The sequence below is a fragment of the Schistocerca nitens genome, chromosome 5 (genome assembly GCF_023898315.1).
Source record: "Schistocerca nitens isolate TAMUIC-IGC-003100 chromosome 5, iqSchNite1.1, whole genome shotgun sequence".
NCBI lineage: Eukaryota > Metazoa > Arthropoda > Insecta > Orthoptera > Acrididae > Schistocerca > Schistocerca nitens.
Window position 1 is genome coordinate 494,007,306 of NC_064618.1, and position 504,852 is coordinate 494,512,157.

Consider the following 504,852-nt stretch of genomic DNA (forward strand, 5'->3'; position numbering starts at 1 on the left):
AGAGATTGAGAAGGTCTAAAGAAGAGCGGCAAGATTCGTGACTGGTACATTTAACCATCGCGAGAGCGTTACAAATCTCATAGAAAGTTTGAAGTGGGACACACTTGCAGATAGATGGCGCGCTAAACAGAAGGGGCTGCTCACTAAATTCCGAAATCCGATCTTTACCGAGGATGTGGAGCATATATTATTACCACCAACTTTCAAATCGCGCAATGATCAGCATTCAAAGATAAGGGGAATAAGAGCTCGTACTGAGGCGTTCAGACAGGCGTTTTTCCCTCGCGCGTTCCGCGAGTGCAACAGAGGGGGGGATATGATTTTGGCGCAAATTGTGCCCTCCGCCACACACCGCTTGGTGGCTAGCGGAGTATATATGTAGATGTACAAATTTGTTAGGCGAATTTTAACAAATACTGATCTAGAATTTATTTGGCAGCTCTCATTTTCGCTATTAGCTTCATGATCCGTGAATTGAAAGTCATTATCTTTCAATATCAACAACCTACGGCCTCTCCATTACGAAGACTGATCAATGGAACGTGCCGTAACTTTTGAAAATCAGAAACTGAGTTCATCTAACAAACAGTCGTTCATAGAACTCATTGTTGTGTTTTGTGATAAATTAAGGCTGATGAAATCTACGGAACACCCTGCGTCAGCTCAATCTCACCATTTATTGAAAACGGCTGTCCAGACAATGCGTCATTCATCTTTCTCGAGCCGTTAACATCTCTGTTTATACGCTAAATATGCGTTTTCCAATTGCTCTGATCTTTCATTGTCTTATTATTGGATGTAGTCTGCAACGGAAATCCTGGAGTTATTATAGGATTCCAAGAAATATCTATTTAGTTTTGGGAGTACTAAAGCAAGACTTGGATACAAAATTTTAAATCAGCAAAAATTCTAAGAAATATCTATTTAGTTTTGAGAGTACTAAGCAAGACTTGCTACGACTAATTGCTCATTTCATAACATGCTGTCAGAACGATTGCAGCTTATGAATCTGTATTTTCATTTACGGTCGAAAACCCCAATCTTCGTTTTGTATTCACGAGATTCTCCTTTAACTTATTGCCACGTCTTTGGGAAGACTGTACGATAACTGTGGCAAGAAAACCTAGCAGAGAATCTGTATGAACTTTCTTGAACAATAAATTTTCACAAAAGCGATCATTCAAAATATTGTTTTTCGTTTAAACGTTGCTCTTTGTTATTGCTGAATGACATTGAAGTGGGTGACAGAAATCTAGGAACTGCACTTTATTTCCGAAAGAGCACAGCTGATGATAAGGACTATTCTCCAATGACACAAAGAAAACGAAGCGCTGGCACAGCATTATCTTACCTCCAGACCTGCAAGTAATTGTCCAGTTGCCGAATACAACGGACAGTAAAAGGTCCATGAATCTGGAAATATCTCTGTTCGCACAGATGCTGACTATAACTCCGCTTATCTTGGCTCCACTTGCATCTAACGGGTGCCAACCAGACATCTGTGAGCAAACGTTAACAAGCTGTGAACAAAAGATTGTGCAACCCGTTAAGTTCTTTCTCGCCAGCGGAGCCGCGGGCACAAAGCATGGGATGAGATATGACCGTCCCTTCTAAAGGTGAAAGATACTGTTGAGGATAATTCCTGACTGGGGGTCCTCTTTATCTCCTGAAGATCAACTTGTGTCATGACATGGTGCCAATCCCTAACTTCTGTCGGTCCCATCCTCATCTGTAACATAGCAGCGCGAAGGACAGTCTTCAAGAATGCACCTTGAAAAACAGACTGCTAATATAGATCGGCAAAAAGTCTACACCCCGAACTACATACTACGGTAATCTGAACCAATGGAGTCTTTGGTGTGACGTCATAAGCGCGTGACTGCGTGTGAGATCGCTCTCTAAGTTTTCATCTATTTTTAGGTTTCAGATATATATTTTAACTGTTTTTGTGATAATATTTACTATATAAGTGACTTATTAGTGGTTTCTTCATTCACCTCTGCATTTCTTGTGTTGTGGCCTGATATTTGTGAGTGTTTCGTATCGAGCAACTCTTACCCGTGTTTACATTCCGCGCTGACCAGTTGCAGCTGTAACGGCGCATCGAAAGCTAAGTACTAATTAATTGTTTGTGTATAGTAGTTTATTTAGGAACTTTAGTAGTCTTCAACCGGTGTTCTTGGTGTTTTCCGGTGAAATAACTTCAGAAGAAATTTTTGCGAACTGCTTTCAGTTTCGTTACTGTCATTAGACGTTTGATTTTCTTTCTGTGTTAGTATTTTGTTATATTCTCATTTGTTGTTGATTAATACTGTCAATAATAGTAGTTACTTCCCTTGTAGAGCAAGTTTGTGATTATTGTAGTCAGTTTTTAACATCTTCTTATTGTAGTAGCGGAACTTAGATAAAGTTGTTTTCTTGTTTCAATAATTGTAAAATTTTACCATGAGTGAGAAGTGTGGGCTTTGCCGTAGGTTCGTGAGTAGTGGATTGCGGTGTGAGACTTGTTCGAAGTTTTTTCACTGGGGGGAATGCAGTGGGGAAGCCAGTGGGAATTCTGGTGAGATCCTCTCCTGGAACTGCAGGTTATGTAGCAAGAGTAAGTTGATAGAGGAGCAGGAGCGTAAGATCTGTGCCCTTCAGGTGCAGTTGAAAAACGCACAGGAGGAGCTAGATAGGATGAGGAGGGAGAAGGGGGTTGGGGAATGGGAGCTGGCTGTTGGCAAGAGATCTGCTAGGAGAAGGAGATTTTCAGATAGTTTTACTATTGGTGTTTGTAATAGATATGACCAACTGCCAGAGTCTAGTGGAGAGGAATCTCTAGTAGCTGTAGATGTAGGAAGTATGCAGCAGACCTCAGCAGTTACGGTGGCTAGGACAGTTGCAAAGTCTAAGAGAAAGAAGAAGGTTCTGCTGTTAGGTAGTTCTCATGGTAGATGTGTAGGCCAGCAGTTGCAGGAAGTTTTGGGGAGTGAGTACCAGGTCACCAGCATTGTGAAGCCTAATGCAGGATTGGCTCAGGTGACTTTTAACATAGAGGGGTTATGTAGGGATTTTACTAAAGAGGATCAGGTAGTGATTGTGGGTGGGGCTGGTAATAGTATTGATAGGGATGGGGAGTATGACATAGATGGTGACCTGGAAAAGATAGCCACTCAGACTGGCAACACGAATGTGCATTTCGTGGAACTGTTTCAGCGTCACGATCGGCCTCATCTTAATACAGCCGTCAGGCGTAATAACATGAGACTTGGGGGTGCGCTGATGACAGAAGGCATGAGTCACATTTCAGTGGTGTCGGTGGAGTCTATCAGCAGGACGGGTTTCACTAGACATGGCCTGCACCTCAACAGGTATGGGGAGGGGAGGTTGGCAAAACTTATAGGTGACAGCATAGGTGGGGGTGGTGGGATCACTCATGGGGAAAATTCCGGTAGTTATGGGTGTTAGAGCTGTACCTTTTTTAGATTGAAGTCAGCTGATAGGTATTCCTGCTTAAGGGAAGTCTCTCTAACAAAGAAACCACTTTCTACAAAGCTTCGGTATACGATTAATGAGGGAATTAGTATATTTCATCAAAATATACAAGGTATTAGAGATAAAGTTAGTGAACTGCTTATAGATGTTGACTCTGAAATTATTGGTATATCTGAACACTTCTTAAATAAGGAGATAATTCAGAGGCTTCCTTTACCAGGATACAGGTTGGCTGGCAGCTTTTCTAGGAGCTCTTTGCGGTGTGGGGGAGTAGCCATGTATGTGAAAAACGGTATCCCATTTGAGTCAATTGATGTTTCAAAGTACTGCACTGAAAAGGTGTTTGAATGTTGTGCAGGTGTGGTTAAATTTAGTGGAGCTAAACTTCTTACTGTTGTTATTTATAGATCCCCAGACTCCGATTTCACAACATTTTTGCTAAAGCTAGAGGAGGTTCTTGGTTCACTTTATAGGAAATACAAAAAGTTAGTTATATGTGGTGACTTCAATATTAATTGTATAAGTGATTGTGCAAGGAAAAGGATGCTGGTAGACCTTAATTCATATAATCTTATGCAAACCGTATTCTTTCCAACGAGAGTGCAAGGGAACAGTAGAACAACCATAGACAATATTTTTGTTCATTCGTCATTATTAGAAGGGCATTCTGTTAGCAAAAAGGTGAATGGCCTTTCAGATCATGATGCACAAATTTTAAGTCTAAAAGATTTTTGTGCTGCAACACATGTTAAATATAGTTACCAACTTTTTAGGAAAGCTGATCCAGTTGCTGTACAGACTTTTGTAAACCTTATCAAGGAACAAGAGTGGCAAGATGTTTATAGTGCTGATACAGTAGACGATAAATATAATGCTTTCCTCAAGACTTTTCTCGTGCTCTTTGAAAGTTGCTTTCCGTTAGAACGTTCAAAACAGGGTACTAGCACAAACAGGCAGCCTGGGTGGCTGACTAATGGGATAAGAATATCTTGTAGAACAAAGTGGCAATTATATCAAAACGTTAGAAACAGTCAAAATCTAAATGCAGCAGCCCATTACAAACAGTATTGTAAGGTGCTTAAAAAAGTTATTAGGAAGGCAAAAAGTATGTGGTATGCAGATAGAATAGCTAAGTCTCAGGACAAAATTAAAACCATATGGTCAGTCGTAAAGGAAGTGGCTGGTCTGCAGAGACAGGTCGAGAATATAGAATCAGTGCGTAGTGGGGATGTCCGTGTTACTGATAAGTCGCATATATGTACAGTACTTAATAATCACTTTCTGAATATAGCAGGTGAACTAAATAGAAACCTAGTCCCAACAGGGAATCATATAGCGCTCTTAGAAAAAAGTGTTCCGAGACTGTTACCTGAAATGCTCCTCCATGATACTGACAAGAGAGAGATTGAGTTAATAATTAAATCACTAAAGACCAAGAACTCTCATGGATATGACGGGGTATCTAGCAGAATACTGAAGTATTGTTCCACGTATGTTAGCTCAGTACTTAGCCATATCTGTAACTTTTCCTTTAGGAGTGGTCGGTTTCCTGACCGATTAAAGTACTCGGTAGTGAAGCCACTTTATAAAAAGGGAGACAGGGATAATGTTGACAATTACAGACCTATTTCTATGCCATCGGTGTTTGCTTAAGTTATCGAGAGGGTTGTATATACAAGGTTACTGCAGCATTTAAATTCACATAATTTGCTGTCAAATGTACAGTTTGGTTTTAGAAATGGCTTAACAACTGAAAATGCTATAGTCTCTTTTCTCTGTGAGGTTTTGGACGGATTAAATAAAAGGTTGCGAACGTTAGGTGTTTTCTTTGATTTACGAAGGCTTTTGACTGTGTTGACCACAAAATATTACTGCAGAAGTTGGAACATTATGGAGTAAGGGGAGTAGCTTACAATTGGTTCGCCTCCTACTTTAAGAACAGAAAGCAGAAGGTAATCCTCCGCAATATTGAGAGTGGTAATGATGTTCAGTCCCAATGGGGCACTGTTAAATGGGGCGTTCCCCAGGGGTCGGTGCTGGGGCCACTGCTGTTTCTTGTTTATATAAATGATATGCCTTCTAGTATTACAGGTGATTCAAAAATATTTCTGTTTGCTGATGACACCACCTTGGTAGTGAAGGATTTTGTGTGTAATATTGAAACATTATCAAATAATGTAGTTCATGATACACTCCTGGAAATTGAAATAAGAACACCGTGAATTCATTGTCCCAGGAAGGGGAAACTTTATTGACACATTCCTGGGGTCAGATACATCACATGATCACACTGACAGAACCACAGGCACATAGACACAGGCAACACAGCATGCACAATGTCGGCACTAGTACAGTGTATATCCACCTTTCGCAGCAATGCAGGCTGCTATTCTCCCATGGAGACGATCGTAGAGATGCTGGATGTAGTCCTGTGGAACGGCTTGCCATGCCATTTCCACCTTGCGCCTCAGTTGGACCAGCGTTCGTGCTGGACGTGCAGACCGCGTGAGACGACGCTTCATCCAGTCCCAAACATGCTCAATGGGGGACAGATCCGGAGATCTTGCTGGCCAGGGTAGTTGACTTACACCTTCTAGAGCACGTTGGGTGGCACGGGATACATGCGGACGTGCATTGTCCTGTTGGAACAGCGAGTTCCCTTGCCGGTCTAGGAATGGTAGAACGATGGGTTCGATGACGGTTTGGATGTACCGTGCACTATTCAGTGTCCCCTCGACGATCACCAGTGGTGTACGGCCAGTGTAGGAGATCGCTCCCCACACCATGATGCCGGGTGTTGGCCCTGTGTGCCTCGGTCGTATGCAGTCCTGATTGTGGCGCTCACCTGCACGGCGCCAAACACGCATACGACCATCATTGGCACCAAGGCAGAAGCGACTCTCATCGCTGAAGACGACACGTCTCCATTCGTCCCTCCATTCACGCCTGTCGCGACACCACTGGAGGCGGGCTGCACGATGTTGGGGCGTGAGCGGAAGACGGCCTAACGGTGTGCGGGACCGTAGCCCAGCTTCATGGAGACGGTTGCGAATGGTCCTCGCCGATACCCCAGGAGCAACAGTGTCCCTAATTTGCTGGGAAGTGGCGGTGCGGTCCCCTACGGCACTGCGTAGGATCCTACGGTCTTGGCGTGCATCCGTGCGTCGCTGCGGTCCGGTCCCAGGTCGACGGGCACGTGCACCTTCCGCTGACCACTGGCGACAACATCGATGTACTGTGGAGACCTCACGCCCCACGTGTTGAGCAATTCGGCGGTACGTCCACCCGGCCTCCCGCATGCCCACTATACGCCCTCGCTCAAAGTCCGTCAACTGCACATACGGTTCACGTCCACGCTGTCGCGGCAGGCTACCAGTGTTAAAGACTGCGATGGAGCTCCGTATGCCACGGCAAACTGGCTGACACTGACGGCGGCGGTGCACAAATGCTGCGCAGCTAGCGCCATTCGACGGCCAACACCGCGGTTCCTGGTGTGTCCGCTGTGCCGTGCGTGTGATCATTGCTTGTACAGCCCTCTCGCAGTGTCCGGAGCAAGTATGGTGGGTCTGACACACCGGTGTCAATCTGTTCTTTTTTCCATTTCCAGGAGTGTATAAGTTCGTGGCTTGTGGTAAATAATTTGACGCTAAATCACAGTAAGACTCAGTTTTTACAGTTTCTAACTCACAATTCAACAAGAACTGACATTTTAATCAGACAGAATGGGCATGTTATAAGCGAGACGGAACAGTTCAAGTTCCTAGGCGTACGGATAGATAGTAAGCTGTTGTGGAAAGCCCATGTTCAGGATCTTGTTCAGAAACTAAATGCCGCTTTATTTACCATTAGAACAGTATCTGAAATAAGTGACATTTCAACACGAAAATTAGTATACTTCGCATATTTTCATACGCTTATGTCATATGGTATTATTTTTTGGGGTAATTCTTCTGATTCAAAAAGGGTATTTTTGGCTCAAAAACTGGCTGTTCGAGCTATGTATGGTGTAAGTTCGAAAACCTCTTGTCGACCCCTATTCAATAGTCTGGGAATTTTGACATTGCCCTCACAGTATGTATTCTCTTTAATGTCGTTTGTTGTTAGCAATATTAGCTTATTCCCAAGAGTTAGCAGCTTTCACTCAGTTAATACTAGGCAGAAATCAAATCTGCATGTGGAATGCACTTCCTTGACTCTTGTGCAGAAAGGAGTGCAGTATTCTGCTGCATCCATTTTCAATAAGCTACCACAAGAACTCAAAAATCTTAGCAGTAGCCCAAACACTTTTAAGTCTAAACTGAAGAGTTTCCTCATGGCTCACTCCTTCTATTCTGTCGAGGAGCTCCTGGAAGAGCTAAAAAATTAAGCAAATTCCAGTGTTACATTCTTGATTTTCTTTATTTAAACTAACGACTTGTCGCCTGAATATGTTTCTTATATTTCATTTTATCTGCTTCTACAATCGTGTTATAATTTCATGTATTGACACGTTCCATGACCATGGAGACTTCTCCTAAATGTGGTCCCAAGGAACAATAAATAAATAAATAAATAAATAAATAAATAAGGCGAATGCAATTAATGACACTTTTCAGAGCCAAACAATGGAAATATTCAGACCCACGGTTTACGTCCTTCAAATCAACGTAGAAGGACTAAGCAGTGATCATTAACGCTGATACAATAGCTGTGCAATAACTCACTTCACTTGGCGCAAAAAGAAAGAAGACGGGATACAAAATAATAGGAAAGATTCCGTTGCCCATATGCGATTGCAGTCTTTCTCGGCGTATTCCACTGACGAATTCTTCCCGGGTTATCAGCCGGGTGGTGGCGTCGTCTTGTCGCAACGTTGCAAGATGACGCCATCACTTGACTGATAACCCGAGAAGAATTCATCAACATTCCGTTACCCGTTCCTGGGTTCATTTTATATCCATAAACCAATCTTCGTTGCATTAAAAACGTAGCGCCACAGAAGTCAGAAACACAGAACTAATCAATCCTGAACTAAACTGGACCAGTGCAAAAAACCATATGACACAGTCTGACCACACCTACCTTTGCTGCCCTTTTAGACTTCTTGCATTTACTTGGGAGAGAGTAATATTCTCCATATACGATATGTATCTTGAGACTACGTAAAAAATTTACGAAAACTGAGAAGAATTCTAAAGAATCCAAAATAATTTCGCTCTACTAAATGGTAAATAGATACTAATTTTGATTTAGTTTTCATTTCCATAGAAAACCTGAGTCTTCCCATGGACTACTTTAGATATCTTTTACAGCATTTCCTAAAAAGTCAGCATTGACCATCAATCATCAGCCTAGAATCTCTGCATTTAACGTTCATTGACAATTAGATGGAACTTCAAAAAATCCAACTAGGTGAATTGTGGGACATATGCAGAATCTAGCCTACACGAATACCTCTCTTAATAAATAAGTAAAAAACATTGACTGAAACAATCATTAATGGAGTTTAATGTAACTGAGACGCCAACCTTATACCGCAGACACGATAGGTAGTTTAAATTGTGGAAAGGGGCCAAAATAAGGGGTTGTCAGTTACACTCGAACATACAACTTTATTATTTGATCAAACATTACAAAAGCCCAAAAAAAATTTTTTTAAACACACAGCTTTAATCTTTGGGACTTAATTACCGGCTGAAAGCCACTTTAATTTAAAAACGGCTGAAGGCCAATAACTTAAAACGCAAACATAATCAGAAATTTAAAAAACAAGCCTTATCTTACAACAGTTCTTTATTTAGGCTGAAGGCCCAAAGAATCTGACATTTTCAGAGCAAACGATTTGAATTAAAAATCGGCTGAAAGCCGAACACTTAAGGTTAAACAGCATTAATTTCTTAAAAAAAAAACAAAGGCCTTACGTAAAACAATTCTTAATTAGGCAAACTCAACCAAAACAGAAATTAAAAAGGCAAAGTCCTATCTTAAAACAGTTCTTTAGTTAGGCTGAAGGCCTAAAGAATCTGACACTTCAAGAGCAAATAAGTTAAATTCAGATCGGCTGGAGGCCTAACACTTAAAAACTCTATCACTTTATTTTTTTAAAATACCAAAGGACTTATACGAACGCCTTAAGAGCAAAACAACTCAAACTCAAAATCGGATGAAGCCCAACTCTTAAAATTCAACAACATTAAAACCTTTAAAATGCCAAAGGTCTTTCGTGAAACAGTTCTTTAAATTAGGCTGAAGGCCTAAAGAATCTTACGCCTTAAGGGCAAAACAACCTTAATTTTTTAAAAAAATCGGCTAGAAGCCATACAAGTACAAACAACAAGAACAGTAAAAGGCAGTACACCCAAGGGCGCTCAGATGTTCGAAGGTCGGCCTGGAATCCAAACATTAACGCTCGCTTTGGTGAGACAGGCAGTCGAGCCAATCATTCACAATCTGACGACAACCCAACCGACCGACAGTCAACGGACCCACCGACAAAATAACTTCCACTTCACCCGACCAGGGCACAACAGGGAGTTCAACGGAACAATGTAGAAGATATTGGCGCCCAGTATATGTATTACAGGGGTATGCATGAAGCTCAGCCATAGCCTCACAACATTCACAAATTGTGTCTTTGTACAAAGTTACACTGATGTCCGACCGTGACTTCTCAGTGAGTGCTTCACTTCTTGTGTGTGTGTGTGTGTATTTATGTTCCACATCTCCTCCTGAGACAATAGAATCATTTCAACCAAATTTGTTATATATACTACTTATTGTGTGGAAAGAAGTTCTGGGAGGGTAAGTATCACCTAGCTTCTATAGGTGTAGGGGTGGGGGTAAAAAGTTGCTAGCAAAACCTCACATCTGGGCTGCCCTTCACGACTGGTGTGTTGTGTGGACAGTATCAGAATGTGTTCCAGGCGTATGTGTGCAGATGGTCACAGTGGAGCAGAGGGAGGGGGAGGAGGAGATGGACAGTGAGAGATGGAGAATGAGATGGACAGATAGAGGAAGAGGAGGAGAAATTGGACAGACAAAAAGGTGGAGGAGGAGATAGACAGAGAGGAGGGAGGAGGAACTGGACAGACAAAAAGGTGGAGGAGAAGATGGATAGAGAGCAGTAATAGGAAGAGATGGACAGGGAGAATTAGGAAGAGGAGATGGTCATAAAAAGGGAATAGGAAGATATGGACAGAGGGAGACGGGGAAGATGAGTAGAGGGAGGGCGAGGAGGAGATGGGCAGAGAGAGGGGGAGCAGATGGGCAAACAGAGGGGAAGAGAGGATGAAATGATTAGAAAGAGGGGGACAAGGAGATGGCTAGAGAGAGGGTTGAGGAGGAGATAGACAGGGACAGGAGGAGGAGGAGATTTGTGCAATATATGTACATATATAAACAAAGCTGTGGGTATATAATCTTAATTTGAAACACTTTTGCTATCTGTTAGACATTTTGCTTTCAAGGTAGATTGTCAAAGAGTTTTATAGCTGCACATTTCACCCTTTTCTAGCCAAAATATGAATCTTTAAATGGTTAAGCAGATTGTTTCTCCTAGTATAGAACTTGTGAATGTCTACATTGTCAAACGCAGGTAGATTGTTCCTAACAAATTTCACACGTGAATAATATACAGTGCTGCTGTGGTTAATACACCAGCTGCATAAGAGATGCCTACCAGATACATATGTGTGAATGCCACACTAAATTCTAATTATTTTCTCTTGTGCAATGAATACCTTTTCCTCAGTCGGAAGCTGCGCCAGAATATTATCCCTTAAACATCAGGGAATGAAAGTATGCAAAATATGTTACCTTACTGACTTTTATACCCCAGAGTTGGCAGTTATTCTTAAGGCAAAAGAAGCGAAATTTAACAGTTTTAGCAGGTCAATTGTATGGTTATTTCAGATAAAGTTTTCATCAATACGCACATCTAAGAAATTAGAATGTTCTACCTTGTTTATTATTTCTTGTTGGTATACTATGTTAATAGTAACTGTAATATTTTTGACAATACAAAACTATATTATCTCCGTTTTTTTTTCTTTTTTCTTTCAAAGTTTAAATCTATCCAACTTACGTGCAACCAGTCACCAACTTTCTCAAAAATATCATTTACTATTTTCTTTGTTGATGCTTCTGTTCTTGGCTTCACAGAAATTTTTGTGCATCATCAGGAAACATGACTAATTCTCCTCCTAATTGAAATACAGTGGCAGATTATTAATATAAAGCAAGAAACGTTGTGGGTCAATGATCGAAATCCATGGGACTCCCATCATAATTTTTCCCCTTACAGCTGATGTGGTGGCCCCCTAAGTAATTCTTCAACAGCCTAGGGTAACTTTCTGCATTCTGTTTCTTAAATAAAAACTATCCAGGCATGTGATGAGCTACATATTCCACAAAAACTTAATTTCTCTAATGGAATGTTATGACTGACACTCTCACTTGTCAATGGTTTATTAACACTCTCAGGCTGAGAATATTTATACGATATACCACTATAATTTACAAAAAAAGATTAGAAGGATGAAATATGTAGCTCTGCAAGGTTATTATATGTGAAAGAAGAGATTTCGCAGATTTGCTATATTACTCGACATATTATTAAAAGGTTTGCAAACACGTATAGCAAAGCTCAAAAAGTTGTTTTTGTTATATTACAAGTCTTCCATATGTGCCCCCTACATATTCTGCAGATATCAAGCCAATAATCAAATTCTTTCCATGTATGGCGCAGCATGTCTCTATGACAGCCTGTTCAAAAGCACTGCTGATGCGAGCTCACAGTTCTGGTAGATTTTTTGGTAGAGGTGGCATAATCACTGACTCTTTCACATACCGCCAAACAAAAAAATCGCGTGGGGTTAGGTTGGGAGAGTGACATGTATTGCTGATCATCAAATCCATCACGATCGATCCATCAGTTTCTCAATTTTCTGTTTAAGAATTCACGAACATCGTGATGAAAGTGAGGTGGAGCACCACCCATTTGGTAGATGAAGTCTACATTGTCGGCCTCCCGTTGTGGTATGAGCCAATTTTCCAGCATCTTCAGATACAAATGTCCTGTAACGGTCTTTTCGCGGAAGATAAAAGGATCATAAACTTTAAACCGCAAGGCTGCACAGAAGACTTTAGCATTCGGTGAATTTCGAATGTGTAGTACAATAGCGTGAGGATCCTCTGCCCCCCCCCCCCCCCCAGATTCACACATTGTGTCTGTTCACTGCGCCAATCACAAAAAAATATTACTTCGTCGATGAAGATGAGTTTCCTGCAAAACTCGTACTCTTCCATAAGGTGTTGCAACTGTGCTGAAAATTCGAAGCATCTGGCTTTGTCATTAGCAGTCAGTGCTTGTAGCAGTTGCAAGGAGTAAGGCTTCGGCTTCACTCGTTTCCTTAAGCTCTTCCAAATTATCGGTTGTGGTATGTTCAGCTCTCTGCTTTCTCTGTTTGTTGACTTCTGTGGACTACGTGCGAAAATCGCCTGCACACGGTCAACCGTTTCTTTACTCACTGCAAGCAAGCCCGTCGATTTCAAATGGCTCTGAGCACTATGGGATTCAACTGCTGAGGTCATTAATCCCCTAGAACTTAGAACTAGTTAAACCTAACTAACCTAAGGACATCACAAACATCCATGCCCGAGGCACGATTCGAACCTGCGACCGTAGCGGTCTTGCGGTTCCAGGCTGCAGCGCCTTTAACCGCACAGCCCGTCGATTTCCCCATACAGAAGCATCCTGAAGCTTTAACTGGATATACCAGCACCGTATGGAGTTGGCAGTTAGTTGATCTTCGCTGAACTTCGTTCTGAAGTGTCGTTGCACTGTTTTGTCAGACTGATGTGAAGGCATTTCAAGAACAACATACACTTTCTCGGTGCCTGTCGCCATCTTACCGAACTGCTCGCAGCTGCGCTCTCATGGCAGAAATCTGAAGTATGGCTGCAAAAACACATTTTTTTTTAGTTTTTCTATATGAATGTTGAATTTAGTAACAATATGTCAATTACGTAACTACAGAGAATTTAATAAATCGCTTCAATAAAATATAACAGCCTTGTATTTCAAAATTATTAAAAACGACGGTTGTACTTTGTAAACGTTAAAAACGTCTCTATCTTTACAAATACAAAAACTGATAGCAATCTTTATAATACAAACGAGCAACTTCAGTCCACTTTAAAATGTGGGAAGTGAGCAGGAGGTGATAAGGAATTTTGTGAGAGATATTTTTAAAGGTTGTACAACGGAAAAGTTGAGAATGATATCCCCTAGAGAAGCTGGTAAGGACCTATTTCCTTACATGAGCCTCATAAGCAGAAGTGCTACCCCAGATACATTGTTTTTCTTTCAGTTTGACGAAAGCTATGAAAGGAAATGTTTGAGATGATGTATAAGAAGGTCAATCTAACAGTAGAATTATATATTCTAAGCGTTTTTATTTCCTTGACTTTTTTTTAAGTACAGAGTATTATGTAACGTATTGAAACCCAGTTTTCCTTTTGTTCGTTTTATGTCACGCCGAATCAAACATGACAGAGATGGGCCTATCAAAACTGACGGTGGACACATGCTACAGTGAGAACTATTGCCACGAAGCCACGGTAATTCTGCACGTAGTCAACAAATGGCTCCAAAATACATGGCTCTGATACTTATGCCTAGATAAAAAAGTTAACAGAAATCAGTGTATATGAGTTAATGTAACAAAGTGTTTTAGTGTGAACAAAGTAATTGTACAATATATGTAATGATTATTCCTTGAAACTGTCCCAGTTAAGTGTAACTCGCTCTTCTGTTGTTGTTCCTAGACCGGCTAGAGGCACCATGAAAGTAATCTCTGGCTATATAGTAAAAAAGTGCTGTCAGATAGATATCAGTGAGATGGTCGTGCAGTAATATAATGAATAATTTTGGTACAGGTGAATGAGATTTTTTGGCGTGTTCATCATTGGGAAGCCCCTTTCCTTTACTTCAAAAAGACAACATAAATGAGGAACTGTGAGATGCACTTGATTATAACTTAGGAAGTTAGTCCTTTTTAAAAGACAATAAATCTTTTTATCATTTTTTTTCATAACGCTTCCACCAAGAGGCAGAAAGTTAATCTGGTAAAAAATGAGGACTATATTTATAATCTGTGGGAGAAGTATGTCTGTTGTGAAGGTAAGAATGGTTACTGTTTGTCTGGCTATGGGAACCTTCGGCATGAAATAGCACCATATTTTCGTTCAAAAAAATAATGTAATGGAAATTCACCTCTGCATTCCGAAAGACAACAGTAGTAAAAAAATTGAAACCACTTCCATCTGAGAATTCACTGGCTGCAGCTTTTAATTTACTTATCTCTGGATTTCATTTTGGATACGGGAGATGATGCTTCCTGATAACAGTCATTTTCTTCTGTCCAGTTATCTGGTAGTCTTCATGTGATTCGGAATTAATTACATGAGGTATTCCTCAAGGTTCCATCTTAGATCCACTACTTCTTCTTGAGTACATTAATGACCTCTTGTCTGTTACATTGCCATACGTTAAGTTTTTTTTCTTTTGCAGATGATACAAACACTGAAATAAGTACCAGGTCACATGCAGATTTAGAAATGGCTGCTAATCAAATTTTCACTGACATTAATGAATGGTTTAGAGCTAATTCACTCTCATTAAAGTTGGAAAATATCCACTGCATGCAGTAAGAGATTTCCTTCCAGCGTGTGTGTAACATACGAAGATATGCAAATCGAAGAGGTTGACAGTGTTAAATTTCTGGGATTTCAACTTCGTTATGGAAGTGCATACCACAGAATTGCTGAAGCGGCTAAACAAGTTTGTATTTGCAGTGAGACTGATGTCAGATGTAGTAGATATAAATATTAAAAAAAACTCGCGTACTTCACTTATTTTCTTTTTATTATGCCATATGGGATCATATTCCTGGGTAACTCGTCAAACCCAGCAAACATTTTTAATGTGCAAAAGCGATTAATAAGACTCATTTGTGGCGTAAATTCAAGAACATTATGTAGAAACATGTTCAAGATCCTTTTTATTCGAACCACAGCTTCGCAGTATATTTATTCCTTAACGAAATTTGTTGCAAGTAATATAGCTTTCTTTCCAATCAATAGTTCAATGCATAGTATCAATACTAGGAATAAGAACAATCTACATTATGACCTAAAATCACTTACCTTGGTCCAAAACGGGATCCAGTATTCAGAAACACACATTTTCAATAAGTTTCCAGCAACCATTTCAGATAATGCACAGCTTAAACAGAGTTTGAAAGACTTTTTGATAGGCAACTCCTTCTACTCTATAGATGAATATCTTAACAAGGACTGTTAGACCAGCTTAAGTAAAAATGTCTCTTCGATTTCAGTTTTGACAGCGCTTGCTCACAACAGTCAAAATTAGGTATTTTGTGTGTGATAAATTTATTGAAAGTGCTTAACTATGTTTCAATCTGACAGTTCATTGATTCTGTAAATGTTAACAGTTCCAGTTTACTGTAATGTATTCACCTATTTTGACTATCTCCTGACAAATGATCAGGGTAGTGAGTATTATATTCAAATGTTTTATGTTTTTTATGTTATACTCTCTGACTTGTTCCATACCCACAATAATCATGTCATTTTTGGGTCTATGGAACAAAAACTGAAACTAATCTAATACCGATAATTTTACAAACTACCTGATTATGCTGTCAAATTTGGCCATTCTATAGACGTCATACAAAATATATCCTCATTTTTAATTATTTTTATAAAATCAATGGAACATCAGTTATGAGAGATGCTACTTATATTTGACTAATTTCCCAATTTACGTTATGTTAAGTTTATGGCAAGACATGGCATCTGTATTTTTAAATATTATTTACTTTATTCTATTACCATGGTAGGTATGTTTTTTCCATATTTTTGTTGTTTCATTGACAAAAAACATATACCAATTTGGTTTTGTGTTAAATCTTAAAAGTGGAAAGGTGTACACCGCTAATTTCATTCATAAAATGTTCTGGAAGCTTTTAGAACAATATTTAATTCAAACATACACTGTAATTGACGCCATATGTGTCATTTGCAGTTTTGCAGTTTAAATGTTCACTTCACAACACACTTTGGCAAAAAGCTGGTACTACAAAGAAACTGGCTACTAAGTCTTTGTGGGAATACTGTCATATAACAGATATGAAAAGGTTTGTGAGTTTCTTATTTTTTAATCTGCATGAATTGGAAATGAAAAGAGGTTACATCAGATCATCGTGTTATACATCAGTCATTTCTGAATTAAAGCGCAGGACCAAATTTATTTTCGATAAGGCTATGAACTGCTATCTACAACTGGACGCTGATGCCAATTTCAAGTTAAGTAAAATACATGTCGTTATAATGTTCTTCCCTTAGGAATATTATACAAATATTACAATATATGTGATTTACAATTAACTGCAATAACATTGGAACTTCAATAAGCATCAGCTATAGCTAAGGGAGGCCAGAGTCGATCGCAATTCGCCGGTTTGGATAAGAGTGGAAGGTCTCAACCAGAGGCTCATACGATTCTGCGAAGGTGTCGAATGCGAATTTCTCGACCTCCACAATAGGATGAAGAATTGTAAGCATCCCCTTCAATAGTCTAAGCGTGTAGCACACGCGGAAACGGCTGATAGGGTAGCGAAGTACGTGTGGCGTGCTCATGGGTCTTCTAGGTTAGAGGAGTCAGGAGTGGCTCAACATCCATGGTAAAGTCCCAGAATTATTATCACTTATTAACGATAATAATATCCGCATAGTATTAGGAACAGAAAGTTGGTTTAGACTGGAAGCATGAGGTCTTAAACACATATTGGAATAATCAAGGTGGTAAAAAAAACTACGTACACAAAATTTTAACATGTTTAGAGGAGATAAAGAGAATGTCTTCCTGTGTGCCTATCACTGTGTTAGACAGTTAGTAGCACCCAGATGCCAATTTTGCATTAACGTAAACGGACGAAATTTTTAGCAACGTCGTTAAAATAGTATTGATCACATGGTAGTTTGAACGGCGTCACCGAGCATCACTAGCGTCAAAATCTTCATCGACCCAAAGTGAGGAAAAAGTGTACCTATAATAAATATTATTGTTACATAAAAAATGTTTCCTCTTATCTCTTCTATGCCCTCTAAAATCTTGAGTATGTGAATTTTTTACATCCTCAGTATTGCAAGGATAGGTTAGAAACACATGGTGGCATCGTATTATTTGCAGTAATGAATTCGGTTACATCTAGTGAGATTATTACGGATTGCAGTGTGAACTAATCTGGGCAGAGTTAAGCATCAAGGTGGGCCAAACGTGGTATTTGCATGCTTTTATAGATAGCCTGCGTCAGAAGCTGTAGTGGCAGAGAGTTTTAGAGAGAAGTTACAGAATGTCGTAAGTAAGTTTCCTGATGACGCTACTGTGGTAGGGGGAGACTTCAGTTTGCCAGCTGTTGAATGGGAGAGTCATGCCATCAAAACTAGTACCAAAGAGACATTACTCTTAATGCCTTGCCTGGAAATTACTTCGGTCAGACAGAGAATCAACTCGTGAGGGTGACGTCTTAGACCTCCTAGCAAAAAACAGACCTGAACGTTTCGAATCAGCTCACACAGAGGCAGCATCAATGACTATGGGTGCTGTAAACAATATTAAGAAATGTAGGAAAACATTTTTGCTTAGCAAGAGTAACAGGACACGAATTTCTAAATACCTGGGTAGTCAACATAAAATATTTAGTGTTGAGGACGAAAAAATGAAGCAGAAATGGATAAAATTAAAAAACGTCACTCACAGATGTCTTCCGAGAAAAGTATTAAGGAATGGGAAAGATCCACCGTGGATTAATAGCCGTGTTAGAAAGTTGCTACAGAAGTGAAGAGAGATCCATCACAGGTTTAAGTAAAGTGAAACTGGCAAACAAAATCTGAACGACGCGAAAATGAGGGCGGGGAAAGCAGAGAGAGAAGCCATCAACGAATTTGAAAGTAAAACTTGTCGACCGATCTGACTAAAACCCCAAAGAAGGTTTGGACTGATATAAAATCAATAAGCGGATCGGAATCATCTAGCCAGTCTCTCATTGGCCATACTTGCATCGAAAAGAAATATAACAGAGAGATGGCCGAAATACTGAAATCGGTCTTCAAAAACTGTTTCATCGCGGAAGATTAATGTGGTCCCTCCTTTCAATCACAGCACGAACGCCGAAATGTTACATATTGAAATAAGTGATCGCGGAACATAAGAGCAATTACAGTCGCTTATTAGTGGAAACGTGTTTGGATCAGGTTATGTACCTGTAAGGTTCTACAGAGATTATGCGAAAGAACTTGCTCCGTTTCTAGAAGCAGTTCCTCGTAGGTCGCTGGAAGAACGAAGTGTATCTAGTAACCGTTTTTGAGAAGGATCGTAGAACAGACACACATAATTGTAGGCCCAGTTCGCTGACGTGAGTCTGTTGTAGAATTATGGAACACGTTTTATGCTTTCGTATTATGGCGTTTTTGCAGAACGACGATCTCCTCAACAATAAAGAACATGTGTTCCAAAAACAGTGATCTTACGAATCTCATCTTTCTCTGTTCGTCCATGGGGTTCAGAACACTGTTAATATCGGCGCTCAGATTGCCATCGTATTCCTTGACTTCAAGATGACATTTGATACTGTGACGTAGTGTCGTTTACTGAAAAAAAAATGAGCTTACGGAGGATCGGACCATTTTTGTGACTTGATTCAAGATTTCATTGGAAATAGAATTCAACATGTCGCTCTTAATGGAACAAAACCAGCAAATGTATGTGTTAACATCAAACACCGAGATGCCGCTGATGTCAGTGTGGAAAGCGATGCTAAGCTCGGCCTATTCATTCCACGTGATGCATATCGTGAAACTAAATTCCACTGTGCCTGCGACCTCTACAGCGGGTTGCTAAAATTTGCTGGTGAACTCGCTTCGCCTGGTCATTCGGCAGACCTGTGTAGCTTGTGCTGATTGAGGGAAGCCGAGCTTGCAGGCGTTACAACTCTCGGTCACAACATAAAGGTACTTTCAAAAGTACATCAGAGAAGTGGACAGAACCGTTTCTGTTTACAGCATGTATAAGTGATGTAGTAGACACCGCCAGAAGGCCTATGAGCTCTTTGGAGAGGATGTGGTTGTCTGTAAGAAGATACCTACGTTAAAAGACTGTATCAAACTTCAGGAAGACCTGCAGCGGATTGATGAATGGTGCAGAGATTAGCTGTTAATTCTTTCTCTTTCTTTCTTTCTTTCTCGGAGCCTTTGTCCCGCTCCAACGCGAGGTCGGCTTTTCTATTACGGATTTGGCAGTGTTAATTACAGAGGGTGCCAGATGCCCTTCCTGACGCCACCCCAAACCCCCTGGGACGGAAGTAGTCTACCCCAGCTGTCTGCGCCTAGTGTAAGTCATGAAATAGTGCGAACGTTTTCAGATGTCTGCTAGTCACGGAACTGAGGCGGAACTTGGGGTGCAGCCCGGTATTCACCTAGCGTGAAGTGGAAAACCGCCTAAAAACCACATCCAGGTTAGCCGTCATACCGGCCCTCGTCGTTAATCCGCCGGGCGGATTCGCTCCGGGGCCGGCGCGCCTACCCGAGTCCAGGAAGCAGCGCATTAGCGCTCTCGGCTACCCTGGCGGGTAGAGAGATTAGCTGTTAATCCTGGACGTAAATAAATGCAGACTGTTGCGTATACATAGGAGAACAAAGCCACTACTGTACAATTGCACTGTTGGCGAGAAAACTCTTGAAACAGAGACTACCATAAAATACCAAGGAGTAACCATACGGAAAGACAGAAAGTGTAATGACCACACAAACAAATAGTACGAAAAGCGATTGCCAGGTTGAGATTCATAGGAAGAATCTTAAGAAAATGTAGTTCATCCACGAAAAAAAAGGTTTACAAAACACTTGTTCGACCGATTGTTGAGTATTGCTCATATGTCTGGGTTCTCACCAGTTTCGATTAACATAAGATAGAGACAATATCCAACGAAGACTGGTGCGTTTCGTCACGGGGTCGTTTAGACGGGGCGAGAGCGCTAAGGAGGTGCTTAACTAAATCCAGTGCCAGACGCTTGAAGAGAGGCGTTGTGCGTCATGGAGACGTTTACTATTAAAATTCCGAATTAGTACGTTCCGGGAAGAGACGATCAACATATTACTTCTTCCGTTATACGTCTCGCGAAATGACCACAATGAAAAAATCCGAGAAATTCGAGCTAATACTGAAGTTTACCAACAGCCATTCTCCTCAAGCGCCTTTCGCGAATTGAGCGTGGAAGGGGGGATCCTGTAGTGGTACCAGAAGTACTCTGCACCAAACACAGTTGGGTGGTTTTGGAGTATTGATGTAGAGTTGGAAGTACCTTCCAAGGATAAAATTTCAACCGTCTTCCATCCTCAGACTATAAAATTATTCCTGAAATCTACCCATCCACACCACCCTGTCAACTAAAACCTGCCCTATCTCTTCCTTTTGCCAAATGATGCTCCAACCCATTCTTTCCCTACAAAACGGTAATCTTATCCGTCTCTTGTCACCTACATCCTCGTTCGTGAACATTCAAATACTCATTCCACATTTTTCCTCATATCATTTCCTTTTTTACCCCATCTGCATCCAAATCCCTCACCTAGTAAATATTATCAAGAACCCACAGCACTGTCTTCTTTATACAGGGCGGAGCAGAGGAAACGCATGTTTTTTGAACAGCTAGTACGCAGCGACGAGAGGGGGTATTGACCTTGAATGAATGTTGGCAGACTGCCCATACAATGCAGTTTCAGTCGCTATGGAGCGTTGGAGCGTAGAGCATCGTGTGTTCGTTGTCGAGCAGTGCTTTAGAAACAATGATTCCGTAGTCACAGTGCAACGTCTTTTCCGTCAAAATTTTAGAGTTGGACGTCGAGGTAAAGTGCCTGATCGAAAAACTGTACTTCGATGGGTTGCAGCGTTTAGAAGTACTGGATCTGTGATGAAAAAGAAACCACCTGGTCTTCCCCGTTCAGTTCGTACTCCGGAAAATGTAGAACGAGTGAGAACGGCAGTTCTTGCTAGTCCGAAATTATCGGCTAGACGACAGGCTTTAACGCTGGGTATGTCTCGTTGTTCGCTTCACAGCATCTTACATGATAATCTTAAGTTTCACCCGTAGAAGATAATGACCGTCCAGCAGCTTAGTGAAGGGGATTTTGTGCAGAGCAGAGAGTTTTATTGCGTAATGGACAAAAATTTTACGGAAGATGCAGATGCTACAGTCTTCATGAGTGATGAAGCACAAGCCGGCCGGTGTGACCGAGCGGTTCTAGGTGCTACAGTCTGGAACCGCGCGACCGCTATGGTCGCAGGTTCGAATCCTGCCTCGGGCGTGGATGTGTTTGATGTCCTTAGGTTAGTTAGATTTAAGTAGTTCTAAGTTCTAGGGGACTGATTACCTCAAATGTTAAGTCCCATAGGGCTCAGAGCCATTTGAACCATTTGATGAAGCACATATTCATGTAGACGGTTGCGTCAGTGTTTAAAATTGTCGGTATTGGGCGCCGGAGAACCCACATGAATTACACCCAAGACCTCTCCACAGTTTAAAAGTAACAGTGTGATGCTGCATTTCAAAGATGGGGATTCTTGGACCCTATTTTTTGGAAGAGGAAGGAACTGCAGTTACTGTGACATTAGCGCGCTACCTTAAAGTGTTAAACACTTTCTTCGACCAGAACTTGAAAGACGTCAAGTGAACCTGAGAGAAATATGGTTTCAGCAGGGCGGTGTCAAAGCTCACACGGCGAGATCATCCACGGAAGTGGTTCGACAAATATTCCCAAGACATGTTATTACGAGATATGGTGATGTTTACTGGCCCCCTCGCTCACCCGATTTGTCGATATGCGACTTCTTTTTGTCGGGATATTTAAAATCAAAAGTCTACATGAACAAGCATCGCACAATCGATGACCTGAAGAATTCCATTCGTCAGGAAATTGAAGCCGTGGCGAATGAAATGTTGGAGAGAGCCATGCGTAACTTTCGGGAGAGGATCCAAATTTGTATCCAGCAAGAAGGTCGTCATCTCCAAGACATTAATTTTCGAACCTAATTAAAGTATGTACATTTCAAAACTGGATTAAACAATCTATCACTTAATGCTTGATTTTATTATTTTTATCAAACCGTGTCCCAGTCATTCAATAGTGAAAAACATGCGTTTCCTCTGCTCCACCCTGTAGTTTAGAAAACCTCACAGATCAGCTCTTATCAAGCTCTACTTCGAGATAACATTCTTTTTATTTTTGCCAGTGTATTTTTAAATATGTTTACATTTTTTATTGAGAAGTTGAACAGTGTCATGTGAGACTGCTACCAGACCCAAGCCCCTTCGACTTTAGAGAATATAAATAAAAAATATAAGACTAAAAACACAGAGGCCTAACATAATACTGATGAGACTACCAGCACAAATTATCTAAAGCGATTCGAGGAGTGATTTACTCGAAATGTCCCGGATATGAGGGTTTTTAGACCTGACAATGGCCCATATCACAGAGTTCAAGTTTAAAGCTGATAGAAACGATACCGTATCTCGTTGATAGAAAACATGATCAAGCGAGAAATTCAAGAAATTGTCAAGGCAAATAAACCTAAGTCCCCGTACTCCTCAACATGACTTAAAAAGGAAAGTTGTTCCCGTTCTACCATTAGCTCTCTATCGAACGGATTTAGAGCATAATGAAAGATAGAAAAAAAACTTCATGAAATACGAACAAACTTTGAAGGGTTTCATACAAGCTGCAGAACGAAAGTAATTGTAAAAGACTGGGCGAAAGCGTATACGTACGTAAAAATTATTGGAAAGGAACATAAGTAATTATGTTTTGAAGCGGAATATACCTGCAGTCTGCCCTCCATAATCGGTGGCACGATTATTGTGAGAACAAGCATCAGCGCTCTCGCTGCTTAGCTTTTAGTAATGCAGCTTGATCACGACGAACACACATGCAGAATTGTACAAATATAAACAGAGCAAACATAAGAATATGCACAGCTGTTGCGTAGCAACGGCTGATCCACAGCTCAAAGATATATTATAATACTGGTATGATAAATATACTATCCCTGTTCCATGAGAAGACACAGCAGTTTATAACCATATCAACTGGCGTCGACGCTACAGCCTGAACTGCCAATATTGGCCCACTTACCACGCTAAGTGAGGCGGCTTTTGTTTGCCGCTAGGACTTCGTTAATCGTATTGAGCATGCATACAGGGTACTTTCGTCTTTACACTACGCCTTACCTCATCGACTGCGCGACCATAATGAGGTGATGTTTTCAGGGTGTTTATTCCTTTACTTTAGTTTTAAATTATTATCACACTTTGATTAACTGCTTCAGTTGCTGTGTTTGAGAATTATTTACGGGGTGATACTGGTCTTGATTACTTTAAGAAGGGATGTGATACGTTCTGCGTGGGATGTGTTACCTCTTTATCGATTAGTTATATTGTAGAAAGCATGATGTTATTTTCGATAGGTCTTGAAAAGAACACAACCAAAAATTTGCGATCTGAGAATAACTGATAACTATGTAAGTGATGTGTGTAAGTGTTGTAACGTGGTTCTGTTTGCTGATGTGTGGCAACCAGCCTATGAATTACCTTACGCGCTTTGGTTTGTAGCCTGTATATTAACATGTCTGTGACACGTTTGTTACTCATTCTGGATTGAAAATACGCTTCAGACATTTTACTTACTGCATATCTTAGACAACCGTTTCACTTAGATCGGATCTGTGGAAGAAACATTACCATATTTTTTTTCTTTCATGAATATGCATTACCTATTTTTAATCGTATGACATCAAGATCTACTCAACATGGATTTATGGAACTAAGCGTAAAGCCATCTAGCCCTCAACAAAAAAATGCTTATCGATTATTTCAAAAAATATATAACTATCCATAATACCATTATTTCTTTAGAAGGCAAAACATTTTATTACATAAAAATATCTTATCCAATTACGACATGTTCTACATTCTTCAGGATCTACTAAATATGGATCTATGGAACTAAAAGTGAACGCATCTATCCTTAAATAAAACAGTAGTTACCGGTTATTTTAAAAACGAAATAACTAGTCATGATCACATTATTTCTTAAGAGGCAAAAAATTGTTATTATAGGAAAATATCTGATCCAATTAGAAAATAAATTATAAGTTGCCTCTTTTACCAAAATTCTTCAAGGCTGTCACATAACTGGTAAGATAATCTGAAACAGTTCGATGTTAACGTTGTTTAATGTCTCCAATGTGGCGCAATGCCGAAAGTCTTTCGGAAACGTAGGAAGGCGGAATGTTCTTAGTCACTGATCATGATTGACCTACAAATATTTGTATCAAACAGTAGTCCAAAAGATCTTTTTCGTTTCTTTTATTTAACGGTCTCAAAAGAAAACACAGGGAAGTCTGATACGTTCACAGAAATTTTGTAGTGCATATGGCATATAGTGGAACTGTTTGCATGAGTGGATTTATACGGGCGATCTAAATTGGAACTAGGCCTTTATTCCGACGTGTACCATGGATGACAGCAATTCCTTGTTAACGATGAGTAATACACAGTAAAATTTAGCTAGCGCTGTGCACCAAAAATCTGGATTTTTTTATACTGACGAAACAAAGGTCAATGAATAGAAATGTGCCACTAAATGTTTCTCTTTGCCGGCAGACATGGATTCCTGCGTTAGAGGAAGTCACTCCAAAGCACCTGGGGATCGTGACCACACGCACGGCATGTGAGCGTAACGCGGACGGGAGAGAGCTATTCTAAGCTGATGTTTGCGGTCGGGAGCGGAACAGCGCTCTGCTAAACGACCTGCGAATGCCAGCGTAAATATTTCTGGTCTTCGTCAGGGTCAGCAAGCTCCACAGACCCGCCACAAATGTCTCGCACAAAGACCGTTGTTTCGCCCTACAAAAAACGCGGTCGACGACTCACAAACGTAATTTTTCAACGGAACTATGCTTGGAAAACATTTGCCCTTTGACGTGACATTTTCATTGAATAAGTAATAGATGTTGTTTTTGTTGTTGTGGCTCCAGTCTGCAGACTGGTTTGATACAACTTTCCATGCTAGTCTAACCTGTGTAAGCCTCTTTATCGCTGCATAGCTGCCGCAACCTACTGCATCCTTTTGAGCCTGCTTACTGTATTCAAGCCTTGGTCTCCCCCTACACTTTTTACCCCCTCCCCACATTCTTCCATTGCCAAATTTACAATTACTTGATACCTAGGAATGTGTCCTTCTTTTAGTCAAGTTGAGTCACAAATTTCTTTTCTCCCCAATTCTGTCCAATATCTCCTCATTTTTTATTCGATCTACCCATCAATCTTCAGCATTTTTCTATAGCACCACATTTCAAAAGCTTATATTCTCATCTTACCTGAACTGCTTATCATCCACATTTCACTTCCGTACTTCAAACAAATACCTTCAGAAAAGACTTCCTAACACTTAGATGGATATTAGATACTAACAATTTCTCCTTTTTCAGAACTGCTTTTCTTGACATTGCCAGTCTCCATTTTATATCCTTTCTACTTTGGCCATCGGTAGTTATTTTTTGCTAAAATAGTAAAACTCTTCTAAAACTTTTAGTTTCCCATTTCCTTCTCTAATTCCTTCAGCATCGCCTGGTTTAATTCCATTACACTCCATTACCCTTGTTTTACTTATACACCCTCCAGTCACATTAATATGACCATCGCCGATGTTCGACTTCAATGAGCAGTATCCACTCACAGACGGCAGGTGGCGGCAGTTGGAGGTATATACACTACTGGCAATTAAAATTGCTACACCAAGAAGAAATGCAGATGATTAACAGGTATTCATTGGACAAACTGACATGTGATTACATTTTCACCCAATTTTGGTGCATAGATCCTGAAAAATCAGTACCCAGAACAACCACCTCTGGCCGTAATAACGGCCTCGATACGCCTGGGCATTGAGTCAAACAGAGCTTGGATGGCGTGTACAGGTACAGCTGCCCATGCAGCTTCAACACGATACCACAGTTCATCAAGAGTAGTGACTGGCGAATTGTGACGAGCTAGTTGCTCGGCCACCATTGACCAGACGTTTTCAGTTGGTGAGAGATCTGGAGAATGTGCTGGCCAGGGCAGCAGTCGAACATTTTCTGTATCCAGAAAGGCCCGTACAGGACCTGCAACATACGGATGTGCATTATCCTGCTGAAATGTAGGGTTTCGCAGGGATCGAATGAAGGGTAGAGCCACGGGTCGTAACACATCTGAAATGTAACGTCCACTGTTCAGAGTGCCGTCAAAGCAAACAAGAGGTGACCGAGACATATAATCAATGGCACCCCATACCATCACGCTGGGTGATACGCCAGTATGGCGATGACGAATACACGCTTCCAATGTGCGTTCACCGCGATGTCGCCTTACACGGATGCGACCATCATGATGCTATAAACAGAACCTGCTGGAATCATCCGAAAAAATGACGTTTTGCCATTCGTGCACCCAGGTTCGTCGTTGAGTACACCATCGCAGGTGCTCCTGTCTGTGATGCAGTGTCAAGGGTAACCGCAGCCATGGTCTCCGAGCTGATAGTCCATGCTGCTGCAAAAGTCGTGGAACTGTTCGTGCAGACGGTAGTTGTCTTCCAAACGTCCCCATCTGTTGACTCAGGGATCGAGACGTGGCTGCACGATCCGTTACAGCCATGCGGATAAGATGCCTGTCATCTCGACTGCTAGTGATACGAGATTGTTGGGATCCAGCACGGCGTTCCGTATTACCCTCCTGAAGCCACCGATTCCATATTCTGCCAACAGTCATTGGATCTCAACCAACCCGAGCAGCAATGTCGCGATACGATAAACCGAAATCGCGATAGTCTACAATCCGACCTTTATCAAAGTCGGAAACGTAATGGTACGCATTTCTCCTCCTTACACGAGGCATCACAGCCACGTTTCACCAGGCAACGCCGGTCAACTGCTGTTTGTGTATGAGAAATCGGTTGGAAACTTTCCTAATGTCAGCACGTTGTAGGTGTCGCCACCAGCGCCAACCTTGTGTGAATGCTCTGAAAAGCTAATCATTTGCATATGACAGCGTCTTCTTCCTGTCGGTTAAATTTCGCGTCTGTAGCACGTCATGTTCGTGGTGTAGCAGTTTTAATGTCCAGTAGAGTATAAAGCGTGTCGGGGGGACGGGGTAAACAGTGCATCGTTGTCGTTAAGCTGTAACAGAGCGATTTATTCGACGTTGATGGTGGAAGCATTTCCGAACGGCCAAGATTGTAAACTGTTCGCGTGTCGCCTTCGTTAAATTATACTGTGCACGGCAAAATGACGCAATCCAAAACCGGCATCCAGGCAACTGTAGTGTATCAAGGGACATATATGACAGGAGTGAACGACGGCTGCCGGCCGGGTTGGCCGAGCGGTTCTAGGCACTACATTCTGGTAACGCGCGACCGCCACGGTCGCACGTTCGAATCCTGCCTCGGGCATGGATGTGTGTGATGTCCTTAGGTTAGTTAGGTTTAAGTAGTTCCCCATAGTGGTGAGAGCCATTTGAACGACGGCTGCGGAGATACGTACAGGCGAACAGACGTGCAACTGTTGAGCAACCAACCACCCAGATGTGCCAAGGGGCTACCAACAGTGTCTCCTGATCGACCATTGAGCGAACGTTGCTGCGAATAGGCCTCCGCAGCATGGGCCTGGTTCACGTACCCATGCTGACTACTGTTCATCGGCTACAGAGGTTGGAATTTTCACGCCAGTACGGCAACTGGACCATCACTGAGTGGTGACGGGTGGCCCAATGATTCACGTTTTATGCCCCACGGGCAGATGGCCATTGCAGTGTACGGCCTCAACAATTGTCTGAAGGGTCCACGCCGAAGGGGGGAGCTTTATAGTCTGGGGAACGTTTTGGTGGCATTCTCTGGGTTATCTCGTTATTCTGGAAGGCACAACGGATCAACGCAAGTATGCATCTATCCTTGGGGCCATTTCCATCCCCAAATGCAGTTTGTTTTTCATCGGCACGATGACAGCACTAGGATGAATTTACTGCATTCCCCTGGCCAGCAGACTCCCCGGACTAAGCCCAATCGAAATTCTGTGGTATCACGTAGACAGGGCTGTTCCCGCCATGTATCTTCAACCGAGAAACCCAACGCAGCTGGCCATGGCACTAGTCGACATGGCTCCACAACCCTTCCAGAACCTCGATGGCTCTCCTCCTGCAAGTCTCTCAATGGTCCGCGCTGCAAAAGATGATTACTCAAGATTTTTACAGGTGGTCACATTAATGTGTCTTTTCAAGACACTATCGATTCCGTTTTTTCCAAATCCTTTGCCGTCTCTGACAGAATGTCAGTGCCATCGGCAAACCATGAAGCTTTTATTTCTCCTCCATGTAGTTCCCTTTCCAAATTTCTCCTGTTTGTATTTCGGCCTCAGATTTGGTTATCGCGGGTTCTATGTCCCACTCTTGAATTTTATCGTGTATAACGGCCAGATGGCATTTCAACGCATGTTCTGACCCTATGGACATCCTTTTTGGCGTTTTTTTCTCTCTCAGCGTTTTCTCTCACTGCCTTTTGTAATTATGTATGAGTTAGTGAGGTTTGTACTTTCAAAACTACGTGGTCACACATTGTGTGCCTTCACTATATTACTGTGTTCATATCTGCACTACCTGCAATTGAAACTCCTATTGCTTTTTTCTAATTTGACTTACAATAGTGAACTTGCAGAAGAATGTTTAGCGCTTTCTTTAAACTAAGCCAATAATTTTTCACAGATTTGCTCCAATGGCTTCCCACACTTGTAATTACACACGTTTGCGACAGCTAACGTACATGAATTTGTTCCTTTTCAGCGAACCAGCTAAGTTCATCGCCGTAGTGCAGGACAGACAGAGCACGAAGAACTCCCGTCGCGCATATTACGGGTCCAACAACAAAAGTTTTCTGTCTCAGGGAGCAATCGTGTCAGTAAATTCAAGCTAAACTTTAATCTTTTCCAGGAATAAGTTGAGTACATTCAAATTGTGCCGAGTTCACTTCAGATTAGTATCTAAAATATACGCATTCGAATTGATTTCCTATAAGAGTCAGATTAATTTCAGTATATATCAGGGGAGTAACTTACAAACATCAGCCTCAATATAAGTTCAAGTTAGTCACTTTCATTGAGCAGTAGGTTTCATTCATTCTTATAAGCACAGCTACCAGCAGCAGGAATCAATTTCCACATATTACAGGATTTATCACTGTTTTGAAGGTATCTTCATCTAAGTAAAGGTCATTGGAATAACAAACCGAATAAATCGTAATTACATCATTACTGCGTAGCGGGCCACCGGACATCATTGGTCCCTGATACCAACGTACTCACAAAGTTCACACTGAACAGATTCCGAAATTTTGCCAGTGGAGTTCGGGTTGACGCTGTACTTCTTCGTAGTAACGTTAACGTAGCAGTACTTGAACGAGTATACTGTGTAGTTCCATCGTAAAGCTTTGTTCTGAGACGTTGCGTAATAGCGATGAAATGTATAGGCGATCCTAGAGGAATTCTCGTGCCATCAGCGGTCTGAAGAGATGTCGCTCAATAAATGTGTCGACCGAGGTACTGCGAGCAGCTAGCCAGCCGGCCATCAGTTATGTGTCTGCGCCAGAGTCCGTTTCCATCTTTCGTTCACATTCAGCGCTACACACTTTCAGCACCAGTTTCTATCTTTCCTCGCCCTATTGCTTACTTCACCGTTCCGCATTCAAAACTTCTCGCGCGCAGAAATATTTCAACAGTCAAACGCCGCTACTCCATGCAACAATAATATTATTTCTCTTCGAACTATTTTTAAATGATGTTCCTGTATGGGCGATGACAGGCTTTGTGTTACTCACTTTGTTTCTTGTTAAAAGACTGGCAAGAAAATGACAGTTCCTAATCCACTTGTCTGCCAGTTCCGCGAATTTATGCTGGTTGTCATCTGTCGCAGGGAATACAAATCACAGGTTTACATGATGTAACGGTACACAGCACTCCAGGTGAGTGCGTACCCCTACGTCTTCTTACCGATGAGTGGTACTCGCATTAAGGGCCATTTGCATTGTAAAAAAATAGTGTGTAAAATTCTATAGCTAATACAGATATTCAGATAGGCCTCTACTATGTACGACGAGAGCCATATTGACGGACAACGCGTATCTTCAGCATGGGACAGCGGTGGCGGCGAGCTAGCGAGAAGAAATACCTGCTCGAAGACGGCAATAAGTATTCCACTGGTGACCATAACGCCCTCGAGATTGGCAGACTTTCCAAGAAAATGCATCTTAACAATGCAGATGAAGTGGAAGCCCGATGATCATTCTGTATCCGAGAGATGATGATGATGTTTGGTTTGTGGGGTGTTCAACTGCGCTGTTATCAGCGCCCATACAAATTCCTAATGTTTACTAAGTACAGACTCTGCACTCTCACGAATGATGAAATGATGAGAACAAGAACCTCGTGACTCAGGGGCAGCAACGGTAGCCACTAGACCACGAGCTGCGGACTGTATGCGAGAAAGCTCCTATATATTGAAGCACCAACATCTCACTTTTGCGCCCTTTTTTTTGTGTATATCTCAGTTTTGTGCAAGTTGTTAATGTTTACAGCCTTACAAAAAAGTGAAGCCCCGAGAGCGGAAGATAATAGCGAAATTAAGCTTCACGTGTTGACAGGATATGTGATGTCATTTCATTGATTGCAATATCGAATCAAATTTAGAAAGTACTTGGCAGTAGGTGGGTGTTCACTTATCAGTATGACGTTGCATCCACTCTGGCCTGGATGCAGGCATTGATTCAGTTACGAAGTGTGTCATGAAGCCGTTGTATCCTCTAGATGGCTTACAACTGTTGTAACTGATTTTTTAAATTCCGGATACTGCCACTGGGATGGAATTGACGTCCGAGTTGGTTCCACATACGTTCTATCGGGGATAGATCTGCGGATCTTGCTGCCCACCAGATTACCCCTTCACCAAATAGGCAGTTCATAGAGACACGTGCCATGTTTGGACGAGCACCACGATGCTGTTGCATGAGAGGTAACAGGCGGACGCAGGATGCCCATGGCGTGCCATTGTGCAGTCAGAATTCCCTCAATCACTGCCAACCGTGACTTGACGTCACACCCGGCTGCACTCCACACCATGAGGCAAGGAGCAACACCGCTGTGTTCCCCCAAAATATTGGAAGAATGTGAGCTTTCCCCACATCGCCGACGCACCGGCCGGCGATGGTCACCTGAGGCAGTGAAGAGCCACGATTCATCGCTGAACACAATGCGACGCCATTCATCAGCAGTCCCTGCTTTCCAATCACAGCAACACTGTAAACGCAACCATTTATGTTAATGTATTAAAGGCAAGCTACGCATGGGACGGTACTCCCGTAGTCCGGCTGCAGCTAGTCTCCATCCGATGGTGCGCGATCGCACAGAATGTTGTATGGAGTCCATTATTTCTTATCCGATGGAAGCCGTGGTCGATCGGAACGCTGGCGACAAGTGTGCCTTCCCTCACGTTGCCATGTAGTCCAACATCAGGCCACTGTCACATCGGAATACTCCACAAATCATGACGTTGCACGATTCGACAGGCCGACCAAATGGAGGCCCACAATGAGGCCTCTTCAAAAACTCTGTCAGGTGCTGATAACGCTATCTCACACGAATACGTCCTTCACAGCGATCACTCAACATCTGACGCTGTTCACGCTCCTTGTATACACTACCAGGTCCGATAACAACACTGAACGCAAACAACACTAATGCACTCTTGTGGCCGTTCTACATGTCACAGTGAATTGCAACTCCAATTATTTTCATACTCGCCATTGGTGAGTACGCGTACGAAGTTACATTGCCTTCCGACCATGTCTTCGGAGTAGCTAACATTTTTTGTCAGACAGTGCATTTCAAGGATGGAAAAATATATCCAATTTCAGATTACATCTGATGCAGAACATTTGTTTTCAAATGTGGTGTAGAGTAATTAACATTTATGGGTATATCTTTAGTGACGGAGTCCAGAAGATTAACGCGGGAAGCACATGGACTAACTGCCGTTACGCAACCGACTTCCGGCATAGCAATTACAGCGCGACGATTTTGTGAGCTGTTGCCCCAATCTTCAGGAAGACAACATTTTTTCATAATCATGGTCGATCACATTCAATAATAACCCTGCCTTTACATGAGCCTTGCCGGCCGCGGTGGTCTCGCGGTTCTAGGCGCGCAGTCAGGAACCGTGCGACTGCTCCGGTCGCAGGTTCGAATCCTGCCTCGGGCATGGATGTGTGTGATGTCCTTAGGTTAGTTAGGTTTAAGTAGTTCTAATGTATAGGCGACTGATGACCACAGCAGTTGAGTCCCATAGTGCTCAGAGCCATTTGAACCATTTGAACATGAGCCTTCTTGAGGCGTTTTCCTCCTGTCATCCGTCAATAACCTGCAATAGGTTCCTGCAACAGGACGGAATGATTGGCAAGATTATTATTGATAAAGTACTGACATATGAAAAATTGTCCCAGACCGGGAATCGAACCCAGAATTCCTGTTTTTCACTTTTATTACATCGCAGTTTATTATTCAGAGCTTTAAGTGAAAATAACAAGTTTTTAGAGTTGAGTTCATAGAATTCAACTATAAGAAATTTGCACCAGGATGTTATAAAAATTATTACAATTGCTTACACTTCTTCTGGACTAATCAGTCAAATATCTTAAATTTACAAATCGAATTACAATTTAATTGTAAGCTGATTATGTGTGCGTACGTGTTTGTGTATGTGTGTGTGTCAACTATTGTTTGGTAAACGCTATCAACGTCATCAAAATGGCAACTACCAATGTTTTACAACAAAGAATATGAATAAAGACAGAAACACGAATGAATATTTTGCTTAATACTATTAGCAAAACAAAGGTAAGACTCAGAACCACACAATTTTGTCAGACTAATAGTACGAATTGGGCATCATCCTTCTTTTCAAAGAGAGGAAGATTACTGTTCGACGTTCGGTCGTCAACGAGTTGCGTGTGGAGTTCACATGGGGATGTTTTAGGTTAGAGCAATTCCCCATTCGGACCAGTGGCGAATTGCCGTCGAAATAGGAGATAGATCAGCCACATTATTCTCAGAGAACGCTCGTTCTCGTAGATCGGAAACAGAAAAGGTTAATTTCATATTAGGAAACTGCACGAGCATCCATGGTAAGGTTCATTAATTAGTATTACTTAATAAAGGTAATAACGCTCATGCAGTATTAGGAGCAGGAAGGTGGTTGAAACCGGAAGTGAATAGCAACAAAATCCTAAATTCAGATTGGAATGTTTATCCTAGGAATAGGTTATATGCCAATGGTGGTGGCGTATTTACTGCGTTAAGAATTCAATAGTATCTAGGGAGGCTTTGATCTGGGTGAAGTTAAACATCAAATATGGGTGAAAAATGGTAATAGTATTCTTTTATAGATCTGTTTCGTCAGGAGCTGTAGTGTTTGAGTGCTTCGGAGAGAATATCACAAGTAAGATTTGTGATCATGCTATTTTAACAGGGGGAGTCTCCAACTTATCAGGTATAGAATAGGAGAGTCTTGCTATCGAAACAGGTACCAGAGTCAGGGATTCGTTTAACATTACTCTCAATGTCTTGTGCGAAAATTACTCCGAGAAGATAGTCAGAGAACCAACTCGTGAAGGTAACCTCTTAGAACACTTGGCAACAAACAGAACTAAAATTTTTGAGTCAGTTAGTGTGGAGGAGGGTATGAGTGAGCATAGCGCTGTGATAGAACCAATGACAACGGTCTTGCAAGGTTTGTTAACAAATGTAGGTAAATATTTTTTGTTTAGCGAGAGTAACAGTATGCAAATAGCTAAGTATCTTACAGCCAACACCAAATATTCATTGTTGAGGACAAAGATGAGGAGTACAAAGTGAAAAATTCAAAAGCGTTGTTCAATATGCCTTACGCAAGTATGTTCTGAGCAAGTCTTAAGGGATGGCAAATACTCACCGTGGTTTAATAGCAGTGTTACAAAACTGCTACATAAACAAAGAAAACTTTAACACAGATTTAAGAGAAGTCAAAACCTAGCTGACAAAGAAAGGCTGAACGAAGAGAAAATGAGCGTAAGGAAAGCAACGAGAGAAGCGTTCAATGGCTTTCAAAGTAAATTTTGCAAACCGGTGTGACTAAAAATCCTAAGAGGTTTTGGCCTTATGTAAAATCAGTAAGCGTCTAGGAGTCATGTATTCAGTCATTCAGTGACGCACTGGCATCGAAATGGAAGATGACAGAGAGAAGGCCAAAGTACTTGATTTGGTGTTCCGAAATTATTTCACCACGAATGATTTTTATACGCCCCCCCTCCCCCTTCAACAGTTGTACGAATGCCGAAATGGTAGATACTGAGATAATTGATCGTGGAATAGAAAAACTAGTAATCACTTAGCAGTGGAAAGGCATCTGGACCAGAAGAAATAATCGTAAAATTCTACAGAGATTATGCGAAAGAAATTATTCTCCTTATAACAGCTGTTTATCGTAGGTCTCTGGAGCAACGAAGGGCCCCAAGCGATAGGGAAAACCGTTTCCAACAAGGTTCATTGGATAGATGCACATAATTCAAGATCGATACCGGTGATGTCAATCTCTATAAGAATTGTGGAACATCTTGTATGCTCACGCACTATGACGTTTTTGGAGAACGAAGATTTCCTCTCTAAAAGTCAACACATATTCGTCAAACAGAGATCTTGAGAAACACAGCTCTTTCGTCCATAAGGCCCAAAGCTCCACAGACAAAAAGGCCCAGGTTGATGCCCTGTTCATAGACTTCAGGAAGACATTCGGTACAGATCCGCTCTGTTCTGTCATTTAGTGAAAAAATACGAGTTTATCGTGTATCGGGTCACACTCAAGATTTCCTAGCAGATAGAACGCACACGGTGCTCTTACCGGACAGAATCGACAGATGAAAAAGTAACTTCAGGATTACCCCAGAGAAGTGTGATAGGACCATTACTGTTTACATTGCATATAAATGATCTAGTAGAAAGCATCGGAAGCTCTTTAAGGCTGTTTGTAGATGACCCGTTTGCCTATAAGAAGGTAGGTACGTCAGAAGACAGTGACGAACTGCAGGAAGATCTGCAGAGGGTTGACGAATGCTGCAGGGACTTGCTGTTGACCGTGGCCGTAAATAAATGTAACATATTGCGCATACAAAGGAAAAGAAATCTATTACTATATAGCTACACTATTGGTCACAAAACACTGGAAACAGTTACTACCATAAGATACATACGAGTAACCATCCAGAAAGACATAAAGTGAATGAACACGTGAACAAATAGCAGGAAAAGCAGGTGCTAGGTTAAATTTCATAGGGAGAATCTTAACACAGAATACTTTTTTTGTCATATTCTTGATTACTGTTCATCAGTCCGGGACCTTTACCAGCTAGTATTAATAGAAGATACACACAAGATCTAACGAAGGGCGACACGTTTAGTCACGAGATTGTTTAGTCGACGCGAGAGCGCTGTGGAGATGCTCATTTAACTACTGTTCCAGAAATTACAAGAGAGACATTTTGTCGGACGAAGAGACTAATACTGAAATTTCGAGAGAACGTGTTCCAGGAAGAGCCGGGCAACTAATTACCTCCTTCCACATGCATCTCGTGAAATGACCGCAACGAAAAAATCCGAGAAATTAGAGCTAATACAGAGGTTTACCGATATTCATTCTTCCGATGCGCCTTTCGCGAGTAGAACAGGGAAGGAGGGATGAGTTAGTGCTAACAGAAGTCCCGACCGCCACACATCGCAAAGTGGCTTGTTGAGTATTGATGTAGACGTAGATGTAGAGAACATTAGAGACGAAGCACAAGCTCAGATTAGGAAAGGATGTGGAAAGAAAGCGACCGTGCCCTTTCACGCGAATCACCCCCAAATTTGCCTTAAGCGTTTTAGGGAATTTATGGATGATCTAAATTTGGATGGTCGAAGACGGATGTGAACAGTCGTCATCGCGAATGCGAATACAGTGTGCTAACCACTGCGCGATCTCGCTAGCTCATACTTCTTGATATTTCATGTGAAAAGTATTGCCGGAAACCAGCTGCTGCTAATTCATCGGCATGTGTTGCGTTAGTGACATAATTTCCATACGACTATTTGTGTGACGAATAGGTAAAGTCAGATAAAAGCCTGTAGACAGAGTCTTCTCAGGCAGAGAGACCAAGAAGATAAAAGCAACCAAAAAATTAGAGTAACTGAATCCGCTATTGTCTATTAATGAACAAACTTCGATTGTCACTGATGGTTGCACCTTTCATTTCCCACTCGACCTACTACAGCCGTATGTCTTCCGGCAGGGTTTGTCGGAATAGCCCTACTGTAGGAAGAGAGCGAAGAACAGTAGCTTACCCCGCCACAAGGAATTTATGTGAACTGAATTAAAATGGACTGAAATGAAAACATCTATACTGATGAAATCAGTGAGCTTACAATGGCATGAAATGGTATCCATGCAAATACTTCAGATATGCTTCAGTTTGCTTCTTCACTGAATTTATCCCCACCGATCCATTCAAATCATTTAAATGAACCTGATTTATTTCATTTTTATTGAGTTGATACGTCATAAAGTTTTGATTTAAAAGTAGTAGTTCGCATATCAGCAACTGAATGATAGACTTTACAGCATACAACCTTCTCCAGAGACGTACAGAGCTGTAAGAGAAGAAAACATTAATTGCAAGAATACAATGTAAAATCGTTAAAATCATTCTCTTATCACATATGATAGTTGAATGAGTAAATAATCTGCAATTCCGTTATCGGTACAGCCTTCTCCTCAATGCTGTGAAAGAAATTACCGTCGATGGCTGTTTGCGGTGGTGCGCGACCATCTATAGTAGTTATTTATGTTGAAACTAATCCGCATTATTAAAAGTTGAGGCTCGAAATAAAAACCTACGAGCGCTACCCACTGGTCATCACAATAACCAGTTTTGCATGTTATGCAACATTCCATTAATAATTTGGCCACTGGGCACAACGGAAACACCATCACGTTGAAACTACATGTTGATGTATTCCTGATTATACTGATTAAATAAGAGTCACCTAATAATGGGAGAAGTTGGAAGTACAGTGCTTAAATGGAAGTCGATCTCACAAAGTCCTAAAATTTTATTCACATTGAAAAACCACATGGGATCTTATTCCAGTGTTGGGATACAAAAACACAGATATTTACATGAAAAAAGGAAGCTAACAATGTGAAACTTTGATCTACATAGTCAGGAAGGCTGCAAGGAGAACAAATCAGAGGTCCTCACGGCGCATCTCGCATTTTTAAGCAAAAACAAGAAATAACCCATTGAACACCGCTTTCAAGATGCACAAACAGCCAGATAAGCGCGAGCTGCTCAAAGAACCGGTTCCGGAATTTGAAACCAACACCTCGTGCTATTAGCAAAAGCTACACTTACAGCCTGTTATGTAAGAGCGTGGTGGGCATTACACAAAGATGGTAGAAGATACCGTCTTAGTTCTTTAACAACCCGACAGAGGGAAACTTCATCCTTCATGCAATGTCCATAAAGCATTAGTTTTCTTTTAATTGTTGACCGAAATGCACAAGAAGAGACACGAATGCAGCTTACGCGTTGCGATTAGATATTTGATGCCGACTGACAAATGTTGATTCAACGACAAAATTAAGATTGGATACTGCGAGAGAGCAATGAATCGAAGCACCGCAGCAGGCTTTGTAGCGAGTGGAAAATGGAGGAAGATGTGGAGGTACTGGATTGTCCCTCACAAACCCTTGGGCAACGTATGGTCTTACATCAGAAAGAAGTGGCAAGGAAAAAAGATCTTCACTTTGAAACAGCTGTCAACCCTTTGAAACAGCTGTCAACCCAGATTCGACACATTTGGGGATCTCTTCCAAGCGAATACGCGGGAAACTTGGTTTCAAGCATGCCTAGCAGATGCAGAGTAATTATAGACGCTGCGGATGATTGGACGTATTATTAATTGTAATTGCATTTTTCTTTTGTTCATATATGATGCATATATACGTTTCAGTTTGTTATCAAATACATTTTTGTACTGATTAACCCGACCATGACCTTACTTTACAGACTGTACATCTTCATCGTCGCACTGCAGAGTCAGCACTGATCGGCAGCCAGGAAGCGGAGACTCAGAATCCAAATGTCTGTGTTCTCAGTCCAGACTCTTTCGGAGAGGCGGCAGCAACACGTGTTTGAAACGTGAAAGTAGAGGGGAACGCTGCAAAACTTTCCCTGATAAGCCGAACAAAAACGCATAAACAGTATACTAGGTTGCTACTGAGTTTGGACGGTCTTCCTCCTATTGGACAAACTGTGTCTGGAGAGGAAGGCAATACAGAGGACTGGCCAAACAGAAATACTGCTGCGATGGAGCTGAATTTCCCAAGAGTCGTGAGAGCGAAAAGGCAGGATTCATGTTGACATCCATGCTGAAAAGATACTTGCTATATCTCAAGCCATCACTTTGGAGCTGAGGCAGCGTTGCAGCCGCACATCGGAGATTAAATTCCGGAAACAGCAACTTTTGAATGCGCTGAGCAGGCTCTTGGAACCTCTTCAGAGCTGCCACCAGCTTGAGCAAAGCCTTCTTGCTGAGACCCCACAATAGACGCGGGATGTCCCGGAATCCGAAACTTCGCATTACAACCTTTCAGTCACCATCCAACAGTCAGTAGTGCCCGCTTTGTATATGAAATAAAATGTAACTGAACTGTTACAGGGTCACTATACGGGTAATATTACAACATGTGCTCATCCATATACAAATATTTGTTGATAATGTGAATAACAGATCATGTTAACAGAAATTCAGAAGAACCGTCCGTGAATAATTTTTAAATTAGTGCTAAGAACACTATTATAGGGTCTTCCGTCTGGAACAATTGGAAATACACTCACGGACAAATCAGTTAGATATAGCAATGGGGATGTACACAGAGCCATCGTCTGGCCATGTGGAACGGAACAATACGGCATGCCATGTGCCTTGTATGTCGTTAGACCGTATATTGGTTGCCGGCAGGATTGTCGATGCATGATTACTACTTGCGTGATATCAGTGTATTTGACTGCGCACAGATCTTGGATATACAACGCAAGGGACACTCCATGTCCGAGATAATCCTGTCATAAGGTCTGAGAAGTCCTATCGCGTATTGGGCACGCCATTAGTGCCTATTCACGCCAAAGTCAACTGTCAGGGGCAACAAACAATAGACGACAGGGGTCACCATCGCCTACCGCGGATTGTTATAACGGATAGACTGGACACAATACAACCAACCACTCGCTAATTCACACTTGGGCAACAGCGACCAGAGAGCACACTATCCTGAGCCATCCCCTTGCTATGGAATACTAAGCAACCGTCTCGCACTTGTATTTCTACCCAATTACGCAGATCTACATCTTCATCTGTACTCCACAAGCCACCTTACTGTGTATGGCGAAGCGCCCTTCCGGTAGCACTATAATTTCCGCCCTTCCCCGTTCCACTCGACAATAATTTTTCAGCACTCACAAATGTAGTATAAAATGACGAATGGAGATCTCAACTCTAATTCACTGTTAACACAAAGATAATCATACACTACTGGCCATTAAAATTGCTACACCAAGAAGAAATGCAGATGATAAACGCGTATTCATTGGACAAATATATTATACTAGAACTGAAATGTCATTACATTTTCACACAATTTGGGTGCATAGATCCTGAGGAATCAGTACCCAGAACAACCACCTCTGGCCATAATAACGGCCTTGATACGCCCCGGCATTGAGTCAAACAGAGCTTGTATGGCGTGTACAGGTACAGCTGCCCATGCAGCTTCAACACGATACCACAGTTCATCAAGAGTAGTTCAAATGGTTCTGAGCAGTATGCGACTTAACATCTGAGGTCATCAGTCGCCTAGAACTTAGAACTAATTAAACCTAACTAACCTAAGGACATCACACACATCCATGCCCGAGGCAGGATTCGAACCTGCAACCGTAGCGGTCGCTCGACTCCAGACTGTAGCGCCTAGAACCGCACGGCCACTCCGGCCGGCCATCAAGGGTAGTGACTGGCGTATTGTGACGAGCCAGTTGCTCGGCCACCATTGACCAGAGGTTTCCAGTTGCTGAGAGATCTGGAGAATGTGCTGGCCAGGGCAGCAGTCGAACATTTTCTGTATCCAGAAAGGCCCGTACAGGACCTGCAACATGCCGTCGTGCATTATCCTGCTAAAATGTAGGGTTTCGCAGGGATCGAATGAAGGGTAGAGCCACGGGTCGTAACACATCTCAAATTTAACGTCCACTGTTCAAAGTGCCGTCAATGCGAACAAGAGGTGACCGAGACGTGTAACCAATGGCACCCCATACCATCACGCTGGGTGATACGCCAGTATGGCGATGACGAATACACGCTTCCAATGTGCATTTACCGCAATGTTGCCAAACACGGATGCGACCATCATGATGCTGTACACAGAACCCGCTGGATTCATCCGAAAAAATGACGTTTTGTCATTCGTGCACCCAGGTTCGTCGTTGAGTACACCACCGCAGGCGCTCCTGTCCGAGATGCAACGTCAAGGGCAACCGCAGCCATGGTCTCCGAGCTGATAGTCCATGCTGCTGCAAACATCGTCGAACCGTTCGTGCAGATGGTTGTTGTCTTTCAGACGTCCCCATCTGTTGACTGAGATCGAGACGTGTCTGCACGATCCGTTACAGCCATGCGGATAAGATGCCTGTCATCTCGACTGCTAGTGATATGAGGCCGTTGGGATCCAGCACGGCGTTCCATATTACCCTCCTGAACCCACCGATTCCATATTCTGCTAACAGTCATTGGATCTCTGCCAACCCGAGCAGCAATGTCGCGATACGATAAACCGCAATCGCGATAGGCTACAATCCGACCTTTATCAACGTCGCAAACGTGATGGTACGCATTTCTCCTCCTTACACGAGGCATCACAACAACGTTTCGCCAGGCAACGCCGGTCAACTGCTGTTTGTGTATGAGAAATTGGTTGGAAACTTTCCTCATGTCAGCACGTTGTAGGTGTCGCCACCGGCGCTAACCTTGTGTGAATGCTCTGAAAAGCTAAGATTAGATTAGATCAGATTTACTTTCATTCCATTTGATCCGTAGTGAGGAGGTCCTCCAGGATGTGGAACATGTCAGAAAAACAATAATACCTGGCAAATATTTACAACTAAAACAAATAAGCTAGTTTACCATTCCACAGATCCCAAGTGGAATGATCGTCATTTTTTAATGAACACTATATGAAAGAGTCATTTTACAAATACTAACCATTTTCATATCACAGCATCATCTTCCTGTCGGTTAAATTTCGCGTCTGTAGCACGTCATCTTCGTGGTGTAGCAATTTTAATGACCAGTAGTGTAATTGAACTGATTTTCTGTACTGAGGACCACAACGGCATCGCTGTCTTCCCTGCTGCTGTCCTCATCGACCGACAGGGAAACTAATTCGTGTTTCTTCTTCACTTAGGCTCTCTTCTTCGTTCGATCCTAAGATGTTATTCCACTCATGGGATACGGTGTTTATCTATCATTCTGACATTATTCGTGTTACAGCCTCGTTCAATACCTCTCCGTGTCACGGAACGCAAACATTCATTTCGTTACGTCTGCCTTAGTTTGAGCCAATACTAGTTGAACGACATTCCGCTGGTAATTGTACGGTGGAAGATGTGTTATGTTTTGAATACAAATATAGTAAGCCGCAACTCTGAATACAATAGTCAGCTAGAACTGTGGTAGAAACGTAAAAAAAAAAAAAAAATAGCTTACGTGAATGATCACGTTAGAAGCGTGAGGCAGCCACGTCGAGCTCATTTTTGACACATATCTTCTCTGGCCGAACAGATCATTACAGAATGACGCAACAGCAGCTCCATGTACGTTCGTCATTCTCTTTCCGCTCCAAGTTGGCTGAATTGTCTTCGGCCTGCGCTACGGACTCACGGTAATGGTAAATGATTTTTGATCGGTTAACTGTTCATGACTACTGTTCGCTAAACTCGTACACTTTATTTCAGTTAAAGCTTCCGGTCTCAGAGACCATGATCGATGTATAGAACTATTCCATGAATTTCGCCTCAGACTGTGAGAGATACCTTCGGAAGTTAAAGGGCAACTGTTTCTTAGTTTTTCATTTTTCTGCTGAAGAAAGAGAGTGGCCTGTTGAGAGGGCTTGTGCTATTTACAGCCGCAGGTTAGTCTTTTTTTTCTTTTTTTGTTGTTTTGGCTCCATTTACTCACAGATGGAGAGGAAGGAGCACTTCGAATACACCATCTACGAGGGTTGACTGAAAAGTAACGCCTCCACCTTCGTAACTCTTCAACATTGGCAGCATTGGTATGTGGCAGATACTTGCTTGTTCCGTAGCCTTTTCCCTACAGCTCCAGTTGGCGGGAAGCCTTAGCAGTGAACGGTTGTGTTGCTACAGTATAAAGTATGGTACCCTGCGCAGACGGCCGTTCAATGCGATTTAAGCAAATTGCAGTCATTGAATTCATGATAGCAGGATCGATCAATGCGATTTAAGCAACCTGAAGTCATTGAATTCTTGACAGCAGAAGGTGTCACTCCAAAGGAGATTCATCAGAGAATGAAAGCAGTTTATGTTGATTGTGCTGATGTGAGTACTGTGCGTCTTTGGGTGAGTAAGTTTAAAGGTGTTGAGGTGGGAGCATCTGACCTGCGTGACAAACAAAGAGTTGGACGTCCTGTGACGGCAACCACCGAGTTTCACAAGCAAAATGTTGAGAGATAGATTCAGGACGATCGTCGTATCACTCAGAGAGAAACTGCAAGCACAATCGGCAGTTCACAAGAACGTGTGGGTCACATTATCGCCTTGCTTGGCAATCGAAAGATCTGTGCGCGTTGGGTACCCCGGATGCTGACTCCTGAAGTGAAAGTGCACAGACTAGAAATTTGCCAGAAACTCCTCCCGTGTTACGAGAATGAAGGTGACGCCTTTCTCCATTCAATTGTGACAGGAAACGAAACGTGGCTACACCATTATGACCTGGAGACGAAACGTCAGTCTACGGAATATGACTCGCCCCAGGAAAAGAAATTCAAGACGCAGCCCTCAACTGGAAAAATCATGGCCACAGTGTTCTGCGACGCACATGGTGTCAGCCATGTTGATTTCCTCGATCGAATGGTTCAAATGGCTCTGAGCACTATGGGACTTAACATGTATGGTCATCAGTCACCTAGAACTTAGAACTACGTAAACCTAACTAACCTAAGGACATCACACACATCCATGCCCGAGGCAGGATTGGAACCTGCGACCGTAGCGGTCACGCAGTTCCAGACTGAAGCGCCTACAACCGCACGGCCACGCCGGCCGGCTCCTCGATCGTGGAACAACAATAAATTCAGAGTGTTTCATCACAACGCTGCGAACTCTGAAACGACGACTAACAAGGGTCCGAAAGAAATAGGGAAATGTTTTCCTGCAGCATGACAATGCCAAACCACACACTTCACGTGCCACCACAGCAGCAGAACCTCAGAGACTGAATCTCACCACCGTACGGCATCCTCCATACAGTCCAGATTTAGCACCGTCTGACTTCCATCTGTTCCCGATAATGAAAAACGATCATTATGCTTCTGATGAAGAAGTTGAGAGAACTGTGAGACTGTGGTTGTGGAAACATGGTGTCGATTTCTTCCGTGATGGCTTCAGAAAACTTGCTCATCGTTGGCAGAAATGTATCCAATTGGCTGGTGATTATGTGGAAAAGTGAATATTGGTAATTAAAGATCATATTCGAAGGATTATTTCTACGTTTGATTTATTAAAATATTCCCATACAAACCCAATTAACGAAGGTGGAGGCATTACTTTTCATTCAACCCTCGTAGTTTTTTCTTCTTTTGCTAATTTGATTTTTGATGTTGATTTTGGTTTTGAGGGGGTAAACCGCCATTCGCCTTACAGGTGATGGGAGCCCCTCTAAAACCTGCATTAAGGGCTCGCGAGGCCCCTGAATTTATAGATCTGTGTAGAGGACGCCAGCGTTCGTCACACGACGCTGACTGCGAGAACATCTTGGGCTGGCGTCACCCATCTGAATTACATCGATCGTCATTCTGTTGGTGCAAAGTCGCAATACATATTTTATTTAACTTGAACTCTCTCATCTTTTCTAGTAAAATTATTAACATGTTTTTCTAAATCTTTATGACCTTTTTCAACTTCCGTTATCTGGTGGAGTGTCTGTAGTGCTGTGATCCCAGACACGAATTCAATCCTAGTTGCAGACTCTGATTTACCGATAAGCTATTTGCTTACGTGTATTCCTGAAAGAATATGCCTGGATAGTGTCTCCTTGCTGATGGTCGTGGTATATTTATCCAGGTAATCTGGAGGTCCACCCGGTGTTCTATTCTGGATCCTTCCCGACATCTTCAGGGTAGGGTGTGTAGCATTAATTCCACCCACGAACTGTATAAGTTGCTGCCTCCTCCGTGTCGACCTAAAGTTGGGCGACTGTTCGGTTTAACCTTTGCTTCTGCCGGCCACCACGTCAGTCATTCTTGGTCTCCGTAGCATCTCTCTGGGGTTTTGATTCGATACGGGCATGTCGAGTTACGGGCCTCGGTTTCTGGCTGTTGCCTTTGAGTCCCTGTAGCTCGGCGTTTCATATTGACGGCGGTTTTACAGAGGCACTGTGCTATGTCACACCGGACTTATATTTCTCTCCTGTGTGTATTTACTGGAACTACTTCTCCACTAGAGGCATGGAACCAGGCGTTAACACATGCCTTAGTGTGTTCTAGTTTTGCAGGCATGAGGGCCACGTTCTGTAGAAGACGACATCTGTCTGACGGCGTGGGAGGATGCCCGGACCTGCGACAACCGAGGAATGGCGGCTCGTCAGATGGATCACTAAATCAGGTGTTACATAAAGCACTATGCATAATTTAAAGCTTGCCTTGTAGGCATGCTTTTGACTGAGGCTCTCAATTTTTTTCCTTTTCTCAAATAATTAAGATTTCAACAGTTCTCTTGTTTTTTAACTGAAAGAAATTGTAAGATTTTATTAAGTATGGTGGGATCATGTAAACGTTAATATTTTAAAGCAATAATACATAATTTGAAGTTTGCCTTGAAAGTATATGTGGGAAGTGTCCCTAAAATAGTTGTTTCCTTTTAAGTGGTTGAATCCTTTTGATTTTTCAAAAAAATTGTTGTTTTTAAATGACAGAAAGGTGTGAATTTGATGGTTAACATTCGTCTTAAGAATTTTGTAGTTGTGTACCTTCCTCAAGCGCTTGATTTGGGGCGTGGGTTATATTTTATGTTTTTATTTAAATTACATTTCTTAAAACACTGGGAATTTTTTAAATTGAAAAATCTTGGCTCTTGTTTAAATAAAGTGTGTAAACTAAAGGGTGAAAGACGCTTTTCCTGAACTTTGCCTGTCCATTCCATTTTCCATTGGCCTTGTTTTTAAAACTGTTGTGTTGTTTTTTTGGCCACGTCACTTCCTTCTCGGTAGCACCACATGGCAGACCGGAACCCGGTCTTCTCAAGAGTAGAGGAATTAAGGCCAACTCTGGTGCAGTTTTAATTTATTCAAGATGGCAAACACTCCCCCCACTTCTGTCTCCTCATAAAGTATTGTTATTTGTTGGTTCTTAGTGTGAAACAGACAGACTATCCATTGAATCGTTTAAATTGGTGCAACAACCTCGCTCTTCCATGCACAATTCAGAGCTACTGCAAGGGTAGAGGAAGATTCAGGTTTAAATCACAGCACTGTTCATTTTACCCCCACGAGCTATTTGACAGTGGACTGACCATGGTACCATATTCTTTCTAGAGCAGTGGGTAGTGCACATATGTGTAGCTGCACTTACGTTATTTATTCAGAGGCAGACACAGTAATTACCCTCCCCCAAGAACCATGGACCTTGCCGTTGGTGGGGAGGCTTGCGTGCCTCAGCGATACAGATAGCCGTACCGTAAGTGCAACCACAATGGAGGGGTACCTGTTGAGAGGCCAGACAAACGTGTGGTTCCTGAAGAGGGGCAGCAGCCTTTTCAGTAGTTGCAGGGGCAACAGTCTGGATGATTGACTGATCTGGCCTTGTAACATTAACCAAAACGGCCTTGCTGTGCTGGTACTGCGAACGGCCGAAAGCAAGGGGAAACTACGGCCGTAATTTTTCCCGAGGGCATGCAGCTTTACTGTATGGTTAAATGATGATGCCGTCCTCTTGGGTAAAATATTCCGGAGGTAAAATAGTCCCCCATTCGGATCTCCGGGCGGGGACTACTCAGGAGGACGTCGTTATCAGGAGAAAGAAAACTGGCGTTCTACAGATCGGAGCGTGGAATGTCAGATCCCTTAATCGTGCAGGTAGGTTAGAAAATTTAAAAAGGGAAATGGATAGGTTAAAATTAGATATAGTGGGAATTAGTGAAGTTCGGTGGCAGAGGGAACAATACTTTTGGTTAGGTGAATACTGGGTTATAAATACAAAATCAAATAGGGGTAATGCAGGAGTAGGTTTAATAATGAATAAAAAAAATAGGAGTGCGGGTAAGCTACTAAAAACAGCATAGTGAACGCATTATTGTGGCCAACATAGACACGACGCCCACACCTACTACAGTAGTACACGTTTATATGCCAACTAGCTCTGCAGATGAAGAAGAAATTGATGAAATGTATGATGAGATAAAATAAATTATTCAGGTACTGAGGGAGACGAAAATTTAATAGTCATGGGTGACTGGAATTCGACAGTAGAAAAAGGAAGAGAAGGAAACGTAGTAGGTGAATATGGATTGGAGCTAAGAAATGAAAGAGGAAGCCGCCTGATAGAATTTTGTACAGAGCATAACTTAATCATAGCTAACACTTGGTTCAAGAACCATGAAAGAAGGTTGTATACATGGAAGAGCCCTGGAGATACTAGAAGGTTTCAGATAGATTATATAATGGTAAGACATAGACTTAGGAACCAGGTTTTAAATTGTAAGACATTTCCAGGGGCAGATGTGGACTCTGACCACAATCTATTGGTTATGAACTGTAGATTAAAACTGAAGAAACTGCAAAAAGGTGCGAATTTAAGGAGATGGGACCTGGATAAACTGACTAAACCAGAGGTTGTACAGAGTTTCAGGGAGAGCATAAGGGAACAATTGACAGGAATGGGGGAAAGAAATACAGTAGAAGAAGAATGGGTAGCTTTGAGAGATGAAGTAGTGAAGGCAGCAAAGGATCAAGTAGGTAAAAAGACGAGGGCTAGTAGAAATCCTTGGGTAACAGAAGAGATATTGAATTTAATTGATGAAAGGAGAAAATATAAAAATGCAGTAAATGAAGCAGGCAAAAAGGAATACAAACGTCTCAAAAATGAGATCGACAGGAAGTGCAAAATGGCTAAGCAGGCATGGCTAGAGGACAAATGTAAGGATGTAGACGCTTATCTCACTAGGGGTAAGATAGATACTGCCTACACGAAACTTAAAGAGACCTTTGGAGAAAAGAGAACCACTTGTATGAATATCACGAGCTCAGACGGAAACCCAGTTGTAAGCAAAGAAGGGAAAGCAGAAAGGTGTAAGGAGTATATAGAGGGTCTATACAAGGGCGATGTGTTGCTGAGGGAATTAGATTAGGAAATGAGACACTTAAAGTAGTAAAGGAGTTTTGCTATTTGGGGAGTAAAATAACTGATGATGGTCGAAGTAGAGAGGATATGAAATGTAGACTGGCAATGGCAAGGAAAGCGTTTCTGAAGAAGAGAAATTTGTTAACATCGAGAATAGATTTAAGTGTCAGGAAGTGGTTTCTGAAAGTATTTGTATGGCGTGTAGCCATGTATGGAAGTGAAACATGGACGATAGCTAGTTTGGACAAGAAGAGAATAGATGCTTTCGAAATGTGGTGCTACAGAAGAATGGTGAAGATTAGATGGGTAGATCACATAACTAATGAGGAGGTACTGAATACGATTGGGGAAAAGAGAAGTTTGTGGCACAACTTGACTAGAAGAAGAGATCGGTTCGTAGGACATTTTCTGAGGCATCAAGGGACCACCCATTTAGTATTGGAGGGCAGAGTGGATGGTAAAAATCGTAGAGGGAGACCAAGAGATGAATACACTAAACAGATACAGAAGGATGTAGGTTGCAGCAGGTACTGGAAGATGTAGAAGCTTGCACAGGATAGAGTAGCATGGAGAGCTGCATCAGACCAGTCTCAGGACTGAAGACCGCAACAACAACAACACAGTAATTACACACTTATCTGACGATTGTAGATCGAGAGCCAACCCAGATCAAATCAATGTTGATGTGTCCTCTGGCAACAGCAGTTATCTTCGTGCCTCTTGCACTTCTATCCGAACTGTAGTACTACAGTCCCTAGCTGAAATATCACGGGATTTGTGGCCACTCACATCCTACACTGTCACTTTTTAGTGGGTGGATTACACTCCCCCTTAAAAATCCATGCAAAAGGATTTGAGCCTAACGTATTCTTCCGCTTCAGCTCGCCTTCAAACCCTGTCCCAGCCATAACATGTGGTGGATCCACCATCGAACACTATACCGTCTGTAACGCTAGGTGAATCCACCTTCATATCCTATGCTGGACGTAATCATTTAGTAATCGCGAAAGCGTTACGGAGATGATAGATAAACTCCAGTGGAAGACTCTGCGGGAGAGACGCTCAGTAGCTCGGTACGGGCATTTGTTGAAGTTTCGAGAACATACCTTCACCGAGGAGTCAAGCAGTATATTGCTCCCTCCTACGTATATCTCGCGAAGAGACCATGAGGATAAAATCAGAGAGATTAGAGCCCACACAGAAGCATACCGACAATCCTTCTTTCCACGAACGATACGAGACTGGAATAGAAGGGAGAACCGATAGAGGTACTCAGGGTACCCTCCGCCACACACCGTCAGGTGGCTTGCGGAGTATGGATGTAGATGTAGATGTAGATATTGTGGATTCACCTACAAGCTCTATGCTGGTCCTATCGCGGACCTACCCTTTATGTGGGGACTCCACGTGTGAAACCGATACAAACACGTACAGAAAAAAGTGCAACTGCGCGAGCTCTATACAGCTGTACTACATTTACAAGCAAATTTAGAATACGCAGTCAGAAGTGACGTCATGATCACGTGAGAATAAATGTCGGCATCTTGGATCTTTAGAGTAGATTGTATATAGAGGTATCTTTGTAAGTAGGTCGCTCTGTAACAGAGTGGATGTCTGAGGGTATGGCCGCAAATCCCATCGACATTTCATCTAGAGACTGTGGCATAACAATTACGATCGACGTGTAAGAGGCACAAAGATGACTGCTGTCGCTGGAGACATTGATCTGATCTGGCTTGTGCATGTTGGTTAACTGGTTCCACATGTACGACAGTCGGATAAGTGTGCAACTACTGCGTTTGTTTCTAAATAAATGTATACACACTGCCCTTGCTCTAGACAGAATACCGTATAATGGTTGGTCCATTATTATCGAGTAGCGCATGAGGGGGAGGGGTGGTAAGTTTCTATGGGACCAAATAAAGGGGGGAAGGGTGAAAGGAAGGAACAATACTGTGATTAAATCTCGAATCTTTCTCTACTCTTTTAGCATTGAAAAACTGGAGATGTACTTCTCACGAAACACTATGCTGTCAGCCAAGACTCTGACACCATTCTACTGTCCTAGTTCTGCAGTAGCGATCATTGGAATACGATAAAGGAGATTAGGGCAAGTACAGGTGGATATTTATAGACAGTCATTCGATATCGATAAATTGTAGGCGCTATGCTTCTGAATTTCTGTGTGCAGTCCACGTATACGCTGCATGGTTGTGAACTTCACCCTGTACGTTAGTGTGCCATTTTTGTCGTTGTGGAAGCTCTCTACTTAATCAGTGACGTCTGGCGACTAGACAGCCTTCTAACTAATGAAACAGTGCTGTCAGAACGTCATAAGACTTCGAGATAATTATCAGAGGTCTGTGACATGGGGGGGGGGGGGGGGGGGGCACATCTCTTTCTCATCAAAATCAGGTGGATTCAGATGTTATATATCAAAGACTGGAAGATTCGTGAGAATATGGCGGATAAGCGGTACTTTGACGAAGGGGGAGTTGAGAGGTGAGTTCTATATCACTTCTTCTAAGTGTTATGGCCAAAATGTTACAGCCGCTCACATACGTGTCGTGAAGTGATGCAGTGAGGAAATTAGATGCTAATATGAAGATTTTTACTGAGAAACAATCAACAGCAAAATTTCCACCTTTTGTTTTCTCGATAAATAAGAGACAACATTCTTCCGTGAGTTTGGATGTCTATAAATGGATGGTTTGACATCTTAATAGCCACACTAAATTTACATCATAAATAAGAGACAACATTCTTCCGTGAGTTTGGATGTCTATAAATGGATGCTTTGACATCTTAATAGCCACACTAAATTTACATCTTCATGTAAATGAATACTTCGAAAGCCATTGTGTGGTGTGTGGCGGAGGGTACCCTGTACCACTACTAGTCATTTCCTTTCCTGTTCCACTCGTAAATAGAGCGAGGGAAAAAAGACTATCTATATGCCTCCATACGAGAGCATATTTCTCGTATCTTATCTCTATGGTCCTTTTCTGAAATGTGTGTTGGTGCCAGCAGACTCCTTCTGCACTCCGTTTCAAATCTCAGTTCTCTAAACTTTCTCAGCAGCCCTGGGTCTACGATATCTACGAATCATGACAAAAACTTAATAGTGGCGCCCCTCCCTCTCTCCTAGAGCGTTTGAGATAGAACGTCAAAAACTTAAAAAAAATAGATTTTTCAAAAATTTGTTCATTTTCTAGCGCACATCTTTTTGAAGAGTTTGATGTACAAAACATATATGTTTGAGGAAATGTAAGACATGTTCTTTGGTTTTAAGTGTGCCAAAGTGCAGTGCCACGCCTCTTCACACAGCAATCTTCTATCGCACATCACTGTGTTTCGCTGTGTGGAATTCAAACGTCTACATTTTGTAATGGAAGCCATCAAACCTGTTTTCAAGATAGTGGAAATTAAAATGTCCTGTGGTGCCTCTCCTGTTCCCAGTCGGCCAGTTTGACATCCTACACCCCATACAAAAAACTTACAATTAATATTGGGTGGAACTTGACTGGGAGAATAAGAACTCTTCGGAAAACTTACACTCTTTGTTGCATATTAGCTAATAACTTCCTCTTTAGTGTGACATAAAATTAAATACAGGAAACATAAAATCGGTAAAGAGAACAGCCAACAAGACAGTACACATTTCTTTAATTCTTAGGTCCCAGCATTTTTTCCTTTCTAATCTTGCTACAGCTTTACACGGTGTGACTTCCTTTCTGCGAAAGAATCTATTACCTCATCAGAGTTCGTCAAACGTTTTGCTACATGAAAAATCATAATATCATTATCTAATACTGAAAAAGCTGTCAATACGTATAGTACCCAAGACTGGTATGGTTTTTCGATTTTTAAGTCTATTTTTTCACTGTCTGCTAGATAAAATGAAATAGGCCTTTCTAATATTGCAGCAATTATAACACACGCCAAATAAGCGAGGCTGTTTTAGCAAAAATGGTCATTTTTATCTATCTCATTTACATAAATAACACGATCGAATATAATTCACTACGTACAAATATCAAATGCCTATTTGACTTACTACAAGTAAAAAGTTTTACGTTAGGAAATAATTTCACATTTCATTCATATGCTGCAATTTATCAAGTGTTTAGTCGAAAAGCTGTAGTAGTACGAAATTTTTATATAACTTTGGAATCGTCATATTCTTCTGTACAATTTGTGTGATTTCTCTCTTTCTTCTCCTTCCTCATTCTAACAAACAATCTTGTCATCACTAATTCTGTAATTATTCCTGCCATTGCTAAAACTTATTCTCCGGTTATCTTCGATAACCCTGTAAGAATAACTGGTTTAGTTGTCCCTCGTTTATTCTCTGGTTGCGCGTTATTACGTGTTCGTACAACGCGTTTTCCGCGCTGTTTCGAGAATAGAATCAAGCGGCTGCTAACCGGGTACTGTACAGCTGACTCTTAATACTGTAGCAACCTGGCAAAAATTTCTTGTCAGAATTTCATTTTCTTGGATACACTGAGAAGGTAATATGTAATCTTTCTTACCTGTTGCTCCTGTTAGTCATTTATTTCCTCTGGTAGTCTGAATTTGTAGATTTCGCTAGTAATTATAATAACACCATTTGCACACCGTGTCAACCACATAAACGAAAACGAATTGGCATTCACCCGTTCGGGTTTATCGGTTAGTAGAGCTCTGTCCCCTTTTGTCCGTAAGAAAGTTGTTTATTTTTAGATTCGACGGTGATTCCCCTGGCAGAGACATCACGCATTCAAAAATCGACTTATGATTCGTTCAGAAATCAACATAGAATGTGTTCAAACATGTTCAAAAACCAACAGGGATGTGTTTCAGAAATATATGAACAATCGATGGACCTACTTGCACTGGATGCTAGGCGCTTTGTGAAACAAGGAGTTTTTCTTCAAGAATATGAATTTGGCGCCTCCTAAAATTGCCGCCCAGGGCAGATACCCTGGTTTGACCCCCCGCCCCCCCCCCTACCCCCTAGATCTGGGCCTTTTTCTCAATAGTATTCCTCAAAAAGTATATTGCCTTCCATCTAAGGATTCCCTTTTGAGATCTCGAAGCATCCACCCACTAATTTGGCGGGAGCCAATAGGAAGGCTTCTACAGGACTATATTCTGAGGAAAACCAAGGTCTGCGGGCTCATACACGTTTGGGATACACTTCTCAGAACATTTTGATTTGTAGGAGGGAGGAAGGGAATCATATTGTTCAACATCCTGGTATTTTTCTCTGGGACATGTAAGTACCCATTCCTTCTGAGAAGGATAGGACATCTTTTGCGAGTCTAGAACATTAACAGCTGTCTGGCACTGCGAGCAGTGGGCTGTCGGACAGAAGCAGTACAGCCCTGACTTGATGAGGGTGGAGCCGGGTGCTGTGGCCGAGCGGTTCTAGGCGCTTCAGTCTGGAACCGCGCGACCGCTACGGTCGTAGATTCGAATCCTGCCTCGTGTATGGACGTGTGTGATGTCCTTAGGTTAGTTAGGTTTAAGTAGTTCTAAGTTCTAGGGGACTGATGACCTCAGATGTTAAGTCCCATAGTGCTCAGAGCCATTTGAACCATTTGATGAGGGTGGAGGTTCACGACCTAATGGCAGCGGCGGCAGCTGTTCGCATGGGACCCAATGATGGCAGCGGTGCTGAGGGACGAGACATCGCAGGGGCAGAGAAGACAATGAAGCATCCTACACCCCCATAGGTTGACAGGTCTCAGCAGCATTAGTTCCGGAGTGTATACCAGAATTCTAAGTGATTTACTTCTACCAGCATGAGAAGGTACCCTACGGACAGAACATAATTAACGTTGGATATCCTCAGCTATCTGACAACGGCTACCACCAGTTTTGATATCAGAGGAAGTGACCGCCTAGCCTTTGGGAATCCCCAAAGCCGCCAGAAGCGTCTGTAACGCGTGCCTGGTGAGTGTAAGCCGACTGCAGGAAAAAGATTACTCATCATTCAAAGGGCTCTCATGATTAATTTAATTAATTAGTGAATCAATTTCATATCTATGACGTGCAGCTGAGCGGGTAGAAGCGAGAATGAGAATGTCACAGATATGATTGACGAGTTGACATTGTAATCAGGCATTTTTTATTGCGGCGAGATTTCTACCTCCCGCTTATACAGGAAAAGATGGCCGTCCTAATAAAATCATTTATATTATCGGATGCATAAAGTGATACGTAGTATTAACCTGATTTAGAACTCCTCTGCGCTGCTACTTTGCTACCTTAAGAGACTTCGTAGATGCCGAGGCATTTGACTACCTCAAGAAAATTCGAAAGTGAGGAAGCACTCTGTGACAGGCATGCTCTTAGCACTCCATCATGAGCCAAAAATGAGTTTAATATTGTAGTCCTGTGTTGCAGGATATAACAGACATTAAGCTGATGAGAACAGACTTTTTTACTAGATGACAGAGTACTCGGAGGAAATATAGCTTATGCCATACTGTCGTAAAGGATTTTCACATTAAGAATCAACAAGTAACGATGCTTTAGTGCTGTGAAAACGTGTGTATGCTGTATTTCTTCTGTCTTTGTAAATAACACACGTAAAATGGAGGAATATACATTTTGTGTGAGAAATTAGAAGTATGTGGATAAAAACATCCCCATCTAGGATTGGGTAAAGTGGATTTTTTAAACTGGGTAGTCTATATTGAGAGTGGAATGACAGTTAGAACTCAACGTCAAAGCCAGGCCTGCATGTCTCGCAGCACGTTAGGGGCGTCATTGTGAGGGTTCAGTCGATAGAAGCTGTGACTTAGGCTGTTGTCTCCGGCCAGGTACAAGACAGGCTCCAGCTGGTTGACTCCTCAGGTAAACAACGCACTTCATAAACGGCGCTGCACTGGACTGGAGATGACTGGCCATTTTTTTCATCTTGAGATGCCATGTTCTGAGATCTTGAGCATTATGATCATAAAAAATATCATACATACAATGAAATTCCCACGTTTCTGTAGGTTAGGATGCTGCTTTCGGCCTACAAATAGGTATAAGAGTGTTTCCATTCCCCAATGCTATTGCTAAAAAACTCCTGTATATAGGGAGCATGGATTTATAGCGACAGTGGGTCACTGTCCTAATATTATTACCTGTCTTTACATCCCTCCCAGCAGGTACTCACTTGTAGATTAGTAGCAGGCTCCTCCCCTGCACTTCAGTGATTATTTGCTTTCCTATTATTATTACCCATCCTTCCCGCATAGGGCTACTGGCTGGACTGGCTGAAGCAGCTCTCTAGTGCTAGACTAATAACGAAAATATCCTCTCTACATGCAACAGTTATTGATGAGACTGGCTAGAGCTACTCTCTAGTGCTCAATCAATGGCAACTATGCCTCATCAACTTCCATGTTTCACAGCCAGAGGAAAGAATTTGAATTTTCCCGCTGGTTTTTGGATTTCCAACCCATTTTTGGATTTCGTGATAATAGGAGGAAGAGAGTTAGACTGTACCAGTATTTTGGGTCGGACACCTTAGCTTGTGATGTCATAGTTAGACTATACCAGTATTCCAAAGATGATGAAATAAAGAGAGTACTCTACTACATACATCCTTCCACACCAGTGATATGCAAACTGAATTTTCATAAATAATGAATATGTTATTATCCACAATAATAACAATTATATTATTATTATTAATATTATTATTATTATGTCCTCTACAATGCAATGTAATTAACATTTGAATTTACTGTGAAAATTCTAATTTACCACGAAAATTTGAAGTTCTCACCGATTTTGAATTTCCTGCAGTTTTCCATGTGGTGGGAGGAGGGAGAGAGGGGCTGAGCTTTCCACACCAATTTCCAACAGGTTAAAACCCAAAGTAAAGAAAATTCCATCCTATGTCCTTCCACAACAGCAGTTCTGCACAGATTGGCCGATTTTTCCTCCATTTTTCCAGGCTGGGGAGGGGAAGGGAGGAGAGGGATTGGGTGGAAGTGGTAATAAATAATGATAAGTTTTATTAATTAATTTGATATCAAAAGTGCAACATTGCGACAAAATTGTGTTATATTGCAAGATAAGATATGTACTTTCAAATAACATAATAAAAATGTTGTTTAAAGTATTTACAGGTTGCTTATAATTAAAAATATGAAAAGGGTTCAAAGGTACACAACCTTTCCCTGACATAACTCTGTGGTAAAGTGTTGTGTTGCACAAAGATTTGCCAAGCTGATGAATGATTTTTGCCATAGTAAAAAGTTTATTTAGATAATTAATTAGTATAACCTACTGTTTGGATGTATGTTTTATTTATGTGAATGCATTATGAAATGGATGGACACAGTGTATCTGCAATCCGAGATAGGGGTCGGGCAGTTTATTCCACATTGTTTGGTCCTGCCAAGGAAATATGATGCAAGCCACAGAGGAAGAGTAGCTGTAACTTGTTTTCTAGTCATTCAGTGGGAATCTGTTAACTAAGACAGACAGTTTTTGACCACTGTCTGTATTCGTGATGTTCCAAATAGTGAACCAACTTTGTTATGGATGATCAGTAAATGAGATGATCATATACAGTATGCTATTTATGAGAAACATCATGTTAATTTCAAGAACTGAATGTTAGATTGGACTCTTAACATGCAGCTGTAACTCCAGCACTTTGACAAACAAAGTTCAATCAGAAGACGTTGGTGAGTGTGCTGAAATAATAAGGCTAGCAAGACTGAATAATAAGAAATCATATTTCCCAATCACAATTTCCATCACCACTCAATATCAATGTAAAAAAGCAGTGGAACACTGCAGAGCCACTAACGACCTTTACATACGATTTCTTTGGGTTTTGTGAAAAATTATTTAACAATATCTTGCTATGCCAGTCGTTGAAGGCTCCACACATCACTGTCTTGACAGCCAAACACATTTCGTTCAGCATCTCTCCATCTATAGCCCTATCCTTTGTTTTGCACCTAATATGCAGTTGTCTGTTTCCTTAGTAATCTCTTTACAATGACCGTATACCACAGGGAGTCCCGCCCATTGTGAGCTGTTGAACTGGGTACATATCTATCCAGTGTATGGTTAACTTTTCTGTTAAACTTGAGCCACAGTTCCTCTACATGCTGCTCTCCTGTGCTAAAAGTTTCAAGTTGGTCATTCAGGTATGACACTACTGGAATGAAATCTTCACTCTGCAGTGGAATGTGCACTGGTACGAAACTTTCTGGCAGATTAAAACTGTGCACCAGACCAAGACTTGAACTCAGAATCTTTGCCTTTTGTGGATAAGTTCCCTACCAACTTCTTTTTTTTTTTTCTTTTTTCATTACATTTGTTTGGGGCGGACGTCCCATGACACCTGCTCAAGTTCATCATTGATCCATTCACTCAGTTTTTTTATTGCAGAGGGCAGCTAACCCTCTGATCAAACATACTGAGCTACCTACCCGGCATCAACTAAGTTAGCCAAGTACTACTCACAAAATGTTCTCACAGCTTTACTTGCACCACCCCCTTTCTCCTACCTTCCTAACTTCACAGTAGTTCTCCAGCAAAACTTGCAGAAGCCCCAAGTTCGAGTCCCAGTCTGGTACACAGCTTTAATCTGCCAGGAAGTTTCATACCAGTGCACACTCCATTGTAGAGCGAAAATTTCATTCTGGAAACATCCCCAGGCTGCTAAGCGAAGTCTCTGCAATCTCCATTCTTACAGGAGCACTTGTCCTGGAAGTTTTGCAGGAGAATTTCTGTGAAGTTAGGAGATAAGGTACTGAAGTAAGTAAAGATGTGAGGATGGGTTGTTACTTGTGCTTGGGTGGCTCAGCTGGTAGAGCACTTGACCACAAAAGGCAATGGTCACAAGTTCGAGTCTCAGTCTGGCACACGGTTTTAATGTGCCAGGAAGCTTCATATCAGAGCATACTCAACAGCAGAGTGAAGATTACATTCTGAAAACATCCCCAGGCTGCAGCTAAACCATGTCTCTGCAATTCCATTTCTTCTAGGAGTGTTAATCTTACTTGTTTATCAGGAGAACTTGTGAGGACGGGTCATCAGTCATACTTGGGTAGCTCAGTTGGTAGAGTGCTTGCCACAAAAGGCAAAGGTCCAGACTTCATATCATGGTCCAGCACACAGTTTTAATTTGCAATGAAGTTTCATAACACTACTGCTTTTTTACCTAGCTTACTGAACATACAAAACTTTCTACTTGTTTTAGTTGTCCTTAGTATTTGGGTAATCATTGTAGTTACAACTGCCTCATGGTCACCAATACCTGTTTGAATGTGGACATCCTCAAAGAGGTCAGAGCTAGTTGCTGCCAGTAGATCTAATATATTTCCATCATAGGTTGGGTTCTGAACTACTTGTTCTAAGTAATTTTCAGAAAAGGCAATTAGTAATGTTTCACAGGTTGTCTTGTCATGCCCACCAATAACATAACTGTAATTTTCCTAGTTGATTGTTATATGATTAAAGTTTCCTCTGATGACTACAATAAGATTGGGGAACTTATATAGAGGCAAACTGAGATTTTCTCTAAAGTTGTTGGTTATATCAGGACGTGAATCTCATGATCAATAAATGGATCAAATTACCATTTTACACCCACCCATGATATTGACTTTTGCCCAAGCAATTATGCATGCAGCTTCAGTTTCTATCTCAGTGGATTTCAGTGTCTTGTCTATTGCAACAAATACGCCACATCCATTTAAAATTAGTCTCTCCTTTTGATACACACTTAAATTTTCCCCAAATTTTCACTGCTTGGAACTTCATGTTTTAACCACCTTTATGCACCTAGTGTTACATGAATTTCACTGCTTTTCAGGAGCATTTCAAGCTCTGGAACTTTGTTGTGAATAATTCAGCAGTTAACTGCTGAGATTTTTCTGCTCTCACCTGTAGGAGGCATTCCTTTAGATCCTACACTAATACTTCAGGGTCTTCTAAAGGTGTTGTTATCTGAACAGGATGAAGAGTTGCCTAATTTAAAATACCCTTGTGTGCACTCCCACAAACAGTCAACTACCTGGGTATCAGCATCTTACGTGCAGTGCACATTTGAGTTATTTAGGGGGCCATACAGTTCTCAACCCCATGGGGAAAGTCCAGAAAGTTGTAGTCCAGCTGTTCACAGAACCTTCAAAACCTCTGGCCCAGAAACACACTATTAACCAATTACCATGACAGAACCTGAGAGATCACATGGAGGTTGTTGTCAAAAATCAATCAAAATTTGAAAAAAAATAGTAGCATTCATAAATACAACATATGAAGAAGAAATGACTTGACTGTTCATAACTCAGCGATACTGTGGTACTAAATCATAAAAAAATTGCTGATGCAGGGGGTATACTGATTACTCACTTACTGATGTGGGGTCAAGAGGAATGTTCGATACAAATTGTCGGCTTTGGCCAGTTACGTAATCTTAATGGCTGCTGTCATGTCACCTTTTGGAATATACAGGGTGTTACAAAAAGGTACGGCCAAACTTTCAGGAAACATTCCTCACACACAAATAAAGAAAAGATGTTATGTGGACATGTGTCTGGAAACGCTTAATATCCATGTTAGAGCTCATTTTAGTTTCGTCAGTATGTACGCTCAATGGAGCACATTATCATGATTTCATACGGGATACTCTACCTGTGCTGCTAGAACATGTGCCTTTACAAGTACGACACAACATGTGGTTCATGCACGATGGAGTTCCTGCACATTTCAGTCGAAGTGGTCGTACGCTTCTCAACAACAGATTTGGCGACCGATGGATTGGCAGAGGTGGACCAATTCCATGGCCTCCATGCTCTCCTGACCTCAACCCTCTTGACTTTCATTTATGGGGGCATTTGAAAGCTCTTGTCTACACAACCCCAGTACCAAATGTAGAGACTCTTCGTGATCGTATTGTGGACGGCAGTGATACAATACACCATTCTCCAGGGCTGCATCAGCCCATCAGGGATTCCATGTGACGGAGGGTGGATGATGTATCCTCATTAACGGAGGACATTTTGAACATTTCCTGTAACAAAGTGTTTGAAGTCACGCTGGTACATTCTGTTGCTGTGTGTTTCCATTCCACGATTAATGTGATTTGAAGAGAAGTAATAAAATGAGCTCTAACATGGAAAGTAAGAGTTTCCAGACACATGTCCACATAACATATTTTCTTTCTTTGTGTGTGAGGAATGTTTCCTGAAAGTTTGGCCGTACCTTTTTGTAACACCCTGTATATTCAAAGTTTTGTTGTTATCTGGCAAAGCCAATGAAATTTGGAGGGGAGTGGGAAATTAGTTGTGGTGACACAGTGATATGTAACTAAGCCCAAGGTAAAGGTTATGTTGGAAGGTAACAGTTTGGTTGTGAGTTGATGAAACCAACGAATGTGATAGTAAAAAAATTGGGCTATGTGGCAGACTGATCTGTAGCTTTGCCCAAGGTCTAGGTTAGGTTGAAAGTGACATTTTGGTTGTGAGTTGGTGAAGCCAATGCCTGTGATACTCAAAAGCCTGACTGTGGTGACAGAGTCATCTGTACCTTAGCCCATTTGAAAAACTCGTCAATTGTAGTTGCCATATTGTTTGTCACTTCTAGCATGTTTCCTATGTCACTGGTCAAAGCCAGAGAGAGAGAGAGAGAGAGAGAGAGAGAGAGGTGTCCAATACATTGTAATATATCATATTTCTGTTCATAAGTGTCTGTCAACTAGACTTATTACTATTAGTACAATAGCAAACTTTTCCACCCTGTGGATCTGGTCATGTGGTTATCATGTTTGGTTCATATCGCTTATCATGAATAAAGAAGAGACTGCTTGCAGACACTGTTAAAAACCTAACATGGCATGCAAATATGAAATTGATACTGGACTGGCTTCTGTATGCCACCTTATAAAGTTTAATTAATTCTGTATGTATACAATTCACGAGGAATAAATGTCTCACTTCACATACATGGTGAGACCTAAATTCACATTTATTTTGTGTGTTCTAATTAACAGCTGAGACAACTTGGATTTCCATCCTTGTTATCAAGTAATGGCATGGCATATTAGTAGTTTGTGAGAGACTAGAGAACCTGACTTTGCTAATGATTTCTTTCCCTGCTAGTTTCAACAATTCATGCCAATCATAAACTGCATAACTGGCACACCTTGCACACAGCACAACCTACTACCAGCTACTGACTTTGACTTTACAGTCTATCTGAAGAATTTATTGATGGAGACTATAATAACTACACTGTCAAAGCACATTAATATGACCACCTGTAAAATACCTGAATGACCACCTTTTTCAGTGTGGACCACTATAAAACATGCAACAAGAGAGTATACAAGGTTCTGGAAGGTACTGACAGGGATTTGGAGCCATACTAACTCCAGCGCCATGACCAGCTGTGCACGATTTCTCAGTTGAGAATCTGTAGCATGAAGAGACTGACCAAGCTGGTCCCACAGATTCTCAATTGGGTTTAAGTCCAGGAAGTTTTATGGCCAGGGAAGTACAGTAAACCCATCCTTGTGTTCTTCAAACCATGCATATACACTATGAGCTGTGTCACATGTTCCATTGTCCCTCTGGTAGAGGCCATCATATCAAGGAAAAACAAAGTGCATGTAAGGGTGGACACGGTCCCCAAGGATAGTTCCATATTTGTGGTGATCCATTGTGCCTTCCAGAATAGCGAGATCACCCAGGTAATCCCACAAAAACATTCCCGAGGTCATAAAGTTCTCTCCTCCAGTCTGGACAATTCCAATGATTGTTGCCTGGTGTTTGCTTTCAGAAATTTCATGTTGTACACACTAATGGCCATTTGTCACCTGAAAAGGCCACCTGGCATCACTCACTGGATGTCCAGGTGTGGTACTGGTGTGTAAATTCCAGCCTTCGTTGCTGATGAACAGCAGTCTGCATGGGTGAATGAAACAGATGCTTGCTACAGAAGCCCATATCCAGCAATGTATACTGGACAGTCACTGAGCAGAAACTGTTGGTAGCTCCTTGGTTCAACGGGATGGTCAGCTGCTCAACAACTGCATATCTGTGATTCTTCATTTTCTCCAGGCATATTTTATGTTGAAATAAATCTTGGGTGAACAGCTTGGTATGAGTGTGCATAGGACACAATATTTCGGCAATCAACCATGTTGCCATCATCAGGTGCACTGATGTTCCTGCACCCAATGATTCCATTTTATAGTGTGTCAGAGTTGTGTCATATGTGTATCTGTTGAGTGTAGGAAACAGATATGGATGCATGTATAGTGTTGGGTGATGTTTGTGATGCATAATGATGAGAAAAGAATAGCTAGAGTGGGAGGGGTAGGAGAAAATGCTGTTCTCCCTGTGGAAGTGTGCAAGGACATGGAGGTGACAGGAAGTGCTTGTAGGTGCAGTGTTGGGTGGACATGTAGAGTTGGGGGGAGGGGGAGGGGAAGAAAATATGAGAGAGGGGAGAAGTGGAAAAGAGGAAAAGATTAGTAGGTGTGTTGGTGAGATAGAAGACATGTGTAGTGCTGGATTGGAAGCAGGGAAGGAAATGGTAAGGTGGAGGTCAGAGACTAGCGAGAGTTGAAGCCAAGGTAATAGTGGGAATGAAGGATATGTAGTAGAGAGAGTTCCCACATGTGCAATTCAGAAAAGTTGCTGTTGGCAAGAAGAATCATTAAAGTGGAGGACATCATGTTGGACAGCATGTTCAGTGACTGGGTAGTCCAGCTGTCTCTTGGACACAGTTTGGTGGTGGGCATTCATGTGGACAGACAGTGTGATAGTTGTCATGCCCATGTAGAAAGCAGCACAGTGGTTGCAGCTTAGTTTGTAGGTAACACGGCTGCTTTCACAGGTGGTTGGGGTAGGAGATGCCTGTGGCAGGACTGGAATAGGTATTAATGGAAGGATATATGGTGCTCGTCGTGCATCTAAGTCTATTGATCCACGAGACAAGGGCTGGAGAGTAGGACTGTAGAAGGGATGAGCAAGGATACTGCATAGGTTTAGGGGATGATGGAATACCATTGTGGGAGAGATGAGAATAGTGGGGAGGATATTCCTCATTTCAGAACATAACAAAGGTTGGTAGAAACACTGGCTGAGAATATGATTCAGTTGCTTCAGTACTGAGTGGTACTGAGTCATGAGAGGAGTCCAGAAACAGAAGTGGGTAAGTTTTGGGATGATGATGAAGAATTTCAATTTTATATTAATGTAATGTGGCATAAGGACTAGGGAAGGGATCTTCAAAATGGAGGCCAAACACACCAGTGTCACTGCACAATGTCACATAAAAGAATCATACTTCTATATATAGTACAATAGATTATGCAGTATGCTTACAAAATATGAATGTTTTCATAATGTTTGTACTGACATCTGTTGTCATCTTATATCGTGAGCACATGTAATCAATGAGCCTCCATGGCCAGCCTAGAGATGTCACCTCACAACTTGGACAGGTGGTACAGCCATGTGCACAACAGCCCAATATAAGCCCAGCACACCAGTCCCTTGGTCTCACTTATGTTTACTTACTTATTGTATGCTCACCTACAAGACTGTATATTGATGTGTTCAATAGTTACAAGACTTTGTACCATTCTGTACTTCATTCAGTGTCATTGCAAATATTCTCATGTGAAAGCAAAATAAAACTCAGTTGATGTTACTTCTGATGTTTCATTTCTTGGTTCAATATACAGCCAACATATCAGTGAAAGAAATTCTTCAATCTATTGTTGAACAACAGTGAGCTTCACTGACCAGCAGCAGGCTCTCTCTGTGGCACTAAACAATTTGGCAGTCTTAGGTTCCACCACCACATGCAACCACCATCGTTTCCTCTGTATGAAAATTCTGTGGCAGATTGGCATGCATATGAAAAACGCCTTCAACAATATTTTCAAGCTCTTAGAGTCACCAACCCCAACTTGTGTAAGGCTTTATTTGTGTCATGGATTTCTCCTTGTGTTTCTCACTTTCTGTGTCAGCTAGCTCCTCTTCAGGAACCAGTCAGTCCCCCCTTTGGTGAAACACGTCAGCTGCTCTCTAATTATCATTGCAAACATACTCGTGTGACTGCTACTCACATTGATTTCTAACACTATCAAAAGCATCCTCAAAGACCAGACAAAGCTTGGGCTGTGGAACTTCATGGTCTCAGCTGTCAGTTTGGTACTGAGGCCCACCAGGATTCATATGCTGAATCAGTGGATCATGATGCAATAATACACCTGGCTCCTGATAGAATAGCTCAGAGAGTGAAAATAACATTGTGGCTATGCAACCACAGCCTCCATGCATCATAGGGCAGCGCCATGCTAAGCAGCAGCAGTAGTCAATGTCACAACAGCGGACTTGTACTCCTCCCCCATTGTGCCCTTATTGTTTTGTTCAGAAAGAGCTTGCCACATGCCCAAAGCATTGGGTGATGTGCAACCACTGTAAAAAATAAATAAATAAATAAAATAAAATAAAATAAAATAAAAATAAAAAAGAAATAAAATAAAATAAAAAATAAAAATTAAAAAAAAAATGATCATATTGTATCGATGTGTAACTCAACCTTCTTCATAAGACTTGAACGTGGATGTGAACAGTGTTTTCCAAGTGACAGTAGCTCCAAAAAAACTCTACATGAAGTACATCTGATGGATGTGACTAAAAATACAAGTGGATATGGGTGCTGCAATGCCTTTGTTAAATTCTCAAACCTATCTGGATCTTGGATCACTAGCATTGTCCCCTGTCTCTTGTCAGTTGGCGAGTTACAACAAACAACAAATACTCATACTGGGACAGTTTCCAAATTGTACAAAGCAGCTGTTTAAATATTGGGTGATGCCAACACTGAAAACATTATTTGGCTTAGATGCCTTCAGAATTTTTGGGTTCTCTATTTCCAATGAAGTGCATGTGGTACTGGATCAGGTTCTGTACCAACAAATGGATGTGCTCTGCTTGGGATATTCCTTCCTGTTTTCAAAAAGTTTAGGGTGTGCTACCACTTTCAAGGTTGACATCACAATGAAACTGACAGCATGCTCCTGTTTTTTCATGCCCACACAGACCCAGTAGCTTTACAGGAGCAAACAAGATTGAAAATAGATATACATTACAATGTCTGGATGAGCTCATAGCACAGCTTTCCAGGGGCCAATATTTTTCCAAAATAGACTTGTCAGGAGCCTACTTACAACTGCCTCTGGGTGATGATTCCAAATGTATCCTTATAATGAACACCCTGTTTGGGTTACATCAACACCAGAATCTGTCATTCAGCATTGCTACCACCCCTGCCATTTTCCAATAATTTTTGGGGCAACTCACAGCCTCCTTACCAGTGTGTATGAACTACCTTCATGATATTGTGGTCTCAGGTTGCTCAACACATGAACATTTGTGGAGACTTCATGCATTGTTCATGATGCTACACACCACCAGTCTGAAATATAACTTGGACAAGTCATAATTTTTCAGCCATCTATCATCTAGCTTGATTCTGAAATCTTGAATGCTGCCATCAAGCCCTTACACCAGCTTGTTGCTACCATTACTGCTTTGCTGCATCATACAAATGTCAAAGAGTTGCAAGTCTTACTCAAAAAGATTGCGTACTACCATAAATTTCTTCCTCGTGTGTCCACACCGGCCCAGCCACTTCATACTCTCTTATGTAAAGATGTTCCTTTTCACTGGTCATCTGCCTTGCTTTTGCCTACTAAGGTCAAAATTATACTTGGCACCTTGCTCCATTATCTGCCAACCAGGCCAAGATCTTGTTTTGGCCAAAGATGCCTCCCAGAAAGGTCTTGGGGGTTGTTCTTGTGCACAAACATGTGGATAGTTCTGAACAGTCTATTGTGTATTCTTCCAAAACTGTAATCAGGTGCAACTGTGATACTTATAGATAGAAAAAGAAGTCCTCACTATTGTGTATGCACTCAAAAATGTCATATTTTCCTTTATGGTCCCAAATTTCTTTTGATTACTGATAATAAACCTCTACTTTATCTTTCAGTCCTTCGGCATTTTATTGGATAAACCGGCTCATTGCCTGCAATGCTGGACTCTTTTATTGTCATGCTATAAATATGAGATTCATTTCCAGTCCACAGCACAACAAACTAATGCAGATGCTACTTCTCAATTGCTGATTTGCCCCAATCCAGCATTTGATCAGGATGATCTGTTGTGTTTCAGTTTAGACATCGAAGCACAAAACACTGTGGGTACTTTCCAATTACCAGTTCTTAGATTTCAGTAGCTGTCACAGCCAGTCCTGTGTTATGTCACATCATTCAATCTGCCCACCATTGCTGAGCGAATAAACCACCAGGCCAAGCATCAGATACTTTGTGTAATTGTTATGCTCTCCACCACCGCCTCTTAGTTCTCAATGGTGTGTTACTGTCCACAACTGAAGAGTTGGCACCCAGTGTTGTGATCCTGTCTGCATTATGATGGGATATCATGTGTTTTCTCCACCTGGACCATTGGGATGTTTCTTGTACAAAATTGCTGGCCCACTGACACATGTTTTTTTGGCTGGGTATCAACAAGGAGATCACACATGTTGTGATAGCTTGTCCATAAAGTGCCACCTATCAAGCAGCCCCTATGGCCCACACCTCAGTGCCCCTGGGAGTGTATTCATGTTGATTTTGTGGTCAGTTCGTTAACTCCTTTTGCCTTGTAGTAATTGATGCATTCTAAAAATTTCGTTATTTGGTTCAAAGTCTGTCCACATCCATGGCAATAATGATCATAGCCCTATCAAAGATTTTTCCCTTAGAAGGACTGCCATAAACACTTGTGTTGGACAGTGGCCCACAGTTTGTGTCTCAAGATTTTGAAGATTTTTGTACAAAGAGTGGCACCCAACATATTACAGCCGGTCCCTTTATTCACCAATTCAATGGAGAGGTAGAGTGGCTGGTCCACACATTCAAAAAACCCAATGAAAAAAAATGTATCACTCAATCTTCTCCCAAGGAAGCCCTCAATAGGTTCTCGAGTTCATATAGGTTCACTCCGGTTGGCGACCATAGTCCAGCAGAGCTGCTTCATATGTTCCAGTCGATGCCCAGCCACCTCCTGGCACCCACCTCGAAGTTTTTCCATCAAGGCTCCACTGTATGGGCCAGCAGGTTTGGCCATGGCCATAAGTAGATACCAGAGGTCGGCCATCCTTACAGGACAGTTCCTTCGAAAGGGCATGGCCACTTTTCTTCTCCATCCTTCCCTGATCCAAGCTTGTGCTCCAGCTCTAATGATCTCACTGTCAATGGGACATTAAACACTTATCTCCTCCTCCTCCTCCTCTTCCTCTTCCTCCTCCATTACCGCTGAGGCCACCACCTCTGCATTGTGAGCACCTCCAATGCCTTGGTGTCATGACACTATGACCAGCTCTGTTCCCACAGAATGGTCCATGCTTCCTCCAGCTCCTGCACTGTCTTCACTCTGGGTGCTGTCACAACTGGACAGAGTAGTCAGCACCAGGCAGCCTCCATCTCTGGAGCCCTGCTGCTGCTGCTGCCTTCTCTGCTGCCTCCATCACCGAGTGCCTGCCCAGACATGGGGATGGATACAGCACCATCATCACCAGTGCTCCCTTATGGCCTATCACAGGGGAGGGTATACCGCTCCTGTGCCTGCCCTTCTGATTTCAGACCATATTCTCCTGTGCAAACATGACACCCAGCACTCATCACCTACCAATAAAGATGTGGACATCTTCACAGTGAACATTTTTCCAAAGGGGGGAAGGACTGTTGTAATCCTATAGAATGAGTGAGCTTAATCAAACAGCATGTGTCTAAACAGCATGTGTCTAAACAGCTTGCCTAGAAAGGTTGTCGCAAGACAGGCAGCATGGCAAGTGCTGTACCATGTGCAAAACAGTGCAGTATAAGCCCAGTGCACCAGGCCCTTGGTCTGACTTATGTTTACTCACTTACTTTATGCTCACCTGTAAGACTGTATATTGACGGGTTCTGTAGTTATGAGACGTTGCACTGTTCTACACTTCACTTAGTGTTATTGTAAAACTCTTCATGTGGAAGCAGAATAAAACTTGGTTGGTGTTACTTCTGATATTTTGTCTGTACAAAGTTACAAAAATAACACACTACTACATATGAATTTGGTGTGCAACCTTCTGAACTGACACAATTTGAAATCTCTTTGGAGCTAAATCTCATAATTTACAATCTTAGCCTATCAGTTCTTCATCCAGTATTTGATTAAAAACCTAGTTAATTGTTATTGCTTAGATGAAGTAGAGTGTCATTAACTATCACTGTTGGCTGTTTAGGATGCAATGAATATGCTTATGAAATAGTAGATGATGTCATCTGTGCAAGCGGCCACCACAAAGTACTGAAGGTGCCGCACAACAACTGCAGCTTACTCGCAAACAATATATTTAAGTTGCAGCTTGCACATCTGTCACCTGCTGAAATGTCAGTATGGTCAATAATTCAACCATTCAATAGTCTCTGACTATATCGAATAAGAAACTCAGTGCATAAATAATTGAGCTGGCCGCTTCTAGTGGACAAAGCACACAGCTCAGCAGATGACAGCAAACTAAGGCTGCCACCCCTACAAAAAACAGGAGTCAACTAGCCTAGTGCTGGAAAAGTGAATGCGTTTCTGTACTCAAGTCACATTTTTGCTTGAGTCCTACCACATAATAGGGCTTCTTCTCATTGAAACTGTGTAATGAATGCAAGAAGAATGACTGATGAAATGCCTCTGTGTATGCTTTAATTAGTCTAATTTGTCTTAACAGTCCTTACAGGACTGACAAGTAGGGAGATGAAGAACATCTCTAGATTCTTCATTTAATCCTTGTTCTCAATACTTCATAAGTAGACTTTCATGGGATACCAGGCACCTATCTTCAAGCATCTGTCAATACGGGTTTTTCAGAATTTCCATGACACACTCTAATGAGCCAAACAAAACTGTGACCATTTCTGCCACCGGCCGCAGTGGCCAAGCGGTTCTACGTGCTTCAGTCCGGAACAGCGTGACTGCTACGGTCGCAGGTTTGAATCCTGCCTCGGGCATGGATGTGTATGATGTCCTTAGGTTAGTTAGGTTTAAGTAGTTCTGAGTTCTAGGGGACTGATGACCTCAGATGTTAAGTCCCATAGTGCTCAGAGCCATTTGAACCATTTCTGCCTCCTTTTTTGTATACATTTAGTGTCCCCTGTTCATCCCATTTGGTATAGGTCCCAAATATTTCAGCAATAGTCTACAACAGAATACACTATTGATTTATAAGCAGTCTCTTTTCTAGAATGACTGCATTTTCCCAGTATCCTGCCAATGAACTGAAGTTTGCCACCTGCCTTACCTGTAATAGAACCTATATGATAATTACATTTCAGATCCCTACAAATTTTACACCCAGCTATTTGTACATATCTACCAATTCCAACTGTGACTCATTGATGATGTTTTCATTAAGATAATACTGTTCTGTGTTTAGTGAAATGCTCAGTTTTATATTTACATATATTTTAAAAAATGGGCCAATATTTACACCAATTTAAAATATTATCAAGATCTGTCTGAATATTTGTGGTTTTTGTTTTCTTTCTTTCTTCCTACTTCATTACAGACAACTGCATCATCATCATCCAAATAATGTCTGCAGTTACTATTTATACTATCTGACAGGTCATTAATATACAGTATGAACAAGGGTCTCAAACACTTCCCTTGGGTACTTCTGGAGTTACATTGTTGTTGTCAATGACTCTCAATCCAATATCACAAGCTGTGTCCTCCCCACCAAGAAATCCTGAATCTAGTCCCAAATTTTGTTTGATATCCGGAATAATCAAACTTTATTTAGTAATGGTTGATGTGGTGCCATGTGGAAAGCTTTTCAGAAATCAAGGAATACTGTAGCCACATGATTGCCTTGATCCATGCCTTTCAGGACCTCATAATATCATGTGTGTTTGTTAACAATGCTAAGCTATCACTTGTTACTGTACACAAAACTGAAAATAAAAAGAGATACTTTCTGTAATAAACTCACATTTTAGTAATTAATCCTATGATTTAAGATATTCACAGCTATGAGCACAGAGGGTGTCGAGAAAATATTTATGATGTCTATCAGAAGTAAATATGAGCTTTTTCCTAAAATAAATATTTGTTTTTAATACTCACACAGAAGAATGATGTACATCATATTACACAGAAGTAACTGCACTATTTTTTTACTTCGATCCATATACTGCTAATACAACAATAACTCAATACATTAGGCATTTCGATAATCACATTCTGTCACTAATGATATGTATCATGAATGAAATCTGATTTAGCAGACTACTTATTTAAGCACAGCATAAACAATCACAGAACATGATCTTAAGAAGTAAGTAACCAGGAAACATAAAATCTATTTCATATGTGACACAGTTTAGATAGTACTATTATTAAAACATGAATTCTTCATAAATAAAGTAGTCTGCCTTTTTCCATATTTAATTTCTATATATGGTAAAAAAACCATTTCATTTTCTCACATGTCATCTCTGCACTATTGTGATTTAGTTATCAGTGAAAAGGCACTATGTAGACATGCTTTCCTGAATGTATAAGGCAGACTATGTAACAAAGCTGTGCCTACAACCAAGGAACTATACACTGAATTAATTATCATTTTTACTTTACAGATAAACAGATATTTCTTATGATAAATGATAAATACACAAACGAGTCACAACATAGAAATGATATAATGCAGCAGTAAGACAGGATCTAAAACATGTACATACAGTAAAGGACTTTCTTTTATTTTTTAAATACAGGGGAACCAATAACTTTTTAGCAGAATATCTACATGTAATGTAAGAATGAAATAACATGACAAATCTTGCAACTATTAAGAGAGAAAAAACAGTCATATTCTATGCTAGACATAAGATAGCCAAGCTTAAAAGTCTGTTACAGTCATAAAGTTGTAGTGAAATTGACTGAAAATTAGAATAAAGATAGTGATTAATGAAAAATCTTTTTAAATTGAATTTATTTTTCATTACATTTAACAACACAGCCCAGAAAATTAATCTGGATCTGAAAATCAGATATATTTTGTCTGACAATACCAAAGACCAGTCATGTCACATTATAGTAGTAATCACATACTGGGAGATGAAAAGAGAATGGGTACTCTAGATGGGCTGGTCAAGAGTTTGTGTATTACCAATGAGATGTCCACAGTGAATTCACTAAATAGGTTAAAACAAATCAGCACACAGGTAGCAGTTACAGACAAACCTATAATTGTAAAACATGATTCTCTCTTTGAATTGAGTAATGATTATTTTCTAGCCATTAGTGGAAAATCAGATATTTTGTGATTAGTGGCTGGGAATAATAGTAATGCAGTTTCAAACAACCTTGTTACCCACAAAAGATGGCAAAAAATATGAGAGAGATTAAACTGCAACTGATAAATACCTTCTTCTTTATTGAAATTGTACTTAAGAACTTTTCAGCTTTAATTTTGCAGTGGTTGTCCAATTGTTGCAACATAGCACACTAAAATCTAAATATTTCCAGAAAGTAGTAAGGTAACCAATGTATTTCCTTCAGCATTAGAAATACACAGCCAGGGGAAAAATACAACAATCCAAATTTAATCCAGTCTGGACATTTATCAAACAAATATTGAGTTTTAAATTGGTAAAAATATGCAAATAGAATACTTTCACAGAAATAATATATTTTTGCATCAGATGTTGAGTGGAAATATTGATACAGATTTGAAAAAAATTTAAACAAATAAAATAGTTTTTTAAAAAAATGGCTGATGTTTTTCAAGTTGTGATGAAGTCAGAAATTAAAAAAGTGTGTATATGAAAGGTTATATACAGACATTACATACATCTATTAAATATTTTTCAACATACTCACCAAGAATACAGAACTTTGTCTTAATGCTGCACTGGCCTTCCTATCCTCCATGCAAGAAAGTCTGCTGCCTTTCTGTCACACCATGCTATCACAAGGCTCTGCAGATATTCACTGGAAGTTAAGGCCACCTGCTCAAATAATTCACATCTGCTCAAATATTCCATCTCCAGAAAGTTATAAAGATTAAGAAAAAGTGAAGAGGCATTCTGTTGTCAAGTGTCATTCTGCTGAAAAAAAAATGTCTAACCACATCCTGGTGTATTAGGTTGGCAACTTCTTCAGCAGTTCAAATGGCAGCTGTTGGATCACTGGATCACTCCCCCTACAGTCTGGATTTGATGCCGTGTGAGCTCCACTTTCTCTGAAGATGAAGAACTGGATGTCTTTACAACTTTTACTTAAAATGAAGAATTACACCACAACTCAACAGATAAGAGAGTGATTAACTTTTGTTTCACTCTATATGGTCACCATATTGACAGAAGGCAACACATACAGGTAGCATCTGGAATTTATGGTAAACCATTTCTGATGCTCACACTTACTTTATTTTCTGGCCCTATCAAACGTTAAAAAACAGATGATAATTATCATTCAATCTCACACATCCATTAGCAAAACTCTTCTTCTTCAAATTCATTCCTAAACAATCGCTTCATGTGATAGGTTCCATTTTAATGAACAGAAACAATTTGATGCTGCATACAAGCTCATCAAGAAAATTTATTTCAGTTTCAGTGAATATCTAAGTTCCCTGTAGATACTCAAAGCTGTCCCAAATGGAGGTGACTTACATGCACAAAACCTGCCAAGAGTTGTAATCTTAGACTTTTCAGACAAGATTGAGGCATTGCATGATGTCACTGGATCATTATTTAATGTAGACATACCAGTATCTATCAATTTTTTGTATTTGAATAAAGTGGCGACTCATGCAAAAGTGTACCAATGTGCTACAATATTACAAAAATAAGCAAAAGCAAATTCACAGATATATATTAAAATAAAAGGTAGTCCTCACTTAGTGATGGAAAATGAAATCCACGTGTCACTGTTTTCTGCTACAAAATTTATCTATAACTTTGGAGTTGAAATCCTCAACATTGGTTACCATATCCTTCTCAATGGGGAGCACTGCAAGGGCATTAAGTCATTGCTCTGACACAGTATTCCCAAGAAAAGTCTTGGTCCTCTTCATGGATGAAAAATATCTTTCAGGTTCAGCAGTTGTCATTGGTGTAGTCACTATATTTTCAGAAGTTTTGTGATGTGAGCAAAGGTGTCCTGCAGATTATTGTTCAAAATGAATTGTTGTAGTGATACAGTTCCAGTAATATTCCTGAAGTCTGGTCATTAGTACAATACCAAGAGCTCTGTCTTTAACCTTTGTTTCTTCAAAATGGTGCAAGCCTGGGCAGCTACATTAAGTTCTCTCTATGGGAAACATTTTGAGTATTCTTCAAACTTGGAAGAATCCAACAACGCTGCTACGTCTAGATGATATACGGCTTGGAAACAATCATTGGCTTCCCAGTTAATTCTACTGCAGACTTCTTTTGTATCAGAACTTTGGCACAAACTTATCTTCTGGATCTTGCTCTGAGAGGTGGCTGTTGTTGTGACTGTGACGTCACTATCATTGATTGAGGATCTTATGTTATTAATAATCTGTATGAAATAGGATTCTGAACTTTTTAATTTTACAGCATTGATAAGTCTTGCCTGCAACTGACTCTACATGCTATCCACATGAGGCATTATTTTTGGAAGAAAGCTAGTCAAAAGAGGCATTCTTCATCTTGTAGACTATGGTAGAGTCAAACTGCTTGACAACAAGTTTCTTCAGGAGGTGATCTTTCAAGTGCTGATAAACATTCCAGCAGCAAGAATTTACTTCCATACATCACATTTACAGTCCATGATCTAAAATTCCATCTGGTCTACTAGGAATCCTTTGTGCTGCCGTTGCCTCTAATGCAGCACTTTGTTTCAGCAACCTTGAAAAGAAGGCTGAAAAATTTGACAAATTTAAAAAGAACACTAGCTAACTCATTTTGTAAAGCAGCATAACAATGCACATAATGAGTGTTAGGATACACTATTTTAATTTTTACCTGTATGCGACCTATACAACCACTCATTACAGCTGCATCATTGAATGTTTCAGTGATTATCTTGTGTGGTGTATCTTTGAACAAAGATCTATAAAATTCAAAATATATGTTGTTAAAGCACCTGCATTATGCACTTGAGTATGGAAAAAATCCCATAACCTTTTATATGGCACGCTATTCTTTCCATAGCACAACAATAATACTGTGTCTTTTTGGGAAAATCTGCTGTTTCATCTGCCATTTTAACAGCAAATTCAGTCTGCTTCATTTCTTCTGAAATAACTTCAAGGCAAGATTCCAGAAAACAGTACAGTAACTCATTCTGGAGGGATTTTGAAATCCTCTTACAAACCTGATTATCATCTACATGCTCTTTCACTGCTCTGTCTATATCATAAATTAAGTCTATCAAACACAAAAATACACCTGCATTTTTTTTTATGTTTCTGTCTCATTGGGCCCTCTCAATGCCAGTTCGAAAGTACCACAGAATTTTATACAGTCAATAATTCTACAGACCACCACCTGTTTTCTTTTCTACTTGCTGATTGTGTTTCACTATGTTGTCAAGACAGGCACAACTTAATACTGTTGCTTTATTAACTTTATTTAATGCATTAGGATCAGATATGTTGTTTATATGATTATGATTTCCACTATGTTTCTTATTAATGAATTAATACACCCTAAATCTTTCACTTCCCCTGTCGCCACACATCACTGTTCTCAGATCAAAAACATGGAAAGCAAAAAAGTGCATTGCAAATATTAAACATTCATTTTAAATTTCCTCATATACTTGCTTTTTTACCCTATAGTCTTTTGAAATAGATTTAAATTTGGAGTAGGCCTGATTAACTTTTCAAATCTTACTTTTTCCACCAAAGATGTACTGGAAAGCACCTCTTTAGCAGACCAGCTACAGAATTTGCCATGTTGCCGGTAAAATACTTCATGTGCAGTTTTAAAGAAAAAATACTCCATAAGGCACTCCTTCAGTGAACCAACAGCACCCCACAGAAGAACTCGACTGAAATGGTGCTGCAAGGATGACATCATATGAAAACATACACAGTCAAAGACAGACCTCTGTGTTCATTTCCTGAGTGGATCATAGTATGACTGGAACCAATTCTGCACTTGACACTGGTATTTAGTTATCTTGGAGAGAGAGTTACAAAATATGCCTCTGACCACTTTAAGAAGAATGGTGTAATTTTAGTGTGAATTACAGCTCAGATTCAAAGAGAAATAGCATAATTTTAGTGTGATATTTACAGTGTGCTGTAATACTTTAGCACATGATCACCAGCTGCCACTATTTAACTGATCACTATACACCTATGAAATTAAAATTTACTGCTTTACTTTAAGAAACTATTCTAGTTATTTAGCACTTAAGTTTCAGTTTAGTATGGCGTATGTGGCTGAAACAATGTCCTCGTTATTACTTTTATTAATAGACATCTGTTTTCTTAACTTAATACCCCAATTGCAGCAGGTACATGCAGTAGACAAATGATTGGTTTCTAACTCATAGAGGTGGCTGAGATCTGATCTGTTCCCACCAGCTAAATGCAATCCTTGGTTGTGTTGACTTATATGGTTTAATTTGTATACAGTTTTTAATCCCCATAATCTACTAATTCTTGGCTCCCACCTGATAAGCAAAAAAGATAATAAACAAAGATTCATGGTAGATAATTATTTTACATATAATAGATGTGGTGACAGCTTTCACCATTCCTAGCATTAGTTTACAGCAAATTTAGATTTTAAATGCCATATCAAACTAGGTATGGCAAGTCTCCAGCTATCAAAGGAAGAAAGCTGTGACTACATATGGATCCTTGAAGTACAATGTGAATTAAATTAACAGAACATTGTTCTTACTTGTGAATTAACAGTATCACCATTCTTTAACATTAGAAAAATGTTTTCTGAACTTTTACAGGAGGGAAATTGGTCCCAGTACAGTAACATCATTAGTTACTATTCTGCCAGTATGTCTAAATAGACACAAACCACACTTTTTCTCAATACTTTGAGTCCTTTTAACAAAGTAATCTTCTTAATCATGTTTTAGTATTGCTGGTGACTTGTAGGTGATAGGTTGTATCATACTGACGATCTTGAAATCAGCTGTTAGGAAATTTGCTTTTTCATCTGTAGAAATTTTGTCTATTCCGTGCTTCCACACAGTGTACAAAAGAATTATACATAAAGAGTTTCTGAACAGAGATTTAATAAATCACAGACAGTGCTTACTTTGATTCTGACAGACTATGTTCCAGTCTTTAACAAGGGATCTTATGAACTTATGACTAATCGCATTTACAATCTGTTCAAGATATAAGATGTTTATGTACACTGGAGACCAGGACTTTGACAAGTCCTTTGACAAAAAGAGAAAAAGGAAAAATGCAGAATTGGTAAAAGGCATCAGGCGATACCAAAGTCATAGGAAACTGTAAGATTTCATTAATTAGAGAGGAGGAAATAATTGTGACCATCTCATGTAGCACAGCTACTGGAGAAATAAAAATCATATAGTAATATTAATTCCTAGTCTCTTCCACTCAAGAGGAATGTGACTTAATGGTCAAGTTGATGTCTCCTATCTGCTAGTTATAGAAATGGAAAAAACTAAGATCTGATCCTAACTGGCAGTGATCACAGGTGTGTCTCATTCAGGATGACCACATTTCTGGTGTGACTGCATAATTCTGATTAGCACATAATAATTGTTTCTCTGCATTTTACATAAAACTATTATCTTCTCACCAAATGTCTGTAGGGCATTAGGGCTGATGGGTCCACCATTGGTCATGGTGGTTGCTTGGAGGTATTGCCCTTGGATTCAACTAAGTACTGTTATCAAATGTTCTTTTGTGCAATCTCACCTTTACTATAGAGACAGTGGATTTTGTATTGAGAATATCAACACTTCCATAATCTTGAAAGAAGAAATGGAACTGCATACCTTCAAAATTCATTAAAGTTGATTTAGACTTAGTATTGTAAAGTAATAGCACTGGCCATAATAGGACACATTGATTACTTTTACAGTTGTTATGTTGAGCTGTGATACCTAATGTTTAAAATATGCAAAGGATGGCACACAGAACATAAACAGGGAGATACAACTCACAACAACTCTCAGATGTAAAAGGTGATGTAAGATTGTGATAATAGTAAAGTACAAACCAAGAGTGAGGAGTTACTATGCACTGTAGCCAATGACTTATCAAGTTAAGTTGTAAATATCATGAGGTCTTGTGGTGTGAGGGATTAAATTTTATCACCAGATGAGGAAATGTTCTCCTACTGTGTGTATGAAGCACACACCTATCAAAACTTGCTTCCATAAATTTCTGCTACCATGATAAACCATAAAAATCATTTCCAACTGTTCTGTACCTTCCTGAGATTCAAGCTGGTTTTTTCTGTAACAGGCTAAGTGTATTTTGAGAAATTACTTTCTTGCCAGCAATATATCCTTATAATTTCAATCAAATATTTTTAATTGCACTACTCATAGCATTCCACGCAAATTTCCTATTTTTCCTTCACACACAGAGTGTGAGTGATTTAACCATATGTATTTCTATCCCATACCATTCAACCTTTTCCTGTTTACTTTCCTTTTTTGGTATTTTGATTTTATTCAACAGCTTTTCATGTGTGCATGAGCAGTAACCCATGCAAAATGAAGTAAAAATCAATGTAGCAATTAAAAAATGATTTTGCTTACTATGATACACAAAAGAAAGGTAGCATTACTTATAAAATGAGTTGATATTCTTAAATAAAAAGCAAAATAACAGTCGAGAATAACAGTTTACGTATAACAAAGACAGCAAGAAAAGCTTAAAATTTTCCTGTTGATAAAACAGCAGGATTTGCAGTAAAATATTTCTCAGATAATAATAAAATCGATAACCAGTAGCCTCTTACAGCAGTGAAGTATAAAACTAAAACAGTTTATGGAAACTAAGCTTAAATAAAATGTACTTAGGCTGTAAATAACAAAAAAATTAATACTACCTTAAAGACATATCAGATATCTTATACGGTATACACTGCAGTCTGCATGACTTCATCTTATTTGCAGTACACTAAGAAGTACAGTGGAAGCTACAATCTAGACTAGTAACAAAAAATGGAAACCTTTTATGAAAACATTTGTGTTAATTTTAATTTTATTCTCAGTTTGTATTAAACATAAATCCAACACGACACACAGAAATTAAATGAACATCCAAATTTCACCCCTGCATTTTATTTAATATAGCTGAAAACCTATAGAGTCAGTTTAAGCCCTTTTGTTATATTTTTCAAAAATACTGAAAAAAAAAATACCTTGACGAAAGTTCAATGACCATGGAACAGCAACCCGAAACAGCTAAAGATTTTGTGTCAGTATTGTGTGTACCTTACTTCCACCCAAAATTTCCTTTCCTAAACAAGTTGTAATTCCTTGACATCTTTGTGTGGAGATCAGATAGCAAGGTTGATGCAATTTGATCACAGATTTCATCTTTTAGCTGTTGATTAAGAATAAAATTTATCTTATTTGAATGCAGAAGGTTTACTAAGCTACACAAAAGATTTTGGAGAAAAACATATTTTCCTCTAAAAACATGTTTCAGTTTTTTATCAAGAAGAAGGCCCTGCGAACAATCACACTCCAGTAACAATTCTCTAACTTCTCTTTTAAAATTAAAATTATGTAGTGTACATGGACAACTTAGGTCAATTTAGGCTTTCATTTCAAAATACAAGAGGTGTAGATGAACATGTAATAATCACCTTCTACTTCCTAACTGTACATATAAGTTATTGAGTTGGTCAAATAACACAGAATAGAGCAATAAATTTGTACATGTATTGGATAAAATAATTATATTAACAGCATCCCACATACAGTGACTTTTTTCTAAACACATAACTATATGTACATATCCATACATTCCCAGAGGGTCTTTCTACTATTCAGTACCAGTACAATTAACATCAGCGTTCCACATGAAATATATTTTTCATTGGGCACAATGGTCCAGCTACAGTTTTGTTTTACATTTATAATTACAGAACATAGTTGTGCCTACCTGACAAAAGATTGTCACTTGAACAGCAAAAGCTCCTCACATTTAACACTGCTCCAAATGCTTGACTACAGTTCTTTACCAATGATGACACTTATCCATTTATCCATTAGTTATTTTTTCTTCTACCAGTTGATCCCTACATCAGTACTACTTACATTAATTCATATAATACATTGTTATATTTTAGTTACATTAGTCTGTGTGCCAATTCACTGTGATTTAAATAGATCAAGAGAACAGCCATCATAGAATTTTGCAAACCATATATCAAGAACTGCTTTGTGTGATTTGGTACATATCTCACTTTGGTGTGGCAAAATTTTAATATTTTAATGTCTGTATACTTATGGTATGGTACATTATAAAACCATAAGACCTGTAACTATGTACAGTAATATGGTATGGTACATTATAAAACCATAAGACCTGTAACTATGTACAGTAATATAACATGTATCTCATAAACTACAACTGTAATTTTACTCAATTGAAATAGGCATACTTGTCTTGAAAATTTGTGACTGGATTAACAAAAAAAAATTCTCTGTTACAAATACTGTGAATTATGTATCAAATCCAAATTCTGACTTACTGAATCATTCGATTTAAGAAGTTCATGTCCTTAACCGAGTTCATTAGCATAAAAATATTGTGTTAGTTGGTAATTATAAAACATCATTCAACAATTTTTAGAAATTCATCAGTTAAAGTAAATAATAATATGCACTTTGTATTTATTTATATTAAACTGGTGTTCTTCAGAAGCATTCTCCAATATATGGCATCTGAGCTTAAAAACAATGTTTCAAACATTCTTATTAATAGTACATGAATTACTTTTTACAAAAGTAAATTCAGTAATAGTATTCAGCTGCTTACGTCCACTTTATCCCTTGTAGGATTTTATTAACTTATTCTAATATAGTATAATAAACTTTCTTTACATATACAACAATTTTCATTACTAACATAAAACACTTTTTGTTCTTATTAATTTTGCTTCATTTTTCTTGTTTTCTTAAAAAATGGCTTTCACTGATACAAGATGCTTCCCACAATACAAGTAGAATAATGCTGGTTATGACGGAGCCATCAATGAGGAAACAGTACAATAAACCATCAACATTAAATTTTTGTTGAAATATTGGAAGATGTTTTCACCCAATTGCTAGCATACCAGTTATTCACACACAAACCATTGTAGAATTCTTTATAAACTGAGAAGGTATTATTTCTTACCTATGTCAAAATTAAAATAATGACCTTCAGTTCTTGCAGCTCTTAAAATGCATTTGACAAGCAGATGAAATGGTGTTTTATCAGAACTTTTATCACCAGTCATATGTCTCATTTTCTGGATGTGGACCAGGCTGCGGTGTGTGGAGTCTGGTGAGTACGGGAGTGGCTTTTGGTACATCGTACTGAGCCAGAACTTCCCTGTACAGCTGTGAACATAAAGCAATTTTTTCGACTCCTGATGAAATTCTCTATGCAACATGACTAAGAAACAATAAAATATATATTACTCAAAACCAAGAAGTACATTCATTTCATATACATTATGTTGACACATTTTCTTTGAGCTTTACATTTTTGAATAGACATGTTAGCACATTTACAATGAATGTTGTATGCAGTTAATAATTAATTCAAAATCAGTTGCTGTGGGCAATACTCTAGCTAGTAAAATAAGGTTTAGTATTTTAAATAAAAACCCTACCCTCGATAGCTATTTCATTATACGTATGTGTGAGGAATCCACTGGTATGTAAACTGAACCTCATTTGTGTAAGTGCAAAATTAAAGCTCTATTTTTTGTAAGCCCCGCTATATTGATGTACAGCAACTTCAAATATGAATCCTGTACAATACATACCCCTAAATAATACAATGTAAGTAGAGATAAGCAGGGTAATTACTGTTATTAGTCAGTGTGGCATACATGTAGTTTGTAGAGGTTTCTTTTTCCTCTTCCCACATTTGTGAACTTACATTGCATCAATGAAGGGACTCCTGAGTTCTGCAATCAGTAGAAAACTGTGCAGTAATGAGTAATAATGTGTTAAAGATTACAGAAATACAACAGAAAATAATGAAATCATTGTCAAATTTTCTGTGATTATGCTGATGAACAAACTGTCTGTTCACAAAAAAAGAATACAGACCTGAAAAATATTATTATAAGATTTAGTTCACCTATGGTCTAGGGATAGTGTCTTTGATTCAGAATCAAACCATTCTCAGTCCTGGGTTTGAAACCCACCACTGCTTAAATTGCGATTAATAATCAGCATTGGCAGCCGAAGACTTTCGGCATAAGAAGTCATCCTCATTCTGCCAACAGCCTTGCCAAAGAGGGCGGAGGAGTGGGCAGTGGTGCAGGGCACTCTCTTGCCCTTGGGGTGGGAAACTGCCCCTAAAGGCGGATGAATCAGCAATGATCAACAGCAAGACGATGCAGAAGGCAATGGAAACCACTGCATTAAAGAGACGTAACATGTATCCACAGGACATGTGGCCTGTAACTGAAAAAGTGTCATGATGATCTCTCCATTGGCAAAAGATTCTGGAATAGACCAACATTTGGATCTCTGAGAGGGGACTGCTGGACTGCTACGGGGGTGGTGACCATGAGAAAAAGACTGAATAATCAACGAAACAATAACAGTCTATGAGTCTAGGCATGGAATGTCAGAAGCTTGAATGTGGTGTGGAAGCTAGAAAATCTGAAATGGGAAATGCAAAGGCTCAATCTAGATATAGTAGGGGTCAGTGAAGTGAAATGGAAAGAAGACAAGGATTTCTGGTCAGATGAGTTTAGGGTAATATCAACAGCAGCAGAAAATGGTATAATGGGAGTAGGATTTGTTATGAATAGGAAGGTAGAACAGAGAGTGTGTTGTTGTGAACAGCTCAGTGATAGGGTTATTCTTATCAGAATCAACCAGCAAACCAACACTGACAACAGTTCAGGTATACATGCACAAGCTGAACATGATGAAAGAGAGAAAGTATATGAGAATACTGAAAGGGTAATACAATACACAAAGGGAGATGAAAATCTAAGTCATGAGGGACTGGAATGCAGTTGTAGGGTAAGGAGTAGAAGAAAAGGTTCCAGGAGAATATGGACTTGGGACAAGGAATGAGAGAGGAGAAATACTAATTGAGTTCTGTAATACATTTCATCTGGTAATAGTGAATACTCTGTTCAATAATCTGTTGCCAGCATTCTCAAAAATTTTCGAAAAAGTAATGTACAGTCGGCTTTCTAACCATCTTATCTCAAATAACATACTGTCAGAGTCACAGTTTGGATTTCTAAAAGGTTCTGATATTGAGAAGGCTATCTACACTTACAGTGAAAATGTGCTTAATTCATTAGACAAAAAATTGCAGGTAACTGGTATATTTTGTGATCTGTCAAAGGCATTTGACTGTAAATCACAATATCCTTTTAAGTAAATTAGAGTATTATAGTGTAACAGGAAATGCTGCAAAATGGCTCAAATCTTATATCTCTGGCAGGAAACAAAGGGTGTTATTAGGAAAGAGACATGTATCAAGCTATCAGGCATCATCCAACTGGGAACTAATTACATGTGGGGTCCCACAAGGTTCCATTTTGGGGCCGTTACTTTTTTTGTGTATATCAATGACCTTTCATCACTAACATTACCAGATGCCGTAATAAATAGCAAATCAAGCATAGTCTTAGAAAGATCAGCTAATAAAATATTTGTGGACATTAATCACTGGTTCCTAGCCAATTCTTTGTCACTAAACTTTGAAAAAACACACTACATGCAGTTCAGAACTTGTAAGGGATGTCCCACGAGTATATGCCTATCATACGATGACAAGAAGATAGAAGAAGTGGACAGTGTTAAATTCTTGGGATTACAGCTTGATAACAAATTCAACTGGGAGGAGCACACCACAGGACTGCTGAAGCGTCTTAACAAATCTCTGTTTGCAATGCGAATTTTGTCATACATAGGGGATATAAAAGCGAAAACGCTGGCATACTATGGTTACTTTCATTCCATAATGTCATATGGGATTATTTTTTGGGGTAATTCATCAAGCCAAGCTAAAGTTTTCCAGGCATTAGGGAACTAGGGATTCTAACTACTGCTTCCCAATATATTAATTCCTTAATGAAATTTGTCATTAAAAATATATCACTTTTTCAAACCAACAACTCAATTCATGGAATCAATACTAGAAATAAGAATAATCGTCACAAGGATTTAAAGTCACTTAGACCTGCACAAAAAGATGTGCATTATTCAGGAACACACATTTTCAATAACTTGCCAGCAGCCATAAAAAGCTTAACATCCAATGAAATTCAGTTTAAGAGAAGCCTAAAGGATTTATTGGTGGCCAACTCCTTCTACTCCATTGATGAATTTCTCAGTAAAACCAACTGATTTGTGTATATATAAATATAAGTACAATATAACTTCTGCACAATTTCAGTGCAGTAATGTGTTCATTGTAAATAAGTATTATAGTAGTTGTATTACATGTTTATTACCTTATAAATAAATAAAAAACTTTTTTATTTTAAATTCAGTGCATTAGTATTTGTAAAATGACTTTCATATAGTGTTCATTAAAAAATGACGATCATTCCACTTGGGACCTGTGGAATGGTACATTAGCTTATTTGTTTTAGTTGTAAATATTTGTCATGTATTGTTGTTTTTCTGACATGTTCCACATCCTGGAGGACCTCCTCACTACGGATCAATTGGAATGAAAGTAAATATAATCTAATCTAAAGAGGAGGAGGTATACATGGAAGAGGCCAGGTGACATGGGAAGACTTCAGTTAGATTACATCACAGTCAGACAGAGATTCTGAAATCATATTCTGGATTGTAAGCCATACCCAACAGCAGATATAGACTCAGATTACAACGTAGTAGTGATGAAGAGTAGGTTGAAGTGTAAGAAATTACTCAGGAAGAATCAATATGCAAAGAATTGAGATATGGAAGTACTAAGGAATGATAAGATACTCTTGAAGTTCACTAAGGCTGTAGATACAGCAATTAAGAATAGTCCAGTAGGCAGTACAGTTGAAGAGGAATGGACAACTCTAAAAAGGGCAATCACAGAAGCTGGAAAGAAAATCATAGTTACAAAGAAGGTAAATACAAATAAACCATGAGTAACAGAGGAAATACTTCAGCTGATTGATGAAAGAAGGAAGTAAAAAAAGTTCAGGGGAATTAAGGAATACAGAAACACAAGTCGCTGAAGAATGAAATTAACAGGAAGTGCAGGAAAGCTAAGACGAAATGGCTGCATGAAAAATGTGAAGAAATAGAAAAAGAAATGATTGTTGGAAGGACTGACTCATCATATAGGAAAGTCAAAACAACCTTTAGTGAAATTAAAAGCAAGGGTGGTAACATTAAGAGTGCAACCGGAATTCCATTGTTAAATGCAGAGGAGAGATCAGATAGGTGGAAAGAGTACATTGAAGGCTTCCAAGAGGGGGAAGATTTGTGTGATGTGATAGAAAAAGAAACATGAGTTGATTTAGAAGAGGTAGGGGATCCAGTATTATAATCAGAATTTAAGAGAGCTTTGGAGGCTTAAGATCAAATAAGACAGAAGGGATCAATGATATTCCATCACAGTATATAAAATTGTTCATGGAAGTGGCAACAAAACGACAATTTACACTGCTGTGTAGAATGTATATGAGTCTGGCAATATACTCTCTGACTTTCAGAAAAATATCATTCACACAATTCCAAAGACTGCAAGAGCTGGCAAGTGCACGAATTATTGCACAATCAGCTTAACAGCAGATGCATCCAAGCTGCTCACAGTAATAATATACAGAAGAATGGAAAGGAAAATTGAAGATGTGTTAGATGACAATCAGTTTGGCTTTAGGAAAGGTAAAGGCACCAGGGAGGCAATTCTGACATTGCAGCTGATAATGGAAGCAAGACTAAAGAAAAATCAAGACACGTTCATAGGATATGTCAACATAGAAAAGCGTTCTACAATGTAAAATGGTACAAGATGTTCAGAATCCCAAGAAAAATAGGGGTAGTATAGGAGAGACAGGTAATATACAATATGTACAAGAACCAAGAGGAAATAATTAGAGTGGACAACCGAGAACTAAATGCTTGGATTAAAAAGGGTGTATTAGTCTTCTGCTTACTGTTCAATCTGTACATGGAAGAAGTAATGACAGAAATAAAAGAAAGGTTCATGAGTGGAATTAACATTCAAGGTGAAATGGTATCAATGATACAATTCACTGAAGACATTGCTATCCTGAGTGAAAGTGAAAAATAATTACAAGATCTGCTGAATGGAATGTACAATCTAATGAGTACAGAATATGGATTGAGAGTAAATTGAAGAAAGACAAGAAATGAGAATGGTGAGGAACTTAATATCAGGATTGATGGTCATGAAGTAGATGAAGTTAAGGATTTCTGCTATCTAGGAAGGAAAATAACCAATGATGAATGGAACAAGGAGGAGACCAAAAGCAGACTAGCACTAGCAAAAAGGACATTCCTGGCCAAGAGATGTCTACTAGTATCAAACATAGGCCTTAATTTGAGATAGAAATTTCTGAGAATATACGGTAGTGAAACATGGACCGTGGGAAAAACAGAACAGAAGATAATTGAAGCATTTAAGATGTGGTGCTACAGACGAAAGTTGAAAATTTGGTGGGCTGATAATGTAAGGAATGAGGTGGTTCTGTGCAGAAATGGAGACGAATACATGGAAAATGCTGACAAGGAGAAGGGGCAGGATGATAGGACATCTGTTAAGACATCAGGGACTGACTTCCATTATACCAGAGGGAGCTGTAGAGGGAAAAACTGTGGACGAAGACAGAAATTGGAATGCATCCAGCAGATAATAATTGAGGATGTAGGTTGCAAGTGCTACTTTGCGATGCAAAGGTAGGCACAGGAGAGAAGTTCGTGCACTGATGACTAAAAAAAAGTCCTTTCACCTATATAAATCCCAATCCTTCCCACTAGATACCATCTTGTTCGAGGCATCTAATATGCTAGGTGGGAGGCCTGCTAACTCTGAAGAAGCTGGAGGCTATGGCAGTGATAGCATAGCTGCAGATAAGACCTACAAATAGTACTGTGGAAGAGAGACAAAGGTATGGAATTGGAATTGGTGTCCTTCAGGAAATCAGTTGGAAGGGAAGGAGTAAAATTCATAAGCATAAATTCTCACTATACCGGGTGATTCAAAAAGAATACCACAACTTTAGGAATTTAAAACTCTGCAACGACAAAAGGCAGAGCTAAGCACTATCTGTCGGCGAATTAAGGGAGCTATAAAGTTTCATTTAGTGGTACATTTGTTCGCTTGAGGCGCTGTTGACTAGGCGTCAGCGTCAGTTGATGCTAAGATGGCGACCGCTCAACAGAAAGCTTTTTGTGTTATTGAGTACGGCAGAAGTGAATCAACGACAGTTGTTCAGCGTGCATTTCGAACGAAGTATGGTGTTAAACCTCCTGATAGGTGGTGTATTAAACGTCGGTATAAACAGTTTACAGAGAATGGGTGTTTGTGCAAAGGGAAAAGTTCTGGATGGCCGAGAACGAGTGATGAAAATGTAGCACGCATCCAGCAAACATTTTTTCGCAGCCCAGGAAAATCGACTCGCAGAGCTAGCAGAGAGCTGCAAATTCCACAATCAACTGTATGGAGAATCCTACGAAAAAGGTTAGTTATGAAACCTGAACGTCAACTACCCGAGGCGATGGATTGGCCGCCAGGCAGCCCGTGACAGAGCACTTCATAACTGGCCTCCAGGAAGACCTGATCTTACCCCCTGCGATTTTTTCTTATGGGGGTATGTTAAGGATATGGTGTTTCGGCCACCTCTCCCAGCCACCATTGATGATTTGAAACGAGAAATAACAGCAGCTATCCAAACTGTTACGCCTGATATGCTACAGAGAGTGTGGAACGAGTTGGAGTATCGGGTTGATATTGCTCCTGTGTCTGGAGGGGGCCATATTGAACATCTCTGAACTTGTTTTTGAGTGAAAAAAAACCTTTTTAAATACTCTTTGTAATGATGTATAACAGAAGGTTATATTATGTTTCTTTCATTAAATACACATTTTTAAAGTTGTGGTATTCTTTTTGAATCACCCTGTATTATTAAGGAAAGTCGAAAGACAAGGGTAGCATGGAGCTGGGTCTGTATGCTCCAAAAAATGCACAGATCTGTCACTGCTTTCACTCCACACAACAAAAGAATATGTACTCTGTGTACCAAAGGCAAATTTCACAGTATGACCTTTGTGAATGTATATGCACCAAGAGAAGAATCAGATGAAGATATTGAGATGATTTCTATAATCAGCCACAGGTGGCCTGTAATAGAATACCTAGATATTACCCCAAAATCATCCTTGGTGACTATAATGCCAAACTTGGCAAAGAAGAGGCTTTCAGAAGTGTGTTTGGCAAGGAAACTCTGCATAATGGAACAAGTAATAATGGTATGGAGTTTGCCTAGTTTGCTTCTGCAAACAAACTAAAGGCAGTAAGTACTTGTTCCCAAGGGAAAATATCTACAAAGGTACCTCAAAAATACCAGGATCAAATGAAGCAAATCAAATAGACCATGTACTGGAATCAAAGAGGTGGGCATATAATATGGAAAATGTGCACTTTCCGAGGAGCTAACTATGATTCTGGCCATTGTCTAGTAGGAGTCAAAATGAGGCACAGACTCGCTATGGCTGCCAAAGGAAATAGTACCAAAGTAAGTAAATGGAATAAAGAATAACTGAAAGATAGATATGCTGTTCACGAGCATCAGAACCAATTGAGATAGGAGTTACAAACAAAAGATGGTGAAGAGCATATAGCAGAAGAATGGAACTCAATTAAAAATGCTATTCTGACAGCAGTACATGAAATATTTGGGGAAACAAACTGACTTAGAAATGAAGACTGATATGAATGCAGGCAGGAAATGGAACAGAGAAAGGAAGCAAGACTGAAGTGTTTGCAGCAAAATACAAGATCAAATCAGGCATTACATATGAAAAGAGAATAGAAGCAGCAAAAATGTGTAGGAGAAAAAAAAGGGAATCCATAAGGAGAAAGACAGAGGACATGGAAGAACACTACCAAAGGAATGAGAGCAAAATGTTTTATAAGAAAATTAAAGAAGAAACTCAAGAATATAGACCCAGCATAACAGCATGTAAGGGCAAAGAGGGAAATTTGCTGATAGACAAAGAAGAGGTTCTGAACAGGCAGATAAAATATTTCAAGGGAATTCTGGAAGACAATCCTACCAGAAGAGTGCAGCCAGTCTATTACAGTGCAGATACAGAGATGGAGGAACCTGTATTAGAGAAATTACAGATGGTATTGCAGTGTCTAAAAAACTGCAAAGCACCAGAAAGTGATGGAATAACAGCAAAACTGTTTAAAAATGGAGGAACTGGTCTCCATAAGTGAATCCATAAACTTAACAAGTTGATATGGAATCAGGACAAAATCCTAGAAGAGTGGACCTTAGGGACAATCCTACCAATCAATAAGAAAGGAGACAAGACGTGTTGTTAACATTACTGAGGAATTACATTGCTGAATGTAACTTATACACTACTGCCAATTAAAATTGCTACACCATGAAGATTACATGCTACAGATGCAAAATTTAACTGACAGGAAGAAGATGCTGTGATATGCAAATGATTAGCTCTTCAGAGCATTCACACAAGGTTGGCGCCGGTGGTGACACCTACAACATGCTGACATGAGGAAAGTTTCCAACTGATTTCTAGTAGACAAACAGCAGTTGACCAGTGTTGACTGGTGAAATGTTGTTGTGATGCCTCGTGTAAGGAGGAGAAATGCGTACCATCATATTTCCGACTTTGATAAAGGTCGGATTGTAGCCTATCGCGATTGTGGTTTATCATACCGCCACATTGCTGCTCGCGTTGGTCCAGATCCAATGACTGTTAGCAGAATGTGGAATTGGTGGGTTCAGGAGGGTAATACAAAATGCTGTGCTGGATCTCAATGGCCTCGTATAACTAGCAATCAAAATGACAGGCATCTTATCTGCATGGCTGTAATGGATCATGCAGCCACGTCTCGATCCCTGAGCCAACAGATGGGAACGTTTTCAAGACAACAACCATCTGCATGAACAGTTCGATGATGTTTGCAGCAGCATGAACTATCAGCTTGGAGACCATGGCTGCGGTTACCCTTGACACTGCATCACAGACAGGAACGCCTGCAATGGTGTACTCAATGACGAACCTGGGGGCACAAATGGCAAAACCTCATTTTTTCGGATGGATCCAGGTTTTGTTTACAGCATCATGATGGTCGCATCCGTGTTTGGCGACGTCACAGTGAACGCACATTGGAATTGTGTATTCATCATCGCCATACTGGTGTATCACTCGGCGTGATGGTATGGGGTGCCATTGGTTACATGTCTCGGTCACCTCTTGTTCGCATTGACGGCACTTTGAACAGTGGACATTACATTTCAGATGTGTTATGACCTGTGGCTCTACCCTTCATTCGATCCCTGCGAAAGCCTACATTTCAGCAGGATAATGCACGACCTCATGTTGCAGGTCCTGTTCGGGCCTTTCTGGATACAGAAATGTTTGACTGGTGCCCTGGCCAGCACATTCTCCAGATCTCTCACCAATTGAAAGCGTCTGGTCAATGGTGGCCAAGCAACTGGCTCATCACAATACGCCAGTCACTACTTTTGATGAACTGTGGTATCGTGTTGAAGCTGCATGGGCAGCTGTACCTGTACACGCAATCCAAGCTCTGTTTCACTCAATGCCCAGGTGTATCAAGGCCGCTTTTACGGCCAGAGGTGGTTGTTCTGGAAACTGATTTCTCAGGATCTATGCACCCAAATTGCGTGAAAATGTTATCACATGTCAGTTTTAGTATAATATATTTGTCCAATGAATACCCGTTTATCATCTGCATTTCTTCTTGGTGTAGAAATTTTAATGGCCAGTAGTGTAAGATCCTCTCTCATATTATTTACAACAGGTTAGTTGTATATGCAGAAGAGATTCTGGAAGAATATCAGTATGAATGTCAATCTCATAGGTCAATAACAAATCAGATATTTGTGCTGAGGCAAACACGTGAAAAGGCATACCAGTATAATATTGAGCTTCATAACCTCTATGTAGACTTTATGCAGATCTTTGACAGTCTAGATAGGGAAGAAATGTTAAATGATTTATTACTGCTTGGTATACGATCTAAGTATGTTTCACTTATCCAAGCAGTGAGAGTGGATGGAGAACTCAGTAAATGGTTTAGCATTAGCAAAGGAGTCAGATAAGGGGATGCCCTCTACAATGCTTTTTAATCTAACTCAGAAAGCAGCCATTCAAAAGCTTCAAATATCTGGTTACAAAGGCACAAAGTCAACCCAGATATGTGCATATGCTGATGACACAGCTATTATTAATAGAAGAAGAGTCTCAGCGAGAACAATAGGTGAGATGAAAGAAGCCACACTACCTAGAGGCCTTGCTACTACTGCACTGGAGACTAAACACATGAATTTCACCAGAAAGGGAAATAATATCTTGAATAAACTATCAGCTGCTGGTTTCAATTTTGAACATGTGCAAAACATTGATTACCTAGGATTTGATATTAACTGGACAAATTCCATGTCAAGTGAAACAAAACAGTGCATCCTACGTGGTAATGGATGCTTCCACACATTTAAGAAATTGTTGGTCTCCACGTTATTAAATAGACAACTACAACTTCACATTTATGTCATGATAAGGTGAGTTGTAACCTGTGGATGTGAAACATGGACTCTAATGAGTGCAGCTCAGAATGTTTAAACATGGTTCTCCACAAGATCTATGAGGCAGTTCAGGGCAACAATGGTTTCTGGAGGTCTAGAACAAACACTGGGCTGGATCACCTCATACAAGGTGCTGAAACTGCACAATAAAAATTAGCAGAATAGCTTGGCTTGGACATGTCCTTAGGAAGGATACTGGACAAACAACTAAAACGGTTTTTGAATAGAGGCCAACTGGGAGAAGGCAAAAAGGAAGGCCACAAAAGCGGTGGATAGATGATGTGGAAGAAGTTAGAGAATGGCAGAGAATAGCACTCAAGAGGGCAGAAAGGAAGAAACTTGTTGAAGAGGCTAAGACCTATGCAGGCTTCTAATGTCATGAGAAGAAGAAGAAGAAGAAATTCCAATCAGACAGTCCACAACAGTGATACTCCACAAAACCAAACTGGTGATACAAGAAATTGCTACCACAGAAAAAAAATGGAAATACAAGCCTGTTAACTTCCTTTACAATAATAATCACTCGACTGACTCAATATACCCGTCTGGTTACTCTTTCTTCATATTCAACCCCCTCCCCCCCTCCTCCTTGTATTTCACTGGTCCCCCTTAACCTGTCTTCTGAATGATATGACCATACACTATTAACTGCATCTCCCAGTTCTTTCCTTCTTTACATTTGAATTACATTAATGAATTACTTGAATGAATACAATCTTTTATGGAAATGACTGTTTTCCAAAGTGATGGAAGTATGAAACCAGCCATGGTGGATTCACAAAAATGGCATTGATGCTCTTGATAAAGATAAGTGAACCATAGGAATATTTTTAGCTATTTTTAAGGCTTTTGATACCATTTCCCATTCATTCTGCCAAAAGGCAGGTTTTCACATAGTAGTTCTGCCATCCTCTTCAGGTCTGCATAATTTCTCTTCCCTTTATGTCATCTATCATCTTGTATCTCCTTCTTTCTCTCAGTCTTCTCCCACAAACCAGTTCTTCCAAAGAATCTGCTAGAAAGCACTCCCTTCTCAATGAATGTCCCAACCAGTTCTTTTTCCTTTATCTTATAACCTTCAACAGACATCTTCTCTCACAAACCTTTCCAATACTCCTTCATTACTCACTCTTTCCATCCAGCTTATCCTCTCCATTCTCCTCCACATCCCCATCTCAAATGTTTCTAACCTTTTTTCATACTCTCATCTCAGCATCCATGTTTCTGCCCCATATAGCACACACTCCAGACAAAATATTTGCCATGCCGTTTCCTTAATTTGCCACATAACAATCTCCTTTTTCTGTTGAATGCCTCCTTCACTATGGCAATTCGAGTTTTCACCTCCTGGTGACATCTCAAGTCTTCAGTTATTGTGCTTTCAAGATATTTAAATGCACTTACTTGGCTAATGGCAGCTTGTCCTATTTTAATATTGGACAATCTGTGTCTTGTACTGATGACCATACTGTACGTTTTTGCTAAGTTTATTTGCATCCCATATTCCACACAAGCTTCATTCAGATCTTTCAGCATGTTATTCACTGTCTGCTCCCTTTCCACCACTAATACCGCGTCATCAGCAAATCTTATACATTCTATTCTCTTTCCACCAATACATATTCCTCTTTTCCCATCTAAGCCTTTCGCAATAATCTTGTCAAGATATGCATTAAACAACAGTGGTGAAAGATAATAACCTTGTCTAACACCTCATCCAATGCTGCTTCCTTCTGACATTTCATTTACAATCCTTATCCTTACTTTCTGGTGTAAATATAGATTCTGTATCAGTCATCTTGCATTCCCATCTACTCCTTTTGTCTTCAAAATATCTATCAGCTTGTTCCTCTGAATTCTGTCAAAAGCGTTTTCTAAATCTATAAAACCAGCAATGATTTCTCTAGCTTTTTCCATATATCTTTCCCCTCTAGTTCTTAACAGGCCAATAGCATCTCTTGTTCCTCTTCCTCTTCTTAATTCGAACTGCTCCTCTGCAATCCCTCTATCCAGCTTGCCATATAGCCTTCTATTCAACACTCTCAGCAACACTTTAACTGCATGAGAAATTAGACTGATGGTCCTATGCTCTTCACACTTTTTAGTGTTTCTCTTTTTCTCTATTGGTACCATAACTGTTGCAAGGAAGTCCTCAGGCTATTCCCCTTTGTCATATATTTCATTACAGAGGTAGACTATTTATTTTCTTGCCTTGTTTCCCACACTCTTTAAGAGTTCTGCTGACAAATCATCAATTCCACATGCCTTCCTATTCTACAACTCCTTCAGCATCTTTTCTATTTCTGCTTCCAAGATGGTGAATCCCTTTTCATCTTCCGGTACATATTGCTCCTCTTCAATCTCAATTTCACGTTGTATTTCTTCCCCTTATACAGACATTCAATGTATTCTTGCCATCTGTTCAAAACCTCCTGTGGTTCTTCTGCTAGAGTACTACTCGCTCCTTCTATGTACATGCTATTCCTCTTCCTTTTACATTCAAAATCTATCTCACTAGCCAGTCTATACATCATCTCATACTTTCCCTCTTTCTCCATTTTCTCTATTTCGTCACATATCTGTTTCATCCATTTTTCCTGTTGCGTCCATTTTTCCCTTGCTTCTTCAGTTTCTCTTCTTAATTCATTATTCAGTTTCCAGTTAGTCTTTTTGAATTCTTCAGTTTCTACAATTTTCCACTTTCTCCACTCTTCCATCTTTTTCAACATGTTTTCCATTCTTTCCTGGTAGTTCGGGATACTCTAATTCTGTACTTCTTCGGCAGAGTCCATGAGCCGTTAACCTCATTTTTATCCATTTGTCACTAATACTTTTATCAACACTACCTCTTTCCCATTTTTCCATAAATCTGTTTTCCAAATCTGATGCCTTTCCTACTTCTTTGAGTCTTTCTATGTTTAGTCTTACTTTTGCTTTGCCTCTCCAGACTTTTTTCAACTTCACTTCTATTTCTCCCACTACTAGGTTGTGGTCTGAATTTATATCCGCTCCTGGATAAGCTTTGGCATTCTTCAAACAGTTCCACCTTTTTTGCAACAGGATGTAGTCCAGTTAATATCTCTCCCTATTCAAATTTGATATCCATATGTAGCATCTCCTTTTGTGATGTTCAAATAATGTGTTACCCACTGCTAATGAATTTTCTTTACATAAATTAATTAGTCATTCACCTCTCTCATTTCTTTTTCCTAATCCAAATTTCTCTACTGTATCTTCATCTCGTCCTTCACCCACCAGTTCATTCCAGCCCCCATTGTGATAATGCAGGCATTTCTATTTTTTTTACTTGATGAGTTCTTGTATTTTCTCATAATATTCTTCCACTTCCTCATCTCTATGCTGGCTGGTTGTCATATATACCTGTATTAACACAAGATCTTTTGAACTAACCTTCAGTTGTGTCATCATCAGTCTTCCATCAATATATTATACCATCATTTCCTTATTTTTCAGCTTTTGCCCTATCAATATTCCTACTCCGTTTTCACAACTCTTGATTTCTACTGAGTAAAGGAGCTTATAATCTCCACTTTCTATCTCCCCATTCTCTCCCCATCTCATTTCACACAAACCAAGGGCATCTAATCTGTTCCTTTACATCTCCTGTTTTGCATTCTGTAGCTTTCCTGCTTGCAGTAGTGTCCTCACACTCCATGTTCCAATCCTTTTCTTTCTTTCCTTCATTGTCCCTTTCTTCCTTTCAAATATGTTTATCATAATGTCAAGTTGAACACATATATTTCTAAGACGACACCATACATGTAAATCACAGAGCAAGTAGACAAAGTAAGACATGTGTACACGGTAACAGTCAAATCAGCACTGAGTCCACGTCTAGCGGCCGTTGGCTGGCTGGCCACTTAGGTGGCGCAGCTGCTGCATGGCTGGCCGACAGCGCCACATGTAAAAAAAAGGGTGTGCGTAGCTGTGCGGCGGCGCTTTGAAAGATCGGCGAGTCACAACAATGTTTACTCTCGATGTGTTTCTGTCCCAGAGGTCCAAATGAGGGGAAGTTTTAACTCCGGAATCTTTCACATGGAGAGACATACCATGTATTGCTTGGGAATGTAATGTGGTAGTTTCCCATTACTTTCCACATAGGCAGTAGGTTGCCCAGCCTAAAATCAGCTGCTCCTATGAGTCAGACACTGTCTGTAGCTGCCCCTCTGGGGTACAGTCGCTACTTGCACTCTTTTTGTACACAAAGAGAACAGGTGCCTCTTCTGCCAGCTTCACCATTCCAAAAGACTCTTTCTTTGCTGTCACTGATGTTGAGGTCTTCTACATATAACAGGAAATGACAGAAAAAGGACATGGTGAAGACAGGTTTGGGATAGGAGAGGGGGAGCGATAGGGTGTTATGGGACACACTTTGTCTGGCTCCTACCATGTGGCCTGTCCAGCTTGGGTGACCCTTCTGGTAGGTAAGCTACCGCCAGCATAGCCCTCCAGATCCAGAGCACACAAATCTCCTCGCCCGCAAGGACAGTGCTACGTTAAGGTGGTGTCCCCTGAGGAGGGGGACCATAAGGTTGACCATAAGATTCTACTAATAGTAAATAAGTTCAAAGCATTAGGAATAAGAGAGGTAGCTAATAAATGATTCTGATCATACCTTGCAGATATGATACTAAGAGAAGAGATAACACATAACTCAAATAAGTGTAAGCATTTAGTAAAATACATATCAGAGCCTAAATACATTAATATAGGAGTTCCTCAGACCTAGCATTTTAGGACAAATACTGTTCATAATGTTGGTAGGACATGTTCTGAGGCCTCAAGGGATCACCAATTTGGTACTGGAGGGCAGCGTGGAGGGTAAAAATTGTAGAGGGAGACCAAGAGATGAATACACTAAGCAGATTCAGAAGGATGTAGGCTGCAGTAGGTACTGGGAGATGAAGAAGCTTGCACAGGATAGAGTAACATGGAGAGCTGCATCAAACCAGTCTCAGGACTGAAGACCACAACAACAACAACTGTTCATAATATGCATCAATGACTTGCCCAGTAGCATCAGTCATGGGAAAAAAATTCTCTTTGTGATCACAGTTACTGATCAGTTGTCACTGAGAAAACAAGGAAACTCCTTACAGAGAAAGTAAATAAAACCATGATGGTCAATAAGCAATAATGTGGCATTGAACATAAAGAAAACAAATGATACGAGTTACAGTTTGAAAAGGAAAACAACATTGTTAAATTACACGCAAGTGATACCTCTATAGATCATGCAACAAATGCAAAATTTCTGGGAATGAATATTGATTCTTAGTTGAAATGATGTGAACACACAAAGATACTTGCAAACAGAATGTCATCAACATGTTATGCTCCTACACCCTAACCTCCAGGTGTCAGTCACTCAGATCCGTACCAAACATTGTATGTTGATAGAGTATGATCCAAAACCCCGATTTAGTACATACTATGTGTTGTCGTCCAGATGAGTGGGTGTAAACTTTAATTAAAAGTGACACTAGAACTAATGAGCACAGCTGTGAGTAAGTGTTACATATAGGTTCCATTGGTAAGTTGGTAGAACATTCACAATCATTTTACCAAAGTTCTTAAGTTCAAACTCAGTGATGTCCTTTGACCTTTTCTTTTTCTTCTTCTTCTTCTTTTACTGTATTATGCGTGACAATGTTATATGGGACTAATAATGCTTCTGCATGTGTGATGATGCAATTGTTTCTTTATTGATTTGATTGTTTATGTTTATTCTGTGAAACTACAAATGCACTAGCTCCTTCATCATGAGTGGTGTCTGTTCTGTCACACATGTCTGACAGAACACCACACCATCAGTACAAATGTATTCTGTAGGTTTACTGCTTTCAACTAATGAAGTGAAAACAGACTGCCAAAAGAACATTGCTACAAACTCCGAAAAGTACTTTTACATGTCAGGTAAATGTTCTCCCGTATAACAGTTTCAGGCATAAACAGTTAAAAAAATTGTCATCAATGTGGTCTGAATGCATGACTATTGTGGCAAAATGACCTTGAACTGTACCAACTCACCCACATGAGATCTACACAGCAAATATACACAAATACGCTTTTCCTGTCCTCAGTCATTCTGGTGTTACTTGTAATTACTGTTTACGCATGTCCTACTGGACAACAGCACATAGCACGAACTCAGTGTTTTGGTAGATACTCTGTCAACATACAACGTTTGGTACTGATCTGAGTGTCTGACACCTGGAGGTTTGGATGTTAGAGTCTTGTAACCAGTGTGTAACCTCCAAGATCTTTTAGTTAGATACTATTCATCTCTATATTCAGTTCTTTGCTATTTCACTCTTTTCTAGGGAACAAACACACAGAACAATAACACAATTTTGAAATTACAAAAAAGGGTATTATGATTTGTAAATTGATATTGATAGCTTACTCTTTACTCTTTGTTGTTACTATTACTCTGTGATTGTTATATGCTAATGTATGTGTAGACATTGTAGTGCACATACTTATTTTCATTAAATAAAACATTATTTCACAAAGCTTTCACCTTAATTACACTTAAAATGGCCAGTGGAAGATTATGGGCCCAGAACTAGGTGTGAAAGCAACTTTTTATAAATGTTAGAAAAATAGAAGTCGTAATGGGACATCCTCCTCTAGCATTACTTTTCCTCAACGTTTGTTGTCAACAGCAGTATTATTTTTTTAATTTTGGACAGATCAATATTATCTCAGCTGCTTTTCTGAAAGCTTTCATATAATTTTATACACAGTATGGTACATTTCAAGCTAAAATTTATGAAAAAGAATTACTTTATTTTCAATATTACAATCGATAAGTACAGCTAAAATTATTATAATATATATTTTTAGAGACATTTGAAATTATGAATTATTTGGTATACTATTATTAATTATACCATCTAATACTGTTTACTACATTTACTTCTGGATCCATTTATAAAATAATAATCAAAATTAATAGTGATTCATTTGTCAAGAAAAATTGTAAACCCTTTGGAATATGGTTATTACCAAAGAGTGGAGTAGTAGTAAGCATGCCTCTGTTGTAATCTGATGTATTTCTGTATTTTGGGTGAACAATGTAATTTAGGCTTTGTTAATGTGAAAATTCAAAATACTGTATAATATACTAAAATGTGACAATACAATAATGTAACAACAAAAATTCTGCAGCAACAATCTTCAAATTTATTTAGATCAACTGATCATTTGCATATGCTGACTGTCATTTATAATATATGTTCAGGCCTCATCTAGACTCCCAGCAGTTGAAAAGTTGATTAGATGAGAAAATGATTTGACATGGAATCTTGCTATGAAGGTATATTTAGTCAATGGCAAACTGGGGGATGTCACAAAGACCTCTTCTTTGTGTGTGATGAAACTAGGCAATTCTTGGAAGAAAAGAGACAGAAAAGCACATTCACAGATTGTACTCTTTGTGGACAGGACAGATTAGTCCCATATAAGGGACACAAATGGCAGCAGAAGCTAGGATGACACTGGGAGAAGTATTTGAAGACTCTGGGCTTACACATAAAGTGGGCTTGCTTAGATTATTAATCAGAAGCAAAGTAGATAAATGCAGATCAGTAGATAACTGTTGTGATTGAATCATAATAACTGTATTTAAGTTAAATGAAATTAAGTCACAGTGAGTGAATAGGAACTTTGCTCCATGCTGGATCACCAGATCATTATCAACCTGTGATTACAGAACTTGTAAACAGTGGCACATGTATCACCAGAGTTTCTATTAAAGTAAAGCTACTGCAAGACATCAAAGCTGAAGATATAAATGGAAAGGTAGAATGGGCATAATACAGGGTGTTCATAATTAAAGTTCCAGTTTCAAAATTATTTAGAAAGAGAATCACTCTCAGAGTGGCATCAAATTTGAGCAGCACATTTTTGATGCAGAGGGAACTGTCATGGAACAAATGCAAAAAAATTAACAAAAATTTTACCAATAGATCACACTGTAAGCATCAGAATATGGACACCAACAGATGTACAGCACATGGTGTTCCTCACCTTGCATCTGAGATACTGAACATGACTGTTTCCATGGAGCATCACACACGGCTGGTGAAACTCTTTTACAAGAATGGTGACCGCACCAGTATCCCTTCAGAAGTTCCGAACATTTAAGGGTACAAAAAAGGCATTGATCCAATGTCTGCTAGGGGTCTGGAGGAAATGAATCAAAATAAGAAATGACAGCTTTTTTTGAAATGCAGTTTGGCAGAGGGGAGGAAAGCAGTTGATCCGATGTCTGTTGAAGACGTGGCCACAGCATTGCAGGATGGATCAAACAGTGGTGTGCAAACATGCAGTACATGGGAAATTGCCTGTACATTGGACATGCCTGTGAGCATAGTGCATAAAATCCTATGAAACATCCTGCATTGCTATCCATACAAAATCACCTATGTTCAATTGTTGCTTGCTGCAGCCCTGCCAGTAAGGCAAACGTTCGGTCTGGAATTTCTTGTTTGCATGGAAGTGGATGACGAATGGCCATGGAAGATTCTGTGGATAGATGGAGCCCATTTCCTTCTCCAAGGAAATGTGAATATGCGGAATTGTAGAAAATGGACAATGGAAAATCTGCATGCACATCAACCAGTACCACATCATTTTTTGAGGAAACTGCAAGTCCTGTGGGTTCTGTTAACTGTACCATCACTGGTAATGCTACAAATCCAAATGTATTGCTAAATATTGTTCTAGCAATGGTGAAGAAGGAGGAAGCTTAACAAGAAATAACAATAATGGAAATGTACCCAGAAAACAGTCAGAACACAAGAAAACCTTTCTTGCAGCTGATTCTATTCAGTCTCATGAAATGGAGGGATGGTATTTGGAATCTTCTGCCTTGATTTACATCACTAACAATGAAGGAAAGCTTCATAATACCACACTTAGTGATCGGTGTGGAGGTGATAGCATAGTAAGAAGACTTATGGCGTGTTTAGCTGATCTTCTATACCGGTGATGAAACAGGGGAAGCAGTGTCTGATGTCACTCACATTCCAAACCCAGTTGCGAATTTGTAGTCAGTTAGTAAAATTGTAAGTAAAGAGTGTAAAGTGACACACAACAAACAAAGGTGGATTCATCTATGATGCAGAACGTGAACTAATCTCCAAAACATCACCTGAGAATGGCATCTATTGTTTGAACACAAATTAACTGAAATAATGATACTGCACATGACGTAGTGGATTTCTATGGCATCACAGTCTAGGACATATGAATCACATAAGCATGCTGAAATTGGTAAAGGTTTCAACAGGATTAAGTAATGTTATTGTGCTCAAAATTATCTATGAGTTGTGTATCATGGGAAAACAGTCACCTCTTCCATGCAAAACTAGCAAAACATATTCTAAAAGCATTCTGGACTTAGCACATTCTGATTTGTGTAGACCGATGTAGACAGCATCTATTGGCATAAATTGCTATTTTCACACACATATAGATGATTTTTCCAGTTGCAAGTTCATCTATTTTTTTTTTTTTTGTAGAAAAAGTGTCACACACATACTTAAAAACTTCACAATTGTGTTGGCAAAGTAGACAGGCAGAAGTGTCAAGAAGCTGTGGTCTCAAAATAGAAAAGAATATTCCAACAATGACCTAAGCAGATTTCTGACAGCAGTGGGGCTTCAGTTGCCTGAGACTTCAAATATGAGTATGAGTTGCATTTTTGTGTGTGTGTGTGTGTGTGTGTGTGTGTGTGTGTGTGTGTGTGTCTATTGTTGATGAAGGCTTTAACGGCTGAAAGATATAAAATTGTGAGAGTCCTTTTATTGTGCCTATATGTGACTCAGCATCTCAACTGTATGGTAGGTAGCAACTTTCATTCTCATAATAAATATGTTGTGATAATAAAGGAGCCCTTTAGTTAGCCAATAATCTAGTGACAAATTCCAGATCCAAGCATATAGATCCAAAATAGCACTTTATAAGAAGGGATGTTGAGTCAGATGTTATCAAACAATGGAAATTCCAGATGTATTAATAATATTATGAAAATGGTAGATAGCTACTCTGGCTTAAGTGGCCAGAGATACTGGTCATGTATGCATGAGTTGTGCCAGCTTGTGTGAATGTGTGTATGTTTACTTTTCTGAAGAAGTCTTTGGCTGAAAGCTCATGTGTAGTCTTTTCAGCATGCCTGTTTGCATCTCATCTTTACGGTGAGTAGCATTCTATCCTTTTAGTAATAGTGTTGAGTCAGGTGTTATTAATATTGAACATCTGCCTTCTGAAGACATGTTAACTGAAGCTTTTATAAAACCATAAGTAATGCAAGACATGAAAGTTGCATAAGAAACTGTGGCCTTGTGAAATAAGTGAAAGAGTAGCTCCACATTGGAACTTCATATTCTGTGTCAATGTCAATTTAAGGGGACATGTTAAGATATGTAAACTGACGTCGACAATTTACTCTTTACTTCTTGTCATTATTGTTACTTTGTGGTTCTTACGTGCATGTGTGTGTGTGTGTGTGTGTGTGTGTGTGTGTGTGTGTGTGTGTGTGTGTGTGTATGTGTGTGTGTGTGTGTGTGCGTGTGTGTGTGTGTGTGTGTGTGTGAAATAATAGCAGTGCACATACTGTTTTTCATTAAATAGTGTGTTCTTTGACAAAGCTTTACCATGATTATACTTAAAATATCTAACAAAGAGCCATAAGAATAACAACCAGAAATAACAGCCTAGCTCATTGTAAAGATGTGTTCACAACACTGGGGATCTGAACTGCACCATTTGAAAACATTTACCAAATCAGTTGAATAAACAAAACTGACATTGATGATTACTACTCAAACAGTTCTGCCCATGATCTTAGAACAAGACCTAGAGTGACCTTACATTTACCATGAAAGAATAAACATAAAACTCAAAACCACATTTTCTACAAAGGAATAAAAATGTACAATAAATTACCAAACAATATTAAACAAATTGCTAAAACAACTTACTTAAAAAGGCAATTAAAAATTAACCATTAAGTAATACATTCTACATATTGAATGCTTACTTAGACAACACAGAGAAGGGGTTTGGTAAAAAATGTAACACAAATAAACAACAATAATAATAATAATAAAACATCTAACATTCCACATGATATTTTCACACTATATATTTCCTTCTTTTTTCCTCTCCTGGAAAAAATCTACTCCAAAATTTATGCAATGTACAATACTAACATCTTATTCTCTTCCTGAGCTGAACATCCCATGTATTATAGAGGGATGATGATTCAGTTTTCCATGCCAGCAACTGAGAATTTCCAGAGCACAAAGTAGTCCTCACATCAATGTGTGTGTGTGTGTGTGTGTGTGTGTGTGTGTGTGTGTGTATGTAGTGTTATGAATCAATGTATGTATAGTGAGTGCAATGAGAGATGAATGAACAGTATAGCACTATCCTTTTTCATTATTATAGTCTGTTTAAAATTAGTTGTGACTTTTGAGAGTTCAGTATGGAGCAAGTGGATGGAGGCACAGCTGCCAGTATGTGCTGAATGCGTCAGCAGGCAACACTAACACCAGGACTCCTTGTCGCGCAACTTGTAAGCCGTGCAAGCTCGCCAATCTGCAGTCTTTCTCAATCAATTTTAAAGAAACTATAAGGTAATAAACTCTGAGTCTTACACATCTTATACCTTCATTGGTCAGCTTCATGATGAATTACCTACCATTTCGTTAATGGTCATAGTTATTGTGATATTTCTGTATTAGCTAAACTACTGAAAGAAATTCTTAAAGTTTGCAGTGAAAAACGGGGGTTGCTGTGAATTTGTATTTGGCATGTGTTAGGTCATATGTTACTGAATATGAAATTTAGATAGCATATTAAATTATTCTTTAAACCTCAAAGGATATAACTATATGTCTCCAGTGTCAGAAAAATTGAATGTATGTAAAGGGCACCATCACGAACACACTCACCAGTGAAAAAGCCAGAATGAAATATTCATCAATCGCTCATGTCTCATAAACGGTATGAATTATCAAAACAAGATTTTGGCAAATGATAGCATGCAAATTGAAGAGCATTTTGCCATATGATTAATATGAGAAACTTCCGTACCTACCGCGATATACAAGCAACTACAGATTTTTTTACATGAAATATTGCAATTTTTAAGGACCATCAATAGCCTCTAAAACAATAATTGCCATGGTTTTCAACAACAGAAGTGAAGATGCTGCACATTTATTTTTATACTGAGAATGGGTTTTCTCATAACTATTGATTAGTCTCACTATCAGTTGCTAGTTTAATAATATGCTGTTTTAGGATTCTGCCACAATTTCAATTGCATTAGAACATTAGTGAGTTGTATACCTGTAAAGTCTGTTGTGTTTAAGTAAACACAGCAACAAGAGAAGTAATGTATTACACAAAACTCGACACAGTCCATCAATCCATGTTGCCTTGGATGTAACATTTGCAGTGACTTCTTTTGTCAGCATTTCGACCTCACTGTGCGTATATTCGTTTTTTTTTTTTTTTTTTTTTTTTCTCATTAATGATATAAATTAATAGAGGGAAACATTCCACGTGGGAAAAATATATCTAAAAACAAAGATGATGTGACTTACCAAACGAAAGCGCTGGCACGTCGATAGACACACAAACAAACACAAACATACACACAAAATTCAAGCTTTCGCAACAAACTGTTGCCTCATCAGGAAAGAGGGAAGGAGAGGGAAAGACGAAAGGATGTGGGTTTTAAGGGAGAGGGTAAGGAGCCATTCCAATCCCGGGAGCGGAAAGACTTACCTTAGGGGGAAAAAAGGACGGGTATACACTCACACACACACACACACATATATCCATCCACACATATACAGACACAAGCTGTGTCTGTATATGTGTGGATGGATATGTGTGTGTGTGCGAGTGTATACCCGTCCTTTTTTCCCCCTAAAGTAAGTCTTTCCGCTCCCGGGATTGGAATGACTCCTTACCCTCTCCCTTAAAACCCACATCCTTTCGTCTTTCCCTCTCCTTCCCTCTTTCCTGATGAGACAACAGTTTGTTGCGAAAGCCTATATATTCTCAGTCACATTTAAATGAGCAGCATATGCAGGAGGCCTGATTAAACTTTGCTCTTTAGTGTTAGCCATTTCGACAACCTGGTAAGCGTGGAGTTTTTGACTTGTACGATACTACAAATTCCATTAACTTCACCTTACACAACTTTATCATTCGAACATTTCTTTGTACTCAGATAAAAATAGCTGCTTTCCTTCACTGCATTTTTGGAGCTTTATCTATCACAACCGACTGGTACCCACATGATCCATTACTATTGTTGAACTTGGAGGAATTTTTTGCAACAGAACTTTACCTTCACAGCTGGTGAACATGTTTTTGGTCTTCTTAAGCTGGTAACTGGCCAGCTGAAGAAATACAATCACAAAAAAAGTCACAACACCAAAAGATAATTAATGTAGAGTAATGAAATTTTGGGAATTGTCATCCGATGACATCCCATATATTCTTGACTGGAGACAGTTCTGGTGATCATGAAGGCTAGGGAGTGTCAACAGTCTGCAGAGCATGTTGGGTTACAATAGCAGTAAGTGGGTGAGCATTATCCAGCTGGGAAACAACTCCTGGAATGCTGTTCATGAATGGAAACACAACAGGTCAAATCACCAGACTGAGGTACAATTTTGCAGTCAGAGTGTGTGGGATAACCATGAGAGTGTTCCTGCTGTCATATGATATCACACCCCAGACCTTAATCCAAGTGTAGGTCCAGTGTTTCTAGCACGCAGAAAGGCTGGTTGCAGGTCCTCAACTGGCCTCCTTTTAACCAACACATGGCCATCACTGACATAAAGACAGAACCATTTTTCATTAGAAAACACAACAAAACTCCACCTGCCATTCAATGAGCCCGCAGTAGACACCACTGAAGTCACAAATGGTAGTGGTTTGGCATCAATGGAATGCACGCTGCATGGCATCTGGTTCCGAACTGTCCTAGAAGTAACTAATTTGTAACTGTTCGTTGTGTCACAGTTGTGCTAACTGCTTCTCAAATTGTTGCTGCAGATACAGTATGATGTGGCAGAGCCACACATTGAACACAATGATCTTCCCTTTCGGTAGTGCCACATGGCCATCCAGAGTCATTCTTCTTGTGACTGTACGTTCTCATGACCACCACTGCCAGCAGTCATGTGCAGTGCTGCATTCATGCCAAGTCCTTTTGCAATATCACCAAAGGGACATACAGCTTGTTGTAAGCCCTATTACAAAGCCCCATTCATACTACATGAGGTGTTGATAATGGCATCTTAGTCATCTTAAGGGCTTTCTTGACAACCATTGATTTATCACCACCCATCTCATAGGTAATGGACACTCACTACTGTTAGTGTGTGTATTTAAAGCAAACCTGATCTGCAGTCTCACAGTGGCACTACTAGCACCACTCTTATGGAACTGGTGCAAAATCTGAATAGACATCATCTTTCACATGTAGAAACATTTCTATCAACTCCTGATTATGTCTCACAACTCCTTCTGGTGTTGCAATTTTTTTCTGTTGGCATATGAATCACAAATGGGACATAAGGGTAGAAAAAAATGGCTTAATGACAAGAAGATGAGGTGAAAGATGGTTGAGCACTAAATATTATAGTGCATACTTAGGGAAAATCTAGTCATTATAATTAATATGTTGGATACTATAACAGTTTAAATGGCAGTGTCACTTATGCAATAACTAAAGAAGTCTCAGTGACTCTCTTTCCAGTTTCACCAAAGGATGACATGATAACATACAGTGGGGAAAAGACAATATTTAAAGAATTTTGATCATTATGTTATTTCAGAAGATTTTTGTAGCATTTTGTAGTAACACTTATCTATGTTGGTGATATTTATAACTATTTTTTTATGAAATTTTTGTCACTTGTTTTGTATCATGTGAGGTTTTTGGCAGGACAATATGGCTGGAAATGTTTCATGATGATTGGTAGTAGTACGTATTTTGTCGATCTTGTGAGCAATCTGGATGTTACCTCATAGTCACAATGAAATCAGTTGTCTGGGTAACATTAGATGATAACATTTTTTGGGAATTCTTCTACAGTTCTGAGACTCACATCAAGAATAGCCCTCTATCAATGTACTAAGAGTAAACTATTACAAAAATTGGAAAATACAATGTGCCAAGAAACTGAGATTTTATGGAACAAGATGCCAACTACAAAATCACACTATCAGCTATGACTATGAGGCCGAAGTTGATAATGAAACATACCTGAAAATTTCTACGAATGATTTCTTCTTCATCAACAGAGTTCTGCCCATCATTTAAAATATGACTTCTATAGCTGTATCCACCTCCACCATTCTGCAAAAATGGGTTTGTTGATCCACCTGAAACAGAGCCAGAAAACATCTTACACATGACAGTATATTGATTTTGGGATTACTATTACTGATCCACTATAACAAGATAGAACTACTTACTAAAACTTTAAACATGGCTACTGAAATATGTAAACATTTACAACTCTCACAACTTGTAATACCTTTACTATCAATGGTTAAACACCAGTAAGTATTTCAATATACATTACCAGAATTCTTCATATTCAAAATGTGAAATGTGTTATTACCTTCTGGAGGCCAAAACTAGGAATTCAGCTTGTGTTAATGCTATAGTAAATTTGGATCAAAGTAAGAAGAAAATTGTATATTACCTTGTGTGTGGTATTTTGTGAGCTATGTTTTTGTAAGATTAAAGTCATATACACTCTCAGACTGTACAATAAATACGAAGAAAATGTAATGCAGTTGTAGAACCAGGTGGTTGTAAGGAACTTCCTTAGGTTTGTACATTTATTTCATTCCTCATACTAAATATATAATCTACTTTCACACACACACACACACACACACACACACACACACACACACACACACACACACTGAAGAGCCAAAGAAACTGGTACACCTGCCTAATATTGTGTAGGGCCCCCACTAGTACACAGAAGTGCTGTAACATGACTTGGCATGGAGTCAACTAATATCTGAAGTAGTGCTGGAGAGAACTGGTAGCATGAATTCTGCAGGGCTGCCCATAAATCTGTAGGAGTACGAGGAGATAGAGATCTCTTCTCAACACCATGTTGCAAGGAATCCCAGATATGCTCAATAATGTTCATGTCTGGGGAGTCTGGTGGCCAGCGTAAGTGTTTAAACTCAGAAGAGTGTTCCTGGAGCCACTCTGTAGCAATTCTGGAAGTGTGGAGTGTTGCTTTGTGCTACTGGAATTGCCCAAGTCCGTCAGAATGCACAATGGACATAAATCGATGCAGATGATCAGACAGGATGCTTACGGATGTGTCACCTGTCAGAATCATATCTACAGTAGATATATCAGGGGTCCCATATCACTCTAACTGCACATGCCCCACACCATTACAGAGCCTCCACCAGCTTGAATAGTCCCCTGCTGACATGCTGAGTCCATGGATTTATGAGGTTGTCTCCATACCTATACACGTCCATCCACTTGATACAATTGGAAATGAGACTTATCCAACCAGGCAACATGTTTCCAGTCCTCAAAAGTCAAATTTCAGTGCTGGCAGGCACAGGTGAGGAATAAAGCTTTGTATCATGCAGTCATGAAGGGAACACAAGTGAGCCTTCGGCTCCGAAGGCCCATATTGATGATGTTTTGTTGAATGGTTTGCACTGCAGCAATGTCAAAGATTTAATCTTTTAACGGATTTCTAATATTCATGGTACACTCATGAAAAGGTCGTATGGGAAAATCCAACTGCTGTGTCCCATCACCCATGCACTGTCTATAACACCACTTTCAGACTCACTTAAATCTTGATAACCTGCCACTGTAGCAGCAGTATCGACCTAACAACTGCACCAGACACTTGTCTTTTATAGGCACTGCTGACCACAGTGCCATATTCTGCCTGTTTACATCTCTCTGTATGCCTATACCAATTCCTTTGGTGCTTCAGTGTATGTACAGTATTACATAGGAGTGAAACGTAGGGTATTGGAAAACTGATATTAAGTACAAAAGATTCATAGGGTATTGGAAAACTGATATGAAGTAAACAAGATGCATTTGAAACATGGTGCTACAGAAGGGAACTGAAAAATTAAGTGAATAGGTAAAGCATAGGCATCCAAAAAACAAACAGTAGGAAGCAGCCTATGGGAAACCTTGTTGTCTTATACAGGTGTTGCCGACTGCAGGGGGACACACACATAAAAGACAGTTGTAATCGGCAAGCTTTCAGAGCCAGTGGTTTATTCTTCAGGCAGAAGGAAGTGGAGTGAAGGAAAAGGACTGGAGAGGACTAGGAAAAGGGGTAGATTTCGGGCAAGTCACCCAGAACCGCGTGTCAAAGGAGACTTACTGTATGGGACGAGAAGGAAAGGCTGATTGTTGGGAACTGCATTGGACAAGATTTCAAAGCCTGAGAGCTTAAAAAGGTGGAAGACAGGGTACTATGGAGACAGAAATTACTGCTTAAACATCATGCATGAGATAATAAGGGTGGAAAGCTAAGTGCGTAACAGAGGTGGGAGGAGGAGGGGGGTGGTGAAGACATAGAGAACTAAAATAGAGTGAAGCAAAGAATAGTTACAGTGAAGAAATGCTGAGAGGGAAGAAATTAACATAAATTAATGCCAGGTGAGTGGCAAGAATCAAGGGCATGTTGTAGTGCTAGTTCCCACCTGTGGAGTTCTGAAAAACTGGTGTCTGATGGCGTGTGTGGTGAAACAGGCACCGAGGTCACGAATGTCATATTGTAGAGCATGCTCTGCAACAGGATATTGTGGGTTGCCAGTATACGCCCTCTGTCTATGCCCATTCATCCTGACTGATAATTTGGTGGTAGACATGCCAATGTAGAAGTCCAAACTGTGTTTACATAACAGCTGGTGTAAGACATGTGTTATAAACAACATGACATTGAACCCTGCCTTGAACAGTTGACACCACAATCCCAACTTGATCCACCACCACTACCTCAAAATTATCCCTTCCAAGCCTTCAAAGAATTCCTCACATCCAGCATTGCTCCACAATCATTCCTCAGGTCTCTAAAACATGACCCTTACCTATCCTCTGCAGAACTCCAGGCTCTACGTTCCCTAAAAGCTGATGACTCCATCATTATCCTCCCAGCAGACAAAGGATCTACCACTGTAATACTTGACTAAAAGGAGTACGTTAATGAAAGTCTATGCCAGCTGTCTTACACCTGTACATACAGTGTCTGGCATCAAGATCTCATCCCTGTGATTCAAACTGACCTGCAGTCCCTCCTTGAAACCTCAGGCCCCTCACAAGGTCTAACACCGCAATGGACAGAACACCTCACCCCACCCCTTCTTCCTAAGATCCACAAACCCTATCATCCTGGCTGTCCTATAGTTGCTTGCTTCAGAGCACCCACTGAATGTATATCTGCCTTAAAATGGTGCAAATGGCTCTGAGCACTATGGGACTCAACTGGTGAGGTCATTAGTCCCCTAGAACTTAGAACTAGTTAAACCTAACTAACCTAAGGACATCACAAACATCCATGCCCGAGGCAGGATTCGAACCTGCGACCGTAGCGGTCTTGCGGTTCCAGGCTGCAGCGCCTTTAACCACACGGCCACTTCGGCCGGCTATCTGCCTTAGTTGATCAACATTTGCAACCCGTAGTGCAAAGACTCACCTCCTAGATCAGTTGAAATCCATGCCCACCCCACTCCTATCACTCACCTTGCTAGTCACTATTGATGTCACCTCTCTCTATATCAACATCCCCCAAGTACATGGTCTGTCTGCTGCTGAGCATTTCCTCAGTCGGCACCCACCTGATTACAAACCTGTGACATCCTTCCTATTGACGTTAATCAACTTTATACTTACCAAAACTACTTCACCTTTCAGGGACAGATGTACAAACAGATCAGGGTTACGGCTGTGGGAACAGGATGGCTCCTTCCTACACTAACCTTTTCATGGGTCACTTGGCTGGGGCTTTCCTGAGAGCCATAATTCTTCAGCCCCTGGTTTGGTTTAGGTACATTGATGACATCTTTACAATATGGACTCATGGTCAGGCTGACCTGCTAAAATTCCTTGAATCTCCGAATACCTTCTCCCAATTAAGTTTAACATACTCCAGTTCCAAATCCCATGCCAATTTTGTTGATGTTGATCTCGTCCTCACCAAAGGCCAGCTACACACTTCCGTCCACATTAAACCAACTAACAAACAACAGTACTTACATTTTGATAGTGGCATCCTTTCCATGTCAAACATTTCCTCCCACACAGCCTTGGCATCTGAGGCAAGTGTATTTGTTTGGATACAGACTCTTTACAACAATACACCACCATTCTCACCTCAGCTTTCATTGCATGTAATTACCGTACCAGCATAGTTAAAAAGCAGATTTTCCCGGGCCATCACATCCAATCCTGGTATTGCTGATCCCTCCAAAAAACAGCTTTGGAGCACACCATTGGTGACTCAGTATTATCTTGGTCTGGAATGTGTTAAACAGCTACTTTGACAGGGCCATGACTTCCTAAAATCATGCCCTGAAATGAGATGCACTCTGTCTGAAATTTTGCCCACTACACCTAGAATAGCTTTCCATCACCCTCCCAATCTCTGCATTATTTTTGTCAGACCCTATGCTCTTTCTGCACCCATCTCCCTACCATACAGCCCCTACCCCTGTGACTAGCCCCTCTGCAACACTTGCCCTGTGCACCCCCCTACCACCACCTATAACAGCCCTGAAGCTGGCAAAATATATACTATCAAAGGGAGAGCCACCAGTGAAACAACACGTCATGTACCAGCTGTTATGTAAACACTTTTTTACCTCCTACATTGGCATGGCCACCACCAAATTATCAATAAGAATGAATGGGCATAGACAGAGGGTGTATACTGGCAACTCGCAATATCCTGTTGCTGAGCATGCTCTACAACATCACATTCGTGACCTCAGTGCCTGTTTCACCACATGCACCATCTGGATTTTTCCCCCAGACACCAGTTTCTTAGAACTCTACAGGTTGGAGCTAGCACTACAACATGTTCTTGGTTCTCGCAATCCACCTGGCCTTAATTTACGTTAATTTCTTCCATCTCAGCATTTCTTCACTGTAACTATTCTTTGCTTCACTCTGTTTTAGTTTTCTAGCTCTTTCCTTGTCTTTCCCGTCTAATTTTCACTGCCCCCCTGCCCTCACACCTCTGTTGCATACAATGCACTTAGCTTTTCACTCTTATTAACTCATGAATGATGTTTAAGCAGTAATTTCTGTCTCCATATTACCCTATCTTTCACCTTTTTAAGCTCTCAGGTTTTCAAATCTCGTCTGATGCAGTTCCTTACAGCCTGTCTTTCCTACTCATCCTGTATGGTAAGTCTCCCCCAACCCTCGGTTCTGTGTGACTTTCCCAAAATCTACCCCTGTTCCTAGATCTCTCCAGTCCTTTTCCTTCACCCTTCTTCCTTCTGTCTGAAGAAGGAGCCACTGGCTCTGAAAGCTTGCCATTTACAAACATCTTTTATGTGTGTGTTCTGCCACTGCTTGGTGAGTAGATTTTTTATATATCCAATTAAATAATTTTGTCAACTATTGATTGATTATATTGTTCTTTATGGTTGAGAGCCATGTAATCTTAGATGTTCTAGTTAAAAACATAATGCAAATATCAATCAGTGTAGATAGTCTGATCCCTATTTCCAGAAGCCTATTGTGTATATTATGAAAGTATTCTAAGTATGATGTATAATTCAGTTAAGCATTAACATTCTAATATACTGACAGAAATGGAAAGTGTTAAACCATTAATCACCAGTCTGACATTTATCAATTTTTATAGAGATGTCCATTACACACTGAAATGAAAAAAGTCATGGGATAGCAATAAATAAATGTAAATATCGTGTGACTAGGGCCTCCCATTAGGTAGATCGTTTGTCAGGTGCAAGTATTTCGATTTGGGCAGGACAACACAACACCCAGTCTTTGTGCACAGAAAATCTTCGACCCAGCCAGGAATCGAACCCGGGCCCATAGGATTGACATTCTGTCTCACTGACCACTCAGCTACCAGGGGCGAACATGGGACAGCAATATTCACATCATATACAGACAGACAGTAGTATCATGTATGCAAGATATAAAAGGGCAGAGCATTTGTGGAGCTGTCATTTGTACTCATATGATTCATGTGAAAAGGTTTCCAGCATGATTATGGCCACACAATGGGAATTAACAGAGTTTGAATGCAGAATGGTAGTTGGAGTTAAATGCACGGGACATTCCCTATTGGAAATCATTAGGGAATTCATTATTATCCACAATGCCAAGAGTGCGCCGAGAATACAAAATTTCAGGCATTACCTCTCACCATGGACAATTGCAGTGGCCGATGTCCGTCACTTAACAACCAAGGACAGCGGCATTTGTGTAGAGTTGTCAATCTAACAGACAAGCAATACTGTGTGAAATAACTGTGGAAATCATTGTAGGATGTACAATGAATGCATCTGTTATGCTAGTGCAGTGAAATATGGTGTTAATTGGCTATGGCAGCAGATGACTGACATGAGTGCCTTTTCTTACAGCATGACATTGCCTGCAGTGCCTCTCCTGGGCTCATGACCATAACAGTTGGATGATTGGAAAGCTGTGGCCTGATCAAATGAGTCCCGATTTCGTTCAGTAAAAGCTGATAATAAGGTTCAAGTGTGGCACAGACCTCATGAAGCCATGGACCCAGGTTGTCAACAAGGCACTGTGCAAGCTGCAGGTGGCTCCATAATGGTGTGAGCTGTTTTTACATGGCATGGACTGGGTCACTGACTGGAAATGGTTATTTTCGGCTGCTTGGAGACCATTTGTAGCCATTCATGGACTTCGTGTCTCCAAACAATAGAATTTTTATGGATGACAATGCAACATGTCACCAGGGCCCAGTTGTTTGCAATTGGTTTGAAGAAATTCTGGACAATTTGAGTGAATGAGCTGACTGCCCAGATCGCCTGACATGAATCCCATCAAACATTCATGGGGAATAATTGAGAGGTCAGTTAGTGCACAAAATCCTGCACCAGAAACACTTTCCCAGTTGTGGTTGGCTGTAGAGGCAGTGTGGCTCAATATTTCTGCAGGAGACTTCCAAGGACTTGTTGAATCCATGCCATGTCACTGCACAACACTGGATGAAAGGAGGTCCGACATGTTATTATGAGGTATCCCATGACTTTTATCATCTCATTATATAATGGATATTAAATGATGATTAAACTTTCAGTCAATCACTATGAGGTATGTTGTATTCATTGCAACAAGGAAGTAGACAGTCTCTGAATGTCATATTGACAAATTTTTTGTTATGTCTGAAACAGATGCTGTGTCAGTTCATGACAATTGCTGGGTGGAGACTGGCATGAAAGTATATGACTTTCCACCAGAGCTGAGGGAGGTCAGTTGAGGCTCCATAGATTCCTGTGTTGTGGTCTGAACTGAAATGTTGGATCGCAAATTATCCTACTGCAATATGCAATTTGGGGCTATTGGGAAGAAGAGTATAAAAACAAGGTTTGTCATTTTGGCCATACACTGGTGAACATTCAGTCTTCATTGAACAATTCCCAAATCAATCCTCATGTCATATCCAATAGCTTCTCACACCATGGCAGCAGGAGTTAGAAAGGTGTGGGTTTCAGAATTGCTTCTCCTTATGACCTTCCACCATGTTATTTACAGACACACTGATGTTGATATAATGGTTGCAAATGAAACAGAGACTCATCACCACAGAATGCCACTCAATGTACCAGCTGACCCATGCACAACTCCAAGTGAACCTCTGTAGTCCGTGGTGTGGTGTGAGCAGTAAACAATGAGTAACAACTTGAGATCTCATCTCTATCCTGTTCCTAACAGTTTTTGATGATACTCTGCATGTAACCTTTGCCCAAATTTCAGCAGTTGTAATCCATCTATTTGTCAGAGCCAGTAAAAAAAATCCTACAATCTGCAAGTGGTGTTATATTCTGGAAGGACTTCTACCCACTTTTTTTGCCACACTGTTGTCCTGAGTCCTTCTCATCACCACTTATTATGCATTCTTTGTGCAACTACCAGCTACCTCTGGTCTGCCAGTACAATGATCCTATGTCCCTCATGTCAATAATTCAGCATTTCTCAGAGTATGAAAAACGGAAATAAACCACATGCACAAGTCTTCGGGACATGTTGTGTTGCAATAACCATTTTAAAAGTTCCAGTAGCACTAGACACTCCATATAGCCAGCATGTACTCACTCCACTCTTCATCAGTAGGCATGCATTCTTACTGCACTGGAAATATGCTCACTTACGGGAGAAATTTCAATCAAAGTATCACACACGCATGGAAATACTAGAGTATCAGTTTGATAGTGTTTGGTCAAGGTGCTCATGCTTCACATTTTCCATTTCAGCCAGTGTACAATGTTCATTTTCCAGGTGAGTTTAAGGTGGAACTGTCTTTACGCTACAAAACATACAGGGTGATTGCAATTAAAGTTCCAGTTTCAAAATGCTTGGCAAAAAGAAACACTGCTCAGAATGAGTCAAATTTGAACAGAATATTATCAAAGAAATGGGAAACAAAAAATAAAAAGTTAATGAAAATGTTACCACTAGGTAACTCTGTAAAGATGCAGGGTACACAGCTGCTCCTCAGTTTGCGTGTGAAGTGCTCAGTATGGCTGTCTCAATGCAGGACAGCATCCCACTGATTAGGCTCTTTTACAAGAACTGGGAGTGTGTACCAGTAGCTCTGGACACTCAAGGCTATGATAAAGGGCGTTGGTCTGATGTCTGCCTATGATCTGGAGAAAAGTACTATAAAATTCAAAAAAGAGATGTTCATCTGAAGTGCAATGTAGCAGAGTGAGGAAAGCAAAAGATCTGACATCGGTAGAAGATGTGACCACAGCTTTGCAAGAGGGGTCGAGCAGTGGTGTGCAAACATACAGTGCATAGGGAATTACCCAAATTTTGGACATTCCTGTGAGTACAGTGCATAAATGTCCACTAAATATCCTGCATTGCTATACACACAAAATTCTCAATTTTTGGGAGTTACTTTATGCTGATCTGCCAGTAAGACAAATGTTTGCTCTAGAATTTCTTGCTCACATGGAACCGGACAATGAATGGCCATTGCTCTAGAATTTCTTGCTCTCATAGAAGTGAACAATGAAAGACCATAGAACATTCTGTGGACAGACACTGCCCATTGCCATCTCCAAGGACATGTCAATACAGATAATTGCAGAATGTGGGCAATGGAAAATTTGCTCATATATCAAATGGTACCACAGCCATGATGATGTTGATACTAAATTTAACTGTTTTATAAATGAATTCTGTGCTCTTTTTGAAGAAATATTTCCCAAGAAATGGGTCAGAAACAGGGCCTCCAATTCTGTAAGCAAGCCTTGGATTACAAAAGGTATAAAACAGTCGTGTAAAATCAAAAGGGAAACTTATGCTGCAATAAGATTCTGTAAAGATGTAGAAAAATGGGAACACTATAGAATATACTGTAAAATTTTGAAGAAACTAATACAGAAATCAAAAGCCCTTTATTATGAGAAGAAAATAGATGATTCTAATAATAAATTAAAAGCAATTTAGAACATTGTAAAAAAAGAAACAGGAAGAGATACAACAAGTAAAGAAGATATAAATAATATCAGATATGAAGGTATCCTAGTAGATAACCCCAAAACGGTGGCTGAGATTTTTAATAAACACTTCCTATCAGTAACTCAACAGATTGGTTGCAAGCCCAATGTTGACGAAGCTGTAACTCTCTGTCAAGCCGTATATTCAAACAAAATTTCAGAAATGCACCTTAATCCTGTTACTGTAGAAGAAATTCAAAAAATCATCATGTCTCTAAAAAGTATGAATTCTGCAGGGGTTGATAATATATCTAGTAATTTATTGAAATATTCTTGTGTGTGGATAAGGGACATTCTTTGTCATATTTTCAATGCTTCCCTTCAGAAAGGTGTTGTTCCCAGTAGACTTAAGTATGCCATTGTGAAGCCCCTGTACAAAAAGGGTGCTAAAGCTGAACTAACTAACTATCGACCTATCTCTTTGCTGACAGCTTTCTCCAAAATTCTAGAAAATCTAATACATGTAAGAATTACTGTTCATCTCATGAAGAACGAAGTTCTCAGTAAGAGCCACTTTGGCTTTCAAAAGGGCCGTTCAACAGAAGATGCAGTCTACGCACTTGCAAATGAAGTCCTAGAAACTCTTAATGAAAAAATGCTAGCACTTGGCATCTTTTGTGATTTATCCAAAGCGTTTGACTGTGTTGATCACCAGATTCTCTTGCAAAAAGCAAAATTAGTAGGAATAAGTGGTGTTGCAGGCAATTGGCTACAATCGTACCTCCAAGACAGAAAACAAAAAGTTGTGTTGAATAGCTCGGGTGGAGTATGTGACACTTCCTCAGATTCTGAATGGAGTTCCATTTCATGTGGAGTGCCCCAGGGCTCAATTCTTGGGCCACTATTATTCCTGATTTTTATAAATGATCTACCATCATGTACAAGCCTGCCGTGTAAATTTACATTATTTGCTGATGATACCACAATTTTTATGAGCAGTAGAACAGACAACAATCTTGAGGAACTCATTAATCACATGGTACTCTCAGATATGGTTAATTGGTTCAAGGTGAATGGTCTCTCATGAAATTCCAGTAAGACCAGCTTTATTCAATTCTGTACAAAAACAGAAAAAGAGAGAGAGATAAGTGTGACATGTGGTAATCAATCAATAGTTAGAATGGAAACAACAAAATTTCTTGGAGTGCACATTGACAAGAAAATGAACTGGTCTTCACATATTATTGACCTCTGTAAGAGGCTTAGCTCTGCTACCTATGCTTTACGGGTTGTCACTACATGTGTTGAACCTAACACTGCAAAAGTGGCATATTATGGCTATTTTCATTGTTTCATTGAGTACGGAATTATTTTTTGGGGCAACCAGCCATTAGCAAGGAAAGTGTTCATTGCACAGAAGCGAGCTTTAAGAATTATATGTGGATTGCGCCCAAGAGACTCTTGTAGAAATAGTTTTCGTAATCTTAAAATATACACAACTACATGCCAATATATTTTTTCTCTCATGTGTTTTGTTTGTAAAAATATAGAGATATTTCAACCAAACAGTAATTATCACGAGCATAACACACGGAGGAAGAATGACATACACAGTGAACTCAGAAATTTGAGCTTGGCACAAAAGGGTGTCCACTACACTGGAGCAAAACTCTTCAATGCTCTTCCTCCCGAAATAAAGACAGAGATTCATAACAAGAGTGAGTTTAAGAAAGCACTAAAAATATTTTTGCTAGAAAAAGCTTTTTACAGTCTAGATGAATTTTTAACTAAATAAATTGTAATATTTTAATATTATATAATACAAGTTGACATAATGCCACTATGAATTTTATTTAACCTGAGCTCTGTAACTGTGTGTGCTCCGTATCTGTTTTCTGTAGTGTTTTAATGATTCTAAGAAAATATGTATTTTCTTTTTCTGTATTGCTGCCAAAAGAATTTACTGTATAAATTTTTTTATAATTATGTACTCAAATTTCTGTATATGCTATTAGATTATCAGATTGTATTTGTAAAAAACTGACTCGTTCCACGTCCTTGTGTATCCAACACAGTTGGACCTATGGAACACGAAATAAATCAAATCAAATCGAATCAAATTCATTCTGCAAAAGTTACTGTATGTCCTGGGTTGATGGCATCATCTATCATAGGGCCATATTTTTAGAGGAGACAGGTCCTGTGAGTCCTGTTGTTTGTATTGCCACTGGTAAATGCTATGAGAGTATTTTGTGCACCAAAGTTATTCCAAACCCTTCAACAGCATGGATGTGTGGGTAAGATCATTTTTATGCAACATGACACTCCTCTGCACATCCCACAGCCAGAGAATTGGCAGCTGCAGAGGTATTTTGGAAATGTAAGAATTGTCAGTCATCATTTCCCTACAGCCTGACTGTCCAGGAAGGTACATTAGCTTATTTGTTTTAGTCATAAATATTTGTCAAGTATTATTGTTTTTCTGACATGTTCTACATCCTGGAGGACTGCCTCACTATGGAACAATTGGAATGAAAGTAAATCTAATATAATATAATCCAGATCACCTTCAAATAACTGCCGGGAATTCAGCCACCTAATCTTAATCCATGTGACTTCTGGCTGTGGGGTTAGCTGAAAGATTCTGTGTTCAGTGCTCTGATTACAAACATAGCTGAACTGGAGGCACACATTGTACAACAGATTCTGAAAGTGACTCCTGAGACTCTCCAACCTGTTGCAGAACATGCTGTCTCTTGATTTTTTCTAGTGGGAGATGATGGACAACATACTGAACATGCTTTACACCAGTCTCATGAGACTTAAAAACCAATTTCAGTGTTGCTTTTTATGCAATTTTTGGCCTCAGGACAGTTAAAAACCTATTTTACCCATCTACCTTGATACAGTCTTGCTGTGGTATGATCTTGACATGGTAGATGGGCTTACCTAACTAACAGTGCCACAACTACTGAATGCCATACTTATGCAGTTATGCACACTGTATGGAACAATTGGTTTAATCTGCAGCTTATACCATAGCTGTCATATTGTGATTCATCTTTCATTTTGTACGTGAAAAATGTTACTTCTCAGTTACATAATACATATTGGATGAGAGCTGCACATGGAAGAGCTTACTTACCACTGACTTCATTCTCTGTAACTGGTGATTTGTTAACTGTGTAACTGAACATTTACGTTTTGATGCTTACAGCACCATCTACTGGGAACATTTTTGTTAAATATTTTTTGTTTCCATAACATTTTCCCCATATCCAATAATATTCTGCTCAAATTTGATGTCATTCTGAGGAGCAGTTCCTTTTTTTACAGTGTTTTGAAATTGGAACTTTAATTATAGTCACCCTGAATAAGAAGTCTTCAACTTGTGTGTGTCGGATGCTTTTTTGCATGTAGAAATGAGAAAACTGCACAGACACATATGTCACAGAAGATCATGTACTGTTGTGTCATGGGATGCAGTGTGGGTCAGTGACTATACACGTAAGTACTGAACTATAAATTGAAAACAATAGAATTCAGTCCTTAAATGGTCAAATTTTTTTTATGGATTAAATTACTCTGACCTCTGTAAATTTTTTTGTATGTGACAAATGTTACTTCACTGAAGTGCATAATACATATTCGATGAGAGCTGCACATGGAAGAGCTTACCACAGCTTACCACTAACTTCATCCTACGTTACTGGTGACTTGTTAACTGTGTCACTGAACACTGTGGAACATCACAATAAGTGCTTGTTACATGTAGTTATGGTTGCAATTGGACAGGAAAGGTAGAGAGGTTAAAACCTTGTGGCAGAAAGCAGCCTTCACCTCTCAGAAAGCAAAAACAAGGCCACCAGGTTTAATGTTTCTGTCTACTGGATGGAACATGATTGAACAATTTCACACTTTAAGTCCCCAAGATGCAGAAAATATGTTTGAAATTAATAAAAAGCACTTTTGTACAATGCTGTAGCCAGAAACTTCTGTTATCCAAATTCCAGTAATGAAACCAGTCTGAACTGATGAAATGTTATTGGGTAATCAACAAAGCTACAGCGTAATCTTTCAGCAGTGGTTTCACAGGTTTCTTTCTTGCAGTTTCAGGTGAACACAACAAGAAGGAAATATGTTAAAATGTTGCTTCAAGGTGACATTTTCACATACTACAAGAGTTCAGATTAATTAATATTTGGGTTAAGTGCCACTATATTAACACCATTATGAATAAGTGGCCATGGAGAAGAAAAAATGGAGAAATTTAACTGCTTTATGGGCATGTTTCTAACAGGAATGTTTGATTTAGGGAAATAGGACAATGAAACTGTGAGTTCAGGGATATGATAAGAAAAAGAAAAAAAAAAAAAAAAACAAGGAAATGGAATACAGATTTTAGCTACATTTGAATGCATCTGTAGCCACAGGAATATAGTAAAATGTAAAAACAATATCTGCAGAGTAAATCATCCGGTCCTCATGATAGGGATGGGAGAAACTGACCAGTTAAAACTCATACCAGTATTTTAGTTCTGAATAAACAGTATTTTTTGGTATTCGTTAGCGCTCTGTTATAAGAGGTGTTTATATTTTTTACTAATAAATGTAAAAAACCAAAATATCAACTAGCCTTATCAGCAGTGCTACAATTTTTTACATTTAATTAAATCTTTTTTAAAGAGTGAGTAATTTTTTATTTGTAAAATTTGAATTACTGTGGAATATTTTTTTACAGAAAACAGGAAAAGTAATCAGTGCTATTTTAATAAAAGTTCTGACAGAAATGAGCAACAATCACATGACTTAAGAACTGGTTCACCACTGTTGAGACAATAATGTACCTATTACCATGTGGGATGGCCTATTAGATGGTAGGCATGCACATGCATTGTGCAAGACTTGCCCCATTGAGACTACATGATAGTTTCTCATTGTTGTAGTCAAACGTAAGACAGTTGTATTACAGAGTGGCACCATCCCTAGTTTGTTTCAAATTGTATCGAGCAGATGATTGCCCAAGTCTTTCCGAATGCACAGTGGACATGAATGGGTGCAGGTGATCAGACAGGATGCTTACGTGCGTGTCATCTGTCAGGGTCATATCTAGAGGTGTCAGGGGTCCCATATCACTGCAACTGTGCCATTACAGAGTGTCCACCAGTTGAACAGTCCCCAACTGACTTGCAGGAGCCATGTATTGATGAGGTTGTCTGCATACCCATACACATTCATCCTCTCGATACAATTTGAAACAAGACTCACCCAACCAGGCAACATGTTTCCAGTCATCAACAGACCAATTTCGGTGTTGACAGGCCTAGGCGAGGCATAAAGCTTGGTGTCATGCAGTCGTGAAGGGTACATGAGTGGGCCTTCAGCTCCAAATGCCCATATCTATGATGTTTCATTGAATGATTGGGCCATTGACCCTTGTTGATGATGCAGCATTGAAGCCTGCAGCAATTTTCTGAAGGGTTGCACTTTTGTCATGCTGAACAATTCTCTTCAGTGGTCATTAGTCCCGTTCATGCAGGATCTTTTTCCAGCTACAGCGATGTCGGAGATTTGGTGTTTTAACAGATTCCTAATATTCACGGTACACTCGTGAAAAGGTCATATGGGAAAATCCCCACTTCATCGCTACCTTGGAGATGCTGTGTCCCATCGCTCGTGTGCTGACTATAACACCACGTTCAGTCTCACTTAGATCTTGATAACCTGCCCTGTATCAGCAGCATCAACCTAACAACTGCGCCATATGATTGTTTTTTGTAGACACTGCTGACTGCAGCACTGTATTCTGCCTGTTTACATCTATTCCAGTGGGACAATGCGACACCCCACAAGTCCAGAATTGCTACAGAGTGACTCCAGGAACACTCTTCTGAGTTTAAACACTTCCTCTCACCACTAAACTCTTGGGACATGAACATTATTGAGCATATCTGGGGTGCTTTGCAACGTGCTGTTCAGAAGAGATATCCACCACCTCGTACTCTTACGGATTTATGGACAGTCCTGCAGGGTTCATGGTGTCAATTTCCTCGAGCACTACCTCAGACATTAGTCAAATCCATGCCATGCCATGTTGTGGCACTTCTGCATGTTCGCAGAGGCCCTACATGATATTAGGCAGGTGTACATGTTTCTTTGGCTCTTCAGTGCAATATAGTTTTACAGTTCCATGAACTTTTCCCAAATTCTATACAAATATTTGGTATTATGAAATCTCTATTCTTGAACTACATTGTTGTAATTGGATACACAACACTATCAAAAATGTTAGTACAACTTTATTAGACTGTTGCATGTACAGCAATCACCATAATACACACTAAACACAATAAGATAAGGCAAATGTATGCAAGCAGTAATAGCATGATAACTGAGTGTGTGTGTTGCATGGAAGGGTTTAAATAGGCACTCACTCATGGTGGGCTCTATCAAAAGTTCACAATATTGTTCTTTCGTGGAGCACTCTCGCGCATGACAACACACTGCTAATGTGCATGGCTTTCAAGTGTGCACACATTACTTCATACATCAATCTGATTTTGATGTCTGCTTTTCTTTGATCAACAGTGTAAATTGCTTTGTTAATAGTACAGTCCTTCACTTTTTCTACTTTGTGCCTCCCAGTTACATGTTTAGTAAATTCACTTCATCACTTTCCTCTATGCTTTGATTATTTGTAACACAGTTTCTGTGCTAAGTAATTTTCTGATTTTGTTTAACAGTTAAATAACACTTAAGTTCTGCAAGAAAGGCCATGATGTCAATGAATTGTAAAATTGTTATTACTTCCCATAAATTTTTGTTCTTGTTCTGATTTTTCCCCTCCAAGTAGGAAAGTTAGGAAGTTAAAAGTCTCACCTCCAATAGATGGCTGCCCAGGCACATCAAGATTGCCACCAGATGTTTGATATGTTGCCCCATAGCCAGCCTGGTCAGAATTACCTAGCTCATGCAGTCGCGTGCTGGACAGTGCACGAGGAATAGGATTGCTGGGCACCCCATGAGGAGCCAAGTGTGCTGTTTCTTCAGCCACCTGAAATCAATTACAACATATACTGAGAATGGATATTTACTACCTGTACAAAACATTGCATCATTTAAAAGTTATTAGTTCCTTCTAATCTGAAATTACTCATGATGTATATGGAGAGTGTAAGATCCATGAATACTGAAATAAATGAAATGGTGTGTGTGTGTGTGTGTGTGTGTGTGTGTGTGTGTGTGTGTGTGTGTGTGTGTGTCTGTTTATTTTTGTTTGTTCTTGTAGGCATGTTCCACATTCAGATGTGTGGCTATGTTAGGATAATCTGAAGTTGAAACTAGCACATGCAGACATAGTTTAACATAAAGGCACAAGGTGGTGGAAGTGTGCCCTTGAAACCTGTAGTACCAATCACAAAGCTATAAATAAATAGTAAAGCAGTAAAATATTTTCATTAAGTTGGCTACTGATTATTTATTAGGCTTCTGCAGAAGGTCTGCTATTGGACATACAGCCATTCTTAGTGTGCTACAAAAAACAACAAATGTTCAGAAACAAAAGTGTTATGGAACACTAAGAAATCCAGTTTCTGGTGGATTATGGCCTCTAGCAACTGAGCAGCATGCACTGTTATTTCTAACAAATTCATATATGCTCATGAGCGATTGAATTATATATAGTTACTTTGTTGAAGAAAGAGCACTGCTATTGCCACGTCTAATAAAGTAGTTCAGGATGCATAGTAAGTTGCTGTTGGACTTTTTTAGTTTACACTCAAGCAAATGTGTCATAGTTACCCCTGAACACAACCAGATTATGAGTGCATGACATATTGGATATTCCATCTTTGAGGTTATGCATGCACTGGGCTTTAAACAAGGTACTGTAACAATTGTATGCCATGCAAACATTAGATTGGGTAAAGCCTTGCTCCCAGAGTCGATGACCAAGGCTAAGATTGTGTTTACAATACGAACTGATATCAACTCATGTGGGCTGTAATATTGATTGATGGACCACAGTACCACAAATTCACAATAACCTCACCACTATGGGTTACAGGAGCAACTGTCCAGCACATGTACCTCTACTCACCATACATCACAGACAATGGCTATTAGCATTGGTGCAGAAACACTGCCACTAGATGCTCAAACCATTAAAAAATAGTACCTGGACTGATGTATTGTGGTAAACATTGGTACTCTCTGACAGCTGGGCACAGGTATACTGAAAGCCATATCAAACTATGGAAAATCAATCACCCCTGTCCTGCTATCCTTCCCCTCCCACCCCAACCTGCTCCTTAGCCCCACTATGCAGACTGCTTCTCCCATCATGCGCAGTTGCTCATAGTCTGGGCTTGGCAGCCAAAGACAGTGGTCATATGTGTGTGAGATGCGTTTGTATAAACATTTGTGTGTAGACTGTCTAATTCAGAAGAAGGTATTTTGGCTGAAAGCTTACTTGTTTAAGAGTCTTTTTGTTGTGCCTGTCTGCAGCTCAACATCACCACTATATGGTACAATTTGTCATTATATCAAGTAATGCATACTATTTGCTAATAGGACACCATCCATTAGATTGTAACAATATATGCTTGTAGGGAATGTTTAACTAGAAACCTCTGCCTTCACGTCTTACTGCCTAACGATACAGGAACATACTGTCTGATCACGTGTATTTGTTTGTTCACTGTGAAGACCCCAATGACAACCTTAACTTTCAGTTAGGCAATGAACCATCTCATTGCTCTCAGAGGTGCTTGTATGCCTTGAGCTACTGGCAGCACTAATGGAAGTGCAATTACTGTACTGCTTCTGCACTGTGGGACAGTATGGCATTACTAAGTCAGTTTTATAAACAATTATTGCAGTAACTTTAAACTGGTTACACACCAATCCAAACCAAATGAAGAAATTTTTATGCAACTGGTTTCAGGAAATTCCCATGTATATGACAGCCAGTCAATGGAGACATCAACCAGAACAAAAGAAACCAGAGGAGCATGTAACAATATGACAACATGGTGATTAAACACATTTAAATATGGATCACTGGTATCAAGATTTCCAAGGTCTGCTCGACCTGCAACATATACAACACCCTGTAATTCACTTAATGCTGGATGAAGGGATGGTAAAAGTTAGCAAGGAATGAAACTTCACAAATCATAAGTAGAGGTGGTTATGCACAAACATATTCAGCGTCTTACACTATGGGTTAAGTTGGGAAATGATATGGTGCCAGTAACTTCAACTTCACCATTTTCAGAGCTGTTCTGTGACATATGGCTGGTGTGGTACACTAACAACAGATATTTTCTTCTGAAGCTAGAGCAAGCAGTGATCGTTCTGTGTGCCCATACTTTTTGGGGTACACATTCCACAACAATACTTACCATTCTCCCTTTAACTATAGCTGCTATAATCTCAATTATACTGCAGTGCAATATTTTGGCACAATGACAACAATTTTGCACCTCTCAAATTAAATGAAATAAACTACCATTGCATTATATTCTGCATCTGAGTGTTTCTGTCTACAGTATTCTGTGATGCTGAGGTGACTAATGACAATGAGTTGCAAAGATACAGACTGATATACATGAGCTAACAACAAATTATGCCTCAGTGATCTTTTATCTTTCCCAAGTATTAGCATATCAACACAAATTAGAGTTTAATTTCTGAATGTTCACAGGTTGGAGTGCAAAACCACCAATAGCCTTGTTATTGCTCCCTATGTCCAGTACATTATCAAGAAAAGACTGTTCAAGTTTGCATAAGGGATAATTTAATTAAAAGACAACTGGGTAATCAGCTGAGATATTTTGGAGTTTTAGTAACACTTTTTACATTCCATCTGAGAGTGCAAGCCTAGTTACTCTATTGAAAAATTTTAAACCAAACATTCATTACGTTCTTCAGTTTTCAATGCAGCAGATGGCTGGTGATATTTTCTTTTGATTGGAATCTAGAATGACTCATCACTGAAATGCCCAGCTGCTAAGTCTGATGAGTGAATCATTTACTTGTGATAAAAACTGAGCTGAGACTGCAATGAAGAAGCAACTGTAGAGCTTTTTTTTTTCATTAACGTTAATCTCTATAGTATTTTCCATAGGTGTCACTAGATGGTGCCCACTATCCTCACCACCTTAATGTGGAGAGGATCTGGATAATCTATACTTGTAACTGAAAATTGCAAGTCTGATCATACTTAGTCAGCTGTGGTCATTAACTATAGGCCTACTAGTTCATTTGAACAATGGTGTGTTACAAAACTGGTTGCAGCATATCCTGGGGTCCATCTTGGCATCCACTTGGATTTAGAAGAACCATAGAAAACATAAAGTTCGCTGGGCAGAAGAGACCTTAAATCCTGATCTCCCACAGTGAATCTATTACCTTAACAAATGTTCCATCTTGTAATGAAAACAGTATGTTACAGGTATTTTCACTACAGTCAAGCAGAGTGAGGGTCTGGAAAGACTGAAGTAAGTATCAGAACTACAAGAGGTTCAATTTCAGAAGGTATTCATACTTTGCCCAAAGCAAGGCAATGTTAAGTAAAATTCCTGGAAAGGGAAAGTTTCTCAATTGTTAATCATAGCCTTTTAATGTTAACCATGATTTGCAAATTAAGTACTGTTAAAAAATCTATCAGGAACAAATAAAATCAGTTGTTTATTATATATCTTACTAAAGATAATGCAGTGTAGTTGTCAAAAATAGTAAGTTATAGATTTTGTTTTACTTAAAATGTTTTAGAAAGACTACATAACTTGTTATTTATTTGATATAATACCCCATCTACAGATGATGGTGGGCCCATGGATACTGACCAGTTACTGTGTCATCCTGCACCGATGGCATCACTAGATGTTGTATGAAGAGGTATGGGATCAGAACACCTCTCTCAAGGCTGTTGTCAGTTTTTGTTACCCAGTTATTTGCTACAATAATACATCTAACTTATTGTGTGCAATACTTTATTCAATGTAGTTCATTTAAGTAATATTTCTCAATTCTGCTTGAATGCTATTAACCCCATTTAGTAAATTTTCAATATACGCATATAAGAAACTATAAAAATGTTCATTTACCAGGGGAGATTAGGGAGGAAAGGGCAATGTTTTGGTAGTTCTGCCATGGGGGCAGTATCACATTGGATCTATGCATACTGTAGTCATGTTCCTTGTGAGAGAATGATGTAGCTGTGCCATCAGAATACCTGGGCATTTGACCAGATCAGGATCAGGCTGTTGGTAGCAATGTCAACTTGGAGAACTCGTAAACACATGCTATGCTGTGAGCTTTCTAGCAAGAACATTGTGAGTGAGCACTTGACAATGGTAGCGTTTCAGATAGAGGAGTAGTTGGTACTCTATAAAGACCTCCCTTGATTGTGGAATCCATCAGATAGTTATAACTGGAATAGGAGTACTCAGAATCAAGCAACCAACAAGCTAACAGCAAAAATGAAGGTAGCTTGACACTGCTGCAGCTACAGATTAATAGAAATTAGACAGTATGAGGATTGCACATAAAAGAGAGCAGATAAAAGTATATAAAATGTACATTGAGCAGTATTAGCACAAATAATATTTAAAATTTTCATGGATTATTTCTGAATGTATCTGCAAAGAAACTGCAGTGCTGTTGTAGCTTATTTTAAATCTACTGTACATAGCTCTGTGCAGTAATGAAAAATCTTAAAGTGGCAGCCCATCTTCCTCCAGAATGTTTCTCTCGTGACACTGTTCTGCTTCACAATACAGCAGTCACCAAATGCAGCAATGTAATGAAAGTGTCATAGTTGATACACCAGATAATTCCGAAAATTATCACCATCCAATTTTTTCAGTAATGTCAGATGACTAATATTATTTCATCCTAATTGTAATTTTTTTAGTATACATACTTTTTCTTATTATGTTAGGCACGTGTAGCAGTGTTATCAGTGCAATTATGATCCTCTTCTCTGTCAACAAAACAGAAGCATGATTTGTGCCCATCTGTGTTCTCCACAGCGACCAAGAGCTAACTAAGAAAAATTAAGTGCTACATCTGGCTGTCTGGATTCTGCCTCGAGACCTCATTGGGCAGACCACATCAGATGATTTGTAGCACAATCGCAGTGGCATAGACAATGGTTGCCAGACACCATTGCTGGAGTTTGCCTGATAACAATGGCTTTATTGCAGTGTGTCTGATCTCTTTCCATAATCCACAGCTTTTGGTGGGATGAAGGAGGCTAGGTTAGGTTATGCTAGAATCTATTCAGTCAAGGCAGCTACAATATAGGGTGTAACAAACAAAATCATCTGATTTGGCACGTATATATTTCTGAAACTAATAAACATTTACAATGAATTTTGTTTTTTGATGAACAGGAAACTCAAAAATGTTTTTCTTTCATACCTTTTCATAGGTATTTATATGATCCCCTTGAGATGCTCGGCATATGACAATGCAGTATTCAAATCGTTCCTACACTGCAGAGAGCATGTCTTGAGTTACAGCTTCCACAGATTCTGTTATGCAATGTCTCAGTTCATTCATCGCTGCCGGTAATCAAGGCACAGAAGCAGAGTCTTTTATAAACCGCCACAATAAATAATGACATACAGTCAGGTCTGGTGACCTTCGAGGCCAGTACTGTAAGGCAAAATCATTTGGTTCAAGATGACCGATCCATCATTCAGTACTACTTTGATTTAAAAATTCCCACACTTCCAGATGCCACTGTGCTACCTAGTGGGGACCATGTAAAACAAGAGAGTTTGCTCTTTCCAACACTACAATGTTCATGCACATATCTCAAAGAACATAAGAGTTGTGATTTTTTTTTAAATGGATGATTTTTTTAAAAAAATACAACCTGTATTTTAACCTTCTTGAGCGAAATGGATGCCACAACAGCTCAGTACTTGGAGATGATGGTTGCAGTTCAAGTTTTGCTACCAAAGGATATTGAATGCATGTGAAGGAACTATACCTGTCATGAAACAACATGGCAAATACTTTAAACTCTGTCCTCTGATGCTGGAATAATCAGACAAGCTCCACGAAAATATGAGATGAAAAGAGAAACTTTCTATTAAACAATGGAAAATCCAGGATGGAATGTAACAATACCAGAGAAGGAAAGTTACCGCACATGACACATTGAAAGCAAATGTGTCCTATCTGTGAGTGAACCAATTTCTTTTTTTTTTTATCGACAGTCGTTCTATATATAAAAGACAATGTACTTTAAGTTTTATGTGCTAATTTAAAATATGTACTTATAAAAAAAAAACAAAAATTATGTCTTTTTCTTGTGGCGTACATTTTACCCCAGGCAGCCTTGGTTTTAAGCAATAATAATAATTCTTGAACATATAATGCCCACATACCAAAACCCAAAAATGATCCACTACAGTAACTTTCAAGCATAAGGTAGCCATTCTTCTCGCTTGAAGAAAAATTATATTTTGAGGTTGTAATTTACTATTAAAATTTCCAATTAAGACTTTTGCTAGTTGCGGTTTTTAACAAAGCTGTGATTTCAGTCTATAGATCTCTAGCTATATCTCGATTATGACATTTCTCATCCTCAGGATGGCACAAACTCCTTGTTTCCTGTACTGAAGCCAGGTTCACGCACATAACAACAGTATTGCCACGGTTAGTGGCATACTGCAGTCGCATGTATTAACTCTCAGTTTTCAGTGGCGCGACTTAAGAGACATAACTCTTGTCATGCCACAAAAAGTTCAACTTGGTTGTACTTTGTTGCGCCACTTTCCTTGCACAACTGCTCCCTGGGGGTAGTATTTCGAAACACGAGCATTCTGTCACAGTTATCATGAAATAGGCCTAATTGCTGCTGTATTGCATTTGATTGCAGTGTGTTTTCATTTCATTACCTGAAAAAACAACTCGCCCGAAACCAAGCAGGCGTCACTGGACTGGAAATATGCTGTTTCCCCAGTACGAAAACTAAATTCACAATGACTGTGAATTACGTGGCTGTGTTAATGTTTTGGGATATGCATGATGTGTTATTGGTGGACTTTGCTGAGCACGGGACCACTGTGAATGCTGCAGCCTACATTAAACTTTGGTTAAGTTGCGTCGTGCCCTTCGTGACAAATGCTACAACATTAACACTGACGATACCAAATTTGTTCATGACAATGCTCGCTCCCATGTTGCTGCTCTTGTTCATGAGAAAATCCCCAAATTTGGGTGGGAGGTGCTCCAGCATCCACCATACAGCCCGGACCTTACACTGTCAGACTCTCATCTGTTTGGTCCCATGAAGAAATTTCTGGCCGGCCAATAATTCGCGGCGGATGCGTAAGTAAAATCAGCAGTCCGCAGATGGCTGTCCTCCAGTCAAACGGACTTCTACAAACAGGGCATATTGAAACTGGTACCATGACGGGAGAAATGTGTTGAGAACGTTGGTGACTACGTAGAAAAATAGGTAAAAGATTTAAGTTAATTTGTGATTTTTTGTTTTGTTACTTGTTACAGTTTTTCGTAGTAAAATTATTGTGCTTTACTTTCCGATATTGCCTCTTACTTGCATTGTTATGCAAAATAAATTGCCCGAACAAGTAGGGGTATTTTCTTTGGTCACATCGAATGTGACGTGCGTTGGACTCTTTCGTCTTTTTCTGCTACGTGTGGGTAGAAGTTTCTCAATAGCAATTTTCGTGATTGGTGGTCTGGTCATCTTACAGCCAAGATCCGACTCTTTAGGTATTCAGAGCTAAAACCGTTTACTTTATGCATATGATATTCGATGAAGACTGAAGTTTACTGAAGAAGATGGAAATGGAAATGAGCGTTTGGCGTCATTGGTCGGGAGACCCCTTGTGGGGCAGGTCCGGCCGCCTTGGTGCAGGTCTTATTACAATCGACGCCACACTGGGCGACCTGCGCGCCGGATGGGGATGAAATTATGATGGAGACAACAAAACACCCAGTCTCTGAGTGGAGAAAATCTCAGACCCAACCGGGAATCGACTCCGGGCCCGTAGGACGGCAATCCGTCATGGTGACCACTCAGCTATCTGGGCGGACATAGAAGATGAAAAACTATTTATATACGTGGTGTTCTTTTTAACTTAAGACGTTGAATTGTCTCGAAAATTATACATCGGATCAAAAAAGTTATAATTCCAATTCGTTTGTCTCGGACAGGGACGTGCGACGATACAACACCCAACCCCCCCCCCCCCCCCCCCCCGTGGCTGGCGGTGGGGGGGGGGGGGGAAACTTTGAAAGCTTCATGAGAACCCCCGTTTTTTATTGAAGATTACGATTCTACGGCAAAATCTACATACGTTTTGTCTGAAGCATTATCTTCGTTTCGCCACAAATGGCGTTGTAATCAGAGGAATAGAAATAGATACTCACTCGTAATTTCCGACATGCTACTCAGTGGCACTTGGGATCCCACCTCCATGTTGCGAGGCTAGGACAGGACAGTATTTCATAACTTCTAATTGGGACTCCCATTCGCAACGTTGTATTCCTCCGATGTATCGAACAGGAGAGGCCCCTGTGGCCGTGGCTCGAGGAGAGCGCTACTCTTCCAATAGAGTAAGTGTTCAAATATAGTACCGCCAACTTCAATACACTTAGTGATCCACTTTTCAAATGTCCGTACACAGGACAGAAGCATACTTGCGTGAATGTCAGCACAGCTGTTTCTGATGCGGTCGACCATGTCTTTACGACCTGTTGGCACTCGCTGGTACACCTTACCTTTTAAATATCCGAACAGAAAGAAATCGGCGACGTCAAATCCGGTGACCAAACGGGCCAATTAACAGGGCCACCTCTGCCGATTCACCGGCCACTGTAAACACGGTCTAATACCTTCTGTGATTCAATTACGTAATGCGCTGGACAATCGTCATATTGAAACCACATACGTTGTCGAACGTCCAGGGCCACATCCTGCAGTAGTACCGGTAGTTCCTATTCCAAAAACGTTCAGTGTCTGCGTGCATTCAATGTCCCGTCGATGAAACACGGAGCAATGAGCCTTTTCTCCATAATGCCACAGCATACGTTAACTGACCAAGATCATTGATAGTCAATTTGCTGTAACCAATGGGGACTGTCTACACTTCACTAATGCATGTTACGCCGGTTAACGCTACCATGATTTGTGAATGTAGACTCACTGGAAAATAGTATCTCGGCAAAATGTGGGGGTCGTTTCCATTTGTTGATGTGCTCATTCATAGAACACTATCCGTTTATGGAAATCTGCCCCATAAAGTTCTTGATGCAGTGACACGTGGTATGGATGATACTTACGACGACGAAGTACTGTATTGTGACGATACTACCTACGGCACGCTGGAATCGAGGTGTAATTGCCGGGCGCTTATCCGTGGGTTTTTTGCCGCTCTGTATGCTGCCATCAGACGTAAAGGCGTTCAAAACCATGAAAAAAACCCACAAAAGAGCGAACTTTCTTTGGAAAACGCTTAGCACACAAGGCAGCAGCAGCCTCAACAATTCTCTTACATTCTCCGTAAATCAGGATTATTTCAGTTTGCAGCATTCACCCTCCAATTGCGTGTCTGTTCTACAAATGGCAGGTAGCTGTGCAGGCAGTAAACACTGTGCAAGTATTTTAATGCTTAGAACTGCTATGGGTTCTACGTCAGCACGATACGTGGGCTCCAGTCACAGTGTACTGCCTGTTATGATACGTCGTAGTTCGTTAGACGTCCACACTGTTCGATATGCCGGAGGATTACAACGTTGCGAATGGGGTTTCCAATTAGAACTCATGAAATACTGGCCTGTCCTAACTCCAAGCACGGAGGTGGGGGTCTCACGTGCCGTTGAATATTCAAAGGCCATCGAATAGTGTGTCGGAAATTACTATCGTGTACCCATTTCTATTCCTCCGATTACAGCGCCGTCTGTGGCGAAAGGAAGAAAATGCTTTGGACAAAACGTATGTAGATTTTGCCGTAGAGTTGTAATCTTCAATAAAAAACGAAGGTTCCAATTGAATATTTCTAAGTTGCCCCCCCCCCCAACCCCCCCGTCACCCACGCATGGGGAGTTCGTTGGAGAGTCGAGTGTGGTATTGTTGGATGACCCCCTCCGTAACAAACAAACTGAAATCATAACTTTTTTTTTTATCCGACGTGTAGTTTTCGAGATATTTCAATGTCTTCAATTAAAATGAAGTCCCTGTGTAATGGATACTGTTGATATCAGTTTAAAATGTGAAGAGCCAATCAGAAATGCAGTTCATAATGTTTTTCTTCGAATATCATCTCTACTGAAGGTGCCGGTGCGAGTTTTGAAAATCGTTTGTGCTAGTTGTATTCTTAAGCTCTCTCAAAACACTGGCTATCGTTCTGGGGCTTGAGTGTAGGCGGCGTACGTCTTCTGGTATGAATTCTAGCCTACAAAAGTGTGCAAAGGTTGAACTGTGTACAGTATTTTCTAAAATCAGGACTAATTGTTTTTACGTCTCACCTGTCACCACAGCGACGATTTAAACGACTTTAGTCTGCTCTACACGATTAAGGAGTCGAGTTATTCATTTAGCAAATTGGAATCTAACTTACGCTTACACTCGAGATATTTATGGTACAGACAAAAAGCTGTGCCTTCCTGTAACTGAATTCGTAACCACCTGATTTGCGGAACTGAATAAGGAGAGAAATGAGTATGCTATACATGATAAGCTACTGAAGCATAAAGCGTTATTCGTAAGTACCTCAGGGTTTCAGAAGGAAATGCTGCGGACAGTATAAGACAGATAGAAAATAGATAGATTTCAGTGGATAGAGAATCTCTCGACTTCTTAAATCACATTATAGGTGCTAAATGTGGGTACCTTTTGCGACGCAGCAACTGTCAATATGTATACGCAGTTCAATTCACTGAGTCGCCGCTAATGAGTAGCTGCTGCGCCTTTCAAGTCCTGTCTACATGTTCTGACACGTCTGCCACTAGTGGTACACATTGCAACTACACCGTGACGCATATTACAAATCGAAACTTGGAGAGGCGCTATATTCACTGATGTTTGTCATTTTTCTGTACGTCTTGTTTTTTCGCTCAGTTGTCTTCTGAAATCCCGAAGTTACTTACGAATAACCCTATATAATCCTATCAAGTTGCACTGGCGTGATAAATCTGCCAGAAGAATGCACAGAGACAAGGGAATGCTGATACGAAAGTCTTAAGCATCAAGTACTTACCAAAAGTATTATGATATGGAAAGGAAGAATGGTTAGAGAAAGTCATAAACCAGGCCAATAAATTACATTGATGGAAAAAAAACCGCAGCACCAAGAACGAATAGTGTGGCGTAAACGAAAGCTGGTAGGCGTGTTTCCATATATGAAAGACGTTGTCTGTTTAAATTTTGCGCCAAATGCATAATATTTTTGGTAAATGCTTAATACTAATGACTTTCGTATCAGCATTTCCTGATCTCTGTGCATTCTTCTGGCAAATATATCAAGCCAGTGCGACTTGATAGGATTGTACAGTGTTATTCGTAAGTAACTCTGGGACTTCAGAACACCTCTCTTGGAGCACTGGCTGGAGTTGGCTGAGCACCTCCGTGATGCTTTCGGGCTTCGTAAATGAACCTGTAATGAAACATTTTCTCTGTCAATCCTATCCGGTACGAATCCTACTATGAGGACACAAGTCAGTTTAGCTTTATATACATGCTGTAACGGTTGTGAGCGTTAGTTACCTTTGAGATTAGACGTGGTGAATTAATGTTATTCAAGAATGCCTTTAAGGCGACATTGTCAGCACGTCACTGAGTTTGAACAAGGTTGTGTAATATGGCTACGTGAAGCTATATGTTCCTACTGTGATATTTAGGAAAGACTTGGCAGGACTGTAGTCATTGTAAATGATTGCTGGCAGTGGTGGTCACGAAAATGTACAGTCGCAAGAAGACTAGGCCTTGGACGGCCACGTGGCACTACTGAGATGGACGACCATTGTGTTCGGTGTGGTGCTCTGACGCATCGTACTGCGTCTGCAGCAGCAATATGAGCAGCAGTTGGCACCATAGTGACAACAAAGCGTTAAAAATCGATTACTTCACGGACAGTTCCGAGCAAGACTCCCTGTAGCGTGCAGTGCACTGATCCCAATCCAACGCCATTGGCGACTTCAGTGGTGTCAAGCGACAGCTCATTGGAGAGTGGGGTGGAGGTCTGTTGTGTTTTCTGACGAAAGCTAACTCTGACTCGGTGCCAATGATGGCTGTCTGTTGGTTAGAAGGAAGCCAGCTGAATGCTGCGACCAACCTGCCTTCGTGCTAGATATACTGGACTACACCTGGGGTTATCGTCTGGGGTGCGTTTTCGTGTGAGAGCAGGAGCCTCTCGTGGTCATCCCCCTAACTGCACGTTTTTACGTCAGTCTGGTGATTCGACCTGTTGTGCTGCCACTGATGAAGAGCATTTCAGGCGGTGTTTTCCAACAGGATAACTGTCGTCCACATACCGGTGTTGTACCTCAACATTCTCTACAGAGTGTCGTCACGTTGCCTTGGCCTGTTCGATAGCCGGAGCTGTCCCCAATCGAGCACATATGGGACATCATCGGACGACAACACCACCGTCATACACAACCAGCATTAACCCTCCCTCTATCGACCGATCAACTGCAAGAGGCATGGAACTCCATCCCACAAACTGATATCCGGCACCTTTGCGACACAATGCATGCAAGTTTGTATGCATGCAGTCAAGATTCTGGCTGTTAAACCGGTTATCAATGTACCAGCATTTCACAGTTGCAGTAGCTTATTTCGCGTTTACATTAAATTGTGATCTTGCAATATTATGTTACCTAAACAAGTACACTCCAGAAATTTCATTACTGTCCATTAATTTGTTTGGTGTCGCAATTGTTTTCCCCGTCCGTCTAATAGGAATGGTGAAGTCATCCTTTTATTACTGAGCACTGTTTGGTCTTTAGTCTAAGAATCTAGAACTACGTTCGCCAAATAAATAAAAAAAATGAAAAAGCATTAAAAATAATTTTCTTAAATTGCATGAAATAACAGTGGAAACATGGAATTTCTTTACTTTTGAACTTAGAAAAGACCTGTACCTGATGCGGATCTTCCGTCGGTGGCAGATCAGAAACAAATCCAGAGTCTTTGCGATAGAAGTTAATAAAGACGAACGCAGCAAGCACGAAGATGCAAATAATTCCATAACCACGGAAAGTTGCACGAGTACCTGGAAAATAGAAAATATTGCGTTAGACTACAATAGGTACAGTACTTCTGAAAATTAACGTTACTTGAAAGCTTCGTTAGATATTAAAAGTTAAATCAGAAGATAATCGATTAAATTCTCTCATATTAATTTGGGATACACAATCCTGTCATTATTTTGGTGTAAAATAAGTCTGTGGTGACTTGACTGACACATCTTTGAAAGGAAAGCACAATTTCTATCATTGTTTTCACATACTTACAAGTTCTGTAAGTCACATAAAATGTGTTTCATCTGTTAAATACACTTACAAATATTTTACCTGTCTCTGGTTTCCTTTTCCATGTGCCATAAGCGACTTTCAGTTCTACATGTTTGATTAAAAACGATTATTACGTGGCATTATTATCCGACTTCCCATGAGGCTAACCGCTATGGCGAAGTGATCTTTATATGGAGGTAGATAGTTCAATACAGTTGCGTGAAATAGTTATCGTAAGAGTCGGCGAGCATCGCCCGATTTTGGACCAAGGTGTGCAGTACTTGGTGCAGCTAGTGCTTAATGTGGAACTAATGGCAACCTGTCTATCAAGTGGCGAGGTTATCCTGGTTGCCACATCTTGCTTTGCGAGAATTAAATATCTGTAGAACGAGAGGCTACGTAAAAACTATATAAACTGCTTTACTCAGTCTTACGTAGTTGTGCAGAGGTTCTCAGAGTCCATAAAATCTTTTTATGGTGTATGATATCTTATTTTAAGTGGAGAAAATTCTTCATATGTAAAAGTTGTACTCCGAGGAGTGTTATAAGACCATTACTTTTCACAATGCATGTGAAAAACCATATGGATAACGCCGGAAGTACCGTGAGGCTCCTCGCGAATGATGCTGCTGCATACAGAGAAGTCGCAAAGTTAGAAAATTGTGGCGAAATGCAAAAAGACCTACAGAAGGTCGACGCTTAGTAAATAAACAGAAGACACTGCTGTTTCTCATATAGCAAGCAAATTGGATTGAAACTGATGGAGTCGTTTAGGAGAAGATGCTTTACATATACACATATATAAATACTTGAGTACATTCAATTTTACATATATCAGGATATTAGCCTTTTCCCTGTAGCTTCTCCTGTATATGTTTTTAACACATAGAGGGAGTTGGGGGTAAAGGGACAGACAGTGCTTCATTTCTAAAAATAAAGGCTCCTGTACTCTGACCTTTGGGAGGCTTTTTTAAAATTTAGACGTTTTAAAACGTTATTTAAACACTTTTTTTCGTCAGAGGTACCAGTAAGGCGTACCAGCGAGAACCGTCACAAATCAAGCGCTGGGTGCAGATATTGTGATAACTGATACACTAATATGTTCCCACTTCAGTGAGTAAGGTAATTTTTCTATGCGTCTATTTGTCTTCCCACAAACACATCAAATAATTTACAAACTGATGTTTCCTGCACTGTCATAATTATGCCCTGAAGTTGATTATGCCTGGCAGTAAAGACTATTCGTTTTAAGGCCACATGTCCACAATTCAGTACCTTACCTGCCGTCCAGGAGAAAATAAACATTTATGGCTTGCTTGTGCCATATGTAATTTGAGATACTAACCAACCTAAAAATGTACTACTCGTAATAGATTCAATTATTTGTCTGTAAATGAAGTAAATTCTGATGTAATGTTGTTCAATATACTGTCATCAGTCGCCAATAGAAATATCTGCCTGCATATTACACACACCTCCTTCCCCATCTCTGTATCCAACTCTTCCTCCCTCCTTCTCTCTGTCCATCTCACTCTCCCAACTTTATCTGTCCATTTCTTCCTCCCCATTCTCTCTGTCTCTTCACCCTCTCCTCCTCCTCCTCGTACCCATCTCCCCCTCTCTCTGTCCTTCCTCTCCTTTCTCCTCTTTCTGTCGATCCCCTCCTGCCCCCTCTCTCTATCTATCCTCACCTGCCCCCTTTACTCCTATCCATCCCTTCCCTTTCTTCCACTGACTCTACATCCCAGGATGGGAATTGGCCTTCTAGGTAATTTTACGCCATTCTTCTCTGGACTTCGTTGTAGACCTCCAGTTACGGTAACCACCTCGTGCAGCATCTTCTACAAACTTATCACTCCATCTCAATCTCGCTCCTCCTCTTGCTCTTCTTCCTCCAGGTTCAGTGCAGCAGGCTTTCTTTGCAGGATCTGTCTCATCGAGTCTTATTACATGTTCATCCCATCTCAATCCACACAACTTTTTGAACTTGACCACATCATTCTCCTTACAGCAGTCATGAAGCTCGTCATTCCTTCGCCTTCTCCTACTCCCATTTTCATACACAGGTCCAAAGATTCTCCTCAATATACTTCTTTTGTGTGGTCTCAGCCTACTTCCACCCTGCTTTGTAATCGTCCATGTTTATGAACCATACATAAGTGCTGGGCGTATCAGCGTTTTATAGAGTCGGTACGTAGTCTTTCGTGATAGAAGCTTGGATTTAAAATGTCGCAGCATTCCAAAATAACATCGATTAGAAGCACTTATGTGAGCCATAATTTTACTCGAAGTGCTGATATTTGCTTCTATCTATGCGCCCAGATGACTGAAACATTCCACTCGCTCAAACGTCATCCCGTCAAGGGTTACTGTGGGCTGTAATCGTTGATTTGTATCATTATACATATACTTAGTCTTCCCTTAATTAATTTTCAGGCCCATCTTCTGTGTCCTCAGTTTTAGAGCTGAGGAGGCACTTTGTAGATCTCTAAATGTTCTACTCATTAGATCCAAATCATCGGCATATCACAGCAGTTCTACGGACTTATAGTAGGTAGCGCCTATTGTCTGGATATGCGATTCACGCACCACTTTTTCAAGTGCTAAATTGAAGAGTACGCACGAAAGCCCATCCGCTTGTCTTAGCCTAGTTCGTGTGGGAAACGGGGGTGATAGCCTAGACTGCACTCCCAGGGTAATCTCTGCCAAACACACCAACTTCTCAAGCACCCTAAATTCCCGCATTACCTCATAAAGTTTAGCCCGATTTATTGTGTCATATGCAGATTTGAAATCAATGAAAAGATGGTGCACACCAACATTAAATGCGTTGGTCTTTTCTACCATTTAATGGAGAGTAAATATCTGGTTCACAGTTGACTTTCCTCGTCTGAATCCACATTGATAGCTTCCAATAATGTTTTATATATGGGTATCTATTCCCCCCCCCCCCCCCCCCCGCCAACTCTTTGTCCATCCCCTCATCTATTCATTTCATCTTCTCCGAGCTGTGGCCATCTATACATGTAACTCCTGCAAAACAACTCGTTAACGCAGGGCAATGTGACTCCAATATAATCGTACCTGTCATTCAAGGCAGCCTAAGTGTCAGGGACCTGAAAAACCGCGTTCTGCTCCTGACAGGTAGGCCGCCCTGCAAAGCAGGCTGATACTTCTCCCATACAACATGCCTCTTTTCTTTGACTTCTTTCTACGGCTGCTCCTAACTCACCTAGTTCAGTTAAAACCAGTATTCCACTTGACAGAGACCAAGAAATGTGTGTAAGAAACATCATGTATTCATCTATATAACAAATTGAGCTTGTCATATCAATATGAGGCACTGAAAAATCTGAAGGCATTCCTACAGGTGTGCTATACATGACAGAACATCATCTTTAAGTCACAGAAATTGAACAGACGCATCTAGATACATACAAGTTACTTTTACATTACTGGAGGTGTAATATGAGGAAAGAGGAAGCGGCTACATGCACAAAATGTCCCATGTATCAGTGGCTACTGCACTGCACAGCTATTTAAAATCTTTAGACCGTTCGCCTGGTGCAAGTCTTTCGAGTTGACGCCACTTCGGCGACTTGCGTGTCGATGAGGATAAAATGATGATAAGGACAACACAACACCCAGTCCCTGAGCGGAGAAAATCTCCGACCCATGCCGTTAGGTATGACATTCCGTCGCGCTGACCACTCAGCTGCCAGGGGCGGACTATATAAATGATTTATCGGGGACACAGCGGGATTCTACAAAAACTGTAATATTTCCTGATGATACAAGCATACAGAAAAAGTGTCCAAACACAGCCATAAGAATAATGAAACAAGCTTAAAAGCAGTACACAGCCAGCAGCTTTTATGAACTCATACGAGTATTATGCAAATCAAAACAAAAAATGATATTTTTGAAGTGTTAGATGAAAGCCATAGCAGACTTGTGTACGAGTAGGAGTAGTGACGTTTCTCAAACTAGCTGTTTATCTCTACCATTCACATACAAAGTTGGTAAACGTTATTTTCCCACCAGACTCTGTATAAATCCTATTGTCTGAAAAACAAAAAAAATTATACCCACTATGATGGAAAAATGTCGTTCTTCAAATTTACTGAGGCTGTGGGGCCGACGTAGAAGAAAATGATGTACAAAGCATTCTAGAAGTAGTTACCAAAATTGTCAGGTTGAGTAGATTAGCGCTAATCATAAGCTTTTGTTAGCATACTTTACAGAAGTAACCAGCAGTGGTCGTTTCTGCCTCTTAATGTGTAACTTGACTCGTCCCACATCCCTGAGGGTTGTCCTTCATTATGGGATTTACGGAATGAGGTACGTGAATGAATGAATGAATGAAAGAATAACAAAGTGCGTCTCCTTGAATTTTGACATTTTCGAGTTTTATGTTGTTCTTGTAGTGCAGACATAGTTGTGTCAAGGGTAAAATGGATCATTCCTTAGAGTGTGTATTTCCATCCTTACGTTAAGTGATTTGGTACTTCTAAGAAGAGCTATCTCTTTATCGAGCAAAATAGTGGGCTATGTCCATTGAGTGTTGAATGTTGTGGACTGTTGTTTGGAGTTTCACATTTACATTAATTATCGAAACAATAAAAGTAATTGAAAACATAGCAATGCATTACGTATTTGTATGTCCAAGTTTTTTAACTTATAATATATGTGTAGCGTAATGCGAAATATGAGCATGATTTCATCACATCGCTTCATATTGAAATTATCTGTATTTAAGGATTTGCGAAAGGAGAATTGCAGGTCAGTAAGGAATGGGCCTATAGAGAATGTTTTGATCAAGAGTGTAAACTGCTGTAACATGACTGTCACACATCGCTTAACGATTTATTTCAGCTCTGTTACGATTACTTGATAATTTATATTGTGAGCTGGGAACTTTTGCTGGGAGTGGGAAGCTATCGGACTCCTTGCAGGAAGGGAGTGACTCTGGCTGTACAAGAGTGTAGCGTTTGCTCAGCAGAAGGCTCTCACTGTGTCTCAAAAGCAGAGAACGGCATCCTCCTGTGAGGTGCCCTGTTTTTATGGAAAAGTCCTGTTTTCTGAAATGTTGCTGTGGCCAGTTCCTGGCGCTAATCCGCTGCAACAAGTGCACTGCTGGTGGTTGTCACAGCGTTCCCGTGTGTGAACTTGAGCGAGAAAATTGCCTTTCTGTCTGCACATCAAAAAGAGCCGCCTACCGACGCTATCCTGGCTGTGTGAGAAAGTTCGTTGCTTTCCCTCCAGTTTATGGACTGTCCAATTCAGACCCGCCACCAGAGATGGTACGAATGATGCTAACGAATGGAGAGAGACAGCTCGGCTCCAGTACCAATACAATGAATCACAATATACCTTTTTGTGCGGCTTAAGTGGAGTTTTCTGTTCCGTTACGCTGATTTTACGTGGGGACAGGCAAGTTCTCGTTCGTCGCCTGGGCTGCAGCATTAGGTCACCCCTCCATACGGAATTTGGCAATTTTGGGCACTTTAGGAGTGGGAAGTTTGATTTGCTTCCCAGCTCTCGTCTTGTCCTGGTGCCCACTCACTGTACTTGGGAAATACAAAGAGTTGCTTGGGCTCAATCAGTTCCCAGTTAACTAACTCCGTTATGCATCTCCCAAGCTAAATTCTTCATATTTAATATTTATCTCTCGTTTATCTTGAACTTTCGAGTTGTCCATATGGGAAATTGTTATTCCTTTTTCTTCATGCAGTCTTGAAATAGAAGTGCAAGCCCAACAGCGCTTGGCGTCGCTCATCTTCCTCTGCGGTACTTTGTTATCAGTTGACGAGAGCAAAAAGAAGTTTTGTACTCACAATTTATACTTACATTTTGTGGTCCCTAATTTCCTACAACTTACGCATGGTTATGTGACCCTTAAATAATAAAAATGCCCACTGCAATGTTAGGATGTTGCTTCAACGTAGTGAGTTTCCGTTGCTAAGCATTACACTCAAATACACGAGAGGTAGAGAGGTGATAACGAATGAATAGAGCTCGCATATTTTATAGCTGGTTTAATTTGTGCACACGCTGTTGAGCCTTATTTCGACCTCTACCAAGTCGTTAGCGTGCCACTATTCATGTCAAATGTGTCATGGGATCCGTGATGGAACATTTGCGTACTTTCTGTTTAACTTCTGCATGCCATTAATCATAGCTGTCCGCCCCTGGTCGCTGAGTGGTCAGCGCGACGGAATGTCATACCTAACGGCCCGGGTTCGATTCCCGGCGGGGTCGCAGATTTTCTCCGCTCAAGGACTGGGTGCTGTGTTGTCCTTATCATCCTCATTTCATCCCCATCGCCACGCAAGTCGCCGGCGTCAAATCGAAAGACTTGCACCAGGAGAACGGTCTACCGACGGGAGGCCCTTGCCACACGGCATTTCCATTAATCATAGCTAATAACCCGTTTTGTTTCATTAGAGATAGTCCCGCATTACTTTCTTCCCTTCCTAGGAGCTATCCAGTTAATTTTCATAGCAGACCTTTGCCTGGATAAACTTAGATATAAACACTTAATTTTCACAATCTTCCAATATTCGAAAAAAAGACCTTGCCAAACACGTGATAAATTTAAAATTAATAATCAGATTGCAAATGAAGGACAAAGGGAAACACTGACAAAGTCTCATTATCTGCTTATGCAGGAGGTAGAGGTAGGTAGAGAGGCCGTCGGTCAACCAAAGAGCCACATAAAACCACTCCCTTACAGACCCTTGTGGACTTTGCCTTCTGCCTCAATTTAACATCAGAAGACGGAGTAGATGTAGATGATAAAATACGTAGCTGAAGATGACTAAACCAGCACCTCCTGTGCTAGTAACAAAGAAAATGCTGCGGTTTCGTAAATATTACGAAATGCTGTCCAAATTAGGTATCTTTTTAAAAAATTCATTTAATTAAAGTATATATTGTGGATATGGTACAGTTTTCGTCGTAGTCCCAGGTGCTCTGCAATAAGAGTTAGAAGCTTTTTTTTCCATCAAAGAAAACACTGGAAGGCAAATTTATAGTGCATATAATTCTGTAATGTTAATGAAATTCCAGCAAATATAATAAGATGATGTTTTCATGTTTGCTATTTCTATTATTTGCAGTAAACAAATGAAAGCATTGTTGTTGCGGCCTTCCGTCCGAAGACTGGTTTGAAGCATCTCTCCATGCTACTCCGTCCTGTGCGAACCTCTTCCGCTCCGAATAACTACAGCAAACTTCATCCTTCTGAATCTGCTACTGTATTCATCTCTTGGTCTCCATCTACAACTTCCCCCCCCCCCCCCCCCCCCACACACACACACACTTCCCTCCAATATTAAATTAGTGGTCGCTTGATGTCTCAGAATCAGTCCTATGAACCGATCCCTTATTCTAGTCAGGTTTTGTCAAAATTTCTTTTTTCCCCAGCTCTGTTCAGTACCTCGTCATTAGTTATGCGAGGCACCAATCTACTCTTCAGCATTCATCTGTAGCATCACATTTCAAAAGCGTGTATTCTCGTCTCAACTGTTTATCGTCCTTGTTTCACCTCCTTTCAGAAAAAGCTTCCTAACACTTAAATGTATATAGGGTTTTAAAAAAATTTCTCTTCTTCAGAAACGCTTTTCTTGCCATCGCCAGTATACATGTTATATCCTCGCTACAGTTACTTGCTGTCCAACTAACAAAAGCCATCTACCCATCTACTACATTCAGTGTCGCGTAATTCCTCAGCATCACGATTAGTTACACTCCACTCCATTATTTTTTTTTTGTGCTTTTGTTGATGATCATTTTATATCTTCTTTTCAAGACACTGTCCATTCCGTTCAACTGCTCTTCCAAGTCCTTTGCTGCCTCTGACAGAATTACAAAGTCAAAGCATTATAAAATAGAAGCATGAACTTGAGGTCTCTGTTGGTAGAGTTGACACACTCGTCCACCTGTTGGTGTACTCAAAGTGGTGGCCCGCTAGATTTCTTGTCGCCTAACAGAACAACATATATTGAGGTGACAAAAGCCATGGGATAGCGATATTCACGTATATAGCTGGCGGTAGTGTCGCGTACAGAAGATATGAAAGGGTGGTGCATTAGGGAGCTGTCATTTGTGTTCAGGTAATTCATGTGAAAAGATTTCTGATGTGATTATGGCAACACGAGGGAAATTAAAAGACACTGAACGCGGAATGGTAATTGGCGCTAGACGCATGAGACATTCCATGTGTAGCGTTCTCGCTTCCCACGCCCGGGTTCCCGGGTTCGATTCCCGGCGGGGTCAGGGATTTTCTCTGCCTCGTGATGGCTGGGTGTTGTGTGCTGTCCTTAGGTTAGTTAGGTTTAAGTAGTTCTAAGTTCTAGGGGACTTATGACCACAGCAGTTGAGTCCCATAGTGCTCAGAGCCATTTGAACCATTTGAACATTCTATGTGGGAAATCGTTAGGGAATTAAATACAGATCCGCAGTGTCAAGAGTGTGCCGAGAATACCAAATTTCTGGCATTACCTTTTACCACGGACAACGCAGTGGCCGACCGACGACCTTCACTTGATGACCTAGAGCAGCGGCGTTTGCGTCGGTGCTAACTGACGAGGAACAGTTAATGGAATAACCGCAGAAATCGGCGTGGATCGTACGACGAACGTATCCGTTAGGACGATGCGGCGGAATCTGGCGTTACGCTATGGCGGCAGACGACCGACGCGAGTGCCTTTGCTAAAAGCACATCGCCTGCAACTCCTCTCCAGGTCTCGTGACCATATCGGTTGGTCCCTCGACGATTGAAACACAGTGGCCTGGTCAGATGAGTCTCGATTTCAGTTGATATAAGCTGATAGTAAGGTTCGAGTGTGACGCAGACCCCAAGCAGCCATGGACTCAAGTTGTTAACGAGACATTGTGAAAGCTGGTAGTGGCTTCATAATGGTGTGGGCTGTATTTACATGGAATTGACTTGGTCCTCTGGTTCAGCTGTTCGGCTACGTGGAGACCATTTGCATCCCTTCATGGACTTCACGTTCCCAAAACAATGATGGAATTTTTATGGATGACAACGCCCCATGTCACCAGGCCACAATTGTTCACGATTGGTTTGAAGAACATTCTGAACTGTTCGAGTGAATGATTTGGCCACCCAGGTCGCTCGATACGAATCCCATCGGACATTTACGGGACATAATCGAATGGTTAGTTGGTGTGCAAAATCCTGCACCAGCAACATTCTCAGAATTATGGACGCGTATAGAGGCAGTATGGCTCAATATTTCTGAAGGGGACATCCAACAACTTGCTGAGTCCATGCTACGTCCAAGTGCTGCACGTCGCCGGGCAAAATGAGACCCGACACGATATTAGAAAGTATCCCAAGACTATTTTCACTCTTTGTAAAGAGCAACGAAGGGGCGTCTGTGCGGAATTGCTCGCATGTTACGAGGTTGATCGTAAAGAAATTTAATCGAAAATCAGCACAGACGATGAAACACGGGTTCATCACTTCGAACCAGAAACAAAACGGTTATCCATGGAGTGGTGCCACACCACCTTGTCTCCGAATAAACAGTTCAAAGCCGCATCCTCAGCCAGTAATGTCATGGCGACTGTCTTCTGGGACTCTGGAGGGGTTCTTTTGTTTCATGTCGTTTCTCACGGTGCAAAGATCAACTCTGATGTGTACTGTGCTCTGAAAATTGGAGAAACGACTTCACCGTGTTTGTCGCTACAAAAATGCAAACGAACTTCTCCTTCCCCATAACAACGCAAGGCTTCACGCAAGTCTGCGCACCAGAGAGGAGCTTACACAACTTCATTGGACTGTTCTACGCCGTCAACCGTACAGCCCACATATCGCTCCTTCCGACTTCCATCTGTTTGGCCCAATGAAGGATCCACTCCACGGGAAGCAATGCGTGGATGATGGGGCGGTTAATGATACAGCTAGACGTTACCTCCGATGTCGACCAGTAGAGTGGTACCATGCGAGCATACAGGTCCTCCCAGTAAGTTGGCGTAAGGCCATCGCATTGAACGGAAATTGTGTTGAAAAATAGTATTTTGTAGCCAAAAGAGTAGGGAATAATATAGTGTAGTGGGTCCTGTATAAACCAACCTGCTTTCAGAAAAAAATGTGTTGCACTGCTTATTGGACGCACCACGTAATTGCAGCTGTTTTTTCCCGGTTTGTGGCGAATGTCCGTTGGGCACCACCACCCACAAGGGGAAAGAACAGACGACAACTAATATAAACAACAAAAGTACTCTAAATGTGAAAGGCAGTCTGAAGATGAACCTGTCAGTTAGAAACAAGTAACGGCACTATTTTTGTATATAAACAGCGTTATTGACAATGGCTGGTTGCTGTTTTTTTCATTGCAAGAATCTGCTTGTGTCTTGTACACAGCCATGATCTCAATATGTCAGATTTCGACAAAAAAATCACAAGAATAGTGTATCCATGGAAGTTGTAGATTTGAGAATCTGCTCGCCAGACAGAACGCTACAGGTAGAGGCGGTACTGACCGAAGTAGTTGACGAAGATGCCGCCGATGACGGCGCCGCAGCCGCGGCCCAGCCCGTGGTGGATGCCCTGCAGCACGCCCTGGGCGGAGCTGCGCAGCTCCTGCGGCGTGTTGTGCGCGATATACGAGCAGCACGCCGCCCACACCGCAGCGTGCGTGATGCCTGCGGCAAGGCGCGACAAGGCACTTCACAAGCCAGCAGCACCACGGAGGCAACTTGTCGAACACTACTGTAAGTTTACGTTCAGTTCGAGCAAAAGCTCACTTCTCAGCTATGGAATTCTTTAGTGGGTATCAAACGCACAAAACATGAACATAGTTCTCACACTACAGAGAAGGGTCATAAGAATGACTGGAATTAAAAATACTCCTATCATAGCACAAAAAGACGAATTTCCTAGACAGAGTTAGAGATGTACACTACTGGCCATTAAAATTGCTACACCAAGAAGAAATGCAGATGATAAACGGGTATTCATTGGAAAAATATATTATACTAGAACTGACATGTGATTACATTTTCACGCAATTTGGGTGCATAGATCCTGAGAAATCAGTACCCAGAACAACCACCTCTGGTCGTAATAATGGCCTTCATACGCCTGGGCGTTCAGTCAGACAGAGCTTGGATGGCGTGTACAGGTACAGCTGCCCATGCAGCTTCAGCACGATACCACAGTTCATCAAGAGTAGTGATTGGCGTATTGTGACGGGCCTGTTGCTCGGCCACCATTGACCAGACGTTTTCAATTGGTGAGATATCTGGAGAATGTGCTGGACAGGGAAGCAGTCGAACATTTTCTGTGTCCAGAAAGGCCCGTACAGGACCTGAAACGTGCGGTCGTGCATTATCCCGCTGAAATGTAGGGTTTCGCATGGATCTAATGAAGGGTAGAGCCACGGGTCGTAACACATCTGAAATGTAATGTCCACTGTTCAGAGTGCCGTCAATGCGAACAAGAGGCGATCGAGACGTGTAACCAATGGCACCCCATACCATAACGACGGGTGACACGCCAGTATGGCTATCACGAATACACGCTTCCGATGTGCGTTCACCGCCATGTCGCCAAACACGGATGCAACCATCATGATGCTGTAAACAGAACCTGGATTCATCCGAAAAAATGACGTTTTGCCATTCGTGCACCCAGGTTCGTCGTTGAGTACACCATCGTAGGCGCTCCTGTCTGATGCAGCGTCAAGGGTAATCGCAGCCATGGTCATCGAGCTGATAGTCCAAGCTGCTGCAAACGTCGTCGAGCTGTTCGTGCAGATGGTTGTTGTCTTGCAAACGCCCCAACTGTTGACTCAGGGATCGAGACGTGGCTGCACGATCCGTTACAGACATGCGGATAAGATACCTGTTATCTCGACTGCTGGTGATACGAGGCCGTTGGGATCCAGCACGGCGTTCCGTATTACCCTCCTGAACTCACTGATTCCATATTCTGCTGAGTCATTGGATCTCGACGAACGCGAGCAGCAATGTCGCGATACGATAAACCGCAATAGCGATAGGCTACAATCCGACCTTTATCAAAGTCGGAATCGTGATGGTACGAATTTCTCCTCCTTACATGAGGCATCACGACAACGTTTCACCAGGAAACGCCGGTCAACTGCTGTTTGTGTATGAGAAACCGGTTGGAAACTTTCCTAATGTCAGCACGTTGTAGGTGTCGCCACCGACGCCAACCTTGTGTGAATGCTCTGAAAAGCTAATCATTTGAATATCACAGCATCTTCTTCCTCTCGGTTAAATTTCGCGTCTGTAGCACGTCATCTTCGTGGTGTAGCAATTTTAATGGCTAGTAGTGTAAAAGAAGGGAACTAACTTTTCGACATATCTGCCAGCTTCAAAGACATTTAAATCAAAGCATCTTGACATATTCCCGCTTTTTCACTTGTTAGTATTATCTACTCATGTCACGTAACATAATGCATCGTGTCAAGTAAAGTAAAATGATACTTGATTTCATGTCATATAACATGACACATGCCACCATATCATTTTTCCTATGGCCGGCGAATATTCTAGATCTTGCCGCAGAATCAGGGACTTTACCCTAGAAATTGCAACATGCAGGTATGCCAACCCCTTGCAGTTGAGATAGCTCATTGCACTGGGGAAGCAGGGTTCACTCGTAAAAAAGCGCGAATATGTCAAGATGTTTTGATTTAAATGTCTTTGGAACTGCCAGATAAGTCGTAAAGCCAGTTTTCTTCTCTTATGCCCCTTGACATTACATTACATTACCGCAGCTTGGCAACCGATGCAGATTTTTATTGACTTGTGCGACGACTGATACGATATATGTTTTTCATTGTTTTTCGAATCACGTTGCTTACACCGCAACAACGGATAAAGCTTTCACAAAACAACAGGACGACCATTAATTAGATTTATTTGTCTGTATTCTTACAAAATTTGAACTGATTCGCTCAAGTTTGAAACATAGAAATGGCGCGCGTAAACATACTTACAGAAAACGTTTTTGTTGCACGAAAAATCCGAATGACGCTTGATTTTTGAAACAGAGTTTTCAGTTTTATCGTAAGAATGGACGTTTCATTTATTTCATTCACTTTGAACCGTTTATACGCATTCAGTTCATGCAAGAACGAATTTAATTTGCTACATTTAGCTCGAATTTAAACCGTCGTATGTCGAAAATGGATAAAAATTATTGGGTGAAAAAAATTTTGTTTTGAATTTCTCAATTTATCTACCTTCGTGCAAAGTTTGAACCAATTCGTACTAGATTAAAGTATAGAAGGGGGCGTCAAAAACCTCCCAGAGAAATATGTTTTTTGCACGTAAAATCCAACTAAGCAAGATTTTTTCAAATTATTAAAAATTTATGTTAAAATATCTTAGACGAAGATGCGATACACCAGTGCACAAAATTTTAACCACCAGTTTTACTCCAGTCCGGAGAGTGTTTTTGCACGTAAAATCCGAGCGAGGGTGGCTCTTTTTGCACGTAAAATTTGAACGGTGCACATACAAATGGTGCCATTAACTTAGCATTAATTTAAGCCAAATGAAAATCTTTTGCAAAAGGTAGTAATCGATTCGCACAATCGTTCAAACCATGCTTACTATACTGTAACATAGCTGCAGTAAGAATTGCTATAAAAACGGCCGCTGCTCGCGACTAAACCAAAAACTTTTTACTCAGGGTACTTGGCGCAAATAAAAACCGAGAACCAAGATCACTCCCATACCCTAAAACCGCGATTCTGTGAGAGGCCTTTTGGTATATATTTTTTAGGGCTTATTGTAAAGATCTGTTCGAAGCATTGGCGATTTTAACTACGCTGTGTGGTACGTTTACCGATTCATTACGCCTGGATTTAACGTGTAGCAACAAAGGTAAAACAAACCTCCAAATAGAAGTTTCCGTAAAGAAATAAAATTGTGCAATGATTTACCCAAGGAGATTAAAGATTTCAGTAAAACACACGTATTCAAATATACAGTTAAAAGGTACCTGGTAGGTATTAGATTATATAACTGATTGATTACTCAGATAATAGACAGTGGATGCTGCGCAAATAATAATAATAAAACCTCGCTGCCACTTCACACAACACTTTCACACTATCGTCATCTACATGATTACTCTGCAATTCACACTTACGTGTTTCGCACATGTTTCATAGAACCACTTTTATACTATTCCTCGAGCGTTCCGCTTGTAGATCTAAGTTTTCCCCGCAACCTTAGATATTTTTTGTTTTATTTTATTACGATGGTCATTTCTACTGATGTAGGCGAGAATTAACAAAATATTTAGGCATTCGTTGAAGAATCTTGGTGACTGAATTTCGCTAAGAGATACCGCTACAACGAAATGAACCATTGTTTTGATGATTACCACCCCACCACGCACTCCGTATCTGTGACTCTTCCCTATTTCACAATAGCATAAAACGAGCTGTCCTTTGAACTTTTTCGATGTCCTCCGTCAATCCTATCTGGTAAGGCTCCCACACAGTGCAGCAGTACTCAAGAAGATTACGGAGAAGTGTAGTGTAGGCAGTCTCTTTAATGCAAGTATTAATCTTTTCTGGAAATCTTTAGTCCTAAAGCTCTACAATATTAATACTAAGTAATACCTCCTTCCGATCTCAACATTTCACTCTGGGGGCATGCTACTCAAAATGAAAACCAAATACGGTCACTATGGTCCTGCAGTCAGCTGATAAGTGACTGATAGCAAGAAATGAATAGACACTGTATCACTGCCTTTTTTCATTATTAAGTAAAGTCTGCAAAACACTGTTGTACGTGAGGGATAAACCTAGTGAGATTCCGCTGTTTTAAAAAGAGTTGCCTTGTGTTTTGGGAGGCTGGTGGCTCAAAATTCATCCTGCCATTATGGTTTAGATCGTCCGTGGTTTCCGTAAGCCACTTCAGAAAAATGCCGCGATGTTTCCTGCAACAAGACGAAGACCGACTACGTGTGTCATCCTTCTCAAACTAGATCGTAAGTATGTAAATTCTGTATGTATGAACCATATTTATACTGAAGCGCCAAAGAAACTGGTACACATGCCTAATATCGTGTAGGGCCCCCGTGAGCACGTAGAAGTGCGCAGAAGTCCGGACCGTTCGCCGGATAGCTACGTTATTTAAGGAAACAGGAAGTGTTCAGCCACATGTGAAACGTCAACCACGACCTGAAACAAATGATGATGCCTAAGTAGGTGTTTTAGCTGCTGTCGCGGCTAATCCGCACATCAGTAGCAGACAAATTGCGCGGGAATCGGGAATCTCAAAAACGTCAGTGTTGAGAATGCTACATCAAGATCGATTGCACCCGTACCATATTTCTATGCACCAGGAATTGCATGGCGACGACTTTGAACGTCGTGTACAGTTCTGTCACTGGGCACAAGAGAAATTACGGGACGATGACAGATTTTTTGCACGCGTTCTATTTAGCGACGAAGCGTCATTCACCAACAGCGGTAACGTAAACCGGCATAATATGCACTATTGGGCAACGGAAAATCCACGATGGCTGCGGCAAGTGGAACATCAGCGACCTTGGCGTGTTAATGTATGGTGCGGCATTATGGGAGGAATGATAATTGGCCCCCATTTTATCGATGGCAATCTAAATGGTGCAATGTATGCTGATTTCCTACGTAATGTTCTACCGATGTTACTAAAAGATGTTTCACTGCATGACAAAATGACGATGTACTTCCAACATGATGGATGTCCGTCATATAGCTCGCGTGCGGTTGAAGCGGTGTTGAATAGCATACTTCATGACAGGTGGATTGGTCGTCGAAGCACCATACCACGGCCCGCACGTTCACCGGATCTGACGTCCCCGGATTTCTTTCTGTTGGGAAAGTTGAAGGATATTTGCTATCGTGATCCACCGACAACGCCTGACCACATGTGTCAGCGCATTGTCCATGCGTGTGCGAACATTACGGAAGGCGAACCACTCGCTATTGAGAGGAATGTCATTACACGTATTGCCAAATTCATTGAGGTTGACGGACATCATTTTGAGCATTTATTGCATTAATGTGTTGTTTACAGGTAATCACGCTGTAACAGCATGCGTTCTCAGAAATGATAAGTTCACAAAGGTACATGTATCACATTGGAACAACCGAAATAAAAAGTTCAAACGTACCTACGTTCTGTATTTTAATTTAAAAAACCTACCTCTTACCAACTGTTAGTCTAAAATTGTGAGCCATATGTTTGTGACTATTACAGCGCCATCTATCACAAAGCGAAAAAAGTGGTCCAACTAAAACATTCATATTTCTTTACGTACTACACGAATATGTAATAAAAAGGGGGTTCCTATTTTAAAAAAACGCAGTTGATATCTGTTTGACCCATGGCACCGCCATGTAGCGGGCGAACCATAGCGCCATCTGGTTTCCCCCTTCAAGCTAGACAAGTTTCGTTCTTTGTAGTTTTTTCGTTTGACGCTTATTTCGTGAGATATTTGGCCCAGTCACGATCAATGGATCACCCTGTCCTCGTGGAAGCTGAAGTGCCTGTGGAGTTATCCTGAAATATTTCCTACTCGGTCATAATAGTACGCACAGAAGTGTTGTTCAGGTAGCAACTAGAAAGATAGTTTACAAATATAGTAGATAAAATGAAAAGTATTTATTTGTGGAAATCACAAATATTGTGTTCAGTGCATCCAGAGTGTGTGATTTCTTCACACATTTTTACTATAGCAGGTACGGCACCGAATAAATTAAATAGTCATCTTGACTTGAAACACAGAATCTTGAACTTACAAAATAAGCCAAAACAATCGCGCTTGTTTAGTAACGTAGTCTTTCACTGTGTCTACTAGAAGTCTCAAAGAATTATGACAAGTGTCCTTTAAATCTAAAGTTGCTCACAAATTGAATTTTTCAAAATAACGATCCCATAGGGAATGAAGCTGTCAAATGAAATTTCCATAATTACTAATCCACCCCTACTGTCTCTCAGAGAAGATGGAAAACAAGCATAGGCTGGTGCTTCTATGTGCTAATTTCAATCTAAGTAAGGGAAACTGAGATCGGTAGCAACAGAAACAACCGAGAGTGGAGATTCTTATACGACTGCTGGTGACTGCATGAAAAAGAAACAAAGGAAATTCGAAGAAACATCGTATTATTTTCCAAAACTAGTTGTACATTACTTGACACAACGTTGTTTCATGGAAAGAGCAACAAGATTTTTGTATTGCCAACATGTGAAAATAGCAATTCCAATCACATCAGCTTGCAAGATTTATTTTTTATTTATGTTCGCATAAGACTACGGCATACGAATCTGACGACGTAATATATCAAGCATATTTTGCAAAAACTGTGAGCTGTTAGACAAAAAAATCGTCGTGTGGTGTTACTTACCCTGCATGAATTCGAACGGTAAAACCCACCAGGGAGTTGTCAGCCAAGAAATGTAAAGAAAGCGCAGAATATTTCCAACTAGGCCCAGGCACAGTACCTGTGAAAACAACAGTAGCAATATTAACGCTATGGTTAGTTTTGTTTTAACAATGACTTAATTTCGCACTGATTGCAAGTGTTCCTACAATCTAACCTTAACGTGTCCAATTTGCTTTATCAGTCGAAAACTGAAGAAGTAGGCGAAGATCTCGGATATATGGTTTATAACTGATGCAACACCGAACAATGTTGGAGTTCCACCATAATCCTGGAATCAAAAATTATATTAGCAAACCGTCTGTGTTTGACGTAGTACAGTGGTGCATTTTAAATTAACCTGATTTTAAGCAGAAAAGAAGAACGTAATGCACATTCCTATCTCTATACAACTAGATTTAAGCACGGAAAACAGCTCCTGGAAAGTGACTCTCTTTACTAGCCCTGCTCACATTTACCGTGTCCAAGAATTTCCTCAGCAGTCTTCGATGCACTTGTCCATAAATTTTGCTAGTCGGGCAGTGAATACTTTTCCTGCTTTCAACCAAATTTCGACGTATATTTCAAGGACTCGCGTTTAAAGTACTTTCGTAGAAAAACGATTAGATGTTAAGTCGCAGTACTATGCAAGTTAACATACACCGCAAATGAGATTAATCGGCCTGATTATTTGTCATGGTACAAAGTGATTTCATCTACAGCGATCTGAAACGTGGCAATATCTTGATCCACCTACTAAACCGAAATAGATATTTGATTCAGCCGCAGGTACAAAAAATGAGTACCAATTTGGCCGTGACAAACTGCATTATTGGAACAACAAAAAATGTGGAAATTTGTGGTTAGGTCTTATGGGATCAAACTGCTGATGTCATCGGTCCCTAAGCTTACACACTGATTTAATCTAACTTAAAGTATCTTACGCTAAGGACGACACAGACACCCTTGGCCGAGGGAGGACCCGAACTGCCGACGGGGGCAGCCGCGCGGACCGTGGCAAGACGACCCATAACGCGCGGCTACCCCTCGCGGCATGGAAGAACACATCCTCCCCACTCTCGTATCCCCTCCCCGCACAACATCGTCACTTGTTGACGTCAAAATATGCTGACACTGGCTAATGGTGAACTAAACTGACGTCTACAACAAAGCAGCAGTTTCTGCGTATTTACACTAACAGAAACGCATGTCATCTCGACCTACATCACAGAGAGCGGATTTCGAGGACACCCAGGTCTGATGACGTTCTATATCGATCGCGACGTTTCTCACTTTTCTGAGTCAGCCTGCTGATTACTGACTAATGAGGACCGTAACAAAGTTGGACTATTATGGAGGGTGTCCTAAGAGTCACTTTGTAAGTCACACTATGCTTGTAAAGCACTAACTATCAACACATGATTCGCGGTTGTCTGTCTCTCGATGGTAAAGAACATAGTAAAATACTCGTACACAGCTGCTAGCTGCTATCGACTACGTATCTCAAGACTCAGATATATCGATAAAACTACCAGTTGATTAAACTGAAAGAAGTTTTTACCCCAGCGTCCATTCTGGAAAACAATATATAAAGTTTAAAATGAATCACGAAGTATGAGTACTTAAGTCGTAATAAATAGCCTACTACACAAAATATTATTGGATTGTAGCGTTTCAAAGACAGAAGCGTTTTTGTTTGTGGATCCTGCTTTGCAACATGAAACTGCAAAAAGATTCGAGAAAAAAAAGAACGTTTGCCTCCTTGCGCACCTCGGCGCATGTCAATTACAGATGTACGATCCACAGATAACTATCAGAGTTACCAATATAGTGAAATTTAGATTCGATAGTACAATGATGGCAGAAATCCTGATGAAACCTTCATTTACGTCATCCATAACCTATATTTCACTCCTACGTACAAGTCAGGCAGAAAGTAGGAGATAAATGTAACAGATTACTTTTGAACGTGGAATGAATCACTGCTTGCGTGACAGCGTGAGAAACGAGCCAGAGCTTGGGCGACCTACTGTCATTGTTGTTCCATAGCCGCGTGTACGAAGTTTGTGCCTCTCTGCCTCTATGTAGCATCAAAACTACGGCTTACAACGGAAGATTTAAGAAAATTTCGGTTTTTACAGAGGTTCGGTTTTTGCACTGGAAACTGGCTCCGTCCAAAAAGGCCTCAAAAGGCCCAAAGGTACCGACTGACCACTTTCTTATCTTCACCCGATAGGCGTCGCTGGATGTGGATATGGAGGGGCGTGTGGTTAGCACACCGTTTTTCCAGCTGTTGTCAGTTTTAGCGACCAGAGCCGCTAGTTTTCAATCAAGTAGCTTCTCAAGTGGCCTCTCAAGGGCTGAGTGCATCCCGCTTGGCAACAGCGCTCGGCAGACCCGGGCGATCACCAATCTAAGTCGGTTCTAAGTTACTGTTGAACTGACACACCGGCAGCAACACGTGGAGGCGCGGAGCTGAGTTGCCACGTCCTGCACAGAACACACGTGTAATCTCATACTCATATGTTTCATTTAGCTTGCTCAAATTCGCAAACTATTCGATGTACGCAGATGGACATCAGTGTCTTCTGGAAGAGCTGCACTATCTTTTCATTTCAGTTTTATTTATGGCAGCAAATTTTTCATACGTTATACGGAAAGTTTACGAAAACACATTTCGTAACGTCGATCCAGAATTTTCGAAACCTTTTTGTTGCTGAATTTACGTACACAGATTATGGCAAACTAAACTGCACAGTGCACATGAACAATTCCGGAAAAAATGCGTCGTCTTCAAGGATAGTGTTGAATGGCACTGACGCGTACTATGTGCACACTGAGGAGTAGTGTTAAAGATACATTTGTCATTGGCGTCGGCAATCGAATGGCGTTGAGGAGGCCTGTTTATGCGCCCTTCATGAGGAAAAAAATTGTTCAAATGGCTCTGAGCACTATGGGACTTAACTTCGGAGGTCATCAGTCCCCTAGAACTTAGAACTACTTAAACCTAACTAACCTAAGGACATCACACACATCCATGCCTGAGGCAGGATTGGAACCTGCGACCGTAGCGGGCGCGCGGTTCCAGACTGTATCGCCTAGAACCGCTCGGCCACTCCGGCCGGCCCTTCATGATGACTCTGCAGGTAGTAACTGTGCTGAGTTATTCATTCTGAGGTGCAATCATACCCCACAGACAAGTACGTTCTCCTGTTCAACAGCTTCAGCTATCTGAACGGGATACCATTGAGGGAAGTAGGATGGGCACAATGTATCGGTGGTATGTCACTGCTTTCAGCAGTCTGTGGAAGATTCCAACACGTGTAGATCAGGTTCTGGACATCCAGACAGTACAGAAGCACATCAAGATCGACGCATAGTCCGAGCAGAGGTGGCCTATCGAACAATTTCCACTGACGAAATTGGGGCACATGTTGCACTTGCCGTGTCATAAGGAACCACTGGGACAGTATGCTAGCAGCAATATTAAGATCACGCGTGCCTTGTCCAAGTTACCACTGACAGCACGACACCACCAAGCATGGATATTCTGGTGTCATGAGAGGGTTCACTGGAAAGTGGAATAGCGCTCTGTTGTCATCAGTGACGGGAGCGGGTTCTGTCTGTAGGAGACAAGACCGCCATGCGGTACCACCTCCACGTGGTGCTGCACGAGCAACGGTGCCCGCGGCCTCAGCTGTGTTGTCAAATTTCGTTGCACGGTGGGGGCCGTGGGTACCTGCTAAATGGACTGGGTGGAGAACTACGGCCTGTACAAAATTTATCGGATGGTGGACCCTAGCCTTGAAGAAAAATACACCCTTGTTTATATGCGAGTGATGGACGCACACATGTATGGCGTAGGCATGCTAACCTTCCTGTACCAGAGTGCATTCGCCCACGACACACAGGTCCCATCCCAGGCTTCATGGTGTGGGGGCCCACCAGTTACAACTCGCGGTGATATTTCATGTATCTGAAGGGTAAAGTAACCAATGCCCGCTACATTGCATAGGCTGTCATCACCGTTCTACTGTCATTCGTTCGACAGGAAGGTGATGTGGTTTTCAGCAGGACAACGCATGTCCACATACGGCTGCTGTGACGCAACGCCAGTTGAGCATGTTTGTGATAGGATAAAGTGAGAACTTACTCGTTCTCCAGGCCCTACAAGAAAAATTGCTGAATTGAAAAAAAAAAAAAAAACGGCGCAAAATGCTTGGAACGGTCTACCACAAGATGCCATTCGTCACCTACAAGTATACTACGATCGTTTGCATACGAGAATACAATACACGTCTGCATTGCCGCCATAGGCGTCTACATTGCCGCCATAGGCGGGTATACTATGTATTGTTGTGACTGTTTGACGCCGTTTACTGTGGCATGTTGGTTTAATTAGGTTTGAATTTGTTATCATATAACTACCTACGCTTAGATCTACATAGCTACTCCGCAAGCCACCGTACAGTGCGTGACGAATGGTACCCTGTACCACTACTTGTCATTTCCCATCCTGTTCCACTCGCAAATAGAGGGAGGGAGAAACGACTGTCTGTACGCCTCCGTATGAGCCCTAATTTATCCTATCTTACCTTTGTGGTCCTTACACGCCATGTATGTTGACGGTTCTCTAAATTTTCTGAATAGTGTTTCCCGAAAAGAACGTCCATTTCCCTCCAGGGTTTCCCATTTGAGTTCTCGAAGCATTTCTGTAACACTTACGAGTTGTTGGAACCTGCGGTGACAAAGCTAACAGCCCGCCTCTGAATTGCTTCGATGTCTTTCTTCAATCCGACCTGGTGCGGATCCCAAACACTCGAGCAGTACTCCAGAATAGATCGCCCCAGCAACCTACATGCGGTCTCCCTTACAGGTGAATCTCTTTCCTAAAATTCTCCCAATAAACCAAAGTCGACCATTCGTCTTCCCTACCACAGTTTTCACATGCTCGTTCCACCTCATATCGCTTTGCAACATTTCGCCCAAATATTTAAACGACTGGACTGTCTTAAGCAGGGCACTAGTAATACTGTATGCGAACATTACAGGTTAGTTCTTCCTTCACATCCGCATTAACTTAGATTTTTCCACATTTAGGGCTAACAGCCATTCATCATACCAATTAGAAATTTTGTCTAAGTCGTCATGTATCTTCCTATAGCCACTCACCCTATTGCCGATCACACTGAATACAGCCCTGTATCTGACGTTTCTTTGCCAAACTTCGCTTAGCGCATTAGAAAATGTTCCACTTGGCCTTCAGCGACAGCTACGGTTTCAGCTTGATGGTGCATTGCCACACGTTGGAATGAATGTATGTAACTATTTAAATAAAGCGTTTCCAGGGAGCTGGATTGGTCGTGGAGCTGAAGTGTTCTGGCCTCCACGTTCCCGGACCTTAATCCACTGGAGTTTTATTTGTGGGGACACTTAAAGGAACAAGTTTATAGTACTCCACAGATGGATGTGCACGACCTAATAGCTCGCGTACATGGCGCTTGGTCAATGGTGGATGCATGTGTGTTGCGTAGGGTCCGGCCTAGTATGATCCAGCGAGTGGCGAAGTTTTTGCAAATGCAATGTGGTCGCTTTGAACATCTTCTCTACAGTGGACGTTGGTCGTACGTGTACATACCGGCTCTGTCAAGATAAACCTGGACGTCAAACGTACAGAGTTGAATTATTGTGCGTGGCATAATGTACAATCTAGTGTAGCCTAACCACTGTGTTTTTCGTACCTCATTCGATACAGACGATGTTTCTGTATCCACTGTTGTTTTTTGTTGTCTCTATTTGTGTTACGCAATAAACAAAATGGTCTTTTATGCCTTAATGTTTAAGTAAAGGTAACAGCAGCAGAAAGCAATACAGAAGATACGACATTGTGGAGATGTATACTGGATACAATTTGATGCATTGACTGAAAAAAAAAGTTTGGCGCGAACGGAACTCTAATAGCGGGCGAGTCTGGATATCCGTTCGCAACGGCATTGCCGCATCTCACTGAACTAATTGGACAGCTTTGTCACAGTGCAGAGTTCATGCTGCCTGTTTTTGGCTACGTTGCAAACAGTGACAGCGTTGCCAGAGCCTAGTTTTCTAAATCGATTTTCTAATAAACCTATTGGAGGGCTAGGATTGCTGGATACACTTTGTGTTGATTTGGGAGGAGGAATCCCATGCAGACCACCAAGTGCTGCATTTTTTCTTCACCTTGTATAAGTGGAAGAGAGAATCATTGTGGTGACAATACAGGATGAAAATGTGGAAATCCACTGACATAAGGGACTTTGACAAACGACGGACCGTTATGGCCTGACGCCTGAGAACGAAAATCTCGAAAACGACGAAAGTGGTCGGCTATTCGCGTGCTACTCTCATGAACGCCTATGGAAGTGGGTTAAGGAATGGTGAAACCGCGAAAATTGTTGAAAGTCCAAGCCGCATCCCAAAATGTAGAGGTCGGAGGCTTTCTCGCTCTGTAAAGCATGATACGTGGCGATCTGTAGCAGGTCTGGTGACAGTACAATGCGGGTGCAGGCACTAGTCTTGCGGAGAACACTGTTTAGCGCATATTGCTGAACACAGAGCTCCCCAGCAGATGGCGTCTACGCTCCCCCACAGTGACCTTGCGACGTCGCCAATTACGACTGCAGTGCGCTCTAGATATACGGGATTGTGGCGTGGATCAATGGAAACACGTCACCTGGTAGGCTGAATCATGTTTCTTGTTATATCTGGTCTACGATCGTGTACTACGCCGTCATCCAGGTGAAAGGCTGCCTGAAACACACATGGCCAGTATTATGCTACGAGGGACATTCAAGTGTGCTTCAGTGGGACCTGCCGTAGTAATCTAAGGTACGGGGTGTTCAAAAAGTGTCTCCGCAGGGCCGTATGATTGTTAGCCGCGCGTGCCGTATACCGCAGTGAATATACCGAAATGAAACTAGTGAAATATAAGTTATTAATTTAATGAATATTCATTTTTATTTACAAATTTTCACATTAAATGTTTAAAGTGTCCCCCCTGTTGTTGAATACACAATTCAATTCGTCTAATCATGTTTCCAAACACAAGCTGTAACATTTCTTCTGTAACAGAAGCAGTGAAACTGGATATCGCAGTTTTCAATTCATCGATGGACTTTGGACGGTTTTTATAGACAGTTGCTTCCGCTGCACTCCAGAAGAAAAAGTCAGGTGGCGTTAGGTCAGGCGATCATGGAGGCCAAAGTCCCTGTGAAATTATGCGATCACCAAAAACATCAGCAAGCAGTAACATTGAAACGTGAGCTGTATGTGCGGTTGCACCATCTTGTTGAAAATAACCGTTCAGTATTTCACTTAACACAAGTTCTCATATTAATGGCTACAGAATATCACTGCAGTATCGTTGTGCGTTTATTGTTTCAATGAAAAACATGGGACCCACAATCCGACGTCTAGAAATTGCAATCCAAACTCCCATTTTCACAGAATGAAGTGGTTCCTCATGAATACACAATGGATTTGCAGTGCTCCACACACGAGAATTTTGCGAGTTCATGTACCCGGATACATGAAACCAGCCGGCCGGTGTGGCCGAGCGGTTCTACGCGCTACAGTCTGGACCCGCGCGACCGCTACGGTCGCAGGTTCGAATCCTGCCTCTGGCATGGATGTGTGCGATGTCATTAGTTAGTTCAAAGTTCTAGGGGACTGATGACCTTAGAAGTTAAGTGCCATAGTGCTCAGAGCCATCTGACCCAAATTAAACCACGCCTCATCAGTGAAAAACGTTTCATTACGAATATCCCTTCCATTTTGTTGAAATAAATTTTTGAACCATTGACAATAATGCAGTCTCTTGCCATGATCAGTATTTTTCAGTTCTTGCACGACTGTCACTTTGTATGGGAAAAGTTCTAATTTTTTCCTTACAGCTGTGTGGGCCGTTCCGACACTTCCATCGATTTCCTGGGCGAGTTCTCTTACTGACTTGTTCGGACTCATGGATATTTTATCGGAAATATCGAGTAGTTTATCCTCAGACAAAACGCTAGGACGACACTTCTCGGTGCATCTGTCACTGAACCCGTACTTCGAAATTTGTTAATCATATCTCGCACAGTATCGCGATGTGGGAGTGTTGTCTCCGGGGAAACTGAATTAAATGTTTGACGAACTGAAACCGTGTATTTACCGCCAGCTTTGAAAACTAGTTCGACTAAAAACACACGTTCTTCAATGGTTAGCATTTTAACAGTGACAAAAACGCAACAACCGAACAAAGGAGCTAAACTTAAACGTTCACGTCAACACGTAACGGCACACACCAGCGATACTACTGACGCTGGCTGAGATAAACGAAACAGTGGAATGTTGTGAGGGTCCACTTGAAGGGAAGTAACCCAGGCAGGCGAACAATCATACGGTACTGCGGAGAGACTTTCTGAACACCCCATACAATGACAGTTGTGGGCTACGTGTATTTCTGACCATCTGCGTTTCTTCATGCTTGATGTCTTCCTCGACGCTAATGGTATCTTCCAGCAGAATAACTGTCCGTGTTATAAGGCCAAAATCATATTACAGTGGTTTGAGGAGCATGACAGTGAATTCACGTTCATGTCTTGGCCACTAACTTCTCCTGATACGAACGTTAGGGATCACATCTATGGCGCTATCTGCCACCAACTCATCGTCCACAAACCACCAGCCCGCAATTTAGTGGGACTGTGTGGCCTGGTCAGAGACATCTGGTGCCACATACCTCCGGAAATTTACCAACGGCTTGATGAAACCAAGCCATGCCATACCACTGCTGTACTGCGTTCCAGTGGGGGACGAACTCACCATTAAGCACGTGATCAAAATGTTTTGACCCATCAGTGTGCGTTTTGACGTGTTGTCAGCTTTGCGAAATTGTCCAAGTAAATTGGCAAAGTTTTTCTGTGGTGATGAAAGTATTTTAATTTTTTTCCTCCGTCAGTTTTGTCTGAGATCTCTTAAACAAACTTTCTCACTAAAATCAGTTTGTAAAACAGTCACTTTGGCGTTAAATGTTTTTTTAGAACTACAGCACTGAAACTCGATTAAACTAAAAACTACTAGGATTTATCAGCAGCTGTCTGTAACCTAAACCTACAGATTAGTTGTATCAACTGAGTGATAGCTCCACGAACAGTTCGACAGGAAGGAGTTGCCTACGATGAGAGAATGAAGCTCCCTACATCACCCTACCCACGATATACACAAAACACCAAAAGTCTGAAATCGAGAGATACCTACGACTTCGAACACTCAGCCTAAAGTACAGATTAGGTCAACTTTGTAATATCGTCACTAGGTCTGACCTGCGAAACTCTGGCGACGTCAGACACTGCGACACTTGAATTCCTGTCCTGGCTGTCACCCGGTGCAGCCTCGAAGACCTTATGTCAAGAACACCTAACGCAATTGACGCGCATGACTTCTGTGCTGAACTAGACTAACTAATAAACTCTGTTTTTTAAAGTATTATATGTAATATGTAATTCGCTTTTGTATTATAAGTGCCATAGCTTGTACTTCATTTTACTTCTTTTAATTTGTGAACTATTTCTTCTGTCAAGAATTTAAACGAACTTGGCACTTTTATTGTTATTAAAACTGACTTACCTGAAGATGCCAAAAAAGGAAGGTGAAAATAAGTCCGATTCCAAACCCCATAAACCATGATACGAAGAGGAACGATCCGCACTTGAGGTTTCCAAACTGCTTGAACACTGTCACCCACTCTGGGATCTCGCGCGTCGTCTGGGCGAACATTTTTGTCTGCAACGAGTGTAATGTTTACTGAAAAATCTCCATCACGCTATCTTGATCAAAGTTCATTATAAGAGATTTCATGTGAGCAAATAATGAAAGGCAACTTATAGTAACAATAATAATAATAATAATTTAAGCAATATAAAAATTTTATTCTTAAAAAAATTCACCTTTTATTACATGAACTGTCGGTTTCGTAATATATTGCAAAGTCTTTACGTTGTAGACTACGTTCGCAATCCATTTATACTTGTTAAAATAACTACAAAAGCCCCATGTTGGAAGAAAATAAGATAGTGACAGGTAATAACTTCATGCAAGAAAGATTAAATCCACATAAGGAAAATAGTTTCTTTAATGTTATATATTCTAATTATTTTCTGTTACTAAACTAATTTGCACAATTACATCTAAATTTCCTTCAGTGCTTTTCCACAAAACGCACCCTTTACACATGTAACAAAAAGAAGAAGGAAAAAAGAAGGAAGATTATGGTTTAATGTTCCGTAGGCCAAGGTATTTTGAAGTAAGGTACAAGCTCGAACCGGAGAAGGTTGGCGAAAGAAATCGGCAGTTCCCTTTTCAAACGAACTATTCCGGCGTTTGCCTTACGCGATTTAGAGATATCATGGGAAACCTAAATCTGGACGTTTGGGAATTTGAACTGTCGTCCTCCCAAATACGAGCTCTGTGTCCTAACCACTACGCCACCGCGCTCGGTGGACGGTTCAAAGATACAATCTCCAGATTAGGGCACGTTTGCCTGGGCCTCTATCATTTAGGTTGTAGGGCAGACCTTTGGCTGGCGATGGATATGCATGTACAAGTGGTGCAGTATGACCTGGGGAAGTATTCGGTCCTGGTCAAGGTTTGGGTTCAGCCATCTGAGTACTCTTTCGTGACTTGTGGAAGACTATGAACGCTCAATGGGGTTGTTGTACGACATCAATAACTTGCGAACTACCTTACCTTTACAAAATCCACACTAGTAATGTACGAATCAAACGCATATATATACGGAGCGCATAAATGTGCGGAAGGACTATTTCGAAGAACGGTTAAATGACCATCTAGGAAAAGAGATGAAAGGAAAGTAAGAACCCCAGCCAAAAGGGGATGAGCCTACAGTGAGGGAAATGGATGAAGTTATAAAGCAAATTGAGAACAATAAGGCCTCATGAACTGATAGCAAGGCAATAGAGCTACTGAAACAAGGTGGAGAAGCCTGCAGAAAAGCAGTTCATTTAATGTTTCTACAGTTTTGAAGAAATGAAAAGATTGCCAATGAATGGCAACAAGCAGCATCGTGCCCAACACATAAGACAGGAAAAAGAACCAAGTGTGATAATTACAGGGGTATAACACTATCACGCAGCGTATGACATATCCTTGTGCGCATTCTCTTACTATAGCTGTTATCACATACAGAGGAAAATCTTGAAGAGCACCAGGCTAGATTTCGTAAAGTCATGTCAACAGCGGACCACGGATTCATTCTCAGACAAGTACTTGAAAAGATGTGGGGATTTGACAAGAAGGTATACATACCTATTTGTAGATTTCAAGAAAGCCTATGATAATGCCCACAGAGAAGACATATGAAGGGTAATGGAAGAATCAGGAATACCTTCGAAACTGTTGAAGTTGACCAAAATATGTATCGAGAAAACTATATGTGAAGCGAGGGTGCAACAGAGGGAGTCCTAATGTTTTACAGTTGAGACAAGTCTCAAAGTGGGAGACTACACCTTACCAAGCCTATTTAACTTGTTACTGGATGACGTCCTAAAAAGAGCGTCATAGAATGGAAGAGGTGTGAACTTGTTTGCTGACGATATTGTTGTTATATCGGAGAAAGAAGATAAACTAATAAGAACATTTAAAGTGCTAAGAGAGGAGGGGTCTGATGATCAATCAAGATAAAACAGAATGTAACGAGAAATAACGAAGGGGTAATGAAGGTATCACTGCCATTAGGAGGTATGGAACTTAAGACGTGTAGCTCCTTCAAATATCTACGAAGTACTATGAGTGCAAACAACAACATGGAGAATACGAGATATCGAACCAGATAAAACCTACAGAAAGGTGTTTATCCTCAATGAGAAAAATATTCAGCAGCAAACTACTAACAAGGACAACAGGATACTGCATGTACAAGACTGATGTGTGACCGATGTTAATGTATGGGGCTGAAACACGATACATAGCGGAAAGCCGGAGAGAAAAATTATGAGCTTCGAAAACAATTTGTTAAGAAAAATCTTTGGGCCCTTGTCAGAAAATGGAATTTTTAGAAGAAGAAAAACCCAGAATTCACGCGCTGTTCAATGAAGCACGTGTGACAGCTGTAATAGACAGGAGATGAATTGAATGGTTGAGACATGTGGTGAGAAGAGAAGAAAGGATGGCAAAGGCAGTGCTGGAAGGGAAGCCACAAGGTGCGGGTCCCCCTGGTAGACCAAGAGTGAAGTGGATGGATGGAGTCAAGAAAGACCAGCAGACCGTGGGAGCCCACGAATGTGTGACTGACGGCAGAGACCACTGGAAGACGCTAAGGAGTGAGGCGATAAACACTCTTCGGTTCTTATGGACATCTAATTAGTATATACCTATGCATGTAAATGGAAGCTCCCTGCTCGCGACTGTATATGTTCGGACCAATCCCAGGAACTACTGTGGGGATTTTGATCAGGTTGTGACTAATAGATAGACTCATCCACAAGGAAGATGGTATATAATTTTTTGTAACTATTTCGTGGAAACTAGCCGAACTATTACGAACTGATGTACGCAAGTGCTGTGTAGACGATGGATCTGCCATCTAGCGGTACACCCGCCGCAACTCCACACAACAGTGCAGCTTGAGCAGAAAGCGAGTGTGTCTACTGGTAAGGCGCGCCCCTGAAAATCGACAGGTCGCGGGATCGAATCCCGGTTGAACCACGGATTTTTCACTGTCTTTTAACCCAGCATTTACTTCTCATTGTTATTGATATTCGCTAGAAGCAGAACGCTTTCCGAATTCCGTGTTGAACTGTGTCATTATCAAGAGTAAAATCAGTCGGGCTTGGTGGTCTAGGGGTGCCGGAACGGTAACTCAGCGTGTTCGGTCAGTCGCCTGGCCACCGTCCGTAATAAAACAAAAGTGAGTGACGTCTTCAACAATGTCTACGCAACATTCGCATAGAACTAAATGACGAAAACAGCAAAGAAACACATAGACAGAACGAGGAAAAGATGAGAGAAATTATGTAGGTCGTGCTTGGTAACTGAAACATCGTGGCTAGACGAAGAATTTTTTTTCTTTCTTTTTTGACCTAGCAATCACCTCTAAATGATGAGGAGATTCGCCAAAAATGAAACTTGTTTCGGATTCCACATTAAACTGTAGGTCGCCATTTCCCGGTTGTACAACTGGCTAGGGAGACGCATTTCACCGAAGTGACGTCCAATGGAAACACACCAGGACATTGAGTCCTGAGAATCTGTACATATACGCATACATTATCCTTCTATTCATGTTATAAATTGAACTTCCGCGTGGCGTCTTTTTTCTGTGTGTACGTGACAGTTACTATCATAAACTAGTGCAGGGATTTTTAAATTCGCGGCGCATTGGCGCGTCTGCCCAGTCGACAAATGAGCGGCCATGGAAGCCTTTGATGCAAGGCTCGCATTGTTAAGAGGTCTGCGGTCTGGCAGTCCGCTCCCGCCTTTAGGCGTTGCAGTACGTCAGCAAGTGGGATGTCCTGCTTAAATCGTTTAATTCATATGAAACAGGCAGTGTTCAGTTACCTAATGTTGTTCCCTGATTTTTTAGCATAACTCTTCGCACTGTCCCTTAATCCTTATCATTCCAGGTGCAGTCTCGCAGACCCCTAACGTTTACTGTTATTCTGTTGATAATCTTAAGCGCGCGACCGCTACGGTCTCAGGTTCGAATCCTGCCTCGGGTCCTTAGGTTAGTTAGGTTTAAGTAGTTCTAAGTTCTAGGGGACTAATGACCTCAGATGTTAAGACTCATAGTGCTCAGAGCCATTTGAACCATTTTTGATAATCTTATGGGTGGGGTAGGAGATTACAGCGTTGTGGGTTCCTTTCTCAGCATCCAATTGAACAAGACGTGGACCTCTACTATTACTGCTTCTTTCATGCTAGCAGTTTCTGAGACAGCACTTGGGACTTTGCGTTATGGATTCTGTGGTGTCACAGCCAGACACCACACTTGCTAGGTGGTAGCTTAAATCGGCCGCGGTCCTGTAGTACAAGTCGGACCCGCGTGTCGCCACTGTTATCGCAGACCGAGCGCCACCACATGGCAGGTCTCGAGAGACTGACGTGAACTCAGCCCCAGTTGTACGGACGACCTAGCAAGGCGCAGTTATCCATATCTGGAGAGAGTCTCAATTGTATTCACCATAGCGATGTACAAGAACAAATTAAAGTTAAGTATATGAGAAGCTCAGTTCTTTTCTTTATAGCTTTTACCACATATCCTGTTTCAGATTTAACGCAAGACGGCGTGAGTTACGCGTGCCCTATCGGCTACCTTATTGTGGACTGGCTGCTCTTGACAGTTCACAACAGATTCAATAGCCAGAGCATAATTTAATCATAGCTAACACTTGGTTTAAGAATCATGAAAGAATGTTGAATGCGTGGAAGAGGCCTGGAGACACTGGAAGGTTTCAGGTAGATTACATAATAAGATAGAGATTTAGGAATCAAGTTTTAAATTGTAAGACAATTCAAGGGGCAGATATGGGCTCTGACCACAATCTGTTGATTATGAACTGTACATTAAAACTGAAGAAACTGAAAAAAGGTGGGAATTTAAGGAGATGGAACCTGGATAAACTGAAAGAACCAGAAGTTGTAGAGAGTTTCAGAGAGAGCATTTGGGAACGATTGACAGGCACAGGGAAAAGAAATACAGTAGAAGAAGAATGGGTGGCTTTGAGAGATGAAATAGTGAAGGCAGCAGAGGATCAAGTAGGTACAAAGACGAGGGCTCATGGAAATCCTTGGGTAACAGAAGAGAATTTAAATGATGATAGGAGAAAATATAAAAATGCACTAAATAAAGCGGGCAATAAGGAATACAAATGTCTCAAAAATGAGATCGACAGGAAATGCAAAATGGTTAAGCAGGGATAGCTAGAGGACAAATGTAAGGAGGTAGAAGCATATATCACTAGGGGTACAGGAAAATTAAAGAGACCTTTGGAGAAAAGAGAACCACTTGTATGAATATCAAGAGCTCAGATGGAAAACCAGTTCTAAGCAAAGAAGGGAAATCAGAAATATGGAAGGAGTATATAGAGGGTCTGTACAAGGGCGATGTACTTGAAGGCAATATTTTGGAAATGAAAGAGGACGTAGATGAAGATGAAATGGGAGATATGATACTGCGTGAAGAATTTGACAGGGCACTGAAAGACCTAAGTCGAAACCGAGTGAGGGGGTGCAGTGGTTAGCACACTGGACTCGCATTCGGGAGGACGACGGTTAAATCCTGCGTCCGGCCATCCTGATTTAGGTTTTCCGTGATTTCCCTAAATCGCTTCAGGCAGATACCAGGATGGCTCCTTTGACAGGTCACGGCCAACTTCCTTCCCCATCCTTCCCTAATCCGATGAGACCGATGACCTCACTGTTTGGTCTCTTTCCCCAAATCAACCCAACCCAACCCCTAAGTCGAAACAACGCCCCAAGAGTAGATAACATTCCATTATAACTACTGACATCCTTGGGAGAACCAGGCTTGACAAAATTCTACCATCTGGTGAGCAAGATGTATGAGACAGGCGAAATATCCGCAGACTTCGAGAAGAATATAATAGTACCAATCCCAAAGAAAGCAGGTGTTGACAGCTGTGAAAATTAGCGAACTATCAGTTTGGTAAGTCACGACTGCAAAATACTGACACGAATTCTTTACAGACGAATGGAAAAACTGTTGAAACCGACCTTGGGGAAGATCAGTTCGGATTCCGTAGAAATGTTGGAATACGTGAGGCAATACTGACGCTACGACTTGTCTTAGAAGATAGACTAAGGAAAGGCAAACGTACGTTTCTAGCATTTGTAGACTTAGAGAAAGCTTTTGACAATATCGATTGGAATACTCTTTCAAATTCTGAAGGTGGCAGGGGTGAAATACAAGGAGCGAAAGGAAATTTACAATTTTTACGGAAACCAGATGGCAGTTATAAGAGTCGAGGGGCATGAAAGGGAAGCAGTGGTTGGAAAGGGAGTGAGACAGGGTTGTAGCCTATCCCCAACGTTATGCAATCTATGTATTGAGCAAGCAGTAAAGGAGAGAAAAGAAAAATTTGGAGTAGAAATTAAAATCCATGGAGAAGAAATAAAAACTTTGAGGTTCGCCGATGGCATTGGAATTCTGTCAGAGACAGCAAACTACCTGGAAGAGCAGTTGAACAAAATGGACAGTGTCTTCAAAGGAGGATATAAGTGAATACCAACAAAAGCAAAACTAGGATAATGGATTGTAATCTAATTAAATCAGGTGATGCTGAGGGAATTAGATTAGGAAATGAGACACATAAAGTAGTAGATGAGTTTTGCTATTTGGGGAATGTAGCCATGTATGGATATGAAACATGGACGATAAAGAATTTAGACAAGAAGAGAATGGAAGCCTTCGAAATGTATTACTACAGAAGAATGCTGAAGATTAGATGGGTAGATCACGCAACTAATGAGCAGGTACTAAACAGAATTGGGGAGAATAGGAATTTGTGACACAACTTGACTAGAAGAAGGGATCGGTTGGCAGGACATATTCTGCGGCATCAAGGGATCACCAATTTAGTACTGGAGGGGAGCGTGGACGGTAAAAATCGTAGAGGGAGACCAAGAGATGAATACACTTAACAGAAGGATGTAGAGAGCAGTAGTTACTTGGAGATGAAGAAGCTGGTACAGGATAGAGTAGCATGGAGAGCTGCATCAACCATTCTCTCTACTGAAGACCACAACAACAACAGCCAGGTCTGTGTCCACTATTCGTATTACAGACCCTGACTTTGAGGACACTGTTATAAAATGGTTTGACGACGGTTTAGGAAGTGATGTTGGATAATGTAGTGACGACGAAATTGTAAGTGGGCGTAATTCAGAATAGGAGCATTGTGGAAGTGAAGACGAATTGTTTTGCTACCTGTGAATACCTTGAATGAAAGAATTGATCAGAGTGATGAAGAAAGAAGTGTAGAGACTGAACCTTTAACTAAAGGTTCTGCTGGGAATACATTAGATCGTTAAAGCCTCTTCCAACAATGGCGAATGGCATTGTTTCTCAGCATGTTGGACATAAGTGGGGTGAATGTGTTTGTCCTTGACAATTCCCATAAAGAAAATAGTCAGTTGTGTCGCTATAATTTTTTGCAGAAGCTTGAAAACCATTTGGTAATACCACAGATAAAAAGCGAGTCAACAGTTATCACATATTCCGTGAGCTTCACGCATCCATTCGCCCGCATCTCGTGGTCGTGCGGTAGCGTTCTCGCTTCCCACGCCCGGGTTCCCGGGTTCGATTCCCGGCGGGGTCAGGGATTTTCTCTGCCTCGTGATGGCTGGATGTTGTGTGCTGTCCTTAGGTTAGTTAGGTTTAAGTAGTTCTAAGTTCTAGGGGACTGATGACCATAGATGTTAAGTCCCATAGTGCTCAGAACCATTTGAACCACGCATCCATTCATCGTATTCTCGGTGTAGCAGAACCAAGAGCAGAAGTCGTAGAGCGATTGGCAAAAAGCAAAACATGCTCGACCTGCGGCCCAAAATAGCAGAGGAAGACGCCTGATCTTTGCCATTGTTGTAAGGCGCCAATCTAACTTGAATTCCTTACAAAAATGTCCTGCGAGCGCGAAGAAAACATCTGAAAAGGAAACTGAAAACTGAAGGTACTAGTGTACTTTTTTTTTGAAGTCTTATGGTAGTTTTTATGTTTTTATTAATACATGTATAATAAAAATAAATAAAAATATAGCAAAAAATAAAATTTAGAGTGCAATGCGTTTGCGTTTTCATAGCAGTAACATTATCACATAATATTACTTTCTTTTTGTGCAGTTTCGTGTTTATATGCGCTCCTACGTAACGTGTATCCACAGGGCGTGTGGTCTGTAATTGAAGTGTCATGATGATCTCTCCATTGGTAAAAGATTCCGGAATAGTCCCCCATTCGGATCTCTGGGAGGGACTGCCGAGGGGGCGAAGGGAAATGCAAAGGCTCAATCTAGATATAATAGGGGGCAGTGAAGTGGAAAGAAGACAAGGATTTCTGGTCAGATGAGTATAGGGTAATTTTAACAGCAGCATAAAATGGTGTAACAGGAGTAGGATTCGTTATGAATAGGAAGGTAGGGCAGAGAGTGTGTTTCTGTGAACAGTTCAGTGACAGGATCGATCTTATCAGAATCTACAGCAAACCAACACCGACAACGACAGTTCAGGTACACACGCAGACATCGCAAGCTGAAGATGAAGAGATAGAGAAAGTGTATGAGGGTATTGAAAGGGTAATACAGTATGTAAAGAGGGACGAAAATCTAAGTCATGGGGGACTGGAATGCAGTTGTAGGGGAAGGAGCAGAAGAAATGGTTTCAGGAGAATATGGGCTTGGGACAAGGACTGAGAGAGGAGAAAGACTAATTGAGTTCTGTAAGAAGTTTCAGATAGTAATAGCGAGTACCCTGTTCAAGAATCACAAGAGGAGGAGGTATATTTGAAAAAGGCCGGGTGATACGGGAAGGTTTCAGTTAGATTACATCATGGTCAGACAGAAATTCCGAAATCAGATACTGGATTAGATCACAATATAGTAGTGATGAAGAGTATGCTGAAGTTTAAGACGTTAGTCACGAAGAATCAATACGCAAAGAAGTGGGATACGGAAGAACTAAGGAATGACGAGAACGCTTGAAGTTCTCTAAGGCTACAGCTACAGCAATAAGGAATAGCTCAGCAGGCAGTACAGTTGAATAAGAATGAACATTTCTAAAAAAGGGGCATCACAGAAGTTGAGAAGGAAAACTTAGGTACAAAGAAGGTAACTGCGAAGAAACCACGGGTAACAGAAGAAATACTTCAGTTGATTGATGAAAGGAAGAAGTACAAGCTTGGGATTAAAGAAATCCAAGTTGCTGAAGAATGAAATAAATAGGAAGTGCAGGGAAGGTAAGGCGAACTGGCTGCAGGAAAAATGTGAAAACATCGAAAAAGAAATGATTGTCGGAGGGACAGACTCAGCATACAGGAAAGTCAAAACAACCTTCGGTGAAATTGAAGGCAAGGGTGATAACATTAAGAGAGCAACGGGAATTCCATTGCTAAATGCAGAGGAGAGAGTGAATAGGTGGAAAGAATACATAGAGAGCCTCTATGAGGGGGAAGATTTGTCTGATGTGATAGAAGAAGAAACAGGAATCGATTTAGACGAGATAGGGGATCAAGTATTAGAACCAGAATTTAAAAGAGTTCTGGAGGACTTACGATCAAATAAGGCAGAAGGGATAGGTAACATTCCATCAGAATTTCTAAAATCGTTGAGGGAAGTGGCAACAAAACGACTATACACGTTGGTGTGTAGAACATATGAGTCTGGCGATGTACCATCCGACTTTCGGAAGAACATCATCCACTCAATTCCGAAGACGGCAAGAGCTGACAAGCGCGAGAATTATCGCTGAATCAGCTTAACAGCTCATGCGCCCAAGTTGCTTACTAGAATAATATACAGAAGAATGGAAAAGAAAACTGAAGATGCGCTAGATGACGATCAATTTGGCTTTAGGAAAAGTAAAGGCACGAGAGGCAATTCTGACGTTACGGTTAATAATGGAAGCAAGACTAAAGAAAAGTCATAGGATTTGCCGACCTGGAAAAAGCGCTCGACAATGTAAAATGGTGCAAGATGTTCGGAATTCTGAAAAAAGTAGGAGTAAGCTATAGGCAGAGACAATATGTACAACAGCCAAGAGGGAATAACAAGCGTGAACGATCAAGAACGAAGTGCTCGTATTAAAAAGGGCGTAAGGCAAGGATGTAGCCTTTCGCGGCTACTGTTCAATCTGTACATCGAGGAAGCAATGATGGAAATAAAAGAAAGGTTCAGTAGAAAGAATATAAATTATAGGATTCACTGATGACATTGCTATCCTGAGTGAAAGTGAAGAAGAATTACATGTTCCGCTGAACGGAATGAACAGTCTAATGAGTACACAGTATAGACTGAGAGTAAATCGAAGAAAGACGAAGGTAATGAGAAGACTGCGAAACTTAACATCAGGATTGATGGTCACGAAGTAGATGAAATTAAGGAATTCTGCTACCTAGGCAGTAAAATAACCAATGACGGACCGAGCAGGGAGGACATCAAAAGCAGACTAGCTATGGCAAAAAAGGCATTCCTGGCCAAGAGAAGTCTAGTAATATCAAATATCGGCATTAATCTGAGGAAGAAATTTCTGAGAATGTACGTCTGGAGTACAGCATTGTATGGTAGTGAAACATGGACTGTGGGAAAATCGGAACCGAAGAGAATCGAAGCATTTGCGATGTGGTGCTACAGACGAATGTTGAAAATTATGTGGACATGTAAGGTAGGGAATGAGGAGGTTCTACGTAGATTCGGAGGGGAAAGGAATATGTAGAAAACACTGATAAGGAAAAGGGACAGGATGATGGGACATCTGTTAAGACATGATGGAATGACTTCCATGGTACCAGGGGGAGCTGCAGAAGGCAAAAACTGTAGAGGAAGACAGAGATTGGAATACATCCAGCAAATAATTGAGGACGTAGGTTACAAGTTCTTCTCTGAGATGAAGAATTTAGTGCAGGAGAGGAATTCGTGGTGTGCCGCATCAAACCAGTCTGATGACAAAAAAAAGGCTCCTTTCGTAAAAATAAACTTAAAAATTTATTTGAATATACTTTTTGTGTGGTTTTAATGTAACCTTATACATAAAAAACTGAAGTGTTTCACAGAAATTGCTGAAAGCAATTTTTATGGGTATTTGATTAAAGCAGACTGTCAGACTGCACCTGGGAAAGAAAGTGACAAAAAATGACCTGGTAGCTAAGGGTTAAATAAAATTACCGCTGCCCCGGACAGTTCGTCCGGCTGTAGATGCTTAGTGCTTCCCGTGTGAAGCCGGGACGGATCAACACACACACACACATTTATATATAAACGTTTTATTTTAACATTTCTATTATTTTTGTATTGATTTACGTTTTTATATGCTTTTAGCCCTTTTCTCTCGACGTCAGCCTGCATCAACCAATAAATTATAAACATGATCTGCATACGAATAGAATCGGCGATCTGTGAGTGTCCCCGAAATCTATTTTTATCCGCTGAAGTCATACTGAAAATTCGTCTTCAGTGTACAATTTGAAATTGTTTTAATGCAAATTTGATTCATAAGAGAGTGTCTAATTCTCACGTCGGAGAAAAGGAAGGTGCCTCCATTGAAAAGGGGAGAAGGGGTCAGTTCTAGAGAGTTTGTCAATGAGCTAAGGCAACTGCTAGAAGAGGGACGGGGGCAACAGTTTGCATTTCGGTTTAGCAGCTTGAGCTGACACTGTGCATCCTCTGTTCTAAGAAGTAGTGTGTTGGCAATACTGACGACGTCGAAGTTGGAGCAAGCAGTTTTTATTTTGTGCTGAATAAAAATAAACGTCTATTACGCATAGTTGCTCTTTGTCATTGAAACCATTAAAATCACCTCATTAGAAGCCGTGGACTTGCAACTCGGGACGAAAGGACTGCAAAAAGAAAGAGGAGTGTATTCACGGGAGATACGGATTTGACCGAGACTGTTAAACGGGGGCTCGACTTTATGGCAGCAAGTCATGGTAGGCAGGTCTCACCTTGCCGACGAGCGGCGCCTTGTTCTCCTGGGGCGGCATGTTGATGGGCTGCGGCGTGGGCTGCGCCAGCTGCGGCAGGTTCAGCTGCTGCGCCAGCATCGCGTCGTCGTGCGACGGCGGCACCACCTTCTCCGTCACCACCGGCTCCACCTCCGGCTCCGGCGGGAAGTCGTACCTGCACACGTCGCGCTAACGTCAACGGCAGCATGGTCAACGATTCTCTGAGCCGTCGTCTCTAGCGACTCGTCATCGAAACCAAAGTATCGATACTTGAGACGTGAGTAGTGTCGTAAGGAAAGTATCGAGATCATTAAAGTATCGAAAGAAAAGCATACATGCCTTGAAGTATTTATTATTACACTACTGGCCATTAAAATTGCTACACCAAGAAGAAATGCAGATGATAAACAGGTATTCATTGGACACATATATTATGCTAGAACTGACATGTGATTACATTTTCACGCAATTTGGGTGCATAGATCCTGAGAAATCAGTACCCAGAACAACCACCTCTGTCCGTAATAACGGCCTTGATACGCCTGGGCACTGAGTCAAACAGAGCTTGGATGGAGTGTACAGGTACAGCTGCCCAGGCAGCTTCAACACGATACCACAGTTCATCAAGAGTAGTGACAGGCGTATTGTGACGACCCAGTTGCTCGGCCACCATTGACCAGACGTTTTCAATTGGTGAGAGAACTGGAGAATGTGCTAGCCAGGGCAGCAGTCGAACTTTTTCTGTATCCAGAAACGGCTGGTCCCGGTGGAGGTTCGAGTCCTCCCTCGAGCATGGGTGTGTGTGTTTGTCCTTAGGTTAATTTAGGTTAAGTAGTGTGTAAGCATAGGGACTGATGACCTTAGCAGTTAAGTCCCATAAGATTTCACACTCATTTGAACATTTTGTATCCAGAAAGGCCAGTACGAGACCTGCAACTTGCGGTCGTGCATTATCCTGCTGAAATGTAAGTTTCGTAGGGATCGAATGAAGGGTAGTGCCACGGGTCGTAACACATCTGAAATGTAACGTCAATTGTTCAAAGTGCCGTCAATGCGAACAAGAGGTGACCGAGACATGTAACCAATGGCACCCCGTACCATCACGCTGGGTGATATGCCAGTATGGCGATGACGAATACACGTGCGTTCACCGCGATGTCGCCAAACACGGATGCGACCATCATGATGTTGTAAACAGAACCTGGATTCATCCGAAAAAATGACCTTTTGCCATTCGTGCACCCAGGTTCGTCGTTGAGTACACCATCGCAGGCGCTCCTGTCTGTGATGCAGCGTCAAGGGTAACCGCAGCCATGGTCTCCGAGCTGATAGTCCATGCTGCTGCAAACGTCGTCGAACTGTTCGTGCAGATGGTTGTTGTCTTGCAAACGTCCCCAGCTGTTGACTCAGGAATCGAGACGTGGCTGCACGATCCGTTACAGCCATGCGGATAAGATGCCTGTCATCTCGACTGCTAGTGATACGAGGCCGTTGGGATCCAACACGGTGTTACGTATTACCCTATTGAACCAACCGATTCCATATTCTGCTAACAGTCATTGGATCTCGACCAACGCGAGCAGCAATGTCGCAATACGATAAACCGCAATCGCGATAGGCTACAATCCGACCTTTATGAAAGTCGGAAACGTGATGGTACGCATTTCTCCTTCTTACACGAGGCATCACAACAACGTTTCACCAGGCAACGTCGGTCAACTGCTGTTTGTGTGTGAGAAATCGGTTGGAAACTTTCTTCGTGTCAGCACGTTGTGTCGCCACCGGCGCCAACCTTGTGTGAATGCTTTGAAAAGCTAATCACTTTGATATCACAGCATCTTCTTCCTGTCGGTTAAATTTCGCGTCTGGAGCAGGTCATCTTCGTGGTGCAGTATTTTTAATGGTCAGTAGCGTATTATATCGGTTTTAGAAAGCCTTTCGTCGTTGTCTGGTGCTCGGCTTTCATGATTCTCTATCGTACCAATGATCTTCTCTTAACTCTCTTTGTATTACTGTTCTTACAATATCCTCTTCCCAAGTTTTCCTCGGCCTTCCACCTTTTCTTCGATTCAGTTGGATGCTGGATAGTTCTGCCAAACTGGTAGATATTTTTTTCTCTGCGTGTCAAGTTCTAAGCCTCATTGTTTATATTTTTTCTGTTGTTTTCCTGGCATGTATTCTACATCATGTTTTTTGTTAGCAATAACGACTTGATCGTCCACAAATTGCAGTGTACACAAGCATGTTTCAACTACGATGGTGAGTCAAATGAAAACCTTAAATTTGTAATAACAAATCGAAATTTCGCGCCGTTATCCTGTAAGTTGGTAAGCGTTCTACAAACAGCGTGCAGAATGGCCTGTAGGTGGGAGCATAGTGCAGATGCACACATACCGTCGCAGTATCAGTATAAAGATGGCCGCCCCACTTGCGACTTGCACCAGGGAAGAACAGCGTTCTGTTATTCGGCTTTTGCGTAGTAAAGGGGTGAAACCTATTGAAATTCATCGACGAATGAAGGTTCAGTACGGTGATGCATGTTTGTCACAGCAGCAAGTCTACGAATGGTTAGGAAATTCGCAAATGGTGTGACTTCATTGGGCGATGCTCCTCGTCCAGGTCATGCACAACGAGTTGTGACTCTACAGAACATCGCAGCAGTTGAAGCCATAGTGAAGGAAAACCGCCGAGTGACACTGAATGACATTGCAGCATGTTTACAGATTAGTCAGCACACCACATTGTGCATGATGTGCTCCAGTTTCACAAAGTGTCTGCAAGATGGGTGCCACGGCAGCTGACTCCTGAAATGAGAGAACGACGCTTGTGAAGAACTTATTCGGCCCTTTGAACGAGAAGGTGATGGCTTCCTTGCAAGAATCGTTACCGGGGACGAAACCTGGGTTCACTTCCACCAACCGGAAACGAAGGGAGCGAGCAAGGAATGGCGCCATTCCTCATCACCAAAATCAAAGATGTTTTGAACAGAACCGTCAGCAGAGAAGGTTATGCTGACTCTCTTTTGGGACGAAAAAGCGTCATTTTGGAGCATTAGATGCCTAGAGGGACCACTGTCACCAGTGCATCATACGCAGATCTCCTAAAAAATCATCTGCGGCCTGCAATCAAATCAAGCGACGTGGATTGCTGTTAGCAGGTGTCCTTTTGTAACATGACAATACAAGGCCACACACTGCCCATACAATAGTTGCAACAATCACAGACCTGTATTTTGAGTGCCATCCTCATCCACCATACTCACCAGACCTTGCCCCAAGTGATTTCCGTATGTTTGGACCACTCAAAGACGCAATGGGAGAAAAGAAGTTCCGTTCTGATGAAGAGGTACGCCACGCGGTGCATGAGTGGTTGCGCGGACTACCAAAAGAATTTTTTTCTAAAGGGATTTGTGCGCTTTGTAAGCGCTGGAGGACTTGCACTGAGCGTGGGGTAGATTATGTTGAAAAGTGATACAGCTTTGTACCACTTCTGCACAATAAATAATATTTTTAAAAATATTTAAGGTTCTCATTTGACTCACCCTCGTATATCCGTGCCCATTGCTCTGCATTTATAGCTTTTGATGCATATATTTTAATCAAGTATTGACACTTTGATGTAAAGATTAGATACTCACTATCGCATCCCTGTTTCTGTAATCTATCTATAATAAAAACAATCGATTTTTTCACAAATTTTAAATACAGTAATACGAGCATTAAATCAAGCAAAGTTCGTATTTTCGTTGCAGAACCCAGTTTTTAAAAAAAATTTAATTTTAAGTATGAAATTACAGCAGAAATATGGTACTATGGCACAGATTATCAGAAAAAGGGGTGAATAATACACAGAAGTAAATAAATTAAATCTTACCTAAACTTCCCATTCTTCCTCCCTACAGCCTAAAACTCCATATTTTTAAAAGTATTTGAAGTGAATTCTTCCACGTAATCAAGTTCATTGTGGCAAATCGCACTGATAGTGCATAATTTCCTAGGACACTTTTTAATACAGTAATTTCTGAAACTCGATTATTTCAAAACTACATTTTTTTGCTTACACCCTTCTTTCATCCATGTCGTCATGTATTTATGCCAACAAACATGTAACGTCCTATGCACTCTATTGAGCACATACGTTTATCTTTTATGTTCTTCATGGTTTTCAAACCATTTTTGAATCTCACTTCATTACTATCCAGTTCATCAAAATACTACCAAGTTTACTTATTGGTAGACGCCATTCTCTTTGCTGAGTCGGCACTTATTGCACTTAAAGTGTTTTAAACAACAATACAAAAAACAAGCAAGTAATTCTAATCGTAAAAGTAAGGAGAATCCAAGTGAAAGAACTGCGAAAGAAACGTTGCCAAGGTTGGCGAAGCGTCGCAAATGTTAGTCATTCGGTCAAAGCTTTGAATAAATGATAAAAATTGAATAAATCATTACGAGGATCATTCGATATGATACCCGCTATAAAACAGTGATATCAGTAAAATAATCAATGGAAAAGCGTCGAGTAAAATACTATTGGTGTCGAGATGAAAATAGTCGATAGCAAGCAGTATCGCTAATTTTCTCGTGGCCCTAGTCAAGTCTAATTCACTGCTATCCTCGATCTGGGAACTTTTGAACCCAGGGACAGGCGAGGGACGGGAGAGAACGATATTTTATAATGTTGTGCTGTAACAGAAGTATCCTTTATTATATCAAGACGTATATGCTGTTCAAATTTACTTTACGATTGGCAGTTCGGCAGTAATACGTAGAGACGTGAAGCGAAATTGCTGCCCCCACTCCCCTCACACTCGTGTCCCACGACAGAACACAAGCGATGTCTTACATTTCATTCAGCTCGCTCAAACTCACAATTATTCAACGCACAAAGATGCAAAGCTGTCTTTACGATCTATAGACCTCTAGGTTGAATCTGAACCTATGATGTGAGTCCTAACAGACTAAGAGGTAAAACTGAAAATCATTGCCATGAAGTTTTTGATGAAGTGAACGTGGAAAGAAAGAAATGCGTTGGAGTTTAGCACTCCCTTGCGTGGTTCCACTCGCACGTTCAGGCTGCCTCGTGGTGGCGTGTGGATTGAGTGTTGGCGTTTCTAAAATGTTTTGCACTAAATACTTTTTCTCCACAGAATCTCTGCTTTACTACGGAGGAACAGAAGGCTGTCTCCTCTGCCTTCAAGTTTGGATTGGGAGAAAAGGAAGTAGTACACAAAGGAAAGGCATGTATAGGAAGTTTATGCGGTCAGATTCCTACTTTAAGCCAACAACTGTCTCACTCTAGCACAACAAGACATGGGGTTACATACCCTGCTATAAGGGATTGTACCATCTGTGACACTGAAAGCCTTTTTTCTCAATTTGTAAATCTCAAGCTAATCTTTAGTCAAAGCAGATCAATGGGGAACAGATTAGATCCGCTTTACACTATCGACTTGCTGCAATTTATGGACGTGTATAGTGAGCAGGGACGGGACGAGGAGATTAGTATTTTAAGTTCCGTTAACAGCGAGGTCATTAGAGACGAAGCACAAGCTCGGATTAGGGAAAGATGGAGAAGGAAAGCGATTGTGCCTCTTCGAAGGATCCGTTCCGAGAATTGCCTTAAGCGATTTAGGGAAATCATGGAAAACCTAAATCAGGGTGGCCGGATGCGGATTTGAACCGTTGTCCTCCAGGTTGCAAGTGCAGTGTGCTAACCACTGCGCTATCCCGCTTGGTGACTTCGGAATTGGTAGCCTTTTTGCCATACGCAGCGCATACTTCAACATTTTAAAAGAAAACAATCCGAAGTGTAGTTTTCTGTTTCCGTGAAAGATCAAGTTCCTTTGGGTCTAGTTAAAAATTATATGTAGATGTGAAATGCTGAAATTTATCGTATTCCCAGTACATTTGGCTTCATCTACACAGGTGTTACCATAAGGATATTAGAATTTCGCAGTGAAGAACATAAGCGGAAGTATATAAGGGAATCAGACACAAATGGGTAACCGTATAGGCGACTTTGACCAAGGACAAATTGTTACGGCGTGGCGGTTGGCGACGAGCATTTCGGAAAAGGCGAAGCTCGTCGGTTATCCCTGTGCAATTGTCTATGAAAAGTAGTTGAGGGACAGTGAAAACATAAAATGGAGGATGCAGGATCGCCAGCTCTGTAAAGCAGGATAGGCGGCCATCTGTGGCAAATCTGACGACGCTGGAGGCGAAAGAAACGTTCAGCGTACCTTTTTGAACAATGGGCCCCACAGGATACGTGATCGCACATTGACCCAATATCGTCACTTACGATTGCAGCGAGTATAACGTCATCGCGATTGGACCACAAATAAGTGGAAACATCACGTATCTTGTGTACTAGGTCCATGGTCGTGTGTGGATACGCTTTCCTTCATCCAGGTGACCAGCTGTACGAAACGTAAAGAAATATTATGTTACGGGTAGAGGTTTACCTGGGCTACCATGAGACCTGCGGTAGTAATCGAATGCATCACCGCAGCTGTGGATCCCCTGTAATTATATCGTGCTTGATGTCATCCCAGATGGGGATGGTATCTTCCAACACGATAACAGTGCATCTTGCAAGGACAAAGAGTGCTGCAGTGGTTTGGGAGCGTAACAATAAACTCCCGTCGATGTCTTGGCCACCACCGTCACCAGAACTGACCCCTACGGAGCACATCTCGGACGCTATCTTGTGTCAATTACGCGCACACAAACCCCGGTGCGTAATTTACGGGAACTGAGTGTCCTGCTTCTGATATCTAGTTCCATACACTTCCGAAAACCTACCAAGGACATGTAGAACCCATGCCACTGCGTATCGCTGTTGTATTGCGTACCAAATGTGGACCAATATGCTATTACGCAGATGGTTATAATGTATTAGCTCCTCAGTGGATAACTGCCAAGTGAAACTGGCTACAGACAACTGCTGTATTATTGATCACCCAAGAGATCACTCGACTGCGAAGATTTGTCCCTCGTTCAAGCAGCTGAGACTATTTCGATATAGTAGACTGAGTGCTTGAGGTCATGTAGAACGACATAGGGTTTTGTTTGATTTAGGCGTAGCACCCAATTGCTTCTTTGCTAAAATGACTTGGGGATTAAGTGAGTTCCAGTCAATTCTCTGTGCAATGAATTGTTCCTGTAGAGAAGGCGCTGACTGTGATTCTCTCTTATTTTAGTGGTAGGTAGGTAGACAGCGTGATTCAAAGGTGTATTTGCTCCTTTCTGTAGCCTGCGGATGGATATCCGAGGAGTTTAAAACGTGCAGCACGGGCAGTTGCTCATATCTTGAAATGACTGGGGTTTTTGCCCTTTGAAATATCTGTCGCTTTCGACGATTTCACCGCTTTGCATTTCCGCGAGTTTTCAGATTATGAAATAGTTATTTGCTTTATATCATACAGGAATGATGGTACTAGAATTCATCGACTTGAACTCTGCAATATAAGATCAGGGTGTCTATCGAGGAGAGACTTACCGAAAGTTGATCTGCGTGGCGGTGATCAAGGCGCAGCCCATCAGCACGGAGAACGTGGCGAAGCAGATGGTGTAGTTCTTTTCGTGCGCGTCCGGACCGCACGGGTGGTCTGGGAAGGCGGTCGAGTGGTCGAGAGCGATGCCCACGAAGAACATGGCGAGCCCCCAGCCCAGCGAGCCGAACATGCGCTGGTAGCCGTAGCGGTCGGCGTCCTCGCCCAGCAGCGTGATCACCGCGGAGTCGGCCAGCGTGATGGCCGGCGCGCTGAAGAACTCCCCGATCAGCACCAGCAGCAGCAGCAGGAAGAACGCCTTCTCTATGTCCTGCCGACAGCATAGAGGGCAACTCTTACTTTGATTTGGGGAGAACACAGCCACCACAGTGTGCCATAAGCAACAGAACGTTGATGACGGGGTCCACTGTCTATTAATTGGGGCCGTACCGTTGGAGAGGTGAACCGCAATGCAACACATCAGCCGCTAATTCGCTTCTGGACAGCAACAACTGATGATCACTCAATCACATCTGGAAGAATCTCCTCGCTGTACCGCACAGAAGTCACCACTCCATATGTGTTCACTGCAGGTCACATGGAATAGGAAGCAGAATGAGGTGAAGGCACAACGCAACTGGAATGTTCAAGTGTGTGAAAAGTTCACCAGACTGATAAAACACAGTAGACACTGATGATGATGGCAAGATGTGGATGTATTGAGAACTATAGAGTGTCCCGTTTATGTTGGCCACCCTAAATATCTTTTTCTATAGAACAAAATAAATCATTTACCAAGCAGATACTGTTTGGCTACCAGGGGGCTATTAACGAGCACGATTGCTTTTTTGCAATTTTGTTCGTTACGTAGATACGAACGGCAGAACGTCTTTTTTTAGCACCCTATATTTTTATTCGTAATTCACATCTACCCCTCAAGACCAATTCATAAATGTGGCACATTGTACCATTCACGTGGACATGACATTATTACAAACACAACACGAAACTGACTTTGGCGCGCTAGCACACAGAGCAGGTATCCGCAGTATAGATAATTCGTCCACTTGCCGGAGTTGACAGTAAACAAATGAGAACACAGTGAGAATGTACATCGATCTTCCAGTCAAATATCTTCCCTCTTGCGGGCGTTTCTCGTATCAAGACTTTGCCCAAATGATGCTGTTTACCGAGAGCATAAACCTAGACGTTTATTTCGAAATTCTAGGTGGCGAAGTGTTGCTCTGTTTTCATCGTCTTCATGATTAGTATGCTGTGAACACTCTTTCTTTGAAAATGACAACAACCGTGTTCGCATAACTGCAAGGGATACCTTCAAATATCTTGTTGAACCTCCTGCCCGGCGTAGTGCAGCAACTCGATGTGACATGGACTCGTCGTTGGAAGACACCTGCACAAATACTGAACCATGATGCCTCTACAGCCGTCCGTAATTGCGAAAGTGTTGCCGGTGCAGGATGTTGTTGTGATCCTCAGGCCGGCCGAAGTAGCCGTGCGGTTAAAGGCGCTGCAGCCTGGAACCGCGAGACCGCTACGGTCGCAGGTTCGAATCCTGCCTCGGGCATGGATGTTTGTGATGTCATTAGGTTAGTTAGGTTTAACTAGTTCTAAGTTCTAGGGGACTAATGACCTCAGCAGTTGAGTCCCATAGTGCTCAGAACCATTTGAACCATTTTTTGTGATCCTCAGTCCTGAGACTGGTTTGATGCAGCTCTCCATGCTACTCTATCCTGTGCAAGCTTCTTCATCTCCCAGTACCTACTGCAACCTACGTCCTTCTGAATCTGCTTAGTGTATTCATCTCTTGGTCTCCCTCTACGATTTTTACCCTCCACGCTGCCCTCCAATACTAAACTAGTGATCCCTTGAGCCCTCAGAACATGTCCTACCAACCGATCCCTTCTTCTAGTCAAGTTGTGCCATAAACTTCTCTTCTCCCCAATCCTTTCAGTACCTCCTCATTAGTTATGTGATCTACCCATCTAATCTTCAGCATTCTTCTGTAACACCACATTTCGAAAGATTCTATTCTCTTCTTGTCCAAACTTTTTATCGTCCATGTTTCACTTCCATACATGGCTACACTCCATACAAATACTTTCAGAAATGGCTTCCTGTTACTTAAATCTATACTCGATGTTAACAAATTTCTCTTCTTCAGAAACGCTTTCCTTGCCGTTGCTAGTCTACATTTTATATCCTCTCTACTTCGACCATCGTCAGTTATTTTGCTCCCTAAATAGCAAAACTCCTTTACTACTTTAAGTGTCTCATTTCCTAATCTAATTACCTCAGCATCACCCGACTTAATTCGACTACATTCCATTATCCTCGTTTTGCTTTTGTTGATGTTCATCTTATATTCTCCTTTCGAGACACTATCCATTCCGGTCAACTGCTCTACCAAGTCCTTTGCTGTCTCTGACAGAATTACAATGTCATCGGCGAACCTCAATTTTTTTATTTCTTCTCCATGGATTTTAATACCTATTCCGAATTTTTCTTTTGTTTCCTTCACTGCTTGCTCAATATACAGATTGAATAACATTGGGAAGAGGCTACAACCCTGTCTCACTCCCTTCCCAACCACTGCTTCCCTTTGATGTCCCTTGACCCTTATAACTGCCATCTGGTTCCTGTACAATCCCAGTGCAGGATTTAGGGCACGAAATGACCTCTCGAGTCGGTCCCACAAATGTTCGATGGGATTCATATCGGTGATCAGGGTGACCAAATCATTATCTCGAATTGTTCAGAATATTCTTCAAACCAGTCGCGAACATTGTGGACCAGTGACACAGCGCATTGTCGGCCATAAAAATTCCATCGTTGTTTGGGAACATGAGGTACATAAATGGCTGCAAAAGGTCTCTAAGTAGCCTAACATAACCATTTCCAGTCGATGATCGGTTGAGTTGGACCAGAAGACCCAGTCCATTCCATGTCAACACAGCCCATACCATTATTTCTGAAGCAAAAGCCGGTCCCAAATCCGCCGAGAAAGGAGGAGAGGAAGGGGTAACTCCTTGTGAAAAAACTTCAGTTCACCTTGCCTGGGTTATAATGCCTCGTGAGTGCCCATTGTCAGAGTTAAGGCGAAGACTTTGCGGCGGCGCGGTTCTTTCCGTCCTTTTACGGCGGACCTGCGCCTACCTGTGAACATTGTCTCAGCAGATCATCATTAGGAAAGGCGAGTGAAACCTACTGTACTTCGACGTGAACCAGGCTGCAATTAAGGTCACTAATCTACGTTTCGGGAGAAACACGAAATGAAAGGTTGGAAATTTTGTCCTCAATTAATATATTCTGAAACTTAGGTGAACAAGTATCACTGCCAAGCCCGTGCTAGTCTTACCACAGTCACTCATAATCCCTTTCACACACGTCAGCAAGTTTATGGTGTTGCATTTCCCGAAAACGTAATAGCTACGAAAATACTGATTGTTTTTGATTGAGAATGCTCGCCAACTATTAAGTCTGTCGGTACCAAATGCAGTCACAATTTTTAGCCACCGACCTGCTCAATACGCCATGCGGAATTTATGTCTTTTCTCGTCACAAAATTCACTTAAAAATTCCGAAATTTCTACACACACATCGGAATAATTATGCCGTCACTTTCCAACACTTTTGATGTATGAAACACTGCTAGATCGGGCAACTTATCGTTTCCATCGAACTACTACTACACACGTCCGATCTGTTTCATGGCTAGGCTTAGACTCCTCCCTAGAATACTCTGAGTCTTGTCTACCAGCAGAGAAAGGCGCGCGAAGAATACTGCTTTACCATTGATCAGTTTACTCAACAGCCAATAGCAAAACAACACTCTCCCACGTCAGTCCGCGCTTTTCATCCATAACCAATAGCAAAATAGTAAACCTCACGACTGCACTTTTTACCGACGTAATTATCTAATATGCTGAAGTTTTGCTTATGCATAAAATTATTTACTGTTGTTATTTATACCTGAATTAACTTTCCCTTTACCATAAACTTACTTTACAAATCTATTCTACAAAAATCCCCTTTGTCCATATCCATACTTCTTCGAAATGTTCCCACACTATATCCTACTACATAATTCGTTAAACAGTTATCTCCATATTAACCTTAAACCACAGTCACGCATCATTCACACTGCTAAAACACATTTACAACATTTTACATACATAAAAAGACATATAACACTTTATGAAAATACTAGAACAGTTTATGAAAAACATTCAATTACTTTAGTGCACCCTAGTGGGCAATATCGAAACTAAAATCACAGTCCCCCTAGAGAGCCTGTATACAGAGAGAGTGGCCATAGGTGAAGTTGCTCGTGATTGGTTGATTAGCTTTGGCGCCATTTTTCTGCCAAACGTCTCTCGCACTTCCTATGTTCGACGTGCTTTTGAGTTGAATTGAAGTTCAGAGGACTTTTCGAAACGATTAAAAGGTATTTGAATTATTGAGAGACTTGTTATGCGTTTTGCATGCATGTTCGATTTAGTTGTATATCGTTTTTAGTACGTAATTAGCGTTTGCGATCTTAAATACGAGTTGAAATAATGAAGCGTTTTGTGATTTCTTTAACAGTTCGTGCATACTGGTAGCATCACAAACTTTTCTGAAGCCAATATCTGACAGTCCTTGCCGGAAACGGAAAGTTCCTGTAATTGTCATGCATTTTCATTCGACTTTATAGCGTCAAACTTTATTTCGTTCCGAATCAGAACACTAGGCATTATTTTGGTTTCAGTATTATTGCCTGACTGTTGACGCAGGCACGTGGTAAGCACGTTTTCCTCATTTGTCGTGGTTGTCATGGTTGCTGAAACATTATTCGTAGTAGATAATTGTAGGTACTCTTGAAGACAGTTTTTAATAGCCCTACTTACTGTGGGGTAGAAGGGATACGGTAGTTTTCTTGTTATATTTGGTCGTTATTAAAGTAGCCTACATGTAACATGTAACATTACCTGATTTTTGTAATCTTTTCCGTTTGGTATCTACAAGAGGTATTCAGTATATATATATATATATATATATATATATATATATATATATATATATATATATATATATATAACATTACCTGATTTTTGTAATCTTTTTCGTTTGGTATCTACAAGAGGTATTCAGTATATATATATACTGAATACCTCTTGTAGATACCAAATGAAAAAGATTACAAAAATCAGGTAATGTTACATGTAGGCTACTGTAATAACGACCAAATATAACAAGAAAACTACCGTATCCCTTCTCGTATATATCGTAAGCAGTTATTTACTTGTGACATGCAAAAAGTCTGAAGACATGACAAGAAGTACTAATACTTCTCACACTTTTTGCATGTCACAAGTAAACAACTGCTTACGACTTTCATTCATCTGACGTAATACAGGTACGTTAAATCTTTAGCGTTATGCACTTCCGATACAAAACAAATGCTATGCACTATATTTTTTATTTACGTTACTTTCATTGCAATATGTCTAGTAAACAAACTTTAAAGGAGATAAATGTAAGTAACGAATAATTTTTACAGCCACTGTATCAAATTGTCCTATGCTGTACGTAGTAGGCTACTATGAGTATATTATAGCTGTAAAGAAAGGCATTTAACGGATGATTTCGCCATATTGTCTCGTGCTTTTGATTCGGTGAGTGTGTACTCCACTACTGGCCATTCAAAAGTCCCGCCCGCAGTTTGGCAGAAAAATGGCAGCCGTATCGTCCGGTTGTCCACTCTCTCCCTATACAGGCTCTCTAAGTCCCCCTATCCAATACTGTCCTCTATCGGCTGATACATAAACTACGTGCGCGTCCAGCCTCGCGTCACCATCTGTCAATATCCAGCTCTGAGACACATCTCCCTGCCTCCAAGGCAGGATCGTTATACGGCGCTACGCCTCAACTTCAACTACATGAAGGCGGAGATGGAGACCATCGGAAATACTGAGCTGACGGATGAAGCAGCCCTGCTTTCAGGGGAAGAAGAAAAGTGATGCAGGAGAGACATCTACCCACAGTCAAGGTAACTCTCCTAAGAGAAGGTGACCCTGGCAGAAAAGTGCTCCGTCCTCCAGGTTGGGGCGCTTGTGCGAAGGACTGACCTAGAGGCAGCAAGTGGCTGGGGAGAGGGCAAGACTGACCTGCGTGCGGTAGACAATGGAGCTGAAGAGCGGCGACACCCAGCTTGAGTGGTGCGCCTCGTCGTAGTTGTTGGCGTACTTCACCTCGAGCGGCGACTGCCCGGGGTACACGTGCCGCAGCGGCGTCGGGGAGCGCACATGCCGAGTCCGCGGCTCCGCCTCCAGCAGCGCCCTCTCCACCTGCGGGACAGGGCAGCCAACCGTAAACAAGAATTAACTGATGAAATTGTCAATAATGTCTTTCAGAAAATTACTAAGTTGTTCCTTGTAAACGGACTCTCACTGAATTTTCATAAGACACAGTACATACAGTTCCGTACAGTAAATGGTATGACGCCATTAATAAGTATAGAAAGCCTACGCACACGGACCGTTACCTGCAAGCTTCTAGCTGTCATTCATCGTTCCAGCGTACGGGGGTCCTGCGGACGTTGGCGAGAAGAGCTTATGCCATTTCAGATGGAGAAAGCTTGACACAAGAATTGGACCATCTTAAGGTTGCGTTCAAGCAGAATGGCTATACAGATAAACAGATCCGTCGTGCTTTCCAGTTTGGACCATCGCCTGAACCACCAGAAGATACCTGCAAAACGGTGGCTTTTCTGCCTTTTGCTGGGAGCATTTCCTCGAAGATAGGAAGAATTCTGAAAAGATATTATATCAAAAGTAATTTTCGTCCGCCAGCTCTTGGCTCTGTTAAGGATGACTTGGGTTTGAGGAAGCCCGGTGTGTACAAGATCCCTTGCCACTGTGGGAAGGCTTATATTGGTCAGACAATCCGGACCATTCAGGACCGATGTGTCTAGCATCAGCGGCACACACGGCTGCTTCAACCTGAGAAATCCGCAGTGGCGGAGCACTGTCTCACCGAGGGACACAGAATGCTATATGACGCGACACAAATGGTTGCCCCTGCATCTCGCTATTGGGACTGTGTTTTAAAAGAATCCATAGAGATTCGTTTATCTGACAGTCTTATTGATAGAGACAAGGGTTATCTTTTAAGTAAGACTTGAGACCCGGTGTTATCTGACATTAAAAAACAACGGTCTGTGTTTCGATCGTCGAAATAAAAATTTTTAAAACTTTTTTAACTTTTGACAGCGATAACTCGATTTCGCCTGTTTCTACCACTGGCGGCGCGGTATGTTTACTGCGCTGGAGGGCAGTTACGGCACCTTCTAGCGCACGCGTTGTGGGTCTTCTGCGGCCTATATAGGGACCGCCGCTTGCGCTGGGAAGTCAGTTCCGGCGAGATCGTGCACAAGCACTCTCACCTGAAGATGGCAGCCAGTTGGACCGCGGATATATTGTGTCATGAAGACGTTATGATCCGGCTGCACACCCGAGAAGAATATTATCAAGTATAGACCTTAATCAGAAGCATATAGCTAGGGTATAATATTCAGAATTTTTAGGTGTGTCCATTGATGAGAGATTAAATTGGAAGAAACACATTGATGATCTGCTGAAACGTTTGAGTTCAGCTACTTATGCAATAAGGGTCATTGCAAATTTTGGTGATAAACATCTTAGTAAAGTAGCTTACTACGCCTATTTTCACTCATTGCTTGCATATGGAATCATATTTTGGGGTAATTCATCACTGAGGAATAAAGTATTTATTGCACAAAAGCATGTAATCAGAATAATAGCTGGAGTCCACCCAAGATCATCCTGCAGACATTTATTTAAGGATCTAGGGATATTCACAGTAGCTTCTCAGTATATATACTCTCTTATGAAATTTGTTATTAACAACCAAACCCAATTCAAAAGTAATAGCAGTGTGCGTAACTACAATACTAGGAGAAAGGATGATCTTCACTATTCAAGATTAAATCTAACTTTGGCACAGAAAGGGGTGAATTATACTGCCACTAAAGTCTTTGGTCACTTACCAAATTGTATCAAAAGTCTGACAGATAACCAACAAGTATTTAAGAAGAAATTAAAAGAATTTCTGAATGACAACTCCTTCTACTCCATAGAGGAATTTTTAGATATAAATTAAGAAAAAATTGAAAAAGAAACAAAAAAATTATAAAAAAAGGTTGTTATATTAACTTACTTATGTTGCTAAATTAATTATGTCATGTATTGGAAAATTTGACTCGTTCCAAATCATTACGAAATATCGTATTCATGATCCATGGAACTAGTATTAATCTAATCTAATCTAATCTAATCCAATATAAACACAATCTGTGGCAGAAATCAAAGAAAAATCACAACAACTGTGACAAACAAAATATTACCTGTCGGACGTCACATGACACATTGTAATCACACTGAAAGAAAGAAACCGCGACACCAAAAAATAATTAATGTGGAGTAATGAAATTTCGGGAATACATTTGTCTGGGTAAAATCTTTATGTGAGAAACAAGGCAAGTTCACAGCGTAATCTAAATGCGAGATAAGCCATTGCAAATGTGAAATGCTGGTACGAGGCGTGTTTTTTAAATAAGTACCGCTTTGAAATTAAAAAAAAGACGTGCTAAGATATCTCTGTAAAGCAGGATAGGCGGCCATCTGTGACAAACCTGACGACGGTGGAGGCGAAAGATACGTTCAGCGTACCTTTTTGAACAGTGGGCCCCGCAGGTTACGTGTTCCCATATTGACCCAAAGATATCGTCACTTACGGTTGCAGTGGGTATAACGTCGTCGAGATTGGACCACGAATGAGTGGAAACATCACGTTTCTTGTTGTACTAGGTCCATGGTCGTGTGTGGATACGCTTTCATCCAGGTGACCAGCTGTACGAAACGTAAAGAAATATTATGTTACGGGTAGAGGTTTACCTGGGCTACCATGGGACCTGCGGTAGTAATCGAAGGCATCACCGCAGCTGTGGATCCCCTGTAATTATATCGTGCTTCATGTCATCCCAGATGGGGATGGTATCTTCCAACACTATAAAAGTGCGCAGTGGTTTGGGAGCGTAACAATAAACTCACGTCGATGTCTTGGCCACCAACGTCACCTGAACTGACCCCTACGGAACACATCTCGGACACTATATTGTGCCAATTACGCGCACACAAACTCCGGTGTGTAATTTACGGGAACTGAGTGTCCTGCTTCTGATATCTAGTTCCATACACTTCCGAAAACCTACCAAGGACATGTAGAACCCATGCCACTGCGTATCGCTGTTGCATTGCGTTCCAAATGTGGACTAATATGTAATATTTTTACATGAAAGCCTGCACCTTAATCTTCTTTTCTACATAATTTCCGTCAATATTGAGACACTTGTCATAACCTTGTATCAGTTTTTCAATACCCTCCTCATAGAAGTCTGCCCCCTGACTTGTTAACCACTGCATCACCACTGTTTTGATTTCGTCATCGTCTTGAAAACGCTGACCCCCCCAGGTGTTTCTTCAAGTGCAGGAACAGACGGTAGTCACTGGGCGCAAGATGGGGCTCTACGGAGGATGATCTAGAGTTTCCCCATCGAAAAGATGTGATGAGATCTTTGGTCTGATTCGCCACATGCGGACGAGCATTGTCTTGCAGCAAAACGATGCCCTTGCTCAACTTCCATGGACTGTTGCCTTGGTTCTGGCGTGACGTAGGCCACCCACGTTTCATCACTCGTAACAATTTGGCTTCAGGAATCATCACCGTCGTTGTGGTACCGCTCAAGGAAAGTCAATGCACTGTCTAAACGTTTGGTTTTGTGCACATCCGTCAACATTTTCGGTACCCACCGTGAGCACAATTTTCGGTAATTCAAGTGCTCGATCACAATGCCATACAAAACACTACGAGAAACATTTGGGAAGTCATCCCGCAAGGAGGAAATCGTAAAGCGTCTGTTTTCTCTCACTTCCTGCAGCAAACTTTCATTAACGACCCAAGGACGCCCACTCCGTCGTTCATCATGTACATTTGTGCGGCCATCTTTAAATGCTCTCACCCACTTTCTTACCATTCCATCACTCATAATGTTTTCTCCGTAAACTGCACTGATGTCACGATGAATGTCGATCGCTCTTAGGCCTCTAGCACTAAGAAATCTTATAACAGCTCGAACTTCACAGTCGGCAGGACTCACGATTATCGGAGGCATCTTCAACACTCAGTACACAACGTAAACAAGGAAGAATCGGACTGTAATGACGTCAGTGAGTAGATTAAGGTACAGGCTTTCATGTAAAAATAAAATTATTGAGATATCTTAGCACGTCTATTTATAATTTCAAAACGGTACTTACTTAAAAAACACCCCTCGTACGTTAATAACCGGTTTAGCTGCCACAACGTTGAATGCATTGTGTTGTATAGGTGCCGAATGTCAGTTTCTGGGATGGAGTTCCATGTCTGTTGCAATTGGTCGGTCAATACAGGGACGATTAACGCTGGTTGTGGATGACGCTGGAGGTGTCCGATGATATCCCGTACGTGCTCGATTGGGAACAGATCTGGTGATCGAGCAGGCCAAGGTGACATGTCGATACTCTGTAGAGCATATTGGGTTGCAACAGCGGTATGTGGGCGAGCATTATCCTGTTGGAAAACATTTACTGGAATGCTACTCATGAATGACAGCACAACAAGTCGAATCACCAGACTGATGTAAAAATTTGCAATCAGGATCGGTGTGATAGTCACGAGAGCGCTCCTGCTATCATTCGAAACTGCAGACCAGACCGTAACTCTAGAAGCAGGTCCAGTGTGTCTAGCACGCAGACACGTTGGTTGCAGGTCCTCAACTGGCCTCCTAACCAACACACGGTTGTTACTGGTACCGAGATGGAACTAGCTTTCATCAGAAAACGCAACAGACCTCCACACTAACCCCTAAGGAGCTCTTGCTTGACAGCACTGAAGCCATAAGTAGCGGTAGTTTGGGCTCAGTTGGAAGCATGCTAAGGGCGTCTTGCTCGGAGTTCTACTTGAAGTAACCGATTTGTAACAGTTCGTCGTGTCACTCTGGTGCCAACTACTGCTCCAATTGCTGGTGCAGATGCAGTACGATGCGCCTCTCAGTAGTGCCACGTGGCCGTCCAGAGCCAGTCTTCTTGCGACCGTACATTGTCGTGACCACCGCTGCTAGCAGTCACATACAGTGGCTACATTCCTACCAAGTCTTTTTGTAATATCACAGAAGGAACAAAAAACTTCTCGTAGCTCTTTTAGACGGCTTCGTTCAAACTCAGTGAGGTGCTGATAATGGCATCTTTACAATTATACAGGCACACGACAGAAAGGTCTTTAACACCCTTACTAAAGTCTGGAGAGACGAATGTGGTTGAATTGAGAAAAAGTGTTTAAAATTATAGAATGGATTCATAAAACAATTCCTATAAATTCTCTTGTGAAACACGCACAAATACCTGGAAAGACGTTTGTTGTTAGACGCCTTTCATACCATGTACACGTGCGCGCCGATAGGCACTTGTCTGTCTCAAATATCTGCAATCTTTTATCCGTCTGCTGGAATGGTACATCTTTGGACGGTAACTAAAAGTTGTGTCTTAGCAAGTCGTCCTAGCTTTGACGGGATTCAACAAGTAGGAAAGCTTGGCAGCAGAACCGGTTGGCGAGACCTAGTGGCCGGCCGGAGTGGCCGTGCGGTTCTAGGCGCTACAGTCTGGAACCGAGCGACCGCTACGGTCGCAGGTTCGAATCCTGCCTCGGGCATGGATGTGTGTGATGTCCTTAGGTTAGTTAGGTTTCATTAGTTCTAAGTTCTAGGCGACTGATGACCTCACAAGTTGAGTCGCATAGTACTCAGAGCCATTTGAACCAGACCTAGTGTCTCACACTTTTGCCTTCCTCGCGTTTCCGTGATGTCAACGTGCCTATTTTACCTCGCAGCGTTGATACTTGTCTTCTCATAGTGAATTGGGAATTTTCAACCGACTTCGTTCTTAATTATACCGGGATGGTTGCTGGCTCACACGCCTGGGTTGCAGTTATATTACAGTACGTCACGTGGTTTTCAGTTTATACAGGGACAGATTTATTTTTGCGATACATTTTGCAGTAAACTATAAAGTAGGAAATGTAAAGTCTTCGTTCACACACTCAACTTTTCAGGACACATGGGATCAATATCCAGTTATATATCAGTCATCTAAGGTTTGCAGTTGCTTGGCTCCACTTATCAAATAATATTTCATCCTAATATCGTCTAATTTTCTTTTTCCTTGGTATCTGGATGGCAATACAAAGACACACCATCTATTAAACTGGATTTAAATACGAAATATGATATACTCTACTGACTTATTTAACATTGCATTAATTCCATGTTCATGTTCCATGGAACATGGAATCACTATCATGTTCACAATTAATGCAATGTTAAATAAGTGATTCCATCTCCAGGGGACTTCAGCTAGAAGTACGCGGGTGGCGACCGCGGGGACCCGAGCTGAGTCTGACATTGCTTCCACTTACTTGTGTCAGACTCCTTCTTTCTCCTTCCCTGTCGGCCTCCCTTGGCCAACTCTTGCTTTTTCGACTCCAACGGTATTAGGTTTCGAGGCCCGAGGGCGTCTTTCCAATTTTCTTATTCCTACTTATAACCCAACTCCTGAGGGGAGCCCACCCCTTAAGAAAAGCCAGCAATCCCGTGTTGTGAGGGTAACACCGCAGGTTGGACGGGAGGCCAGCACCCCTCTCCGTAAAAAATTAAACATGCTTTCAAGACTACAAGTAAGCCTCGGAACATTACTGACAAAAATAGACGACATCAATGGCAAAGAAACGGTATACGATTTGGAACGTGGAATGTAAGGAGTCTGTACAAGACAGGAGCTGCAATCAGTGTGGTCAAGGAAATTCAGGGGTACGAACTAGACCTAGTTGCACTGCAAGAAATCCGTTGGGACGATGCTGGGAGCATTGATGTTGAAAACTGTACAATTCTGTATGGAGCCTGTGAACGAGACCATCGGTTAGGCACTGGTTCCTGCGTCAGTAAGACGTTGGCCACAAATGTTTCAGAATTCGTTTCAGTCAACCCAAGAATATCTGTTCTAACACTGGACGTAAAGTATATTAAGGCGACTTTTGTGAACTGTCATGCTCCCACGGAGCAGAGCAAATGTGAAGTGAAAGACGAGCTCCATGCACAGCTAGAGGCAGTGATGGACGCTATACCAAATGGACACCTGAGGATCCTCCTTGGTGATATGAATGCCAAGGTCGGGAAAGAACAAATATTCCAAGACACAACAGGTAGGCACAGTCTATACAACCTAACCAACGACAATGGAGTTAGGTTCATCAGCTTCGCTACATCATTAGGGTTGTTCATCTCCAGCACAAACTTCCAGTGGAAAAACATACATAAAGGAACCTGGGTATCACCAGATGGGAGAACCGTAAATCAAATAGACCATGTTGCCATTGATCTCAGAGCCAAGAGATGGGTGTAAAACGTTAAGACAGCGCGGGGTGCCGAAGGTGGGAGTGATCATTTCCTGGTCAGAGGCCGTTTAAACATACAGTGTAAAGGAAGAACGGGGCCTAAGTTAAAAAGAGTGGAAAGGTACCATGTGGAGAAACTGAAAGATGAGGCAACGAAGACCAGATACCAGTTGCAACTTAGTAACCGCTTTGAAGCACTCAGTGAAATGGACGCGAATCAGGACCTCGAACTAATGTGGGGAAACATCCAGAGCTCAGTTAGGGATACAGCAAAGGAAACACTCATGGGAAACCCAGTGGGCAAGAAGATCTGGTTTGGAAAGGAATGTGCAGATGCTCTGGAAAGGAGAAAGGAAGCCAGGAACAAATGACTGAAGGGGACAAATCTGGCACAGGCCAAAGCACAATTTGAAGAGGTCCGAAAGACTAGGCAAGCAATTCTGAGAAGAGCAAACAGGAAATACATAAGTAATATCATCACTGAAGCAGAAACAGACTTCAGAGGACAAAAGACTAGGGAAATGTTTCTGAGGGTGAAGTACCTCTGCAAAGGTCACCAGGCCAAGCAGAAATTTGTCAAAGATCCCCGTGATAAGACCCTGACGAACGATAGGGACATAGCTGAGAGATGGAAAGAGTACTTTCGACAGCTGCTAAATTGTGATGAACTCGAATTGCAGTTTGATTTCCAGTACCCAATTACATCCGACGCAGACTATCCCCCACCTACCCTGGATGAGATAAAAACCCGAATCAGACACCTTAAACAGAATAAGAGTCCAGGTGAAGATGGAATACAGGCTGAAATGATCCTGGCAGGAGGAGAGAAACTTGCAGAAAAAATACACCGACTGATACAGGCAATATGGACCAAAGAAGAACTACCAGGAGAATGGAAAACAGCTCTGATTTGTCCAATACATAAGAAGGGCGACAAACTGAAATGTGACAACTATCGAGGAATCGCCCTGCTTAACGTCTGCTATAAGATCCTGTCCAATTGCCTCATACATAGAATTCAGCCAGTGGCAGAATCGGTGATTGGGGAGTACCAGGGAGGTTTCCGGCCAGGACGGTCAACAGTAGATCACATCTTCAGTCTCCGGCAGCTCAGTGAGAAACTGGGTGAATATGGTAAAGATTTGCATATTTTATTCGTTGATTTTAAGAAGGCCTATGATTGCATACATCGCAAGAGCCTGCTCAACTGTTTAAGGGAGTTTGGCATAGCAGAGAAACTCATCAATCTGATAAAGATCTGTCTGAACGAAACACGTGCCAAGGTGAAGATAGGAAATCGCGTAACTGAGGAGTTTGAAGAGGAGATGGCTTGTCCCCTATCCTGTTCAACTTTGCCCTCGAGAAGATCGTACGCGAGACCTTCCAAGAGAACGAAGGGATTGAAATCGAAGGTAAGAGACTGGCATACTTAGCCTATGCAGACGACATCTGTTTGCTCTCTAGGTCGGAAGAGGAGTTCGAGCAAATGACCAAAGCACTAAAGGAGGCTGCCAGCAAATTTGGGTTAAACATAAACGAAGCCAAGACAGAGTACCTCGTTATGACGCGTGGTCATTGTCAGACTGCTGATCATCTACAATGACTGCAGGTTGGGGACCATTCCTACAAGACAGTGCAAGAATTCAAATACCTAGGGGCACTTTTCACTGAGAACTCGTCATGTGAAGCAGAGATCAGTGCCAGAATACAAGCAGGAAACCGATCTTACCACAGCCTAGCACGACTGCTTCGGTCCAAATCTCTCTCCAGACAGTTCAAGATTCGACTGTACAAAACCCTGATCCAGCCTGTTATTCTATATGACTGTGATACATGGAGTATCCGGAAACAGGACTTCCATAAGCTCCTTGTTTTTGAGAGAAAAGTGCTTCGGAAGATCTTCGGTCCGGTTCTGGATGCAGATACAGGGGAATGGAGGATCAGATACAACCTAGAGCTTGAGAAACTATACCAGCAGCCCAACATAGCAGGAACTGTCAAAGCCAAACGAATGCAGTGGGCCGGCCATGTGGCCCGGATGGAGGGTCACAGATGGCCTAGGAAGCTCCTGGATTTCACATCTACAGGAAAGAGACCGCCAGGGAGACCCAAGAAGCGTTGGAGGGATGGACTCCATGAAGATTTAAACCAAGTGTCAATAGATGTGGACGAATGGCGGATAGCAGCAATGAACAGAATACAGTGGAGGAGGAAACTTGTAGATGCGTGCGGTCCACTGGGCCTGATCACGTAGTAGTAGTAGTAGCAGCAGTAGTAGATAGTGATTCCAACAGAGATAAAAAGAGCTGCACAAGGAAACCTTTATTTGCTTCACTTTACCGGTTTCGACAGTTTAAACGGTAATCTTCAGAAGTGAAATAGCCTCAAATTATTGGCATGCCAACGTTGAAATAGGAATCGGACGGTTGCGTCCTACAAAGGATTGGCAAAAAATACATACGTAAAGTAAATATGTTAAAAATAAAAGTCCAAAGACTGAACAACGGAAGTAAAACAGGTTTGTTGAAACAGATGTAAATTAGTTAAGCTTAGGAACCGCGACATACCTTTGCTACAGAGTCAATAAAACAGAGTTACATCCGTAAAAATATGTGATACGTGCGATGAGTGGCAAACAATTAAATGTCAATTTTCGCATCGTATATAGTACGTGCAAGATACTAAACAGTTCAACGTATCGCCGCTGTTCCAATGGCCTATGGCGCCTCCATAAAATTCATAATAAAATTTGAACAATTCCTTCATTTATTCCTTTCCATAGTACTGATGATATTTTTATAGATCTGTTTGCTTAGCGCTTGGTCCATTGTTTATTATCTTTTGTTAATCTTTTTATATGGTATCATAAGATTTAATGCATACTTCGCTTCAACTGTCGCAGAATTTATTACAGTTTGTATGTACACTAGCGCTCACACATTGTATATAGGCGTGTTCAATTTGGTGGTTGACTTTTCTGACATATACTATGTACGATGTGACATTTGACATTTAATTACTTGACACTCATCGCACGTATCATAATTTTAAGAGATGTAACTCTGTTTTATTGACTCTGTAGTAAAGGTACGTTGGGGCTCTTAAGCTTAACTATTTTACATCCGTTTTAACAAACCTGTTTTACTTCTGCTGTTCAATCTATGTACATTCGCTTTTAACTTGCTTTACATATGTATTTTTTGCCAAAGCTTTGTGGGACACTACCGTTCAATTCTTATTTTGACGTTGCTTACCAATTATTGGAGCCTATTTCATTTCTGAAGATGACAATTTAAACTGTCGAAACCGGTAAAGTGAACAAAATAAACGTTTTCTTGTGGAGTTGACGACTGATTTTTTATCTTTGTTGAAATATTCTACGGGTGTTAAGCTACCGCTATGAACAAAAGCATAATAGTGATTCTTACGAGCTTATTTCCATACCCCTTCACCTGGGTTCAAGTTAACCTATGCTCCATAATGTGTTGAATTAAGTGCTACGTTCTCGGAAGTACTACATTTGTTTTAATTGTATTTAAAGTCCAGAGAGAGAATAATCTGCGCTGCAGTACCCTCTCCTCCTTGATGATCATCCCTTTCCTGACAACCTCAGTAAGGCCAACCACTTTGCCTCCCACCTATCTAATGTCTTTCCCATTCCAGAGGATTTCCAATTTGATTATTCCCTCTTCCCAACGTCATCGAATATACGGATACCTCCACCCATCTCCTTGCTCCTAGCTTCCAGTACTTGGGCCACACACCACCACCAGGGCTCTGTCCTCTCCCTTCTCCTCTACCTCATGTACACGACAGATATGCCGCCCCAACCCCCCCCCCCCCCCCACCCGGTCCACCTCATGCAGTATGTCGATGACACCGCCTTCCTTGCCCTCGCTCGTACCCTTCAACGGTCCCAACGCCGTCTCCAGAATCACCTTGGCCTTTTTGCCACATGGTGTGACCAGTGGCTACTCAAAATCAATCCTTCCAAGACCCAGGAAATTATCGTAGGTCATACCACTCGCTCCTTCTGGCTCCTTGATTTTTCCCTTACCATCTGCGCTCGTCCTGTCCACCTCTCCCCCACCCTCACCTACCTTGGAGTCACCACTGACCGTCACCTCACCTGGATCTCTCCGCTCTATCCAATCGAAAGCCCACAACTGCCTCTGTCTCTTTAAGTCCTCTCTGGCTGGACATGGGGGTTGAACCCCTCTACCATCCTTCACATCTACAAATCATTAATCCGTCCCATCCTCTGTTATGCGAGTCCTGCCTGGATATCCGCCCCCCCCCCTCCCCAAATTCTATCAGTGCCTCCAGATCCTCGAGCGCCATGCACTCCACCCCACCTTCTGTATACGCCTCCCATCCCCCACCCCGATCCTCTATGACCTGATTCCTTTCCACCATCTGCTCCTTTTCCTCGAACATGTCCGTGTCCTATACACCTCCTGCCGACTTGATCCCCCCCCTCCCCTGGTTGCTCCTCTCCAAATCCCGCCCACTGCCGCACCTTCACCATTGTCTCCCCCCTACCCTCCACCATTACATCCTTCATCTCCTTTCCCGAGGTGGCTTCCATCAACCCCCTGTCCCAAATGGTGCCCTCTCTCCCTCCACTTATCCCTCCTATCAACTATGATCCTCACGTCCCCCTCCCTCCCTCTGTCTTTCCCCCTCCTTCCATCCCGTTTTTTCTCCACCTACCCGCTCCTTGACTTCATTCTCTCGCCCTGTGTCCTTTTTCTTTCCTCTCCACTGTCTTCCCCAGTCATTTCTCGCGTCCGCCCTGCCCCCCCCCCTTTCTCTGTGCCCTCTCCCTCCATCGGCTCCCCCCGTTTTCCCCCCCTCATGTGTCCGTGTCCCCCCCCCCCCCAATACCCATATGCTTTCATACTCTATAGTGCAGTGTTCTCCGTGGGTGTTCAATGTTGTGCATCCCATTTTTAAAGTGTTGCGAACAGAAACCAGACTGTCGCCATGTTTTTTAATTGTTCATGTCTCTTTCCTAAGTTTTCTTAATCAGTATCACTGACCTCTTTGTATTTTATCTTTTCTTCACAACTTTTTCATCTTGTACGAGTTTTAAACATCCACCGTTTTATCACCTCTTTTTATTGTTATATCTCCTCATTATGCTTTTTAACTTTATCTGTAGGCTGCAGAGCGGCGTATTACGCTGCTGCGAGCCCGGGGGGGGGGGGGGGGGGGTCGAAATACAATAAAGAAAAAAAATAAGCTGCACTAAAGGAGAAATGAAAGTTTTCAGCTATACAGGTAAATTTGTGATGTAGTTGAACTCTAAGGTACAAGCCACTGAAGACGGAGACACTGAGATGATTTCTGCTACTATGCTAGCTCAGTTCTTTTAAACTTACTGGGTGTTGTAGTAGCGTACAGACAGCAAAAACATTACCGTAGCACGATTTGCACCTGTATATGTATAGTTAGTGGATTACGTCTATAGTAAGGATTATAGTTTCACTTTTGTGTTAGTTAACATTTGTTCGGCTACCCTGTAATTATTCCGTTGCGCTTTGCCTAATTTCTCGCCACTACGAAATGTAAAGTTAATCTGATTTTGTTTTCTCACTTGTGGGTCAAATTTTATATAAAGGGGCAACGTTTCAGTGCATATAAACCGAAATTAATAGTCTTTTATCAAGTCACAGGTTAACGTAAACAGTAATTATTTCATGTGTTAGTTTTTAAATGGTGGACGAAAGGAAAGGGCGCCGGCCGCGGTGGCCGTGCGGTTCTGGCGCTGCAGTCCGGAACCGCAGGACTGCTACGGTCGCAGGTTCGAATCCTGCCTCGGGCATGGGTGTGTGTGATGTCCTTAGGTTGGTTAGGTTTAAGTAGTTCTAAGTTCTAGGGGACTTATGACCTAAGATGTTGAGTCCCATAGTGCTCAGAGCCATTTGAACCATTTTTGAAAGGAAAGGGCGGACATATGGAATGGCATAACCGTCATATGTGGCTACATTACCACTAAACAAAAAAGGATGCACCAGCTAGTCCGCAGCACACTAAAACCTCCACCTTAACAGTTTATGTTGGAATATGGACAATTCAGAAAATTTTAAAACACGTTCCACACTCAACTCCTCATATGTTAAAATAGATTGTTTACTGCTGCCTTAGGTCGGAGGACTAAGACTTATACGGTGACTTATCAGTGCCATTTCATTCCAGCTCTGTGACCAGATGGAGTATCGCCACGCCCGGACAGTTGGTTTCACAGACAGCAGCTTATTTTCCGACATTTCCAGCCACTCTATCTCTGAATGGCCTAGATTTTCTGGCTCAACAGCGAGAAAATATTTCTGCAGTGTATTTCTGGAAATATTCCGTAATGTCAGCGCCGGCCGGGGTGGCCGAACGGTTCTAGGCGATACAGTCTGGAACCGCGCGACCGCTACGGTCGCAGGTTCGAATCCTGCCTCGGGCATGGATGTGTGTGATGTCCTTAGGTTAGTTAGGTTTAAGTAGTTCTAAGTTCTAGGGGACTAATGACCTCAGAAGTCCCATAGTGCTCAGAGCCATTTAAACCATTTTGTAATGTCAGCAGCCTCATTTCCACGGATATCGGCGTGGTCTGGTACCCAACAGAATATCACCTATCTTCCTCGACCATGGAGACGCATCGCAACGGCCTTGCCGCTGTGGTAACACCGGTTCCCGTCAGATCACCGAAGTTAAACGCTGTCCAATCTGCCGAGCGCTGTTGGCAAGCGTGGTGCACTCAGCCCTTGTGAGGCAAACTGAGGAGCTACTTGATTGAGAAGTAGAGGCTCCGGTCTCGTAAACTGACATACGGCCGGGAGAGCGGTGTGCTGACCACATGCCCATCCATATCCGCATGCAGTGACGCCCGTGGGCTGAGAACGACACGGCGGCCTTCCAAGACCTGTTCGGACGGAGTTTAGTTTAGTTTAGTATGGAGACGTATCGGGAATCCTGAATCAGCTGGAATATTAAATCCTCTTGGTACGTCTGTGAAGTCGCCTGCAGGGCTCTGAGGAGATTGGAACAGATAAGAAACTTCTTCCCTTCTTCACGGTTCATCTGCTCTAGAGTTGTTAGGATCGCCCACAGCTCAGCACTGTAGACCGTGAATTCGTTTGGTAAGCCAACACTGACAATAACTTTCAGGCTGTAATGGGAAGTAGCGACTATCTCATCAAGTTGATAAAAGCTAAATAAATCTGCACAAAGACGCAAAGGTTATAATAAACGTAGCTTAAATAACGAAGGTTAATTTTTTTTTTAAATGATTGAGTACAACAGCAGTTCCGACTATAAACTACTCTTTCTAATATCTGTGTTAATGGTATTGCCTCAAACTGGAAACAGCGTATAGACAAAGGTTTCCAAAAACAGTACTCCAGATTTTTTACTTGATGTAGACGATGTCTTAAGATTGTAAGACATAGATGACATACAAGAGCACTACATCACATGGGTTATCTTTGTAAATAATCTGACGTTGAGACCTCTAGGATTGAAGTGGTGGATTTTTTTTTTGGTGAAAATATCTGGTAAGAAACGAGTATCATTGTGGAGTACATCATTATGTAAAACGTTTTCTTCTTTGGTTGTTTGACAGATTGCCGTAGACCTATGCAGAACTAGACGTAAATATGGTTATGTCAGGAAATGCGTGGGCCTCCATCCATCACGAATCAGAAAACAAGTCTCGACGAGCAAAATTTTATACAACTATGTTTCTTATAGTAGTTCACGGAAGGAATGGTGGGTACATACAAAAAGAGCTGTGGGTAAAACACAAGAGTAAAAAGAAATGTTCTGAGAAGAACAAGAGGTTACTTGATAACAGGCAGAATTTTAACGATACCGTGCGATAGGAGCCGGTAGTAGAACTATTTCCATGTAGAATAATTAAATACCCTAATAACTGATGTGAAGAAGAACAGATGAGTGCCACACAGGATATCACAAATTAGCATTAGCTTACAAATAGCACGCAATATCAGTAATAATTAAGGTCCCACACTGTAGCTGGCGGTCGGTAATTGGATGCGGAGTTAGGCTTCTCTGCTAATTCAACACTCAAATTGAATTTCCGTACATGATTAACAGCTCATTCCCCGAACTGTTAATATTAAAAATCCGAGCGAAGCCTCGTAGCTTGCGGCACTTTTCAGAGGAAGCCCCCGCGCGACAGCACTGCCGGTTTTCTGATGGTGGCCGCCCTTCTGCACGATCGAACGCTGCCTCCGGCTAGCTTCTGTCGATTACAACGGCACATAAATACACCGACGAAGAAAAAAAAAACTTAGCACCAAACAATTATTAATGTAGAGTAATGAAATTTCTGGAATACATTTCTCTAGGTAACATATTGAAGTGACCAACATCACAAGATCACAGGTTTACGTACACACGAGGTAAGTCACTGCTAATGAATTGACAATCGCTGTAGCCGCCAGAATGTTCAATGCAAGTACGCAAGAGTGCATGCATTGCGTTGTACGGGTGCCGGATGTCAGTTTGTGGGCTCGAGTTTCATACCTATTGCAGTCCGTCGGTCAATACAGTGACGGTTAATGCTGTTCGTGCATAACGCTGGAGTTGTCGTCCGATGATGTCCCATATATGCTCAATTGGAGACAAATGTGGTGGTCAAGTAGGCCAAGGCAACATGTTGTCGCTATGTGGAACACGTTTGGTTACAACAGGGGGCGAGAGTTATCTTGTTAGAAAACACTCCCTGGAACGCTGTTCACGAATGGCAGTACAACAGGTCGAATCACCAGACTGGCGTAGAAATTTGCAGTCAGGATGCGTGGGATAACCACGAGAGTGCTCTTGCTGTCATACGAAGTCGCACCCCAGACGATAACTCCAGGTGTAGGTCCAGTAGGTCTGGAACGCAGACAAGTTGGTTGTTGGCCCTCAGTTTGCTTCCTTCTAACAAACACAACACAGTCACTGGCATCTAGAAGAGCCAGCTTTCATCTGAAAACTCAACAGACCTCCACTCTGCCTTCCAATGAGCTCTCGCTTGACACCGCTGAAGTGGCAAATGGCGGTGGTTGTGGTCAGTGGAATGCACACTGCAGGGTATTTGGCTCGGTGCTGTACTTGAATTAACCGATTTGTAAACGTTCGTTTCGTTACAGTGGTGCCAACCGCTGCTGTGGTTGCTGGTGCAGACGCAGTACGATGCGCCAGAGCCATAGGCCGAATACGCTGGTCTGCCCTCTCGGTAGGGCCACATCGCCACCCGGAGCCCAGTATTCTTGCGAACGTACATTCTCGTGACCACCGCTGCCAGCAGTCATGTATAGTCCTACACTGCTGCTAAATCTTTCTGCTGTATAGCAGAAGGAACATCCAGCTTCTCATAGCCCTACTACAAGACCTCATTTAAACTCAGTGAGGTGCTAATAATGGCGTCGTTGTCGCCTTAAAGGCATTCTTGAATAGCACCAAATCACCACGGCCCGTACTCTGTGGTCCAGAGTCCTAAGCACTTCGCTGTTGTGAAGAATCCTAACGGGTAGTGACCAGTCAGTATAAGTTCCGTGTGTACGTTTACGGTGTACAGCATAACCCAGTGTACAATCTTCTTTCCTCCGAACCAACGCGTCCAGGAATGGTAGTTGGGCGTTTTTCTTCATCTCCATCGTTAACCTGATGTTCGAATGAAGGTAATTTAGATGCTGCAGATATACATCCAATGAAGCAGTGCTGCAGGGGCAAATTACAAAGGTGTCATTCACACATCGCCAAAAGCACGTAGGTTCTTAACTCCGCCGACTTTCACAAAGTGTAGCCACAATAGTTGACAAGGAACTGCCCAGTGTGACACCGTCATTCTTTTGGAAGTATTGGTTATTGAATCAAATATAGCTTGAGGTGAGCACGTGCATAAACGAATCAACAAGTTCCCCGTCCAGCTTCTCGCCAATGAGCAACAGTGATTCGTGCAATGGCACTTTACTAGAAAGTGGCACCACGTGAAAACTCACGAGAATATCTGATGGTGAAAGTCGTAAGTCCTTAAGCCGACGAACGAAATCGTCTGACTTGTGGAGGTAGTGCTCAAATTTTCCTACCAAATGGCTCAACTGAGCTGTCAGATGCTTTGCCAAACTGTATTTTGGTAGCTCAATATAACTAACAATTGATCCAAGTGGCACGCTACCGTTACGAATCTTAGGCAGTCCGTAATACACTCCTGGAAACTGAAATAAGAACACCGTGAATTCATTGTCCCAGGAAGGGGAAACTTTATTGACACATTCCTGGGGTCAGATACATCACATGATCACACTGACAGAACCACAGGCACATAGGCACAGGCAACAGAGCATGCACAATGTCGGCACTAGTACAGTGTATATCCACCTTTCACAGCAATGCAGGCTGCTATTCTCCCATGGAGACGATCGTAGAGATGCTGGATGTAGTCCTGTGGAACGGCTTGCCATGCCATTTCCACCTGGCGCCTCAGTTGGACCAGCGTTCGTGCTGGACGTGCAGACCGCGTGAGACGACGCTTCATCCAGTCCCAAACATGCTCAATGGGGGACAGATCCGGAGATCTTGCTGGCCAGGGTAGTTGACTTACACCTTCTAGAGCACGTTGGGTGGCACGGGATACATGCGGACGTGCATTGTCCTGTTGGAACAGCAAGTTCCCTTGCCGGTCTAGGAATAGTAGAACGATGGGTTCGATGACGGTTTGGATGTACCGTGCACTATTCAGTGTCCCCTCGACGATCACCAGTGGTGTACGGCCAGTGTAGGAGATCGCTCCCCACACCATGATGCCGGGTGTTGGCCCTGTGTGCCTCGGTCGTATGCAGTCCTGATTGTGGCGCTCACCTGCACGGCGCCAAACACGCATACGACCATCATTGGCACCAAGGCAGAAGCGACTCTCATCGCTGAAGACGACACCTCCATTCGTCCCTCCATTCACGCCTGTCGCGACACCACTGGAGGCGGGCTGCACGATGTTGGGGCGTGAGCGGAAGACGGCCTAACGGTGTGCGGGACCGTAGCCCAGCTTCATGGAGACGGTTGCGAATGGTCCTCGCTGATACCCCAGAGCAACAGTGTCCCTAATTTGCTGGGAAGTGGCGGTGCGGTCCCCTACGGCACTGCGTAGGATCCTACGGTCTTGGCGTGCATCCGTGCGTCGCTGCGGTCCGGTCCCAGGTCGACGGGCACGTGCACCTTCCGCCGACCACTGGCGACAACATCGATGTACTGTGGAGACCTCACGCCCCACGTGTTGAGCAATTCGGCGGTACGTCCACCCGGCCTCCCGCATGCCCGCTATATGCCCCCGCTCAAAGTCCGTCAACTGCACATACGGTTCACGTCCACGCTGTCGCGGCATGCTACCAGTGTTAAAGACTGCGATGGAGCTCCGTATGCCACGGCAAACTGGCTGACACTGACGGCGGCGGTGCACAAATGCTGCGCAGCTAGCGCCATTCGACGGCCAACACCGCGGGTCCTGGTGTGTCCGCTGTGCCGTGCGTGTGATCATTGCTTGTACAGCCCTCTCGCAGTGTCCGGAGCAAGTATGGTGGGTCTGACACACCGGTGTCAATGTGTTCTTTTTTCCATTTCCAGGAGTGTATATTTAATATATATCTGCAACACCTACATTCCCTACATTCCAACATCAACTTTTTGATGGAGATGGACGTGTTGGTACGGTAGAAAGAGAACGTACCTCTGGATCACGCCGTGCACCATAATCCTAAACACGGAAGTTATAGGCCACCAACTGTCACCATTCTTCACAACGTAGCGGCGTGCTTAGGGCGCTGGAGCTCAGAGTGCGAGACATAACCGCATTCAGACAGCTTATCCGATGAGCTACGCCACTTCCTGACCATCTTCTTGTAGAATGAATATTCCAACGGGAGATTAGTCGTACATTATACCCGACGTGTGATATAGACAAAGTAAGAAGTTGGAAGAAAGTGAAGCAGAAAGAGGTATGGACGTCTTGCCATACGTCGGCAACGTTCCTTCGAAAATAGGAAGATTGCCGAATAAACATAAAGTTAAAAGTTTCTTCCGTCCGCTAACGAAATTCAAAACTCTTCTTTCAGTGAAAGACAATCTTCGTTTGAGAAGACCTGCTGTCTATAAGATACCCTGTAGCTGTGGGACGTCATACATTCTACAAACGTGTTGTACTATGGAAAGCAATGCGCCGAATATTGATGACACACGTGTTTGCACCAGTCAGAGAAATCTGCAGTGGCCGATCATTGTCTCGTATGGGCACAATATGGACTACAAAAATAATAAAATTGTCTCGTCGATTTCTTCGTAATGAGACAGCGCTATTAAAAAAGCGGTGGAAATACGTAGCTCCACAAATCTGCTGCACAGAGACGCAGGATACCAACTTATCACAGAATGGGATCCAGTGCTGGCCATTTTAAAATCACAGCGATCACAAAGGGCAAATGTTGGTCATAAGTTGGATGGCACTATGATGTCAGCATAGACATTCGGGTGACAACAGGGAGGATTTCTGACACCGATAAAGAAGTCTTCGCCACTGACCACCGAATTCGACGCCTGCATGCCTGGGCATTTTCTGCTTACACTGACATAAATAGCAGCATACGAATTTTTGTGTCACTGTTTGAATAATAAACTGTATTTGTTAAACTTGAAACAATTGCAGTTGTACATTATTCAGATTTGTTACGCCTGCGACCAACCTAACGCTATTTTGTATCTGATTAGTAGATCAGAGACAACTTTGTTTTTTTTTTCTTTTAATTTAAAGCGACAATTACTGGAGAAGTATAGTAGTCTCCATATACAACGAAGTCATTTCTTTTATTGTCACGAAAGCTAACTGGATCAGCAGTTAAAAGAGAATCAACAAGTATTTAGAAAACAACGATGCTGTATGAAACAAATTTTGAATATAAAATTTATAATCAGCTGTAGAAGAATGAGAGTCACGAGCATTTATATATCACTTTTAGACTTATAAAAAAGCATATGATTCGACTGTCAGGGAAAAATTATTCAGCATCTTAAAAGATCTGGAGCAGGGCAATCATAAAAAAAACACATTATGAGATGCAATGTGTAAAATTAAATTTTTAGGTGAAACCTCCAATTTCTTGAGATCAAAACTGGTGTAACATGTGGAGATGGATTCTTCCCATCGCTGTTCAATTGCTTACTAGAAAAGGTTATCAGGAAATTGAAGGAGAGAATAGATGAAGAAGAAATTTAAAAATTCATGATTAAGAGAAAAGAAAATAATCTGAGAACTGGTTACATTTTGCAGACAATCTTGCCATGTTAGCTGAATCTACAGAAGGTGTAAAAATACAGATAAAATCCCAGAAAAGACAGCTTCGAAAGCAGGACTATGTATATCTTTTTGGAAAAAAGTGTATACGACAGAGGTGAAGGTGTGAAGGAGGCACCTTAATTCATGAATGCGGAAAAAAATTTAGAAATTTGTGGTAAGGTCTTAAGGGACCAAACTGCTGAGGTCATCGGGCCCTAAGCTTACACACTACCTAATCTAACTTAATCTAACTTAGGCTAAGGACCACACACACACACCCATGCCCGAGGGAGGACTCGAACCTTCGACGGAGCGAGCCGCGCGGACAGTGGCAAGACGCCATGAATGCGGATTACGGAAGAATAAAAAAGGGTACAAAATTTAACTATTTAGGTGAAATAATATAATCAAATGCTTTGGACAAAGAAGCTAATTAGAATAGTCACAGAACACTAAAGTGACTTTAGAGTAACAAAAGACCCTGTATATCAAAAAATCTTCATCCATCGCAAAACACCAGCTCTTCAATACTGTCATTGCCTTTATGCTTCAGAAAGTACTTCGATAAATACAAGCAAAATATTAGTTGAGCTATCAAAGAAGGAAACGAAAATAATCAGGAAAATCTTGGGGCAAAAGTATCACAATGAAAAATGGAAATTAAAAAATAATGAAGAAGTTTATGAAAGACTAAAAGAAATATTAGACACAATGAGGAAAAGAAGAATTGCATCCTATGAAACCTAAAAAGGCTTGATGAAAAAAATTACAATAACAAATTCAAACTTTTTTGATAGAAATTCAAAAGCATCGATGTAGTGCTTCAATGACGTGGATCAATGACATTCAAGAAGAAACAAGAGAAAAACATAGGGAAAGAATCAAAATTTACTGGAAAGAAAGAAAAGAGAAAAGAAAGAAAACGCAAGTTCCTTCATGTGGTCCTCAGCCGGCCAAATAAAAAAAGTTTTTTTTTACATCAGCACCTGGTACATCGGGCTGGCATGAAATTCAAGAGTTCAGAGAGTTATAGCAGCTGATAGAAGCTCTCCGAAAATTTTAGAATAGCAAATGTCATGCAATTTATTTAAGAAATTTCACAGTTGCAACGTCTGACAGCTTTGGCAAAACCTTTATTTACACAATGTGAAATCGACGTTTTAGCAGCTCACTTAGGACTCTGGTTGTGAACACAGGTCTGCAGACTGCGATTACGCAAGGGAGTAAATATGAGGTATGCTGTCTACGTTTGTGAAGTTAGTCCTCACTCCATAGTCCTTATGGCAGTTGTTCTGGACCACCCGGTATGTATGGGATAACATCGTTGTTCCATAGTTCTGCACGAAGTATTTATATTTAGCCTATCGAAGGCATTTTTATGATACACAAACCCAAAATGACATTTCAGATTCAGTTCTTTTCCTTTTTTGTTCTACGTTGAGTTAGTGTGACACTATTATCACAAGATCTATGTTTCATAAAACTGACTTATTCTAAAAAAATAACTTACATAATTTTAAGTTATTGATAATTATTCGAACACGTAACTTATAAGATGTGTTCAAAAGGCTGAATCTTCATTAATTATACCGTAATTTTTTGTTTCTTTTCTTATATATTGACATTATGTCGGTTGTTTCCCATACCTACAACCAAGAACCACAAGTAACAGTTTAGTTTGTTTCATATCAGTTTCGCCTGCAATGTATAAATTTTCATAAATTTTTATGCCTATGTAGTTACTGGCATATTCTTACAGCTGCTTAAGAGAGAAACGCTAAATTGCAATAGTTTAGAAGCTCTCTCCTTAGAGTCTTCTGACACTGAAGGATAAGCCGAGACTCTCGCGGCGATAAGCGTGACTTATGCTATTTAAGGTCCACTCTATGACCGTGTACTGCTCACGAAAAATTGAATCACCAGGTGCACTTAAAACGGTTACAATCTCAACACTATTATTTGTTGGAAAAGTTAAAAATGAAAAGTGAGCTGCAATTAACGCTGCGCATCGGTACTAGCCGTGTAGTCCGCCCTTATATGAACAATTAATCATTCGTGGAACACAGACTGACTGAAGTAGAAGAGACAGCAACAGAATGAACGCAGAAAACTATTGAAGTTAACAGAGGATTTTATTAGTGTGATGTAGTTACCTGGTCAAAATTCTTGGGCCACAACTATGCAGAGAAGCTTCGTGAATAGTAATGTAGAATAGTCTGTGGAGGGATCACGAATCAACAAGAATCATGAGATTCCATGGCCACGGTACAGTGCTTGGCAGAATGTACATCATACCAACATTCGCCAGCCGGCCGCTGTGGCCGAGCGGTTCTAGGCGCTTCAGTCCTGACCCGTACTACTTCTGCGGTCGCAGATTCGAATCCTGCTTCGGGCATGGATGTGTGTGACGTCCTTAGGTTAGTCTGGTTTAAGTAGTTCTAAGTCTAGGGGACTGATGACCTCAGATGTTAAGTCCCATACTGCTTAGAGCCATTTGAACCATTTTTTGAATCAACATTAGCTACTTTGTATCCTGTTGCATTAATGACGTATGCAACGAGTGGGAAAACGACCGACTGAATACCCGCCACCCGCTCTAAAGCCCTAATGTTTCTTATTCCCATGGCCCCTACAGAAGACAAACTGTGGAAGCAACAGGATTGTTGAAATCTCCCACGAATATCGGTTCTCTGCCGGCCGGAGTGGCCGAGCGGTTCTAGGCGCTTCAGCCTGGAACCCCGCGACCGCTACGGTCGCAGGTTGGAATCCTGCCTCGGGCATGGATGTGTGTGATGTCCTTAGGTTAGTTAGGTTTAAGTAGTTCTAAGTTCTAGGGGACTGATGACCTCAGAAGTTAAGTCCCATAGTGCTCAGAGCCATTTGAACCATTTTTTATCGGTTCTCTGAACTCAACAGGAATTCAAGACGACAATGTCGCCTTTCTTCCAAAGATTTCTTATAAATGCCAACAGCATCTCCCTTTCATTCTCGTATGGACTGCCTGATTTTTTAGTTGTCAGCAGCTGGTCTCCGAATTCGGTCCATGTCTCCTACATGTCTACCTGATAATGCAGAAAGCTCTAGGACAGGTCGTAACAGCGTACTGTTAGTGATTTACTTTACACATGCACCTACACTTTCCCAAAAGTCAACTGAGCCGTGTGGCTCGATCAGCAATATTCCTACCGCCGGTATGGGTCACCTTTCCGGTGGTGTGGGCAGAGCGCGCGGTGGCGCCACCTACCGGGCCGATCGGGGAGCGAGGGGTAAGCTCTAGCAAGTAGCGAGTATTTTCCTTTGGGACGCGTAGCAACAACGTCGTTTGGGAAGTCTGGAGGACATTACGGGTGCCGTGCGAGGCAGCTCGAAGAGTACATCTAAAAGAGGCTGTTTATCCGGGTGACGGCGCTGCAGGAAATATCTCCGGCGTGGAAGCAGTCACGTTACTGGGAAGCCGTTGGTGTATTTCGCTTCCTGCATTTCTCCTGGCAGCGGGATCTGATGCGGCTGGCTTCGTCGAACAAGCAAGAGAGTAAGGGCCTTGCTTGTGCTGTAAATTGTGGCCGGAACCGACTTCTGGGTTCGATGCTGTTGACTTCATTTTCTTGGGCGGCCGTTGCTACTCCTACTGAGGCTGTCCTCGAATGTGTTTAATTTCAACTTTCTTAGTACACAATGTTTTAGTGAGAGCTGTATGTGATGTGATGATTAACATTTACTAGGGCCTGGAGTGCTGATACATTCTGTTTGTAGATTGCTATTGTCAGTGTTAACCGCCATTGAAAACAGTTCGGCTGGTCCTTGTCTCACGACGGAGTTAAGCTAGCCAGTTGCTATAGATATACATGGATAAAATTTTCCCTGGATATATTTTGCTGCGAATTGCAATAACATCACTGTTCCTTTTCTATCTGAAGTGATTGTGTGTCTGAGGGACACGTGTCTAACTCTAAATGAGTAACTGCCTATTGGCTTCTGTCTCGGGTTCTTCGGCCGACGTTCATCTAATGATTTTTCTGACGTTTCGCCAGCACGAGTGGCTGGCATTGTCAAAGCTTCACCCTCCATTGCCGGTGGTGAACTATGATAAACCTGAAGAACAATTTACTAAAAATTTAACGAGGAAATGTAGTCTTTCGTTACAGCCGGCAATGGAGGGTGAAGCTTTGACAATGCCAGCCACTCGTGTTGGCGAAACGTCAGAAAAATCATTAGATGAACGTCGGCCGAAGAACCCGAGACAGAAGCCAATAGGCAGTTTGTCAACAAGTGGCCACGAAAGCCTTAACAATTTCTAAATGAGTAGTTTCATAAATTCTTAAAAGTTACTGAGAGGCCAGTTATTGAGTGTTTAAATAGTTTGAAACTGATTCCATTAATGAAAGCACAAGAATTCATTCAATGACAGTATGTGGATATGGTAATTAATTCTGATTTATTTGTTGCTGCCTGTACTCTGAATTACTTTGGTAATACCAATCACTGCTGTAACGAAAGACTACATTTCCTCGTTAAATTTTTAGTAAATTGTTCTTCAGGTTTATCATAGTTTTTGAATAAATAATTTTTAACTCAGTTCACTAAATGTGTAATAAGCCATAAGTGCCGTGGTTTATGAATGTTTAAATTTTGAAGTAACTTGCTCTTACCTAAATGGTAGTTTTAAAAATGTGTTGATGGTTTTATTTGTTATTTGTCTTGTTCAAATGTGCCAAATAAATGTTCAGTGCAACTGTCGATGGTGATTGCCTGATGTGTCACTTGGTCCAGTCCTACCACCCCACAGCCTACTGTGCTGAGCTGTGTCGTTGTGTAAAAATTGAATTCCATGCTGTGCTGACACATCACCACCCAACAAATCTAAGTCTGCCATCCTTCTTCCTTATCACCTATTTTACGCGTACGTCTCATTTTATATTTGCCCCTAATATTAGCCCCATGATTACGATGTGATAGACTCCCGAAGTTTACCACTACTTCCTATAGCTTCCAGTGTTTTATTACTTTAGTTACTGTCAAACATTGCATTCTTCCTTAATGATTTGCTATTACTTAAATGAGATTAACACCAACAATACAGTATTGATCATTATTTCGAGCATAAAAGGAGCGACTTACGCAGTCATTAAATAATATATGAATACAAATTAGTGTGAAATTTGGAAGTGCAACTTCACTCAGCAACAGATAACAACGATACTCACAATTTAAAACCATTCAAACTTCGAATCCGAGTAATCACCCCCATTACTGGTTGGAAGAGCTCAGTAATGACATTGTGTGACTAATTTGTATTAACTTTTAACTGAAAATTTTGCTCTGAAGGGAAGAAGAGTTCTAATAGGTATTGTTATTGCAAAAGAAACCTTGATTGTGAATTGAAGTGGCTTAAAATGATTGGATAAATCGGTTAGATTCATTAGTATACAGAATATAAAGAGATCTCTCCAGCTGCTGGCTCTGTGAGGATAGCAGCTTCAACGATAGTATTTCGCATAGTTTTAACCTGGAAATAGGATTACAAAGGTTCGACGATTCAGTTTCGGCAGTATTATTCTAATTATAAACCTATGAGTCATATAGAGAACTTTCCTGCTTAATGTATAACCAACGGCGAGGAAGAAAACAAAACATCACATAGTTGTGTATTCAATTTTTGTTTAAAATTACGTATAATGAGAAACAAGATATATTTATACAAGAAATAATTTTGGCAATTCGTTTACATCCACTGCGTCGTAGTTGAAATTGAGAGAGGGGAAACGAATGCACACATTTTCACAGCACAGCATAGCATTTTGGTTCGCGCAGTCGATTTTAACAGAAAAGATGTATATTCACAATTACAAAAATGTGCAGTGTATGTGCGTCTGAATATGTATCTGTGTCTCGCATAAAACATTAAGTTTAAGTGGTGAAGAAGTTTTCGCTCTTTGTTATATCTGTAGATGATCTATCATATATATTTATTTGTATGTGCGTCTGAAAGTTTATCTGTGTCTCGCTTAAAATATTAAGGTATAGTGGTCAAGAAGTTTTCGTCTCCTTTATTACATTTGTAAATGAAGCAGCATATATATTTATTAGAAGATCGTGGAATTATAGTGGCCACGATAGACACGAAGCCCATGCCTACCACTGTAGTACAAGTTTATATGTCAACTAGCTCTGCAGATGACGAAGAAATTGAAGAAATGTATGATGAGATAAAAAAAATTATTCAGGTAGTGAAGGGAGACGAAAAAAATGGTTCAAAATGGCTCTGAGCACAATGCGACTTAACTTCTGAGGTCATCAGTCGCCTAGAACTTAGAACTAATTAAACCTAACTAACCTAAGGACACCATACACATCCATGCCCGAGGCAGGATTCGAACCTGCGACCGTAGCGGTCACGCGGTTCCAGACTGAAGCGCCTAGAACCGCACGGCCACACAGGCCGGCGGAGACGAAAATTTAATAGTCATGGGTGACTGGAATTCGACAGTACGAAAAGGGAGAGAAGGAAACATAGTAGGTGAATATGGATTGGGGCTAAGAAATGAAAGAGGAAGCCGTCTGGTAGAATTTTGCACAGAGCATAACTTAATCATAGCTAACACTTGGTTCAAGAATCATGATAGAAGGTTGTATACATGGAAGAATCCTGGAGATACTAAAAGGTATCAGATAGATTATATAATGGTAAGACAGAGATTTAGGAACCAGGTTTTAAACTGTAAGACATTTCCTGGGGCAGATGTGGACTCTGACCGCAATCTATTGGCTATGAACTGTAGATTAAAACTGAAGAAACTGCAAAAAGGTGGGAATTTAAGGAGATGGGACCTGGATAAACTGAAAGAACCAGAGGTTGTAGAGAGTTTCAGGGAGAGCATAAGGGAACAATTGACAGGAATGGGGGAAAGAAATACAGTAGAAGAAGAATGGGTAGCTTTGAGGAATGAAATAGTGAAGGCAGATGAGGATCAAGTAGGTAAAAAGACGAGGGCTAGTAGAAATCCTTGGGTAACAGAAGAAATATTGAATTTAATTGATGAAAGGAGAAAATACAAAAATGCAGTAAGTGAAGCAGGCAAAAAGGAATACAAACGTCTCAAAAATGAGATCGACAGGAAATGCAAAATGGCTAAGCAGAGATGGCTAGAGGACAAATGTACGGATGTAGAGGCTTATCTACGAGGGGTAAAATAGATACTGCCTACAGGAAAATTAAAGAGCCCATTGGAGAGAAGAGAACCACTTGCATGAAAATCAAGAGCTCAGATGGAAACCCAGTTCTAAGAAAAGAAGGGAAAGCAGAAAGGTGGAAGGAGTGTTAGAGGGTCTATACAGGGGCGATGTTCTTGAGGACAATATTATGGAAATGGAAGAGGATGTAGATGAAGATGAAATGGGAGATATGATACTGCATGAAAAGTTTGACAGAGCACTGAAAGACCTAAGTCGAAACAAGGCCCCTGGAGTAGACAACATTCCAGTAGAACTACTGACAGCCTTGGGAGAGCCAGTCCTGACAAAACTCTACCATCTGGTGAGCAAGATGCATGAGGCAGGCGAAATACCCTCAGACTTCAAGAAGAATATAATAATTCCAATCCCAAAGAAAGCAGATGTTGACAGATGTGAAAATTACCGAACTATCAGTTTAATAAGCCACAGCTGCATAATGCCAACGCGAAATATTTACAGACGAATGGAAAAACTGGTAGAAGCCGACCTCGGGGAAGATCAGTTTGGATTCCGTAGAAATGTTGGAACACGTGAGGCAATACTGACCTTAACGACTTATCTTAGAAGAAAGATTAAGAAAAGGCAAACCTACGTTTCTAGCATTTGTAGACTTAGAGAAAGCTTTTGACAATGTTGACCAGTCAACTGTCTTTCAACTCTCTTTCAAACTCTAAAGGTGGCAGGGGTAAAATACAGGGAGCGAAAGGCTATTTACAATTTGTACAGAAACCAGATGGCAGTTATAAGCGTCGAGTGACATGAAAGGGAAGCAGTGGTGTGGAAGGGAGTGAGACAGGGTTGTAGCCTCTCCCCGATGTTATTCAATCTGTATATTGAGCAAGCAGTAAAGGAAACAAAAGAAAAATTTGGAGTGGGTATTAAAATCCAGGGAGAAGAAATAAAAACTTTGAGGTTCGCCGATGACATTGTAATTCTGTCAGAGACAGCAAAGGACTTGGAAGAGCAGTTGAACGGAATGGACAGTGTCTTGAAAGGAGGATATAAGATGAACATCAACAAAAGTAAAACGAGGATAATGGAATGTAGTCGAATTAAGTCGGGTGATGCTGAGGGAATTAGGTTAGGAAATGAGTCACTTAAAGTAGTTAAGGAGTTTTGCTATTTGGGGAGCAAAATAACTGATGATGGTCGAAGTAGAGAGGATATAAAATATAGACGCAATGGCAAGGAAAGCGTTTCTGAAGAAGAGAAATTTGTTAACATCGAGTATAGATTTAAGTGTCAGGAAGTCGTTTCTGAAAGTATTTGTATGGAGTGTAGCCATGTATGGAAGTGAAACATGGACAATAAATATTTTGGACAAGAAGAGAATAGAAGCTTTCGAAATGTGGTGCTACAGAAGAATGTTGAAGATTAGGTGGGTAGATCATGTAACTAATGAGGAGGTATTGAATAGGATTGGGGAGAAGAGAAGTTTGTGGCACAACTTGACTAGAAGAAGGGATCGGTTGGTAGGACATGTCCTGAGGCATCAAGGGATCACAAATTTAGCATTGGAGGGCAGCGTGGAGGGTAAAAATCGTAGAGGGAGACCAAAAGATGAATACACTAAGCAGATTCAGAAGGATGTAGGTTGCAGTAGGTACTGGGAGATGAAGGAGCTTGCACAGGATAGATTAGCATGGAGAGCTGCATCAAACCAGTCTCAGGACTGAAGACCACAACAACAACAACAGTCGTGGAAAGACTGCAAGTGAATCGGTCAAGTAATTTCGAGATTACTGGAAACAATGTTTCTCTGTCACATAGTTTATGTCCGTCCCAAAGTATATTAAAGCGGCGTGTAATGATTGGATACTAATCGGTCAAGTACTTTTGGAAATATTTGATTATAACGTTAAACTACGACTTATGTTTGTATGGTAGTATAGATTGATTCAACCAATAGATAAGGAGGTGGAATGACTATAAAGTACAAGAACGAAAATCACTAGAACAATGCTACAATAAAAATCAGACAGAATATTATTGTGGTCTATTGGTTCTAGGCGCTCATTCCGGAGCCGCGCGACTGCTACGGTCACAGGTTCAAATCCTGCCTCGGGCATGGATGTGTGTGATGTCCTTAGGTTAGTTAGGTTTAAGTAGTTCTAAGTTCTAGGGGACTGATGATCATAGACGTTAAGTCCCATAGTGCTCAGAGCCATTTGAACCATTTTTTTAGAATATTATTGTGAATTGTATCAAACAATTCCTTTTGAAATCATAGGATTACGAAACTGAAACTGGATTTTGTCTAGGCAAAGTATACAAAATTATCGAAGTATCTTTGTCGCTGTTTGAATTAATTGTAATAAAAACATTGTCTTTTCAGTAAAATTAGTTATCAGAGTGAAGGTATCTTGACCATGTGCTCCGACTGAAACAAGCCTATTGCTTCAAAAGGCTTTTCTAAAAACATTGAGCTGAGCAGTGCTCTCAAATCAGGCTTGGCCGCGTTAGTTCATAGAAGCTGTCCTCCTCCCACCCCACCCCCTCCCTTCCCCAAGCCTCTTACGTCACTGCGAATAACCTATTGGTTTTGACTTTCGATATATATGACTAAAGATGGAGATAATTTCTAAAAGAGAAACCACGTACCGAATCTTGAACTACGCGAAGGAAGCTGATAGTGCTAGTGCAAGTAAAAAGATTGACATGGAAAGGAACAAATGATCTCTTTTTATAGTTGAAGAAAGCATCTGTTCCGTAGCAACTGAATCAACACTTTTACTGTGTAGAATTTTAGGTCATTCATTAAAAAGTAGTTTTCATCTAAAGCAATTGATTTGGAATATATCGAGTGGTCGCAGACGATCTCGGATTTATGAGAAGAATGGCGATTTCAGTGGAATTATGACACAAACATACGTGGATAACCTGTTGCTCTTTCTAAATACATCTTTCCTCCTCACAATAGTTTACGCATTGCTTGAAAAATTTTTCCGCCTCCGTAGCGCAGCGGTAGCGTTACCGCCTACCAAGCAAGGGGCCCGGGTTCGATTTCCGGCAGGGTACTGGGTGTTGTGTGTCCTTCATCATGACTGTCATCATCATGATTGACACCCAAGTCGCCGAAGTGGCGTAAACTAAAAAGCAATATGGCGGCCGAATCCCGAAAGGGGATATCCCGGCCAATAAATGCCATACGAACATTTCATTCCTTTTTTTTTCCCTCTCGTTTTTACTATTTGACGTTTCATCGTACGGTTAGTGCTTAACATTCCGCAAGACCACCTTTAATTGACATTTACAGTGATCTGCAGATGTGTGAATACTCGACATGCTGCTACTGAATATGTCGGATGCCTGTTAATGACTTACAGACTGTAGTTTATTTCTCTGAGTTGCCGTTGCGAAGGCTAAGGGGCTCACTGAAAGATAAAAGCTGAGAGGGGTGACCTCAAAGAAATTCATTGAGAAAGTCTCAGAATTTCGTACCGCATATCTGTAGAATCAAGCAGGCAGGAAAATGAGTAGCAGACGCGCAAGAATCGACAGACACTTGCTGGTAAGGTCGTTAATAAAAAAAATGCTCAAATGTTGCGGTTACAAGAATCGCGTCGTAATTAAATAGTGCGCCTCCACTTAGTGAGGTAACGCACGAGTTGTGACTAGTTATTTATATTTAAATGCACCCAGGTTCAAATCCCCGTCCAGCTATACTGATTTAGCTTCTCTCCGGTTTTCACACATCGCAAGGTAATGTGTTCGACATGGCACCCGGCCATTTTTCTTCTTTATCTTCAACGTACTGTGCAAGTAACCTGTCTCTAATGCCGCCTATGTTTAAGGAACGTTAAATTGTAACGTCCCACCGTCTGTTTTTCCCCTGTGCGCAGAACAGTTAATCGGGGATAAGGGCGAGTCCTAAAACAAGCTATGTGCGACGAACTGACACTAATGTTGTTTTATTGCATTGTCCGTTACTGAAAAGCACATCGTCCCTTTCAAACTTTCATTTATTGCCTGCTGTAGTTTCCTGCTGAGAGGACGCCGGTACTGTAAGTTTTAATTAGGGCTCCGGTCGATCGCTCTACTGACCACACAGCTTAATCGCGAACTATTCGGGTTGTCTCCATTCATTTCAGTTAATTGCGGTGCCAGTCTGTCGTTCGACGATGTCTATTCAGCGTGTTCTTGGTCTGCTAGGGTCCTTCCTGTGGTGTCACAGCCAGACACCACACTTGCTAGGTGGTAGCTTAAATCGGCCGCGGTCCATTAGTACATGTCGGACCCGCGTGTCGCCACTGGGTGATCGCAGACCGAGCGCCACCACACGGCAGGTCTCGAGAGACGTACGAGAACTCGCCCAGTTGTACGACGACGTTGCTAGCGACTATACGGACGAAGCCTTTGCTCTCATTTGCCGAGAGACAGTAGAATAGCCTTCAGCTAAGTTCATGTCTACGACCTAGCAAGGCGCCATTAGCCTTAGATAGCTTGTATCTAAAGAGTCGCACTTGTATCGCCACAATCTCCAGATGTCTCATCAAGAACGATGTATACAAAGGAAGGATTAAAAGTTAAGTAGTCCAGAAGATACGTACTTTTCTTTATAGCATTCATTAAGTCTCCTGTTTCAGACCTCACTCCATCCTTCGTGAGTTAGCGCGTGCATCTTGGCCGCCTCTTTCGATTAGTGTACGTAGTGTTGGCAAGTCTGCCGACACAACAATTTTGGCGACGCGGATTAATCAGGATCTTATTCTTGCTTTGCTTAACTTACTTGTGTCATGGCTTCGCCAGATGTACTGTCCGAATTTTATCGCTTGCAGAATCAGCAAATGCAGGCGTTATTGGATGCCCTTGGACAGCTCGTCCAGGGTCAACGTGCGCTGCACCCCGATGCGGCCGCCGCCGCTTCCTCGCTACCGCAGCCAACACACGCAGTTGCACCTCCATTTCGTAGCTTTGACGCAGCCCACGAGACCTGGCCGGAATGGTCCCGACAATTCGGCTTCCATCTAGCCGCCTACAGAATTCTAGGTAATGAGCGGCAGCCGTTTTTGCTTTCTTGTGTCGGTGTGTCCACCTACCGTGTGATAGTGAAATTGTTTCCCCGACGCGACGTAGCAACTCTGTCCTACAAAGACATATTGTCTGCTTTAGATGCCTATTTCAAAGAAACAGTTAATGTATTTGCCAAACGGTATACGTTCTTTCGTACAAAACGTACGGCCGGTCAGACTAATAGGGAGTGGGTTGCAACATTGCAAGGACTTACTAGGGATTGTGCTTTTGCATGTGAATGTGGACTTCCATATTCAGATACTATGGTGCGTGATGCAATAGCACAGAACATTTCTGATGTTCGCATAAGGGAACAGATTTTGAAACTAGTTAATCCCTCCCTTCAACAAGTGATAGACATATTGGATAGGCAAGACACACTTGACTTTGCTACGGAATCATTTGAAACTTCGCCAGCAGTGTGTCGCATTGACCGGCCCGCCGGGCGCGCAGCACGGGACGCTAAACGGCCCTCGCGCCCGTCAGCGCAGCTGCAGCCTAGCTCGCAAACACGTGTGCCGCGTAAGCATGCCAATGCAGTTCTAAAATCATGCCCGCGGTGTGCAACTCGACATTCGCGTGACAATTGCCCGTCACGCCAAGCTATTTGCTTTTACTGTCATAAGAAAGGACATGTTCAAAGTGTTTGCCAGAAAAAGCTAAGATCGGACAATCAAAACCATTCCAGGCCCTTTGCTTCGCGCCGGAATCGAACTAGGGACAATCAGGCTCGTGGACCTTCGCCCATGGACATTCATGTCGTTACTTCCACCCTGTCCAGTGCCACTTTATCTAACAGTGACTGTGTTCGTCCCACAAAAAGTGTGCGTCGACGTCGCCGGAACTCCCGTAAAGTCGCAAGTGCTTCTGTGCCTGTATCAGTTCAAATTGCACGTGAAAGTCGCTCTTGTCGTCAGCAGGACAATAAACTTTTTGTAGACTTAGACTTTGGAGGCAAAGTGATACCATTCCAGCTCGATACCGGAGCTGCAGTTTCATTGCTCAATCAAGACACGTACAAACAACTGGGCAAACCTCCGTTGCGTGCTGCAAATGTTCAGCTCAATAGTTATTTAGGACAGCAGATACCTGTGTTAGGACAGTGCAGCCTTCTTGCCACATACAAGGGACAAACAAAACTTGTGTCATTTTACGTTCTTCGTTCTTCTACGGCAGTGAACTTGTTTGGTTTAGATTTATTTCAGTTGTTTAACTTGTCCATAGTCAATCAGGTCCTATTGGTGAACCAGACTGTGCCTTCCGCCAGTGTTTCTCGTCTTTGTGAAGAATTTGCAGACATTTTTGCACCGGGCCTTGGTTGCGCTAAGAACTATGAAGCACATTTGGAACTCAAAGTGGACGCGCAACCGACATTTTTCAGAGCACGCAATGTTCCCCACGCATTGCGTGATGAGGTCGCAAGAACATTACACGATTTAGAATCTCAAGGTGTAATTGAACGTGTGCAGGCTTCTCTCTGGGCCTCGCCTTTAGTAATTTTGCCAAAACCTTCCGGAAAATTGAGACTTTGCGTGGACTTCAAGGCAACTGTGAATCCACAACTTGTGACTGCAACTTTTCCTTTGCCCCGCCCGGAAGATCTTTTTGATAAACTGTGCTCGGGTAAATACTTTTCGAAATTGGACCTAGCAGATGCGTACTTGCAACTACCAGTGGACGAAGAATCCCAGTGCGTCTTGGTGGTTAACACGCATCTTGGATTGTACCGATTCAAAAGACTGCCATTCGGGTGTGCATCTGCCCCTGCATTGTTTCAGCAATATTTACAAACTGTTTGTGCGTCGGTCCCTACTGCTGCGAACTATCTGGACGATATTGTGATCTCCGGAAAGACAGAAGCCAAACATTTGGCCATCCTACGAACGTTATTTCAGGTCTTGCGTCAAAATGGTCTTCGCTTGAGGAAGGACAAATGTGTGTTTTTTGCTCGTGACTTACCGTATCTGGGACATGTAATTAATGCCCAAGGCATACATCCGAGTCCAGAGCACCTCCGTGCCATACAGGACTTGCCTTCGCCACAAAATGTGAAGCAGCTACAGAGTGTGTTGGGAAAAATTAATTACTACCATAAATATGTTCCCCATGTCTCTTCCATTTCAGCTCCGCTTCATCGCTTACGCCGTAAAGGTGTTCCGTTCGTCTGGACGACGGAATGCGAACGCGCCTTTCGCCGGTTGAAATCGGCGTTGCTTTCACATACTTGCCTTACGCCATTCGATCCCCAGAAACCCCTTTTGTTGATGGTCGATGCATCGGAATTCGGGATCGGTGCTGTGCTTGCGCACAAAGATGGATCGCATGATCGTCCTATTGCCTTTGCTTCAAAATTGCTCTCGTCTGCGCAACACAATTATTCCCAGATAGAGAAAGAAGCTTTAGCTCTCGTGTTTGGTGTTATTAAGTTCCATGATTTCTTGTATGGTCGTCACTTTACCATCATCACAGACCACAAACCTTTGACATCGCTTTTTCATCCGACCAAGCCTGTACCTCCACGTACAGCGCAGAAATTCATTCGCTGGTCTCTTTTCCTCTCGCAGTACCGCTACGATATCTTGTATCGGTCCACTGATAAGCCCGGAAACGCTGATGCGTTGTCCCGTTTGCCTGTTGCCGAGGATAAAGCATTCGATTCTTCCGAACTGCTTGCATGTTCATTGATGTGGAAACCGATGACGTGGTCGAATCGTTTCCGATTGATTTTCGTTGTGTGGCTACAGCCACAGCTGCTGACCCTGTCCTTGCTACTGTTTTGCGTTTTGTTGCTACGCAATGGCCCTTGTCACGGTCACGGATCGAGGATCCGTTGGTTCGCCGATTTTTTGCTCACAAGGAGAGACTTTTTGTCCGACGTGGTTTTTTGTTGTTGCGTTCGGATAATGATCAATCCAGAGTCGTGGTCCCACGTTCGTTACAGTCCTCTGTCTTACGGCTTCTTCACCAAGGACATTGGGGTATAGTGCGAACGAAACAACTTGCTCGTCAGCACTGTACTTGGTTCGGAATCGATGCTGCGATTACGAATATGTGCTCTTCTTGCGTGGCGTGTGCCGAACAACAATCCGCACCGCCGCGGAAATTCTTTGCATGGCCGAAAGCCACTTCCCCTTGGCAACGCTTGCACATAGATTTTGCTGGTCCGTTCTGGAATGCTCGATGGTTGGTTGTTGTCGATTCTTTCAGTAATTTTCCTTTTTTTGTCCGGATGTCTTCCACGACGTCATCTGCCACCATCCAAGCGTTGTCCGCTATTTTTTGCATTGAAGGTCTTCCCCAGACTATTGTTTCCGACAATGGCCCACAATTCATGTCCGCCGAATTTCAGTCATTCTGCAAGGCCAATGGTATTCAACATCTGACATCCGCGCCGTTTTCGCCTCAGTCAAACGGTGCCACTGAACGGTTGGTCCGGACTTTCAAGTCACAGATGTTGAAGTTGAAAGAGTCGCATTCTAGGGAGGATGCTTTATTGCTCTTTTTGTCTTCGTATCGCTCTCAGCCCCGCGATGGTCGCTCGCCGGCTGAGTTGCTCCATGGTCGTCCTCATCGAACCTTGATGTCTTTGCTGCATCCGCCGCATCCGGTTCCAGTGCAGCGGCGGACTACTGCTTTTGCTCCTGGTGACGTTGTTTTCTATCGCAACTATCGCGGTTCACGGCGTTGGCTCGCAGGGCGCATTCTTCGCTGCCTCGGCCGCGCGATGTATTTGGTTTTGGGGGCCTCTGGTGAGGTGCGTCGGCATCTCAATCAGCTGCGCCTCTGTCGTCGCACGGGTTCTGCCGCTCCCCGTCTGCTTTCAGCGACGGTGCCGTCCGGTCAGCGCCCTGGGGACCCATCCACTGGCTCGCCTCATCCCCAGGTGTTACCGACGATGCCTTCCATTTTGCCTCATGGCGACGCGCCGCCGCCGCCGCCTGTTCTCCCGCAGGCGCCGCCCGCATTGGACGCTTCGCTGCAGCCGCCCGGCGCCTCCCTGGGTCACGCGCCGCCGCTCGCTTCCCGTGACCAGCTGTCCTCCGCCATGGAACTCTTGCCCGCTCCGGACCAGATGTCGTCTTCGTCCGTCGGGTGCCCCGACCACATGGAGGTCGACCCTTCGGCCCCTCCTGTCTCATTACGGGCGCATACTCCGCATGTTGACGTGCACCCTGGACTAGGTTTTCAGGCGTTTCCTAGCTCCCCTCGGACCGAATGGCCGGGTGCGGGTGGCACAGCCTCGCCTGTTGTTAGGCTCCCCACCTCATCGCATACGTCAACATGGGGTCCTCCCCACGGCGGACGGAAGCCTTATAACACGACCGTTCGCCGATTTGCGGGGGAGGAATGTGGTGTCACAGCCAGACACCACACTTGCTAAGTGGTAGCTTAAATCGGCCGCGGTCCATTAGTACATGTCGGGCCCGCGTGTCGCCACTGGGTGATCGCAGACCGAGCGCCACCACACGGCAGGTCTCGAGAGACGTACGAGAACTCGCCCAGTTGTACGACGACGTTGCTAGCGACTATACGGACGAAGCCTTTGCTCTCATTTGCCGAGAGACAGAATAGCCTTCAGCTAAGTTCATGTCTACGACGTAGCAAGGCGCCATTAGCCTTAGATAGCTTGTATCTAAAGAGTCGCACTTGTATCGCCACAATCTCCAGATGTCTCATCAAGAACGATGTATACAAAGGAAGGATTAAAAGTTAAGTAGTCCAGAAGATACGTACTTTTCTTTATAGCATTCATTAAGTCTCCTGTTTCAGACCTCACTCCATCCTTCGTGAGTTAGCGCGTGCATCTTGGCCGCCTCTTTCAATTAGTGTACGTAGTGTTGGCAAGTCTGCCGACACAACACTTCCCGTCAAATGGTCGTGCCTAACGTGATGTCCTTTTGCAGTCAACAACTTTTTATCCTGCAGCTAAATCAGGCCAACCTAGTCTCACTATTTTGACTTCGAGAGATCTTTATCGACTTACATTCCATAAGGCCCCATTATTAATGATTAATGCTCTCCTCAGTGTTCTCAGTAGACGTTAAGGACAGCAGAGGTAATTGCATAAACTGTTTTCTTGTTGATTGTCTTTAGAGTCGAAGTTTAGCAAACCATCTGTGGCTCTGGAGAAAAAGAAATTCTAAAAAATATGGCGTTTATGATTGTATAAGTTAGGTGGATAAGTTCGTAACGTTTTTGTTTTTCATGTTGGTACCCTGGTTGATTTGGTTTTTTTATCGGTTGTCATTTTTTATTTGTAGTTCACTGTTGCTATTTGAGTTTACATATTATTATTTTGTCATTTGGAGATAGTGAGTGGAAACTAGAAATGGAGTTCCGAGTGGAGAAATCGTAACATTTTCCGACATAGTTTCTTTTTGAGTTGAATAGAGCGGTGACTGTAGCGGCGGCAGCCAGGGACATTTGCATCGTGTATGGGAGTAATGCCATTGGACAGAGCACCGCAGGAAATGGTTTTCTCGTTTTAAGGAGGAGCATTTTCACATTAGAGACTCTTCACGTTCAGGAAGTTCTTCGAGGTTCGATGAAGATCGGTTAAACGCATTAATCCGCAATGATTCACGTCAATTTACTCGAGAGCTGGCAAATGTGGTGAAGTGTAATCATTCCACCATCGTGCGACATTTGCGTGCAATGGGGAATTTCCAAAAATCGGGTGTATGAGTACCGCGTGGTGTAAGCCAAAATCACAAAAATAGGCGGGCGGCCTTATGTGTAAAAAATTTTCAAATGTGTGAAATCTTATGGGACTTAACTGCTAAGGTCAACAGTCCCTAAGCTTACACATTACTTAACCTAAATTATCCTAAGGACAAACACACACACCCATGCCCGAGGGAGGACTCGAACCTCCGCCGGGACCAGCCGCACAGTGCATGACTGCAGCGCCCTAGACCACTCGGCTAATCCCGCGCGGCCCTTAAGTGCACATTCGCTTGATCGTCATCAATTGGTTCGTGAACAACACCTACCATTTCTATGCTGTATCGCTACTGGGGAAAAGAAATGGTGTCTTTATGATAACATAAGGGAAAGAAAGGAATAGTTCAGCCTAAACAAAGCAGCAACACCCCGTACAAAGACCTGCGCATATCCACAAAAGATGTTATACATATGGTGGACCAGCGATGGTGCGGTGTACTACGAATTGTTTCCCCGAGGTGGAACCATCGCTGCTGACGTCTATTGTCAGCAACTGAGACGTCTTCCAGACGCAGTCCAAGAACAACGATCACGAGGACTGTGTGAAGCACGCTACTCCCCGATTCCGCTGCTCTGTCAAAAAACATTCTGCAAGAGTTGGGTTGGGAAGTCATTCCGCGCCCACCTTCGCCTAATCTTGCACCCTCAGACTTTCACATTTTCCGCTTTCTAACAAACAAACTTCGAGGAACTTCGTTTCCGGATGAAAATGATCACCGAACCTGGCTCAACGAGTTCTTCGCCTCAAAACCACGTGATTTCTACAGTCGCGGAATCCGAAAAGTACCCCAGCGTTGTCAGACTGTTGTAGATAGTGAACGAGAATATATTATCGATGACTGAAGTTTCTGTTACGTGTAACTGTTGTGTTCACTGTACTCACGAAGAAACGCAACGAACTTGTGCAACAACCTAATACATTTGGTTGCCCTACTGATCTCCATACTTACGGAGGACGTAAAGAGGCAAGAAGCGACGAAAAAAATTCTGAAGGAGAAAGACAGTACGGCCTGAAGTGTTTCGTAGTTTAGTGTGATACGTCTGTTAAATGTCTTCTACGGGGCTCTAGTTACAATGGCACAGCTGTCCGTTATTCATACAGGAAGTATTCGTGAGCAAGAACTCTCTAAATTTTAAAGAAACTTCTTCAGGCTCGAGATGGCAGACAATTATCATTTCAAGACAACCACACAAAATACGCGGAAATAACGCCATCCACATGTACAGGGTGACCCAATAGTACCTTAACATTTGAAAATGCTCTAATTCGCGAAATAATGTAGGTAGAGAAGTAAAACTTGACACACATGCCTGAAATAAAATTAGAGTTTTATTGAAACCAAAAACAAGTGCAAAAACTGTTCAAAAGATGGCACTGGACGGCAACACGTCACTGACGCCGCGTGAGAATTGTGTATAAAATGAGTTGTAGTGAGATAGAGAGAGAGAGAGAGAGAGAGAGAGAGAGAGAGAGAGACAGAGAGAGAGAGAGATGCGCAGCATTCGCGGGATGTTGACTTTACCAGAAAAGACACTGCTGACGATCCCTTACTATCAAAATGGAGAATCCGCTGCTGCAGCTTTACGATACTATCGCCATCAGACGGATATTCGAACGGGTAAAGATCCTGTGACAAGTGTCACTGTGAAGCAAATGGTAATAAAGTTCGAAGCCAAGTGTTGTTAGACTACCGGCCACGTAGTGGGCGGACAGACATGCGTGCGAGTGCTGCTAAGACATCTCAGAGAGAAATGGAAAATTTAGATGGTTCACCTCCGTATAGCGAACCTTGCAGAACTAGCACTCCTGGAGGAAAGGATATTGTGGGGACATGGCTTAGCCACAGCCTAGGGGATGTTTCCAGAATGAGATTAGACTCGAACTCAGGACCTTTGCCTTCCGACCCGTCCTCTTCCAGGAGTGCTAGTTCTGCAAGGTTCGCAGAAGAGCTTCTGTGAAGTTTGGAAGGTAGGAGACGAGGTACTGGCAGAATTGAAACTGTGAGGACGGGTCGTGATTCGTGTTTGGGTAGCTCGTTGGTAGAGCACTTGCCCGCGAAACGCAAAGGTCCTGAGTTCGAGTCTCGTTGCAGCACACATTTTTAATCTGTCAGGAAGTTTCATATCAGCGCACACTTCGCTGCAGAGCGAAAATCTCATTCAATGAGGGAAGATGACGACTGGTTGCCCACTTCACAGTCTGAGAGTCTATCCACTCCCACAGCTGCAGAATTTGGGTTGCCGAAAATCCTACAACTGTCACGGAAACCTCACCGCACGACGAGGAAGTAAGAAAGTCGTGATGTGGTGTGAATTAACAACAGCCGTGATCGGATCCTTTTTCTTCAAGGAAATACGGCGCTACATTTCAAACTGCCAGCACGACGGGTGCGAGGTACGCCGATATGTTACAGAATCGTATGATCCCTACCCTGGCTGATAAACACCTGCTCGAAGGTACGATTCTTATGCAGACTCGCGCTCCATTTCACATTGCTACACTTGTGAAAGAGCTCTTAGGCCCATCGTTTGGTGGGGATCGCGTGCTGAGCCGATATTTCCTTCATGCTTGGCCTACCAGGTCCCCAGACCTCAATCCGTGTCATTATTGGTTGTGGACTTACCTGATGTCGTAAGTCTACCGCGATCTTCCGACCTCATTAAGAATGCTAAAAAGACACGAACGTATCTACCGATGTGCTATTCAGTGTTATTCGCAACTTTGTCTTTTGACTACAGGTATTGTTAATAAACGAAGACTGACATGCTGAGCATTTGGTATAAAGAACATCGACTTTGCTAAAAATCGATTGTTATGCTAATTATTGCTTTTGTATCACATGAAGCGCCAGCTTTTGGTGATTTTGTGCATGTTTTGTTTCAATGAAGCCTTATGCCATTTAATGCAGGTGTACAAGTTTTTACATCTCTACTTGCAATATTCCGTGAAGTATTGAATTTTCAAATGTTAACGGACATTTGGGTCACCCTGTATATAAGGAAAGATTACATGGCGGCTTTCTTATTCAGAAAGCGCATTTTTACGTTGACTGTTTTTGAGAAGATCGCTTTATGCCTCGTGTAAGAAGGAGGATTGGCCGGCACTAGAAGGTACCGACAGCAGCAAGACGTGGCTTGTCGGGATTGCAGTTCACTGTTCCACGGTGTTTCTGCTTGCACTGTTTGGTATCCCACGACTGTCATGTGGATATGGAGTAGACGAGTTCAGGAGAGCCACGCCGAACGTCATTCAGGATCTTACTGTCGCCCCAGAACTAGCGCCCGAAAGGATAGACATCTTAATCGTTTGGCATTGGAGAATCGTACAGGTACGATACGTGCTTAAAGTCAGAAAATCGACTTTTTTTCAGAAAGACAAGTGTCCATAAGAACAGTCCGACGACTTCTGGAGCACAATGGGCTGTCGGCACGGCTGCTGTTGTCGCGGCTTCCCTTGACACACAGTGGAGAGAGGCGCGCCGATAATGATGTGGACACCAGCCACAGGGGTCCCAGATCAGCGTACACCCTCGCGATGGACGTCTATGTCTGTGGAGGCTCCGAGAGGAAACAATGTTGCTGACTGCATACATCAGCGTCCTACGGGTCCAGCACTTGGCTTTTTGGTATGGGGTACCACAGGATATACAGCGCAATCACCTCTGGTTCGCATAGCCGGTAATTTTGACAGTAGGCGTTACATTTACAAGGGCTATTTGGAAAGTACATCCGATCGTTGGCGAAATGGAAACCACAGTGAAAATTTAAAAAAATGAGTTGTTTCCAACAGTTTGCTACGTCTTCCAGCTACTTCTCTACAGATTCGCCGCTCCAACGTAGACGTCTGTCTTTCCAAGGCACTTGTCATAGGGAGAGGCCGCCTGTGCTTTCCGCCACTTCTCTACGTTGGTCTGCAGTTTGTTTTTTTGTGGCAAAATGTTGTTTCTCGTTAACCAGTAGTTCATGAGACCAGATATGAACGTCAGAGGGAGCCAAGTCCGGGCTGTATCGTGAATGATCAAACGCTTAACATCAAAGACGTTGGAGGCGCATCCTCATCGCCCCCACAGTGTGCAGCCAGGAATTGTCTTGAAGAAGGAAACATTACATTACATTAATACTTGTTCCATAGATCATGAATAAAACATTTCGTAGTGATGTGGAAGGTGTCAGTGTAACATAAGTTTTCATGACACACTTTCTTTTTTTCTTTTTTTTTTTCTACAGTCACTACTTCATACATAAAAACTCATCTATTGAGTAGAAGGAGCTGTCATTTAGAATTTTTTAAAATTTGTTTTTAAATGTTGGTTGACTATCTGTCAGACTTTTAATGCTATTTAACGAATGACCAAAGCTTTTCGTGGCAGCAAAATTCACTCCTTTCTGTGCCGAATTAATCCAGAAAAGTGAAGATCATCCTTTCTTCTAGTGTTGTAGCTATGCATCTCACTATTATTTTTGAACTGGAATGGGCTATTAATAACAAATTTCATAAGTGAATATATCTACTGCCAAGGTAATGTGGATATCCCGAGTTCCTTAAATAAATGTCTGCAAGGGGACCTTGGGTAGGCTCCATTTTGATTACACGCTTTTGTGCAATGAATACGTTTTTTCTTAATGATTAATTACCCCAAAATATGATGCCATGTCAAAGCAGTGAATGAAAATAGACACAGGAGGCTAATTAACTGATCTGTTTATCACCAAAATTTAGAATAACCCTAACAGCATAAGTAGTTGAAAATAACCGTTTTAACAGATATTCAATGTGTTTCTTCCAATTCAATTTCTTGTCAATGTACACACCAAGAAATTCTGAAATTGTGCCTTAGCAACAGGCGTCTGTTCAAAGTTTGTATGTGTCAATGGTGTTGTACCATTCACTATTCAGAATTATATATACTGTATTTTCTCAAAATTTAGTGAGAGTCTATCTGCATGAGAGGTATGTTTATGTGGCGTTGCATCAAATCAGGCGCAACCACGCAGCGGGCACCCATACTTGGCAGTAGACACTATTGTTCTAGGCATCTTTTGTGCTCACTGAGTAATTAACTGAAAAGAGCGACATGAAGTGGTCGACAGGCATACTAGAGACGCTGCCCAACTCATCTGTGCAAAACTTCATCGGATTTTCACTGTCGTTTCCATTTCGGAATGTGTTGGCCCTTACTTTACGTTTAGGCACGTGTTAAGTCTTTTGCTGCACACTATCTTCAAAGCCTCCATGACAATCATCCAAGAAGTTCGTGCTAGATCAGGTACTCGTGCTGTCCTGACCTACCACGATGCAGTGGGTGTTCGACTGTTGCCCTGCCCAGTACTATCTTCCGTAAAACTCACCCATTCGAAACACCTGGTCACCTTTTCCCGAGTGACGATCACGCCACCATTCGCCCGCCACTACGATTGATGATGTCTGGTACAGATGTGAAATAACACGTCATTTATCCGTGTCATTCATCCAAACCCAGTTCGACTCGATGCCCAGCGGGGTTAGTGGTATTGTTGCTGCTAGAAGCTGCAGCTCTGCGTAATATATTTTGCGCTCTGAACGCCTCCAAACCACATACAAACTTAATCAAGTATTTTTCGCACCACGAGGGGGTGGGAGGGGGAGGGGAGAGTGCAATAAACGCTGCGCAAGAGCGAACGCGTTTTTATCATCGTGCACGTGACGCCAGAAAGGAAGACTTCGCACCCATATTCATGTGTTGGAGGCTGTGTGATTTCGTGAGTGCTGTCGTTTGCGATTAGTTAGTTTTGTGCAGTAAGTGATTTGCACATGAATGTGTTTTAAATGTGTGCGGGTATTGCTTCTTTGTGCTACAGCTGGCTGCAATTCTCACAGTCGCTGGAACTGAAGTAGTGCTTCAAATGGTTCAAATGGCTCTGAGCACTATGGACTTAACATCTGAGGTCATCAGTTCCCTAGAACTTAGAACTACTTAAACCTAACTAACCTAAGGACAACACACACATTCATGCCCGAGGCAGGATTCGAACCTGCGACCGTAGCGGTCGCGCGGTTCCAGACTGAAGAGCCTAGAACCGCTCGGTCACTCCGGCCGGCTAGTGCTTCATGTCTTCCAAATCATTCCATTATGGTGGAACAGGTTACTTTCTGTGCACCATAAGAATCCTTCTTCCTCATTCCATCCAACTATGGAGTAAGGATAGAATTGTTGGCTAGATACTTAAATTTTGTGTAATACTTTTTACCATAATGGTGCCTACAGGAGTGTTGTATAGAGGGCTGAAGATCCTGCTCAGACTATGTCCCAAAAACAGATTCTCAGAACTTTCTAACGAGATGCAATCGAAAAATCTGACGTTCCGATTCAAAATTTCGTAGCACTTACGTTACGCTCTCCTTCCAGTGAAACAGGACCGTTCGTGCTGTCATTCTTTACCTGCATTCACCATTTGCTGTTGCTTTAGCCTGATACAGATCTCATACACTTAAGCAATATTCTGTTATAGGCAGTACTAGTGTTTTAGAAACGCTCTCTTTCTTTAAGGAGAAAGTAATTCACTATTGACTTAATTTCCTATGGAATTTGTGTAGCAGTTATATTTTATACTCCTAGGCATTGTTAATTTTGGGTATTACGATAGCAAGGCTGAAGTCAAAGGTAAGCGTATTTTTACTCTTTTAAAATATCAAATACATCTTACAGTGAGGGCCCAAACACTGCGGCCACCGAGCGAGGTGGCGCAGTGGTTATCACACTGGACTCGCATTCGGGAGGACGACGGTTCAATCCCGTCTCCGGCCATCCTGATTTAGGTTTTCCGTGATTTCCCTAAATCGTTTCAGGCAAATGCCGGGATGGTTCCTTTGAAAGGGCACGGCCGATTTCCTTCCCAATCCTTCCCTAACCCGAGCTTGCGCTCCGTCTCTAATGACCTCGTTGTCGACGGGACGTTAAACACTAACCACCACCACCACCACTGCGGCCACTCGATTTCGATGAGTTTCGGCATTCTGGGCGGGGGACACGCGAACGTATTTCATGTGGAGGGGTTTAGTTTACTCTTTTTCTGTTGTAGAAAAAAAATTTAGATCAAATACCATTCATTACACAGGATCCGTTTCGGAAGCGGTTGAGTCGTTAGAACACTCTAAAATAAGAAAATTCCTTGAGTATAATAGCTACCGAGAAACAAAATTGTTTCCGTTCGTTACGGGTGCACTTGAGGAGGAAATCCCTTTAGCCGCGTCCACACCGGGCGCGCCGCAACGCACAGCTCCGCACCGTGCACAAACTCGCGCCACTGAGCAACGCAGAACGTCGCAGACCAGCGCACAACTGTGCACAACGGAGCAGAGAATTCATACGGGCGCAGCGATATTCGAGTGTGCGTGCCCGTCAATAACAATGCGAAACGAGAAACGTCGTCCAAAAACAGCCGCGCTCGAACGAGCTGCATCTCGTGGTCGTGCGGTAGCGTTCTCGCTTCCCACACCCGGGTTCCCGGGTTCGATTCCCGGCGGGGTCAGGGATTTTCTCTGCCTCGTGATGGCTGGGTGTTGTGTGCTGTCCTTAGGTTAGTTAGGTTTAAGTAGTTCTAAGTTCTAGGGGACTTATGACCACAGCAGTTGAGTCCCATAGTGCTCAGAGCCATTTGAACCTCGAACGAGCCATTTCCTTTGATGTACCGCAACTTGTTCATTCTTGTGCACAGCGGCGCGGTTTCACATCCACGCCGGCCACCAGGCCGAGTCCCTCTTCTCAGTTTTGCTCGGCGCGGGCGGTGTGGACGCGGTTGCACGAAGTGAGACTGCAGTCAAATGGAATAAGGCCTGCGTTCGTATCATAGCCAGCTTCTCTGAACGCGGTTTGAAATCCCACCTTTTGCAAAACTTTTTAATCTCTTGTACGAGAATGAAAATTTCACGAAATTTGTATATTTTTATTTTAAATAAATTAAATTTGAGTATGAACAAGGTAAAAAGGATCAGTATTCGTGGTTACAAACATTGCCTACACATGTTTGATCCTCAGTGCAGACAAAATGTATTACTAGTTTTCAGGGTATACGAAAATGAAAAGTGGCTATAATAGTTAGCAGTTGCTCTGTCTCTGCCTCTCTCTAGGTCTCTTTGTGTCTGTCTCTCCCTTTCTCTAAGGCTCACCTATTTTCTTTCTGTCGTGGTAAGCAGCCACCTTGTGTCGAGCGATACGCATAATATAAGCAGAGAAACCTCTGGTCATCATCTTTTCCCTCTTCTTCACAATAAAACTGATTTTATTTAAGATCGAAACAATTAAATTTCGCGACCTTTCTCGCCCTATAGGGTAAAGCAATATTACAAGAAGTAAGATTTCAATCCAAGAACACGTGAGTTCACTGTGATCAGAATGCAGACCTTATACCACTTGGCTGTAGCTTCAAGCAACAAGGACTTTCTATTTTAATAGCAAGTATGTATGCAGCTGATTAAAATCACCAGTTCTTTTACTTCCAGAGAACTATTAGGTTGAACGTGAAGTTTCCTTGTTTTCGATGGCTCTAACGATTCCACATGTTACGAAATGGATCCTCATTTTTTCACAGGAATTATTTTTGAGGAGCCTACGGCTAGAACGATGAAACTCATAAAAATCGGTGAAATCTCTCCTTAATATTTCTCTTGTTCTAAGAGTCGTTTAACGCTCTTAGTAGCTTATTCATCACTTTGGTCCCTCTGCCGTATGCTGGCTCCTAATGGGCAAGGAGTAAATCCCTCGATCGCTTAGAGATGTAGCATATGTGAAGTGTCCACTTAAACTATTGAACACTTTTTCAACTTTTTAAAGTAGTCATCATAAATTCTGGTATTGGACAGTTTAGTGGCAATGAAAATTCGCACGAAGTCAGTGAACGTTGATAAAGAGCCTGAAGTTAAATTTCAGATTCTTAAGACATTGGTTTCTAAATTCCAAAGTTTGAGTGATGCAACGCGAGGTTTAAAAAAGGCAGCCTCAAGTGACGGGTTGTGAAATAGCTGACATCATTAGTATACCAGAAAAAAAAGCAAGGTACATTTTACATGAAATATTCACTGTGGGAAAGCTTTGAAGAAGATGAGTGTCGTACTTTTTGAATGCTGAAAAAAAATCAAATGCCAAAACGAATTTATCAGCGATATTAGCGCGGATTGAATGAGAGTGCAGCTGATTTTGCACGTTAATTTGTTCCTGAGGATGAGACCTATAAAACAGCAACCATACGAGTAGTTGTGGGAAAAAGCCAGAGCCATGCAAAAAAAAAACGTCGAAGTCGATTTGATCTACCGGAAAGATTATGGGTAGAGTGTCCTATAAGCTGTAGCAAAACACGGTGCTCGACAGTCGAATACGTGAGTGGAGTGTACCTTATGTCATTATACACCCAGCTGGAGAGAGTATAAACGCTCCCACCTCAGCCGATGGCGTCATTCATTCGGCAGCACGCATTCGAGTGGCGCAGTCTCCGCGCCAGTCATCGACCGAATGTATGGCTAAATTACTCCATCCTCACAAAGTAACGACACCAACTAAGGGAAGCCGCTGATCTAAGAGCAGTCAGCTAGCCCTGGTGGTCCCAGGCTTCAAACTGGATCCACCGAGGTGAGGCCACACAATGGTGCCGTCGGCTGGCGCGACAGCCACTTTCTGAGGGCCTGAGTTCGATTTAGTGCGTGCACACTTCCCAGCAGCGTCACAAAGCGCCGCCTTGCTTGGCCTTATGTCACCAAGCTACCAAGTCAACTTGCATCAGCCTACTGGCCACGACCGGAGCCTGGGTTGGCGAAGTACGAAAAAGTCATCCAAGAGTTGCGAAAGCAGATGTCGGAGCTTAAAACTAACGAATTAATCAAATCACGAAGTTTTAGCTTCAGCAGACGACCTGGAGATTCTATGTACCATGCAAACAGCAGAAAAACAAACAGAAAATCTTACAGAAATAGCAGAGAGAGTAGATTCCTAAGCGTCATATGAAAAAAAAAAAAAAACAAAGTACACATATAGAAAAAACCTGGCACCAAATATTTGAAAAATATATTGAAAATTCGAAAAATTTTCTCAGTTCAAATTTTTAAGAGAAACCGATCGGGAGATTAGTTACGAATTTTTTTGCTACAAAAAGGAAGCAGTCCTCAGACTTACGAAACACAAAATGCATCTCAAAATTCACAAAAAGGAGTCATTACAGCACAGTCATCAAACCAGAATGACTTCATAAAATACTCTTTTTAAACAGGAAGAATGATATTGAAGAAATCTGAAAGAGAGAACCGAAAGTAATCAGGAAAATTTTAGATCCAAATAGCACTGAAGAAGGGACACACGAAATACGTGAAAATAAAGAAATTGAAGAGTACGCCAACATTTATTTGGACGTGAAAAAAAAGTAACCAACAATTTTATGGACATATTAAAAGACTAGCTTAGCGCCCGTTGCTTCGGTCGCGTAGACTGTACGGCATGCAGAGATTTTTTTTTTTGTTTCATTTAATCCAGTTTTTATGTTGTTTACAAACTGCAACACATTCTAAACTTTTCACGCTAATTAAGGCCATATAAGCTTGGTCTTTTCCGAATTTATTTCTGACCAATAAGCGAAACTGGTAGTTGGAGTCGAAAGTTTTTGTTAATCATGTCTTTTGCGTTCTTGTGCAGATATTTCCATGGCAACTTCATCGCCTAACAAATATTTCGTTATATCTGACCGAAAAGTGAAATAACAATTTTCATAAATTTAGCTTTAAAATTTTTAATGTAACCAAATATTTTCCTAAAAATTTTCATTCTCTATTGCACTCATTTAGGGGTTGAGTTTCCAGAAACACTAAAGCACTTTTTTTTTTATTTCTAATGGAGAAGTCAAATACCAGTTGTCATATATGTAGTCTTAAAAATCCTTCAGTAGTTCTTTAGTAATTACTTGTTTTCAAAATACTTTTACCCACTATTTTACCTCCTTAGTGGTTCAACTGCCAAAAATGTTGGAACATTTGTGTTTTATTTTCTGTCTCAGAAATCAAATGATAGTTTTCGTAGTTCTAGCTTCAAAATTCCCTTCATAGCGACATACGTTCAAAAAGCTTTTCATCCCCTATTTCAGTCCCTTAGGAGTAGAATTTCGGACAATACCTTGCCTACAATATAAGATCTACACCCTCGCCAAACTTGATGTTTCTATCCTTGGCAGCTTGGGCTGGGCGATGATGAGTCAGTGAATCAGTCTGGGCCTATTGCAAGCCTTTAGGGGTTGAATTTCCAAAAACAGAGAAACACGTATTTTGTAATCTCTAACTGAGAAACCAAATACCAGTTTTCAAAGCTAGATCCACACTCTCTCCAAACTTCAAGTTTCTATCCTTAACTTTTTGGACTGGGCGATGACGAGTCAATGAATCAGTGTGGCCCTATTTCAGCCCCTTAGGAGAAGCACGCATTTTTTCATCTCTAACCGAGAAGACAAACATCAGTTCCCAAAGATATAGTTTGAAAAATGCTTTCGCAATGAAATATTTTCATAAAACGTTTCACCCCCTATTTCACCCCCTTAGCGGTTGAATTTCAAAAAACAGTGACAGGGATATGTTTTATTTCTAATTGAGACCCAAATACAAATTTTCATTGATTTAGCTTCAAAAATGCTTACACAATGAAATATTTCCATTGTAAATTTTCATCTCTCGTTTGACTCCTCTAGGGGCTGAATTTTCAAAAACAGTGAAACATGTATTTCTTTATCTCTAACTGAGAAGCCAAATTTAAATTTTCATCGATTTAGCGTAAAAAAGCTTTCGTAATAAAATATTTTCATAAAAAATTTCATCTCCTTTTTCACCCCCTTGGAGGGATTCAGTTCTCAAAATCACTGAAATACGAAGTCTTTTATTTGTAACTGAGAAGTCAAATACCAGTGTTCAAAGATGTAACTTTAAAAATACTTTAGCAGTTTCTTAACGAAATTATATATTTTCAAAAAAATCTTTTACCCACTGTTTCGTCCCCATAGGTTTAAATTTCTAAAAATGTTGAAACAAGGATTTCTTTATGTTTGACTGAGAAACCAAATACCAATTTCATAGGACTAGCTTCAAAATTGCCTTATTAGTCACATTTTTCAAAAAAACCCTTCATCCCCTATTTCATCTTCTTAGGTTTAGAATTTCGAACAATCCTTTTTTAAACGACGCCTATAGCATAAGATGCACACTTTCTGCCCTTAGCGGTTTGGGCTGGGCGATGATGAGTCAGTCAGTCAGGATGTTGCCTTTTATGTATAACGTTCGGTACCAGCTAGATTAAGTAGACAGGTTGTGCAGTTCTACGAAATACGCTAGCTAAAAGCTAAAACTGAAGCAATAAAATGCAGCGGTGCAGTAATATATGACATGAAGGAAGGAGAAATGACAGTACAGATTAATTTATAGGTAGAAAATTCACGACTGGAATATTGGCCTCGAAGAAAACCCAACAAAACTGCAATAGCTTGGACCCTTGGACTGACTAGCGGAAGGAGCTTATTCTGAGAGAACTAAGTCATATGGGCACAAAGAAAAGCTGAAACAAAACTATCAACGTGCCGTTTGTTGTAGATCGCGTGGCCCAGTCGGCCCCAAATGTGAATAAAAATAACAGTAATAGTCATAAAAACTGGAAGCTGGGGCTTCGACGAAAAGACAGGGGACATTATCAAGCAACAAATCCAAAATTGAATTCATGGAAGAGTTATCAGAGTTATTCGAGATTAGAAAAGCAGTAAGAGGATGATGGGACTTCACAATTGTTATGTGATTCGAAATATCGCAAGAATTGTCGCTGTCCCGAGTGCACGCCCGAAAGATGATGGAACTTCACAACTGTTGTTTAACTCGGTATTATACAAAGTTGTCGGAGAATGGGAAAAACAGCAGAGGGTACAGGAATTTTGTAAACTAGTTACGGCAAGAAGGAAAACCAGTGGACTAGCCATTCGTGTCTGGCATTCTCTGACAATCTTGCAGTGCTCACAGACAACACAGAAACTGCAGTAAAGCATATCGACGTCCTTAAAGAAAAAGCGGAAAAAGTCGTACTACATATCTCATTCCAGAACGTAGAATTCTCGAACAAAAAGATGCACCAAAAGAGATTATGACCAAATATGCTGAAATAAAGAGAGTTCACAAATTCAAGGGTTTGGAGATGACATAGGCAAATGGGAGAGAGAAAGAAGGTCACGAACAAAGAAATCAAAAGATGACTAGACCGTTCAGGAAGACTGGAAACATAACAAATAATGCCTGTCACGTGATGTAAAAGTAATACATTAGAACAGTCATCAAACCTGGAAAGTTAAACGCGTCAGAAACGTTGGCCATAGATCAGGAAGGCGACTAGAAACTGGAGGGAAGAATCATCATAATAATCCTTGGGCCCAATAAGACAGAAGGAGGCTACAGATGTTACGGGTGAATCAAGAGGACTCCGGATACAAGACAAACTAAACATATCTTGGGTTACACATAAAGCATTAAGGACATGAAGTGAATCACCGAAGTCAGAAAGTATCTGAAGGGTGTTGACTTCACAGACTCAGATATATAAGATAGATAAACATTCAACCACAAAGATCTCAAGTGGAAAGTGAGCCAAGACATGTGGAGAAATTCCATAGTGAGAAGATGAAAGAATTGTGGTGCCTGAGAACATCGCACATCAAATAGACGCTTCGCGTGATCCTCTAGCGACCTATAGTGTATAATAATTAATAATGGTAATAAAATCCACCGTGGATATGTCGTAGATGATTCTCCCTCAACGTAGCTAGGTCAGGCAGTTGTTTGTTATGAAACGTTAGCAGTTTACAAACTCACATACATTGCTCGTAAAAATAAAATGCGACTGAAGTATTCATTTACAACTTCGCTATTGGCGCTACAAATGATGTCGGGTAACGTTCTCCACGCCTTCGCCAAATCCAAACCCCTCCATTGGATTTCCGCAGGGTATAGGTTGAGTCATCATTACAAATCAAGTGTTGCTTACCATTGACTACACTACTACAACAATGTATGTCTTATGAGGCGTTCCTTGACCAATGTACCCGCATTCTTTTTAGTTCCCTATGCACAACTGCTAACTGCCAGTAGCACTTTGGAACTCACGAGTGATCCCATCCATTGATTTCAAGCGATAATGACACCATCAACAGTACACTCGGGAAGCATTAGAAGGACGAAATAGCATGTGGGCGAAAGGCCGGTTGTCACTGTCCAGTCCAACGTGCACAGTACGTCGGTAAACGACCGCGTTGCCATCATCAGGTGCCCTGATGAACTAAATGTTCTTTTTTTCTTTTTTTCTTTCTTTTGCACGTTTCATTCCCACTTGGAAGGAGGAGAGCGGTTTGTTCGAAGGTTTGCTATGCCCTTTTCAGCCACACGTTTTAATACTTTTTTTTTTGTTACAATACACATTTTTCTCGCTGCGTTTGAAAGTGCTTTGGTTTAGTTTTTTATTTTAAAATTTTGCACTTATTTAAACTTTGAACAATATGTAAAGGACGTTTAGTGGCGCTGGCCTTACGCCTCCATTCCCAGTCTCCCCTATCTGGCGTTCTGTACGAGGTCCGCACCCAGATGCAGGCGCGTCGATCATCCCCTCCCCGCCTCCCCCCCCCCCCCCAACGTACCTCCTCCCACTGTCACGTAATTCTGCCCGAGGATCGTGCCTAGAGACGCATGCTGTCGGCTCCTCTGCTGCTGCTTTCCCTGTCCGTGAACTCAGTCCTTCGTGGGATATCTCATCCCTCTGCTTAATCAGACTCAGTGCTGGTTTCCAGACCTTACTATCTATGTAGCCGCTATCACGACTGATCATCAGCTCACTCACTCGAATCTCGACAGATTATTTAATTACGCAGAGCCAGAAGTGAGACGTCTGCGTCAGAACATTAGTGTGGTCACAACAGAGTGGAGTATGACCATACTAAGGCTCTGACACAGCATCTAACTTCTGGCTTTATGTAACTAATAGATCTATGGAGATTCGAGTAAGTGAGATGCTGATCAGTCGTGATAGCGGCTACATTCTTGGTAATGTCTGCAAATCTGCACTGAGACTGATTAAGAAGAAGGATGTGATATCCCACTGCGGGCTCAGTTCACGAGCGGGGAGAACGACAGCAGAGAACGCCGAAAGCATCCGTCTCTGGGCGCGAACCTCGGACAGAACTATGTGGAGGAGGGAGGGGAAAGGAAAGGAGCAGGAAATGTTAGACACACGCCTACGCTTGGACGCCGACGTCGTAGAGAACGGCAGGTAGGACACAGTAGGGGACGAAGCGCGGCACCAACTCCCCAGGCAGATCTTGAAGTTAAACAAGCGATCACCAAAGAACGCAGCTCTGACAAAACGGACTCTAAAGACTCCACTTTCAAAATGCTCCCTTCCTCACCGTACTTCCATTGATGGCACAGACATGCAATTTTTGCCTACAGCATGATACCTACTGCCCCCCTCCCCCCTTCCACCCAGGTGTGGAGAGAGACCAAGGCAATCAGGATCCTCAATTCAAACAAACCCAGAACCGATCCCAAACCTTACAGACCCAGCTCCCTACTTGACGTATTATGTAAGACTTTTGAAAGAATCCTCGCCGACAGATTAATCCAACATGAAATTATACGCCACCTACAATCATATTCCGTCGACACTACTTAATCTCTGGCCCCCTCCTAAAACAAATGACTGACATGACCAAAGCCATTAACGTAGGTCACTGCAACGGACTCTTCTGCGAAGTTATCAAAATAGGCATTCCACCAAAACGGCATGACTCATCATATCCCTGCTTCTGTTAGACGGCGGACAGTCCGTATCAATAACAAAAAGTCCGACACAGACAGGAGTGGTGCGAGGGGGCGTCATTTTGCCATCCTACGCCCCCTATACACCGCTGATTTTCCAACCGCCAACAGACCGACAGAAAACGTCCAACTGCACGCAGACCACACGGCATGCTGATGCCCTGAAGCCTCGATCATAACAACACAAAAACAAAGGACTACCTAAACAGACTACAGACCTGGATGAAGACATGGCGAATTAATCTCAAACCTAAGAAGACTCAGACTCTCCTAATCAAACACCGAAATTTAAGCCAAAAAATAAAACAGCAAACGACCAACATAAGACTAACCATCTGGGGCGTCCCACTCCATCCAACAGTCTCACGGCAGTATTCGGGAATACATCTTGACAAATACTTCATCTTCAAGAGGCACATTCTTCGCGTCTTAGAAAACACAGGACAAAGACAATCCCTTATCAGACTTTTTCAAGAACTGGCTGCTCAGACGCGACAGCCAACCACACCTTCAAGACGTTCAGCTGACCAATCACGGAATATGCCTCTGCACCACAAGCTGGCCTACCTGGCATAACCACATCCAGGTTGTACTTATCAGATTGACGACGTATCTGTAGCGTTCTCAAAGTTGACTTTAGAACTCCCTCAGACATTGTCTACGAATCAGCAGGGTTCACCCCGCTCCAACATGTCTCGTAAAAGTGAGAGCAAGCTATGACTAGCACATTCTTAGCAGCAGAGAAGATATGGAGAACACGTTAACAATTAGTCCCATAATAAATAATACACCCAGATTTACATATACCCCCCTTCCCCCAGAACCGATAACAAAACACCCTCGACATACACCCCGCCCTCAGGATAGAAGAAACCCAAACACTAATAGAAAATATCCCCACCCTGGCCCATCTACTAGGGAGACGGGAACCATAGCCAGATCCAAATGGCCGGCCGGAGTGAATGGCTTCAAATGGCTCTGAGCACTATGCGACTTAACTTCTGAGGTCATCAGTCGCCTAGAACTTAGAACTAATTAAACCTAACTAACCTAAGGACATCACACACATCCATGCCCGAGGCAGGATTCGAACCTGCGACCGTATCGGTCACGCGGTTCCAGACTGAAGCGCCTTTAATCGCACGGCCACACCGGCCGGCCGGCCGGAGTGACCGAGCCGTTCTAGGCGCTATAGTCTGGAACCGCGCGACCGCTACGGTCGCAGGTTCGAATCCTGCCTCGGGCATGGATGTGTGTGATGTCCTTAGGTTAGGTTTAAGTAGTTCTAAGTACTAGTGGACTAATGAGCATAGCAGTTAAGTCCCATAGTGTTCAGAGCCATTTGAACCATTTTTTTTAGATCCAAATGACAATGTAGACGGTGACGCTGAAAACTAATTACTGTGACCACATAGACAACATAACAACGCAGCTTACCCCGGCGTCTCACAGTAACAAACTACACCAGCGCAGCTACCAAAATACACACATCATCAGTGCCTCCTTGCAGCCAAGCCACCCTCTGATAATTACAGAGACCAATTTTTGAACCACCTAAATATTTGTAATCGTCGACCACACTCTCAAAAGATAAAAATGTTCAGCCAAGTGCAATAAAACATTGCACAGATCCCAAACAACAGTTAAATTACCAACAACAGCAAACTAAAAAGAAATACTTTGTTTCATGTGTCATGAATTGTAATCTTAATAGCTATTAAGGCAAATAAAAGTATTGTAAAATCAATCAAACTATTAACTGGCTTTTGCAGGTAAATTAATTATAAACCTAGTTGTAAGTAGTAGTAATTAAGATGAGAAAATAACAAAGTAAATTTAAAAGAGAAAACATACTCTAGGTACTTAACTGTAAATTGTAAATTTAGCTCAAGTTCTAGTTATGAGACTAGAAGTAAGTTAGATTTTAAGCGAAATGTTGTAACAACAGTGATTAAAGAGAAAAATAAAATTGTAAACACAAACCTAAGACCCGATACTGCAGAAGATCTCAGAGGACCGCCAAACTCCTTCAGAGAGGGGAATGAAAATGCCAAAAAAATAAAGGAAAAAAGCATCCAGTTCGTCAGCGCACTTGCTGATGACAACGTCGTTGTTTGCCGAAATATTGAGCCTGTTGGACAGTGATGTCTGGCTGTTCACCCGTGAACTATTTCGTCATGAATCACACTGGGAGAACCTGAAGAAACAAGGCTTTAGAAGGGTTGAAATATCCCTGATGGATTTGTTACTCCTGTGACATCCAGTACGTAGTTCACATTGAAGGTCACTGAACTCTCCTGGCTGACCCATTTTGGTGTTCCTGCTTTTCCACTTACAACGTAAGACTCCCGGTCTCCTTTTATAATGGCAGGTCTGCCTCTCGTGACGTCTGGTGGTCAATTCGTTATATTTCTATCTTTGCAGCCATCATATTCAGGTATAAGAAGCTCTTTTTAAAACAGTTGAGAAGTCAGCAATGACAAGATGACGTAATGTGGTGTGACGTACCGATGACAGATGGTTTGCTCGGTACGAGTATCGTGATAAAAACCACCAAAATCGTAGTCCTTCTCCGCGATTGGCTGCTGCGTTCGGAAGTTGCTCGCCAAAATGATAATTTTCTGTTATTAATATTATACAAACTAAAAAGCATATTTACTTGCATTTCAAATTAAAGTATCTCTCAATAGCGTGATATCGTTCCATTATTTCGCAAGTATTAATAACCAGCAGAGTAATAAATAACTGCTAAACGAAAAGGCAGACGAAGCACTAGTGATGTTCGGATCGCGCCTAACTTGGATGACGGGCGAACTGATTCGACTGTGTAAGATCAGATCTGGTTCGGCAGCGTCGGAGGACAGAGATTTTGGTCAAATGGTTCAAATGGCTCTGAGCACTATGGGACTTAACATCTATGGTCATCAGTCCCCTAGAACTTAGAACTACTTAAACCTCCTAAGGACATCACACACATCCATGCCCGAGGCAGGATTCGAACGTGCGACTGTAGCGGTCACGAGGTTCCAGACTGAAGCGCCTAGAACCGCACGGCCACACCGGCCGGCAGAGATTTTGTCTGACGCGGCATCAGTTAAGACTTAAGTTTCAGTCTCTAGTTTGTAAATGTGATAGCTGATTCGGCACTGCCGGGGGACGGACATGTTGTCTACCGCGGTTGGCATCAGGTTAAGATTTTATTAGCAATATATTATTATATGGACATGTAGTTGAGAACAGTGTGATAGTAATTACGGAAGTACGCAGTTCATTATTTTGTTGAAGAATGAAAAGCATTTGTGACTCTAAAGTGAAATGTAACTGTGCAGTTTCTCGTGTTCTGCCAATAAAAAGCAATATATGACGCATTTACAAAATATGACAATATACATGTCATGTGTTACGATAGTGAAAGGAACTTGTGACCACTGGACTGGAGATACTCTATTTTACCGTTAGATATACGTTTAGATTTTTGTCAAAAGCAACACAAAACCATGTTCTGAAATAGTGCTTTTTTTCTCCACTAGAGAGTGCCACAAGTTCCTCCAAAAGCTCATAAGACAACATACGCACAAATATCATACTAACAAATGTAAATCCACCTGATGATGGAGGTTTAAAACTTTGAAACGCGTCCTGCAGATAAAGAAACGGTGACTGGTTAAACTGAACTTGCTGTTTCATTTAGTAAAAAGCGAGTAGCATCCCATGTAAACAAAGTAATTGGAAAGTTAATTATTACACAGTATCACTTCTTCGCTAAGAGTTTCTTCAAGATACCGAATTCACGACCAACGTGCTACTTTCTGCGCAGGGGACAACAAATGTAAAAGACTGCAGGTTGGTGAACAAATAGGCATCAAGCGTCTACTCCAACCTTAGTACAAATGTGATCAGTGACACGTCACCTGTGGTAACACAGGGGAGGTATGAAGGAGAGAAATTTTCGAGGGAAGAGGTTTATCGTATGCACGTATATGTCCCTCCCACCCTCTTTAACTCTCTTCTTCAACTTGTCGTAAATTTCGTATACACTGGAGTGTCCGGGTACTTTTGATCGGACAGTGTATAATCCAGAATGGTTACAAGAAGCCCGTGAAGGGCAGTGCGCGTGTGGTGCTGGGGTTACCTGGGCGTAGAGCTCCGGCGGGGCCTCCCTCTTGAGGACTGGCCGCACGGAGGGGACGCGCAGCTCGTAGATGGTGTCGTTGTGCTGCACCAGGCAGGAGGTGGGCGCCGGCTGGATGAAGCCCAGCGGCAGCGTGAACACGATCCACGCCGACAGCGACGCCAGCAGCAGCATCTTGCCTTTCTGCCACCTGCGCACGTCACAACAAGACACCGCGTCACACGCGCCGACTGTCTCCACGACGGTGGACGGTATCAACAGCAATTGAGAGATATATACGACATAAATTAATAAGTCATGGTACTGAGCCCCCATGGTACACAAAACGGGTCAGATCGTTGTTGCAGAAACAACGAAAAAAGCATGCCAAATTTAAAAGAATGCAAAATCCCCAAGATTGGCAAAGTTTTACAGAAGTTCGAAATATGGCGCGTACTTCAATGCGAGATGCTTTTGATAATTTCCACAACGAAACGCTGTCTCGGAATCTGGCAGAAAACCCAAAGAGATTCTGGTCATACATTAAGAACGCCAGTGGCAAGACGCAATCAATACCTTCACTGCGCGATAACAACGGTGAAGTCACTGATGGCAGTGCCACTAAAGCAGAGTTATTAAACACGGTTTCCGAAACTCCTTCACCAAAGAAGACGAAGTAAATATTCCTGAATTCCAATCAAGAACAACTGCCAAGATGAGAAACATAGAAGTAGAAATCCTCGGTGTAACAAAGCAGCTTAAATCACTTAATAAAGGCAAGGCCCCCGGTCCAGATTGTATACCAGTCAGGTTCCTCTTAGAGTATGCTGATAAAATAGCTCCATATTTAGCAATTATATACAACCACTCGCTCACAGAAAGATCCGTACCTAAAGACTGGAAAATTGCTCAAGTCACACCAATACCCAAAAAGGGAAGTATGAGTAAACCGCTGGATTACAGGCCTATATCACTAACGTCGATTTCCAGTAGGGTTTTAGAACATATACTGTATTCGAACATTATGAAGTACTCGAACAAAACGATTTATTGACATATAGTCAGCACGGATTCAGAAAATATCGTTCTTGTGAAACACAACTAGCTCTTTATACTCATGAAGTAATAGGTGCTATCGACAGGGGATGTCAAATTGATTCCATATTTTTACATTTCCGGAAGGCTTTCGACACCGTTCCTCACAAGCGTCTTCTAACCAAACTGCGTGCCTACGGAGTATCGCCTCAGTTGTGCGACTGGATACGTGATTTCCTGTCAGAAAGGTCACAGTTCGTAGTAATACAAGGAAAGTCATCGAGTAAAACAGAACTAATATCCGGCGTTCCCCTAGGAAGTGTTATAGGCCCTCTATTGTTCCTGATCTATATTAACGAAGTAGGAGACAATCTGAGTAGCCGTCTTAGATTGTTTGCAGATGATGCTGTCATTTACCGTCTTGTAAAGTCTTCAGATGATCAAAACGACTTGCAAAATTATTTAGATATCTGTATGGTGCGAAAAGTGGAAATTTACCCTGAATAAAGAAAAGTGTGAAGTTATTCACATAAGTACTAAAAGAAATCAGCTAAATTTCGATTACGCGATAAGTCACACAAATATGAGGGCTGTAAATTCAACTAAATACTTAGGCATTACAGTTACAAATAACCTAAATTGTAAAGATCACATAGATAATATTGTGGGTAGAGCAAACCAAAGACTGCGATTCATTGGCAGAACACTTAGAAGGTGCAACAGGTCTACCAAAGAGACTGCTTACACTATGCTTGTCCGCCTAATTCTGGATTACTGCTGTGCGGTGTGGGATCCGCATCAGGTGGGACTGACGGATGACATCGAAAAAGTACTAAGAAGGGCAGCTCGTTTTGTATTATCGCGAAATAGGGGAGATAGTGTCACAGACATGATTCGTGAATTGGAGTGGCAATCATTAAAACAAATGCGTTTTTCGTTGCAACGGGATCTTCTCATGAAATTTCAATCACCAGTTTTCTCCTCCGATTGCGAAAACATTCTGTTGGCACCCACCTACATAGGGAGAAATGATCATCACGATAAAATAAGAAAAATCAGGGCTCGCACAGAAAAATTTAAGTGCTTGTTTTTCCCGCGTGCCGTTCGAGAGTGGAACGGTAGAGAAACAGCATGAAGGTGGTTCATTGAACCCTCTGCCAGGCACTTTATTGTGAATAGCAGAGTAATCACGTAGATGTAGATGTAGATGTAGATGCAGATGTAGACAGTGCTACCGACAACCTTGCCTCCCACTGCACGTTATGGGTACGGCAAAATAAGCGCAGCGACAGTTATGGACATACGGCACTAGCTCCAGTTGGATAGGCATTGGGGATGGATTAAATAACACTGGACTTGTATTCAGGAGGACGGAGGTTAAAATGTCCATTTATTTATTTTCATCCAGTGTCATCTTACGGAAGCTGGACAAAAACACCGTGAGAGATCCGTACAAATGCTAGTCAGGCCTATTGATTGTGCTGCTGGATTTGATCGCGAACGCTAACTGTGCAGTGCCCTCAATAAAGTGTCAGTCATGTTCAGAACAGTGTTATGTGTAGTTGTGAGTGTAGTTATGTCGGAGCCAACTGAATTCGAACGGGAACAAATTGCTGGTGGCTCGTCTGATGGTCGCTTCCGTAAATAAGGCAGCCGAACTGTTTGGTGTTTCAAGAGGCCCCGTATTGACGATTTATAACGCATACAGGGGAAGGTGAGAAAAATCATCCGCTAAATCACAACGCGCACGAAGGTGTGTATTGAGGTGATCGTGTCGAACGGTCACTGAAGACGGTTGTCTTGTGAAGTAAGTGGACGACTGCTGCAAAAGTGACTGCAAAACTGAATACCGCATCGCGATCCCTGCCGGCACCAAAGTGACATGGAACTAACCCCAGAAGTAGAGAATTGCAGGGCGAACTGGGATTCTAAAACCAGTCATCAAAATTGCAAGCGCCCTTCACAGGAAAAAGTGGTGTCGAAGCCGCAAAACCTAGGAAATGGAGCAATGGAAGAAAATCATTTGGTCAGACGTGTCTTGTTTTACACTTTATCCAACTTCTGGCCGAGTTTACATCCCAAGACTGAACCATGGCAGGGGTTCGCTGATGTTTTGGGCAAGCATGTCGTAGTAATACATGGACACCATGGCTATTCTGCCAGGTCGCGTTACTCTCAGCGATTATGTGACCATTTTGATTGGTTAGATTCATCCCATGGTAGAATCTTTGTTCCCAAGTAGCGATACTGTGTTCCCAGGCGACAGCGCCCATTTCCACACAGCTCACGTCATCCAGGATAGCTTAAAAGCGCGATGATGAATTGTGGGATCTCCCCTGTCCACCACAGTCACCAGATCTCAACATTATTGAGCCTTTGTGGTCTATTTTGGAGAGATCGGGTCGTGATTGCTGTCCACCTCCATCAGCGTAATCTGAACTCCCGCTACTCTGCATAAGATTCCCTTGGAAACCATAAAGGACCTGTTCTCATCCATTCCGAGATGACTAAAAGCTGTTGTGAATTCCAAAAGGTTTTCTACACCGTATTAGGCATGATAATGTGTTGTGTTTACAGTGTTTCCATACTTTTGCCCACCCCAACCACAATGATATTGCATTTGCCACTATATACAATCAATATAAATAGGTCAAAAATATGCATACACAGAATAAATCAACATGCTTTTATGAGGATAGGACAGGTGGTCGTCCAGGGCCTTGATGAAGTAACCATACCATCATTTGCCTCAAAAAAAAAAAAAATGGCTCTGAGCACTATGGGACTCAACTGCTGAGGTCATTAGTCCCCTAGAACTTAGAACTAGTTAAACCTAACTAACCTAAGGATATCATAAACATCCATGCCCGAGGCAGGATTCGAACCTGCGACCGTAGCGGCCTTGCGGTTCCAGACTGCAGCGCCTTTAACCGCACGGCCACTTCGGCCGGCTCATTTGCCTCAAGGAGCTTAGGAAAAAAAGGAAAACCTCAATCAAGAATGCTGGATAGAGCAAGCTTCATCATCCTGAAAATGAGGACACCGTTTTAACAGCTGCACTGCCTCATTCGATAGGTCCCTATTGTAAAGTGTTCTTTAATATAAACACAGTTTTACTCCATACATTAAGAGCCTCAGCTAATGACTCCAGAACTTGGTCAACAGTGTCAAACGCCATTAAGATTTAGCCATTATGGTTTAGTATTCTGTGATTTCCCTAAAACTCTAAAGGATTATTCCTTTGAAAGGGAACCGTTGATTTCCTTCCCCATTATTCTTCAGTATGAAACTATCCTCCGTCCCTGATGACCTCAGCGTCGAAGGGACATTAAAATCTAATTTTCCTTCATTCCTTCTTTCTTGGTATCACTCACAACCGTAGTCAAGGAAGTTTCCTGACATTCGCCTGAAGTAATTTAGAGAAACGTTTAGAAACCTAAATCTAGAAAGTTTAAGGGGTTTTGAATCCATATTCTCTCTCTCTCTCTCTCTTAAACACTGTACCACATCCTCTTTACGTGTAAGTATTAATAAGTATGAAAGAAAATGTTCGTTTTTAAAGGAATATTTGATCGGCGTGGGCTCGTTTCGGGAGTAAATAACTAATTAAATGTAATGTTAGAGATTGCTGCAAATGAAAATTTTCCTGAAATGGTTTTAGCCGTTGAATTAAACAAGTTTGCGCCGGCCGCGGTGGTCTAGCGGTTCTAGGCGCTCAGTCCGGAACCCGCGACTGCTACGGTCGCAGGTTCGAATCCTGCCTCGGGCATGGATGTGTGTGATGTCCTTAGGTTAGTTAGGTTTCAGTAGTTCTAAGTTCTAGGGGATTGATGACCACAGATGTTAAGTCCCATAGTGCTCAGAGCCATTTGAACCATTTTGAAACAAGTTTGCTGTTTCCAGTCACTATTTATTTCCATGTTTCGGAGGTTAAACCTTCATCATCAAGTGGATTTATGTGGATTTATAAGAGTTGTATGTGTTGCGTTGCTAGTAGTGGGAAAAAAAACGCTATTTCAATAAGTGGCTGATAGTTTTGTGGAGGTCGTTGACTGAAAGGATGACCGAAAACGCAAGCAAATTTTTTTCCTCTTGTGTTACATTACATACATCATTACACCTTGTAAACGCTGAAGGGATCAAAAATGACGTTTGCAAAGAACGTTTAACGAAGCAAAACAATAGTGCTGTGGAGATCTTTCGTTGCACAGATGAACAGAAATGTAAGGCTAAATAAGACCAGTGGTCATAGATTCTCTTATGTCAAGTTTATAACATAATACTTTGTACACACTTAACTAATCAGAATGAAATGTTAGAAACATTAAGTACAATAATTATGTCACTGGTAACGGTAAACTTGTTTCATTCGACATCAACAATAGTCACGGTAAAGCCGAAACCAAAAATGTTCGCATTTAAAGGTTTCTAGGCAGTCCGCAGTCATTAAACTTGAAAAAATCAATAAGTGAAGTTCAGAGCACGCAAGACGCTTCCATATAGCTTATGCATAAAATCTGGCGACATTCGGGTGGAAAATGTTGATAATGCTAAATTCTTGGGATTAAAACTTGATAATTTAGTTGGGAGGAGAATGAATCAGAACTGTTCAAATGCCTAAACACGTCTTAGTTTGCTTTTCAAATGTTGTTTCACACCAGTCGGACGCATCGCCCTATGTATTTCTCGACTTATTCGTACACTGTGAATAAATGATTCGTTAGAGAACCTTTTACCATGCTTCAAAGGCAGCAATTCTGCTCCCAGTCCTAATCTCTGTGAACTGCGTCGCGTAGTGAACAGAGATAAGTTTGTGGCGCGACGGATTCTGTAACCCGTAGTGAGGAGGTGTTGCTGAATGGTAACGCTTTTCACCATTTTTGTTGTGAGCCAACCGCCTTGTCTCGTTGAATACAACAGTTCTCGTCAAACCACCCAACTTAAACAACGTCTAACGTGGCCAGTAGTTGGATGGGTAATCGCCTGCGTACGCCACGTGCTGTTGAATGCTTTCCTTTTGCCGTAATGACGAACGGGTGAAGGGGTGGTGATGTAAGGTTCCTAATCAACATACATTGCGTAATTGTCCTATATTAAGTTTCAAATCTCTTCACAGTGTATCATGCAGTGAGGGCATGTGCCACGGTTGCTGGTGACCAGTCGCTCGGGTGGGATCGTTAAGCTCGGCGGCCACCTTGGTACTAACCGAGAACAGCAGGCTATGTGCCGTACCGCAGTACCCTGCATTCGGAGTTTTGTTAAATTCTACACTCCTGAAAATGGAAAAAAGAACACATTGACACCGGTGTGTCAGACCCACCATACTTGCTCCGGACACTGCGAGAGGGCTGTACAAGCAATGATCACACGCACGGCACAGCGGACACACCAGGAACCGCGGTGTTGGCCGTCGAATGGCGCTAGCTGCGCAGCATTTGTGCACCGCCGCCGTCAGTGTCAGCCACTTTGCCGTGGCATACGGAGCTCCATCGCAGTCTTTAACACTGGTAGCATGCCGCGACAGCGTGGACGTGAACCGTATGTGCAGTTGATGGACTTTGAGCGAGGGCGTATAGTGGGCATGCGGGAGGCCGGGTGGACGTACCGCCGAATTGCTCAACACGTGGGGCGTGAGGTCTCCACAGTACATCGATGTTGTCGCCAGTGGTCGGCGGAAGGTGCACGTGCCCGTCGACCTGGTACCGGACCGCAGCGACGCACGGATGCACGCCAAGACTGTAGGATCCTACGCAGTGCCGTAGGGGACCGCACCGCCACTTCCCAGCAAATTAGGGACACCTTGCTCCTGGGGTATCGGCGAGGACCATTCGCAACCGTCTCCATGAAGCTGGGCTACGGTCCCGCACACCGTTAGGCCGTCTTCCGCTCACGCCCCAACATCGTGCAGCCCGCCTCCAGTGGTGTCGCGACAGGCGTGAATGGAGGGACGAATGGAGACGTGTCGTCTTCAGCGATGAGAGTCGCTTCTGCCTTGGTGCCAATGATGGTCGTATGCGTGTTTGGCGCCGTGCAGGTGAGCGCCACAATCAGGACTGCATACGACCGAGGCACACAGGGCCAACACCCGGCATCATGGTGTGGGGAGCGATCTCCTACACTGGCCGTACACCACTGGTGATCGTCGAGGGGACACTGAATAGTGCACGGTACATCCAAACCGTCATCGAACCCATCGTTCTACCATTCCTAGACCGGCAAGGGAACTTGCTGTTCCAACAGGACAATGCACGTCCGCATGTATCCCGTGCCACCCAACGTGCTCTAGAAGGTGTAAGTCAACTACCCTGGCCAGCAAGATCTCCGGATCTGTCCCCCATTGAGCATGTTTGGGACTGGATGAAGCGTCGTCTCACGCGGTCTGCACGTCCAGCACGAACGCTGGTCCAACTGAGGCGCCAGGTGGAAATGGCATGGCAAGCCGTTCCACAGGACTACATCCAGCATCTCTACGATCGTCTCCATGGGAGAATAGCAGCCTGCATTGCTGCGAAAGGTGGATATACACTGTACTAGTGCCGACATTGTGCATACTCTGTTGCCTGTGTCTATGTGCCTGTGGTTCTGTCAGTGTGATCATGTGATGTATCTGACCCCAGGAATGTGTCAATAAAGTTTCCCCTTCCTGGGACAATGAATTCACGGTGTTCTTATTTCAATTTCCAGGAGTGTATATATAGAGTGATTCATCAAAAAAATAAATACTGAATACTGCAATATTATTTACTAGATTAAATACTGTGGGCTAGCATGAGACTCTGAAATAACCCAATACCACGATAACATACGCACGGACATCGGCTATTCCGAAGTACGCACGAAATAATATTTTATACACAGCGTGCGACTCACCGCCTTCTAACAGATAGTTCCCGTGAGCGCTGCTGTAATGTAGAGAAAATATGTGTGTTCTTATGCAAACTGTAATGATTAATTTGGTTCTCAGGGGCTACTGGTCATTTATGTAGCAACTTTCACAAAGAAACTTTTTTTTTTTTTTTTTTTTTTTTTTAGCCGGCCGAAGTGGCCGTGCGTTTAAAGGCGCTGCAGCCTGGAACCGCAAGACCGCTACGGTCGCAGGTTCGAATCCTGCCTCGGGCATGGATGTTTGTGATGTCCTTAGGTTAGTTAGGTTTAACTAGTTCTAAGTTCTAGGGGACTAATGACCTCAGCAGTTGAGTCCCATAGTGCTCAGAGCCATTTGAGCCAAACATATTTTTTATGCTTATCAAACGGAATATTTTTCTGTATTTATTATTCGTTTTCTGCAAGGCAAAAGCAGAGGAGAATCTCATCTGTCGTTAAGCGGCCAATCTTAATCATACTGAACTCATTCGGAACGAAAACATTAATGAATGGAATCTGTATTTACTTTACTAGCTTTGGAACTATTAAAAGATCAAAATAGTGAAGACTCCCATATTTACATTTAATATTACAGACTGAATTTCTAACTAAAAAAAATATCGTCAGCGTAATGGCCGACCAAATGCTGCTAAGGAAAGAGAGCTCCCCGCAACACGAAGTTATTAAATATCAGACTGTGATACAATGACGGCCTTCCGCTAAACGAAACAAGCTAGGGAAAAAAATCTAACCCAAAAAACATTATCTCTGTTCTTCTTCATTTACATTAGACAGATACTATAAACAAAAGGCCATTTGTTAAATGCATCGCGGTTTGCGAGCTTTACAGATAATAAATTAAACTTTTTAATATTTGATATTCATCGCGCACACGGACGCAGTCTTTCAATAATTTATAATTCACACGTCACTACTGTTTAACATTCAAAAAACCCTTTTAATTTTTCTCGAAATGTCAATTTATGTGACGTTCCGTCACAGCCGGCATCGGGTTTCATCCTCCATCTTCTCTCATCGTAAACCAATACAAGCATGACAATGCACTGCATACACCCGTTACAGTTGCGTGTACTTACAGATACATTTTATCACACAACTCTCACACTTCGCTAAGGAAATGCGTCAGGCAGGAGATCTGAGAGGAAAGAGTTCAACACCCCATCGAGGCCATTACCTGCTAAGCACAAGTTTAGTGGAAAAGTGCGAGTCCAGGAATTCTCGCCGGCCGCTGTGGCTGAGCGGTTCTAGGCGCTCCAGTCCGGAACCGCGCTGCTGCTACCGTCGCAGGTTCGAATCCTGCCTCGGGCATGTATGTGTGTGATGTCCTTAGGTTAGTTAGGCTTAAGCAGTTCCAAGGCTAGGGGATGATGACGTCAGATGTAAGTCCCATAGGAGCCATTTGAACTAGGAATTCTCCTGAAGCGACTTATCGGAATCACAGGGTGGCCAGACGGGATTTCAGCCTTACTCGAACTGAACATACGAGTCTGGAGCAATGCTCCACCTCCATCCATTTTGAAGATTTGCGTCTCCTGAATAAATTACTAGATATAACAGCTTTATTGGAGGGGGAGTTACCGGCCGTGATCTCGGCGAACCGACGAGTTACGTGACTGGATCGTCATGAGCTATTGTTCTGACCGTCAGCGGATGGCCAAGAGCCACGATGTCAGCGCGTCTGACGGCGGTCAGGTCTTGGGAATCGTGCAGTACCTGGGCTTTCCGCATAGCACTGCTTCAAGGACTTATCGTGAATACCTCGATTCGAGGAAAACCACCACCTCCAGGGTCAACAGCATTGGCTAAGAGCGTGTTGGTCACAGGAGTCACCGACTTCGTGAATTTGAACAGCGGAAACATATGATAAAATGCAATAGAAGACTCACCCAATCAGTTCCAGGTAACAAAAAATAAAATATAAAGACGTATGGTATTATGGGAATGAATGCTCCTAACCAGCTGCAATAAGGTAATATGTTTTTCTAATATTTTTCACAGCAGGCCTGTTTTGCCTTATTGCCATTATCAAGTAATGTCTAGTTGGAAGCGACGTCATTATTACAGTAAAGTCTTTCTGTCATGCCTTTATAAGAATGCTGTCAAAACAGAACTGTCAAAATACCTGAAAAAACGTATTTTGACTTTTCGATAACTACAAGAACTATTATACGTATCGAGACATGACAGGAAGACTACTATAGAAGCAATATGGTCATCGCTTCCAACTGGACATCACTTGATAATGGCAATAAGCCAAAATAGGCCGGTCGTGTGATATGCAGCTGGTTCATTTCCATTATGTCTTATACCGACGTATACTATGCTGCGGGCCCAACAGAACGTAAAAAAACATCGTATAGCATTGCTGGTCGAGGACATTCGGCCGCCTAATCGGAAAGGTTTTCTGTCCTTCGCCCACAGACTCCGTAGAAGCTGTCCTGTATTTACTGCTGAACTACCACTCTTGGGCTAAATAATACACCGGCAAGCGGCTCGTCCGCCGCATTCGAATTGTTTCCAGAGTTAAGCTTTCATTATCTGATGTAAAATACGACTTAATGGAACTTCCTGGAGGCATAAAATTATGCTTCACACAGGTACGCGAAGACCTCTTTGCTCTTCACGGGAAACGTTCTCACCAACTGAGTCATCCGCAACACGGTTCGGCTATTACATTACATTACGGTCTGCAGAGCCACGCTTCCCGCATAAATGTAAAGGGAATGAGCGGGTCTCATGAAAAACTTCAGCGACTGTTCTTATACGGAGTGCCTCTTCGAGTACCCGGACACAATCGATTGCTTGGCGTGACGGTGCAAATATACGGACTGCGCAAACACCGTTTCCCTCCCTCACGCGTCATCTTAGCCCACGAGTAAATGAAAAACTATTGACTGGTACCTTTGAGGCAACGCTACTATTATCTCTGCTGTCTGACAACAACATCATTTCTCGAAGGAAAGCAAATGACTGCTTGTAACACATACAACTTTAGGATGTAAATGAAATAGAAATACCAAGATCTGAATTTCTCTTTGCTCTCCCACCGTTCTTAGTTTAATGAAAAAGAGTTTCATAATTAGCGATAACAGCCACAAAATACGCACAAATTTGGTTGGTTGGTTGGCTGATTTGGGGGAGGGGACCAAACAGCGAGGTCACCGGTCCCATCGGATTGTATCGAGGAAGGGGAAGGAAGTCGGCCGAGATCTTTCAAAGGAATCATCCTGGCATTTGCCTCGAGAGATTTACTCAGTCGGTCTGTACAAATTTATATCTTGTGTTCGTCATTGTACAATATTTGATACGAAGCAACATTCCATTCTTTAAAGCATCTAACGTTTGAATACAAAAACAAAAAACAAAAAAACTGTGTTAATAGTTGCGATTAAGCTTGTAAGCCAGGAGACGTTTAGGACAGTCTTCAATTATGTATGCTTAAAGTTAGTTGGATGTCACTAAGTGCTCTCATTATGTAACACTGGACGAATATAAACTGGGTAATTTGCTCTCCGTTTTATGTAAAAGCTACTTCTTCACGCATCTCAATGATTTTGACGTCATATCTCCTGAACTGTGTGTCGTAAAATGATCCAATTTTGCAGGTACATTCTGTGATATATGTAGATACTTTTTGGAAATTTTGTTGCGAGTATAATTAGTAGCAAAGAAGTAACAAATTAAAACGTTGTGTCTGATGCTGAAGTTTGACTGCACGAACAGCGAAAATGTAGTTGGCGATGAACTATTTTCGTCTCATCGTTGCATTGAGGGGTGGGGGAGAAGTCAGCAAGAAGAAGTTTCGTAAAGGTTTGAAATTATGTGCACAATTTGTTTTAAATCGCTAAGCGTTCTCATTCTCAAATACTGGATGAATGAAGTCCGCCTATTTGCGCGCCTTTATTTACGCTACCTCAAGACAAACACAGTCTTTCTAACAGTAATACTTGTCTTAATGTGTTTAACTTTTATCATGATCAGATTATGATAGCATTTTAAATGTTCAAATTCGGTCAGTAACCTAACGATATTGAATGTCTAGTTTTTGTTGCCACTACGCTGCCATTGGCGCCGGCCCCACGGTAGCGTTTTAGTAATAGAGATGATACTACTGGTCTAAAACAGCTCACCGCCACGCGACCACTGAAATTGCTTAATGTTTCGATAGATGCCAACGAAAATCTGGTTAGGACAGATGAAGGTATAAGGGAAACAACGAAGAGCTTTAGAAACAGATACCAGTCAAACAATTAACGAATCCTGCACAGAGTAAACACTGTTGCCTGGACAGAGACTTCAGCAGTGTTTAAGGAGACGACGAACAAGAGGTCACCTAGAATCGATGAAATTAATCCGAACATGATTAAAGCAGCAGGGGGCCAAGGTCTACATTTGCTATATGTAATGCTCATTGTAGTGTAGATGGACACCGTAGTGCCAGAAGATTAGAGTAAAGATATTTTCTGTTCATGGAAGGTAATGGTCAAAAGTGTTCTGTCGAGTAATAATACTTCTTTCACGTGCACTATAAATTCTCGAGAAGATCCTACAGCAGCGATTATGAACAATATTGGAGCCACAATTAGAAGAGGAACAAAACGTATTCAGGGAAAAAACATCAGCAACAGTGTGGAGAAATACCTGGAGAAAGGTAAACATCAGATCCTATTATTCCTTGATATCAATAGTCACATTCTTCTTTGCTTTTGCCGATTTTTCTACAGGGTCAGCATTTTTATATGTGTTTTGGCAATGTTAGTAGTAGTTGCCGGTCGGATGTACTTCCTGAACCCTCTCCGCCCCCCCCCCCCCCACCCCACCGATCCGCCCACTCCGCCACCTAACGCCAGCCTACCCCCCCACCCCCACCCCCACCCCCCGGGATGCAATATGTGTTCTCATTTTTGTGTGCGACTAGTGCTTTTTTTTTGCCGATCATGTAACTGTGATTGGACGTGGGAAACCACCTAAAAATCACGTCCACTTTGGCCTCGTCGTTAACTCGCCGTACGGATTCGATTCGGAGCCGGGGAATGTCCCTGGATCCTACAAACAGAAAGCTCGAGTACATCTGAAGAGAGGGGTCCAAAGGACTCGGCGGGAAAGAAGACGAAGAACACTATGGATGGTCATCATAAAGTTGGACATTGCAATGAGAGAAGAAACACTGGACGATGTAATGAACAATAGGATTTGTTGTGATATGAAGATATGGAGGAGGTTTTACATAGCACTGCGGAAGCTGGAGATCTTCAGTGAGGGGATGATGATGATGAGGAGGAGGAGGAGGAGGAGGAGGAGGAATATGAATGATTCCCTACACAAGGAGATATCAGTTTCATGCATCATTCAGAAGGCTGGGCCTAGCATTTTGTTGCTGGTGGGTGTGAAGTATTTGTTTCAGAGAGAGTAATGAACGAAGTGCTACTAAAATTGGGCCGAATATGTTCAGAAAGTTCCTCTTCTTTCACTAATATAAACTTGTCGTTCAAATACTGATATAAAAACCTTACCATAGCTAATTCCAGTGTCCTTTCTTCAAATGTACCGTACATAGGTTTTTCTGTAACTGGTGTTACTGACTATTCCAAATGTTTGGTAATATTATGTTCCGTCAAACAGGAAACTGACCGGGAGAACATACGTGAAGACTTTACTAAAACACTTGACGAGCTTCTTACCGATTGATTCCATGATCTCAGATAGTGTGAGCCTCCTAAGTGAAGAGACCAGAATGAAACTAAGTGTGAAAGAAACGCCTTCCTTATACTCTTCAGTACGCCAACAGAGTTATGGTGGCAAAAACTGTTCGTGTTCTACGATTCTTAATGACGTTACCGGACAAGCTGATGCACAGAGAAGAGTCATTATCCTCATCTGGATTTTGCGGTTACGAACGTCAGCCTAAAGGCAATACCATTCAACTAATAGATAATCTATTTGTAGTCCAAAAGTGACACTAAGTCCGTACCAATGTCTATATTGGCTGTTTAAATTACTGTTTCTTTGTCACACTATGACGTTGGCCCATAATGCATTACCTTATTGTACGAAGTTGCGCAAGGGGAACATCCTAGAGCAGCGGCCGTCAAATGGTATTTTTTTTTTTTTTTACTCTGGAGCTAACGCTGACATTGTGGGCTGCATGTGTTTCGATCTTATAATTAATTGATAACCTACATAAATTAGTAGCATGATATGAGCCCGACAGGTAAGCGGCTTACTTCATTTAGCTCACGGCCGAATTCACCACTGTCATTTCAAACCAAGGATCTCTACAAATATTACTGTCTGTGTATATTACTGTATGTTACTGAGCGAGGTGGCGCAGTAGGTAGCACACTGGATTTGCATTCGGAACGACGACGGTTCCAACTCGCGTACAGCTGTCGTGATTTAGGTTTTCCGTGATTTCCCTAAATCGCTCCAGGCACATGCAGCGATGGTTCCGTTGAAAGAGCACGGCCGACTTTCTTCACTGCGCTTCCCTAATCCAATGGGACCGATGACCTCGCTATTTGGACCCCTCCCTCCAAATCAACCAACCAACAACGATATTATTGGACTTGGCTGTTACTGGAAACACGCGGTAAAGTTGCAGTAAAGAAGTACTGGGAAATTAAGTAAAACACGTCGCGCTGTCAGTGTTTTAAGGTCAGTTGTTTACTATCATCCTCGATTACACCATGACTCAACATAAGCCGACGGAAGCGCCCTCATACCCAGTGCAATAATACTGAGGTCACTAATACACTCTTAGGAAGCTCTTAAGTGTTAGTCGACGTTTTTGAATCCGGATATTAAATTGCTGAATGCACAAAAATAAGGTGCGTCTGAAAAGTTCACTCAGTGATTCCATAAAATAAATGAAAAAGAGGTACGGTCAAAATACCTTTACCGGCCTGAAAAGTAATCAAAATTAGCTACAACACACTTCTGACATCGGCTCTAAGGCTGTTGGAAACTCTCGAGCAAACACTTCTTGTGGTATCGCCCGAAGCATTGTGGTCACGCGTTTTTGGATGTCAGCAACGTCTGTGAATGTTCGTGTACAATAGTGCTTATCTTCAACTCTTCTCATTCTCAAACAGCCACCGACCATCCGCAATCATCCGTCGCACTCGTTCGATGTTGTCTGGGATTCTGCGTGTTGACCCCAACGCGGCCCATCATCGACACAGTCCTTTCCGGCTCTAAAGAATTGAAACCACTGATGCACACATTTATTACTCCCTGCCTCGATACTTGCACTAACATTCCATGAATCTCCGTCTCTTTTTCCACCAATTTTGAGCAAACCTTCATGTTAACGAGGTTGCTCCATTTTGCGCTCTATTTTGCAATGACACGAGTGCGGCGGATGCTTGAGGATGAACGGCAGAGCGGAAGAGTTGAAGATCAGCAAAAACAGTGTAAGCACTATTGTTCACGAATGGTCTCTTGTAGCGGATATCCACAACACGTTACATGACAGTTTCCAACAGCCTTACAACCGATGTCAGAAGTGTGTTGTAGCTAATGATGATTACTCTGAAGGTAGGGTAAATCAGGGTGATATGGTGAACAAAAATTTGGGCCTCGTAGAAGACAAGGAATTGTTTATTTAAACAAAATAAAAACACTCTCTTTCACAAAATACATAAGTAACACATTAACAGTACCACATCGTCTTTAAGGCACTAAAAAAGTTTAAAAAAATATTTATTTTTATCAATTTCACCATTTCACCAATGTATATGGGTGAAATGGCGAATGCCCTTTGGGTGAAATGGTGAACTTATTTCCCCTGCTTTTTGCCACATACGTCACACATAGATTCATATTTTGAGCAGTCTTCATGTAGCCAACGTTGGCAGCTAATACATTTGATCCACTCCACATCCTTTTTAGTGCAACTGTACAGTTCACCGCACCCTACACAACAACACTCTTCGTCATCCACGTCGTCATCATCGTCTTAAAATTGGATATCCAGCGACGAGTCGGATTCGGTGTCAGTGGTAGACGCTGTTCGTTTCTTAGGCTGCTTCTTTTTGATAATTCCTTTGGTAGTCTTTTTGGTTACGGTTTTTCCTTTGGTTACGGTTTCTCCTTTGGTCCTCTTTTTAGCATTTGCTCTTCTCTTCACAGACTCACTTTGTCGTTTTCTGTTTCGCAGGTTGTCGATGTTTTCTGGAGAAGTCAAAATCTCAGTTAAAGCTCTGGACTTCTTCCTTGCAGATGCAACTTTATCTAGAATAGGTATCGGCGAAATATAGTCCAAGAGTTTGCCAGGGGTTATTTGAAATTCTTCTGTTGTCACTGTCGAGGTCATATCTGTTGCTTCTGATGAAGACTGCATGTTTTTCTGTGGATTTTCCGCCCGTTACGAACAGCCCAGTTGTGGTGAAGCTTGTATGTGTTCAAGTCCCTGATCGTTATCTACGTGTGCAGTTGCTTTCTCCGAGGGATTAGGTATCTCCTGCCAGTGCGAACATCTTGGTCGAGGTGAAGTGGGTCTGTTTTCATGTCGTTCGTTGTTTTCCTGATGGTGATCTGAAGCTGATGTTAAAAACGTGTATTCGGAGATGACATCAGAATTAAACGGGATGATACCTGTGCTTCTGAATCCCGATATTGCATTCTCTGTCGTAGCTGCTTGTACCGATGCCTTTGTAAGCAGTCCTCCGAACACTAGTCTGGAAACTTTTCTATTTGGATTCATTTTAATGTACGAATTGCAAGCACTGTAATAGGATTTCAGAACTTTAAAAATTGCTCTGTCTAGCGGCTGCAGATAGTGTGTGGTGTCGCTGGGTAGACAGAGCAAAATTATCTTTTTTCTCTGCAAACTCTAATGTATTCACGCTGCTGCAATGAGAGCTATGTCTATCCAAAATAAACACGACTGTTCCCTCAGGCTTCCTCGGTGCAAAATTGTTCCTTAGCCACAGAAGAAAAATATCAGTTGTTACGTACGCCGACTTTTGTGACATGAAAATCGTGGAAGCCGGCGGCATAACGTCCTTGTGGCCTTTCCTTTTTTCCCTTCAAAACACAAGCTGGAGGTAAAAACATGCACTCTCCATTGCAGCAAGCGATTACAGATACGGTTTCACCCTTTTCACCGGATGTTATCGCTGGAACGCTCTTAGACCCCTTTGCTGCCAACACGTAACCTGGTCTATTGTTCAGCTGAAGTCCCGACTCATCTACGTTGAATATATTTCTCGGATTATCAAGGAGGTTATGCTCTACCAAGATGTTCTGCAGCAATGAAAAATAGTCTGAAACGTTTTTCGTACTTAAACCCCTTGATCGTGCTTGTGAAACTCCTTCCGATTTGTGGACTGAAAGTTCCGGATTTCTTTTTAAGAATAAATGTAGACAGTCCATTCCAGCAATTTCCTTTTCTCGGTTAAATTTGTGATGTTGTTTATATTTCTCAGCTAGTTTATATGCCATGGTACGTACTTCTGTTCTTGTCAATGCAAATCCGAAGTTTTGTAATTTTATGATACGTTTTACCAACTTTTTCTCACATTCTTGTGTTAGTACAGGTGGCCCACCCAAAGGTTTTATCGTAAAGCACTCGTTTGCTAACCGTCCCTTCAGCGTTGACCATGGAACGTGAAACTCCTTTGAGGCTTTATTCAGGCTCACTCCATTTTGCACCGCTTTTACGGCATGGTTAAGTTGCTCCTCTGTCCAATGAGCACGGCTGGATCCTTCTTGTCTTTTGTAAAATGTGGGCATCTTTGCCTGGAACAGTGGCGGTAGTTACAACATTTACTTTTTTAATCAGTGACAAACCAAACTGTACTCGCAACAAATATATAAAAACTAATTTTTAAACTAACGATTGTATTGAGACGTCGAATAAAACAGAATATAACTCTCGCTTGGGATAGGAAACGCTAACATTTCATGACTTGTCAAAAACCCTGGTTGGGATGTACCTAAATAAAAGCTTTACACTTTACGCATAAGAAAAGTCCTACATGTATCACCCTTGCCCGAGTTCAACATTTCTCCCATTTGTTATGGATGAAACGGTGAATAGCACGGCAAGAAGTTCAAAACACTAGACGCAACGCTTTCTAAGTTATGTAGTACATAAGCAGTATAAGAAGGCAGAATATATCAAAAAATACCAGCGGACTACGCTACCTGAAGTAACATCTACAAATCCATGCAGCATATAAAAATTATTTAGCATCTAAAACAGTTTTGTACAAAGTACTTACGGTTTTTAAAACGGAGCTGGTTTTCAACACGTGCACACTGCACAGATGATCAGAGACTGTTGGCATGCAGACATACAGAGACATCTGTTTAACCAGTAAAGCAATTCACCGTTTCACCCGATTCACCATATCACCCTGACTTACCCTATAGCTACATTAAGGATCGCGAAGAGAAGATTAGACTAATTACAGCGCGCAGAAAGTTGTTTCAGCATTCATTATTCCCAGGGCCCACGTGTGAACGAAACTGGAAAAATCCAAAACAACTGGAAGACCGTGTGCCGCGCACTTCACAATGGTTTACTGAATATGGCTAAAGATATATAAGCGCTTTTATGTGTTCGCTTTCGCTTTCAGGTGTATCAGTGTAAGCAAAACTGTAATTTGGGTGCGACGAATTAATATTGTGGTGAACGGCATATACCGACTGCAATAATCGGACGTTCCGTACTACGAACACATCTCTGTGTCTTACCGAACCAAAGATTTTGTTTCATGGACTCCTTGTGAAGGAAATGGAGAGATCGGACGGGGAGAGAAGGAGAGAGAGATTGTATTGGTGTGAGACGCCATTACGGTATATAGTAAATGTTCAAATAGTTTTTTGCACAAAATAAAATCCAATAACTAATATAAAGTATTCAAAGTGTGTATATATCCACACAGAAATTAGTTAAATATCACAGTACAGATATTACGAGACGTAGCTGTATTTGTGTCATAACATGTGTTTGTTCTGTGTGCTTTATGTACTATAAACCGAACGTGACGGACTGAGGCCACTACTAGCAACTTACTGTACGTCGTGAGTACGTCACACGTGAATTTCGTAGCAGTATCAACACCAGGCAGGCCACAACCATCTTTTCGGCCCTGTTTATCTCTTCTATCTTTTTCCAGTAGTATACTTCCTTTCACTATTAGTGATTTGATTTATTTTTTTGTGAACACATTATATTTATTGTGATTTGTTGTATCTAGATAATAGTGTGAAGCTATTCGTAAACTATACGTTTTATTATATGGTTAAGACTAGGTTGCAAAGCAAGATGGAGCAGGAAGGTAATTTGCACGGAAATGTACAGGCAGTCGAGGAAATTCCTGCAACTCAGACTGCAGTTACAACTCAGGCACCACACCGTGGTGAAGAAATAAGTGTCAGAGATCTGCTCGTCGGTAAATCACAAACGATGCAGAATTTAACGGCAACTGTCCATACCTTATCTGCAAAGCAAGAGAGTGTATTCGCAACTGCTCAGAATGTAGCTGCCGAACAATTCAAGCTGGTAGCCGAACAGGAAAAAAAATATCTCACATAGTGCATACCGTTGCTATTGAACAGGCTAACTTATCTGCAAAACAAAATAGTTTACGAAAGAAACAAGATAACCTTGAAGCCGAACAGGGAAATATTTCTGCCACTGTTAAGAGATTTGATTGTTAAAGTTAACGTATTACAAACTATTCCATCTGAGATTTCATATATTAAATCTAAGGTAGCAATATTAGCAGACAAGGTCGAGGAAGTATTCTTGTGGCGTGTTCTAGTGATTGAAACTAAAGTATCACAGTGTGTTGTTATACAGTTACAGCAAGCAATACAACAAATGCCAGTATCCGTAGTACCCGATACTGCACATATCTAAACCGAATTTACTAATGTAAATCAGCAAATCGAAGCCGAACTTATCATATGGAAGGAAGACATGGAGCAAACCATAGATGACTGCAATAGAACCATTCGTGACCTCAAGTCGAATATTCCAACAACCCATGTTGCATTTTCTGACGAAATTAGGCCGAATTTGCAAGCAACAACTTCCGTAATGAGAACCTTTGTACCGACAGCTAAAAGTGAAGTTGGCAATATACCGAACAATAATCTGTACGCACAGATGCTTCTGGAAGAGAAGCTACTAAAGTATCGACAATTTCAGGCCTTTCTACCGGAGAAGCAATCGGTTAATCTAGTCGTTTTCATTCGAGGAGTCCTGCTTGGGGCATGGTCTGATGCGCAGAAAATCGGTTTCGTAGCAGGCTACATACAAGGGGAAGTAAGCCTTTGGTGTACAGATGTAATGGAGACATACCAGACGAATGAGGGATTTGAAAAGGCTTTTCTCAACCGGTATTGGTCCAAGGGAATCCAGGAGCGCTTGAAGAAAGAGGCGTACAATCCAGAACCCTTTTCCTTCCAATCAGGCAACCTCCGGAGATACTTCGAGAAGTATTTGAATAAGGCCAGATATTGGACCGAAGCTGTTCCTCAGAAGGACACAGTGAAAATTATTAACACCAAACTTCCGGTAGAGGTACGGGAGAACTTAATGTACGCATCAGAAGACAATGTTGAGGAATTTCTATCCTTGGTAGACACAGTTGACCTTCTCCAAGAAGATTTAAGACAAAGAAAGCAAAATGTGGCTCGTCTAATTCCTTTAATAAATATTTTGTAAACCAGGATGGGCAGAACCACAATAACAGGGAAAACAATTCAGATAGCACGAATCACGCCGAGCGACAACAAATGAACAACGTTCAGCGACACAGTAGTTTACGGAATATGGTATTGATGTAGAAGTACGAGTACTTATAGAAGTTCATTTTCATTCTGTATAAATCAGTACACTCCGTTTTTAGTGTACTGAAGGGCACGGCAGATATCGTTTGCTAGATGGGCTCTAATGTAATTGAAATGCTTCTCCATTTCATTACAGTGTGAAAGAATAGTAAAGGATGAAGTCAAACACAAGTGATAACAGTATAGAAAATCACCAGAGAATGACCTGCCTCATCGCGGAAACAGAACGGAATCCAATATAGATTTCTTCTCACGGTGGCCATAAATAACCAGACGCTCCATAAGCCACATAAAATTTTGCTGCTCATAAAAATGTTTAACGAGCTACTATAAACCTGAATGTTCGGTCTGCTTTACTAGCTCACCCGGCTCTTTAGGGAATGCCATAACAGCTGTGTCACCAGTACTGCCCATTGTAAGAAATACTTCCGAGTGACACCATTATAGAACATATATATTTATCAGAATTTCTCCAATATCCTACTGAGCACCTTTACGAAATAAATGCAAATGCCGTAATACCAGGAAAACAAGTTGCGTTTAATAGAACAGCACCTTCCCTTAAACTGATGATATGAATGTGTTATTTGATTTTCGAAATATGACATGTCGGCTAACTACGAGCAACTTTTTAGCAAAGATGGAAGAGTAAGTGGTTATTAACTCAAAGGTTCTAGTCAATGCCAAACTACTTTTCTTCGCACTGTCGAACAAGGTCAAGATCAAGTATACGATTTACAACCGAAATAACAATGGTTTCATTGATTTTTAATTGTTATGCTGATGGATACTACTCGATAACGTAGGTCAAGGACAGGTACGGACAGAAGTAGGCGCGGATAAAACGAATGGTAATAAGAGAATATTATCCACAGCCACGTCGCATCCGCGTACCCCTTATCCCTGTCCACATCAGAAAGTCTTTCTTTCTGAATCCGCAGATAACATTTTGTAAACCACATTACCCCCTTCGGGACGCCGGAAATTTAGCAGCTGGCTCGCATCTGATTTAAATATTTAACTACAGAAACCGTACCTCGTAATGTACATTCGACAGACTAAAACATGAAAGTCGATCATGACCTCATTTTAATACCACATACCCTTTTTCTTGATATATCCTCTGAGTTACAACTTCCTGTCGTAATTAATGTCAAAGGAAGTGCGTGACCTCGAACGCTCAGAACCTCACGAAAATATGCTTACAATATAAATTTCTAATACTAAAAACAATGGTATCAGCCATTGGCATGCAAAACACACTTGTCTGCTAGCGCCATTCGACAGTGACATGTTGTACCGGCACTGACAAGTACTTACTCTAGTTATGTGAATGTGTAGCTGGAGTAGGAGGCCGTCTTTTAGAGTATTCTGTTGTGGGTGTATCATGAAGCGAATTCATCTCCATGAATGTTGTCAAGATGTCAGAAACAAAGCTGCGACATTCTGACTATGGAGTCGAGGGTATGTCGTTCGCGAATATGGTATATAGCATAATAATTCTCAAATACAGTTAGGATGACCAGAAATACAGGAAATACAGGAAGAGCCTGTAACTGAAGTTGGCTCGTCCAGGAGTACAAGACTTTCATCTTGAGACTAAAATCAACCTTCAAGTGGAAGCGAGTACGAACCATCTCCATCCAAAGTATAGAGGACAAGTATGTTACAATATATTAATGACGCCACAGTGGAGAACATTTATGAAGACTGTTCGAATTGTGACTTCAACTATATAGCTGCCTATAGCAAACGTATGAGGCACTATAATTGCATTCAGACTAAAAGAAATTGCTAGGTAATACTGTATGTATCAGACAACGGCAGTCGCCTGTGGCGCCGCTACGAGTCACACAGTCATTTATTGCGGGTTGCCGCGCTTCCAGTAGGCCAGCAACCCAAACGCGGAGATCACAACCCCAGTAGCCGCAGCCGTCACAGTGTTAGGTGGTACTATGTTTGTAATATGCAGCTGTGCTATTGCTGTCACTACGTCACCTCCATTAGTGACGTGTCACCGTCACGTGCTCCCAGTATTCTTCTGTAGGATGGCCTTATAGGAGACCGGCCAGTCACTCTCTAGTCAGTCGACATTGGGAGTTCATAGATCATTACTATATGGTTCCTCAATCAGAGTTCCACTTATTGAGTGTGCAGTACACACCGGGTTTTAGCCGAGCACGCCTGTGACCCATCAATCGGCGTCTGTTGCATCGCGACCACGTTCAAACTGCAAGTGCATCAAACATGAACTACGTAAACAATAACATTTTCTGGCGTCGTCAGTCGTGCTCCATTAGGACGGTCCAAGTAACGTTTAATGATTACGTTAGCATAATGGAAATTCTAAGACACTGTTACTGTATTGTTCGACGAACTGGAAAGATCTATTCAAAAGTACCATGCATCAACTTCTCAGGACAAGAAAATGTTAGATTATGTGACTAAAAAACACGAGATCGGGCGCCCTTCAAGAGAAACAGCCTGTCATAATTAAAACCTTTAAAATAGTATGTTATTTTGCACTTTCATTGCTGAAAAGCGTATGAATCTGCTGTTTACTTTTGGCGGTTGGAAATGTGGGCACTGGAAGTGTCTAAACTAGTTAGCCTGGACATGAAATTGAAATATGTGTGGCTCTGGTCCCATTACACATATATTTTGTGTCTTCACGTTAGTAAATTTCCTCTTTTCGACTTTGGATAGGTGATCGCTCAAAGCGATTTATATTCTGAGTTCATTTTCGTGCGGTTCTGACCATTCGAGATCACGTATTTCCTTGGTGAGATAGATTTGTATTTCTCTCTTTTCTTTTTTTTTTTTCATTCATTCATTCCTTCATATCATTTTTGCCCTTATGGACAGTGTTTGAACTCAAATATCTCATGATGACACAATTTTCACTTGTTTCCTTTCTTTCTTTTCCCTTCTCAAAATCTCTTCATCCTTTGACTATGCTCTTGTTTCCTTTGTTCCGTCCATAATGCTCCCGACTTCCTCTTCACATTTACCATACATTTTGCGTTCCTAATTTTGTTCCTGAATCCATTTCTGTCTTTTATCATTTATTTGTTGATCCCCAGCTGCCTTATGTCTTCCTCTATTTCATGATACCAATTTGTTTTAACGCTTGAATGTTTTACTACATCAAAGATTCTCTTTGTAAGTCTGGTGTTGTCCATTCTCTGTATGTGTCCGTAAAAATGTAGTCTGCGTTTTCTGATCATGTCTGTGAGTCTGTCAGTGTGTTGGTACAACTCATTGGTAGGTCTTTTCATCCATATGCCATCTTTGTGTATTGGTCCTAATATTTTTCTGAGAATTTTGCGTTCTATTTTTTCTGTCTCTATAATGCCTGATGCTCCAATTGTGGTCATTTCTGACGCATATAGTGTTTCCGGCAATACAACTGTTTTGTAGTGTCTAATTTTGGCCTCTCTTGATATGCTTTTCTTATTATAATGTGACCCTATGAGTCTGTATGCTTTCTGGAGTCTTTCTGTTCGTTCTGTTGGATGCCTTGTTTGATCCTCCTATTTTTATGTATTCCCCTAAATATTTTTTATTTTTCTTTATATGTATTTATTGAGTTTTTTTGCAGATCATTTCCGCAACACTGACAAGAGAATTGTGTTAGAAGGTATTGTCACATCTCACATACTTTAACCCACCAAAAAAGTGAAGCACTCACAAGGGGAGTGGGAAACGAAATAAAACTCCTGGAGTTAAGAAAAATAGTTCAAATGGCTCTGAGCACTATGCGACTTAACTTCTGAGGTCATCAGTCGCCTAGAGCTTAGAACTAATTAAACCTAACTAACCTAAGGACATCACACACATCCATGCCCGAGGCAGGATTCGAACCTGGAGTTAAGAGAGGGTATGTGATGTTGTCTCCCTGATTACAGTGAAGCGTCAGATTTACGTAGAACTTCGCCGTGTGAATCCATTTATCGATATAATGTTGCACTCCGTCTGGCCTGCCACTGAATTGATTGGGAAGGATGTCATAAAGAAGTTATAGCCTCTCCTGAAGCAATCTGGTCCACAGTTCATGTAACTGGTCCTTGATATCTACCGGGAGAGAGTTGATGTCAGATCTGGTACCACACATGCTCTACCTGGGATAGGTCTACGGAGCTTGTTGGCCACGACTTTTCCTCAGTATCACGATGACAGTTAATAGTGAAACTTGTAAAATGTAGACGAGAATTGGCCAGTTGAAAAATGGTCCCCTCATACTGTCGCATGAGAGCTATCACTTGAGGTCGCAGGATGTCCACGGCGTAGAGTTGTTCCGTCAGAGTTCCATCAATCACCAGTCGAGAGCTTAATTCATACTCGGTGGCTCCCCACGCCATGACGCAAACAGTGACACAGCTGTGCCTGCGTACAGAACGATGATTCCCTGCACTGGTTTCTCTAGTCTCAGACCATGGTGCAGGGTGACTGAGTGTTGCAAGAAGTCCATTACTTGTTGTCGGATCGCAGGCGCAGATGCTACGGGGTTTCCATATGCTTGGTGCACAAGACGGCTATCCTCCCTTATGGTGGTCAGACGCTGGCGAGCAGAACCTTAACGGCGAGTATGCCTGCTCTCGTGTTACCATGCAGTCCAACTTCGCCCCAAGCGCCCCAAAAATCTGTATATTCCACGATTCAATAAGCCGTGCACATGGAGACCCAAATGAAGCCCTCTTCAAATTCTGTCAGGTGCTGATAACGCCGTCTCTCATGAGTACGCGGCATCTCCGCGTCCTTCACAGTGATTACCAAACATCTGACGCTGCTCACATCCCTACACATCATATCAGACCTGGAATCAACACTAAACTTGAACAATATTATGCACTCTGCCTGCCGCTCAACCTGGCACAGACAATTGCAGCGCTAACCATTTACATACACATCAATGGTGTTGCGAGTGCAAAGTTACATTGGCATTCGGCCATATCTTCTGAGTACTTCGCTTTCTTTGACGTGTTGTGGAGTTTGTTTATCAAATGTGGGCTAATACCCAACACTTTTTAATGAAATATGCGTTGGATTTTGTACCAGTGATTATATTTAACAGAAACATTGATAGATTCACTGAATTTTTATCAAAAATTATTTGTGACGTATGTAATACACAGAAGGTAGTGGAGTTTCAAATGGATGCGGTGGCCTGGACGTAAGGTACAGCGAGTGGTAGTCGGGGGGAAGAATGGCATGTCGGCTCCTTCAGCCCTTGAAAATGTCGACGACTCCTCCTGCCAACTGCTCTTTCAAATCAGTATAGTGGTTAAGTGCCTCTAATGAATAATAATAGTGTTTTCAAACAATAATAATTTTTATTTTCAATCGCACATAGTGCAGCAGTCGAAAAACATAATACTAACGCTATATTTTAATTTTTAACCACGATGTAATTATTATTGCGGATAGCCACAGATACGCCAGAGGAGAGAGAACACTAGACTCTTAGAACTAATCATGAATGCACGTGTGCGTTACATATACAACATCCGTCTATTTGGCCGTGTTATGTTGTTTGACAGTTATGTGACTACCGTTCAAGTTCCTCTGAATTTTGTTCCTGCCGTATAAGTGACGTCAGTGTAGTAGCTAATATGGCAGCTGGAACTAACAACTGTAAACAGATGTGCATTCAACCAGCCAGTTGTGAACAGGCAGTGTTAAGCAGTGGTCGTGTCACAAATCGCAATGGAGCAACATCTCTAAATCAAGTGTTCAAAACATTTCTCCAGAATGTTTTGAAGAACAGAAAAGTGTGCGAAAACCATCATCTTCACTTTTATCTATATTTTATTAAATCAGTGCTGAAAGTCCTTGGGCTGATGGGGTACACTATGCCTGTTTTAATTGCTCGTCAGTGGGCATGGACCCGACTATATTGAAATCAGAGGTTAAGTACTAGTCATCTCATCACTTAGCTAGTATCCTAGCTGTGAACATGCATTAACCAAAAACATTCGAAAACTCTTTCTCTGTTGGTGCCGTCCTCCTCTGGAAGAAGATGTCCTGCACTGTGCGCACATTTCAGTGCCCTGCTGCTTTCAGCTGGAAGCCGAAGCACATCCTTCATAAGTGTCCCCAAGAGTTAACCTATGTTGCCAGTTTTTCCCTCTGTCAAACCGTAAAATTCAAATGGCTCTGAGCACTATGGGACTTAATTTCTGAGGTCATCAGTCCCCTAGGACTTAGAACTACTCAAACCTAACTAACCTAAGGACATCACACACATCCATACCCACCCGAGGCAGGATTCGAACCTGCGACCGTAGCGGTCGGTCGGTTCCAGACTGTAGCGCGTAGAACCACTCGGCCACCACTCAAACCGTAAAGCAAATACTTCCATCAAATATTGCTCTTTGTGTCGTCTTCCACCCTTTCCCTTATGTGCACTGCTGCTATCGCTCACAGTTTAAAATACGTACCTGTAATTCCTATTCGTTCTTGTACTTCTCATGAACTAATTTCAACTGTCGTTTTTCTACACTGTATTAATTTTTAAATACTGTACTCTATATTAAATGTAACGTATAACGTGCTAGTCGTCATATACAAGGTTATCATAAATTACTGAAACGATTTCTCAGATTTCCTGTTGCTATCTTATTTGACGTATTGTCACAGGGCCTTGCACACATATAGAATGACTCAAAAAGCTTTTCTGACGCATTACATGTGCTTCATATGGGCCCTCCCCCTACTGATTCAGCTGTTATCAAGTCGATAATCAAGTTCTTCTCTTCTACCCACGTTCGACGCATGGCCCTATCAATATGTTCAAAAGCACTGTTGATGCGAGCGCACTTTTCTGGTAGGTGCGCTAGTAGGGAAGGGTTAAACACTGAATGTCTCACACAACCCCACCCAAAAAATAGCTTGGGTTAGGTCGAGAGAGCGTGGCCCCACTGCGGCCGATCCATCGGTTTCCCAACTTCCCGTTTAAGAATTCACAAACAGCATGATGGAGTGGGGTCGGGCTCCGTCCTGTTAGTAGATGTAGTCCACACCGTCGGTCTCTAGTTTTGGCATGAGCCGACTTTGCAACATTTCCAGATACACATGTCATGTAATAACCTTTTCTTAGAAGCGAAAAGGACCGTAAAGTTTAAACTATGAGGCTGCAAAGAGCACATGAACTTTTGGTGAACCTGAAATGAGATGCACCAGAGTGTGGGGACTCTCTGTCTACATTCGCACATTGTGCCTGTTCACTGTGCCATTTACAAAACTTTTGCTTCATCGCTGATGAGTTTGTCACAAAACCCATACTTTCCCATAAGCTGTTGCAGCTGTGCCGGAAATTCAATGCACCTCACTTTGTCATCGGGTGTCAGGGCTTGTAGCAATTGCAAGCGGTAAGGCTTCAGCTTCAGTCGTCTGCTTAAAATATATCAAACGGTCGATTGTGGTATATTTAGCTCTCTACTTGCTCTGTCCTTCGACTTCTGTGGTGATTTCCCTAAATCACTCCAGGCAAATGCCGGGATGGTTCCTCTGAAAGGGCACGGCCGAATTCCTTCCCCATCCTTCCCTAATCCGATGAGACCGATGACCTCGCTGTCTGGTCTCCTTCCCCGAAACCAACCAACCAACCAACCATCGACTTCTGTGGTCTACGTGCGAAACTTGCCCGCACGCGATCAACCGTTTCTTCATTCACTACAGGCCGGCCCTTTGTTTTCCCCTTCTGCGGCATCCTGAAACTTTACACTACGCATACTATCGCCGATTGGGGTTGGCAGTTGGTTGATTAGTGTTGAAGATGATTTTGCAGCGTCGTTGCAGTGTTACGGCAGACTGACGTTAACGCATTACCAGCACACTTAACACTCTCTCGTCGCCTGTTGCCATCTTGCCTAGCTGTTCACTGCTATCCTCTTGTCGCAGAAATCTGAAGTGTGGCTGCAGCAGTACAAAGCTTTACGAGTTTTTCAATGTGAGTATTGAGTTTTGTGAAAATATGTTAATCAATTCAGCTACAGTGAATTTATGAAATTGATACAGTCATTTATAATAACCATGTACGTAATGTAAAATATGTAGAACTCCCCGTTAAATGTAAGAGTCGACTTTAGCGGCTTAATATTGTCAGATGAAATAAACAAATTGCGTTCCCTCATCGTCGTAGGCTTTTATCCTTATTAATATTACTTACAACACCTACATCCACGCAGATCTCAAGGAAAAGTTTCGGTTAATAGTCGCTTGTGAATGTTTCTTTCGAATGAGAAAAGTGGAATAACGTGTCATTATAGAATACTATCGTACGGTTTATTGCCAACGGATATAAGTGTGAAGTTCTTAGGACGTACAGTGCCCCACCACTAATTTTCGACTGTTGAGACATAGGCGACTGAATTCAGAAGTGAAGATGATCCAGGTAAAAGACATCCCAAACCGGCAACCACGGGCCAAAAGGATAATTAGAACGTGCACAATATGGAGTTGAACTACGATGATCGAAGGCGTGTGTGAAATGGAAGCCATAGGCATTTCGGAGCAGGGAGTACAGTACATTTTACCTGCAAGAATATCAACGAAAAAGACTTAAGTAATATGAGAGACGCAATTGTTGATATGTGAGCGAAGACAGATGCGAAAACTAGTTTCTTAACAATGTTACGATCATTTTAAAAAGAATATCGTCAACTTTTCTCGTCAGTTGGTCATCATGGACGTGAGGGGGTCGGTCGCATCATGGTAGAAACGTCAGGACATTGCTCTTGGTCACAAAGTTGATTTACAATGACTAAACTCAGGGATTTGAATTATTAAATTAATTTTATACTGTATTTGCAAAAGATTTTAGTTTATAATTTGAACTGTGTATTTATATTTTTCTGCGTGCATGAAAATAAAATAATATAGATTTTAGACTACTGGTACATTTGATTCGTTTTTTCTACCTGACAGAAGATTGCTTCAGCCGGAAATGCAGGGTAAACAGCTAGCCTTCACATAAATGTCGTTAGAGTTTGCATGTTCGATGGATTATATATGCGGAAACTGTCTATTTTATGGAGCGTATTTGTAAGATAATTAGATAAATTTTCGCTGTGTAAGTATGGCTATATGATGACCATTTACATAACTACTTTTATGTCAGTATACAATAAAATTCAATAAACGCAGCCAAACCACACAGATATACTTTTTATTAAGAAAGTCAGCTGTGGAAATGAACCAGCTGTCAAGCATAAATGATTTCAATTTGTTTTTAAAACAGTTTTGTTTGCCTACTAGAACTTTTCGTTCATGAGGAAAGTGGAGAAATATTTTTATGATTGCGTACTTCTTTCTGTGTAAGAGTATGGTTAAATTGTTGATAGTAGAGAATGATTTGGTTTATAGTACAATATTTTTAATACTACAATGATTTTAAGATTGTGACTTATTCTTCACAACAGATTTCTAAAGAGTAACTTTATTGTGACGCTGTTGTTGTTGTTGTTGTTGTTATTGTTGTGGTCTTCAGTCCGAAGACTGGTTTGATAAAGTTCTCCACGTTAGTCTATGCTGTTGGTCGGTTGGTTGGTTTGGGGAAGACCAGACAGCTTGGTCATCGGTCTCATCGGATTAGGGAAGGATGGGGAAGGAAGTCGGCCGTGCCCTTTGAGAGGAACCATCCCGGCATTTGCCTGGAGTGATTTAGGGAAATCACGGAAAACCTAAATCAGGATGGCCGGACGCGGGATTGAACCGTCGTCCTTCCGAATGCGAGTCCAGTGTCTAACCACTGCGCCACCTCGCTCGGTGTCTATGCTGTGCAAGCCTCTTCATCTCTGCTTAACTAGTGCAGCCTACTTCTATTTGAACCTACTTACTGTAACCAAGCTTGTTCTTCCTCTGGAGTGCTAACCTTCCACACTTACTTCCATTACGAAATTGAAAACTCCTCATTGTCTTAAGATGTGTCCTATCAAACGATCGATTTATTTATTCATTTTTTTTCAACCTGTGCTATAAGTTTCTTTTATTTATATTCGATGTGAACAAATTCCTGTTTTTCAGGAACTTTTTCTTTGCTATTGCGAATCTCCATTTTATATCTCTATTTTGACCATAAGCAGTTACTTTGCTGTCCAAATTTCAAAACTCATCTACCGCTTTTAGTGCTCCATTTCCTAACCTAATTCTACCAGCTTCGTCTGATTTAATACAAATGCATCCCATTTTTTTCTTACTTTTGTTGACGTACATTTTGCATTTTGTGACCTTTCCTTCAACACGCTGTTGTCCGAACATATGTTTTTTTCAAACAGTTATCTAAATGAAGTGAGATGATGGACATTACCACTTATCCTTACACTAAGTTTCTGGGTAGTGTGGATTCGCGTTCGGGAAGATGATGGCTCTGAGACCCGTTTGGCAGTCTAGATTTAGGTTTTCCACGTTCCCCTGAATCGCTGGGGTACTTGCTATGAGAAGGACCTGGCCGACTTTCTTCTTTATCTTTCTTCAAATTGTGAGCGATATGGTGTCTCTTATGACCTCAACGTGGACGGAACGTTGAAGCATAATCTTCTTTTCTGCTTCCTTATGTGCAGTGAATACTCTGAGTCTGTGTGTGGTACTACATTCCAGATGACCATCACTGAATGGAAGCATGTAAAATAGGCCAACTTCACGTTTCATCTTCAATAGCAGCGATTGCACGTATAGAAGATACTGTTAAACTCAACTCTTTGGAAACCTCGGTAATATGCTATCAAAATTATTCAGACGTGACTGTCTAAATGGGTACTGACCACTGGATATCATGCCAATACAAAACAGGCGAGGAGTATTGTGGTGTTACTTTAGAAGTGGTAACAGTAGAATGGGCCGGTCAGGAAAGTTCATTGACTTGGAACGTGGACTCGTCATCAGATGTCACCTGAGTAACAGATCCAACAGGGACATTTCAATCCTTCTAAAGCTGCCGAGGTCTACTATTAGTGTTGTGATTACGAAGTGCAAAAGCGAAGGAACAGCCACAGCCAAATTAAGACCGGACAGACCTCATGTTCTTTGACATGAGACCAAAATTTCTTAGGATTTTCTGCCAAGTCAGTACGTAGAACCGTCGAGCGTAACGGAGGGTGGATGCAAAATACGACATGGAATCAGCTGAAAAATAACTCTTTAGTTACAAACTGCTAACAGCATTTCAGATAGCACAATGTCTGTGCGCAGGGAGATAGAAACATTTGGGTACAAAATTCGAAGAGCTACTCAGAAGCCAAGCATTTCTGTGTTCAGTACTAAGCGACGCGTCAGGTGGCGTAAAGAGCGATGCCACTCGACAGTGAATGACTGGAAACGAGTGATCTGGAGTGATGAATCATGCTGTATCTTGTAATCCGATGAGAGGGTTTGGCTTAGTCGAAACCCTGGAGAACGTTACCTGCTGAATTGTGTAGTGCCAACAACGAAGTACATTGTAGGTGGTATCATGGTAAGAGGGTGTTTTCAGTGGTGAGGGTCTGGTCCCAACATTGCACTTTAGAAGATGCTAAATGAGTAAATGTATGAACACATTTTACAGCATTGTGACTGCATACAGTAAAGGGATAGTTCGGAGACAATGATGTATGTATCAGCATGACAATATGTCCTGCCTGTGAGGCAATGGTTTTTGGCCAATAAGAGTCGTAAAACGGACTGGCCTGCTCAGAGGTCGACCCGAGCCCAGTGGAACACCTCTGGAATGAGACAGAATGTCAACTTTGCTCCAGACACCAGTGTCCAACATTATTACCTTCCCTGTTTTCAGATCTTAAGGAAGAATGGGCTGCCATTCCTCCATATGCGTCAAGATACCTCACTGAAAGTGTCTCCGGCATAGTTCAAGCCGTCATAAAGGCCAAGGGTGGACACACCCTCTTTTAATGTCCACTAACAGGTTTATGGATACTTTCCATCAGATTGTGTATTTAATTTCCAGTTCAAGTTCTGATACTGGACAAAAATTCTCGACTTCAGTTTCTGCGTTAATTAAGAGTTGCCATAAACGAGCTGTTAACGCGACGGACAGAGCGAACTTCGATTACTGGTACTGTATGTGCTGTTGGCCGCCTCCCAAGAGGAACCGCAAACCGTGCCGCTTCCCCCAGCCGGCGCCACGGCCACGGGTCGATACTCGGCCGCGAGAGGTCGACCGGAATAACTGGAGCGGCTCGGCGCGGCGCGATGTGTCGCTGACAGGAACACGGTCCGCTAATGCCCGGCTGCGCGCCCTCTGCATTACTACTGAGGCCGGCGGGCCGACCCCGTACGTGGAGCGCAGCCGCCGCCTGGGCCTTCGTCCGCAGACCTCGCTTCTGTTGGACTATTGCTGCGAGCCCGCATAGCATGGCAGTCACCTCGAGCGTGGCACTGGCTTAGGACAGATTGAGACGCGTCCACGGGGCACATCTCATCAGGTTTTGTTGGAGTTCCCTGACATTTATTTCTCCTGACAATTCAATATTACAATTTCGCTCTCCATCTTTTAGTGTTTCGCGAAGCCGGAGCAGTCCCACTTCTGCTGAGCTGTGGCCAGCGATATAACCACCATCTTTGTGACCACCGTCAGCAAGTTAGCCTTTTCGCAGAAATCTTTCTGGGTTGCTATCCGCTGACGTGCCCTCGTGGTCAGTGTACAGTACCGTTAGGAAAAGTGGAGGAGAACGGTCCATTTTTCGAAAGGTAGCATGCAAACTTACACTTCCTGCTGCCCCTAACGTCACCAGACCTCTACATCGGTAATCACTGGTGAAGTAGGTAATATTGCTGCATTTCTCCGGAAACTGTTAGTTTCGTTTGCATGCGCCTTGTACTTCAATTAAGGCCTTGCCACGGTGGTAACGATGGTTCCCATCAGATCACTTAAGCACTGTAAGACTTGGCTAGCTTTTGGATGGCTGAAAGTACGGGCCTCCCTAGCGCTGTTAACAAGTGGAGTGCATTTAGCCCTTCCGAGGCTAGTTGGGGAGCTACCTGACTGGAAATTAGAGGCTCCAATCACGAAAACCGATAACGGCCAGAAGATCGGTGTGCTGACCACATGCCCCTACAAATCCGGACCCAGTGACGCTTATAAATGTGGCCGAGCGGTTCTAGGCGCTTCAGTCTGGAACCGCGCGACCGCTACGGTAGCAGGTTCGAATCCTGCCTCGGGCATGGATGTGTGTGATGTCCTTAGGTTAGTTAGGTTTAAGTAGTTCTAAGTTCTAGGGGACTGATGAGCTCAGATGTTAAGTCCCATAGTGCTCAGAGCCATTTGAACCATTTTTTGACGCTTATAGCTGAGGTTGACATGGCGGTCAGTATGCTATTGTATGCCGCCGCTATGAAACTTGAGTTATTAAGTTTAATCTGTCGCTATATTATAGGTAACAGATTCATAAAGATGTAGGTTGCAGTAGGTACTGGGAGATGAAGAAGCTTGCACATGATACAGTAGCACGGAGAGCTGCATCAAACCAGTCTCTGGACTGAAGACCTACAACAACAACAATAGTGTAGGTTTGAAGAATTGAAATTCAATATGTCTCATGGACAAAATAGTGAGCTAAGTTGTTTCTGAGCTGAATTCCCTGTCAGTTAACTATGCGATAGTTGGAATATGCCATTCCAAACACCTGTGGTCAGGACTATATTTAGTTTCTCTAATTACTTGATAACTCGTTTCTGTAACCTTTGGCATCGTTAACTTGCATTGAGAGTGTAATTATACGGCGGAACGAGTGAAATCATTTTTGAGGAATTCGAGTGATGAGTATGTTCTTAAAATGATTCAAGTAAATAAATGGATAATTTCAAACAGTGACTAGAACTTCGACATATTCCATAAATAATATTCTCTTGCTTTTGTGAGAATGAGAATACGAAGGTGTCATAGCAAGTTTGGAAGAGGATTGTGTTTAGATGTTGGAACAAGGGCCTGATAACGTCTATCATAACGCTTATACAAGTCATTTCATGACTGGATAACCAGTGATACGATTCGAAGAAAAGTCACTGAATTCAGATTGCATTATCCGTTGGCGTAATATCGATGTAATATAAAGAGTGGCCAGAAACAGTCTGAAAACCTTGTAAGAGTGTTGCAGCGGAGGCTGTGCTGAGAATTAATTGTTAAGAAAAAAGTCAATACGCTGCGCCGAGTCCGAATTATTTAGCATACAAGTTAGCCAACCAGGTCACGGCGCGTGCAGATTCAAGCAGCCTGCCAGAGGCGGTGTCTGCAAACATGTTCATCGTTTGGTTTCCTCAAACCGAACAAACGTGGTTTTTGCTGAACTAACTTAAATTTATCATCCTCAAAAAGGCATATTTTAACTGGTAATTAGCATTTCAACAAGTGATAACTCACGGACTTACAGATATCTGAGCATAACTTTAGTGCTAAATACACCCTAAGACAAAGAAACGACACACCATGAATGAATTATCCGAATGTGACGGAAATCTGTAGCTGTAATGTACAAGTACAGACAAAAAATGATTAGCATTTCAGAAAAAATTGAATGATTCATTCAAGAAAATGAGCTTCACTAATTGACTAAACCAATAACGAGGTTCATCTTCGTACATCCACAGTTGAAATGGAGGACAGTGGGACGTCAGCTGGTATAAATTTATATTAAAAATGAAGAAATTCCTCCAGCTGTATTTAAGGTGTCGATTTTATTTTGGCAACTAGTTTCAACGTTGTGACAACGTCATCTTCAGGCCCATACACTTGTTGACGTCAACTGCGTGCGGCTGATACTAGAAGTATCAGCCGCAGTGGACTTCATCAGCCGCAGTGGCCTTCATCAGCCGCACGCAATTGACGTCAACAAGTGTATGGGCCTGAAGATGACGTTGTCACAACGTTGAAACTAGTTGCCAAAATAAAATCGACACCTTAAATACAGCTGGAGGAATTTCTTCATTTTTAATATAAATAACGAGTTTGTCCAACTATGACCCCTATGCAACCAGTTATTCAATCTGACATTGACTCACAGAGTTGTCGATGTGCTCCTGAGGGATATCGTGCCACATTCTAATTGGTGCGTTACACCGTCAAAATCCTAAGCTGGCAAGAGGGCCCTCCCCATAATGCTCCCAACGTTCTCAATTTGGGAGAGATCCGGTGACGTTGCTGGCCAAGGTAATGTTTGGCAAGCACGAAGACAAGCAATAGAAACTCTCACTCTGTGGCTGGTCATCGAGGCTCAGTTCGAAGCGAGAAAGCAATTCTACTCCAGTTAATGAGATTCCAGGCCAAAGACAAGTCTGGAGACAGCAGCGGGATACCAATCTGAATGTCGCCCTTTGTACGGCCCAACAACTACGATCTCTTTGGTTGTCATCCGCGCCACGCTTGCAGCACTGCGGTACGTCTACGATATTCTACGCCCCGTTTCGTTACCCGTTGTGGCAAGCCATCGTGGGCTTACCTTTCAGCAAGATAATACCGGCCCGCACACCGCGAGAGTTTCTACTGCTTTTCTTCGTGTTTGCCAAACCCAACGTTGGCCAACAAGGTCGCCGGATCGCTCCCAAATTGAGAACGTTTGGAGAGTTACTGGGAGGGCCTTCCACGCAGCGTAGGATTTTGACGATGTAACGCGCCAGTTACACAGAATTTGGCACGATATTCCTCAAGAGCACATCCGACAGCTGCGTGAATCAGTGCCAGGCCGAATAACTGCTTGCATGAGGGTCAGAGTTGGACAAACCCGTTATTGAGTTGTTCAATTTGTGAAGCTCTTTCTCTTAAAAAAATCATCCGATTTTTCTGAAATTTTAATTGTTCGTCTGTAAATGTACGTGACATCTACGGATTTCCGTCCCATTCCGATAGTTCGTTCAAGTTGAGCCTTTTTTTTTGTCTTAGCGTGTATTAGTGTATAGAGAAAGTGACTGTCTTAACCCGGTCTCACGGTCAAAGAAAGACTGGCTACTTTTACTTAGCATGGTAGTATATGAATAGCCGTGCATAGAAACAGCGTAAGTATGCCAACAAAACGTTTCAGACCCGTCTCTTCAACAAGTCATTTCGAAGGAAATGTGTAACGAAAGATGCCCCACACTAACCATGAGCATTGCCGTGGTAGGGTGCACAATATGCCTCAACGATACAAACAGCGTTACTGTCGGTGCATCCGCATCGGAGAGATGTTTGTGGATAGTTCAGAATAACATATGGATCCAGAAGAAGGTCAGCAGCATTTTCAGTGTTTGCAGGAGAACAATGTCGTTGATTGATCTGGACTTGTAGCATTAGACTACACGACCATGCTATGTTGTTACTGCGGCGGAGCTGAAAACAATGGGACGTCCAGCAGTACTGTATGGCTTGATGATGGCATCCTCTTAGATAAAACAATGCAGGAGGTAAAATAGTGCTCTTTCCGGGTTTAGATAACTGACGCCGGCAGACGTAGAGAAGCTATAAAATGCAGATTGCCAATAACAAGGAGAGTTTTTCTGAAAAAGAAGTGAACATCTACATTAGCCGCTTGTTTTGGTCTCCCGCTATTTATTTTCTGCCGTCAGCTTCTCTTAACCCTGAGTAGGCCACTCGCCGAAAACTCCTCACTGTCATCTATGTTTTTGCACAACATGACGAGAGTATCGCGGACGTTCCTGAGCTCACAAAACGGCCGACTCTGTACTTGATCTATCGACCTCTCCCACACAATAGTCTCTCAGAATGATGGATTACTGGAGAACTCCACGACTCCCAGCCTGCTACGAAATCGTTCCTAAAAGCGTCTGTATGGAGATAAATGTGTACTATACAGTGTACAAACAAGAAGAGATTAGAAACTTTTAGAATTTAGTCGTACAAAATAATGCTGAAAAGTTGAAGTGTATGAAGTGTAGATCGGAATACCAATGAAGAGCTTCTGAACTGAATGAGTGGGACGGGGAGCGAAAGAAGTTTTTGCACAACACAACTAAAAGAAGGAATAGGTTGATAGGACACGTCCTTACTTATTATTATTAAATTATTTATTATTATTTAATTTTATCAAGGAAGAAGGCGTCGATGTAAAAAATTGTAGACGCGGACCGAGGCCTCACTGCAGTACACACATTTAAGTTAATACAGGCTGCAAAAGATATACAGAGATAATGAGACCTACACAGGAAACACAAGCGCGGAGAGCTGCAGCTAAGCGGTTCTAGGCGCTTCAGTCCGGAACCATGCTGCTGCTACGGTCGCAGGTTCGAATCCTGTCTCGGGCATGGATGTGTGTGATGTCCTTAGGTTAGGTAGGTTTAAGTAGTTCTAAGTCTAGGGGACTGATGACCTCAGATGTTAAGTCCCATAGTGCTTAGAGCCATTTTTGAGCTGCAGCGACACTGCAACAAAGGCAAAATCGAGATATGTTAACCACGAAGGTTATGGAAAGCCTTTATGATACCTGTGAAAAGGCTTAGAAAAGCAACGATTTGTGCTGTCGTACCAGTCTATATTTGTGAGAGGGTCAGAGCCAGAGTGCGTCCACATCAGAATGACGTTTATAGCTCGGAACTTTCAGCTCACTTGTGGATGTGCAACAAATGTCTGGCGCAATTTTAGAGCTCTGTCGAACTCTTTACATATACCTTTAAGGGGGGTAGGACGTCAAACGGGCCGACTTGGAGCAGGAGAGGCACCACAGGACATTTTAATTTCCAGTGTCTATAATTTTACAAATAAATTCATAAAATTTTGTCAGCAACACCAGGAAGGATTCAGGATTCATACTTATTGCAGTGGAAGTTCGAAAACATAACAAAATAATTTTTTTACGTGCGAAACTTCGTCATTTTTTCACTTACTAATGGCAGTACTTGTTGCTATAGGTACACTTTTCTTCATAAGTAAGAGATTCTTCGATGAATTTTGCACAGCATACAAACCATACTTAAAGGTGTATGAAACTCTAGAATTTTCAAGATCTGTTAAAAATGTGGTAAAAATTGAGGTAATTAACTATAAAATTTGTGTTTTTTCTAAACACGAATTAAAAATATAACAGTTCATTCGTTTTTTCATAAATTAAATAAATTCTAGAGTTTCATACACCTGTGAGTATGGTATGTATGCTGTGCAAAATTCATCGAAGAATCTCTCTAACTTATGAAGAAAAGTGTACCTATAGCAACAAATGCAGCCATTAGTAAGTGAAAAAATGACGAAGTTTCGCACGTAAAAAAAATTATTTTGTTATGTTTTCGAACTTCCACTGCAATAAGTATGAATCCTGAATCCTTCCTGGTGTTGCTGACAAAATTTTATGAATTTATTTGTAAAATTATAGACACTGGAAATTAAAATGTCCTGTGGTGCCTCTCCTGCTCCAAGTCGGCCCGTTTGACGTCCTACCCCCCTTAATAGGTATTGCAAGCAATGTACTCCCCAACCACACGCAGCAGTCACCGTCGACCTCATAGTTTGATATCATTAGCGGCATATATACACTGCACATGTCGAGCAAGTCATCCACTTCACTCTCTATACACGTAAAGAAATATACAAACACCATACGATTAAAGTATCAGGACATTCCTATGTAAAGTGGCAAACACTACTAAATGTCGCGAGAGGCGGACCCGCCTGCATTAAAGAAGGTCGGGAGTATTGCGAGTTAATAGAGATGCAGTAACAGTAGAACGAATCGATCAGGAGACCTCTGTGACTTTGATCGTATTCTCGTGCTTGGATGTGACCTGAGAAGCAAATCCGTCAGGTACTTCCAAACCCTTCTAAAGCCGCCCAAACCGACTGTTGATGATGTGATTTTGAAGTTGTAACAGGAAGGAACAACCATAGCTAAACAAAGACTAGACAGACCTCAGGTACTGAGGGACAGTTACCGACGAACATTGCGGGGAGTCATTGTAAAATTTCGCATGAAATCAGCGGAAGGAAACACTCTTGAGTTCCAAACTTCTACCAGCATTCGAGCTAGCACAGTGACTGAGTGTAGGGAGTTAAGAGGATTTGGGTGCAAAGGTAGAGAAGCTGCTCACATGCCACACAGTTCTGTATTCAGTACTAAGCGATGCGTCAGGTGTAAAAGGGGTCACCACTGGATACTGTCTGGCTGGAAACAAGTCTGTTCCCTGTGGTAAGCCGACGAAGGGGTCTGAGTTTGTCGAATGCCTGGAGAAAGTTATTCGATATCGTGGGTAGTGCCAACGGTGAAGTGCAGACTACGTGGTGTTAAGATATGGGGTGTTTTTAGTGATTATGATATGGTTCCAATATTTTTTTAAAAAAAATCGCTAAATGTGGAAGGATAAGATCACATTTCACGGAATTGTGCTCTGCCTACAGTAAGGGCATAGCTAGGAGATGATGGTGTTGACATTAACATGACAATGCATGATGTCATAAAGCAGCATCTGTGACGCATTGGTTTGTAGATATTAGCATTCCTGAAATGGACTGGCTTGCCCACAGTCGGAGCTGAACCTAATGGTGCAACTTTCGCATGAGTTAGAACGTCGACTTCGCTCCAGATGTCAGCAGCGTCCAATATCAGAAACTCCTCTGGTTCTAGCTCTTGAGAACGATGGACTACCATTCCTCCACAGGTATTCAGACACCTCACTGAAAGTGTCCCCTGCAGAATTCAAGCCGTCATAATGATGAAGTGTGGACACGCCCCACATTAATGTCCACTAAAAGGTGTCCGGATACTTTTGTCAGTGTATTTCTGAGAGCCGAATTGCTGATATTTTGCTGTTATTTTTACTATTGCTGTGAATCAAACGTCAACGGCATCCCTATTGATGAAGTTAGCCGCGCGGGGTAGTCGCGCGGTTTACGGCGTCTTGCCACGATTCGCGCGGCTCCCCCCGTCGGAGGTTCGAGTCCTCCCCCGGACATTGGTGTGTGTATTGTCCTTAGCGTAAGGTAGTTTAAGTTAGATTAAGTAGTGTGTAAACCTAGGGACTGATGACCTCAGCAGTTTGGTGCCATAGGAACTTACCACAAATTTCCAGTTGATAAAGTTAATTCGATGGGGTTGAGTTCAGTGGTAGTTCATTCCACTTGCTAACAAAACTACCAGAAGTGAAAACTGACATCTGCAGGTACCTACAGTTATTCCAGTGGTAATGACGGAATTTCGAGGAAGCGAGTGCAGGTCGATCCTAATACAGTTATTCCAGTGGTAATGACGGAATTTCGAGGAAGCGAGTGCAGGTCGATCCTAATATCCACAGAAGCGTCTCATCTTTGCTTCTGTCGTTTGAGGTATTGCTCGCACATGTGTAGCGGGTTGCCTACGACGCGATATAGTGTAAGTCACGTGCCTCGCGAACACAACAGGGCGCATGGCTTTGCCCACCTCAGGCAAAAGCCAGCTCTGCAGTTTGTAGTACACGGGTACGTAATGCTTAATGTTCCGGAGTCGTTCTCCCCCCCCCCCCCCCCCCTCTCCCATCACCTTCCATTTCCAGTCCTAGATGGCTCACAGGACGAAGAGGAACCGGTATTCCTCTATATACGCGTCATTTTCTTCAATTACGCAACATGTATGTTGGAGGAATTAATATCTTGCTCTCTTAGTTTTCAGTATTTTCACTGAAGGCTCCTCCGCGAACACCTATTACTTGTAGCTTCTCTGGCTGGTTTTGTGGAGTATTTCTGACTAAAGACAATGCGCGTGGCTGTTCTTTGAATTTCTTTCCCTCTCTCTCTCTCTCTCTATCTATCTCTCTCTCTCACTCTATCTCTGTCTCTATCTCTCTCTCTGTCTTTCGCTAATTCCACGTGATGCTAAGAGGAACTGACTGACGAGCATTAGAGAAGTACTGGTAGAACGAAAGTTTTGTGAGCGACATCCTTCGTGATGGATCTGCATTTCCTTATAATTATTCTGATAAATATCGGTCCGACACTCAAGTTTCCCATGACACGATTTATACAGTTAGTTCCTGACAAAGTTCCGAGACACTTGACGAGTGTCCAGGGACGGAGTGTCAATAGTGTACTCAATCGATAGCAAATCTTGGTTTCAATAAACGTGCACTACATTATATTTATTTCTCTTCACGATCATCTTGTAACGTGTGCAATAAATACTAATCATCTGCAAATCTTTTCGTTTCATAATCATTTTCAAGCAAAGTGCTCTCACTGTTACAAATACATGAGCTGCGAACAGTCTCAGAAGGCTGGAAACGTCTTTTATGCAATTACGTTGTGATCCGTGACTGTCCTGTCACATTTTTGTAAGACACATAGGGCCCTATGTCCCCTCCTGGCTAAACTTTCCCATAACAGCGACTTACTCAAGGGTCAGTTTAGTCGACATATTGTTTGTGAATTTAAAACTGCACTTGTTATAACATTCATGATCTGGCCTAATCACATTGGAAAATTCTGGTATGACTGTTCCGAGAACCAAAAATTGTTTGGAGACAACCGTTCTACTGCCTTTAGCACCTCATGAGCGAAGAAGGTAAACTGAATTTCACACGATTGATTCCTACAGAGATATTGTTAGGTCTCCAAAAAGTCGAGAAATGTGTTCTAGATTCTTCGTAAAACGGATTCTACACACTGAATCGTCTCTGCAGTTCTGTGCTTCAGTCTTATACGGCAACGACCCGCGCCTTTCCCCAGCCATCGATTCCGGCGACCTGCGATATACTGCTAGCAGAGGGGCCTATTCTTGCACACGTACCATTATCAGGCCACCCCGAGTGGAGGAAGTGCTTTAATGATGCTCGAAGACTTCCACTATTTTGACTTTAACGCAGTAGTGTAGAAGGTGTGACAAATCCAGCTAAGTAATAAAATCCTTGCGTATCGCACATTTATATAAATATATAAGCTGACTTGGGGAATTTGCTTTATGAGAGACCGCATGTACCGGATAGGGGTAATCTAAAGTCTAGATTTTAAAATTTTACTCTTCGTGTCGTTTTCACTAGATCTTTCATTGACTGTGTCAACGACTGAACGTGTTTCCGAGCATTTTCGAATGCCGTGCAAAATTCGTACTCTATAATGAATTGTACACTTTATCTGTGTCATTAAAAAACTTTTGGCGACAGTATGTCGTTCAAAAAAATTTAATAGTTTCATTCTGTATACGAGTAGAAAAGGTATATATCCGAAAATTTTCGGACTCCTACGAGTAACAAATTTTGTTGTACTAGTAAACTGTTCGGTATAGTTGCGTATTATATAAGTTTTTGTTGTAATAGCGTCCTAGGAAATCGTTCCCTCTTTATTCAATGCAGATACTTATGTGATTACTGAACTATTTCTGCTTCCTTTCCTCATTTACCTGTTTCTAATTCAGTGTCTCAAGTTTACGATCACCACATAAACTTAGCTGTTACGAATGCAATCTGTGTGTTGCAACATTTCGTGATGCGAATATTATAACTGTTATATAGGCGTTACAAAAAAACACGGAAACGGCAAAATCACAACACATTACCATGCCTGATACGGTGTGGGAAACATGTTGGCATTCAAAACTGTTTCCATTGTTCTCGTAAGGTTTCCAAGGAAATGTTTCATCATTCTTGCTGCAAAATATTTGCAAGTTCAGGTAACGGTGATGGAAGTGGCTAACTACCACGCACCCTTCTCTCCAAAGTAGACCCCAAAGCCTCAATAACAATGATTTCTGGTGACTTTGGCAACCAGGTGAGATGCGACAATCTGTCCTCGTGCTCACGAAATCAGTCCTGTACGATGCGAGCAGACTGATCAGGAGTCCTGTTGTTTTGGAGCTCAGCATCACCAATGGGGAACAAACACTGTACCACGAGGTAGTTCGATCTGGCAGAATAGTTACATCGTCCTTGGCAGTAATGCTACCCTGCAGGAAAATATGAGACACATGGAATACCACGATACGGCTGCCCAAACCAGCAACGGACCTCTACCATGTTTCACTCTTCGGACGTAAACTCGGTAAGAAGTTGGAAACAGTGTGCAACGAGACTCGTCCGACCAAATGAGTTTCTTCCATTGCTCAATAGTCCATATTTCATTGCTTCGACACCACGTTTTATTGACAGGGCCACTTGCATCACTGACGAATGGTTTTGGAATTCCAGGTCGCCTGAAATTCCCTGCTTATGGAGCTCCCTTCGTGTTGTTTTAGTGCTGACAATATTCGCGACTGCGACATTCGGTTCTGCGGTGACTTTTGCAGCTGTCGTCCTCTTATTTCTCGTCACGGTCCTCTCCGATGGGTCGCAGGTTCGAATCCTGCCTCGGGTATGGATGTGTGTGATGTCCTTAGGTTGGTTAGGTTTAAGTAGTTCTAAGTTCTAGGGGACTGATGACCTCAGATGTTAAGTCCCATAGTGCTCAGAGCCATTTGAACCATTAGAGCCTCCCCGATCACCGTCTGTCCCGATCACTCGATACACACTTTTGCCCGTGTTGTGACTTCCGCAAGGCGTTTGATACAGTTCCCAACAGTTTTAGTGGGCAACACGAAGGGAGCTCCATAACCAGGGAATTTCAGGCGACCTGGAATTCCAAAACCATTCGTCAGTGATGCAAGTGGCCCTGTCAATAAAACGTGGTGTCGAAGCAATGAAATATGGACTATTGAGCAATGGAAGAAACTCATTTGGTCGGACGAGTCTCGTTGCACACTGTTTCCAACTTCTTACCGAGTTTACGTCCGAAGAGTGAAACATGGTAGAGGTCCGTTGCTGGTTTGGGCAGCCGTATCGTGGTATTCCATGTGTCTCATATTTTCCTGCAGGGTAGCATTACTGCCAAGGACGATGTAACTATTCTGCCAGATCGAACTACCTCGTGGTACAGTGTTTGTTCCCCATTGGTGATGCTGAGCTCCAAAACAACAGGACTCCTGTTCAGTCTGCTCGCATCGTACAGGACTGATTTCGTGAGCACGAGGACAGATTGTCGCATCTCACCTGGTTGCCAAAGTCACCAGAAATCATTGTTATTGAGGCTTTGGGGTCTACTTTGGAGAGAAGGGTGCGTGGTAGTTAGCCACTTCCATCACCGTTACCTGAACTTGCAAATGTTTTGCAGCAAGAATGGTGAAAGATTTCCTTGAAAACCTTACGAGAACAATGGAAACAGTTTTGAATGCCAACATGTTTCCCATACCGTATCAGGCATGGTAATGTGTTGTGATTTTGCCATTTCCATGTTATTGTGTAACGCCTATATAACAGTTATAATATTCGCATCACGAAATGTTGCAACACACAGATTGCATTCGTAACAGCTAAGTTTATGTTTAATGAACAAAGTAAGAGCATATGGACTATCAGACCAATTGTGTGATTGGATTGAAGAGTTCCTAGATAACAGAACGCAGCATGTTATTCTCAATTCAGAGAAGTCTTCCGAAGTAAGAGTGATTTCAGGTGTGCCGCAGGGGAGTATCGTAGGACCGTTGCTATTCACAATATACATAAATGAACTTGTGGATAACATCGGAAGTTCATTGAAGCTTTTTGCGGATGATGCTGTAGTATACCGGGAGGTTGTAACAATGGAAAATTATATTGAAATGCAGGAGGATCTGCAACGAATTGACACATGGTGCAGGGAATGGCAATTGAATCTCAATGTAGGCAAGTGTAATGTGCTACGAATACATAGAAATTAAGATCCTTTGTCGTTTAGCTACAATATAGCAGGTCCCCAACTGGAAGCAGTTAATTCCATAAATTATCTGGGAGTAGGCATTAGGAACGATTTAAAACGGAATGACCATATAAAAATAATCGTCGGTAAAGTAGATGCCAAACTGAGATTCATTGGAAGAATCCTAAGGAAATGCAGTCCCAAAACAAAGGAAGTAGGTTACAGTACGCTTGTTCGCCCACTGCTTGAATACTGCCCACCGGTGTGGGATCCGTACCAGATAGGGTTGATAGAAGAGATAGAGAAGATCCGACAGAGAGCAGCGCGCTTCTTTACAGGATCATTTAGTAATGGTGAAAGCGTTACGGAGATGACAGATAAACTCCAATGGAAGACTCTGCAGGAGAGACGCTCAGTAGCTCGGTATGGGCTTTTGTTGAAGTTTCGAGAACATACCTTCACCGAGGAGTCAAGCAGTATATTGTTCCCTCCTACGTATATCTCGCGAAGAGACCATGATGATAAAATCAGAGAGAGATTAGAGCCCACACAGAGGCATACCGACAATCTTTCTTTCCACGAACAATACGAGACTGGAATAAAAGGGAGAACCGATAGAGGTACACAAGGTAACCTCCGCCACACACCGTCAGGTGTCCGAGGACATAGCACAGGTGGTGATCGTGATCGAATACAATAGCGCAACCTGCAGGCTTGGCTAGCGTCTACATTTGCATTGAAGCAGGTATTTCTGGGGGTGTTTCCATATTTTTGTCCAACCCGTGTATAGTGTTCTATTAAGTTTCCCTACTTGATAGTAGTTAATAGCGTCAATATTGGCAGTACATTAACACTATTACATGTGGTAGTAAGCACAGCCTCAAAATTTCTAGAAATACAGTTATCTTCAAGAAGTCTGTACCTCTTCTTTTGATACGCAAACCACTTTCTTGGTAATTGTAGCTTCTGATCCTAAAGGGAACCTGTAATAGGAGGAGGAGGAGAAGATTAGTGTTTAACGTCCAGTCGACAACGAGGTCATTAGAGACGGAGCGCAAGCTCGGATTAGGGAAGGATGGGGAAGGAAATGGGCCGTACCCTTTAAAAGGAAACATCCCAGCATTTGCCTGAAGTGATTCAGGGAAATCACGGATAAGCTAACTCTAGATGGCCGGACGTGGGTTTGAACCGTCGTCCTCCCGAATGCGAGTCCAGTGTGCTAAGGGAACCTGTAATACTTGCAGCGTAACAAATCTTGAAATTTAAAATTTATAAGCGAGGCTAATTTAATTATTTAGCAGTGGGTGGAAATAGTCTTGGGCATCAATACAATGTATATCATCATTAAGCATTTAGGAAGATCGCCATCATCAGATCTGTTTCATGAACATGGGCAATAAGACAAGAAATGAATTTTTAAGATACATATTTCAGCTTCGTTGTGAAACTGACAGACGTACCTGCCAAGAACCATATGTAATCCTACATCGCCTCCTACTACATTCCAGCAGACCGCCAGCGCCAAAACTGACACAAGCATACAATAGGGTCGTCTAAGAATATTGCTCAGGTGTGTGCGATCCACACCAAATAAGACTAAAGTCGTATATATTGAAGGTATACAACGAAAGACAGTAAAAAGGGTCATATGTTCGTTTAACTAACGAGAGAACGTTATGAAAACTTTGAAAAATCTGTTTTGGCAGTCTCTCGAAGATGGATGCAAAGTATCTCGCGGAAGGCTATTTACATAATTACAACAACCGGTGTTAAGTGGAGAATCATCAAGTTCCTACGAATCTCTATCAACGGGGCTGTGAAAATAAAACTAGCTTAATCACATCACACAGAGGGGCATTTAAGCAGTCATTCTTTCAGCACTCCAGACGCGGTTGGGAAAGAGAAGAAACCCCAACATGTGGTAAAGTGCCAAGCACTTAACGCCAAGCACTTCACAGTGGTTCGCAGAATATGTATGTAGATGTAGATTCGATACAGAATATTGTGGGCCTCCGATCAGGTACAGCGACTTTTGCCCAGCAACTTCAGCACTTTTCAATCGCATTTGTGCGACGATCGAAAACTGTAAGTGTGCTTGTCTAGAGCTTATAATTCTGATAACCTCTAGGGTTCCACTGAGTATGAACAAGCTACTATTGCCCGGAGGTAACACCACTGTCGATGCAACTGGTTTTTATGTTTATAACAGTTTCGCGTCTCTCTATCCTTGTTTAACAATGGGTACGTGTACGATGGCTTTTATTGCAGTGCGGCTATAGGTTACAGTATTTTATAATAATGACTCTTCACAACTGAGAAAACATCATCAGTATATCAGTATTTGAAAGTAACACGTGTTACCTGTTGGATGCACGACAGTTATTCTGTTTCCTTATGTGGCAACCGTAACAGATTTATTAAATTTTAGTAGTTTGTGGAGTATAGATGAAGAGCACTGTAACACCTTCTCTTGCAACGAAAGGCACTGATTGTTGTGTATCAAGTCTAACTGCTTATAATTTTGTAATTTAATACCGTTGTTAACCGACTTTTCTCCATGTTGCTTACATTGTCTGTAGGCTCCCCTTTCTCAGCTTCGCACACTCTGACCTCCTCTTGATTCGTTTTGACTCATACGGATCTTCTTTGCGTTTACAGTAGGCTTTAACGTCCATTTAAAATACATTACTGTCTTAACCAATTGAAAGTCGGTTAGCCGTAATGACGAAATATTTACCTTGCAAGTGAGAGAGCGATTAAATTTACTATTAGAGTCAATGTAGTTTTCACTTTTGTTTGCACTAATCATCTCTCACTTCTAATTTTTTCTCACCAGAGTAGTTTATACTGGAGAAATACCCTTGAGAGATTTGTGAGTTAAAAAAAAGGTAAGCCTCTAGAAGCAGCGACCACAGGTGGCAGGAATTACCATTATGCAAAATTTGTAAACATGACGGCGAAGCGCCCACTGAAACAGACGGTTGGTGTGGAACAGTATGACTTTAAAGAGATTTTCACTACCCTACCTTCTCAAAGAATATGTAAAAGGAGCTTCATTGAAATGCATGAAACTGCCCACCAGTGCTCGAGAACGGTGAACATGCTAAGTTGTCAAAGGACATAGCAGCAGTATTTACGAGTTTAATTTGACACACACTTTTCAGTTTATCTACTGTTATCTTCGGAAACTGGGTTACAATCTTCCGGGTCCTGCGTTCATAACAAGTTTTTCTATTGTTTTCTCTCCTAACAGCGTTTGTAAGTGTAAAAGAAAAAAACCAAAGGTTAATGTTAAAATATTTCGTTTTATTTCTTTTATGTGCAATCACAGGATTCGTTAATATCGCCGCCGATTCGGACATATATTGGGACATCTTTACAATCTCCGGATATGGCCAAAGAGTGGATGCAACTAAATAAAAAAGAGCAAAATACGTCAATCACTTTTCTCCATAGATGGAATATTGATTTTTCCGAAAATTACTGAGACAACAAGATATTTCCTGCTCTCTAAAACGTATGGCGCTGTGTTGCGACGTAAGGAAGTGAATTACATCACCATTGTATCCACGTCCCACATTAATGACAGTTGTCCAGGTAGCCCGGATGTGTTTTCATACGGTTTCCAGTACCCGTTTAGAGAATACCTCTGCTTCAGAAGCACAGTCCACTAGTAGTTCAAACACAGAAACCATACAGAACAGAATTTACACGATTCGTAAGCAAAAGTCGTAAGTGATAATTTTCGAATTAGATAAGAATGATTTATGATTTCGGGTATGGAACGCAGTTACTTTAAACACAAGCGTCCTCTATTACTGCAGGACTTTCGTTAACATCATTTTCAACCAAAAGAAATAAGTGGATTTTACTCACGAAAAACTAAGCCTGAAAACAACGTATAAAAATCAACCAGTCTTTCTAAACTCAAACTTCATGCATATTTCGATCTATGTCATTTAACCGAGACGCAGCAGCTGCTGAAAATATTCTGTTCCCAAGCCACCTACAACTGTGGTTTCGATACAATATGTAAATTTATCTTATTTAGATAGAAGTAAAAAAGTTAATATTTACGGTGCTGAAATTCTCTGTAGACTTTATTGACATGTCAGGTAACTTATTCAGAAAATGACAGAAAACTTTCTGGCTAACGAGCATAACATGGGAAAGACTTAACAGAAACGATTACTTTCGTGGAGGTATGTTCCGTCTATGCAACTAACTGAAGGCAGTTTGTTTATTGCCATACGCGTTTCGCTTCTTTTATTTGTGAAGCATCTTCAGTGGCCTCTAATACGTTTCTTTTTATACATATAATAAATGTATTATTTGGTATTTACAATATGTTACTATGTCTTTCTCTTGTTTTTTAGTTTACAATCAACTTTTGTAGCACAAATTTCGTGATGTGAACTGTCGTTCGGTGTTACGATTTCCAGCACTGTTAGCCCATGTGTGTGGTCCTGGAGATGTGTTCATTAGTCTCCATGCTCCAGTTGGCCGATTTCTGGCGTTCTTTCACATATTTGATTCAACACATCGCATACATCACTTCTCTTTACATTTTGTGTTCAACATGTGTAGTGCAAGTAATGTATGTCGTGTAATGTACCGACTGAGGATGACACGGTGGTCGGTCGGTGCATTTGGGCCTGTTCAGAGTTTTACGCACTGAGAAGGTTTAGTGGTTACGAAAATCTCTGCAGATCTGAATGCTGAATCACAAAATGCATTTAAAGTTATCTGTCTGATTGAATGTCTTGCATTTAACAGTCGTCTCCTCACAAATTTTGGTGGTGGAAAGGAATCGAATTTCAGCATACTTCCACTGTGTATGGAAGTGCGATGGCTGTCACGTGTACTTCTGTTAAAAACTGAACTGTTTTCGTCTCAAAATAAATTTCAATATTGTAATTTCTTCCACAATCGAAACAGGCTGTTCAAGCTATACCATCTGAAATATACATTTGAGAAACTCAATGAACTGAATATACAGGATGCCACAGAAATGTCACAAAAAAGTTCGAGGAATTGTAGAGGGTGTGTTGAGGAACAAGTCAAGGATAGGAAACCGCCTCCAGAAACGACCTGTAACGACGCTATAGAGCGTCGAAGTTATAGGTGCCGGCGCCTGCCAGTACGCCATCCCTTCAGCAGCAAACGTGGCTTTGTACGCTGACGAACCATAGGTGGAGCAACTCACAATGTTGTTTGTTATTCAGTGATTGCGACTGACTGCCACGATTGAGAGTGGAGAAGATGGAGCTAACTGCTCCGTAGAAAGGCGTTGTCTCCTATGGACGCGATGCTCTGTTGCTTCAGTGGATGATGGTTACAGACACGTATTTCCATCCACATTTTATTTTTTCTCCTAGAAGCCTCTAAAAATCCCCAGTGTTTTAGGTGTATCATACCCTCGATTTGTTCCTCAAGAGATCCTCTGCAAACCGTCCAAGTTTTTTCACAACACAACCGGGACACCCTGTATATCTCCAGGAAGAGAACATGAATATCTTTACACGGAAATATAAAATTCGTGGTTTTCCGCAAACCTTAAGTATTTGAAAGCATATGGTGGAAAATAATTCGTTTAAAATATTTTCATGTATAAACGGTTTTATTGTTGACAGTAAATTTGATTTTAATTTGGTTAAATATATTATAATTACACTTAGGTGACAAAACTCATGGGATACCTCCTAACATCATGTCAGACCTCCTTTTGCCCGCCGTAGTGCAGCAACTCGACGTGGGATGGACTCTACACGTTGTTGGAAGTCCCCTGCAGAAATACTGAGCCATGTTGCCTCTATAGCTGTTCATAATTGGGAAAGTGTTGACGGTGAAGCATTTTGTGCGCGAACTGACCTCTCCATTATGTCCCATAAATGTTCGATGGGATTCATGCCGGCTATCTGGGTGACCAAATCAATCACTCGAACTGTCGAGAAAGTTCTTCAAACCAATCGCGAACAATTGTGACCCGATGACATGGCGCATTCTCATCCATAGAAATTCCATCTGGCTGTATTTTCAGTCAATAATCGGCTTAGTAGGACCAGAGAACCCAGCCCATTCCATGTAAAGACAGCCCACGCTGGTATGGAGCCACCATCAGCTTGCACAGTGCCTTGTTGACAACTTGGACCTACGGCTTCGTGGGTTTTCGCCACGCTCGACCCCTACCATCAGCTCTTACCAACTGAAATGAGGACTCATTTCACCAGACCACGGTTATCCGTTGCCTTGGCTTCAACCGATGTGATCGCGAGCCCAGCAGACATTCTGTACGCCATGTCGTGCTCTTAGCAAAGGCACTCGCGTCGGTCGTCTGCTGCCAGAGCCCATTAACGCCAGATTTCGCCGCACTGTCCTAACGGACACGTTCGTCGTATGTTCCACATTGACTTCTACGGTTATTGCTTGTCTGTTGGCACTGACAACTCTACGCAAACGCTGTTGCTCTCAGTCATTAAGTGAGAGCCGTCGGCGCTGCGTTGTGTGTGGTGAGAGGTAATGCTTGAAATTTGGTATTCTCGGCACACTCTTGACATTGTGGATTTCGTAATATTGAATTTCCTACCGATCTCCGAAATGGAGTACCCCAAGCGTCTTGCTCCAACTACCATTCCGCGTTCAAAGTCTATTAATTCCCGCCGTGCGGCCATAATCATATCGGAAACCTTTTCATATGAAAAGTAGTTATAAAATTGTATTTTAATGAAATAGGAAACTTACAAGAACATAATTTTTCCACACAGTCTCCTTGCGTTTCAACGCACTTGGTCCATCGTTGTACAAGCTTCCTGATGCCCTCATAAAAGAAGGTTCTCGGTTGAGCTGCGAGCCAGGAATGCACCGCTTCTTTCACTGCTTCGTCCTAGACAATTCGACGGCCCCTTAATGCCTGTTTGAAAGGACCAAACAAGTGATAGTCAGAAGGAGCAAGAGGAGATAGGGACTATATGGAGGATGATCCAGTACTTCAAATTTGACTTTCTGGAGCGTTTCAGCAATGTGGGCAGTAGGATGCGGACGGACATTGTCGTGCAACAACACAACACAACACCTTTTGACAGCAATCCTCGGCGTTTGCTTCGAATTGAGGCTTTAGCCTGGCGCTAAGCATCTCACTGTAACGTACACTGTTTATTGTTGTGCCCCTTCCCCTTAATGTTCCAGCACTGGACCTTGTGTGTCCCAAAAAACCGTAAGCATCAGTTTTCCTGCGGACGGTTGGGTCTTGAACTTTTTCTTGCACGGCGAATCTGGATGTTCCCATTCCATACTCTTCCGTTTACTCTCCGGCTCGTAATGATGGATTCATGTTTCGTCACCAGTAATGATCCTGTCTAAGAAGTTGTCCCCTTCGTTACCAAATGATATTTACAGATGCCCAAGCGCATTTGTTTATGCAACTGTGTCAGTTGTTTCGGGACCCATCTTGCACAAACTTTATGAAACCCAAGTCTGTTGTGGATGATTTCGTAGGCAGAACCGTGACTAATTTGCAGACGATGTGCCACTTCGTCAATAGTTAATCGTCTGTCTAAGAGAATCATTTCACGTGAACGCTCAATGGGTTCTTCATTTGTGGCAGTAAACGATCGTCGGGCTTCTTCATAGTGCGTTACACTTGTGCGACCATTTCGGAATTTTTCAATCCATTCGTAGACACTCCGTTGTGGCAAAACACTGTTCCCGTACTGTACCGAAAGTCTTCGATGAATTTTGGCCCCTGATACGCCTTCCGACCACAAAAAACGGATCACTGAACGTTGCTCTTCTTTGGTGCAAATAAACAGCGGAGCAGCCATGATTGATAGCACTGCGGCGATAACGAAACTAACCTAGCAGCTTGAAAATTGCAAGCTATAACAACAAATAAACAAAGCATGCGTCATCAACGTAAAATGACAGTACAAACAAAATAAACAAAAATGTAACTAAACTGCGGATAATAATTGACCTACCCTCGTACATGTCGCTATCCCATATCTTCTGTCACTTCAGTTTAATCATTTGTTGTGTTTGGATAATAATCTCCAGAAACATTTTACACTAGTGGCTGTGTTGGTCTAGCGAGTAGAGCACTAGTCTCCAGCGCTGCAGGTCTTAATGTAAATACCAGGTTCCGTCCTGGATAGGAGCCGGGGATTTTTCTCGCACCAGTCTTTTCAGATCCTAGATCCTCTCCACCGTCCGTAAAATGAGTACGGGCCATCGTTCTCGAGGGTAAAAGGCGGCTGGGCAATAGGCCCGCCTTCCCGCCCCTCCCCCCCCCCAATCCCCTTACACATCATACAAACTATCCTAGTGCCGCGGAGAGGAAAGGCTCTGCCCCACATCACGGTGTTTTAATTGATCTGGGGATGTGCTCTAGCTACAATCAAACCAGTATCCTGGCGCGTTATGGGCCACACAGATTTTAGCTTTCTTACTTTTTATTTTCTAACAGAACCAAAGCAACTCTTACATCAATAGAAAACCGTGAAATTATGAGACATAATTTGGGACCAGCATTTGCTATCAGTGCTGCCGATACGCATATAAGAGGACAAGACTGTATCCTAGCTTTCAAAACTATTAGTTCCATCGTTGGGGATGGGAGAGAAAGTAGGACGGCGAAGGTTAAAAGTAAGAGCAGGTCACTCGGGCCGCAGTAATGGATGAATATCACAGATCCATTTTGCTGGACCAGATAACGGGTTCATTCATCGGAATGAAACTTGCATAAACTATCAAAACAAGTTCGAAATGTGAGAAATCTGATAAGCAGCTGCATGGGTAAAGCATATGCAAATGATTAGATGGAGGCACGATGGCGAAAAGACGGCGCTTCAGTATTCCTCACGGGACATGCGATACCGCCGCCAGAATAGCGACTGTGATGTGACATTCAGACGATATTTGTGTGGCGTGATTCACGAGCATTAGGCACGCCTGACGGAGGCACGCAACAGTGACACGAACGACTCCGCGGCCTGAGAGATAACATCGGGCTGCAAGAGACGCCACATTTGTTCGATACTATGGTTTCGCCGTGATTTCGGCTACTTGAGGTTCGTCGTTTGCGTTAGAGGTGCTGGCCATTTCATAGTTGACGCACGGCGTGCTTCAATTTTGGACGGTGCAGACAGAAAACCACGAGAAAGAGAAGCCATTTAACGACATGGAAGTAGACGTCTGCAATTTAGATAGTGGATGATATACAGGACATAAAATCCCGTCTTAGGCCTGCGATCATTTTTATGTTAATAATTGGCAATCAATGTTGTACAATCGCAATAAAGTCATGAGATGTTCAATTGACTCTTTTATTAGAACATGGAACGCGTTTCGCGATCACACCCATTTTCAGACATCACAAACTTCAACTTGATGTTCTAATAAAAGAGTCAATTGAACACCTCATGTCTTTATTGCGATTGTACAGCATTGATTGCCAGTCAGTAGATAGTGGAGGAAATTTCCGTCATAAGTATTTGGTCGACCGGGCGAAGAGACTTGGCAGCATGCAGTTTCTGACCATTGAACTGTGCGCTAGATGTCATGGTGATAGTCAGACTTCTTTTATTTACCTTGCGTTTATTGAGGCATGATGCCAACAGCTTGTTACAGATATAATATCTGCACAGAGCGCCATCCGTGTACAAAATTTTGTTGGTACTCAAATCACGTAAAATCTGAATTGAACCACAAGCTTTCAAAGATAATCAACATCTTCTTTGTAAGGTGATGACTGTCTGTCAGGACCAATTCTGCCTTTACTCCCGACAGACACTCATCTCCTTACAAAGAAGATGGTGATCATCTTTGAAAGTTTGTGGTTCAACTCAGTTTTGACGCCTTCTGAAAACAAATTTTACACAGTGTGAAGAATTTGAAAAATGGTTTAACTTTATTTTAGGTATATTTATTATCCACAGGGTGGGATACTTTAAGTTATAGGTTTTAGATATGATACCAACTGAAAACCAAATTAAATATAAAAATAAATCAGCAGAGTTTGGAGAGCTGAACTTGGAAATTAAAACTACACAAAATTTCAGAAACACATGTTAGTGTCTCCTACAACATGAAAGAGCGCTTTTATAATTTTAATATTTTCATGATATAATAAAAGACCAGCACGTCTTGGAACAGGCGCTTCAATTTTTATAAGATTTTACACTACTTCTTCTTCCTTCTGACAGTCCCAGAAAGGGTTGTTCTTGATGGCCATCCGCTGTAAGAAGCAAACACCTAAACCACGTTTGGTAAGTATTCGTTCCAAAGTTGTCGTCAGCTGTTTGCTCTCCTGAAGTTACCGGAACGAGTGGTGAGTTTCTAATTACCGGTTGGATCACAGCATAGTGCTGACTTTCTGGCAGGCTGAGAGGCACCAGGTCGGTGCCTCTCCATCCTCAGTTTCTGTATCCACATTTTCAAATCGGAGGACGGCAAACTGACGTTCATTGCAGGGCTTTCGTCTACTGGTCGACCCTGTCATTGTAATACGATCCTACGTATCGCTGCGGCTCGTAGAAAAAAGTTTGCTACATCTCTCCGTTTATTTGGAACGATTCTCATATGATTTTCGGCTTTCTATTGTTAATTTCACTGTGAAACTTCGCGTTTTTAATAGACTTCAATACGCCTTTTTGAGTCTGGTACATAGGTCCTGGATCCTCGAAAGACGAGCAAGTGTAAGAGCTTCTCCAATCATTATTTCTTCCGCAGTAAAAATTTCAAAGTATGACCGCGAAATATTTCTGGTTGGGACAATAAATGCATATCTGCCTGTTGATGTGTTATGATACGCATAAACAAGGTGTGACCAATAAAAACAAACGTAAACACGGAAACTTGAATTTATTGTACCGAAGCGATTTACTGAATTCGGACGGAACTTTATTTTTATGTGCATGTGTATACAGCCTTGTACTTTTTTACAATTACAGTCATGTTCAACGTTTTCATTTACCTTTCATAAACGTCAACGTACCCTTGATTGTACCCATGACAAACAACCAGATGATAGTGAAAATGCGAATATGTCTGAAGCTACTGCATTTGCAGCTGTTGCTGCACAGTGGGGCAGTTAATCCAAAGTTCTTGAAACGGGAAGTATTTAAATTGGGTCTTCCACAAAACCCAATAAAAAATCAAATACAGTGAAATCAGGTAATTTTTTAGGCCAGTGGCGTAACGAAAGATATGTATGCATTCTTCGGCTGTAGAAGGTACAGTGCCGTGATCTCGTTGAAAATCAAAGTTCCAGCTGGATTGCTCCTCTTGAAACAGAGAAGCCAAACCACTGTTTGTTACTGAGTTATCGCCCTCTGGACTCGAAACACACTGCTTAACGAACGAGCGACTGAGATAGCTGCACTGTGCACCAGGAATCCCTACCGGTAACCAAATGGACTACAACATAACACTGGCGTCAAGGTATTTTAGATTCGATGCGCAAGTTAAAATCTACCTCAAGTTTCTGTCTTCATTCATGTAGAAAATATTTTCTTGTTAATCTTGAGTGAGGACGAGTCACTCCCACACTATTCTCCATATTCAAGGATAAAAGTTAATGTTGATTTTACACCCAAGACACTAGTTCTATGAAACGACAGGAAGTTGTCAGCATGAGCTAAGTGTACAAGTTAGGTGGGTCGACAACATATTCGTGTCATGTGACGCACATGCCGTCACCAGTGTCGTATAGAATATATCAGACGTGTTTTCCCGTGGAGGAATCGGTTGACCTATGACCTTGCGATCAAATGTTTTCGGTTCCCATTGGAGAGGCACGTCCTTTCGTCTACTAATCGCACGGTTTTGCGGTGCGGTCGCAAAACACAGACACTAAACTTATTGCAGTGAACAGAGACGTCAGTGAACGAACGGACAGATCATAACTTTGCGAAAATAAAGAAAGTAAAATTTTCAGGCGAGGGAAGACTTGAACCAAGGACCTCTCGTTCCGCAGCTACTCACGCTAACCACGGTACCACGGTGCTCGTGAGCTCACGTTTTCCTTGATGTTGCCTAGCTTGTGCATGGACTACTCAGTTTGTATATTTTTCTTATTTTTTTCATAGTTCCACACAACTTCTTCCTGTTTTCTCGATTGATCTGTGTTCAGTTTTTCAAGGCCTATCCATTGCGCCAACTTATAACCAAATCTGAGGGGGGTGCGATGGGGAGGTTCCCTTGTCAGTAGCGTTCAGGCCGTCTAGATAATGATCTCCATAATAAATGTGTTGTTCACTTTAGAACCATACAGAAACTCGAAACACGCTGCCTAAAGTGGCTGTGGGGAAAAAAACAAGTCGGGAGCACAGCGTCTCCTCCTCTCCACGCGGGAATTTGCGAGTCAGAGATTGGCTGCTTCCCCTGAAAAGAGAAGAATATTTTTAACTTTGATTCGGATTGGCCGATGAGTAGATCAGATGGAGAGGAGACACGGAGCTCGTGTTGTGATTGACACGAAACCCTTGTGGGGGCGTTTGAAGGAGTGCTTTTGTCGAGTTTACTGATGGAAAATGAGGAGAAACCTGGTCTTGCGATTCAGACTCCAGTCTGGAGAGGTCTTCTGATCTGGTCTTGACTTTTGTTATCAGTGGGTTGCACTTGGGGCACTTGTCCTGAGCGTGACTTTGAACTATCGCTCGTCTTGAATGGGGAGCCTGTAGTGAGGACTTAGCTACACCAGCAGTTTAGACCCCAGTCATCTCATACAACTCGCCATGCTGAGGGCAATCTTATTTGAGACGGATCTGCCGCCTTGACGTTTGATCTCCTTGTGTGCACTGCCGTAGAAGTGAGTCAAATTGGTCCGCGATATGACCGGAGAGCGGGAGTGTCACGCGCTGAAATCTGCCGAGATTTCAGAGCCCCATCAGAGAGTATTGCGATCCGTCTAACAGATGGTCAGCCGCGACCTTGCATATTTCGTGCCCGCGATAGGGAATAACAGGCGCCGCACATCGCTGCTCTGCAGACGCTTGAACCACGACCGTGACCTGAGACAGTGCCACACATTGAGAAAAGGGGTATTGTATTGCTGTTCCAGCTGTTAGGCAAACAGGATCACAATCTCGCCACTAGTTCTCAACTGCACCGACGTAGTAGAACTTCTGTATAGAATAAATCCATCAAAGTCTATTAAGTGTTATATAATTTCAAATTGCGTTATCCATATTTTGAGCCTAAGTAAATAGTTCAGTCAGACAAACCTTAGTCTTTAAAAATGGATTTAAATGGCTCTGAGCACTATGGGCCTGAGGTCATCAGTCCCATAGAACTTAGAACTACTTAAACCTAACTAACCTAAGGACATCACACACATCCATGCCTGAGGCAGGATTCGAACCTGCGACCGTAGCGGTCGCGTGGTTCCAGACTGAAGCGCCTAGAACCGCTCGGCCACTCCGGCCGGCCCTTAGTCTTTGTCGACCAGCTGCCACCCAGGGGAACCGTTTATTGCATGTTTGTGTTGCCATGAGTTCCTGTCATCACACTTATCTTTTTGCCCTATTGCCGGCCTGTGTGGCCGAGCGGTTCTAGGCGCTTCAGTCTGGAATCGCGCGACCGCTACGGTCGCAGGTTCGAATCCTGCCTCGGGCAAGGATGTTTGTGACGTCCTTAGGTTGGTTAGGTTTAAGTAGTTCTACGTTCTAGGGGACTGATGACCTCAGATGTTAAGTCCTATAGTGCTCAGAGCCATTTTTTGTCCTATTTTATAATCAATAAATCTGTGCCATAACTGTTATAAAAGATCAGTCGCATGTTGATATGACTAAAATAATGACAGGGCCATCATTACATTAATATTCTTTTAGCATTCAAGTTCATTTGGATTCTGATAAATGTGATTACCTCTAATGCAGGCTATCAACGACAAACAGTCAAAGGCAAAATCAATGTAGCAAGCACACGAGGCAGGTAGTCAAGTGGAAGGTTTACTAGTTGAAGTGATTGCTGTCAGGGCGGTAGCTCATGGTCGCCTGTCGCCCTCCAAAACACACCGCAAGGGCAGTGTGGTCTTAGAAAGTTTTGAGTAGAATAGTTCTCGATGTTGCCATTAATGGAAAAACATGTATGAACAGTGCACAATAGACGTAAGCTTGGGCAGTATTTCTGCAGTCATAATAGTCTGCCTTTTTGCTTTGGCTCATAAGTACAGGGGTGGACGAAAGTATTAAACACCAAAAACACAACACATTACCGTGCCTAAGAATGTGTAGAAAAACCGTTGGCGTTCGAAACAGCTTCCTGTCGTCTCACAGTAAATATAGGTGCTGTTCAGTTTTTAAGGCGATCTTGTAACATTCTTCCTGCAAGCTACTGCCAAGTTCAGGTAACGGTGTTGGACAACAAACATGCACCCTTCTCTCCAAACTAGGCCACAAAGACTCAATAATATTGAGATCTGGTGAGTATGGTGACCATGGAGGTGCGATAATTTATCCTCGCATTCACAAACCAGTCCTGGGCTGCCAGTTGTATGACTAGGATTCTGTCGTCTTGGAACACAGCTCCACGACTGGGGAACAAATATTGTACCATGAAATGGACCTCATCAGCGAAAATGGTCACATAATCCTTGGCAGTAATGCGACTTTGCAGAGTAACCATGGGGTCCATGGAATGCCACAGTAAGGCTGCCCAAATCATCACCGAATCCCCGCCACACTTCACCGTTGGGACGTAAGCACTGCCAGAAGTTGGGAACAGTGGGAAAAAAACTAATCCGACTAACTGTCTTTCTTCCAATGCTCCACAGTCCAGGTTTTATGGATTCGGCACCACTTTTTCCACTCACGGACATTTGCATCACTGATGAGTGGTTTTGGAATTCCAGCTGCCTCCTTCAGTTCTCCCGTCCCGGAGCTCCCTTCGTGCTGTTTTGGTGCTGACAGCGTTCGCAAGTGCGACATTCGGCTCTGGAGTGACTCTTGCAGCTGTCATCCTCTAATTTTTGTCACAATTCTCTTCAGTGACCGTCCTTCAAGACCACTCATCACATATTTCCGTCCGCGCTGTGAAAAAGGATGATGTATTTCCGCTTTCCGTGTATGCAGTATAAATCTGTGATGCAATGTCTGCTGAAACACCAAACATTTCGACTACCTTGATTAAAAAGCACCCAACACACGAGCATCAATAATTTGCTTACGTTCGAATTCACTTAGCTCCGACATACGAGTAATGCTGCACACTACAGAGAACACTGTTCCGAACACGACTGACACTCGCAACGTATAGAGGGCATTGCACAGGTGCCGTTCGGCTAATCCCGCGCGGCCCTTGGATATTGTCTGCATTTATATTCAAGCATGCTTTTGTCTCAGTGTTTGCATATTTTTGTCCAAACCCTGCATAATATTTGGTTCGGTCATTCCGGTTATTGTAAATACCTAATATATGGTTCCATTTTTCTTTAGTCAAGCACCAAAGTGATATTTTTACACAAATGATTAATAGACTGTTTTCTTACAGTAAAGAATGGTAAATCCAACATGAATTTAGTGAGATTTCTACCTCAATACAAACACGAAATGTGGTCAGTGTTTATTTTATTCTTCGATGTTCCACTAAGATTTTTACGAGACACTTCCTTTGAGAAAGGGGAAAGTTATTGGAATATTTTACATTTTTAGAACACTGAATTTGGTAAAGACGACACATGTTTACCAAAACGTGATTGAATAAGACGTATGAAACAGATGGATTAGCCAGCCGCGGTGGCCGAGCGGTTCTAGGCGCTACAGTCTGGAACCGCGCGACCGCTACGGTCGCAGGTTCGAAACGTGCCTCGGACATAGATGTGTGTGATGTCCTTAGGTTAGTTAGGTTGAAGTAGTTCTAAGTTCTAGGGGACTGATGTTGTCAGAAGTTAAGTCCCATAGTGCTCAGAGCCATTTGAACCATTGGAACCAAGAAGGATTAACGCAGGTCAACAATCGTTCATTGTTTTCTGTAAACACGGAAAAATGAAGATAATTGCAGTGTGCGCTGATTTTCTTGGTTCACAGTTTTCTTTCTACATTTGTTGAATTACTACGATCATTGGAGCCAAAACTGTATGTTACTGTAACAGCAGAAAATTGGTCAATCATTTGGTAAATGCTAGATCAATTCAAAGAGAAAAGAAGGTACGTGGCGAAACCGAGTTCCGCCGACAACATTTCGGAGATTGATCTGGAACATTTTGGCATCAGTGATTCGTGGCTTCTTAAAGAGCAATTATTCTCGTTTGAATTTTAACCTCGTTTTCCCTGTCAACCGCTGATGCCCTGAAAATATGTGGGTAACAATGTAATTGTCGATGGTATACGCTGTGTGTCTTTTGTTTTGGAAACCGACTTCTTCGATTCACTCACGGTACTTGCTGCCGACAACAGAATTGTCCACTCAACTTTTCGCCCTCAAAGCTGCATTTATAAGTGCTCGGTTCTGTGTGTGATTTGTTTTTAAGGCTGTGTTAGTTATAAGACGAATATCAACAGAAGCAAAACAAGGGTAAAAGACTGCAGTCAAAATAAATGAGACGAAACTGGAGGGATTTCATTAGGAAATGAGACACTAAAAATAATCGATGCATTATACTAATTGGGCAACAAAATAACTAGCTCTGGATGATGTAGAGAGGATAGAAAATGCAGACTTGAAAGTGCAAGAAAAAGGTATCCGAAAAAAATGGTAACACTGGATATAAATTTCAGTATTTCGTATGAGCGGTGTTAGACAACTTTCATAAATGTTAGGAACTGCATCATTTAATACGCAGCTGTAATTATTATTTTTTACTTAGACTGTCGACTTCTGTCTAATGCAGATCATCTTCTGGCTATAAAAAATGTATCCGACTGTGGTTTCCCCACCTGATGTAGCTTTAATGTTTGCATCGCAAGTCAGAGTATATATGATTGTCGTACCACATGGTACAACTAAATAGAACATTTCAAGAATGATTAGTTATTTCGACTGCGGAATGCACGGTTGTATAAACCTTTTGCGACGAGAAGATGGATTGAATCTGACTCAAATCAACAGTCAAAATAAAGGAAGAAGGGAAGACTTGTGTTTAGAATCCCGTCGACGACAAGGTCATTAGACGGAGCACAAACTCGGATTTTTTAAAGGATGAAGAAGTAAATCAGCCGTGCCCTATCAAAGGAACCATTCTGGCTTTTGCCTGGAGCGATTTAGGAACATCAATGAATCCTGGATGGGCAGATGTGGATTTGAACGGTCGTCCTGCCGAATGCGACTCCAGTGTGTAACGACTACGCCACCTCACTCAGTGATAGTCAAAATAAAAAAATACAATGTGCAATTGTGTTACAAATGACGATAATATAAATCTGAGTGTTGGGAAGTCTTTTCTGAAGGTATTTGTATTCGTATTTTTACGGATGTTAGACATTAACGATAAGCAATTCAGACAAGAGGAAAGTGGAATTTTTTGAAATATTGTGATACAGAATAATATTGAAAAGCAAATAGGTAGACCCAATAGCTAAAGAAGAGGTATTGAGTCGAATTGAGGTAAAAAGCCATTTGTGGGACAGCTTGAGTGAAAGAAGGTATCGACTCATAGGACACCACCATAAGGCGTCATGGAATCGTCAATTTAGTACTGGAAGGGGGAGTCGAAATTGTAGGGGGAGCAGTTTCAACTGCATCCAGGTTGTAGTATTTGTGCAGAGACAAAGAGGCTTGCACACGACAGACTAGAATGGAGAGCCGCATAAATCCAGTCTTCGTACTGAAGACAAGAACAACAACTACAACAACAATTGAAAATTGACCTATGCCCACGTTGTTTATCGGTTCACTGAACGCAGTGGAAGGGCAGCACAACTATTATGGTGAGTTATCCCCGCAGCGACGGCAGTCGCATTCTGGCACTAACGTCACACTGATCCGGTACTCTATTAACGACCTAGATCAGAAACGTAGCGCGAGCGTAGAGTACTCTAGTTTATAGCGCAGTAGATGAATGCAGAGCGCCAGTTTTAGAGGAACGGCCGGGCCCGTTTAATGCACGTTTTTATGGGTAACTTCGCGGTGACCCGACTTGAGGGGCTTCTCTGGCGACGCCACGCGTCCCGGCTGTGTAGACGCCGTCAGCAAGGCGCCACTGGTCGATACAGCCCGTGCTCTGCCTTGGGTCGTCCATCGAATAGTTCAAGCCCGTGACGAATTCGCAGTGCACATGCGAAGTCTTACATTTAGGAGCTCTCTTCTGATGAGGTGATGAAGGAGAACACAACTTCGATGGACATTAACGCCGTTAAAGGTTCAAAGTAGCCTCTGTCTGTATGGGGACAGGGTAGGCAATCGGCTCAGGGTCTTTTTAATTTATTGTCTTCCGGTACGAGTTCATACAGCCATCTCAAAAGTGAAAAGACGCTACGACAGGTCAGAATATTCATTAGGGTCAAACCGTACATAAGCACGAAGGTACATGGGCTTACACTTCTCATGCGACGCCATGCAGGCAATTTTCAAGTCAGTCAAGACGATACGAAGATAAGGACAACACAGGTCTAGTCCCTGAGCGGAGAAAATCTGAGACCCGGCCGGGATCTGAGGCCTTGTTGAAAATGCCATCGCGCCAGTCGCCTCTAGTGAGTACACGTTTTAAACTCAACTAAACGTCCTTAGGCTTTGTCATCCATGCAGCAAGTATTAATTACAGTTGCAATAGTGTTGTATGGATACTGAATTGTACTATGGAAACGGCCGGCCGCTGTGGACGAGCTGTTCTAGTCGCTTCAGTCCGGAGCCGCGCGACTGCTACGGTCGCAGGTTCGAATCCTGCCTCGGACATGGATGTATGTGATGTCCTTAGGTTCTAGGGAACTGATAACCTCTGATGTTAAGTCCCATAGTGCTCAGAGCCATTTGAACCATTTTGAAGTATGCAAACATCAATAAGTGGTTAGAAGCCTATGCACAGTATACAAGGTTATGTGAAGTATAGCTCTTCTGATCACAGCATATCTTTCTTAACGAAGACAGATCTTCAGACATAAAAGTAAGTTCTGGCGTACGCCGAAAGAGCATTATAGGACACTGACATAGCCGGCCGCTGTGACCGAGCGGTTGTAGGTGCTTCAGTCTGGAACCGCGCGACCGCTACGGTCACAGGTGCAAATCCTGCCTCGGGCACGGATGTGTGTGATGTCGTTAGGTTAGTTAGGTTTAAGTAGTTCTAAGTATAGGGGACTGATGACCTCAGAGCTATTTGAACCACTTTTTGATACTGACATGGAGAAGAACTTTGTGATTCCTTCCTTAATAATGTATTGTTACACATTTGGGAAGCAATTTCAGCAGCGATTCTGCATGGCGTGGATTCGGTAAGTCCTAGGTACGTTTCTACAGGTATGTGGTACCACATGTCTACGCAGAGGTTACGAAATTACCGTAAATTATGAGACTGTGGTTTCTGGGTGCTAGGCTGGCTTCCGATAGGGTCCCAGATGTTTCCGTCGGTTTCACATCAGACCAACGCGGTGGCAAAGACATCAACAAGAGTTCACTCTCAAGCTCCTCATACCACTGTAGCACAATTGTGGCCTTGTGACGAGGACAGTTATCCTTCCGGGAGATGCCTTTGCCATCAGCAAGACGTCAGGTATGCAGGTAGGCCGCAAAAAATTTACTGAAGTAGGCAGCTATCATGGTGCCTTAGATTGCTAACGGGAGGCCTCAAGGAAGCCTGGATGTATGTCCCTCATAACATGATACTGCCTCTAACGTCTACCGTCCGTGGCGCACTGCATGTTTCCAGCGGCCGTTTGCCTGGATGACAGTGTAACGAGTGACGATCTTCGTTCTGGTGTAGACAGGAAAGTGATTCATCCAACCAGGCTACACCTTTGGCCTGATCCACACCCAATGTCAATGATCAAGTGCCCAATACAATTGGTATGTTGTCAGATCAACATGGGAACACTTAGAGGTCGTCTTCCTATGTTGAAAATGTGCGCTGAAGGTATGCTCCGAAGCAAATGTGTCTCCACATGAATTGTAATCTGTCATGAGACATGCCACAGATCACCGCCTGTCCTGCTTTGCAGAGCGGGCAAACGTCTTTCCACCAAGTTCTACGATGAGGCACGAACGTCTAACATATTTTCACCATGCTCACGACAGTAGCACACGAACAATCGACCAGCTTCGCCGTTTTCGAGATGCTCGTTCTCACTTACAGGGACGTAGCAATTTACCCTTGGTCAAACTCAGTGAATTTCTTCATTTGCGGTCCGTATCGTCGCTAGATTGACTCCCCATTCGTCACTGTCCCACTTATATACTTTCGCCCATGCTATTCACAGCGATCTTCTATGGTCCTTATCTTGTGACCTACATGGACGAAGAGAAATATGCTGGGGATACGATAAACTTCAGCGTTTCGCATCTAGGAATATTTTTAACGGGACCCAGGAAGGACTTGAACTTGCATGGAAACCGAGAACTACACTTCAGGTTGTTTTCCTCTAAAATGTGACATATTTAAGTTGAATCTTTCTCCGCATATGACTAAAGATGAGCAATCTGGCATTGCCAAAGTCGTCTCCGCTCACTCTTCACCTCCAGAAATTTCGGTACGTCCATAGTGAAAAATGGGTCTAATCTCTTCCTCATCGATCTATTCTGAATAAAGATAGGCTTGTGAGGGACAAATCCAGCAAATAAGTTTTCAGTGTCACAGTTGGCATAATCTCTTATAGCAAAGTACGTAACACCCTCTCGCGTTGCACTAGATGGTGACAGTTGCTGCTTATGGTAAGAATATGAGCGCGATGGCGTTCTATACACGCCATGCCGCAATGTACTATTATCTCCTTTTCTCCTAACCAAAACTTGAAGGTAGAAGAGACAGCCAGCCTTCTTCATTTCCATATTATCACGTAGTCTTCATCTTTGACTGTATTTTTATGTAACGAAAGCAGACGACCAGTGTAATGAGTATTTATTCCTCTCCACATTTGTGGAACAAGACAAAAATAGAGAAAAGCGGGAAACGTCTGGACACACTAAAATTAAATTTGAATGAGAGTGTATAATACAATTACGGAATGTTAGTCTATAAGTACTAAATATCCAGCAGTATTCGCTAAATCTGGTCGAACATCGGTAATGAACTTCATTCCTGAAAAGTATCTTCACAAAGAGGTGTATTCTTAAAATTCGGAGCCTCCATGTTCCAAAGGTCCGAAGAAATAAATTATCCTCTGCAATATACGTCTTCCGTGATGACCACAGTCATAAAATTAAGAAACATTCAGTCTCAGACAGAAGGGTACGACAGCCTTTCTAGTTTCGAACCATCCACGAGGGGAGACAAAGAGGAGAAGCTCATTCTGGAACACCGTGTACTGTCCATAACACACCACACAGTGTACAGGTTTTGACGTAGATTAATGTCGAAGATTTCAGCCGCATAAACCTTTACTAATGCATCGAACGAGGCGGCATTGTGGAAAGGTACTGGACGGTGGTTCGGTGGTTCAAATCCTCACGCGACCATCCAGATGAATGTTTATTGATTTAGCCTTGTTGCTTGAGGCTGATAATCTTCATTTAAAAAAAAAAAAAACACGCCGCTCCCTTTCTTCTCCAATCCGAGCTTTTGCTCCGTCATCTATCATCCTCCATACAGTCCCGACTTAACCCCATACGATTTTCACCTGTTTCGAGAACTTAAAGAGACCTTCGGGGACTTCACTTTGATAGTGATGAAACGGTATAAGCAGACCTGAGGTTGTGACCCGAACCAACAAAGCAAAATATTCTACAGTGATGGTATCAATAAACTGGTCTCTCGTTGAGAGAAATGTGTGCGTCACCAGAGTGATTATGTTGAGAAATAAATATACAAACATGAAGAACAAATATGTAGAATGTTATTAAAGATTTCTATTTAAAAAGCTGTAAGAGTTTTCACATAAAATATTCGGAGCATTACTTTTCAGGGCGCCCTCATTGTTGTTATATTTCTGAAATAATTTTCACTGTTTCAGTCACTTTTGCTGATGTTTACTAGCACTACATGTTTCAGCAGCATGCTGACATCATTAAGAGCATTACATGTAAATTAACCTGAAGTGTTGAGGATTATTTGCTGCGTGTGTCAGTGAGGTTATGTACCGAAATTTAACCCGGTACGAAAAGATTCATTTATTTCATTATATACTTTAAGTGAGTTTGATTTTTTAAATCATTTCATCGATGTCTTTGCATACATTTTTTCAGGAAATTTATTTGCCTGGCATGAAGTGATGTTAATAAAATCACACCATTACATTGCACTTTCACATTCAGATGTTTACATTCCAAAGGCTCTTCTACGATAAACTTATTTATATACAGGACTTTGCATATACTACACACTGATTTTGTAATTGCCTGATTGTGTGTGTTTATCTGTAAGCGTATGTTGCAGTTCGTTGTGGGCTGTGAAAGCGATGTTAATGTTACGTGTATTGAAAATATTTGCTATTCTGTAGGAGAGTTTGGTTACGAATGGTATGCAAGCAATGAGTTTTTTTTATCCCTGTGTAGGTGTTGGCTTATTTTATTTTTTTCTTTTCTGTATGAGGATGTCAAATATTATTTCTTCATCATCGTAGAGGCGATCGCCTAAAAAGGTAATGAAAAGGAACACCCACATTTGGATTTTTTAACAGGTATCTAGTATATGGTTCACAATCTACGGTAATTACCATCTGCAAGAAAAAATTAAATTTTGTGAGCGGTAAATGCAAAACAGGTTAAGCCGCACTTCAGTCACAACTATAAATTATTAAGAAATAGTGGCCACTTGACATCTACTGCTGGAGAAAAGGGTCCCACAAATCATTCAGCGCGCTGAGGTTTTCAGCTATACGCACTCTTCCTACTCTTGTCTGTCGCCTAATGCCGTCCACCTATCTTGCTTAGGCAGTCGCCTCTGTTTTATCTTACATCTAGTAACTCAGCAAACAACGTGGAATACTTTTGACTAACTGGAGCTATACTGCCACATGCCCACCTTGTTGGTTTTCATTGGGAGATATTAATTCCACCCAAACAATGCTGTATAAGGAAACTGTAATGTCATGCAATATGAGATAAACTCAGCCGTTCAACGCATGCACTGGGATACCTCCTAATATCGGGTCGGAAGTCCTTTTGCACGGCGTAGAGGGGCAACTCGACGTGTCGTGGGTAGAACAAGTCTTTGCAAGTCTCCTGCAGAAATAATGAACCATGTTGCCTCTATAGCCTTCCATAATTGCGCAATTGTTGTCGATGCACGATTTTGTGCACGAACTGACCTCTGAGTTATGTCTCATAAATGTTCGAGGGGATCCATGTCGAGCTATCTGGGTGGCCAAATCATTCGCTCGAACTGTCCAGAATGTTCTTCAAACCAGCCGCGAACGATTGTGGACGGGTTACATGACGTTACTTTGGAACATGAAGACCGTGAATGGCTGCAAATGGTCTTCAAGTAGGCGAACATAGCCATTTCCAGTTAGTGATCGGTTCAGTTGGACCAGAGGAGCCAGTCCATTCCATGTAAACACAGGCCACACCATTACGGAGCCACCACCAGCTTGCACAGCGCCTTTTTGACAATTTAGGCACATGACTTTGTGGCGTCTACACCACATTGGAACACGACCATCAGCTCTTATCACCTGAAATGGGGACTCATCTGACCAGGCCATGGTTTTCCAGTCGTATAGGATCCAACAGATGTGGTCACGAGCGCAGGAGAGGAGCTGCAAGCGATGATGTGCTGTTAGCAAAGGCACTCATGTCGGTAGTCTGCTGACATAGCCCATCAACACTAAATTTCGCCGCAATGTGCTAACAGGTGGGTTCGTCGTAGGTTCCACATTGATTTTTGAGGTTGTTTCACACAGTGTTACGTGTCTGTCAGCACTGACAACTCTTCGGAGACCTCGGAGTTGTCGGTCGTTAAATGAAGGTCGTCTGGCACTGCGTTGTCCGCAGTGAGAGGTAATGCCTGAAATTTGGCGTTTTCGGCGGGCTGTTGACACTGCGGATGTTGGAATACTGAATTCTCTAACGATTCCCAAAATGCCGGCCGCTGTGGACGAGCGGTTCTAGGCGCTTCAGTCCTGAACCACGCTGCTGCTACGGTCACAGATTCGAATCCTGCCTCGGGCATGGATGTGCGTGATGTCCTTAGGTTAAGTTAGGTTTAAGTAGCTCTAACTTCTAGGGGACTGATGACCTGTGATGTTAAGTCCCACAGTGCTTAGAGCCATTTGAACCATTTCTGATTCCAAAAATGGAACGTCCCATTCTGCGTACAAAGTCCATTAATTGCCGTCGTCCGACCACATTGATTTCTGCGATTATTTCACGTGAATCACCTGAGCACAAATGACAGCTCCGCCAATGCACTGCTCTCTTATACCTAGCGTACACGTTACTACAGCCGTTTGTATATGTGCATATCGCTATCCCATGACTTTTGTCACCTCCGTGTATTGCGATATTATCACGTTCTGGCTGACTTGTCGATCACGTGAAACAACCGATAAATACCAGAATGAGATTTTCACTTTGCAGCGGAGTGTGCGCTGATATGAAACTTCTGGCAGATTAAAACTGTGTGCCGGACCGAGACCCGAACTCGGGACCTTTGCCTTTCGCGCACAAGTGCTCTACCATCTGAGCCACCCTAGCACGACTCACACCCCGTCCTCACAGGGGACAGAAGGAGAGTTTCTGTAAAGTTTGGAAGGTAGGAGACGAGGTACTGGCAGAAGTAAAGCTGTGAGGACGGGGTGTGAGTCGTGCTTGGGTGGCTCAGATGGTGGAGCACTTGCCTGCCAAAGGCAAAGGTCCCGAGTTTGAGTCTCGGTCCGGCACACAGTTTTAATCTGCCAGGAAGTTTCAACCGATAAATACGTTTATCGTCTATTGTTAACTGTCCACAGCATGCCCGTAGGAGGAAGCATTGCCATTTCAGGCTTCTGATTGGGTGGCACTCGAGAGCAGAGTCCATACGGCCTGACACGAATGGTGGCTACAGTCTGAGATTAAACCTGCATGCAAAAAGACTTACTACTCTAAACAGTATGGATTTTAATTATGCTTTACTTTAATTGAGTCTGATTATTATTCGAATTCATTGTCAATACGAGTGGACCATTCCACAACGATAGTTCTCGTGATAAATAAAATATATCTTACTATCCTTAAAATGTTTAAACAATCATTGCCAGTAACAAAGCAGCCTATAAATCAGCGGTGGCGATCCTCGTTACAGTCAATGTGCGTGCTTTCACCAGACGTAAGACCGTGCGATATCTTCTGCATACGAGACACAGCTATAGAAGACGCAATGGGGTGGAAAGAACATTCGTCACTTGTGCTTGAGGTGTATCTACAAGTCCACCTGCAAAGCCCGCATGAAATGCCTTACTGTTACAACCAGCCAGAATAAACATATTTTCGATCGTAATGTCAGGTGGAAACACTGCAAACTTCCTTCGCAATCCGTTCACCTAGGTACATGTCTAGTCAGCCTCCATTTTCATTGCGACCACAATTACGTCTTCCACTCTAGTCTCTCCTTTGATACATTTTTGTTTTGATGTCTCTCTTAGTAGCTCGAACACACGTCTATCTGTTATTTATTTTTAACAACGTCTGAGGAAGCATTGTTCACTGGATAATTTTTGGGTGATTTTCGCATTAAAAAGTCCTTGACTCGCTACCACGAATCAAAACAAACACTAATATTAAACTGTCAGTTTCAAGCACAATGGAAGATTCGTTCTGAAAAATCTACAACGTGAAATTATTGAACTATATTAAATAAAATCGTCATATCTTCTGAACGGCTTGCGTTAGGACGTTCAAACTGCACGGTTGGCAGCGGGCCATGATGGGAATTAGTATACACTGTATGGTTTGGTTTAGCGACGAGACCCACTATCAAAATGGTTCAAATGGCTCCAAGTCCCCTAGACTTAGAACTAATTAAACCTAACTAACCTAAGGACATCACACACATCCATGCCCGAGACAGGATTCGAACCTGCGACAGTAGTATCAGCGCGGTTCCGGACTGAAGAGCCTAGAACCGCTCGGCCACACCGGAGGGGGGTGGGGGGGGGGGCACTATCACTTGGATGGGTTCATCAATAAGCGAAATGGGCGCCGCGCCTTTGGGGGACTGAGAATCTGCATTTCGCGATCGAAAAGTCTCTTCACCCTCAACGAGTGACTGTGTGGTGTGCAATGCCCAGACACGGAATAATCGGTGCGATATTCTTTGATAGCACAGTGACTACTAAACGGTACATGAAGGTTTTGGAAGATGATTTCATCCCCATTATCCAAAGAGACCCTGATTTTGACAAGATGTGGTTCATGCTAGACGACGCTCGACCTCATCGAAGCAGGAGAGTGATGTCCTGGAGGAGCACTTCAGGGACCGCATTATGGTTCTGGATTACTCAGAGGCCACTGGTATTGGCCTCGATTGGCCGCCATTTTCTCCGGATCTGAACACATGCGACTCCTTTTTGTGGGGCTGTATTAAAGACAAAGTGTTCAGCAATAAACCCGAAACCATTGCTGAGCTGAAAACAGCCATTCAGGAGGTCATCGACAGCATCGATGTTCCGACACTTTAGCGGATAACGCAGAATTTCGCTGTTCGTCTGCGCCACATCATCCACAATGATGCCAGGCATATCGAACATGTCATAATCTAACTCCTAATACCAGTAGTGACGTTTACATGTTGAATAAAGTGTGCGCACGCCGTAGTTTGTAGCGAATTTACATTTTTTTAGACAGTTCAATAATCGTCACACTATATGTAAATTACCAAAAGCACACGAGTCTATTTTCACTTTAATGTTTGCTTCGTTTACTACGCATTCACTTGCAGTAGTCACTATTTGTCGTCAGTAATGTACATTAGTGCCTAGTTTTCTCAGTTTGGAAAACAAGCCAGTAATAGCACGACTGTTAAGATAATTTACAGTGAAGGAATATTTTCAAATAGTGAAATTCGAGCGAATACACAACTCAATGGGCTCCGTGAAGATGAAACACTAAATACTGGTTTTGATAAAACAGAAATGGCAACATTACAGCCGAAGGTTTGTTACGAATACTCTCTCTCTCTCTCTCTCTCTCTCTCTCACACACACACACACACACACGCGCGCACACACACACCTTCCTCCCACCCTCCATATCAGCCTCTCTCTTAATGTCTATCCTATCGTTGATTAAATTGTATGGGGCCAATTGTTGTCATGATCTATATCTACATTTACAGGTCTACTCTACATTTCACAAATGTCTGGCAGAGGGATGATTTGGCATGTTTATTTTATTTTAACTTTCTGAGCGAAGGCCCTCCTTGTTGTTACTGCCGTTAGTTTAGCAAACTGAGGGAAGTCGTGTGCGCCACTGCCTCTTAACTGTGTAAAATCATTCCTGTCTCCTTTGTGTTCTAATTATTTGTGTATCATATTTCTGAAGATAGAGTTTAGGGACCATCCCAGCATATGGCTAAAGAAGCGCGGAAGGGCGGCTGAAAATCTCACTCAGGGTGCCCAGTGTACCAAACTAACGGTAGTTAATCTCCCGCATGCATTTGACACAGGTCTGTCTCACCTCCCTATCTCGTAAGCTAGCAAGCTGAACGTTATGCTACACGAGCAGGTCGATTGCGAGAATTTATTATATATCGTCGGAAAAAAACCTGAAGAATACTGAGTCACTGGACTACATTATACCGTACGCTCACATTACAGTTTATTTATTGTTTTATTTATTTCTTTACTATACTCTAATTTAAATTTCGTTGTGATTGACAGAACACAGTTGCGTGAGACAGTGAGGCTGTTGTGCCACCAGGCATTTTGGACAAGACGCTGCATGTACTTCAATTTAGTTCCCCTGACGTCAGTTCTAGTTCACTGTAAATGATCTCTGAATTCTTAGATGTCTGATCAGGCTGTGTAAGGTCGGCAGCAGCAGCCACACGACAATCACTACTTGGCAATGGTCGAGGAGCACTCGGTCAAAAGATCGAAGATTTGACCCAGCTGGAAGCATGAGGGAATTTTGTCATTGTGTATCGCCACGGAATCTTTTAGTCACACAACATGAGCAATTGACTATCGTTTTGCACTGCAGTCACAAGATAGAGATGAAGATTTGTCCCACTTGTGAAGAGTGTCTATACACCTCCCATGACCCATCAGATGCGGTTAAGAGTAAACCAAATAACCAGAGGTTAGTCAAATAGTCGAATCGAGGGGATTTCTCATGTGTGAAGGGCAGTTCAGGCATTGGGCAGAACAGTTTTTTTGACAACACCGTTTCCATTCAGCGATGGCATTGAATTCATTTTCAGTAAGAGTCTTGGCTGTTGCTGTGACAAGAGTGAGATGTCTTTATTTAATCTTTTACACTCCACAGGGGCCGGCCGCGGTGGCCAAGCGGTTCTAGCCGCTTCAGCCCGGAACCGCGCGACTGCTGCGGTCGCAGGTTCGAATCCTGTCTCGGGCATGGATGTGTGTGATGTCCTTAGGTTAGTTAGGTTTAAGTAGTTCTAAGTTCTAGGGGACTGATGAGCTCAGATGTTAAGTCCCATAGTGCTCAGAGCCATTCGAACCATTTGAACCACTCCACAGGGAAAACATCGTTCAGTACCAGAACGTCAGGGTAATCAACTGTCTCCTGGTATTTCATGAGGCAGCGCACTCTTCCACCTGGAATGTGACTCAAGACAGCTAACCAGTAAGAGGGTAGATTTGTCTTGATCTACTAACAATGCACAAGCCTTCGTTAAGTTGTGCATCTATCTTTTTCACATATGGACTATTAAGCCAGCCAGACGCACAGTACTCTGCTGTTGAGTGTAACAACACGAGTGCTGATACTCGAAGAGTGTCTGTTGACAATCACCAACTAATGGCACAGAGCTTATGGCGAACATTATTTCTGCTTTTGAGCATATCAGATGTTCGTGTCAGGTGCTCTTTAAAAAAAAAAGTGCCCTATCTAACGTGATTCTGAGACTTTCTGGATGCAGGTTATCACGAAGTTTGTCCCACTCAAAATAGACATCAAGTCTGCGGATGATGTAGGTCATTCGCAGGTGTTCAGTGTGAGGAGAGGTGTGAATTTGATGAGACACAGTGTGCGTCGCCGTTAGTCGTTTATATAGTCCTCCCGTAAAGGCAGGTGTTGTGCCCTCCTTCACGATGATGCTGCAATTTGAATCCCAAATGGCGCTCGCCGCTCGAAATGAAAACAGAAGAGCGAGACGCAGGCAGCATCGCGAGGAAATGCAGACAGGCGTTCCGCAGTGGGGCGACGCGGCGCCGCAGTGGCTGCGAGCAGCCAGCGGATGGCAGCGCTCCAAGTTCCGGGGAACCCCCTGCTACCTCTGCTCTGCGTCTGCGACCCAGTTCACTGTAATCGTCTCACTCCTCTTTATATCTACTGCTCCTCTCAAAGATTTATCTCCTCTGTATGCCGACGAGGAACAGGAACGCATAAAACACGCTGCTCCTGTACACATATATCAATGAAGAAACCTAACTGAAATTTGTATGAGTTACGCAAGGCCTTGAGTAATTTACGGAGGTCAGCCATAAAGTTTTACTTCCTCGAAACAAATCAAGCTGTAACCATGAAACTTTTTGATGGTGTTTGTTACGACTAGCCGAAATTACAATCGTCGAGCCACAATTGTGGGTTCTTCGAGTGCTCTGAGAGATAGTTCATTTTTAATTACAACAGATGAAATAATAGTCCACTTTATTACATGAATGAATAAAAAGATTTACTTGAGTCAGTTCTTTGCCACAGGAGTGCGTAATATACGGGTTGTATCAAAAAGAACCATCCGACTTTTTTTCTTAAAAAAAAAGACATACTTATTATGTTATTTGAGATATGTGAGTGACCTGTTGGAAAGAGCAAACTCTCGAGTTTTATATGGTTCCCGCTAGGTAGAAGCGACGAGCGCTCGCTTTAGTCGTACTAAAAATGATGTCGGGACAAGAGAAAGCGTTTTGTGTTCTATGTTTTGCGCAGTACGGTTCAGTAATAACTGTATAGCGTGACTTCCGTACTAGGTATGGCGTGGAACCTCCTACAGCACCATGGCATGAAGAATTCCGAGATAGAGGTTTTTTTCCAAGGCAAATCGTAGGGCCGTCTCCGAGTGTCTGACACAGACGTCGAACGCATCCGCCATAGTTTCACAAGGAGTCCGCAGAAATCCGTTCGCTGTGCAGTTCGACAGCTCGATATGCCCCCGATGTCCGTCTGGCGTATGATGCGCCGACTTTTGCACATGAAACCATACAAAATTCAGCTACTGCAAGCTCTTCGTGAAGTTGACAAACAAGCTCTGTAATTTTGTTGCTGGCAAGATGGAGGATGACATTTTTTTCCACGCTTAGTGTTTAGTGACGAGGCAACATTCCATTTAAATGGAAAGGTGAACCGTCGTAATGTGAGAATATAGGGTACGGAACAACCACATGAAGTTGCACAACATTAGAGGAACTCTCCAAAATTTAATGTTTTTTGTGCAGTTTCACTGGAAAAGGTGTATGGTTCATTTTTCTTTGCCGAGAACACTGTTACAGGAAGCACATATCTCGGGATGTTTCAGAACTTTCTTTTCCCACAGTTGCAGACTGATTCGAAAGACTTCATTCACCAACAAGATGGGGCACCGCCACATTGGCATCTGGAAGAGAGAGAATTTTTAAATCAAAGGATTAGTGAACGATGGATCGGTCGCACTGGTCCAAATGATTCAGCCTTACATTACTGGCCGCCAAGGTGAACGGACCTGACTGTATGTGATTATCTCTCGTAGAGGTTTGTAAAAGAGTCTGTTTATGTGCCTCCGTTACCAACAACAATGAATGAACTGAGACATCGCATGACAGCATTTGTGGAAGCTGTAACTCAGTACATGCTCGCTGCAGTGTCGGAACTGTTTGAATACCGCATTGACATATGCCGTGCATCTTAATGGGACGTATTGAACACCTATGAAAAGGAATAAAAAAAACCTTTTTGAGTTTCCCGTTCATCAAAAAACAAACTTCATTATGTATGCTTATTAGTTTTAGAAATATAGACGTGCCAATCAGATGATTCTTTTCCATACACCCTGTACTTACAACTGTCATTGACTACGAAAGCGTCACTTGATGCATACAACCGGGAACTGGTCTCTAACGTTTAACATTAACACAACTACGTGGTCCACAGAGACTCCGACTAACGCTGTCCTTTTAGACGGTGTTGATTGCTGAAGCCGAGGTCACAAACTTTGGTGAGCTATTGCATGCTCTATACTCTATTGACCTGAGCCTGTCAGCGCTGCTATGCGGAGACGGACACGTTGTCATCAGGAGCGCCTTCGATCCGTCGTTGCGGTTTTGCAGCGAGCCCTCTATAATGTCTGTAGTATCGACTCGCGTTGCTGGCTTCGGCTCCTGGACGATACCATAGTATTAGTCCTACTTTACTGATTTACTATCCAATGCAGCACAATTCAAGAATGATGCATGGCAACGCAGAGACCTTGGCAGCAGAATTTTCTGAATTGACTGTTCAAAATGGTTCAAACGGCTCTGAGCACTATGGGACTTAAAATCTGAGGTCATCAGTCCCCTAGACATAGAGCTACTTAAACCTAAGTAACCAAAGGACATCACACACATCCATGCCCGAGGCGGGATTCGAACCTGCGACCGTAGGAGCAGCGCGGTTCCGGACTGAAGCACCTAGAACCGCTCGGCCACAACGGCCGGCAATTGACTGTTCAGGAAAAATTGAGACTTGAAGTTCATCATCATTGTTTTTCTGGAAATGTTTGCTACCCAGTAGTTTCTTCGTCCCAGGAGCCGGTTCCCGTCAGATCACGTAAGCTCAGCATCGTCGCACGTGGCCACTACTTGGGCGAGTAACCGTCTGGGTACCCCACCTGGTGTCGACAATTTTTCTCTTTGTCTTTCCAGCAGAGGGAAAGGGAGAGAGCATGATCACCAGTCTTTGTGTCATTGTTCCGGATTCAATTCCAAATCTCTCCGCAGGGTCTCGTGAAGCGAGGGCTATTTGACAATGTTTGTAGTGATCCGTCCGGGATGGGGCATTCATCTCGGTGGCCCCTTGGTGCTCTTCGAGAGGCAATGGTTGTGTGCCGGTACCGGGCTTCACCACTTCCTCCTGTCATTATCTCTAACACGAACATGACACTACGCTATACGCCACTCACCATTACAATCGTTTACATTTAAAACATACATTGGCACACACAACTCTCGTACTTCGCGAAAGAAAGGTGCCCACAGGGGCGAAGAACAGGGAAAACTTTCCAATTACACGGGTGAACCTGCTCTTTGGAGTCTCCCAGCCACTCACCTCATACCACTTCACTTTACTTTTATTTTATCCCAGGAAAGAAGAAGAAGTCACTGGGTGACGTCTCAGAAGGCAAAACTTGATAGCCCAAACAAGCAGCACGTCATATACACAGGGTGTTCATTTTAACTGAAGACATTGAAACATTTCGAAAACTACTCTTAGGATCAAAAAAATGTAGTAATTCTAACCTGTTTGTCTTTGAAGGGGATATCCAACGATACCACACTCCACCCGTCACCCAATCCCGTGCGTAAGTGGCGGGAGGCAACTTTGAAATCTTCAACGGCGGCCCCTATTATATACTGCAGATTACGATTCTACGGCAAAATGTACTTGCGTTTCATCTGAAGCATAGTTTCGCCACAGATGGTAAACAGAGGAACAAAAAAGGATGCACAATCGTAATTTACGACACGACATTCAAGGTCCCTTCAGTATCCAATGGCACATGGCACCCCATCCCCTGCTGCGAGGGTAGAACAAACCAGTGTTTCACAAATTGAAAATCCCATTCACAACGTTGTGTTTCTCCGACATATAGACTAGCGGACTACTCGACGCGCCACCGTGGTCGTGTAGCGAACTATGACGCGTCATAACAGACAGTACACTGCAATCGGAGCTCACGTAACGTGCAGACGTAGAACAGATGGCGGCTCTAAACATTACAATATTTGCACAGTGTTTATTGCCTGCACAGCTACCTATCATTTGGAGAACAGACGTGCAAGTTGGCGAAGAATGTTGCAACCACAGAAGAATAAATTGAAATAATCCTGATTTAGGGAGAATGTAGGAGAAATGTTGAGGTTACTGTTGCCTTGTATGCCGAGCGTTTTCCAGAGAAAGCTCTCTTTTACAAGGTTGTGAACGCCTTTATGTCTGATGGCAGCGTACAGACCGGCAAAACAAAATCAAGCAAACGTATTACAGGAGAAGCTAATGAAATAGCTACACTAGCGGAAGTGCACCACAACGAACGGATAAGCGGCCGACAACTACATCGCAATCACAGCACTGCATCATCATAAGTATCCATACCAAGTGCCACTGCATCAAGAACTTCACAGCGCAGATTTCCATAACCACGTAGTGTTCCGTGAATGGGCACGTTAACAAATGCAAACAGCCCCCATGTTCTTTGCCAAGGTACTACTTTATTTTCCGAAGAGTCTACATTCACAAACCATGCATTGCTGGAGAGCAGACATCCCCACTGGTTGCGCTAAGTTGACCATCAACGTCCTTGGTCGGTTAACGTGTGGTGTGGCATCATGGGGAACAAACTCATTGTTCCGTATTTTACCGACGGCACGTTGAATGGACGCTAATATTGAATGTTTGTGGAACAGGAACTACTGGTACTACTGCAGGATGTTGCCCTGGACGTACGAGAACGTATGTGGTTTCAGCAAGACGGTTGCCTAGCGCATTACGCAATTGATGAACGGAAGATATTCGACCGTGCTTATACTGTCGACGGATCGGCAGAGTTGTGTGGTGTCTGTTCTTTAGGACATGTCCGAAAGAACAGGCCCCATTTTGGTACAGCAGCCGCTACGAATTAGGACACAAAGGAATTACAGACATTCGGTGCGAATGGGTATTGATTTAAAGCACTGTGGAAAATTGAAAATTTATGCCGGACTGGGATTCGAACCAGAGTCTCCTGCTTACAAAGCAAATACGCTGAGCACTAAGCCATTCGGACAGAGTAGTCAGCGCAATTGCACGGACTACCGTGGCACGCCCCCCGTTAGACCCAAATTCTCATCCACACACTACTAATGTAGTCTCCCTTACCCCCATTACTCGTGGAATTTCGCTGATTCCCGTAAGAGTCCGAACCTGGTGTGCACTGAAGAGATCACTGGCCGTCCTATATATATATATATATATATATATATATATATATATATATATATATATATATATATATATGTGTGTGTGTGTGTGTGTGTGTGTGTGTGTGTGTGTGTGTGTGTTCCTTCGAACATGCCCAGTAAGCGGGAGACCTGGGTTCGAATCTTTGTGTGGCACAAATGTTCAACTTTCCCCATTGATTAAAATCAGTGTCCACTTGCAGCCAATATCTGTAATTCCCTTGTATCTTAAAGCAGTATGTCTGACTGTGTTCTTTGCAAAATGATCTGGTGAAGTTTTGTCTTGAGAGCCTCCTGTAATTTCGTCAAGAGATTTCGGTAGTATGGCCCTGTTTACCTCTTACGAGCATAATCTCTTAGCATACACCATGCCAGCCTTCAAAAACACTCAGTATCACATTGCCCGACGAAAGTTGGGCCTCTGTCTTTTTACGCGGCGGTCGATCCACTTCTTTCCACTGCTAGTTTTGTTCCCGTATGTCGAGGACGTGGTGGTACAGAAAGCACTTGTCCGTGGTGATCAGGAGGCTAAAGAAGTTATACGCATTGGCCTGACATGGCTGCAACGTTACCGCTGCTCTCTCTGTGCGGTGAGCTTCTTGAACGAGTGTGAGCAGTCGAGGAACCCAGCAGCTGTGGACATTTGTCATGTTCAAAATCTCGTGCAAGATGCTGAGAACTTATACAGGAATGCGTTTCACTAGATCTGCTCTCGCTTCTATCGTGGAACACTAGTCTTGCAGCACCAGGGGCTCCACCTCTCTTGCGATTGCCTGTTATCCACAGACAGAAAGTCTTCGTTCTTCATCATTCAGACTTTTCTGATCACACAGGAAGCCTCTGTGCTATCAAACAGCTGTGTAATAAGTGTTGCCGTACACTTCCACCAACTCTGCATGGACTATTCAAGCGCTGTTTCGTTTCAAAAGCAGAGAAGAAATTACCGCACGATACTTTATCAACAGACTGTGCCATTTTCTTTTGGCTTCTCTAGTGGCGGGCCCGGTACTGTGGCGCCAGCATTTGAGGGTGTACCAGAACTGCAGATATCCACCTGTAAACAAAAATTAGTGATGTAACTTTATTTTTTCGAGATGTTAATTAAATCTTTGTGCAGTTGTTGGATCTCAGAATTTACAATCGCTCATAAAAAAAACTTAAACAGCTAGGAGAGAAGGATGTGAAATTCACTGCATCCTCTCCAGAAAGTTGCTTATGTGGCGAATGCGCAACGCGTCATCTTGCGAGGCAAGGAGCTTAACCAGACTAGAATCGAATCTTTATGGCGATTTACGTCTCTAGATGTGGCATACCACGCGGTCTAAATGTGGATTTTTCGTGATTTTCCATGGTCGTCTAGGCAAATGCTGGTCCCCAATATCTCCCTCAGAAAATGAAGTATACAAATACTTAAAATGTGATACACACACACACACACACACACAACAGACTTGACATTTATAGCAGATAGATAATACACACCACTTACTTCCCTTAAGGCACGGCTGCGGCGACAGGAAGGGCTCCTGCCCCCAAGTTAAAATAAAATAAATTTGAAAAATCTTGTACATGGCTGCACGTTCAGAGACTGTGAATAGTTACAACTGAAAGACAATCAGCCCTCGGTCACTATTTCTGACAAATTAACCTGCCTTCGACACTGCTACGAGTGTATTCCTCTTCCTGAGGAAGACACTCCGAGCAGTGTCGAAACCAGGTTAATTTGTCAGAAATTAACCTGCCTTCGACACTGCTACGAGTGTATTCCTCTTCCTGAGGAAGACACTCCGAGCAGTGTCGAAACCAGGTTAATTTGTCAGAAATAGTGACCGAGGGCTGATTTTCTTTCAATTGTAAATAAATTTGACACAAAATTAAAACGGTGGCTCCTGTACGACAGCCTAAACGGCAGAACACACACACACAGACACAACACACACACACACACACACACACACAGAGAGAGAGAGAGAGAGAGAGAGAGAGAGAGAGAGAGAAAGAGAGAGAGAGAGAGAGAGAGAGAGAGATATTTCTGCGTAAACAGTTTGGGTTGACGCTGATTATGAAGACCAATCTTCCACAACTCAGAGGATACGCACAAAAGTATACAAGCTATACATGGTTTACACCGCAGAAAAATGGCGTTCAAACAGGCCCAATATTGTCCTCTTTAGGATGTCCTGGAAGATCAGTAACAGTCAAGACCCATTACTGTCGAGGTCGAACGAGGCAGGACCTACAGTATCCAGGACATTCAGTTCGCTGCCATCACAATGGTTTGTGAAACAAGTGGATAGAAGCGGGTAGTACAGAATGGTGAACAGGTGAAAGATCAAGCACTGTGATCACCACCACCTCCTCCTCATCCTACACGTAGCTGCAACGGACAGTGCAACCCCATCTGTGAGCTGACTCAAAGGTGTAACACTGATATGGATGTAGACCCATATGCGTCAACTGTTCGACTCTGGTCACTGTGGGCCGACTGCTGGAAAGCGTCTCATTGAGTCGGCTTCCATTGCCCAGAATCCACAAACTGCTCACATTACTTTCCTGAAAGTGTCCAAGATTTCTTCTAAATTTTTACACAACTCGTTACACTTCCGTCTCATCCAGATTCCTTCAACATAAGCTGGATCAAAAATTTTTCTTAGTATTTTTCTTTCCTCTTTTTCAGTGTTTTTAGTTAATGAGCTACTTGCAGTGATTACAGACTGATGCACATAACGCTTACGGTGTGATTACTATGATGTAACGTTTTAATGTTGCATTAACAGTTATTGATGTCTTAGTATATTTACAACATGTAATTCTATAAGCTTTTTGTGATTTAGTGATTCTCTGTTAGTTTGTGTCAAGATTTAATCTAGAGGGTTGCATGATTTCTCCTAGATATTCAAATTTGGATACTTCAGATATTTTGCCAAACTGTGTAAACATGGGTGGTCCATCTAGACATCTAGGAGAACCTTCCAAGTATTGAGTTTCCTCGTAAAAAATATTCAGTCCATTTTTAGTTGTCATTTCATGGAGTTTTCTTCTCTGCTCTTTGGAAGGATAGCTAGATCATCTGAATATGCCATACATCATAAATCAATTTTAGTTTCACGTAGTTTGTCAACAGTTATTTCTTTAATTTGTTCCCACGTTCTATTAAACTCGTATAAACGTGTTCAGTTTTTGAAAAAGATGCTAAACATGGGCTTTCCGTTACATATTACCATCCATCATACATCTAAGAATTTGGATTGTTCAGACTCAGTAATCATGTGCCCGTACTGTGTAATCAAAATGTCCGTTTCAGTTGAATTGTGTGTTACAAACTTGTAGAACTGAGCCTTACCGTTATGTAGCACCAATTTATTTTCTACTACCAATCAACTTTCGTCTTGAACTGTATTATTTGATGCATTCCCTATGTTGCACTCAACATCCTTCACTATCAAGGTAGTGTGATCTGCAAACAGAAATATTTTGGAATAACCTGCCCTATTAGCAGGTATATAATTCATAAATATAACAAACATAGTAGTCTTAGCACTGATCTCTGAGGCACCCCCGCACATAACCACACTCCAATCAGACAGCACGTGCTAGACTCTTCGTTACTATGGAGAATGACTTTTGCTATCTGTTCTTGAAGTATGAGATGGACCAGTTGCGAGCTACTCTTCTTCCATAACGGTCCAACTTCTGCAGTAATGGTTAAATGGAAGAAGCCGACTAGCGTTCGTAACTTAATGTTTAATCCGTCCAGTGCCTCACAGAGCAATTTCAGTTGTTAACACTCTTCTAAAACCGAACTGTATGTTTGACAGCAAATAATGTGAACTGAAATGACCAATTACCGTTATATATACAGCATTTTCAGTTACTTCAGCAAACACTAATGGCATGGAAATAGGTCTAAAGTTGTCTACATTATCCCTTTCTCCTTTTTTATAAAGCAGTTTCACTACTGAGTTCTTTAATCGTACAGGAAATAGTGTATTCCTAAAGCAAACATAAGAAATGTGGCTAACATGTGCATCACAGTGCTTTAGTATTCTGCTAGATACACCATTATAGCCATGAGACTCCTTAGCCTTGAGCGATTTAATTATTCATTCAGTCTCACCCTTGCCAGTATCACGGAGGTGTATTTCAGATAGCAGTCTTTGAAATCCATTTTCTAAGAGGGTCATGTGACCCTTTGTTTAAAGTAAGTTTTTATCTGATTCACTTACCATATTCAGAAAGTGTTAAACAAGGAAAGATGAGGTAAGTGCACTTTCGGCACAAGTGCACAATTAATGCATAGCTTCCATGAAATATTTCGTACAGAGCTGCCACTGTGTGATCATAGAGTGTACTATATGTGTTTTGTTCTGTCTTAGCTAGTGTGTGCTGGCGTCAGGCGTTGCATTTCCGTAAGTATTCCCATAAATGGATTCCATTACAGTGGGAATGCCGAGTGCAAGTGCGTTTCCGTAATTTATCATCTTCATGGTTTGTTTGTAGTGTTTTCAGTTTTTTGAGGGTAAGTAAACAGTGTTGATATTGCAGTTTAACAAATGAATTAGTCTTTCTGTCGTTTTCTTTGTGTTAAGGACTGTGACCTTGCTGTATGTACAGCCTTAGAGAACTTCATACCTCGTAATTCCTTAGTACTTCCGTATCCCAGTTCTTAACCTTCAACCTACTCTTCACTACTACTAAATTGTGATCTGCATCTATATCTGCTCCTGGGTACACCTTACAGTCCAGTATCTCATTTCGGAATCTCTCTCTGACCATGATGTAATCTAACTGAAATCTTCCCGCATTTCTCGGTCTTTTCCAAGTATACTTCCTCCCCTTGTGATTCTTAAACAGAGTATTCGCTGTTATTAGCTGCAATTTATTACAGAATTCAATTAATCTTTCTCCTCTCTCATTCCATGTCCCAAGCCCATATTCTCCAGTGATCTTTTGTTCTACTCCTTCCCCTACAACTGCATTCCAGTCCCCCATGACTATTAGATTTTCATCTCCCTTTATGTACTGTATTACTCTTTCAATACCCTCGTAAACGTTCTCTTTATCCCCAGCCTGCGAAGTCGGCATTTATGCCTGAACTATCGTTGTCGATGTTGGTTTTCTGTCATTTATGATGAGAACAACCCTGCCACAGAATTGTTCACAGTAAAACACTCTCTGTCGTACCTTCCTATTCATAACGAATCCTACTTCCGCCATAAGATTTTCTGCTGCTGTTGATGTTACGCTACACTCATCTGACCAGATATCCTTGTCTTTTTTCCATTCGCTTCACTGATCTCGACTATATCTAGATTGAGCATTTGCATTTTCTTATCAGATTTTCTAGCTTTCCTACCAAATTCAAGTTTCTGACATTCCGTGCCTGACTCGCGGTACGTTATCCTTTCGTTGGTTATTCAGTCTTTGTCTCATGTCTCATGGTCACCTCCCCTTTGGCACCCCCCCCCCCCCCCAGCTGCGAATGGGGGACTATTCCGGAAATCTTTTGCCAATGGAGAGATCATCATGGCATTTTTTCAGTTACAGGATACATGTCCTGTGGATACACGTTATGTGTCTTTAATGCAGTGGTTTCCATTGCCTTCTGGCGTTGTCCATTGCTGTTTCTTACGCCTTTAGCGGCAGTTCTCACCCCAAGGACAAGATAATTTCTTGAAATCTGTCCGCTCGTCCGCTCTCTTTGACAAAAGCGTTGGCAGAATGAAGGTGACTTCTTATGCCGGAAGTCTTCGGCCGCCAATTTTAAAAACTTATTTCCATTTCCATCTAGGGGGTCGGGCTGGCAACGGCAATGATCCCTTCCTGGTCCTTTGATTAAAACAATGACATATACAAATATAAATTGGCAAAACCATCTTACTATTGTTGGTATGGTGATGCTGTCGACTTCTGGTAGTATTTTCTAGGTGAAAAACTTGACTGTAGTTGAGGTTGGAGAGAAAGTGATATGATGAAGGAAGTCGGGTAAGTATTTGAAAGGGTAGGAGGTGTGTAAGATTGCAGCTATGCAAAGAAAGTGTGGGTTCGAGGCTTCTAAATGAAAAGGAAGAAGCAACATGGGATGTAGTTCATATGCTGGTATAACCCAGAAATGATTTCATGATATGAGAAGGGAACGTGGTCGAAATTACCTTTGGGGGAGACACTGAGCGTGTGGTTGTGGTGGGACATGGAGCTAGAGGCGAGACGATATGCCGTGGATGTCAAGGATGGGTAATACTGTGAAGTTTCAGTATTTGAGTTTACGGGAGACGTAAGACTCGCGTCGGTCTTCAATCTGTTTCTGAAGATCTGAGAACTTTACCAGGCAGTACCGGATACGGATGGGCGAGAGTAATCGAATAGAGAAAACATGATGAAATGTATGGCGCTCAAGGACTTGAAGGTAGTGTCAAAATTAGAGAGAGGTGGAAATCGATGCAACATTTGCACAGGTGAGCGTCAGAAGGACGAGGGCATTTTAGGTATGTGTGGTAATCGACGAATTCAGTTCGCACATTTGTTAGTTTTAGTATATTGTGGGACTTCTTTCGGACGGTTAGCTGATAAGTATACCAGGCATGTGCGGATCCAAGGAGGTTTTGAGGAACCCCCAGAAACATTTAAGTAAAACGTTTATATTCTTACATATAAAAATTTTCAAATTTCTCAAAAAATTTTCGGAGAATAAAATCTCTCAAAAATGACAAGGAATTGTAGAAAATTACGAGCTACTTAGGCTTATGTCCTGACAGCCTGCAGAGAATATTCCAGGCAAGTAAAGGCGCCCATCCACCAGCTGTCTGTACATGTTCATGGCAACAAATTCGACGCGGTTCTAGAGCACACATGTAGACGGGTTAACCATAGGAAGATGAGTTAGCCGGAAAGAAAGGAAGAGGAAGAAAACACGCCCCACTAGGAAGAAAAGTACAGATAGGTCGACTTGCGGAACGTAGGCGGATATGAGTGAAACCGCATTCCCTTCTTTTACACACTCATAAGAGGGCGTTTCTATGGCTCTGAGCACTATGGGACTCAACTGCTGTGGTCATTAGTCCCCTAGAACTTAGAACTACTTAAACCTAACTAACCTAAGGACATCACACACATCCATGCCTGAGGCAGGATTCGAACCTGCGACCGTAGCAGTCGCACGGTTCCGGACTGCGCGCCTAGAACCGCGAGACCACCGCGGCCGGCGGGGCGTTTCTATTCGACGTCGAACACGAGGGGCATTCAATAAGTAATGCAACACATCTTTTTGTCGGCTAATTTCGCTTTAAAAACTGTACAATTTTTTTGTGGGACATCATGGAATATACCCGCTTCAGTCCCTATAGTTTCATAAAGTTCCGACAGGTGATGACGCTACACTAGCCTAAAAAAATGGCGTCTGTAGCGGAGATACGTTCCAAGCAGAGAGCTGTCTATTATTTTCTTTTGGCGAAAATCCAGAACATCGCAAATATTCAGTGGCGCTTATAGAATGTGTGCGGAGACCTGGCAGTGAACGAAAGCATGGTAAGTCGTTGGGAAAGGCTTCTGTCACCATCGCAACAAGGTCGCGCAGACATGTGACATCTCCCGCGTGCCAGCCGTCGCACACACCTGTGACTCCTGCAATGTTGGAACGCATCGCATTCAAACATCTCGCTTCTCAACGGGAAGTCTCTGTGTATAATGCTGACACACTCTTCCACCAGTTAGGATACTCAAACGAGACGTGATATGTGGGGCGTTAACGGTCAAGACAGCTCGCCGGCACGCGCGACTTGGCGCGGTGCGGTATTTTTCATTTCTGGGTCGTCTGGCGCCGATATTAAGAAGCGCGCGGCGCGGATTCCCGGCGACTCAGCGGTATGGCCCGTATCGAGCGCCGCCCCGGGCCGGCGTGTCGCCCCCACAGGCGCCGCCCACGGCACTCGCCGCCCCTCTTGACCCGAAAAACCGTGCCACGGCGAGGGGCCGCCTCGAGGGCTCCAGACCACAGCACGGTGGCGCACTGACCACGGGCGCGCTGCGGCCGCACGCCGCTGTTTTCACCCCAGGTCACGTCTCTCGCATCCCACATTGCGTCAGCCGCCTAACAGATCACTATGGAATTATGTGCTCTCGTATGTCACCGCGAACACCCTAGAGATGGCTAGAAGCTTTTAAAACTGCTAGCAGCCCGAGCGTGGGGATCGCTCTGTTCCACCATTCTCTGCAACCACAAAAGCTTGAGTCGATCTATTTATCCTACATCACTGACGCCTGTATATCGGCTCAGGCCATTTCCTATGTCCAAAACCTTGAGGCCCTGCATTCCGTGTCGCTTGTTGCATCCGCTTAGACCTCTCCTATACGAATACTTTACCAACTCAATTCCCCCTGCCTCTCAGTCACATTGAACATTCAACGTGGCTCTACCAACCCTGTCGCTTCCCCCTTATTTACCAGGTGTGCTGCCGAGCCAGTTCCAACACATACAACCAACTCTACAACTACAACTTCTCTGTATCCTCTCCCACAGCAACATTCATTGTCTCCCCTTCCCAGTCAGCGAAATCCTCTCTCTACCCTTTCTCATGTCATTGTTCCCACCTCGATCCTTTCTTGCCTCTCCACACACTATGGCCCTATCGCAAACCCCTGCCATCCACACTCCCACACCACTTACGACGCACCATCTCCACTCCACCACGCTCGTCGCAGCAACATTTAATCCTCCTATTCGAAATTTATCCTTTTCCATTGCAAGATTACAACTTAGTGTAGTGCGGAGAAATGCTTCGCCGTTATTATAAAGGCTACCATCAGTACCAGTCTTTTAAAAGCATATTTAATGTACAACCGTGAAGTTATTTAGTATTTTTATATATATTAAACCAGTCACAAGTGAAATGAGAAAGAGAAGGCTGATGTTCTTTGGTCATCTGGTGAGAGTGGATGATGGCAGATTAACGAAGAAAATCTTCATTATAATTCAACAGAGGAAAACACCCAACTCTTGGTTGCAAGGAATAAAGAAAGACCTCTGTGAAATTGGACTTACAGAAATGGACGCAATGAATAGGGACAGCTACAGGCAATAACTGAATTCGAGGTTTTTCAGGAAGTTCCAAAACCGAAGACCAACAGGAAACTAACAGCTGAACATCTGGCAAAAATGGCAGCAGGCAGAACAACATCCCGAGAGAAGAGAAAGAAAACAGTGAACATGAAATAAAATTTGTAACGCGGTCCTTAGTTGGTCAATTCGTATATTCTTTTTTTTAAAAAAATGCTCTTGGCCGAAGAGCGGCAGCTGTACTGCTACAAGCTCACCCCGCCCTCCGCCCTGATGGGAGAGGGAATGAAAGTACAATAAAGGAAAAAAGCCGTAAGCGATGTATCAACCACCCCATCGTTCCTAACCTCCCGCAGTGCCTATAAAAGTATATCTGTACACCACCTCGTTCGCCATCATCGTCATCTTTATAGCCACGACATCGTCGACAAGTCAGTATCAGTTACGTTATCTCATTGTAGTCTTCACATTGTCATGCTGTCGTCGTAATACTGCCGTCCTCATATCATCATATATTCCAGCATTACGGAATACAGCAAGCAGCAGACGTTAGTTAATTACTTGAAATACGGAAGTTAAGACGGTCTTGAAAAAGGAAAAGAACACAAGCAGCGTAGGATGCTGATATCACTTAACAATAGACCAAATAAGACGGAGATTTAGAACAAATTTAAACTTTTGAGGTGTAATTTTTTTTAATAAAAAAGATAATCCTTCGTGGTTGGAAACCGTCGCAGATAAATTAGTGCCAGCAATTTGTGTTACGTAAACCGTACTCATCATCAGACAATATATGGACAACACATACGTTATTCTCATGCATTCCACATAACAGGAAATGGAAAAAAATTTAATTTAAATTCCATAGTGCCTTCTGGTGTTGACTACCCAACGATTAATCATCTGCATCACGATTCCCCACTTCATCTACGAGAACAGTTACCAGAAGATAAATATTATTTAAATATAATGTCGATTGACGGACGTCCAGAAATAGTAAACACAGCCACATCTCCTACAATGATTGTATGTAGGCTGTTTAGGTTTTTATATTGGTAACGCCACATAGCGCTCTGTATGAAAATCACTGGATGTGCTGTGTGCAGTCTGTGGCTGGTTAGCATTGTTGTAATATTCGCTCTTGTAGTGTTGGGACAGCGCGTAGCGTTGTGCAGTTGGAGGTGAGCCGCCAGCAGTGGTGGATGTGGGGAGAGAAATGGCGGAATTTTGAGAGCGGATGATCTGGATGTGTGTACATCAGAAACAGTACATTTGTAAGAATGGATGTCATGAACTGCTATATATTATGACTTTTGAACACTTTTAAGGTAAATACATTTTTTATTCTCTATCAATATCTTTCATTTGCTAACTATGGCTATCAGTAATTAGTGCCTTCAGTAGTTTGAATCTTTTATTTAGTTGGCAATAGTGGCGCTCGCTGTATTGCAGTAGTTCGAGTAATGAAGATTTTTGTGAGGTAAGTGATTCATGAAAGGTATAGGTTATTGTTAGTCAGGGCCATTCTTTTGTAGGGATTATTAAAAGTCAGATTGCGTTGCGCTAAAAGTACTTGTGTCAGTTTAAGCACAGTCATTTATAATTTTTCTAAGGGGACGTTTCATATGGCGACCCTGCCAGGATACCTCATTTGAATCTTCTGATCTTTTTGTAATTATTGTAGCTATTGTTTATTGCTAGTGCGTAATTATAGAGAGAATTTCCTTTGTAGTTGTAGTTTTTCATTGTTGTACAATAAAACAGTTGTGGCACGCATGTAGATTTGCACCAAGTATTTCGCAGTTGCACTTGCAATTAACTAGATATTATTTTCAGTGCTATGTTAATGTGTTTTCTTATTTTGCTCTTCAAATTGTGCTTTTCTGTGTTATTGTGTGAAATATTGTGACAATAATGGCATGTGAAAAACGTAACACTAGGCTCCAAAGTAAACTGAGAAATAATAGTGACGACGAGCGTAGCTTAGCAGCACCACTGTGTAATGAACTAACAGACATTCAAAGTGGTAATTTGGTAATTGTGCATAGGGAAATGGAGCGGGTGGCAAATAATGGCGTAGACAGTGAAACAATTAGTGAACAGGGAAGCATTATCGATCGATCGGTCGGCAACAGTTCGCCTCAGGAATCCGAAATGACAGGACACAATCTCGCAAATACTGTAGATTCAGGTTTTGGGTCCTCACCGTTTTCTCTAATAAGTCAAGACACATTTTCTGCTTGTCAAAATGTGAATGTTGGCGGTGCAAATGCAATGACGAAAAGCATAGAGGAACAGATTCCAGACACAAATTCATTATTATTGCAATTAATGCAACAAATGAAACAGAATCAGAGACAAACACAGCAACAGTTAGGCACAATGGAACAAAATCTTCAAAAGTTAGACACAATGGAACAAAATCTTAAACAGTTAGACACAATGGAACAAAATCTTCAAACGTTAGGCACAATGGAACAAAATCTTCAAAGGTTAGACACCACACTTGAACAACACGTGAAGATTTAACTATTGAGTTACATAACATCGAATCGAAATGTCAAAAAGTCTGTAATGACGTAAAAACACAAATTTGTGATCATATTCAACTTATTTTTTCGCGGCATGAAAATGCATTACAGAATCACGAAGCAGCCATAAAAGAACTGCAAACTATTGTTCATGAAAATCACGAGACCTTGCGGGCTAAAATTGACTCAGTTGGATCTAACGATTCGGTTATGCTACTTGCAAAAACTCAGGAAAACTTAAAGGACACAGTAGATATTCTGAAAATTGGTTCAGAAAGAAACATGGAGGAAATTAGCTCATTATCAGAGAAAGTAGTCGAACTTTCGGATCAGCTAAATAATTGATCTACAAAGGTAGATGATATTCTGAATGACACAAGACCGGTAATCTTTAATGATACAGAAGAGTACGAACAAATTAGGAAATTCAAACAAAATCAGAATCAAATTAATTCGCAACACCAAAGAGAAATCCGGGAAGTACAAGATCAGTTGACACAGGTAATACAAGAATTACATATTTCAGAGGATACTCGCGCTCCAATACGGGAAGAGGGACATAGAAATACGGAACAGTCGCAAAATAATAACACAGGGCACTTCGGAAATTATGAAAGAAATTGGAAATGTACACCGAATTTTGAGATGGAACCGCCGAAACGACGTAACAATGACCGACATGCGACTCGCCGACATGATGATTTTGACTATAAGCTGTTTATTACTACACATAAATTCAAAACATTTAAGAATTCCGGCAACGACATTCATCCACTAGCGTGGCTTTATCAATTCTCTCATTGTTTTCCTCCCAACTGGTCATTAGAGCACAGATTAGAATTTATGTGTGGCTACTTATAGAATGAACCAGCTGTAAGAATGCGATCGGTCATTCACGATTGTCACAGTGAAGGAGAATTTTATCATGCCTTCCTCTCAGCATATTGGTCTCAAGCTACACAAGACCGAGTAAAACATAGCATCATAATGATGAAACATTTCGAACAATCTGAATTTTCCAGTCTTGTCAAATATTTTGAAGACATGTTACATAAGAATCAATATCTTTCAAACCCATACAGCCCCTCAGAACTCATCCGCATTTGCTTAATCAAATTGCTTGAACATTTACGACATATTATTTTGGCAGGACGTTGCAAAGACGACATTGAAGCTTTTCAGGGACTGTTAGAAGAATTGGAAATTGACACTGACAATCGCGGAACGCGAAAACAGGAACCCAACAATTACAGGTCACATCCGTCACAATTCTGCGATGACAGAAATAATAACTGGACACGACAAGGCTATTCTTACAACGTAAATCGTGACCAAAACAGACACCACCCGTATGACAACCGTTGGCAGAGTAGTAATAGTTACAGAGAAAGATCGCATTTCCGTAGTAACGAATATGACAGAGACAATCATAGAAACAGACAATATGGCAACCAGAACTATTATTATCACGGGAGACAGAATAACTTCAGACGCAACGGTCCACCGTGCAGTGATAATTCAGGGAGAAATTCTCCACCACTTGACCGACAAGAAAGAAACTACAGCAACTACCGACATGACGACAGACGATAAAATCATAACGACAGACCTGAATTTCATCAGAACTGGCGGGATTCAAACAGGGCTGGTCCCTCTCGGCAAGGTGAATTTGTAGAAGTTAGGTCTCCTAATCCCAATACCGACACACGCCAACAAAAAGATAGCAGACAATGACTCGCACTGCAGGCAGCCACGTGCGCTGGCTGGCTCAGAGAAAAATAACATAGACGCTAACCTCGAGAAAAATTTGAGCATTCGTTACTGATGTACCATATACCACAAGATAATTCCGTTGAAGCTGGAGCTCTGTATAGTAGGAAGAGTAAAGGCTTGCACCACATTTCACATGTAAAACCGTATATTGAAAGATAATCTGCTTTTTAACTTAGTCTTTGCTATAAAATTTTTCACTTCACGTTACTAGTACGTAACGACTATAAGGCTTACATACTTAGAACATATACTGCTAATGAGATTTTAATGCAACATTTTGGTTTATTTGAAAAGACATTCTTTATTTGAAGTACTTTCTGTGGGATTAAAGATGACTCAGTATTTGGTTTCTTTGACAGCTACGCGATTATATCATGATGCTACTAATGTGTGACACAATTTACATAGTTGCTTTTGTGTTGTATCTGCATTATATCCGCACAGTTTTTCTGAATTCTTCTAGAAAGTAAAACATGTTTTAGTAGTAACTTTTGTGGTATAGCTACAATGAGACAGCCTTTTTTGTAGCACAACAATACGTTACAGTGTAGTGCTTTCTTGATCACAGAATTGTACGTAATAACTACGATATCTATACGCATCGCATTTCGCTTTTGTTTATTATGAGGTAAGTACATTGACTTCCACAGAACTTTGCTTACGGACGACAATAATTGCGACACTTGGCACATTTTTTACCCTTAAGTAATGACAGAGATTATGTTACAAGACGCACAATTTAGCGCGGCAGTACACGTATTTGAGTGATTAATTTTGTACTTAAAACATTTATTTTTAAAGATTTTTGAATTACAATGATACAAAGGTTTTCCATGATACATTTCATTCCATTGCTGTAATCTGTAACACCTGAGAGTATAAATACATTAATCCTCATGGGGGTACACGCTTACTTTGTGTGCCATGTGTTTGGCAAGCACAAGGAGCCTTAGCTAATATGGTATTTGCTTATACAATTTTACACATCGGTACCATATTTCTCTAACACAGAATTACATAGCTATCTGATTATTTGACAGAGAAACAAACTTTCTTTTTACTTCGCCAGTGACAGATGTTCACACAATTACACAGTTGGATAACTTCACACTTATGAAATTGTATTTTGCCTGCACTGTGTGAACTGTTCATACTTTTTCAGAACCATTGTGATACTATGAGAGCTTTGAATGTCGTATTTGGTAAGGGAGCATGATTTTTGAAGTACGTTTGAGGTAGATGACTTTATTGAAGGTCTTGAAATTGTTGAAAGAAGCTGCGACGATTTTGAGATGTGATTGATCTGTTATGATGTTGTTATTACGATGACGATGTGTATTATGCTGTTGAGGTATGTTTATGATCAATAAGCTGATGCTATATGAGGGGTTTGATTATGCTACATTTTTATTATGATGAAATATTGAAGAAGTGTCGACGAATATGTATATGTGTAATAAGGTAAGGCATAATGAGTAGTGGTTAGGGACTCTGATTTGTGAAAAAGGATGTTGGAAATCAAGAATCGTACTTTAAGAGTTATGAAATGTGTATAAATGTGTGAATGTATCACAGTGCCGGCGAAAATGCTTTGGACACTGTTATATTTATAGGATTTTGTTTCTACACATTTGTAACGCAAATTCTCGACCTGTGAAATTTTTTATATGAGACTGTCACTATAGTGCAAACTGCTGTCGTAAATATTTCGGTAAGAAAGCCATGTGACCTTGACGTAATGCGTTGTGAGCGGCCAGCTGTGCCAGCCGCCTGAAAAAAGGAAGCCATTAGGTGGAGAAAAAAAAAGAGGCCATTATCCTCGCTATTGACATTTCTTTGTAGAAAGCATGATTACACTGTGGAGCTCTTAATTTATGATATTTACTAAAATACCTAATGAAATGATGAGAAACATTTTATATCTATTGCCCTTCTAGTTGAGAGATTTTTTACTGCCTTTGGAGACGCTATTTGCCTAGTGAATAACGTTTCACGCCTTGCCTTATGTATTTATTTGCTCATTTTGTTTAATATCTAGTTTCTAGCTGCATTGCAGCATTGGTTAAATGGTTCAAATGGCTCTGAGCACTATGGGACTCAACTGCTGAGGTCTTTAGTCCCCTAGAACTTAGAACTAGTTAAACCGAACTAACCTAAGGACATCACAAACATCCATGCCCGAGGCAGGATTCGAACCTGCGACCGTAGCGGTCTTGCGGTTCCAGACTGCAGCGCCTTTAACCGCACGGCCACTTCGGCCGGCAGCATTGGTTAAAATAAAATTTTATAGATGTACTAATATAGATATTTTATGCCTACAGATCCAGTAAATAATAACTTTATGATCTACTTAAAAAAAAACGAGGGAGCACAAAAAGACATTTCCCCTCACAGGAATTGCATACATATTTTTTGTCAATGACTGGTAACTTTTTAGTAGTGTCAGTTAAGGTGATGCATACGCTCTAATGTTAAGATCTGACATAGTTATTAGACATTTCCTATCTTTACTGTGATATTTTTTCTGCTTGAGCTTTGTCATGTTTCGATATAAGTTATAGCATTTGCTGCTGCTGTTTGCCAGGTATAGTGCTACTAAATTTCACTTTGTATTACTCTGTTAAGCCCTGAATTTCACTTTGTATTACTCTGTTAAGCCAGTTTTACTACTGATTTATTTTTCTTGTTTGCTGCACAGTGCCTTATATTAGTTGTAATATTGCAATTGCTTTGCTAATTTAGATTTACTGCTGCTAGCTTTGCCAATTTGCATTTTTTGTCATTGTTGTTTGTGTTAATTGTTTTGTGCTGCTGCATTGCCTCGTCCCTTAGTTTAGCATCTGAGCTCGGTAGATTTAAGTTAGCTTAAGAGGGGGTAGGCTATATAAGAGAATGAGTTGCGATGAACAGGAAGAAATGCATTGAGAAGTTAAACGAAAAAAGTACAGACAGCAGGTATAGATAGGACTTTTTGGGAATAATGATGAATGAAGGGAGATCTCCAAGAAGTAAAGAAAGTTTTGTTTGGAAAATGCTGCAGTAAAACAAACCCTGTCCTTTCCTTTTGTCTTATTCCACTACGTGTTTGTGTACCCTTGTGTATTTGTGTTCTTCCTGTCTTTATGTGTTTATCTTATGAGAGCTATGTTGTAGAATTTTTCTAATAATATGTTATTTTTTGTAAAGATGTTTAGACATTATTAATTCTGTTCTGTTTCAATGCTCATGTGTGAAATTAATGTTTCGAAAACTATTTTCATTATTTTATATATTTACTTATGTCATAAATCCTGTAACACTGATGTAGATGTTTATTTCTATTCTTTTGTAAAGCTTGTGTTACTACAAATGTTATGTGTACTGTTATGTTCTTTAATGATGTATTTTGCAACTTTCCAATTGTATTCTTATGTTGTAAATTTATAATTGTATAGACACCAGTTCACCAAATTAAGTTACATTTCACTGCACACTGTTTCTGTTGGTCATAGTATATGCACAATAGATGAGAAGTTGGGACTGTTAGTGTTTGCACATGTATTAATAATTCAGCAAGGGACTGATTAACAGCATTGCTGATTCTAAGGACAATTCCAAAAACTTTGTGAATGCACAAGTGGTGAGTTATGGACTTGCTATATTGTCCACAAGACTCTTCTATGGTGATTGTGCACCTCCCAGTCACAACAGATGGCTGCTGGCCGTCTCTACGAGGACTACAGTGGGTCTGCATCTTTGATGGCCCACCAACATCATTATTTCTACAAGGACTACAATGGGTCTGCATCTTTGATGGCCCACCAATACCATTATTTCTACAAGGACTGCAGTGGGTCTGCACCTCTGGTGGCCCACCAGTGCCATAATCTCTACCTGGACTACAGTGGGTCTGCTCTGTGATGACCTACCTACCAATATTCTTCAAAACTTCGACTGACTCTGCTGTGGGTTTGCTCTGTTGTGGCCCATTGCCTGTCTGCATGTTAAGAGTCAGCATTGTCTTTCCGTTGGAAGGACAACACTACTTCTTCAAGACTGTATGGAAATCCACTACTTCCGTGTGCATTTTCTTTTACTGCTCAGACTTTGAGAAAAAAAAAAAACACTGCAATTTTACTGTGATGAATGATCAGGACTGTCGTTATGGACTGTGAAAAAATTTTAGCTTTTGACCAACAGTGCATCAATAAGTGTGTGCATTTGATATCTTTGCTATTGTAATTATGAAAAATTTTAACAAATCATTATTGGCCACTGCCCAAAACAATTTGTAAAATTTTTTGTGGGGAGCATGGGGGCTATGTAAGTAGGCTGTTTAGGTTTTTATATTGGTAACGACACGTAGCGCTCTGTATGAAAATCACTGGCTTTATATATTTACTTATGTCATAAATCCTGTAACACTGATGTAGATGTTTATTCCTATTCTTTTGTAAAGCTTGTGTTACTACAAATGTTATGTGTACTGTTATGTTCTTTAATGATGTATTTTGCAACTTTCCAATTGTATTCTTATGTTGTAAATTTATAATTGTATAGACACCAGTTCACCAAATTAAGTTACATTTCACTGCACACTGTTTCTGTTGGTCATAGTATATGCACAATAGATGAGAAGTTGGGACTGTTAGTGTTTGCACATGTATTAATAATTCAGCAAGGGACTGATTAACAGCATTGCTGATTCTAAGGACAATTCCAAAAACTTTGTGAATGCACAAGTGGTGAGTTATGGACTTGCTATATTGTCCACAAGACTCTTCTATGGTGATTGTGCACCTCCCAGTCACAACAGATGGCTGCTGGCCGTCTCTACGAGGACTACAGTGGGTCTGCATCTTTGATGGCCCACCAACATCATTATTTCTACAAGGACTACAATGGGTCTGCATCTTTGATGGCCCACCAATACCATTATTTCTACAAGGACTGCAGTGGGTCTGCACCTCTGGTGGCCCACCAGTGCCATAATCTCTACCTGGACTACAGTGGGTCTGCTCTGTGATGACCTACCTACCAATATTCTTCAAAACTTCGACTGACTCTGCTGTGGGTTTGCTCTGTTGTGGCCCATTGCCTGTCTGCATGTTAAGAGTCAGCATTGTCTTTCCGTTGGAAGGACAACACTACTTCTTCAAGACTGTATGGAAATCCACTACTTCCGTGTGCATTTTCTTTTACTGCTCAGACTTTGAGAAAAAAAAAAAAACACTGCAATTTTACTGTGATGAATGATCAGGACTGTCGTTATGGACTGTGAAAAAATTTTAGCTTTTGACCAACAGTGCATCAATAAGTGTGTGCATTTGATATCTTTGCTATTGTAATTATGAAAAATTTTAACAAATCATTATTGGCCACTGCCCAAAACAATTTGTAAAATTTTTTGTGGGGAGCATGGGGGCTATGTAAGTAGGCTGTTTAGGTTTTTATATTGGTAACGACACGTAGCGCTCTGTATGAAAATCACTGGCTGTGCTGTGTGCAGTCTGTGGCTGGTTAGCATTGTTGTAATATTCGCTCTTGCAGTGTTGGGACAGCACGTAGCGTTGCGCAGTTGGAGGTGAGCCGCCAGCAGTGGTGGATGTGGGGAGAGAAATGGCGGAATTGTGAGAGCGGATGATCTGGACGTGTGTCCATCAGAAACAGTACATTTGTAAGAATGGATGTCATGAACTGCTATATATTATGACTTTTGAACACTTTTAAGGTAAATACATTGTTTGTTCTCTATCAAAATCTTTCATTTTCTAACTGTGCCTATCAGTAGTTAGTGCCTTCAGTAGTTTGAATCTTTTATTTAGCTGGCAATAGTGGCGCTCGCTGTACTGCAGTAGTTCGAGTAACGAAGATTTTTGTGAGGTAAGTGATTCATGAAAGGTATAGGTTATTGTTAGTCAGGGCCATTCTTTTGTAGGAATTATTAAAAGTCAGATTGCGTTGCGCTAAAAGTACTGTGTGTCAGTTTAAGCACAGTCATTTATAATTTTTCTAAGGGGACGTTTCATGATGGAAGTAAAAGAACTACCATCCTAGTCTTATTACACAAGTTCTGCAACTATTTTAAAATGAAACTTTTTATCAAAAAGATACCTCCAGCTTATGAATGAGACTATTCCACCATAACAGAAAAAGAACCTGCCAACTTTCATTCAAAGATGTACGAGGGAAATCCACAACAAATGGCCAGGTTATTAATTTATATGCACTGACGGATCCAAGCGAACACTGAACCTCTATGTAGAATGTGCTATTTACATATCATGACCCAAGTCACCTTTATTGCCTTGGCGTTAGCGAGACAACCAGCTGTGTGTTCTGAAATGAAACAGTTCCCGATATAAACCAACTTCTCTTTGCTTCCCTTTGTTAAGAGCGAACTGAGAAACTAATAAAGGAATATGTACCCCTCCATACTACCATCTATACTCTTTGGGCTCGGAAATAGTCGTCACCTATAGTCGCCACCTATTACTTAGTGACAAAATATCTCAACAAAAGTAATTTGTGCTTTAAGTGTAAGTTCTTAAACAGTGCTTGAATACATATGCGGCAAATAATGGAACAACAATTAGATCACTTTATAAAAATTATGAGTGTTGTTGTGATACGATAATGTTCCCGTATCGTACTCTTCTCCATAATGGAAGATATGCCACGAAAAACACGTGATTCGGATTCCACGTTGAACCGTAGGTCCCCTTTATCCGGAAGGATTAAAGGGGTAGGCTAGGGGCACACAAGTCGACGAAGTGGCATCCATTTGAAAGACTTGCACCAGGCGATTGAACATCCTCTTGAAGGATCCTCAGCTAATCATGCCAAACGACTATTTTTTTTTCCTTTGCTCCTTTTTTTACTATGGCAAAATTTAAAATCAATTCTCATGACTTGTTCAGTGCCCGCAATTAAACGAGTTATTTTCAATGTTTACTTTATGAAAATGTATACACAAGAGCTGTTAGCATGCTTAAATGACCTAAAAACAATTCTGAACGATTGTCTGACGATGAAATGGACTTGAAACACGTAGTGACGTAGTTTTCATGTAGCGAATATAGAACGTGCTTAATTAGTGACTGGAATGAGAAATGTAAACATTGTTTTTTCTTTAAATTAAATTTTGATGAAACGCGTTCCTTTTAATTCAAATACAGATGATGGTATTTTTCTGATTTGTATGTTAAATGACGTCACCGTTCGAAATTATATACGATCACGACCGAGATAAAATTGCACGATTCGAGTTAAGGATGAAACTGTTGGTGACTGGTTATGTGGAGAATATGCATCAAGAGTATGAAAAGTTTCAAAGAGGAGTGGTTTAAAACAGTTTGGAAGATAATGTGCGTTCGGCAGTTGTCCAATTGGTGTGTAAGGAGGACCGAGTAGTTTAGGTATTGATCCTGAGTCACTATTTAGAAATGGAAAGAGGAGAGTGGGTAACGATGGGTCTGTTGTATCTGAAATGAAGGACTGGTGTCTGTATTGCTAGGACTGCCAGTGAGTGTTTTGTCGAAGTTTTCATTGACATGAGGTGTGGAGTGAAAAGAGTGCCGTGAAGCTTCGGCACAGCAATGTCACGGTTCAAGATAAGAGCTGAGGCTGAGGAGAGAATTGTCAAACGAATGAACCTGTGTTCAGTGTATGCCGCCTTTAGAATCTGAAGATGGTCATTGTATGGCCGAAACCGGTTATGACTGTGTCATAAACATGTGATTGCGTCTTAACTGAACAAAAAAAATTTACAAAAGAATCAATCACGCACTCTACAGACCAAATGTTGTTTTTTCCAAGACTGTGTGGTTGAACGTATACGCGACACTCATCAGTGAAGAGAACGTGATGCCAGTCCTAAGCGGTGCATTCGGCATGTTTTCAGGCCCATCTGTACCACGCTGCATGGTGTTGTGGTTGCAAAGATGGACCTCGCATGGACGTTGGGAGTGAAGTTGCGCATCATGCAGCCTATTGCGCACAGTTTGAGTCGTAACACGACGTCCTGTGGCTGCACGAAAAGCATTATTCAACATGGTGGAGTTTTTTCCGGTTTCCTCCGAGCCATAATCCGTGGGTAGCGGTCATCCACTGCAGTAGTAGCCCTTGGGCGGTCTGAGCGAGGCATGTCATCAACAGTTCCTATCTCTCTGTATCTCCTCCATTTCCGAACAACATCGCTTTGGTTCACTCCGAGACGCCTGGGCACTTCCCTTGTTGAGAGAGCTTCCTGGCACAAAGTAACAATGCGGACGTGAACGAACCGAGGTATTGACCGTATAGGCATGGTTGAACTACAGACAACACGAGTCGTGTACCTCCTTCGTGGTGGAATGAATGGAACTGATCGGCTGTCGGACCTCCTAATAGGCGCTGCTCATGCATGGTTGTTTACATCTTTGGGCGGGTTTAGAAACATCTCTGAACAGTTAAAGGGACTGTGTCTGTGATACAATATCCACAGTCAACGTCTATCTTCAGGAGTTCTGGGAACCAGGCTGAGGAAAAAGTTTTTTTGATGTGTGTATATTTACCAGGCGAATTCTCTTTCTATGAAGAGGACTTCCATGTGATCCTGAATCCAATGAACCAGATGAGAAGTATTTGGGCTACAAAAACCCTTATTAGTCCCAATTCAATGAGTACAGTTTGACCCATGCAGTCCAGCATGTGGGAATCAGTGCATTTAGTGAAGCACCCAGAAGTGAACAAGGAAACGAAATAAACTTCACGGATTGCGAGGCTGTGAGATATTATTTCACTGATAACAGAATCGAGTCGCATTTACTAAGACCTTGGCAGTAATAGCCCACTTATCGATATGACACTTCATTCCCTCGCCTCCTGCTCTGAACCGGATGCATGCACTGTAGGGTGTCATAAGGACGTCGTGTGTTCTCCTGAAGCAACCTGGCCGACATACGTTGTCACTGGTCCTTGGTATCTGGCACCGTGACGGAGTTGACGTCGGAGATGTCTCACACGCGTCCTATTGGGAACGGGTCTGGGAATCTTGCTAGCAACGGGAGTACCTCAACATCACGCAAACAGTATACAGAAAGACATGCCATGTGCTGCAGACGAGCACTTTATTCTCTAAAAACGATACCACGATACTGTAGCCTAAAGGGTGATACAGGACGACGCAAGATGTCCATCCCGTCCAGTTCCCTCTTTCACCATCAGAGGAGCCCTGCAGTCATATCCGATGGTTCCTCACACCATGACACCAAGAGTTACATAGTTGTGCCTCTCCAAAACATTGGAAGAATGGGACCTCCTCCCATGTCGTCACCGAAATCGCCGACAATGGTCATCCAGGGTAGAGCAGGACTGACACTCATTGCTGAACACAATATGAAGCCATTCATCTATGCTTCCCGATCACAGCACTACTCCAAATGCAGCCGTTTGTGTGTGGTGTGAACGGCAGTCTGTACAAGCGACACTAATTCCTTAGTCCGGCTGCTGCTATAATCTCTGCTCAGTGGTGCGGAATGGCAAAGAATGTTACAGGGCGTCTGTTATTTGTTCTCGGATGGCAGTCGCAGATGTGAAGCGGTTGCGATGTGCTTGGCGCACAGTATAGGGACACTCTCTTGAGTTGGTCAGACGTTGTAGACTTGAAACTCGATGAAGAGTATGCCTGCCCTCGCGTTACCATGCAATCCAATACTGTGTCATTGTCCTGTCCATAAATCTGGATATTACAAGATTCGACCGGCTAGCGAAATGGAGACCCACAATGAGGCCTGTTTCAAGATCTGTCAGGTTCTGATGACGCAGTCTCACGCAAGTAAAGGTCACCTGCGTGACCACCACAGCATCCACTCAATATCTAATGCTGTTCACTCCCCTTACATACACTGAAGAGCCGAAGAAACTGCCTAATATTGTGTAGGGTCCCCGCGAGCATGCAGAAGTGCGGCAGCATAACGTGGCACGGACTCGACTAATGTCAGACGTAGTGCTGTAGGGAACTGATACCATGAATTCTGCAAGACTATCCATAAATCCGTAAGAGTACGAAGCGGTGGAGACCTCTTCTGAACAGCACGTTGCGAGGCGTCCCAAATATGCTCAATAATGGTCATGTTTGGGGAGTTTAGTGGCCAACAAAAGTGTTTAAACTCATAAGAGTGTTCCTGGAGCCACTCTGTAACAATTCTGGACGTGTGAAGTGTCACATTGTGCCATTGGAATTTCCCAAGTCATTCGGAAGGCACAATGCACATGAACGGATGCAGGTGATCAGACAGGATGCTTACGTACGTGTTACCTGTCAGAGTCGTATCTAGACGTATCAGAAGTCCCATATCACTGCACACGCACCACACCATTACAGAGCCTCCACCAACTTTAAGAGTCCCCTGACAGCTTACAGGGTCCATGGATTCATGAGGTTGTCTCCGTACCCGTAAACGTCCATCCGTTCGATACAATTTCAAACGAGACTCGTCCGACCAGGCAACATGTTCCACTCGTCAACAGCCCAATGTCGGTGTTGACGGGCCTAGGCCAGGCGTAAAGCTTTGTGTCGAGCAGTCATCAAGAGTATACGAGCGGGCCTTCGGCTCCGAAAGCCCATATCGATGATGTTTCGTTGAACGGTTCGCACGCCGACAATTTCTGATGGCCCAGCATTGAAATTGCAGTAATTTTGTGGAAGATTTGCACTTCTATCACATTGAACGATTCTCTTCAGTCGTCGTTGGTCCCCTTCTTGCAGGATCTTTTTCCGGCCGCAGCGATGTCGGAGATTTGATGTTTCACCGGATTCCTGATATTCACGGTACACTCATGAAATCGTCGTACGGGAAAATCCCCACTTCACCGCTGTCTTGGACATGCTGTGTCCCATCGCCGATTATAGCATCACGTTCAAACTCACTTAAGTCTTGATAAACTGCCACTGCGGCAGCAGTAAACGATCTAAAAACTGCGCCATAAACTTGTTGTCTTGTATAGGCTTTGCCGACCGCAGCGCCGTATTCTGCGTGTTTACACATTTCTGTATTTGAACACGCATGCCTATACCAGTTTCTTTGGCGCTTCAGTGTAGAATACACCCTATCAGATCTGGTAAAAACGCTAAACACGAACAACACTAATGCACTGAGCTGGCCGTTCTTATTGTCAGTGAGAACTGCAACTACGAGTATAATGATGATGTGCATGTGTGCGAAGTTAAGTTGACTTCCGACTATATCTCCTGGGCGCCTGAATTTTTTGTCGGGCACTGTACCTACGCTAGCATAGTTCGAAATACCCCTGCCTGCGTTGTTTGCTGTTTCTATTCAGGATAGGAGATACGTCAAAGGAAGGAGAGGTGGCTGGGATGACAATCAATAGTCGGTGAAAGTCATTGCCCAGACATGATGAATCTAATTTCAGCTGCATTTAAAGCAAGCTGCTAATATTTCCACCATTCTGAAATCTTATCGAGATCTGACTGGACATTTGTGTATTTTTTAAAAATGTTGTACCGGTACTTCATTATATATAACTGCATCATCTTCAAACATTGTTAGGTAACTTTTAATATTGTCTGCCACGTCATTATTATACAACATGCACAACAAGGGTCCCAACACACTTCCCTGTGACATTTCTGAAGTTATTTCTTCATATGGTGATGGCTGTCCCTCTACTGGCACCGTGGCACCGTACGAAGTTTCTACACAACTGTTGCAGTGAATCAACCACTGAGTAAATCATTTTATTTTGGTATGAACAAGAGCGCGCTGAAAAGTATTGTCTCCGAATTTTTTTATGTGAAAACTCTTAAAGCTTTTTAAATGAAACAAACGTTTTTAACATTTTTACATGTTTATTTTTCTTGTCTACATACGAGTATTTGCAACTCTCTGCCGCTAGAGGGCTTCGAAATGTAGCGTGTAACATGGAGATGCGTAACGTAACTCTGATGGTGCATAATAAACCGTCTGCTGTTATCGAGTTTCGAATTCGATGAGTTCGTTCACACTTGGAGCTGCCTGTGATTCAGCATGACTGTGCCAAATCACACCTGCGCCATACGTAACAAGCTGACGCTTTGGGTTCACTGTCAGCGATCATCCTCCACACAGCGCCGACTTGGCCCCATTCTATTTTCATATGTCTAGAATTTGACGAACAGGTCCGAGGACTTCACTTGGATAGTGATGAAGCGGTGCGAGGTGTGACTCCGTCAACAAAGTCAAACATTCTACTGTGGCGATATCAGCAAACTGGTCTGTCGGTGGGAAAAATGTGTTCGTCGCCAGGCTGACCATGGTGAGAAATAAACATGTAGATATTAGGAATAAAGATGTAGAATGTTAATATGTTTGTTTTATTTAAAAAGCTTAAAGATCCTTCGCGTAAATAATTCGGAGGCATAACTTTTCAGCATGACCTTTTATTACTAAGCACACCAGACAAAAAAATTAGTCACCCTCATGAAACATTATGGTATCACCGTGTAAAACCGCCTCTAGACCAGACAATGGCTTCAGTTCGGCGAGTAAGACAGTACACAAGTTTGCTCACGTGTGTCATATCCATTTGAAGCCACTCATTGATTATTAGTTCCCTTAAAGCCACCTAACTGTGCTGATGTGGACTGCTACGGTTCATCCATTGTTCGAAATTTTCCCAGTCATTTTCTGACGGATTTAGACCAGGTGATTTAGCAAGCTAACTGAGGTGGCGTACGGTGCATAAGTGTCCGTCAAGCGGTCAAGATACGCATGCAGCGCTGAGAGTACTGTTGCACAGCATATTCATCACGAAGATCTAAAAGTAAAGCAACACTTGGCACCGAGAATATTGAAATAAACATCTTGGTTCACGGTAAGCTGAATGAGTGGTCCAAGTCATTTTGCAAACAACACCCCCAAAGAACCAGGTCTAGTCTGAACTATATCTTCTACATCTACGCATACATCTACATACAAACTCCGCAAGTTACCGTACGGTACGTGGCAATGAGTACGTTGTCCCACTGCTAGTCATTTCCCTTCCGATTCCACTCGCAAATACAGCGAGGGAAAAACGACTATCTATATGCCTCCGTATGAGCCCTAATTTCTCTTATGTTCGCAGGCCTTACGCAGAATATCGTTGGCAGTAGTAGAACCGTTCTGCAGTCAGCCTCAAATGCCGTTTCTCTAAATTTTCTCAGTAGCTTTCCTTGAAAAGAACGTTTCCATTCCTCCAAGGATTTCAATCTGAGTTTCCACAGCATCTCCGTGTTGATCGAACCTGTCGATACCAAATCCAGCAGACCACCTTCGAATTGCTTTGATGTATTCCTTTAATCCGACCCGGTGGGGATCCCAAACACTCGGGAAGTACTCAAGAATGGGTTGCACTAGTGCTGTGTATTAGGTCTCCTTTACAGAAGAACCACCATTAACTCACAACTTTCTACATTTAAAGGTAGCTGCCATTCATCGCACCAACTAGAAGTTTTGCCTCACTCATCTTATATCCTCCTACAGTCACTCATGGACGACACCTTCCTGGTACACCGCGGTTCGTCACTTGCCCGTAGAGCAAGTATGTGTATAGAGGATAACAGCGGTCCTATCACACTTCCCTCGGGCACTGCTGACGATGCCTTTGATGAATAGTTGCCATCGAAGACCGTGTACTGGGTTCTATAACGTAAGAAGTCTTCAAGCCACTCATATATCTAGGAACCTATTCGTACCATCGTTAATTTGCAGTGGGGTACTTTTCAAACGCGTTTCAGAAATCAAGGAATGTGGAATCTTCCTGTTGTCGTTCATCCATAGTTTTAAGGAAAGTCGGCCAGTGTGGCCGATCGGTTCTAGGCGCTTCAGTCTGGAACCGCGAGACCGCTACGGTCGCAGGTTCGAATCCTGCCTCGGGCATGGATGTGTGTGATGTCCTTAGGTTAGTTAGGTTTAAGTAGTTCTAAGTTCTAGGGGACTGATGACCTCAGAAGTTAAGTCCCATAGTGCTCAGAGCCATTTTTGAGGAAATCACATGATCTTGTATTTACTCCGGGTTAAATGCCTCACTGGACTATTGGTGCATTCCAAGGCTTGCATCATTTGAATAGGACGCAAAGTCATGATTGTTTGGACGATATTATCCGTCAGGTGCTGTCTAGATTCTATGCTGGACCTGCATCACGGACAGCTGCAATTCCTCCCAGCTTGAAACCGATACCCGTTGGTAAGGCCTGATATTCGTCTTTAATCCCCTCAGTTAGGATCTTTTAACGACCAAGGCCCTTAAACCTGTTACATGAATGGTACATCATTTCTTGTTAATATCTTGGGCATTCCTCATTGACACACAAACAAACCGCTCCACTTCATTCACGACGCAATTGTGGCCGTGTCCAAACTAATGTCATTCTCTCACATCTCGACGCTGACCGGTCTTACTGCACTGATTACATAGAACGGACTGGCACGTATACTATGTGATCAAAAGTGTCCAGACACCTGTTAATGGATATTAACATAGGATGTGGCCACCCTTCGCCCTTATGACGGCTTGAAATCTTTTGGAGATATTTTCAGTTTAGTATCTGAATGTCTGCGATGGAATGGCAGCCCATTATTTCTTATGAGACGAAATGAGAGAGACATGTGATGTTCCGCGCGTCTAGCGAGTGGTCTAGAGATTGAGCAAGGTCCGTTCAGTTAGCTAACGCGAAGATGGCTAGCTGAATATTTTGAAGCAACTATGGAACTCGGTCGGAAAATATACGAACAAAAGACTCGAACAATAACAATCTTTAATGTTCGTCAGAGCAGAAAGTGGAGGAATGCCTTGCTGAATGTACACTATTCCTATTACGTTCCCCAGGGGAGAGGTACGCGTCTAACTATGAACGAGAGCAGGGCCGGAGCGAATACTACACTTCCAGCCCCTGCACTGGTCTACACGGACGTCCCTCTTACACAGACTGGACTCCTTGTCGGTTTCCAGTTGCCATTGAGCTTTTGCCCAAATATTATTTGAAGTTTTGATGGACTTGACCAAAATGCCTCTGCCTGAGCTAGGGAGTTTTAAAGTGACGTTTTATTTCATATGTTGAAACGAAATTTCATGTGACGAGAGCGTCCGTCAGATGCACCGGTCGCCTGGTGCACGTCTTTTCAGTTGACGCCACTTCGGCGACTTGCGTGTCGATGAGTATTATATGATAATGAAGACAACACAACACTGAGTCCCTGAGCGGAGAAAATCTCCTACCCAGCCGGGAATCGAATCCGGGACCCGCGCATGGCATTCTGTCGCACTGAGCCCTCCTATGGAGGCGAACATTTCATGTGTTAAGCTTACGTGTACTTTTTTGTGTTTCTGTTCTTGTGTAAATTGTTCTATACTCTAAAGTAGAGAGTTAGTGCACTTTTGAGATGTTTGTAGTGTATGTGAAATGAGGAGAATCGACTGATGAGATGAGTTAGTGTGGCGAATTTTCAGACGATGTGTAGAATAATTGGATTTTTTGTTGGGTGAGTGACGTGATGGTGGGCATGTTTCTATTTGATGGATGACTCTGTTTGAGACGAACCAGAGCGCGGCAATGATGATCCTGAGAGCCTTGTTCTGTAGGATCTGAATATTTTCTGTATGCGTGTCTGCTGCCATCCCCCAGACCTCACAACCATTTAACAATGAGAGAAGGACCATGATTTTCCACAAAACCAATTCTGCTCTGTTGGCCAGTTCATTACCTTTTAATAATGGATACAGTCTATAAATACTATCCGAACCTCTATTACACACGTTCTTCGTGTGGGAGTTCCACAGTAAGTTTGAACCAATGTCTAGACCGAGATGTTTTATGGTGTCACACAAGGTTAGGTCCTGCCCATCAATGGAGATCCTTGTCGGGCACCGCAGCCTCTCCCTTTATAAATATGAGGCGCATTTGAAAAGTCCGTGCAAAGTCCGAGATATGGCACCAACGGCGTGTATCGAGGTCATGTTTGGTTAGTAGCATCTTTGGAAAGAACGCACACCAAGTTTCATCCATATTGGTCTATTTCTTTGTGTTTGTCATTCGTGTGAATCAAGGAAGTCGGGTGATTGTCAAAAATGGACGAAGAAGCATTTCGTGTGGTGATTAAACATTACTTTATGAAAGGCAAAACGCCTCAGAAGACTAAAGAGAAGCTTGACAAGCATTACTGTGACTCTGTACCTTCGATTACAACAGTTAATAGGTGGTTTCAAAATTTTCGGAGTCGCCATATGGGCACAAGTGATGCTGAACGTTCTGGGCGCCCTGTGGAGGTTACGACTCCAGAAATCATTGCTAAAATCCATGATATGGTGATGGATGACAAAAGAGTTAAGATGCGTGAGATTGCTAGTGCTGGGGGCATCTCGAATGAACGGGTACATAATATTTTGCGTAAACATTTGGACATGAGAAAGTTATCCGCAAGATGGGTTCCGCGATTGCTCACCCTTGACCAAGAATGGAATCGTGTGAAGTGTTGCAAGGATGGTTTGCAGCTGTTCAGGAAGAATTAGCAGGACTTTAAACGTCGTTTCGTCACTGTGGATGAAACATGGATAGATTACTGTACTCCTGAGGCCAAACAACAATCTAAACAATCAGTTACCAAGGGAGAATCTGCACCAAAAAAGGCGAAGGTTATGGCAACTGTCTTTTGGGATTCGCAAGGGATAATCCTCATCGATTATCTGGAAAAGGGTAAAACTATTACAAGTGAATATTATTCATCGTTATTGGATCGTTTGAAAACCGAGCTTCAATACAAACGCCGGCGATTGGACCTCATAAAAAGTCCTTTTCCATCACGACAATGCACCAGCACACACCTAAGCAGTTGTGGTCCCGAAATTAATGGAAATAGGATTGCAACTCGTTTCACATCCACCCTGTTCTCCAGACTTGGCTCCCTCGGACTACTGTTTGTTCCCCAATTTGAAGAAATGGCTGGCGGGACAAAGATTTTATTCAAATGAGGAGGTGATTTCAGCAAGTAATAGCTATTTTGCAGACTTGGACAATTCCTATTATTCAAAAGGGATCAACAAATTAGAACAGCGTTGGACGAAGTGTAGAAGTCAAAAAGGAGGCTCTAGGTCGAAAAATAAAAAAGGTTTACCCCAAAGACATAAGTAGTTTTTAGTTTTGCACGGACTTTTCAAACGCCCCTCGTAATAGCCCCTTCCACATTGACGCTTCCGGAAACCGCCCTGTAAGGCCTCAAGAGTGACCACATAATCATGGTAACCGCAACACCTTGCCGCGACCTGCTGTTTCTTCACATGACCTCAAGTGACCTACACGTTGACATCCTGCCACTCCGAACCACGGCCTACCGTTCTTTGCCCTTCAGGCGTTACGTTTTCTAAATATGCAGCAAGCGAATGCTCATGGCTGGAGCCAAATCGAAGTTCTAACTTGTTCCAAAGATGTTCCAGTTGGTTCAGGTCGAGACTTTGGCCAGACCAGTCCATTTCAGGAATCGTATGGTCCATAAACCATTGGACCACAGACGCTGTATTATGACGGACGCACTGTCATACCGATAAAAGCAATCATCATCTTCGAACAGTTCCACTGCTGTATTCAGTACACAGTGAAGTAAACTGTAATCGTATTTCTTAAGCGCAATTAGGGAATCTAACCACGAAAAACACCCTCATATCGTAACACCAATTTTGGCACAACACATGATGGCTGGTAACATTGTCCAGCAATTTGCCAAATCCAGACAGTTTAATCGGATGGCTACAGCGTATAGCGTGATTCATCGTTTCATGTTACTCGTTTCTAGACGTCCACTGTCTAGTGATGTCTCTTTTGACACTATCTTAAGTGTCGTTTAATACTAACTACAAAATGTGTGGCTTATAAGGGGTTGCTCGACCATTTTACCCCACTCTTTTTAACTCACTGCGCACAGTCATTGCAAAGCTGGACTGCTGGTAGCAATTTGGAACTCACGAGGGATCCCTTTCGCTCATTTCATGAGAGTTTTTACGATCACCCTCCACAGTCCCTGTCCTTCAGTACATGAGATCTGCCTGGTCTTGGTTTAAGTTCCCAATCACATTGTCAACAGCTGACATTGGCAACTTTAAGGGTTGAAATGTGCGTTATGTATTTGTTCCTCAGATGACATCCAATGACTGGTCCACGTTAGAGCTCACTGAGCTCTCCTGGCCGACCCGTTCTGCTGTTATTTCTTGTCTACAGACTACCGACCGAGCGAGATGGTGCAGTGGTTAGCGTACTGGACTCGCATTCTGGAGGGCGACTGTTCAAACCTGCGTCCGGTCATTCAGATTTAGGATTTCCCCAAATCACTCCCGGTTAATGCCGGAATGGTTCCTTTGAAAAGGGATAGGCCGATTTCCTTCAACGTCCTTGGCACAATTCGAGCTTTTGCTCCGTCTATAACGACTTCGATGTCGACGGGACGTTAAGCCCAATGTTCCTTACTTCCTTCCACGCCCCCTTTCATACTGGCGGGTCTGCTCTCGTGACACCTGGTGCTCAGTTCTGCATTACATATAGGTGCCCGGATACGTTTTATCATATACTGTTACACACTTCTCTGCCACGACTTAGGCCAACGGTTGACGGTCACATGAGCGTCTGGTGCCAGTTCTACACCATGTATAGCGTTCCAAGGCGATCAGTTTGTACTTTTAATGCAGAGACTAACTTTCAGTCTGTCGCGGTTTCTGTGTGTGCTAAATAGGCCCCTGCGACGTATACAAAATATTGACGAGTTGGAAGGCAAATGGTACTCCTCTTCTACGCAATCAAACTGTGGAAATGGTTCAAATGGCTCTGAACACTATGGGACTTAACATCTGAGGTCATCAGTCCCCTAGGACTTAGAACTACTTAAACCTAACTAATCTAGGACATCACACACACCCACGCCCGAGGCAGGATTCGAACCTGCGACCATAGAGGTCGCGCGGTTCCAGACTGAAGCGCCTAGAAACGCTCGGCCACACCGGCCGCCCCAAACTGTGGAAATCAGGAGTTTTGAAAACTGGGAGCTCTTCACCAGTGAACTAGGCTGTCGAGCTCAGTAACAGTGACGCAGCAGGAAAGCCGTTTGTCCTGCGAGTTTAAGAGGAAAGGGAAAGAGGAAACGCTCACAAATGAAAGGCGCGAGGTTAAGCGGGGGGCTTGTGTCACGGTCGATATCTAGCGCGCGAATGGAGAGCCATGCCACGAGCCGGCGAGGGGCCTCCACAGCCGGCAGCGCTCTCTCTCTCTCTCTCTCTCTCTGTATCTATCTCTCTCCACTGCAAGTTCTCGCGCTGAGGGTACTAGCCGCTCACTCTCCCTGCACACGGACCTCTATAGCCCCACCAAGCACCAAGGGCAGAGTAGACAGAGTGTTTGCAGTGAGAACGAGTAGTTCCGATACTGCTACAGTTTTCCCAGAGAATCTTTATCCTTTATCATTTTCTCATAGAAGAAAAAAATTGTTTTAGCGTGGGAACGTCATGTCCAGATTGTGTTTTCTCTATGAAATAGATAACAGAACGGCATAGAGAATTAAATTTCCCAACCTACGTAGCTTCCGTAGATTGTAAAAAGTCTTCAACCTGGTGGTGAGATCTAAGTTGGAAAATTGAGGAGTGTATGGCTTTCCTTCGGATTTAATAACTGTTAGCTTAACCATTAGTATAGAAATGAGAGCAGTCACACAAGAAGGCAGACAAGAGAATCATTTATTGCACAGACTATTTAATATACACTAGCCTTTTCTGCATAGCTTCGTTCAGGTACCCATGAGACACAGATACTCGTATTGTGCATATTTTTCTTCTCTCCCCTCTCTCTCTCTCCACCTCTTCTCCCTCTGTATCTATATGCAAGTCATTGTCCCTCCTCTACCTGCCCATCTCCTCCTGCCCCTCTCTCTGATCAACTTCTCCTCCCCCCTCTCTCTATATATCTCCTCCCCCCCCCATCTCTGTCTGTCCCTTCTTTGCCCCTCTCTCTGTTCACATCCTCTGCCCCTTTCTCTCTCTATCTCCTCCTCCTTCACACTTTCCCTGTTCATCTCCTCCTCTGCTTCTCTCTCTGGGCGTCTCCTCCTCTGCCCCCTCTCTCTGTCCACCACATCCTCCTTCACCCTTCGTTTGTCCACCTCACCCTACCCTCGCTCTCACTGTCTTCCCCCATCCTCCTCTCTCTGCTGAGGCACGTCCACATGTAAATGTTGCCCATGCCAAAGCATGTCTATAACACCCACACAACACACCTCCTCCCACTCTCAAAAAAATGTTCAAATGTGTGTAAAATATTATGGGACTTAACTGCTAAGTTCATCAGTCCCTACGCTTAAACACTACTTTACCTAAATTATCCTAAGGACAAACACACCCACCCATGCCCGAGGGAGGACTCGAACCTTCGCTGGGACCAGCAGCACAGCCTATGACTGCAGCGCCATAGACCGCTCGGCTAATCCCACGCCCTCCCACTCTCACTGACTATATTCTCCTCCCACTTTTTCTGCACATCTCCTCCTCCCACAATCCCCGTCTGTCCTCTTCTCACCCCTCTCTCTGTTCATCTGCTCCTTCTCACTCTGTCCATCTCTGCCTCCTACCTTTCTCTGCCCACATCATTCTCTCCCCTCTCTCACTATCCATCTCCTCCCACCAGTGATCGACTGTGACCATTCTACAGCAAAACACGTAGATAAAGCACCCTGATACTACTCTAATAATACAGCTGTTGTGCAGGCTAGTCTACATATCATGGGCTTGAAAATCATTTTTTCCCCTTGGCTGCCATGCCTATCAGTTCGACAAGTTAGGCCAGTACTAATCCAACACAACAAGTATGCGCTGCAGGACAGAGTACGTACCATAACTGGAAAACCATTTGTTGCCACTGACATGTAGTCTGTCCTGCAAAGCAGGTGATAAGGTAGGACGATACTATTCCCTCACAACACACCTGTCATGCAGAGCAGACTATATTACAGGGGATGAGTAAACACATGTTTGTCCATATCTCTGCTCATACTCAAGCCCCCCCCCCCCCCATGAACCATGGCCCTTGCCGTCGGTGGGGAGGCTTGCGTGCCTCAAAGATACAGATAGCCGTACCGTAGGTGCAACCACACCGGAGGGGTATCTGTTGAGAGGCCAGACAAACGTGTGGTTCCAGAAAAGGGGCAGCAGCCTTTCCAGTAGTTGCAGGGGCAACAGTCTGGATGATTGACTGATCTGGCCTTGTAACACTTAGCAAAATGGCCTAGCTGTTCTGGTACTGCGAACGGCTGCAAGCAAGGGGAAACTACAGCCGTAATTTTTCCTGAGGGCATGCAGCTTTACAGTATCATTAAATGATGATGGCGTCCTCTTGGGTAAAATATTCCGAGGGTAAAATAGTCCCCCATTCGGATCTCCAGACGGGGACTACTAAAGAGGACGTCGTTATCAGGAGAAAGAAAACTGGCATTCTACGGATTGGAGCGTGGAATGTCAGATCCCTTAATCGGGCAGGTAGGTTAGAAAATTTAAAAAAGGAAATGGATAGGTTAAAGTTAGATATAGTGGGAATTAGTAAAGTTCGGTTGCAGGAGGAACAAGACTTTTGGTCGGGTGAATACAGAGTTATAAATACAAAATCAAATAGGGGTAATGCAGGAGTAGGTTTTATAATGAATAAAAAAAATAGGAGTACGGGTAAGCTACTACAAACAGTATAGTGAACGCATTATCGTGGCCAAGATAGACACGAAACCCACGCCTACTACATTAGTACAAGTTTATATGCCAACTAGCTCTGCAGATGATGAAGAAATTGATGAAATGTATGATGAGATAAAAGAAATTATTCAGGTAGTGAAGGGAGACGAAAATTTAATAGTCATGGGTGACTGGAATTCGAGAGTAGGAAAAGGAGAGAAGGAAACATAGTAGGTGAATATGATTGGGGCTAAGAAATGAAAGACGAAGCCGCCTGGTAGAATTTTGCGAAGAGGATAACTTAATTATAGCTAACACTTGGTTCAAGAATCATGAAAGAAGGTTGTATACATGGAAGAACCCTGGAGATACTAAAAGGTTTCAGATAGATTATATAATGGTAAGACAGAGATTTAGGAACCAGGTTTTAAATTGTAAGACATTTCCAGGGGCAGATGTGGACTCTGACCACAATCTATTGGTTATGAACTGTAGATTAAAACTGAAGAAACTGCAAAAAGGTGGGAATTTAAGGAGATGGGACATGGATAAACTGACTAAACCAGAGGTTGTACAGAGTTTCAGGGAGAGCATAAGGGAGCAATTGACAGGAATGGGGGAAAGAAATACAGTAGAAGAAGAATGGGTAGCTTTGAGGGGTGGAATAGTGAAGGCAGCAGAGGATCAAATAGGTAAAAAGACGATGGCTAGTATAAACCCTTGGGTAATAGAAGAAATATTGAATTTAATTGATGAAAGGAGAAAATATTAAAATGCAGTAAATGAAGCAGGCAGAAAGGAATACAAAGGTCTCAAAAATGAGATCGACAGGAAGTGCAAAATAGCTAAGCAGGGATGGCTAGAGGACAAATGTAAGGATGTAGAGACTTATCTCACTAGGGGTAAGATAGATACCGCCTACAGGAAAATTAAAGAGACCTTTGGAGAGAAAAGAGCCACTTGCATGAATATCAAGAGCTCAGATGGAACCCAGTTCTAAGTAAAGAAGGGAAAGCAGAAAGGTGGAAGGAGTATATTGAGGGTCTATACAAGGGTGATGTACTTGAGGACAATATTATGGAAATGGAAGAGGATGTAGATGAAGATGAAATGGGAGATACGTTACTGCGTGAAGAGTTTGACAGAGCACTGAAAGACCTGAGTCGAAACAAGGCCCCGGGAGTAGACAACATCCCATTAGAACTACTGACGGCCTGGGGAGAGCCAGTCCTGACAAAACTCAACTATCTGGTCAGCAAGATGTATGAGACAGGCGAAATACCCTCAGACTTCAAGAAGAATATAATAATTCCAATCCCAAAGAAAGAAGGTGTTGACAGATGTGAAAATTACCGAACTATCAGTTTAATAAGTCACAGCTGCAAAATACAAACGTGAATTCTCTACAGACGAATGGAAAAACTGATAGAAGCCGTCCTCGGGGAAGATCAGTTTAGATTCCGTAGAAATGTTGGAACACGTGAGGCAATACTGACCCTACGACTTATCTTAGAAGAAAGATTAAGAAAAGGCAAACTTACGTTTCTAGCATTTGTAGACTTAGAGAAAGCTTTTGACTATGTTGATTGGAATACTCTCTTTCAAATTCTGAAGGTGGCAGGGGTAAAATACAGGGAGCGAAAGGCTATTTACAATTTGTACAGAAACCAGATGCCAGTTATAAGAGTAGAGGAACATGAAAGGGAAGAAGTGGTTGGGAAGGGAGAGAGACAGGTTGTAGACTCTCCCCGATGTTATTCAATCTGTATATTGAGCAAGCAGTAATGAAAACATAAGAAAAATTCGGAGTAGGTATTAAAATCCATGGAGAAGAAATAAAAACTTTGAGGTTCGCCGATGACATTGTAATTCTGTCAGAGACAGCAAAGGACTTGGAAGAGCAGTTGAACGGAATGGACAGTGTCTTGAAAGGAGGATATAAGATGAACATCAACAATAGCAAAACAAGGATAATGGAATGTAGTCGAATTAAGTCGGTTGATGCAGAGGGAATTAGATTAGGAAATGAGACACTTAAAGTAGTAAAGGAGTTTTGCTATTTGGGGAGAAAAATAACTGATGATGGTCGAAGTAGAGAGGAAAACAATGTAGACTGGCAATGGCAAGGAAAGCGTTTCTGAAGAAGAAAAATTTGTTAACATCGAGAATAGATTGTTATGTGAGGAAGTCGTTTCTGAAAGTATTTGTATGGAGTGTAGCCATGTATGAAAGTGAAACGTGGACGATAAATAGTTTAGACAAAAAGAGAATAGAAGCTTTCGAAATGTGGTGCTACAGAAGAATGCTGAAGATTAAATGGGTAGATCACATAACTAATGAGGAGGTATTGAATAGGATTGGGGAGAAGTGGAGCTTGTGGCACAACTTGACTAGAAGAAGGGATCGGTTGGTAAGACATGTTCTGAGACACCGAGGGATCACCACTTTAGTATTGGAGGGCAGCGTGGAGGGTAAAAATTGTAGAGGGAGACCAAGAGATGAATACACTAAGCAGATTCAGAAGGATGTAGTTTGCAGTAGGTACTGGGAGATGAAGAAGCTTGCTCAGGATAGAGTAGCACGGAGAGCTGCATCAAACCAGTCTCAGGACTGAAGACCACAACAACAACAACTCAAGCTCAGAGGCTATAAACCCCACAGTGCAGATACTTGTGAAGTTTGTTGTTTGTGTAGCAAATTTGGTGGAAATCAATCCTTAGGTTTGGGAGAAGGTTCCAGACATACTTAAATACATAGACACTTACATTCCACTTCAAGTACAGGCTGATCCATTGATCGTGACTGGGCCAAATATGTCACGAAATAAGTGTCAAACGAAAAAACTAGGAAGAATGAAACTTGTCTAGCTTGAAGGGGGAAACCAGATGGCGCTATGGTTGGCCCGCTAGATGGCACTGCCATAGGTCAAACGGATATAAACTGCGTTTTTTAAAAATAGGAACCCCCTTTTTATTACATATTCGTGTAGTACGTAAAGAAATATGAATGTTTTTAAGTTAGACCACTTTTTTCGCTTTGTGATAGATGGCGCTGTAATAGTCACAAACATATGGCTCACAATTCTAGACTAACAGTTGGTAAGAAGTAGGTTTTTTAAATTAAAATACAGAACGTAGGTCCGTTTGAACATTTTATTTCGGTTGTTCCCATGCGATACATGTACCTTTGTGAACTTAACATTTCTGAGAACTCATGCTGTTACAGTGTGATTACCTGTAAATACCACATTAATGCAATAAATGCTCAAAATTATGTCCGTCAATCTCAATGCAACAGCGAGTAGTTCGCCTTCCGTAATGTTCGCACATGCAGTAACAGCAAACTGACGCATGTTGTCAGGTGTTGTCGGTGGATCACGATAGCAAATATCCTTCAACTTTCCCCACAGAGAGAAATCCGGGGACGTCAGATCCGGTGAACGTGCGGGCCATGGTATGGTGCTTCGACGACCAATCCACTTGCCATGAAATATGCTATTCAATACCGCTTCAACCGCACGCGAGCTATGTACCGGACATCCATCATGTTGGAAGTACATCGCCATTCTGTCATGCAGTGAAACAGCTTGTAGTAACATCGGTATAACATTACGTAGGGAATCAGCACACATTGTACCCTTTAGATTGCCATCGATAAAATGTGGGCCAATTATCCTTCCTCCCATAATGCCGCACCATACATTAACCAGCCAAGGGCGCTGATGTTCCACTTGTCTCAGCCATCGTGGATTTTCCGTTGCCCAATAGTGCATATTATGCCGGTTTACGTTACCGCTGTTGGTGAATGACGCTTCGTCGCTAAATAGAACGCGTGCAAATAATCTGTCATCGTTCCGTAATTTCTCATGTGCCCAGTGACAGAACTGTACACGACGTTCAAAGTCGTCACCATGCAATTCCTGGCGCATAGAAATATGGTGCGGGTGCAATCGATGTTGATGTAGCATTCTCGACTTTTTGAGATTCCCGATTCTCGCGTAATTTGTCTGCTACTGATGTGCGGATTAGCCGCGACAGCAGCTAAAACACCTACTTGGGCATCATCTTTTGTTGCAGGTCGTGGTTGACGTTTCACATGTGGCTGAACACTTCCTGTTTCCTTAAGTAACGGAACTATCCGGCGAACGGTCCGGACACTTGGATGATGTCGCCCAGGATACCGAGTAACATACATTGCACACGCCCGTTGGGCATTTTGATCACAACAGCTATACATCAACACGATATCGACCTTTTCCGCAATTGGTAAACGGCCCATTTTAACACGGGTAATGTATCACGAAGCAAATACCGTCCGCAGTGGCGGAATGTTACGAGATATCACGTACTTATACGTTTGTGACTATTACAGCGCCATCTATCACAAAGCGAAAAAAGTGGCCCAACTAAAACATTCATATTTCTTTACGTACTACACGAATACGTAATAAAAATGGGGGTTCCTATTTTTAAAAAAACGCAGTTGATATCCGTTTGACCTATGGCAGCGCCATCTAGCGGGCCAACCCCTTCAAGCTTGACAAGTTTCGCACTTTGTAGTTTTTTCCTTTGATGCTTATTTCGTGAGATATTTGGCCCGGTCACTATCAATGGACCACCCTGTATATATAGATATTAAAAAAATCAACCAAAAAATCAGACCGATGTATCTGCATCACTGGTGACAGCAGGTCTTATGAATATATGTAAGTAAGACCTTGTCAATGAAAGGCAAACAAAAATGGAATATTCCTACCTACCAAGATGTACAGTATTTAACTCACTTCTGTTTGCAGATGACCAGGTTACACTGCCAAATATGAAAGGCAACCTATAATGAGCTGTATAATCATTACATATACTGGAAAATATTATCATTTAACCATATTCTCAAAGAAAACTAAAGTCATAGCTTTTTTTGGAAAGGAACATATTAAAGCTAGATTCATAATCGACAATAACATTTCGGAACAAATCGATATATTCAACGACTTGGGCTGTCATATCCATTGTGCTTATAATAGTGGTCCTGAAAAAGGCTGTAAATGTACTTACACATGTTAAATACTATTAAGAGAATGTCCTTGCGCTAAATCAGAAAAAGGACAGTACATAAATATTCTATAATACTATAGCTGTACTTTTACTGCTGTATATATCCAAAGATGAGCTTCAAAAACTAAACAGTTACAGAGAATTAAAGCAGCTGAAAGGAGACCTATAAAGCATTTGACAGGATACAAATTACAAAATTAAGAAGAACAGTGAAATAAGAGAGGAGCTCTATGTTTTAGGAATAGCAGAAAAGATTAAAATGTGTTGAGAGGAATGACAGGATCAGCTACTATACGGATCAAATACGGATACCAAGGAAATGTTTGGCTACAGATCCAAGGGAGCTAGATGGATGGGACGAGCATGAAGAAGATGGTATGGTCAGATTTAAATTGCTGGTTTCGAAACAGGCAAGACGTCTAACCCGAAAATGTACATCATGATGATGATATTTATCCTTCACATCATTCTTCTGTATTCCTTTTCAAAAGATATGCATTAAAAAGGTGAGTCATTTTTCATTTGTCCAGAGTTCACGAATAGTTTCCATAGCTTCTCTCTGAATCACTACACAACATAGCACTGCCCTTATGGACAGCGTATATTACTCTTGGTTGATTACAGCAAAATAGTCTTTTATAATAGCAGACCGCAATGGGGATAAGATCCTATTTACACTTTCTTTTTAGGTCACAACATCAGTACGCAGAGTTTCACAGACCGCCTAAACTCGCTACCCCATCTTGCTATTAAATGTTACATGGAACTGAAGGACTGTAATTAAAATTATTTTGAGATTGACAGGTTGCAGTGGTGGACTCAAATAAGCTAAAGGCTTCACTCACGTGTGTGCTTTCAAGAGGCAAAGAAGTCTGTAGCCGTGCACTACTTGCCGATGAAGTGATTTGGTCAAGAAATAATGTAGAATACGGAAACTTAATGCAAAGAACACTAGAGCGGTTTTGATTGAAGAATTTTAGCTGAAGTCGTGATTTTTGATATCACAATTAAGATAATCGAAACAGAGGCAAACGTGATAGAGCATTAAACCAAGTAAGGTGTACGTTAAAAGAGATGTGACAACATACTAGTATTTTTGTCTTATTTTTCTGTTTTAGTAAAAGTGTTTTTTTCTAAGAGTAAATGTAATAGCCTGACTGTGAAGTGTGTTATTTATGATGAAGAAATAAATCATCTATATAAAACATAAAGTCATAATACTTAAAGTATTACTAACACACTTGATATGTTATTGACAGGTTTTACCGTAGTGGGTGCGATTACGACATTCTCGCTCAATTTCCTTGGGGCCATAGCTCTCTTCTGTTGCTTAACTTGATCGTATAACCCTTTCTACGCTAGAAGACATTGCTGCAGAATTACAAGTCTAATTGTGAAGGCGAAGGCCGTGTTGTTTTTCTGAAACTGTTAACATTCTCGTCATACCGAGCAACTATAGGTTTCTTTTGGGATGTTTCCCATATTCATATAGTTAAAAGCTGCGTGAAAGTTGCACCTTGCAAAGACAACCCAAAAACCGTAGCTCTCGAAACAAGTTTGTTCAAACTTAAATACGCCATACAAGAAATGTATTCGCAGTTTTAAATATGGACAACCATCAGCTGTTTAATGGAATGACAACAAAAATTTGAGCCGGATCTAGACTCCCCCTTATCGCGAGTGGACGCCTTACCATTTTGCTATCCAAACACGACTCACGGCCAGAGAAAAACTTCCATATGTCTTCAGTCACGTGTCTACAAGTTATATTCGTACATCCATTATGAATATTCCGGTACAGGCAAGACGTTTTACTTGAATGTCGCTCGTCCGCTGTCGCCGGATAAGTACGAGACTGCAGTGGTTACTTTATTCCAAATTACGATGCAATATTCCTTCGGACAGGCATACATGTCCGAAGGAACAGGCACTGCGCAGACTATAGCCATCATGAAATACAAGAAATGTATTCGCAATTGCGAACATGGACAACCATCAACTCTATAATGGACTTTATGGTATGCTACCTGGACCGAAAGACGTTCCCTTATTAAGTACACTAAGTTCGCTACACCAATGATACAACTTCTCAGTTACTCATGTTGATAGTTGTTCTCGATTCAAATTCAGGAATATTTACTTCGGCTCCTTTTGTGAAGGACTTTCTGAAAACAGTGTTCAATAACTCTGTTTTAGTGGCGCTGTCACATTGGCAATCTTACCTACCATTGGTATCGAGCAGTGAAGATATTTATTGTGTCTTTCCATTAGTATACTTTACTTACGACCAGAATTTTCTATCAGGTTTCGAGATAGAGTTTTATTGTGGAAGCTATTAAAAGCATCTCGCATTGAAGTCCGCACTAAGCTTCGAGGTTTAGTAAAACATCGCCAATCTTAGAGATTTTGTGTACTTTTCAATTTGGCATGCCTTTTTCGATGCTTCTGAACTATATCCTAACCTTTTTTGTGTACTACAGGGGGCCGGCACCATCTTATATTTTTCATTTGGTATAAATCTCTCATTTGCCTCAGATACTATTTTTCTGGATTTAAGGCACATCCCGTCTACACTTACACAGTTAATTGGGAAGGAGTTGAGGCTATCTAATAGGAAGGCGTCAAGTGAATTTTTATCTGCTTTTTTAAATAGATATATCTTGCCTTTACTTTTGGTGAATTTGGATGTTGGGCGGGTAGTCTCGGTACAACAATCTTGTGATCACTAATCCTTGTATCCGTCATGATGCTTCCTAGCTGCTTCAGATTATTTGTTGCTAAGAGGTCGAATATGTTTTCGCGACCATTTACACTTCAAGTGGGCTCCTGAACTAATTGCTCAAAATAATTTTCGAAGAAAGCCTTAATTACAATTTCTGAAGATGTTTTACTCCTGTCACCGGCTTTGAATAAATATTTTCGCCAAAAAATAGCAGTAGATTGAAGTCACCACTAACTATAATTGTATGAGTGGGTCACCTATTTGTAATGAGATTCAAGTTTTCTTCAATTGTTCAGCAATTGCATCATCTGATTCGTGGGGTAGGTAAAAGGAACTAATAATTAACTTATTCTGGTTGTGAAGTATAGCCTCTACCTATATTAATTTTCAGGAACTATCTATTCCAATAAACTACTTCCAACAGCAACAAAGACGCTTCCACCAACTGCATTTAATCTATAGTTTCTAAACACTGGTAGGAAATGTCGACTGAACTTTTCTCCGGCTTTAACCAGCTTTCGGTTCAGTGATTGTTAATAACATAAATAACATAAAAATGTACTTTCTATGTAGGGGAGAATGTTTTTCCTCAGAACACTTTTCATATTTTCCCCCTTAAGTCAGCACTATAACAGAAGCTTAATATATTTTCTTACTGCGTTTGGAAATGGTAGCACTCATATTGTACGCAGCAGCCTTTTTCCGAAATTACAAGTATTATTCCTGAAAAGTAAGATTTTTTCAAATGCGAAAGACAGTTCCAATGTACAACACGGTCATGTACCCAGGAACATATATTCTGTTCAAATTTAAACGTGTTGCAATTGAGAAAAAGTTGTTAATCCTGTTTTTAATAGTCTCTGGTTACATTATTAATCTACTATACATCAGTAATAAGTAAGTGAAATAAAATTAAGAAGTAGTATTATCAAAAACCGCTTACAAGTTAAAACATTTTGAAATAGAAGCTATTGGCAAGTAACACAAATTTCAATTTTCAAGACAGGGAAAATTGTTAAAAGCAAACTCAGTTCATTTGCAAATACCACGAGTTCCATGGTAGAAGGTCGTCTTTCTTTTCAAGGTACATGATGGTGCAGGACTGCTAAAATATGGCTTAATCTGTAGTGCTGGACGAGAAAACACTCGCCAGCACTGTGGCATGTTCTTTAATTTACTTCTGAAAAAGGCCGACTTGTTGCTGCAACACACACAAAATATTAAATCGCCCTATTGTAAACTGAACAGGACGAAATAGTTAAGTTTGTAACAACCCGTGTCCTCAGGAATAGCATGTGTATTTGCACTGCGTTGAACACTAACTTATCACTTGATATAGTGCAAGATAATAGTCTCTTCTCTCAATGTACAATTGACTATAAATTTTGCTGCACAGTTCTGCCTAATACAACTCCCGTATTGCTGGCTGTGTAGTAAGGCGATGATTGCAGAGCAGGAGGAGCAGCACTTCGCTCTGACGTAAGTCTTCAGCAGCTGTGGCGTACGGAAACTCATGAGGGCGTATGTAGGCCGACGTCCCTCTTCTGTCGCTGCATCTGGCAGCAAATGTGCTTACTTGGCATTCTATCGTAACAACTTTGTCATGGTACCTTGTTCTTCGGACGACACCACTTAAGCATCCACATGTCGCATAACTAGTCTTAAAAATATCTTGAATTAGCTTAGCGCCCACTGCTTCGCTCGCGTAAAATTTATGGCCTGCAGAGGTTATTTTGTTTTTATTTAATCGAATTTTTATGTTGTTAGCCAACTGCAACACCTTCTAAACTTCTCACACTATTTAAGGCCATGTAAGTATGGTCTTTCCCGAATTTACTTCTGACCAAAGAGCGATTCTGGTAGCTGGAGTCATAAGTCGTCGTTAATCATGCCTTTTGCGTTCTTGTGGAAACATTTTTTTAATTTCTGACTGAGAAGTCAGATACCAATTTTCATTAGTGTAGTCTTAAGAATCCTTTAGTAATTCTTTAGTAATTACTTACTTTCAAAAAAACTTTCACCCACTATTTTACCTAATTAGTGGTCGAAATTCCAAAAATAGTGAAACACATATTTTTTTTTTTATTTTGTGACTTAGAACCCAAACACCAGTTCTCGTAGCTCTAGCCTAAAAATTCCCTTAATAACTACATACTTTCAAAAAGCCTTTCATACCCTATTTCACTCCCTTAGGAGTGGAGTTTCGGACAATACCTTCCTAAACGATGCCCACCGTATGAGATACACACCCTCTCCAAACTTCAAGTTTCTAACCTTACTGGCTTGGGCTGGTTGACGATAAGCGAGTGAATCAGTCTGACCCTATTTCACCCCCTTACGGGTTTAATTTCCCAAAACAGTGATATGCGTACGTTTCATTTCTAATAGAGAAGCAGATGCAAATTTTCATAGGTTTAGCTTCAAAAATGCTTGAAAAATTAAATATTTCCATAAAAAATTTCATCACGTTTCACACCCATAGAGGTTGAATTTCCGAAAACAGCGAAACATATTTTTTATTTGTAACTGAGAAGCCAAATTTACATTTTCATAGATTTAGCTTTAAAAATGCTGTCGTAATAAAATATTTTCATAAAAAAATCTCGTCACCTACTTCACCACTCCCCAAGGGGTTCACTTTCCAAAAACACTGAAGCACTTATTTTTTTGTGTAACCGAGAACTCAAATGCCAGTGTTTATAGCTGTAGCTTTAAGAATACTTATAGTACCTCCTTAATAATGATGTATTTTCAAAAAAATCTTACACACAGTATTTCATCCCATAGGGTTAAATTTCTACAAATTCCGAAACACGTATTTCACTATTTGTGGCTGAGAAACCAAATACCATGTTTGGTACGTCTAGCTTCAAACTTGCGTTAATACCAACAATTAAAAAAAACCATCATCCCAATTTCACCCTCTTATGATTGGAATTTCGAAAAATCTTTTCTTAAACGACGCCTTTAGTATAAGATCCTCACCTTCTCCAAATTTCTATCTTTCCTGGTTTGTGCTGGGCGCTGATGATTCAGTCACGACGTTACGTTTTATGTAGAGACATTTTATTCGCCACAAAACTCTATCACTGAAGAATTAATAATAGCCTCGTAATAGCTTTAATATATTATAGGCTGTCATCAATCGGAAGATAGTTTTGAACAGCGTTTTGCTTTAATAGGCATGATCCTGTTGGAGGAGGTACACCTTTGCTTTCCTCCGATCTTTGAACTCACCCAGCCAGTTGTAGTGAGACCTACAGTTCAACAATAATTCCGAACCACGGTATAATCTTGTCAGTAAACATCACCAGAGGGGAAAGAAGTGATAAGTGACTGACAAAAATCATAGGAGTGAGAAGGAACCGAACCTGAGGCCTTTATATTGATAGGTTGGCACTTTAACCCTCACTACCGAACCACGCTGAGAGATTAGATAGAAAGCACCTGAATATGTACATCACGAAATATTTGTGAACGCGGCATAAAACAAAACCTCCTGTCTCACAACAACAAAAACAGTAGAAAATTAGAAAATGCTGGAAACTACGAGAGCTATTTCTTTTCAACCTCCAGTCGGTCGTGAAACGGAAATCACAGTGGTAAAAAAAAATTATTTATTTGCAACATTTAGTTGCACCTTCCAGCTACCTCTCTACGCAGTTGCCGCTGCGATTTTGCCATTTGCCATAGTGTGGTACCAGCTTTCCAGTACCCTCGTCATAGTAGGTGATTTCCGCCAGTTCCCTACACTGGTCTGCAGCTCATTGTTTGTGCAAAAATAAAGTCCTCGCAGGTGAGGGAAGGGATGAAAGTCAGAGAGAACCAAGTCCGGGGTGCAGAAGCGTCTTCGTTACTCCTGCAGCATGCGGCCGAGTATTTTTTTCATGAAGAGGGAAATGCATATCAGTTACGTTATGTGGCTGAGGCGAAACCGCTCAGCAAGACTCACACATGGCGAGAGATACTGTTTCCTAGACATCTTTACGTGCTCATCGTGTGCTCAGAACTGAGAAGTACTATGTGATGCGATAGACGGCCATAAAAGAGACACTGCTGCATCAAATCTGCACAGCGCTACACTGGAGTTTCACTGTGGTTTTAATTTCGCGACCGACCGGAGGTTGAAAAATCAAGTAGCCCTCCTACCTACGGCGTTTTGGTGCGCATTCCTTCATGCGATTCTAAAATCAGTCACTAAATTGAAATACCGACCAGAAAACATACATTCCTAGGTAACAATCCTCGTGCTACAACGCTCTCCCCTCCCGCTTACCTGTTATGTTTAAAAGATATTTACACTAAAAACTATATTGAATGTTTAGCTATCAGTCTTTTTTCTTGCGGCACAACATGTTCTTAAACTCATCGGATCAGTTATATATAAACTGGGAATATTTCGATATTGTATATATGAACATGGTATCTATTCTTTTGGACATGTCCGAAAGGACAGATACCATCTTCATATAGATAAAGGCTTACCGGCCAATTATCTTTTTCGGTGCGGATGCACTCACATTGCTCGAACTCTTACGGGAATCGGTAGATTGGCTGCCGCGAGTAATGGGTATGGTGGGCAGGTCCACCACAAATGTAGTGTGTGGACAGTAAGTTGGGAATGTGGGTCTCACGGGGAGCGTGCCAGAGATCAATTCCTGTGTGTCCTCGGTGGCTCAGTTGGATAGGGCGTCTGCCATGTAAGCAGGGGATCCCGGGTCGGGGCAAACGTTTTCAACTGTCCCCGTTGATATTCATCGACGCCTGTAAGCAGCTAAACGTCTGGATCCCATTATAATTTCATATTACGATATTGTCCTCTGTTGGATAAAAATCCTCAGACCCATGTCTTTTATGCATTTATGTTGGTCTATATCTTGCAAGCACCAGATCATTTACTGCTTAGGGTTACTTGATGTATCACTAACATTTTTTCCCATTTCTTACTCGGTCCACGAGTTATATGGGGCAAGGAAAGACTTGTTAATCCTCTGTATAGGCTCGAATATGTCTGATTTTCATGCCACGGTAATATCGCTAGATGTATTATGGAGGAAGTTATCTATTGTCTAATTCTCTTTGGTGCGTAAGATCAGGAAATTTTAAAAGTAATTTTTTTCGTGATACACAACGCCCCTCGGGGAGCGTCTACCGCTGGATCCGTGAAAGAAAGTCACCAAGTACCATTGTGTCACCGTGGAAAGACCATTGTGGAACACGGAACTTGCAGATTCCAGAGAAGCTAAATGCAGCTGAAGTTAAGATGCTTCCAGCGAAAAACTTTTTTGGCCGCTCAGTGTATCTTGTAGTGCGCAAAAATACAACATTATGAAACAACAACAAAATGTTTTACCAAATTATTCGACTGTCGAGATGAATAGCCGGAGATGGTCAGTCAAATGTATGAGCACTTCTTATAAAAGTTTGTCGAACGCTAAGGGACAAATTGGTTCAAATGGCTCTGAGCACTACGGGACTTAACATCTATGGTCATCAGTCCCCTAGAACTTAAAACTACTTAAATCTAACTAACCTAAGGACAGCACACAACACCCAGTCATCACGAGGCAGAGAAAATCCCTGACCCCGCCGGGAAGCGAACCCGGGAACGCGGACGTGCGAAGCGAGAACGCTACCGCACGGCTAAGGGACAGATTCAGTTCTTGAGTAGACACTGCAGGAGAGAGACTTCACTGTTACGCGTGACGTAAGGCACCTCAACACCTACTGAGTACACGTAAAATAACTATTAACAGGACCCACTGCCGCTACCTTCGTACGTTTGGTCCAAATCGGGCCGCACATATGAGAGCTGTCATCTGGGAACGCACGCCACAGTAAATCTAAAAAATTCACCTCTCTTCCATGCATCACCTGGTAAATGAAATGCACTTCGGCTCTCCCGTACAAGTTCACTTGGCAATCAAGAAAAACAAACCTGAGATTTTTATTAGTATAATGGGCACATTATGAAAAGATATTAAGCTGTGGCCAAAACAGAACATTTGATGTAAACAAAACGGTGCTAATTTACACAGTTTACATTCCTGTGGCTGGTGCACTACTCCCTTTGTTTATTATTAATTTCGAATGCCACGTTCAAGTGCTATGATATTATAAATAACGAACGCAGCCGATGTTAATCAGCCTTCGCAATGGGGAGCCCTAATGAAATTTATCATCACGGTACAGACAGTAAGCGTTTACACTCAGCGTTTCAATTTTTATTTGCCCTGAGTATATGAAAAGTTCCATCTGTTTTTCACTCTGTAGCACAGTAGAGAACATTGCAGCCCTCTGCCCCAAACACACAATACGTTTCGCTGAGTTGTATAAACGTGCGCTCAAAATTACAAATAAGAAATCTCTCTCTTTCTCTCTCTCTCTCTCTCTCTCTCTCTCTCTCTCTCTCTGTCACTTTCAGACAGAAACAGACAGACAGACAAACACACAAACACACACACACACACACACATACACACACTTGTCATTATATCTTAAGCTCATCCCATTTAATATCATGCTGCTCATAATTAATTACATTACCAACTAGAGTCTTGTATACGTGATTGAAGCTTTGTTTTCTTAACTGCCCGTAAAAATATTGCAAAAATAACGGGGAGAACTTAAAAGTCTAGCGTTTTAACAGGAAGATTACTATTAATTTGGGTCACATCTGAAAACACTCTTGAAACTTCCCTACATTCTCCCGTACCTTTATGAAACTGTAACCTCGCTTAGAAATAGGAGTAGTAAATGTGGCTGTAGACGAAACAGCACGAGCTTTATATTACATATGAACTTGACTTTTTAGGAACCTGTAATATCCTTTTCATTCCAGAAATCTAGGAATGATGGAGCCTCTTCTTGTTTTTATGTTTTTTTCGTGCTTTTCCTTGTTGAACTTCGTGACTCTTATTCAACAATCCTTAACACCAGCTTTTATTTCTTTTACACGTTCCGTGAGTACTAACATGGTTTAAATTACGAAGAAATGGCGAAATATGTATTTGGTCCACTAATAGCTGATCAGAAACTGAATGCAAACTTTTCTACCGTTAGTGGAGGATGTTTCCATCACTGTCCAATAACCACGACGAGAAATGGATTATTCTGACGTAGTTTTGGCCATTCAGTTATTGTTTGATACAATAAATTGATGGTGCGTGTGAAGAAATTGAATATTCGTTTATGGAATGACGGGCACTAATTGGTTTCATACAGTTACGCGACAGTTACGTAATTTTTGTGCAACTGCATTCACAGCAAGATTAAAAACCAAACCCACCCCCCCACCCCCCCCAAATACTCATACAGATTAACATTCTGCAGACTTGGGGAGATTTGGTGCTTCTGATTTCAGAAGATCACGTGCTGTAGCCGCGAGGTGGCCGAATCTCGGACAGAGTGGGAAGAACCAACTCGATACCGAAGCCGGGGAGGGCCCGTGCAGTCCCATAGCTCGATGGTGAGACCAAACGACAAGTGTCCTAGGTGGGACATTCACGATGACAACACGAGAAGAGCAAGTCAACGACAATCAAACAGATTTCAAATGGAATCAAGAGAGAAACCAAGACGATGTGATAATGTAGAGAGATAGTCCGTAGTCGTGCGTGACAGCAGCTGCAAGCAACAGAATCAAATACCCGACTGATTTATCGCCGGCAGTGCGGCCATATTTATCTCAACCGCGGTGACAACTGTTGGCCGGAGCTTTCACGTGAGGAATAGTGGTCGGCGCTATGTAGGCGACTGCAGCGCTTCGCAGGCCGTGAAGCCGTCTATTTTCTCCGTCGGTCATTCAGATTAATCGATCCGGTATTAAGCTCCGCCATCCTGACCTCAGACAGCCAGTCCGGACCGACCGACTGCCATGTCATCCTCACCCAATGGTGTCATTTGGATGCGGTATGGAGGAGAACGGTGTTAGCCTGCCGCTCTCCCGCCCATTGTTGGCTTTGCAGACCTTCGGGTCGTGGTACCAGATCATGGATTATTCGAAGAAACATATCTTCGACAGAACATCGAGGCTCACTTAACGCGGTGAAATGGTTACGTGCTATGCGCGGGTAGTATATTGTCTTCTGGACTGGAGACTGGGTGCATGCGCAGGGTATGGCTTTTACCGACGTTCTGGCTCAGTGATTAATTTGCTTCATCGCTACAGAAGTACCAGAGCAGGTGTGTACGAGATTGCTATCAAATATTGGAATAACGGCGTAACAAACAATTCTCCGGCAGAGCAGCGTTTGTTCCCAGTACAGTTGTTTGCAAGAGTCAGTCAGAGTTGGGAAATGGTGTTGGGTTTCTTTCGGTATGTATTATAACCGCAGTCGTGGCGCGAAGTCGCTGATTCTCATCCCGTCCAGCAAATTGTGAAACATAATTAATAGTGAAAAGTTAACATTATTATTTCCAGTTACTGACGTTTACAAAGCAGCGATGTTTTATAGATAATTCCGAGATGGCATAAAATTTGTTCCTCCATGGCAAATAAACTAAAAAAATATTTACATATTTTCGCACCAAATCTTCCATATTTTACTACTCTCAATCAAAGATAGGGAAAAGTCAGGTTTGGTTTTTGCTCTTTGCCATTTGTATCGTCGAACTACGTGTATAAAACAGAAAAATGAACTTTACGCCATTTATGCTTTTGTGTCACAGCAGTCTAAGATGTATTTTCAGGAAAATAAAAGGTAAATGTGTCCCGAAACCGGGAAAGTTATTATGTTGGGTACCTGTGGTCTCAGCTACAAACTAGCGTCGAACCAATAATCTTCGATCATGCGATTAAACTATAAACAAAGTATGAAAGCGATAAAATCTCTTACTAATAGCACAAAGAGACACACTCATTTACAGAGCGGGCTGGCACGGTGGTTAGAACACTGGATTCGCATTCGGGGCGACAACGCTTCAAACCCGCATCCGGCCATCCTGATTTACGTTGTCCGTGATTTCGCTAAACCGCTTCTGGCAAATGCCTGGATAGTTCCTTTGAAAGGGCAATGCCGATTTCCCTTCTCCATCTTCTATAATCCGAGCTTCTGCTCAGTCTCTAATGAGCTCGTTGCCGACGGGACGATAAACATTAATCTCCTCCTACTCCAGACACACTAAACTACAGTGTCTAAATTAGGTAGAATTTACTTCCTGTCATGTTTTCACATCAAATTTAGAATAAAATGGAAAAACTGTACTTACATTTGACCTTAGCGGTAGACCGAGAAATGGCAAGAAATGACTACATTGATGTGAAAAACCGGTTACTGAGTATTTGTAGCTAAATTAATAACCCAATATCAGCGCACTATTTCTGTATCGAAATGTGTTATTCCGTTTCGCATGGTATGACCATGGATGTACTGATACGAACAACCTGAAATCAAGTATCAGATACAAGGCAAAGGTCCAGAGTTCGAGTCTCGGTCCGGCACACAGTTTTAATCTGCCAGGAAGTTTCAAAATGGAAAGAAGTGTACAACAAGTCGAAGGTTTCAAGTGCCTGGTTGATCATTCACAAAACAATACTGAATCACACATTGGGATGAACCATTCCACTACATTCAAAATGTTCTCCCAAGTAATTTGTGAGAGAAGCGTGGTAACATACAAGATTAAAAAGGATATAATACTCTCACAGCCAGAGGCTGAAGCATAAGACAGTCCGCCAAGTTATCCTATAGATCCTATCTCATCAGAAAAGAGAACATAAGCACTTAAAATGCAGAGCAGCACAATTTCTGTCCTACAATGACTCACTCAAAATGGGATTAAGGCGACTTCATCTGCTGTCAATGGCCCGAAGGGAAAAAGCCCTATTTGAGTAAATACAACACTGTGCAAATGAAGTAAAGGATTACTTTTTCGAAAACCCATAACTGTCTTCCATTACGACACAGAAGTTTGAAATTTTGCTCAAAGGTGCCTAAAACCTTCTTCTTTAATGGTGCAAAATCGTGGCGCCCTGCGACGTCAGCCTCGGACTCGAAGACGCTTCGAACAGCGAGGTGTCGACACATGCGAAAAAAAGACAGAGCCCAGAAGTTCATGTGAAGTTTAAGATTGATTAATGACGTAATATAAGCACCAATTTTCGTCGTAATTCTGCCCAACGCCGCCGTTGACGAATCACACCATGGGGAGGTTGACGAAATGGAGTTCAGAACGGTGACACCCAGCGTTGAAATCGCGAGGTTTTCTTATATGTGGCCGAGGGAAACATTTCAGACACTCCACCGCTCAGAAATGACATGGAAGGGCCTCAGAGTGTGACATAAATGGCGTCAATGAAACCTTCCATTTCCTTGGGGCACTGATTCCGCACATTTCACGGTCGAAAACGACAGACAAAACATCACAGAAAGTACACTGCGCAACAAAATTAATGATTTCTTTTTAGAAACCCCGTAATTGTCTTCTGTTGCGACCCATAAGTTGGAAGTTTGACTCAAAGATGCCTACCATCTTGCTCTGTAATTGTGCGAAGTACGGCGATCTGCGATGCCAACCTCAGGCTCGACGAATAGTGTAGAAATATGCGAAGAAAGGCCGGAGCTCAGAAATTCATGTGACGTTTGAGATGCTTTAACGACGTCATACTGACACAGGCGTGAATACAACGGCAAAGGGTCGCTCTAAGACCCTCAGTTCGGCAATACCCTCGGAGGCATCCCCCAAAATTTACTGCGAATTTTAAAAATGTGCATACACAGAGAAAACCTAGACGCCTGCAGGAGGAACCAGCTACTTGACACCTCTGCAATGCCAGTTGCCTGCATGCAGGGATCTAGGACTACGTCGAAAGTTTTCGCTGTAAAGGCGCATTTTTAAAGTTATCAATATATGCGGGTGGTTGCCACCCAGGGTATCTCCGAGCTGTGGGGCCTTAGAGGGATCCTTTGCCGACGTATTCACGAATGTGACAGTGTGACATCATTAACCCATCTTACATATTACACGAACATCTGAGCTCTGGCGTTTTTTTCTCGTGTGTCTACACCTCGCTGTTCGAGGCGTCTTCTAGCACGAGGGTGACGGTGCAGAACGCCACGCTTTGTCACCGTTACGGAGGAAGGTTTTAGTGACCTTTAAATGAAATTTCAAACTTCTGTGTCGTAATGGAAGACAGTTAGGGGTTTCCAAAAAGTGATTCTTTAATTCTGTTGCGCAGTATAGTTTCTGTGCTGTTTTGTTTGTTGTTCTAATAAAGATAAATACAGGGTGTATCAAACAGAATCATCCGATTTGCTATTTGTATATTTCTGAAACTAATAAGTATATACACTGAATTTTGTATTTTGATGAACATGGAAACTAAAAAAAAAAAATTCCATACCTTTTCATAGATGTTCAATATTGCCCCTTGAGATACATGGCATATGTCAATGCGGTATTCAAATTGTTCCCACACTGCAGGTGACGCCTATATAGAAGAAGGGTACAAGGACGGATCCTCAAAATTACAGACCAATATCCTTAACATCGGTTTGTTGCAGGATCCTCGAAGATATTCTCACTTCGAATATAATGAATTTCCTTGAGACAGAGAAGTTGCTGTCCATGCATCAGCACGGCTTTAGAAAGCATCGCTCCTGCGAAACGCAACTCGCCCTTTTTTCACATGATATCTTGCGAACCATGGATGAAGGGTATCAGACGGATGCCATATTCCTTGACTTCCGGAAAGCGTTTGACTCGGTGCCCCACTGCAGACTCCTAACTAAGGTACGAGGATATGGGATTGGTTCCCAAGTATGTGAGTGGCTCGAAGACTTCTGTTGTCCTCGATGGTGAGTGTTCATCGGAGGTGAGGGTATCATCTGGAGTGCCCCAGGGAAGTGTGATAGGTCCGCTGTTGTTTTCTATCTACATAATGATCTTTTGGATAGGGTGGATAGCAATGTGCGGCTGTTTGCTGATGATGCTGTGGTGTACGGGAAGTTGTTGTCGTTGAGTGACTGTAGGAGGATACAAGATGACTTGGACAGGATTTGTGATTGGTGTAAAGAATGGCTGCTAACTCTAAATATAGATAAATGTAAATTAATGCAGATGAATAGGAAAAAGAATCCTGTAATGTTTGAATACTCCATTAGTAGTGTAGCGCTAGACACAGTCACGTCGATTAAATATTTGGGCGTAACACTGCAGAGCGATATGAAGTGGGACAAGCATGTAATGGCAGTTGTGGGGAAGGCAGATGGTCGTCTTCGGTTCATTGGTAGAATTTTGGGAAGATGTAGTTCATCTGTAAAGGAGACCGCTTATGAAACACTAATACGACCTATTCTTGAGTACTACTCGGGCGTTTGGGATCCCTATCAGGTCGCATTGAGGGAGGAAATAGAAGCAATTCAGAAGCGGGCTGCTAGATTTGTTACTGGTAGGTATGATCATCACGCGAGTGTTACGGAAATGCTTCAGGAACTCGGGTGGGAGTCTCTAGAGGAAAGGAGGCGTTCTTTTCGTAAATCGCTACTGCGGAAATTTAGAAAACCTGCATTTGAAGCTGACTGCACTAAAATTTTACTGCCGCCAACTTACATTTCGTGGAAAGACCACAAAGATAAGATAAGAGAGATTAGGGCTCGTACAGAGGCATATAGGCAGTCATTTTTCCCTCGTTCTGTTTGGGAATGGAACAGGGAGAGAAGGTACTAGTTGTGGTACGAGGTACCCTCCGCCACGCACCGTATGGTGGATTGTGGAGTATGTATGTAGATGTAGATGTAGAACATGTCTTTAGTTACAGCTTCCACAAATGCTATTATGCGATGTCTCAGTTCATTCATTGTTGTTGGTAACGGAGGCACATAAACAGACTCTTTTACAAACCCCCGCAAAAGATAGTCACATACAGTCAGGTCCGTTGACCTTGGCGGCCAGTAATGTAAGGCTGAATCATTTGGTCCAGTGCGACCGATCCATCGTTCAGTAATCCTTTGATTTAAAAATTCCCACACTTCCAGATGCCAGTGTGGTGGTGCCCCATCCTGTTGGTAAATGAAGTCGTTCGAATCGGTCTCCAACTGCAGAAAAAGAAAGTTCACAAACATGATATGTGCTTCCTATAACAGCGTTCTCGTCAAAGAAAAATGGACCATACACCTTTTCCTGTGAAACTGCACAAAACACATTAAATTTTAGAGAGTCCCTCTCATGTTGTACAACTTCATGTGGTTGTTCCTTGCCCCATATTCTCGCATTATGACGGTTCATCTTTCCGTTTAAATGGAGGTTTACCTCGTCACTAAACACTAAGCGTGGAAGAAAACTGTCAGCACCCATCTTGCCAAGAACGCACTTACAGAAAGAACTCCGCACGTTATTGTTTGTCACGTCACCTTCACGAAGAGCTTGCGGCAGCTGAATTTTGTATGGTTTCATGGGTAAACGTCGACGCAACACACGCCAGACGGTCATCGGGGGCATGTTAAGCTGTCGAGCTGCACGGCGAACAGATTTCTGCGGACTCCTTGCGAAACTATGGCGGATGCGTTCGACGTCTGTGTCAGGCACTCGGGGACGGCCCAGCGATTTGCCTTTAACAAACAATCTGTTTCTCGGAATTGTTCATACCATCGTCTAATGCTCTGTGCTGTAGGAGGATCCACACCATACGTAGTACGAAAGTCACGCTGAACAGTTATTACTGACCTCACTACGCAAAACGTAGAACAGTAGAACGCAAAACGCTTTCTGCCATTCCGACATTTTTACTAAAACTGAAGTGTGCGCATACTGCTGTTAACTAGCGGGAACCATGTAAAACTCGACAGTATGCTGTTCACGCATGTATCTCAAATGGCATAATAGCTATGTTTTTTTTTTTTTTTAAATCGGATGATCCTTTTTGGTATATCCTGTATAATGAGCTTACGCATGACTTCAACGTGGCTTGGCTTCAGCATCACTATCTTTCCCTCACTCCAATCTTGAAAGGTTAACAAATCGAAGTATAGATACCTACTTCCGCTTCCGCGGGTTGGAAAATGTTCAAATGTGTGTGAAATCTTATGGGTCTTAACTGTTAAGGTCATCAGTCCCTAAGCTTACACACTACTTAACCTAAATTACCCTAAGGACAAACACACACACCCATGCCCGAGGGAGGACTCGAACCTCCGCCGCGACCAGCCGCACAGTCCAGGACTGCAGCGCCAAAGACCGCTCGGCTAATCCCGCGCGGCTCCACGGGTTGGAATCTCTTATTAATCCTTTCATTTACGTATTAACTAGATGCGCTACTTTCATGGTCATATCTGTAGTTGAATACGACGTTTTCGTCCACAATGCATCACAGAATTGGTCGCTTTAGCTCTGCGGTTCCCATTGTTATCACTATCATCGCCATCGCCGTAGCTGTCGTCGCTCATTATCTGTGTCGTCATGGCTGCCTTTATCACCGATTATCTGGCCGGTGCCGCCATCACATCCTCTGCCGTCTTCACTTCAGCGTATGTATCCCGCTGGCCACGCTAGTACCACCCTATTAATCTTCCCCTACTACTCGCCGCCTGAGCTTTCAATGGCGTCTATATTTACTTCTAGAAATGGGTTTTCACGCCACTAACTTATCAGCAGTTAATCATGCATATTTCTACTCCGCCCTCATAGCTACACACGCCTTTAACCCACATTCACTATGTCCGCCTGCATGTTCCATCTCTCACATCTCTACTACTGGGGCAGTCCCTAACGTCCTTCCGCTGTTGTGTATACAATCAACAAGTTCAGCTATTGACATTCCTGTACATACTGCAGCTCCATCACAACACCAGCAACACATACAGCATCCGCAGCCGCATCAGCGTCATGTATAGAAGTCACAGTAACACGACCACAATATGGACCAGCTTGATCAACAGCAGCTCTAATTTCAACATCTCTATTATCTCATCCAACTGACCATACTCCTGGTAAACGGCCACACCGCAACAAATCCAGTTCATCAGACCGACCACTATCCTAATAAATCCGTTCTAAAACAATCATCATAAAAGACAGTACTGACATCCCATACATCCCAAGAGCGAAAAACACCATACAGACATGACATCACTGAACATATGTCCACTCCCATCACTTCCCAAATTTCCTCTTCACCTCCTTCCCTTTTTTTAAACCAGCTCATTCGGAATTCCTCTATCCAAACACCTTATCTCTGATGATATAATAGCACCTGACCAACATGAACATATCCTAACTGATAGCCTGTAAAGACTCTATTACAATAAAATTCTCAATTCATGACTTCCACACTCTCTTGACGCACGAACTAACTACTTTAATCCTTGGTACCCATGATCCTTGCTCACGCCAAGGTCCTGCAGCACAATTAACCTCTTATACCTCGCTGCACTCCATTCTTCCCTGCTGTGATCAGAGGAGTTGAGGCTCAGCTTTCAGCTAAGGAGATGGAATGGAAACTTAACATCAACACTGATCTCCAGATCCTCAAAGCCTTCCACATACTCACCAACTCTGGACCCTCACTCCACGTTGGAAAAATCCCAGAAACGCCTTAAACTGTCGAAGACCTCACTGCAAACACCGCATTCAGCCTCGCTTATTCCAAGACCAAGCATTCTGATTTTGTAAACTATAGCAACAATCTCAAGCAAGACTATAAAAAACCGCCCACGTGTTACAAATGCACGCTAATCACTTCCTGAAACAATGTCCCAAATCTACAGTCGCCGTGCCTTCTGAAACTCCTGTAATCAATTGTACCACACCTTTCACTCTAAATATAACGTAAAGTTTCCTTTCTCCTAACATCATCAAACCGCTCCCATACACCCTGTTCATACAACATTATTCCCAAATAACTTCCAGAGACCGACCTCTGCCAACGAAGATACATACTGTTTATAGCATCCTTCGCATTTCCTACACCTTTGAGTATTCTCGTATCCTCTAAGAAATCACATAGGCTGATCGTCTCTTATTTTACCTAAATGGCATTACCACATACTCCCATAACCACTGCCATTTCGCTACTTCTCGCCTAGATTCCCAGTTTAATCGTAATCGTACTCTGCTCTGTGCAGCCTCTTCAGCCTAACCGAATCCAGTCCCCATTATAAACACAACTAAATCCTACTCAGTTACGCCAAACCATTCAATGCGTACTTGAAATTCCCCTTCTCCTTCCCACACCCTTTCCTCTGCTCCATACCTGTATACCACCTTTGTTCTTTATCCACCAATATTACCATTAGGTTGATATTTTTTTGCTGAATAGTTCACGCTTAGTTTGTATTTTTAAGAACACTTATTATTATTACGCCGTTTAGGTGGTTTCAAATAAAAGGGTTTATATCTTCGACTGATATGTTCTGTAACAGTTAAAACGCACATCTGATTCTAGTTATTGCACCCACATTCTTCATTTAATTGTGTCAATGGGATAAACTATAAATTCGCATACAGAAAAACAGCGAAAATACCTAAACTTTTTAGTGCTTAACTTAGATTGATAGTTTAAGAATGACATCTCAAAGTTTCATAATCGAAATCTGCCTAGACCCATGTTTTACAAAATTTTCTTTGGGGGTCTGCACCTGCTATGTCCCTTTCTCCCATGCTGTGATCCTCACTTCCCGCTAGACATTTTTTTCTGTTAATTCTTTGCCCACATAATCGAAACGAACTGCAGACATCTAGAAGGCTGTGATAAATATTATACCTGCCTGTGTCATTGTAGAAATTTGAAGGTGGAAAACCACTGGGAGGTGCTTAAAGACTGACAGGCAAAGAAATTTACACATTACAAATATGTTATGGAAAAGCCATCAGGGCAATGTACAGAGTGTGAAAACAATGCAACAATCAGCGTGGGCAATATTCTTACACAAACGTTCCATAGATGAGAATTCTCAGCACTTCCTCTGCTACATATCTTCAGCAGAAGACAGTGGTTAGCCATATACCCATAAGCAGGTTTTGGCACTCGCTGTTTTAAATGTTATAAAGCCAACTCTCAGATACCTGATCAACACTGAACTGCTGAAAAAACATGTACATGAGAAAACACAAAATACGAATAGTGCGACAATCGTCTTATATGGATGAGCTGTCCGAAAACAGTATTTGTGTCCAGCTGCATGTGATGCTTGTCTAGCGTTTAATAGTTGAAATTTAGATAGGATTTCTTCAGAAATTAGGCTTTCATCCGGGTGCATACTCACTGAAGATACTCAGAAGAATCGATGAAGCACGATTTGACAAAGCTCAGGTAGAAGAAAAAAACTGCAGAAGTTAGCTGGGCAAAGGTGACACGGAAAGAGAATACTCCAGTAAGGAAGAGAATGAAAAAAAAAACTTTGTGTTCTGCCCTACGGCAGGTCTTGTCATAGAGGAAGCCTCGTCAGAGAAGTCCACCGCATGAGCGTCTAGAGAAGTGATTCCACCGGTGGTTTCCCGTTGCCTTCCACTGTTGATGATGAAATGATAATGAGGACAACACAACATCCAGTCCCTGAGCGGAGAAAATCTCCGACCCAGCCGGGAATCGAACCCGGGCCCCTTGGCGTGACGATAGTTTTTCAGATACAATAGAACTCAGTGTATGCGATCCTCATTAATCTAGATGACCAGTCCATCCAGATCGTCGTTTTTCCAGTAGAACAATTGTAATAACTGTACAATATTTAATAATCCGAAGGTTATAGTGGCAAGAATCGATTTTAAATTCAGTCTACCAGCATACACTGATCCTGTCACGGCGTCAGTTTAAAGTTAAACTTCATTTTTACATTGCCATATTGTCCTCGTTTGTTGCCGTTATAAAATGGCATGAAAAAGTAAGGTGGTAGCGTCCATGTACAAAACGTTAGATGCGAGGCACAGGAAGGATAAATGAGAATTGTTCGAAAACATTTCTGCTGAATTTGGCGTCTGAACTTCATATGTGTCACATTCGAAGAATAACCGAAAAATAAATGAACACTTTTGTTCCAGAATGATGATTTCTCATGAAAATATCGTCGTTTGTTGACAGGCGCACAATGACGACAATGATTATGGATTAGCTGACGAAACTGGTGCACAAAGACACCATGACACATACAGAGGTTACAACACAGCTAGACAAAATAATGGTTTATTTAGAACACCAAGTGAAAAAGTTTATGCCGTACAAATGCTGACGTGAACCCTTAGTGATCGTGCTGCGCATAAACTAACATACGAATCTGACTCAAAAGGAAGTTTCTGATTATTTCAATGTGTAAAAGTCACTGGTTATTTTTCAATATTTGATCAGAAGCTATGTGAAAATACTGTAAACGGCTTGTGTGTTTAAGGAGATTAAACCATTTCATTCTAATTGTCAGGGTTCCGATTCTCAATCGATCAAGTCGGAATCCTTATAGGATCATTCTGATGTCCATCTGCCTGTCTGTCTGGTTGTCACTCTGTCGCATGACTGTTAAAGAACCCTTCTTCACAGGAGCGATTAGGCGTATCCAGTTGAAATTTATGTCACACACTAATGTACACTGAAGAGCCAAAGAACCTGGTACACCTGCCTAATATCGTGTAGCCCCCCCCCCCCCCCCCTTGCGAGCACGTGAAAGTGCCGCAACACGGCATGGCATGCACTCGACTAATGTCTGCAGTGGTGCTGGAGCTTGACACCATGCATCCTACAGGGCTGTCCATAAATCCGTACGAGTGCGAGGGGGTGGAGATCTCTCCTGAATAGCACATTGCAAGGCATCCCAGATATGCTCAATAATGTTCATGTCTGTGGAGTTTGGTGGCCAGTGGAAGTGTTTAAACTCAGTAGAGTGTCGGAAAACACAATGGTCATGAATATATGCTGGTGATCAGACAGGACGCTTACGTACGTGTCACTTGTCAGAGCGTATCTAGGCGTATCAGGGGCCCATATCACTCCAACTGCACCATTACAGAGCGTCCGCCAGCTTGAACAGTCCTCTGCTGACATGCAGGGTCCATGGATTCGCGAGGTTGTCTCCATACCCGTACACACACGTCCATCCTTTCGATACAATTTGAAACGAGGCTCGCCGAACAGTCATCAACAGTCCGATGTCGGTGTTGACTAGCCCGGCGAAACGTACAACTTTGTGTCATGCAGTCATCAAGGGTACACGAGAGGGCCTTCGGCTCCGAAAACCTATACCGACGATGTTTCGTTGAATGGTTCGCACGCTGACACTTTTTGATGGCCCAGTATTGAAATCTGCAGCAATTTGCGCAAGGGTTACACTTCAGTCACGCTGAACGATTCTCTTCAGTCGTCGTTGGTTCCGTTCTTACAGGATCTTTCTCCGGCCGCAGCAATGTCGGAGATTTGATGTTTTGCCGGATTCCTGATATTCACGATACACTCGTGGGAAATCCCCACTTCATCGCTACCTCGGAGATACTGTGTCCCATCGCTTGTGCGCTGACAGTAACACCACTTCAAACTCAGTTACATCTTGATAAACTCCCATTGTAGCAGCAGTAACGGATCTAATAACTGCGCCAGACACTTTTCTTGGATAGGCGTTGCCGACCGCAGCGCCGTATTCTGCCTGTTTACATATCTCTCTATTGAATATACATGTCTATACCAGGTTCTTTGGCGCTTCAGTGTACATGGTCTCTTGGCAACATAAAAAATTTAAGCATATACGTCTACACAAAGATACGACCATCCGTGTCACATATTTTGATACTTGCGAACTAATTCATCAAAACCTGTACGGTACTTCCTGTTGACCTGTTGAAATTAGATAAGAAGCAAAATTTCACTGCAAAAGTAACGGAAAAAATCCGAAAACTGTTAATTTGTAATTATGTACCACAAATACCACACTGTCCGTCAAGACCCATTTTTCTCAGGGAAGAGTGGGCGTATGACATTGAAATTTACATCACACACAAAAGTTTATGGTCCCTTGGCAGGCTTAAAAATTTAAGCTTCTACATCAATGCAGTCAAACGAAACGGCATTTTATGTCACGTATTTTGATATCTTGACAGTACTGACATCGATAACAGGCAAAAGTCGTCGAAATTCTCGATTCCCGGGATAGTTTAACTCTCTATAACAGATAATTAAGTTGGTACGGAATCCTCGGCGCGAGAGCTACTCGTCATTATTTGGATTTCTTTCTTAATTTCTAGCTTATCCTGATTATCCTTTCTCCGGATGACCTGAGGTTCCACATAAACCGAATGAACGAGGTTCCTTGTCATATACGAGTACGTACCAAGTTTGGTTTAAATAGCCCCGTGAGCTTCCGAGGTATGCTAACACGAGTATTTCAGAAAGAGCAGCAACCTAAGCATGTAAAATACATGTATATGAAGTGTGTGTGTGTGTGTGTGTGTGTGTGTGTGTGTGTGTGTGTTTGTGTGTGTAGAGTACACACCAACACTCAAGTACATACACCACGCATTTTTGTACGTATAGACTGCTGTCTTTTCCGAAATACATTTAAATTGACCATAACTCCCGATTCATTACTGTCCTCCTGCACAAGGAAATCCGAAATACAGTAGACCGAATGGCTCTGAGCACTATGGGACTTAACTTCTGAGGTCATCAGTCCCCTAGAACTTAGAACTACTTAAACCTAACTAACCTAAGGACATCACACACATCCATGCCCGAGGCAGGATTCGAACCTGCGACCGTAGCGGTCGCGCGGTTCCAGACTGTAGCACCTAGAACTGCTCGGCCACTCCGGCCGGCTACAGTAGACCGAATATCATGCATGATTGCCATATTGTATACTCCCAGTGTCTCAAAAGAATCTGCCACCAAGAGGCAGGAACCCCCCCCCCACCGCACCGAGCGAGGTGGCGCAGTGGTTAGCACACTGGACTCGCATTGGGGAGGACGACGGTTCAATCCCGCGTCCGGCCATCCTGATTAAGGTTTTCTGTGATTTCCCTAAATCGCTCCAGGCAAATGCTGGGAAGGTTCCTTTGAAAGAGAACGGTTGACATCCTCCCCTAATCCGATGAAACCGATGGCCTCGCTGTCTGGTCTCCTCCCTCGATCAACCCAACCCAACCCCCCCACCGTCTACTCTCCCAAGGAGCTTTTGTAAAACTTGGGTCGATAGACATCTCTAACAGTGCAAAATAGTGTTAAAAATAAAATACATAAGTTGTGTGGCAAATGCTGGCAGAGCATCGGTTGAAATTGCGCAGAGCAGTCACGTATCTCGTGAAAAGACTGTCGGTTGGCAGGCAGCGGACGAGGGCCCTCGAGCCGCCGCGCTGCAGGCGCCCACAGCGACGCCTCTGGGACGCTGTGGCCCCGGGCTGAGTCGCCTTTGATCGCTAAAAGCTTTCCCGCCCGTCAGAAAAGAGTATTCCGAACACTCGGCTGTTGAAAAACGAGCGACGTTACTCCACAGTTCTCATAAATGTTGTATTTGAAAATGTTCCGAGTTACTTCGGTGGCAAGGTCTCACGTTAAAAGTTACAAACTCTGAAGCATTAAATTTATATGATGCGTGGATAAGAGATTCTGTAACATAATGTGTTTGAATTCTACATACCACCGACTCGTAGTTAGAGACTGATACGCTTGGCGAATGGGAGTTGGAGGAAGTACACTACTGGCCATTCAAATTGCTACACCAAGAAGAAATGCAGATGATAAACGGGTATTCATTGGACAAATATATTATACTAGAACTGACATGTGATTACATTTTCACGCAATTTGAGTGCATAGATCCTGAGAAATCAGTACCCAGAACAACCACCTCTGGCCCTAATAAGCTCCTTTTCCCAGTCAAAAGTCTTCTTCAACTATTACTTCTACAACCTAACACATGGCTCCCATGGAAAGATAACGCCATGGTTCAGTTAATACGTAATCATTCACCATCGAAATTCGGGGTTCAGATATATATCACCTGTTCCCCATACCCCACAGGATGCCTGTTGTGCTCTAGACTCCGATATGTTTTCCTATTAGGTCCTCTAAATCTCTAGTCTGGGGGAAATTCATTTTACATTAAATGTTTTAGCCAACAAATTCTGTGGTAACATAATGATGGGCTTGCACCGCAGTATAAGCATTCCCATTATCTTCTGCTACTAATACTTTTCTCCCTGTTACTAGCACTCTACTCCTTGATGTCAGTCTCTGTCATGACTATTCGTTACTGTTGTTGTCATTCTAACGTTACAAAAAGTTATGTCAAAGCAAGTTCTTGCGAGTGGTGAAATTCTCCTGAACACGAAAAATCATGGTTTAACTGATTTCAGCCCATCAGTTAGTGGAGCGGGCCTGTCCATATGCAGAGTGGATGAGCCTCGGGTAGTGGAAATGTCTACTCAGGTCCTATTGACAGACTTAAATCAGAACAGCACAATTTATTGCTACGGAAGCCCAGATGTAGCAAATTACTTACTTCTCAATGCATGACTGTATATATTTTCTTTGTTGAAACTATCATAAGTATTGACGTTTCTCTTTGTTGTTACTGACAATTCACACGGACAAGTCACATAAATAATCTTCTAAAACGATCTGTTTAGCATAAGGGACATGCAAAAAATTATACACAGAAATTAAATTGCAGCACCCCTATCTTCTTTCCATAAGTATTAACCAAATATTGCTATGCTTTGTCAAAGGAATCTATTATCTTTTGCTTAATAGCGAAAAAGGGCGGGTGTGACAAATTTAGGGCTCGTACCAAGTAGCAGATAACCACGCAGTGCCACTGGTGCAATCAGACGGTTTCCATCTTATTAAAATTCAGATTATTTATATTTATAAGAACAATACTAATAGTACACTTCCTGAAATTAACTACTTAATTACAAAGTAAAAACTTGCTCACAAAAGTAAATAGAAAATATGAGAAATATTGCACATCTTTCAAGCATGAAAAATTTAGAGCACTATACCAATTACAATATCAACAAGAGAAACATTTAAAATACATCTGTAGGTATTGTACTGCAACAAGTAAAGTTTGTTTTCCACTCTAGATGTATGACGTTCCTTTCGTTATCTAATATAAATCTTGAGCTAAATTAGTAACCGAGTAACGCGAGGTAATCGGTTAGTTTACCACAAAATTCTCCCACTCTTGGTGCGGTACGGTCTGTGCTGATCATTTCTAACATATAAAAAACGGGATTCGAACCACATCGTTTGTACTTCGCGGCCTATGCTCCTCCACTGAAGCCTCCCAGCACACCTAACAGACCAACGAACCGACTATCATCAATATTCACTGTTTCTTTCACACCAAAATATGAAATTTTTAGAATATTTAAATGCTGATTACACTGGAATTCTAGTCCAGCAGAGTATGCAGGACATAAAATGACTTTTATAAATAATAATAATAATAATATGAATATTTATATATGTGTTTGGAGAGAGAGAGAGAGATTGATTTTTGATTGAGATTTTTACTTTAAGTCGTAACTGGTACCTGAATTCTGGTTGCTCCCTCCTTGAATGATCAGTTTCTGCACCAGTTGGTGACGTATTTCAATTTGGAGGAAGTTACTGTTCTTTAAGGTTTAAAATACAACTCTGTTAGTTACTTGGCCGTATTTCGGATAGCTTTGAGCCCAAGTTTTCGTAGCTCTTCATACCTAAGGGACCACTGTTGTCAGTAAATAAGATCAAACAGCAATCTGCTTTTCGTGAGAAAAGGAGATTGCTTAGCACACAAACTTCCTTCAAACTACACGTCCTGCTACATCAAAATTGGTCAGTGGAGTGCAGCACCATACTATTGTAGAAGAACATAATCCAATTACTGTAACTAAGAAATTATGAGAAATTGTTACTTATTGAACGAAAACCATAGAGAATGCGTTTCTTTTCCTGTATTTTAGTGAACTTTGTACACTTACAATTGATTGATAGACGGCGACGATAGTGAAGTTCACCTCCTTTTCCAAAAGCAAGATATTTCTATTCTTCACTTCTAGAAAATTTGTATCCATAAATGTTTGACAACTTTAGTCGGTTTTATCACTAAAATATCAATTGTCATTAAATGTAACAATATGTTCTGAGAGACGGCCTAGCAACAAGTCCTGTTTCCACAAGATACAGATTAACAGTCCTCTTTTTTTTTAATAAATCATTTGTCTTTTTTCTAGAGTCCATACTCAAAGATTCACTACTACTATCGTTGCGGGGATTGTGCGCTAAAGAGTTTATTGCTGTCCAGCTGCGCTTCACTTGACTTAAAGTACATTTTGAATCAAATTTACATTTACGGTATTTACGTACATTACTGAGCTTCTCAGAATAAAATCAGACACAAATTAGTTTAAAAAAAGCAGTGAGGCACACATAACATTACAAGGAGAGGCTGTGGGAAGTTTGGAAAATAGAGGAGAGATACTAGTAACACTGAAGCTACGACGGAAGATCACGAATAGTGACTGTACAGTTCAGTCAGTAAGAGCATCTCACGCAAAATAAGATGTTCGCCGACCGAGTGTCGGTCGAACATATAGTTTTAATATGACCTGAAAATTTCAAAACAGTGCACATTCCACTGCAGAATGAAACATTCTTTCTGAACACACTTGATTGTCTTTGTAAGGTTCGGTTACCGATTAGAAATTATTCGCAAAACACTTTTCATACACACTACTTCTTACCTGTATTATGATCTCAGTGCCCTTCTCCCCTTGCTCATCATTCTGTGGCTGTCCGTCTGTCCATCTACGTCCTATCTCTCTCTCTCTCTCTCTCTCTCTCTCTCTCTGGGTGTGTGTATAGAAGGTGGGGGGGGGGGGGGGAGGGGGTTACAAACGGCGGTAATGGCCTCGGCCTGTAGCGTATCGAACACACGGATGTCTGGCGTCCAGCCCACCGAGGGAAACAGCCTCTCAAGAAGACTACTACCGAAGTACCATGACAAACCATCTACTGAATAAGCAGTTTCTGGTGGTATATTTGATGCACGAAGTTTCATTTAGAGATGAGAGGATGAATCATTTTCCTGGTAACAAAGTGGTTCCCGGAACACATCTGGGCTACTCAAACTTGGCAGTTTCCGTATATATAGCAGCACCACAAACGCAGGAGCTGAAGATCAACAACACAAAGAACGAGCACTGATTGCTCTATAACATTTAGCTTATCAAGAGGCCGAGAGGCTCGATTCTAGAACACAACTACGATAACATTTTTTCCTAGAAATATTATAAACTGGTTCAGGCCTATGTACACAGGATTCCTTCATGAGGCAAAATGTCGCTGTGTTACGGAAAGAGTGGCCACCTAATATACCTGTAAACAGCACTATTAAAGCATTCCAGACATTCAATGCTAATGACAACTCTCTCGCTTTTTAAAACACACAAACATTTTTCCTCATCTTCTGAAGCCATTGAATCTCAAATCGGACATAACGAGTTTCAGCTTAACTGGTCCCTACAAATACAACAGTATCTTCACATTTGCTCATCTTAAAGCAGCCCTTGTCATACCGATAATACTCGGTGAGTGATACCGTCTGGAAAGACTAGTGTTGTAGATACGAACCACCACAGACAAACTTGAAGACATCAGCTGTTTTATTCAACTCTTTTGGCTTACCGCAAAACCCAAATTACGTGTAGTATAACAACGTGCGTAACAACAAAATAACGTTGCTACACTAAGGCATATATTGGCGCTGATGACATCGCTATTTGGCACCCAAAATTAAAATTAGAATTGGCTTGATTGTTATGCAGCAACACTGTAGCTACATATGCCAACATGGCCTCCAGTTTTCACTTGTCTAGCGAAAGACACTTCTACAGAATCCCAAGCCGGCCTCACGATGTCCATGTAACCGAAAAACAGTGGAAGCATGCAATTCTTTTCGAAAATTGCAACAGAAAAAAGGATATTGTAATTAACATAATACACCGTACAGTATTAAATACATCACCATACAAAAATCATAAGAACTACAAATCTGAATATAACCTCCGCCTCCAAAAATTCATACAGTACGAAGTCATCATGAGTTACAATTAATTATTCTAAACGCTGTAGTGTCGGGTCAAAGATGTTTTGGGAAAGTAAATTATTCCTTCGTGTGGCCATAGTGCCTGTAGATGCTTTACAGTTACTAAAGGTATTTCACGTCCGTCTCTGCAACTATTAAAAAAGTGCGATTTCTTTTTATCGTAAGCGTTTCGTTTCTTCCAATTAAAACATCGACACTGGTTGGGAATGAAACGTATTTATAATTCTGATTCGCTTCAAAATATAAAACCACACTTTTGTAACAAACTGTTATTTTTATCTAGTAGCAAACCAGAATTGTAAATGGATTTCATAGTCACAGACTGTGGTTTGCGTCACTGAGTGTCAATCCAAAAGTTTTCACATTCGATTTCAGTTAGAACTGAAAATGTGAAACAGACCTCATGCTCCTACCAACGAAGATCTCACAGTTTACCAGTTTATCTCATGCAGTCACCAGCCTCATAAGTGGAGGACGCAGGGACAGCGGGAAATTCAGCTTGTCCCCTTACCTATGTATAAAAAAAGACAAGGAAATTTACTGCATTGTACTGTATTTTTGGTGCACAGAACTGGTATTAAGTGCAACGTATATGCTAGAAATGTAATATACACTACTGGCCATAAAAATTTGCTACACCAAGCAGAAATGCAGATGATAAACGGGTATTCATTGGACAAATATATTATAGTAGAACTGACATGTGATTACATTTCCAAGCAATTTGGGTGCATAGATCCTGAGAAATCAGTACCCAGAACAACCACTTCTGGCCGTGTAATAACGGCCTTGATACGACTGGGCATTGAGTCAAACAGAGCTTGGATGGCGTGTACAGGTACAGCTGCCCATGCTGCTTCAACACGATACCACAGTTTATCTGGCGTATTGTGACGAGCCAGTTGCTCGGCCACCATTGACCAGACGTTTTCAATTGGTGAGAGATCTGGAGAATGTGCTGGTCAGGGCACCAGTCGAACATTTTCTGTATCCAGAAAGGCCCGTACAGGACCTGCAACATGCGGTCGTGCATTATCCTGCTGAAGTGTAGGGTTTCGCAGGGATCGAATGAAGGGTAGAGCCAGGGGTCGTAACACATCTGAAATGTAACGTCCACTGTTCAAAGTGCCGTCAATGCGAACAAGAGGTGACCGAGACGTGTAACCGATGGCACCCCATACCATCACGCCGGGTGATACGCCAGTATGGCGATGACGAATACACACTTCCAATGTGCGTTAACCGCGATATCGCCAAACACGGATGCGACAATCATGATGCTGTAAACAGAACCTGGATTCATCCGAATAAATGACGTTTTGCCATTCGTGTACCCAGGTTCGTCGTTGAGTACACCATCGCAGGCGCTCTTGTCTGTGAAACAGCGTCAACGGTAACCGCAGCAATGGTCTCCGAGCTGATAGTCCATACTGCTTCAAACGTCGTCGAACTGTTCGTGCAGATGGTTGTTGTCTTTCAAACGTCCCCATCTGTTGACTCAGGAATCGAGACGTGGCTGCACGATCTGTTACAGCCATGCGGATAAGATGCCTGTCATCTCGACTGCTACTGATACGAGGTCGTTGGGATCCAGCACGGCGTTCCGTATTACCCTCCTGAACCCACCGATTCCATATTCTGCTAACAGTCATTGGATCTCGACGAACGCGAGCAGCAATGTCGCGATACGATAAACCGCAATCGCGATAGGCTACAATCCGACCTTTATCAAAGTCGGAAACGTGATGGTACGCATTTCTCCTCCTTACACGAGGCATCACAACAACGTTTCACCAGGCAACGCCGGTCAAGTGCTGTTTGTGTATGAGAAATCGGTTGGAAATTTTCCTCATGTCAGCACGTTGTAGGTATCGCCACCGGCGCCAACCTTGTGTGAATGCTCTGAAAAGCTAATCATTTACATATTACAGCATCTTCTTCCTGTCGGTTAAATTTCGCGTCTGTAGCACATCAACTTCGTGGTGTAGCAATTTTAATGGCCAGTAGTGTAGAAATAATGTGGATACGCTTTTAACGCCGCGATACAGAACAACATAAAAACTATATGTGTAAAGTACGAATGATGACAGGAAAATAAAGTCTGTCGATGGTCCTCAGTCCAATAAATATGTAAGTCGTTGCCGCGTGATCAGTAGAAGAAAAATGGTTCAAATGTCTCTGAGCACTATGAGATTTAACTTCTGAGGTCATCAGTCCCCTAGAACTTAGAACTACTTAAACCTAACTAACCTAAGGACATCACACACATCCATGCCCGAGGCAAGATGCGAACCTGCGAACGTAGCGGTCTCGCGGTTACAGACTGTAGCGCCTAGAACCGCTCGGCTATGATCAGTAGAATTCAGTATTTTCTAAGTTTCGGTTAACTTTCTCCGTTACACGTGCCGTAACAATTTCTCTGTATTTCAGGTACCTGTTCTACAGGATGATTTTGTTAAATGGGGACACACTGCAGTAAGCGATCCCCGAGAGGATAAGGAGCAAAAGAGGTCAATGGATACATGGCTTGATAAGCGTTCGAACGGAGACACTCCCTCTTGAAGGTGGAGATAAGAGATCTTTGACAGTTAAATTGGTATGAGGAGTTGATAGGTGGTCCGCCAGCATGTGGCAGGCCAAACGACCGTGTAGAATACTCTCCACGACTACTGCCACTGCCCGTACACTTACAACACGTGCAGGCCTTGTTACCCACAGAGTTGCCTCTGCGGCGACAGTTTTGTCGCTGGTTCGTCGCACAGACCACCACGGTGCCTGGACTTCTGTCATTCATCCTATTCACAGACGAGGCTACCTTTATGAGGTGTGGTATCGTCAGCCTTCACAACATCCACCTGTGGGCTATGGAGAATCCCCAATGTATGATCACAGTAACCATCAGCATCAGCTCAGCTTCACCATGTGGATGGGGATTACTATCGACTGCAATGCGTCACAGGCGAGGCGTATGTGGACTTTCTACAGGTGACACTGATCCCCTGCAGGAAGACGTGCCATTGGTAGCACAAAGACAATGTGGCTACTACATGATGGTGCTCCAGCTCACTGGCCTCTTTTTTGTGGAGCTGAAGTAGTAGTACAGAGAGAACATTTCCACTTACCAGGTGTGTTCTCATGTGTGCTTTCGATTGCTGAAATCTACGCTTTGATATATCTTGTCTCTCCACCTTCAAGGAAGTATACTTTCCTTGCCAGGTGTCTTCTCATGTGTGCTTTCGATCGCTGAAATCTACACTTTGATATATCTTGTATCTCCACCTTCAAGGGGGTATGCTTTCCTTGGAACATATTTCTGGCCACATGTCCATATAACCCTTTTGTGCTCCTTATCCTCTCAGCAATCGTTTCCTGCACTTTTTTCCCATTTAGCAAAATCACCTTGTATGCTTCACGCTTTGGATCACGTGTACTCCGCCTCATTTGGGCACACTTATTCTCATGCTACATGTGTAGTCATAATATTTCGTCTGGTGAGTGTATGTGTGTTCCAAGCTCTCGGTGATCTTTGTCATTACAGTTCCGGATTGGAAATACACTGGAAAACATGTGGTAATCTTGAACAGCATGTGAAAAACAAAGCATACGATATCCTTGTATTCAAATGTGCAGTCTAGTGGGAATATTTTTGTATGTTAATTTTTGTTTGTAGAATTGTCAATTTACTTACGACCAGCGACATTTCTGATGTCTCTGATAATAATTTGTACATTTTAGTAGTTTTTCTACAGATAAAGCGATGATGAGCGTCTTCCAGACATTGCACGGGGAGGAAATCTATACTACTATACAAGATATAAATTCAACTAAGTACTTAGGGTTTACAATTACAAATAACCTAAATTGGAACGATCACATAGATAATATTGTGGGTAGAGAAAACCAAAGACTGCGATTCATTGGCAGAACACTCAGAAGGTGCAACAGGTCTACCAAAGAGACTGCTTACACTACGCTTGTCCGCCCTATTCTGGAGTACTGCTGTGCGGTGTGGGATCCGCATCAGGTGGGACTGACGGATGACATCGAAAAAGTACAAAGAAGGGCAGCTCGTTTGGTATTATCGCGAAATAGGGGAGATAGTGTCACAGACATGATACATGAATTGGAGTGGCAATCATTAAAACAAACGCGTTTTTTGTTGCGACGGGATCTTCTCATGAAATTTCAATCACCAGTTTTCTCCTCCGATTGTGATAACATTCTGTTGGCACCCGCCTACATAGGGAGAAATGATCATCACGATAAAATAAGAGAAATCAGGGCTCGCACGGAAAAATTTAAGTGCTCGTTTTTCCCGCGTGCCTTTCGAGAGTGGAACGGTAGAGAGACAGCATGAAGGTGGTTCATTGAACCCTCTGCCAGGCACTTTATTGTGAATAGCAGAGCAATCACGTAGATGTAGATGTAGCTGCCGCTACAGATCAGTTTTACTCAACGAGCAGTGCCTTCAAAAACCACACGTAAGATTTTCGTATCCTCTTGGCCACTAAGCTGAAACTGTTAAACGTTCCAAAAAAAATGAGCAGGATCTTTTTGTAGGAAATTTACTGTAGTTAAATTTTGTACTGGGATACACTTCCGCTGGAGGCCACGGTTTATGATATATTCAAGAAATATCTTGAATAAAGCGAAAACTACGGCCACCGGCAAAAACGTATCCCATTACAAAACTTAATTACAGTAAATTTCCTACGAAAAGCTCCTGTTCATTTTTTCTGTAGGTCTAAAGTCTGCGCGTAGAGGAGCAAGAGCATATGTAAATCTTGTGGTTGGTATTTGAAGACATTGTAGGTTGCATAAAACTCAGCTGTAGCGGCAGCTCAATCACCCTGTGTACTGACAAGTATTTATTATTGATACCAAAAATTTGGAAAAGTTCTTTAGGTTTTTCTACATTCTCTGATAAATGTTCTGATGGACACAGACTTGAATTTTTTAATGTACATGGCATACAAACGTGTAAATACTGTATAAAGGAGAAACGTTGTTAACAAAAAAAGAAAGTCGAAAAGTTATTGACCGATTTGCCTCAAACTTTTACACTATTCTCCAACAAACTTTAAGATGGACACAAGCTACATGCTTTTCAACATGTATGGTATATAAATACATATATAATATATAAAGGGAAACATCACTAAGAAAAATCTCAAAAAGTTGTTGAGCGACTTCCTTTTACATGATACTCTAGTAAACATTCAGACGGACGTAGGCTACATTTTCTTTAAAAAGTAATGTTCAAGTTTTCTGTTAAAGTAGACTGCGAGAAAGAAAATAATGTACTTTGCTGTGCTATGAAAATGTGCAATTTCATTTTTACAGTTTTAACTGTGGTGGCAAGACATGTAAATCTTTAGACAAATTGTTTCTCTCATTTATATTCTTTCTCCGTATATATAATTTTAAACAAAAATTGTATACACAGCTATGCGCTGTTTTGTTTCCTTCCTCGCAGTCGGTTTTAACCGAAAATACGAAAGTTATATTTATGGCTTACCGGCTTAACGATTACAATACTAATGAGGAAACTGAATCGTCCCAAACTTTGTAATCCAACCTACTTGCACACCCAGCAGCAGCAGAAGTTCTGATACCCCATATAGCAATGTTTCCAACCTATTTACCCATTCATTCATTGCGAGCGACATCAGTTCCGAATCAAATTTTCGTTTGCAATAACAATAAACAAGGCTTAGGTTCAGAGATAGGGAGCAAGAGGAGATGGGTAGAGATTTGGGGGGGGGGGTGAAACGAACAAAGAGAGGGGGAAGGAGGAGATGTAGAACAGAGGGGGCAGGAGGAGGTGCTGATGGGTAGGGGATGGACGGAGAGAGGGGGAGGTTCAAATGGTTCAAATGGCTCTGAGCACTATGGGACTCAACCGCTGTGGTCATCAGTCCCCTAGAACTTAGAACTACTTAAACCTAACTAACCTAAGGACATCACACACATCCATGCCCGAGGCAGGATTCGAACCTGCGACCGTAGCAGTCGCACGGTTCCGGACTGCGCGCCTAGAACCGCGTGACCACCGCGGCCGGCAGAGGGGGAGGTTGAGGATATGGGCGAAGAGATGAAAACGATGAGATGGACAGAGAGAGGGATAGAAAGAGATCAGGACATATATCCAGTTTCCATTTATATTAAGGAATCGCAAGCTCTGGCAGGTTTGCTACTTGTATGTAAAAACTGATTCTCTATTTCAATTAATTTCACGGATATATGCGGACAAACTTAACGGGATTTTAATTTTTATAACATACGGGTATATTCTCATATTTCACAGAAATGGCGTCATGCACAGTTGATTGAAATATGAGCCAAGTGAGATGGAAAATGGGTACATTCAGCAGGATCTCGCAGGAGCACAAAGGAAAGAGAAACAGAGTGAATGAAAAGACTTGCATCTCCCATAAACCACTGCTTGTCAGAAAGCATTTGATGCTTCAGTGTGAATGGGAACCTATTCGAGAAACGCAACCTGAAGTAATTATTTTGCTGCTTTATTTCGCAGTTTCGCACGTCCTCGTTGTAGTCGCACTTCCACCAGGAGAGCAACTCTGGGAAATTGTGAATTTTTCAAAGGAGCTCAGCAGCGTAGCGGTAATGAGGCCTGTGACGTAAGCGGCGAGCTGGGCGCCGACGCAGAACAACGATGCGGACGCGAGGCGGTTGCCGTGCAGCGTCTGCGACGATTTTGCTCCATAAAAAGAAACATTTCACAGCAGTTTTCAAAGCTTTACTTTCGTGTAACGTGCGAATTTTTATTTATTATGTTTCATTTTTCCATTTGTAAATTAATCTTTACGTTTCCGTTAAAGTAGAAATCGTTAGAAAAGTCAACCCCTTTGAGTTTAGTTCTGCATCTACGTCGACATACATACTCCGTAAGGCAACGTATGATGCGTGGCGGAGGACACCTAGTACCAGTACTAGTCATTTCCTTTCGTGTTCCACTCGCAAATAGAGCGAGGAAAAAACGTGGTCTAAACGCGGAATGTACGTTGGCGGCAGTAGAATCGTTCTGCATTCAGCCACAACTGCAGGTTCTCTAAATTTCCTCAATAGCGCTACTCGAAAAGAATGTCGCCTTCCCTCCAATGATTCCAGCTTGGATTGCCGAAGAATATCCGTAATGAAACTCCCTGGCAGATTAAAACTGTCTGCCGGGCAGAGACTCGAACTCGAGACCTTTACCTTTTACCTTTTGCGGGTAGCTCAGATGGTAGTGCACTTTCCCGCAAAAGGTAAAGGTCCTGAGTTCCATTCTCGGTCCGGCACAGTTTTAATCTGCGAGAAGTTTCACATCAGCGCTCACTCCGCTGCAGAGTGAAAATTTCATTCTGGAAACACCCCCCAGACTGTGGCTAAAGCCGTCGGCACACGGACCGTGCTGTTGAATGTCAACGTTGAGCGTGCTAACTTTAAAGCCGTCGGCACACGGACCGTGCATCCGAACGTTGAGCGTTGAGCGTGCCGAGTTTCTGACGTCACAGCGTGGAATAGCACGTTCGGGAGTCTTTCCGAACGTGCAGAGCAATATCTGGCATGTCAGATATTCTGAGCGTGCGTCTTAGCGTTGACCAATGAGATGGCACAACGCCACCTACGTCACACGCACGCCGTCTCCCTTCTATCAGAGTTGTGCGACGCCATATTGGCATTCATTTCAAGCTTATATGTATATATGCCGTTTCTGAGCACCAGCAAATTCAGAATCACTGGAAAAGCCGTTGTTAACTGTGTGATTCGTTCCAATAAAATAGCAAGAAACATCATATTCGTGGCAAAAGAATTATTGAACTTGCGTATTATGAGAGTAGGCTATTTGAAGCCGGCGACACATGGAAGATCCACCCGAAACGCATTGTTTTTGGTACAATTTGTTATAATTAAATTTCAATTAGTCACATATCAACGATAAGGTTTTCTGCAATGGGTAACATACTGAGATTTCTCGCACTGTCTTTGTTGTTGGTTTAGTGTAATGAGTAGCGTCACTGTTTTGTATTGATTCGTTAGTTGGAGTGGAAGTTCGCATCTTGACACTCATAAATTTTATTTCCTAATATACGCGTTTTTATTAGATTCTGATACTTTATTATTAGTTTAACATAAGTATATACTATAATATTTGATGTTATGTAAATATAAGTTCACCTTTTTTTGAGGAGAGAGTTTGTTCGATTGGCTTAATCTACAGGACAGCTTGCGCTACTTGTATAAAGATATTTTGTTCCTTTTTCTTTTGAGTTTCGTAATTTACATGTTGTAAAGATTCAGCTACTGGGTAGGATTTGTGATCAAGTAAGAATGACCTTATGGTTTTATTAAAATGTCGGAACGATAAAATAGTGTTTATCTTATGTGGAGAGCTATTGCAAATTTGTGTCGCACTGTTTGTAATGGAATTTTTCTAAACCTGTGTCCTTATTGATTGGACTCGGTACTTTCCTTTTTGTCTTAAAACATGTACATCGATATTGAAGTTTCTGTTTATGTACATTACATATAGAACTACGTGACTAGGATATGAACAATGGAGGAATTGTGCTTTTTAATAGAGCTAACGTGGGAATTTTACGCGCGCCTGTTGAGTGAACAGTGTGATTTATGAACTAGAAACATCCCTCAACTGCCGCTGGAGAGCGTTGCGATCGCGTATACCACGTTGCGGCCCACGTACCGTATGCACAAGTCGCATCGGTACTGAGCGTTCAGCAGCATGTTGAACTTGGCACGCTCGACGTCAACGTTCGACAGCACGGTCCGTGTGCCGACGGCTTAACGTGCTGCTGAACGCTCAGGAACGATGCGACTTGTGCATACGGTACGTGGGCCCCAACGTGGTATACGCGATCACAACGCACTCCAGCGGCAGTTGCGGGATGTTTCTAGTTCGTAAATCACACTGTTCACTCATCGGGCACGCGTAAAATTCCCACGTTAGCTCTATTAAAGCGCACATGGTTTATAAAAGTTCAATTACGAACAGTGCGATACAAATTTGCAATACTTCTCCACATAAGATAAACATTATTTCATCATTCCCACATTTTAGTAAAACCCCAAGACCAGCCTTACTTGATCACTGTTCCTACCCAGAAGCTGAATCTTTGCAACATACGAATTACGAAGGGTAAAAGAAAAAGGAGCAAAATATCTTTCTACAAGTAGCGCAAGCTGTCCTACAGATTAAGTCAATCGAACAGTCACCCCTCAAAAAAACGTGAATTTATATTTACATAACATCAAATTTTATAGTATATACTTATATTAAACTAATAATAAATTATCAGAACCTAATAAAAACGCAAATGTTAGGAAAAAAATTTGGAAGTGTCGATTCGCGAAACACCGCCCAAAAATGCTACTTCATGCGGATCAGTGACACTATTCACTTCCCTTTTTTTTATCTCATTTTGCTCTATATTGGTCGATGAATTTGTTCGTGGTAAACGTCCAATGACAGCCGTTCAGGTTCTTTGTTGATCCGTTCTCTCAATTTTTTTTACAGAGGGAAGCTAACCCTCTGACGGAGCACGCTGAGCTACCGTGCCGGCTCACTAAACCAACAACATACTACTGACACTCAATGACAGCATGTTCGCACTTGCTGAAAACCTTAATCGTAGATGTGTTACTAATTGAAATTTAACTATAACAAATTGTACCAAGAACAATGGATCTTCAGTGTGTCGCTACCTTCAAATAGCATACTCTCATGATATGCAAGTTACACTAATTCTTTTACCTCGTCCGCAGCTCGTGGTCGTGCGGTAGCGTTCTCGCTCCCCACGCCCGGGTTCCCAGGTTCGATTCCCGGCGGGGTTAGGGATTTTTCTCTGCCTCGTGATGACTGGGTGTTGGGTGATGTCCTTAGGTTAGTTAGGTTTAAGTAGTTCTAAGTTCTAGGGGACTGATGACCATAGCTGTTAAGTCCCATAGTGCTCAGAGCCTTTTTTTTTCTTTTGCCTCGAATATGATGTTTCTCATTATTTTATTGGAACGAATCACACTGTTAACAACAGGTTTTCCAGTGATTCTCAATTTGCTGCTGCCCAGAAATGTCATATTTACGTATAGGCTTGAAATGAATGCCAATATGGCGCCTGACAACTCTGTACTGAAGGGAGACAGCGTGCGTGTGACGTAGGTGGCATTGTGCCATCTCATTGGTCAACGCTCAGATGCACGCTCAGAATATCTGACATGCTAGATATTGCTCTTCACGTTTGGAAAGACTCCCGAACGTGCTGTTCCACGCTATGACGTCAGAAACTCGGCACGCTCAACACTCAACGTTCGGTTGCACGGTCCGTGTGCTTAAGCTATGTCTCAGCAATATTCTTTCTTAAGGGGTTCTAATTTTGCAAGGTTCGCAGGAGAACTTCTGTGAAGTCTGGAATGTAGGAGACGAGGTACTGGTGGAAGTAAAGCTGTGAGGACGGATTATGAGACGTGCTTGGGTAGCTCAGTTGGTAGAGCACCTGCCCGCGAAAGGCAATGGTCCCGAGTGCGACACTCGCTCCGGCATACAGTTTTAATCTGCTATGAAGTTTCATATCAGCGCACACTCCGCAGTAGAGTGAAAATTTCATTCTTCATATCCGTAATAGCTGCATGTGGTTCGAACCTACTGGTGGCAAATCTGGCAACGCCGCTGTCTTCCTTTAATCCAACCTGGAATGCATCCCAGACACACCGCCGGCCGGTGTGGTTCAAATGGTTCAAATGGCTCTGAGCACTATGGGACTTAACATCTATGGTCATCAGTCCCCTAGAACTTAGAACTAGTTAAACCTAACTAACCTAAGGACAGCACACAACACCCAGCCAACACGAGGCAGAGAAAATCCCTGACCCCGTCGGGAATCGAACCCGGGAACCCGGGCGTGGGAAGCGAGAACGCTACCGCACGACCACGAGATGCGGGCCCGGCCGGTGTGGCCGAGCGGTTCTAGGCTCTTCAGTCTGGAACCGCGCGACCGCTACGGTCGCAGGTTCGAATCCTGCCTCGGGCATGGATGTGTGTGATGTCCTTAGGTTGGCTAGGTTTAAGTAGTTCTAAGTTCTAGGGGACTGATGACCTCAGATGTTAAGTCCCACAGTGCTCAGAGCCATTTGAACCATTTGTTTGTATGATTCTCTTGTGTGAAGGATTTCTTAAATGTGAAATTTAAAACTTCGGCTTTATTTTTGCTGTCTCCTAGTGCCAAATCAGACTGGTCAACGAGTAACTGGATAGAAGCCTTAGACCACTTAGCGATTTTATGTACGAATATCTTTTGCTAATGTATGACGGTGATAGTTGTTGCAACCTTCACGCATCGTTCTTTTTTAAAGACTCGCGAATTTCTAGTAACTTCATGTAATTCTATTAACATTACGTACTTTTTCATTATTTGAATGTTATCAGTCGCTCTCATATTACTCGTTTCAAGATTTACGTTTTCTTCTTCGGTGGCCACTATGTGGAATTTACGTGTTTTGGACCACGATGTTTCCGTGTTTGAGCTTCTTTATTTTAGGTCTCCAATTGCTGTAATCTGACGAAACGATTCACCAAAACAAATTTCGGGTTGGGATTTTTTCTGCTCGGGGACTGGATGTTTGTGTTGTCCTCATCACTTCATCACCATCAACATCATCATCATTCGTGACAGTGGCTACATTAGGATTGTGTAAAAAAATTGGACTGTGTAAAAATTGGGACTTTGTACGGGAGCTGATAACCGCGCAGTTCAGCGTCCCACAAACCAAACATCATCATCACCGAAATATATAATGTCATTCAACAGATGGGGAAACACCAGATAACCGCCGCTTAACATGATGAATCTGAAAACAAGTAATTCTAAAAGTGGCTGGAAGCATGTTTAGTCTGATATGGTACGTGAATTATCTACAGTCGTAAGCTACAAAGCGCTGAACTATATAAGCTATAAGGCACTGAACGAAACGTGCTGGCTTATCACAGAATGTTTGAAACCTATGCTACTTGCAAAAATCTAAAAACTCGTAGGCATAGCGCCAGCAGATATTCGTCATGAAGTAGCTGCCAATGCGGAGAGAACGAATCCATTATATGGGCACATTCCAGCAGCCACAAGGTTGAGGTCCAGAAGAAGTTTGCTCAAGACCACTTCACCAGCTACAGCAAGGAAACAATTGTGGATTCCTCGACGTGAGAATAACTCGACCTGGCCATCCCCTTCAGAAACCCTCTCACCTGAGCAGAACTGTATCGTGTGCAGGTCATTCAGCCGCCTTCAATCTGAAGTTGGATGTTTCGAGAGTTACCTCCAGAAATGTCTGTCAAGCATGCCCTGCATCTTGCACAGAAGAAGATCTGCTCGCGAATCCTAGCGCAATTGATGATTGGACAACAGTAGTGTATCTGAAATAATTACTTCTCTCTTTTAATTTTAGAGGTACTTATCGTCTGTTGTATTTACTACTGACTGTAATAAATAAGATACAATGAGTGCTGAAAAAGACAATTTGAAGAAAAGAATAATACACTTATGAACAACTACTGTCAGCGGACTGAAATAACATCACAATGGATAACATTATATATGGTTTCTATTTCCAAGAAGTAAAATAGATTAGACATTGCTTTAGAAATGAATAATAATAATTCATAATTTTCTTTTGCCTATTATGTCCGGTGAGGATTTAAAGCGCATGGCCTGCTGAATTGAGTTTATGCATATAGCATGGTATCTTGTGTACAAATTTTGATCAATATGTTTGATTTGAGGAAGTTGGGATTTTATGGAGGTATTATCTTCCTTCCTGGTCTTTGTTCATTGAAGCTTTTCACCTATTTCATACCCCAACACGTGTTCACTGAAAAATACGTTTCGTAACGTACCGCATTCGTTTTAATTTTATTCAGAGCTGGGATGAAGCAGTCTGAAGTGAGCAACGCTCACAGTTACATGATGTAAGAATTTTCCTCTATACAGGTAAGACTACATTACTGTGGAGCTTCGAGACACGTGCCGATGGAGGCGAACTCATCGAGATAATTTCTTCTGTCACATAAGATCATATTATTTGGTAGTGTAGAACACAGATGGAAAAAACAGTTGCGATGCACAAATTGTATCTTATAAGATAGAATTTCTTTGTGTACGCAGTAATCAGATGCATGAGGTCTAAAGCAAGGATTCTAATTTCAGTTTCGTATTGGTTAAAGCTGGTTAACTCCCCTTCCTTCCGTTGCATTTTGCGAAAATCCTTGTCAAAAATGGCTCTGAGCACTATGGGACTTAACAGCTATGGTCATCAGTCCCCTAGAACTTAGAACTACTTAAACCTAACTAACCTAAGGACAACACACAACACCCAGTCATCACGAGGCAGAGAAAATCCCTGACCCCGCCGGGAATCGAACCCGGGACCCCGTGCTCAATCCTTGTCATTCCCTCATTTCTTCGACGATATCAGCTTTGTAGTGATTCTGGATACAGGCATTTCGAGCATTTTTTGTAAAAAAAAATTATTTGAGAAATTAAGAGTGTTTAAAATTTAATTTCTAGTTTCTTTTTCACAACTGTCTTAAAGTAAGCCTACATGTACTGTAATTGTTAGAATTACGTGCATTCAAACTCGCTGCACATTAGCAAAAGTTATAACATGTGGCCTTATGACTTCATTTTCAACATAGCACCTTACAGTACCACACGTCCATTGCCTTACTATAGTGTTGCTTCTGTATTACAGTTTATTGTAACAAATTTACCTCTCTCTGAAAATCTGCGATCAGGTTGTACCCTATACTACTACTACTAATTATATTATCGTTTCAGTAATTTCACTTTTCATTTTCTGTAATAATTGAGGCACGAAACATCTGGTACTCATCACATTTTTTTCTGAAAACAGGCTGGTTTTATTCAGAATTATAATACACCCTATTAGTCCCTACTCTTTTGGCTACAAAACCGTATTTTTCAACGTAGTCTCTGGTCAATGTGAAGGACTTAACCAGATTACTGGGAGGACCCGTATGCCTGCATGGTACCACTCTACTGGTCGACGTCGGAGCCAACGTCTTGCTGCATGAATAACCTCCCCATCACACACGTATTGCGTACGGCGAATGCATCCTTCATTGGAACAACCAGATGGAAGTCAGAAGGTGCTATAGGATGAAAGAGGAGAGCAATCCAACGAAGTTTTGTGAGCTCCTCTCGGGCTTGTGTAAGGCCCCGCGTTGTCATGGAGGAAAAGAAGTCCGTTTGCATTTTTGTGGCCACGAACATGCTGAAGTCGTTTCTTCAGATTCCTGAGCGTAGCCGTGTGCGGCAGGCCGGTACGAGGGAAATCGGACAGGTTTCTGTAACCTTGTTGCGATGACGACAAGCACCTCGCCGAACGACTCGCCCTGATTTTGTTCACTGCCAGGTCACCGTTGACACTCTACAAGGGCCTATGAATATCTGGGATGCTCTGGTTTTGCGCCAAAAGAAACTCAACGACAGTTCCCTGCTTGGAACGCACCTCCGCTACAGACGCCATTTGGAAGCCTCCTTATAGCGCCGCCACGTTTCCGAACTTCACGTAATTACATGGGCTGAAGCGGCAATATTCCACGATGTCACGCAACAAATTACGCATGTATTCAACCGAAACTGGCCGACAAAAAAAGTGTTGCATCACTTTTTTAACCCCCCTTGTATAATAATAAGATTAATTAACCTGAGCTACGTTTAATATCTTATAAAAGGTACCAATTTTCTCTACTAATAGAATGTAATGCCTTGGTCTATGTTTCAGCATTTCAATTACGTTGGGAAACGACTGGTTTGGTGACGATTACGGACCATCCACGAGCCGTTATGTGCCCTTTTGCAGTCTCTATAAGTCGAACATTGAAATCTAAATTTCTTGTCACGAAGTTCTATCACTGCTTTTGTGTAATGCGAAACATTCTTTTGCACTATACATCCTATTACCAAGGTCCACCGTCACCAAGCTATTATGCCCCCCCCCCCCCCCGCCCCCCAATGACGACACTGCATCTGGCTTCAAGAAAACTTTATAATAGCAGGTAACACAGGCGTTTTGGTAAAGTAGGAGATTTTATGTTAACGAATGTTAGTATTTTAATGACATATATTTGTTTAGTGTACTGCTCTGATCAGTGAGACATATCCCACTCCGAACAATTAGATTTTGGAGGATTGAATATCAGTGCTTTTCTTTGCAATAACTATTCCTTACGAGGATAGTATTGCATTGTATGGAACTAGGGACCTAGAAACGTCGGAGGGGCTTCGTCCCCGCCGTAACCGTCAGTGGTTCACAACCCCACAACAGGCTACAGCAGTCCACTCACCCCACGGCCGAACCACACCGAATCCAGGGTTATTGTGCGGTTTGGCCCCCAGTGGACTCCCCCTCCCCCTCTATCCCCACCCCCACCCCACTCCCCCCTCACCCCCATGGAGAAAGTGTTTGTGCAACAATCGCCGACAAAGTGCAACTGAGGCGGAATAAGGGTAACCAGCTGAGGCAGATGGAAAACGGCCTCAAAAACCATCCACAGGCTGGCCGGCACACCGGACCTCGATACTAATCCGCCGGGCGCATTCGTACCGGGGACCGGCACGCCTTCCCGCCCGGAAAGCAGTGCGTTAGACCGCACGGCTAACCGGACGGGTCGAAGGATACATTACATTATTATCTTAAAAAATTAATGGCATTACCGCAATTTTAGCGTAGTACATTTAATAGTCAAGCTGTACGCAGTAAACATCACGTTTGTACGTAACCAGCCGTTGGAGGGCGTTTAAAATTTGCGTAGCTTTGACTGTTCTGCTGACACCACTACCTTCAGCTAATTTAGTTAGTAACAGGGCATGTTAGTTTAACTCATATACTTCGTCTCGATCGTCGCTGATCGGGTGTCTTCACAGTTCCGCAGAGACGCATTTCCGATAAACTGTTATTTGAAGTTACCTCTGTTTGACGTCCCCTATCCTAACCTGGCCTTACTGTCAGGTTGTCTTTCTTCAGACCGAATAACGACTCTTCTTGCTCAATGCGTGGTTGGAACGCAGAAACGACTCTAGCCATAGAGGCCGCAGGACAGTGCATCAGTAGGTATCCTCAGCCACGTAACCTCTATGGGAAGTGATTTGAAACGCAGCGTGCCCCAGGAGAAATGGTCAACAATCAGAAATATGACACGAACGCTCATTCGAAGCACAAACTTCACATGGCCATATGCCTATTCGGAATGGTTTCCGAGATGGAATACATTTAATGGACTTTTTTTTGGCTAGGTATGTTGTGAGTGAACTATGGCGACGGACTGAGAGAGTATCAGAGAGAAGCTTCGATTAATTGTATTTGCACACGCGACGACTAAAATACCACACATCTAGACTAATGAATAATATACAGATATGGTGAACGTTTGCGGCTTCTGCGTTTATAGTGCTCCTGATGCCGGCGAAGAATGCCGCCGGCACTTTCCGACATGTTGAATTCCTGGTAATAAAGTGTTTACCAGAGTTTTCAGCACACTGCTTAAACAGGTGTTCTTTCAAATTCCCATTCTTCTTCTGAACGTGTAATTCAACAACCTGTGCAGGAAAAGCATTGTTGAAATGGTGCAGTGTAGTCCTACTACAAGCACACGTATCTATGTTCCACGAACGCGTATATGGCGAACATTACCTCCAGAAAACTTATGCCCACATCACATACTTGTCCATAATCTTCGCAGTGATGACAGTGCTCCACGACTTGAATTTTGCAATTTGTTGAACGAAAATCGTCGTTTGCTTCCATTAATGCTATTGACTAATGAAGCAACATGTACGGAATGGAATCAATAACAAGCGCAGTAATAATCATCCATGGTCGCATGAAAATACACAGGCTACTGGGGAAACCAATTTCCAAGTTCGTTTTCCGATCAATGGTTGGTGTGGCACCTTGGGTAACATGTTCATTTTAAAAGAGCGAATGACGGGACATAATTATTTTCTGGAAAATTCGTTTGCTGGACGCCTTCAGAACGTTCCTTTGGCCACGCGGAATGCAATAAACTTTTAGCATGACGGAGCCCTTCCACATTTTAGCAGACGTGTGAGGGAACGTCTCAACCGCAATTACCCTAATCGCTGGGTTGGTCGCAGTAGTACATTTAACCGGCCACACTGATCGCTAGACTTGACGCTAGCAGATTTTTGTTTATGGAGTGAGATGAAGGCTGAGATGTACAAACGAAAGGTGAATACACGAACGAACAGCTTGGTCGCATCATGAACACTGCTGCACTTATTAGGGAACGTACAGAGTAATTTAGAGAAGCAGCACAACATGTTCTCCCAAGATGGTTCAAATGGCTCCGAGCACTATGGGACTCAACATCTTAGGTCATAAGTCCCCTAGCACTTAGAACTACTTAAACCTAACTAACCTAAGGACATCACACACACCCATGCCCGAGGCAGGATTCGAACCTGCGACCGTAGCAGTCTCGCGGTTCCGGACGGCAGCGCCAGAACCGCTAGACCACCGCGGCCGGCCCGTTCTCCCAAGAGCACACGAATGCTCTGACGTTGACGGTGGGGTATTCGAACACTTATTGTGAACAGTACAACAGCTTTATTGTGACGTGTACGGTGATGCTTGGAGGTGGATGTGTTAAAAGTACATATTTTTCAATTGATACTTTATAAAAAGCATATTTTAATGTTTACCAACTGTTGTACTTGCGTGGACAATAATACAGGGTGTTTATAAATGAATATCGAGGTTTTAACGCTTTATAATATAATTAAACTTACAGTTATAAATGATATGTCAAATGAAGAGTTTTACCAAGAACCTTACAAATGTTCAATGTGAACACCATTTATCACACGGCACACATCAAGTCCATAGCCGAGTTCTTCTCAAACGTTGATAAGTGTGTCTTCAGTGATTGAAGCAACAGCTTCTTCAATCCGGTTTCTTAATTCAGGGAGGTCTGCTGGTAACGGAGGCACGTACTCACGATCCTTGATGAAGCCCCAAAGGAAAAAATCGCATGGCGTTAGATCGGGTGAGCGTGGAGGCCATGCAAAGCAAGCCCTGTCATTGGGCCCCTTGCGGCCTATCCAGCGCTTGGGTACAGTGAAGTTCAACCAATCGCGGATTGCGGCGGAAACATTGCGCGCTGGGCATGCGCACTTGTGCTAAACACAACTGTTTGAGTTGCTCTTTCATTTTATATATGTATAACTGTAAGTTTAATGTAATAAATATTATAAAGCGTTAAAACCCCGATATTCATTTTAAACACCCTGTACAGAAAATAAATAACAGTATACATTAAATGTGTTGTCTCGGAAACCATTCGGAATAAGGCAAACGTCGATGTGAAATGTTTTGCTTCAAATTATCGTTCCTATCATTTCCGCGAATATTGACAGTTCCTCCTGAGCCACCCTGTATAAGACGATGCGGCACCCAGTACGATGTTCTTGTACTCTGGCTGGTGTTCTCTAGTTACTGGGAGTCCGTGAGCATTCCCTGTGCTGTAGGTTATATGGAATTGCCCTAAGATGGTGCGCGGGCACGCTCGAAACTGTACAGAGGTCAATGCAGCAGGGGGAGCCGCGTAGTGTGTCTCCTAGCGAGCCAGAAGCGCGAGCGCTTGTATGATGCGTTGCAGTACTAACGGTTGTTTTTTCAAGTGCATAAATAGCCGCAATACATGGCACGTATCACAAGGCAGTTCGTCAAGTTGTTGTTCGACGCCTGCTGTCTCTGCCAACGGATGTTATTTGAAAGTGTTTGAAGACAAGGTTATAACAATGGCGTTTGTTTGGTATGTTGAATTTTGTTTGTTACTTTCTTCTTAACAACACTGTTGGTTAAGTAGTTCCTTAACGACGTTGTTGTTACACCTGTTCAGAGATTTTCTTTCTGGAAATTGGTTTTTGCGTGGATTGTTTGTCTGCGCAGTTACCTGCTAAAATAAGTTTGAAAAACCAGCTCGTAATAGATCTTGGTTATAGCTGTATGTCCGAAGGAAGATTGCACCGTTCTTCTTAACAACATGGGAATTGGACTATCGCATCAGAGGTTTATAATGTAAGTTTATACATTTAAAAATGTTTTTCTTTTTTTTCATCAGGCGTTGTTTAATTTTACAACTTGTTTTAGACTTGCAGCAGTTCAGAATGGTGCCATTTTTACAAAGAAATAACTTTTTTTTTAATTTTACTTACCTTACGCATATTTTTAAAGATTATTTTAACTTCACGAACTGTGAAATTATTTTTTTTTTTTCAATTTATTGGAAGAGCAAGCGTTAATGCCTTATAGTTTACTTACAAGCGAACTCTCAATCGTCCCCCCCCCCCCCCCTTCAGATTCAGTTGTAAGATCGCCTAGTGGACAGCTGGTCAAAAACTGAGCACAGATCAAGCAAGGAAACAGGAAGCAGGTGCACTGAACTGTGGGAAAAATGCAAAATAGAAACAGTCAACGTTTCAAACTGACGATGTGCAACCTCGAGCGACTGGAAGAACCACGTGTCGCACGGTTGTGTGGTTACGGTGTTGAATTGCATAGCAGGAGGTCCGTGTTAAAATCTCCGTCGTGCCCCATTTTTTCACAAAATTACGGACAATTCATAATCTTCCGAGAAAAAAGGGGAACGAGGGAGATTAGATCATGGATTTCCCCCTTCGTATTCCAGCACCGTGACCACATGATCACGACGGCGTGGCACTGCAAATTGTGCTCGATGTTGCAAATCTTGAGCTGGGATCGTTCACTATTTCTATTTTGCTTTTTTTCCACAGTTCAGTGCACCTCCTTCCTGTTTTTATGCTTGATCTGTGTTCACTTTTTACTAGTATCCACTGGGCCATGGGCCACCTAACCACTAAATCTGTGGGGCGGGGGGTGGGGTGGGGGCGAGGCTGCGATGCCAGTTTCCCTTGATAGTGCTCTGATGTTATTTTTTAAAAAGAGATCCGACATAGGACTACAGTCGCTGCAAATACTGTGAATGCTTGTCCAAGGCCTTCTATTTTTTGTTGTAACATATAGCAAATCGCAACCGTTCTTCAATACTACAAGGTAGAATTAGAAAAAAACACTATAGTCCACTTTCCAAATCCGTCTACCTCCTGTCTCAGACTGTTATATGCGAGCTATTCGCCGATAACATTGTAATTCTGTCAGAGACAGCAAAGGACTTGGAAGAGCAGTTGAACGGAATGGACAGTGCCTTGAGAAAGGACAATATAAGACGAAAATCAACAAAAGCAAAACGAGGATAATGGAATGTAGTCGAATTAAATCGTGTGATGCTGCGGGAATTAGATTAGTAAATGAGACACTTAAAGTAGTAAAGGAGTTTTGCTATTTGGGGAGCGAAATAACTGATGATGGTCGAAGTAGAGAGGATATAAAATGTAGACAGGCAATGGCAAGGAAAGCGTTTCTGAAGAACATAAATTTGTTAACATCGAGTATTGATTTAAGTGTCAGGAAGATGTAGTGTAGCCATGTTTGGAAGTGAAACATGGACGATAATTAGTTTAGACAAGAAGAGAATAGAAGCTTTCGCAATGTTATGCTACAGAAGAATGCTGAAGATTAGATGGGTAGATCACATAACTAATGAGGAGGTATTGAATAGAATTGTGGTACAACTTGACTAGAAGAAGGGATCGGTTGGTACGATATGTTCTGAGGCATCAAGGGATCACCAATTTAGTATTGGAGGGCAGCGTGGAGGGTAAAAATCGTAGAGGGAGACCAAGAGATGAATACACTAAGCAGATTCAGAAGGATGTAGGCTGCAGTAGGTACTGGGAGACGAAGAAGCTTGCACAGGAAAGAGTAGCATGGAGAGCTGCATCAAACCAGTTTCAGGACTGAAGACCACAACAACAACAACAACAACGTTAGATTAATTTTAACTCGACTGTCTGTACAGAAGTGGTACGTAGAGGGACGAACAATAATCGTTCTCGGGAGATATTTAGCGTATTGCTAGGAGCGCCGGCTGGAGTGGCCGAGCGGTTCTAGGCGCTACAGTCTAGAACCGCGGGACCGCTACGGTCGCCTCGGGCATGGATGTGTGTGAGGTCCTTAGGTTAGTTAGGTTTAAGCAGTTCTGAGTTCTAGGAGACTGATGACCCCAGAAGTTAAGTCCCATAGTGCTCAGAACCATTTGAACCATTTGTTCTGCTAGGAGCATCTGAGTGTTCACATTTTCCACTACTTATGTGTCACTTTATCAGGAGTCACAGAAGCTTATCCCATCCATGCCACTCTTCTTAGTTTATTACAATGAAAGTTCTCATTTTAGTCTACTTAGTTTTTTCACTGACGACGATATAATTCAGGGCCCAAATATATCAGTCAGTTCTTGAAAATTAACATAACAGATAAATAAAATATTATCACTGAAGACAGAATAACATAACTGATATTTTTCTAACCTATAAGAATCAAACTTATAATGTTTCTCAAGTGATATGTAAAAAAACGACATCTTTAGAAACCCTATCCTTCTTCCTTTGCACATACCCGAATTTACTGCTGTGTCTAGTGGTGTGTATTTCCAGCAGCACGCTCCCTACACACAGCAACTCGCACTTATATGCCATATGTATTAAACGCGGTGTACATGCAGGAGTTCCTGTAGGGAAGTATCTGAGTGCCGGGCAAGTTTGTGAATTATTCACAAGATGGAAGCGGCGCTCGTCGGAAAACGCCAATACTCTCTCTGCGTCAGAACGCGCGGGAGGTAGTCACATGTGGCAGGGATTTCATTTAAAAATAATCCTAAACGAGCTATGTTGGTACAGGATCCATAGTTTCTGGGTATGATACGCTGATTGGTGATAGCACTGATGACGTTTTGTTCTTATAGAGGGAGGTGACTGTAGGAATGGGTGACATATAAAACATAGCTTTATAACTCTTGAAACAATTTAAACCGAACCTGGTACCTGCAATCCTCACCATCTAGCATAAAGTTCTGTAACGGGGTAGAGTGGGAAATGTGTGACATCTACGACTGACCCTGAAACATCTGGAGTAATTTCAGTCAGATTTGACACGGATACTATGGGGAATAAGTAGTTGGGGGTGGTGGGAGGGGGTGAGGGGAGGGATGGTAATGTAGCCCTGCGGCCTCTCAGAGCAGGAGTCGGGGCGGTAGGACGTGAGATGATAAAATAATCGGGAAGGGCTAATATTAGTATCGAATCTATAATTCTTGCTATTGTTAGCATGATTGGCTAGAAATTTCACTCCATGGGGACCATGCGGATTTGGTGGGGATGTGTGGTAGGGATAGTAAATGGGTACCATAATGAAAGTCGAGAACTACGAAAATTTAGTGTCTTCTCCGTATTAATTGGGCTTGCTTGGCTTAATGGTAATAGTCCTGATGACAAGTGACAGGTGGGTTGAGAGGTGGGAATGAGTTGAGAGTGAAACGTAAATGTGGTAAACTTCAACAATACTTTGTGCACATATCACTTTCTGAAAGACCACTGGAGGTAAGACACGGTTAGCACCTCTGCGTGCGGGCATAGGAAACAATCGAAACTGACTGATGCTAATTTAAGGGTCAAAAACAAGTACACTGTTTTTGTTCTCCCATGAGCGGAACAGCAACAGTGTACTTGTTATTCAGTTTTAAATATGAAATTGTTCTACCAAAAAGTAACGGAAGACTCCATAAATAACATTGACATCAGTGAAAGTATCTGCCAAACTAAAACTGCGTGCCGCACCGAGTCTCGAACTCGGGAGCTTTGCCTTTCGCGGGCAAGTGCTCTACCATCTGAGCTACCCAAGCACGACTCACGACCCATCCTCACAGCTCCAATTCTGCCAGTACCTCGTCTCCTACTTTCCAAACTTCACAGAAGCTCTTCTGCGATTGACATTAGTGCCATATCCAAAGATCTTCGAGGTTATTGGCATATTGGTAAACTTCCGAAGACATTTCACCCATACTGGCTGAGTGACATAGAAACAAGTAACCGGGAACGATTGGCAATCATCTAGTGTAGATATACGACTCACGCATGTGAGTCAAAAGGCCAGCAAACTCAGAAAACAACTCTTTGTACTCGACCTGAAAGTTTGCTTCTCTCTAGTTTCCCATAGCATCAAAGTTCATTTCTTGCAGTGAATAGCAAGACGTAATGGGAAATTAACAACGTTTTGTAGCCATCTACGTACTTTAGAACTGAATGTGCCAAAAACCGTTTCATCCAAGGGCGAGTATACTGAATGAGTGATGTACGCCGCTGATTTAAGTAGCCATTCGCTTACGGTAAACAGGTGAAATAACGAATCCTGAATAGAACTGCATCCTCCTATATCAACGATGAAGCACTAGGCATTCAAACAAAGCTTATGTTTTATAGCTTTCAGTAACTCCGACACCTAAGTGGGGAGGCCTGTCGCTACACTGCTTGCACTATGAATCCCTTGCGTATCAGGCCTCACGCCAACTGACTGTCAGTTTTAAATGCATTTTGATCAACTTTAGCACCTGATAGGTTCACCAATGAAGCAACTCCCAGAATTTGGAAACTTCGTCAGTCCAGGATTTTTTTTATGAAAGTCCTGTTCATGCAGGTTCAAGCATAATAAATTTGGGAGAAGAGTACACCATCGAGTGACCTGTTTTGAACAGAGCTTCTGCTGTGTAAATTTCTGTCACACACTGAAAAATAGACAAATATCCTTTAGGACAGCTTTAATTGTGAGAGAACAATACATTTCACACACCATTCTGCATGAGTGTCCAGCTCTAGTGTTGTCTCGTTTATTTATAGGCCCACTGCAATCAGCCAGAACATTATGACCGCTTTTCTAAAGTGGGAAAGAATATGAGTCCGGCGGACGATATGTGATCCGGTATCCGTGATTTCAGAAAATGAAGTGGACTTTGCGATACGTATTTTGAATTTCGAAATAAAAGGAACCCTGCGGAAAGTTCCAGGCGGCGACGTTCTTGGCATAAAATAAAACAAACACACAAATTTAATATCATCCCGTGCTGCATTTTATCAGCTAAGTGTCGGCAAGGCCTCTGAAAATAAATCATAAATAAATTCAAAAAAATCATAAATAAAACAGATAGTTTTAATATCAAGTTTTCCCTGTTGCAAGTTAAACGTAGTTTACATATTCTGAAAAGATAAGAATTATACATCCAGGCTGTGGCTGCCCTGACTTCAAAGTCTACTGCGTCCGCAGCTCGTGGTCGTGCGGTAGCATTCTCGCTTCCCACGCCCGGGTTCCCGGGTTCGATTCCCGGCAGGGTCAGGGATTTTCTCTGCCTCTTGATGACTGGGTGTTGTGTGATGTCCTTAGGTTAGTTAGGTTTAAGTAGTTCTAAGTTCTAGGGGACTGGTGACCATAGATGTTAAGTTCCATAGTGCTCAGAGCCATTTGAACCAAAGTCTACTGCGTAATTTATACAGCTCTAGTGGAAATTGCAATACGCAATTAGGAAGTAAAAACCCCAGTAAGTTCTATGTGTCTGGAGCAAATAGAACCATGTACTGAGAAAAATCAGTTTATATAATTCATTTTAAAAGCTCGATATGTGGTAAAAAAGTAAAAATCTCTCATATTTATCGGAAAGAAATGGAATCGTGCACCGGAAAAAATAAGTATGCAACTCGCGTGCAGACAGAATACACGATACGAACTAAGGACAGGAAAAAAAAACAGTTGTACAGAAAACGAAGCGTTTATCGGAAAATAAGTTTGAGCTACATAGCACTAGTGGAGATTGAAGTATTTAGCCAAGAACGAGAACGAATTTACGTATTAGAAGTAAAACGAGCTGCGTATTTAAGAAACTCTTAAGCCATATAGGACAATTATTTGTATCGCTCACCTGGAAATGACGATTCACTGCACGAAAAAGAGAAACTGTACATACTTTTCGTATAGAAGTCGAAGAAACAAACAGTAAAAAAAATCCAAGAAGAAATTTGAAAAGGATATTAAAGTTCTGAAACAATAAAATAAAAACTTTCATGCTGGGCGTTGATATTGAGATTCCATCAGAGACGGCAGTTTCGTGGAATGGATAATGTATTGTAAAGAGATTATAACATGATCGTCAGCAAGAGCAAAACGAAGGTAACATAATGTAGCAGAATTAAATCAGATGATGTTTGCGACACTAAATTATGAAATGAAACACCAGAAGTAGTTGATGATTTTAGCTATATAGGGAGTAGAATAACTGACGTTGGCAGAAATAGAGAGGATATAAAATGCAGACTGGCAACAACAAGAAAAGCGCTCATTAAAAAGAGAAATTTGTTAGCAGCGAATCTGAATTTAACCGTTAGAAGTGCTTATGAAGGCTTTTTTATGGAATGTAGCCTTGAACGGAAATGAAATGTAGAAGAAGAGAGCAGAAACGTTTGAAATGTGACGCATTAGATGAATGCTGACGATCAGATGAGTAGATCGAATAACTAACAATGAGTTAATGAACCGAATCGAGGAAAAAAGAAATTTGTGCCACAGCTTGACTAAAAGAAGGAATCAGTTGATAGCAAAGATTTTGAGGCATCAACGAACCGTCAGTTTCGTAATGGAAGTGTGAGGTGGTAAAAATTGTTGGGGAGACCAAGGCTAGAGTACAAAAAGCAGGTTCATGTGTATCAGGTTGGTGCGTAAGTGGAGATAGTGAGTGGAGCTGTGGATACTAGTAAATGGAATGCCAAGTGGAGAAATCGGAACATTTCCGACATATTCTTCCGTTTGAGTTCAGTGTAGGGGTGACACCAGCGGAGGCAAACAGAAACTTTTGCGTCGCGTATGGGGATAGTACCACTGGACAGAGCATGGCAATAAAATGGTTTTCTCTTTTTCCAGGAGGATCGTTTGGACATTGTGACTCTTCACGTTCAGGTAGAACTTTGGGGTTTGATGAAGATCGTTTAAGTGCATTAATCCACAATGGTTAACGTCAGTGCCCTCGAGAGCTGGCAAATGTGATGAACTGTGATCACTCCACCATCGTCTGACATTTGCATGCAATAGGGAAGGTTCGAAAATCGGGGGTATGGGTACCGCATGCTCCAAGCCAAAATCGCAAAAAATCTCTACTTGCTCGTTATCAATTGGCTCGTGCTCAACACCGAACATTCCTATCCTGTGTAGTTGCTGGTGACGAGAAATGGTGTACTTATGCTAACATAAGGAAAAACAAAGGAATGGTTGAGCCCAAACAAAGCAGCAACTCCCCGTAAAACGATCTGCGCGCATCCACAAAAGATAATGTTATGCATCTGCTAGAACAGTGACGGTGCAGTGTACTATGAATTACTTCCTCGATGTGTAGGCATCACGGTTGACATTTCTTGTCAACAACTAAGTCGTGTTACAGAAGCAATCCTAGAACAACGACCAGGAAGACGGCGTGAAGTGATGTTACTCACGATTCCTCTAGGCTGACAAAAAACGTACAGGAGTTGGGTTGGGATGTCATTCCACACTCACCTTATTCACCTGATCTTGCCCTCGGATTTTCATTTTTTCCGCTTTCTATCGAACAATCATCAAGAAACTTCCTTTCCCGGATGAAAATAAGCTACGAACATGGCTCGACGAGTTCTTCGCCTCAAAACCATGTGATTTCTACAGTCGCAGAATCGCAGTCGCAGTTATCTCAGCGTTGGCAGGCTGTTGCAAATAGTGAAGAAAAATATATCTCTGATGATTAATGTCTCTGTTATGTGTATCTATTGTGTTTATGAAATTTCTGGAAGAACGCTATGAACTTATGCACCGAACAAATATGTGGGCTGCACTAGTTATGTAGATTCAAAGAGGCTTGCACGGAATAGACTAGCGTGCTGGGTTGCTTCAGACTATTCTTTAGACGCAAGATCACAACAGAAATCGAATCATACATCGAAAATTTAGTTGCGCAACTTGATTGAAGGCTAGCTTCCATTGCTCTAAAGTAAAAATTATTCATTACTTAGCATTTAAGCACACGTCATCCCTTTCCAGTAAGAAATGAGAAACCGAACTCCACAACAGATGAAGACGATGGTGACGGAAATAGGATAGTATCTACAAATTACTACTCATACAACGTAATCAGACATGATTATAATCACATGTAAATATCGACTAGAAATTGTCTATAGCAAGTGTCTATTGCTCGATATTTTTAATATCAGATGTCATGTATGCAAGACAATCAATGGCGACACATCCGTTGCGCTTTTATTTCTTATTGTTAACTGGGGCCCTACACCTGTCGCCGCATCCTGCATTCTGTCGCCAAATGCCTCGTTCTCGTCATGCTTCCTCATGCTCTTCTATTTCTCTACTCTGTACCGCTTTTTGGATATCATTTAGTGGTATTCTTCTTCTTCTTCTTCCACCGTTGCCATTACTCTTTTGGGCCATCTGTCTTCATCCATTCCTTTGATATGCCCACATCATAGCTGTCTTTTTTCTACTCTACCCGTAATACCATTACCAGTCTGTGCCCTTTCTCTTATCTCTTCATTTCTTAGGTGGTCAAGTCGTGAAATTTTACATGCTCTTCTCAAGAGGTCCATTTCTAATGCTAAAAGTCTCTTTTCTATGGAATATTCCTCTTTCCACAGGGTGACACAAAGCAACAAAGAACATGAACAATACAATATAACTGGTTTAAATTGTTTAAATGACAATTTGCTTACATTATAAGAATCTTCAATGGTCTGGCTAATTACTTCAACTTGTTCAGAAGCGAGGTAACAGTGTTCAATGTGCACGCCATGAAAGAATAGCATATTAGCTGCGCTACGCAAAAGAAGTAACTTATAGACAGAGGAAAGAAATGCAATTTAAATGTGACATATGATTTTGGGGATGTGAATTAAGCAACATGGTCAAACCAAATATACAGTGTAAGCAAGCAAAGAATAAAACAAAAATCAACTACGTAAAAGTATCTTACGTAGGCGATGTTGAACAGCTTTTATAAAGGTTAGAAGTTGCATCATTCTGTGCACAGCTACACTTATATTTCTGAAATCTTGACATTAATGCAAGTATAGTTCTGCTAAACATTAATAGGTACATTGGTACATTTTACTATAACATATTTGGATAACGATGGTTACTTATCTATATGAAGTCATAACTCCTTGCAAACTGTGATTTTGTTTCAGAGATTAATAATGTCCATTCCAGTCTACAAGTCTCCAACATTATCTTTTCACTAGGTTTCGTGCTCAGTTAAATAAAAATAACGACAGCTGATTAAGCTCTCAGAGTACAGATTCCTAGTCAGGTTACTTATATCCATATATGTGCTGCTCGTTATAATTAGACTGTAATCATGCTGAAAAATAATATTTGTTATCATCATTTTTTCCACTGTGAATTAAGATCCATCTAACTAATATTAACAAAAGTAAATCTGATTGTGCTCTCATAGTTTTATAGTAAAATTGCATATCACAATTAGATTATAGTCGCATTTGTAAGTATATATATATACTCCTGGAAATTGAAATAAGAACACCGTGAATTCATTGTCCCAGGAAGGGGAAACTTTATTGACACATTCCTGGGGTCAGATACATCACATGATCACACTGACAGAACCACAGGCACATAGACACAGGCAACAGAGCATGCACAATGTCGGCACTAGTACAGTGTATATCCACCTTTCGCAGCAATGCAGGCTGCTATTCTCCCATGGAGACGATCGTAGAGATGCTGGATGTAGTCCTGTGGAACGGCTTGCCATGCCATTTCCACCTGGCGCTTCAGTTGGACCAGCGTTCGTGCTGGACGTGCAGACCGCGTGAGACGACGCTTCATCCAGTCCCAAACATGCTCAATGGGGGACAGATCCGGAGATCTTGCTGGCCAGGGTAGTTGACTTACACCTTCTAGAGCACGTTGGGTGGCACGGGATACATGCGGACGTGCATTGTCCTGTTGGAACAGCAAGTTCCCTTGCCGGTCTAGGAATGGTAGAACGATGGGTTCGATGACGGTTTGGATGTACCGTGCACTATTCAGTGTCCCCTCGACGATCACCAGTGGTGTACGGCCAGTGTAGGAGATCGCTCCCCACACCGTGATGCCGGGTGTTGGCCCTGTGTGCCTCGGTCGTATGCAGTCCTGATTGTGGCGCTCACCTGCACGGCGCCAAACACGCATACGACCATCATTGGCACCAAGGCAGAAGCGACTCTCATCGCTGAAGACGACACGTCTCCATTCGTCCCTCCATTCACGCCTGTCGCGACACCACTGGAGGCGGGCTGCACGATGTTGGGGCGTGAGCGGAAGACGGCCTAACGGTGTGCGGGACCGTAGCCCAGCTTCATGGAGACGGTTGCGAATGGTCCTCGCCGATACCCCAGGAGCAACAGTGTCCCTAATTTGCTGGGAAGTGGCGGTGCGGTCCCCTACGGCACTGCGTAGGATCCTACGGTCTTGGCGTGCATCCGTGCGTCGCTGCGGTCCGGTCCCAGGTCGACGGGCACGTGCACCTTCCGCCGACCACTGGCGACAACATCGATGTACTGAGGAGACCTCACGCCCCACGTGTTGAGCAATTCGGCGGTACGTCCACCCGGCCTCCCGCATGCCCACTATACGCCCTCGCTCAAAGTCCGTCAACTGCACATACGGTTCACGTCCACGCTGTCGCGGCATGCTACCAGTGTTAAAGACTGCGATGGAGCTCCGTATGCCACGGCAAACTGGCTGACACTGACGGCGGCGGTGCACAAATGCTGCGCAGCTAGCGCCATTCGACGGCCAACACCGCGGTTCCTGGTGTGTCCGCTGTGCCGTGCGTGTGATCATTGCTTGTACAGCCCTCTCGCAGTGTCCGGAGCAAGTATGGTGGGTCTGACACACCGGTGTCAATGTGTTCTTTTTTCCATTTCCAGGAGTATATATATATATATATATATATATATATATATATATATATATATATATATATATATATATATAGAGGGTGTTACAAAAAGGTACGGTCAAACTTTCAGGAAACATATACAGGGTGTTACAAAAAGGTACGGCCAAACTTTCAGGAAACATTCCTCACACACAAAGAAAGAAAATACGTTATGTGGACGTGTGTCCGGAAACGCTTACTTTCCATGTTAGAGCTCATTTTATTACTTCTCTTCAAATCACATTAAGCATGGAATGGAAACACACAGCAACAGCACGTACCAGCGTGACTTAAAACACTTTGTTACAGGAAATGTTCAAAATGTCCTCCGTTAGCGAGGATACATGCAACCACCCTCCGTAGCATGGAATCCCTGATGCGCTGATGCAGCCCTGGAGAATGGCGTATTGTATCACAGCCGTCCACAATACGAGCACGAAGAGTCTCTACATTTGGTACTGGGGTTGCATAGACAAGAGCTTTCAAATGCACCCATAAATGAAAGTCAAGAGGGTTGAGGTCAGGAGAGCGTGGAGGCCATGGAATTGGTCCGCCTCTATCAATCCATCGGTCACCGAATCTGTTGTTGAGAAGCGTACGAACACTTCGACTGAAATGCGCAGGAGCTCCATCATGCATGAACCACATGTTGTGTCGTACTTATAAAGGCACATGTTCTAGCAGCACAGGTAGAGTATCCCGTATGAAATCATGATAACGTGCTCCATCGAGCGTAGGTGGAAGAACATGGGGCCCAATCAAGACATCACCAACAATACCTGCCCAAACGTTCACAGAAAATCTGTGTTGATGACGTGATTGCACAGTTGCGTGCGGATTCTCGTCAGCTCACACATGTTGATTGTGAAAATTTACAATTTGATCACGTTGCACAGTACATACTGACGAAACTAAAATGAGCTCTAACATGGAAATTAAGCGTTTCCGGACACATGTCCACATAACATTTTTTCTTTACTTGTGTGTGAGGAATGTTTCCTGAAAGTTTGGCCGTACCTTTTTGTAACACCATATATATATATATATATATATATATATATATATATATATATATATATATATATATATATATATATGTGTGTGTGTGTGTGTGGGCGCGCACTCACTTTATTTTGAACTATTTAAAAATTAGATCGATATAAAATGTGATTAAATACTTTGATATATTGTTATCATCCCACAATTTGATGACTGGTTGGACGTTAAATTATAACGATGATTACAAAGGCCGAAATAATAACGTATATAATTAACTGAAAAATTTTTCTGCGAATATAAGTAGATTGTCAGCTGTCTATAGGCTCAAAGGTTAAATGTTTGGAATCTCTTGAGCCTTTAACGTAAAGTCTTTGGAAGCTGTAGGAGTAGAGAAGGCACTAGGGTTGTTCCAGAGTGTAGACAGTTCACATTTGGAGACAGAAGTACTCGATTGCGATACCCTAATTTAATTTGTTATTGCAACTGCGCAGTTAAATAACTTGGTAAGTATATTTTTGGTATAATTAACAGACACTCCGTGTATAACGCATATGCATTCGATGAAATATGTTTTATGAGGCAGAATGTTCCGTCACAGTAGGCCCTTCAAATGTACGAGGGCTATAAATAAAGTAGTGGAAACATTGATAGAACGCAAAGTTTAACAACCTAACACGTACAGTTATACTACAATGAAGCGGCAAAGAAACTAATACAAGCTTGCGTATTCAAATACAGAGATATGTAAACAGGCAGAATACAGCACTGCGGACGGCAACGCCTATATAAGACTACAAGTCTCTGGCGCAGTTGTTAGATCGGTTACTGCTGCTAAAATGGCAGGTTATCAAGATTCAAGTGAGTTTGAACATGGTGTTACAGTCGGCGAACAAGCGATGGGACACAGCATCTCAGAGGTAGCGATGGAGTGGGAATTTTCCCGTACGACCATTTCAAGAGAGTACTGTGAATATCAAGAATCCGGTAAAACATCAAATCTCCGACATCGCTGAGGCCGGAAAAAGATCCTGCAAGGATGGGACCAATGACGACTGAAAAGAATAGTTCAGCGTGACGGAAATGCAACTCTTCCGTAAATTTCTGCAAAGTTCAATGCTGGGTCATATGAAATGTCAGCGTGCGAACCATTAAACGAAATATCATCGATATGGGCTTTCGGAGCCGAAGGCCGACTCATATATCGTTGATGACTGCACGACACAAACCTTTACACCTTGCTTGGGCCCGTCAGCACCGAAATTGGACTGTTGATGACTGGAAGCATGTTGCCTGGTCGGACGAGTCTCGTTTCAAATTGTATCGAGCGGATGGACGTGTACGGGTGTTGAGGCAACCTCCTGAAACCATGGACTCTGCATTTCGGCAGGGGACTGTTCAAGCTGGTGAAGGCTCTGTAATGGTGTGGGGCGTGTGCAGTTGGAGCGATAAGGGACCCCTGATACGTCTAGATACGGTTCTGACAGGTGACACATGCGTAAGCATCCTGACTAACAACCTGCATCGATGCATGTCAATTGTGCATTCTGACGGACTTGGACAGTTCCAGAAGAACAATACGACACCCCACACGTCAATAATTGCTACAGAGTGGCTCCATGAACACTCTTCTGACTTTAAACGCTTCCGCTGGCCACCAAAATCCGCAGACATGAACATTATTGAGCATATCTGGGATGCCTGGCAACGTGCTGTTTAGAAAAGATCGCCACCCCCTCGTGATTATTGATTTATGGACAGCCCTGTAGGATTCATGGTGTCAATTCCCTCCAGCACTACTTCAGTCCATGCCACGTCGTGTTGCGACACTTCTGCGTACTCGAGGGGGCCCTACACGATATTAGGCAAGTGTACCAGTTTCTTTTGCTCTTCAGTGTACATTCCTTCAATGTAGTCAACGGCCAAATCCATACCTTTTGTCAAATGTCAGGTAGACGTTGCCATTCGTTGGCAAAGATTTCATTGATGATGACAGCGCCGAAGCGCCCGACTGCGCAGACAACAGATGCCATGTCAGGAAATCAAGGGCCTCGTAGTCGTTCCTTCATCTTCGGAAACAGGTCAGCTGGTGAGTATGGAGGGTGTCTCCCAATGTCACAGCTGCAATAAGAACTTGACATTATTTGCGACATGACACCGTGCGTTACCATGCAATACGATGGGGCGATAAGCTCACAATAAATGTTCACGTTTGGCCCTCATAGCCAAACTCCATAAATCGCTCCATAAATCGACGATACTAATCACTGTTAACGGTTTGTCCCTCAGGCTCGGCGTGTGTAAAAATAACACACTCTAGTTGTATGCCATAATGAGCACACGCATCACCCGACTGGGTTACTGTCGAAACTTTTGTGGGAGTCACAAACCTGGGTCACGCCATTCATTCGATTGACTCTTTAATTCAGCCTCATAGACTCGTGCCCGCATATCATCAATGACGACAATAAGATGCGTAAATGCGTGTCCTTCGTTACCCTATGTGTCCAGGTGGAGACCAACCGGTTAATACTGGTAACATTTCTGTACGTGAGTGAGTCGATGTGAAGCCCAACGGGACGCTATTTTACTCTTGTTAAGACATTCCGTCAGCATGTGCCACACTGCTTGATGACTGAGATCAAACTCCACGAATACTTCCCGAACAGTGCATACGAGAAACGAGACCACTCGCGATGCCAATCTGATCTTGAGGAATGGACGGCCGACCAATGCCGTGCCAATCCGCAGTAGCATTCCGATCCACACGAAACGCCTTGGCCCACTGTGCAACCGTCCTATACCGCAATTCAATCTTGCCACAGGCTTCAGGTTATGCTTGATAACATTCTGATGCATTTTCGCCACGGACTACCTCGATTTTAACCCACGAATTTTGATCACCTATTGAAAATATGTTTTAGAGCGGTGAAATTGACACTCTTCCCTTTAACGACAATCAGCAACAACACTTCCAACTGGATGCCCCTCAAATGCTCATTACATATCGACAACAGCGGCACCTGTACGCTGTCATGTCCTGTTAGCGGATGCCCAATCTCCTGCAAGTGTCTGGACTGCGTTTCCGCTACTTTTGTTTACACCCCTCGTACCGTGTGGTCCCGATTAAAGTGCAGCTGCTCACTAATGTCTAATGTGGGTTGTAATTATCGTATTGTAGCGTAACTTGGTAGTTATGCTAATCAGTAAATGCAGAACCGATTTCCACTGGATAAAACTTTAGTTCCGATTGTGGCCGCCAGGTCCAAATCTGGCGCTGTACACTGTTTGTATGACGGTAAGGCATGTGTTATTTGGCAAGCCATAACGTGAGTGGACAGTATGACTATAGAGAAAAGAGACTGTGCGCTGTTAGTGAAACTATTTTATGTGAACGGCAGCAATTACAGTGCTGCATTGAGAGAGTATAGCCGACTGAAAGGTCTGAGAAGATGCCCAATGTCATTAAATGGATTAAAGATGATGATGACGAAATTCTAAAAAACAGGAGTGCCTGGTGTGGCACCTGGAAGAGGAAGGCGTCCTATCCCGGTGGAAGTTATTAACGAGGTTGCTGTAACTGACCGTGGAGCACGTGGCCCTGTTGTGCTAGTACTCGTGCAGTGCCACGAGAATTTTTCATCCCATGTCAACAGCACGGAAAGTTTTGCGCTCTATTTTATACTGGTACCCATGCCATATCCTCTGAAGCCTTACGATCCGCAGCAAAGCTCTGAATTTGCTCTGTTGATCACATGTAGCTGGGCAATATTCTATGGAGTGACGAGGCACATTTTGCACTACAGGATGCACTGAATGGCTGGACGGTGTGGCCGAGCGGTTGTAGGCGCTTCAGTCCGGAACCGCGCGGCCGCTACGGTCGCAGGTTCGAATCCTGCCTCGGGCATGGATGTGTGTGATGTCCTTAGGTTAGTTAGGTTTAAGTAGTTCTAAGTTCTAGGGGACTGATGACCTCAGATGTTAAGTCCCATAGTGCTCAGAGCCATTTGAACCATTTTTTTTTTCTTTTGATGCACTGAATACACAGAGCTACCGAATTTAGGGTACTGTTAAATCGCGTGTTGTGCACAACGAGCCATTGAACTCGCCGTATGTGGCGTGGATTCACGAGCACTTTTATTCTCGGCCCGAGAATACACCAAGAGGGCCTGTTGGGTGTACCGTGACTTCTGCACGTCATCGATATCTCCTCGCACAGTCTGTGACACTGCTTTGGAACAGCGTAACGGCGTAGAGGACGCTGTTTTCATGCATGGTGGGGCAACACCTCATGTCGCTCGCCAAGTGGAAGATCTGCTTAATGCAATCTTTCACGGACATGTTATCTCCAGAGGTTGTGCAGATGTATGGCCTGCAGATCACCCGATATGAATGCATGTGACATTTGGCTCTGGGGATATCTAAAAGAACGTGTTTACCAGGGACACTATCGGTCTCTACCTGATCTGAAGGCCAGTATTCAGGAACACCTTGCTCAGATTGCACCGGAACTACTGCGAGAACTGTTGATCACGTCGTTTTACGGATGCACCATCTCGTCGACGTCTCCGGTGCTCACAGTGAACAAATTGTGTAAGCGGTGGTTAATAATAAAATCAACATTATTCCTTTCTCAGTTGTTTGACATTTTCCGCTTACGTCTTATTTCTAACCAGTTACATGTGGAAACATTTCTATACGTCTTCCTTACAATTCACAGCACCAGATATGTTCCTAGTGGCCAAAATTGGAACTAATTTTTTTCCGATGTCACTTTTCTGTTCCAGTAAATAAGCTACAAATCTGCGTGTCCCTTTGTTTTTCTCGGTCAAATGTTGGAGTAGATCGAAAACAAGCCCCCCCAAGAAATTACACAATTGAGTTTTGTCCGAGTTTTCATAGTTAAACGAAGAGTGGGAAATGCACAAATGAGAAGTCAATTAGATCAGCGTTAGGTCTCGTTCTGAAAAAAATAATTGCTTAAAAGTAATAACGGTAATTAAAAACTAAATTAGTAATTTGAGGGAAAATTACAGAATGGATTTTTGTCCAAATTTTCAGCGCCAAACGACGAGTGAGAAATTGACAAATGCTGTATCAAACTAACCATCGTGGGTTGTAGTTTTGCAACAGGAGTAACTACTTACTGAAAACTTATCAGGGTACTTAAGAAACGCTTAATTAGTGACTTGGGAAAAAAGCTGCAATATTTAACGAACGGCGGCTGCTAGCAATCTAAATGAAATGTCAAAAATTATTAAATCATAGCATATATTGAAACTTACCTCCTTTCTCTTGATCCATATGCCCTTAATAGTAATGGGACACCGATCGGCATTTAAATATATTAATTATATTAGATGCTTTCTGAACAAAACTTGAAAATAAATAAACTGAAAGACATGAACAAATGTTTGTCTAAAAGTACTAGATAAAAGAGATTAGAACGACGCTCAAAATCACGCATAGCAAATGAGCTGCTGTTTGAGAACTTCAAGTTCAGTGTTCAGCTAAGAATCTTAGAATTTTAAAGAGTATTATAGGATATTTGTTTGGTGTAATTTGTAATCTCCTTAGGTCATTGACGTATAAGCATCTCAGCTGCTGCCATGATCTCGAGCATCATTCAAAGGCGAGTCAAATGTTTCTCTAATCTCTTTTATGTCTTACTTTTAGACAAATCACTTCACAAAACATTTAACTGCTTTTTTTGCTCAGTTGTTAATTTTATTTTTTGTTGGCACTGATTGTATACCTGCAGTGCAGAATAATTAGATGACTCTGTAGTATTGTGCCATGCTAGTTATTTCTGTAACAGAAGCTTGCAAGCAACGGGGAAGGTGGTATAGTCAGGAGCGCCCCAGGGAAGTCTGGTAGTACCGCTATTACTGTCTATAGTCCGCCCCTGGAAGATGACTGGTCAGCTCGATGGAATGTCATACCTAACGGCGCGGGTTCGATTCCCGGCTGGGTCGGAGATTTTCTCCGCTCAGGGACTGGATGTTGTGTTGTCCTTATCATCATCATTTCAACTCCATCGACACGCAAGTGACGAAGTGGCGTAAACTCGAAAGACTTGCACCAGGCGAACGATCTATCCGACGGGAGGCCCTAGCCACACGCGATTTCCATTTATATTCTCTATTCAGATACACATAAACGATTTGGCGCACAGGGTTGGCAGCAATATGCATCTGTTTTCTGATGATGCTGTGATGTACAGTAAGGTCTGAAGTTGAGTGACAGTAGGGGGATACAAAATGACTTAGACATAATATCTGGCTGGTATGATGAATGGGAGCTAGCTCTGAATGAGAAAAATGTAAGTGGATATGGGTGAGTAAGAAAAACAAAGACGTAATGTTCGGATACAGCGTTATTAGTGTCCTGCTTGAGGCAGTCAGGTCGTTTAAATATATGGACGTAGTGTTGGAAAGCGATATGAAATGGAACGAGCATTTGAGGATTCTGGCTTAGGTTTATTGGAAGAATTTTGGGGAAGCGTGGTTCACTTCTAAAGGAGACCGCATACAGGACGCTAGTGCGAACTATTCTTCTACATCTGCATCTACGTCTACATCTACATGGCTACTCTGCAAATCATATTTAAGTGCCTGACAGAGGGGTCGTCAAACTACCATCACAATAATTCTCTGTTACTCCACTCTTAAACAGTGCGCGGAAAAAACGGACACCTATATAATTCCGTGCGAGCTCTGATTTCCATTATTTTATTGTCATGATCGTTTCTCCCGATGTAAGTCGGCGTCATAGGGAGAAAGTTGGTGATTGAAATTTCGTGAGAAGATCCCGTAGCAACGAGAAACTCGTTTTAGTTATGAGCACCACACATCCTGTATCATGTCCGTAACACTCTCTCCCCTATTTCAAGATAATACAAAATGTGCAGGCCTCCTTTGAACTTTCTCAATGTACTCCGTTAATCCTGACCGGAAGGATTCCAGATCGTGCAACAGTTCTCCGAAAGTGGACGGACAAGCGTAGTGCAGGCAGTCTCTTTAGTAGGTCTGTTACATTTCGTAAGTGTTCTGCCAATAAAACGCAGTCGTTGGTTCGCCCTATACTCAACATCTTCTTTGTGTTCTTTCCAATTTAAATTTTTCGTAATTGCAATTCCTGCGTATTTACGGGCTTTAGATTTGATTGATGAATCGTGCAACCAAAGTTTAACGGATTCCTTCTAGCATTCATGTGAATGACTTCCCACTTTTCATTATTTAGGGTCAATTGAGTACTTTTCGAGTGTCTGGGATCCGTTCCAGCCCAGATTAAAGGAAGACATCGAAGCAATTCTCAGAGGCGGACTGCTAGATTTGTTACCGGTAGATTCGAAAACACGCAAGAATTACAGATGCTTCGGGAACTGAAATGGGCAGCCATTCACCCTGGTAGACCCTAGTTTGTGTTTAATCAACGAAATATTCTGTGATGCTCTAAACCTGTAAAAATAGTAACGTTAACCATGCAGTTATGATAGCGTTACTGTTATCGTGCGGTCTTTGTGTGCAAAGGGTTGTAGTTTCGGATCTTCTTATGTGATTCAAAATCTTTTTATTTTTTAATGTTTATCGAAACGACTTTGATCATTATTTTTCTTCACTTAACTGGTTTAAATGTAATTTTTTTTATTTCTGTTCGTTTGTCACGTCATTTCAGTCAGCGTATTAACTGTTTCAATTGCTGTCATTTTTTCTTCGTATCATTCTTTTGCCATTTGGAATCTTTGTGCATATGGATTTAGCTGTTGTTATTTATTGATTTAGATTTAATTTCTTCCCTTTTATCATCTTATATTCTCGTCCACGTTATTGTATTTATTATTTTTATTCCCCATTTTGATGGAATTTCGTTTTACTTATAAACCTTTCTTTCTTCTAAATTCTCTTCTGCATTATATTGTGCAAAGCGCAATAAGAATTTGTTTTAAATCTTACATGACCATTGGCATCCGCAAAAAACGTACATCTTCTAATGCAAAATACATTTTTGGCACCACTGCAGTATGAATAGATCATTTCGTCTCTTGTCTTTAACCGATAAATTGCTATTTTAAAATGTTTAAATATTATGATATATAAATAAAAATAATGAAATTTACATGCACTACGATTCCAAAAGGAAAAAGAATGACAGGAAGAAGAATGAGAGCAATTCAAAGAGTTAATACGCTCACTAAAATAACGTGACAAAGAGACAGAAATAAGAAAATACATTGAAACCAGTTAACTGGATAAAAATAACGAACAAACTGATTTCAGTAAGAAATCAACAATAAAAAGTTCAAAATATCTGACGAAGTTCGAAGCCCCAACCTTTTGCATGTGAGGACCCCACGGTAGGCACTATTTTACAGCAACAGTCTGATTGATGTGGGTATTTTTAAAGCTGTAGAAGATCACCTGAAATTCCGAAATATTTTTCATTGATTACTCGCAAATGAGGGCCTACCAGGGTGCGCGGCTACAGATTGTGATACCTTGGACCTTAATCTACATGACTTGTAGATTATCTCAAAAGGTCGATCCTACCATTGATGACTCTCATTGTAAAATAGGAAACGAGAAATTAGCGGTCATACGGAGGCATACAGACAATCGTTCTTCCCTCTTCATCTACATCTACGTCCATATTGACAGTGTGTGGCGGAGAGTATCTTGAATACCTCTATCGGTTCTCCCTTCTATTCCAGTCTTATATTGTTCGTGGAAGGAAGGACTGTCGGAATGCTTCTGTGTGGGCTTTAATCTCTCTGATTTTATCCTCATGGTCTCTTCGCGAGATATACGTACGAGGGAGCAATATACTGCTTGACTCCTCGGTGAAGGTATGTTCTCGAAACTTCAACAAAAGCCCGTATCGAGCTACTGAGCGTCTCTCTTGCAGAGTCTTCCACTGGAGTTTATCTCTATCATCTCCGCAACGCTTTCGCGATTACTAAATGATCCTGTAACGAAGCGCGCTACTCTCCGTGGGATCTTCTCTATCTCTTCTATCATCCCTGTCTGGTACGGATCCCACACTGGTGACCAGTATTCAAGCAGTGGGCGAACAAGTGCACTGTAACCTATTTCCTTTGCTTTCGGATTGCATTTCCTTAGGATTCTTCAAATGAATGTCAGTCTGGCATCTGCATTACCGACGATCAACTTTATATGATCATTCCATTTTAAATCACCCCTAATGCGTACTCCCAGATAATTTATGGAATTAACTGCTCCCAGTTGCTGACCTCGCTTTGTTCGCTAATAGAACAGAAATGTAAATTACATTGAAATGAACACCCTTAGCTGCATACAGGCGTTGACGTACGTCAACGGGGACAGATGAGAATGTGTGCCCCGACCGGGACTCGAACCCGGGATCTCCTACTTACATGGCAGACGCTCTATCCATCTGAGCCACCGAGGACACAGAGGACAGTGCGACAGCAGGGATTTATCTCTGGCACGCCTCCCGCGAAACCCACATTCTCAACGTATTGTCCCGCACTACATTCGTAGTGCCCCTGCCCATTATACTCATTACTCGCGGCGCGTTGCCGATTCCCGTAAGAGTTCGGGCACTGTTTGTGCATTCGCACAGAAGAAGAAGATGGTCGAGTGGCCGGTAAGCCTTAACTATATATATATACTACGATGGTATCTTTATATATATATATATATATATATATATATATATATATATATATATATATATATAGGAATGTAAATGACTAGTAGTGGTAAGAGGAACCCTTCGCCAGGTACGGAGGCCTGCGGGATATCTATGTAGATGTAGATATAGACAAGGAAGGCCGCAGAGCGCGTGCTCCGCAAGGGCGCAAGGCACGCAGACGTCGGGACCACGCGGTGCGGTGCGGGTCGGCCCCATTGAGGAGAGCGGGCGTCACGTGAGCTGCGCGCGGCGGATCGATCGCCTTACCTGTCGGCCAGGCTGCCCCAGAACGGCGCCGACAGGAACTCGACGAAGGGCCGCGAGCCGATCAGCAGGCCGCACTGCGTGGGGTTCATGCCCATCTGCTTGAAGTAGACGCCCATCAGCGGGAACAGCGAGCCGAACGCCGAGTAGAAGAAGAAGTAGAAGGTCTTGACGGTGAGCAGCTCCTGGTCGACCGAGCCGCACAGCACCTCGATGATGTCGGAGCGGCCGCGGATCTTGTGCGTCGCGTCCTTGGGCTGCGGGTACTTCTCGGGGTCGACGGGCCCCAGCGCCTCCGGATCGACGAGCGGCCGCACCGGCGCGCCCGCCACGCCGGGGGGCGGCGCCGCCACACCGCCGCCCACGCCGACGCCGGGGCCGTCGAAGCGCTCGCTGCCGGCCATCGCGACTGCCGACTGCCACTGACGCCGCCGAAGCACCGGCCGGCCGGCCGGCCCGCGCCGATCGATACGCGCCGCCGCCGGGACGCGCCGCCCACGCGCCGCCCCTCCACGCCGTCCGCGCTAGCGACTGCCGCCCACGCACGTCGGCGCACTGAGCGTTTCGGACCCAAATGACGCCAGTCGGACGTCACAAAAGTTCAGCATCCAATCGAGCCTCTATTCACAGTCCCATTTGTGCAGCACCGATTGCAATACGTAGACATTCGACTAAATAAGAAGAGGAACTCTCTACTACCACCGTTAGTCAGTTCACTCGTTGCTAACTGCCGTAACATTGTAACAGTTCGCACCCCTCCACAACTAATTAACTAATTAGGGTGAGATATGGAATGTTCCAGGCGTCACACGTTACTTACAAGGGAACCTCCCCATCTCACCCCCTCACGTTTATTTATAACTTGGCACAGTGGATAGGCCTTGAAAAACTGAACACAAATCAATCGAGAAAACAGGAAGAAGTTGTGTGGAACTATGAAAAAAATAAGCAAAATATACGAACTGAGTAGTCCATGCGCAACATAGGCAACGTCAAGGACAATGTGAGCTCCGGAGCGACGTGGTACCGTGGTTAGCGTGAGCAGCTGCGGAACGATAGTTTCGTGGTTCAAGTCTTCCCTCGAGTGAGAAGTTTTTATTTTCAGACAATTATCAAAGTTCAGGCACTCACACATAATCGACTTAGCTCTCCAAAATTCCAGGACATGTTCAGATTTGCTTGGACATATGCAGGATTTGACGGTCTACACACAGAAAAATTTGAAAACGTTAAAAATATATGTTTTGACAGAGCACAGAGAAAACTGTGCGACTGTGAAAGTGTTGCATTCATTTGTTGCAGTTTATGTGACAAACTCTTATGTTTTCATCACTTTTTTGGGAGTGATTATCACATCCACAAGAAAACCTAAATGTGTACAAGTTAGGTGAATCGACAACATATTCCTAGCATGTGACGCACATGCCGTCACCAGTGTCGTATAGAATATATCAGACGTGTTTTCCTGTGGAGGAATCGGTTGACCTATGACCTTGCGATCAAATGCTTTCGGTTCCCATTGGAGAGGCACGTCCTTTCGTCTACAAATCGCACGGTTTTGCGGTGCGTTCGCAAAACACAGACACTAAACTTATTACAGTGAACAGAGACGTCAATGAACGAACGGACAGATCATAACTTTGCGAAAATAAAGAAAGTAAACTTTTCACTCGAAGGAAGACTTGAACCAAGGACTTCTCGTTCCGCAGCTGCTCACGCTAACCAAAGGACCACGGCGCTCCTGAGCTCACATTATCCTTGATATTGCCTATCTTGCGCAAGGACTACTCAGTTTGTATATTTTGCTTATTTTTTTCATAGTTCCACACAACTTCTTCCTGTTTCCTCGATTGATATGTGTTCAGATTTTCAAGGCCTATCCACTGTGCCGACTTATAACTAAATCTGAGGGGGGTGCGATGGGGAGGTTCCCTTGTTAGTCGGACTTGCAACAGCGCAACAATTGCATTGGAGAGCTACGTTGACCAATATGTAATGAAGAGATTGAGCAGTTCCCTCCAGTACCAGGTGAATCGGTATGAAATTAGCGTTAAGATACAAATGTGTCGATAGGGAACATTTGCTGTGAACGAGCCTTAATTTTTTTTTAGTTGGTATGACATCTGTCAAAGATATTTAGTGTATATCAAGTCATGGAACAAACATCATATGTTTTCATCGTGTTAACAATGTCGGATTTTGTACCAGGAAGCATTATTTTTTTGTTTTCATTTGAAAAAAAGTGCTGCAGAGTCGCATCGAATGCTTGTCAAGGCATATGGTGATCGTGCTCTATCAGAAGCAATATGCAAAAGATGGTTTCAACGGTTCAGAAATAATGATTTTGATGTAAGATATGATTAACGTGGAAGACCACCAAAAAAGTTCAAAGACGCCGAATTGCAAGCAATATTGGATGAAGATGATACTTTGAGTCAGGAGCAAATGGCAGCAATGCTAAATGTTGCACAACACACAATTTCTGACTGTTTGAAAGCTATGGGAAAGATCCAAAAGTGTGGAAAATGGGTGCCATATGAATTGAATGAAAGACAAATGGAAAACCGAAAAACCATTTGTCAAATTTTGCTTCAAAGACATGAAAGAAAATCAATTTTGCATCGAATTGTTACTGGCGATGAAAAATGGATTTTTTTTAGATTCCTAAACGGGAAAAATCATGGGTTAATCCGGGACAGCCATCAACATCGACCACAAAACCAGATCGATTCGGCAGAAGACAATGCTCTGTGTTTGGTGGGATCAGAAAGGTGTAGTGTATCATGAACTTCTAAAACCCGGTGAAACAATGGATACTAATCGCTGCAGACAACAAATGATCAATTTGAACTATGCATTGATCGAAAAAAGACCAGAATGGGCCAGAAGACATGGCAAAGTAATTTTTTTACTTGACAATGCACCTGCACACAAAGCAAAACCGGTTCAGGATACAATCAAAACATTTGGCTGGAAACTGCTACCCCACCCGCCGTATTCACCAGACTTGGCCCCTTCCGACTACCATTTGTTTTCATCAATGGGACACGCATTGGCTGAGGAACACTTCGATTCCTACGAAGAAGTCGAAAATTGGGTGTCTGATTGGTTTGCTTCAAAAGACGAACATTTCTATTGGAGTGGTGTCCACAAATTGCCAGAAAGGTGGTCAAAATGTATAGAAAGCAATGGTTAATATTTTGAATATAATGTTTTTACTTTTCGAATCAAAATTAGTGTTTCATTTTCACAAAAAAACGCTCATTTCATACCGGTACACTTGGTATCTTCAGTAGCGTAACAGGAGATGCTTTGCGTACCTCGTGTCTTCCGAAGCTACCTCGATGTCCCCAATTGTTTTCTTCTGCATCGGCCGTAGCTGGCACGACGGGGGTGCTGAAAGGTAATGCCTCCGAATTTTCTACGTGAAAACTCTTAATGCCTTTTAAATAAAACAAACACCTTCAACATGGCTGCGAAAGAGCAGCTGTGTAAATCTGAAGAGGTTGAAAAATCAGCCAAGCAGTTGCAAAACAAAGGTTTATTAGACTTTGACCTAGGTTTTGATATTTCTAAAAATATCTTCTTCAGAAGTAGCGGGCCTTGTTAAATCACATGACGGTACAATAGATTAGATGAATCCAAGCGGCTCTTGTCATACATAAAATTGACAAAACAAGAATCATCCCAAGTCATGGCTTTAGACAGCAGCCAGATTACATTACTTCAGAATGAATGCTCGCTAGTAAATGCCCACAGGTAGAGGCTCTCGTCAACGTAAAATTGTTACAGGAGTCACAGGATGAAATATTAGCGTAAGTTACGTGTACATCATGCCAGAGACTAAGGCCAATTGTTGTTTCATGCTGTGACTCCTGTAACAATTTTATGCTGACGACAGTCTGTACCTGCGGGCATTTACTAGAGAGCATACATTCTGAAGTACGATATATGTTATCTGGCTGCTACCTAAAGCCATAGCTTGGGATGTACGACAAGAGCCCTTCGGCTTCATCTAATCTCTTGTACCGTCAGTTGATATAACAAGGCCCACTTCCTCCGAAGAGAATATTTTTAAAAATATCGAAACCTAGGTCAAGAGCTTATAAACCTTTGTATTGCAACCGGCTGGCTGATTTTTCAACTTCTTCTTAAAACGAATAGTAGAAACAAGTGGTGTCTGCTCTTTAGGACACCCCACATATAATTAAGGTCACAACGGCCAATGATCTCTTCAGTGCGGATGCACACCAGATTCGAACTATTACGGGGATTGGCGAAATGCCGCGTCTGACGACGATAATGGGCAAGGGGCACTAATTTAGTAGTATATGGACAAGTTGGGAATTTGGGTCTGACGGAAGGTATGCTAGGGTAGTCCGTGCACTTTCAATGACCACTGTGTCCAGATGGCTTTGTGGTCAGATCATCTGCCTAGTAAGCAGCAGATCCAGGTTCGAATCCCAGTCCCGTACAAATTTTCAACTTTCCCCACCGATTTAATCAGTTCCCACTTGGAGCCAATGTCTGCCGTTCCTTTGTGTTTTAAAATTTCTATAATGAATTAAAATAAATTAAAACAGAGTACAAGATGTTTGTCACAAATAAAATCACTTAATCATCTGAGGTCGTCCTCTCCCCAATCTTGTCGTGGAACCAAAGATTCCGTGTCATGAAGATAAAAGAGGCCTAGAAAATACAAACATCAAAACACGTTTGGCATCGCCCTGGTTCCCAGAACTCCTGAAGACAGACGTTGACTGTGGATAGTGTATCACAGACACAGTTCCCTTGACTGTTCAGAAATGTCACTAAACACGCCCAAAGATGTAAACAACCATGCATGAGCAGCACCTATTAGACGGAGGGGGTCCGACAGCCGATCAGTTCCAGTCATTCCACCAGGAAGGAGGTTCACGGCTTGTCTGTAGTTCAACATGAATCCCTTGAGTACTTGCACCTTTCATGCCTTGTCTACACGACGCTAGCACCATTTGTATATGTGCATATCGCCATCCCAGTACTTTTGTCACCTAAGTGCACAGTGGTATCAACGTTACACAGAAAATGTGTATTTTGTTCTACTAACGTTATTGTTATACTAACGGCAACTCTTATAGAGGCTACTTTTCTTCCGTTTTTAAAATAACAGTCACCAACTGCTGACTTTCTAACTTGTCATTTTCACCTATAAAAGCTTCACAGATTTCTTGCCGCGTAGATTATTATGCAGTCCCAAGCTTTCGACAAGTTTCTCCGCCGTAATGGTCTGGAGTTATCTGTAGGCAGTGTCGAACTTTATTTAATTGGCTGATTTGTGTCATGAAGGCATTACGAAACGACAGAACTCCTGTGTGCTACCAGAGATCATGTCGGTGTCTGTGATGGAAAAATACTATTAGCAATGTTGATTTCGTTAGATGGCAGAGGACTCCACTTATTTTTCTCTTGTCTGATTTCGGAGAAACGTGTTCCGGAAGAACGCCTATAGTGAACGAGATATTAACTTAGCCATCTCTAAGCTACAAATACGCAAAGATAATCAGCAGAAGATGATCTACCTCTAGCACCTTTTCCTTTCTTCGGAGCTACACCGAATAAATTATGCAGAGTCATTGAGAGAAGTACTGTTCAGTTCATTTTCCGACCACTCAAGAAAATTAAAGAGATGCTGCCCCCAGTAAAAGACAGCCTTGGTCTCAGTGTTCCTGATCGAGAAACTAGAAGTAAGGGCAAGACAGATCTTGAGGAAAATTTTAGATCTGGTCAAAGAAAACGATGAATTTAGGAGACGATACAACCATTAACTCGTAATTAGATTGTAAGAGGAGGATTGTTTTCTATGGCCACATTTCCCGTGTGTGTGTTACAAGGTTGAGAAATCGGATCTTCCGATACTTTCTCAACAAGAAAAACAAAGTAAGCGTGGTTTACCGAGGTAGAGAAAGACCTGCAAGAAGTGGAGGTAACACTGTAAAATATCCATAAACACATTCCGTCCAAGAATAAGCTCAAAGAGTAACCTGATTTCCACGAAAAACCGCAACTAAAAGCAGATAAAATATGGGCTGGAACGAGGAAAGAGATGCTGAAATACAAGTCTAAAGTTGATGCCCAGGTGCAAGGAAAAGGAAAAGTGCAGTTGAAATAGAGTATTCTGGATATAGACAACACGAAAATATGAAGAGTTCTAAATAGACTACTGTCTGTGCCTATTTTCTTGGAAAATTGTCATTGTATTCATGTAAATATTAAGCTGCCAGTGGGATGTAAAGATCAGCTGTTTAATTTAACTGAAGAACCAGCACTCTTTTCAAAGTAGCAGCTTTCCTGAGATTAAATTTAGCTGGCTTAAGTACAGATGATAGTAATGGTGGGTTATTTCCAATACCATATACAGATTAAGGTTTTCCGAGTAGCTTCTCTTTTGTTAGTGTATACCATGTCTCGTTTCACATCCCTAAAGATTCTCCTCCTTGGTGAGATCTATACTTTAATGACATCGATATCGACGGGATAAATGAGCTCTATGAAACATGATGAGTCAGTGAATGAATGAATGAATGGTTGAAGTTTTTTAATAAACGGTGTTCGTGAAAGTTTGTAAATGTGCGAACACACGCCAATGCAAGAAGCACATGTCGCTTCCTCTCCGAGAGAGATACGAATAGAGACGAGGAATGAAGTGAAAAAATAACACTACAAAAACAAACGAAGACGATGCAATATTTTCAGGTAAGTGTTCGTTTTGCTTTACTTCTCATCATTGAATAAAACGTATAATTTGTTTACATCACAAACGGATTAACATCAAACAAAGAGAGTTGGCCATTCCAACGGACGTTTATCAGTGTATATTTCTGTTGAAAAATAAAAGAGATATATTTCATATGTGAATTTAAAAGTAAACAAAGTAATAGGATTGTATTCTTTGCAGCTGGTTTCTACAAGAGCTGATAAACGCACGTCATGGGTTTTCGAGATCAGCATTTCACTCAAAATAAAGGGACAGCTGCGCAGAACTTTTAACAGACACAAGGATGATTATTCTTTGTGTGTCAGTAAAGCTCTCACACGAGTACTGTATTGGTGAAATATTGTCAGTACACAAGTATAACAACAAAGAGAGCAGACCAGAGACTGAAAGAGAGAGAGAGAGAGAAGAGAGAGAGAGAGAGAGAGAGAGAGAGAGAGAGGGACGGAGGGAGAGGGAGCGTTGGGAGAGGGCGAGAGAGAGAGAAGTTTTTTGATGTTTGGTGTATTTGTCTACACTCGATGTTTAATTAACAATCTGTATTGGCATTTGCATTGCGCGTACAGCATTAATGAAAATGTCGATTGTGTATGTAAGAGTAAATGCAAAGAAAGCAACATGAAACGCAAACCCAATTGCGAAACCAGCCCCAAATCGTCAATAACAGTATCTATGGTTTGAATAATTTGCTTAGCAGCACTAATAAGGTGAAATAAATTAGCACTGACAATTTTGCACTACTTCCTTCACACCTACTGAAACACATTTGCGAAAATACAAGCCACGAAATTTGGTAGCGCCAAACAAATATAACCGCCTGTACCATTAACATTTTCGCTAATTCGACTACGTTCTTACCCCAGCGGATGCGTCTTATAAAACGATATAATTTAGAAGGCCTATGCCACAGTGTACAACAAAATACTTTGTGTTGCTGAAGATTCCAACCTATCAATTTCACTCATACCTGTCAGTCTTCCGCCTAATCCGCGAAAAGCAATCCGACCTTTCCCAGTCTTACTACCACTACCGCTGTCCTTACCTTCCCCAATGACAAATTAGAGGCAGAGATTATAATCCGTAACCACAACTATCGCTACCATTGTTTCAATGGCTACAAACAGTCTTCATATGATAGTCATCAACAATTCAATTGAAACTTAGTTTTAGTCATCCGTATTTGCCCAGAGTGGAATTAAGAGATCTTTTACATAATAATCATCGAATTACTTACAAAATATTTTTATTCGTCGTCAGTGGCAGACAATCTCAAATGAGAGCAGACAGGATGGTTTATACTTAGTTGGTATTTGTCCCTAACTTTTAGACAGTTTTCAGATACGTACTAGAAGATAACGATGATTTTAATTATTTTAGGGCGTTTAATATCTTCCTGTTCTAAAGACACGCTAGAGGGCATATTTAAGGTAAAAGAAGAACGATGGATAAAACAACAAGCTTAAGGTCATCGAAGACCAGGTCAGCTGAACAAGGACGAAGAAAGAAACAGTTCGTGGAACTGTGAAAAAAAACCTTTCTGGTTGGATTAGTACTCTGTTCGAATATGACTTCAGTGACTTGATCGCATTGCCACCTCGATCTCTCATATCTTTGAGAGACCATTAGCAGTGACCTCGCAGTTGTTATTACTGTTGTTACCACTCATGTCCATGAAAAACAACACTAAGAGTTTGTTTAATGGTAGGAGCGAGGAGGCAGTGGTAAGGTGCTGGACCGAAATTACAAAAAAAAATGGTTCAAATGGCTCTGAGCACTATGGGACTCAACTGCTGTGGTCATCAGTCCCCTAGAACTTAGAACTACTTAAACCTAACTAACCTAAGGACATCACACACAGCCATGCCCGAGGCAGGATTCGAACCTGCGACCGTAGCAGTCGCACGGTTCCGGACTGAAACTCCTAGAACCGCGAGACCACCGCGGCCGGCCCCGAAATTACATTCCACATATTGCTTAAAATAATTTATTACACATACATTCGAACTCAGTAATAAAACCCAGTAACCTTGTTTTAACTTTCACAAGATGAATACATACGCTTTGTACTTCATATAATAATTGATGATGACATGGTGCTACAAGAAATAACTGTTTAACAGTGTGTTGGTGATCCACACGAAACCAAAATGAAACTACAAATTTTACACGCTTTGGCTCAGGAAAGGAAGGTTTCAAAACTGACACCAGTTACATAGAGCTTAGGTATCAACAATACAAGTTAAAGCCTGAGTAAGAAAACTTAGCTGTGCTTTCTCGTGATTCAAATTCAGAAGAATGAACTTGCAATTGCCATGTAAATTATTAACACTTGTAAAAGTTAACAGATTTTAAAAGCATCAACGATAATTCCACAACTTCAGCTAGTGAATACTTCGAAATTTAAAGATTAAATAACAAATAACGTAAATCTCAGACACACAGCATTTTCAGACAGTATCTAGCTATAGGACCTAATGCATCTCATTAGAAACAGTGGTAGTTGCAAGAAAACAGTAGTGACGCCTTAAAATGAAATAACAATTTTCTGTAACCAACACCAAGTAATAATTCCACTGACTACCTTACAGCATGACGAATTAAAACATTGACTAGCTTACAGCACGACAAACTAAAGCCCAGGTTATTTAACTTTAGAGCCTGGTTCCAATTAACAACACACAGAGCCCAGCGTCCAGTGGCTGTTTTCTGTGTTTTTAACAAAACATCAATCAACAAGATGGCCTCTACAGTGCGTTAACAAAGAAGAATATTTGGGCAGAAATACCTGAAATTTTTTTCCTCAAGCAATCAACAACTAAAACATACTTGTTACGAGAAAAAGCAATTAATTAGAATATTAACAAAATGCGACCAATTTGAAGTCACAGCAGTGTTCAAACGTTGATATGAGAATAAACATAACTCGTATTCTTTCTGGAGGAACCGATAGAAGGACACCACCAGCACATAGCCTAGCTCTCTAGACCAGCTAGAATTGACACGTTGGCGACAGGATACCAGAGTAAGAGTAATTGATGCCCGCCAAGTTAGCCGTGCGGTCTACGCACTGCTTTCCGGGGGGAAGGCGTGTCGATCCCCGGCACGAATCCGCCCGGCGGATTAGTGTCAAGGTCCGGTGTGCCGGCCAGTCTGTGGATGGTTTTTAAGACGGTTTTCCATCTGCCTCGGCGAATGCAGGCTGGTTACCCTTATTCAGCCTCAGTTACACTATGTCGGCGGTTGCTGCGCAAACACTTTCTCCACGTACGCGTGCACCATAATTACTCTACCATGCAAACATTGGGGTTACACTCTGGTGTGAGACGTTCCCGGTGGGGTCCACTGGGGGCCGAACCGCACAATAACCCTGTGTTCGGTGTGGGGCGGCAGTGGGGTGAGTGGCCTGCTGCAGCCTGTTGTGGGGTTGTGGACCACTGCGGCCTACGGCGGGGACGAAGCCTCTCCGTCGTTTCTAGGTCCCCAGTTCCATACAATACAATACAATACAATACAATACAATAATAATTGATAAGACTCCCACAATAGCTCACCAGACTCCAAAAGTGACCTCTCTACACAATTCCTAAACAGTATACCGCCTCCTGATGTGCTCTTCAGGATACTAATAGAGCCCTTCGAGACACACGTGCCTCTAGCAATGGCAAGAAGGACCACGCTACTACACAAATAACAGCCACCTTATACACACTATAGCCGAGTGCTCCTGCGCCAGTCATCTCAGTCCGCGTCATTCGCGACACCTCGCGGAGGGCCGCCATACAACTCACGGCGCTACTCTCGAAAAAAGGGCCCCACGGCAACGCGCACGAGACCAAACAGCCTCGCGCTCTTTGCATAATCGAAATATCCAAGAAGTCAGAAGGCGCAGTAGAACCATCGCAAAAAAATCTGATAAAGGCAAAGTGGACAGTTCAGTTTCATTAAACGTGGAAGAGGGTCTACATATGGACTAAATGGAAGGCAAGAAACACACATCACATACATTTTCACGTGATATTCAGATTTTTTATGCCCGTTCACTATTCTACTGCCAATTGAGCGAAAATAAGGGCATTGGCACCCAATGGCATAGCACGTACGCAAAGGAGTAATACTACACGGTCCAGTCAAATTAATGTGATCACTTGTAACAAGCCTGAATAACCACCTTTTGCAGCGCGGACGTGCTGGAAGAGAGTCAGTGAGGTTCTGGAAGGTATCGACATGGATCTGGAGCCACTCCGACTCCAGTGCCGTGGCCAGCTGCGCTAGGTTTCTCGGCTAGGTTTCATAGCGCGAATAGCCCAATGTCGAGGTAGTCCCTATGATTCTCGATTGAATTTTAATCTGGGGAGTTTGTTATCCAGGGGAGTACGGCAAACTCATCCTGGTTCCTCTTCCGTTACCTCCAGCTTCGCCATACACAAGGAGCATGTCTGTGTAATCCGCAAGCGTGTACTGACCATGTTTCCTCCATCGGTGATGCACAGGTATTGACTCGGTCGCACAGCAAAGAGGACAATAAGTGACATCAGGGGATCGTTTGACGTAGCACACGTCATCGTGTCTACCCTGTTGCATACCAGGACAGGGAACTCTGAGACGTTTCTCTTGTTCCCGGGTTCGATTCCCGGCGGGGTCAGGGATTTTCTCTGCCTCGTGATGGCTGGGTGTTGTGTGCTGTCCTTAGGTTAGTTAGGTTTAAGTAGTTCTAAGTTCTAGGGGACTGATGACCATAGATGTTAAGTCCCATAGTGCTCAGAGCCATTTGAACCATTTTCGTTTCTCTTGCCCTAAGCAGACGTTGACGAGGTACACATCTGAATTGAAATTGTCGTAGAATGGAAACGATACGATTCCGGACATGGGTTCCTACTCAAAATGTTCTGTACTCACTACCCTCTACATGTCCTAGAAGTTTGTAACGGGAGTTTCCGACCACCCTGTATAATTTAGCCACGGCGGCACGCGAACCGTTTACAAACTCAGCGGTTTCGGAAATGCTTCCACCTCTGGCCTGAAATTCAATGATAATGCCTTTTATAGATCAGGTAAATGATTGTTTCTGTAACCACTGTACTGTTTTCTGCGTCCTCCCCGACACGCTTCATTTACCCTCCACTGCTAGTGCTGCCACTTATCGTCTGTGAGTGGTCATTGCACGTTGGTATCGAGTCTAGGCGGTGGTCACATTACCGCGACGAGACCGCGTACCTGCATATCAACAACGTATTGAGATGAATAGTTAAATCTTCAGAGAGTGTGAACAGTATTCCGACATTAGGTTTACTGTAAACCTTTCTGCAAATTAATCACTGTACCAACAATACACAGACTGAAAATTAACGTGCATTACTTTCTTGTTTCTCATATCAAACACAAAACATTCAGAAGGAAAAATATGCCGCGTCAAAATAAAGCAAACTCATTTAAAAAATCAACCATCTGAGAAAAACAGAACGTATTCGAACAGCTAAAATATTATTCTGCCGCATGTTTTTTACTAATTTTGTGAAATCCTCGTTGCAAATGATGTCTACTGGCAAATCACTAAACTAACTTAAGTGCACAAGAAAGGTATATAAACACAATTTCTGCGTAGATTATTTTATGAATCAAACAGAAGAAAAAATTCGTAATTATATAATGTAAAGCTTGTCAATAATCAGTTGTTTATTATTTGATTCCCATTGATGAGCTGCTAAACTGCAAGGCCCACCCCAATATGCAATATTCTAATTCCAGCAGGATTCAAATGCACAGCTCTCTCCCAGACGACTGTTTTATCTTCAATTAAAATAAATTTGAGGAGGAAAGAACAGCATATCAATTTAAAGATAAAAAGGACATCATAGTTGGTGCCTGACGCTTGCGCAGGCATTAGGTGTTTCACAACGTTCACTATACATTACAGCATTCTACATCTGATCATTTCTTTGAAAAAAACACTTTGAAGTGTACGGCAAATGATACATCCCACAATATCTTACGTAGGGTCTTCTTCCACTTCCATTCGCTTACGGAGCGAAGGAAGAAGGATCACTTAAAGGCCTCTGCGCACTGTAAATAATCTAATTTTGCGTCCACAGTCTCTGTAGGCGCTATTTGTAGTGGACTGTAAAATATTCCTTCATTCATCGCTTAATCATAGTTCTTGAAACTTTGTAAGTTCATTTTCGAGGTGTGGTTGGCGTCTTCCTTCAATAATCTGCTAGTTCAGGTTTTTCTCCATTTTCCTGATGCTCTCACGTGTTTCAAACAAATCTGTGACCAAACATGCCGTCCTTCTTTGTATACGTTCAATATGTCCTGTAGGTATGGGTTTCACATACTTTGTCAGGGTCCAGATAGGTCACACTAGTGTTTTTTAAGGTCTCCATTGGAAATTAATAGTATTTCCCCAGTATCTTTTCAACGAACTGAAGCCTGCACCTGCTTCATCTAGGCTTGAGCCCATGTGATCATTCCGTTTCATATCTCTCTAATTGTGGTACTCAGGTTGATTGATTACAATTGTGACTCACTAGTACTGTAGCCATTTTGTTATGGTCTTCAGTCCAAAGACTGGTTTGAAGCAACACTCATGCAAGTATATCACATGAAAGCCTCTTCATCTCTGTGTGTCTACTGCAGTCATTATCATCATCATCATTAGTCCTCTGACGGGTCATGTGACACCCAGCTCGCGCTATTCGTCCACGAGACTCAGAGAGCCATAGACACGGGTTCACAGGTAGATGCCCTGTTTCTTGACTTCCGCAAGGCGTTTGATACAGTTCCCCACAGTCGTTTAATGAACAAAGTAAGAGCATATGGACTATCAGACCAATTGTGTGATTGGATTGAAGAGTTCCTAGATAACAGAACGCAGCATGTCATTCTCAATGGAGAGAAGTCTTCCGAAGTAAGAGTGATTTCAGGTGTGCCGCAGGGGAGTGTCATAGGACCGTCGCTATTCACAATATACATAAATGACCTTGTGGATGACATGGGAAGTTCACTGAGTCTTTTTGCAGATGATGCTGTGGTGTATCGAGAGGTTGTAACAATGGAAAATTGTACTGAAATGCAGGAGGATCTGCAGCGAATAGACGCATGGTGCAGGGAGTGGCAATTGAATCTCAATGTAGACAAGTGTAATGTGCTGCGAATACATAGAAAGATAGTTCCCTTATCATTTAACTACAAAATAGCAGGTCAGCAACTGGAAGCAGTTAATTCCATAAATTATCTGGGAGTACGCATTAGGAGTGATTTAAAATAGAATGATCATACAAAGTTGATCGTCGGTAAAGCGGATGCCAGACTGAGATTCATTGGAAGAATCCTAAGGAAATGCAATCCGAAAACAAAGGAAGTAGGTTACAGTACGCTTGTTCGCCCTCTGCTTGAATACTGCTCAACAGTGTGGGATCCGTACCAGATAGAATTGATAGAAGAGATAGAGAAGATCCCACGGAGAGCAGCGCGCTTCGTTACAGGATCATTTAATAATCGCGAAAGCGTTACGGAGATGATAGATAAACTCCAGTGGAAGACTCTGCAAGAGAGACGCTCAGTAGCTCGGTACAGGCTTTTGTTAAAGTTTCGAGAATATACCTTCACCGAAGAGTCAAGCAGTATATTGCTCTCTCCTACGTATATCTCGCGAAGAGACCAAGAGGATAAAATCAGAGAGATTAAAGCCCACACAGAAGCATACTGACAATCCTTCTTTCCACGAACAATACGAGACTGGAATAGAAGGGAGAACCGATAGAGGTACTCAGGGTACCCTCCGCCACACACCGTGAGGTGGCTTACGGAGTATGGATGTAGATGTAGATGTAGATAGCTCCTCAAGAACTTTTGTCTACTTCCATCCTCTTCAGGTCTGTGTAATTTCCAAATTGGTTCAAATGGCTCTGAGCACTATGGGACTTAACATCTATGGTCATCAGTCCCCTAGAACTTAGAACTACTTAAACCTAACTAACCTAAGGACAGCACACAACAGCCAGTCATCACGAGGCAGAGAAAATCCCTGACCCCGCCGTGAATCGAACCCGGGAACCCGGGCGCGGGAAGCGAGAACGCTACCGCACGACCACGAGCTACGGACTGTAATTTCCATTTCCATCATGTCATCTCCGAAATCACCAAGGAAATGCCATGAAAACATTCCTCCGACCATAAACCAGTCCTTCCAAAGTCTCCCATTCCAGTTATTCTTCCTTTCCATTATAACCTACACCAGTCTTCTCTTCTCATCAACCCTTTCCAACACTCTTTAGTTACTCACTCTTTCCATCTAATTTATCCTTTCCAGTCTCCTCCATACCCACAACTTAAATGCTTCTAGCCTTTTCTCATCCTCTCGTCTGTGTCCATGTTTCTGCCCTTTAGACCACCACCGTTTCCTCAGACCTTTATCCAGTTTGCCACAGAATAATCTGATCTTTCCATTGAATGCCTCCTTCGCTATAGCAATGCGAGTTTTAAGCTCCTAATGACATCCGAGGTCTTGAGTGATTGTGCTTCCAAGATTTTCCAGTATCCTTTTTGCTGATAACAACACTCTTTGTTTTCGCTGTACGGCTTCTCATCCAATATTCCACACAAGTTTCATTCAGATCTTCATTTTCTTTACAATTCGTTCACTATATGCCACTAATACCATATTGCAGCGTATCGACCATATTCGATCAAAAAATACGCCAAAGAGGAAGTGAGTGCAAAAGAGGCAGCTGCAGGCAGGCCAGAGTGTTATGTGTTGTAAAACAAAACACAGCCGACTTGTGTTGCTGGGTGCAATATAGCAACAGCCGATACTTCAGTGTGCTACCGGAAGGGTGGAAACCTTTCTTCACTTGTCACCATGGAAATGTTTACAGTATGTGTGGTGTCACCGCCAGACACCACACTTGCTAGGTGGTAGCCTTTAAATCGGCCGTGGTCCGTTAGTATACGTCGTACCCGCGTGTCGCCACTATCAGTGATTGCAGACCGAGCGCCGCCACACGGCAGGTCTAGAGAGACTTCCTAGCACTCAACCAGTTGTACAGCCGACTTTGCTAGCGATGGTTCACTGACAAATTACGCTCTCATTTGCCGAGACGATAGTTAGCATAGCCTTCAGCTATGTCATTTGCTACGACCTAGCAAGGCGCCATGTTCAGTTAATATTGATATTGTGAAGAATGTACAGACAAGAGCTACGTTCAACATTGATGGATTAAAGTTAAGTATTCCACCATCTGCGTCCGTTTTTCTGGGTTCTGATTTCCTTGTCCTGTTCCAGACCTCACGCCAGCCTGCGTGAGCTAAAACGCGTGCCTTTCGGCTTCCTCCAAAAGTCCGTGGGTTGGCTCCTGCCAGTCCACAACAGTATGTGCCTTAATCCCTAAATGAACATCATCTGCAGTGTACAAGTACTCAGCCATCCGTCTACTAAATGATTCTTGTCTTAGTATCGCAGCCTACACCACGAGGTAGTGACACCCAGAGTGACATCCCAGAATGCAGTATAGGGTCTGCTGTTCGACCACGAGACAGGGCATCCTGCCGTTAGTCACAAGGGAGCCACCTTCCCACGGGAGGGAATTCGTGGCTATCGTCAGCTGCAATGCCCCACTGTTATCACAGTCGCAGCCGGAGACATAGCTGAGAGGCATTCAAGTGATGCCACGCTCTGCCCCGCTCTTTGCACTGTCATCAATGCCGGACGTCTATTGTCTTCCCTGAGAGGCAATGGACGCTTCCACCAAGCTGTTCCTAATGTATTACAGCTGAGGGCCAGATAAAGATATTAACTGAACAAATCTAGTGTCATCCTGATGTCTCATTTCACTCTCCACAAGTGACAGTCTAAGGGTCATTCAAACAATACCATCAGCAAATCTTATACACTATGTGATTTAAAGTATCCGGACTGGCTGAAAATGACTTATAAGTTAGTGGCGCCCTCCATCGATAGTGCCGGAATTCAATATGGCTTGGCCCACCCTCAGCCTTGATGATAGCTTCCACTCTCACAGGCATACGTTCAGTCAGGTGCTTGAAGGTTTCTTGGGGAATGGCGGCACATTCTTCACGGAGTGCTGCACTGAGGAGAGGTATCGATGTCGGTCGGTGAGGCCTGGCACGAAGTCGGCTTTCTAAAATACCCAGACGTGTTCTACAGGATTCAGGTCAGGACTCTGTGCAGGCCAGTCTATTACAGGGATGTTATTGTCGTGTAACCACTCCGCCAAAGGCCGTGCGTTATCAACAGGTGCTCGATCGTGTTGAAAACTGCAGCCACCATCCCCGAATTGCTCTTCAACTGTGGGGAGCAAGAAGGTGCTTAAAACATCAATGTAGGCCTGTGCTGTGATAGTGCCATGGAAAACAACAAGGAGTGCAAGCCCCCTCTACGAAAAACAGGACGACACCATAACACCACCGCCTCCGAATGTTACTGTTGGCATTACACACACTGGCAGATGACGTTCACTGGGCATTCGCCATACCAGTACCTTGCCATCGGACCACCACATTGTGTACCCTGATTCGTCACTCCACAGAACGTTTTTCCACTGTTCAGACGTCCAATGTTTACGGTCCTCACGCCAAGCGAGGTGTCGTTTGGCATTTTCCGGCGTGATGTGTGCCTTATGAGCAGCCGCTCGACCATAAAATCCAAGTATCTCACCTCCCCCCTAACTGCCACAGTACTTGCAGTGGATTCTGATGCAGTCTGGAATTTCTGTGTTATGATTTGGATAGATGTCTGCCTATTGCACGTTACGACCCTCTTCAACTGTCGGCGGTCTCTGTCAGTCAACAGACGAGGTCGACCTGTACGCTTTTGTGTTGTACATGTCCCTTCACGTTTCCACTTCACTATCACATCGGAAACAGTAGACCTAGGAATGTTTAGGAGTGTGGAAATTTCGTGTACATATATATGATAAAAGTGACACCCAATCACCTGTCCACGTTCGAAGTCCGTGAGTTCCACGTAGCGACCCATTCTGCTCTCTCACGATGTCTAATGACTACTGAGGTCGCTGATATGGAATACCTGGCAGTAGGTGGCAGCACAATGCACCTAATATGAAAAGCGAATGTTTTTGGGGGTGCCCGGATACTTTTGATCACATAGTGTACATTCTAGTCTTTCCCCACCAATACATACAATTCTTTTTCCATCTAAGCCTCTCGCAATAATCTCTTTCACGTGTAATTTGAACTACAATAAGGAGAGGCAAAAACGTTATCTAGCGTCACTTCCAAGTATGCTTCCTTCCAACATATCAATCCCAATTATTATCTTCATTTTCTATTGTAAATGCAGAGTCTGTACCAGTCATCTCTCCTTGCAATCTACTCCTTTCCTCCTCATAATATCCATCTGCTTGTCTCACTGAACTCTAATCTCAAGCTTTTCCTGAATCAATAAAAACAGCATAAATTTCTCTACCTTTCTCAATATATCTTTCCTCTATTATTCTTGACAGGTCAATAGCATCTCTTACCCCCTTTTCCTCTTCGAAATGTTCCTCCCCAATCGACCTATCCAACTTGCCATATAGCCTTTTATTCGACACTCTCGGCAATACGTTAACTGCATAAGACACTAAGCTGATAGTCCAATGCCCTTCACATTTTTTGCTATTTTATTGCAATCTAAGTCCATTTGAATTCGCTTACTATTGTCAAACCTTGACCTGTCTCTACAATTTTACCTCCCACATTCCCTCCATTGCCAAATTTACCACAGGATGTCTCCTACCAACCGACTCGTACTGTTAGCCAAGTTGTGTGATAAAACGCTTTTCCCACCAATTCGATTCAGTACCTCTTCTTTAGCTATCCGACCTACCCATCAGATCTTCAAAAACTTACATAACATCCCAATTCAAAATCTTCTTTTCTCTTCTTGTGTGAACCGTTTGCCATCCATGTTTCTCTTCTGTATACGGTTACACTGCAGACAAATACCTTCAGAAAAGATTTCCTAACCCATAACTTTATAATCGATATCAACAAATGTCTCTTTTTCAGAAACGCCTTTCTTGCTGTTGCCAATCTATTTACTTCGGCCATTGTCAGCTATTTTGTTGCCAAAATATCAAAACTCATCTACTGCTCACAGTCTCGCATTTCCTAATCTAATTACGTGATCTGATCTGACTACAGTCCAATACTCTTTTGTTACTATTCTTTGTGTTCATTTTATAACCTATTTTCAGTATCATGTCCATTCCGTTCAACTGATCTTCCAAGTACTTTGTCATCTCTGACAGAAGTACAATGTAATCAACAAACTTTAAAGTTTTTTGTAGTCATTGTGTACATTTTTTTTCTTTTTGTGAAAGGAGCAACATTTTATTTCTGACAATTTTAAGCAAGTTGCATTCTCCGCGTCACTTAAATGTGGTCAACATCTGACTGAAAGCACCCTCAAACTGAGGCCTATATAATGTGGAGCTAGAAAGAGCTCTGCCCCATTTCGTGACCTCGTCTAAAGGAGTCAACATCATAATATAGGACCAACATGATAGACAAAGTTTCTGGTGGACTTGTTCATTCAAGGGGCTCCGTATCAGTTCAAACCTAGAAATTTTCAATTTTTGTTTTTTCATTGATCTTAATCTACAGAATTTCCCTTTCCAATGATATATAATAAATATACATTATTGCCTTATTTATGGTTTATTCATTCATTTAAACAAGACACTGTGCGGATGTGACCATTTTCCAAAATTCTGAATAGCTAAATCTGAACAGCTAAAGACGGTAAGTACCGTCATTTATTTAAGAGATGGGGATTCAAATGCTTTCAAAGACCTTAAAGAAGACCGGTAATATTGAGAAAATGTAAATATCACGTAGGTCACGTACAAAAGTGAATGAGCACAGGGCTGTTGCGACTGAAAACTGCATACGGTCGAAAGAAATTGAAAGATGGCAGAGGATTAGACGATAATAATTGACTCACATAATCTAACATAGATAAAATCCAAAGTTATTATGGCATGGCCATCAGGAAAGATGTTGGCAGCGGTTTTACCTCTCTTCAACGGACGATAAACTACATAGGTTACTACCCTATGCCCCCCAGGAAGTGATTCGTGGTGCAAATACGAACAGAGCACAACAAAATGGTGAGAAATTTATTCACAAACGAGCTATACCTTTAATTATAGTGGTCTCGAAAGGAACTTTAAGAGATGTAAGTCTATTGAAGAAATGTGTTCATGGCCACATACAGAGTCCTAACGAACCATCAACAGCGTCATCTAGGCCAGAGTTCCCAAGATAATTTTTATATTAATTGGTTCACTGCATTTTGGTGCCTCTGATTGCAGTGGCAAAGTTCAATGAATGAAATGTTACAAGGTGTCCAGTCCTGAAAAGACTGATACAAACTGATGGTCGTTGCACAATGAAAAAAATGTTAAATTTAAATAAAGAAAGAGTTGGGACGTCAGAGAGAGCTGTTAGAGGCCTTGAAACAAGGGAAAGACAACGTAGACGATAAGGAAAAATGACATTGCAAGATGAGATGGAAGAGGATGCAGACGACCCATCTTATGTAGCTGGAATGCACTGGCAACCTTAATGTTTGTTTCCTGTGAGTTTTTATTTTTTAAGAATAAAGTGTACTTTTTCTCAGCTTCTATTTGCCACAATTTGTTCATAATTACAGGATTCACTAACTGAGTATTTTGCATATTTTAACTCGTTTTTTTTCCTATTCTGCAATCCCAAAGAAGTTAGAGCCGTGTGTACACAGAAAAAATGTAGACAGTTTCGTATTTTGATGTCTACTTTTTATAAGAATAGTTATTATCTTAAAGCTAAACTGGTAAGAAATGGGGTAATCTATAAGTCATATTTTTTCAACAATTTTATTCCCAGTAGTTTCTGTTAGAAGGTACTTTTTATTTGATAGGGTTACCAACCTGTGCAGACCTTGTTAAATATGGAGTGTACAAGAACAGTTTGTTAATCTGTGGATCAAGAGATGCTTTAATAGTCAACAAGAGCTGTCACTTGTCACACTATCCTGTAGTAAAGAAGTGTAACTGGGTAACCTCTTTTGATGCTAGTCAATTGTCAGGATGAGCATTACTGCAAAGGGCATTTGTTTCTAAAGCATTATGTCAGGGTGAAAAACACTAAATAAATTACTTTTTCTCTCTTAACAACATGTGGGCAAGGTGGGTTCTTCCTTGGCTCGGGTATGAGGTAGAATGAAGCAGCATTTTTACATAAGATAACTTTCCTTGAAAGTTTTGTACAACGGTTTCCTTACTGGAATGTTCTGGCTGGGAGAGCAGCAGCTGTGTCGTCTGCGAAGCCTTCTGCTGCGTGGGCGGCGGCGTCTGATTACGCCTGGCGGTGTATATCTCGTGTCGCTGTTTCGCCCAGTTGACTGGAGACGCGCATCGTGAGTTGGCCCGTTTAATTATTGAGAACGAAGTTGTGAATCGGATGGTGATACCTTGGATGTGGCGTTACAGTGTTTCTCTTCTCTATGCGGCCGCGTTTGTCAGTGTTGTGCGTCGGCCAGCGGAGTGGCGCGGAGGGGGAAGGCCAGTGTCCTGGACTCGAACAACGGACTACAGCTTGCCAGTCTTCGGCTGTCAGATCTTCATCACCAGCTCACAGGTGATTGCTGAGGTGAGGCTGTCTCCTTCCCGTCCTCACGAGTCACCCGGGTAGGTAAAAATCAGTCTTCAAATACCTTCTAACTTCTGTCTTCTGGCGGCGAGGCTGCTGCTTGCTATTCCATTACAGCAGCAGGATTGGTGCTTCTGTGTACGATGTAGTCTCTTCCTGCATGACGGTCTTCAGCACTGACTGAACTGTACTGGAACTGAACTCGAACCGAAACTGAACTGAAAACTACTGTCGGGCCCACTGCATCTCGCGTATTTATTTACTTCAGTTCACTGGAAGTGAACGACTTCATGGTCATTGCCTCTTCTGTCATGTTGAAAAGCTTCTTGAAGAATCTTCTTAACATCGGTCATTGGTTCTTGGAATGTAGGTGAGGGCCTTTGATCACATGTGACAGTTGAGAAACACGTGAGCCGGTTGGGCGATGCCCTGACGGCTGAATCGACAGCTTCCACTTATGTGGGGAGGGCGATGGCTTCTCCTGAACGTGCTAACTTGCAAGCGCCGACCGTCGCCACAGGTGCTCTGCCCGCTGTTTGCCACTGTGTAACTCTTCTAAACTAAATTAAGTTTTTCATTTATTTTCCTATTTCTACTTTACTTCACACTGATTTCACTCATTTATTTACCTATCGTATGTACCACTCAATAGAAGTGTGCCAAAGTTAAGTCTTTTTTTCATTTACGTAATAAAGTGAACTAATAATCCATTTGTTCTAGTGTGATGAGCCCTCTCCCAGAGCAGTCAAAGAACCCACAGTTGTGGCCAGACGAAAGTAGTTTCGCCTGGTCTCAACAATATCTGTACAACTTTTTTGAGAGACTGGGTCATCATACCGTAGACAATTACATAATAAGCGTTTACTACTCCATTTACCAGAAAAGTTCTAGGACCTTTTTTTTATTTCTGAGTTTGCAATAGTAAAAAGGAACAAATGTTGTTTTTATGTTAGTTGGTATGTTGCGTTCTTGAAGTGACCTTGGCCATGCTTCCACGCAAACTCACTGGGTGGCAGAGCTGTGCTTAGCAACACACAGTTTGGGTTCTTGTAGCATTAGTTGCGGTGACACAATGGATGCTGATTGTGAGCAAAGAGTGAACCTTAAGTTCTGCGTTAAGCTCTGACATATGCAGGCGAGTAACTTTCAAGAAGTTGTGTTTTCGAGTGGCACAAAAGGTTTCGTAAAGGCAGAGATTCAGTGCAAGGCGATCCCAGAGTTGGTCGACCGTCGACAGCACATACCAATGCAAACGTGAAGCGTGTAAGGCAGTTATTGCAAGAAGACCGTCATGTAATTGTGAGCGCGATATCAGAAGAACTTAATTTAAACCGTGTTGTGTGTCATAAGATTTTGTGAAAAGATTTAGGGAAACAGAGACTTAATGCAAAACTGTCCCTCTCACACTAACAAACGAACAGAAAGAGGAAAGATGGAGATTTTCTGCTTAACTGCTGGACAGAGCCAAATGTGGTCCCACATTTCTGTCAATGATTATTGTTGGGGATGAAACTTGGTACTACCAGTATGAACCAGACACAAAGTGCTGAATGGCGGAGTCCTGGTTCAAATGGTTCAAATGGCTCTGAGCACTATGCGACTTAACTTCTGAGGTCATCAGTAGCCTAGAACTTAGAACTAATTAAACCTAACTAACCTAAGGACATCACACACATCCATGCCCGAGGCAGGATTCGAACCTGCGACCGCAGCGGTCGCTCGGTTCCAGACTGTAGCGCCTAGAACCGCACGGCCACTCCGCCGGCGCGGAGTCCTGGACCATGAGCCTCAAAGAAAGTCAAATGACTATCTTCGAGAACAAAGACGATGTTGATCGCATTCTTTGACAGTAAGGGATCAGTTTACCTTGAGTATGTTCCTCCAGATCAAACAGTGAACTGAACTCTTTACATCGAAGTCTTGAAACGTTTGCGACAATCAGTTCGACGTCACCAGCCCGATATGTGGCATTCTCAGGACTGGTTGTTACTGCATGACAATGCAAGACCCCAAACAGCGTTATCCGTTATCGAGTATCTGGCCAGACAGTCTTTTGTTGTCATCTCACGTTTGACACAGTTGGCGATCTCTCGCCTTGCGATTTTTTCTTGTTTCCGAAAGTGAAAAGGCTTCATCACGATATCGCAGACACCCAGCGAGCTGTGACAAACCAGTTTACAAGCACTGCATTTGAAGATTTCCCTGCTTCCTTCCAAGACCTCCAGAAACGTTGGCAACTGTGTACAGATAGCCAGATACTTCAGTAGGAGCTAGGACCGTTACTTAATGAGTGCAATTTTCTGTTTTTTCTTTAATAAAAAAAAAAGCTCTCCTGGAACTTCTCTGACAAAGAAAGCACTAATATTGTGTGCTAAGCTGACATACAGCAAAAATAGTAAATGTCCAACACACTTCCTTGGGGAACACCTGAAGTTACTTCCACATCTGTTGATGACCCTCCATCCAAGGAAACATGCTGCGTCCTCCCTACCAAGAAATCATCATCCAGTCACTCACTTCGTTTTATACCCCACATGACCGCACTACCCTTAATCAAAGGCTTTTCTTAACTCAAGAAACAGTGCATACACAGCCGTTTCTCAGTCCCACTGACACTAGCATCTGAATCACTCTTCTTTGTAAGATGTGACATTTAACTGGAGAAGTACTCTTGGGTCTTACTTTGCTAGAGAACTATTGAAAACCGAGTTTGCATTTATGCTTTAGTTTTGCTACCTTCAATTTCGTTTCCTGTGTCATTTATGAGTGTTGGACAGTAACTACGATGTCAAACAATGGTTCAAATGGCTCTGAGCACTATGGGACTTAACATCTGAGGTCATCAGTCCCCTAGAATTTAGAACTACTTAAACCTAACTAAACTAAGGACATTACACACATCCATGCCCAAGGCAGGAATCGAACTTATGACCGTAGCGGTCACGTGGTTCCAGATTGAAGCGCCTAGAGAACCGCTCGGCCACTTCGGCCGGCAACAATGATGTCACTTACACCCTTAATATATGACCAAAAATTACTTGGGCTTTGTGAGGGGTGGTATTTCAATAAGATTCTGTTATAGTGCTTGCTGAAGGCGTTACACACTGTCCTTCTGACAGCCAAACAGGATTTATTTAGTTTTCTCTATCGGTAAGGTGAACCTGGACTCTAGCCACAATATTTTGGAGCTCATTCAGGGATTTTTCTGACTATTACGCTACTGCCCATTAAAATTGCTACACCAAGAAGAAATGCAGATGCTAAACGGGTAGTCATTGGACAAATATATTACACTAGAACTGACATGTGATTACATTTTCACGCAATTTGGGTGCATAGATCCTGAGAAATCGATACCCAGAACAACTACCTCTGGCCATAATAACGGCCTTGATACGCCTGGGCATTGAGTCAAACAGAGTTTGGATGGCGTGTACAGGTACAGCTGTCCAAGCAGCTTCAACACGATACCACAGTTCATCAAGAGTAGTGACTGGCGTATTGTGACGAGCCAGTTGCTCGGTCACCATTGACCGACGTTTTCAGTTGGTGAGAGATCTGGAGAATGTGCTCCACAGGGCAGCAGTCGAACATTTTCTGTATCCAGAAAGACCCGTACACGACCTGCAACATGCGGTCGTGCATTATCCTGCTGAAATGTAGGGTTTCGCAGGGATCGAATGAAGGGTAGAACCACGGGTCGTAACACATCTGAAATGTAACCTCCACTGTTCAAAGTGTCGTCAATGCGTACAAGAGGTGACCGAGACGTGTAACCAATGGCACCCCATACCATCACACCGGGTATTACGCCAGTATGGCGATGACGCTCTTCCAATGTGCGTTCTCCACGATGTCGCCACACACATGTGCAACCATCATGATGCTATAAACAGAACCTAGATTCATCCGAAAAAATGACGTTTTGCCTTTCGTGCACCCAGGTTCGTCGTTGAGTACACCATCGCAGACGCTCCTGTCTGTGATGCAGCGTCAAGGGTAACCGCTGCCATGGTCTCCGAGCTAATAGTCCATGCTGCCGCAAACGTCGTCGAATTGTTCGTGCAGATGGTTGTTGTCTTGCAAACGTCCCCATCTGTTGACTCAGGGATCGAGACGTGGCTGCACGATCCGTTACAACCATGCGGATAAGATGCCTGTCATCTCGACTGCTAGTGATACGATGCCGTTGGGATCCAGCACGGCGTTCCGTATTACCCCCCCTGAACCCACCGATTCCATATTTTGCTAACAGTCATTGGATCTCGACCAACGCGAACAGCAATGTCGCGATATGGTAAACCGCAATCGCGATAGGCACAATTCGACCTTTATCAACCTTCGACCTTCCTTACACGAGGCATCACAACAACGTTTCACCAGGCAACGCCGGTCAACTGCTGTTTGTGTATGAGAATTCGGTTGGAAACTTTCCTCATATCAGCACGTTGTAGGTGTCATCACCGGCGCCAACCTTGTGTGAATGCTCTGAAAAGCTAATCGTTTGCATGTACAGCATCTTCTTCCTGTCGGTTAAATTTCGCGTCTGTAGCACGTCATCTTAGTGGTGTAGCAATTTTAATGGCCAGTAGTGTATTTTGTAAAAGAGTCTTGTGACTTCATTTGTTTAATTTCTTACCTCCATTCTTCCTTGTATCTGTAATGTATTTAAGAAATCTGCACAAAAGCATAAATGTAGGTTGATGTGTTGTGTGTCTTGTTTGGAAACAAATTTGTGTAGCTGACTCCCGGTACTTGTGGCAGACAAAGGTTACGCTCTTCGCCCCCAAGTTTTCATTCAGTAGTGTCAATTCTGTCTTGGGTTTGTTTCACTAGCAATGTCAGTTGTACTTTAGCAGTGATACACAGCAGTATGGATAAGTTTTACCATTGTCAGTTGGTTATCATTTGCTAATACACTCCTGGAAATGGAAAAAAGAACACATTGACACCGGTGTGTCAGACCCACCATACTTGCTCCGGACACTGCGAGAGGGCTGTACAAGCAATGATCACACGCACGGCACAGCGGACACACCAGGAACCGCGGTGTTGGCCGTCGAATGGCGCTAGCTGCGCAGCATTTGTGCACCGCCGCCGTCAGTGTCAGCCAGTTTGCCGTGGCATACGGAGCTCCATCGCAGTCTTTAACACTGGTAGCATGCCGCGACAGCGTGGACGTGAACCGTATGTGCAGTTGACGGACTTTGAGCGAGGGCGTACAGTGGGCATGCGGGAGGCCGGGTGGACGTACCGCCGAATTGCTCAACACGTGGGGCGTGAGGTCTCCACAGTACATCGATGTTGTCGCCAGTGGTCGGCGGAAGGTGCACGTGCCCGTCGACCTGGGACCGGACCGCAGCGACGCACGGATGCACGCCAAGACCGTAGGATCCTACGCAGTGCCGTAGGGGACCGCACCGCCACTTCCCAGCAAATTTTTGCTCCTGGGGTATCGGCGAGGACCATTCGCTACCGTCTCCATGAAGCTGGGCTACGATCCCGCACACCGTTAGGCCGTCTTCCGCTCACGCCCCAACATCGTGCAGCCCGCCTCCAGTGGTGTCGCGACAGGCGTGAATGGAGGGACGAATGGAGACGTGTCGTCTTCAGCGATGAGAGTCGCTTCTGCCTTGGTGCCAATGATGGTCGTATGCGTGTTTGGCGCCGTGCAGGTGAGCGCCACAATCAGGACTGCATACGACCGAGGCACACAGGGCCAACACCCGGCATCATGGTGTGGGGAGCGATCTCCTACACTGGCCGTACACCACTGGTGATCGTCGAGGGGACACTGAATAGTGCACGGTACATCCAAACAGTCATCGAACCCATCGTTCTACCATTCCTAGACCGGCAAGGGAACTTGCTGTTCCAACAGGACAATGCACGTCCGCATGTATCCCGTGCCACCCAACGTGTTCTAGAAGGTGTAAGTCAACTACCATGGCCAGCAAGATCTCCGGATCTGTCCCCCATTGAGCATGTTTGGGACTGGATGAAGCGTCGTCTCACGCGGTCTGCACGTCCAGCACGAACGCTGGTCCAACTGAGGCGCCAGGTGGAAATGGCATGGCAAGCCGTTCCACAGGACTACATCCAGCATCTCTACGATCGTCTCCATGGGAGAATAGCAGCCTGCATTGCTGCGAAAGGTGGATATACACTGTACTAGTGCCGACATTGTGCATGCTCTGTTGCCTGTGTCTATGTGCCTGTGGTTCTGTCAGTGTGATCATGTGATGTATCTGACCCCAGGAATGTGTCAATAAAGTTTCCCCTTCCTGGGACAATGAATTCACGGTGTTCTTATTTCAATTTCCAGGAGTGTATGTTACAGCACACTAAGAATATTGCACTCAAATGGTCATTTCTCTTCAATTGTGAGCCAGAAATAACACTAAAACTACGCCATTTCTCTTCAAATGCATGCTGATATGCAAATAAATTGGTTAAAACACGTTTTGTGGTGCTCTCTCCTGATAGCTAGAGACCAGTGTCCAGTGCTGAAATGATGATCAGCTGCACTATAATCGACTCAGAGAAGAGACACAGTTGTCCGTTTTCGACTGCACATGCTCTGATGTAACGTCATCCCCTCCGGCACTATGAGTGCTACGTTGCTCACAGCACCACGTCAGAATCTCTCTTTGAAAATGCGTGTAACGTATTGTATAATTTATAATTTATATTGTATAATTTTTCCTTGCAATGTTAAATTATTAATTATAAAATTTAAATATATTTAAACAACTCAGTTTATATACGTAAAATTAATACTATATATTCAATTTAGTTACAATTACTACCACTGAAAGTCAAAAGGCTATAAATGGTGGTTAAAAAATGCGAGTACACGAGGAAATTTAGTATGAAAGTGTTTTCTGTAGATGCTCTGCTAAAGGAGGCCCTTTTACAGTAGATCTTTGGAGGATACATGGAGATTTAAAGAGTTAGGTAGCTCTACTTCAAACGTATAACCAACAAAAGGAGGGCATGGGATGAGGCTCAGCGATTTGGCTCACACTATTTGAGTATAAGGAGGTAGACGCCCCTTTCAAGTTTCTAGAATATTTCGCTGAGTGGGTCATACGATAAGGAAAAACGCCCTCTAAAGATTTCCGTATATAGTATGAAGATTTTCGAGGAACACTTCGCGTATTGGCATGGTAGCTGAGTGGTTTCCACCTTACCAACCGGCCGAGGCAGCGTGGCCAAATTCAGTGATATACGCCTCCACACTGTCTGTGCACCTTCTGGTTCTAGCACACGAGCAGCGAGGGGAGAGCTTTACACCGAAGAGATACCCAGTGTGGTTACTGACTTCGGGTTGCGTGTTGTTATGAGAGGCGGCTTCAACAGTGTTTTGCGTCACACCTGCCAAACGACGAATTTTAACTTCAGTCAGGAGTTGCAAACGTTAACAACAGAACTACAGTTAGCAGACGTGTGGTTCTACTCCCACCCATACAAAGTCGTTTATACCCATTTTACATTGACGTCAGCAAGCAGCGTTGATCGAATATATGTGCAACAAGCTCTCTTAGCAAACATGTGGAGCTGTGAATATTGGCCTGTCAACTTTATGGATCATATCGCTTACCACATCCATATTAATCACAAAAAATAGTTCAAATGGCTCTGAGCACTATGGGACTTAACATCTGAGGTCATCAGTTCCCTAGAACTTAGAACTATTTAAACCTAACTAACCTAAGGACATCACACACATCCACGCCCGAGGCAGGATTCGAACCTTAGACCGTAGCGGTCGCGCTGTTGCAGACTGAAGCGCCTAGAACCGCTCGGCCACAGGGGCCAGCTATTAATCACATTCCTCAGCAAGTTTACAAAGGCTCAGGTCGATGGCAACTCAACAGTAGCCTCTTACAGCATGAAATTTTAGAAGGTGAAATTATATCATTATGACGAAATGTTTCCTCGCACAGACCAAAGTATCCCACGGGGGGTTCAATTGTGAACGCTTTATGCTAAGGGGAAACTCATTAACTGCATCAAACATCATGCTAGAATCCGAGCACATGAGGAGAGCTATACAAAGACCAAATAAGCTGCTGAATAATTTACTACAGATACAGCGCATACAAGCCAAAATTACAACCTTGATGGGACAATATGCTGCTGGCCATCAGATCCACACATGCGACTTCATTAAGCTGCCCCAATAAAAGACCTCTATTTTTCACATTGTGAGACAGCTGCATCTGGCGCACAGGAAACTTATAGACAGCTTACAAGATGACAATCGCATTTCTTATATCCAACAACGGGATATTAAACGCTATGTTACCAACCACTTTCCTGCACTTTACAACAGCGCATATGTATGCTACGAGAAGGTGGTGGAATGGTATCAAACTGGACCCCCCGCCATGCAAAATCACTGGAGGTCAAAATCAGAATCTGCTCGCCCCTTTCATCAACGAAGAACATACAGACGCACTCAAGGCCGCGCCGCACAACAAATCTCCAGGTATGGACAGGTGACCTTTCGAATTTCGCATAAAATAGAAGATAGGCTTATAGAGGTGTACAATAAAATACTTCGTGGAATTTTTCAACCCCCTGATTTCACCAAGGGGACCAATGTGTTAATACCTAAAAAACCAAGACGAAAACTGTCAAAGATTACTGGCCGACTATTTTCCTCAACGCAGATTTTAAGCTTCTGACACGCGCTCTCAACGCACGACTATGGCCACTGTTAATCGAAAACTTACGACATCAGGTAAGTGTGATCCGAGGCCAGTCTATGTCAAATATTTTGACGCTGAACAGAGATCTCGTCACACTTATCTGGATGACAAACACTCACATGGTCTAGCTTTCGTCGACTTTTAAAAGTCCTATGCTAGAGATGATTACGAGGTGATACCCAAAATTTTCAGGACTGGTGCTGCCATCTGTTGAAAACCTTACCTATGGACTAATGGTCACCATCACCCTCGAAGTAGTTCCCATCCACATGCACACGCTGGTCCCGGCGCTTTTGCCACTGGTCAAACGTCTTCTGGAAGTCCTGTTCTTTGAGGGTGTTTATCACCACCAGCGATGCTTCTTGAATCCTCTCTGGAGTGTCGAACCGACGGCCTTTCAACCTGAGTTTTAGTTTTGGGAATAGCGCGAAGTCGTAAGGTGCCATATCTGGCGAGTACCGTGGGTAGGGTACAACCGCCGTGTTGTATTTTGCCAAAAAGGTCCTGGTGAGCAAGGACGTGTGACAGGGTGCGTTGTCGTGATGCAGCAGCCAGTTCCCTTGAAGCCATAGTTCGGGCCGTCGTCGCCACACGTTTTCACGGAGCCGCCTCAAAACGTCACAGTAGTACATGGAATTCACTGTTTGGTTGGGTGGGACGAATAATTTGTGCACAATTCCCTTGGTATCAAAGAAAACGATGATCATGCTCTTCACTTTGCTATTCACATGTCTCGCGTTTTTTGGTCTTGGAGAGCCCAGGCTCTTCCACTGGGACGATTGTTCTTTCTCGATGGGTCGTAACCCGTGACAAGAAGGTTGGATCATCAGATGCGGTCTGACAAAGGTCCATGCACACTTCAACATGCTGTGGCTTCTCATTGGCAGTCAAGATCCTTGGCACAAATTTTGCGGCGACATGATGCATGCCCAATTCATCATGTCCCAAAACCAATACCCACTTTATCCGCAAGGTCTTCAATGGTTCGACGTCGAACCGCACGAACCGATTGTTGAAGTTTGGCAACAATGTCTGGCGTTGTGCGGCTAACGGACCTTCCAGTGTGAGCATCATCTTCGACGTCTGTACGACCGGCCCTGAACCGAGTATGCCACTCAAACACACGCATACGGCTCATGCTCTGTCCCCCAAACAGTTGTTGAATCATTGCAAGGCTCTCTGTAGCACTTTTCCAAGAGTCGCACAGAGTTTGATTCACATGCGCTGTTCTATTTGCGGATCCATCATAAAATCGCTTCACACCAAACACAGAGAATTATGGAAATCAGTGTGGACACGCAACATGTCCTCCCAGCTGAATGCCGCTCCGTACACTGACTCATCAGATATGCAGCTCTCGCCACCTAGTGGTGCAAAGATCTGCTACTCCTACTTTCCAGATGGCAGCTCCAGCCCCAAAATTTTGGATTCCACCTCGTATGCCTATGTTAACAAAATAATAGAAACAATGAGCTTCAGATATAACTTTGTGCGTCCTATTAACAACTGCGTACAGGGAGCTGCGAGGGATTAGCCGAGCGGTCTGGGGCGCTGCAGTCATGGACTGTGCGGCTGGTCCCGGCGGAGGTTCGAGTCCTCCCTCGGGCATGGGTGTGTGTGTTTGTCCTTAGGATAATTTAGGTTAAGTAGTGTGTAAGCTTAGGGACTGATGACCTTAGCAGTTAAGTCCCATAAGATTTCACACACATCTGAACATTTATTTATTTATTTATTTATTTTGTGCGGACAGGGAACGAGGACGCGGTTTGTGATGAATGGAACCCTGACTGGGTACATGCCACTCTCCAGAGGAATAAAACAAGGTTGCTCTCTCTCAACGATGGTCTACACAGTACTCACAGTCTTTTGTTGTGCAAACTACATCACAGCCTGCCTGGATTCCAGTTTTATGACGTGAAATCTGTGGTCCAAGCACTATGTCAGCGTGCTCCTCAATAATGTTTGAGATATCGATGAGGTGAAGCTTATTCTAGAGGATTACCAAAGAACAGTAGCGCACTTTAAACACCAGTAAATCTGCCATCCTGACAGTTGGTCAAGCTGAATCTATTATAAGAGACGCTTGGTTCCTAGGCGTACTTAAAAGAAAACAACTTGTAATGTAAGTCATGGCACGACCTCAGGATACGTACAATAAAAATTGGCAACGTAAAATTCAGCTAATAAGAGCAATCTTGCACGAACAAAATATGAGAGACCTAGATCGTCTGCAGAGGGCGTCTTCAATATGTCGCCATTGGCCTGCCAATACCGACCACTGTGGCGCGATCACTCTTAGCAGAGGCTGTCAGGTACATTTGGGAGATGAATATTTTGAAGGTACGCTTGAAAACGACAGCGGTGCCAGCGGACTTGGGAGCCCTTCACCTGAACATCCCAGGAATCCATGCTTTGGCTATATATCTGAAGCGAACATGGAAAATATTCATGGCCAACGGGAACACCATCAGGAAGAGTCTCTATAAGCTATCACACCCACACGACATGACTCTGCCAGTAGATACTGCCAACAATAGCACATTCCTTAAGCATATAGTCCTATGTTTTCCAAACAGCAGTTCCATTGAAGACGAGGTTTTCAAGAAGATGACTGGTCAGCTGTACCAGTGCCTGTTATAAGCAACATCATCTTGCCAGTTATAAAAAAATACTTGGCTTGCAATTGGTCGCTAGTGTGGGCTAATATCCATAACAACGTGCTACCAGCAGATGCCGAATCCAGATGATGTGATGTGCTAACTGGAACTGTCCTCATCCAATAAAAGTGGCACAGAATCAATCTTCCACCGAGACCGGGCTGTGAATTGTTCTGCGTGATCGTGACGGTGTGCACATATCTATATGCAAAGATCAAGTGCATATTTGGAACTGGACGTGCGAAAAACTGGACGCGCTCAACAGGCCAGTGCCCCACGCCATTCAGCTCACCATATCCTAAGACCAGACTTCAGGCTCTTCCGTAAGCCAAGTCGAGTCCGCGCCGGATGCTGTAGCTAATGCGCAGTGACCAGTTTTCGTCCAAAGCGCTGGGCGAGTTCATTGGTTTCTTTGGAAGGGGAGGCCATTAAGCATTTGTCACCTTTGGGCCGGTCGGCGATGACAGAATCGATGCGCACAGCCTGCAATCTTTCTTGATTTTACAGAAACTATTCGGTAAAAAAATTCATTTCTGCTTTACTTGTAGCTTTATATGTCACGTTCATTATGATGTGCCCATGATGTCGTTAATGGTCTAGTTACTCTCATATTTACGTGCAAGTAAGACGCTACGCGAAATTCGAAAAAGTTTGCAATGAAAAATATAGGTTCCTATGATTTTGAGTTTGGTGAATATTATATAATATGTTAGTGCGTATGAAATTTGCCGAAGATATTGAATTTTTCTTTAGACTTGGGGGAGGTCTCTGCCACCAATCTCGAGAAAATTGATCTGACGTAGCTCACTCATTTGCAATCGCACCGTGTCTGAACCGTAAAATTACTACTGATTCACCAAAGGTTATTAATCACAATTAATACACAAAATGTAAAGTGAAAGTAGGTGCCAAGGAATAACTGGTGCAATTACATACAATTTTCAGTAACACTCTTTATTCAAATTTGGTGCAAGACTTTAAGATTTTTTTAAAAAAAACCCAACAATCATTTAACGAGTAAGTCGCAATTTACGATAGGAAAGGACCTTTAAATTATTAAATTATTATAAAAAATTTCACGCCAGTAAAAGGCAAGTACAGGCAAGCAATTTAACGTATACAACGCGACGCTGTACAATATTTCAAGCTCAGCTAAATTACAGGTGAATTTCACTCCATTAATAAATGAATGCAATTTGAATATATGACTTCACCTTTGGGCAGTTAACTTACGACAAACACACACGCTCGCAAGGTAGGACTTGCGAACTCTTACAACATTCTCCTTTCAAGGCAAAAATTTCGATCCCTAATGAAATGGCAAACTTTTGCATGGCAAGAAAACACACTAATAACCAACTACCTGTATAAAACACATAAGCACGTTGAGTAAAAGCCTTAAAAGGTATTAAATTAAAAAAACACACAACAGTTTTTGCTGACTAGAAACAATATAAAAAATCCACTACGGCGTACATTAACAACCTTGCTTGATTATGGCCAAACATACATAAACACAAATTTACGTAAGTTACAGCTTCCAGACGAGCAGGAATTTGTTCTGCAATTGAATAATTCTTACCACGAAGCAAAAGGAATTTTTCTTCTTTCTTAGAGTACCTTTTTACACGTGAGTCTAGTAGTACTAGTTAAGGCAGGCGAGGGAATGGATCAGGTCTTAGTGTCTTGCATTTTAAACAGTACAGCCATTGGTGCCTTAGACTTTCACAGACATGGCAGAGGCTAACAGTCGAATAAACCCGTAGGTAAACTGTTAGGGGAAAGAAGCAATCCGAACCTCAGATTTACTCTGACTCCCCCCCCCCCCCCCTTATCGTCCTCAAAAGGGAACAAACGGACCACCCTTTCTAAAATTACCACCTTCCCGCTGGTAGGCAGACGAGAATGAATGGCGGGAAATCCCCAAAATATACGGCTGGTATACTTAACAAGAATAAGTAAATTGAATTCAATTAAACTTCATAAAATCAGTTAACAATCAGTAGCCAAATTCTGGTGTGTTACCACTCCCAGGACTGAACCAACGCAGCACCTCCAAATGCTTTGCCGAGCCGCCCGCTGCCAGCCGTTTCAACGGACGCAGGAAGACGCGCCGATTTTCAAAACGTCCTCGCCGGTCGACAGCATTCGGCCGAACTGCAAATTAGGCCTCTTGCGGACCCACGCTCAGGAAGATTCCTTTCGCGACGAGCAGTTAACGCACCATACCACGGAGCCGCTGCTCGCGTCGCTTACGCTGATGCCGCGGTGTGCGTGCTGTCCCTCTAGCACCGGCAAAGAAGTCGCTTCTTGTTACCCCGACTGCCAACTCTTCACGAGAGCCCATACAGCAACTTCTTAAACCCACGCGAACAGCCCACTTCTCCCCTTTCCCGCTAGAGGGAGACACCGAAGCCTTCAATTGCGACAACGGCGCCACCGCCAGAAAACGGAGGGCGACTGCTTCGCGCTACGTGTTGCGGCGCGCTTTTCAAAGCTAACTTTACTATGGCTCAGTGTCAACGATGAAGCCAGAGTGAAATATCCACAACATTCCTCATATTTCATAAACGGTCTGAGATATCGAAATGAGACTTTGGTAAATGATAGCACACAAAGAGGAGAGTATTTTGCCGTATGGTTATTATGCAAAACTTTTCTAGCTACCGGGCTATTCCAGTAACTACAGACTTTTTCGATGGAAGAATGTAATTTTTAAGGGCCATCGGTAGCTGATGAAATGAAAAATGCTATGGGATTTGGAACAACACAAGTGAACCATGGATCTGCTTTTTCATAAAATAATGACCTTACTGTTCCGCAGTTCCTCAATAAACTACTGTTTCAGAATTCTCTCGCAAATTGCGTCTGTACCACATGATAGTGAGGTGAGACAGTGTAAACTCCGCTGAGTTTTGGCAAAAGAAGCAATTTTTAACATGGCAACAAGAGAAATGTGTTGGTTTTACTCAAAATTCCCACTTGCGACACTTCTCTGAAAGTTACAAATGGTTAACAATCAAGGAGAAAATAAAGCGCTGCGTTTTTGGCGACATTCTTTTTAGATACTAACCATAGCAAAGATAACAGACCTTTTTGAATGGTGACCACGCAAGTGTCGGAGTGAAGGGGTCCCACTTAATATTTACAAAAAAAGTGAGTGTAGACTTCAGTTTAGAACAGCATTCCGCCTACAGCGCCTACCCGCAGCCCCACCACTACCGCTCTCCTCATGCGTGCCCTGTGCTCTGCGCATCAAACGTTCAAATGTGTGTGAAATCTTAGGGGACTTAACTGCTAAGGTCATCAGTCCCTAAGCTTACACACTACTTAACCTAAATTATCCTAAGGACAAACACACACACCTATGCCCGAGGGACGATTCGAACCTCCGCCGGGACCAGCCGCACAGTCCATTCTGCGTATCCAAATGTGTTCAAATGTGTGTGAATTCCTCAGGGACCAAGCTGCTGACGTCATCGGTCCCTAGTCTTACACACTACTTAAACTAACTTATGCTAAGAACAACACACACACCTCTGACCGAGGGAGGACTCGAACCTCCGGCGGGAGGGGCCGCGCCATCCGCGACATAGCGCCTCAAACCGCAGGGCCACTCCGAGCGGCTCTGCGCATCCACCGGGCACGGTATTCTGCACGCAATATACAACAGCTATATATGGCTCCCGGGTCATTTTGTATACTACAAGTTGACCATCAGTACTCCTGATGTCCTAAACTTCCGCATGTATCTGTTCAATCACCAATGGGGAACTAAACATTGGTTTGGCTACCGGTTTAAGAAAAAATTTCAAAATTTCCTTCAGTGATTCTATCGACGCCCTAGGGAAGGAATCGCTGACTTCGGATAAAGTGCTTCTCGGAACATACTTCAGTTTGCAGTTAGTTCCTGTCGTTCAGGAAAGAATTTTAATTTTCGAGACTCAGAATTAAGAAGAATTTAATTTCATTGTGATGAAGAAGAAGGTTGTTGTTTCTCAGATTTTATTTTTCCTCCGGAAATTTAAGCACACAGAAGATTTTATATTTCAGGATGATATTATTTTCGGACATTCTTAGCGGAGCGAAAATCCAATTTTTTATGTGATACAAGACACACACACGTCTGCTTTGTTCAGAGCATGAAGCCACGATGAAGAAAAATGATAGAGAGCGCCAGGAGGAATTCAGACTTTATTTCCGCTTCAGGTACTTTCTATTTTTTAATTTTTATTCCACTTTTATCATTCATCAAGCATATAAACACTTTGTTCTTTTTGCGTATTTTTTACACTGGAGAAGAAATCAGAGTCGAGAAATGACAGCCTCCGAAAATCAACCTTGCAAACCGGAGCTTAAGAAAAATACGAAAAGGTACCAGAATATGCATCCACAACAAACCTCGAGAAGACGAACTTTGAAGCCTCCACTGCGTTGAGATTGTTCCGTACACTGACAGTCGCATAGCCTCCAACGAAGACATACGTGAGCGAAGTGTTCCACTCTGACGTCATGCGCACAATGGCAGAAAAGCGTATGCTTTTGCGCAGCGTTTATTGCAACCCCCTGAGTTCGAACCTTTGAGGGAGTTTCTTGGTGTGATTGACCACAAATGTCCTGTATCAAACTGTTCCTCTCGACTTTCCCTATGCCACTCTGGTACACTGTAAACAGTTATCGTTCATGTCCTCTACAGTTTTTGTAGAGAAACTTCTAAAGAAACAACTAATCCTCAAAAGTTGTAAAATAAAACATATGTCTACACAGAATAGACCCGAAATACACTGACAAAATGTCGAAGATTGTTCAGGGATATTTTCTTAGTATTTTGGTGTAAGGGACCTGTGACCTCTGGTGGCTCGTTACAGAGTCATAATGTAATTACGATTTATTCTGTTTATAATCTTAATTACGTTTCTTTGTATGAAAGTACCTTCACAACGATGAAAAGACCTGTAATTTATCACCAAAACGTACAATAAAAACACAGAGTAATTCAACAAGCCTCAGGTGTAGTTTAAAACTTGGCAGAGTCAAGGAACTTGTCCCTGGTAAATGTGAGGTGGAATGTAGTTAGCAATTGGAAAGGGTGGTTTCTCCACGGAGAGAGATAATGGTTGCACAAGTACTTGAACACAGAAGGTGGGGCATGTGTGTCCAGGAGTTGCTGTGGGAAGTGCACGTGCCGGATTAGCGGTGATTTCATTGCACGTGTCAGAAAAACGTTTTACGTGATTCAGCGGAAGGTTTCACAGTAACTGTTAGTCACACTTGAGCGTTTGTTATTGCATAACGGCTGCTTGAGTATGAGCACTTTGCAGGTGTCCCAATCACCAACATTTTACAACCGATACTCGTATGTTATGGACGATTGTTGAAATCTAGAAACTTGTGTTTGGGTACGTTATTTAGTACCTGTGCCAATTTGCTCCTGTTTCATTTGTATTGTACTACAGGTAGTGGAAATTAACGATGGAGGTTACTGGGATTTGTGGAAGGATTTCTGCGAACCCATAGATAGCAGAATTCTCGCATAACCACTGTATGCCGAAGGCAAGGATGCCTGCAAACCGCTAGACAACAGGATTCTTGCATAACCACTGTTCGGCTGCGTTCACCGTGGCAACAACACTGGTCGTCAGACGCCGTCTCCAAAGGTTGCCCGATAACATCGACTCAGAGCTTGGTCACTGTGCATCCGTTCTCGTCCAACGGTTTCTGACGGATCGAGGAAGTTAGGTTAGGTTAGAATCTATTCTGTGTATGAAGTAGGTTAGATTTTTACCTCTAAGGACAGGATGGATACCACGATGTCTCTGTGCTTAGAGACGAGTGCTGCAGTGCGGCGTTTGTTATTAAAAAGATACCGAATGCATGTTTAAGCTATATCTGTCTCAAAAAGAACGTGGGTACTGTACACTCTGTCATCAGTTATTGGAACTAAGCTACGTTTTATGAATATGTGTGATCAGGTGCGATAACTGAAGCACGAAAATAATCCAGTTTGTGCAAGGTTTATTGTAATGTGTAACAGCTTACAACTAATGGCAGGCAATGATACAAACAGAATAAACAGCAAAAACCAAAGCATCTAAAAATGGAAAATAACACAAATCAAATAAAAACAGTGTTGCTTCTTTAAGATAGCATTAACATTGTACCATTAACACCCTCTCCCAATGTTAGTTATCAGTGTTACGAAAACAAATTACAAGTCTAAGTAAGTCCTAACAAGACTCTAAATTTTTCAAATTTTATTTTACCTAGTAACTTTGTTACAACATCAGCTTGTTGGTCATTTGTGCTAATGTGCTTTAACATGGCTTTCTTAGTAAAAACTATCTCTCAAACAAATAAAATTTTCACATTTATATGCTTCAGTTAATTGATAAAACTGTGGGTTCTTACAAAGACTTATTACTGTCATATTGTCTTCATAAAGCACAACGACTCTTTGACTGCAAGAAAGACTAAGATACAAATTATTGAGCCAACAGTATTCATTAGTTGCCATGCTTAAGGCCATAAATTCAAATTCTGTTGATGACAGAGACACTGTGGGTTGCTTCTTAGTTGCCCCAAAACACTACAACACAAAATTTGAAAAGAGAGCCACATGTGGACTGTCTGTCTGCTCTGTCACCAGCCTAATCAGAGTCCACATAAAGAATTATAGGATCAGTATACTTTTCATCACTACCATATAACAGACTCAGTTTTGGGGTTCCCTTAATGTAATGCAAGACACATTTCAAAGCATTCCATAAATTCAGACTTTCACATGATTGGTACCTGCTTAGAATACTTATAGCTATGCAAGTAGCTCGTGTGGAACCTGACATAGCACATGTCAGTAACCCTACTAATTTTCTACACCTTTTCTCAGAGCTACATTTTCAGGTTTTTCTCCGTTTAAGATGTTGTTGTTGTGGTCTTCAGTCCTGAGACTGGTTTGATGCAGCTCTCAATGCTACTCTATCCCGTGCAAGCTTCTTCATCTCCAAATCTCCCAGTACCTACCGCAACCTACATCTTTCTGAATCTGCTTAGTGTATTCATCTCTTGGTCTCCCTCTACGATTTTTACCCTCCACGCTGCCCTCCAAAACTAAATTGGTGATCCCTTGATGCCTCAGAACATGTCCTACCAACCGATCCCTTCTTCTAGTCAAGTTGTGCCACAAACTTATCTTCTCCCCAATCCTATTCAATACTTCCTCATTAGTTATGTGATCTACCCATCTAATCTTCAGCATTCTTCTGTAGCACCACATTTCGAAAGCTTCTATTCTCTTCTTGTCCAAACTATTTATCGTCCATGTTTCACTTCCATACATGGCTACACTCCATACAAATACTTTCAAAATTGACTTCCTGACACTTAAATCTATACTCGATGTTAACAAATTTCTCTTCTTCAGAAACGCTTTCCTTGCCATTGCCAGTCTACATTTTATATCCTCTCTACTTCGACCATCATCAGTTATTTTGCTCCCTAAATAGCAAAACTCCTTTACTACTTTGTCTCATTTCCTAATCTAATTCCCTCAGCATCACCCGACTTAATTCGTATACATTCCATTATCCTCGTTTTGCTTTTGTTGATGTTCATCTTATACCCTCCTTTCAAGACACTATCCATTCCGTTCAATCTGACAGAACTACAATGTCATCGGCGAACCTCAAAGGTTTTATTTCTTCTCCATGGATTTTAATGCCTACTCCGAATTTTTCTTTTGTTTCCTTCACTGCTTGCTCAATATACAGATTGAATAACATCGGGGAGAGACTACAACCCTGTCTCACTCGTTTCCCAACTACTGCTTCCCTTTCATGTCCCTCGACTCTTATAACTGCCATCTGGTTTCTGTACAAATTGTAAATAGCCTTTCGCTCGCTGTATTCTACCCCTGCGACCTTCAGAATTTGAAAGAGAGTATTCCAGTCAACATTGTCAAAAGCTTTCTCTAAGTCTACAAATGCTAGAAACGTAGGTTTGCCCTTCCTTAATCTAGCTTCTAACATAAGTCGTAGAGTCAGTATTGCCTCACGTGTTCCAACATTTCTACGGAATCCAAACTGATCTTCCCCGAGGTCGGCTTCTACTAGTTTTTCCATTCGTCTGTAAAGAATTCGTGTCAGTATTTTGCAGCTGTGACTTACTAAACTGATAGATCGGTAATTTTCACATCTTTCAACACCTGCTTTATTTGGGATTGGAATTATTATATTCTTCTTGAAGTCTGAGGGTATTTCGCCTGCCTCATACATCTAGCTCACCAGATGATAGAGTTTTGTCAGGACTGGCTCTCCCAAGGCCATCAGTAGTTCTAATGGAATGTTGTCTACTCCAGGGGCCTTGTTTCGACTCAGGTCTTTCAGTGCTCTGTCAAACTCTTCACGCAGTATCGTATCTCCCATTTCATCTTCATCTACATCCTTTTCCATTTCCATAATATTGTCCTCAAGTACATCGCCCTTGTATAGACCCTCTATATACTCCTTCCACCTTTCAGCTTTCTCTTCTTTGCTTAGAACTGGGTTTCCATCTGAGCTCTTGATGTTCATGCAAGTGGTTCTCTTGTCTCCAAAGGTCTCTTTAATTTTCCTGTAGGCAGTATCTATCTTACCCCTAGTGATACTCGCTTCTACATCCTTACATTTGTCCTCTAGCCATCCCGGCTTAGCAATTTTGCACTTCCTGTCGATCTCATTTTTGAGACGTTTGTATTCCTTTTTGCCTGCTTCATTTACTACATTTTTATATTTTCTCCTTTCATCAATTAAATTCAATATTTCTTCTGTTACCCAAGGATTTCTACTAGCCCTCGTCTTTTTACCTACTTGATCCTCTGCTGCCTTCACTATTTCATTCCTCAAAGCTACCCATTCTTCTTCTACTGTATTTCTTTCCCCCATTCCTGTCAATTGTTCCCTTATGCTCCCCCTGAAACTCTGTACAACCTCTGGTTTAGTCCGTTTATCCAGGTCCCATCTCCTCAAATTCCCACCTTTTTGCAGTTTCTTCAGTTTTAATCTACAGATCATAACCAATAGATTGTGGTCAGAGTCCACATCTGCTCCTGGAAATGCCTTACAATTTAAAACATGGTTCCTAAATCTCTGTCTTACCATTATATAATCTATCTGATACCTTTTAGTATCTCCAGGATTCTTCCATGTATACAACCTTCTTTTATGATTCTTGAACCAAGTGTTAGCTATGATTAACTTATGCTCTGTGCAAAATTCTACCAGGTGGCTTCCTCTTTCATTTCTTAGCCCCATTCCATATTCACCTACTACATTTCCTTCTCTCCCTTTTCCTACTACCGAATTCCAGTCACCCATGACTATTAAATTTTCGTCTCCCTTCACTATCTGAATAATTTCTTTTATTTCATCATACATTTCTTCAATTTCTTCGTCATCTGCAGAGCTAGTTGGCATATAAACTTGTACTACTGTAGCAGGCGTGGGCTTCGTATCTATCTTTGCCACAATAATGCGTTCACTATGCTGTTTGTAGTAGCTTATCCGCATTCCTATTTTCCTATTCATTATTAAACCTACTCCTGCATTACCCCTATTTGATTTTGTGTTTATAACCCTGTAGTCACCTGACCAGAAGTCTTGTTCCTCCTGCCACCGAACCTCACTAATTCCCATTATATCTAACTTTTACCTATCCATTTCCCTTTTTAAATTTTCTAACCTACCTGCCTGATTAAGGGATCTGACACTCCACGCTCCGATCCGTAGAATGCCAGTTTTCTTTCTCCTGATAACGACATCCTCTTGAGTAGTCCCCGCCTGGAGATCCGAATGGGGGACTGTTTTACCTCCGGAATATTTTACCCAAGAGGATGCCATCATCATTTAACCATACGGTAAAGCTGCATGCCCTTGGGAAAAATTATAGCTGCAGTTTCCCCTTGCTTTCAGCTGTTCACAGTACCAGCACAGCAAGGTGTTTTGGTTAGTGTTACAAGGCCAAATCAGTCAATCATCCAGACTGTTGCCCTTGCAACTATTGAAAAGGCTGCTGCCCCTCTTCGGGAACCACACGTTTGTCTGGCCTCTCAACAGATACCCCTCCGTTGTGGTTGCACCTACGGTATGGCTATCTGTATCGCTGAGGCACGCAAGCCTCCCCACCAACGGCAAGGTCCATGGTTCATGGGGGGTGGGGGGGTCCGTTTAAGATACTGCAATCAAAATTTTCCTCCTTGCGGGTTGAAACAGAACTACATTCAAATACATCAAAAACTTTCAAAACTTTTTCAAGATAGGAACGTTGACAAATAGTAATAGTACCCTTCCTTAAATTTTGAACAATACCCCTAATCATACCCAAATCTTTCATTTTATAGTTATCACTCAACAACAGCTTTAAGTTATCAGTTTCACTCTGGGAAGTTGAAGCTATCAGCAGATCATCATTGTAAACAAGTACGTATGCTTTATGGCTATTTTATGTCTTTACATACAGGTAATACTCAAAATTATATCTTACAAGTCATAAGCCAGTTATTACTGTGAGAAACTTAGCATTCCAATTTTTGGGTGAGCCTTTCTAAGTTTACAAACTTTACCATTCATTACTGCAACGTTCTGTGGGTATTTTAACTAAAAAGTCTCCAACTATCTGTCCACAGAGAAAGGCACTACAAACATCCAGTTGATAGATGGGGAAGATATTCTCATTAAAAAAAAAAGTCTCATTGAAGTTAGCTTTGTTACTGGTGCGTATATCTCTGAATAAGACAAACTTTGTTGGAAACCTTTGGCTACAAGATGAGCTTTATAAGAAACAACAGTACCTTTTTCATCTATTTTTCGCCTAAAAACCAACTTAGTGTCAATAACATCACAGACAGAATCCCATGTGTTGTTTTCTTCCAGGGCTTGCAGCTCTCTTGCTATGGCATCTTTCCAATTTTTAGCTTCACTACAGGACACTGTTTCAGCGTAAGCGCTGGGGTCATCATCAGTCACTGCTGTCAACAGGCCGAACTCATAACCCTCCAAGTAATTCGAGTATTGAATTTTCCTCCTGGATCTAAGATTGTATGTCTTCTTGTCATTAAAAAGTACACCTTCTTCTGCATCCTCAAAAGAAATGTCTCTGTTTTCACTGATACCTTCTTCTTCTCTAAGCTGACCTCTTCCATAATCTTAGTACTAATTTATTCTTTCTGTTCCTCTGGATTTCAAGCTTTATCTATGATGAACACCAGTTTTCTTATCCCTTTCAGATACTGCTGGTGACAAGAAAATTACATCTCGATGCACTTCAGTTCTCTCTGTGGAAGGTATAAATAATCTGTATCCCTTCACATCATTATCATAATCCATAAATAAACCTTTCTTGTTTTTTGGGTCTAGTTTCAGTCTCTTTTCTTTGGGTACAAGGACAAACACACGGGTTCCAAATACTTTCAAATCTGCTAAGGGAAAGTCTCTGCCGTAAAAAGCTTCAAAAGGAATTTTACCTTTTACCGGACTTGGACGAGTTCGATTTAGTACACAATCCGCCGTGTTAACCTCTTCCGTCCAGAAATATTTGGGCATTCCTAAAATCATTGAACGAGCTACTTCAACCAAGGTGCGCACTTTCGTTTCAGCTCTTCCATTTTGCTGTGGTGTGTACACAACGCTTTTTTCATGGGTTATCTTATTTTTACTCAAAAAAGTACCTAAGTCAGTATTCAAAAACTCCTGTTCTTTATCACTCTTTAGAACTTTAATTTTAAGATCATTTTCTCTCTGTTTTTTGCAATAAAATTCCAAAAACACACCTTTAACTTAATTCTTCTGTTTCATAAAGAATACTTTGCGATAACCAGAGCAGTCATTCTTCAAAAGCAAAAAATATCTTGCTCCTTCAAGTGAATCGGGTCCATGGGTCCACAGATGTCTGCATGAACCAGTTCAAGTGGGGCATTAGCTCTTGACGAACTGACATGGAAAAGCAAGTGATGTTGTTTACCTGCCAAACATTCTTCCCAAGTGACAAGGTCGTGAATGAAACTCACACCTTTACGTGAAAAAACTTTTTTACATGCGTAATGCTCAGATATCCAAGTTTTCAAGACGTTTAGACAAACTGATCAGGCTACTATCAATATTGATAGATGACAGCTCACTAGTCATTACTGTCAACCACAGTGTGTGTTTTATCCGCAAGCGTCAAAGTAACCACTGACAGTTCTGATTGTGTTCCGTTTAGTGGAAACATCATACTATACATTTTGTTTAAACGTTTGATAATGCACAAACTTCACCTTTACTGTTCAAGAATTCTCATTGTTCCTTGTTTGACACCAAACACGTATCTTTGCCTAACACAGTTCCTACAGAAAACAGATTAATTTCAGTTCCGGCATAAAAAGCACTCAAATAAGTACTGCCTTGATAAATTTTACTCTGTTCCATGCATACACTTCCACACTACCACGCCCAATCACATCAAGAAGTTTACCGCCACCCACAGTAACTTTCATTGAGCTTTGCACACTGTTCAGTTTCGTAAACAGTTCTCTTTCGTTGCACATATGCTCGCTAGCACCTGCATCCGTGATCCAATAATCTTCTAGGTCATCTCCTTGATTCATACACATAAAGACATTTGCATCCTGAGCCTTTTTGCCTTCCTTCGATTTCCTGCAACCTGACTTCATATTACCTCTTTTCTTACCATAATTGCAACTTGTCGTTTCTCTCTTCGCTTTACTTTTACGGTCGTTTGCATACTGGCCCTCCTCACCACAAGCATAACGGGTAATCTTTTGCTGTCTGCTTACACTGGTCAAAAGTACCTCCATGTGATGGGACTGATGACTTCTCTCTTCCTCAATGAGCAATCTTGAAGTTAACTCATTAAGCATTTGCTTCTCAAAGGGGACGAACACTCATGTTGAACGGAAATGTTTATATCGCTCTGGCAATGACATTAACAGTTTTATTATTATCATTTTATTTGAAAGTGGTTCAACCGCTTACTTCAATTTTGTGCTGGTTACTTTTTTTTTCAACATAACTATAACCAGCGAGTCATCACCACACTGGAACGAAAAAAGCTTTTGCCGAAGTAGGTGAATACTCACTGCGGACTCAGTTTCGTCCACGTGTTGCTTTTTTGGCCTCCGCTACTACTAGCATCCTATTCTTCAGTTGATACTAGTGCTAGGAAAGGTGAAAATCCCGAAATACGTAAAATTTGCGTCCCATAATTCAGTTGACATATATAGGTCAACTAAAGAATAGGATACTAACGCCAGCGAAGACGAAAAAATCAACGGACGTAACATTGGCATCCTGTACCTCAGTTGATCTACACGAAGTCGAAAAAAAAGGGACGTACATAAAATTTATATCCCATACTAGTATCGACTTAAAATTATCATAGCAGTACTAGCGACGGTGAAAAATAACAATATACGTAAATTTTGTCTCTCATACTCCAGGTCAGTTGAAGAACAGCACACTACCTTCGTAGTTCAACCGAGGTACAGGATGCCAATGTTACGTACGTCGCTTTTTTCGTCTTTGCTAGCACTAATATCCTATTCTTCAGATGATCTGTATAGGTAAATTGAAGTATGGCATACAAACTTTTCGTATATCAGTCTCTTCGCCTTCGATAGTACTAGTATCGACTGAAAAATATAGTAGTAATAGTAGTGCTAGCGAAGGCGACAAGTAAAATTTTTATTCCGTACTGCAGTTGACGAACTAGAAAAAGCCATACCTACAAACAAAGGTCAAAAAGCAAAAACTGTCCAGAATGAAAAACAGCTCTTTCAAAATATCTCAAAATCATTAAGAATGAAAATGCAGTAAGCACCGAATGAATCGGAACCGACAAATGATTTAATACAAGCGACAAAAAATCGTACACAATGTCTAGGCCCGACATTCATTTATTTCAGTTTACGGTGATGACGCTACGCCACAGCAGATAATCGATTTATTATCTACGGCTCGAAAGTAAAGACAACATCTATGAGTAAACTATGACGTATCCCATCCTTGATTTCACCTCTTTTGCGTCCTTTTCCAGCCGTCTTTATACTTCATCTTCTTTCTCCTGTGGTGGCTTAATAACAATGTCGTTGACAATATCTAAAAGGCCTTTTCCTCTGAATATCACTTCCGTTTGGCATTTCTACTCCGTCTCATTGTCCCCTCCAGACAAATTTAAACGCTGAAACTGATAGGTAGATTGTTCCATTGCGCCACGCCAACACTACGAAGGCAACGTCCATGACACTACCAAACAAATCTCTGAGCCCCCCCCCCCCTTTTCCCGTCGGAGGTTCGAGTCCTTCCTAGGGCGTGTGTTTGTGTGTGTGTGTGTGTGTGTGTGTGTGTGTGTGTGTGTGTGTGTGTGTTTGTTTGTTGTTCTTGGCGTAAGTTAGTTTAAGTTCGATTAAGTAGTGCGTAAGTCTAGGGACCGATGACCTCAAAAGTGTGAGTATGGTTTATTATGCAACAGTGGTAGGATCTGCGACTCATGGATATAAAGGTTTTGCCAATGAGGTCATGAGCACATAATGGTTAAGTTACGTGGTGAAAGTAGGCGCTGTTTCTGTCATATGATACACGGATAAAATTTGTGTGCAATAGAGATGCTGGAGTTGAGCTCGACGTTACATGGCAAGGTAAGAAGCTAAAGCACTGTCCAACACCTAAATACCTTGGGGTTGTACTTGACAGAACGCTTTCCTTCAAGCAGCATTGCCAAAACACCAAGTCTAAAGTCTGCTCCAGGAATAACATCATCCGCAGGCTGACAAACTATGAATGGGGAGCTCAACCATCAGTACTGAGAACATCAGCACTTGCTCTGTATATTTCTGCAGCAGACTATGCAGCGCCAGTATGGGAAGCACCTGCACATGCTAAACAGGTTGATGTAAGTGTAAATGAGACAATGCGAATTGTTACAGGCTGTCTCAGACCCACACCAACGGGTAATTTGTACCTACTTGCTGGAATTGCATCCAAGATCAGAAGGCAGGTGGCAGCAGACGCTGAGAGAACAAAGAAAGAAACAGATTCTTGACACCCACTGAATGGGCACGTCACTCAGGCTCGGAGGCTTAAGTCTAGAAATAGCTTTATTGCAAGAACCAAGATCCTTGACGGTTCACAGGAAGATAATAGAGTCCGTAAATGGGAGAATGAACAAACCGCACTGCAGATAATACCAAAAGAGCAAATGGCACCTGGAAACAAACTTCCTTATACAGTGTGGAGAACACTAAATAGGCTGAGGGCTGGTGTACCCAGATGCAAAACTAATCTGTGCAAGTGGGGACTGCTGACTAACGATGACGACGTTCTTTGCGGATGCGGAGAGGTACAAGACGAGGCACACCTGCTCATGTGCCGACTACTGCCGGAGCCCTGCAGTTTTAGTGACCTGCTACAAGCCAACGACAAAGCCGTAGCGGTGGCTAACTATTGGAACAATAAAATTTGATCTGGACACGGAAAAGTAAAAGTAAAGTAAGGAAGAATTATTTAGTTAATGAAAGAGAGATATGTGGTTTCACAGCAGTCCACCTTACTCTAAAAATGGTGAAAATTAATGCAATGGTGGCAGGGTATTCAGATAATCAGATTCTAGTATGAGAAACTTCAATGCTCTTGGAACATTTGCTCAATGCTCTTTAAACACTTGCTCAGTGGATTTGAGAAAGGAAGTAACAAGGTTTTTGGTGGCAGAATAATTTTAGATTGAGTGTAGTTTTTAATAATGGAGATCATCTATAACTTATGATAGTGTCTTTTTAGAGCATTTGCACAAAGCGTAGCTTCAAAATTCGGTATAGAATAACTTTAACATTTCGTAGTATTTTGGATGCAAGAGAAAATATATTACCTTTCAAATTAGTCTTTAGGGCATCGTAAATGGCGTCCTACATATCAAACAAAAACTTTGAAATTGTACTTTTCAGAACGTGGTATGGGCTTGAATGTTGGAAAGATGTAATCGCCACATATCAGATACCGAAGTTTCACGTCATTACTTGTGCCAGAACTGCATCTTTAATGTGAGTATAGAATTTTTAACTGAGCTTTAGTCACGCCTCTACAAGTACTCGAAATTAGCTTTCGTTATCCTAAAGTGTTTCACGTATGAGTCTTCGGCTTTACATACTCAAGATGATTAGTGATGGCCCTGAAAAGCAAGATTGCAAACACTCTGTTTTTATGAATTTATTTGAAGTTGTATGGGCATATGTTATTTAACCTTCAATGACTATCATAGCATACGAGTGAAAGATAAACAAAGAACCGCAAGACCGCTACGGTCGCAGGTTCGAATCCTGCCTCGGGCATGGATGTTTGTGATGTCCTTAGGTTAGTTAGGTTTAAGTAGTTCTAAGTTCTAGGGGACTAATGACCTCAGCAGTTGAGTCCCATAGTGCTCAGAGCCATTTTTTTTTTTTGATAAACAAAGCGTAGAATAAGATAACTCTGAACACGTAATGCACTGAAAAGTGGACGCGCGTAACACCACATCTGCAAACCACTTCACGCAACAGAATCGTTAACTCAGTACACAGTAATAATAATTTGTAGACAGCCAATATCCACAAACCACAACACAAGAAAGATGCACTACAGTAACTTTAAGCATAAAAGCAAGCACTCCGTCTTCAGGCCTCAAGTGGCCCATCGGGACCGTCCGACCGCAGTGTCATCCTGAAATGAGGATGCGGATAGGAGGGACGTGTGGTCAGCACACCGCTCTCTCAGTCGTTATGATGGTTTTCTTCGACCGGAACTTTAAGCATAAGGTACGCCATAGTTCTCATTTGAATAAATTATTTTTTGAGGCTATAATTCACACCTAAAATGCCCAATAAAGATATTGCCTACTTGGGTGGTTTCCAATAAACCTGCGATTTCAGTAGACAGATTTCGAAATATACCCCGATTATGATATTTTTATCCTCAGGATGTCACAAACTCATTCCTTCTTGGATTAAACTTCATTTTCTCACGGCTCATATGTGAGAATATCGGTCGATTTGACCGAAGAAAACCAACTTATTTGAATTTTACCCATTGTCGTTGGAAGTCTATATGTTCGGGCGATGCGATTGGCTACAGTGTGTGGTGTACTTATTTGAAAAGATCGATCGTCTTCGGCCGATGTTGATCGTCTGTCGGCCTGGGTGGCCGAGCGGTTCTAGGCGCTACAGTCTGGAACCGCGCGACCGCTACGTTCGCAGGTTCGAATCCTGCCTCGGGCGTGGATGTGTGTGGTTAGTTAGGTTTAAGTAGTTCTAAGTTCTAGGGGACTGAAGACCTTAGAAGTTAAGTCCCATAGCGCTCAGAGACATTTGAACCATTTTTTGTTGGTCGTCTGCAGAATTCGCCGATATCGGTGTCACTATGACCACAGCCTAAAGACGGATTCACACTTGCCGGAAAGTCGCCGTCACGTAACCGTGCCGTTTTTTTCACGTCGACGGTAGAGGACTTCCTGAACACTCAGGCTATACGGCACGTCAACGTCGAAAGAATTTAAGGGGCTCCGGAACGCCCTATACTTGCAATGTTAAAATGACGCTTATACATTACATCTTTCCTCACAAAGTATTTGAGGTAGGAAGTTGAACTTTTTACAGATTATTTATTGGAATATGGGCTACAACTTAACACAGGGATTTTACAAAATTTTAGTTCAGTTATTAAAGATGTTTTTTTTCAATTGTAATGAAAATTGACAACATTTTTTTGCAATTTATTATTTATATATTCAAAAATATACAGTTTTTTGGAAAAAGGCTGTGTTAAATTATGCAGAAGGTACTGTGTAACATTTACTGAAAGTTTGAAGCAAATATGTTTGGAAGATCCTTCGAAAACATGTAATTAGTATGAGAAAATAAAAGTTTTGGGAATCAAGCGACAAAGATTGGATTAACTTTTTAGTGCATTCCAGGTCCATAGGATGGATTATCTTCATCCTCTGCAAACTCCTCCTCCAGCTTCCTCTTGTTCCTCCTCCTGTTTACTCTTGCTTGTATTTCTAGACTCTTTACAGCCCTGTCTGCAGCCCGAAGGCGTTCCTTGTCTAAAGCAAGCATCGCTCGTACCATGTTAGAACCTATCTTCATTCCCATATTTCTAAATACCTTGCACCTTACAATGTTGCCATCATTGAAAGTCGCAACAGCATCATACACACCAAAGTGAAGTGTTTCTATTCCAACAAATACAGTCTTGGGGATTCTCGACCATATAACACTATTTACACTTTCATTGGGGTTTTGAGTTTTTCCGTGAATACACTTTTTCAACAGTTCAGGTGCTGCTAAGTCTCTGAAAATAGGTTTTATCACCTCCATTATTGCATGAGGCAGACTATGCTTATGAGTGTACAATTCACCAGTTAGCAATCCTTTGTTATATTTACACCAACTGTCTTCTTCTTTGGGACACAAGCTATGTTGGGGATTTTCATCGTCTTTATTGTTTACAGTAATAACACATACCTTTGGCTTTCCAACATTTCTCCTTTTCTTAAAAGCCTTCAGAGGATTTCTAATAACTTTACTTTTACTCATTATTATACTTCAACAAAACAGAGACTCAAGAAACATAATTAATTACGAATATTTTCGAGATAACGACAGAGTAAATAAACATGAAACAATCGACAATCACACCAGCTATATATATTGAACCATCACAGGTTAGCCACAACACATACTTTATCTCACATCACTAAAATGTACCTGATGAACACGGACGTTAATAATAACACGATTTGACAGCAGTTTAACAGCGCCACAGTGGGTCACGCCCATGTAGAACACATTTCAAAAAAAATTTAAAAATAGTTGTAGTCTTCGGAATTGAATAAATTATATATCTACTAAAAGGTAATAGTCTGCAGATTCAGAAAACGCTAAAAAGTAAAAATTGAACTTTTCATGATTTTGAGCCTTTCCGGAGCCCCTTAATGACATTACAGCTGGTTCATAAAATCGTTGTGCTACTTTATAATGTTTACGATTATTGAATCGCCCGCCGCGTGTGAGATACGGTCAGTGATACGTTTTTTGACCGCGAGAAGCCTATCAGCTGCAGAAATTCATCGTCAGTTAACAGAAGTTTATGGCTTGAATGCAATGAGTGAAGGTAAAGTGCGTCAATGGGTTAGAGAGTTTAAAAATGGCCGTCAAAACGTCAATGACGAAGCACGCTCTGGCCGGCCCTCTGTGATCACTGATGATTTGGTGGCTTCAGTCGAAACAAAGATTCGTGAGGACAGAAGATTCACAATTTCCACTCTTTCTTTGGAATTTCCACAAGCTTCAAGATCGGTTTTGTACAAAATTGTGTCTGAAAACCTAAACTTTAAGAAACTGTGTTCTCGGTGAGTACCCAGACTCCTCACAGAGGACAACAAAGGGAAGAGATTTGCCACTTCATTGGAGTTCTTGATTCATTACGAGGAAGAAGAGGATGACATGTTGAGTCAAATTGTCACAGGAGATGAAACATGGGTATCCCATATCACTCCCGAAAGCAAGCGACAATCGAAGGAATGGCGACACACAACCTCACCCGTCAAGGTCAAAGCCAAACAGACGCTGTCAAAGCGCAAGATTATGGCAACTGTGTTCTGGGACCGGCGCGGTGTTTTGCTAGTGGACTTTATGCCACGAGGAACGACAATCAACTCAGATGCCTACTGTGCAACTCTAAAGAAGCTCCGCAGAGCAATTCAAAACAAAAGGCGCGGCATGCTGACAAAAGTAGTTTTGCTCCTGCACGATAACGCTAGGCCTCACACCTCTCAAAAGACTCGGGATTTGATTGATTCTTTTGGCTGGGAAGTTTTGGACCATGCACCATACAGCCCCGACCTTGCTCCTAGCGATTTTCACCTTTTCCGGTACCTGAAACACCATCTTGGCGGGCAGCGCTTCAGTGACGACGATGAAGTGAAAGCGGCCGTGAACTCTTGGCTGTCGGAGCAGGCGGCCGAATTCTTTGAAGAGGGAATTAAAAACTTAGTTGTACGGTATGACAAGTGCTTAAATAAACAAGGCAACTATGTAGAAAAATAGGTAAAAGTGTGTAGAATCAGAAAATAAAAGTTTTTTTACAAAAGTATTTGTATCTTTTTTTAAAAATAAAAACGGCCCTTACTTAAAAAACAACCCTTGTACTTTTTACAAGAAGCTGGAAGAGGAGGAGTCATCGTTTGGTAAATATTTCAGCATGGGTAAACAAGTTTTTTTACATGATAAGCAAGAAACAAATAAAAATTACGAAGAGAAATCCACAATTAAGGTGTCCAATATCACCTCGACAGAAGCTGATGGTTTGCCTACGGTATATCTAGATGGGCCGTTTCGTGTACTTGAACTAAGTTTATATACAGTCCCACAAGAAAGTGTACGTCGTTATCTGCATGACATTATAGACCCTATTATAAATATATTACGTGAAAATACTAATTGCACAATCACCTAACAGTTAATCCAATCGCCGCCATTATCGATTATAGCTTGGCATCTTTTTGGCATGCTTTTCACGAGATTTTCTGCATATTCTCTCGGTAACGATCTCCATATCGTCCTAACTTGATATGACAGCTGCTTCAAAGTATATATGGCTTTCCTCTAAGTTTCATCTTAATAAACGACCAAAGATCTTCGATCGGATTTGCATCCAGATTAAATAAAAATGTTTTGGTTGGGGAACTTTAGGTAGCACAAATGGTTCAGATGGCTCTAAGCACAATGTGACTTAACATCTGAGGTCATCAGCCCCTAGATTTAGAACTACTTAAACCTAACTAACCTAAGGACATAACACACATCCATGCCCGAGGCAGGATTCGAACCAGCGACCGTAGCGGTCGCGCGGTTCCACTGTAGGCCTAGAACCGCTCGGCCACACCGGTCGGCGAAATGAGTTAATCTTGTGACTTGTTGAAACATGATGTCTACAACACTGCACGAAATATAACACAACAAAGGCCTCTATGGCGAAGTGCAAGTAGTCGTAGGTAAACTTCACAATACATTTTTTTGTTTTGTTGTCCCATACATTAGCTCTCTCTCCGATAAATTATCACGTTTCCAATCTCTAAATATGATTTGATCCACTTCACAACGAATGTCTTTAACTTGCTAAGAATTTTAGCAGCAGCTGCACATGAAAGCATCGGTCCCTTTGGATGACTTACCGGGAACACTGACTTGTGATGCTTCAGATATTTTGCACTCATTTTAAAGTGCACCTTACAAAACAAAACATTCAACTCTCAGACTGTTTACCTATACACTGTGCAAAAGTGCGTTGAGTACCGATTCGAGACCACTGCGGACGTTACATTTAAAATTATGGCTTACACTGTCTTGTAGAATTGACTGTATTTCTGCTACCTGCTGTTCATCGTTAATTTATTACAAATCTTATTTTAATCTTCTGCATGCAGCATCAGTTTTACTTCCGTTTTGGCTTTTTTCGCTATTCCATTGAAAAAACATGAGTAAAACACATTGAACAAGACACGTGCCGCCGGCTGGGTGGCCGAGCGGTTCCTAGGCGCTACAGTCTGGAACCGCGCGACCGCTACGGTCGCAGGTTCGAATCCTGCCTCGGGCATGGATGCGTGTGTTGTCCTTAGGTTAGTTAGGTTTAAGTAGTTCTAAGTTCTAAGGGGACTGATGACCTAAGAAGTTATGTCCCATAGTGCTCAGAGCCATTTGAACCAAGACACATTCCGTTTATTTTGCAGTGTATTTCTTAGCATATAAAATAAAATACTTTAATTTAGTATTATCCCTCAATACATATGAAGATCTTTTTGCAATAGTAGTCAGTGTTCTTATAATGTAATAGTTGCTCGCTAAGTAGACTTCACTATGGACCATCAAAACATTCTCCCCGAGAAACGTTGATGTGACGTGACATGTCGTGTCGATGACGTTCCGTTGACGGCCCATTCCACTCGTTGAACCCGTACACGAGGGCGTATAGCGTACCTCTTTTCATCATCAGTAAAATCCAGTGGCAGCTACTGGAAAAGTGTAACAATGTGGTGGCCATGGATGGGCACATGACCGTTTATCAATGAAGTTCACTTTAATGAAGTAACATTTAAGTTAATTTTAGAACACTTTTTCGGACTCTTTAAATTCCGTTAGCTTTCTTGGAACGTGTTATTCGTTAATTAGGTACCTCCCATTTATGACAAAAATGACGCAGGGCCGCCCACGGAAATCATGTTTAGTTTAGTTATGTCATGTTCCGTACATCATTTTCGCGATTATTACATCGATATGACGTGGAACAAGTCAGATTACAAGATATATATATATATATATATACATGAATAGTGCTAAAATTAATATTACTGAAACTTTTAGTTCTACACATGCAACTACATTTAGAGGTACAGTTCTTTTTTACCAGTTCTAAAACAGAAACTCGTCCATGGAATAGAAGGAGTTGTCCAAAAGAAGTGATTTTAAGCTAGATTTAAAACTTGATCTGCTACCTGCCAGACACTTTATGTTGTTGGGCAAATGATCAAAGATTTTTGTTGCTGAATAATGTACTCCTTTTTGAGCAACTCACAGCTTCAGTAACGGATAGGAAAGGTCATTTTTCCCTCTAGTGTTGTACGTATGAACATCATTATTCTTCGCGAATTGAGATGAATTATTTATAACGAATTTCTTTGGCTAATTTATGTACTCTGATTGTGCAGTTAAATACCTAACTCCTTGAATAGGTGCCTACATGACGCCCTTGGGTGAACACCACTAATTATTCTCACTGCTGTCTTTTGTGCAATCAATACTTTATGTCTAAGTGGTGAGTTACCCCAGAAACAACCACAAGTTCTGCTCGTGAAGGTGTGTGGCTATTCCAGGGTGCGCGATTGATGTAAACAATCGGGAATAACTAGGGGTTGGCTGTTTATTGCTGTTTGTTTACTAAGTTTGCGTTAATTGCAACTTTTTGTTAGTCGACTGACTGTAGATACTATAACATGGAATCAGATTACCTTCGGGGAAAGGCACTTTGTCTCCTAAACGAGCATCGCTCTCGGATGAAAACTTTACAGCCGGCCGATGTGGCCGAGCGGTTCTAGACGCTTCAGTCTGGAACAGCGCGATCGCTACGGTCGCTGGTTCGAATCCTGCTTCGGACATGGATGTGTGTGATGTCCTTAGGTTAGTTAGGTTTAAGTAGTTCTAAGTTCTAGGGAACTGATGACCTCAGATGTTAAGTCCCATAGTGCTCAGAGCCATTTGACCCCTTTGAAAACTTCACATGTTGGTATGCACCTAATGTCAGATACTATCTGACTCTCCTGTATTTTGATTCTGCCACGGTTTAACGTTGATAACTAATAACTATGAAACTAAATGATTATATGATTAAACTGTTGTTTTGTTGATCTTCGATGTGCTACCTAAACTTCCCCAACCAAAACATTTTTTAATCCTTAACCACAGTCGTCAGTACTTCTCATGCAACTACAGTCGTGCGTTTAGGAGATGGGAAAAATACGTAAAAACCACCATGTAGCGCTACTCTTTGCATGTAGTACTACAGATTTGTTTTTCAGTTATACATAAATGGTATTTAACATATGTACAAAATATTTTTTCGCTGCTTTGTGAAAGACACATTCATGTTGAACTCAAAATTCTCATCGAAATTTACAGTGATGTCACATATCGAAATATTTTAGTGTAGTTCCTTACTTGAAACTTGGTTGTTGCAGGTTAATTTTGAGCACGTACAATCAGTGCTAAAATTAATGAGTATGCTTGACAATGAATTACACTGAAAAAAATCTTCATTACTGAAAGCGGTCACATATCGCGTAACCCTACACACACAGTGGACACACCTTGCTTGAGTATTCCAAGTAAATTGGGACCTTGCACTTGCGACGCAAATAGCTTCTCCTCCTATTGTTTTTTGGTGGACAAATTCGACGTCTTCCTTCCATCTCTAGGTTGTTTGTCCTCCTTTTCCGGATTTTCATGGAAATGTACTTCAGCACCTATAACTCGGTCAATAGAAAATCTCAATCCTAGTTGAAGGTGTTTATGGGGGTTCGAACAGTTCTTACGCCAAAGCTTTCATGAAGTTTATCCTGGTAAGTACAGTTCTTTCCTTGAATGACAAGTGAACAATATAAGCACTGACAACATTCATATCAAGAATACGGAAAAACACAGCCATGGGCCAGCGTTGTGTATGGCGGCTTGAACAATATATAGCACTCTTTTCTTCTACAGTATCAACACCACCCTTTGTGTTACTATAGTGGGCTACAGTTACAGGTTTTTCACGTTCCACATCATGTTCTATGGAGAAGATGCATTGTTGGTATAACAAGTTACTGCTCTTACTTTCTTAGGCACAAGGGAAATCGGCATGATGTGTTTGGTAAATGCACAGTGTTGTTCCAACTTTTGAGTCCACGGGAAAGCAAGAAAGATGGAATTTCCTTTCGGTTCTTTCGCATTGTTCCCAGTATGGTCAAACCATTTTTCCGCAGCACGTCTGCAACTTCGATTGGCTCATACCAGCTATTAGCAGTAATGTTTCAGTTACTATGTGCTATTGGCTTACACAATCTAAGGATAGCCTGAGTGGAAACGGCGTATTTATTCTCCTCTGCGGAAAATCCTGCTCCATTGGTAACTTTTCCACAGTAGAGATAGGTGTTGAAGACATAATTACTCCTGGAATCGGAGGCACTGAAGCTTCAGGCTGTACTTCGCCGAGCCGGCCGGGGTGGCCGAGTGGTTCTAGGTGCTACGGTCAGGAACCGCGCGACCGCTACGGTCACAGGTTCGAATCCTGCCTCGGGCATGGATGTGTGTGATGTCCTTAGGTTGGTTAGATTTAAGTAGTTCTAAGTTCTAGGGGACTGATGACCTCAGAAGTTAAGTCCCATAGTGCTCAGAGCCATTTGAACCATTTTCGAACTTCGCCGATTTAGGTGGAATATATATTTTGAATTTACAGTGTCCTCTAAAGCCGATTAGAATTTATTCAACTGTAGCATTAGCTGCAAGAATGTAGGACCGCTGCGAATTTTCATTGAATTTGTGTAGAATGTTTGTTATAGCAGCTGCTGGATCAGAAATCTTACATAACTTCCTGTCATCAGGGTTGTCAAATCTCAGGCAGTTGAGAATAACAGCAAATGTTTCCAATGACAATCTAATGGAAAATATCACGGCAAGTCCCATCAGTGCAAAAGAGAGAAAGTATGTCTTCGTTATTCGATTTGAACACAGCAGTGTAGATTAGAAGGTCGATAAAACTCTTCATTTCACACATTGTGTGACTTCTGTTCTCTCCTTATTCGTTTACTTTCCCAGAAATTTTTCAATTTTTTTATTTGTCCATGTGAGTATTTTGTTCAGCATATCATCACTGAAAATATAGCTCCAAGCGATGAGTGGGTCGATCTGTGATTGCTGCGATTGTCTCGGAAGTGCTGTTTGTCTTCAGTATATTATGAGCTGGAATTCTGACATTCCTGTTTGGTTCTACTGCCAACCACTTGAAACTATTTCCGGCATTGTTGTGTACATAGTTCCGCGTAGTCAGCGCGTACACAACTTTCCCACTAGAGCGTGCCCCACTAAGCACAACAGCACAGGCGCAGCGCTCGTCTGTCTCGGCACTACGAGATGGCGCTGCCTTAGAGACGGACCAAATTCTGCTTCTGCCGATCCGCATATTAATATGTAACGCAGCCAATGAGATTGCTGCTAACGTAGAACCTTTTCTCCTCGCAGATCACACTCGCGCAGTGATACCTGAATGCGCGACATATTATAACGAGTGTACAGACCTCTGATAAGTCAGTCTGCATTAGTCTGTACCAGTCTATAGTCAAGTTTCAGTCTGCGCCTAATAAGATTATCATATTCCTGTACAGAGCCATGAAGAGAAATGTATAGACACTTTGTCAAGTATCAGAGATATGTGAGAATAAGATTAACGTACCAAGACCAAAGGAACTTCAGATTGTCAATTGTAAACAGCATCCAGAATCAAGTTACGTAATATCTATGTTTTTTTTTATTTTAATAAATGTGTGTGAAAATTAATCAAGTTCTGTTTAAAGTTGGTCGCCGTCAATCTGCTACTCTAAGTGTGCAAGTGGCATTGCTATCGTCTGACCTAACGGCAGAAGATGAACACGCCACAATAAGACCACGAGACATATTGCTGACACTCGCCTACTTCGTTAGAGTGACAAGTCAAATAATCTGATGGTGTGTGTGTACCGAAGGTCATGCAGTACGCACACCACAGCCATAAAAGTAATTCCTAGCACAGTCCTCATCTTCTTCGCTTCCTGACTCTCCTTCAGCACTTTCCTCGCCACTTTCATGCTCGCTAGACGCACTGGATTCCTAATCATGTTCGCTGAGTATAAAATAGCCACCCTCCACGTCAGAAAAGTCGAATATGTCATTGCCCACTTCATCAACAATTCTTGAAAGTTTTTCTTCAAAATATGGATCGTCCGTGCACACATACGATGGACCAGGGTTACCTTACATATACTCTGTTCATCATAAGAATAAATCTGATGTAAACATTACACCATGCATTCATCCGCGCCTCCTTGAATCTCATTGGATTTCGTTTCACGTGGAGCGAAAACCAAGCTGTGTCCAGTACAGTCAAGTACGATCATAAGGATACGTTTTAAATGCTGTGTTACACGCACATAAACTGAGCGATGAAGCTGGACAACGGCTTTACCGGCGCTTTCAACTTGGACAGCATTGGCCAGCCAGCTGGTCCAACTAACATGCAATGATGAGGGCCGTTGCAGTTCAGACGTAAAAAGAGAAACAGTATATGTCATTTAATTTTTAAAGCAGGGCCGGCGCAAGCCCAAGTGCCGCCCCGTGCGAGCTGCTAAATTGCCGCCCCCCCCCCCTTCCCGTTTTTTTTAACAAAACGTTTGTGGAATTTTATTTAAACAAATCTGTAGGAAATGTCAGCAATCAATCGAAATTTTTGTTTTTACTTTTCAGACCTACCTACGTTTCGGCCACTGAGTGGCCAGTCTCAAAGCTTTTAATATATACTTACATCTAAACCGTCATGTTCACAGTTACGTTCAGCATGACGTTATAGTTGTAAACATAGCTCAAAGCATTGAGAATAGCCACACTGTGCCCGAAATCTATGTAGATCTGGAAAATAAAAACAAAAATTCCGACTGATTGGTGACATCCTCTACAGATTTGTACAAAACAGTCGCTGGGCACCATCTCAAAAATGGAGTCAAACCTGATTGAAGAAATCTATCTAATTTTAACAAGCCTTGTCAATTTACAAAAATGTTCAAATTTGTGTGAAATCTTATGGGACTTAACTGCTAAGGTCATCAGTCCCTAAGCTTACACACTACTTAACCTAAATTATCCTAAGGACAAACACACACACACACGCCCGAGGGATGACTCGAACCTCCGCCGGGACCAGACGCACAGTCCATGACTGCAGCGCCTTATACCGCTCGGCTAATCCCGCGCGCCATGAACTTACAGTTAACGTAAAAAAACATTTTTCAGTGGTTGTGAACAGATAATGTATTCAATGGAAAACAAAATATATTTACAATTTAACGATGATTTGGTTTGAACAATAATATTTAAAATAACTGTTTAATGTTGAATAAAATAAGAACCAACACAGCAAATAACCAAGACACTGATCATAATATGAAAATTTAAAAAATACTAAACAAATCGAACCTTCCTGGCTTTTGCTTGTGCAAACTCTTTCACACGATCTGTGTAATTTAAATCCTCTGCAAGCTCGTGCTCAATCGATATTGTTGCAAGATCATTCAAACGAGTTTGGCTCATCGTTGATCGGAGATATGTCTTTATCAATTTCAGTTTTGAGAAACTCCTGTCTCCACTCTCAACTGTCACTGGAAGTGTTAGGAGAATTCTCAGAGCAATGTTAACATTAGGGCAAAAATCATGTCTTCATATAAACTTCAGAGTCTCTTTTGGACCTATTCCAGGTTTCAACAATGTTGAAAGCACTTTTAGTTCTTCCCTTAACTCCAGTGGATCAATGTCGCTTGACTCATGATCTTGCAAAATCGCTGCGAGGTTTCTACACTTTGTGTCCAGGCTGTCAGGCAGTGCATTCTTCAGCTCGCCGATGTCGTAGAGAAAATCAAAATAATCACAATGAGATTTCAATTGATTGAATCTCTCATCCAAAAATGTGGTTACAAAATCTAAAAGATAATAGTGGAATTCAATGTTGTAACGTTTTGTTGGGTCATCTATTGTCTCATCCCTTCCTTCATAGGTGAAGTGTATTGGCTTCTTACTTCGTCGCTGGGTAACACTTATCCGTGGGGGTAACACTTATCCGTGGTAACGTTAGATCTTCTAGCTCTAATTCTGTAGCCAATTCTTTGCAATCCGTCAAGAAAGACAAAAACTTTTCTTCTGTTCTGCAGGTCTCAAAATATGCTTTCGTTTTTTCAAGCATTTCCACGGCCTCAGAAACATTTTTGTCAATGGTCTGGAGGGTCTTACTGACTACACTGATGTGAAGCAGAATGTCGTACCAGATTACCAGAGAAGTGAGAAAGGTGTAATTTTTTATTTGATTCGCAAGTGACGTTGCTTCGTGAGCGGTCATGCCATCGAATTCTTCTGATATGTGAACCAGTGCATCATAAACGCCTCCAATATGAAACCTCAGGGGAGTAAGTGCATCGATGCGACTTTCCCACGTAGTATCGCTCAGTAGCTTCAGCGACAGGTTAGGCAGATACTTGTTCAAGACATCCCAACGTCGAACGGAGGACGAGAAGAAGTCATACAAGCATTTCACTGTCGAAAACATGGAAACAGCATATTTAGAAGACATAGCGGCATCGTTTACAACAAGATTCAATGAGTGACTGCTACATGGTACGTAAAATGCTCTCTTGTTCATATCTGAAATTCTTTTCTGGAGACCAGACTTCTTTCCTTTCATGTTTGCTCCATTGTCGTATCCTTTCCCTCTCATATTACACAATAGAATTCTTTTTTTTTTATCTTCCAAGAACTTGAGTACGACCTGCGTCAAAGTGGAGCTTGAAGAATCGGGCACTGGAAGAAATCCCAGGAAATGCTCCCAAATTCTGACATCGTATACCCCGTCGAGTCTTGTCTCCTGGACGAAACGTACCACAACTGCTATCTGCTCAACTTTTGATATATCTGGTGTGCAGTCCAGAATTATACTGTAATACTTTGCAGATCTCATCATTAATAGAATGTTGTTGGTTATAGACGATCCAATAAGATGAATTATTTCATTCTGTGTTTCTTTTCCAAGATAATAATGACCCTTGTTCTCACCTTGCTTTGTTCTGTGCAGGTGCTCCATCATCACAGTGTCGAACTTTCCGAATAATTCAACGAGTTTCAAGAAGTTTCCGTTGTCAGGCTGAAAGAGTGTATCTGTACTTCCTCTCAAAGGCAGACACTGCCGACCCAGGAAATTAATTATTGCTATTAAGCGCTCAAGAACATATTTTCAATATTCGCTTTCAGTATTCAGAAGCCTTTGATTATGGGCGTCGATAGTTCGTGACTTTTTCAGTCCCCCGGAAAACACGATCCACTTTTTATGTAAATTCAAATGCTCGGTAGACTTCCCGTGACTTTCGAGATACGAAGCAAGGTGCCGCCAGTCGCTTGTACCGTTGTTTGCAATTTTTACTGTAGATTACAAAAAAATTTTGCAACAAAAGCAGAACACAGCATCCTTGCTCTTTGAGCACACCAACCAATGTGTATCTGCTTCTTCTAAATTCTTCAAAGAGTAGCTGTAGTGCACAGGGCTGAAACGCCGGTTGTCCGCGTTTTTAGGACATTCTTCAGCTTCCTTAATGCGCTCGGGAGGACCTCGCACGACCAGTCTTTCGAATGCAGTCGGTAATAATTTCCGGCCATCTTCCGGGATCTGAGTCAATTGTGTCTTCCAGTTTAGGTTCGCCTTCAATCCCTTCCCCGGTGGTGAGTACGTCGGCTGATGTTCCTCCGGTATTTTCCGAATCGGGTCGCCTAATTTCAGTTCTGCCTGATTTTTCAATCTCAGAGCTTTCGTCACAAAGCAGGTCTTGAGTCCAGACGAGGTCTGTTGAACATGTTGTGGATGACCCACCGTCACGGTGGTCGCAGTCTGTTCGTCAACTTTCTGGTCATATCCTGACGATAAAGATGTAGCTGCAGTAGCTGCCCTAGTTTCTGTACTTTCAGGATCTATTTTTCCACCCTCGCCGCTACTAGGTCGTTCTCTCTTTGGCTTTAAATATCGTTGTAGTGCATCCTTTTGCTTCTTATCATCATCTTCATTCAGCGCCCGTCTTTTCCTATATTCATTGCCAGACAGTCTTTTTTCTACCGTCGGACATGTTTCGATCCAGCCTGTTAAAAACGATTACGTGACACTAACTGTTGATGTCAGTGTACTAACTTTATTTGCAACACACTTCGCAGACAATTTCCTGATATTCCACTGCACGTAAACGGAAAATTATATTATTGTAGGATAGCCTGTTCAGGAGATGAAGTCCTAAGAATTGAGCCGCGTGAAATTGGATTTCATGCCGAATTTCACTACAGACGCAGGTGAAACGGTCAAAGAGTGGGGTGGAAGACAATGGAGAGAGGAAGAATAAGGAGATGGAGTAACATAATAATGCAATAAATACACACCCTGGCATCGACGGGTACTAATTCTAGTCGAAATATATTAACTCACTGAACTGTGTTCATTTCAAAGAACTGACACTCGACATCTGTCGTAATTTCCATGTGTCACTTCTTACGTGTCTGATTCTGGAATAAGGGGTGACAAATTAGTCATCGCCATATCACTTCTCTTTTCTTCGCTTTATTTTCATTCTAGCTATTGGGACGACGCATACTTATATGCCGACTTGCCATTTTTTGAAGTAACATTAGAAAAATAAATTTTCCTATTCTGCAATCTTGAAGGAGAAAAATTCAAACTTATGAGTAACGTGCACGCGCAATACTAATTATACGTTATATGAAAAGCACTTACCCATTACATCCCAAGCTGCAAGAAATTCGGATGCACCAATTCTTCTGTTCTTACGAAACGCAATGAAACTGCTTCTGACCAATCTTGACTCCCTCGGCCAACTACCAAAACGAATTCTGTAGTTTTCGTTGTAGAGAACGCAACAATACCTATTGCCTGGAAAGGCGAAGTTGTGACGCGGCAGTGCCAGGAACTAGGTCACGTGACGGGGTACAGCGAGGCTACGGTTAAACTAGTACCCAAGAAGAAGAAGCAAGAAGCTCACAATAAGTATGTGACCGAGGATATGGATAAATGTATTATCAGGCAGCAATTTCTATGGCATTACGAACAAAAGAAATAAATGCGAACTTTGCGAAAACTGCACAACTTTTGTCAAACAGAAACGAACTTCAAAGCTAGCAAGGAAACCCTTAGAAGCAATGTTCTGTCTGTGGATTTTCGTTTTAGAAGGTGTCAAAATTAACGTTTTGTTTTGTGCGGACGACAGGGCATTATTGCTAAAAGACCATACTTTCTTAGGTTTTCATCAGAATCAAAGCGACCAGTAGTTTACTAAGATGAAACATGGATTCACACACATTATACAGTAAATAAATGTCGGCAAAGTGATAGTGTGCGAGTAGTATTGTCAAACAGAAGTGCCGGTCAGAGTTTAATTGTTGTTCATGCAGGCGGAGACAGGTGTTTCATGGCTCAAAAACCAAAAGTCCGACTATCACTCAGAAACGGATAGCAAAAATTTTCAAAAATACGTCGAAACCCAACTTATGCAAGGCTTATTAGCAAAGCCTTTATCCCTTGTAATTACTCGCAGCGTATTTACCCATTCGGAATACTTCTAGCCATTGTAGGTGTTGGACATGTTTGCTGTAGTAATGTTCAACCATTTTTATCCATAATGCGGGAAGAATAAAACACTCGGAAACTGCCATTGAAGGGCTTGGCAAAATTGTTTCAGGTTTAACATGTAACCGCAGTATCGAACATTGCATTCGAATTTCCAAATTAGATTTCGTCTTGTGCAAAATTAGTTGTAAGTAAACGCACGGCGCGTAACAGGCTGGCAGCGCTCCACTCATACGCCAGACTGCTTCCCCCTCTGTTCTTCCGGCGTAAAAACGACGGTGCTGCCACAGTGGCGAGGAAGAAATTAGTCCTCCCTCCCCTTGTTCGACCGGCAGGTAGTCGAGGCGCCATGCCACAGTTTCCGAAGCCGCTCACTTCGTGGTTTGGTTTCGAATCGACTTGTGGGCATGAATGTTGAGTTTGTCCTAAATAAAAAAAAAAGGAGAGGGGGCGGCAGATTTGCCGCCCCTCGGAAAGTTTCGCACGGGCCTTGCGGCGGCCCTGTTTAAAATGAATGAAATAATCTTCGGCAAAACTCTAGCACTGTCGCACACTTCTTAGGTGACCAGACGGAAAGATAAAACGCTCTCGTTCTCACCTAACATAGTATTCTAATCACAAACAAGAGTGGTGAAAATTCCTAACTTGAACATAGGGTAATCTTTTCTGAGCGAGCTATGTGAGATGCGCAAGCATACATCACGGATTCCACCGTGTTGTTGAATACTGAAGCCACTGTATTAGTCGTCTGATAATCTTTTAACTCCTTCTTCATCCGAATCCGAGATACATTTCAGTTCTGGAACTTTCATCTCCTACATTGATGAGTCGATTAAAAACAGAAGCCACCTAGGCGCTGCATTTTCTCCCTTTATGACGTGCCGTTCTGTATCCCGCCAGCGCCCGGCAGTGACGAGTGAAAAAGCTGCGTGCATTAGTTCTAGAACGTCTGGGAGCTTATTAAAAAAAATGGCTCTGAGCACTATGGGACTTAACATCTATGGTCATCAGTCCCCTAGAACTTAGAACTACTTAAACCTAACTAACCTAAGGACAGCACGCTACGGTCGCAGGTTCGAATCCTGCCTCGGGCATGGATGTTTGTGATGTCCTTAGGTTAGTTAGGTTTAACTAGTTCTAAGTTCTAGGGGACTAATAACCTCAGCAGTTGAGTCCCATAGTGCTCAGAGCCATTTGAACCATAAGGACAGCACACAACACCCAGTCATCACGAGGCAGAGAAAATCCCTGACCCCGCCAGGAATCGAACCCGGGCGTGGGAAGCGAGAACGCTACCGCACGACCACGAGCTGCGGACGGCAGCTTATTAGTCTTGTGATTTGTCCTCACAAATCCCGTAACTTGGCTCCAGATCTGTTCCGTTCGGTTCATACTGTAATCGTACAGCAGCAAATGTAAAAATGCAGCATTTGCATGGTGTGCTAAATGCTGTAAAAATGATTGTTTTTCATGTTTCTACGACATTTATCTATATCTGTGATAAAAAACAATGGCCGCAGTCAAAATAAAGAGTATTTGATTTTTCATTCTTGCCTCAAAAATGAAATTGTTATGTTTTCTTAATTTAAGCAACCTTTATTAACAGTCCTTCATAAAATATCGATAATTAAGAATTTATATTTGAAATGAAAACAGGAATTCGCATGCATTATGTAATTACAAATTAGAAGACGTGCTTATTCGTAAAAAATTGATGATGAATTTTACAATTAAGATATGTAGGGACCTTATTTCAAATTGAACGAGAAAAAAAAATGACTGAGGCATGACTTCACCCAGCGAACCATGAACTACATTAAATTTTCAATGTACTACGCTACCGACACCGCTATACACATAATTCGAGCTTGTGTCTCAACTGTAACTTATACAGTCCTCCGAAAAACTTCAATGGCGATTATCGCTGTAAATAAAAAACATTAAGAAAAATCTATTTCTCAGCACTTTTTAACCATGTTCCACACGCGGTTTCACTACGGATCAAGAAGCAGCCTCCGCCATTTTCAAACTGCGTATTAACATCGCGACAATCAAAGCATAACAGTACAAAGACTGTGCGCTTTTTTTAAATAAAAGCTACATAGTGTAATGTCCCCACAGCAAATACCCTCTACCACGGACCAATTAATCATTTTCAATCAAACCATCCACATTCATTCACTTTGGAAAAGTTATCTGATCTGATTTTCTCGTAATATATGCGGCGACAGCTCGTCGACGCCAAAGTATTTTCTAATGCGTTTACTCTTTGAAATAACAGAGATGCATATATGCATTCTCCATGGTTGTTAGAGTGGTAACTAGGACAACTTCTGGAGTATCTGTTGAGGGATTGACGTGTTTCTGAGAGACACATATTCTGCTTTTCTTCTCGCTAAAGCGAGCCAATTAACATTTGTGCCGTTGGCGGTTTGTTTTGAAGAGAAAGAGATTGCAAAAGGAAAATAATTAAGGCGTGGAATCACCGGAGATCTGGACATGTAATGGAGATGGATTTAATACA

At 42.1% G+C, this 504,852-nt stretch overlaps 1 protein-coding gene across 1 annotated transcript; it reads right to left on the reverse strand.

Moving 5' to 3' along the window:
* Window positions 1–78,414: 78,414 nt before the first annotated feature.
* On the reverse strand, window positions 78,415–437,955 carry LOC126260551 (major facilitator superfamily domain-containing protein 6). The gene is made up of 13 exons (XM_049957885.1): window positions 437,555–437,955; window positions 248,189–248,378; window positions 189,526–189,705; window positions 183,367–183,689; window positions 175,867–176,041; window positions 163,812–163,967; window positions 154,345–154,458; window positions 154,152–154,248; window positions 147,253–147,414; window positions 136,366–136,496; window positions 123,112–123,286; window positions 106,799–106,917; window positions 78,415–81,046 (listed from the first exon to the last, which is right to left on the reverse strand). Exons 1-13 carry the CDS (start codon window positions 437,953–437,955, stop codon window positions 80,933–80,935), a joined length of 2,337 nt encoding a protein of 778 aa, XP_049813842.1. The 3' UTR covers window positions 78,415–80,932.
* Window positions 437,956–504,852: the final 66,897 nt, after the last annotated feature.

Bases quoted from the DNA above. Each gene is read 5' to 3' on its own strand.
- LOC126260551 (XM_049957885.1), bottom strand. From the start codon at position 437,955: ATGGCCGGCAGCGAGCGCTTCGACGGCCCCGGCGTCGGCGTGGGCGGC. The intron at 176,042-183,366 runs GTAAGTCTCTCC...CGACGTGTGCAG, and splicing joins GCCACGCAGATCAACTTTCG to GTACGACTTCCCGCCGGAGC. The intron at 147,415-154,151 runs GTAAGTAACACC...GCCTTGCCGCAG, and splicing joins ACCGTTCGAATTCATGCAGG to GCATCACGCACGCTGCGGTG.